At 42.2% G+C, this 569027-nt stretch overlaps 20 protein-coding genes and 1 long non-coding RNA gene across 41 annotated transcripts; 9 read left to right on the top strand and 12 right to left on the bottom strand.

Annotated features, from left to right (window-relative positions):
- Nucleotides 1-25168: 25168 nt before the first annotated feature.
- On the bottom strand, nucleotides 25169-64025 carry glsb (glutaminase b). Of its 3 annotated transcripts, XM_030757544.1 has the most exons (18): nucleotides 63623-64025; nucleotides 57018-57114; nucleotides 56667-56788; nucleotides 54697-54826; nucleotides 53382-53461; nucleotides 52206-52369; nucleotides 49182-49240; nucleotides 44980-45012; nucleotides 43507-43565; nucleotides 42999-43065; nucleotides 41453-41503; nucleotides 40836-41012; nucleotides 40046-40177; nucleotides 39729-39821; nucleotides 28296-28357; nucleotides 27268-27344; nucleotides 27017-27080; nucleotides 25169-26153 (listed from the first exon to the last, which is right to left on the bottom strand). In XM_030757544.1, exons 1-18 carry the CDS (start codon nucleotides 63937-63939, stop codon nucleotides 26006-26008), a joined length of 1932 nt encoding a protein of 643 aa, XP_030613404.1. In that variant the 5' UTR covers nucleotides 63940-64025; the 3' UTR covers nucleotides 25169-26005. The 3 variants fall into 3 exon arrangements, with proteins under 3 accessions (XP_030613404.1, XP_030613405.1, XP_030613406.1); XM_030757545.1 differs by lacking the exons at nucleotides 25169-26153; nucleotides 27017-27080; nucleotides 27268-27344; nucleotides 28296-28357 and adding an exon at nucleotides 34790-38489; XM_030757546.1 differs by lacking the exons at nucleotides 25169-26153; nucleotides 27017-27080; nucleotides 27268-27344; nucleotides 28296-28357 and adding an exon at nucleotides 34790-38486.
- A 1884-nt stretch (nucleotides 64026-65909) lies between these two features.
- Nucleotides 65910-72984, top strand: fkbp7 (FKBP prolyl isomerase 7). Its single transcript, XM_030758529.1, has 4 exons — nucleotides 65910-66139; nucleotides 66377-66528; nucleotides 69833-69960; nucleotides 71935-72984. Exons 1-4 carry the CDS (start codon nucleotides 65910-65912, stop codon nucleotides 72094-72096), a joined length of 672 nt encoding a protein of 223 aa, XP_030614389.1. The 3' UTR covers nucleotides 72097-72984.
- Nucleotides 72985-74251: 1267 nt separating this feature from the next.
- osgepl1 (O-sialoglycoprotein endopeptidase-like 1) lies at nucleotides 74252-77827 on the bottom strand. 2 transcript variants are annotated; one of them, XM_030759075.1, is made up of 8 exons: nucleotides 77704-77827; nucleotides 77063-77263; nucleotides 76592-76979; nucleotides 76021-76225; nucleotides 75792-75940; nucleotides 75009-75139; nucleotides 74845-74916; nucleotides 74252-74715 (listed from the first exon to the last, which is right to left on the bottom strand). In XM_030759075.1, exons 2-8 carry the CDS (start codon nucleotides 77242-77244, stop codon nucleotides 74631-74633), a joined length of 1212 nt encoding a protein of 403 aa, XP_030614935.1. In that variant the 5' UTR covers nucleotides 77245-77263; nucleotides 77704-77827; the 3' UTR covers nucleotides 74252-74630. The 2 variants fall into 2 exon arrangements, with proteins under 2 accessions (XP_030614935.1, XP_030614934.1); XM_030759074.1 differs by lacking the exon at nucleotides 77704-77827 and adding an exon at nucleotides 77388-77427 and having other exon boundaries at nucleotides 74253-74715.
- alkbh6 (alkB homolog 6) lies at nucleotides 77601-80852 on the top strand. Its single transcript, XM_030759078.1, has 2 exons — nucleotides 77601-77706; nucleotides 79850-80852. Exon 2 carries the CDS (start codon nucleotides 79855-79857, stop codon nucleotides 80557-80559), a length of 705 nt encoding a protein of 234 aa, XP_030614938.1. The 5' UTR covers nucleotides 77601-77706; nucleotides 79850-79854; the 3' UTR covers nucleotides 80560-80852.
- On the top strand, nucleotides 77601-83918 carry adat3 (adenosine deaminase tRNA specific 3). The gene is made up of 2 exons (XM_030759076.1): nucleotides 77601-77706; nucleotides 82689-83918. The coding sequence occupies exons 1-2, from the start codon at nucleotides 77695-77697 to the stop codon at nucleotides 83724-83726; spliced, it is 1050 nt and encodes a 349-aa protein (XP_030614936.1). The 5' UTR covers nucleotides 77601-77694; the 3' UTR covers nucleotides 83727-83918.
- Nucleotides 83919-85276: 1358 nt separating this feature from the next.
- Nucleotides 85277-107362, bottom strand: sympk (symplekin). The gene is made up of 27 exons (XM_030758802.1): nucleotides 107201-107362; nucleotides 106945-107053; nucleotides 106595-106660; nucleotides 105878-105931; nucleotides 105719-105792; nucleotides 105499-105625; nucleotides 105134-105383; nucleotides 104878-105048; nucleotides 104247-104486; nucleotides 93257-93408; nucleotides 93019-93169; nucleotides 92709-92922; nucleotides 92205-92355; nucleotides 91887-92122; nucleotides 91268-91349; nucleotides 90948-91061; nucleotides 90724-90871; nucleotides 89873-90033; nucleotides 88326-88434; nucleotides 88106-88206; nucleotides 87589-87679; nucleotides 87402-87503; nucleotides 87135-87322; nucleotides 86871-87047; nucleotides 86686-86775; nucleotides 86272-86433; nucleotides 85277-85557 (listed from the first exon to the last, which is right to left on the bottom strand). Exons 2-27 carry the CDS (start codon nucleotides 107011-107013, stop codon nucleotides 85396-85398), a joined length of 3642 nt encoding a protein of 1213 aa, XP_030614662.1. The 5' UTR covers nucleotides 107014-107053; nucleotides 107201-107362; the 3' UTR covers nucleotides 85277-85395.
- A 655-nt stretch (nucleotides 107363-108017) lies between these two features.
- LOC115801210 (solute carrier family 35 member F5) lies at nucleotides 108018-124488 on the top strand. Of its 5 annotated transcripts, XM_030758962.1 has the most exons (17): nucleotides 108018-108164; nucleotides 108286-108557; nucleotides 108796-108961; nucleotides 109318-109488; nucleotides 109853-110002; nucleotides 111376-111438; nucleotides 111533-111614; nucleotides 112458-112648; nucleotides 112786-112867; nucleotides 112982-113069; nucleotides 116229-116293; nucleotides 116620-116724; nucleotides 116818-116977; nucleotides 117129-117219; nucleotides 117455-117609; nucleotides 119675-119775; nucleotides 121447-124488. In XM_030758962.1, the coding sequence occupies exons 4-16, from the start codon at nucleotides 109354-109356 to the stop codon at nucleotides 119754-119756; spliced, it is 1449 nt and encodes a 482-aa protein (XP_030614822.1). In that variant the 5' UTR covers nucleotides 108018-108164; nucleotides 108286-108557; nucleotides 108796-108961; nucleotides 109318-109353; the 3' UTR covers nucleotides 119757-119775; nucleotides 121447-124488. The 5 variants fall into 5 exon arrangements, with proteins under 5 accessions (XP_030614822.1, XP_030614824.1, XP_030614823.1 ...); XM_030758964.1 differs by lacking the exon at nucleotides 108286-108557; XM_030758963.1 differs by having other exon boundaries at nucleotides 108018-108557; nucleotides 108801-108961.
- A 3660-nt stretch (nucleotides 124489-128148) lies between these two features.
- gpr39 (G protein-coupled receptor 39) lies at nucleotides 128149-173595 on the top strand. Of its 2 annotated transcripts, none has more exons than XM_030758234.1 (3): nucleotides 128149-128346; nucleotides 129403-130601; nucleotides 171057-173595. In XM_030758234.1, exons 2-3 carry the CDS (start codon nucleotides 129851-129853, stop codon nucleotides 171536-171538), a joined length of 1233 nt encoding a protein of 410 aa, XP_030614094.1. In that variant the 5' UTR covers nucleotides 128149-128346; nucleotides 129403-129850; the 3' UTR covers nucleotides 171539-173595. The 2 variants fall into 2 exon arrangements, with proteins under 2 accessions (XP_030614094.1, XP_030614095.1); XM_030758235.1 differs by lacking the exon at nucleotides 128149-128346 and having other exon boundaries at nucleotides 129156-129524; nucleotides 129939-130601.
- Nucleotides 173596-177989: 4394 nt separating this feature from the next.
- LOC115801046 (ly6/PLAUR domain-containing protein 1-like) lies at nucleotides 177990-204294 on the bottom strand. The gene is made up of 3 exons (XM_030758746.1): nucleotides 204160-204294; nucleotides 199043-199171; nucleotides 177990-179449 (listed from the first exon to the last, which is right to left on the bottom strand). The coding sequence occupies exons 1-3, from the start codon at nucleotides 204206-204208 to the stop codon at nucleotides 179211-179213; spliced, it is 417 nt and encodes a 138-aa protein (XP_030614606.1). The 5' UTR covers nucleotides 204209-204294; the 3' UTR covers nucleotides 177990-179210.
- Nucleotides 204295-216697: 12403 nt separating this feature from the next.
- LOC115800993 (nck-associated protein 5-like) lies at nucleotides 216698-325250 on the bottom strand. Its single transcript, XM_030758666.1, has 13 exons — nucleotides 325049-325250; nucleotides 297752-297887; nucleotides 286862-286952; nucleotides 283774-283935; nucleotides 275962-276030; nucleotides 273216-273254; nucleotides 268207-268326; nucleotides 246185-246364; nucleotides 243229-246071; nucleotides 241178-241292; nucleotides 239478-239547; nucleotides 225998-226093; nucleotides 216698-221144 (listed from the first exon to the last, which is right to left on the bottom strand). Coding segments are annotated over exons 2-13 (3816 nt in total). The 5' UTR covers nucleotides 297781-297887; nucleotides 325049-325250; the 3' UTR covers nucleotides 216698-221142.
- A 6023-nt stretch (nucleotides 325251-331273) lies between these two features.
- Nucleotides 331274-338859, bottom strand: ftcdnl1 (formiminotransferase cyclodeaminase N-terminal like 1). Of its 3 annotated transcripts, none has more exons than XM_030758429.1 (6): nucleotides 338745-338859; nucleotides 337087-337262; nucleotides 336738-336833; nucleotides 336284-336439; nucleotides 333239-333454; nucleotides 331274-332378 (listed from the first exon to the last, which is right to left on the bottom strand). In XM_030758429.1, the coding sequence occupies exons 2-6, from the start codon at nucleotides 337199-337201 to the stop codon at nucleotides 331942-331944; spliced, it is 1020 nt and encodes a 339-aa protein (XP_030614289.1). In that variant the 5' UTR covers nucleotides 337202-337262; nucleotides 338745-338859; the 3' UTR covers nucleotides 331274-331941. The 3 variants fall into 3 exon arrangements, with proteins under 3 accessions (XP_030614289.1, XP_030614291.1, XP_030614290.1); XM_030758431.1 differs by having other exon boundaries at nucleotides 333266-333454; XM_030758430.1 differs by having other exon boundaries at nucleotides 338756-338843.
- On the top strand, nucleotides 338658-345316 carry c21h2orf69 (chromosome 21 C2orf69 homolog). Of its 3 annotated transcripts, none has more exons than XM_030758433.1 (4): nucleotides 338658-338780; nucleotides 339577-339842; nucleotides 341208-341446; nucleotides 341876-345316. In XM_030758433.1, exons 2-4 carry the CDS (start codon nucleotides 339582-339584, stop codon nucleotides 342339-342341), a joined length of 966 nt encoding a protein of 321 aa, XP_030614293.1. In that variant the 5' UTR covers nucleotides 338658-338780; nucleotides 339577-339581; the 3' UTR covers nucleotides 342342-345316. The 3 variants fall into 3 exon arrangements, with proteins under 3 accessions (XP_030614293.1, XP_030614294.1, XP_030614292.1); XM_030758434.1 differs by lacking the exon at nucleotides 338658-338780 and adding an exon at nucleotides 339273-339441; XM_030758432.1 differs by lacking the exon at nucleotides 338658-338780 and having other exon boundaries at nucleotides 339273-339842.
- Nucleotides 345317-346484: 1168 nt separating this feature from the next.
- stk17b (serine/threonine kinase 17b (apoptosis-inducing)) lies at nucleotides 346485-366601 on the bottom strand. Its single transcript, XM_030758008.1, has 7 exons — nucleotides 366082-366601; nucleotides 359540-359752; nucleotides 356554-356692; nucleotides 355372-355498; nucleotides 354999-355047; nucleotides 349710-349889; nucleotides 346485-349299 (listed from the first exon to the last, which is right to left on the bottom strand). The coding sequence occupies exons 1-7, from the start codon at nucleotides 366201-366203 to the stop codon at nucleotides 349059-349061; spliced, it is 1071 nt and encodes a 356-aa protein (XP_030613868.1). The 5' UTR covers nucleotides 366204-366601; the 3' UTR covers nucleotides 346485-349058.
- A 773-nt stretch (nucleotides 366602-367374) lies between these two features.
- hecw2a (HECT, C2 and WW domain containing E3 ubiquitin protein ligase 2a) lies at nucleotides 367375-420950 on the bottom strand. The gene is made up of 30 exons (XM_030758074.1): nucleotides 420883-420950; nucleotides 409350-409971; nucleotides 404639-404746; nucleotides 404345-404439; nucleotides 402171-402237; nucleotides 401571-401740; nucleotides 401254-401393; nucleotides 401049-401149; nucleotides 400098-400960; nucleotides 397321-397621; nucleotides 397103-397195; nucleotides 394514-394664; nucleotides 391896-392002; nucleotides 391445-391569; nucleotides 390376-390561; nucleotides 390155-390289; nucleotides 388996-389098; nucleotides 388812-388908; nucleotides 388539-388622; nucleotides 388100-388182; nucleotides 383785-383905; nucleotides 381400-381513; nucleotides 380416-380568; nucleotides 379164-379262; nucleotides 378491-378620; nucleotides 378261-378407; nucleotides 374197-374311; nucleotides 372252-372337; nucleotides 371926-372038; nucleotides 367375-371365 (listed from the first exon to the last, which is right to left on the bottom strand). Exons 2-30 carry the CDS (start codon nucleotides 409726-409728, stop codon nucleotides 371254-371256), a joined length of 4578 nt encoding a protein of 1525 aa, XP_030613934.1. The 5' UTR covers nucleotides 409729-409971; nucleotides 420883-420950; the 3' UTR covers nucleotides 367375-371253.
- Nucleotides 420951-426705: 5755 nt separating this feature from the next.
- On the bottom strand, nucleotides 426706-447591 carry pgap1 (post-GPI attachment to proteins inositol deacylase 1). Its single transcript, XM_030758933.1, has 26 exons — nucleotides 447337-447591; nucleotides 443561-443714; nucleotides 442374-442549; nucleotides 441989-442160; nucleotides 441730-441890; nucleotides 441525-441577; nucleotides 441358-441424; nucleotides 441156-441261; nucleotides 439022-439080; nucleotides 438252-438335; nucleotides 437886-437935; nucleotides 437697-437748; nucleotides 437542-437619; nucleotides 435549-435624; nucleotides 435395-435468; nucleotides 435264-435315; nucleotides 435127-435193; nucleotides 434858-434963; nucleotides 434732-434770; nucleotides 434441-434625; nucleotides 434014-434244; nucleotides 433798-433933; nucleotides 433311-433361; nucleotides 432492-432703; nucleotides 431998-432102; nucleotides 426706-431916 (listed from the first exon to the last, which is right to left on the bottom strand). Exons 1-26 carry the CDS (start codon nucleotides 447466-447468, stop codon nucleotides 431778-431780), a joined length of 2817 nt encoding a protein of 938 aa, XP_030614793.1. The 5' UTR covers nucleotides 447469-447591; the 3' UTR covers nucleotides 426706-431777.
- A 1511-nt stretch (nucleotides 447592-449102) lies between these two features.
- Nucleotides 449103-452694, bottom strand: maip1 (matrix AAA peptidase interacting protein 1). Its single transcript, XM_030757375.1, has 5 exons — nucleotides 452068-452694; nucleotides 451923-451994; nucleotides 450464-450590; nucleotides 449792-449939; nucleotides 449103-449711 (listed from the first exon to the last, which is right to left on the bottom strand). The coding sequence occupies exons 1-5, from the start codon at nucleotides 452380-452382 to the stop codon at nucleotides 449633-449635; spliced, it is 741 nt and encodes a 246-aa protein (XP_030613235.1). The 5' UTR covers nucleotides 452383-452694; the 3' UTR covers nucleotides 449103-449632.
- Nucleotides 452695-452945: 251 nt separating this feature from the next.
- Nucleotides 452946-456066, top strand: tyw5 (tRNA-yW synthesizing protein 5). Its single transcript, XM_030757374.1, has 8 exons — nucleotides 452946-453222; nucleotides 454221-454375; nucleotides 454447-454516; nucleotides 454602-454646; nucleotides 454747-454884; nucleotides 455012-455099; nucleotides 455305-455421; nucleotides 455503-456066. The coding sequence occupies exons 1-8, from the start codon at nucleotides 453142-453144 to the stop codon at nucleotides 455814-455816; spliced, it is 1008 nt and encodes a 335-aa protein (XP_030613234.1). The 5' UTR covers nucleotides 452946-453141; the 3' UTR covers nucleotides 455817-456066.
- A 1430-nt stretch (nucleotides 456067-457496) lies between these two features.
- lrrfip1a (leucine rich repeat (in FLII) interacting protein 1a) lies at nucleotides 457497-502892 on the bottom strand. Of its 8 annotated transcripts, XM_030757532.1 has the most exons (29): nucleotides 502340-502892; nucleotides 486043-486129; nucleotides 480398-480415; nucleotides 480173-480244; nucleotides 478648-478689; nucleotides 478149-478199; nucleotides 477923-477958; nucleotides 477019-477078; nucleotides 476895-476936; nucleotides 476646-476702; nucleotides 475287-475346; nucleotides 473650-473733; nucleotides 473438-473482; nucleotides 473039-473092; nucleotides 471803-471880; nucleotides 470495-470593; nucleotides 470014-470040; nucleotides 469783-469908; nucleotides 469224-469295; nucleotides 468304-468474; nucleotides 467022-467114; nucleotides 466718-466810; nucleotides 466433-466525; nucleotides 466179-466323; nucleotides 460621-460670; nucleotides 460301-460415; nucleotides 460132-460211; nucleotides 458516-458620; nucleotides 457497-458408 (listed from the first exon to the last, which is right to left on the bottom strand). In XM_030757532.1, exons 1-29 carry the CDS (start codon nucleotides 502427-502429, stop codon nucleotides 458301-458303), a joined length of 2253 nt encoding a protein of 750 aa, XP_030613392.1. In that variant the 5' UTR covers nucleotides 502430-502892; the 3' UTR covers nucleotides 457497-458300. The 8 variants fall into 8 exon arrangements, with proteins under 8 accessions (XP_030613392.1, XP_030613385.1, XP_030613386.1 ...); XM_030757525.1 differs by lacking the exons at nucleotides 457497-458408; nucleotides 458516-458620; nucleotides 460132-460211; ... (10 more) ...; nucleotides 477019-477078; nucleotides 477923-477958 and adding an exon at nucleotides 460677-464846; XM_030757526.1 differs by lacking the exons at nucleotides 457497-458408; nucleotides 458516-458620; nucleotides 460132-460211; ... (11 more) ...; nucleotides 477019-477078; nucleotides 477923-477958 and adding an exon at nucleotides 460677-464846.
- LOC115800275 (uncharacterized) lies at nucleotides 483087-485897 on the top strand. Its single transcript, XR_004021650.1, has 3 exons — nucleotides 483087-483241; nucleotides 483363-483516; nucleotides 484413-485897. It is a non-coding gene; the product is annotated as an uncharacterized LOC115800275 (long non-coding RNA).
- A 4194-nt stretch (nucleotides 502893-507086) lies between the features above and the next one.
- On the top strand, nucleotides 507087-511492 carry LOC115801084 (ras-related protein Rab-17-like). The gene is made up of 5 exons (XM_030758790.1): nucleotides 507087-507525; nucleotides 510331-510482; nucleotides 510574-510699; nucleotides 510779-510872; nucleotides 511223-511492. Exons 1-5 carry the CDS (start codon nucleotides 507345-507347, stop codon nucleotides 511351-511353), a joined length of 684 nt encoding a protein of 227 aa, XP_030614650.1. The 5' UTR covers nucleotides 507087-507344; the 3' UTR covers nucleotides 511354-511492.
- Nucleotides 511493-518293: 6801 nt separating this feature from the next.
- Nucleotides 518294-567159, bottom strand: mlphb (melanophilin b). Of its 2 annotated transcripts, XM_030758867.1 has the most exons (16): nucleotides 567023-567159; nucleotides 563856-564027; nucleotides 552722-552943; nucleotides 551366-551505; nucleotides 549223-549264; nucleotides 546261-546313; nucleotides 543414-543497; nucleotides 542814-542952; nucleotides 541567-541817; nucleotides 534739-534822; nucleotides 531860-532156; nucleotides 525707-525856; nucleotides 525532-525600; nucleotides 525161-525209; nucleotides 524488-524582; nucleotides 518294-520427 (listed from the first exon to the last, which is right to left on the bottom strand). In XM_030758867.1, exons 2-16 carry the CDS (start codon nucleotides 563978-563980, stop codon nucleotides 520401-520403), a joined length of 1827 nt encoding a protein of 608 aa, XP_030614727.1. In that variant the 5' UTR covers nucleotides 563981-564027; nucleotides 567023-567159; the 3' UTR covers nucleotides 518294-520400. The 2 variants fall into 2 exon arrangements, with proteins under 2 accessions (XP_030614727.1, XP_030614728.1); XM_030758868.1 differs by lacking the exon at nucleotides 524488-524582.
- Nucleotides 567160-569027: the final 1868 nt, after the last annotated feature.

Here is a 569027-nt window from a genome sequence, read left to right as displayed (position 1 = left end):
TAACTACCCTGCTTTGCTGCTTGCTGTAAGTGCCTCTCTTTACACATCGTCCAAATAAGAGCGAGTACCATGGATCTGGCAAACTGGGCTCTCTTGATTGAATTTTCTCCACTATGAGATTGGGGAAAGGGGAGCCCGCCTGTCCTAGTGGAACAGACCCGGATGGATACGTCATTGACTCATGGAGTGTGTGGAGACCCGCGCATCTTGCCGTCCTGTCGGTGGAAGACGTGTATATATATTTGGCTTTGTGGTAACAGGTTCTCTTCTGTTTGGGCTTGGAGGATACCTGATGTACCGGGAAATTAAGAGAATCTGGCCAGCAGTTTGGCCCCTGGAAAGACTGCCTAACCAGACGGATGGGCTATACAGAGCCGTTCAGACTCCGAGCCTGTTGGACCTGAGCCGCAAGCTGGATGCTCGCAGTCCAGCTGCAAACGTGCTCGCAGGTGAAAAGGATTAGATCTTGGAGGAAAGTACGTGTCTGCACAGCAAGAATGGTAACCAGGCAATTTGGACAATTAGAATTACTGCGAGTGTCTCAGAGAACTGAAGGTTGTTGAAAATAACAACGACAGTCTGTTCCAAACAGGGTTATTATAGTTAACGAAAACGAACGAAATAACGAAAACTGAAATTGAAAAAGGCAGCACGGTGGCGTAGTGGTTAGCACTGCTGCCTCACAGTTAGAATACCATCTGGAAGGCCTGGGTTCGATTCCACCTTGGCCCAGGCCTCTCCCTCTCTGTGTGGAGTTTGCATGTTCTCCCCGTGCTTGCGTGGGTTTCCTCCGGGTGCTCCGGTTTCCTCCCACTTTCCAAAGACATGCACTTACTGGGGTTAGGTTAATTGGCTAATCTAAATTGCCCATAGGTGTGAATGAGAGCATGAATGTGAGTGTGAAAGGTTGTCTGTCCCTCTGTGTTGGCCCTGCAACAGGCTGGCGACCTGTTCAGGGTGTACCCTGCCTCTCGCCCTATGACAGCTGGGATAGGCTCCAGCCCCCCCGCGACCCTTAACAGGATGTGCGGAAGTGAATGGATGGATGGATGGATGGAAATTGAAAAAACATTGTCGTTAACTGAAATAAATAAAAACGATAATTAAAAGGAAAAAACAATAACTAATTAAAACTGAATTGTGAGTTTATAAAACTAACTGAAATTATCGATAAACTGACTTTCATTTACATGTTTTTTGTTAAGCCTTGTGGGTTGATATGAAATCATTGTTTCCGCTCTCAGAGTTTAAGCTGGGAGCGCCACAGGACAACTGTGTGAGTGCGCATGCGCGTGCGCTCACCGCGCGGTCCGCAAAGTGATGGCTGCGGTCTACATATGCACGCGACCACAAGGTAATTAACACACACAATCCAGCTACACAAGCATAAATGTGGACATGAGGTCGGCAACTTCCGTAGGCTGTGTACAAAGACCCTGCAAGTTTAATTAGCAGCATCTAACCAAGCTAGCTCCAAAACAGAAGCAGCCTCAGGTGGTGGAGAACATCAGGATGCAGCTGGATTTGACCTTTGGCTCCTTCAAAGAGTTTGTTTTTGTCAAACACCACATGTAGGTGTTGTTAATCTGCTGCACTGATGCTGAACTTTATTGTAGAATTTGAGTTTGGGAGTTCATGTTTTTCTTTGTTTCTCCCTGTTGATGTTCATGTGTGTCCTTAATATTACACACATTTAGCATGTCTTGTGAACAGTTGGTTGTTGAATATATTTCTTTAAACGGTATCTTTTGTCAAGTTTTCATTACACAATAGTCACTTTTGCACCTTGAATCTTGCACCTGATTAGGTATGAAAATACTAAAACTAATACTGAAACTAACTGAAACTAAGCATGAAACCAAAACTAAAATCGAGAAAAACGACTCTGAAAACTAATTAAAACTAACTGAATTAGAGAAAAAAAAAAAGTAAAAACTAACTAAAACTAAACTAGTATATGTATGTATGTATATGTAACTATTAATGTAAAATCCAAAACTATTATAACCCTGGTTCCAAAACATCTGCATTATCTGGAATTTGGCTCCCTTAGCCGGCCTTGGCGCCGATGATCATATCTCTCCTGGACGATATGTCAACAGATGCTCTTCCCTGCGCTCTTCTGTGATTTGTGTCAACTGGGATCTGGTGAACCATGACCACTGACAAACGCCCATCACTATCAGCAAACTGTTTACATCTCATTGTATGTCTTGACGTATAATGACAATAAATTCTTCTTGATTCTTGATTGAAAACTGAATTATTTTGTAAGGGTTTTCTCTTTTGTAAATGTTTTCACACTGGAGTTTCAGTTCAGTATAATGCACATGTGATTTCTCGGATGGATGGACAGACAGAGTTAAAATAAAAGGTTAATAAGGGGTAAAATAAAATATTACACAAAACTTAGTTTATGGTTTGATTTCTCTGCATGTGTGTGGATTGATGTTACTGACACCTGGTCAGAAGTTCATGTCAATAGCACCTTTAGAAAATATACACTGCTCAAAAAAATAATGGGAACACTCAAATAACACATCCTAGATCTGAATGAATGAAATATTCTCATTGAATACTTTGTTCTGTACAAAGGTGAATGTGCTGACAACAAAATCACACAAAAATCATCAATGGAAATCAAATTTATTAACCAATGGAGGCCTGGATTTGGAGTCACACGCAAAATTAAAGTGGAAAAACACACTACAGGCTGATCCAACGTGCCTGTATGACCTCCCTACAACACCTGGGCATGCTCCTGATGAGGTGGCAGATGGTCTCCTGAGGGATCTCCTCCCAGACCTGGACTAAAGCATCCGACAGCTCCTGGAGAGTCTGTGGTGCAACGTGACGTGATGTCTCAGATGTGCTCAATCAGATTCAGGTCTGGGGAACGGGCGTCACATGAACGTCTGTCACATGTGCTCAGTGTGAACCTGCTTTCTTCTGTGAAGAGCACAGGGCGCACAACAGCATGTGAAATTGATTGTCAATCAGTGTTGCTTCCTAGTTTGATTTCACAGAAGTTTGATTTACTTGGAGTTATATAGTGTTGTTTAAGTGTTCCCTTTATTTTTTTTGAGCAGTGTATTTACTTGGAAAACTGGTGATTTGTTCAATACGTGTGTGTATTTGTAGTACAGCATTGTCATTTAACAGACTTCCCTTGCAAACCCAAACCAGTTTTTACAGTACTTGATCTTAACTGGATCTCTGGAACTGGTGTCTGTCCAGATGAGATACTTTGTAATCTAGTCCATCCTCAAGAAGAAAGTTGTCAACCTACAGTAAAGTACGGTGGCCTTGAGAGGCCAAATGCACTGCAATGTAAGAAAACACCAGCAAATAGAAAAATGCTGCAAAAGCACACAAAACAAAACGGAAATAAATGCACAGCAACTTAAGAAAACACCAGCTGGGTTCTGTCACTTCCGCAGCTGGTCCGTCACAATATTGTCTTCCCCCAAAACACTTCCGTTTTGTTTTGTGTGCTTTTGCAGCATTTTTCTATTTCTATTATATTTCTACAGGTAATCCACCAATGATCCCTGCAGCTTCTACACTGCTGCTAAATGAGTAATTCAAGTGAAACACAGAAAGCTGCACTGAAAGTAACTCTCTGTTCAGCTCTGGGTATTTCTCAATGGCTGCAGCATCAATCTCTCCACTCAGAAGTGTCTCTTCCAACTTTTGCAAAGTCAGCAGCTCATCCTGGTTAAATAGCTCACTGAGCTGTGCACCTCCAACATCCAGGACTTTAAAGAATTCACCTCTGTAGTGGTCCTCGGCACATTAAGGCTGATGTTTCTTAGCTCCTTCAGTGAAACGTTTTGGGGGCGGTCTGGTCTGTGGGATGGTAACCGGCTTAACATCCAAAGACTGAACCACAGCTATCGCCTCTTCAAACAGAGTGTTGAAACGTTCCTCATCTCTTTTGGCCTTGAGTGAGGTCTGAACAACTGTGACAGCAGCCCTCATCCCAGCAATGGTTTCAGTTCTCTTCTGAAACGAGATGTTCAGGCATTCAAGCTCACCGATCACTGGTGAGGCAAGGATGAGACCCAGAACGCTTTTGCCTTTCCTAAACTGCCCCAGGAGGAAGTTAGCAGTGGATGCTGTGTTTGAGGCACCACAAGCCATCTCCTGCAAGCCAGCCAGCACTGACCCATACTGTGACAGAACAGCTGTGACTGCTTTGCTATGTACTGCCCATCTTGTGGGACAGAAGGGTTTTATTGAATGAATGAAAGTTTTATTGCCATGTGGGTGAACAGGTTCACACATTGGAAATTGCAGTTAACAGAGCACCCATCCAAGAATACAACAAACACAACACAACACGGGGGGACAGGTGTCCTGAGGTCATGCAGCCGACTTGCAGCGCTACCTTTACAGTTCCCAGAAAAAGAAAACAACACACATCATGGGGTAGTTAGGTTAAAAAAAAGTCATCTGGTACAGTGCTCAAAATGAGCACCATACCAGGGTCCAAAAAACCACCTTAGCAAAGCATATATGCACATTTAAAGCCAGGACAGCAGCGGTAGGTAAGGTCAGGTCAGGAGGGGATGCAAACGGAGATGAGAGGGTGGGGGCATTGTGGAGCCAGATGCCAGCTCCTAGCCAAAACAGTTCGCTGATAGTGATGGAATTTCATCAGCGGCCGTGGTGCACCAGATCCAGCTTCACAAATCACAAAGTGGACTGGGGGGAAGAGCGACCGTCACACATAGTCCTGGAGAGATATGATTGCCAGCCTTTCTTATTCGGATAGTGTGTAAGAGACGCTCTCACAGCAAGCAGCAAGCGGAGAGATGGGGAGGGCAGGGAGAGAGAGAGATAGTGCGACCGTCTGCGACAAGAGCAGGAAGAGAAAAGCAGTGCATGATGGATTCTCTGCTTGTGCTATTGCTGCATGGATTGCCTTAAACTTCCCTGACTGAGACAAAAGGACTCTGAGCTGGTTGACCCAATCCAGTGCGTCTCTAATCAGAACTGAGGCTAAGCCAGCTTTCTGTGCAATGACATTAACACAGTGGGCTCCACAGTGAACGTAAAGTGCTAGTGGCTGTTCTTGTTTTATCAGTGCCTGCGCACCAGCATGCTCTCCACACATATTAGCTGCTCCGTCATAAGTTTGACCTGGTAAACCGTGCATTGGTAAGTTTAATCTCAGAAGCACATCTTTAACGACTCCAGCAAGGCTTTTTCCTGTTGTTTCAGAAACAGAAGACAAACCGATGAACTCTTCATGGGGCTTCATGTCATTGTCAACATAATGCAGGCAAATACTTTCTTGTTCTTGCCCAGAAATGTCTTGTGTTCATCCATAATAACCGCAGACTGAAGAACTGGTAGATGTCTGATTGTATCAGCTGTTCCACTGACAATACTGTTGCTCATTGTAGACAGGATTTCATTCTGGATCTGTGGACTCATGTACTCTTTCTGGGACCTCTGCAACCATTTGGCTAAAAGGACATCATCCTCTGCCTTATCTTTCAACAGTTGATACAAGTTACTGTTATCATCCTCGTGCCCTCTCAGAGCTCGTCCCTGCCGTGCCAAATATTTGATTGAGCTTACAGTTTTCCCCAGACAGTGCCTGTTGTCAGCTTGTTGATTTGCCAAAGTACTGGACAACTGTGCATTTATAGGATGACGTTCTTGTGCAGTCACAGAGACAGCATGATGGTGTGTTTGACTATTTTCATGTGCTTTAAATTCTTCCAGTTTTTGAATCCAGAAGTGATAAAGGTGGGCTCTGATTTTACAGCAAATGGTGAGAGTTTGTTCTGCTAAATTGTCTTGCAATAAAAACACAAAACCTCCTTCTGCACTGCATCATCATGTAGCCAGGGAAAGTCCTTGTACCAGTTTTCTTGGAAATGTAAAGTCCTGTTGGACAGAACTTGAGTTTCTCTGAATTTTGGATGTGGTAGATACGGCCCTGTCCTCTGTCCTCTGTCCACTGACTTCAGACTCTCTCAGCTGTCTGTCCCCAGTCTGAACTCCCTAAAAGTCACAATGTCACTCAATGCCACAGGACTGTATTTATACTGCAAGCAAGCGATCCACTGTTTCCAGCTTTGTGTTAAATATCTACCTTCTTGTAGAATATCTACTGTGTGTTACTCTCTCTGACCTGTTGGTCCACTCCTGTCGCTCCCTCGCTCTGACTTCCTGCCTCAAGCCTCTGATGTCCCTGCATGGCATCAACGTATTTACAACATACTGTACATTACAATATGTCATGTTGTATTAGCATGTGATTACTAAAACTAAAAAAGGATCTGTTAAGGTTTTTATCATACACAATATTTTTAACAACTGATTTGCAGATGTATTATTAGGGCTGGACAATATGGCTGAAAAATGTATCACGATATAAGGGTATCTATCAGTCAATATCCGTAATCATTGATTAGTTTTAAATATCTGAAATTGGTGACACGACTGTTCCTGTTTTATCCACAGTTTCCTCTTGAGCTGCTCATTTTCTCTTTTCACTCCACGCCACTGTTTTTATTTTTAAGCAGTTATGAGGCACGGCGGCGAAACCTGAAACTGCTGCTCAGCAACTTACTCAACAGGTTGTTGAAAGGTAACCAATGAGGAAGTGAGTTAATTGATGCCACCAACCTTGCTTAGCTGGCTGAGGTTGAGCAGCTAAAGCCTTTCCTCTGCCTACATCCCCCAGAAGAGTTCACTGAAATGATTGAACATTCTATCGCTTGTATTTCCCAGTAATCAATTAACATTTTATTTCTATAGCACCTTTCACAGACATATAGATCACAAAGTGTTTCACAAAGGCAAAACATTAAAATAAAAAAAAAACAATAAGCAAAAGCCTGTGTGAGTGAAAATGTCTTGTTGTTTCTGTGGAGTCTGTGGAGTGTAGGGACAGTGGGAGGACGTTCCACAGCCTTGGAGCCACTGCCCAAAAAAGCACGATCTCCATGGGTCTTAAAACGGGTTTGAGGTACAGCAACGACATTTGACTTGAAGACCTCAGAGTCCTGGATGAAGCTAGAGGATGTAAAAGGTCCAGAATGGATTTAGGGGCCTGGTTGTGGATTGCCTTGAAGGTTAAAACCAACATTTTCATATTAATCCTCGAGTGCACATTAAGCAGTGCAGGGAGGCAAGAAGAGTTTTGTGCGTTATTGTGCGCTCTTCTGTTAGTTTGAGTCAACAGCCTCACTGCAGCATCCTGCACAGACTGAAGATGAGCCGGGAGGTTTGATTCAGACACATAAAAAGATTACAATAGGCTGAGAGGAGGAAATAAAAGCATGAGTAACCATCTCAGTTCAGTCTGTGACACAAATGCTCTCAACTTAGAGATGTTCCTTAAATGATAAAAACAAATGAGGAACTGATACTGATATTGATCACGTGTCTAACGTGATATATATTGTTATTGATTTATTGCCCAGCCTAAGAGTGTATATATCTCATACACTGTCAGCTCTGTTTACAGTATCACCTAACCCATACAGTAACATTTTTCACTCATTCATTTTAAGAGCTCACCTGGAGCCCTGTACCACCCTCTCCTCTTCCTGTCTCCTCTGAGCTGCATTGCTGCTCCTAAACACACTAAATGGTTTCAGAGATGAGGCTCAGCTCCTGAACCTAAAGGTGCTTCATTTTATACTAAACCAGAAAAAAGATCCACTTATTGGTCACTATGGAGAAGCATTTCACCATAAAAACGTACAGAACTCTAGTGGGGTGTTGTACTGCACCTGGCAACCTAAACATAACCTAACCCATACTCTTATAAGTACTGTGGAAATGATGAAAACATCATCGAAAAAAAATCAACCTGACATCAGTCCTCACCTGTTCTTTCTGTATCTATTATAAATAATAGGGTTTTTAAAGCTTTGCTGATTTTTTATGAATATTTTAATTTGATATTTTCCAAATTGAACAAACCTTGGTGAATTTTGTGCAGATTTGTTCTGTAATTTAAGTGGAGTCCTTAACTAGCCTTAGATGAAATTTCACAGCCAGGTAGAGTGGATAAGGCAGAAGCTGAATCTACAGAAAAGTTTTATGTCAGCTATCAATGATAAGTTTTATAAAAAATATAACCACACTGGACTGAGTTCATTAAATAGGCTCATAATTGTCAGTTTATAATTACAATTGTACAGTCCTATAACTTGACCCTGGGTTTATTTCTTCTGATTTTCTGCATGAATATTAGCTACATCCATCCATCGTATTGCGCTCATTGTGTTAAGCGTCGTGGGTGGAGGGTTGTCAGGGTGGAGCCTGTGGCAGATGTCTGCAAAATCAGCTGTGCAGGCCATGATGAAGACTTGAATAAATTTGTAATGAGAGCGAATCAAATTTCACACGACTAAAGGAACACATCTTTATTGAGGAAAAAATAGGACTTCTGGGGCTGTACTTCTCTTAATTTCACCAAAACAGCACACACACACACACACACACAAACACACACACCACAACTTTAAAATCCATAATTTAATAAATGTTATTGTTATATGTCATAGTGGTTTACAGAACGAGAACACATATATAAATCAAAAGTAACTACTGGTTATTTTCGTTCCGCTGCACAGAAATCGGCAACGAAGGACGAGCATTACCATAAAGCTGAGGCTAGAAGCGCAAGAAAATTTAAGCGGCGGCTGATCTGCGGCTGGCTTGACCGCGGCTCAGAATTGACGGTCACTTGACCGCAGTCACTGATTGGCCAGGGAGTATCGTGACTAGCGGAGGCATGAGAACGACTCCTTCACTACAATCATTTTTAAAACCCGACAGCAAGAAACTGGAGGCACGCAAAGCACCGGTTGAATGCCCAGACCGACAGTTTGCAGCGGTAGTTTTGCAACATGAGAACCATCTGAAACACACACACACACACACACACACACACACACGTCATACATATTATAACCCTATAACCCTGCCGGGCGATCGCCGCTACAAGCTAAACAGCTGCACAGAGCCTGAGGCGGCTGATCAAAGGAACTTTGAATTACTGTAATAACGCGACTGTTTGTCCTATCGAAAAAATTCAAACGGTTTCTGAAAGCTGAGAAACTGCACTTCACAACCACCATAGGGTATTATGATTTTATTACGGTAATTGTTGCCGTAACTCCGCGAACGGCGGCACTTTTGAAGTACACTGAGCCGATTATGACATGTTCGGTGGTATAGATAGAATGCCTTTATTGTCATTATACAGGATGTACAATGAGATTGGAGGGCCACTCCTGTTCAGTGCGGCCACTCCTGTTCAGTGCTTACACAGTGTGCCCTGTTAAACATGACATGCATTACTCCTGCACTTTTCAGTACGCCATTCCTAGCTCGAAAGGCACAAGATCAAATGTACAATGTACATGGAGTTTACGGAAATGCCTGCAATCTGAAAACTAACTGAGAGTGACACCTGGTGGAAGAAAGCTGACCACTAGGTTTTAAAATGGAACCAATACATTTAAAAAACAAACAAACAAAAAAAAAAAAAAAAACAACTCCTGACTGCAAATGAGAAAAGTGTGTATTACGTGTAGCCGTTGACAATTCCAGTGAGTCACTAAACAGAGAGCGCAAATTATTTATTGACAGTTTATTACAGCCAGTAGTTTACGATACAAATCACCTTTCAAAATGCTCAGTTACCATCTTCTTAAAGTGGGTGGATATTGAGCACTGACACAGTAAAATGACATAAAACAGGAATGCATTCAAATTTAATCATCTCAATTTTCTCTATTTTGCTATTTTTTTCCAACAAATTTTTGTTTATAATCAAGGTCTAGTCAAACCATTCCTAGACCTGGCAAAGTCAATCGTTTTTCTTTTTTTTAAGAAATAATTTATCATTTTGCAATGTTTTCAGAGTTTTAGGTTTTTCAATGTTTAAGTTTTTTTTTCTCTTTTTCCATCGGTGAAGCAGGTTTCAAAATGCTCGATCTGCTAGGCTTATAGGTAACAATGATAACCTTCATCCATTAAACACTGTACCGGGGGACTTATGCATGATGATGATTTTAAACTGGCATTAGCTGTGAGCTTGCCTCTATCTCATGTATTGTTGTGTTATTCCTGATAATAGAAAGCTTTTGGACAGAATTAAAGTTTGCAAAACGCTGCAGGTTTCTACTATAAAACCACATTGTTGTGGCATTTATGTTCAAGCTGTGTTTTTGGAGTGGACTTCTTAAGTGCACTTTTTATTTGAAAGAAGAAATATTATATGATAAAGTTCTTTTTTGTGTTTATTTGATTCCTATTCAAGACACTTTGATAAGAATGACTATATTGTTAATATAGGCTACAGAGTATCATTTTTTAACATTTTTGGCTGGTGGTGTGCCTCGTGATTTTTTCTATGAAAAAAATGTACCTTGGCTCAAAAAAGGTTGAATGTTACACCCACGACAGGTCAATTGGAAAGAAAAACAATAAGACTATTCAATGAAAGTTTGTTTTTCTTTTAAAAGCAAATCTTTATTTCATAATGCTTATTTCAAAAGTAAAAAGGTCAGGTCACTTCCCAATCCACACCATCTATCCAGGGGCAACTGCACTACAAATCAGTCAGAACACACTAGGTGGACAAACCCCTTCAAGAGTCCTTTAACTCTAATTGGAATCACTGCAACCCATAAAAAAATGTACACATGCGTGCAAAAAAACCTGGCATTAAACTGGCGGAATGGAAATGGACCAAAGGAAACGCTAAGTTTTGATTGGAATAGAAATACAAGATGAAAAGAAACAAAAACAATAAAAAAGAAAAGAAACTAGTCCACTCCCTGGGCAACCCCCATATCTTTTTGCCCGCACCAGCTCACTTGCCAGGGTGGACTAGACAAATGAATACACTGGCAAAGAAAAACAACATGAATCACCAAAATCAATTATCCACGGTAAGAGCAGTTAGTGGCTCACACGTGCCCTGCAAGGGGACAAATTTACACTGTTAAAAGTTTAATAAAAAAACATTTAGAATCCATTTTAAACAGTATTACTTCTACACACTGCCTGATATGTCAATCTATCCCTCTATTGACTATGAGCTGCTTCAGTTTCCAACAGGGCACAGGTCTGAAATTAAGCGATAAGTAAATACACGATTTCAGACACTTCTGTAAAAAATAAATAAATAAATAAATATGACTTAAAACCTACCATTATTCATGCCCAAAATTATCCCACTCACATGGAGTGCGGTGTGCTCTTGCCTCACTCCACTGGCCTGGTCCCACTCACAAAAACATCTGTTTCTACTTGCAGTTGATTGTATATATACACACACCCCTGGAAACACTAATTAAAGGCACCTCCGCTTCTTCCCTCCAATACCAACTGCCACATAGGTTACAGAGTATCATTTTTTAACATTTTTGGCTGGTGGTGTGCCTCGTAATTTTTTCAATGAAAAAAATGTACCTTGGCTCAAAAAAGGTTGAAAAACACTGAGCTAGCTAACAAATTGACTAACGCTATCCTAGCATATTATTTGATGGCTAGAAAAGACAAAAACATGTACCTCCATAGTCAGACAGGTACTGTTAAATGTAGCCTTTGTCCAGTTTTGAAGTTGTCAGTGAAAACTTGTCTGCAAGTCATAGTATATCATGAAAATGTATTTATGGCAGATGTATTAGACTGTGTAAACTCCATTCTCTGGAAGTAAAGATGCCCTGCTTCGAGGCCGAACGGAAGTTGTGTGACGTGTGAAAAGGGCTTATATTTGCGCCGCGGGTGTAATTGGCACAACACTGAGCCCAGAAACCGATTTGACGCATGTCCATAGCAATATCAATACCAAAACTTTAGAATACATATACAGGATCTGTCAATATGTTGTGGCAGTGCACTAAGCAAATTTATTTGGTCTAAATAATTTGGTCCCATTTCTTCCTAGTATTAGTCATGATATCTGCCCGTTAACTTTTTATCATCAATTTTATTTCCTATTATTTATAATTTATTTTGCAATTTATTGTTTTATATTTATCTATTCTGTAAGTTATTTTCAATTTTGAGATTGAAGCTTGAGAAGTGTACTAGATTTCAAGGTATTCACTGTTCTTTAAGTGAAATTAATCTCCATTGTGTTTACTAAGTCGTTAGGCTGCTGACCCCGCAACCCAGCCCCATGTAAGTGGATAAAATGGATGGATGGATGATTGTGATTATGATTTTTTTCCATAGGTGAGGTTTTGACCATAAATTGCTCCATAAGTTTACTGTATAATGAGTGTACGGACATGGATGTAAACTGCAACTTGCCTGTGGTAAAATGTGTACTAAGTACAGCTTATTACAAAATGAAAGAATTTTTGAACAAATGCTGGATAGGTTGTAATTGTATAGATTTTTTTTTATTGAAATAAAGAAGTTTATGCATAAAGTGAAAACAACTGCCTGTTGTTCTGAGAACCTGAGTTCTTCAGTTTTTCAAGCCAATTTAAATTAAATAGGATTTAATTTTAATTGGCTACAGAATCAGTCAAAAGTTTGGACACACTTACCCAATGGATAAGTGTGTCCAAACTTTTGACTGCTATTGTACCCCAACATTCAAATGATCCCCTTTGAGCAAGCACGAGGCAACAGTGGGAAGGAAAAACTCCCTTTAACAGGAAGAAACCTCCAGCAGAACCAGGCTCAGGGAGGGGCGGCCATCTGCTGCGACCGGTTGGGGCTGAGGAGAAAAAGAGCACACACATCTACTTGGGTAGTACAAGCAACATAAGGCTCTTTGGACTGTAGGTGGAAAACGGCGGTCCATTATTTAAAAGGGAACTGGACCATGCTGAAAGTGTCAGTAGGGTTGGAGGAGACTGCAGGCCCAGTCCCATGAAGAAAAGCTGATACATGCATTGTAGCTCTACAACGCTGAGATGGCCCTGAAAGCTGAATAGATTAGAAGGCTTCCTGCGGCAAGACCCAAACCTACTTTAAGTAGACATTTGGTACTGGGAAACCACGAACCACTGTTAGGAGGCGTTTCTTCAGCAGGATTCATCCTTTCTTCAGAGTCAGCCAACATGTTTTCCTCCTGGAGCAAACTCGGCTGCTCCTTAAGATCTTGGGTTATCTGTCTCTTAATTTCTCTGTCTTCATTCAGATCATCTATCTGGTCCTGCTTGTGTGCAATTATCCTGTTCAGTTTTTTTATTTCATCTTCACTCTTCATGAATAGACATGCAGCATCTGCTATTTCATATTTAAGATCTTGTATAGCTCCTGCGAGCTCTAAAGACTTTTTATTTAGTTTGCCTCTGTGCCTCTCCGTCTGGGTCAGCACAGTAACAGTGCGGTCGTTCTGATCACGAAGAAATTCTTCTCTTCCCTGAAGATTTAGCAGTGTCTTCCAAACTGTCTTAATCTCTGTCCCCATTTTTGCGATCTGATCATTGTCACATTCATCCTCATCCACCCACCATTCGAGCTCTTCTTTTTTTTGTTTCAAATTTCTGATCTGCTGATGTTTTTTCTCAATCAAGCTTTGGAGATCGGCGAGTTCAGCAGTGAGACTCTTGGTTTTTTGAGCTACGATTTTCTCATTTTCATCAAGAGTGTGAATCTCTGTCAATACATTTTCATTCTCTGCATTTTTTTGTCTCAACTGAGATTCAAGCCTAGTCAACTTATCCATGATGCTCTTATTCTGCTTCTTCAGATCCGCCTCACTTTCCTTTAGCTGAAATATCTCTTTCTTGCTCTGCTCCGCAGATGTAACGTTTAACTGGCTGTCAGCGGCAGTCGCACGTTTCTCTTCGTCAGCCTGAAGCTCCGCAGGCTCAGGTATTTCTCCCGTCAGTTGCTTCTGTGACATCGTTGTTTCGTTTGTTTGCTTGTTGGCTGAATGAATTTGCAAAACCTCTGGTCTACATATAAACCCTCTGGTGCCACAACCTTTGCAAGGCCACTGTCCAGCGCTTTGATGGGCGATGACGTCATTCAAACTTAAAAGCAACTCTGCTCAGCGCTTTTTACTGTGAGAAATTGGAAGTTATTGCTACGATCAAAGGCAGCATTCTAGAATGTGCATTTTAGCTCCGAGCGTTCTACACATGGAAACAATATATATATATATAATGTAGCGATTCTCTTAGTTAGAGAGCGTGTTGATGTTGTGGGATTTCGGACTGTTCGGGAGGTTCGTGAAGGCAGCATGGAGAGAGAGAAAAGACCGAGAGCTTGCCTGTGTGTGTGTGTTGCTGTTCCGTTGTTGTAGTTGTGGTTTGCGTGGCTGTGGCCTACAGCAGCCGTTTTTCTGCTAATAAAGACGACCTTTGTTGTGAACATCGCCGACTGTGGAAGTGTGTTTACAACGTTACAATATATATATATATATATATATATATATATATATATATATATATATATATATATATATATATATATATATATATATATATATATTAGGGCTGGGACTTTAACGCGTTAATTTCGATTAATTAATTACGGGGAAATTAACGAATTAAAAATTTTAACGCATTTTAATCGCACTTTGCACCGTGGAACGTTTCTCAGTGCACGAGTTCCCGGCATACAGATTATATCGACGCACAATGTCCAAATTCAGGGGCCGCATCCTGCGAAGGACCCGGCCCACGTCCTTCAGTACCCATGACCCCCATCGGCCGTGACCATGGTGACGCGTAGTCCCGCTGCTGTCCAGGTAAATTGCATGACTGCAGGTTCGCCCGCTTCGGATGTTATCAGGTCATTGCTGCCTTTATTAGCGGTTTTCAGGCCCGTAGATATGGGCCAGCAAGAGCCGGCTCCACCTCGTAGTCAGTCGAGAAGGTAGTTATCGTTCTAACAGAGGATCACTGACAGAGGGATGAAGGACTACAGAAGCCATGCTCGCTGACTTCCGGCGGATGCAGCAGTGTTCAGGTAAGAGGATTTCAATGGACAGCGTTTATATAGTGATATTAAGACAGTGAGTGTCAATAAGCACTTGAAATTATATTAATGTGGTGTAAGAGAGCGCTGATATCACAACTCTGAGATGCATTTTTAGAGATTATTGCGGATTTTGCCGTCTTTGAGGAGCTAGTTTAAAGTTTCTGTGCAAATGTTAGCGGATATTGTAGGAAAGCGTTCAATATTTAAACAATGTTATGACAGAAATATGAGCTTCTGGACTTACTAGTTAAGTAAAATTATTCTTTTCAGCCACAGATTCCAAATAAATATCCCGATGAGCTTCAGTGCATCCATATTCAGTATCAGCGAGTACAGTGCTTCATTTAAGCTAGTGATGTGCGATACCACAGATTTTCTTTCCGATCCAATACTGAGTAATATTCAAGCTGGTGTCGGCTATACCAATCCGATACTTTGTGTAAAAAACTTACCGTATTTTTCGGACTATAAGCCGCTACTTTTTTCCCACGTTTTGAACCATGCGGCTTATAGCCCGGTGCGGCGTTTCTGTGGATTTTTCTTTAACCACCAGGGGGCTCTTTAGCAGGATATGAATCATGGGACGTCAAAGTTGGAAATCAAAGAAGAAAGCGCCAACAAGTGCTAGCAGCAGGCACAAAAGAGATTTTTTCAAACTCCCTCATCATGGAAACCACAAAAAGAACTTCCTATGATGCCGCTTTTAAGTTGAGGGCTATCGACCTGGCACTACAGGAGGGAAATAGAGCCGCTGCACGTAAGCTCGTTACATGCACCTTTCGGTTCAGTTAAAGCTAAACTTGTCAACTTTTTCTTCTTTTTTAACCTTAATAAATTTGTTTACAAATTAATGTGATGGTGAATTGACTTGTTATAACTCAAATTTGGGGTTGTCTGTCCCCCTCTGCTGAGTGCCGAGTAATTGTGGAAAACCGAGAGCGGCGGAGATACCAGCGGCTTATAGCCCGGTGCGGCTTATATATGTACATTTCCAGTTTTTTCCAAAAAATTTGTAGGTGCGGCTTATAGTATGGTGCGCTCTATAGTCCGGAAAATACGGTAAATGAAATAAAAATCACAGAGCAAAACAAATTATAGGGCTATTCAACACTGATTGCTTAGTCTTATTTCTTATTTAGACGTTATTCACGTCGGCAGTAATGACACCAGTAATTTCCTGCTTGCCATGGTAACAGAGTGTGAACCTAGCGTGCTCACTGGCAGGTTTTGTTCAGCAAACTGAGAATCTGACTCCGCCCCTCCTGCTGCACCTGAACCACCTGTCTGACACTGATTCATCTCCTCATTCATAAAGTGGCTGTCAGAGTGTCAGAGGAGTGAATTCATCTGCAGTTTTACACTGAAATCCCAGTTAGACCTTAGTTCATTATTTTGTGTACATAACATGAAGTTTTTACAGTCATTCACTCGTCTACATACGAGCACAGAAACAGCGATTCTGTCATTCATAATCAGCTCTTTAGTCTCAATCTTTCTAACTCTGTGCAGTAAAGCAGCGGTCAGACTGCATTTCCTGTGTTGGAAACTCTAATCTGTTTGTTTTTCTGCCTCTGAAAAATCACCTAAATCAGTTTCAGTAGGTCAACTCAGAACAGAGATTCATCTGAAGGGATCATAGGCTCCATAATGAATCAGCAAATCATGCATGAGTTCATTTACACAGCAGGATGGATCCAAACTGTGTCTGATCTGTTTCTACATCTTCAGTTTCTCCCACATTTTGTCCTGTCAGGTCACAACTGGATAATTAGCTTTGATTTATAGATCAAACATAAAATTAGGATTGCAGCTTCATCCAAATTCAAGTTTGGTAAATGACAATGAAATTTTATATTATATATATATAATATATAAATATATATATAAATAAATAAATAAATAAGGGGTGGGACTCGATTACAAAAATTAATCAAATTAATTAGAAGCTTTGTAATTAATTAATCCAAATTAATCGCATTTTAATTCCATTTAAATATTTAACATGATAAATATTAATTTAAGTTTAGTTGATGAATGAATCAATATACATAAGCTTAAACTTCAAAATTTAGTTTATTTTCCCACCAGTCTACTACACAGACCAACGAAGGGTGGAAGTGCTCCTGTGATAAGCAAACTCCTGAAATTAAAGTTAAGCATCATAACTGGATAGTTTTATTCAACATTAATGTCTCACTTAATATAGTTGGAAATTAATCATTCGCTCAGCTGTATTCCTTGATGTTGGAATGTGTTGTGCTTGTTTTAACAGCTTATTTTGAATAAAGACTTAAAATTAAACCACAAAAAGGAGAAAAAGATCGTTGTCTGTTTAACCAGCTGCTGTTACACAGCTGTGCTTCACACTCACGTTCCTAGGCGACATTAGCTACGCTGAGGTGAGGGCAGGTGACGCTGATATGAAGGCTAGACGCTCACTTCCAAACTTTGCGGTCTTCGTGGGCTGCAAAAGACGTGGGCTGGGTCCTTCGAAAGATTCGACCACAGGATTTGGACATTGTGCGTCGATATAATCTGTATTCGGGAACTCGTGCACCGAGAAACGTTCCAAGGTGCAAAGTGTGATTAAAATGCATTACACTTTTTAATTTGTTATTTTTCCCGTAATTCGTTATTTTTCCCGTAATTAATTAATTAATGTAGTTCAGAGGAACCACAAGTAAGCCAGCAGTCTGAGAGCAATGTGCTCTGTTGGAGTGATATGGGACTATGAGGTCTTTGAGATAAGATGGGGCCTGATTATTCAAGACCTTGTAGATGAGGAGAAGGATCTTAAATTCTATTCTAGATTTAACAGGGAGCCAATGAACAGAAGCCAATATGGGAGAAATCTGCTCTCTCTTTCTAGTCCCTGTCAGTACTCTAGCTGCAGCATTTTGGATCAGCTGAAGGCTTTTCAGGGAGCTTTTAGTACAGCCTGATAATAATGAATTACAATAGTCCAGCCTAGAAGTAATAAATGCATGAATGAGCTTTTCAGCATCACTCTGAGAAGGGATGTTTCTAATTTTAGAAATATTGCGCAAATACAAAAAGGCGGTCCTACATATTTGTTTAATATGTGCATTGAAGGACAAATCCTGGTCAAAAATGACTCCAAGATTTCTTACAGTGTTACTGGAGGCCAAAGTAATGCCATCCAGAGTAAGTATCTGGTTTGACACCATGTTTCTAAGATTTGTGGGGCCCAGTATAAGAATTTCAGTTTTATCTGAATTTAGAAGCAGGAAATTAGAGGTCATCCAGGCCGTAATGTCTTTAAGACATTCCTGCAGTTTAACTAATTGATGTGTGTCATCTGGTTTCATTGATCAGGCACTTCTGATTCGAGGCTTTCCTTTTCAGAGGAGCCACAGTATCCAAAGTCGTAAGCAGTGAGGATGTAAAACTATTGACGAGATAATCGACCTCACTGGGAGCAGAGTTTAGGTAGCTGCTCTGCACTGTGTTGGCACATGGCACTGAAGAGCATAACAATGAAGGAATTAGATCCTTAAACTTAGTTACAGAACTTTCAGAAAGACTTCTACTGTAATAAAACTTATTCCCCACTGCTGTGTAATCCATTAAAGTAAATGTAAATGTTACTAAGAAATGATCAGACAGGAGGGGGCTTTCAGGGAATACTGTTAAGTCTTCAGTTTCTATGCCATAGGGCAGGACAAGATCCAGAGTATGATTAAAGTGGTGGGTGGGCTCCTTTACAGTTTGAGAGAAGCCAATTGAATCTAACAATAGATTAAATGCAGTGTTGAGGCTGTCATTCTCAGCATCTACATGGATGTTAAAATCACCCACTATAATTATTTTACCTGAACTGAGCACTAAATCAGATAAAAAGTCTGAGAAATCAGACAGAAACTCTGAGTAGGGACCAGGTGGACGATAGATAATAACAAATAAAACAGGTTTTTGAGTTTCCCAATTAGGATGGACAAGACTAAGAGTCAGGCTTTCAAAAGAATGAAAACTTTGTCTGGGTCTTTGATTAATTAATAAGCTGGAATTGAAGATTGCAGCTAATCCTCCTCCTCGACCTGTGCTTCGAGCATTCTGACAGTTACTGTGACTCGGGGGTGTTGATTCATTTAAACTAACATATTCATCCTGCTGTAACCAGGTTTCTGTAAGGCAGAATAAATCAATATGTAGATCAATTATTAAATAATTTACTAATAGGGACTTGGAAGAGAGAGACCTAATGTTTAATAATCCACATTTAATTGTTTTATTCTTTGGTGCAGTTGATGAAGCTGTATTATTTATCGTTTTTGAATTTTTATGCTTCAATAGCTTTTTGCTGATTTTAGCTTTGGTTTTTGGTGGTCTGGGAGCAGGCACCGACTCTATGGGGATGGGGTTTACGGGGGATGGCAGGAGGAGAGAAGCTGCAGAGAGGCGTGTAAGACTGCAACTCTGCTTCCTGGTCTCAACCCTGGGTAGTCAGGTTTTAGGAGGGTTAATAATTTTGGCCAGATTTCTAGAAATGAGAGCTGCTCCATCCAAAGTGGGATGGATGCCGTCTCTCCTAACAAGACCAGGTTTTCCCCAGAAACTTTGCCAATTATCTATGAAGCCCACGTCATTTTTTGGACACCACTCAAAAAGCCAGCAATTCAAGGAGAACATGCGGCTAAACATGTCGCTCCTGGTCTGATTGGGGAGGGGCCCAGAGAAAACTACAGTCTGACATCGTTTTTGCAAAGTTACACACCGAGTTAATATTAATTTTAGTGACCTCCGATTGGCGTAACCGGGTGTCATTACTGCCGACGTGAATAACGATCTTACCAAATCTACGATTAGCCTTAGCCAGCAGTTTCAAATTTCCATGAATGTCGCCTGCTCTGGCCAATGGAAGACATTTGACTATGGTCGCTGGTGTCTCTAGCTTCACGTTTCTCAAAACAGAGTCGCCAATAACCAGAGTTTGTTCCTCGGCGGGTGTTATGAGGGCTGTTTAATCTCCTGGTAAGGATTGGGTAGAAGCCACTGTGGGGCATTCGATTAGAAAGGCTCGAGAGGATGTACAGTCCAATAGGGGTTTATTTGGTATAGCACATGATGATACAGGTGTGAGCGTAGGGTGTAGGTGTGTGTGTGGCTGGGTATCTGAACGCACACATAATCCCGAAGGCTAACACATAACACCGCTCACGTCTCCCATACACTTCCCACTTCTGCTCGCTATTCTGCTCTTCTGGCCACACGCCGCTCACAGTGACAGCATCCCCAGGCTCGCCCTCTGATTATCTGCACGAGTGAACCATCAGGGGTGCACGCACTGAGTGCATGATCCAGTGACCACAAGAGGGCTCCTATGCACAGTTTCAATCAACCCATCAGTCCTTCATAACAGCGGGTGTGTCGCCAAGTGGAGAAAAACAGTTAGAGACTTGAACAGGTTGGTGGTGTATCCGGGGCTTCTGCTTAGGACTACGCTTCCTCCTCACAGTCACCCAGCCAGCCTGTTTTCCCTGCTCCTCGGGATCTGCTGGGGGGGAGCTAACGGCGGCTAAGCTACCATGGTCCGCACCCGCTACAGGGGCCTGGCTAGATACAGGATTTTCCAGGGTGCGGAGCCGAGTCTCCAGTTCAGAAAGCCTGGCCTCCAGAGCTACAAACAGACTACATTTATTACAAGTACCGTTACTGCTAAAGGAGGCCGGGGAGCAGAGCCGGCCCAAGGCATAGGCGACATATGCGGCTGCATAGGGCCCCTTGACCACCAGGGGGCCCCCAAGCTCGCCTACATTTGTGATGAAACTTTTTTTTTTTTTAACATGCCAGTGTCCTAAAGAAAGAAAAAACTATGGGCAATCATGCGGAACAGCAGTGCTCCAGGTGACCTGATGCTCCGTCAGTTTCGGTCATTTTTGGATGAAGCTACGAAACAGAAATGTGACAGAAAGGAGCTGTCCCTGTGAGGCAGAAAGGAGAAGATTGGAGGAAGAAAAAGACAAAGACAAATTTAAGATAAGAGAATTTACTATACATTTTTGTAAAGCATTAAACAGGACTAAACGAGAATATGAAAGTAATTTACTTCAGGAAATTACTCAATGTTGTAGTAAAGAAACATTTAATATGCAGGAAAAAAAATAAATTGATGGAGTTACAAACTAATTTACATGCCCTTTATATTGAGAAAGTCCAGGGGGCCTTTATAAGGTCAAGGGCAAAATGGATTGAGGCTGGCGAGAAGAATTCATCATATTTCAGTAACCTGGAGAAATATAGACAGCAGAGAAATTTAGTTACGAGTCTATTGGTAAATGAGGGTGAATGTAAAGATTCAAGGATTATTGAAAAAGAAGTCTTTGATTTCTACTCCAAATTGTACTCTTCAGATTATTCCTCAGATGATGCTGATAGTTTTTTTTGACAAAATACAAAATGTCATTCCATGCATTGAAGATTCCTTTAGAGTCGTCCCCCGTCAAGCATTTTTGTCTCGTTTTCATTCGTTGATGAAAGTGTCAATCCATTTCGCCTTCGTTTTTATCCTTTTAGGCAGTTTTTATTTAGTTATCGTCTCGTTTCTGTCATGAAAAAGGGTCGTTGACGAAAACTATGACGAAAATATTTCGTCAATGAAATTAACACGGCACTCAGTTGTATCTGTATATGAAACCAGATGGCACAAATTCATTTAACTACAGTCATGGCTTAATCACAGAAAGTCCTCCATGACCTCTAAATTCAGACAAACTGATGTTATTATAATCAGAGAATTTTTATATACTTATAAAACCCTCAGAAACACTGTTTCTAGCCAGATATTCACTCTGGATTCATTATGTCAAGTGAGTTGAGATCTTGATTACCTGATAGCCTAAGCCTGGTATTGAGTCTACAATCATAATTCAGATTTATAGAATTGTTAGAAAGTGAATTTTGTGATTTTTAAATCAAATGATGAGTGTATGTGTAACACAGAAATGATTTATATGCAATGTATTAAGGAAATTGTGAAATCATTGAGCTAAGGGTAAAATGAGGAACTCAAAACTGTTGGTTAGAGACGAGCAAGAGCAAAGATAAAAACATGTTGAAAATAACCAGGAATGGAAAAGTACCTAAAAGACCCATATGTTAAATAGAAATGAACTAATGATTAAGTCTAACACCTCAATTGGATAAGAATAGTGGGGTGATGGTCTGGCATGATGATTTATGGAAGCTAGGATGTGTCTTAGATTTAGATTATAAAAGATGAAGTGCAGAAGCATTAAACGAGAATTTCAGGAGTTTCTTCCCCGGACAAGAACTGCTCTGCGGAGAGGACTGGGCCAAACCCTCCGTGGATACCAATTCGACTTTGAACAGTTCTGCGAATGTTCTCCCTGCCTTGCAGTTGAAGTTGGAAGTGACTTCGCTGTCGGATTTCTATCTTTTGACTTTGTACTGAGTCAGAGAAGATTTCTGGATTACAGAGCGAGGATTATAAAAAGGACAGTCGACAGAAGGACAGAAGCATCTTCCTTTTGGACTTCTCCTTTTTCCCCACTTCACGGAGGCAGCTTTCAATGGACTGGAATTGAGTGTGGTCGCTTTGGCCAAGTGGCTCACTCGAAGCCTTTCCTTCCCAAAAAGAATTTTTTAAACAAAATTGGACATTTCCAATTCCCCCTTCTTCAGCGACCCAGCTCATAAGTAATTCTTTTCTGATTGAAACTTAATTGTTTTGAGATTAGTATTATGGTTGATTTGAATTCATTCTGAATTCTGAATTTTGAGTTAATTATTGAATTCTGAGGATTGATTGAAATTGATTTGATTGATTTGAGCTATTGCGAATTGCTTGAGCTGAACCTGCATAATAAAGTTTGACTCTAAAAAGTCAGAAGAGTTCTTTTGATAGTTATTTCTCTCTTTGACGGTACACTCAGTTTCATGATAGTAAAACTCTAGGCAAGTTAGCTCCAACATCTAGCTCTATTTGATCACACTAGTCTACAAATCCACTTTAAACTAATTTATGTCCCTAGGGCTTTTTGCCTAGTCTTTAAATGTTAACCTGGCATGTACCAAGTGCACAGATCCATTAGGGGTAAGCCACCACAACTGACGGGACTGCACTTCGGGCCCAGCTGCAGGAAGCCTCTCTGACTGGCAGCACCGAAGGTGCAGAGGAAGCGGGGCAGACATCAGGATTAACGGTGGTCAGAAGCCAGGCGAGTTACCCCACCACAGCTTTAAGTAGTGTTACAGTGAATCATATGGGGTAATACTCCATTGACATGTAGCCAGGACCCTGTTTAAATGGAGAAGCTGTCACAACTGAACTTGTGGGATCTAACAATTAGCTTGACCTTCAACAACACGGTGAGAAACTTGGGAGTATTTTATACAAGATGCGTCTGCACATTAAACAGATATGCAGGCGTGCTTTGAAATGAATTGAATTCAGCCCACCAAAACCTTTACTGAACATTGCAGATGCTGAAACCAAATTTAGCTTTTTTTTATTATTAAGTTTGACCTTATTTGTTAAACCTGATTCTCCGTGAGCAGCTTTGCTTTCTAATTTAAGTTCTTTCCAACTAACAGTGAGGTATAAGACAAGTTCAGGAGAATGTTTTCCTTCATATTATTAAATAAAATAATATAATAATCATACGTTCAAAGCTTATGACTCAGTTTAATTTTTTCATTTTCTTTTTTAAAAAGTAAATATTTCTTGGCAATTTTAAACTCCTGTAAAAGTCCTTCAATATTCCAAAAGGAAAAATCTGTTTGATTTTGAAAAAAAAAAATCCCAGAAGATTTTATCCTGAACAATCTTATATGAATAAAATAAAATAAAATAAATGAATAAATGATAAAATTAAAAAAAAAAATCTGTGAATAAAATATCATCCTGTAACTTTATCCTGCATAATTCTAGTGTTAATTTCGTTGACGAAATATTTTCATCATAGTTTTTGTCAATGACCCTTTTTTCGTGACGGAAAAGAGACGATAACTAGATAAAAACTACCTAAAAGGATAAAAAAGAGGACGAAATTAAATGACACTTTCATCAATGAATGAAAACGAGACGAAAATGCTTGGCGGGGATGACATTCAATCAGAACTGATTTCATTTTGTGACAGGGCGGGACAAGTTAGGAAAACATCCAATCAAACGCACAGTTGCACAAATTTACTCTAAACCCAGGAAGGACAAACTAGCCTGTGATTGGTCGTTACTTCCGATAGAACTAAGTTATGTAAAGAATGTCAGCAGGGAGAAAGAGAAGAGCCGATGTATGGACACATTTGTCCTTTGACGTTGTGACAAACAAAACGATGTGTAAACCATGTGGGGCGACTATCTCGGGTAAAAACACGACAAATCTTAAACGACATCTGCAAACCAGTCACCCAGATCTCCATGCAAAGGTCAGCATTTTAATGTCATGCAGGGTAAAGTGTTTTTCCCAGTTTAGCGTTTGTGTTTAGAGAAAATCTCCACACCGCGGTGGATTAGCCTTTCCTAATCTTAGTCCTGAACACTGCCCTGTACCTTTCAGAGCGTCCTGCTGTAAAACCCTCGTATTATCTCAGTAAGGTGGTGTTAATGATCAGGTGTGTGGGAAGCAGGTGAAACGCTAATGTTAATATTATTAATAATATTACATAACTTTTAATAAATGTTTAATTTTGTGTGTATAATGACTAATTCAAGGGAACTGAAGAAAAAGCATTTACATTTTACACCCTTTATATTTTAGTCGACTAAATCGACTGTAGATTTAGTCGACTATATTCTTAGGATAATTCGTTGACCAAAGCTAGACTAAAACTAAAACTGTTCAAATGACTAAATTATGATTAAAACTAAATTACATTTTCATCAAAAGACTATGACTAAAACTAAATCAAAATTAACACTGACTGAGTGTCATCTGCATAGCAATGAAAATGTATGCTGTATTTTCTAATACTATTGGCTGGTCCCAGCACAGAACCCTGTGGCTCACTTCTTTGTGTGAAGTCTCCCCATTTACAGGCACAAATTTGAATCAAATGGTTGCTCTGTGCCTTTAAACACTAGATAGTTCACTGGTAATTTGACATTTGGACTGGAGGAGCCAAGGATTGAACCACCAACTTTCAGGTTCATGAACAACTTGCTTCACCTCCTGAGCCACACTGTGTGAAATATGAAGATGCATTCGTTCTTATACCAGCTCTTTAATTGGCATTTTTCCATGAAGTACATGAGCTCTACTGACACCATGAAAACACTCACGTGGACATTAAATTTAAGTGTGTAGTTCAGATTATAATTATCGTACCTGTCCTTCATGTTTATATATTTGCAAATTTAATTTCACGGGTTAAAAATAATGTCTACATTCCACACATGGAAAAAAACATCTGAAAATAATGCCTGAGAATTACTACAAGAAGCCAGATCAGATTGTCACTGAACATTTTCCTAAAATTTGTCCCGATCAACATTATATTGATATTATAGTTTGTCCCAATTAAATACACAAATGTAGCCATGCTGACAAAAATAAACCACAAAATGCAACAAATCACACGGCCGTATATCCATCTCACACGCACTTAAATGAATTTCTATCTTTAGAAAGTCTGTGAAATAAATACAAACTGTTTCTATTAAAGTTTTTCCACTGAAAAATACATTCGGAGTACAATCTTTGAGAACCTGCTGGTGACCTCGCAAGTGAGCACAGAGGCAGGAATGGAAATCAAGCACACCCGTAACTGCAGACACATCGCATAATTTACACCATAATTTCCACAGAGCTCACAACACTTATACAGTGAGAGTAAAACTAACAAAATACAGAACTAATACAAGCTATACCCTAGAAATGTGGTTTACAGTACTGAGAGATTACAGGAGTTATACCATAAACATTTTAAATATGAGTTTAGGTCACTCTCGCTCACATTTCAATAGAGGCGAAGAAGCAGTGATTTACAGCCAGAAAGCAAAGCATGGCAGAGCAACTAAACAGAAGCCTGAGCGTTCGTCCACAAAGTTTTTCCTTCTCCGATCCTCCGTAGCAACCTGCAGAAGGTCTCACAGAAGGCTGTCCAGGCTCTTCTCAGGGCTGGTCTTGTGTTCGTCACCGGGGGGCGGGCTGTATTTCTCATGATGATGCTGCAGCATGGTGACGACGTCATGGTGGCCGAAATGCACCGCCTCATCCATCGGCGTGTTACCCCATCTGGGCAAAAAGAAAGAAAGAGAGAGAGAAAAGAATATATTTTATGTATATGTAAAAAATACAAGTGTAAGCCTACATACTGTGTATGGAGGACCAAAAGTGCCAAAACCCAAAATAGCTATTTAAGGAAATTAATGAATTAATTTCCTGTGAAGAAATTAGTTTCCAATAAAATGCACCAAAATTAATATCCAAACATCCATGCATTATCCTCTCTTATCCAATTCAGGGTTGTGGCGGGGCTGGAGTCTATCCCAGCTGTCATAGGCTGAAAGATTAGGGCCAAAATTAATTGTAGATAAATATAATATTTATATTATCAAATAATAACAAATAAATATAGGTGTTTATTTGTTATTGTATTTATTCACCTTTCCAGTAATTTCCCAATATATTCACTTAAGAAACAAAGAAAAAAAACATGTTCCAAAAGTAAAAAAAAAAACACACACACACGTGGCTCCAATTTAATATTTTTTTAAAAATGTGTTTTCTTTGATAGCCCAGCATCAATCACATGGTGCACTTTGAGTGACAGCTGCCTCATTTGCATAACAAGGAGAAATAATAGTACAAAGAAAGAAATTTATGAATTTAAAAAAATGGAAATTTCATAAGAAGGTAAATAAATACATTAATAAATAATAATAAATTATTAGCTCATATCAATTATTAGTCATTTATTTATTTTATTTCTGATTTTGGAAGTTCTGGTTCTCCACAGCGCGTCGGAGGATGAAGCCACTTTCCTTTTTGAACGACATGCCTTTTTTCTTCTTAACCAAACACCTGAAAATTCTGCCCATCATTATTATAACCTGTGATGAATAAATACATACAGGTATGTGACCACATGGACTTACCTGTCTCTGGGTACTGGATTCACCTTGCAGGCCTCTAGCAGGAAGCGGACCACCTCTATGTGCCCTGAAGGAAGCAGGGCAGATGTCAGAAATAAGACTGAACTTGTGAAAAGTGTGTATCCCCGATTTGAATCACTTGATGCTAAACCAAGATAGCTTTTGATCTCATGGAAACAGGTCCGGACCACAGGCTCAGCATTTAAGGACGAGCTGTGTCTGGATTCGCTGACTGACTTCAGGCTAAACGTTACCTTCAGCTGCTGCGACGTGCAGGGCCGTCCTCGAGTCGTAGTCCCTCTGCTCCATGTCCATGGATGACAGCGCAAACCTGCGCACACAAATGCTGTGTAAACAACACTGTGTGCAACTTTAACTGTTGAACAATTCAGAAAAATTACACATCTATGAGTCAATATCACAGCTTCAGGTTGGAAGTTAAAGAGCATCCTGCTGGTATTGCCCGAAGCACCTTTTCCTTAGAAATTGCAGGCAAATAGGAAGAACAATACATTTTATATCAATAAATATGCCTCAGGATAGTTCACCATCACCACACATGATATCCCTCTTTTTTCGTGGTTTCCTGTGGAGTTTTGAACCACCAAATGCAGTTTTCTTCCAGAAGCTTCAACCTTCAGGGCGAGAGCCAAAAACTGCAGTTTCTCTAATGGCCACCAGAGGCTCCAGCAGTCTCCATGTAAAATTTTCTAATTTTACAGCAGAAATAAACACGTTTACAACCTGATACAAGAAACAGTTTTGGCCTGCTGGGCAGGTGAAATCTTTTAACAGCTCATCTGTAATAATATTGTTCAGTCGCCCTGAGAGCAGGTTTTTGCACCATTTAGAGGTTTGTTAGACTTCTAATCAACAGAAAATTTCTCAGCAGGTGAAGGTGAATTTACTTCTAGCAACCAGATTGAGCCCAGGGTAGGACGTCCATGTGCAGAGCACCTTTGTCCATAGAGGGATGCCACAGATAAAGGCAGATGAAAAACCCCACAATCACCCTTAATCCATATTTTAGAGTTAACAGGTGAAGAAGACTGCAAACATGGAGAGAGACACACACTTTAAACTACTCTGAAACTAGTGCAAATGTTTCATGAGATTTCTGGTGGGAAACAGCAGGTCTAAAACTCCACAGGGACACCTTTAAGTTCCTCTTTCTGCCACTTGAGGTCACTGCAGTGCTTCCTCATGCAGCCAGAGTTTATCGTGGAAAAAGAGAGTAAATAAATCTGAACTGATCTCACATCAGTGTGTGTGAGCTGCTCACCTCCTCAGGGCCGACACGTCTCCAGTATAGGCGGCAAACAGCAGGTTGATGACAGACTTGACCTGTGGACAGAGGCAGAAGGTTTGCAGATGGACCTCAGAGTAAACCACACCGGACCAGCAGCTGCAAGAGCTGAAGGAACTGAGGGAATCATGACGGACTGGACAGGAAAAAGCAGGAATTATTCCACTTACATCCAACCCATCCCAACACATTTCATTTCTATGCAGCACTGAAAGGAAGCCAGTTATTTAATTATTGTAGGATCTTGGGGAACAGACTTTATTAATATTTCATATTATTATTAATTTAATCACCACGTTGCTTCTATAATCCAGCTTTGATTTTAATTTACCCTCAAACAGGAATGAATCATTTCCTATGAGCGAAACTTCAAAATAAAACAAACAAATGTGAAAAAAAATTGGAATACAAACACAGGGAGGTCTCTGCAGCAGACAAATATCCTAACAATAACAATCAATTTGATTTTTCTTTCTTGGGAAATTCTGACACTTTATCAAGGACAGGTGTGACTTAAACTGATACGTTGGTACAAAGATGCAAAAATATTAACTTTACTTTCACTTAGAAAACAAGCAAATATTCACATTTTGCAACCTGTGAACTTCTGAGAGATTTCTGCTCCAGAAAACTAAATTAAGACGATTAATCTGTTATTAAAAACAAAGAAACACAAAAACAGTGATTTCCTCCTAAACGGATCCTTCAACTAAACATGAGCCACAATGAGAAAACTAAATAAACTCATATTCATCATTTCAAAAATGTTCATGAAAATAAAAACTTCGTGTGAACAAGTTGTGGTATGTTCAAAATGCAGTCAAACTGCCATACAGATGAAGACTGATGATAAATGAAGGCTGCTTGTCACCTTCAGGCAGTTTAATGCATGAATTGCTCTGCACGTCCTGCATACCTTCACCTCTGTGGTGCCCTCTGGGCCTCCGCAATTTAAAGCAGGTTCAGACCACACAATAAAAAGTCTCCTTTTCGTGACAGATGAAATGATGCTGCCTGACTGGTTGTGTTTGCCATGAGTGATGTGCGCTGCTTCTGGAAAACACCAATCCTCTTTCCCTTCACCGAGTTTACAGATGTTCACAGCTGTTCACAGCTGCACTTCGATGAGCATGTTCAAAACAAAACTTTTTTGATGCTCATCTCTCTGAAGGCGTCCGAGACTCAGCTGATATCATGTAGCCTGAACAGCCTTCTCTGCATCACCTCCTCATTGGACACATTTTTCAATGACTCAGAGTTTGTACAATCAGTAATTTTACTTAAAAAAACTTAAACTATAATAATTTGCATGTAAATCTTAGTTTCAATATTTCATATCCACTGATTCACCTGAAAATCTTCAGTTTTTCAGGAGCCAAATCCAGCAAGTGAATGTTGAACTCCATTAACAATACACACCAATTTAAGTGTTTTAGTAAGACCAATCAATGTTGCTAAAAGTTATTTTCCATGGGGATTATCCGTTTAAAAGCTGAAGCAGGACTGAACTCATCACGCCGTTTAATCCAGCCCAACGCTGATGATGTCTGAGGATTGTGAATACCTTCAGCTGCACGCCTACGTAATGAACAGAAACTTAACATCCTCTTCAAAACCCAGCGACTGCTGACCTCCACCAACAATACACACCAATTTAAGTGTTTTCACAATCACTATAGCAGAGCAGAGGTGGCAAAAGTACTGACATTCTTTATTTAAGTAGAAGTACAAGTACTTGTGTTAAAAAATACACTGGTAAAAGTTGAAGTACTAGTTCAACTTCTTTACTCAAGTGAAAGTAAAAAAGTACAGGCTCTGAAATGTACTCAAAGAACAAAAGTGAAAGTAGCTCTTTGGAGGACGTTTCTACCAATTATTTTTCTGTAAAGCTAACTGAGCCTCATTACATTTTAATGCAATAACATAAAATATTACACAAGAATACAGATGTTATTCCAATCTAAATTTTAATCCTAATGAATGCACTCAGCTTGAATCTGTTATGTAGGACACAAACTGTGAAAGGGAATTTAAACACAGCTCTGTTCTCTGTGTCCTCCATAGTAGAGGGTGACTGTGCCTCCACCTAAACACAAACATGAGGATACTCAGGGGTCACAGTGGGATTCAGAAGGTGGAGGAACCCTTTGATTCAAACTCATCTCTGCTGCACTGATGTAACCTGTAATTGAGACTATGATGTTAAACCTAAAGTAATGAGCCTGTTTTGAAAACGTAAAGAGTACAAAGTGCAGATATTTCTATAAAAATGTAGGGAGTAAATAAATACTCAAGTACAGATACCTGAAAAATATACTTATGTACAGTACAGTAAGTACATTTGTACTTTGTTACTTCCCACCTCTGCAGCAGAGTAATTAAGACCAATCGATGAAGCTAAAAGTTATTTTCCATGGAGATTATCAGTTTAAAAGCCAATGCTGGACTGAACTCATCACGCCGTTTAATCCAGTCCAACACTGATGATGACTGAGGATTCTGAACACCTTCACCTGCACGCCTGCGTAATGAGCACCAGTCCAACACAAAGCTTTACTGTAAATACAGTACAGCAAACTGACGTGTTTATCCTGCACTAAACTGCACTATTTTCATACAATTTTTGAATTACACAAAGTCAGAATACCTCAGTTTGTTTTGCAGTCCTTACTTTTAAATCTAACCTCTCTTCTTCCTCTCCTGTCCTCTTTCATACATCTCTGAGTGAACTTCTCTCTCTTTTCTCTCCCTGGAAATACAGCAGCTCTTCTTTTAGCTAGCAGACACACTGTGTGACAAACTGCACACACTTTTGTGTGTATGCTGATATTTGCTGAGCATTTGGAAACATTGCATCTAAATGTGACATGTTACTCCCTTTATTTTTCGCTTCTCTTCAGTAGTGTTACTTAAGATGCTGAAGTACCACAAGCAATAACCTACGGACATCTGCCCTGGGCCCGGCCCACTGTAACCCCTGATTATAGCGCTATAAATGATACATAAATTATATGAGTCTTTTTCTTTAATCTCTTTGTATACAATAATCCCCAGTAATGGAGGATAGCCAGTATTATTGTCCCTTATGTGTTAAGTGTTCCCACATTTAGACTCCGATCGTTTGATGATTGACAGTAATGCAAACTTCCCTCAGATGTTAAACCTAAAGTAACGAGCCTGTTTTGAAAATGTAAATGTACAGATTCACCTCCCATTTGTGACACCTGGTTTAAAAAATGCTTAATTGAGACTTCAGGGACCAGCGGGTGTCATCATGGCAACTTTGGCCATCTTTTATTTGCAGTCTGTGCTTGAGATGTAAAAGATGATCATCTTGTGTGACTACATTCACATGACAGTCTTTGTTGTTGTTCAAGAAAACAAAAACCTCGTGCGAACAAGTTTCTGTTTGTTCATATGCAGTCAAACTGGAACACTAATGAAGACTTGCAGTAACTGATGACTGCTTGTCACCTTCAGGCACTTTAAATATTTAGAAATACACCCCTTCTGTCTTCTGATGGTAGCCATCCAAAGACATTAGACTCATACGGTAATGAAACAGAAACTGCATATACAGTAAATATTTTTTACTGTGTGCGTGGTACTTCATGGGCTCCGTAGAACCATCTCTGAACAAATTTAAGTTGTTTCTGTTAACTCTTTCACCCTTGAACACCTTCTAGGGGTAACCCTTATTTCTCTTTTCTGAACTGAGTGGTTTCTGACATTTCAGGCTTGCTTCTAGAACAATAGCAATTTTATTTATGTAGCACATTTCATTGCATGCAAACTCAACGTGCTCAATGTAGGAGATAACAACAGAAAACCCCACCCTTTAATCTGATTCTAGGAACATTTAAGGCCCCGTTTACACGACGCCGTTTCAAAATGAAAACGGCGTCGTTTTGATGCGTTTCAGCCTCCTGTTTACACGACAACGGAGTGAAAACGATGTGTTTTGGAAACAGGGTCCAGAGTGGAGCGTTCTCGTGTAAATGCTTGAAACCAGGGTGATTTGAAAATGGGTGACTCACACATGCGCACTATGGTTGCGACGGCCACAGTTTTCCATGCATGCGCAAATTGATAAACAGTCCTCGCGGATTCACGAGTGCTTCTTGTGATAAACAGTCTCACTAAATTAGAAGATGCTCATTTAGCCTGGAAAAAGAGTTTGTTGCTCTATAAAAAAGCCCTCCGTAAAGCTAGGACATCTTACTACTCATCATTCATTGAAGAAAATAAGAACAACCCCAGGTTTGTTTTCAGCACTGTAGCCAGGCTGACAAAGAGTCAGAGCTCTGAAGAGCCGAGTATTCCTTTCACTTTAACTAGTAGTGAATTCATGGATTTCTTTACAAATAAAATTTTAGATATTAGAGAAAAAATTATTCATAACATCTCAAAGATTATTCTTCATGTTCGGCTGCTTTCAGCACTGCTGGTATTTGTTTAGACTCTTTCGCTCCAGTTGATCTTTCAGAGTTAACTTCAATAGTTACTTCCTCCAGGTACTGCACTGCAGTGGTTTGAATCATATTTATCTAATAGACTCCAATTTGTTCATGTAAATGGGGAGTCTTCTTCACACACTAAGGTTAATTATGGAGTTCCACAGGGTTCTGTGCTAGGACCAATTCTATTTACATTATACATGCTTCCCTTAGGCAGTATTATTAGAAAGCATTGCATACATTTTCATTGTTATGCAGATGATACTCAGCTTTATCTATCAATGAAGCCAGATGACACACATCAATTAGTTAAACTGCAGGAATGTCTTAAAGATATTAAGGCCTGGATGACCTCTAATTTCCTGCTTCTAAATTCAGATCAAACTGAAATTCTTGTTCTCGGCCCCACAAATCTTAGAAACATGGTGTCTAACCAGATACTTACTCTGGATGGCATTACTTTGGCCTCCAGTAACACTGTGAGAAATCTTGGAGTCATTTTTGACCAGGATATGTCCTTCAATGCACATATTAAACAAATATGTAGGACCGCTTTTTTACATTTGCGCAATATTTCTAAAATTAGAAACATCCTTTCTCAGAGTGATGCTGAAAAGCTCATTCATGCATTTATTACTTCTAGGCTGGACTATTGTAATTCATTATTATCAGGCTGTCCTAAAAGCTCCCTGAAAAGCCTTCAGCTGATCCAAAATGCTGCAGCTAGAGTACTGACAGGGACTAGAAAGAGAGAGCAGATTTCTCCCATATTGGCTTCTCTTCATTGGCTCCCTGTTAAATCTAGAATAGAATATAAAATTCTTCTCCTCACATACAAGGTCTTGAATAATCAGGCCCCATCTTATCCCAAAGACCTCATAGTACCATATCACCCCAACAGAGCACTTCACTCTCAGACTGCTGGCTTACTTGTGGTTCCTAGGATACTTAAGAGTAGAATGGGAGGCAGAGCCTTCAGCTTTCAGGCGCCTCTTCTGTGGAACCAGCTCCCAGCTTGGATTCAGGAGACAGACACCCTCTCTATTTTTAAGATTAGGCTTAAAACTTTCCTGTATGATCAAGCTTATACTTAGGGCTGGATCAGGTGACCCTGAACCCTCCCTTAAATATGCTGCTATAGGCCTGGGCTGCTGGGAGGGGGGTTCCCATGATGCACTGACTTTTTCTTTTCATTCACCTTCATCTTTCCACTCTGTTTATACCCCACTCAGCATTTAATCATTAGTTATGAATCTCTGGCTCTCTCCAACAGTGTCTTTCATCCTGTCTCTCCCTCAGCCCCATACAGTTGCAGCAGTCTGGTTCTGCTGGAGGTTTCATTCTGTTAAAAGGGAGTTTTTCCTTCCCACTGTCGCCCAGTGCTTGCTCATAGGCGTTTGTTTTGACTGTTGGGTTTTTATGGTATGGTACCTTGTAAAGTGCCTTGGGGCGACTGTTTATCATAATTTGGTGCTATTTAAATAAAATTTAATTGATAGGATTTATGATTGTTTGATAGTACAAAGCGAGAAGATATAAAGGTTAAAGAGATAGAGCCTTGAGGAACTCCTAATTTTGATATTTAATCTAAAACTTTGATCTAAAACTGCAAATAGAAATATGAGAGAAAGTCAAGAACCTGACCTTTAAACCACCTTTGAATTAAAACACGATCAGGGTTTAACGCAGCAGATTAGAAATAGGTTTGGAAATATTAATTACCAGTAAACCTAAGTTGTTTTTCTTGAATAGTGGTGTGATTACAGCACATTTAAGAGAAAATGCCAGTCTGTAGAGAGCTGTTGATAATATTTACTAAATGAATAAAGGCTAGTGAGGGTGATCTCTGCCTCAACAGCTACCCTTGGAAAAACCTGGAACCTATTCTAATGGTCGTCAAATTTCGTCTTTATTGATACGCGTTATGTATCAGAACCCATCATCTTTATGGGGTCAAGAATTAAAGAGCAGCTGTGAGCTCAGAGGATGAGCTGATTTAAAACAGACCTTTTATTTCATTTCATACAAGGGACACCAAGACAACAAAAAACATTAATGTAATTTTTACTGTCATTTCTGCATGTTCAGTACAGAGAAGCAGACAGTTCATGGAGACTTCACAAACAAACATTAAAGCTTGACAGCTGTGAGCTTGGAACTGTTTGGTTTCATGTTCAGAAGCAGCTCATTTTTTAATCTTTTGCTTGTTTTTCTATGAAGACTAACCTCACAGTTCCAGGGTCACCAAATGTGAGGGTAGTGATCACTTTCATGTGAAAGAAAAAAAAAAAAAAAACATTCAAAAGAAATCAAATAAAGGATGAAAATTCATGAAAATTGACAAAAAAAACAAAAAACATGCATACAAGAGAAAAATCCATACATGACATATGGGTGTAAAGGTTTGTTCTGGGAACATTTTGCACCATTAACATAAAAAAAATCAGTTTGAAACCTTCATCTCTTTAAATTTCCAATATTCTAATTATTCATTTCTCTGCTTCTTGTTTGACGTGTTTTTTTTGGGGTCTGGACAGATTACTGAGCAGTTTTTAATTTTATTTATGGTGCAAACTGAACAAAGCTTTACATAACACAAATCTGATGATTTCCATTAACGCTGCATTTAAAAAGCCCCGGTGTCATCTTTTGGATTGGAATAATCAGGATTTTCCAAGCAAAGGAGAAGGTGTGATTGATAATTAATCTTGATTGATTGGCTTGATGAAGTTCAGTCTCCTGTCTGCTCTGACTGCATCAGCTTTTATTTCAGGTCCTGAATTTCAGATTTTTCTGCCATTTAAAGGAGCAGCAAAGATGTGAAAACTCAAAACTTTTTTAGGACTACGAGAGCGACTCGTTTCACGAGGATCCCTTACTGGTCGTGTGAGCTGCTTCCCAATAATCATCGCTGTTGGACTGGATTAAATTAATTTTAGGTGAATAGTAGATATGAAATATTGATGATGACCGAGGCTTTTGAATACTCCTGCATCATATATTACACACACGTCAGCAATATAAAAGATTAAAAAACAAAACAAAAAGGACATTAACAAAATAAAGGACACAACATGACAGCAGTAAAGTGATGACAGCGGCTCCAGCAGCCATCTCTCTGAGCTCAGCCTCAGGACACACACCACGTGTACAGTTTCAGTGATACACACACACACACACTACAGCAATATCTAAGGCATCTGCTGACATGACATTAATGTGCAAGTATTTACATCTCCTGGAGGAGCTCCCATAGTAAACCTGAATGTCTGAAGTAAATATTCAAACACTCACTCTTTGGTCTGCAGCGGAGGACACTCGTGTTCAGATGCACAGCACAAAGCTAAAGGCTGTGTGCACACCTGCTGCTACAAACATCCAGAAATACATAAACATCTTTGGAAAGAAGCAGCCATTAATTATGACCTGAACTAATTAGGGTAACACTTTGAAAACGTCTCACGCCCTAATGAATGTGTTCCATGTGTATACTCACCAGTTAACACCTCCTTTGTGCCCATTTTACCTTAGATTACGTTTTCAGGGGCATTAATGAAAAAAAAAAAAAGCAGCTGCTGCTCAGAACACTAAAGCATCTAAAACTTAAAGGGGCCAGAATTAAGACACTGAAGACCAAACGGTCCAGACTCAACTATCTTTGCTAGTTTTCTTAAGGGATCTAGTCTATAGAAATCATACAAACATTGATTTCTCCAAGTTTGTAGCAGGCGACTTACACACACACACACACACACACACACACCTGAAAATGTTAATGAAAGCCGGGGGAGCGGTCGTCAGACTGAGCACATCAGCCCGAGTGATTCTGGTGTATCAGTGTAACAGCAGGACGTAACAGAGGGTCAGAGGGATGTGTTACAGACAGGTGAGCTGACGGGTCTGTAGTGTTTCAGGATTTTAGCCACGTTTCCTACACAGCTGACCCACAATGACACTGTAGCGCACTGTAGTGCACATTAATGAGTCGGGCAGAAGTGTAGTGAGTTAGATTAACGGCCGACTCCTATAATCAGGCTGAGAGTCTGGTTCTTTCCTTTGTCAGTCAAAAACTCCTGCAGCTTCCCACAGTAAAAGCACCAGAGCACATTAACAGTAACTTCATTAACACATCTTTGGGTCAGGACTGATAAATAACACCACGTGGTGTTTCTTCAAGCACATGCTTCAGGTCATCAGTTCTCCATCAGCTGCCCGTCATCGATCTGTTTACAGAGACAGATCCACCTGTAAAGCTGCTTACGCTGTATTATTTTGGTTAACAGATTACTCGCTCCCTCTGACTCACTTTGACCTGTTAGTTTGCGCTGTTTGTGTAGAGCAGATTGTGCTCATAAATTTGCACACATTTGTAAATCCCCTGCAGAACAGCAGCTTGCCTCACTTGGCAAATCGGGCCCACTGCACTGAGAAAAAAAGGTTCGCTGTAATGACTCTGATCCTGGACCTGGACTAAATGTTCTCTGCTTCAAATGAAGAAATAAAAAAAAAAACAGCCAAAACAAGGCAAAGTCTTTGCACATGCGTGAGCATGTTTTTGTGCGCTGTGTAGCGATGCAGTGTAGACGCTGTGTAGACATGTTAACGGCTGTACGGAGACCGTTTAGTTCCATAAAAACTATCAGACACTTGAACTGAACATACAAACCCACTCCCACTTTCATGTCTGAAAGCTGCAGGTAAACGAGGTCAACCGAGTCAAACCTCATTAACAGTTTAAAGTTTTAGTCACCTGACTGTGAGCAACCCCCCACCCCCCCCATTATTATCAATCGCATCAGGCACACACACACACACACACCAACAGATCTAGATTCAATATTAAAGATGAGGAAGGAGGCACAAATCATGCTGTACTTTAAACAGAAATTGAGCTTGTAGACAAATATCAATATCTGCAAAATAATACAACATTTACAGATCTCACTCGTTAATGTTCTTCACTTAAGTCTCATTTTTGACCAGCTAAATGCTCAGAGATGGTGCGTTTAAGAGCCTAAAGTCATAAAGGGGGGAATAAATAAAAACAATTAACAGGAAAAAAAAAAACCATCACAGCCAAATAATTTTAATCACTAATAACACATCCCTAATTTAGAAATTACTGCATTTTTAAAAGTCAGCGAGCACAGAAGCATCACTTCGCTCCAAGTGGACGACCGCGCAGCCGACCGCTCGAAGTGTGATCGCCGACGTTTTTCCCCCAGAAGACTCCGACATGAATAAAAACGAGGAAAAAGCTAAACTGTTATAAAAGTGATGAGATAAAACGAGAGCGCGGCCTGAACGCTGCACGTCAGACCTCGTCACGTCGCTAAGGCAACGAACAGGTGGAAGGTCGTTTGGGGGAGAAAAAAAAAACATCCCATTTTCCCAGTACAAATAAAAAAAAACCCCCCATCTGTCCACACAGTAACCGCTTCACCAGCAATAAATAATCCTCTACATAACTTATATATAAATATGAAAGGGCGAGGAGACGTCGTCGCGTTGTTGGGAGATCAGGTGAGGCGGCGGGGGGGCATCTTTTTGGGTCTGTTTTTAAGTTTCACTCGACGACTTTGTCCATCCTATAGACTACAGTGGTGGAGCTGTCCTCGTTCGACTCGGTGGGGGACACCTTTTTCCAGAGGGGGGCTTTCAGAGCCAGCTCCTGCTGGAGGCTCTCGTAATCCATGGCTCCGAAGGTGTGCTGCTGTTATTGACACGGATAACAAATTAGTCTCAAACCCTCCGTTTTTTAAACCGGTGTTTATGTGCTGGGTGCAAATGAAGAAGGAGCCAATAAAAGCATCATTAACTACCATTATCACTGTGTTCCCCACACATTCAGGCAGGTTAATGCATACAGTAACTGTGCACAATGCAACACATCTGTCCACTCATGTCAGCAACTTATTTCCAATCTGTTTATAAAGCTACAAAGCATCTTTAAGCCTTATAATCTGGCAAAAATCAACATCTGAGGCCACTTTGAGTCTGACCTGCATTAGCAGTACTGACCCAAACAAAACAGCTGACTTCATAAATAAATAAAACATATTACATATTGTAATAACCTTAAAATTAGTATTTAAAAAGTTTGATTAAGGTCAGCAGACTGAGCAGCTCATGAAGCCAGTAAACATCTGTCTGGTTTCCTCTGTCGTGTTTACTTTTAACATCTGGAGCTCCAGAGACTCGGGATCGATCCACGCTAACCTCCACTCCTGAGGAAGGGACGGGTATCAGCTGAGAGAGTGAAGGGAAACGGCTTTAACTCGTAACATTTATCTGATTCTTACAGTTTCCTTCTTCTGAGGGAGCGAGCTAGAAAATAAAACTAACAGGCAAAAACCTGGTGGTCAATCAGAAAACGCTCATTTCACCAGTGCGATCAGTTTCGTCGCGTCGCCGCGAATCGGCCGACAGCTCAGACGCAGAACAGAAAGCGGAGAGGGCGAGAGCGCGGGTGCAGCCTGGACCGTGAAGTCGCTACGTCGGCGGATTTATGTTTAAAAAAAAAAAAAAAAAAAGCTTCAGATGTTTTGCTTCCTCTGAAAACGGTTCTGGGCACTCTGAATGTGTGGGAAACACTGCGTTATATAAATCAGACATGTTTGATTACCTTCAGGCGGATAATGGAAAAAAATTAAAATAAAAAAATTCTGACTGAACTCAGTTCTAGTTTTTCCTCAGAGTCACGCTGTTTCGATTATATTAAATTTAGATGATTTAGCTCTTTATATATTAAATATGTGCAAGAAAAAATAAATAAACAAAATCCGCCCACTTTCGGCAGCACTTCCACCCAAAGGATGAACGGGGACAGTTTAGGTGTTACATTTATGGAGGTCTGTGCATACAGGTCAGTGCAAAAAGGTGTGGCTACAGGAAGCTGCTGGAGGGAAGGTGCGCTGTCACGTGAGCCTGATGAGGCGGAGTTTGTCCTTACCCGCTGGTCACCGCCTTCTCTGCGAGGATCGTGCTTCTTGGCGAAGTGCCTCAGGTTGTCGTAGTTGTGGAAGTTGAAAAGCTCCACCAGGTCCTGAAATACAAAGAGAGGAAATACGACATTTCACTCTGAGGTTAACGTGACCTGCCGCAGACTCCTCTCTGGATCAGCTGTGAATTGTGTTTTTGTAGAGCAAAATAAATGCAGGTCACGCTGCTTCTTTCTCCCACTGCAAAGTGAATAAACACAGAGGTGCAGTAAAGTCTCTGCATGGCTCCGAGTGTTTATTCTTCTGTTTCCGGACAGGACGTACGTACCGTGCAGAACTGGATCCCTCTGACCGAGTTGCCCAGCTTGTCGAGCGGAGGTGACCAGCACATTATTCCCATCACGTTGGGAACAACCAGCAGGATCCCTCCCGATACTCCAGACTTGGCAGGCAGGCCGACCTGCAGCAGGGAAACAGAAGAGTTCACAGAAAAGCTCGCAGCACAGCGGCGACAGAGTCCACTAACACGGCTTTGGTGAATCTCACATTATACTGAATATTCTTAGAAAAAAAGTAATCCAATCCGAAGCAATGGCGCCTTTCTACTGCACAGAAATACTTCAAATAGGAGTCCAAAAAAAATCTGCCTCTCTGACTCGGTTGCATTATCTCTGAGATAATCCCAGCTGAGGTTTAATGCCAACATATGGCATTAAAATCTGATATCCAATCACAACAAGCCCCTCAGCTGAGGCAGGTGTGCCCCCTGATACTAACTGGACCCACCAAAATGCCTTTTAACCATCTCTTCATCAGCTTTAACATGGTTTGTTTAATATCTACAGTGTGTATGTTTTTCACCGACTTTTTAAATTGCCCCATTTTGCACGTCCTTTAAAGCCGTCTGTTAAATTACTCTGTAAACTGCTGTATAAATAAAGTGGACGTTCTTTGCGTCCTGCAGTTATCAAATCTGCAGCCTGCAACTGAGCAGCTGCTGGCGCCGTTTTCCAGTTCTGTCTTATGTGAGAATACGTGAAGCTAAAAGTCTGAGAACAGTTAATAAATCAAAAATAAACTGCATGTCTGTGGGTGCAGCTCGTGCACATTTTACTCACATGGAACGCAAACTGTCCCGAGAAGTCGTACATGCCACAGGAGTGCATCAGACTCAGCGTGTTCCTCACCGCCTCCGGGCTCAGCACGCGCTCGCCCGTGATTGGGCAGATGCCGCCGTTTGCCAGGGTGGCCGCCATGACGCTGGCGCTCTCACACGTCACCTCAATGGAGCACAGCTGGAGGTGCAGAGAAAAGGACAATATATAAAATTTCTCCTTCACAATTTTCAGAGCAGCTCATCTCCGTTATTGCACCTCGAGTTACGGAAGCGAGAGACAGAAAGGTGAAAGCAAAGAGATGAAAATGATGGAAAATTGTGCACTGTGATCATCAGACACCACACCTCAGTCCATCTGACTAGTTTGGGAGCTTTGGGAACAACATGGAATCAAACTGAAGCTACTGCATCACACAGGGAGGCCAACATGCTAAAAAACAAACAGATTTCAACAGAAAGAAGCTGCCAGCTGCTCGAGAAGAGGAGACTGAGAAGAAGCAGACTCTGAGGCTCCAGGATAAAAATCAATGACAGGAAGAAGCTCAGTGATGAAGCAGGAAAACCATATTCTCTCATTAAAAATGTATAGATAAGGAAAGCAGTCAAAGTTACACTCACTTGAAAGTACAAGTCCAGTACGGAGGTCATGTCTGTCCCCTCTGGGAAACACTGCAAAGAGGAGGGAAAAAATAAAAACCTGCCTTTAGAAATAATGCTGTAGAGACCCGAGAGCATCACAAACAGTTACGTTACAAAGGGCTGAAATCCGGGTCTTTAAATGTGTACCTGAGTTTTTCTAGTATCACTGTTACGGCCACTGACCTTTGGCCTCCTTTTGAGGCGAGCTGCTCTCCTCCTCTCTCTCTCTCCTCTAGGTGTTTCCTGTCTAATTGTGATTGCAGTCGTTTGGGAGACTGCACATGAGGCTCCAGTGCTCCCCACCATTAGGCCACTGGGCTTAGATGTGTGTGCTTGCTGGACTAGACAAACTTCAAGTGTTTATGATTGGAAGTGACAAAACCTCGGTGGTTGTTTTTGTTAGAGGAAGCTTGGTAGGGTTTGTCTGCCATTTTTGTTCGTGCCCTTTCTCTCCTGTTTTTTTTTGGCCAGCCAAGGAGCTTAGGTACTGTTTCTTTGGTTTTCACCTAAAGCTCAGCTCTACTTTAGTTTCTAGGAAGTGGGAGCGTTTTTGTTTTCTGGCCTTAGAGGCCCTGATGTTTCTTTCCCTCCATTTTTTTTTTGATAGCATTGGGTCAATTGTAAATAGCAGACTGTAAATGAACTTCAGTGCACGCAGGATTGAGTTTGTGGTTTGCCAGTGTATTTGTGTTACACTCCCTGTGACCCCCCCCCTAGACCTTGCAGGTAGAACACAGGCTGTGACTGCATTCGTGCTTCTGAGCGCAGGTACTCCCACCAAAAGCTCATTTTATGTCATCGAAAAATTAGATCACCTCATCTGAGATGCAGCCACACACAATTATCATTTCCATTAAAGCATAATTGTTTTTCTTCACAGAAGAAATGCTTAACCCTATTTAATCACAGAGGAAGTCAAACTTGTAACCATGTAAGTAACATGTAACCATGCACACATGGTTCTTGCAGTCTGGCTGCTTCTGTACTTGAGTTTAATGACTCCACAATTTCCAGGAAATCTCTGAGCATCCCTGCAGACCAGCCTGGGCTACAATTCCCGGTCAGCTTTTCAAGCAGCAGCCTGGAGAAACTAAATATGCAGGCAGATCTTCAGCCGTCACGACGATCTGCTCTGGACAAAGTCTCAGCTTGTGTGAGATCATTACTGATCTGTGACGCTGGTACAAACCAGACTGCAGTTTTTTGTGTTTCTGGAAACTGTGGTGACAGTTTTTCCATCCATGAGATAAAAAAGTTAAAGTTCATCTCAGTCCAGCTGATTCCTCCTAAAAGGCACATCAGGAGGCTGGAAGCAAAAATATGCAGATTTCTCTCATTTATACATGTGAATACATCTAATTTATATGGTGAGAAACATTACCGACGGCACCTGTGGCAATAAACTTTAGTGGTGAAACAGGAAGAAACGTGAAGCCTGATTGGTCTAAAAAAAAGAAATGTTCTGTTTTTCTCTTCTCCAAAAACCTGGAGAGCAACAAGGACGAGCAGCAGCAAACAGACGAACCTTTTTCTCTTTCAGGTAGTAGCCGATGGCGAAGTTCCTGTCTCCTGACTCGCGCTCAGACTGGAATCTGGCACACAAAGAAGAGCACTGCCATTACAGAGGAAGGAAGAGTGTGTGTGTGTGTGTGTTTTCACTGCTGTGCTGGTATTCACTGGCCCTGCCCTCCATTTGTGCGATACAACAACAGCTCTCGTGTCATCACGTGATGATGGTGCAACACGAGCCGTCATAAATCATGCAAACCTTTCAAACCTCAGCAGCATCTGTGGAAGTCGTCTCCACACACTAATGTGGGTAAACGAGGTTTTCATGTTGTCTTTATGTATGAAGGAAAAGTTATTAGAACACATGTTTGGGTAATATTTCATTTCAGAGCAGCTATTATAGGACAGCTGACATTAAACATTAAAACTAAAAATATCCTGTATTTGTTTTTATTCCAGTTAAGATTTTTTCCCCCAGTTTTAGCTGCCTGTAATAACCCAGAACATGACTCAGACGGACTTACGTGGCGTTGCTGAAACCCACGTACTCGTTTCCTGCCATCTTTTTCAGAAAGTTCATGACCTGGAGGGAAAAAGGAGAAAAGTCAATATTCAACACTACAAATGACCTTTCTACATTTATAAGAGATACCAGCTAAACATTACATAGAAAAACATTAAGTCATACTTTACTTATTCAACACCCACACCCAGATAATTAAAACTCAACGCCTGTTTGTTTTCCAGGATGTTCCTCTGCGGGACGTTTGATTTATTCTTCTGCGCTGAATCTACACAAGTGGGAGCATTTATTTTTCCTTCAACTGCAACAATAAAACATCAGGCAGCCAGAGGGGTGGAAAGGTGCTGAGGGTGCTCGCCACCCTCTCAAATATGGTCACTTCTGGCATCAAGAATAACCCAGCATGGCAGCAGCTAAAATTTTCATGTTGTCACTTCAAAATGGGGAGACCAGAACAAATGGTAATGTTACTTTTATATACACTCATTTGATTGGGTACACCTTGGGAGCTGCCTGAATTCTTCATGGCACAGATTCAACAAGCTGCTGGAAACACTCCTCAGATTTTGGTCCATGACGGCATTACAGCTGCTGCTCATCCATGACATCCAGTTACTGAGCTCTGGTAACTGGAGGCCATTTGAATGCAGCACTTTGATGTCTAAGATGACTGATCTGAGCTCTGGGACCTGGTGTGTGTCCCGCTGGAAGAAGCAGCAGAAACCAGCAGGTAGGCTGTGGTGATGCTCAGTTTGTACTAAGGGGCCCAAAGTGTGCCAAGAAAATATCCCCCATACCATTACACCGCCAGCAGTCTGAACTGTTGATACCAAGCCAGGTGGATCCATGTTTCCATGGTGTTGACCATCCAAATGTTTCAGTCAAAATTGAGACTCAGACCAGACCAATGTTTCCTCAATCTTCTGCTGCCCAGATTTAGTGAGCCTGTGTGACGTGTAACCTCAGCTTCCTGTTCTTAGCTGAGAGGAGTGGTCTGCTGCTGCTGTAGCCCATCAGCATCATGGTGTTGTGCGTTCAGAGATGCTCTTCTGCATATCTTTGTTGTAAGGAGCGGTTCACTGTTGCCTTCCTCTCAGCTCAGTGGTTTGAGGGGAAATCCCAGCAGTTTCTGAAATACTCTGACCAGCCTGTCTGGCACCAGCCAGCAAGTCATTTAAATCACCTTTATATATATTCTGATGCTCACTTTGAACTCCAGCAGGCCATTTTGACCATGCCTAAATGCAACGAGTTGCTGCCATCTGATTGGCTGATTAGAAATCTGTTAATGAGAAGTTGAACAGATGTACCTAATAAAGTGGCAGCAGTTTTATTTCACATTTCTGGGGATGTGTACATCAGGCTATGACATGGTGGGGGTTGATTTTGTGTCAGTTCTCTGACAGTAGATGAATGAATTAGATGAACGAATCAAAGAAAATGAAAGTTAACTGAATGCAGGTCTAATACTCACATAGTCAAATTTTTCTGCGTTGCTTACATTTTGCTGCAGAGAGAACAAAATAAAAAGCAGTTAGTCTGGTTCACTCACAGAGAGAAGCCTCAGAAGATAAAAGCACAGCATCAGAAAAGGTTATTTTAAAATGATCAATGATACTGCTGACCAATTACGCTTACAGAATTAGCAGGCATGAGCAGAGTGTACTAAAAATACAATGTAACAATCACAGGAGCTTTTCCAAGAGTTACACAAATAATTAATACGATCAGCTTGTGGAAGGTTACAAAGAGGGAAGTTCAAAGGGAGATTTATTAGACGTGTGCGTTACAGCTCACTGATTCCAATACTGACTGTCAAACCTGTTTTAGTTACAGGTGACAGTCCTGACTGTGTGTATGTTTCTACATAAAATCTGACAGATGTGGGTGTATGCAGGCAGGTTTGTATTATGAGTTAACACTGCAGGTGTGTGTGTGTGTGTGTGTGTGTTTGAGGTGAAGAGGAGAGAGGATTGGCCTTCCTCACAGCTTGTAGCTCCCTGATGTCCCGCAGAGAAAACACAGCAAAAGGGGGAAAATGGCCACGCATGCACATTTAAAGTACTGTAGCATCAGTTTTAACTTTACAGGTAGATTTTAAAACTGTGGCACTCATGAAGGTGTTAAAGTCACTACATGAAGTTTCTATAGAGCTCATTGGGGGGACGAGGGGGGAAAAAAAGGGGGGGGGGGGTCAGGGGGAGTGGGAGAGAGTGAGGAGATAGATATGGAAAAGGAAGAAAAAAATTACCAACGTCATTTGACCTGCTGCAGCAGTCATTATTTCCCACAGTTCCTAAGTCTGCAAAATATGCAACATACAAAAACAGCAACAACATGTAGCCTTCAAGCAGCATGTAACAACAGTTTGGGGCATACTGCCGGGGCAACCTTCACGGCGAGTTTCCCCACCGAAGGTTAAAGGCCAACTGTGCAACCTCGCCAACGGCTTTACGATTAAAGTCAAAATAAAAAGCAACACATTGAAAAAGACGCTGACGTAAACACAGACACACACCTCTGGGTTTGTTTCTCTGCTGGCAGTTTAAGGGTTAAGAGTTCAGTCTGCATCGTTAATCAATAAGAAGACTGTGGGTGGAGCCGTCTGATGGCTATGAGCATGTAAGGCACCCCTCTCTGTATCATATAGAGACTTAAAGTGGTGCGTGTCTCAGCAGGAGCGACCAGCTCACAGAGTTTAGTGATATCAGCATCAGCTCGCGCGTGCCTACAGAGCGGGAGTCTGGACATGTTCAGGCCGTTTTAGGACTTCAAACAAGCAGAAACAGCAAGTTTGTCCAAGCCAGTGTCAAAAAACTGCACTTCCACTAATGTCCACTCGAGGCAGACTGCAGCAGTGAGGCAGCCCCCATAGACTCTCATATTAAAACGTCCAACTTTACAACAGAAATAAACATGTCTGCAACCTGCTGTAAATGGTTTTTGTGCTGCTGGAGCCTTTTGGAGGATTTCTGATACAAATAATACTGCTGCTGCGCAGTTAATTGCACAAAGAGACCATCCAAGAAGGATGTTTGGATGCCACCAGTGTGTGCAAGCTCTTTAATCAAAATTATATTTAATGCTAAAACATAATCATTGTTTCCAGTGTTTTGGTTAAGCTAAACACGTCCAGACTCCGGCTCAGTAAGAAACGGCATTTACTGACTACAAAACACAAACGTGTTAAACTGCTGCCTGCAAAAACAAACAGTTAACGTGGACTCAGCTTTCTTTTTGCTCCTCATCAGCTCCTGAGAAAAACCGCTCGGCTGCTAAAAGCTGCGGTTTGGTTTTTGGTTTCTGTTCTGCCTCCCGCTGCGGCTGATAAGAGCAGAGCGTGAACCACCACAGCGACTCTGGGCCGTTAAACAGAATCAACGTCCGGATGAAGCCAAGTTTCTGCGTGACTTTTAGAGATGTGGTATCTGCTCTCGAGAATGTTTGGGTTTTAATTTCAATCATGATTTTGGTTTCTGATGGTTATGAGAACAAGTTTTTTTCTTTTGGCCAATTATTTTTACTGCAAAGCTCTTATTTTGTGTTACAAACCAGATTCTGGCCCCTTTTCTACCTTTCCTCTAAACTCACTCAGTTTAGTGCAGATGGAGCCAATATTCAGTCATGTATGATTATTAATGGTTTACAGGGATTATTAGCGGTTCCCTGCAGCTGCTTTTGTCTCTGGGTTATGTTGCAATTAATCAAATTTAAATTACTGCTTTGGTTTCTAATTAAAGAAGAATTAAAACACTAAATTAATTTTTTTCTTTGCTTTCTGCTCATCTACCGTGCAGGTCTCCCACATACTCACCTAGACTCCCTTCACCACCACTGCCCTCTTTTTCCCCACATTTGTGTTTGATTTAAGATTTGTAACACTGTAAAAACACATTTTTTAGTTCAATAAATACATAATTTTCATAAAGTTAATGAATAAATCTGATTATTATTTTTGCCTTAAACATGGGAGTCCCGTGTTATTGCAGTTTAGGACCACAGACGGCGTTTGGCATAAATCTAACAGCCGCTGCTGTTTCAGTTTTAAATGCACAGTAAAGAAAAACACTGATTCTCTGTTTTCATTGAAATCAGGGATGTTAAGCATCTGCACCCTCCAGATCAACCACCCAACCTCTGCAGAGCTGTTTTGCCATCACGATTCAAAAAGTCAGAATGAGTCTGAAAAAAGTCCCGCTAATGTGAAGCGAACAGATCCTGATGCAAAGACTAGTTATTACTTTAAAAACTGCTGAATCTGCAAGGTGATGATGAACAAGAAGCACAAAACAAAAAAGATAATCAGGGTTTGGATAATGCATAGACACTGAAAACACACAGACCTGAGCTGCCTTTAAATACAAAAGGTCCAAATTACTCTGAACTTCCTCCCGCTCTAAACTGCTTCCACTGAAGTCCAGTAGAAACTAAAACACCTCAGAGCCTGGGCAACATATCAGTGCAGCTGCGGTGACTCATTTCATTTGTCACACAGGTTAAAGTCAAAGTGCTGGCACAGAAAAAAAAAAGGTCACCTCCAGGAAAAACTGCAGCTATCGGTCGCTAAGACTAATTATGATGCTGTAAAGAGGAGGGTGGCAGTGGCGCAGTGGGCAGGTGCTCACCTTGCAACTGGAGGGTTGCTGTCATTGTGTCCCTGGGTAAGACACTTAACCCACATTGCCTAAGTGTGAATGTGGTTGTGTGTTTGGTGGTGGTCGGAGGGGCCGTAGGCGCAAATTGGCAGCCACGCCTCTGTCAGACTGCCCCAGGGCAGCTGTGGCTACATTAGTAGCTTACCACCACCAGGTATGAGTGAGGTGTGAATGAATAGTGCATGAAATTGTAAAGCGTCTGAGTGTCTAGAAAAGCACTATATAAGACTAATGCATTATTATTATTTGTTAAAAAAAATCTTAAAAAAGGAGCCAATTTAAAGACAAAGACCTGCAGCTGTGAAAACACAGCTGACAGCTCCTGTGTGAGCATGTGTGCAAGCACTAATTAAGCAAAGGAAGCTTGTTGAGGATAAAGAAATTAAATTTAACCCCAGAATGATGATTAACACCTTTACTGTGTAGCGTGTTAATCGTGGACAGAGCTGACATTTAAGCCTTTTAATCTCTCCTTCAGTCTCGAGCTGCAGCCAGTTTGAAATGCTGCCTTTATTCTTCTCACCAGGAAACAAAACTGAATCCAACTCGAGGCGGAGCCACCTTATAAAAAATTAAATATAGGGTGTGACTTCATTAAGGTGTGCTTTTTAATCTGCGTTCAGCTTCTGTGCAGGTTATTTTCAACCTGGATGCTCAAAGTAGCCAAGTTTCCTCCAGGAAGGATTAACGAGCGATTTAATCACCACAACAGGACACGCGGCTAAGGTAGTGACCTACAAATACCTCAAACTCAAGAGTCATAAACATGTGAACACAGCGGAAAGAAAATCGTGAGGTGTTTCAGAAGAATCGGTTTAATAAGTCAGAAAAGGGCAGGTAAATCATTAAAGTGGGCTTCAAAAGCAGGTTGATTAACCCCCCTGACCCTCAGTTTATCTTGCTGATAAAGCAGCTCAGTGACACCCACATTACAAGGAGTTTTCTAGCATACGGACAGGACGTAAACACAAACACACACAGAGGAGGAGGAGGAGAAAGAAAGAAGTGCGACTGCTTTTACCTTTATCAGTGAAGTACAAACGATTGCGCCAGCATTCACCATCGGGTTGTGCGGCTTATCTGGGAAAACAACAAGAGCTTGTTAGCGTGCCACGAAGGATCAGCGTGCAAACATTTGCCCTGAGCGATGTGCACATACACAAACAACGAGGGTCAAGTACAGACAGAGCAAACACTCAACATAATACAGACAGAAGTACAGCACAGGCTGCTGGTCTGACTGTCAACATCCCATCAATCCAGTCTGAAATGTCTCAGTTCATCGTCAAGGTACACAAAAGTAATATCTTTAAAGGGTGAAAAGTCCACATTTCTGGTCTGGAGGGGGCTCACAACCGAGACCCAAGTAAAAAAATTACACTTTATTTGTATTAAAATAATCATTAAAAACTACCCAGTTAGGTTTAGACACCAGAAACCGTTTTAAAGCTCTCTCAGTTGGTCATGTGATCTCTTAATTCAATTCAATTTTAATTATAAAGCGCCAAATCACAACAGTCACCTCAGGGTGCTTTATATTTTAAGGTAAAGACCCTAAAATAACCCAACAATCAAAACGGCCCCGTGTGTCCAAGCATTTGGTGACAGTGGGACGGAAAAACTCAGATTCTTTTTATTCTGGACAGAAAACGCGCTGCAGATTAAGGGTTGTGCAATTAATCGACTTTTAATTTCGACTTTGGCTCCAAACGATCACAAAAACAGTGTGATTTAAAAAAACTAAACAAAAAAAAAAATGATGCTCTGCAAGTTTACTGTAAGCCCCGATATATTCTGCAGCGTTTAGTCTTTGCGGGGCCTACAACGTAACCTGCGTGAACGCTGCCGGCACTTGGGCTTGTGCAGGTGCATTATGCGTTATTAACGCTGTTAATTATCGAGCAGGAAATCTACGCCGTAACCCGACCCGCACCTCCTGAGAAACGTAACTACGTGTCGGGCCGAGGCAGCCCGCAACGATCGTGATCGGCCTGTTCAGCACCATCGGATCCTACTGTAGATTTCTGGCTTTTATTGCACAGTTTTTTAATTTATTGGTGAGAGAATAACAATCATCGTCTCAATATAAGGAATAAAAATCATAGCATCAATTTAAGGTCTCACATGTAAGCAAATTCCTGGAGACTACAGAAATGTACGTGAGGAAATGTAAAAAGAAGTGGAAAAACTAGAGGGACAAATGTGTTTGAATAGAATAGAATAGAATAGAATGCCTTTATTGTCATTATACAGGATGTACAATGAGATTGGAGGGCCACTCCTGTTCAGTGCCATGTAACAGAAAATCAAACTCTCTAAAATAAAAATATTATAAAAATATTATAATCTCGTATGATCAGTATAATCAACAGATATACAGAAATAAACAATGTGTAAAATATACAAAAAAATAGAATGTATAAAAATATATACCTACATTGGTGCATCTGTACATTGTAAGAAAAGTAAATATGTGTATACATATAATAATGAAGATGATGAATATTGCACTAGTGAATGATACTGGATATTACACAATATAGGAATGTCAGATATTGTTCAGTATGAATGATATAATATTGCAATATAATATTTGACCCCAAAACCAACAAATAAATAAATAAAACCTGGGCCAACAGGGGAAAAAAAGAGTCCCGGTGTTTAAATGCGGTGCGGCTGAGAGAAACAAGGTAAATGGATTTGCTGCAACATCCGCAACACAAACACCGCAGCATTTCCAGTGTAACCAGAATAACCAGAATTTGCTGAATGATTCTGATTTAGTCTGAAGCTGAACGTGATTTCTGTTCAGTCTGGGCTGTAATGGGCCAGCCTGACCGATTCCACTCACGTCGCTAACAACGTTAATACCAAACCCTTTGCATACATGTGCAGGATCTGTTAGTGTTGCTGTGGCACTAAAATGCCAGATCATTTATTTGGTCTAAATAACTCTTCTTCCTAATATTATTAGTCATGATAACTGGCATTACCTTTATTTATTCATCTATTTATTTATTATTCATGTTCCATTTATAATGTATTTATTTATGCTGCAATGTATTTATATTTTAAATATATTTTATTTTCAACTTCAAGGTATTCACTGTTCTTTAAGTGTGTTTACAAAGTCAATGAGGTTAATAATGATTTCAATATTGACCAAAAAAATAATAAATAAATAGTGAATAATCGAGCAGCCCTATTACAGACAAGATCGACCTGTTAGTGATTTAAGTCCTCTTATTCTTACGGTCATGTGATCTACTTAAACAGTACCACCACGGGACTGCCCTGGCAGAGGACAGGCACACTTCCTCCTACGCCAGCGTGTACGGGGAGGGGAGGATGTGACCATGATGTCACAGGATGTGACCATGACATGCCTGCAGCCTGATCCTCAGCCTGGGGATTGTGGAATTTCCTCTCATAGCTCAAAGTGCCCATTTTTGTACAACCCAACCACGTGTCTTCAATCTGACTCATTCACAGCTCTCACCCTCTCTCTCCCTGATGCTAGAGCTCGTCAGCTGAGCAGTGATGGTGAGTAATGAGCTGAGAAGGCCGTGAGAGCCTCTCCCTATCAAGTGAGTCCACGAGAACAATGCAAACATGTTCCGGGAAAGCAGCGTGAAACAGTCTTTACTAACCACCTGTGTTTCTATGACTTAGTTTTAATAAACTCAAACCTGTTTTCTACACCACACCTACAAGCAGAAACACCACTCGTCCCCCTTTTTTGCTGTTTTTGGGGCAGTTCTTTAGCAGCTAATACAAATATGTGCACAAAATTCAGGCTTGTAGCCCTTATCTAAAAATAAGTAAATCTATTCAGGGGGTCAATGTAGGCCTGCATGTTTTTATCCTACAAGAAGAAAGTGTGTGCGGTGGCGGTCTTCCTCAGTATATTGGTAATCGCTGGATTTTGGACACACGGTGGCTGGTTAGATTAAAAAAAATGCCCACACCCCGCATCAAATCTCTTCAATGCTTTGCTCCGAGGAGGACGTTCAGTGAAAGCTAGAAGAAAACTCTGCAGTCTCACCATCTTCGTTCAGGAAGAGCTTGTTGAAGCGGAGGCCGCTGGGCTCCTTCCCAATGAAACTGTGCACGTACTCCGTGCTGTGGTCGTGAACAGCGACTGCGTACTTCAGAGGCTTCACGCAAGACTGCAGACAGAAGGGGAGCTTAGTGTCGCCCACCGTGTGTCTGCAACAGAAACAAGATGATAGCACGTTATCAGAGCGGCCCGGGAGGCTGCGGGTTAAACGATTAGAGACACGTGAGAAACACGAGTGTTTCACAATTCAAAGAACGTGAGTATTTAGTGTCACCATGAACTGAAGTAAGACGGCGTAACAAACAACAGTTATCTGTACGACTGCCTTCTGACCCGCAGACACACTTCTACAAAATCTTACAACCACTAATCAGAGAACAAGCTGACCGAAACGCCTCCTGACATAATAAAGCCACACGGCCCACGGCTGTTTCTCTGCACTAGTTTGGTCTTATCTGGGAAAGACAAGTGTGAGTAAATCAAATATCTATTTGTCCTCCCGCCCTATAACATTTGAGCTAATGTTTCTCAGAAAAAAAAACACTGAGTTTACTGCACACAAAAAAATTTAAGGTAATATAATGTCTTATAAAGTCTTAAATTTTAAGGAATGAAACCTCCTCGTGCTTAGAAAAAAATCTCTGTGGATGCCTGGTGCACCAAAGTTGATTTTAAGACGGCAACTGACTGCAAGTGGTCACAGACCTGGTCCCCTGTCGCCAAAGCAACTACCTCAAGAGCAACTTGATTGCAATATTTTTGGTCGTGCCACCGTCTCCCAGTGTGGCTGCAGTATTAGTGTTACTGCCGCTTGTGTCCTTGATCTTATTCTTACGGTCAGTACGCGCAGATTGTAATTAGAGGTGGAGACACTGATCTGCTGTGGAAACCTTTTCTTTAGGTCAAAAGGATGGAAAAGGACCTGAAAAGGCACGGAATCATTAACCAGGTTGAAACAGGGTTTAATAAATAAAATAAATGAGTTGAATGTTTTCCAGTCAAAATGAATAAAAATCCCATTGGCATTCCTCACAGGACTCCTGGGACGTCATCGAGTAATTATTTAACCAGCATGTGGTCAAACGCGGCGGTTTCACACAGGAGAGCCGAGCGAGAACCGTCAAGCAAACGTTAAATATTAATGCGCCCCGGGTGTCTCACCTCTGTCCGTCCACCGTGCACAGAGAGACCGCCCACAGGTTAGGGCTGAACTTTGCCAGCTGAGGAATGTAGTCTGCAACCTGAAAGAGAGACGAGGCCGGGGAGAGAGGAAGCAGGTCACCTTACACTGCTGATGTTCGCCACAGCTCAGGCTTCACTGGACAACATCAAGCACACACACACACACACACACCTGATAATACACAATAACAACACTGACAAGAGGTCAAGTCCTCTACTTGAGAAAGGAAGGATCCACCCTTGGACACTTAAAAGTCAGTTACATCAGATGTGTTAGCTCATCTTCAGCTACCATTTACATCATTACAGTGAGTCATTTCCTTCACTCTTATTATTCAGGCTCATGAGGCCTTTTTAAAAGAATGTTCATATTAAGCATGGCCAGCACAGGTAATCGTAATGAGTAAAAGCTCTAAACACTCAGTTTCTGACAGTTCTTTCTACTCTTGGCTCTGGAGGGGATTTCCCCGATTACAGTCGTTTCACGCGTGGTAGCCGTCCAATCAGAGGAAAGTCTGCTTAAAGAGAGAGAAGCTAAAACAGCTTAAGATGGGTAGAGCAGCACAGAGTGAGATGAGTAAGGATTGTTTTTAACTGATGCTACTCTGGTGGAGTCCAGAAATAAAATTAGGGGTTCCTATAAATTAAAATCAACCTCTCAGTCGCTCAGGTCATTTAACAGGCACAAAGCCAAATTTGACACCTCACAATGACTGACTACTAAAAGCCACCTGATCTACCGATATAACCGGGGCTCATATCTGGCTTCAAATGAAAAGGCTTATTCCACCCCTCCGTAAAATTTTAATAGAAAGTCTGAGTCTGTATTTCCGATGGGAATATTTACAAACTGCTTACGCTAATTCCACATGTGCTTTTTTTATTTAAACACGTCAAACATCCTCCATCCTCTCGACCACAGACCCTCCTGCTGGAGTAAAGGACCCTCCATAAGTATCCAGATGACTGTCAGTTTTCCAATTAACTCACAAATGTTTGCCAATAATTCTCCCTTTGCTGACTTCTTTTCAAATGCCTGAACATTTTCACAGCGTGCACCAAACAGATGACTCACAGAAATGTGCTGCCAGTGAAAATTCTACACTCATATGTCAAAGTATCAGCTAGCTCACAGCTGCCTCAAAGATCCCTTTCAACATGTCCGAGGGTGGATTTTCCCCTTCAAGGCTCGACTGATCCAAACTCGACAGCACCTGTGAAGAGACTGATGATAATGGCTAAATTATAATCGTGATGCACAGAGAAAGAAAAAGTCATGGCTCTAAGGACACACCTGCCCTCCAGTGAGAGTTTTGGCATTCTCATACAGCTCATCAATATGGGAGGTGAAGGACTGGAAGTCTGGGATGACGAACTTCTTGCGGAAGGCCTGAGTGAGCAGGACAATGTTGCTCTGGACACACCTGATGAATAAACCACAAAAAGCATGCTAAAACATTGGGGGACTGCATGCAACTGGAGGTAAAGTTTGCAACCCTGAAGTCTGACAAACTTCTGTGACATGTTTGATGAAGAAGCTTCATCACAACAGTTTGATCAGCTGCTCGTTTTGTCCTCAAAGGAGCTTGATCCGAGATGAATCCACATGCTGATGAATGAGAGATTTCACACACCGCAAGAGCCTGAAGGAGGTAACTAAAATTAAGCAGAGGCTCCTGCTGAGACGCTTTAAATGAGCTCTAAAATTATCATTCTAACACGCACATTAAGACTACTTACATTTCCAAAGCACAGGCTAGAATTCTGTCTGCATCCAGTAATGTTCAAGAATGTATTACAACCAAATGCATACATGCTGCAATGGGAATTTCCAGCCTTGGGGAAGGAATGTACTACTTTCACTCATTGCTCCAAGTGCAGAGTTATCTGTCAGTCTGCTCTGACTCACAGCCACTCATTTGCACAGTCTGTGCAGTCCTCTTAGGCCTGAATCACACAGGCCAACAGACCTGTGCACAACCACTTGGCAACCACCAGTTGTAAGGGGAAAAAAGTGTATTCTCTGACGGGCAAGCGGCTGCCGAAAGGTGCTGGCAGTCAGAAAAGTCCCATTAATGTAGGCCTAGAAACCATTCAGCTGCTCCCTGGAAGCCACTGGTCTCTGGGGGAAAAGGGGAGTGTATTCTGCAACCAGTTGGCAAGTGGTTGCTAGACAGCGGTTCCCAGTGTTGGAAGTGGTCACAAAGAGGTATACGGAGCTGCACCGAAAGCCTCCCCGTGATTGCTTTGGGAACTTTGGCAACATGCTGGTTGCAGCATTGCGGCACAACTTTTTCTCTGGAGGTGAACCATTGTTTCCAGTTTGTGTCACACTCTTAAGCTTCACTACCACTCTGAGATCAAATGGCAAGTGTGTGCAGACAAGTTGGTGTCTTCCATAAAAACTACAGATGACCGCGGCAATCTGCTAGCAACCAAAACAATCATAAAAAGGTTTTTAATGGCACACCCACTTTGCAACAGATTACAACTAGCAACAGCCAACAACCTCCAGCAACGACTCCCCAACCAGTGGGGGAATACACTTTTTTTTCCTAGCAACCAGTGGTTGCCAGCAGAGCACCAACTGGTCTCTTGGGCTGTTTGACTGAGACCTCAAGTTTCACCTTGCTTGTCCACAGCTTCCACCACAGAGAAAGGGGGCGCTGTTGTCTGTCTTGGCTGCAACCTCTCCTAACAACCCCTATAACTGCAGCTGTGCATTAATAAAATAAAAATAATTTGTTTAAGCGACTAATATCTCTAGCCGACTGGTTGAGGACATTCCTACCGACTATTAGGAAACCCAGAGAAAGGCGCCCCCTCTTGTTTACAGCAGTGTGCTTTCAGCCCTCCCTGAAAGCCTGAACCGACAAACTCTCCACTCATTACAATAAAAGCAAATCCACTGTTTAAAAAAAGCAAAACAAATTCATGATGTTAAAGAACCGATCGAGCAGCGCTCACGTGGATGCCTCCATAAATACAATGAAGAGCGGTGTAAATTCTGCACATAACATCTACTTGTTTCACTCTTACTGCATTAAGGAATAAAACGATTGATGGATACATTTTTGCACTCGTGTAAAAAGCAAATTCAAACACTTGAATTTGCTTTAAAATTAAAAATATATAACCATCAACATGTGCAGAATACTTTTTTAGGCTGGAGTGAGAGCGGTTTCCTGGGAATAATGAAGAAGAAAAAAAAAAAAAAGTGCCACTATGAAGGATGGAGATTTAAAAACAATAAAGCAGCCTCACTTCTTGAAAAGCTGCCTGTCCAGTGTAACGCCATCTGAAGTCTTCTTTAGAGTTTCCTTCAGTGTTTCCATGCACTCCTTCAGTCGGGGATCTCCGGTACGAAGCCCTGTGGCTTTCAGTGCCTAAAAATAATTACAAAAAATTTAAAAAAAAAGTAATTTAAAAATCTTGGTGGCTCTTATTGCATTTTTAATTCAGAAGTCAAAACCTCTTTGGAAACATGGATCATGTCAGTTTACAGCCAAACTGCAGGTTTCTGGTTTTAATGATTTTTTATTTTATTTCAGTTAACTAAAATGTCACACCCAGTTTTGGTGCACCTCCATGCTGAGCTGAATCTGAAGGACTTACTGTGAGAAATTTGTGAGCAGGAATCTTCTCTTGACCTTCGGCCACTGTGTAGAAAAGCAAATCCTCCAAACTCGGGAGGATCCCCGCATTTCTTCTCCTGGGAAAGGAAAAAAAAAGAAAAAGATGAAGCACTTAAAGCTGCAACCTCTCCTAAAAGCACTTTGCTATACGAGCTCTGATGTTAAGTAGCTGTAGCCTCTCAGGTTTGTCGATACACAGCAGAATTGCCCTTTAGCACGTGCTACACTGGAGCCTATTCGCACCTTTCATACCAGTGTAAACATAGAGCTCATCTTTGGCTGTCAATACAGCCATCAACACATTAGTGAAGGACTCAGAGGCACCTAACAAAAAACAGGCAGTCCAAGTGTTAGCCACAAAAGGTAGGTGTGTGTGTGTGTGTGTGTGTGTGTGTGTGTGTACGCGATGAACTGATCAAAGACTTCATTTTTCATAAGACCACACATTACTAAGTCTATCTTGTTAGCAGTATTTACCAATGAGCATTATTATGTTTATATAGATGGTTTTTAATGTCACACCTTCGGTGGCCTTAGCATAACACTACTTCATAATACTACTACAGGTGCTTTCAGACTGCAGGAATGATGCAAGAGGTCAGAGGAGAACGGCCAGGCTGCTCTGCGCTGACAGGAAGACAGCAGTAACAACAAGGTATGCAGACGAGTATCTATTAACATAGATGTCGAACCTTGAAGTAGATTAGTCGCAGCAGCAGAAGACCACACTGGGTGCCACTCCTGTCAGCTAAGGACAGGAAGCTGTCATGGTCCTGGGTATGCCATTAAAAACCTCTTTATGATTCCCTGTGCTTTAGTTTAGTTTCATTTGCTTCCCCTGCTGTTTCCTCTTGCCCTGATTACCTAACGTGTATTTAAGCCCTCAGTTTTCTTCTGTTCTTTGTGGTGTCGTTGATCCTGCTGTGTGTTTCTCCGTCCCTTAGCTTTAGTTCTGGCTTCAGCCCGGCCCAGTTTATTTGTTTGTATGGTCACCATTTCAATAAAGTACAATAAGTTCATTTTTCACCATTTCTGAGTCCTGCATTTGGGGTCCACTTTTTCCTGCCTGCCACAGCAACCATGACAGAAGCTGAGGCTACAGTTCACTCAGGCTCACCAACACTGGACAACAGAAGATTGGAAAAATGTTGCCTGGACTGATGAGTCTCGATTTCCACTGAGACGTTCAGACGGTAGCATTAGAATTTAGTGTAAACATGAAGGTATGGCTTCATCCTGGCTTGGATCAACCAGTCAGTCTGGCGGTACTGTGATGGTGTGGGGATGTTTTCTTGGCACACTTTGGGGTCCTTAGTACATACTGAGCATCATTTAAACATCACAGCCTACCTGAGTGTTATTGCTGACCATATCCATCCCTTTATGACCACAGCACACCCATTTTCTGATGGCTGCTTCCAGCAGAAGAACCTGCCATGTCATGAACATGTCTCTTTACTCAGATGGCCTCCACAGTCACCAGATCCTGATCCAAAAGGGGGTCCAACCCAGTACTAGTAAGGTGTTCCTAATAATGTTTCTGGTGAGAGTATCTTAGTGTGTCTATGCTGCCATAATCTGATGTAATGGTCAAGCTTGCAAATATATATATATTCTTCCTTTAATGTTTTTTCATTGTGCCAGCCCTTGTATAATGGAGCTGACTGTATGTATTAAACAGTGTGCACTGTCCCCATTTTAAATAAAGTTGAAACAGAACTGTCTATAATTACATAAACCACCAAACTACGTGACAACTTGCACACAGGTTTGGTGGTCGAGTCTGGATGAGACCTAAATTCCAGGAATTCTCCCGTCTTTGGTCCCGTCCAACCCTCTGAGGCTCTTGGATTAATAAAGCAAACACTGTGGCTCGTTCACACGCCGGGCATGACACCGCAACAGAGGAGAAAAATCAGCTCAGTGCAGACAAGCATTCAAATATCAGAATTTTTTCTCAAGACACCAACAAATTCAAACATGGGGGAAAAAAGAAAGTTTCATAATTTCCCCATGGAGCAACAACTTTGCACTGCACAGAGAGCAGATTTAGCTCTGCCATCGGCCACATCAGCATTTAAAACCCCAGGATTGACTCGGCACTTCCTCCCTGCCTTCATCTCATTTCACAGACGAAGGCAGGGAGGAGTAAAGTCAGAGTAAACACTCCACATCCAGCCGAGGTAACGGAGGCCAAACGTGTGCAAACACGCCGAGAACGGCTGAAATGCTGTCAGGCATGCGTAATTCAAGAGAGATTTATTGACCCGACATCTGTCTCTATATCGCATCGATAAGAGCAGCGCAGAGTCAAAAGGAGACTGTCTGCGGGTGTGTTTGTGTGCCATATGCAGCGATGATAAGTCCCCGACTCTCACACGCTCTTAAACGCAACCTACTTTCTGAAGTGTGTTTCTCACTTTGAGAAATCATTGAGCTTTAGTGGAGGTGTTGTTTCCACAGGGTGCTTTTTGCTCTGAAACGTTCAGCAGACAACATGAGGGCAAATTAGGGCTCATTCATGTAATTAAACTCCACACATCAGGATGGATTCATTAGTCATGACGAGGCCCACTTAGCTTTTGAATTCATTAATTTATAAAAGCTGATAAATCTCCACTTGGCACACAAAACACATAAAACAAAATCAAGTGCTGGGACCTCCAGACGCAGTCCTGTCGGGGTAAACAAAAACCTTTGGCGGCATCTTCAAGTCATCCCACAGTACACAGAAGAGGCTTAAACTGGAGTATGTGAAAATTAAAGAACATGACAGGATGTGACCTCTGACTTTATATAAAGCTCGAAGCGGCCACTGTAAACTCGTTGGTTTATGGAGTTTCAGCACTAGAGTTCTGCATGCTCTCTGGAGGCAGGTGTGACCTTATTTTTAACTGTCAGCCGCAAATTCACCCGAATCTTAACGAGCTGATGTCAGGCCTTTACTTTCACCCGAGTCCATTTTTGAACCAAGACAATGACTCATTCTAATGTCTTAAGATATCTTAGCTCATGAGTTTATACTTCTGTTGTCTCGTGTACATCTCCACAGTTTGTGTCGTGTATTTGTGCCGAGTGAAATGTCAGCTGTTCAGCTTATATCGGTTCGATCATCGGTCGACTCAACTCAACAGCACAAACCCAGTCCGGAGGTCCAGTTCAGAGACTCAGTTATCTGAGGTGAACCCTACCTGCTGGTCAAAGAGGCCACGCCCCTAACTTTAACCTTACCAGCATCTAACTGGATGGGCTATGAAACATTTCACCTGCCCTGGACCCTCTCTGACAGGAGAAACTATCTGTAATAGGTTTGTAAACATGTTTATTTCTGGGAGTCTGTGGGAACTGACTCACTGCTGGCACCTCTGCTGCACATCAGAAGAGCTGCAGATCCAGGGTTTGTTCAGATCATATCAGCCAATAAGGTTTTACCTGGAATACGCTTTCCCAACCACTTCATGTTCACCTGGCTGTCTAAAGCAGCAGGAAGCAGATTAAAGGCTGAACCTTTACTCAAGGCTAACTGAGGCAGAAAAAGTGGCAGCAGTGCTGAGTCCTATTCAAATCCTTGCACTGGTCCACAGATGGTTGACTTAACAAGTCCCGTTTCACAGAATCCTGTGGTTTAAGTGTTTGATGCTCACAGCTGTCAGCAGCCAACATGAACTGAAGTAAATGAGCAAATTTGCCAGACTGTTTAAACTGCAGACAGGTAAGGGCTAAATGCTGCCTCAAACACCTCATTTGCCTGCATTTGTGCCTTTAAAAACCTTCACGGGCAGATGGGTCAGTCCATCTGCAACTGGAAGTCTGCTCAGCAGTGCATGCACAACATTTTCAGTTTCCTGGAAACGAGCTGAAGAGCATGCTTGTTTTTTTTTTTACTCCGGGAGGGCTTTAGCACTGATGGCTGCTCTCTGGACACCAGGACAAACAACAGTGTACACACCAGGGCGCTCATATAACTGCCAATGTGAAAAACCAGACTAAAGTAGCTGTTAAATGCATCATCTTGTTCCACATACCCCTTTTCAGCTTTCTGTGAAGCCTCTACGGCTGCAGGCCGGGATCACACAGCTGCTGAGCATTTTCTCCAGGACATCAAAACAAACTGACCTTAACGGTGAACATCTGTGACGCATGCAGTGTGTTACTGGCATTAGCTCACCTCAGCACTACTTCCCACAGCTCTAATCATATGAAAAACAAAATCTTCTAACCCTCTTCAACAGGGCAAACACCGCACACAATTTTTGAAACGGTATAATGCAGCTGGGCTCAGTGCTGCTGAAGGATGGAGGGACGAGAGCAGAGATGCTCCAAGTGAAGAGCTGGGTCTTCTTATAGACAGTCGGACTTGCTTTGTTTAATTTCTGCTGCTGAACTTTTGGGTGGAGCTTACTGATGCAGTCTGAGGCCAGGTGGAGCAGACTGCTTCAATGTCAGGGAAAAGAGGGCTCACAGGACTTCATGTTAAGCTGAAAGAGTGTGTTACTGCAGCTCCTGCTCCTGACACCAGGAGCGGTGAATATTGGTGGGTATGCAGGAGGAGAAACTCTGCTTCACCTTTAGTGTGAACGCACCATCACTTATACCAAATATTTAATGATTATTTTCTTTTTAATGTTTTAATACGCAAAGGCTCAGCTATGCAGCAATACTGTGAAAGCACTGCCTAAGCTATCCAGCCTAAATATAGCCATAAATTACCCAGTGCTAATGTGATGAACCATCTGTTTGACCAGCTACTGCAGGAAAGCTCTGAAGGAACCTGTAACTAGCATCTCTTGTTACCTCCCGGAAACTCAAAAGCCTGGAGAAACAAAGACTACAAACCAGAGCAATAACTACACATTGAGTCTCTTTCATTTCGCTTCATTACAGATTACTTCAGACAGGAAATTGGCTGACCCTGAGGAATAATGTGAAAGAGTCTTGGGAGTGCAGCATGTGCATTAGAGCAAAAACTAATGTCGTACATCTCTGCGGTGACGCCGCCCTGTCCCTGTGAGTCTTCATTTGGAGATCAGGAGATATCCCGTGAATTTTTACAGCTCGCTGCAAAAGGAATGACATGGACTACAGTCGCTGTGCAGGCTGGCAGCTGGACGTGAGTCGCAGATGTGAATCATTTAAATCCAAAACACTCCTGACCATGAAGATTTCACTCTTTATCTGATGACAGCTGCGGGGCACTGATCCCGCCAAATGTTGCCATCATAAATTACTAGACTAGAAATAAATTTTATTACCTGTTAAAAACTCTAAAATCTCATTTTATATTTTATTTCGTGATATTTTTTTTTTTTTTTAAATTTTTGGTGACCTTGACCTTTGACCTTGAAAATGAAATCATATGTTCTTGGGTCCCTAAGAAATATTTCCACAAAGTTTCATCAAATTTGGCTGAAAACCTTTTGAGTTGTCCATGTGTTTACAGACAGAAAACAAACAAACAAACAAACCGGGTGAAAACAGAACCTCCCTCCAATTATCGGTAGGCGAGGTAACAAAATACTTCTGTGGTGCTTCTTTTGCGGTGGAGTGCAAATTTTTAATTCTTTTCTTATTCCCAAAATACGGAGGTGAAGTGTTTGTGCCAAAGTGATCTTTAAATCATAATGCAGTTTGTAAAGGCAAACCTAAAAGGTACTGTGCATTATTTTTACTGGTCCGTTCCACTAAAATTGTGCTGTATGAGGCCCATGAACGGAAATCAATTCGGCTTGATTGCTGTGAAGGGTCATTAACTGGATGTGGATCATCGCCTGATTTTCCCTTTGTTCAGCGATCCAAACCTGCCCTGGTTTAATGTTAGCATTAATCCCAGAAACAAAACGCTCTTTATTCTGAAACTGCAACCGGGGCTGATTGTGTTTGTTAAAGTTCAACATAATTCAGCGGAAAAAGTGCCCGCTCCTGGCAGTGACCTGTGGAGCAGATGTGACCTGCAGCCTCCTCAGTGAAGGTCACAGCAGAAAACACTGGAAGCTACGCAGGCTCCTCTGCAGCAGAGCAGCAATAATTAATACACTAAAGCACAAAAAAGAGAAAAAAGAAAAAGAGTTTTATATCGATGACTGTGAGAAGCTGAGCCACGGTCTCCTAAATCCTCCGTGTAGATGTAGGTCTTTCAGCTTCTGCTTCCTGGCCTGCCCCGGCGTGTTGGTTCCACGCTGCGTGTCTCCTCAGGGGCAGACAGCCACCAGGTCAACATCTGGCCGGACAGGCAAACTGAAAACCCCCGGTACCTCGGAGCTGCCCTGACCCGCGGTGCTTGAAGACGTGCGTACTTTTTCGTTACCATCAACGAAGCCGCCGGTAGGAACGCACATGGCGTGAGAACCGCTGATGTCACACACAGGCTAAAAGCTAGCTTTCTTTGTATATGACGCTTAGATTGTGTAATGTGAGGGTTATTAGCCTACAAGCACTGTTTTCTTAGATCAACCGATGTTTAATGCATTTATTATACTGTGGTCGCGGCGATTAGCGATCGCAGCATCCGCTCGCGCCTGGACGTGTCACACGAACACCGGCTGCGACGTCACAGCGGGCTTCTAGAAGGATGTTACTGGAACTTACTTGTCGCTGGCTGCTTCGCCGCCGACCCCATCCTTCTTCAGCTGTTCGTCCACCTCCTCGGCGGCCGGAGCGCCTTCGGTTTTCACGCAGTAGTAGCGGAGCGGGGCGGCGCAGGGCGCGGTGCGGAGCGCCGGGCGAAGCGGGGCAGCATGGAGGACCTTCAGATGGGCAGACGGGGCTCTGGCATCAACGGAGGTGGCACCGAAGCAGCGGGAGCTGCTCGGCAACCAGATCGTCTGTCTGTAGACGGGAAAAGGACGCTTGAGGGTGGCTTCAAACAACTGCTTCAGCACTGTCGGTGACCTAAAATGTAACATCTCAATCCTGTCAGGCAATGAAAAAGAAACTGGTTCCAAAAAAATCCGGGATACACTGCTATACAATAGTTCCGATCACGATAACGTTCCGGCTGGTGATGACTCACAGACGCCGGAGTTCACACATATATCTGTAGAGGAGCGAGACACGCCCCCTAATGCACTTTATTGGTGGAAATGAGTGAGGTAATTATAACGCGCCCACTGTGTTTGGATATATGACCCCTAAATATGACGTTTTTACAACGTGTTTACAGGGAAGAGGTTTATTTACATTCCTTTATTACCACCTCATTACACTCATTCATTATTATTATTATTATTATGGAAGGAGACTTGGTAGTGGAATGAGGTTTCAAAAGATTCTGAGGTAACTTCCAATTCAATTTGTAAAAGAAACTATGTACAATGTACATTTACTAATAAATTGAATAATTTAAGAAAATATAATATAATAAATAAATATCTATAAGGAAAGAAAAGTGGTCTGGTACCTAAGCAGTTTGCAGTTATTGCACATCATATTGTCATGTGGTACTTAAATAAGGATGAACAGGAAAGTTTTTTTCTTCATTTTTAAATTAAACTTTGTATTAAAGATTTCCAAGACGTCTGTGAACAATATGAACCTTACAAGGTAAACACACACTATCGTGTAGAAGAAGGTACGTGCAGAAGTAAGCCATGCAGTGTGTTGTAATAAAGTAAATGCATAAAGAAAAAACAGGATCACTTGATGAAATATGATTTTGATCAACAGACTTAATGAATGAAGAAAATGAGAGACGAGGAGGGAGGACAGTTTCTGAATCAGAAATGTAGATGGATTAGTAAGGAGGAAGTGAGGGCAGCTATAAAGAAGATGGGAAGATGGGTTGGTCCAGATGAGATACCTGTGGAGGTATGGAGATGGACAAAAAGTTAGAGAGGTGAGGCTGAGATGGTTTGGACATGTGCAGAGGAGGGACAGTGGATATACCGGACAAAGGATGCTGAAGATGAAGCTCCCAGGCAGGAGGAAAAGAAGAAGACCACAGTGGCTGCAGTGAAGGAGGAAATGCAGAGAAGGATGCTGTGATAGGAGCCTGTCCCAGCTGTCAACTATTCACACTCACATTCACACCTATGGGCAATTTAGAGTCACCAGTTAACCTAACCCCACTAACTGCATGTGTTTGGAGTGTGGGAGGAAACCAGAATATTCAAAGAAAACCCACGCAAACATGGGGAGAACATGCAAACTCCACACAGAAAGGCCCGGGGCAAGGTGGATTCACACCCAGAGCTTTTGGATCGATCGATCGATCGATCGATCGATCGACAGACAGACAGACAGACAGACAGACAGACAGACAGACAGACAGACAGATAGATAGATAGATAGATAGATAGATAGATAGATAGATAGATAGATAGATAGATAGATAGATAGATATGCACAATAAATGGAATCCAAACAATGGAGGTATAAATTATATAAACTATACTAACAATACAGACTATACTAAGGTGTTCAGGGGCTTAGTGCTCCAGAAACAAAGAAAACAAAACATAAAACAGAATACAGGGATATGAATGAGTCCGTAGTGCAACACACAAATACAGATGGATAGTCATTCGTTTATTTATTTGTTTGGTTGTTTGTACAATGTATAAAATCTGTCATCCTTCTTAGTTTTATTCAACAGCATGCAGGTTTCATTTTAGATTTCTGATTTAGATTTAACAGCGTTTCGGTTTTTCATTTACATATTTATTCTGCAGCGCAGTACCTGCGGCATGAAGCACTGCTGCCCTCTGTATTGTCTGTCAGGAAAAGCATGCGCAGTTTCTCCAATCCCGTGAAGGAGGCGTCAGAACGAAGGAGGCGTCAGAACGACCCCCTGGCAGTCTGAGCTCAGGGTGGCGCAGACCTTTTCTCCCCTACGTCCTCCTCGGTGTTCAAACGTCACCTTTAAAAGTTGCCACGAATGCACAGCGGAGTGATGTGGAGGTTACTGAGCTACACACTGTACCTGTTTGTGTTTGCAGGGCTCAGCCTGCGGTCCGTCTGGGCGGCCGAAGAGGAGCTGGAAGGAGAGGTGAAGACTGAAGTTTTATTTAAGCCCGAGGAGTGCAGCCAGAGGAGCAAGAGAGGAGATCTGATCAACGCTCACTACGATGGGTACCTCGCCAAAGATGGTTCCCAGTTTTACTGCAGGTCGGTGCTCTGTCATCCTCATGCTTAATCCTAAAGGCTTCTCTAATGTGTGTGTTTAAAATGCTAAAGCTCTATTTCCCCTTTAAGTGTGTTCATGTGAAAAAGGTTTGGACACCACCCATTCTTCTCATCCCTCATTATGTGCTCAGAGCAAACAAAATAAAAGTCCATATGTGGTCAGATTTCTTCCAAGGATGCTGATGTTGCTGTTTGGCTCTGCGTTTATTTCTGTTTCAGTCGAACAGAGAAAGACGGACACCCTCAGTGGTTCGTGCTGGGTGTGGGACAAGTCATCAAGGGCCTGGATATTGGGATGATGGATATGTGTCCGGGAGAAAAACGAAAAATCACCGTCCCATCAGCCCTGGCGTTTGGAGAGAAGGGGAAAGGTAAGAGCATGCAGGAGGTGGTAGGTTTGAGGATTATATATTTCCCTCAGGGATGGTGATGTGATTTTAAGGTTTTCATCACTAACAAAAAGCCTTCAGTTATACTCGAGGTTAGGCCGTAACAGGTTATCAGCAGCCTCAGTTACTTCTATCCGGTCATTTTATGGTGTTCCCCAGGGCTCAGTTCTCAGTCCTAGTTTATTCTCTGCCTGTATACCTCTGTTGGGTCAGATACTCCATTAAGAAGTGACTGTAAGGACCCACAGAAACTTTTTACCAAGTACAAATTGTCTAAAAATGTGGAGTGCCCTTGAGCTTCAGATCTCTGCAGGTTGGCTCTGTTTTAGTGAAATGAAAGCATGTCAGAGCTTCAGTGGATTCAGAGCAGCAAGCAGCATCAGGAACACATCACTCTGTTTGTTATTCGTTACTCACTGTAGCTGTGTTGCATCACCTCTCTTTTCTATGATATTAGCTGAGTGTTACAGATCTGCCTTCATGCTGTCTTGTCTTTTTTTGCAGTGCTTTAGCTGAAGGGACACCACATCCCTCGCAGTGTTTGCTCCTCCTCTCCACATGGCATGTCCTGTAAGCATGCACAGAGGTTTAAAGGTCTGCTCTTCATTTCTTCTTTGCATGTTCTGGGGAATTAACAGTGGAACTACAGTCCTCCCTGGTGATCATGGGTGGTGGTGGTGGTAGTGTTCACCCTGGGGTGTTGCATTTCACCCTTTGGTATGAAGGAAATAGTTTTTCTGCTGAGCCTGCATGTTTTAGTCACCTCTGCATCACTTTGCTTTATAATTAACCGCAGAGGCTGAAACACAGCTTCACTGATTCGTCTCTGTGTACAGCTGAATAACATTAACATTAACTGCATGGTAATCTAATATTCTCTCCTCTCACTGGATTAATGTGTTGAAACCAATGACTTTATTAAACTTTATTTTATTTTAACCAGTGACTGTATTTTTTAAGTCTTTGTTAGGCAGTAAAGCATAAAAGGTCTGTAATCAAAAAAGTTATTTGTGAGCAAAACTAAAAACAATGCTGAAGATGTTGGAAGCAAACAATATTTCTGATTAAATATAACCCCAAAATGTTATGAGTCACACAGAGACTCTGAAATGCTAAAGACTGTATATAAAAGATGGACATAGCCACCATCACTTCACCCAGTAACTTTGGACGCTGCATTTTAATCCTCAAATTTAGCCACTATGTTGGGTTTTTAGAGCCAGAAGTGACCGGACCAAACCTGTATGTGTGTAACACACAGACACAGATACCTGCTGATTAATGCTACCAGTAAGAGTGTAGAAGCTGTTTATTAGCTTATTCCTAACTGCAACATGTTGAAAGTTTAATTACGTTCAAATATATTTTTATGTTTCTGGTCATTTACTTTTATTTATCATATTTTCTTTTGGTTGTTGCATTAATTTTAATTAGTCATCATTTACTATATTGTGGGTTATTTGAGTAGGTTGGCAATTTTAGGACGAGCATGGCCCAGGGAGGGCCAGTGGATTTTTTTTTTTTTTTTAGTACCAGAGAGGCAGCAGCAGAACTACAGCCCTCTGTAAACTGCACATACTTTGCTTGGAAAATGGACTGTTTCATGGTGCATCAGCTGCCTTTTGATTAGTGGTCCTTTAGTAGTTCAATTTTTCACACTAAACAGACGGATGAAATAATAGTTTCACTCACCAAAATTGAAGGAGGAGGTCTGTACCACAGAATGAGTCATATTATTTATCAAATTAATATTATTAAAGGCCACGCCTCTAATAATGCAAACTTATAGCTTTAACATAATTTAGTGGGTGAGAACAGAGGGTATGTGATGGTAGTTTTGATTTTCATTGTTGTAAATGGTTTCAGGACCTCTTGTCCTTGAAGTTACCATGCTGCATTTGCAAATGGAGTTCCCCACGGTTCAATACTGGGTCCCGCCTTATTCACATTAACATCATGTCTTCTGTAACAGATTGTAATGTTGTATGTGTCATGGTGGGCGGTGTGACAGGCAGAGATGGAGCCAAATGCAAGACTCCAAAAACAGATGTAACATAAAAAGGTATTTATTAAAGAACAAAAGGAATAACAAAAATCCACTTGGGAGTTAGGCCAAGAGCATAATCCAAAAACAAGCCGAGGCACGGCACCACAAACACACCACCAAGACAAAAACCCACATTGCAACAACAAGCAGAGGAAACACAGGACTTAAATACAACAGGGGATAATGAGGGGAGTGGAAACAGCTGAGGGGCACAGCTGAACATCATTACATTGACAATACAGGGGGAAGCAAAACTGAACACAACAGACAGGGACCAGATGACTATCAAAATAAAACAGGAAGTGAGATGAGGGAACACAGACGCAGACCTGACACAGAACACCTAGAACACAAGGAACTAGAAAATCAAAACGTAACCAAACCCCACAACAAAAGAAACCCAGAACAGACAAAACAAAGGAAAAACAAAACACGGGGTCAAAAGGACGCCGGACCGTGACAGCACAGTTGTTACTAAGGGGTAATTAGTTACAGAGACCAAAACGGATTTTGTATCAGGCTGTAAACATGTTTATTTCTGCTGCAAAGTTGGACATTTTAATATGGGAGCCTATGGAGACTCCCACTTCAGCCTCTTTCATCATTTCTTTGCCCCGATGTTTGCTGCTTGATTCGTGTAATATGGTTTGGTTGCGTAATTATCGATGATTTTTTTAATGGGTCAAAAAAAATACAAACAAGTCTGATGATAAAAATATATTAAATAAAATAAAAATAAATAAATAAAAATGGCTTCTGTGAAAGTTGGTTGGTTCTTAATTCATTGTTTAAATCTCTTTATAGTTTTTTATAATACATAAAACAGTTAACAGAAACAGTGGGCTGTTGAAATAAATCAGCTTTTACCTGAAATAAATACATATTTTTGGTACTTATCACATTTTTTTTTTTGTGGCTTTTATCAGCGGTGGAGGGAGACAGGAAATGGGGGAAAGATACAGGGAAGACACGCAGGCAAATTGGCGAAACCAAACCACTACCATGTGACCCGGTGATTAATGCTTCTGTGTGGTTTGCTGCTGTTTCCTTGAGGTCAACACAAAGTCTGAAATCAGTATCTGAATGAAACGTTTCTGGGCTATATTCAAGCTTCCCCTGAACATGAAGATTGTTTTCATGTTCCCCCTGAGCATGAAAACAATCTTCAGAGATTCTGAATCATCATGAATGAATGCTGTATTTAAATCATGTGGGTTTTTTTTCCCTCTCCTGAAACAGGTCCAGTACCTCCGAATGCCACTGTGATCTTTGAGGTGGAGGTCTTCTCTGTGTCCATGGGGCCACGCACCATGGCGGCTTTTGGAAAGATGGACCTCAATAAAGACAGAAGCCTCTCAAAGGCAGAGGTAACTTTATTTTACGAGCCAGTAATTGCCATGAAATCAAGGATACAGCTCAGGATTTATATTGTAGAGGGACAATCCCATATCCACTTGTTCAGTCTGACATCATTCATCATTTTCAGGTCTTTAGTTCCTAATCAGCTGAATAGGAAAGTGAAAAGAAAAAAACAACTGCAACCTCATCAAACGCAGGCGATGCTTAGGCTGAAACAGGGTCGTCATCACTTAAAAAACCGATAAGCAGCATTTGGCGATAATAGGAGGGAAGAACTCCTTTTTGACAGGAAGAAAGCTCCAGCAGAACGGGCTTCTTTTAGACTTATAATCAGGGTTATTAGGAGGTAAAAATGAGCATCTGCCCCATGTGTCTGTTTGTGTGCAATTTTTACATGCGTGGAAAAGACCTTCCAACAGATTTGTTTCTCAGTCATTTCTATCATGAAACTGAAACAACAAACCACATGATTATGTAACAAAACAGGATCCAGCACTGCAGAAAATGGGCTTATTTTAGTCTTTTTTTCTCACACAACTGAGATCTGGTGACTGTGGAGGCCATTTGAGCATGGTGAACTCATCGTCATGTTCAAGAAACCTGTTTGAGACGATTTGAGTTTTGTGACATGGAGCGTTATCCTCCTGGAAGCAGCCATCAGGAGATGGGTGCACTGGTCATAATGGGGTGGACATGGTCAGCAACGATACTCATGTAGGCCGTGGTGTTTAAATGGTGCTTGGCTGGTACTAAGGGGCCCAAAGTGTGCCAGTAAAATATTCCCAACACCATCACACTCAGCTTCCTCTTCTTAGCTGACAGGAGTGGCACCCGGTGTGACCTTCTGCTGCTGTAGACCTTCTGCTACATGATGTGTTGTATGTGCAGAGATGCTCTTCTGCATATCTTGGTTGTAACCAGTTATTTGAGTTACTGCTGCGTTCCTATCAGTTTGAAGTAATCTGGCCTTTGACATCAACAAGGCAACACGAACTGCCGCTCACCGGGTAGTTTCTCCTTTTTGAACCTTCTCTGGAAACCCCACAGATGGCTGCGTGGGGAAATCCCAGCAGATCAGCAGTTTCTGAAATACTCAGACCATCAACCATGCCATGGTCACAGTAACTTTAATCTCCTTTCTTCCCCATTCTGATGCTCAGTTTGAACATCTACATGCTTAAATGCAATTATGATAGACCAGATATATGTATTAATGAGCAGTTAAATGTGTACCCAATGAAGTGGCCAGTGGGTATTCAAGAGAAGACAGATGTCTCTACAGCTGATACCTTTAAAACCGAGTGCTCTCACCAAAACAGTCCATGCAGAGGAATAAACCTCCATTTCAGAATAAATGTATATTTGATTGGTGAAATGTCCCTTTAAATTACAATGAGCTGATCTCCTTCAGGCTGTAGCTTCATACAGACACGAGCTCAGGCTTATCATGTGACTCTGGAACAGAAAGTGTTTCCTTAAAATAAACCCGTGGCTTTACTTCTGCTGGCAGAAGCTGATCGTTTAAAAGTTAAATTAGCCCAAACCATCTGATCATCAGTAAACCAGCCCGTGCACCAACACATTTCTCAGATTATTCCCTTTAAAAAGTATTTTCCACCACAGCGGGCCAGCACCTTTGACCTGTTTTCACCAGGCTCAGCAGAGATTGTGTACCCCACATGTTTATCACATGTTTCCACTGTTTCACGTGCAGGCGTCTCATAAAGAGTGAAGGCTGCATTTTTATGAGCTCATTATCTGAGGCTAGAATCAGTTTTATCTTTAAATTATTAACTGCAATACCAAAAAGCTAATGTGCTATCTGGACTGGTAATACTGAAAGAAGATAGCAGAACCAACTGCCCCGCTTTCTGTAGATAGCATGTGATATTCTGTATGTGTGTGATACATTTGCTGTCGCGCACAGCAGGCGGCTTCTTATGTCAGCACGGCGTTATGAAACTGTGGTCCTCTGTTTCCAGGTGAAAGAATATTTGAAGCTGGAGTACGAAAAAGGGGGGAAGCCGCGCGACGACCCTTTCTACGAGAAGATAATGGATGATATCTTCTACAAGAACGATGGCGACAGAGACGGCGTGATCAGCGCGACGGAGTACAACATTTATCACCACGATGAGCTCTAACATTTTTTATTCTTCTTTTTTGTTTAGTTTGTGTGTTATGTAGAGAGGAAACTAAAGGGAACACACACACACACACACACACACACACACACACACACACACACACACACACACACACACACACACACACACACACACATATTTTTCAGTCACTAACCATCAACCACTTCTTCTTCATCTGGGAGTTTCCTGTTTTTCCCACAAAACTTTTTGAACATGCACGTTTGAGCCTGCAGAAGCGAGCGTGTGAGAGCCTTTCTTCCTCTTCAGTGGTCGTTTCGTATCTGTTTTATTTTGCTAATGATCTGGAAAATGTTTGCTATGGAAATCATGTGCCAGCGACTGTCTCAGTAACCTCTTTTCCGCTGACGTGGATCCAGTTCTGAGTCTGAGAGCCCATTGTTTGAGTTTCCAGCTTAGGCAGTGTAAAAGATAGCTACTCTGAAGTTGCTTCTGCTGGCCCACCCGCTTTTTAAAGACTGACCATACTGAAAACAGCCTGAAAGACCAGCTTCTTCCAACCATCCAGGAGCAGTTTGGTGACAGTCTGTGCATTTTCCACCCTGATGGAGCATCAGGTCACAGGGTAAAAGTGATGACTAAGTGGCTCAGAGGTCATCAGATTGACATTTTGGACCAGTGGTCAGGAAACATCACAGATCAGAATCTGATCCAGAATCTATGGTTAGTCCTTAATAAGCAGGTGGACCAGCAAAAGCCCACAAACTGTGATCAACATGGAGCTCTGAAAAGGCAGGAATGGATCTCCATCCATCGGGATCTGGCCCAGAAACTGATCTCCACCACGTCATGGAGAACTGGAGTCATGAAGAAGAAAAAAGGTCAACAGTGCAACATTTATGACTCTTTGCATAAATGTGATTTATTTGCTAATAAAAATCTTTGAAACTGAAAAAAGGCATATGATTGTTCTTTGTGAGAAACAAGCAAAAACTGAAGCAGCAAAGTGAATGAAACAGAAAATTTGTTCCACTTCCAAAACTTTTGGCCAGGACGTCTACAGGGCCAAAGTGTTTGTGCAACTGCAGGTATCGCCCCCTGGTGGCCGTTGAAAAGAAAGCAGGTTTAAGGCACTTTCAGACCTGGAAGCTCCATCTGTCTTTTATACAGTCTGTGGTTTCTAACTGAAGTTTTGGGCTGAGGAAGAAAAATCTGTGAGCTGCATCTGTCAATCACTGAAGGTTTCTTGCGGTAAATTCTCCCATTTCTGGCATGAGCAGAAATCACACAGCAGAGTGTGAGAGGAAATGAGAAAGTGCTTTATAAATGCAGACTGTGTAATTTAGGCTTCTCTGTATCAGAGCTCTTTGATTAAGACGGAGCATTGAGGGTCTAAAACAGAATTATTCCTGTAAATTAACAGTTATTTTCATCACAGGACAGTTTCAGCTGCAACCTCCATTGTTTAATCTTCTGAGAGCAAGCAAAGAATAAATATTTTTAAAAAATGTCTTTAGGCTCTGCAAGTGCATGGCCTAGCTGCTGTTTTATCACTTATCTTTAAACTTACATAACAAGAATTGACTTAAAATTCTTTGCAGCAAACAGGAAGAAAGGCGTGTGACAAATTTCCAAGAATTCAAAGATGAAACCTTTAGACTCTCCTGCTCTTTGCACACAAGCCTTAGGGACCTTCCAGGAATGGCGACAGGTTTCCAGAGAACTGATTGGTCAGGGGATGTTTTCATACCTGCAGCAGAGATTACTATGGCAATGTACCCATGTTAGAAGTAAAGTGGAAAGCTTAACCTTGAACCCGAGTTAAACCTGCTTCGTAGAACAGGCCTCGCTTCTAGCTGCTGTTAAAAACAGGTTTAGGGTGGATTTATTTTCCTTTAGAAAGCAGGCAGGAAGTAAAGGTGAGAGAGGTGCTGGGATCGCTGATTTCAGTCTAAAAAGTTAGAATACCTGCAGCGCCCATTTAAAGGGTTTTATTTCTTCAAGTTTGTCTTAACTTTGATTCAACTTGCAGGAGAAACACAGGACTGCATAATGTCCTGCAGTGAGCTGTGCAAAAAAGTCATTTCACACAGGAACACAAACAACTGCGAGCATCCCAGCTCCCTCTGGATCTGCAGCTCACAGATTAGGTTTATTTGTCTCTGTGTGGTCCCATCTGTGTTCATGTGTGTGCAGGACACTGTGTCAGCTTTTTATTGATGTTTGGATCCTCAGATCTGGGAGTGTTTTACCAAAAAGGGGAAACAACGGAGAGATCTGCATTCAGCCTCTTTTATACGTAGGACTGAGAGTGCCAAAATCCTGAATAAATAACTCACTAGAGAAATTAACATGGCACAAAATATCTAACTATTGAGAAGTCTATATAAATAAACTTGAAAACAATTAAAAAGTAAAAAGATAAAAATGTGAACACAAATCCAGTTTCAGAACAGATGCAAGAGAAAAAAATGTATTAATAAATACGTGTAACATTCTTGTTACATACAATACTGTTACATAAACACAGTTAATACTCTGCTTTGGAAAATCACAGCAGTGATGTGACTTTATCAGCTGGGGATCTTCATCTTGATGGGCGGCAGCCTGATCGCGGCGGCCTTCACCTCCGCTGTGATGTCAACGCCCAGCGGCGCCCTGCAGCGCGGCATCAATGAGCCGATGTTGATTTAACCAGAGGAAAGAAAAAAAGACACGAAAACGTTTGAGAAAGAAAACTTCAAATAAAATCTTTAAAGAAACCTCAGCTGTTCAGCGTGGACTGACTTTGGCTCGTAGCAAACATCAACATCTGGAGGCAGGATCCCTTTTCCTTCCCGCAGCCGCTCTACACCGTTCCTAGTTTAAAGAAAATATTTGCCTCACGTGAGCCAGGATCCTATTAATATAAGAAAATTAAATCTGATGGGCTGACTGGACAGTAAACGCACCATGCAATCATCACTCCGTTGTCGGTGCAGAGCTTTGCTGGAGGACAGAGCAGACGCAGTCCGGTCGTCTCCGCAATGATTGTCAAAGCCTTTCGGATATACTGGTTGCTCGCAACTCCTCCAGACAGCACCTAAATATACATCAATTTAAAGCAAAGGACTGGTGTTATTCTATATTCAACGCATTACAGGAAAGCAGCAAAAAGAGCCATGTTCATTAAATCCATCCATCCATCCAATCTATGGAAGAAATCTGGTGGTAGAAGAATTTCCAGGGGCAGAAAAAAAAAGCTTTTATAGCATCTTATAACAGAGCATTTATTAACACTCTATGAAGTGTGTAAATTAGTATAATTTTTTAAAAAAAGGCTTTAATAAAAAGCATTTAGGGTTGTTTCCCAACAAGAAACAAATCCTGCAGGGAATCTAATTTGGTTAAAAAAAAAAAATCATTTCCAAAGTCAGAGTTTGTATTCTTGGGCTCAGAGTAGCTCTGCATGAGTTCCAGCTCAGAATAATCCTCCTTTATCTGATTCTGGGCCTTGATGCAGCCACTCAGTTGGCTTTCTTCTGATTGGATTAAGGGGAAAGTGGGTGGTGCTTCTGTATCTGACTTGACCATATTAGGGATTTCTCCTCTGGGTGACATCAAACAGATCCAATAATAGAAAAAAACTGCCTCAAACTGAGTGTTCATAAACTGACCTTTTTATTTTTGGACTCTACTAGAGCAGCTTTGCATGATTCACAGTTCAAAATAATCCTACATTGAGATGCACTCACCAAGGTGGGACTGTTTAACGGCAGCAGGCCGTTCACCTTACAGAACAGGATGGCACGGTGTGTGCGCTTTGCCAGGTGAGAGGCGACGGTGTGCTGAGCGGCAGCTGCAATATCATTCACACATTTCAGCAGCGTCCCCTCCTCCACACCTACAGAGGGAGGGAAGGAGAATCCAAAGGTCAGAGCTGCATCGCTGCTACAGAGGTTACAGGACAAAATGCGCTCATACCTTCCTCCGCCTCCTTTTTCATTATTGTCATTGTAATCTGATTTCTGAGTCCAGCGAAAGAAAAGCAGCAGTCATGCGTTTGTCCCATCGGCGTCCTGAAAGGGAACTTCGACCTGTCGCCATCCTTAGCGAGCAGCTCTATGGCCTGTCCTCCGCTCAGTGAGGAGCACTGCGGGTGTTTGACGAGGCACAAACGTCTCGCCACCTGCAGGTTCACAAAAGAGAGGTTCCTTTCATGTGCTCCTTAGTTTTATTTTCCCCCCTGCTGTTGGGGTGTGTGTGTGTGTGTGTGTGTGTGTGTGTGTGTGGAGGGGGGGGGGGGGGGGGGGGGTAATGCCAACTAAGGTATCACGTGATTTTTTGGCAGAAACTTACTGCGAAGGAGTGGAATTGTTTTGTATTCGAGGACAGTTTGTAAAATATGTTTTGTGTGTGTGCAGCATGTTTTCTTTGTGTTCAACCCTTTGGCAGGAAATTAATTCCATACATTCTGTTCTATTCTATGTCATTTAAATTAGTTATGAATTTAATAATCAGGAAGCGAAGTTGGATGGTAGCATCAAGGTCTCACTTTATCCAGGGTATCCCCCGGAGCCTCATCCAGCGTGTGGCCCAATAGCAGGAAGTCATCGACTCCCCGAGCCACAGCGAGAAGCGCGTGGCCTCCAGACACGAGCAGCACCAGGAAGGGGAAGCTGATGGGCTGGAGCATCCTCACAGTCAGAGCGTGGGCCTCCATGTGGTGGATGGGGATGAATGGCTTGTTGTGTCGCCTCACAAACCGCCGACTGAACTCGAGCCCGACGCCCAGGCTCAGGGCCAAACCTGGCTTCACCGTGGTGGCGACGGTGGACAGCTGGCCCGGGGTCACGCCGCTCCTCTCCAAAGCCTCCCGGACCACCCGCTCTATGTTCTCCCTGTGCAGCTGCTGGGCCACGGTGGGGATGATGCCACCGGTCCTGCAGGTTTGATTGTCTGTCAGGTTACAAATTCAGAAACCTCCTATGTGTCTATAGGAGTGACCTTGACCTCTGACACCTACCTGAGATGCACCTGCTTCTGTGAATGCAGAGACTCTCCCAGTATGGCGCCAGTCTCATCCAGCACAGCAGCTCCAGTATCATCACAGCTCGTCTCGATGCCCAGAACCAGCCTGGAGCAGGAAGCGGTGGGACACTGTGTGTGTCCTCGCTGGAACAGCCTCAGAGCCTTCCTGAGGAACATCTTCCTGCACCTGTCCCACCTGTGACGACAAACAGGTAAAACCTCATCGGTTCCTGTAGAGTTTAAACTGACAGAATAATTAAAAACAGTCACGAATACGTCCTTAGATATCAGAATATATACTAAAATTTGGTCGTGCCCACATAAACGTGTCCTGCTTCCTCTCGCTGTGTTACATGTAAATAATTCCGACCACCACAAATTCCGTGACTAAAGACACAAAACTAACAACAAAAAATTGGCTCAGCCAATTTGTCATTAATGATATTGAAAACCTTTTCAGAAAGTCTATAATTTGAAAGGTAATTAGAAAAAAAAAATAAGGCATGGGTCTAAAAAGAAATCGATGCTTCTTTCTCTTCCGGGCATTTTATTTGGGTGCACAGGCACGTTATGAAGACGAGCTGCTGGGTTTATACGTGAAGAAACGGACTTTTCATCCGAGTATTTATGTCTGACCAGGTAAACCAGGTTCTCCTGTATGTTCGCAGCCTGAATGTGTCGTTTTAAAGTCCCTGCAGGCGTCGCAGAGCCTTTAAAACCCGAATTATTTTGAAATCGGCCGTTTCCGTGTAGTAAGCCGTGTTGCCTTCACAGCCACACAGAATGTCGTGGTTTTGTTTGATAGTAAATAATTCACCAACAAAAATGAAAATCGAAGCGTTTCTTGATATTTGTGGGAACGTAGAATTTCTTTTCTTTTTTTTTAAAGGCAGAATATTGATATGAATTTATTTAACTAAAGTAAAACTAGTATCTGTATTTACTTCACGGTGTCATTAACTTTGACAGCAGCGACTTTAGGTATCAACATAACGAGTCATCACACACAAAAAGACTTCCGTTTAAAGCTTCGTTATGTTGGTGTTTGCTGATCAAAAAACAAACAAACAAAAAACATCTCGTTCGGATGTAAAGAAAAACGTTTTTACCACACCGGAGCTCACGTGACCCACGACAGCAAAGGGAGCATCGTGGTCCTGTTTCTCGTTTTTCTCAGATTTTTCTGTTTTTAAGCGCAGAACAAAAATCATAATGAGCATAATTCATGTTTGCAGCAGAACTGAAATTCTCTGAAATTAAAAAGTCATAAATGTTTGGAGATTTCTTGAAATTTGATATTTTATTGAGACTTGAGATTTTATATTATTTTTAAATTGTCTTTTTTTAATTGTAAATGTGTGACTTTATCATCTCAGATTACTCGCATACAGTTCCCCCCACGTTAATCTGGCTTTTCTGAATTCATGGAAAGAAACTCAGAGGTCATGGAGTCACATTTTAGAGAAAAAAAACAACAGAAATTCTGAGTCACAAATTTATCAGAAAATATTCTGAACATTTTTCCACTTTCTGATGAATTAATTGCGTGTAGTAAATGTATCAGTTATATGTCAAAGAAGTTTCCCTTTTTACTCTGTAAGTTTGCAACTTTAATCTCGTTTTTAGTTTATGCATATAAATCTGAATTTTCAAGTATGTCTAAATCTAAAAAAAAAATCCCAATGATGACAAAGTCATAAAGTTTAGAGGAGAAAATCTGTTCCTTTTTTTTCTGTAAATTTGTTATTTTGCCAAAATGTGAATCTCACAGTCTCAGTCAAATTTATTTGAGAATATAAAGTTGGAAATGTTTCAGGAAAAGTTCAGAAATTCTCTGAGATAAAAGTCACCGATTTATCAGAAAAAAAAAATCCTTTTTTTCTCATAGATTTGTGAGTCTGTTGTGAGGCAGTCTTCTCAGAGACCTTCTCAAAGATTTGTGACTTTCATTTTGTAAATTTACAGTCGTGTTTCAGTTTTGGCTGGAAAGTAAATAATAGATAAACAACAATAATAATGATTTTGAGGCCAGAGAGGTCGGAGCTATTTCAGAAAAAAATGTCAGAATTTCCTCATAAGTTACACATTTGTGAGACAAAAAATATAAGAAAAAATCATCAAAAAAAAACCCTGTGTAAATTTGTGACTTTAAAATTGTGATGAGTATTTTGGTGTTTTTTTTTGTTTTTTTTACTGTCTTTAACCACTTTAATCTCAGACAAACTTTTACATTTCTAACATCCAAATCTGTATTTTTTAGGTCCAAGAGGGATCAGTTATAAATTTCTAGTAAACCTAACTTCATCAAGTTATAAACTTATAATGTCTTTTTTTAATTTGATGTGGTTATTTATTCATTTATTGCTATCTTTACAAAATGAAAAATTGGTTTTCTTAATAGAAAAAAATATTTCATACCTTTATGTTTTTTCTCTCAGACGCTTTAATCTCAGAATATTCAGCTTTATTTTAATCTCAGAGTTTCTCTCAGAATATTTCAACAATAGTTTCTAATTTATTTTTAATACATTTTATTCAGTTTTTTAAATATAATTGTTATATTTTTTAATACCAATATAAATGTTTTTTGTTTTTTTTAATTCCCAACTCATCTGTGATTTATTATTATTGTCTTGTTAGATAATCTGCATGTTTCAGATGTTTTAGTATGATTTACAGTTATCACTGATCACGCTCGGTGCACTGAACCACAGACAGGCTGCTTTATTATTTTGTTTTTATTGTTCTGGGTTTTAATGAGTTTCATGTTAACTTTCTTAAGGAGGCATGGAGCACCCAGCTTGTATTTTGGAGGAGTTGAAGCGGTTTGTCATAAGCGAAGCTCCGCCCACAGCGTATTACATCCCAGATTTCATATCCGAGGATGAGGAGTCGTACCTCCTTCAGCAGGTCTACAGGTCTCCTAAGACTAAGTGGACTCAGCTGTCGGGTCGGAGGCTCCAGAACTGGGGAGGGTTACCGCACCCCAAAGGCATGCTGGGAGAGCGGCTTCCCGATTGGCTCCAGACCTACTGCGAGAAGATTTCCTCTCTGGGCGCGTTCAGCGGGAAAACAGCCAATCACGTGCTGGTGAACGAGTATAAACCAGGAGAAGGGATCATGCCCCACGAGGACGGCCCGCTGTACCACCCCACCGTCACCACCATCAGCCTGGGCTCTCACACACTGCTGGACCTCTACGCACCGCTCAGCAGCACAGAGGGCGCCACGCCGCAGACGGAGGAGAGCCGTTTCCTGTTCTCGCTGCTGGTGAGGCCGCGGAGCCTCCTCATCCTGCAGGACGAAATGTACCAGCGCCTCCTTCACGGCATCCAGGGACACGAGCGGGACACGCTGACCGAGAAGGTGGTGAACCTGCCCGCCGCCGGGGCGCAGCCGGGCGAGGAGCTGAGCCGAGGCACCAGGGTGTCCCTGACCATACGGCACGTGCCCAAAGTCATCAAGACGAAGCTGATGCTGGGGAGGAGGTGAAGAAAGACTGGACCTGACACTCCAGCACATGGAGTTTGAGTTCAGACGAGTCCGTACTGGAAACGTGTTTCTGTGGAGCTTTGAAGTTTTCCTGGATGCACCGTGGAAATTATTCAAATTCTGGATTCAAAGATTGAACATTTTAAAGGATTCTGTGTGAGAAATAACCAGAACAAATTACCAGAGATCACAATGGAGTCTTTAAGTTTTTCAGTCAGACGGTGGAGCAGCTGTCTGCGTTTGTGACGCTCTAAATGGAGTCATTTATTGTGAATTCATCGGATGCTTGTTTATGCGACAGATTCATGAAATAAATATGACTCTATAAGCTGTGTATGTTTCGTGGGTTTACTTACAAAGACCTCCAACAAGCTTAAGCCACAATAATAACGAACTTTATTTAAGCAGCATCTTTAAAAACAGGGTTTGCAGAGAGCTCAGAAGTCAGTCGTGTGAAAAATAAAGTAGTCTTTCATTTTTAAGGTTTTACATATCAGGACATAAGAATCATCTGGTTTTTAGCAGGTCTTAAAATTATTTAAATACAGCCTGAAATGAACAGCAAAATATTTATTTAACAAAAACTGAGCCAAAATTAAGAAACAGTGTGTGTGAAAAACTAAGGACACCTTTACTGCTTCCACAGTAATTCAGAGGGTAAGAAGCAGCCTGGTGCTGCTGGTTAAATACACTCGATTAACTGATCATCAGTTTCATAGAGGTGTGAGCACCTCTATGAAAGCAGAAGATTTGCTGGTCTGGAGCTTTCAGGTGTATTACCACAAGGACACAATCCTCCCGGGGGTAGAGATCCCAGCAAATTCACCCCGAGGTCAGAGTGTGCAGCTCTCGGGTAACAACCGCAAAAACCCAAGAGCTCCATCTCAGACTCTGGAGGTCTCAGTTAGCATGTTAAAGGTTAAAGTTCATGACAGTACAATTAGAATAGACTGAACGAGTCTGGTGTGTTTGGAAGGGTTGCAGGAGAAAGCTGCCTCTCTAAAAAGAACATGGCAGCACCTGAACAAACCACAGGACCTCCAGAACGATGTCCTTTGGATGGACGAGACCAAAGTGGAGATGTTTGTAATGCACAGCAGCACGTTTGGAGAAAAAGAAATTCAGCATATCAGCACAAATGCCTCAGAGCATCTGTCAGCTGGAGGAGGGCTGAAGATTTGAGCTCCTAGCAGTCACTGAGTTGACCATGAACTGCTCTGTATGCCAAAGTGCTCTAGAGTCAAATGTGAGCCCACCTGCCTGACGACTAAGGAACCAAACTGGGTCATCAGCAGGACAGTGACCCCAAGCACCTCAGCAACTTTCCAACAGAACGGCTGAAAAAGAAAGTAATGAAGGTGCTGCCGTGGCTGAGAGTCCAGACCTCAACCTGACTGAGATGCTGTGCTGGGAGCTTCAGAGAGCTGTGCTCCTCCACAACCTTTCACTGGAACGAATAACAGAAAAAACGTTTTTAAAGTTTTGAGGACTCTTTGTAAAAGATCTGATCTAACAGAGTATGTGTAAGAGGAACCCTCTCCTGTTCCTTTTCTTATGACTTATTGTTGATATAGTTTTAATAAAGATATTAATGAGAAATAAATGCCAGAAGCAGAGGTTGGTCGCTCGTGGTGGGCCTCTTACTGTAGGGGTCAAGGGTTCTGGTTTTTCCTTTAATTTGTCACATGTGCATACAGGCGTGTTTCTTGGTCAGTAACAGGAAGCAGAGTGCATTAAAAACTCAGTAATTTGAAAATGGTGTCATGCATAGTTTGTCCACCAGGGGGAAGTGTGCGCACCTTAACTTTGAAGGGCCATTCCGCTTATTTTCCACATGAAGTTCAGTTTATCGTGAGTTCAGCATGTGAGGACGGCTGAACAGCAATAACAGTCTTTATTTAGAGCACTTTTCTGCCAGTAAAACATCAAAACAGGGTTTGTAGATTTATAACTAGGGTGTGACTCATGGAAAGAACTGCCACAGTGAGCGTCATATTTGTGACGTCAACAGAACAGATGGATAAAAAGCCCTGAAGGCTGTACAGGTGATTTTTGGGAGAGCTGTCCCCGCTGTGAACCAGGTTGGATGTGTATCTGGTGTAACTGAAGGTTTTCTCGTGTGCTGACAGGACTGCACCACAACATCGGAGCCGCCGATGAAGCGCTGGAAAGGCCCGCCATGTGACATCGACTCCTGGGTCGCCTTTCCCGTGCTGTCAGATGAGCAGTCGCAGGACGTCGAGCTGGTGGAGGTATTCGCCGCGCCCATTCTCGACAAGAAGGAGACGTCTCGGATCGTCAGGGAGCTGAACGCCTTCCACCCGCTGAGCGGCCTTCAACATGTCAAGAGGGTGCGGCCGTGCAGGGAGAAGCCCCACCCACTCGAGGTCCTCGTGTGCCTCGTCAGCGACGCGCCGCGCGGGAAGGTGGTCAGCGTTGACTCTCTGCTGCCCTCAGGTGGAGTAAACTGTAACGGGTTAGGTGAGCCATTCGTGGTTAAGGTTCCCGCACGGCCCCCTTTGACGCGACCCCAGTTTGAGCTGGCGAGCCAACACTGGCCCACTTCCTTTCATGAAGACAAGCAGGTGACGGTTGCCCTGAGAGGAGAGCTCTTCAGCCGCCATCAGAAGGAGAGGATGCAGGCCTACATGGCGTCTGCCGTGACTGCTGCCAGAGCTGGGATGGAGGTGGGGATGGAGGCCGTCGGGGCCGCGGTGGTTGACCCAAAGACGGAGAGCATCATCGCCGTGGGCCACGACTGCAGACACGACCGCCCCCTTCATCACGCAGTCATGGTCGTCATCGACCTGGTAGCTCGGAGTCAGGGCGGCGGGTTTTATAGTTTTGACGGCTACCCCGCCTGCAGGTTCACTTCCCCGAGCTCACTTCAAACAGAGGCTGGCTCTCAGCCATACATCTGCACCGGGTATGACCTTTACGTGACCAGAGAACCGTGCGTGATGTGTGCCATGGCGCTGGTCCACTCTCGGATTGGTCGGGTTTTCTATGGGGTTGCTTCAGCCAACGGGGCCCTGGGGACAAAATTCAAAATCCACGCTAGGAAAGATCTGAACCATCGATTTGAGGTGTACAGAGGAGTTCTGAGCAGGGAGTGTGAGAATCTGCACAGCGTGGATGACCACATCAGAAAGGACCGAGGAGAATAAGTGCAGCTGTTCATTCCCCTTCAAACCTGCATTCTTTCAAATGACCAGTAGGGGGCAACTCCTCTGGTTGCAGTAAGGCTCCTGGTCCTGTAGAAAGACGGGCCTGGTCTCCCTTTTGTTTGTGACCTTTGTAAACACGTTTCTGATGAGTTTCAGGTCATATTAAATTAAACATTCAGTCTGGTTTTTAAATTGTGATCATTACTCGAGTCAGAAATGAGGTTTGTTCTTGACACGCTCATTGTTCAGACCTGTCAGTCACAAGGCTGTGAAATTTTTTTTTTTTTTTAATTACACCAAAAACAAACTTCTCCATCTACAGGCTCATTTGTTCCTTTGTATCCAAGATCCAGTAAGACATTCATTATCAAACAGGATATCTAAACCCAGAAAAACAGTGACTGCTGAGTTCGTGTTTGTCTCCACCTAGTGGTCGCTTAGATTTACTGCAGACAGTTCACTTTCCCCTCCAACTCAAGTTCTGGAGAAATTCACAAACATGCATTTGTTTAAAATTGAATTGTTTTATTTTCCAATTAAGAATTCAATTCAGTTTTATTTATATAGCGTCAAAATGCAACAGTTGCTTTAAGGGCAGTCACATGGCAACAGTGGGAAGGAAAAACTCCCTTTTAACAGGAAAAAAAACCTCCAGCAGACCCAGGCTCAGGGAGGGGTAGTCATCAGCCGCTAATGATTAAATGCAGTGTAGTATAAACAGTGTGAGACAAGAGGTGAGTGAAGAAGAAACAGTGCATGATGGGAAACTGGGACTACCCGGAGCACCCTTAGAAAAACCTGATAACACAGGGAGAACATAGAGGCTCCTCACAGAATGGGAGCTGAGGTGGTGGATAACCATGAAGCCTTCACCTTGAGGCCCAAGCCAGATGAAAGGTTGGAAAGCACGCTCCGAAGATTTAATATCAACACTTAAAACTCATTTTGGATAATCAGTGCACAAACTTAATGCAATTAAATTAAAATGTGTTTTCAAACTTTCTTGGAAACTGGATTGTAAATTTACACATCCCTGATAAAGGCAGAGCGGAGCATCAGCATGACTTTAGAAATTGTTGGTCTGGAAGAAAAGCCTCTTCCCACAGCTGCCAGTATTGTGAGATTTTATTGCTTCAGCCAGAGTTTCCTCAAAGATAACATAGCATCCTGCAGCAGATATCACAGCGCCAAATGCAGCTCTTCAGAGATCAGGATGTAGCTGTTCCTCAGTCTTGTCTCTCATAGACCCCACAATATGTATTAAAAAAAACAACCAAAGCCTCTTAGGGAAAGAGGGAGGGCTCAAAGAAATAAAAATTAGTCAAAAACCAGTGAATGATGCCCCCCGGTGGTCAAAGTTTTACTTCAATTCTGCAAAGTCTGGTTTCCAAAACTACCTTTAATGTGTCTGGCCTGCAAATGGAGTGGAAGTGTGCAGAGACAGGGTGCACATACACCTACAGCCAATTAACCCTCAGATGGATGTTTCTGGACTGTGGGAGGTGCACTGCAGATTTATGCCATTGATCAGTAATTGAACAGAGTCCAAATTTATACCAGTGTACTGATTTATTTACGCACTAATGATGTGGAATGCTTTCATACACAAAATGGCCACATTTTTCCTACAAATACCCCCCCTCCCCCAGAAATCTTGAAAATTGAGTCCTTATTCTACATCCTCGCTGCCATTTCCAGCTTCCTCTCCAGTGACATCGGCTTCGGCGTCTTTTTCGGGTTCCGGTTGCTCTGAAGGTTCGGGCTGAGACTCCTCCATCGGCTCCTCAGGTGATTCTGGTTCAGGTAACGGGGTCTCAGCCTCCGACTCCACCTGTAGAAAAGCACCAGTAGGTGAACATCTACCCACGAATGGCCTGTGGTTTGTTCTGTATTTGCTCGTTTGTATCCAAAATAATTCCACACCACTGAAGTACGTCCTTTCTTGGGAATTAATTCTTCAGCGGTAACGCTTTTAGCCATGTTTGCCTTCACCTTTACATCTTGAATATCGCTGCATGACCCATGTGAGCGTAATCTGCCGAGTGGTGGGGTGACATATTTACACCATGAATTTAGCGTATCATGATATAATTTATTTTCGCGGGCAAGATTTTTTTTTTTTTGCCGGTATTATGATGAATGATAATGACATGGCCCAGCCCTATAAAGGATGTTAATAACTTTCTACAGTTAAACTGGCAGAACTCCTATTTTCAAGTTAAACTTCACAAGCTAAATTTCCTGACTTTCCAGAGCCGGATCAGAAGTGAAGTTAAAAAGTTTTCTGTGGTTTGGAGCCTTTTATCATCCTAGGATGATGCTGAAAAACTTGCCCATGCTTTGATTTCTGCTCAGCTGAACAACTATCGCGGTTTTCAGGGAAAAAAAAATCATTTTCTTAAATCTACTTTTTTGCACATATAAATCAACACTTAGCATTTTTCGAGCTGTTTTTTCTTTGGTTACAAAGATGAAACTCCTCCACCAACAGAAACATGTTTTTGGTTGCTTTGTTTTACGCGACTCCTTGTAGCTTCATTTTTACCTGTGAGCTATTATTAAGCGTCTCTTCCTGAATCGCTGGTTCAGACTCTTCTTGCTCCATCGGTTCTTCGTCATCTTTCAGAGCGGCGGGCTCCTGCTGGACTGTCGTCTCCGGCTCTTTTGGTGTCTCTTCCACAACAGAAGCACCTGGAGCCACTTCCATCTGTAGGAGGAAATCGCAGTAAATCAATGGACGCCTCATTATTGTGAGGGGAAAAAAAAAAAAAGAACCATAATAATCTGAAGTAAAGGAGCCGTGAGGTAAAGGCAGTGTTGGAGAGAAATCTAATTTTTGCAGACTAGACTTGGATGATATGTTTACAAAAACTAACTTCATAATAAAAGCAACAGTTGATGGATGTTCCCAGCCCTAATGCAGACTGAAGACAGTCAAAAATCATATTTGATCCGTCACCTCTTTCTCCACGACCGGCTCTGCAGGCTTTGGCTCTGGTTTTTTATTCGCTTCCAGGACCGCCATGATGGATGTAGGGATGTGCGCTTGCTGTTAACACAGAGAGAAAAAGGCAGCTGGTTTAAAAGAAAGTTAAGAGTGAATTAAGATGTTCGGAGTTGTGCAAGTGTGGAAGCAGCTGTCACCTGGTGAGGCGTGAAGGAGTGGACGTGCTGCAGAAGAGGCGCCTTCATCTCCGGGCAGCGCTCGAACACGCTCGTGAGCTGTGCGGGCGGCAGCTGTAAGAGCACGCTGAACGACTGCGGCTTCGTCCTCTGGCAGCACTTCACAAATCCCTCCCACACCTTTGGATACTTCCACACCTGCAGGGCGGAACAACATGAACAGGAAAATTTAGCTTTAGCTCAGGATTTTCGCCTCTTTCCTGTGAGATCGTTAAGGATGCCGACCTGCTTGACGATGAGGCGGGACAGGATGTTCATGACAAAGCCTCCCAGTCGGGGGTACATGGTGAGAGACTGGATGACGGTGCGCATGAGTAGCATGGGGAGGGGGTTCTGCTCCATCAGCTGCTGCATCACCACCGCCAAAACCTCGGACGTGTACACATTCTTCTCCCCGAAGCAGAGGTTGGTAGCTGTCGGACAGACGCCGAAGATTAACTGCTGACACCGGTTTGTCCAAGACCAACATATCAGGTTTGAGGACTCACTGACCTTTTATGATGGACTTCATGTCACATTTGATTGAGTCTATGTTGTGTAAGGCGATGAGGAGGTCACCTGGAGTGAGCGGGGACACGGATGAACTTCCTTCACCTGCAAAAAACCCAACAAACATCATCTCAGTGCACCACAGCAGCTACGACGAGTCTTAAAGTCAGAGAAGTGATGAAGGACTTACTGTGCTGAGTTCCCAGCAGTCTGTTGAAGACCTCCTTCACTACGATCGGGTTCAGTTTGATAAGTTTGGGCAGAGCCTGGATGACTTCGTTCTATGAGAGAAAAATGAGCAAGAAAAGGTTTCGCTGTAGGTGCTTTCAAATTAAAGCCATCAACGTTCACAGCACCCGATTCCACGACCCAACTATGGGGGCCAAAAGAACTCTCAATAACAATATTACCATAATATCTATAAATCAATCTTTTACTTGTTTCTTTTTTTTTTTTTTAAACAAATTACCCATAAAACACAAATGCAGGGAGGTGGAAAGAGACTGGCCAGAAAATTATGAGTCAAGTTTCACCTTTTAGGCGGTTATCACACCTGTTTGGTCCAAATGATCATGATCAGTGCTCAGAAGGATAAGTGAGGGCACTGATGCATCTACCATTTGAGTATTTGGTTTGCGTTCATGAATGGTCACAATCCCAAATGAGCACCTGCCTTCACTCATCTGATGATGAAGAACAAGCGTTACCTTTTCCAGCCCATTAATGACGGGGATCAGGAATCGAACATCCGGCACTCGCTTGTGGTAAAGGTCTCGCACCCTCTCCACCAGCTCTGGAGACGGGGGCACTGAGCGGAGGAAGAAAGATGATCTTACACATCAGCAGGAGAACTGGGTAATTTTTAGGTGGATTCTGGGTTTTCTTTAGATCGTCCTGTACAGATGAAATTTGGTTTACTGTTTTTACCTTTATCTGTAAGAATGTGCAGGCATCGGGTGACCAGAGTCTCTGCTCCTTTAGGGCAGTTTTCAACCAAAAGCAGCAGCTCAGGAGAGTTCATCCCCATCCCACGGATCTACAGAAACAATGAATGAAAAAGAACCTTTTAATAATATTCAAAAAGAGTACTTCTTTAAGTACATTTATTTTACCTTACATTAACCACGCCCCTGATAATACAAACTTGGAGCCTAGATATAAATTAATGGGAGAGGAAAGAGGCTATGTGATGGTAGTTTTGATTTTCAGGCCTATAAATGGTTCCAGGCCTTCTTGTCCCTGAAGGTCATCCTGCAGTTTCAAATGGGATTCCACAAGGTTCAGTACTGGGTCCTCTAAAGTTTGCAACTTTGATTAGCATCACATCTTCTATAGCAATTTGTAAAGTCCATCTTTATGCTAACACTGGTCTGCAGTGTCCAGTTGCTATGAAGGAGGAAAGTATCTAAAGAGACTAAAACTATGGGGATCGACTCCCTTTAGGAGCCTCGAGACATTCGAGGAACCGCAGCTTTTGGCAGACGGGCTAATTTCCATGGGGTGGATCTGCCAGTCACTTTTAAATTTGGCTTGATTTTGTATTGCCGTAGTGGTGACAGGTTTTTGGCACCGACTCCAGTCTTTGTTGCAGTGGATGTTTGTGGAACTGGTTTTAGATTAGAAACATTATAAAGAGACATGGCACTCAAAGACTCCTGAACAGAAATCTAGGGAAGAATTCTGAAATGCTGAAGATGTCAGCTGCCCCGCCTCTTCCACAAAGAGCCAATCAACAGCTGAAAGAAGACCTTTACCTGTGTAGAGGCAGACACAGGTACTCGTGATTGTAGAACAGATGTAGGTTAGTGTACTTTTTTACTTTTTCTTGGGTTACCGTATCCATAAGATGAATTTGTGTGAAATTAGTTCAGTGCTCTGACTGGACGAGCCTCATGCCCGTGTTCAGAGGCAGAGATCATCCCTGCTCTGCACTCGGGGTTGAAGCCCTGATGTTCAGGGAGCATAACTGATAACAGGTGAAAACATCCCTCTCTAAAGGACTCACTGATGTTTTTTAAACACAGCTGGTAGATCTCAAATGGAGGATCTCTTTTTTTCTCGAGTTGCTTGGAGGGAGATGTTCATCTTCACAAACCCTAAACTGTTAAATTTAAATTGACCTCATTAAGGCAAACACAGAGAATTAGCACCTCACACCTGTATGCTTACAGTCCACACTTGACCTTTTGGACATAAAATGTCCATCTGCATGAATTTTGGTTTTAATTAGAAAATTAATTCTTGGGTTATATTTAAAAACGTAAACCCTAAACTTTGAGTAATACGTCAATTCTTGAATCCAAGCGAATCTGTGCTAATAAATTTCCTAAAAGGGTCAAAAGATTTCACCTTCACAAGTATTGGTGCAACTGAACAGACAACACACAAACGAAATGCCTCCCGTCACGGCCGTTGTTATTGCTGAGGATTATAAAAAGAACAAAAGCTTGAAATCAAAGTGACGAGTGACTTACAGGCTGCTCTATGGCTCGAAGCACGCTGCGTTTGATGTCAGCGATGGCCTCAGTGTAGACGGAGGCGAGCTCGTGGACCAGCCGGTGGTTCAGAGGAAGCAGGGAAAGGTAGAGGAACAGACACTGTCTCACAGTCTCTTCAGTCCAGGGAGCAGCCACCTCTGACTCAGCAAAAGGACACAGAGGGGAGGTTAGAAAAGATCCTGAAAGGCAGCCTAGATAACTATAAATGACTCACTCAATGAGGTCCTAAAATTTCACTCTTACACACTCTGTATATAAAAGATGGACTTAGCCACTGTGACATCACTGACTGGCTTTGAACTCTACATTTTGACACCTCAATGTTATCATTTAGGCTGCCACTATTGGTTTATTGGAGACATGAGTGCCCACATTTGGATGAAATGGTTAAGTGCTCAGCAAGCTTGGTTTGCCATTTACACTCAAAACTGAGGCAGAAACTTCTCACACAGTCTATACGCTCCGCGAGCCAATTTATTATCGGACAGTTCCATTAAAAATGCTCCAAAAGGGACCAACAGCACGAGGAAGTTCTGAGACTTGGATTAGATGTGTGCTGTTACAGCTGTAATGGCACACCTGTCAAAGTGGCCACACCCCAATTTTAAGTCTTAAAAGCTCCCAGGGGTGTAAAATAAATTTGCCTCCATACAGATATTGTGAAAGAGGAAACTATCCACAGGGACCAAAAAGTGTTTGTTTCTCTATAGACGTCTATACAATAAAACCAGCAGTCGCCCCCTGCTGGTCATTAGAAAGAATGCACTTCTGCACTGGCTTTGTTTTCATTGTATAACTAAGCTGCAGAGTGCATGCTGGAGGCAAACCTGTATCTTTGTCAGCCCCAAAGAGCAGAGACGGGGGGTTGGGGTGGACCAGAAGCTGCAGGTAGTTCAGGGCAAACTTCTCGATGTAGTCCCTGAGCTGGTCCTTCTCATACATGCGCTTTAGAAAAGCCAAGGCAGTGGTTCGCACCTGAAACAAAGAAAACATAAATAAACTTTTCCTTTAAACACAACCTGAGGAATTTCTGTGAAGACGCGAGCACCACCTTCTCCTTTTCATGGGAGCTGAGATCCAGGAGCACGTGCAGATACTGAAACTGCCTTGAGGGACGTTTCACAATGAGCTCCTTCAGCGTCGTCATGCCCAAATACACCCGAGACTGAAACAAACACCACAGTTAACAGGAAGTTAACTACACGAGAAACAGCCCATAGATATGTGCGCAATACACAATGCAACATCCGGGCCGATACTGAGCAGATTATGATGGCATTTATTTGCCTATAAGCCTCCTCAGCTCCCCTGATCAATACGGCTGCCAGAGCAGCATCTGCGTGCACGTATCTACATCCTGCTGTCGTTTACCTCGTCCTCACAGTAACGCCGTATTACTTCCAGCGCCGACTCTGTGATGATCGGAGCCTCCAGCACCAGTTTGGTGAAAAGTCTGGAAGACACGAGAATCAGATCGGTGCCAGAAACCAGATTTCTTCTATGCAAATGTGACAAGGTCTTCTTCCTGTCCCCACCTTTCACAGTAAAAGCCCTTACACATACTCACTGTGTGACACTGAATCAAACAGGAGGAGATGGAAGCAATTTATGGCAGATTTTAGTATTAAAATACATTTTTGTTTGATTTTTCTAGTTTTGAAGTGCAACATTATTTTTCTCAAATACATATCTATGAGAATCAGAGGACAAATATACTGTATTATTATGTATTCCCATCTTCTTCTATGCACAAATATAAAACAGTGAACACTCAACAGCTGCCTCTGTTCATCAGGACAAATCTCGCGTCACACAAAAACACGTTAAAGGAAGTATTTCAAAAATGCCTAACATCACATTCCTAAAATTACACAGCTGAATGGCATGCTGGGTAATGCTAGCTAACAGTGGGAGGAGCTCTGTGCTGCATTCAGGAGCAGTAAAGAGTCGTGCCACCATAAAGCAGGGTCTGCACAGCGTGCGGTCTCACCCGTCTCTCTGCTCAGGCTTCTCCTGCAGGCCGGACAGCAGCGTGTACAGACAGTGGTCGTAGCTGTCCAGCAGCCCCGACGGCAGCTGGCTGAGGTAGGTGTTGTACTCCTGGTAGAGCAGAGAGAAGGCCAGGTCGCTCCTCGTCCTGATGTCGTCCAGGATAAACTCCAGCACGTCGGCTTTCATCATCCCGTCGAACTGCGTCACGAGCCGGGAGAGGAGCTTCACCCTGACCTGCCGCATGGATTTTAAATCTGGTTGCATCATCGTTTTTTTTGGCTTCTCAGTGATTATACGACTGGTTTGAATTACTCACATGGGACATTCCACTTTGAGCAATCGCCTTCTCTGAATGCAGGATGCGCTTCACCGCCTTTGAGGTTAAATTCTCAATCTGGGTGTCCGATAACGGCTGGACGACATCGGATATCCGAAACACTTTTTTCCTGCCGCTGGCTCCAGTCATCCTGAAAAAGAATAAAAATCACTGATCAATAATCTTTCTGAAGCTTTGGAGATAAAATATACTTTATCTTATGGATTCTGATTGGCTACTGACTCCAAGATATGTGACATTTTATTTTTATGGTTGCTTCACTTGACAATATTTCACCTGTCTTCATGAAGTAGCAATGTGAAAATCACAAAAAATCGGTCAAGACAGAAAACTTGAAATGGGTTTTTCTGCCTCAATTCATAAAAAAACTGAACTGAATTTAGTTAGACCTCCGCCTGCCAGTACGGGGCCAAATGTCACAACATGGAGAAACATCAAACTTTAAACTGGACACGGTGATCTTGCATTATTTCTTGCACTCACTTGGTTTGTGCAGAAGGGAGGATGGGCTCAGGAAGCCTCTTGACCACCGTGGTCACTTCTGGTGACGCCTTTTCTGCGTAGCCTCCCACCACGGAGATGGCTTGACCCACCATCACAGCAGGAACTTTGCGTTTGATGAGGAGGTCTTTAGAAACAGCGTCGTCCTCGTCGTCCTTAATAGCGCCGTCCTCTCTGGCTTTGCACTGCTCGAGTCCTACAATAAGACAGAAACAGATAGTGGTCGCATCCTAGTTCGTCCACGAAGTGTTTCAAGTTTAAGAGACTGGTTCTATAAACGTTTCCTTCAAACCTGGACCGATGCCGGCGGCAGTCATCTGCGTCGCCATCAGCCTGGCCAGATGTTTAATCTGAGCGTCGGTGCCTGCCGATTCCACAGGTGTGTATGTGGCCTGGAAGGAGGCTGGCATGACGTCAGGCAGGTACACCATGCTGATGAGCACCTGAAGAGTGACACAGAGGTATGATGTGAGCTGTAAGGCAGTTTGAGTTAAAAGTAAAAGGAACGAACAAAATAAAAAGTTCCCCACCAGGTTGGCCACGTTCTCAGGGGTGAGCAGTGGGTGCAGGAACTCGGCCGTGAGGTCGATTGCGGACTGAGCGACAGGAACAGCAGCCGGCTTCGGGACCGAGAGGGGGGCGGGCTCCTCTTTGTCCTCGTCATCTTCCATCAGGGCCGGCTCTGAACACAGAGGAACAAAGGTCATAAATCAGAGGCATGAAACTAATTTTAGCTCATAAAAGTATTCACAACTACCTACCATTCTTTTAGTGCAGTCTGAAAATGTTTGGATTTAATGAAGAAAAGCTTTTAATAAGTGCAGTTACAGCAGTATGTCTCATTACATGTGCTCCACAGTTTAAAGTGGATCTGAAAAAAGGCAGAAAAACACATTTTAAAACTAGATAACAAAAGTGCTGAAGCACAGCGGCCGTGCTGACGCCGGCACAGCAGGAATGACTTCACTGCTGTTTTTTTACACGCTGCATGGTTAACACCTCTGTCACGGATACTGGGTGTTCATAATTAATCTGCAGCTTTTCTGGAGATCAAAAATGTGATTGGGATTTTAGTTTCAACATCATTTCACCTGGTTTAGATTTCTGAGTTAAGAGTTGGACGATGTGTTTAGAATTTACAATCGAGATAAATTATTTAAGGAGAGGAGTATGTGAGAGGCATTTTCATGATGCAGTCATGGCTCAGCTTGCAGCCTCTAAAGGTGCTAAAATAATGTGTTGTTATGAATTTCGTGGTATGCACAGAGTTGTCTTCATGTCTCAAATATGATTTATGAACAGACACTGTTTTTCAGCATAATCACTGCCATAACAATCAGAGTAATTAGAAGGGATACGCCAATCCGATATTCAGTATCGGTCTGATCTTGGCCTAAATTACTGGATCGGATATCAGAAAGAAATAAAAAATGCAATCCGATCCAACCTACATTAGCTGCCTTACAGGTCTCTGTCATCTTCTTCTTCTTGTGGGTTTGCGGTTTACCAAACCAGCTTAAAGCTGCATTACCGCCACCTACTGGAATGGAGTGGGAATCAGGAAATAACCCCCTCAATTCTCCGTCACTGCGACGGATTCCCTTTAACACTGAGTGGATCATCGCTGACATGTTTTTCAATGCCTCAACCGCTCTCTGCGTGTTCGTTTGTTGTGCTCGCTGTGCTGAGAATTTCAGCCAGTGTTCTAACTAGCGGTTGATCATAAGGCGCTGCGCCGAGCTGAGACGCCCTCGTGCCGGGCTGAGGATTTCACCGCTTCACTTTTGGAGTTCTGCTGTCACTGCATTTAGCAAACAGGAGCCCGCCCCGCGGACTCCGCGCCGGCTAGATCTCTGCTTTTATCGCTGCTTGCACCTGTATAATTTCACTGCAATTTGCAATCTACCACAGAGCACGGAAAGTTCACAATGTGCACGTTTGATCTCCCTACAGTCGTGCGTGCACTGGATTTTGAGGGAAATCGAAATGTTAGGTCGATTCGCATTTCCCCATCATGGGCTTGACACACGGGGAGCGACAAACGACAGCGACAAATGGGCCGCATCGCCACTGGGGTGAAACCGAACACACGGGAGGCGATAGCGACGCAGCATTGCGAATTCTCCGCTACAAAAGAAAAAGACAACCTTGGGTTCATCCTATATTAGCACAAAAGTCCTCTCTGTCTAACGTTAGTCTTGCGCCAACAAATTCCCATACGGCTGTTTTTTATGTGTAACTCGATAATCACTGCGAGAAGTGTCATATAATATAGGAAAGTTAAACACAGCTAAACGATGCTTTCCTTCGTGCTGAAAGTAGTTGCAGACTACAGCGTGTAGCATAATCTCCGCTCATCGGTCAGTCAATAAAACCCTCACTGATTGGTTTAATGCCACCCAACAGCGACAAAAGTAGAACATTTTTCAACTTTATTGTGTCGCGTCGCCTGGTCGCGTGTGCACGTCTACGAGCTCAAAATTTCACATGCACAAATGTCGCCAGTTGCTTAGCTGGAGGAGGGCATGCGATTGTCGCCTCATCGCACAAGTTCCATAGGAAATGAATGGAGAGCGAGCGACGTCGCTCCCCGTGTGTCGAGCCCCTCAGATACTGTTTCCCTAGCGTCTCCTTGCCGCCCACGCGGCAAAGAACGCGCGGGCTTGTTCAGTGCTTACTTGCGCTGCAAGTGAACTACGAACACCGTGAAAGGTCAAACACGGGAACGGTTCCCCGCTGTGTTAAAGACAGTTTAACACCTTAGGGAACGGTATCTGATGGCACTTATTGGGCCATCACGATGCGTTCCCCCAGTATCTGAGCGAACGCAACGCATCACGATGCGTTCCCCCAGTATCTGACGGAACGCATCCTGTATCTGATGAGAGCGCAGTTGGAAAAAAGTGGGACAACTTCGCCTAAACACGTTTCAGCTTTCACGATGTCCGTAGTTCTCTTGCGGCGCAAGCACGCACGTTTTTTGTGGCATGGAGCGGCGAGGCGAGGAGACGCTGGGGAAAACAGTATCTGATGTGGAAACGCGAATCTAAGTAACACTGCCATGAACGCCAGGAGATGTAAGAGGAAAATGAAGATCAAATGAAAATTTCAAGAAAGAAAGAGAAGCGGAAACGGCTGCAGTTGATAAGGTATGTTACAATCATCCTTAATAGTGAACAGAAATTGGTTATACCATTGCTGTTTATTTAGGAGCATTTGGACCCGGAAATGGCGTCAGACCGGATTAGCACTAGTGATCGTTTGCAACATAGTGACTGATATTTGAACACAGAAAATGCTTTTAGCAGCTGATCCTTAAAACATCTAGATTATGTTTTTATTGGGTATGCTTTTTATGTTATTTCTGCAAACCCATTAGTGAAAGTAAACAGCACTCTTGGACACATTAAATGCATGATATATAAGTGTAACTCTTCTGGATTATATGCAAAATTTATCACTCTCGATCTAATAAGGCCTGGTTTTAGCATTCTGCGTCGGTCCTATGTACATAACCGAAAATCCTCTCTGAACCTAACTTAACATGCACCTTGAGAAATGTAACTACACGTCCACAAAAACTGATTACTGCCTAGGCGTCAGAGGTGCTTTCTGGTTACATATGTAGGCCCCGTCACTCAATTAACAAGTTGGAGCAGCTTTTAGGGGTTAGCATTAGCTTGCTAATTAGCATTAGCAACACCCCTGCGCTGGGCTGAAAAAATTTCTGGCTGAGTCTCACACACACACCCTGAATTAATGAACAATGAATACATTAAGGTTACTGGGGTAAAGGTAAGGCCTGTTATAGCCAATACTCATATATGCTTGAGATCTTGGTGGTTGGCTGCAGGAACATCTTTGGGTCACATGACTTTGTAACCTCATGTTGTATTTTAGGAAGTTTTATGACAGGCGGGCTCCAAAAGTAGAGTTCTGCAGACCAACCTGTGTTTTTATAACATAGATAAGCAGGGGATAAATTCTATAAATTCTTCAACCAGCATTTCACAGTGGCTGGTTCTTTTACTGATGAAACACAATGAATGTAAGTAAGGAGACCAACAGGAGAGAATGAGAAAACAGTGAAACATGGCTGGGGGAATATTTAAAAGTCTGAGGATGTTTTAGTAGTCTGAAGTTCCATCCTGAAGAAGCAGCAGCGCTCCATGCTCCATCCTCTGTTTTTTCTGGTTACCATGGCAAAACTATTTAGGGTTTTTTTTTTTCCCCTTCCTCTTTTTGCCTTCAAAAACATGTTCCCTATGCACCTACATTTGTTCTTCTGCACCATAAATGTGTACGTATAAAGAAATTTCCCATTTCCTTAGATTTCAATACATGTGGCCAGTCTCCAGGAGGAGTGAGACAAAAAAAAAAAAAACTGTTCTCTCTTGCATATGTTTTTTTTTTTTAAGTTTATTTATGTAAATTTAGTTTAAAACAGCAATTTCCCCAAGCCTCTATAATACTGCGGAGTCCCAGCAGTATTTTAGAGGAGTCCAACAATCCAGTGATCCCCTATGAGCAAGCACTTGGCGACAGTGGGAAGGTTGGGTTAATGTATTTGGGGCAATTGCTGTTTTGGTTATATAAAAACTACATCTTAAAATTTAGAATACAAACCAATTGAAATAGGTCTTCTACTACCAATAATTTAAATACAAATTTTAGCAGCTATTCTGAGGTCTTCTGGAGCCAACAATCTCTGTATGAGAGCTGCACTTCTTTGCCAGACCACGGAAGATTTTTGTAGAATTGTAGTCTCGCAGTTGATCCATGGCCTCAGGATAAAAATTATTCCTGACAACACACAGGACAACAGCTCTGGCTCCAGAATAAACTTTTTAAGGAGCTTCTGTTTCAGTTAGAAAACTGAAGACTGTAGTATCTCCTCTCAAAGGTATGGGAACAAGCCTGAGGCCAGGATTTTCTTCCTCTCTTCTTCTTTGCTTCTTCTTTCTTTTTTCTTCTTTCCTCTTGTGAATGTCATCTGTCAGAGAGGATGTACTTCTAGAGAGCTCCTGTGTCTCACAGGTATTTCTCTGAGTCGAAGAGGTGGGTTGGTCTGCCCGCTTCTGCTGAATTTTAATCAGGGACTTTTCCAGATCTTGTGTAGAATATGCTGCCTGAGATTTTCCCCGTTGTGATCTGAAGACCTCGTGGTTATTTTTTTCTGACTTTCTACTTTCCTTCTTCTTTCTGTTTTTTCCTTTTGTTTTTTCAGTTGTTTCGAGCCTCTGGGCTTCTTTCCTTTTCTGAACTGTTTGAGAGGCCAAGGATGTACTCCCAGAGTGTACCTTGAGGTGTACCTCAGTACCTTGAGGTGGACCAGATTTTACCACCGATAACTCAGAAACATCTCCCTCAGTCACAGAGGTGGGTTGGTCTGCCATGTTCTGAGTTTCACCCAGATGTTCCAAGGCTCTGGGCTCAGGATGATCATTATCTAACTCACTTTGACGTGGATCAGATTCTGGTGCCGATAACTCAGAAACATCTCCCTCAGTCACAGAGGTGGGTTGGTCTGCCATGTTCTGAGTTGCTCCCAGTTGTTCCAAGGCTCTGGGCCCAGGATGATCATCATCATCTAACTCTGCTTGAGGTGGATCAGATTCTGGTGCCGATAACTCAGAAACATCTCCCTCAGTCACAGAGGTGGGTTGGTCTGCCATGTTCTGAGTTGCTCCCAGTTGTTCCAAGGCTCTGGGCCCAGGATGATCATCATCATCTAACTCTGCTTGAGGTGGATCAGATTCTGGTGCCGATAACTCAGAAACATCTCCCTCAGTCACAGAGGTGGGTTGGTCTGCCATGTTCTGAGTTTCACCCAGATGTTCCAAGGCTCTGGGCTCAGGATGATCATTATCTAACTCACTTTGACGTGGATCAGATTCTGGTGCCGATAACTCAGAAACATCTCCCTCAGTCACAGAGGTGGGTTGGTCTGCCATGTTCTGAGTTGCTCCCAGTTGTTCCAAGGCTCTGGGCTCAGGATGATCATTATCTAACTCACTTTGACGTGGATCAGATTCTGGTGCCGATAACTCAGAAACATCTCCCTCAGTCGCAGAGGTGGGTTGGTCTGCCATGTTCTGAGTTGCTCCCAGTTGTTCCAAGGCTCTGGGCCCAGGATGATCATCATCATCTAACTCGGCTTGAGGTGGATCAGATTCTGGTGCAGATAACTCAGAAACATCTCCCTCAGTCGCAGAGGTGGGTTGGTCTGCCATGTTCTGAGTTTCTCCCAGATGTTCCAAGCCTCTGGGCTCAGAATGATCAGATTCTGGTGCCGATAACTCAGAAACATCTCCCTCAGTCGCAGAGGTGGGTTGGTCTGCCATGTTCTGAGTTGCTCCCAGTTGTTCCAAGGCTCTGGGCTCAGGATGATCATTATCTAACTCACTTTGAGGTGGATCAGATTCTGGTGCAGATAACTCAGAAACATCTCCCTCAGTCGCAGAGGTGGGTTGGTCTGCCATGTTCTGAGTTGCTCCCAGTTGTTCCAAGGCTCTGGGCTCAGGATGATCATCATCATCATCATCTAACTCACTTTGAGGTGGATCAGATTCTGGTGCCGATAACTCAGAGACATTTCCCTCAGTTGCAGAGGTGGGTTGGTCTTCTATGTCCTCAGTTTCATCCAGTTGTTCTGAGCCTCTAAAACAACAACTAAACAACTGAGTGAAACTCAGTGACTTGGCTTGAGTTCGATCAGATTTTATCCGCAATAACTCAGAGGCATTTCTCCCAGTCGCAGAGGTGGGTTGTTCAGCTGTGTTCTGCTGAATTCCAGTCTGGGACTCCAAACCTTGCGTAGGATCTGGTGACTGAGAGTGTCCCAGGCGTGATCTGATGAACTGTGCAGCTTTTCTAAAAACCTCGAGTGGCATCTTTGTGTATCAAGCAAGTCCAGATGATGTTACACTAAATCTGCAATCGAATTCTTTGGTTACGCTTTACAAGACTGCACTGTGTAAACCAGGAGAGAGTTTGTGTATGTGTTTTCAAGATTCTGGCCTGTTTAAATGACTTAAGATCAAAGGAACCCAACATAAAAAAAAAGGCCTTTTTGATGATGGTATCCTTTGATCTTAATAATGTGTGACCTCTCAGATGATATTACTGTTTAGGTTGGAATTGTGGTGACATTCCAGAACACTGGAACATCATCAGGTATACTTAAACATAGATCTAAACATTGTTGTTACCATGGCCACTTTTTTCTTTTAAATAACAGCTGCCTCAATTGGAAAACAAACTGTGGGTTTAAAATCCACTAACTGTATGTTATAGCATAGACCTGTGATCTCCCCCACCCACCCAAGTGGCATCTGGGTGGCACTGGGGCCAGATGCTCAGTGTCAATAATACACAGCGTGTGAGCGAATACATTGACAAGTTTCAAAATACAACTTCAACAAGACTCAGACTGGATTAAAATTACAAACCTGTAGAAGCCAAAATAATTGTTTTCTTTGCATTAAAAAAAAAAAATCTAATTGAGGGACAGATTGAACTCTATATAAGCAGTGACCCCTATTTTTGAGAAAAGACACTCATTGAAAGCTCCCCCACTATTATTGATATTGGTTATCTGCTACTACCATACAGGTGCTGGTCATAAAATTAGAATATCATGAAAAAGTTGATTTTATTTCAGAAATTCCATTCAAAAAGTAAAACTTGTATATTATAGTCATTCATTACATAGACTGATATATTTCAAATGTTTGTTTCTTTTAATTTTGATAATTATAACTGACAACTAATGAAAACCCCAAATTCAATATCTCAGAAAATTAGATATTGTTGAAGACACCTGGTGCCACACTCTAATCAGCTAATTAACTCAAAACACCTTTAAATGGTCTCTCAGTCTAGTTCTGTAGGCTACACAATCATGGGGAAGACTGCTGACTTGACAGTTGTCCAAAAGACGACCTTTGACACCTTGCACAAGGAGGGCAAGACACAAAGGTCATTGCTAAAGAGGCTGGCTGTTCACAGAGCTCTGTGTCCAAGCACATTAATAGAGAGGTGAAGGGAAGGAAAAGATGTGGTAGAAAAAAAGTGTACAACAACAGAGATAACTGCACCCTGGAGAGGATTGTGAAACAAAACCCATCAAAAATGTGGGGGAGATTCCCAAAGAGTGGACTGCAGCTGGAGTCAGTGCTTCAAGAACCACCACGCACAGATGTATGCAGACATGGGTTTCAGCTGGCGCAGTCCTCGTGTCGAGCCACTCTTGAACAAGACACGGCGTCAGAAACGTCTCGCCTGGGCTAAAAGACAAAAAGGACTGGACTGCTGCTGAGTGCTCCAAAGTTATGTTCTCTGATGAAAGCAAATTTTGCATTTCCTTTGGAAATCAAGATCCCAGAGTCTGGAGGAAGAGAGGAGAGGCACAGAATCCACGCTGGCTGAGGTCCAGTGTAAAGTTTCCACAGTCAGTGATGGTTTGGGGTGCCATGTCATCTGCTGGTGTTGGTCCACTGTGTTTCCTGAGGTCCAAGGTTGATGCAGCCGTCTACCAGGAAGTTTTACTTCATGCTTACTGCTGCTGACCAACTTTATGGAGATGCAGATTTAATTTTCCAACAGGACCTGCACTCAGTGCCAAAGCTACCAGTACCTGCTTTAAGGACCATGGTATCCCAGTTCTTAATTGGCCAGAAAACATCAAAATGAAAATAAATAAACATTTGAAATATATCAGTCTGTGTGTAATGAATGAATATAATATACAAGTTTAATTTTTTGAATGGAATTACTGAAATAAATCAACTTTTTCATGATATTCTAATTTTATGACCAGCACCTGTCTTACAGTAAAACCATGGAAACACATGAGAGGGTGCTGGCCCAGTGTTTGGTACAAGAATTGGATTCTGGTGTCATCTGGTTGCTGTCTGGTTTTTGGTCTACTGACGTAACAGGATAAACACCATTAAGTTGGTTTCAGCCATAGTCACAATCGGGAAGCAAGTCAGTGAGATTCAACCTCCGCCGCCTGAAGAGGACACTGCAACACCATGAGGTAGGGTTGCAGCGGTAACCGGTTTCACCGTATACCATGGTATTAAAATGCACGGTAATCATACCGTGGGTGTTTGCTTGTCTCTCTAACAAAAATGTGTGAAATGTTAAGTATAGACCCCGTCTATGTTTCCTCGTGCTCGTTCCACACGCTAACCACCAGCAAAAGTGCTGAGTCATTCGAACTATAGACACGCCGGTACCCGTGGCCGTGAAGCGCGTGCTGTGCTGGATGCGCATGTCCGTGTTAATAAGGGCCTTTCCGGACTTACTGTGAAAGACGGCATATTTACGTGCGTTCCTTTTAAAACTTTGGCGTTTCTATTTTTCATCCCTTAAAATCAGGCTCAGCATGAAAGCCTTAAAAGTGAAATCTGTATTATGTGGATCATGTAAGAAATAATCCCCTCTGTCTGCAGTATCTGGTTATTTCCCACTAACTTAGCAGTACAACGCGTGTTATAAAGCAGTCAACAGTAGTTGATCAGACACTGACCCAGGCTCAGTTTCCCAGATATTAAATATGTTTTTATGGTGATACATAATTTTACTGAACATTTTAAATGCAGGATGTTTAATTCTAAGAGTACATATAAAGTGTGTGTGTCATATATATGTTTTTTAAAAGGAGACATTTTAAACAAAACTGTCATTAAAAATGGTTCCAAGCACAATAAAATAATTTGTTGAACAAAAAAAAAAACTTATGCTATTTCTTTAACGATCAGTGTAACTTGTAATAATATATGTGAAATACGGTGATACCGTGATATTTTCTGAGACGATTATCATACCGTTGCAACCCTACCATGAGGACTGAATGATTGTGTGAAAGATGCTGACACTTATGAAATTTAGTTGCATTTATATTATGTGTTTATTTACCTCAAGTGCTATGCTTTTGTGTCTGACTGCAGGGGACTCAGACCCATGTGTGTGCTCTGTGGATGAGGATGCTTTGTTTGGTAACATCAGATTGTTTAATGGTGACAGAGGTTTCTGGAGTGGGGAGATTAATGTTGCATCCTACGCTGGCAGCCACACCATGTGCATGTGAGAGTTTCATGTTAAATTCATATGATTTGAGCAGCATTTGGCACCTGCTATAAAATATGTTAGCAAAAGAACAGCTCCCGCAGTAGATTACACATTCACCTTGGTCAATATTGGTGCCGGGCTGAAAAAAATTTCTGGCTAGAACCCTGTTCAGCTGTTATTTTTTTCTCTACTTCAGCTCCCGGACATACTGCTAGCGAGCTAGTAATATAGACCTGCAGTAGAAACCTATTTAGGAGAATGCTTGTGAATATAAAGCATTACAAGATTACGCTCACGCAGCCCCCAGTTTTTCAACATAAACACTGATGACGCAACAGCAGCAGTCAGCTGGTTTACGTGCAGTCAGTCTGCACAAGCGCAAAGAGGCGGAGCCGGTGAGCTCAGATGGAGCAGAAGAAAGTTTTCTCCCTGTAAGCACCATTAAACCTTTACTGGGAAACAGCTTGAGGTCCTTCATCAACCACCTGATCAGTAAGTGAAGGAAAGAGAACTTTGTAGCTGCTCCATCCACCCTGTTTGTTTCACACAGGGAAAAACTGCAGTACAGAAGTTAAAATATGCAGATGAACTGTTAATATGAAAAAAGTATTTCTTATCCAATTACTCGGGTAATTGATGGTATAATTGATTGAATACTCGATGACTAAATTAAGCGATAGTTGCAGCCCTGCTGAAATTTGCAACATACCATAAGCCAATGCATCACCTTCTCACACAGGAGCAACAGGATTCAGGTGATAGAGCGATTGTTATAAGTAAGTAAAGTTTATTTATTTAGTGCTTTTCACTGACAAAAAGTCACAAAGTGCTGTACAATAATTAAAACACAATATCAAAAAACTCCAGATAAAACACCATGTTAAAAACATATTAACATTACCATATTAAAAGAAAAAAAATTAAAATAAAGTCAGCAGAAAGCCTGGTTAAACAGAAAGGTTTTCAGGTTGTTTTTTTAAGACTCAGCTAAATGGTGCTGGAGTGGTAAACAGTTCCAGAGCTTTGGTGCCACTGCCTGAAAAGCTCTGCCCCTCCCTGGTTCTTAGTCTTGTGCGTGGGACAACTATAAGATTTTGATTTTGTGTGTGAGACTGTTGATGTATGTAAAATGTATCCAGGCATTTGAAATCAATTGTTTTTTGTTTGTTTTTTTTTAAAAAAAAAAAGATCGGATTTGCATCGGTATCGGCAGATAAAATATCGGTATCGGACCTAAAAAAGTGGTATCGTGCCATCCCTAGTAATTAGTGCAAGACAAATGAATGCAGCAACCTGTTATTGACTTTTACCGTATGCTCTAAAGTGCACTTTCATGGTTCACTGTTGACCCAGTTTAATTCACGGCTGTTAACTTAAACTGAAAATGCCCTCCACGCTGAGCACAGATCCGTGGATCCAGACTAGCCTTAAGCCACTCACCCATCTTGACCTTCTTTCCCTCGGTGTATTGATCATGGCGAGGCCTCTTTCGCTGCTCGCGTGGCACAGGCGTGGAGCGGGTGATCTCGCTCTGGGGCATTCCCAGGTCCAGCAGCAGGGTGCTGATCTGACCCTGGAACTCCAGGCTGCAGGGATGCTTGAGGACCGCCACCAGGTGAAGCTTCAGGTTCTTTCGCACACTGCTGACCTGAGACTTGGCCAGAGTCGGGGGCAGGTTCGCTGAAAATTTAAAATGTAGAGAAAACATAGTAAAACTCAGTTATTTAGCATGTGCAGCCAGACTGTGAGGGGAAAAGCAAAGAAAAAGTTAGGCTGACTATAATAAAAACCCTTCCCTTCATATGCACTGTGTAAAATCCAGACTTTATAAAAGAAAAGTGCACCAGTCAAAATGTGGGACACTGTCTCAAGATGTGGGACAGAGGGACAGAATAAAAATGCTGTGTTGTCCCACATAAAGAGGGTCATCTGGTCACCTTAGCTGCTACTGATTGGATCCTAACCCAGTGGGTTCTGCTCCTGGCTTTCAAACTGAAACCAGTTTGGCAGCTTGTGTGCAAACTTGTCGATATAAGACTAAAGCAGCGAGGTCTGGCTGAGAAGCGCTCACCGTGTAATGTCTCATACGACTGCACCACCTCTGACATGAACATCGGTCTCTGGCGGGCGATGGTGGCCAGCGAACCCAGCGCTGTGGTGAGGTTAATGCTGGAAATGGCTGGGTGGACCATGAACTTCAACAGCTTCTCCAACGCCATCTTTCCCTCCTCACACAGCACATCTGTTTGTTAAAAAGTGAAGAAGACGTCAACATTTAAAGGGGAACTTCAGCACATTAGCACACTGCACGAGTCTGATATCTGTACCATAGTGAATGTACGAGTGATCTCTGGGAACTTTGTCCAGGCTGATGTCGCCCTCCTGTCGTTTGGGGACGTCAGAGTCAGCCGTCCGCGGTGACAGGGTGATGATTAAAGATTCGGTGAACTTGATGGCGTGAGTGCGAACGCCATCGTTCTCGGAGTCCAGCAAGGCCAGGACATCCCCTTTCATCTGCGTGACCAGATCCCAGCATGCCTCCTGCATCTCCGACACAGCTTTGGAGCGCACCAGCCACTGAGACGAGAAAGGATTAAAAAAGTAAAGACAAAGTGAAGGACGCGCGGCTTCGTTTTGTTGCAGGATCCCAGAAAGAAAGAAGCGGCACAAACGAGGCTTTGATTGTTTGTACCTGTAGAGTGACTTTGTAGAGCTGGGTGAGGGTGAGGATGGCTTTCTTCACCACATTCACACTTTCGTCCTTCAGCAACATGTTCAGGTTGGCGATGAGTCTGAGGAGGAGCTCGTTGTCTCTTTTACTGATCAAAGCACGAGATAATAAAACATTAAAAAAGCAGAAACCCTATCCCCGTCTTTAACAAATGGGAGAAATGGAATGCCTGAAAACTCACCACGCCTCCTCGATGAAGCCAATCACAAACTTTCTCACTTCGATGGACTTGTCTGTCTGGAAAGCGATCATCTCCTACAGAATGAAAAAAATTGAGCCAAATTTAAACAAACCAGGAAAACTACAGCTGCTTATGAGAGCTGAATACACGCTTACTTACATCCAAAAAGTTGTCAAGAAGAGACGGATCCTTGTTGATGATGAGCTCCTGGACCTGAAGAGCAAATACATGTCTCAGTGTTCCTATGCATATATAAGCTGTTCTGCTCATTTCCACCTCCATTTTTATTTCATTACTGGACTCCACTAGAGTAGCTTTGAATGAGCCACAGTTCAAAATAATCCTTCTTTGTCTTATACTCGGTCTTGAGCTACAGCCCCCCCCAGTCTGACGGCACTTGTTTGAGGCCCACCCCCTTAAAGCAAGTTTTCTTCTGATTGGCTGCCCCTCGTAAATAGAACATTGAGCTGCAGATATGTGTGGGCTTCTGACAAAGATATCACCCATGTCCTGACCTACAGACCTAAGTAAGTGAAAGATAAACCATTAAATGACAGTATATTATATAAATTAAATAAAATATATAAAAAAAGAATCACCCTTCCTGCCTTCCTCCAGGACCCAGGGCTCCACTCAGTGTGATCAAAGAGTAAAAACAGGAGCACCTCTGAGCAGGTGCCGTTACAGTAAAGTCAGTGAACAAGTCAGTGTGAAGGTTGATGGGTCTAGCTTGAACAGTATGTATCTGTGGTGTGAATCTGAACATCCTAGGTCACATCGTTCTCGAGTTACAGCCAACGTTAGTTTTTGTGGAAGACTATGACAATACCTCAACTTTTTCTTCGAAACAGCCGAACTAAAAATCAAACAACAAACCTGTTTGAGTACATTCAGCTTCTCATCTGTGGGTATCAGAGCAGCCTGATTCAGCAGCTCCACAACCTGGAAAGAGAAAGCAGACCCTCGTTGCATTATAGTTCATCTAGTAACGGGCCAGGTTACAGGCTTTCCACCCAAATACGCTGGTATCTGTGGCTCATTAGGAGCAAACTACTGTACGTGTACCCGTTTCTGCAGGTTCAACAAGGCAAGACTTTTTAGTGACCCTTTCAATCTGGCAAAAAGCAGGAAGAACATGTGGTCTGCTGCTGCTAAAAAAGTTCACACTCATTCATTTTCTAAACCATAAAACCCATAAATCTGCTATCGAGGATAGAAAAGCGGACCTTCTCGCTTGTGGTCATGTCGACGACAGCGGGGGCTTCAGGGCCCCCCTCCACTGAAGATAAGTCCATGATGCGGGCCTCACACTGAGGAGAACATGCTCCGAAGATCCTGTAAACACACGGATAATGAGGCTGTTATTGTATTATTGTAACGGAGAGGTTTCAGTCACTGCGCTGCGCGCTCCAGTTAGCCCCGCGCTAACCGCGGGAGCCCCTTTAACTGCTTCATACCAACAGATGTGTTACAGCTACTCACAGCTTAACCCTGTCTTTACTTTGTCCTTACAACAGCAGTTAAATATCCCCGGTGTCACGAACGTATAAATGCAGGAGGCTCGGTAAATTAGAGCACAGAAACTCTGCTAACTTATAGTGGACGCGGCCATATTTCACCGAAAAAGCGGCGTCACTCTTCTTCGCGGTTCGGTGAAATCATGTGCAGAAGTGACAGCGGCCACTGGTGGAGACATTGGCGCCACTACAACAACAAAAACCTGCTGTCCAGTAGAAAGCATCCTTCTATGGCCACTGGCCCTAATAACAGCAGGGGGAGATGTGAGTTTGGGGAATAAAAGGCAGTGGTAAATTTGGCGCACTTTTTGCTCTTCCTCTATCACCTTTGCAGCGGCTCAAAGGCACTCACTCCCGGGAGGGCTTTTGTCTTTCTTGTACTTTGTTTAACTTTGTGCTAAATTAAATCCTGGCAACGAAACCTGCTCATCTCCAGTGAGGTTTTGTAAAGCGTGGAGTTACTACCAAAGTGCACTTGTTTCCATTGGTCTCACCTCCGCCGGGCAGCGAGAGAGAGAGAGCCGTATCACGATCCGACAACTTTTTGGTCTCTGTTTGTGTTTGTAAATGTGCCGTTCCTCACAGCCTGCAGTAAAGTTTCATTAATAACATAATTTAATTTACAAAAAGTCTTTTTTCAAAGGAGAAAACAGCCAGCTACAACAAATAACCATATACATTTATCTAATACCGGAAGAAAAACAAGAATAAAAAAAAAAAAACGTCCCCTGTAAGACTACATATCCCAGAATCCCCCGCACCGTAAGTGATGTCACCTGACAAGCGAAGGGAGGTCGAGCTCATGTTTACAACCTCTGGGCTGGAGACACTTTTATCGGTCAAAACTGTCACTTTCGGCAGCATTTCCGCAGCGTGCGGGATAGCACTTACATAATGGCGCAAACTAAATGACGCACTCTTACGTTCAGGTAAAAAAAACTTATTTTCAAACGTTTTTTTCCCCATTTAAAGCCTGTTAGCGCTTAAAATGCTAACAGGTAAACAAGCAGATAAACGCAGTACACCTGAGACGGTCAGTACCCTGAACAGGTGGACTTCAGCCTGAGCTGTGGCGATGAACTGGAGTAGATGTCACGTTAGGTCATAAAATAAAGCGCTGGGACACCTGTCGGCCTCCAGACTGACGGAATTTGACAGCTAATAAACCTGCTAGCCTGAAAGCTGTGCGTAGCTAGCGTCGAGGAGCTCAGGTTTGCAGCAGATGTGTTTATACATGTGAGAGTTACTGTCGGCTCTTGCTGGATGTACCTGCGTTAGGTACTGTGAGCCTAACGCTGCGTGTAGTGGCATTTAAAGCTCAGGTAAGTGAAGGTGTGCGCATACCTGTCAGTAGTGGCGGTTTAAACGTTTTCTGATGTGTTTTAAAGTTGGGAACATGCCCACTGTTACACAGACTAACAGAACAAAGCTTCTCCGCACTGTTCGTCTGAAAGTGGAGCCATTAGCAGCATTTTGCCAAAATCTGTCACTTCATTTGGTGTTTTGATGGCAGAGAGTCCCACGGAGGTTATAACACAGGATGGGTTTTTATTCCTGCAGCGCAGCAGCCAGAACATTGAGCAGAAGTCTCTGTTCTGGTACTGAGAAGACCGATGCTTTGAGACTGGAGTAAAGGGGGCCATCTATCAGCCACCTTTAGCAGGTGGTTCAGCCTCCATTCACAGCTTTCCCAGTGTGACCTTGATGACAGACAGCCCCTCTAGAGGTTAGAAAGACAGACAACATTTCACACTCACATTCACACCTATGGACAATTTAGAATCACCAATTAACCTAACCCCAGTAACTGCATGTCTCTGGACTGTGGGAGGAAACCCACGCAGGCACAGGGAGAACATGTCGTAAATAGAAAATACTTTAAATTTTTGAGACACTTTGACAGATTGAAATGTTGAATGGCAGATTTCAGAACAGGTTCATCAACTTTAAAAAAAAAGAAAAAAAAAAAGGGAAATAATTGTGAAGGTTTTTTTTTTTTTTTGTTGGTGCGAGGCACAGAACTCCCTACCTGTTAGATTACTGTACTTACCTGTTACTCACCTCTTCTGCTTTCATCATCAGTGAGGCGGTTTCTGAATTTCACCTCTTGGCGTCCCAATGGAGTGGGTGTTCATCATGAACCGGATGAGCTCTCAGGGTAGCTCTGCAGCCCAGCGGAGACGGATGGCTCTGGGGGTGGTGATACTCCTGCTGGTGGATGTCATCTGGGTCGCCTCGTCTGAGCTAACCTCTGTAAGTCTGTCCGATCTCCACTCCTGTGATGATGGAGCCAAACGCTGAAAAATTGTCTGAAACTGAGTGTTTGAGCAGCCTGAGCTTTTGGCTTACAGGGATTACTTATTCAAAGACTGACCGTGTTTAATATGACCCATCCGCCACTGGGACAGGAGAGAGGAGACTGACAGAAAATGAGGGAAAGCAAAATAGAAATGAAGCAGATAGCACTGGAGAAACTTTACCTGACTGTGGTGTTCTTCCTTCACCACTCATGAGGAAAAACTGCAGTTAAATATATTTAAATTACGAGTTTAGATCTTTTGTAACTGAGTTTATGAAACAAACAGTAACAGCTGCCCTCTCTTCGTTCCTCCTGCAGTACATTTTCAAGCGACAGGATTACAACAAGCCCTTCTTCAGCACCTTCGCCAAGACTTCCATGTTCGTGCTGTACTTGCTGGGTTTCCTGCTGTGGCGGCCGTGGAGGCAACAGTGCACGGGCACCCTGAACCGCCGCCGGTCTGCTTTCGTAAGTGCTCGCACGACACTTTTCTGCACTTTTTTTTGTTTTTGTGGCATTTTTGGCCAGAGCGGCTTTCATTGATAGTAGAGGGAGACAGGAAACGGGGGGAAGATACAGAGAAAGACACGTGGGCCGGGACTGGAGCCCGTGCCACCCACACCGCAACTCTGTGCATATATATATATATATATATATATATATATATATATATATATATATATATATATAAAATAAATAAATAAATAAATGTGGTCGCCTACTCCACCACTGAGCCACCTGGGTGCTCCACAGGGCTGTTTTTCAGCGCGTTCATTGTCTGATGATGTGCTCTCTTCTTTCTTAAGCTCTCATAGATACACATGTAAATGCTGCTATGCTTCCTGCTGTTCACTCTTAACATGAGTCAGTGAGGCCACCATACTGCTCAGGGGGAGCTGAGCCTCATAATGCACGTATGTTTATAGAGAAGAGGTTAAAATTATCATAACTCACTGAGTTTTCAACCAGTTTTCAGCAAATCTGTATTTATTTTTAACTTTATTTGATGTCCTTTTGGATTTAAGTCTCTTCTTCAAAGGAGACCTGCATGCGAAAGCTCACATTACAAAGTTACAACAATTACGTAACGTCAACAGACAGGAAACAGAAAAATGCTCAGAAATATCAACAGAATCCTTTATAAGAGCTTTAAACTCTTCCAGGGAGACAAACATCCAGCTTTAGTTTGTTCTGAATGTTTCTCCATGAAAAGGACAAACTGAACTGTTACTGATGCAAAGTCACTGTCATCAAATCCTTTTAATACTCAGATAATTTAGGACTGCTTAACAGAACAACATGGCAGCTTTCTGCTCTGTATTTACCTGATCTTTCATTTTAACCTCAGAAATCAGCACAAAAGATTTGGTATTTCATAAAGATCAGAAAATGCAGGCAGACACATTGAGGAAGACTGCAGTGGTATCATCATCTTCTTCTTCTCTCAGCTTCTTTCAGATGACCCACAGTGGCGACCCTCCATATCACGCTTATCCCAGCATCCTCCTCTCTCACACCAACACTCTGCATGTCCTCCTTCACTACATCCATGACTCTTCTCTGTGCTCTTCCTCTTTTCCTCCAGCCAGGCAGCACCCTTTGTCCGATATATCCGCTATCCCTCCTCGACACACGTCCAAACCATCTCAGCCTGGCCTCTCTAACTTTGTCTCCACCTGCATGTTTATATTTAACCTGCCATATTTTAAAGAATGAGTTGCTGAATAAGCTGTTTGGTTCATGTGTTCAACAAACAAACATTTTTGGTTAAAAGAAGCTGCCTCTGTTCCTGAGGTCAGTCTGAGTCTGTAAGTCGATGTTTGATTTGCACTTTTCTGCAGTTTGCTGATGCTGAGGCCTACTTCACACCCTGCACCACCGACACCACTGTGAACAACTGTCTGGTACGTAGTTTACTTACTGCAAAAACCTTTAACTGCAGACAAGTAAATCCTCCTGTAGTTGTATCTGAGCTGACTTCCTGTCACACCTGTGCAGAGTGAGCCTCTGTACGTACCTGTGAAGTTCCAGGACGTCCCCACCGAGCACTCAAACCGCTTAATCGGAGACTGTGAATCCTGTGAGTACTGATTTTTGTTGTTTCATTTGTTAGAAACATCCCTGCTTCTGAACTGAGCTCACTCACAGACTGAGCAGGTGAAGCTTTGACCGAGGCGTCACCGATTAGGAGTTAAAACCTGTGAACAACAGAGGGCAGTGCTGAGCTGTGCAAATAAATGAAATCGTTGTTCTGCCCCTCAGACTTTTAACTTTCAGTGATTTGTCAAAACAAATTAGTAGTTTATACTCTCCTTCGTTTGTTTATGACAGGAAGCTGTGAAAAGGTAAAACCGTCACATGTTTTTGTTTTTTTGTGTGTGTGTTTCTGCTCAGATTTAATTTTGTTGCACCTGAAATCGAAACTGATGTTTGTGATCAGATTAAAATATCTTGAGAAGTGCTCATAAACCCTGTGTCCAGAGGGAATCCCATATGCTTAAAGATAAATATGACAATAGGTGCAAATATACAGTAAATGAGGCAAAAATAACCCTTTTTTTCTGATCTCATAATGCTGGATAAAATGACATTAAACTTGGGCAAATCCCAATGTTTAGCCATCGAACTGGGGGGGGGTACAAGGACACCTACACCTGCCTCTCACCTCCAGAGGGGAGCAGGTTTCCAAGGACTCCACCTCTGACCATCAGATCTCCAAAACAGCTGAGCCCCTCCTGTCGGTGGTGGGTTCGGTTCACATACAGATATAAGCGATCAGTCCATATGTCAGAGCCTAATCAGGGTGTCCTGCAGTAAACTCATGATATTGCTTCAAATGTAGATGTAGTGTGTGAGCGCTGTTAGATTCTCAGTGTTGGCCTTTCAGTAAGAGCCGTTCTTCGCCTCCTCTCTTTATTCCCAGCCTCCAAAAAGCAGCGGGTGCGTTTCAGTAACATCATGGAGGTGCGTCAGCTGCCCTCCACTCAGGCCCTGGAGGCCAAGCTGTCGCGCATGTCCTACCCCGCTGCCAAGGACCACGAGGCCATGCTGCGCACGGTGGGCAAGCTGACCATCACGGACGTGGCCAAAATCAGCTTCTTCTTCTGCTTTGTGGTGAGCAGCAGTCAGGCTCTGGGAGGCTAAGCAGTGAGGGGAATTACAGCTCCCTGCAATCTGTTACAGCTGGATTTATGATGTAAATGAAGTGCTGTTTGTCACATGGTTCGTCGCTGCTTTTGTTTGTCTCCCAGTGGTTCCTGGCTAACCTGTCCTACCAGGAAGCTCTGTCTGACACACAGGTCGCCATCGTCAACATTTTATCCTCCACCTCAGGTGACTCCATCTCTCTGTGGGCAGATTTGAGGGCATAACGCTGAGACTAACATAGCAAAGACTAGCCTTAAATCTTATTAAATCTTTTCTGAATGTCTCATTTTTCCTCTTCAGGTTTGTTTACGCTCATCTTGGCGGCCATATTTCCCAGCAACAGCAGCGACCGTTTCACCTTGTCCAAACTCTTAGCCGTGGCTCTGAGGTAAGGCCGAATCACACAGAGGTCGAGAAAAAGATGAAACTTTATTTGATGAAGACGAGCAAAATTTTACCTTCACACTGAATATTTTCAGAGTTAAAGGCCCTACAAATACACGGGGATGGGTGGGGCACAATCTGATGTTTTTCCAGCATTTTGAGCCCTGACGACATCATAAGTACAGGAGAGATCCACAGGAATTTTTCAGGGCTGAAAAACACATTTAAACTCTGTTAGAAACTTAAACCAAATCAGTTTCATACCCACTCCAGCTGTCACAATCTAAAGACAACATTTTTCATTTTTTCAGGGCAGCGTGATCTGTAACCACCTCTGAGCATCGTGGGATATATTACAGTTTGAATAAAGTGCACCTGCTTAATGTTGGTGATGTAGAGGAGCAGAAACAAGCAAGTTTGATCTGATTTCTAATAATTCACATCATCAGAAAGCATCAAAAATGCATTTTCAGTCAATTTTAAAGGGTCAGGTGGGAGGTGGCTGTTCAGAACTAATCTGCTTATTTTTTAACTCTGGATGTGCAGAAAAAACAAATTTAAGCAGAAACTCTTCTGTCATTTTATGGTTTATCTGCTATCGACATACTTACTCTGTCAGGCTGTAAAACTGATTAAAAGTGCAGCTTAAAGCCCTCCTTTACATTTGTCACATTCTCCAAAAACCATCCATTGGGCCCGATTGGACCCTTTGGCAGGCTATCTGTGGCCCTCAAGCCATATGTTTGGTACCACCTGTGTGGTTCATTGTGAGTATTTCAGCTCATATAATGAGTCTAAATCCCAGCTCTTGTCTTGAGTATTTTTAACTTCATATTCTGTTGAGGTCTCCCATTCCTAAGCAGCTGAATCACAACACATAAAAATCACAAGATGCCGTCTGTGTTTTAGGAGCATCAATTCTTGCGAGGCCAGATTTCATAATCTGATCTTCCTGTTGCACCTTTTCCATCCAGCCTTACTGCTTTTTTCATTTGTGGTCTTAAATGCTAAAAAAATGGGGAAAAAACTGGATTCACGGGGAAACAACAAGCTTCAGTGTTTTAAAATCAGGAAATCTGCCAGTTAACAGCGCTAAAGGTCCTTAATTAACAAATCACAACAAAACAAAAATCAGGTAAAACGTCTGTCAGGTTCATAGAAATCCTCAAGCTCTGCTGCAAATCTGGTTTAGTTTGAACTTTTTAGAGTTTGGCCCATCCATCCATCCATCCATCCATCCATCCACTTCTGCTTATCCTGTTCAGGGTCGCGGGGGGGCTGGAGCCTATCCCAGCTGTCATAGGGCGAGAGGCAGGTACACCCTGTACAGGTCGCCAGCCTGTCGCAGGGCCAACACAGAGAGACAGACAACCATTCACACCTATGGGTACTTTAGAGTTTCCAATTAACCTAACCCCAGTAAGTGCATGTCTTTGGACTGTGGGAGGAAACCGGAGTACCCGGAAGAAACCCACGCAGACACGGGGAGAACATGCAAACTCCACACAGAGAGAGAGAGGGCCGGGCCAAGGTGGAATCAAACCCAGGCCTTCTAGATGGTATTCTAACTGTGAGGCAGCAGTGCTAACCACCGCGCTGCCCCACCGAGGCAAAATTCATCTTTTTTTTTTTTTTTTTTTCCACCATAACTCGTTTTTAAGCCTCGTTATTTATTTATTTTTCCTGCGTTTGGTTGAAATCGGTGCAGAATACCAGAACAGAAGTCTCGAGGGTAATTTTCAGCTCAACAGTTGTTGGTTTACAGAAATTAAACTAACATAAATTTTAAAAATCCAAATGAATAATTTTAATTTTTTAATTTAAAAAGTTAATCTGCACTCATTTTCACTTTCTGGTAAACAAACTGCAGCCATAGTTTCAGATGACTCCATTTGTTTACCCAGGAAATTATTTTTTCTTTCCAGTGTTGGAACAACCTGCACAAAACTTTAGGAAAAAGTTCATCTCAACTTTCTTTTTTGTGTGTGTGTGTGTGTGTGTGTGTGTGTGTGTGTGTGTGTTTCTGCTTTGTTAGTTTGTTACCATTTGAGATTTGTCTTTTTTTTTTTTCTCCTGAAGGTTTGTGCTTCCTGCTCACCTTTGGGTGTTCAGTGCTGAAGCTACAGGATGCTAGTTTAGCACCACAGATGAATGAACTGGGAGATTGAACAAGGAAATTTTTATATTATATTTATATATTCTTATGTGGAACTTTTAATAGCCATATAGTACTGTGCAAAAGTCTTGGTTCACCCCTCATTTCTTCATATTTTGCCAGTGAAATGGGAAATAGGTGCAGCAATTTATTGAAATATGCAAACATAACTGGAAATGCAGTTTATAAGGCAAAAACACACAATTATAAGGAGCCTGAAAGTCAGTATTTGGTGTGATCACCTTTGTCCTTCAGCACAGTCTGAACTCTCTGAGGCAGCTTTCTGTTATTTCTGCAGGAAAAGTTCTCCAGGCTTCTTGAGGGACGTTCAAAGCTCTTCTTTGGATGTTTCTGCCTTTTCTTCTGTTCTCTGCTGAGATGATCCCACACTGCTTCAGTAATGAGGTCTGGGCTCTAGGGAGGCCGATCCATGACTGATAGTGTTTCACTGGGTGTTTTTTCTATCCAGGTCTGCTTTTACTGATGAATGATTCATATGCCAGAGTTTGGAGGCTTAACTAGCACAAAAAAACAAATCCTCTGAAAATGGTCATGTACGAGGTCTGGACTGAAAACAGGTGAAAAAGCAGCCAGTGTCCAAAGAAGAAGCTGGAGAACTGCTGCTCATGACCAAGAACGTCTGGCTCCTTGGAAGCAAAAGATAAAGAAATAAGGAGTGGCTCAAGAATTTTGCACAATACTATTTATTAAAAAAACCAAAATGGCTCATTTTGATAGTTCTTACACTGGCTGTGATCTCAGAGTGAGTGGTTTTCTCTTCTCTCCATTGTTGGTCAGTTTGTTCTCCGTCAGTCTCGTTCCCGCTCGGTTGGAAGCAGAGTGAGAGAAACTCACCGTCAGTCCTAATCTGTCCTGTATCTGATTATGAAAATAACTGTTGTTAATTTAATTCTGCAGATTCATGTTCTGCCGAATATACTTTTTTTTCTTTTCTTTAAACATGCTCTTGTTTGTCTGTGACGTTAATTCAGTGTCTCTCTTGTTTAGCATGGGAGGTGTCGCCCTCGTGAGTCTCTCCAGCATGGACATCCCCGATGAGAAAGGAGTCATCGGTCAGTGAGTTCTACCTTTTTTTTTTTTTTGTTTTTTTTTTCAATATATATCTCATCATAAGTGCCCACACTGACCTTTCAGATGAGCTCCACTAACCCTTCATCAACCTGTTCCCAGTATGTTAGTCTAACATGGATCAGTTGACACTTCAGTGTTCTGATGGATTTTAATCGTGTAGCCCTCTGACTCCATAGACGTGCATGCATTATGAGGCGGAGACCCCCCTGAGCTCACAGCAGTGACCAATGAGGCACCTACATGCACACACCTGTGGCTGCAGTGGTAGTAGATGAAGAGAAATGTAATGTTTTATATTTTTACAAAGGTTCTCTGTGGTCTCTGGCTGGGGCGATGCTGTACGCCGTCTACATCGTAATGATCAAGCGGCGAGTGGATCGGGAGGATAAGCTCGACATCCCGATGTTCTTCGGTAAGAAAAGTGTTTGTTTTAAACAGCAGGAGGTACCTGGGTATTTTTACTTCATGCAGTTTTCTAAATTTGGATCTGCTGTGCGTCTCTCAGGGTTTGTGGGTCTGTTCAACCTGCTGCTGTTGTGGCCCGGCTTCCTCCTGCTCCACTACACCGGCTTCGAGGCCTTCGAGCTCCCCAGCCAGCTCGTGTGGACGTACATCCTCATTAACGGCCTCATCGGGACCGTTCTCTCAGAGTTCCTCTGGCTCTGGTTAGCAGCTCTTACATTATTCATTCAGGTTGCATTACTGTCAACAAATCATCAAAGTTCACACTGTCATAAGGACCACGATGAGCTGTGTGTGGGTAATGTATCCCTTTTAGAAAAGCATTCATTTGATGGTGATTCTTTGTGTCCTCAGGGGCTGTTTCCTCACATCTTCTCTAATTGGGACTCTGGCATTGAGCCTCACCATCCCACTCTCCATTTTGGCGGATATTTGCATGCAGAAGGTAATTCAGCAACTTTACAGTAAGAGTTTGAAATAAAATTGTGCATAATTTTGTTGTTTTGTTTGAAATCAGCAGGAAAATAGTGAATTGTCTCTAATTTATTCTGAATAGGTCAGTTAAAGGTACTTTTAAAGAGTTTTGCTAGTTTGCCATGTGTAGGACATGGAAAATGCTGCATGCACCTTTTAATGGCGTAGGTTGTGTTAAATTATTTTCCCCTTCTGTGTGTTGACAGGTGCGTTTCTCATGGTTATTTTTTGCCGGGGCGGTCCCGGTCTTCCTCTCCTTCTTCATCGCCGCACTCTTATGTCACTACAACAACTGGGACCCAGTGCTGGTGGGGCTGAGGAGGGTCTACGGCTTCATATGCAGGAAGCATCGCATTCAGAGGTACAGGACTCTAAATACTTTACCTTCAGAGGGTCTTTTTGAGTGGTTTCTTCCTTTTCAAGCCACTGATGTTGAGCTACAGTGCCTAATAAGAGGGAATACTGATTAAATGCACACCAGCTTAAACTCTGGGTCACCAAGGACGCTCCAGCAGCACAGATGTTCTGAAAAAGCTTTTCATTTGGAGCTAAAATTTTAAAAATCCATCCCTGTCAGCAGTCACTCAGTTCATGGCTGTTGTTTTAGTTTTAATGTTAGCAAGAAAAAAATCTTTTAAACTGACAATAATCTTAACCCCTTAACTGGCAGCAAAAAAATCACCTGACAAAAACTACATAACGCCTTCTGGTCATTATTGGCTCTGAACAACCCATTTCATAGCCTATTAATCGGCTGCGTCTGGTCCGCGGGCCGAATGAAGTGCATTTATATGGCAGGCTAGACCCGCCCATTTTGACTGACACCTCATTCGGCCAATCATGTTAAGAAATGGGTTTCCCAGAGCCAATAATACTCAGAGGGCGTCACGTAGCTTTGTCAGGTGATTTGGTGCAGCCAGTTACATGATTGGCCGAATGACGTGTCAATAAAAATGGGAGGGTCTAGCCTGCCATATAAAAGGGACTACAAACGGCCCGTCACCGGGCCCTTGCCAGTTAAGGGGCTACAGATGATAGTAACTGAATCAGGGCGGATGTGGATAAGGAGTTAGGCTCTGGGGCTGGAAAACCAAACCAATATGGAAGTGCCAAAAACTGAAACGCCTGTAAGGCTGGCTCCAAGGCATAGACTGTAGATAAAAGATGGACGTACCCATCAAGCTTTTTTACACTCATTTGAAGCCTCGAGAGGAGCCTTTCCTCCATCGTCATCCTGGTGCTTTGAAACCCGATGTGACGAATTAGTATCTGATGTGAAACCGGATGCTCATTGGCTAACGAGTTGTGATTGACAAGTCAATGAGGTTACCCCAGATAATCCTCCTCTAAGAATGGCCAAAATGTACAAAATTAACTTTTTAAAAAAAAAATTTGATATGACCTGCAAGTAGAGATTCATGAAGTTATCAGGAAAGTGTTTGGGACCAGAAGTATTTTTGTGACCGCAGATATCGCCCCCTGCTGGCTATTATAAGTCCTTCTGTATACTCAAAGCATACAGTTTGTGCTTTTAACGCGGGAGTCTGTGAGGCAGCCTCAAGTGGACATTAAAGGAACTGCAGGCTTTGGCCCTTAAAAGTGGCTTGATTTTTCAACCCCTGAAGGTGCTGTTTGGGTCATAACTTTAAAAAAAAAAAAAAAAAAAAGGTGATGTCATCTCTCTAAAGATGTCATGAGTAAGGTTTAAGTCTCTTCTTAGAGCCTAATGCAATATTCAACTAAAAAAAAGTAAATTTGAGTAGAATTTTGTTCTGTTTTTGGGATAAGAGACAAAAATGTAATTACTGAATAACTAAAGCAAATTAGTTTTATTTTTTCAACAACATAAAAAAGAAGAGAAATATAAAACATCATTTGAAACAAATGAGTCTTTTTGGACTTTATGGGCACAAAATTTCCGTACTATTCACTTTTATTAGTGTACATTCGGGCTCCAAATGCAGTGAGTTATTTGTGATGCATCTGCAAAAAGCTGCTTAATGGGCCGTCTGTTTGTTAAAGGCAAATGGAAGTTATAGCTGTGCACGCACCTGAGAGCAGGACGGGCTAATGTACTCTGAAGTCTGTGCAGGAAGTGAGTCATCAAACGGCTTTCAGCCTGCTGCTTTTAAGAAGTTAAAGCTTTTAAGTTTTTAAAAAGTGAGTGAGTTGTTGTGGTTTTGTGGTGTACGACCTATTAAAAATGGGTTGACCTTCACTCTGACACACACTTTGGATAATGGAGTCCATTTGTAGCTGGCAGCCTTGCTAAGTTAGGTCTGTAATCAGCTGTACATGCTCCACTGACTAACCCCTCTGCACTCCGCTCTTCTGCTTTTTGGTTAGCAGTGATTATAATAATAGTGATGATGGTTGTCAGAATGACGACTGTGATTATGATCGACATCCTGTTTCCTCCGCCGCAGGCTGCCAGACGACAGCGAGCAGTGTGAAAGCCTGATTCCCCTCCACACCGTCTCCCCCGGCGAAGGAAGCTTCTGCTCGTGATCCGGCAGTCAAACGAAATGTAAATAACACTCGACCTTTTCTGGCCTTGGTTTCTGTGCTGTTTACACCCCTGATTGTGTTTGTGAATGGCTGCTAGATTCAGTCTTAGAAAATAACAAAAAAACTCGACCGTTTACTCTTTAACTGACTGATGGTGCTGCAGTGTACGGAGGACCAAAACGGCTCAAATTAAAAAAAATAAAATGAAAACAAACAAATAAATGACTCAATCATTCAATAACAGTGAAATAAGTATTCTGTTAAAACCACTAGAAATATTACAAATAAATGTAGGAATTTTTTTTTTTTTTTTTTTTTTTTTTTTAATGTGGCAAATTAAAATGTATTTATTTCTTCCTTATATTTAGTTTCCTGCATAATTTTCTTGTTTTTTTTTTTTTTGTTTCTTTTTCAATTAAATTTTTTTAACTAATCTAATTTTATCCCCTAAAGTGGTCAGCTATAATCAGTTTTAACAATGAAACAGACTGAAATAAAGAAATCTTAAAAATAATTGCAGATGATATTAATTATTATTGAAAATGACGTTAACCTTAATCTGCTTCTATATTTATTTAAAGTGGACATGAAACACCACATGTATAAAGGCTAATTTACTCTGTGGAGCCCTGCTCTAAAAATGGATTTAACTCAGTCTGTGAGGCTGGATTTAACCCTCACCAATTTAAGATCATGTAGCAGCAGGACGCAGCCTGTGTTTGGGGTGTATAGTTAGTCTGTAGTGTTGTGTGTTTTGTAGTCATGGACAGGCAGATGCTATTAAAGTGTTCAAAGGCAGAGTCAAATGTAAACGTCTCTGGGTGTACAACAGGAGGGGGGACACACCTGGAAGTGTCAGGCCTGTGATGGCGCCACGTGTCTGTGGGGACAGGATCTGGTTTTGGAGGGGCACAAATAGTTTGTGTGGCATCTTATTGTGACACCTGACTGTTGTTTAAATGGTATATAGCTGAGCCCCAGAGGGCTACAAAATAAGTTTTAAAGTTAAAGATTTTAGAGCATGTGTAGCGCCATCTTTGGCCAGTACGGAATGGGATGTTGATTGGTTGGTCAGTCGGTCGGTTGCCGCTAACAGACTTACATTAGTTTGTTAGCTTACTAGCTTACTGAAAAACAAAGAAAACTAAAACTAAATAGCAGCTTAAGGGGGTCAGTTAGTTTTGCCCCTGTCTGCAGCAATGAGTTTAAAAACTAGGATTTTTCTTCATGTCTTCTGGTCAAAAGGTGGATTTTTGTACAATAATCTGTGAGCCAAAACAGTTAAACAGTTTTTTTCTGCTCTTGGTTCTGTATGACATCAGAGAAAGGGGATATCCCTAATATGGCCATCTCAGTCTGCAGAAGCCCCACCCACTTCTGTTCTAAGCCAATCAAATCAAGTGATGACTTCCAAGGCTTGTTTAATCAGTGTTGTTTCTGTAGGCTGAGGTGTGATCAATGCTGTGGCCGTGAAAGTGTTTCCTATGAAATAGGAAAGTAATAAGTAAAGAGTGTGGCTATATTAGATTAGGTGTTATTGATATTGTTGATGTTGGCGGGTGCAAACAAATATTGATGAGTCCTGGATTTGTGCTGAAAAGTCAAAGTTTCTTAAAGCCTGTCCATCATAAGTTAATGTCGTCTCTGGCGTCTCGTAACTTTTTTTTTTTTTTCCCAATTTCTCCCCCAGGGTGGCCATCGTGGATCCGCTTGAGCTGACAATCTGGACGCTTTCAGAGACGTTGAACGTACCCCAGTGCCTCCCGTTACATATTATTTATTTTCTACAGTCTTCAGATCCGTTTCTGCAAGGTCACTTTTATCTTCACTTCAGTCCAACATACAGACTAAAGATCACCTTATTTTGCTTATTATCTGTATCAAAAAGAAAGAAAAATGGTACGATACTCGAGGTGCTGGACTTAATTATTTGATATCACCAAATTAAACAGTTCCTGGTGGAGGAAGAGGAGGAGCTCTGGATTTCCACTGGTCACGGGTCTTCTGAAGGATCTTCACAAATGACAATTTATTGTTAGCTTACAGCACATAAAACATTTGCCTATGAAGCTGTAAGCTTTGCAATTTTCAGATTATCTGGGATTCTTGATTTCCAAACAGTTCCTGTGACCCACTTCTTACTATAACTTTGTGTTGTGCTGCTTTCACAACTGGAAATATAGAACATGGATGAGCTTGTGGCACCACACCGCGGCAGCTCGGGTGGTCAGAGTGACCTCTGTCTCCTGTGAGGTACTTCTCTTTTTTTAAGAACACTATTCTGATCTTTATGAGTCTGATAACACTACAGCTGAGCATGACCGCGTCGCGTCCTGATTCCTCCTGTTCCTCCGTGCTGGATCTTGAAGGCGAGCTCTGAAAGAGGCTCAGCCTTCATGTTTGAGCATAAACGGGATAGAAAGCCTTCAAAAGGTTTTGGGCAATAAAATAAAAACCCGTGTCAGATTTAGATTGAGCTCCCCTTCAAGGTTGTCTCCGAGTACACCTCTGGACCCCTCCAGCTCGACTCCTTGGATGTCCCGTTTTGATTGTTTGTATCTGGTTTTACCGCAGTCCTCAAACTGGCACTGAGAGCGAAGATCTGCTGGTTCAGACTGACCCCATTTTCATGTTGACAAACAGTTTTCAGTTGAAGAGTCTGGAAGGAGGCACACCAGGTGAGGAGTTCTCGATTTCCAGGGTTGTTGGATCACATTGTCCCTGGTGGGATGCGAGGTTGTGTCGATGAATTCATTGATGGTGCTGTGATGTCACCCATTTTTAAAGCCTTACCCAGGAATCTGTCGCATATGTGTCTGACACAGTTTTCTTCCATCCTTTGCACAGCTATAAGTCACATCGGCATTAAACACATTGTTTAATCTCTATAGGGTCTTTTATTTTTAAAATCAAGAAGATTCTCTGTGCTCTTCCTGTGTCCGACTTCCTGCCCTCCTCACCAGCTCAATGGGGTGCAGTTACGCTCCTGGTAGTCTTCTGAAACACGCTGCAGTAAAACCAGTGTAACCAAAAGTTTTGTCTTGAATTTGAGTGATCATTTTGGACCAGAAGTGACCATATATAGATGAGAGGAAGAAATGCTAATCTACCAGCCAAAGCTAGCTAGCTTGGCGGTCAAGCTGTAAATTCTACAAGTGCGATGCACGGACTTAGATCTCTGAATACAAGAACTTCACTCAACAAAACTGAAGCACAAACTTCTTAGACAGACCGAAACATGCAGCAAGCCTTAGAGTTAGTCAGATAACTGCATTGAAAAGGCTCCAACAGCACAAACAAGGTCCAGAGGTCCAGTTCAGGGACTCCGGTGAACCGAGGTGAAGCCCAGCAGACAGCTAGCAGCTGCAAATGCCAACTTTAAGCCTTAAAGTTATAGCTCATAGAGACCAAAGCTGTTTTTGTTTCTGGCTGTAAACGTGTTTATTTCTGCTGCAGATTGGACAGTTTAACATGGGAGTCTATGGGGACTGACTCGCAGCTGGGGACAGCCTCAAGTGGACACTAGAGGAACTGTAGCTATTGCCATTTCTGCCTTCACTTCATTTTTCAGCCCCAAATTCATCCATCATAATTATTTTGTAGCTGGAGGATCTTCACAGTGACACTCAATCTTCACTCACTACACCTTTCCCTTCACCAGGTTTGGCACCCTGGTGAAGGGTTCCTGCTCCCACGCCAGTGGAGGCACAAAAGTGAAATGATGCTGTCAGAGCCGGACTTCAAGGGAGTGATCAGAAATTGTAGGCATGCTAAAAGAGGTGTAGCATTTCCCGAGGAGAAAACCTTGAAGTGGAGATTAACTGAAATCAAACCAGGCCGGAGTCGCTGAACTTTATGATCGCCTTCGTGTCATAACGGTCGTCTGCAGTTTCCTTTTTTTATAAAGGTTTGTAAATAGTGTACACAGTGAAACATGAACATGGTATTGTTTTATTTGTGACCTTCAAATGACCACTACAGATTACTATTTTATATCTGTCATTGTGAACGATGACTGCCAGAGGAAGCGTTTGCTCCACAGCCAAACTCTGAGATTACACCACCTGAACTGGACTCTGTGCGATTTATTTTACGTCTTAAGAAGAAATATTTACTGTGCTTGTGATTACATGTGACAAGAAGAAGCCTTGTTTTTTTTTTCTCTCTCATCAGCCTCAGTGTCATGTCAGTGCTAAAGATGGAGGTGAGCTGCTGATGCTGTTCCCCTCATCTTCTTAAATGTCTTCGTCTTCATGGAGTGTTTTTTTTTTTTTTTTTTTTTCTTCTTGCACTCGTCTTTGAGCGTTTGGAGTGGAGGAGGTAGTAATTGTTCTGTGAGGGTGAATTAACGAGTTGAGCACTTTAAGTGATGATAGAAAAATGTATTGCACTTTCTGTCTTTTGCCAATCAGTCGGTCCCACCTTCAGCCACAACTTCAGGTTTGAAAGCTGTTTGCAAAGAGTTGATAGTTCCTAAATAGCATTGATTATTTCTGTTTTCTCAGCGGTGCTTGTGGAATCATGGATGTGATTATTTTCTTTCTCAGGTTCTTTGTTTTGTCTTTACTGTCCGGCGTTTTCTTTGTCTTCTAAGTGTCTTTGATGATGAGGATGTTATACGACCTAAACGAAGGCTAACCTTCCTTATACCAATCTAAGCTCTTGAATAGTCTTATTTTGCGACTCTGTTTTCATACTTCAGTGCACTATTAAAACATATCTTTTAAATCTGTGCATTGGATGGTGTATTTATTCAGTCATGTTCATTTTGACCACATCTTCGTTTTTTTGGGGGGTTTTTTTATTTAATTTTTTTTATTGTTTCTGACAAACAAACTATACTTAAGTGATATTTACTTGCCTTGGGATGCAATTATGTGTTGATGTTGACTGTACAGATGTGAGACTCAGGAAAGAGATTTATTTGATGTGCAATGATATCGTAAGTGCTTTTTATGACCGTAGTAAGCCCTACTGCAAACATGAAAGTGAGACACGTTGCAGAGTATCAGGCGGAAGCTCGTTAAGCACTTAAGTCATTGATTTTAGCAGGTAGACCCAGATGGGCCTGTGTTTGAGTATAAGAAGCTCACTGATGTCAATTACAAATACACCAATTTATTGTGAACATGAACAACCGATTGGTGCTGATCTGCTGGTGGAGAAACTATTAAGGAACAATGTCACAGGTTTCTGGAAAGAGGTGAAAGTTTGTAGTAATAAGATGTCTCTCCTGTTTACAGTGAAAGGAATTTCTGGAGCATTATGGCAGAAACATGAAGCTGCGCTCAGACTGATCTGTATGAGGTGGATAATTTGAGAGCAATGACTCCAAGTTCATGAGAGCTGGCAGATTTCCATCTGTTTGACTGGTTCTTTGGTCCACGGCTTGTTGCCAGACTCAATATTCCCTGTTCTGTTAGTGCCCATCATTAAGGACAAAACTGACAGAGTTTGCTGGATAGATTAAATATAACCACTGTGGCTTTAAAGCCGAGTGCGGCGCTGATCTGTTTGTTTACACTTCAAAGAATATAAACAGATCAGTAATCAAAGGAAAGAATTGATTAGTTTTTCATTTATGTCTCCAAAGCTTCTGATTGTGTAATTCACAGGAAGGTTTTCCTGGTCAAAGAGGGGGTGCCAATTACATTGTGAGAGTTATGAATTGTCTATATGGCAAACTGATGATGTGGGAAAAATGACCAAAGCATTTTGGCTGAGCAGTGGAGTCAGACAGGAACTCTGTCCCCAGGCATTTTTAAACTTTGTTGATTTGTTGAAGAAGTTGAGAGCCTGTAAAACTCATCACGTGGTTTGTAATATTCTAGTGAACTATGTTATGCAGATGATGATGTGGTCTTTAGTCCTAGTAGAGCTGAGCTCCAGCAGCTCCTTCACACATGTTCTGCTTATGGTGCAGGACAGGAGGTGATGCCTGTAAGAGCGTGTAACGATCTGCAGAACCAAGGAGGAGGTAATGACCTCATCACAGACAGATTAATCTGTCTGTGATGAGGTCAGATATCTTGGACAAATCAAATGACAGACAGTATTTATAAGCAACGTCAGATGACGTATGCCCAGGCAAACATCCTCTTACATAAATGTGAAGCGTACAGAGAGTGAAGATCTCTTTAGAACATAGTGTGCACCTCTGTATACGGGACATCTGTGGATGGACTACAGGAAAGCCATGACGCCATGAAGTTATAAGTGAAGAGACTGGGACAGCTCTGGGCGAGTGAGGTGTTGGTAACTGATGGAGTCACAACGGTTGAACATTTATTTGCAGGCTCAGCTCTTCAGAGAATGAGATCATTGTGAGGTTAACGGATACAAGGTCTGACGCCACATCAGTCTTCATCGCAGAGACACTGGCGTAGTTGCCTCTTTGTGGGAAGGAGATTTGGGTGTATTTGTTTTGCCTTATGTGATTTGTGTCTATGAATGATAAATCTGGAATAAATTATGACTAAAGATTAAGACTGAATCAGCATGGGCCCTCAGAGGGAGAAACCCTCCACAGAGACAAACAGTTTCTGTATCAGGCTGTAAACACTATTATTTCTGCTGTAAAATTGGACATTCTAACATGGGAGTCTGTGGGAGCCGGACTCTAGTGGCCATTAGAGGTACTGCAGCTTTTGGCCTTAAGTCTCCATCTTCAGTGTCTCACTGTCTGACTGTGTTACTTTGCTTTGTGCATGAGTAAAGATAAAGTCATTTATAAATAAAACAGCTGATTAAATATGAAGCATGAATCAGTATGACGGCACCTCCGTTTTGTTGACATGGGCAGAATAAATGAGTAAATTTTTGATGTTTTTCCTGAAGTTTTGTGTGCATCCTGTTTGAGTTTGCAGCGACGTTAAGGTGGAGGAAGAGGTTCCTTTCACAGAAGAAGCTTTTGTCCTTTAAGTTTTTAACCCAACCTCAGTGTCATTTAGACATCTGGCAGGTTTTAGCTCAGCGGGTCGTGACCTCCTGAAAGTTCTTCTGCAGAGTCAGTGATGATTCAGTTTAGTAATACACGATGAACTCTGCGTAGGCTGCAAGCTGTGTCTGATGTCTGGCTGCTGTTTTCCTGTAAATAACTGGCTGTTAGTTGAATCCTCATCATGTAACGTCTGCTCTCTTTCCTTTAACCTCAAACAGCTGCGGATGATCTCAAAGTCAAACAGACTTCAGCCCCTTAAACTCCTCGTTACTGAGGTATAACACATGTAATTACAAACAGGAACCCGAACACAATGTCACATAATTAAGAGGCATCAGTATCATAATGAGCAATCAACCTCGATTTTAGTTTTGACAGCTAACATCTGGCAGGCAGCGCGACGCTCTGAGTGCGGCGGTTTAATTGACCGTATCTGACAATACTCGATCACAGCGAGAAGGTGCTCAAAGCTTCAAGGAATCAGCCTTTCAGGGCTTCATGCACTCGAGTGTACTTCATGTTTATGGAGGAAGAATGACCCAGCATTCATCACTGATTATCTTTAAAAGCAAAAACTACAAAGTTTAATACTGAGGTGGAAAATGACTTAAATAAATGGAATTTGATGGATTTGTTCCACCACTGAAAGCCAGCAAGAAAGAACAGAGTTGGGTTTTGGTCAGAGCTCCTGAGGCCTATTATTAATTTGTCCTGGTAATTTTCTACCAGGACAGGAGCTGTTTATTTATTTATTTATACAGAAACTTCACGGACTTTTCTGTAAATGGAAAATTCTGTAGATTATAGTTTATTCTCTGTACCGTTAAGGGACATTTACATTAATAATAAAGTGGAAAATTCTGTTTATATTACCATTTGCAGGCTTTTTCCTTTCACTCATTAAATGTACTTTACATCGTTAAACATACATTTCTATACAGTTACAACCTCTCCAGCATTTGCTCAAAAGTTCATCTTTGCTGTTATCTGTAGTTAGTTTGCCTCAGCATCCCTGTCTGCCCACTCATGATACAGTATACATACATATGTAGTGAGTTGTGGCCAAAAACTCACCTTTGACCATTGTATTGTAAAGCACTTCATGTGTTTATCCCCAAACACACACTGTCTATATACAATACTTCACTGATGTACCACAACTGATCTATTAATACTTAGCTATACCACGATCAGCATAGATTTATTTAATCTGGTTTTTACAATACCTCAAAGACATAATGAGTGCATAATTATGCTCAAAGATCCGCCGGCCAACATGTAACATAACAGCAGGAGTGCTGTACAGCAAATGTCCAGCAGGGGTCAGCACTCCTAAATGTTAAACGGGGCTTCGTGTTATCAGCAGTTGGCCGGTTCACGTCACACCATCACTAGAAACGCGGTCATGGCTGCCCTCCCGCCAACCTTTCCCTCCTTTCGGGGTTCTTGCTCCCACAATGCACTGCAGTGGTTTAGAAATACACCTGTAAACACCTGATAGGGAATATTCCTTCTCTTTTATATAGGACACTGTGCTGTATTCTTACGGATTTTTTTTTACAGTGCGCCGGCAAACCAGGAAATAAGCGCGGTGAATATTTTGGCCTTTAAAAATGCATTTGTTTGCTACAACGCTAAAGATCGATACAGGTGAGTGTGCTGATGCGTCACCAACGTTAACCTGTGCAGCAGGGCCTGCTTTCATTTCTTATCATCAGTCCTAATGTGCCTCCTTTTACATGCTCTGCTTCCGGTTTATGGAGAGATTAGAAGCAAGGGTTTAAACGGTGTTTTTGTCCAAATAAGATCAGCTTTGAGGCTGTGATAAAGATCAAAACGGAGGACGATATTAGACCCTGAAAGTGACCCTCACAGGACTAAAGTGTGCACTTGGAAAATGGAAACATGTAAATGCATTGTTTTTAACAAAAAAAAAGAGCCTGCGGGTTTACCTGGTGACGCTACACAGGTGAGTGCTCTGATGCCTGCTCGTCACTAGCGTTAAACTGCAGTTATTATTAGTCACACACACTTTTATATGATTTGCGTGGTCAGCCCTACAGTTACAGCATACGCTTTATTTAATCTGCACTCAGAGTGGATGTTAGTCTGCTGGCTGTGACAGAGTGACTGCCTAACCATACTTGCCTGTGGCTTCAGTACAGCACTTCCTGTTTCATGTTGAACACGTGAGACAGGACCTCTGCAGCTGTATCTATGTGCTGCTCCGTACAAATAAACCACGATTTAAATAAAATCTCATCACGTGTTTGTTTTCACCACATTTAGGATGATGTTGGCTGTCTGATCTGTTTTAGTCTGAAACAGCGGCCTGCTGAGGAACTCACATCCTTCATGTTTGGTTTATTTCAGTCTGGTTCCTGTTTGAGGAACTTCCTCGTCTCTCTTTATTTTCCATCATCACAAACTGACATCCACCCTCATATTTGATTATGGTTGAAAGTGCACTTTTCTGTCCTGTTAGGGTCACTTTCAGGGTCTCTGATTGTCGTGGAGATTTGTTTTTATCTTTATCACAGCCTCAAAACTGATCTTAAACATTTGTTTGGACTAAATCAAACACCTTTTTAACCCCTGCTTCTAATCTCTCCTAAAACTGGAAGCAGAGCATGTGAAAAGGAGGCACATTAGGACTGATGATAAGAAATGAAACCAGGCCCTGTGGGTGTGTTTAACGTTTAACAGGTCTGCTCTAGTAGGAGGAGGAAATGTTGCCTAACACTTTGCTTAGTCTGAGGTGAAACCACCGGACTGCTCACAGGGACTACACCCGTGGACTCTACACAGGGTCGCTGGGGAATCCTATTTGATCATGAAGACAGGATGGAGGTGGACCAGTTTGGGAGAGCACGCCTGACTTGTTGCACTGTTGAGAAATGAGTGTTTAGAGGGCAGAGAGAGCACAAGACTTCTCACAGTTTCCTCTGTGAGCACTGTGATCTGTGTTTCCCAACACTGGGATAGGCAGGAATAGTTTAAGACTAAGAAAAGTCTTTATTAGCAGCTGTTTCCTTGGAATATCGGCCTCCTTTGGATCTTGGCTCCAACCGCAGGGAGTGCCCAAAGCAGGACTGATAAGCTAATCTATACCTGGAAAATCTGAACACGGCACGCTGCAACTGTGAGTGGGGAAATGGAGAGAGAAGGCAAAAAGGACTGGCGTGAACTCGAGCCCAAATACACCGTCAAAATCATCCTGACAGTCCTCTACAGCCTCATCCTGATCACGGGTATTGTGGGTAATTCAGTCACCATCCGAGTGACACAAGTGCTGATGCGTAACGGCTACCTTCAGAAGAACGTCACCGACCACATGGTTAGCCTGGCGTGCTCCGACATATTGGTGCTTCTCATTGGCATGCCGGTGGAGCTCTACAGCGCCATCTGGTTCCCCTTCATGTCGGTGTCTGGAAACGTTTCCTGCAAGATCTACAACTTCCTGTTTGAGGCTTGCAGCTACGCCACTATCCTCAATATCACCACGCTCAGCTTTGAGCGCTACATCGCCACCTGCCACCCTTTTCGCTTCAGAACCTTTAGCGGGAAATGGACCTCTGGCCTCATCGCCTTTGCCTGGGTGGTGTCCCTGCTCGTGGCCCTACCGCTGCTGATAACGACGGGAACCCAGGGACACATTCCCACCCGGCAGGATATGCCGGTACAGAACCTGACCTTCTGCACCAATCTGAGGGAGCACTGGATGATGTACAGGGTCAGCATCTTTGTGGCCTTCATTGTTTACATGATTGTGGTGATCTGTGTGGCCTTCATGTGCCGGGCCATGATCCTGGTCCTGAGGAAACCTATGGGATTCACGGATGGAGCACCCAGCCAGGAAAGTTCAAGGATCAAGACAGCCAGGAAGCAGACCATCATTTTTCTTGGTAAGTTTTAATTTTAATATTTTACAACTGAAAAAGATGCAGAGGTTTGCGAAATCATTTGAATCTGATACCACAAACATGGTGGAAGCTGAGACGTCCTGACACCAGAGCGGGTCAAAGAGTGGCTTCCAGTTCCTGGCCGCAGTTCAGTCAGGTGTGCAACAGAGGGCGCTCACAAAATAGTCCTCAATCAATGAAAGTGAACGGTGCTAAATGGCTAAAAGTGGCATGTGAAACTCAATTTGATATCAAGTGGGCTGTTTTAAATCATGTTAGATTAAAAAAAAAAATAACTGAAACATTTTCCTTTCTTTAAGTGCAAATAAGTTTATTCTGAAAACATTCACCTGCATCACAGCCATGATTTGTAAGGCGCTGACACCTTTAAATCATGAGTGGAAGACATTATTACCCTGCCCCCAGAGGCGGAACAGGGTATTGTTTCTGGTATGTTTGTTTGTTAACAAAATTGCAGCAAATCTATGAGTCTGATTCATACCGAATTTCCACGAAAGATGGCCGGTCACCCCCTAGATCCCCTGATTTAAATTTTTGCCATAATTGGGTCAAGGTTAAAAAAAAAGAAAAAAAATCCAGAAAAACTGAAAAAGGAGGACGCGGCCTCAGCGAGTCTCCGTTTTAACTTGTGTCGGAAGTGCTGACTTCAAACTACGCACCGTTTTTTAAATTGCGTTGACAGACCAGGTAAAACCAAAATTATAATCAATAATTTACGCCATGCTTTTTCCTGTATATTGTCCTCATGTGTGATGCACGTTTGGTGAAGAAGAAATGGTAAAAACAGGACCGTGGCTCACTGTTGCCAACTCCTCAGTAAGGAAAGTAGCTATTGTCTGTCCTAAAAGTCACTAGAAGTCGCTAGAAGACATGTAACATTTGATCCGGATATGATCCAGATACGTGAATATATGGCATAATTTTTGACTCTATCGAGCTATTTTTTCATTATACGAAAGAACAGTTTTGCAAAAAAAATGAAAAGAAACAAAAAAATCAAAGTTATTTCACTTTTTAAACTGATGGGCATGGATAATAGGACCTGTGTGTTATCTCAGTGATTCAGTGTTTGGAGAGTGACATGTTTGCAAGACGGTCAAAGTTCAAATCGGCTAAGACCTTGTCGTGCTCGGCATCCATTTACAACCCAGAAGAAATGGCCTGTGATGAAAAATAACTGAAAATGTACACGCAGGGATGTGGACATGTCTGCGTAGGCTCTCGCTCATCCAGGTCAGGGTATTCTCACGAGAGGTGAAATGTCTTCAAAAACTTAAAGAAGTCCAGCCTCCTTTTTTCAAGCTCTTCAGACAGGCTGGCCGTACCACACTGGGAGTAATCATCAGAGGAATTCCAGTGGGCTGCAGTGGACCCTTTTGTGGGCTGGTTTGACCCCTGACCTTTGGGACAAAATAAGTATTTACACTGCGAGATAAAAATCCCACATTTTATTTATTTTAGTGTAACAAATGTAAGAGCCAATCAGAAGAAAGTTGTCTCAAAGGGGGAGAAGCTAAAACAGCTTGTTTCAGAGAGATGATGATGATGATGATGAGCTGCAGAGCTGCCCCCAGGCCCAGTTTGAGATACACGTGGCTTATTTTGAACTGTCAGTCATGCAGAGATGCTCTAGTAGAGTCAATAAATAAAAATATGGAGCAGCAGAGATCCACGCTTAAGGAACCTGCAGTAATCACGCCATTGTTGGCAGATTGGTTTGGAAACCAGGTTTGTTTCATTGGCTGTGTCGGAACAAATTATCTTAATTTCTAGAGATGGACTGGCCTTTTAATTTCTCACTGACCACTCAGAGCTCTGCTTGAACTGTCTGAGTCTAAATTTCTGAAAAATGTTAACAGAAATATTTGAATAGGATCTTCTTTGGATGCGCTGTGCACGGCACGCTACACGTCTGCATGACTGATGTTCAGGCTCCAGCTGTTTACACCAACAGCAAAAACACCGCCTTGACTCTCAGCCTTAAGTGGAAGTAATAAAGATGAGTCCGGGCTGTGTTTCCCCTGTTGTGAATGTTCAAATGACTGATTTCACACAAAGACACACACGCGAGCTGCCTTTGTTTAAGGTGTGTCAAACACGCTGCACAAACATCGCCTGTGACAGTGAACACTGAATGTTGAACTGTCCCCATCGTTTCCAGCTCCATATTTTTAGCCTCTTTCTTCTGATTGGCTGCCCCATGTCCCTCATGTTTATGAATGTCAGGTGGGTGGAGCATCTAGACTGAAATTACCATATTAAGGTCATCTGCTTCCTATGACATCATAATGATCCAGGAGCATAAAAAGCTGCCTGAAACTGAGCATTTAGAGATTAGTTGTACATTATCTGAAGCTTTGACCAACTTTAATGTGGATTTCCACCAGAAAGCTAAAACCCCTTTAAGATTTTAGCCTCGCAGACAGATGTTTTCAAGAGCTTGAAGGTGAAGGAAGTCATAAGGCTCCATGGTGATTTTTTTATGTCTCACAAAAAACATAAAAATTATCACGAGGATAAAAACATGGGAGGAAAACCTTGTAAAACACCTCACAGAGAGGAAGTCTTCTACCAGAGCAGTCAGGTGTGTCAACACCTGTCCAGTGTGCAGAACACGTGGGGCTTCCTGTGTGCAGGAGCTTCGTCCTGGTCCACTGGATTATCAAGGACTTGTCATGAGAAGGACGAAGCTCAGAGATGTTCACAGATGTTGATGCTCTCCATTGAAGACGGGCGGGATAAGAGCGGATTTGAGACACACGGATACGTACAGCAGACAAACTCCCCATGTCCCTTTAGTCATACAACAGACTCACTGCACAAATACACAAAACACTGACAGGAGACAGGACAGGCATGAGCTAAACCTGCACTGTGAACAGAGAGCCACCTTTATTCCAAAATAACACTGCTTCCTTACAACACCAAAATCTTCCTCCTGATAGAGTCTTCATAAAGCACGCTGTCCAAGTTTTAAATCATCTGTCAAATAGGCAATCATCTGTAACCTCCATTTATATTAATATAGATTATAACGGAGACATCAAAAGTGTTTATATTTACCTGACAATATTAAAAAATCACTAATCTTCTTATTTTAAAAAAAGCATGAAAGGATTTTGTGTCGTTTAAAACTTTATCATCTGACGAGAAATAGCTAAAGATGGAGAGGCAAAAAAAGAAAGCTCTCCGGGGCACAAAACGGAAAACAGAAGAGGGAGAAGGATAAAAATGTTGTTGGGATAGAAACAAGCTTTTCAAAGTGGTTTAAAGACAGTCGGTAAGTTATGTCGTAGAAGTCTTGTATTTTATAAGTCCTTGAATAAGTGAGATCTGCACACATGAACACAGTAAATGTTAAGAGAGTGCGGATGGTGCGTTTTGTGTTTGTGTGTGAGTTTGCGCGTGTGGAGCTATATTAATATTACAAATTTAATTGAATACATGTCAGGACATGATGCCATTCAAGGTTATGAGACTGTCGAGAGAGATGTGCAGGGTGGCCAGCAGTAGAATCCAGTTGTGTTGTATTATGTTTGTTTGAGTGGTTTAATATTACTGGTTAAGAGTCACGCAGACACACAAACACACCTCCCTCTGTTTGAACTCGGTCCACCGTGATGTCCTGTTGGATCAGTCTGGCATTGAGCACCAGCCAAAAATGTGTCTGAATCACTGCACAGGCGCGTATTGATTTTACAATCTTGGTTTTTGTGTGTGTTTGTTCTGGGGTTTTTTTTCTGTTTTTTTGAGCTTCTGTCTATAAATTCCCTGAAACATTGAAGGTTTCACTGTGAAATGTTTGTTTTAGCTGAGGCTGAAGGCGGCCGGCGGCAGAGACTGAGGTAAAGAAACGGTGGGATGTGAAAACAACGGGAAGCTAGTGCAGAGTCTGTGACACTCCGCTAATGGAGGCAGTTAAGGTGTTTTAAAGCCTGCAGAGCTGATTGATGCAAATTGTGTACCACACTGCTCCTCTGACACATAACACATTTAATATGAATGCACAGGGTCCATCTTAGCTTAATCTAGTGATAGTTATCATTATAATTTCTGCATATGGCAACAGTTTAAGACAGATTCAATAACACGCCATGTGCACCAAGCTGCAACTTCCAGGGCTGATAAACCAAGGTGAAAGTGCAAAAACCTGCAGTTTCTTTATATAAAAGGTGGCTGTAGCCACCGTGACATCACTGATTGGTTTCTTGACTCCACATTTTAAAGCTTCATGGCCACCTTGTTGGATTTTTAGAAGCAGGAGTACAAATATTTGGATTTCACCTTCCTGCAGCTGGGGCACACTGGAGGATGGTCTGTACCAAAAATTTGCTCTAAAAGCACAAACGCTGTCTGTATGTTGGACTGTTTGTTTTAATTTTTGACATGCTGTCTCAGGCCTACAGATACCTGCTAGATGCTAGAGAATAATGCATATTTGCCAACCAGCTGCGAGAGGTTGCTTGCTGTTGTGGCGTGATTGGTTGGTTGCAAAGGTGTAAGGTGCTGCAACATAAACCACCCTGTGATTGCTTTGGTGGTTAGCAGATGTGTGCAGTTAGTTTGCATGGAAGATGACCGTTTGCCTTCAAAGTCAAAGCTGTGTCTTTTGAAATGTGTTGGCACAGCTTTGACTTTGAAGGCAAATGTTCTCCACTTCTGGTTGGTGTTGCACTTTTTTTCACTACAGCTCAGCAAGTAGAAGGCACGTGCGTGCAAACTATGGGCGACGGTGGCAATCATGAGGTGCTTTTTGGAGCAACACCCTCCTTGCTCAGCAGCAACCAGCAACTGTTTGCCAACTGGTTGTGGATGCACATTTCTCCTTAGCGACTAGAGTTTGCAAGGGGGTCTCCAACCAGTCTCTGGGCCTGTTTAACTAAGGTCTTAAAAATCTAACCAGGGACAAGTTCTGCAAACCAGCTGTGGCTCGAAGTGCTGTGTCTATTGCACCGGTTGCTTATTACTTAAACCACACATCTGCATAGCTGCAGAGGTCTGGTTAGAGCCGAGGATTTCATGAGAGCACGGAGAGATTTACACCGAGCCTGTAGGAATGAAAAAAGAATTTCAAGGTAGGACATTTCACGCTGTTTCATGTCGTTATCAGACAGTTAACATTTATCAGCCTCTGTGTTTGACATGCTTTTAGACGGCATTTACTCAAAGTGAAGTGCAAATAATTTGGTTGCTGTTAATACAAATGGGGGCGAGCCGACCAAACGAAGTCTGCGCTCTATTTGAAAATTTCCATTTTATGCTACTTTACATTTATATTTCTGAGGGAAATGTTGAGCTGAGGAGGAGGATCAAAACCAGAAGACTGATCTACAGAAGCTCAAAGAGGGTCTAATCTAGGGCCTCCTCCTGGTAGGACGTGCCCAAAACACCTTAATTTGTTCTTAATTTGCCACCACACCAACCTCAGGGAGGCTGCAGGACAGAACAAAGACAACGAGTCCCAGTGGACCCGGTGGAATTGTAGTTTGTCCAAGCAGAAGATGATTCTCCGGAGAAGCAGCTGATTCTTTGGTCTTTATCTGTCCCAGAGCACTCGGCAAATAAAATACGCAGAGAAATTAGAAACTTATCAGTAATGTTGTTTAATCTTTTATTTCAGAAAACGTTTGCATACGTCTGCTACGGTGATCTGAAACTACAGATTCCTATTCACGATTTTTTCTTTTTTAATTCCAGGTCTCTGCTTTTATTTATCACCTGTGTAATTTCACTGTTATCCTGAGTGCAGGACTGCTTCACTCCCACTGTGCTCAGATTCAATTACCGATCAGTTCTACATCCTCGTTAGCCTAATTATGTAATAAGTGTTAGACAGAATCTTTGTCCTCACATGGATGAACGAGGAAGGGTTGGCTGCATTACAACAGCTCATAAAATGGGTTTTATCCATTAGTCACAATTACTGTGCAGCTTAATTTCCTGATAGGCCATAATTTGTTTCTATGCTTCAGTGTCGATGTGACTCTGAACACGGAGTCTCTGGTATTACCTGGTGGTGGATGGCGGCATGATGGAAATGAGGAGGATGAGGAGGATGCCAGTGATGGTGACAGTGATGTGAGAATGAGCAGGACATAAAATATATATTGATATAGTGAACAATGTTCCTGGTTCATCAGAGGATTGCAGTAATGATCATTTGAATTGCTAGACAGTATATATTATACTGGAAATGCCCTTTAAAGTGCACCTATTCTGCTTTTTCCTTTTTTCATTACAACTGTTCAACTTCTTGTTAACACAAATATCTAATCAGCCAATCACGTGGCAGCAACTCACTGCATTTATACATGTAGGTCAAGATGACCTGCTGAAGTTCACAGTGAGCATCAGAACAGGGAAGAAAGGTGGTTTGAGCGTGGTGTGGTTGTTGGTGCCAGACGAGCTGCTCCGAGTATTTCAGAAACTGCTGATCTGCTGGGATTTTCCCAAACAGCCATCTCTAGGGTTTTATTGGCACATTTTATGGACCTTAAACTCCGCCCCTTTATGACCACAGTGTAGCCATCTTCTGAGGGCTGCTTCCAGCAGGATAACGCACCATGTCACAAAGCTCAGATCATCTCAGACTGGTTTCTTGAACATGACAGTGAGTTCATTGCACTCATATGACCTCCACAGTCAGCAGGTCTCAATCCAACAGAGCACCTTTGGGATGTGTTGGAATGGGAGATTCTCATTATGGATGTGCAGCCAACAAATTTGCAGCATCATCATGTCAACGTGGACCAAAATCTCTGAGCAATGTTTACAGCACCTTTTTGAGTCTGAAACAACAATCTGAGTTCAGGCAGCTCTGAAGGCAAAATGGGGTCCAAAGGTGTACCTAATAAAGTGACTAGTGAGTGTGAACCTGACTCTTATTCAAGATGAGAAATGCCCCCGAGTTACTCAGTTTTCTTCCACATTTTGCGTCCAAATCAGCTGAAAAATGCACATAATACAGAGGAAATTCAGCTCTCGACGAGGGTTGAATGAGCTGTGAATAATGAGAAAGAACAGAGAGAAACTAAAACATAATGCATATATTCAGTCTGAAGAACACGGCTCACTTTTTCAGTTGAGTTTTGCATATTGTCTGAAAATAAGCCTGCTTTCCATTTCTAAACCACACACTCATGAATACTGTAGTGTGTTTGCAGAATTAGAGGAAAGGTTCTGTGAAGAAAATTGTGTTTGTACCCAAAGTAACACTCCCCGGCTCTCCCAGCTTCAGTCTCAGCATGTACTAAACACGTATATTACAAAAAGTGAGTTTTATTGCTGTTTTTCAGGCAGTTTACTGAAAGGTTTCACCCTCCAGCAAAGCCACTGCTGATGCTGGGAACACATTTTTTGAGTTTGGTTCATCGAGTTTCAGTCTCTCATTTTCTATTCTATAAAAGAAGTTGCGCATAGAGAAATGAGATTCCTAGAAAGATAAAAAAAAAAAAAAAAGTGGAAGTCTGAGACTAAAATCTGACGGCCTTGAATGATTTTTAATCAGGCCACAGGTAATGATGCTCCTCGGCGTGTGAGAGTCGTTTATACAAACAGTTTGCTTGTACTTAATTTCAGCAGGAATCGTGTGGGCTGTTCGGAGCACACACTCCATCTCTGCGCCCTCCTCCACTTATTACCAGCTGACTAGAATATTGATGTACGTATAAATATTGATGAGCACAGATACAGAGGGGATTTTTTCTGGGTTTTTTTTTTTTTTTTGGCTCAGATTCAAGTCACTGTTTTTATTTCTCACTTTATTGCATCCGGATTTTAAAAAGTGAAAGAAGGAGGGTGTTTTTACTCTGAATCACTAATTATTATAATTCTCAGGAACCGCCTGACCATAATTTAAAAACTTCAATATTTACTAATGCAAAATTCATAAGAGCTCAGGCATAAACAGCAATCGAAGCCACTGCAGACTGGACTTCATCATCGTCTCCGTAATGGAATATTACGTTTTACTGAATATTACCTTGAGGGCGATGATCCCAGTTTGGATTTGAATATTGTTATTGTGACCGGCTGCAGACTCCACTCTGCCGTCTCCCTCGTCGTAAACGCTGATGTCGCATCTTTCCCGTTCCTGCCGCTGCTCCGCTTTACCTTGAAATAACTTTTAAATGCTGGCTGGGCCGTGTGACTTTGGAGAGTAATTAAAAGCAGAGAACATCCTCGTTAACTTGCCCACACTTCACCTCCAGGACAGAAGGTTAATTGCTTGAGAGCCAGCGTTTGTAAAATGAATATTAATTATGTTGTGCTGCCTTTTGCCTTTTGGCCTGTGACATTTGACCTTTGCGGCCACTTGTGATGGGACTTCAGAAAAATAAGGGAGCTGCATGTGCTGTTGTTTCTGGCTGCTGCAATAAGGATGTGCTCGTGCTTGGTAAACATAAATCATAGGAAAACAACATGAACATCTGTAAGGTGTGAGTGAATGCAACATTAATGTTCTATTAAAATATAAAACAGCAGCTCTCAAACTGGAGGAGAATTTCTGCATCAGGGGTTTTCCCACATATAAAAAATTAGGCGCTAAAAAGGTAAATATTAATTCCTCAACCTAATCAAAAAGTTTTTAGTGCCAAAACTTAACCTGTCATATAAAGCTGTGCGGCAGGCAGTATTTGGACCCAGAATCCAGGACTCAGGAGGCAGAACATGAACTGAACAGAGCAGCTTTAATGCTGAAGACTTTCCAAAATACAAAACAGGGCAGGACTGGAGCCAGGAATGCAAAACTAGGAGTCCAGGGGAAAAACACAGCATTGAGGGAGGACACGACAAAGGACAAGGGGAGGCTCAGACAATAAATACACACCAGGTAACGAGGGGAGAGGAAACGAGGAGGCACACACAGGCACCAATCACAGAAGACGAGACACGGAGGTAGAGCTCGCTGTCGGCTGGCTTGGAAACACAAAACATTGTTTATTTTCAGCCGGCGTGGAAACCAGCAGCTCAACTCTGAGAAAGCATGAGTGACAGAAAACCGTCAAAATAAAACAGGAAATAAGTAACACAGAGAAAAAGACTCAGACATTTAGTACCCAAACCTCACCATCTACTTTCTAGTGTCTAACTTAACCAAGCTCTTTTTAACTAAACACAACTAAATAATTTTCTGTGCCAAACCCCCCTGAGTGGTTTTAATGTCTAAATCTAAAGAAGTTCTTTTTTTTTTTTTTTATGCCTAAACTTTACCAAGTTCAGTTTAGTTCCTAAATATACCAAAGTAGTAAATGTGCTTCTGGACGAATGGTCAAAAATTCCCAAAATCACTCCAAAATCTGTGGAAAGCCTTCCCAGAAGAGTTGAAGCTGTTACAGCTGCAAAGGGTGGACATCATCATATTAAACCCTGTGGATTAAGGATGGGATGTCACTCAATTTAGTGTGTGTGTGTGTGTGTGTGTGTGTGTGTGTGTGTGTGTGTGTGTGTGTGTGTGTGTGTGTGTGTGAAGGCAGATGAATGAATACTTTTGGCAGTATAACAAAGGTAGTATAACTCACCAAACACTCGAATGAGTTTATTTCAAGTTATATCCTGTTATAATTTATAATCCCAAGTCTCCACTTTTGCTTCCTCCACTTGTTATCTTTCCCTCCAATTTTGCGCCACAACTGTTGCCATCTGTGAACCGCTCTGCCCAGTATCTTTACTCCCTTTTCACTCCGTCACTTTCCAGCATCTCTCGTGTTCTAATTTTCTCATGTTTTTACTCCTCTGAGTGGCTTTTTAGACTGTTTTCCAGACTTCGTGTGGTTTGTTTGCTACACTAATTGCCAACCTGTGCATGACCTCAGTCTTTGATTAAAGATGTGGATCTTGGACTTTACCTTGGATTCTTGTGTCCTGTTTTTGGCTCACTCAGTCATTTACATAAGATGAATCCTTGAGTTCCTCTAAACCTTGAGCTTCACTGCTTATTCCAACATAAATATTTTGCCTTTTGTCCATCAGGCATTGTACAAATTATTTATTCATCTGAGTGGGAAAGTTGTCTTTTCACATCATGAATCTGTTTGATGATTTTTAGCCAATTATCGACTGGCAGATAGAAGAGCTTTGGTAAATATGCTTTTAGCAGCTGTTTTCATGTATTAAATCCCCCCCCCCTTTGTAAATCTGAATGAAACTTAAAATTTGACTCTTTCTCTGCCTTTAACAATCTTTGTGGTTTCTTTGTGAAAACACCTTTTTGTTGAAAGTTGGCTCCCAGCAGCTGTGGTTGTAAAAAGACTTCTGGTTGGCAAGACGTCATTTTTACAGATGAGTTTATGGTCTCAGCTGATGGTTTAAGGTCATAATGAATCAAACATAAAGTACAGTTTGTAAATGACGTGCACTATTAGAGTCATAAAGGAGGATTGTTCAGAACATACTGGCAGCCAGTGAGTCGTCAGTTTCTTATGCTACAGTAACACTAATTAAAACTGGGGTTGGGGTTGCAGCATGGTTGCCTTGAAGACAGGGACCAGGTCTGCAATCACTTGCAGTCAGTTGCTGTCTTCAAAACCACTTTTGTGCATGAAGATTTGTTGATTTTTTGTGATGATATGGCAATTAACTATGATAAATTGGTAAAAAATTGCAATTTTCTTGTCATCTATATACACAGAAATTCATATTAAATACTAATGTACATCCAGACTCCAGCCAGAACCTCAGATTTCAAACAGAAATTCCTCCACAAATAGAGACAAAGTTGCTTCTGAAGCCTATTTTCACGAGTCCGAACCAAAATGACATGAGTCCAAATTTTCCAAGGCAAACAGGTCAAAAGCATAACCAGAGAATCACCACACTCGTATACAAAGCTGTGCTGTGCATATTGGAGATTTTCTGGGTGTCCGAGGTAAACTGAAGAAGATGCCTTGAAAACAAAGATGTTTTGAAATAAAGTAATGAAAGAAATACAGGTGTCTAACGAATTATATTATTAAGAACAACATAACTCAGTCTGCAAGCAGCAGAGATACCTTCTTGTTAATATTTCACAACTCAACAACCATGGTGAGGCTTAACTGGCAGGGTGGGCAGTGAGACAGAGCTCATCTTGCTAAATAATACCGTCAAACACTGATATAAATAACAGTTCTGTTTATAGCAAAACTGTTGATATAAAAACATCCTTTTGAAGCACCAGCCAACATAGGTGTAATTGTACTGTTTTGTGGTGGTTATAACAACAGAAAAATGTTGTTAAAGTTATTATAACAGTGTTTGACTGTTCGAGGTCACCACTTTCTCTCCTTCACTGATATATTCTATGAAAGCCGAGCTGCTGCCACCTAGAAACTGGCAACCTGATGCAAACTTTCAAACTTCCAAGAAAACAACAGCAAAAACGCTCAGCTCAAGGTTTCATAACGAGACTTTGCAAAGTCTGCTCTCACGTTGGCTTTGTCCAACTTGTCAGCTGAATTTAATGTTATGGGTTAATTACAAGATTCATACAGTGGAGATAAAACTAGCTGGCTAACCATAATTTGCTTGTACATTACGTACGTTAGTGTTTACTCACTGCTAAGAGGATTTGATGGTGCAGTTGAATTTAATGTGGGAAATATCATCAAGCCTTTGCCAGGCCACAGTTGTAAATAAGAAATTGTTCTTAATCTTTTTGCCTGGTGAAATAAAGGTTTAAATAAAAAAAATTTATTAATGCAGTTGATTAGATAAGTTGTTTTGATTTTTTTTTTTTTTTTTTTTTTTTTTCCAAAATGTGACTGAGCTACAAAATATTGCAAACAGAGATGACAGGTATACAGCACATTAATTTCAGGTCCTAATCCACGATTACCCATTTTTGTTAACCTGGTACCACTGCACTTCCACAAAATTAGAATTAGAAGGGAATAAATTTTTTTAACAGCAAAAATTAAAATAAACATAAAATAATGCCATCTAACAGAGCAAACCAGGATTCACGTCTTTCTGGGCCTTACATTTCTTACCTGTTCCCATCAGACACTCTGCCACAGCAGAGCTGTAGCTCATGATGTGCAGTGACAGCACAATTGCCACCCACGACCCTCTTTCCTTCGGATCGATTGGGCTTATTTATTGTGTTTGACTAGATACCTTGACTCCCCGCTGGCCTCTTTACGCTTCTTGGGTGGCCTCCTTCAAACCCTTTTTCCTTCAAATATAAAATAAACCTCGGGGAGGATTTGCAGTGCACCTTGCCATTCCTCCTCCCAAGCCTCCATCTTCTGCGCTGTACTGAGTGACAGCTGCATGGTTTAGTAATAAGATCCAGGGCCCCCGTGGCCCCGTGGCAGCCAACATAGCTGAAGGCAAGCCATCCTGAGAGTGACAGCGCTGCACTCAGTGAGCCACCAGGGAGACAAACCTGCAGATGGCTGAGAGCGCGAGTGCGTCTTCACAGGGTGTGTCAGCACTCAGGAATTTGCAGGTTATATTGTGTGGGTGTGTTTAGTTATGTGCTTTACAACACCGCGCTGTATGGTGCACAGCGATGCACCCGCACTAAAGCATGCCAAGACCTGCACTGACTGCAGGTGTGTGAAGTGATCTTAGTCTGCTTTCTGGTTGCAAACATTTTGAACCAACAGGATGCAAAACTACTATTACATGATTATTTAACCACAATTATATGAACATAATCATGTGATCATATTATTTATATTAATTAATAAGGAAGCAAGGTTTTTGGCAGACTGGATCTTTCAAATTGTAATTTCTTGACATATTTGTGCCCATTTGTGAACAGGTTGAATACACAAAGTAGCTGCTGTAGTAACATAGATGTAATCACATTATGTCCCTTATTAAAACTAATTATTTTTTTTAAGAAAAGAGAAATATATGTTTGACTTGGAGTTTTTGCTGATAAGCTTGAACTTCCACAGACATTTGGAGTAGACAGCATGCAGCTGTCGGTGGGGGGAGATTAGTTTGGAGACTTGCTGGTGTTTCTGCACTGATTCGCAGCACATAACTCTCACAGTGAAAAAGTCGTCAGCCTCGTAATGTCCTGCTCTGCATTTCATGATGCACTGAAACCTCTGACGCCGTCCTTTCAGCTTTGACAGGAAATAGAGGCTATTTGAAGCTAAGATAACAGCTACTGTCAAGAGTAAGGAACGTGGAAACATAATTAGATTCAAACCAGTAATAAGTAAATGACTCAATCAAAAATGAATCCTTATATCAGCTGAAACTTAGTGTGAGACAATGAGCATCTGTAGATACAGAGCTAGGCTCTATGTCTATTAGTTATGACTGTAAATCTTATATCATTTGCTCAGTTCGTTATTTTTGGGGGTTTTTTTTGGATTCATGTTCTCACCTGTTGAACTTTTATTCTCATTTACATTCATCTATTTGCTACATACATCTTTATTTTTGCACGCTTTATAGGTTTAGTTCCATTTTAAATGAATAAATTCACCATTTGTGAACATCACTCTACACCCACTGACCCATAATGCCAAAGTAAAAGCAGTAAATCTTTCCTGCAGTGCTGCAAACTTATCCTTGCGATAGGCCTTTTTTTTGTAATAAGTTGCCGGAGGTGAGCAGGTGCGGTCGAAGAAGCTTTTTAAAGCCTTGTGGGACGTGGTCCTTAAAGGAGCTTTAACTCAAATGAAAGCAACATGGCATCTTTATCACACTGACTGTTTAAAAGCAATTAAAAAGCAGGAGATTAGTAGAGAGGAAGTGCCCCGAAGGTTGACTGATGAACAAAGCAACATGCCATTTTTGCTCAATTTGTTGTAATCACTCTTGTGTTGCGGCGATGCCACGATGAATTATGGTGCTGTCAGCCCACCGTTATCCATACATGATGTAGAGATATTTTTATTGAAAACACCAAAGTACAAGTGAAAAATCCAAAGCATGCCTGTATTTGTTCTGTATCTGGTGTGTCATCTGGCATTTTGTCAGGACTTCTTCTGATTGAAGCAGATAGTGCGACGTGTAGCAATCCGCTCTGGTTCGAATCGTTAACTCCAGATGTTGGAGTTAATGATGAGTAGTTCAAATTCTGGAGTTAGGTTGGATTCTTCTGCTGAGTTTGCATGTTTGTGTTTCTTTATCCTCCATCTGTGGCTTTCTACTGAGGGCTTTCCTGACTGTCTGTTAGCTGGAGCTTGTTGCTGTGATGCCTCTGAAATCTGATCTCATGAGACCTATAAGGTCCCTGATTTTTTTCCACTTTACAATAAGCTCCCATAAATCTGTGAGGTTCTCAGGCATTCAAGTCATGGTAGTCTTAAGCACTTAAGTTGAAGGCAGCTGGACTTGTTTTTAGGTTTCTGAGTTTCACCTCCAAAGCACTTCTTCAGTTCTCCTTCAGATTCTTTGGCCAGGATGTGTCCTTCAACACACACATGAAACAGGACTGTACCACTGCCTTCTTTCATTTGTGCAGTATCATTAAAATTGGAAACATGTTGTCTCAGAGTGATGCTGATAAACTAGTTCAGGCATTTATGACTTGGAGGTCTTTTAAAGACCTCATAGTACCTTATTATCCTAACAGAGCACTTCACGTTCTCAGACTGCAGCTTACTTTTGATTCTTAGAGTTTCTAAAAGTAGAATAGCCTTCAGCTATCAGGCCCGTCTCCTGTGGAACCAGTTTCAGGAGACAAACACACTCTCTGCTTTTAAGATGAGGTTTCAAACGTTTCTTTTTGATCAAGCTTATAGTTAGGGCTGGATCAGGTGACCCTGAACCCTCCCTGCAGTAGGCTTAGGGGGATTTTCCATGATGCACTGAGCATTTTTTCTTCACTTCACTGCTCTCTTCTCTGTCCCTGCCCCTCCCTCAAAAATCCAAACAGACAAATTTTATTATCCTCCTCATTATCAATCAAGTCTATTGATGTGTTGCCCTGTAATACCCCCCCCCCCCCCCCCCCTTTAGGCAACTGCCTCAACAAACTTGGTTCCCCAACATAAATGCACCTGTGTGAGTATCTTAGCACTTAACTCGTACAGTGAGTTAAAAATAAACTCCTTTTTTTCTGCACTTCTATCACAACGATAATGTAAGACTGACACAAGGTACATATTTATACTTGAATTGTAGTTGCTGTTAATCTTTAACTTTATTTTAAACGCACGTCTGAAATGTCTTCAGACTAAGATAACATAAAATAACACAAGATTACCAGACTTTACAAGAGATTGCCCCCTCTGATAAGCTCACAGAGAGCTTTGAGCATCTTGTGTGTCGTAGATAGCTGCTGCTGCTGCTGCTGCTGCTTTTGAATAAAACTGAGCAGCTTCACAGCTCCTGAAACCTACTACCGGCCAGGGTAAAGAACCTGATGTTTCCCTCAGGTATTGGACACCAAAGGAAAGCTGAAAGGAGCCTGAATATTGTAGTGACATTCATCACCTGACCAGACAGACAACACTTGAACTGCATACTATTCCACTTGTTTATTTGTTTTGTTTGTTGTTTTTGTCTTCGTTGTTACCAGCTGACACCCAGTTTGGCTGAGTGTGAGTCTTTACTGGACTTCGGAGTTTCATGGTCACGTTAGTTCCTCCTTTCTCTGCTCTCAGTCTCACTGTGGGTACACCTCCTCGCACACCGAGTGGAGCAGACAGAGATAGGAGAAGTCAGGCTAACAGTGCATTATGTTACCGTAAGTGCAGTAAGGTGCTGTAAGATGATGGGGAAGTGTCGCTTTTCAAGCTTTCCAGTTGTGAAATCTGACTTTGCAAAAGTAGAAAAAATTGGGGTGGCTGTAGCTCAGTAGGTAGAGCAGGTCACCTACTGATCAGAAGGTCAGCGGTTTGATTCCTGGCTACTCCAGGCTACATGCCAATGTATCCTTGGGCAAGATACTTAACCCCAAGTTGCTTTCCGACCGTCCCGTCGGAGTATGAATGTGTGTGAATGATAGTTAATTATAAAGCACTTAGCTTAGCAAACATGGAAGTGCTTGTATGAATGGGAGTGCATGGGTGAATGTAAACATGTTGTAATAGCGCTTTGAGTGCTCATACTGAGTAGAAAAGCGCTATATAAGAGCCAGTCCATTTACCATTTTTTACATAGCCGCAAACTGCTGGGCCAGAAAGTCATTTACAAGGAAAAAAGTTTAATTTTTAAACGGTGCAGTTTTGTTTAAAACTAACTAATGGAGAATCAACCTCACCAAGCACATAATGCAATCAATATGAACCACAAAATCCATGATCTTAGGCTTGTTGAATGTCCGGAGCTGTGATTAAAGGTCAAAGCTGATGATTTTCAGAGTTCAAAATGCACTGTGGCTGTCTGAAGTTGGGAATGGGTGGTCTAAAACCCACTGCAAGTGTCTGAGGGTCTAACCAATTATTCACACCAAAACCCTAAGGATGGATAACATTCAATATGAAGATCCACTTCAGGCACGGCCTCAACCCTTTCCAGGTAAACATGAGTGAACATGATGGTTATGCAGGAAATCTAATGCAACAAGGAGACCCTGCTTTTTTTTCTTCACCTCTGGCTGCAGCATAATGAGGGTGAAATATGCCGAGTGTGACCCGGATCCCCACCTTGGATTAGAAGTTAAGAAAATGGATAGATGAACGGCCAAAAAGCAGAAGAGGCTGAAAATTGGCTAATCTTCTCAAGCTGTTTAAATGATAAAACGCAAGAGGAGACAGAGACAGTGCATTCTTATTATGATCATCCAATCAATAAGCTATTGTTATGACACCTCAATTTAATCAGAGTAAAACTAACATGTGCTGCAGTCTGAACTCCTCTCCAGCATCAGTGTGATTGATGCAGGCTTGTGTGAGATGTGTGATTGGATGTTCGGTGTTAGAAGCACACTTGGGGCTGCACTCTTGTAAATGAATTCATAGAAAGTAATCAGATTTGGTTAAGTGTCGGAGCTGAAGCGCTTCCTGCTGGAGTTGGTCTTGAGTGCAGTCACAGCAGCTTCCTTACTTCAGCTCTGAGGTGGTGCAGCTGGGGTCCGCGGTGAAAATCAGTTCATAACATATTCTGATAGATAGAATGGTGTACATGAATTACTCGTCAAAAACAATCATTTTTTTTTTAGTATTTCTGACCTGTAATCTGTATACAAAAAAGCAAGAAATGGTTCCTGATTAAGAGACATTACAGGAGGGCTGGGAATGATCAGATGGGAATATGAACCTTATTTTTTTCCAGGTGAATGAGGACATGACAAATGTTTGGGGCTTAACCTCAAACATTTGGAGTCACTGAACTGGAGCGCTTGCATTTTTAATGCAGTTATCTGATTAAATAATACGGCATGCTGTGTGTTTAATTATACTAAGACTGTCCAAGAAATTCTCCTGCTGGGCACTAATTAGCAAAATATTAATATGATCCTCAAAAAGGGCACCTTTCCAGACTTGTTGACCTTAGATCAAATTTTAAAATAAGCTTTGTTTGAATTATCTTTTAATTTTTAATCAGTACTTGCAGGTGAAACAATTAAACTGTGTTATGCACATTAAAACACTACTTTAATGGAAGCAGCATGTTTCAATAATAGAGTAAGTCGGTATTTTCTGGGCAGGTGAGGGCTGGTGGTCTCCTGCGCTTCAGCCGCTGCACCTGTCCTCCATCAGCTCATTTACGCTGAGCATTTAAAGGTAGAGTCAGTAATTTTTTTTCAGTTATTTAATAGAAAAATGCTATTGTACTCATAAATAAACAAATAAACAAATTGATGCATTCTCATAAACTTAGAATTAATCCATTTGAAAATACATAGGAAAAGGTGCTGGTTTATGGAGGGCGCCATGTTCCCCCACCATATTTGAACACACTGGCTGGGGTCTCCACCCTTCCTTCACTCACCTGAAGGAAAAAACTTACCTACAACTGCGAACTGCTCTGTTCCTGTGAGAGGAGCTTATTGTTAATGTTTACCTGCCCAGTCTCCACCTCTGGAAGATTCCTGCCTGCCATCCGCTCTGCCGTCTTCCCTGGAAAACGGATGCAAGGATACTTGCTTAGCTGGATTGCTGATGTTAGGTTTAGTAAAGCTAGATAACCTGGAGTCAACCTGCTTTGTAGCACAGGGCACCAGAATCCTGGGACTTTCCTGGTTGTTGGAAAGGGTGACTTCATGTTAACCATATTTAACACATATGTGCATTTTTCTTACTTCTGATCATCTGGTAACCTAAAATATCTGCTGTGCTTAAGTAAATGAAACCTCACTAATAAAAATGGTCTATGGGTCAGTCTTCCCATTGACCTTATGATGAATTACACCCCATTTAAAAATTCACTTTGCATTTAAATGCATCACGATTACCTTGATTTATACCACGTGTAGCCTGGCACAATTAGCAAACAACTATTCTTTATCAGCTCACATCCATTAAACACTGGGGCGCATTTATTAAGAATTTATGAGCAGCAGTGCTATAAGTCCTGATGCATAATATCATCAAATCACTGTTTCAGTATGCTGATCACCTGTGGTGTGCAGGTATACTGTAAATCTGCAGGCAGGGAACTTTTACATGTGTAAATACAGTGTAATAATTACCACTCAGTTCACAGCATTGTCATCCAAGATCAAGATATTTGACCAGGAGGCTGTCTCCATTGAAGCAGATCCTCCACTGTCTGATTATGCTTACAGTGTTCAGCAGTAATTCTTATACCAGAGGCAGCACCGTGATAACAGCTGTGGTGAAGCAGTTTTTACAGGCAGAACATCATCTGCATCCGTGAGATGATTAATTAGGAGATTACAAAAAACACCACCAGCAGCTGTTTTACAAGCGTTTAACTTTCCTGACAACCAAAACGTGGCTGGGAAACAATATTCCAGCCTTGTTTGTGCTATTAATGGCATCAGCTGTGTGGTCTGAAAGTGGAGTGAAAAAAAAATCCTTTAAAAGGATGTTTCTACATAATTATAACTATAAAATAAATGTGTGATTTACTGATTAAATAATAAGGAGGATGTTAGTATCTGTATATAAAAGATGGGCATATCCTCCATGTTTTTTTTTTTTAATGGTCATGACCATATTTGGAGGAGAAGTTAGTGCTGGCTCGCTAGATTTGTTAGCAACCTGCATCTGCAATTCACTGATATCAACTGAGATGCTAATTTTGGCTAGCATAAGTTTAGAGTTTCTTATTACAATCAGTGTTGCCAGATCTCGCAACAGAAACAAGCAACCAGTTCTATGAAAACAAACCCAAAAAAAGCCCAACTGGCAACCCACAACATTGTGTAAACCTGAGGCCGAGAAAGCATGAGTGACAGAAAACCGTCAAAATAAAACAGGAAATAAGTAACACAGAGAAAAAGACATTTAGTACCCAAACCTCACCATCTACTTTCTAGTGTCTAACTTAACCAAGCTCTTTTTAACTAAACACAACTAAATAATTTTCTGTGCCAAACCCCCCTGAGTGGTTTTAATGTCTAAATCTAAAGAAGTTCTTTTTTTTTTTTTTTTTTTTTTTATGCCTAAACTTTACCAAGTTCAGTTTAGTTCCTAAATATACCAAAGTAGTAAATGTGCTTCTGGACGAATGGTCAAAAATTCCCAAAATCACTCCAAAACCTGTGGAAAGCCTTCCCAGAAGAGTTGAAGCTGTTACAGCTGCAAAGTGTGGACAACATCATATTAAACCCTGTGGATTAAGGATGGGATGTCACTCAGGTGCCGTTTACACGAAGCCGTTTTCACTGGAAAAGGTGTCGTTTTGATGCGTTTCAGCCTTTCGTTTACACGATGGCGTTTCAGAAACGATCCGCGTTTACACGAGGACATGTGAAACGATGAAAACGATGTAGTTCCCATGCCAGGCCACAAGTTGGCGTTGGTTTTCTCTTTGCAAAGTTTGTTTACGCAAGACGCGCATGCGTGGAGTGACACAGTAGGTAGTGCGGCAAATTGTTCATTACTTACAAAACGGCCAATGTGAGAGGTTTTGTGTGGACCGATGATGAGGTTGGATCGCTGCTGCACACAACGCTGAATTACAAAACGGTAAAAACACAGGAAAAGCATAAGAAGCACTCGTGAATCCGCGAGTACTGTTTATCAGTTTGCGCGTGCGCGAAAAACTGGCCGTCGCAACCATAGTGCGCATGTGCGAGTCGAGCGTTTTCAAATCACCCCGGTTTCAAGTGTTTACACGAAAACGCAAGCCGGTGCGTTTCTGAAACGCTCCACTCTGGACCCCGTTTCTGAGACACATCGTTTTCACTCTATTGTCGTGTAAACAGAAGGGCGAAACGCATCAAAACGACACCGTTTCAAAATGAAAACGGTCTCGTGTAAACGGCACCTCAATTTAATGTGTGTCTGTGTGTGTGTGTGTGTGTGTGTGTGTGTGTGTGTGCGCTTCTATATATCAGCATGTTGAACTAAATCAGCATGGTGAGCCCATTTTTCACACTTGCAAAATCTGGGGAATGCCATTAGGACCGCAGCTACTTTCAGAGGTGTATGCGGACACTTGGTTTGGGGGGGGGCACAGGGGTGCCTAATCAGCGCCGTTCCTGTTACTGATCATTTCACATGCACAGCTGTTAAATACAGAAAATGCCAACTACAGAAATAATTTCTTTGCATCATTTTGGCGCCCCCCCCTTGTGCGGTGCCCCTATGCATTGCATATAATGCATAACCACTTTTAGCACCACTTTCTCACTTCTGAGCTTGAATCCATTCTGTAAGTGCGCTCTCTTTCTCCCACTCTTTATTATATTTTTTCTATATTTCCCCCAATTACTGGAGCTCACTCTGGGCTGTTATGAGTGTTTGTTTGGGTGTGCGCCCGGTCAACTTGGGCGGGAGCGATAAACAGGAAACGGGGGCTTGGAAGGGACAAACTACCTGCCGCTCGTCTTTTGCTTTATTATGGGGCTCAAGGGGTTTCACTCGGAAAGAAAGTCAAGCCCAAATAAGCAACTTGGCGTTCAAAAACAAACCCAAAAAACCGCAACCCGTGACTCACGAGATTTGCAAGCGACTTTAGAAAAAAACAAGCCCAAAGTCGCTTATAATAAGCGGACTTGGCAACACTGATTACAATTCTCATTGCTGAATTAGACAAAACAAGGACTTCTAATATAACCAAGAACTAACTAACTTTCTTTCTTTCTTTCTTTCTTTCTTTCTTTCTTTCTTTCTTTCTTTCTTTCCTTCCTTCCTTCCTTCCTTCCTTCCTTCCTTCCTTCCTTCCTTCCTTCCTTCCTTCCTTCCTTCCTTCCTTCCTTCCTTCCTTCCCTTTCCTCTTTTCCAGCCTGCCTTGCTTCTGTCTTTCTTTCCTTCTTCTTTTCCTCCTTCCTTTCCTTCCTCCATGCCCTGCTTTCCTTCATTCTTTTCCTCCTTCCTTTCCTTCCTCCATGCCCTGCTTTCCTTCATTCTTTCCTTCCTCCTTCCTTTCCTTCCTCCATGCCCTGCTTTCCTTCATTCTTTCCTCCTTCCTTTCCTTCCTCCATGCCCTGCTTTCCTTCATTCTTTCCTCACGTTCTTTTTGTCTCTCTTTGCATCTGTGCTTCCTTCTTTATTTCTTCCCTTCTTTCCTTCTTATCTCCCATCTTTTCCATTCCCTTTTCCTCCTTTCCTTCTAGCTTTATTTTCTACTTCCTTTCCTTGCTTTCCTTTTTTCTTTCCTCTATCCTTCCTTCCTTCCTTCCTTTCCTTTCTTTTCCATTCCTTCTCACGTCCTTTTCTTGCCCCTGACACACTGTTGTAAATCTGCTCTAAGATGATTAGCTCTATAATGAATGACACTCCTCTGTGACTTACTTTAGTGTTTCTGGTGGTGTAATAATGCAGGATAATAATGCAGGATCTCCTGTTAGCTGTCAGATTGATTCCTTTACACTCCTCTGCGTCTCAGGCCAGCATTACTTCCTCCTCTGTTCCCGCTGAGTGAGGCGGGATCACTGTGTTTGGGCCTGACAGACTCATAAATGATGTTGGATATCTGCAATCTGAGAGGCTTTTCATGGATAACATGTAATGAATTCAGCGCTGAGCAGAAACAACCTTAATTGACCTTTTGTCAAAACTATTTGCAGTCAGTCTTGTTGGTCTAATTTTGACTTCTATCTCTCAGATGGATGTTTGAAGGGAAACACAATTTAGTCCACAAAATCTTGACTAATGTTTGACTATTTGCAATTAAGGACGTTTTTTTTTTAATGGCTCATATCTACCTGGCACTATCTCAGCTGGCCTGCTGGTTAAACCCACCCATCTGGTGACTCAAAAGCTCATTATTATGCAGCTAATAAGCCCAAATTTCTCTCTGTGGGAGGAAATCTTCCACTGTGCTTCTGTCTGATAGTCTCTGGGTTTGAGGGAAATTTGTGCTCACCATTGCAGGCTTTGATGATGTTTGCCTTCATCACAGGTTGCTTGGGCTCATTATCCACAGGACAGACTTCATGCACCGTCTGAGGAGAAAATCTAACCAGATCGATAAGACAGCTGCAGGATTATTTCCTCCCTTCAGTTTCTTTTACTTCAGCAGGGGTTTGCAGTTAGATTTAAGTCCGTCCAGTGTGAAGTGATTAAAAATGTGCAATTTGTCATGATATGTGTTTAAAGTGGTTAAAATTCAAGATGCATAAATACATAGAAAGTTTATCCTCTAATCTTTTGGTAACACAAGGAGCACAAGAAAACATGGAGGAAAGGAAGGGAAACCACAGACAGAAAGCAAACAAAAACACAGAGGAAACACGAAGGGAAAAGCAAGAGAAAACAAGGAGGAAACCAAGCACTGATGACCTGGATGTTGGATTTGTTTCCTGATAATTATAGGAGAAAACTTCAAAAAAGTGCATTTTGGTCAAACTTTGAAGGGACAGGTGACTGCTCAGAACAAGTTATAGTCTATGAAGGTTTCCTTTTCACCTGCTTGTTGGTACTGTGCTCATCTTCCAGCCCGTGATTCCTTCTGGGTCAAAATAATTTTCTAATCTAAGTCATATATAAGCTACTCCATCAGTGTTCATATGTTCTGTTTAAAAGTAGAAAGATGTAAGTGATGTATTTGCCTGGTGATCGGAGCAGATGTATTGTGAGGGCTTAGAGAAGTAATCAGGGTATTTCAGGGGTTCATATCACACCACAAACAGCTCCTGAAAGTGAAATCAGCTGCACAATCAAACAAGAAACTCATTCGTTTTACCCTCATCAAGCAGATCTGAATAATTTCACTCCACGCTCATCTTCTCCTTCATTAGCACTCTTCAGTTGGCTAATTGTATAGATTTGACATAAGCTTTAAATCAGTAAGCAATCAGGACCGTCGTCACCGGTGAGATCAACTCATCAATCAGGTGTTTATCCTTAATAGTGGTTGAAAGACTTGACTTCTCTCGATTATTCAGCGCTCGTCTTCGAGCGGTTTCCAATCATGGAAATGAAGGGCGTCGATGATGTAGTGATGCCCCTCTATTTGAGAAAGTTTCTCCCTGAATTATGGGAGAAATTTGTGTTTATAAACGGCCCGCTGAGCATTCATGTGCAGGTTTATGCAACCTGTGTGGTGTTTGTGGGGTTTCTAAAAGAGTCAAATCAGCTGCAAAAGTTTTAAAATGAGTTTTAGAGTTTCTCCCTGTGCTGAATATTCATCTGATTTATCCGGCAGACTCAGGTGTGACCCAGAGTCCTCAGAGACTCACCTGATTCACTGGGATGTTGTAGTAGTCTGTTTATTCTGAAAGTGCATCTGAGTGGCACAGAGACTATTATAAAAAAATGTGACTAGAGGATAAGTGGGACAGGATGATGGATGGATGGATGGATCTGTCGACTCTTAGAGATGTTGTCAGTTACTGCTCAGGCCTTCCAGTGTTCCCTCCACCAACGATTCCTGGCAAGTGATTGTGAAAAAGTTAAGGACGCCACCTATTGGCTTTTGAAGCCAGAAGTGACCATATTTGGATCAGCAGATGGAGTTATCAGGTAACGTTAGTAAGTTTGGTTAGCAATCTGCATCTTTCCACTGTATATGTGCAACTGTGAAATCACCCATTGGTCTCTAAAGTCCTGTTATGAAGCATGAAAGTTTTTGCTGTTGCCATCTTGGTAGTTTGAACCCAAATTTTTAGCCAATAGATGATCCTGGATGATCCTCCTTTCTGATTGTAATAGTGACCAAAATTTACAAATGAACTTCATGTTTTATTCAGTATGAAATCAGCAACTGAAGAAAAGTGTTTAATGATGCCATAAATCAAAGGAGCTCAAGGCCACTGTCCCATAGACTAATGCAACTATCTTTTTCAGGCGCCCCCTGCTGGTCAATTGAAGGCAATCTAAGTTTTACGGCCTGTGGTTTCTGTCATTTTGAGTTTGAAGTCATAGCTTCTGGTTTAGCTTCTGTTTAAGGTTTTGTTTAGTCATTTTGTTGGGAAATTTATGTTTTGAGTATTTGGGTTTTGTATCACTGTCATTGTCTTCGTCTCTTAGTGATTCCCTGTGCAACTGCTTCCAATTTGAGTTTGACAGTCATTTGTTTCCTGTGTTTTTGTATTTAGTTTTACTTTGATTAGTTTCAGCTGTTCTTTGATCCCCATCTGTTTCCTCTTCCCTTGATTGCCCTCAGTGTGTCTGTATATATACTGCTAAAAAAAATAATTAAGGAACACTTCAAAAATGCATCAGATCTCAATGGGAAAAAAATCATGCTGCATATCTGTATTGATGTGGACTGGGTAATGTGTGACCTTCTACGGCCCTGTCCAGCTCTCCTAGAGCAACTGCCTGTCTCCTGGAATCTCCTCCATGTTTGTCCTGTAGGGATTGGATTAGTGGACATGAGGCCTGGCAGAAACTAATTACAGCCGCCTGTGCTGGAAATCAAAACAGACACAACCGTAAACCCAGTATCCAGGTGGAAGATTAAACCAATTAATCCCCAGGCTGTAAACTGTTTATTTCTGCTGCAAAGTTGGATATTTTAACATGGGAGCCTATGGGGACTGACTCACTCTTGGAGTGCGCCTCAAGGGGCTGTTAGAGGGACTGCAGTTTTTGGCACTTAAGTATTTTTCATCTGTACAGGTTAGTTGGTGCATCATGCATTACTGCCAAAGCAACACTTTGCCAAAACATGAAAAAAATCAAGAAATTCTTCATTTATTGATGGGTTTTTAATGAGTTATTGTGGTCAATGATTAATACATAGCAATTCCTGTACTACTTTCAGCATCGCTCCCATATCCACAAGTTTCCATGTAAATGAAGCAGCGGTCGGTCTAATTCTTCAGCTCTTATTTAAAGTGTAAATCATGTTTACACCAGGCAGAGACTCGGTTCGCTTCATTCTCTCCTGCTGTGAGCTGCACGGAGAAACTGAGAACACACTCCAATTACAGCAAAGACAGACAATTAATTGTTCCATAATCTCCTTTAATTGCCTGCTAATTATCTGGCGGTTATATTTTGCCTGTGGCAGAGAGACCGTGAGTGTGTGTGGGTCTTTAATGTCAACAAGTTTGGGAACTTCACTGATGAGGCCGTCAGCTGAGATTGGCAAGGTGCATTCAGCATGAACAGAGCGGCATTAAAACAGTAATAATAATGATGTATGAACAGCGTGAAGGAAAACACGCATTCACATGTTCAGCTGCATCCTAACTCCTCTGCAGGGACATCACTGATCTGTGCTGACTCAGGGGCAATTTTCCAGGTGAACGCCTGGACTGTGATCAGTGAGCCGACGTGATAGGTAGATCTACAGGGAAAAAAAAATCATCTTTAAAGAGAGAGAGATATGGCCACTTCGTGGTCTGCTGCCAGGACCAGATGATACAACCAGTCAGGAAAAAGCTGCATCGTTACTCTAAGTGACGTTTTTAATGCAACATATTGAAAATGGGAAATTTGTAAGTTTTTAAAGTACAAAAAATATGTCCCTCAGTGCATCATCCCTCCAGGTTTAACTGAAATTGAATCAGTGGAGTGTGTGATGTTGATAATGCCTTCATTTGAACTGTTAGGATCATTTATAAGGCTGATGGGATAAAGAATGGCAGGTCTTCATCAATTTAAGTGTAGGGAACTAGCGCTTTTTTTTTTTTTTCCTCAGGCTGTGATGTCCTACCAGGACTGGAAGGATCCACTGGGAATGCATATTATGAGGAATATGTTCAGTTATCCCAGTCAGAGTTGAAACAGTCACTCCTCAGCAGTGTTGGTAATTTTCAAACACCCCCCCCCCCCTTCTCCCCAAATTTGGTAAGTTTGGTTAGAAAGTGCCAAAAGAAACAAGCAATTAGAAGCCAGACTGGCAGTCCTGCAGATTGGAACCTGCGGCTTTAGGAGTCCCACCGGGTTTGTGGCCCCGGGCAGTTATCGGCTTTTCCCAGTAGAAGAACCAGCACTGAAAATCTCCAACATGAACACACTCGGAGTTCCTCCACATCCAGCTGGAATAAAACCGTATTTTCTCTCCAAAACAAGATCAGACTGGTGCAAACAGTTTATGGCCGGGATAGGCAACATTTTTACTCAAACTGACTTATATGCACTAAGCAGACGGCTGCACACTGAACAGAAAAATGAGTCAGAGTGCTAAAATTCAGTTAAAATGTATGACTGCAAGTAGGCAGGACAGCTTGCTTTAAAATAAGCCCGGGTCCTTGTTTCAAAAGCCAAGAAATGAAACTGTATTTATATATTAAAATACATGAGGTTTACCAGTTGGATGTGCATTGCTGGTGACCACAGAGACCTGGACCTGAGGTGGACCCCAAGTTCTGGTCTGAGGCCTGAGAACCAGGTGTGGACTTTTTAAGCATCAGATAACTGTTATCTTTCACTGTGTCCGTCAAAGTCAAGTTAAAGCAGGGGTCTCAAACTCCCGGCCCGCGGGCCACTTCCAGCCCCCGCCCCCCCCCCTGCTCCGGCCCACAAATTGATGTCAAAAGTATAATACAGTTTGGCCCTTTAAGTTACTTTTTAAAAATTTTGCTTTCCTCTTCAATTAAGACAACCTTTTGTCGTGTAATTTAAATCAGATATCCCCAGGTACCAACACATAGGCCATTTGGTACTGGGCCACACTGAAAAAATAAATTATTTCTGTTTTAATTATTATGAGTCTGAACGACATTTTATTTTGAAAAATGGGCGGATTCTCTCCGTTAGATCCGTCTGTGACTCAGTCATAACACATGTCACAACCTTGTCTGGGTCACATGATATGTTGCTGCTAAAATTAAAGCCACAATCTTCACTGGTTCCCGTACCTGTGGAAAGGCCTTTACACACCAGACGCGTAAATTTGCTTCAAATGTTTCGTGTAAATGTTTCGTGCATTAAAAATATATTTTGGACTCACCTGTTTTCAGTGCAGCCGTTCACACCGACCGCGTCATTTCACAGGACGAACTTGCGGCATTTATTTTTTTTGGATCAAGTTCGATTTTTCTGACTTTCGCAAACAAACATCTGACCAATCAAAGCGTTGCATTTAGCAACATGTGAACTTATAGCAGAATACGTGCACCCATACACTGAATAAACAGTGATGTAGGAACAGTAAAATAAATACAGTAAAAGTACAGTACAGTAATACAATACAATGTTACACAGTGTGTCTGCTAGCTAAAAGAAGAGCTGCTGTATTTCCAGGGAGAGAAAAGAGAGAGAAGTTCACTCAGAGATGCAGAAAGAGGACAGGAGAGGAAGAAGAGAGGTTAGATTTAAAGGTAAAGACTGGCAAAACAATCTGAGGTATGCTAACTTTGTGTAATTCAAAGATTGTATGAAAACAGGTCAGTTTGCTGTACTGTATTAACAGTAAAGCTCTGTGTTGGTGCACAGTGTCTGTGTTCATGGTCAGTTACAGGTTACATCAGTGTACCAGAAATATGTTTGAATCAAAGCTGCTGATGCTGAGATTCATTCAATGAATTCAACATTTATACAACCTGATACTTTCACTTTCTTACACTGAGTACATTTCAGAGCCTGTACTTTTTTACTTTTATGCTTATACTTAAGTAAATAAGTACAAATAAAGACGTACACAAGCACTTGTACTTTTTATATATATATGTAATATATATATATTTATATTAGGGGTGGGACTTTAACGCGCTAATTTCGATTAATTAATTACGGGGAAATTAACGAATTAAAAATTTTAACGCATTTTAATCGCACTTTGCACCGGAACGTTTCTCAGTGCACGAGTTCCCGGCATACAGATTATATTGACGGACTTTGTCAAAAATTCAGCGGCCGCATCATTCGAAGGACCCGGCCTACGTCCTTCGCAGCCCACGAAGACTGCAAAGGCCGGAAGTGAGCGGCTAGCCTTCATATCAGCATCACCTGCCCTCACCTCTGCGTAGCTCATGTCGCCTAGCAACCATGAGTGTGAAGCACAGCTGTGTAAAAGCAGCTGTTAAACAGAGAACGAACTTTTCTCCTTTTTGTGGTTTAGTTTTAAGTCTTTAATTCAAAATAAGTTGTTAAAACAAGCATAACACATTTCAACATCAAGGAATGTCAAATATTGAAATGCGATTAATTTCAATTAATTAATTACAAAGCTCCTAATTAATTAGATTAATTTTTTTAATCGAGTCCCACCCCTAATATATAAAAATATATATATATAATAAAACACAGTGGCCCCCTGCTGAGATGACAGCACCAGCAGTGGCCCCCAGGCCATTTGAGTTTGAGACCCCTGAGTTAAAGTCTTTATTAGGACCAGGAAATCACAGTTTTATCAGCTAAATCACACCGGGTGTTACCTCTGACTCAGTCTTCCAGCTAAAGGAGAAACAGGATTTAGCTTTAAATCCTTCAGCCTTTAATGACGGTTCCTCCCTTCTGCAGACTTTTGAAATGCCAGAGCTCAAAAATCATCCTCCCACATTAGGAGGATCAGGAGAGTTGCACCATACATGCATGTTTTACAGCAGACTTCCATCAGTTATAGCACTCCCTTTTTGTCCACTGACATTTGAAAATCTGCAAAAATATACAACCTGCAAATCTTCTGAGGCCCACCCAGTTTTTTAATTTTTTATTTCAGATAAAAGTAAATATTTATTAATGTTTAACTGCAAACCATAAACCATACTACTGAAGTTTTTTTTAATTTTAAATTACTTATCATGGTATGCTTGCAGTACCTTCACAATCCCCCAGGGGGCCGTAGCCCACACTTGAAGACTCTGGTCTAAAGATGGATGTGATGGTGGAGTTTGTGGATGTCTTCGCTCATACTTTGTTTTCTGGGGAAAACTTAAAGCTGAATGTGTTTTAAAATGAGTCTAGCTTAGCTTTTGGCTGCAGGTATGAATGTGAAGGACTGACAACCTCTCATCCAATTATGGCTGGGATAAGCTTCCTTTAAAATCACTTTTAAAGACCCTTTTACTTCAGAGGGATTTGTTATAAAATCTCCTGTAACTTTCACAAGGAGAACTGTGAGAACAGATAGAAAATTAAAATGGTCTGTGGGTTTTGTTATTATGTGTAAGGAAGTTTTTGGTTATTGATGTTATTTGGAGTCTTCTGTTTTCAGTGGTGTTTAGTTTTTGGTTATTTTTGAGTCCTGAGCCCTGTTTATATTTTAATACTGTTAATAGTATGCTCCTCTGTGTTTTATTTTGTCCTACTGTGTCTTTACCTTGTGTCAAGTTTCTGAGTGTGTTTAGTTAGGAACTTCCTGTTTTACTTTAAGTTATGTTTCTAGTGCCCCGTGTTAACTACCCTGGGTGTCGTCAAGTTTCTCAGATGTCTCCACTCTTCCCTTTGTCTTTGTCAGATTGTTTGTTTTTTTATTTGACCTGAATAAAAGGTCAGTTTTTGTTACCTCTGCCTGTTTTTGGGTCCTGCTACAAACCTCGACAGAATACACTTAATATTAAACAAGACTCCAAAAGCTCTAACGCAGCTGACAACCCACAGACCAAACCCAGAGATGACAGGGCTCAAACCCACGGACCAAACCCAGCGATGACAGGGATCAAACCCACAGACCAAACCCAGCGATGACAGGGCTCAAACCCACGGACCAAAGCCAGAGCCCACAGGGCTCAAACCCACGGACCAAACCCAGAGACCACAGGGCTCAAACCCACGGCCCAAACCCAGAGAAGACAGGGCTCAAACCCACGGACCAAACCCAGCGATGACAGGGATCAAACCCACAGACCAAACCCAGAGATGACAGGGCTCAAACCCACGGACCAATCCCAGCGATGACAGGGATCAAACCCACGGACCAAACCCAGCGATGACAGGGCTCAAACCCACGGACCAAAGCCAGAGCCCACAGGGCTCAAACCCACGGACCAAACCCAGAGACCACAGGGCTCAAACCCACGGACCAAACCCAGCGATGACAGGGCTCAAACCCACGGACCAAAGCCAGAGTCCACAGGGCTCAATCCCACGGACCAAACCCAGAGACCACAGGGCTCAAATCCCCAGACCAAACCCAGAGACCACAGGGCTCAAACCCACGGACCAAACCCAGAGATGACAGGGCTCAAACCCACGGACCAAACCCAGAGACCACAGGGCTCAAATCCCCAGACCAAACCCAGAGGCCACAGAGCTCAAACCCACGGACCAAACCCAGAGATGACAGGGACTAAACCCACGGCCCAAACCCAGAGGCCACAGGGCTCAAACCCATGGCCCAAACCCGGAGATGACAGGCCCAAACCCATGGACCATACCCAGAGGCCACAGGGCTCAAACCCACGGACCAAACCCAGAGATGACAGGGACTAAACCCAGAGGTGACAGGGACCAAACCTGGAGACCAAACTCTGAGACCCCAGGGACCAAACCCAGGACCACAGGCGAACACACCCAGGGACCAAACCCAGAGGTGACAGGGACCAAACCCAGGAATCAAACCCTGAGACTACAGGAACCAAACCCATGACCACAGGCGACCAAACCCAGGGTCCATACCCAGAGACCACAGGGGATCAAACCTGGGGACCAAACCCAGAGACCACATAGACCAAACCCAGGGACTGTGACATTTGTATGTATAGCGTGACCACATGAGGGTTGGAACATTGATCATTGGGTAAAGTGAAAGCCTTGACTTTAAGCTCAGCTTTCTGTTACAACACCTGTGTTATTGTTGTGGTCACATCAACCCACCGATTTATCAGATGCTCCTGAATAAGGTCTCGAGATCGAACTATAAGCAGAGAGACCAACACACCATTTTAAAAGCACAGTACCATGAACTCAGACTTAAATTCTCATTCTGTGTCCTTCACACTTGACTGCAAACCTTTGTCGCAGTGTGCACTGAAGGTGAAGATGAGAGTGTTGTCACTTATTAAAGAAATTGCTTTGCCCAGCTGACCAAAAGGTTTTTGGAGTCTCGAGAAGGTCATGCAGAGAATATATTTATAGATATTTTGACAGACAGACGCTTTAAATTACCCGAGAGCCTTTAATTATCTACTAAAGAGTCAAGGAGAAATTAATCATGGCGACATGAATCTCCAAAGTTGTTTTTTTCTGCTTTTGCCACCTCTGCTCCCTCGTTTATATTTGTATTCGCGTGACTCTTCATCTCAGATTTCACACTTTCTCCCTCTTTGTACTTTAACTCAGACGATCCTCTTCTCTTTATTGTCCTCACAAACTTTGCTTTGAGTCCCTCTTTGAAAGTGATCAGAAGTGGAGTTATCAATGGTGATCTCTGATTGTTCTGATTGAAACCCTGCAGACCACACGGTGTTTGGCTGAGGACAAACATAATGAGGAGAGCGCTGTTTTCCACTCACATTTCTTCATCAGCTCTAGTTTGCATTGTTTAAAAGCCTGCCCAAAAACAAACCTGTTTTTATGAGGCCAGTGACCCTGCTTGGCAACAGCATGCATTACTCTGGGGCTTATCCTTCCTAACAGAGAATAAACTCCAAGTCACATCAGCAGGCAGGTGGACCGGCCTCTGGTCCTGCAGTGAAGCTGTGTTTGCACATGGGGAGACCTGACATGAGGCTGCAGGGTGTCATGAAATATTAGTGTCCATGCAGAGAAAACAAGATGCGTGCATCTGATATGGACAGCTCAAAAACACAGTTGAAATCACAGACTGCTGATGAAAGATGGCCATCTGGATTCTGCATTTTAAAGCCTCAACGTGACCATATTTGGACATATTTGGTTAGTGAGCTGCACTCAAAAAAGTTTGAAATTCACCAACAGCAGACACAGCTGAGAAGATCAGTTCAGTAACTCGGCAGAGGTGAGGCCTCACTAATGGGATCTGACCAGAGCTCCCTGTCAGAGTTCCTAACTCTGGCCTTAATAAAATCCAGAGGGATAAGTTATTAAAGAAGAAAATTCACCCTTCACACAGCTGTGAAGAGGAACCCATTCAAAAAAAGCTAAAGTCATGTTTCATACCAGGCTGTAAACATATTTATTTCTGGACATTTTAATATGGGAGTCTATGAATGAGCCTGAAGAGGATCTGCAGTTATCGACATTTCAATGTTAGCTTGCACCCACAAACCTGAACATTACTGGGGTCTTGCAGTCACATAACCACAAACCACATGACGTTAACCTGTCCACCATTATGGACGTGACAATCATTGACAACCGGAGTCACAAAGAAACCGCTCCATGACCAACCGTTGGTTGCAAGGGAAAAAACAAATATTCCCTGACCGGTTGGAAGTGTTTGCTGGAGGTTGATGGCAGTCGCTGGGAAAATAACCCCCTGGAAACCACCTGTCACTAGGGAAAAATGTGTATTCCTGTGGTTTTGGTTGCTACCATACTGCTGTGGTCGTGGTTTGAATGGAAGTGACGAACTTGTTTACAGCTGTCCAGCTGCTCTCTGAGCTGTAGTGAAACTGAAACATGCCACAAACCAGCAAGTGTGATGTAAACGTTTAAAGTTTTCTACTGTTTGGTTGTAAGGAAATTCATATTTTTCCCAAGCAACTGGTGGTTGTATCACATCCAGTGCAGTCACATGAACAACCTCAATAGATATAGCTTTCTAACCAGGCTCACTAGCATTAGCACTCCACCCTCTTGTCCAAATATGGTCACTTCTGGCTCCAAAAAACCAACATGGCCGTGGCCAAAACGCTAAAGCTGCATCCACTCTGGAAGCGATTTGCACATCTGTTTGAACCTGACGGCTGGTCGCTTCTGGATATTCCAGGCTCTGATTGTCCTTATAATGACCTCTGATTGACCTTATAATGTATTACTCCCAGGTCATATGTTATGTAACAGTATTCTTCACTCTCATTGGTAGCTATTTCAGTTGCCTGGAAGTTAAGAGAAGTTTATATTAGGACCCGCCCATTTCCATTATATTTGGCATTATATTATCTGTTTAACTTGTTTGTATGGAAGCTTGTTTTTGCCACTACAACCCCCCCCCCCCAAAAAAAAAAAAACTCAAAATTGCCCAGAAGCAGATATCACCAACGCATGCGCATTCAAAACTGGGTAGCAACACTATCAGTGAGCTAGCAGTGTATAGCAAACGTGAATAAATTGTCAGCTTTTTTTAACTTTGAGTGCCTTATAGTGAAAAACAGCTGTATAAAAGGTAAGGAATCAATGTTTTCACATTGATCTGTTGGACAGCTGATACCTTCAGCCTCCTGCTTCTGGTTAACAAGGAAATAACGTACTATCACGGAGCTTCCTGATTGGCAGAACTAACTCAAAATTTCAAGTTACTGATGCCAAATTTTGAGTTATTGACTTGAAATTTCAAGGTATTAAGTCCAAATTTCTAGTTATGGTGGCAATTTTGTTTTGTTTTGTTTTGTTTTTAGTGGTCCATATGTTTGGCTTATAAATGTGGCAGATGTATTAATGCAGATTTTAAAAAAAGTGGCATGCTTCAGACTCTCATGTTTTTGGTCTCAGATAAGATGGGATGTAAAATAGAAGCACTTAAAAAACAAACAAACAAACAAACATTAAAATGCATTTCAGGCTGCCAGAATTCCCAGATTTCTGTCAGGTTTTCTCACAAAATGTCCATGGTGTCTTCTTTGTGAACTTGCCTCTTCGTAAAGTCTCTACCATCACTGGCAAAACTTAAGACAGGCTGCAAGTGATCAAAGCTCACTGACACTTGAGATTAGCATTAAATGACTCATTCCACCTGAGCCTGAACCTTTATAAACAAACACTAATGAGTGCATTTAGTCTGCATGTAAGAAACATGAAGAGTGATCTTTCTCTGGTTTTTCCTCTCCTTTCATCTCTTAATAATATCAGGATGGATATAATTCCCTCTGCAGCTTTGGACATGTCATTATAAATGAATGTGTTTATGTTTGTGCTCCTCAGCAGGAAGCGTTTGTCTCAAGTCAGATAATTTTGTGACTGCTGACAGGCTGTTTGGTCGCTGCATAATCCCCATTAAAAACACTGCAGGGAAACAGATAAACAGCAGATTAGAGACTGAGGGTGTGTTTGTCCTTTCAGAGAGTTCAGGCGTGACTCAGACATGAATGACAGGGCTGGAGTAACAGCGGTGCTGGAATTTATATATGTCACTTAAATGTGCTCTCTGCAGCTTTTTACATTCATTCAATCCCATTTTAACCTCAAGGCCTTTACACACCGGACGCGTTGCATAAAAACGACACGAAATTCCAAATCTTTCGAATACGAACTTGTCGTGTTACCTACATACACACTGAACGTGTTGCGTTTTTGCGTATGAATTGTCCCCATAAAACGCACTGTGAAAAAAATGCAGTTGACATCAAGCGATGATGTAATGAGGCCGTGATGTTTCTAAACAGGAGAAGGAAGAAATTGAAATTCTGGGTTCATCCAACTCTCCTGAGAAAGCAGCAGGGAGAATTTCATGGTTTGATCCCGGAGCTGAAGCTGCGTCACGGCCGCTTTTGTACATATTTCAGAATGTCGGGGGGGCAGGTTGAGCTGGGATCACATCTGAGGAGGCAGCGACATAATTTCAGTGACTCAGTTGACCCGGAGCAGCCTCTAGCTGTGTGTCTGAGGAAAAATTGTATTATTTTACTATTCCCACATCACTTTGTATTCAGTACATCGGTGTGCGTTTTGAGATGGCCGTTGGTCAGATTGGTTTGTTCGCAGGAGAAATGTCAGAAAAATTTAAATTGATCCAAAAAACGAAATACCACAAATTCGTCCAGTGAAATGATGTGGTCTGTGTGAAGGGCTGCATTAAGTCTGAAAAATATTTTCACTGCACGAAACATTAGCACAGATTTTACGCGTTTGGTGTGTAAAGGCCTTAACGATTGTAACCTAACTTAAAGAAACCTTCCTTGACCCTCCGGGTTGCTTCTACCAGTCAGCAGATTGATGGTGTTTAGTGTGTCTGAAGAATGCATGTGAAGCTTATGTTAACTGGCCAGCTAACACTGGCTTTAGAAATATAAGCACATATTAAAATAAATAATAATAAATTAAAAAAAAAAAACAGAAATATAAGCACATGATCTGCTCCCAGGATAAAGACCAAAACCAACACTGACAAAGTTAGCGAGTAGAAGTAAAGGTTTTTCCAGAAAACCACATTTTTCAAACTGTTGCAATGTTTCTGATGGATAATCTGAGACTCTCTGAGCTTCTGTGCTGATATATCATTAAAATGGCAGTCAAAAACCAACGTGATCATAAACTCCTATTTTCAGCCTGGCTGTGGATCAGTGTTAATTTTGACAGCAAATTTTGATTTAGTTTTAGTTACAGTCTTTTGATGAAAATGTAATTTAGTTTTAGTCATAATTTAGTCATCTGAATAGTTTTAGTTTTAGTCTAGTTTTAGTCGACTAATTAGCGTAAGAATATAGTCGACTAAATCTACAGTCGATTTAGTCGACTAAAATATAAAGGATGTAAAATGTAAATGCTTTTTCTTCAGTTTCCTTGAATTAGTCATTATACACACTTACACGAAATTTAAACATTTAATAAAAGTTCTGGAATATTATTAATGCTTGAAAGACCAATACACACAAACATATTGAACAAACAACATCTTTATTTAACTGACCTTGTTTATTGAGCATAACAATAAAATATTGATGAGTTGCTGCTCTGCCTGAAAAATTCACAGGCTAGTGTGGCCAAATTTGTGCAACTGTGCACTTGATTGGATGTTTTCTTGTTTTCTTAACCGCCCCGTCACAAAACTGAATCAGTTCTGATTGGATATTATCCCTGCCAAGCATTTTTATCTTGTTTTCATTCGTTGAAGAAAATGTCAATTAATTTCATCATCCTTTTTATCCTTTTAGGTAGTTTTTATTTACTGTCTCGTTTTTGTCATGAAAAAAAAGGGTCGTTGACGCAAATTATGACGAAAATAGTTCATCAATGAAATTAACACTGCTGCGGATGACAGCAAAGTGAAACTTGCACCAGTGGATGTGACGTCACTCTTCTTGTGTGGTGCTGTTCAGAAAGGGGGGGATTAACAAGACAGCTGTCCTGCTTCTGGCTAATGTTAGCTAACAAGTGTTGTAAAGAAATGTAAGCTGTATTTATTTTTTGTGTCATCTAACAGTTTAAATCAGGGGCGTTGCTAGGATGTTGAAACACTGGGAACTTCGACCAGCCCTGAAATTGTTTGGATTTTCACTTAATAATGGCAACTTTTTAATATTATTATATTTTATAGTAAATTTAAAATAAAATGTCAGACTCTGTGGCTGAAATCAGGTGTGTTGAGCTCTTCCTCCTCCTCTGGAGTCTCATTTGCAGCGATGAACATAAGCAAACATACATGGAAATACAGTTTATAAGGCAGAACAGCGTTTATACAATTCTAATAACCTTGAAAGTCAGTATTTGGTGTGACCACCTTTATTCTTAAGTAGCTTAACACAGTGTTTTTCAACCACTGTGCCGCGGCACACTAGTGTACCGTGGGAAATTATCATATTTCACCTAATATGCCATGAGTGTCTGTGCTGTAGTAGTGACTGGGAGCATAATCATGTATTACTCTTCCATATCGCTAGACTAGTTAGCAGCAGGTAGCGAATTGCATTGTACATAGAAACAAGAGAATTAAGCCACTGTTCCATACGGAATGACTCGCCACGGGTCGACTCGACTTGCCGCGATTTGACGGCATTTCAATTAGAATCAGGTACACTCTGCCGGTCCTTTTTCCGTACTCATTCACCCGAGGTTCTAAAGACGTGTTTCCATACGGGATGACTCGGTGCGGGTCGCCTCAACTCGCTGCGGTTTGACGGCGTTTCCATTAGTAACTGGTACAAGTTTGGAGGTACTTTTTCGTTCGAGCGATCCGAGGCGATACAAAAATGTGACGTGGAGGGCAGCATGCCACTGATTGGCCAGGGAGTGTCATCACTAGCGGAGTCATGAGAGCGACTCCTTCACCAGAATCAAACCTGCCAGTTTTAAAACCCCACAGCAAGAAACTGGAGGCACGCAAGGCACCGGTTGAATGCCCAGACTGACAGTTTGCACCGGTAGTTCTGCAACATGAAACGCACACACAGCATACATATTATAACCCTATACTGCCAGGCGAAGCACCGTTACCTGCCCCTACTAGCCGAACAGCTGGTTTATTTGATTCCTATTCTAGACACTTTGTAACCTATATTAACAATATAGTCATTCTTATCAAAGTATAATTTTTTATGATTTTTTGACTGGTGGTGTGCCTCGTGATTTTTTTTCAATGAAAAAATGTGCCTTGGCTCAAAAAAGGTTGAAAAACACTGGCTTAACAAATGGTCAGATAGAAGAAAGGGGCTGAAAATGAGTCAATAAGCAGCCAGTGTCTAAAGAAAAACGTTGAAAGGCGAACAGGAAGCCTGGAGAACTATTGCTTAAGACCACTTTAAAACATTACAAGAAAGTCTGGGTTCTTGTAAGCAAAACATAAAGAAATGAGGGCTCGCTCAAGACTTTCGCACAGTGCTGAAATTAAACCCATTAACAAATTTCAGACTGCAGAAAAGCAAATTATTAATGCACTATTTAATTCCATTAGAGCTAAATAGTCATCAAAGGTCTCTGCTGAATGCCGGCACTATTGGATGCCAGCTAAAGGCCAATATTTAATGCAGCAATAGATCATCGATCAGGATTGTAGTGCTATTTACTCCAACTGGATTCTGTGCCTTTTCCATCTGATGATATGTCTTCACAGCCACATCACTTCCTCTTTTGTTAACATATTTTTTTCCTTTTAATTTTGCACTGAGTACTTTAATAATCACTTTTCTTTCACACTATTTTTGTCGGTGCACTGCATTTGTCTACATTTGATTTATTTCCCATCATCACCACAATTATTCTGTGTGGTGTCTTCAAATGTCCAATAGATTTCATTCATACACCATGAGCGAGGAACATAACAGTACATTAACCTCAGCGCATCATCATCTTTATGTCATCCTTTGAATACACAGACATACACTGATCAAGCATGACATTATGACCACTGACAGGTGAAATGAATAACACTGATTCATCACAGCACCCGGAAGTGGGTGGGATATATTAGTAAGCAAGTGGACATTTTGTCTTCAACCTTGGTGTGTTAGAAGCAGGAAAAATAGGCAAGCGTAAGGATTTGAGTGAGTTTGACAAGGGCCAAATTTTTATGGTTAGACTACCGGGTCAGAGCATCTCCAAAACTGCAGCTCTTCTGGGTCTGCAGTGGTCAGTATCTACCACAAGTGGTCCAAGGAAGGAACAGTGATGAACCAGCAACTATTTTTAGAACACCCAAGGTCGTGCGAATTATATATATTAGATGCAGTGGCTGGTCTCAAAATGAACGGCAACATTACGTGTATGTTCCTGCACGTGCTGAATCGTCCTCGTGTTTAACGCCGCTCTAACGTCCGTGCGTTCAGTGCACGTTGTCCGCATGTTTTATAACAGCCAAAGACTGTTTTCTGTGTTTTAATACACGAGCGAAGCAAACAAGTGCTGCATACTAATAAAACAAAAGTAAAAATAAAAGTCTAATGAAGAAAAATTTGTTTAAATATAAATCATCAGATTATTATTATTTTATTAGTGTCGACACAGCACTTTATTGTTGTATTCAACAAACCTGTTTTGTTTTTTTTTGTTTGTGTGTTTTATTTTCTTTATTAATCAGTTAGTTTGCAAAAAGAATTGAATACAAATTAAGAAAAGGGATAGGAAATGCCTAAAGTAACACCATCACAGAAATTTCTGCTTCTCTTCATTGGCTCCCTGTTAAATCCAGAATTTAATTTAAAATTCTTCTTCCCATGATGTGTGTTTCTTTTCATTCACCTCTTTTTACTCTGTTTATACCCCACTCTGTATTTAATCATTAGTTATTATTAATCTCTGTCTCTCTTCCACAGTGTGTCTTTTGTCCTGTCTTTCTCCCCCCTCAGCAGATGACCCCCCCTCCCTGAGCCTGGTTCTGCTGGAGGTTTCTTCCTGTTAAAAGGGAGTTTTTCCTTCCCACTGTCACCAAGTGCTGCTCATGGGGGGGTCGTTTTGACTGTGTAATTATTGTTGTTTTGACTGTGTCATTATTACAATATAAAGCACCTTGAAATGACGGTTTGTTGTGATTTGGTGCTATATTAATTTAACTTAATTTAATATGAGCTTAAACCTCAAAGGAAGTGCGTAAATCATTATATTTCAGGAACAAAAAATGACACATTTGGGCACCTGGGTGGCTTAGTGGTGGAGCCGGCGGCCACATACGCATGTCGCGTTGCGGTGTGGGCGGCGCGGGTTCGCGTCCCGGCCCGTCGCCAATTTGCCCGCGTGTCTTGCCCTGTATCTTTCCCCCATTTCCTGTCTCTCTCCACTCTCGATAAAAGCCGCTGTGGCCAAAAATGCAACAACAAAAAAAAAAAATTACACATTTCAAATGTGCAAGTAACTTCAATAAAATGGTTAAATATTTTAAAAATCATAATTTTATAAAATAAATAACCACAGCTGTCCTGTGATGAAATTTGACACAAATCCATTAAAATTTTATAATTAATTAATTGTATTTCTATAATTGCCCTTATTATAGCTAACCAGTCTATTGCTGTATAATGCATGGCTAAAATACCACTTACATTTCCTCAGTTTAAACATTTGATTTGTTTTCTTTTTTTAAATTTATTTTTACACCACATCCCAACTTTTTAAAAAATTGGGATTATATTTCAGGTGTAAAGCTGAAATACTACTTTGGGAATAAAGGTGAAAAACGACGTCATGAATAAAGATGGAATATCAAGAATTAAGCTGAAATACTATTTAAAGATTTTAGTTGGTATTTTAGTTCGATTCCCTTTGAGCCAACTTTCTTTTTTTAAAACAAACATGTAGCATTTATTATTTTCTTTCCTGTCTGTTTAATTTATTACATATTGTAGACGGACATGAGAATAATATAAAAATCCTTACTTCTCTCATATTTTTGTACTTTTTTCAGTTCTCATTGTTGGATCCTTGATGGTGTGCTGGCTTCCCAACCAGATTCGTCGTTTAATGATGGCCGCTGTGCCCAAGTCCAACTGGACTATTCCCTACTTCCGGACCTACGTCATCCTCCACCCTGTGGCCGACACCTTCTTCTACCTCAGCTCTGTCCTCAACCCATTCCTCTACAACCTCTCCTCCAAGCAGTTCAGGGAGGTGTTCATCCAGGTTCTGCGGTGCCACCTTACCATCACACATAAAAACAAGTCCACCGTGCAGTACTCCAAGGCTGCCTCCAGGCGCCCCCTGCTGAGGTCGCTGCGTCGAAACAGGTCGAGTCACACCACACAAGAGAGAACGCCCCCAACTTTTACGACTTGTCAGTCACAAAATGACTCAGGATTGGGCACGGATACTCAGATGTCCAGCAACCTTCCTGAGGAGCAAAACTCAGACCTTGTCAATAGAGATACACCATCCGAGTTGGAAATATAACCTGTTGTACAAGTTAATTAAAATCAGTGAAACCAAAAATGGATAAAAATAAACAGTTTTATCCATGGGTGCAGGTGCTGTTCAGTAACAAGTATTCAGATAGCAGATATTCCATATACACAATAAACATAGTACAACATGCCTCTAAAGGACATTTAACTTGAGTGATGATGATAAAAGAAAAAAAAAACCCTCAAATATTCATTTAAGCAGGAAAAATTCCACGGCTTCAGTTAAAGGTAGAGACGGGTGAGTGATTATGAGTGGCTGATTATTTTGGGCCACAGATGGAACTGAAGGCCACATAACAACCACTGACATTCAACAACAGGAACTGCCTTGCAATACCAATTAATTTGATTATTGATAAACCATAGTTATCAACCATAGTTATGCAAACTCACATACACTCAGCTGATACCCTTCAAGGCATCCAGCTGGTAAATCTGATATAGTAGTTAGCACTATTTAGCCTTCCCACAGTTGCTACTGCAAGCTGCTTTGCAACCCACAAGCACAGCTCTACCTATTAATGCACTGCATAACTTAATCAATGTCCTATCTGGGTGTTAATGCTACTGTGTCCACCTCAGGCCTTCCATGTATATTCACAGAAGGGCAGGAGATCCTAAATAGTAAAAATCTGATTATATAATTAAATATTAAAAAAAAAATAAGATACTAAATTTTGAAAATTAATAACTGAGGAAAAATTAACTTTTCTGAAAAAAAAAGATCAAAAAAGTGTTTTGATCGAGGGATGCTGGGGGGATTAACAGCGTAAATACTGACCTGCTAACCCCTCACAGTCTGTGGAAAATTTGGAATAGTGATTTGGACCTAGGTGCAACTCTTGATGAGGGCAAAAGATGGACGTAGCTTATGGGTCTAAAAAGCAGAAAGAAACCTGTATTCTTTTCAATGGCCAGCAGGAGGCAGTAATATTCTCTTAGCAGACCATTTGGACTTGGATAAATGAAGGGCCAGCAGCTGAATTAAAGCCCATAGAGCTGAACTGTGCTACTGCAGGTAAACAGTGTTAAATCTGTTATCTGACTTTTTGTTTTTTAAACTCTTTTTTACATTTTTTAAAAACTCTTTCAGACTGTTTATATTTAATGGTACAGTCAGTTGTTTTTTTGAGGTTATTTAATAGAAAAAGAATGTACTCATGAATATACAGTGATGCCTCCTCAATTAGAAATGACCTATTAAAAATACATCAGAGCGGGCACCAGTTTGTGGAAGCTGCCCTGTTGCCCTGCTGACTTGAACACAGTGGCTGAGATGGACATCGGGGAGCTGCCTAAAAATGTTTTATCTATGTAGCTAGAGCGCGGTGCAGCAGCGCTTACAGGCAGAAAAGTTCAGGATATCCTCAATAACTCACCTCAGCATTGCTGTCAGGGGACAGAAGCAAACTTCCTAAAGTTTTACAGCCTCTTCCAGAGTAAATAGACGTGGACGTTTCTCACCCGGCGTTGATAGTTGAGGTAACAGTGGACTGACAGCCTAAACTCAGTACAGATGAGTTTTTGTGGTTACTGCAGGGCGACAACGTAAAATACCACAAAATATTTAACTGACACATATCTGTTTAAATTCCTGATTTATTAGTAAGTGTTGATATTATTCAAATATATTAAAATATAGCGAGTACAAAAATGTTTTTGATATCTCCTGGCTGACTAAAACTTGTTTCCAGTGAGATTTTTTTCACTGTAGCTTTTAATGTTGATCACTAACAGTAGGCTAACGCTTGTAGCTTGTGTCTAAAAAAACATCTTAAAAAGCCAAAGCTCACTGATGCTCAGACCTGACGGGAGGTCAGTTTAGACCTGGAATAATTGAGCAGCGTGTGGTAACGATGGCAGAGTTCACAACCCAGATTGTCTATAGAGACACAATTTGAGAAGTACTTCAGTTTTGGGGCATTAAAGTGAGAAACTGTGAAACTTTAATTGTGCTGACTCATTTGGTTCCCTTAATATTTTATTTGTTTACTCTGTAATGTGTGGGTATGTATATATTTTGAGATCCATCTTTATGTTGGAATAAATGTACCTGTACAACTAATTTTTGCCTCTCATTTCATGGGCTTCCGAATGTTGTTGAAGTAACATGCAGTATCTGAATGGTTCAGTTCTGTATAATGCATAACTGGACATGATTGTTGGCCAATTTTGACAGCAGTAACATCACCAAATATATAATAACACTCCTCTTTAGACTAAAGTGGTCCTAACTGAACTAAGAAAACATCACACAGTATTTTCGGGGTGGATGTGGCACAGGAGCTAGAGCAGGTCATCTACCAATCGGAAGGTTGGTGGTTCGATTCCTGGCACAGTGTGAATGTTAGATCGAAAGCACTTATCTAACCCATTCATACAAGGAAGTGCTTGTATGAATGGGTAAATGTGTTGTATAAAGCGCTTTGAGTGCTCAGCTAGAGTAGAAAAGCACTATATAAGAACTAGTCCATTTACTTTTATCTCTAAAGCAGCCAAAGTATTTTACAGTAGTAGTAGTATTTTACCAATGGCGTGCCGCTCTCGGCTTGTGGCCTTTGCCGATGCTGGAACAGCCAGCCGGTCGGTGAGCCAGTATACCGCTGCTTTACACCGGTGCTCCAGGAGCTGTTCAAGTTCCTTTTGCAACATTTAGTATTACTCAGTGTAAGTAAAGTACAGATTATGTGGCCACTGTTATATCTCTTAACATTTAGTAACGCCACAGTGCTGTCACACACCATGGCTTTCATTGTCCATACACGAGTAGCCTGCTGGGTTCTGGCAGTGCTCATCCTGTTCCTCCTTGCATAAAGGAGCAGATACCAGTCCTGCTACTGGGTTGAAGCCCAGTTGATGCCCTCCTACGGTCCTGTCCAGCTCTCCTCGTGCAACGGCTCCCCCACACTCTTGAAAGTGTGCTGGGACATGCAGAAAACCTTCCTTATGAACTGATGGATAAGCCGTCCTGGAGAAGCTGGGCTACCTGTGCACCACCTGCTTAAACATTCCCTTTTAGGAGTTTGTCTTGTTGTTTCCTGTTATCACAAATGGATTGTTGAATGGATTCACTGTGGTTTCTGCTTCCTAACTGGACAGGTTGATTAATATTTTAGACAAATTCATGATAGGAAATTCCTGTTTTGAATAAAAAATATAACAGCAAGTAGACATATCCAGCTACCCTGCCACTTAAAGGTTCAGGTCACTACAAAATAAAATCTTTATTTTAAATATATATATATATATATATATAAAATAAATGTTTATTATTTTTATGCATCAAAAGAAACTGAATATTTATATTTAACAAACTATAACATCTTTCTACCTGCTGCCATCGCACGCTTTACCCCAGCTGTCTGCAGGTTTACGTATGCTGATGTGTAAAGTCTTTCTCACTCTGTATTCTTGTCTGTTCTCGTGCAGTCAGTCATGGTACGGCTCCATTACAGTCCAAATGGCCTTTTTTTTTATCAAGGACACTTATGAAGCTGGCTTGTGTATATTCTAAATTTCTTTCCTAAGCTTATTTGTTATCGAAGCAGCTACCAGTCTGCCTCCTGAGATGAACGGCCAACGATGTCTGACTTTATCCGAAGGAGTCTGATCTCAGCTTTTGTGTCTCTGAGAAACTGATTAGTAACTAAAGTATTTGTTCTTGTCTGTGGATCCACTTTGGGACCCTTGTATGCACATACTTCACTACATTTCAGTCAATGAGCAGAGGCAGTGCAGTGTGTATTTAATTAATTTTTTATTGTTTAACAGGCTTTTAACTGCATAGTACAGTCAATTGGATTAGATTAGTTTTTTGGAGCAGCCTAGAAAGCTGAGTTAGTGTCGTTCCACTTCTTTTTCCAAATCACTGTGACAGTAAGATAATTATCAACAAAAACAGCTTTGTATTTATAGTGTTAAACACACTGCACCCCCTGAACTGTGAGTCACAATGTTTCCACATTTTTAGACCGACATTTACAGAACACAAAACAGAAACAAGCAGAGCAATCCAACAAGAATTACACGACCATTTTGACCAAAGCGACCCATACAAGCCTTCCTGAAACAAACATACACAAGTGCTTCTGGTATAGTTAGGCAGGGAGGCAGCGGCACAAAGACGTGACTTTCAACCAGGAATCTGGGGTTTGAGCATAGCATGAATAGTGCTGAAATAGGCAGGAAGTGCCTTAAACCTGCATTATTTTTAATGCCTAGCAGGAGGCGATTCCTCTGATTGCAAAAAAAGAGTCATGCTCCTTTCATCTGTGACCGAATCATTTGAAAAATCAATTTTACAGCAATGATAAAAATTTGTTAATTTTTTTGTGTTCATTCATATACATATTAATTTGTTGTCAAAGCCAAAGGGAGGCCCTGGAGATGTGTAAAAGAGTTGATGAGTTGATGGTCTCTAGTTTAAAGTCTTACTGAATACAACACAATGTTAATTTTGTAAACTACAGTCCCATTAGAGCCAAAAAGGATAAACCAGGTCACCCCTGGTCCAGCGGGTCTACATCTATCTTTTAAATAAATAAAATCTGAGGGTTTATTTCTCATTTGGAACTATTTCACTTTCAGTTGCTGTTTAGGTAAGTTTCGAAACCTAAACTACCTAAAAGGTTTTCACACATAAACTCAGGACATTACCGCTGAGAATCCTCTGTTTGGTTTACCAAGGAAACTGCCTGGACAGAGCATGCAATGCAATGATGATTACCTGCGCTTTTTGCACATGAGTGCGAACAGACATTACACAGATGAAGAATTAGGTTTAGTTTGGCACTTCTTGTAACTTTAGGGCAGACAAACACAATAGTGAAAGGTAATCCAGGTTTGACAAAACATTAGCAGGAGCTGAAGTCGTTTGCTGCTTGCAGTTATTTTTAAAGTATTTTGTCATAATTTATCACATACCTGCAGCTTCACTAAATGCAGTGGGATGCAGGGCCAGGGGAAACACAAAGAGTATGCTAATGGTATCATATTTACCTTCATTTTAGTAATATTCAATTTCATTTGACCATTTTTCTTTTGTTATTGGAAGATAAAAATGTTTGGGGCTGTAAAAGCAGTGGGGTGTGGGACATGCCAGAATAAGTCTGAAAACTAGCAGGATCCATATGAGCATGCCCAAAAAGAGAGTGTGCATGCATTTAAGTAACTTCACTGGTTGTTGAAAACAATTATTACTGACACATTAATCGTATTCTGTACACAGGCAAACAGTCACACACACAGTCACAGTTTTAAAGTTTAACCATTTGTTAAAGAGCAGCAATCCTCAGGTTCAGTCCCGAACGCCATCACAGCAGCAGGCGCATTTTAATTGGTAAATTAATATTCTGCTTGAATTTGAAGTAAATATTTGCAGATTAGATTTTTGTATCATTATTATGCACACAGGTATTTCCCACATAGAGTAATGGCTCCTCTCAATCGTTAAATTAAACTATGGTAACAGATGTTAATCTCAATTTCAACCAGCCTTGGACTTTCAAGTAGAGTCGTGACTTGCTGTGTTGAGAGGCTCTTATGTGACTTCACTTTAGAACAACTTCAGCTTTGTAAAGTCTCATTCTTATTGTCCTGGTCAGTCACAAATTTCAATACCCCTCATCACACCACATATTTACTTCATACTGGTCTTATTTTAGCCATATGAGAAAACTGTGATGAGTATATACACAACCCAGCTAACAAAAAGTTGCCATCTGGATTTAAATAAGCAAATATGTAAGAGCCTTCCACTGGACAGCTACAGATTTGTTGAACCCTAATTAGTCCAGTGAGTAGCTTATTTTTTAAACAACCATGTCGGGGGACATATTTAAAAAGGGTCAAATTATTGAACTGCATAAAGCAAAGAAAACAGCAATTAAGAAACTACTAAAACTGAACCAAGAACTGTCCAACATGCTCTTTATACCTGGGAGAACAGCGGTGAACCATCATCTTCGAGAGAGAAACATAGTCGGAAAAGAATCTTGAATGATCATGATTGAAGATCATGTTTGGTGAGTTCGCAGCATTTCCACTGCCACAGTGCTAAGAGAACTCAGGGGACTAAAGAGCTGCGTAGTGCTAAGGAAACCAAACTTATCGGTGAGGCTAATCAGGGGGGGGGGAGGCTTCAGTTTGCTAGAGAGTATAAGGATTGGACCCTGGAGCAATGGAAAAAGGTCATATGTGACTCAATCTGGCAAAATCAGTCGGACGTGGCAAGGGCTAATTCTCAGGCCAATGACATATGAATCAGTGTGCTGTATTGTGGGTCATTTCCCAGTTCACAGAAAAGGGCACTCTTATTGGCTACCAGTGATGTCATCACTGGTAGCCACTAAGCACTCTCTCCCTTGTTGCTAAGAGCATCCTGTGAACTCAGAAATGACCTGCAGTACAGCTCGCTGATTCATATATTATTGGCCTAAGAATTAGCCTCTGCGACTTCTGACGCATTTTGCCAGATCGGGTCACATATGGTCTCATGAATCTTTTTTACTCTGTTCCTGAGTCATAGAGCAAGAGGTGGATGAAGCGAGTCACCCATCATACCTCGTGCCAACTGTACAGGTCTGTGGGGCAACGTTATGATCTGGAGTTGCTTCAGATGGTCAGGTCTAGGTTTAGCAGTGTTATGGTCCATATCATCAATGGATTTTAATTTTCCACTGTGGCACAAGCATATTCCAACATGACGAAGCCATGATTCATCTGACTCATATTGTCACAGAGTGGTTCAGGGAGTGAGACATCGTTTTCACACATGGGCTGGCCACCAGTCCATATACTGGAGAGGACCAGCGCTTACTGCCATCATCAGTACAAGATCTCCACAAAAAAAAATCAGTGAAACTCTGGACAGAAATAAATGCTTATTTAAATACAGCGAATGTGTGGCTCCCTCAAAGTTAAAGGTGGTCCAACAAAATATTAATATTGTGTCAATTTTTTTTGGGCCAGGCAGGGTATATCAACATGGTCTTCTATCTCTATGTAAAACACCTAACAGACTGAAATGGCAGTTAAAAATTAAAAGAAAAATGTTTTCTATTGTTTATATAATTTGTCATGAACTTCTCAACATCAACCAAGTCACCTTAAGGCCAAAATCCATGCAAGAAAGTTGATTTCATCTTCTTCAGCAACCCAATCCCGACCATACCTCTAAGCGGTTTGTTAACCACACGGTAGATACTAAGAGATCAAAGAAATCACATTCATTTGGTACACGTCATATATTGTTACTTTCAGTTTGCAAATACACTGCAAAATGTGGGATTTTTCCCAGGTAATGGTATTCATAGAGCAGAAATCATGGATTTTCCTGGAGATAACACCTGCCTTCTTTGACGCCATTTGTCTTTTTCCACCTCGCAGCATCCCTAAAGCCAGATGTTTATGAGCCACCTGCTGGAAGTCGTTTTATCCACGGCACTGTCCTCCAGCTCACCTTACCCAGCTTCCACCTGAAGCTGCTCCCTGATACATGATGATAACTTTGTCCACTGCTGTGTAATTATTGTTGCAACAGAACGCCAGGACTCAGGGGAACAAACACCTTTAAAAGCTTTCTCTTGTATACATTTTAAAGCACGCATGATTCAGCTTGTACAGTTTCAGTTTGTTTCAATACGCATTTTAAAAAAGGTCTGTCAGCACAGGATGGAGGATAGTAGGAGGATGGAGAAAGAAAGCACAGGAAGCTGTGGCGTGTTAAGGACAACGGCAGCAGATGGCTGGGGTCGCTTCTTCTGGCGTGGTCCATTACACAGCGGCGTGTTACAGCAGCTGATGCACACCGAGTTGAGCTTCCCGGTGCAGAATTGCTGGTAGCCAGAAGAGGCGATAAGACAAGCTCCAGATGAGGCGCAGGACTTTCGGTAGTGCACACCTGAAATGAAGTTATAAATGGATGCATTAGCTTCGTAATTAGAGGATTAAAGGGTGCGAGGGAGATAGGTAACTGGGAATTTCTTTCATCTACTTGAAGAGAAACATGATTACAACACCTCCTTTACAAACTCCTCTTAATGCAGCAAAGTCATTGTCATCACTTAGCTGTCCTCCCTCTTTGAAACACACCGTGCCTTTAGAAAATATATAAATAACTGTACAAATGAGGAAAAAAAACACCTCTACTTTCTCCTTTTTTAACATCTTTTTTCACTTGAATCAGTTACCAGCCAGTTAACCAGCCAGGCCATCAACATGGTTTTCTATCTCCATGTAAAACACATATGAGACTGAAATGGCAGTTTAAAATTGAAAGAAAAATGTTTGCTATTGTTTATGTAATTTATCATGAACTTCAAGGCCAAAATCCACGCAAGGAAGTTGATTTCAAAGTTAACGTCTTTTCCCGTAACCCAATCCTGATCATACTGATCACACAGTGTTTCTCAAACTGTGGAGCGAGCCACCCTGCTGGGGCACAGGGTCATGACAGGTTATACGGAACATAATTCTCACGCTAGCAGGTAGCAACAAAATTTGGGATTTTTCCCAGGTAATGGTATTCATAGAGAAATCGTGGACGCAGAAAAGATAACTGTTTATGTCATTTACGCATAGATACTGAACTGATGACCATGACAAACTAGTTCAAATGAATGATTACTGAAAATCTGATTATAGATATAGTTACTGTTGACAGCAGATCTAAAACACAAACTGGAAGCTGAAATTGATTGAGCATTTTCTTGTAAGGTCAATAAGGTGGGATCAGTGAGGAGCTGTTATTTCCTGCCTACCAAACAACAAAAACATAAAAAGTTTACGTCAGTAATTTGAAATTTTGAGTTAGTCCTGCCAATCAGGAAGCTCGGTGATGGTACGTAATTTCCTTGTTAACCAGAAGCAGGAGGCTGAAGGCATCAGTTGTCCAACAGATCAACATGAAAACATTGATTCTTTACCTTTTATACAGCTGTTTTTCACTAGAAGGCATTTTGACCATTGACAGTCAAAAACATGACAATCTGTTCACGTTTGCTGGACAGTGCTAGCTCACTGATACTGTCGCTACCCCATCTTGAGTGCGCATGTGTTGGCATCATATGCTTCTGGGTAACAAAGAAATTACTTTATTAGTCACACACACACACACACATATATATATACATATATACATACTAATATATATATATATATATATATATATATATATATATATATATATATATATATATATATATATATATATATATATATATATATATATATATATATATATATATATATATATATATATATATTAGTGATGGAAACAAGCTTCCATACGTGCCGTTATGACTGTTTATGTTTGCTGGACTTTTTCAGTTTATGAGAGGTCATTTCCCACCTTGGGGCATTGTCCAGTTTACAGTAAATTATGTATATATACTTATAGACATTTCCAATGACTTCATTCAGTCTTTCCAGCTCTTCTGAAAATCATTTCAGGCACAGTTTTACATTTGGTCATTAAAAGAAAATAATCCACATCACAATAAAGTCTGGGGCAATTACAGAGATGGAGAAAGATAATTTTTTTCCATATATTTTTGCTTTCTATACACAGACACATTATTTATCTGGAACCAGTCAGAAGGTAAGCTTGGAGTAAGCTTTAACATTTTGGTGACATTTTGTTTTAAAGAAATTATAGATATGAGCACATGAACTTGCAGTAACCCCTGTAATATCTCACTCCTCTCTCCACCCAAGTGCAACAGATGCAGGCGTAGTAACACCCAAAGAAACTGCACGCTCATTTAAATTGTGTATCCTTTCGTGCTTTATACACTGCAAATATCAGCGGAGGTCCCAGAAGGTGCAGAGTAATCCAGAGGAATCACAGTGTGAAATGTTACAGAGCTCTGGAGGGAAACGCTCCATCCTCTCACAAAGGCTGCAGATTAAAACCAGACACAAGCTGTGTTTACATTTTGAATTTTAGCTGAGTCTTAAACAAACCTGGAAAAACTCTTTTTTTTTTTTTACCCCAAGCTGGTAACAGATTTTAGGTTGTCTGTCCATCTTGTTGTCCAGTTCTCATGAGTGATAGTTCAGGGACATCTTCGTGGTTTTGTTTAAAATATGGCATAAACATCCACTTGAACTGATGAAAGAGCTAATTAAGTTTTGGTGAGATCAGAAGTCAGTGTGACCTTATAAGGCATGTTTTTTCCTATATATTTTTTTTCTTGCATGTCATTCCTCGGTCACACGTACACGGATATTTTAGAAACCGCAGCTTTTTCCACAAACATTTTAGGTCCCTGAAAACGGAGCTTTGGAAAAACCCTTTCCAGGATTTTTAAAAACTTGGTTCCTGCATTTACGTGTGCACAGAGAAAACAGATTTAGTCTTGAAGGCAAAGGTGTTGATGTCAGACTGTGCACCCTGTTATTTTTTTGTAGGCTTCCTTTGGCATTGCATGACATGTAACTTGCAAAGAAGACGAGTTTGTATCTGAGTTATTGGACATGGTGAGTTCAGGATCATCTTTAAAGCTGGGATTCTACGTGTCAGGCTTCATCCACACGTGTACGAGTATTTTGGTAAATGTAGATTTTTCTATTCGTTTTTGGCCTTTAAGCAATATTGGAAGATTACGAAGGAGCATTAGGGCCATATTGAGAAAAAATAAAATAAAATTGCGCATCTTGAGAATTAAGTCAAAATTTCAAGAAAAAAAGTCAAAATACTATTTTGAGATTAAAGTTGTCATTTCAAGTCAAACAATGGCCACGGCTGCTATACCCTCTACAAAATGCCTTGGGAAGATGAACAACTTGATCAGCTGTCGTATTGTGTCTTGTGATTCAACATGTCCCCTCCGTACTTCATGAAGGTGCAAACATCGATATCCTTGCATCTGTCCGGTGCCAGTTTGTGTGGGTTCATCTCTTTAAGGTTCTCATACTTACCACCACATCGTGTTTATGTACAAAAAAAGAGAATAATTAACGTGTGACTAAAACTGATTCTAAAGTATAGTTTCACTGACTCATCTACACAAGACATTTTGGAGAGGGTATAGCAGACACAGTGTGGCAGTTGTTTGACTTTAAATGACAACTTTAATCTCCACATTTTGACTTTTTTCTCGAAATTTTGACTTTATTCTCAAAATACACAATTAAATTTTTTTCCTCCTTTGTAGAAGATGGAAATAGTGAAAAAAAAATCAACATTAATAAAAGTGGGATATTTCTGACAGAGAAAACAGAAGGGGTGGTTGTTTCAGTCTCATTTCAGTCACAATCATGCAGGCTGTTTCTTCAACTCCTCTACAGCTTCTTCATCCTCATTCATACCTTCATCTAGAAGCTTTATTTAAACTCCAGACGAGTCACCACCCTTTGTGCTCAATCATTTGTTCAGCTTTTTTTTTTTTTTTTTACATGTCAGTAACAGTTTTTCATTAATCAGGCTTCAGGTTTTATTATTTTTCCTCACCTTGTCAGATTTTGACTGATTTTCTTTGTCTCTACAGCTTTTTTAACTTTCTCATTTAAAGTTTAATAAAGAAGATCTGTCACTCATGTAAAGCCTCTTCTTGTTGATGGGGGGCCATTCTTGCTGCTTTATTTTCTTTGTCACTTTTATTTTCCTACACTTGGGTGACCTCGGGTGAATGTACTTCACTGCTACACTGATGTCCTGTAATCTAGCTGCCCACAATCTGTGCAAACCAATCAGCCTCATGCTTCTGCTCTTTAAAATTTATTGTCAATTCATAGTAATCTGGGCCCCCACCCCCATTGTAGTCTACTTGCATTAAGCTTAATGTCCTAACTAAATTTATTAAATTCATGGTGCATAAAGTGTGGCTTGCAATGGACATAGTGTGCACCCAAAATTAGACACGTTAAGTGAGTGCAGTAAGGACAGCCTGAGCGATCTGTCAGTGGGACGGCGTCATCAGCCGATATTAGCTATTAGCCAAACTATTGGTATCGGGATTTATAATGGTTGATAAATGAAAATTAAAAAGTAGAGATGGGAGAAACACCTTTGAACCATGTTATCAGTGTTGAAACTACATAGATTGCTCTTCACAGGGAACTCTGCAACTTCCTTGTTGGCAACGCATGTTTGGAGCCTCACAAAACACAACAACCACCTGATCCAAGCATAGTCGGGTAGAGCTTATATGAGTAAATGACTGCACATAATAAATGGTTGGGAAAACTGTTTATGTTTCACGCATCTGAAAGAAGAAGAAAACAAAACAATAATAATAATAATAATAATAATAATAATGGAATTTTAGATCACCAAATTTCAGTATCAGTCTTAAAATCTGATATTGGCTGATTTATATGATCCCAAGAACATTATAGAAACTGGCTGCAATTCATCTGGGGACACAGCAGGGGGCCCTCACAAGCTAATTCTCCATGAATAGGAGCAAATGGAGCTAAACAGCTAAGCTTGATGGTTGGGTTTTCTCTGTAATTATTGCAGGAACCATAATTGATTTAATGAGCCATTCGTAGTTTCACTGTACTGGCTGCGTGTACTTAGACCTGCATGGCTTAATCTTTGAGACAAGCATATGCTATTGGCAGGATCAACCAGGTAGCACCTTGAGGTGACTGTTGTGCTTTGGCGCTATATAAATAAAATTGAATTGAAAATCTTTTATTTACAGTCTATGCCTAATACTCAAAGATCCCCATGTGAAACCGGAAATCCAGAGTGGGAGATCTTGAGTACTGTAACTTTGATTGCCAGCATGTTACACATTTAAGGCTATAAGAAGATACCACTGAGTTATACTGTCTCCAAATGGGCTTTGCACTGCTAAAAGTGAGAGGAGTTCCTGTTGTGTTGATTTTTTTTTAATTATTAGAAAAGATGAAGAGCAGCAGAGTCTATTACAGATCACAGAGGTGCCTTTTCTAACTGTAAAAGTGTCCACTAATCTGTACTTAGATATAATATTTGAGCCATTACCTCGAAATCATGAACAGCCAGGAGAACTCTACTAGTTTGAATTCTGAACAAATCCTCACAGACATGATGCGCTTTAATTGAGTATTGAGTATTGATTACACTCCATATGTAGTATTTTTAAGCGTGGAGAATATATGCATTGATGTGCCACATTTCAGGAGCAGATATCAGCATAATGAACCTTGCACAGCACATCAGGTAAACACTCTATCACGTCTGAAGCGCTTGGGTGGGATTTCGTTTAATCTGCGCGTGGGGATCCAAAGATTCAGGACTTCAATCTAAATTATGCTGTTGAGTTAATTTATGGGGAAAAGGGTGAAAGGATGAAGAGAAGTGGCAGGCTTTAGTTTAATGAGAATCAGCATGCTTGGCTGCACAGGGAGGACTGAGCCATCCAATAAGTGTTTGGAAAACCTTCAGCAGCTACGCTAAATGACTTTTTAACCATAGAAATGAGCAGTTCACTGACACTTTAAGAGAAGCACAGAACGGGATCAACACTAGCTCTTCTGATTTTTGTTTAAGCAGTGACCTTGACATGTGCAAAATAACAGTTTATTACTGGAGATTGAATGGAGTGAATCTGCTCTGTAGAGTTTACTGTCCATTTAAATCAAGCCTGACGAGGCAGTGAAATGAGATGGCAGCTGTTATAGGAGCTGATGTAAAGATGTCATCGAGATAAATGGCCAGCAGGGACGGTGAAATTTCACGGCAATTATTTTTGGTGAAGGAAGCCTGAATTTCATGAAGTAGTTACCAAATTCAGATCTCTCGGTTGCACTGACTGCAGAGAATATGTAGAAATCAGAAGTCTAGAGAAACGGAGCATTTTGGATGAGTTACAACCAGAATATTAGTGCTCTACCCACTGCGGCATACAATGGATTACAAGTGGATCTGGTACTTATATAACGCTTATCTCTGGGGATTCAGTCTCTTGCCCAAGGATGCTTCAACATGTGGACTGGAGGAGTCAGGGATCAACCCACCAGGCTTACAATTGCTAGACAACCTGTTCTACCACCTGAGTCAGAGAGACCCTAAGCAACATGTTAAATTTTCTAAGAACACAGCAACACACACAAACAAACCATGTAAAAATCACCTCATATACGCTATATCAAAGATGGATGTGAGTTGGTCTGTTGTGTTTGCAGACAAATATTTGTCTTCAATACAAACTGTGTGCAATGGCGGAAATCTGCTAGTCATCAAAGCAGTTGTAAGGAGGTTTTTGGTGGAGCACCGTATACCTCTTTATGACCAATTTCACAAGCAACCTCCAACAACCCCTGACCAACCAGTTGGGGAATATACATTATCCTCTGGTGACTGGAGGTTGCCAGGAGGTCACGGACCATTCTTTAGGCCTGTATGTCTTGGACTTAGCAGTTGATTTCTGGTCAGGAAACTCATTTTCCCTAGCAACTGATGGTTGTCAGGCAGTTGCCAATCCATCTCTGAGCCTGTGTGACTGTGGCCTTACCAGGCTAGCATTAGATGATAATGTCACACTCCATTTTCTTAGCCAAATATAGTTACTGGGTTAAAAACAATGAAACAAAAACAGTGACAGTTTTTGCTTGCCTTGTTGCTCTCATGAATGGCAATGACAAAGTGATGTGTGCACTTATTAATCTCTGGTTCTCTTCCACATTATGTCTTTTGTCCTGTCTCCCTTCCCTCCCTGAGCCTGGTTCTGGCAGAAGTTTCTTCCTGTTAAAAGGGAGTTTTTCCTTCCCACTGTCACTGCAGGATGGCGATTTGACTGCAGAATGGCACAGGTACTCAGCAGCTTTGTTTTTATATTTAACGTTATTAGTCACAAACCATTTGGTGTCGAGTCTCCTGTCGTAAAGAGATGCCTCACAACGCAGACAGTGAAGTAGTGCTTATCGGCAACCAATTTTCATGATCAATGCCCGCAAGCTACGTATTGCAGCCAGTCACAGACTGACTCCAGTTGATTGCAGTTATCTGCAAACCTGCAACCTGTCTGAGAGTGATTGCAGTCAGTCTGAGTCCAACCGTGATGGTTTGGAGACAAGTTGCCTCCCACCAGTAACCTGTGCAATTGTTGTGGTGGAACATTTCTTTTTTTTCCAGGCACTGACGTTACACAAATTGTGCTGGTTGGTGTTTATGGACATTAAATTGTTAAAGAATTTAACATCACGTGTGGTCAAAGGCTTCATGGCATTCAGGGTCAAACATCGCAATCATCATTTGCGGTAACGGCAACCTGATAAAGCTAAACATCAAAATTCATGTGCTACACAACTACACAGTGTACCTGTAGTTGTTCTAACAGAAGTTTCTGAGTAAGAGAAACAAAGTTTTTCCTTTTAGAAATAATAATACATTTTAAAATATATATATCTGTGAAAACAGTCCTAAAAGTCCTTTAAATACTCATTCACAAAACCCCACAAATTTCAGCAGCGCTGCTCCCTCGATTTAACCAAATGAATGTAAACTTGTGTGAGTAACCAGTCTCATTTCCTTTTCTCTGATACAGTAAATTAACTTTTCTGAATTGCAGAAGCTAATTTAGATAAGCAGTGAAATCAGGCATACACGGGTGAAGCTGCTATTGTCTCCGCCCTGCTCCACGATGCTCTGCGGAGTCTTGTCTGGACGAGCGGCGGCGGCTGGGTTGGGGTCATCAGCTGTCGTTACATAATCTGAACTGGCTCATCGGCAGGAATTAAGTCTGGTGTTATAACACTCAGTCATCAGGGCTCCAGAATTAATATACTTTTACATTCTTCCATTAGTTTGATGTCAGTTTAGTTTCTAGAGTGAGTTTGCTTGATTAATTTTGGTTTTTGTCTGTTTTAGTGTTTTATTCTTATAATTGGGGGGGGGGGGGGGGGGGGGGGGGGTATTTGTCAGGGCAGATTTAAGAACATCATACAAACACAGAACTTTATGTCATGTAGATCAGTGCTCCCCAACCTTTTTTGAGCCACGGACCAGTTTAGTGTTAGACAATATTTCCACAGACCGGCCTTTAAGGTGTGGCGGATAAATACACCACAACGCTCTCTGGTCGCCATGGTAATGTTTAAACATACCTTCAAAGTAAGATACACCACAAAAACAAATACAGTAGAAATCACCTAAGTAGGATTCAAATGGCCCATGGAATTTCAGTCGACTTGTAAAAAATCTGTCGTAAGTGTAAGTCGGATAAAATCAGATTCTTCAAAATATCCGATAGTTTGGAGTCTAAGGTCAAATTTCGCTGCAGTTGCTTCTGCTTCATCTCTGGATTTACTAATGCAAATTTTATAATCTCATATTTTTGCTCGTAAGTGTGAGCTTGTAGCTTACGCTTGACTCCTGTGCTTCCCATGATTGTCTCTGTAGAAATGAACTGATTTGCCCAGCGCAGCCAATCCAGACATCACATGACTGTATAGACACTAAAGCGATCTCCAGGCGTTGTTTGTGTGTGTGTAGTTGTGCATGAACGTGCCGATGTAGGGAAGTGGGCGGACGGGAGCTGAGGAGGGCTTTAGCGCTTAACTCATCCGACTTATGCGATTACATTTAATTGGAAATGTATTACAATGGGACCAGATTTTTCATCCATGGTAGGCAAAAATCCGACTGATATAGGTGATGATTTTATTGGAATTAACATTAGGAACAATCGAGACCTGCAGAAGCCATCCGACTAGAGAGAAAATACGATTTGTGCAACTTCGATTTAGGTGGTTTTTACTGTATAAAGTGCATGAAAAATAACGCTGAATCAGTGTGAGCCTTTTCTCTACAACTCATTTTTGCTAGCTTGTGGGTTGGTTGGGTTCGGCCTCTCTAAGTATCAGCCGGCACACACCAATGCAAGCTTTGATTTATCAGGGAGAGTGGCTGCAGAGCCGCAGTGTCAAGCGCCGGAGTTTCAGCTTGACTTGGCTGGGTCCGCCTCGCTGCTATCCCTGGTGTTGTTAAATATATATGGTAAATGGACTAGCTCTTATATGGCACTTTTCTACTCTTGTTGAGCACTCAAATCTTTAAACAGCCTTATATAGGTCAACCAACCTATTTCATTAGACAGGCACGGGAACAAGTGAAACTTGCGGGTTTAATTTTAGAAGTGACTATCATGTGACCAAGACAAGCGTCTTGACACACTTGGTTTGGGGCTGCATTTCAGCCAGTGGTGTTGGACATCATCAGATTTTGATCCACCAAGCAACACCATCTGGAAACCATCTGATTGGCAGCAGCTTAATTTTTCAGCATGTCAATGATCCAAACACAGTCAGTGCAGTAAAAGCAGACCTGGGTAGAAAAACACACTGTAACACTGGACTTCCACAGAGCCCGGACATGTTTGCACATGCTTCAATAAATCACTGCACTTCCCATTTACCCTGCAGAATATAAAGAAATGAGGGGCAGCTCTTGCACCTCGATTAAAAAATCAATGTGAATCCAGGAAGCACTCATACTTAAATCTTCTGAGTGAACTTCCTTTTTGATTGAACCTGTGTACATGAAACAGCAAATACGCCTCAACAACCTGCTCAGAGACGAGACGCAGCAGCTTCAGGTGGTGAAATCAAGCCTTCACAACAACAACAACAAAAAACACAAGATGATTTTGTGCTCAGCTGGTGAGGTCTTAGTTATCTGCCTTCATCAGCTGCCTAACGTGCTGTGCTGCCACACATCAGCCACTGGCGTTTGATTTTCAGAGGAATCCGAGGGGGAATAATTACAATTATTCGTCTTTTCATCACTGCCTCACTTAGTCTGCTGCCTCCGTGAAGGTTTTACATCTTTAGTGTGAAGGTGAGACTAAAGCACACAGCAGCGATCATCATCTGCAGGCTGTTAAACATGATTTTAAAGACAGTTTTACACAGTAGTGTTGCCCAACTGGAACTGCACATTTTCATTTGCTTCTTTAGTAAACAGTTGCTGTTATTCTTGTCTTCACCACTATACCTGGATCGACCTACTAAGAAAAAAAGAATGGCCATTGGACATGGGTAATTAATCTTTTAAAGCAAAATCTTACCAATAACGTCTATCCATTCATTCATCCAATCGCCTCCAAATTTGGCAGATGTTTTGCTGGTAACCCGAGAAATTCCAGCACCAAATTTGAGATAATTCTATGGTAAATGCCAATCAGGCTCCACGGTGCTGGGCAGTGAACACAGGGTGCACTAGAGGACGTCGGGCCCTCAGACCACCCTCATGAAGTCTGACTTGTGACGACTTGCTGTAATTGATGGAACCATGAAATCTCCTCTCTACCAGAAAATCCTGAAGGAGAACATCTGACCATCAGTTTGTGGCCTGAAGCTTACTTGAGTCATGCAGTAGGTCAATGATCAAAAATACACCTCTGACTGCGTCAAAAAAAACTGAGTGGCCTAATCAAAGTCTGGACTTAGACCAGATCAAGATGCTTTGGCATGACCTTAAACGGGCAGTTCATGCTCAAAAACCCTCCAGTGTGGCTGAATTAAAATAATTCTGCAAAGAAGAATTGGGTCAAAATTCCTCCACAGCGACGTGAAAGACTCACTGCAAGTTATCGCAAACAGTTCCTGTTGCCAAGGGTGGCACAGCCAGTTATTCAGTTTAGGGAGCAATTGCTTTTGCACACAGGGCAGTTACGTAGGTATGGATAACATCTTTCCTTTAATAAATGAAATCATCATTTAAAAACTGCATTTTGTGTTTACTCAGGTTAACTTTGTCTAATATTAAAATTAGTTTAGTGATCTGAAACGTGACAAATATGCAAAAAAAAAAAGAAAAAAAAATCAAAATAAGTAAGAATTCAGGAAGGGAACAAAGACTTTTTCACGGCACTGTGACAGGAGGATGAGCTCACAGGTACGGTTATTTGGCTATCTTTGTGAGGACATCTACTGACAATAGTGCATGCCCAACCTTCTTAAACACAAAGTTTAAACAGCTCAAACAGCCTTTGAAAGGAAGTCCAAAAAATTTCAAACGGACTTTCATCACTTGGATTTGATCTAAAATTCAAACTAAGATAGTTAAAAGTGTTTTTATTTAATTCCATCCATCCATCCATCCATCCATCCATCATCCATCCATCCATCCATTCCCTTTCACTTATCCTGTACAGGATTGTGTGTGTGTGTGTGTGTGTGTGTGTGTGTGTGTGTGGGGGGGGGGGGGGGGGGGGGGGGGGGGCTGAAGCCTGTTCATCTTTTTATTTGGTTTCTGTTGATTGGAAGACCCATGAACTAAAATCTGGCCATTGTTCTGCACAAGCAGCAACTTCTGGAGCTGAGATACGAAGACAAAGTTGCAAAATCTGCAGTTCCTCTAATATCCACTTGAGGCTCCAGTCAGTCCCCTCAGACTCCCACTTGTTTGCAGCCTGATACAAAAACCGTGTGGTCCCTTTGTTTAACCCCCCTTCTTCTTAACAACTGTGTGGTAGGTGAATCTTTATAAACATCGTCTATTTAAATGATTAAAGTTTGCATTATAACTGCTGATAACTGGACGCCAGCACAGGCATCTGTAGCCGTCTGCTCGGCTTCACCTGAGCTAACTGAAGTAATGCTGATGCCTTTTGGAGCCTTATTAATGGAATCTGGTGAATATTACAGCTTCCTGCCTGGTACTCAGGTCATCCCAACTTAAATCATCAAAAAACTCCAAAAAACTTCCCACCTGACCATCTCAGATTAATAGGAATTATATGACATTTATATGCCACAGGTAGGGGACCGAGATTTGATTTACAGCTTCTCATATACAAGGCACAAAATATTTCTGTCAAAATCAGGTGAATGGTTTCATGCATATTAAATCTTGAATATGAAAAAAAACAAAAAGCCTCACACATTTTCCTCCAACTTCAGTGTGATATTCCCTGGGTATGACACCATGTACCAAATCCAAATCAAACTTAATAGATGGAAAGAGCAAGTTTCTGTTCATGTTACATCCAAAATTTGTGGCAGTGTTCTCATTTTGCCAATATGAATTTTTAAAATACCCATATTAAGTACAGCAGCCACAGTAGGGACAGGAAATTTTGCATAATTCCTATTAAGAAGTGGATCTTTCCCTGGATTTTTTTTTCTGTACAATCTGTGATGGTAAATTGAGGGGAATTTGGTGAACTAACATGGAATGAGCCTTCTGTAAACTGCAGATGTTAAAGAAATACAGTTGATTTCACTATTTTAAACACTTAACAATCAGCTGAGAAATGAAAGTAATTCAATGTAATTTAATTTAAATAGCGCCAAATCACAACAGTCCTCTCAAGATGCTTTAATATAGAGAAAACCCAACACTTAGATGACCCCCTATGAGCAGCACTTGGTGACAGTGGGAAGGAAAAACTCCCTTTTAACAGGAAGAAACCTCCAGCAGAACCAGGCTCAGGGAGGGGCGGCCATCTGCTGCGACCGGTTGGGGCTGAGGGGAGAGACAGGACAAAATCACACACTGTGGAAGAGAGCCAGAGATTAATAATAGCTAATACAGAGTGGGGTATAAACAGAGTGAAAACAGGTGAATGAAGAAACATGGGAACCCCCCAGCAGCCTAGGTCTATTGCAGCATAATTAAGGGAGGGTTCAGGGTCACCTGATCCAGCCCTAAGTATAAGCTTGATCATAAAGGAAAGTTTTAAGCCTAATCTTAAAAATAGAGAGGGTGTCTGTCTCCTGAATCCAAACTGGGAGCTGATTCCACAGAAGAGGGGCCTGAAAGCTGAAGGCTCTGCCTCCCATTCTACTCTTACGTATCCTAGGAACCACAAGTAAGCCAGCAGTCTGAGAGCGAAGTGCTCTGTTGGGGTGATATGGGACTATGAGGTCTTTGAGATAAGATGGGGCCTGATTATTCAAGACCTTGTATGTGAGGAGAAGGATTTTAAATTCTATTCTAGATTTAACAGGGAGCCAATGAAGAGAAGCCAATATGGGAGAAATCTCTCTTTCTAGCCCCTGTCAGTACTCTAGAGATGCGTTTCCATTAGTATCCTCTCAATGCGAGAGTTGACTTGGCACAGTTTGAAGGTGATTCCATTAGGATCAGGTTCCAGGTACTTTTTTGGTACTCACTCAGCTGGGGTTCCAAGTGATCCGAGGCAATCTGAAGATGTGACGTGAAAGAACAGCATGCCTCTGATTGGCCAGGGAGTGTTGTCACTAGTGGAGTCATGAGATTGACTTCAGAATCAGCCATGCCATTTTTAAAACCCGACAGCAAGAAAAGGGAGGTACTCAAATCACTGGTTGAATGCCCAGACTGAAAATTTGCAGCGGTAGTTTTGCAACATGAGAACCATCTGAAACACGCAAACAGCATACATATTATAACCCTATACTGCAGGGGGATCGCCGCTGAAGCACCCGTTACCTGCCTCTACTAGCCGTGAACAGTTGGTTAACACTGAGAGCTGAGGCGGCTGATCAAAGGAAATTTGAATTACCGTAATTACTTGACTGTTTGTCCTATCGGAAAAATTCAAACAGTTTCTGAAAGCTGAGAAACTGCCCTTCACAACCAACATAGGCTTATTATGGTATTATTGTTGCCGGAAGTACACAAATGGCAGCACTTTTGAAGTACACTGAGTTGATTATGACACGTTCAGTGGTATAGGGTTACTACTTAACAATGATAACCTTCATCCATTAAAACATTGTAAGGGGGACCTATGCATGGTGACGAGAGTAAACTGGCATTAGCTATGTTAGCTTGCTTCTATCTCATCCATTGTCGTGTTGTGTTTTGAGCCACATACAAATTACGTCAAGAGACTACTGCTCACCCTGCTATATCGACTCCACCCACATCAAGGTGGTACTCTGTTGCAATGGAAACAAAACAAGACCGTGGCTAGTCGAGTCGAGTCAACCCGTGCTGAGTAGATACTAATGGAAACCCGGCATAGCTGCAGCATTTTGGATCAGTTGAAGGCTTTTCAGGAAGCTTTTAAGATAACCTGATAATAATGAATTACAATAGTCCAACCTAGAAATAATCAATGCATGAATTAGCTTTTCAGCATCACTCTGAGACCGGATGTTTCTAATTTTGGAATCATTGCGCAAATGCAAAAAAGCGGTCCTACATATTTGTTTAATATGTGCATTGAAGGACATATCCTGGTCAAAAATGACTCCAAGATTTCTCACTGGAGACCAGTGTTACTGGAGACCAAGGTAATGCCATCCAGAGTAAGGATCTGGTTAGACACCACGTTTCTAAGATTTGTGGGGCCGAGTTCAAGAAATTCAGTTTTATCTGAATTTAGAAGCAGGAAATTAGAGGTCATCCAGGCCTTTATGTCTTTAAGACATTTCTGCAGTTTAACTAATTGATATGTGTCATCTGGCTTCATAGATAGATAAAGCTGAGTATCATTTGTATAACAAAGAAAATGTATGCATGTATATATATAATAAAATGTATAATAATACTGCCTAAGGGAAGCATGTATAATGTAAATAGAATTGGTCTGACTATATCGGTATCTCTCAACCTCACATACCAACTCAGGCTCCTTCCCCACCAGAGAGTTGATGTTCCACATCCCAATAACCAGTGTCTGCAGCCAGGAATCGGACTGCCAGGCCGTCTGCCCTTGACTGCCACCGGACACACATCACACTCAACCCCCTTAAGGCATCTCCTGTGGGTGGTGGGCCCACAGGAGGTATTTTCTTTTTTCTTTTTTTTTTAACATTTCCACATCAGAAACTTAAATTATGTTATTATATCTTCACTGCGCAAATAATTCATCACTACAAACTGCAGAAATACTTTAATCCCAGATGTTCTTTGGTGTGAGTTTGTACGTCTCTGAGACTCCCTCTGAGGAGTGACCAATTGCAGGTCATTTATTACAGTAAATCGACTACCTCCATTAAAGAAGAGGGCTCTGAAATGAAAGGCGGCCCACTGGAGCGTGGCTATCATCTCCTTTTTTAAATACACAGGCGATAAACAGCCGTCTCCAAGGTAAAAGCACAGCCTTTTATCTTTCCCCCAGACATAATCAGAGGAAAAAGATCATTATAATAATAAAAGATGGGAAGCAGAGCTTGTTTCACGGTGCCCAGCAGAAAAACAGCGATCATATGAAAAGATGTTTGTGCTGCATGTCCACTGTTGGTGCTTTCATGAGGGCTGTTCACTCTTCAGCGATACCTTGAAGTACTGGTGTAGATGTAGAATGGGGGGGCCTTCCTCTGGAAATACTGATTACTAGTGTCATTTCCTGCATTCTGTAATTTTTTGTTGTTGTTGCTTTTTTTATGCACCAGCTTGCATCTTTTGCACTGGTTTAAGGCATCAGTTGACAGTTAAAATGAGAAAAAAATTACTGGGCTATAATGCAGCGTGGCTGTCGGCTGCTTTCAAACATGAGTATTATATCTAAATGTACGCTGTATTGCCAAAAGTATTAACTCACTCATCCAAATCATTGAATTCAGGTGTTCCAATCACTTCCATGGCCACAGGTGTATAAACCAAGCACCTAGGCATGCAGACTGCTTCTACAAACATCTGTGAAAGAATGGGTCGCTCTCAGGAGCTCAGTGAATTCCAGCGTGGTACCGTGATAGGATGATACCTGTGCAACAAGTCCAGTTGTGAAATTTCCTCCCTATTAAATATTCCACAGTCAGCTGTTAGTGGGATTATAACAAAGTGGAAGTGATTGGGAACGACAGCAACTCAGCTATGGAGTGGTGGGCCACGTAAAACCACAGAGTGGGGTCAGTGGATGCTGAGGGTCATAGTGTACAGAGGTCACCAACTTTCTGCAGAGTCAATCACTACAGACCTCCAACCTTCATGTGACCTTCAGATCAGCTCAAGAACAGTGTGTAGAGAGCTTCACGAATGGGTTTCCATGGCAGCTGCATCCAAGCCTTACATCACCAAGCTCAATGCAAAGCATCAGATGCAGTGGTGTGAAGCACGCCGCCACTGGACTCTGGAGCAGTGGAGATGTTCTCTGGAGGGATGAATCACACTTCTCCATCTGCAAATCTGATGGAGGAGTCTGGGTTTGGTGGTTGCCAGGGGAACGGTACGTGCATTGTGCCGAGTGTAAAGTTTGGTGGGGGGGGGGGGGGGTGTTATGGTGTGGGGGGTTTTTCAGGAGTTGGGCTCGGCCCCTTAGTTCCAAGGAAAGGAACTCTTAATGCTTCAGCAGACCAAGACATCTGGGACAATTTGATGCTCCCAGCTTTGTGGGAACAGTTTGGGGATGGCCCCTTCCTGTTCCAACATGACTGCACACCAGTGCACAAAGCAGCTCCATAAAGACATGGATGAGCCAGTTTGGTGTGGAAGAACTTGACTGGCCTGCACAGAGTCCTGACCTCAGCCTGATAGAACACCTTTGGGGTGAATGAGAGCGGAGACTGTGAGCCAGGCCTTCTCTCCAACATCAGTGTCTGACCTCACAGATGTGCTTCTGGAAGAATGGTCAGAAATTCCCATAAACACTCCTAAACCTGTGGAAAGCCTTCCCAGAATACCTGAAGGTGTTATAGCTGCAAAGGGTGGGCCCACATCATGTTTAACCCTATGGATAAAGGATGGGATGTCACTAAAGTTCATGTGTGTGTGAAGGCAGATGAGTGAATACTTTTGGCAGTATAGCGTAGGTACAAAGGAACAGCTGCCTATCCCACATGGAGAAATGAACCCTGAAAGTTTACCCAAAATGTACTTCTTTGAAGTTTTCTCCAGTGAATTATGAGATATCAGGTTTCTGGTCCTCTACATCACAGACACTAACCTGGAGTAGTTTACTGAGAATAAGATATATCCCATCATACTGGTGCTCAAAGATGTTTATATAAAAATCATGAGGAGCAAAAAGCAGATTTTTGGCTTTAGATTGTGACTCTTGGAGTGGGTATAAAATTGATTTTTTTAAACAGACTAAATGTGTTTTTCAGTCCTGAAACTTTGTTTTGATATCTCCTGAGGGACCAAATTATTGTAAATAAAAAAAATCAGCTGATTCTAAGGGGGTCCAGTGGGACCTTTTCTCAGGTTTGACCGATTTTACATGATCAATTTTTTTTTGTCGGGTGATTTTCACCCACGTGACTGCAATCATGTGATGTTCATTTTCCTCTTCTCACAAAATGCCATTTTTGGGTTTATCTCTCCCACAGCTGTCAGTGATGCAGGGATACTGTGCCTCCACTTGAAGAAGCTCACATGTCCCAGGAATGGGTGGATCCATAGAACAAGTTTCCTGTTTCATGATTATTATTATAGTTTCATTAATGATTCCCCAATTTTTCACTAATTTTAGAGCCTTTTTAAAGGGTTCCTCATGATACCGTTTTAATGTAAGTTTTCTGAGATGCAGAAATTAAAGATGAGTACTTCAACGTATTGTTGTACTTTAATATATTTTAATGGGAAGTATGTTTTATCGGGTAAAATATACCTGATGTTAGTGATAGTGTTACAAAACTGCACGTTGGCGTTAAGGAAGTAGACGGCTTGTTTAAGAAGGACTGATCTTTGAGCAGAGCAGAGGATGCTCTCCTACATCTGCACTGAACAGCTGCATGCAGACTCACACACTTGCAAAGGCAATCTGAGAGCAAGTGTGCTCTGTCAGAATCACACAGCCGGACAGATTTTCATTCTTATCACTCAGACACGCTCCTCGGAGGTGGCAGCGCTACTGTGAATCCATCTATTGCACTGCAAACAGCGATAAGGTGCGGTCAGTTGGATTCCCGAGCCCTCCTTGCACATGCAGAGCAGCAGTAATGATAACACGGGGAGATAAAAGCCGGGATGTACTTGAGCATTCATGCAGAAATTTTCTTATTAAAGAACTGTCGACACCACAGTGCAGCAAGCTCGCCCTTTGAATTGGGATCCACATTTCCAAAGACGGGAACTTATTGAGTTTGCTCATCAGCTGTAGAGAAAGAGAGAGGGAGTAAAAACATCACCCACACACCTCTAATTTTCTCTGGGTATTAAAATGAAGGACACCTCAGGGAGAGTGACCTTTAGTGCCTGGGCTCTCACCAGCAGACAGGGATGTAAACACTGCAGGTTTCTGAGGGATTTTCAGCGTGTTACTGCTAACTTCAAGTGTGAATAACCCTTCCTGAACATCATCAAAGCCGAGTGTCAGTCTGCTTTTTTAATGACATTGAAAAGCTTCATAAAGAGGTTACACGGTCTTTACACTGAATAATGAGAACTGAACAGAAGCGTTGTGAATGCATGACTGAAAAGAAAGCAGCCGCAGGACGCACTGAATAAAGAGGAGAGAATCCGAGCCAGCAGGTCTCAGACTCAGACTGAGGTGTCATCAAACGTACTTCAAACACTGAAATGACCGATTAAAGTGCAGCACAGCAACAACACTGTAATAATCACAGGCTGGACTAAAAACATGGGCAGAGTGTTGGTTTTTTGAACCCATATGTGATCACTTTAGTATTATTATTCAGCTGCTCGTTAATGCAAATATCTAATCAGCCAATCACATGGCAGCAACTTAATGCATTTAGGCACGTAGACACGGTGAAAGCGAGCATCAGAATGAGGAAGAGGCGCGCTGCCAAAACGGGGTCCAAAAGATGTACCTAATAAAGTGACTCTAAGTCTGTGTTCACATTATCTCCTCAGTCCACTGGAGAAAAATGGAGTCTTGGCTTGTTATGAACTCAGGGTGAACTTATGAAACTAACTCTGATGAGCTTTTTCTGGAACTGGAAACTCGGAGTTTGTTTAACCTGCTCTCTGGAACAGCGCCCTGTTCACCCTCCAGTGTCTTTGGACTCCACTGCCAACGCCTCCTGTCCCCTTCTTTCTTTTTTTTTTTTTGCTTTTGCTGGCTTACCCACAACGTAACTGCAGCTCTTTTCTTATTCTCTCTCCCCCCCCCAAAGTCCATAAAACTCTTCTTTCTTTTTCCTTTCACATGACCTCAATTACTTGCAGGCCAGCACACTGCTAGCAGTGTATCTGCAGGGAGCTGATATCGGCCGAAGCGTCAGATCTGGCGGTTTATCTGTCAGGCTCTGTTGGATTATAATTTGCAGGATATGAGGTGTGGAAAAGTCTGATCTCACACAAAGGACACAGCTGTCTCTGTATGCAAAACATCTCCCTCTCACATGAAATGGCACAGTTTATATCCATGAAAGCTGGCCTACAGCTAAGCATTTCATCATCTAATGATAGTTGCAGTGCGACGAGGGGCCTGTCCCCGCTGACCTCAGATCAGTCTGATTTCAGCTGGAGAGCTGTCTTTGCATGAAGAGGGGGCCTAAAAACATGCCAGAAATACAAACTCTTTCTCTGGCGTCACTTCAAAACGGCCTTTTGTTTACAAGATTTCCTCTGGCTGAGGAAATATAACCGCCTGAACACAAACAAGTTAATCCTGCCTGGAGACACAGGGAACAGCTGTGGGCTCTGAATTCTTAGTTCACATATTTGAGTTTGGGTTTCGCTGTAAAGTGTTTTAAAAGCTCCTGATAGCCGACTCACCGTCCTCCTTCACCAGAACCTCCTTCTGGCACATGTCCTGCACGTTCACGGTGCAGTTGACGATGAACTCCGGGGTGGAGCAGTCGTGTGTCATCTCACACTGGTAACACTGAATCTGCAGAGCCAGCCCTGAAACACACACCCACAGAAACATAGTTATTTGGTCCAGCTCCATGAGAACCCCCCCGCCCCCCCCCCCCCCCCCCTCACGACGCCCTCAACCCCCCAGAAATAAAGAATTACTGTGAACGTTTCACCTCGAACTGAAGCTGAGTTTTGCTTTGTTAAATATTCTGCCTGCGACTCGGACCGCTTCAAATCAGTGTGACAGAAAATGCTCAATTATTTATCCGCGTTGCTGCCGATGCATTTATCTTAGCAGCACATTTCATCATGTTTCCCTGTGATAATTCATATTTGTCTGTTTCCACAGCGAAGCTGACTTGTTTACTCCGAGTGTCCTTCAGAGAGCTTTTTGACTGGGAACGAAGAACAAACAGATTTCTGAAACCGGCAGAAATACGCTGCAGGTCACGAGCACACTGACCTGAAATCAGTGCATCAATGCAAGCTGAACGTACAGAAGCCTTCACAGGGTGACCTGAACGCACCACCGTGTGTTATTAACAGATGGAGCTGGACCTCAGTTACAGAGCACCATTCAACTCTTACTGATCACTAAAACACAACACACAGAACTCACGTTTATATATATATATATATATATATATATATATATATATATATATAAAACTTTTTAATTAGCTAAAATAAAAATAAAAGATGGGCTCTTGGAAAAACTAACTTGTGAACTTTGAAACTAAAATAGTCTAAAAACTGTTGAGGAGAGCTCCCTGGTTTTAGCATTTGTTTGGTAAAGTCGCAGCGTGCCTGATGGACGTGTTCATTGACACTCTGGACTGTAAATCAGCTGCTTTCAGGAAGTTGTGTTTCTGCCTGTCCTGAGTTTCCTAACTCTCACCTCCAGCACCCCCCCCCCCCCCCCCCCCCCCCCCCCACACACACACACACAATAATCCTCAAAAAAGACTAAAACACTGAAACTAACAGCCGCTAAACTAAAACTAAACATCTTCAAACACCAAAAACTGAAACGCGCAGACTCACACCAGAAACTACACAACTGAAAACTACAAGTCAAAACAAAATAACAGCTGTTATTACAGCCTGCTGCCTGCCCCACATCCGAACTGTTTCTGAATGACGGTCTGTGTATCCTACATTTGGATCTTTGGCAGATACCCACACTTTGTTGCCGCCTGCCTGGAGATGGCGTCCTGACGACCCCTGCGGCCAGTTTACAGGCTGCAGCGGCTGTGATACGAAATCCGCTCCCTGAGTGGGAATTCACGTCACAGCAGCACAGATGCAGGTTTAGAAAACTCATGATCATCTTTAATGGCATAAAATTAATCAAAATGATTTGACACTAAAAATATTATGAAACACTAAAGAAAAATGGGCCCGTAAAAAAATATAGTATCTCAGATTTTATTAGGCTGTTGTGCAAATATTCGTGCACGTGTCCAGCAGTGCACTCCAGGAAGTTTAGTCATAAATAAATATGTAACGTATGCGTACATAAGGATGCATCCTTATGGATCCCGTGCTCCATGTGCATTTGTCCCTGCTCGACAAAAGCATGAAAGATCATCAAAAAAAACCACATCACTGGCCTCAGCCTCTCTTTCTTCAGCAGTGGGTCCAGAATATGAATTAAGTTGAGATAACTGTGTGATTATTTATGGTGAATATCAGGACACCCGTACAGTACACATCATCTCCTTTGGTGCTGTCCACATGGAGCTGGGGTGGTAACCATGAAGGAGCCTTTTCTTCTCAAAAAAATGTAAAAACCAGGTGAGTTATGTAGCACTTTTTTAATTTTAGAAGAGCTCCTGCTGTTGCTAACTAAGCTTAAGGAAAAGCTGCCTCTCCTCCTCATTTTAAATCAAAAACAGGCTCATGAACGAGGTGCGATCAGAAAGTGCTGAGAGAATAAAAATTCAAAAGCCTGATTTAGATGATCCCGTTCTAAGTCATCTTTTCAGGCACTTCCGGACTATTTTCAGCACGGCTGCATCTTTAGATCCCTCGTGGAAGTGTCTTTCTGTCCCCGTGCACTTCTGCTTGAACTATACCGGATGCTGAATCTTCTTCAGTGTGTCAGAACGGTGATCCTCAAGCTCGCTTTTCATTTTCTGGAAGTGGAAGAGTCCAGGTGGTGAGCAAACACTGTGTTTTCAGATCCTGTGTTTTCAATGTGCTCCACAGTTCAGATGGTTTCCTCCGAGTGTTCTCCAAACGACACCTCGGGAAGTCACATAAAGCTCTGTGTCTGACGCCGGGGGGACGAATTCACGGTGCACAAACCCATGAATGATGAAAAAAATGCTGAGCCTGCTTCGGGTCTCACTCCTCACTGCACTCAGGAAACTGTGGACTGGAGACCCAGCTCTCACCACCTCCACATAAAAATCAGGTCAGTTTGAAACAGAAGCTCTGTGATGTTAATAAAGTAGAGATGAAAGTGAGAAATGGACCAGCATATGGTGTCACGATGGAAAAAAAATTGATGTATTAGCATCATTAATCTTGTAAAGTAGGTAATATGCTACCACTGACTATCTAATAGATAATACATCCTAACACAGCTCTCATTTTCAGAGTTTCATGGCTCAGAGTGGCCTCAGGAAGGCTGGATATGCTACTTTATTTCACAGAAAGAAAAACACTTCTCTCTCATCTTCCTCTTATTTTAAAACCACTCAGTTATGACTGGTATGCTCAAGTTGATAAAACTCCAGCAAACACTGTGATTACTCTTTTTGTGCAGCAAAAATGTGTCTGTGCACCCAAACCCTGAATTTCTTTATTAGAGTCAAAGTTTGAGTGAATGATTTTTTATTGGCGTTGTATATAAAGACTCCTTTGACTCCAGGGTCTGAACAGCCTGCTTCCTCCATTGCTGATTGATGGGGACTGCACAGGAGGTGAAGAAGCGCTTACAGAACATAAGATGGGTGGTGGTGGACTGTAGTACATTTACTGAAGGACTTTACTGAAGCACAGCTTCAATGCACTCTATTTAATGGTGCTTTGTTTAAAAATTAACTGAAGCTAGCAAAGGAACGAGAAGAAACAGCAGCTGTAATGTGATGTCCGTGTCGTCTGTGTTGTGCTGCAGAGATATGAACTTTAAATAAGGCCAGGCTGTACTTTCCTGTAATACCACTTTAAACCACAAGATGGAGCAGTGTGTCAGCATAGTCTAGCATTACTCCAGCTGGTGTTTTAGCTCAACATCTGTACAGAGTTCTTGTTTCTTTCATACAAACTGACTTATTTTGGCAGGTTGAAGAGAGAATCTGAGCAGGTTAAATTAGGAATACAAAATTATTTTTTAGGAAGAATTTAATGTTGGTTGAGATAGATAACTACATTACAAATGTCTAGCAAATTTTGAATATTATTTTACTTTTTGGGCTGTTTAATTGTGCTGTTTTTTGTGTATCTTTTTCCTTATTGATCTATTTTGTTTTCTCAGTACATTTTACTGAGTTGAGCTTTATTTAATCTAATTTGATAAGATAAGATACTTTATTTGTTACAGCAGGTAAAAATTCAGTTAAACACAGCCAACATATTCAAGTCATTTTCAGTGTGATCGTATTTGTAGCTCAATAAAATAAAATGCAGTATGACAAAGTATATCTTAGTAAGGTAGAAACTAATCTGAAATCAAAATAACGCAATAAAATCAGTTTACATTCAAATTAAAACTTTAAGTAACACATTAGTAAATCTAAAATAGTGTATTCAAATAGAAGAATTTCCTTATTAATATTTTATTGATTATTTTCTGTATTTTTTAACCTCACATTGAATTTTACAATTTACAGATACTTCTGTATAAAAAAGGTAATGTACCTTTAAAACACTGCCACCTTGTGACAAAACTTTCATTAGTTTTGCTGAGGGTTTTACAAAAACTACCTTTAAGAACTTCTATGTTATGCTACTTTATTATACCTGCACTTCATTATATTATAGATGCAAGTATCAGACTTTGCACTCTTCCATTTACTGTTTATTTTAAAGATTTGTTACTTCTTCTTTGCATGTTTTTTTTCCACTTTGTTTTTATTATCATATTTTTATAATCAGAACAAACTGTTACAAACAAAACATCCATATACATATAACCATAGTCAGCAGTTGGGAGCAGCAGTCCAAGCAAAAGTCCATGTTTCTTTGCATGTTTTAAATATAAATCTATATGATGCTGTATTTTATATTTAAAGCTACCCAGCAGTACACAAGTAATTAAAATCATCTCCAGTTGCAACATTAAAGTGATATACACATTAAGCAATCAATAATTATTTAATAATATCATGTAAATAACTGCACATAATCAGTACTTTAAGCAAATTTAGAGCAGAAACCTTTGGTACTATAAGTTGGATTATGACTTTTATGTTAATAAAGACTCTAAATACTTGTTCACCTTTAAAAAATAAATAAACAAAAAATTTATATATATATATATATATATATATATATATATATATATATATATATATATATATATATATATATATATATATATATATATGTTATTCAATAAAAATCGACATTTAAACTTTTGTGCATCCATTTTTCACGCTAATATATCTGTACGAGCGCACAGAGCTGCACGTGAAGCTTAACATCCTCCCCTCTGTATTTATTTCTAATGAAGTTTTCTGTTTTTGTCTTTTTCTCACGTCTAAAATCCCGGAGACGCCCCTGGCTCTGCGCTGATGAGGTGTCCTCGCTGCCCAAACTTACCTGGATCGTTTCGTGCGCACCGGAGCGCAGCGCCACAGTCGGCGTTTGCAGACTGAAATCTCTTACAGTAAGATTAATAAAGGTTTAATTTGAATAGATCCACATCTGCATCATCAGAAACAAAAGAGCAAAGAGGCTCAGGATCTGGATCAGCGCTGCGCCTCCCGGTTTCTCTCGCGCCGCTTCCTGCGCTCCCACCAGCGGAAGTTTTTCAGCCTAATAAATCCCGCGCGGTGATGGAGTGAGAGGCGGTGACTCCGTACCTGAGCTGAGGAGCAGCAGGAGCAGAGTGGAGACCGTGAGCAGCCGCATCGTCCGCGGATCAGTGAGACTCCGCGCGGGAGCCTGAGAGACGGAGGCGCGCCGGCTCGGAGGTGCGGACACGGAGAGGCAGCTGGCAGCCTGGCATGGTGAGCCTGACGCCCCCCGCGCGCCTCCACCGCGCTTTATCCGCCTGCCGCACGCGCACAGGCGCGTGCACGAAGATACTGCGCACCACGTGGTAAAGAAACTTTAACCATATACCTTCTCACCCTCCTGTCTCCTTCCGTTCTTCTGAATCTCCTCCTCCCTTTACTCCTTCACTAACTTATCAACTTCTTCTAGATCTTTTTCATTCTTCTCATTCTCCTTCAAACTTCTTCAACTTCTTCTGATTCCTCCTCTTCTTGATTTCCATCTTCCTCCTCCTCCCTGTTCCTCTTCTTCTCCTCCTTTTTCATCTTCCTGTCCTCCTCCCCCACCTCCTTCTCCTTCTTATTCTCCTCTTCTGGATTAAAGTTCTCCTTCCCCAGCTTCTTCTCCTCTTCCTCTCTTCTACTGTTTTTCTTCTCATCTTCATTGACTTTTCTCCTCCTCCTGTCTCCTCCTCGTCTTCCTTTCCTCCTCCTTTTCTCCTTCTCCTTTAATTGCTCTCCTCCTGCTCCAGATTCTCCTTCTTTCTCCATCTTCTTCTGAATCTCCTCCTCATGTTTCTCCTTCACAAACCTCTCACCTTCTTCTCTATCTTTTCCACTCTCCTCCTTTTTCATCTTCCAATTCTTCTACTCTCCCTCCTCTTGGCCTTCTCCTCTTCTTCTGGATCAAAGTCCTCCTCCACCAGCTTCTTCTCCTTCACATCATTCTCATTCTTCTTCTTACTGTCAGCAGTAGTAGTAACATTTGGACACTTTCTGTCCTTGTGTTCAATCTCATTCATCACAGGAGTCAAAAATCGGCTAACAGACATGAATAATGTTTTTTGCTCTCTCAGCCACCTTAAATCCTTCTCATGGCAACAAATAACTACCGTCTCTAATTTACAGCTCGTTATTAAACAGAAATGAGACGATAAAGTGACCGTAAAGAGACAGATTTAGTGCTGTGACCTCCAAAGTCCCCAGTGAGATTTATTTATCTGGTGAGTTACAGGAATCACTTTGTTTCCTCCTCAGTTTTATCCCCATCTCACACTTTGACCCAATAAACTGACTCTTCATAAAAGAAAATGTCTTCTTTCCACTTTTGATTGAAAAATCTTTTTTATTCACTTCAAGACATAAACAAATAAACACTCGATCGTAGGTCAGAGGTCACGGGCAGCAGAGTGTGTGGAAAGCTTCATTCAGACCTTGATAACGCCTTCACTTATTTGAAGTAACGCTGGCTTCACCACAGGAGGAATAAAGGTGCATTTTAAAGAAGAATTAGATGTGAAGCCACGTTTGTCACCACTAATCTGGAGTTTAGTAAAACCATCAAACGTTGGCGTATGAGACCGATGTTTTTTCTGATGCATGGAGCTTTAAAGTGGTTGAAAGGTTGTCAAACTGCTGCTGTCATTCACGTGTCAGAAGACAGAAACAAACACGGGATGCTTAATCAAGCTGAGGTTTCATCGTGGGACCTCTGACGTGTGCCCAAGGAAACAATCACAGGCATCATAGGCTGTAGGTAAACAGAGAAGCTCTGCGATAAGACTCTCGTGAGGTGAGGCAGCTTTCAGATGCTTTTCAAAAGCAAACAAGTCTGCCTGCAACACTTCAGAGGGGTAAAAAAAGGATGAAAGACAGATTAGTCTCCTCGGTGTCGTTCATCGTGGGCTAATATTTCACGCAGAGCTGAAACCTGGCTGCTGCTGAGGAGTGGTCCTCGGATCAACCTGTTCTCCGAGCGCGTGCACGCCTCTCTGCTTCGAGCTGCATGGAGAGTAAGAGGATTTCAATGCAGAACAAACCCAGATGAGGGCAAACTGCTGACCTGCAGCAAAGAAGGGTCATGCTTTGTCACAGTTTACAGGACTCAGGAGAGGAAGGTTTCAATCCCCTGAACTCCGGCAGTTTTGCTCAGGCCTGCTGTGATCAGCCTGTTATAGTCGGGGTCTGTGCTGCATCGCGGGGCTGCCGAGGAGCTGTTTGTCATTTACTGCGCTAATCAGCTTAATTGGAACTTGGATAATTGCACATTAAGACACAATTAAATGCTATGAATCCCAGCTTTGGTCGAACTTCAAATTAGCTGACGGTCATTTAAGTTACATTTTAAGGAACGAGAAGAATTACAGCGGCGACCCAAGGAGGTTTTTACTCAGAAATGAGACGTCCAGGTAGATAATTAAAGTGAAACCTCTCCGGTGTGAGAATAAAAGACTTAATGTGCAGCTGTTGAAGCTGTCGAAAGAGTGAAAGATGGGTCCAAACTTCAGGAGAAGAAAGTTCAAACTGACTAGTTGAAATCCATCAGATCATGAGTGGAAAACAGGAGCTGGAGTCTAAACAGTGATGCTCAGACCTTCATCTCAGCACTTACCTCCTCTAAGGGGGGACACAGAGGGGTTACCCAGCCAGCCGAGTGTCTCTAATGTGACCTGGGTCTGCCCAGGGTTTCCTGCCTGAAACTCCCCACCTAGGAGCCATCTAGCAGGCATCCTGGTCAGATGCTGAACCACCTCAGCTGACTCTTTTGCAGCAGATGAAACTTACTTAGTATATTTATTACAGAGAAGCAAGGCACAAGAAAAATGATAAAAAATGAGGACTAGAGGCAAACCGAGAGTTGTTTTGGGTAAATGTCCTGTGGAATCAGCCTGGAATCAAATGATCATCAGTAGATGTTGCTGGGAGTCAGTACATCTGGTTTGTCAGTAAAGCCGGGTCAGAGTCTGAACATCAGCGCTATTCCTGTTACACAACTAAACTCGGTGAAATACACAAACACACCAAAAGGTGAGCACAGATGAGGCCAAAACATCTAAGAAAGCAACATCTTAAATATAAAGCCCCCCACGAAGGACCGACGGCCTCACCCTATCTCTAAGTCTGAGAGGCCGTCTACAGAGGAACTGTGACCAAACTCCAAACTTTGCCGTGTAGGTTAGAGCGAGTCGAGGAACTCCAGTGTGATTTGGTTCCACAGAGGAGAGCAGAAGCAGCAGTCTGAGAATGAGGACGATGGAGCGAAATATCAGCAAGTCTGAGGTCAGTTACTAAAATAGTAAAAAAATCTTTTCACGTTTATGGACACAAATTTGTAAGTAATGTATTTCAACAGGAAGTAGCCTGTTTTCCAGATAAAGTGAGGAGCCGTCATCACGGTACCTTTTATTTCTTCTTCTAAACCTACCCAAGTTCTTTTTACTGCTTAAAGCTAACCAACCAATATATTTTAAATTAATAACATAATTAAAAATGATACAAATTGCTACTTTTAGCTGCTCCCTTGTCACAAGGGGGCGCCACAGCGAGTAGCTCCACATGCAGGAAGTTTGTTTTGAAAAACAGGAAAAAAGAAACAGTCGATTAAATGTTGTGACTATTTCACACACTGCTGCGAGAGGGGCTAAAATATTCATCCAAATCATCTATACCCTCCACAAAAATAAAGTTTTCTTTTAGATAAAAAGAGTTTAAAACCTTGTAAAAGCAGCTGAAAGAAACATCAGCTGTGCTGTGCTGCACAGACATCAATGATGAAAACAGGCTGTGATGGACGGTCATGATCCCGGGTCAGCTGCCCAGCGTTCCTGAGTTTTTTTGGACTTTCAAGCATTGTTTTTGCTTTCTATTGATTCCTGGTTTGTTTAATGTTTATATTTGCTTCATGTTTTTCTCTTAAGTATATATTTGATCTTGTTCCTAGTGCTTTAGCTGGGTTCCTCCCTCTTGTGTCAAGTCTGTCTGTGTCTTCCCCGTTTCTTTATCACACCTCCTGTTTTATTTTGGGAGTTGTGTTCCTTGTGTGTTGCCTTGAGTTTTGCTTCCTGTGTCTCGTCTGTTGTGATTCTGTCCACCTGTGTCTTGTCCTCCTCACCTGTCTCCACTTCCCCGGAGCACCCTCCTGTGTAGTCTCTTTTCTTCAGAGCATCTGCTGCTGTTCTCATTGTCCTGGTGTTTCGTTCTAGTTCCTCATTTTTGTGTTCAGTGAGGTTATTATTTTCAGTTACCCTTCTGAACTATGTATTTTGCCTTTTGGATTTTTACCTTTAGATTTCATGAGCCTGATCATAAACACCTTGCCTTTTGTTCAGTTAAACTTTGCCTGCCTTCTCCAGTCAGTCAGTCAGTTTAAGTGAGTTTTCTGTTTTGGCTTCGTTCCAGCTCGGCTTTTCTTATGTTCCTGGAATAAAGCTGAAGCAAATTACGTTCTATCTGGAGTCCTGCGTTTTGGGTCCATCCCTCACCTGCTACACAGCAAATCATGACGTGAGGTTATAATACTCAAGGGAACTAAATAACTTCATACTAAGCAATAAAACCCCCCAAAGTCCCTCTTCTGCACTTCCTTTGGTGTACCTGCTCTTCTTTGCTACCTGTCTGCAGCATACAGCTCTGCTTCTTGTCACCACATGGTTGCATCACCTGGTGTGGTGTCACTGCTCAGGTTCAAGTTAGTTTTGTTTAGTCTTTGGTCTATTAAAGGCCACCTGGTAAAACCTTCACAAAAACACCAGTAAGAGCTAAAATTCTTAAAAAGATGCACCGTAAAATAAACACCAAGTTCAGTGCAAGATCCAGCATTTATGGTCAGGTCACACAGCCCAGAGTCGGTGAGTCTGGTCCTCTTCAGACCAGCAGAAGTCAAATTCATGCACTGTAGAGTTATTATGAAGAGAAAAACCACCCAAAAAGACCAAATCTGTTCTTTGTATCAGACTGTAAACATGTTTACTTTTGCTGTAAAGTTGGACAGTACGAGCTGACGGTCATCGTTCGATGGAGCCAGCAGGACTGTATCCTGCAGAAACCTGACATCCTCCTCCTTTCTGCTACACCCAGAACCTCCATCCTGATCAGAGTCAGTAAAAGAGGGTTAAAATTCTTCCCCTTCTTGTGCTTTACTTAATTCGTGGCATCAGCAGTAAGTTTAGCCAAGTGTGCTGCGGCTATAGTTTTTCTTTATGGCAGCTTCAGAGTATCCTAACATGACTGATGGCACACTGGGAGCCATTATGCACAGAGCCTTTAAAAAAAAAAAAAGCAACAGTAATCAAAGATGACTGACCATCAGATCAGGAAAAAAAAATCCCTCTGCGTGCATGCAGAGTGTGGCCAGCATATCTTAAGAGCACAAGAAAACAAAAAGTCCAAAATGAACCCAATCTGTCGGTGAAATATGAGACTTTTGTGTCTTTGGGAAATGTTATTAAATTGGTTGCTGTGCATCAAGAGAAAGTCATTATGTCAAAAAAGAGGAAGATGCCGGAACATTTAATCTGACAGCTCAAACTGTGCAAGGTTACAGGAACCTTGATGCTTCCTGATCTGCAGGATAGTCCAATATTTTAAGTTTCTCCGCTGGCATCAGGCTGCACACTTTGGATCTAATGGACCGACCTTGACAGACGTGGCAGAGAAGTGAGACACTAACACAAAATATTCCTCATGTGTTCTTGTTTCCAAAGTAAGGTGCTGAGGAAGTGTGAGCATAAGCTGGCAACCCGCTCAAAACGACAAACAGACACAACTAAGCCGCGAGCGCTGCAGTCGCACGCACAGGATTTCAAATCCAATCTGTTTGTTTCATAGTTCCAGCTCAGGCTGAGCGCAGCGTGCTCATCGTGAGGAAAACCAACAGTTTTTATCCCAAAACAATCACAGTTAAACGAAAGGAGGGCCTCAGAATCAGCCGGCACAGTTAAACCAAATATTCATGTTCACAGACAGCAATCTTCCAGTTTGGCAGTCATCGTGGTCCTGGGATCTTTGCCCAGTGTTTTGAGTTTGTGGTTTTGCATTTTTCCTTTTGTGTTTCAGTTTTTGAGTGTTTAGTTTAGTGTGTTGTGGGTTTTCCTCAGTGTGCTTGCCTCCCCTGTCTAATCTGTATTTCTGTTTCCCTGTTTTCACACTTCCTGTTTTATTTTGATAGTGTCTTTGGTCCTTGAGCTGTGTGTTTAAGTTTTGCTTGCTGTGCTTCATTGTCTCATTTCCTGGTGTGTGTATATTGTCTATGTTCTCGTCAGTAGCTCCTCTCATGGTGTTCCTGTTTTTTGTCTGAGGTTCTGGATTACCTGTTCAGGTTCTGTTCCGTGGAGGTTTTGTCTGCAGCCTGAGATTAAAGCAATAAAGCCTCTTAAATTACGAGTACTGCGTTTGGGTCCAAACTATGCCTGCCACACCGCCCGCCATGACAGCAATGTTGTGTTTTTAAGTTTCTCTCATTTCCAGTTTTTGTTTTAAAATTACTCAGGATATATTCAAAGAATCCACAAATGTTCCTCCTAGCTCCCTTTCCTAACCACTTTTCCTTGACTCAGATGGAAAATGTCATGAGGTCACAGAAAAGTGTGAAGGAGAATTGACAAATGCAGGCAAAAACACTACTTTTTGAAAATGGGGGCACTCGCACATGCGCACTATGGTTGCAACGCCTATATCCACGCCGCCAACTTGTGGCCTGGCAATGGGAACTGCAGCGTTTTCAACAGCTTGCAAACGGACCCAGTTTTTAAAATGTTTGTCTGAATGCGTTTTTAAAAAAAAAAAAGAAAACAGTAAAACTTTAGCGTTTCCACTGAAAACGTTCTCGTGTAAACGGGGCTCAACTCGTCAACACTGTTTTATTTTAATATAAAATAAACTAATATTTCTGTGAATACCAGGGACAGAAAAACTGACATTTCCACAGAACGACCCTCTGAGTTAAAGAGCTTCAGTGTTTCTCCGATACTTTCTGTGCACACGCAGAAAGAGTGTTTGGGATGGAATTACATAGATTTTGTCCTTAAAAGGGTGAATGAGTGCAGCCTCCTCCAATTTTTTGTGACCTTGAGGAGTCGCCATCTTATAAACCACAAAAACCACACCAAACACTACGACGCAAATAACTGTGGTGTCTTCAGCTGTCTGCTCCACTCTGTGTGTACATTTACATGCAGGTGTGTTTGGTTGCTTTTTGTAAGGACATTTATTGGTGTCAAAGCCTTCTAAAGCATCTTACCACCATGTTTAACCCCCACAAAGAAGAGCCTAACCTAAACTTAACTTTAATCCTCAAACAGACTTTTTATGTTTTTACTAAATGTCATCTCTCTGATGGTCTAAAACTCAAACTCACAATGGCAGCTCCACAGCGACCCGTACGAAACAGGAAGTCCAGAGAGTGGAAGTTCTTTATTATATCTGAAATGCTTTGGTGAAAGTTAGCATATTTTTACCAAAGAAAATAAGGTTTTTTTTTGCTTTTTTTGGCCACAGCGGCTTTTATTGGCAGTGGAGAGAGACAGGAAATGGGGGAAAGATATAGGGGAAGACACACGGGCAAGTTGGCGACGGGCCGGGACTCGAACCCGCACTGCAACGCGGCATATGCATGTGGTCGCCGGCCTCGCCAAGAAAATAACTTTTAATAGCAATATTACAAATGTTTGAGCATGGAAATACACCTAAAGTGTCACAAACTGCTGCGGAAGGCAAAGCAGAGGACCCCAATGCAGGACTCACGAGGCAAACGAAATTTAAACTTAAGCTTTATTAATTAAACTCAAGAGGTACAAAACTGGACAGGAGCCACACAGCAGGTACTCCAACACTGATAGCTACACTAATGTGTGCCTTTGCATTTTGAGCTTCGCGTTTTCGTGAAGCTGACTCCCATCCAGTTTTTTTTTTTTTTTTTTTTAAAGGTACTTCAGTGAAGTACTTGCGAGACTAAATGTACTACGTTAGTGGGGGTAGGGGTCTGGGAGGGGCGGTGCCACCCACAGCGCCCCAGTCTCGACACACCCCGGATACTCTGAAGTTACCGTTTACAGCAAAAAGATTTCCATCGCTGTAAACAAGATTTCCATAATACCTCTGTCCAAGACACAGGATGTGCTCACCTGTTTGGAGGAAGAATGAAACTGTGTGGTTAAAAGTGGGAAACCTGGACAGAGAACAGTGTGAGGCAGCAGTGTGGTGGCACCGTGTGCTGTAGGTGTTGGGTTTGAGTAAAAGGGGATTTATAGTTCAGAGAATAAACCAAACCAGATGGCCTGAGACCTCAAATATCCAAATGCTACCCACAGCCAGAGCGGGGGCGGTTTTATTTGAGCCTCTTTCCTGCTTTCTTTTTATGCCAACATCATCTCCCATCAGCTATGTGCACATAATTTGTATTAACAAAATAGATTTCTGTGGAAACATGATGTCAGCCAAAGCTTTCAGCATCATTAATGTCACTCAAAGATGAACCAAAGATTTTGTGAGGTTATTCGCCCTCCTGCTGAGAGGTCAGACACGGTGTTGAGTCTTTGGTGCAACTTTAATTCAAGATCTGACAAGATCAAAAGAGCCTTTAATGTCGGCCCAACCGGTTTCAAAGGCTCATCATAAAACACATTATCTGTGTTTACAATGATGGTCCTGCAGCAACATTATGGTAACGATAGTGGTATCAGTTTCAGTCTAAATCTCCAGAAGAAAACAATTAAAGGGGACCCATGCTGCTATTTCTTATTTCCTGTCATAGATATTCTCAGTTCCTGTGGTTAATGTTTCCATTAAAGGTGACCAAAGCTCTGAGCAATGAGGTCAGTGTATGTACGAGGAATCCCTGTGAGCCAAACCTCAGACTGCTCTGAACACTCCGTTTATCACAGTTTTTTTTTTACTCTTGGATGTGGAGTGTTGAGGTTCCTTGTGACATCATGTGCACATTGCTTGAACATTATGGACAGTTTCCCCTTCATAGCAACAGTAGAGGGGGTGATTTTTATATATAATTTATCCTTTTGGATCTCATTAAGGCTTAAAGTTGGGTCGTGGCCCCTTTGACTGACAGGTGTGCAGACACAGGCCGCTGTAGCTGCTAATTGGAGTCCCTGAACTGGACCTTCGACCGTGTTTGTGCTTTGGTTATCTGACCAATAATATATCTTGCTGAGAGTTTGATTGTACTAACACACCACCCAAGAAGTCTGAGCCCCAGTTAAATTCTAGGAGTTTATGCAGATGTTACTGAGCACTAATTAGCAGGTATCTGTGTTGTTTGTTGCTCCTGTCCAGTTTATGCAGGCAGCTGGCATCAAGCTGTCGACTCGGTGCTTCGTCCTCTCATCCAAATACATTTTTACTTCTGGCTCCAAAAAAACTCAACATGGCCAAAAGGCTGAAACTGAATCTTCCAAATATGGAGTCAAGAAACCAGGTGGTGATTTCACATTGACCACATCCATCTTTATATGTAGTCTATGGTATGAACTGTGTGGCTGTGGAATATGAGATGAATAGGGATTATTGTTAAATGTGCAAAGCCCAAGAATAAAAGACGGAGGTGGAAATTATTATTATATTACAAATCATAAGCAGTACTGAACCATTTATTTTAGAGTCATACAGATGCCAGTTTAATAAGCAGCATTCTTCATTCAAGTCTGTCTTTTCATTTTCATGTGAACACAATGTTTGAAAGCCCAGCAGGAATTTGCTGGCAGCCCGAGCAGCTCTGCTCCAGCGCCTGTGACATGTTGGTTAGCTTTCTGCAAACTGTTTAATTCCTATTATTATTATATTCAAACTGTTGCTGTTTTTGTGAGACTGTTAGAAAAGTATGCTGGATTCAGATGATGCTGTCCCCACTGCTGGGATTTAAATCACACCACAAGGGTGTATTTCAGTGAGAGACAGTGGGTATCATGATGGTGGTTATCATCAATCTCATGGTTGTGCCTCATGTGTTTCAATCTTTATTTATTTTGTGGTTAAGTCTATCGCAGAGCCCAGAGTCAGCAGGCACCCCGTCTTCTTCAGACCAGCTGAGGACTTCATCTGTGTACAGCTGTTATGAAGGAGGAAACTATTGCATTAGGAGGCAGCTTCAAGTGGAACTGCAGGTTTGGGCAGAGGTCATCACTTGGTTGCCTCTATAAAACGTACTCCTTCAGCAGCTAATCTGCAACTCAGAACATTTTGTTGATAAAATACTTCTTTTTTTTCTCGGGTTTCCTGAGGTATTCACTAAGCATGTGATCATTTGTGGCCATCTTCCTGATGTACTCATGGATCTTTGTTGTTTCATCCAAGATAGTGGTTCTGTCCTTGGCCTCCTCCTTTCTCTTAGCGTACAGTCTCAGGGTGCTGGATTTGTGGTGAAATCCTCCAAGGAGCTTTCTTGTCTTGATGTCAGTGGCTTCTATCTCCTCCTTTGGCCAGCTTATTATCCCAGCAGGGTATCTGATGACCGGCAGGGAGTATGTTTTGATTGCCCGGATTTGACCGGTGTGCAGTCATGTTGGAAGAGGAAGGGGCCATCCCCAAACTGTTCCCACAAAGTTGGGAGCATCAAATTGTCCCAAATGTCTTGGTATGCTGAAGCATTAAGAGTTCTTTTCACTGGAACTAAGGGCCCGAGGCCGAGTCCAAGTCCTCGAAAACAGAGCTTGGAAAAGATGAGGTAACTGCTGTATTTTAACCCCATCCAGGATGCTTAAACTTAACCAAGCAAACTTAACCAAACTTAACATTTTTAACCCTTTAACAATTGTTGGCAAAAACACCTAAAAATATAATACAATTTTTAAGTTAAAGCTGTTCCTAAACCCTTAGGACTGTGTGAAAAAAGCTTGGGCATTTTGTAAAGGTAACATTCTGTATTTTTTACCACAAAAGTAAGATTTACTCTAAGTGTAGCTATTATAAAGTTATACTCCTTGGAACAGACAGATATGAAGATTTTTTTTTTCGTGTCTAGATTAAAAAAAAAAAAAAGAGTGTACACAGTACAAAGTTCGTACTTATGGACTAAAACACACCATGATTACAAAGAATAAGTTCTTGGCTATTCCCATTTTAAATTTGAAAACAATAGCTGTAAAAATGAGAATTTTACAGCTTCATATGGTTTAGGTTGTGTGTTTTACAGAGGGACATTTTTGGAGACTCCAAATGGACACTTTGGATGAATTTGGATAACTTTGTACAACATCTGGAAACAACGCAATATGTTTTCAACTAAAAACCCATCAAAACAGCAATGGTGCACATAAAACAACTTTTACACGTCAGCACACAGAAATGACTGAAATGACTAAATTATCCTGTGCATGCTCCTATAGTTTACAAAACACAACACACCCGCGTGTTCAAAACTTCATTGGCTAAACGTCTGTAGTGTCATTTTTATTCTGTGAGCTGATAGGTTGGATCTGCAGGGCTCAGAGTTGGGTGTGACACTCATTGGCTGTTGCTCGCTACAGACAGCCCCCACAGTGTCCCAGTTGGCCAAGTTAGGTGTCAATCAAAGCCCAAGACGCCGGGCGGCCATTTTGAACTAAGACCATTCGTTTTAAAAGTAAATAATAGCTTCTACATCAGAGTCTTCATAAAAGTGTATTTCCTTTTTTCAAGAAAAGTTTAGGCTCTATTTTTGGTGCCCTTGTGGATGCGACTCGTGTTTTGGACCTCATGGATGTACTGGATTATATTCACTGGACTGTTATGGACAGAATGATGCCAAATTTGTGGGGAATTATCAAGATTTGGATTCGAGACAGCCTTCAAAGGTAGGGAACATCAAATTACTAGTTTCGGTAATACCCTGTGGTGTATATGCTGTGATTGTTGTACCTGGGAATGCCATATATGGTCGGAAAGAGGAGAGCCATAGCTTTCTTTTGATGTGTGGGCCTGCCAGGGACGGAGATATTTGGCTGTAGATTCAGAGAAGCTGCTGGGCGGCCCGGATACGGGCCCAGGATTAACAGTTTAGGCAGTGAAGTGATTTGCTTCATCACTTTCAAATACAGACTTTTTTTTGTCTTTAAAAGTGGAAAATATAAACTTTGTGAATGTGGATGTGAATTGTAACATATAAAACTAGACTGATGTTGTGTTTAAGGGAAATTAGTATTGATTAACACACAAAAAAAAGCATGTGTTTGGTCTCGTCTCCCTGCCGTAACCCCCAAACGGTCGTGGCAGATGAAAACCCCTCCCTGAGCCGGAGGTTTCTTCCTGTTAAAAGAGATTTTCCTTCCCACTGTCGCCAAGTGCTTATTCGTCTGATTGTTGGATTCTTTTCTGTATTATTGTAGAGCCTTTACCTTAAAATATAAAGCGCCTTAAGGCAACTGTTGTTGTGATCTCTCCACCATTTGGTTGAGAACTGAAGAAGCCTTTCGGATGAGAGGTGAAACGTCTTCAAGAAACAAAAAGAAGTCCAGTCGCCTTTTTCAAGCTCCAGAGACTACTATGACCTGGATGACTGAGAATCTACACAGACATGTTGTTGTGATCTGGCATTATATAAATAAAACTGAAACTGTTGTGAGACTGCATTGAAGTGCACTAGTAGCTTGATTCATAAACCCTGGACTGACTTACTGAGTTGATGACCACTTTCATGTGATTGTTGTTGAAATAGTTTATTTTTTCTCTGACAATAAACAAAGAATATCGGTAATAAACAACGGTCAGTTTGTACTGATAAGTTGACACAAGAACATCACTGTTATTATTTGGAATCTGGCAATATAAAGACATTTAGGAGGAGGATAACTGTGAAAGTGACAACAAGTGCTAATAAATGGTAAAATACACTCATCAGTGCGGGGTACAAATACAGGACATCGGAGTAAATGTTAGAAAAATACAACCCTCCTGTGAGAGTGACGCTCTTCGTGATGCGAGCGGTTTTAAAAACACAGACGCCATGCTTCATCTACCCGTATCAGTGCAGCCAATCTGTTCCCTGATCCTCGTCTCACCTGCGCACGCTACATATTTATTACACATATAAATGTTCTGCTACTGCTGCAAGGTTAGAAATATTACCATCAACAAAGAAGAGGTAAATACAGTGAATACTAGTGATAATGTGCGGTGCTCCGTAGCTCTACATCACGTGAAAAGAATATGGCTATCATCACTTTGACAAGTCTGATATGTAAATTTAGTTGCATTCATTTTCTGTATATGCCGTTAGCTCATTAGCGATGCTGTGAAAAGACGCATTTCAGCAAATATCTACACATAATAAGCATCGATGAAGGCGAGGGGGACATCGCAGAGCGGTTAAAACCGTCAAATATGTTGGGATGCATTTGTAACACCAAAACCAGCAGAACAAAGGACACAGTGTACTTCAGATATCTGACAGCTAAATGTGTAGAAAAGAAGTGGCAAGAGGGAAATGTCTAGTTCAGGAAAGAGAGGATTCACATGTACGTGATTCAGGCTGTCGCACGCTTTAATGTCGCGTCTTCCCAAACTCAGTGGGGGAACTGTTAGCTTTACTTGACATGTAATTGAGAACTCCCACTCTGTGGACCTTCACAGGGGGGCACTCTCGAGTTAGTCCAGAGTAAATGGGGCTTTGTGGTGCTGTAGCCTAAAAATGTAAATGTCTTTCTGCTTGCCTTGAAGATCTTGGAGAAGTGCAACCCTTTCAGCACTGCTAGACGACTGAGTCACTTTATTAAAAAAAAACATGAGGTAACAAGCTAGTTGCTAACTACTCTCTCATCAATACCACTGGGCTAGAGTTTGTTCAATCTTTTAAGTAAGTGGTTCATTTAGTTTGCCATGTGGTTGCGTTTCAATGGTTATGGTAAGAACAACCGAAGATGCACGCTCAAGGGTAGGGTTTCAAGAATCAAGTGCACAATACGACAACATAATCACAACCCAAGCTAACAAAAGTTTAATTAGTAGCTGACTGTTTATAAAGTTAAAAAACACTGTGAAACCACACGTCTGTACAATGTTTTCTGCCTGAACCAATCAGCAGCGGCCTATTGGAATTCCTTTAGCACAGGATAATCCGACATTAGCAACTGCAATAATATTTCAATTTAAATCAGCTAGATTTAGCAACTTTGCAGACTCTCCTAGTGACATTTTTTTTTCAAAGAGTGACTAGTGTCAAATCTAGTGACTTTTTCTGGCAATTTCTGTGAATTTGTATGTACCATTTTTCCCTATGGGTCCCATGGGACGCTGCTACAGACATCAATGGGACTCCCCACCCCTCGCTTCATCTTCGGGCTGATACTTTTCTATTGTTTATAAATTTCAAAAATTTGTAAAATAGAAAAAAAAAGTCTAAAATCAGAAATTCATCTGCAGTATTAGTTTCAAAACATTCAGCCAATAAATAAGGGAGAAGTAGTCCCTGAAGTTAAACATGAATGTACTGTTTATCATTAAAATTTCACAAATTTGTAAAAAATCTAAAAATTAGAAAATCTGTCTCCCCTGTTTTGTTGCACCTTACCCTTTCTGGTCAGTTAAGGATTTACAACAGGACAAACTCATTTTCATACAATAACTGGACGTCAGTTATAGACATTGTAGTTAAACCTTAACAGATATTTCAAGAAGCAGCTCATTTTGTCTGCTATGGTTCACTTCACGCCTCTAATCAGAATAGCAGATACAAACCTACTCACAGGTTTGATCTTTAAAATTGTAATTGAAGCCCCTGCAATCAAAAACATGATGAAAATTTTCAGAAGAAAAATGTTTCCCCCCCCCAAAATGTATGTATTTGTTCTACAGTGCCATAAAGCCTCATTCATTCTGGAATACCTTGTAAGCACCTCCTATAAAACAGGAAGTCCAGAGAGCTGAACAGTTATATTACAAGTTCTTTAGTTGAATTTAAACACGAGGAAAGTGAAATACGGGATGCACAGCAACAAATACGTGAGCGTTCTAAGTGAAGGAAGTGTGTACATGTGAATCCTCCCTGTGGAATCTATTCATGTGCTTTAATGAAACAGGTGTACATATTAAAGTTTAATCCACAGCTTCTATCAGAGACAATAAATTTCCCTGAGCTAGCATGTTGACGACAAGGTGCATTACCACTACGATTACATGCAAAACTCACTGCTTTGTCCTGATGTCATAACTGTGGAAACATACAAAAAGCAGCTCACATATGGGGAGTTTAAATTCAAAATGAAACGTGCAGTGTTTACCTACAAAGCAGTGGCGTATGTGAAATAATATTTAAGAGCTTTTTTTAAACCTCTTGCAATAAAACTGTTCATAAGAAACATCACTGGGTTTACACTAAATTAGAGGGTGAGTGCATGCAAGTGGGTATTAGCACAGTGACAATAAAAAAGTAGTTAGTGCACACTTTAGAGAATCACATTACTCAGTCAGGTAAATAGCTCATGAATGGCAATCAGTAGTAAGTGCTGTACATAGGATAACACAGTCTGTAATTTCGAGTTTATGCAGGCCCATCGGAAAATATATTAGAATGTACCCTAACTTAGATCATCAATGCATCTGAATCAGTTAGGTCTTAAACCTTTAATAAAATGTTCATACAAGGCTGGAAAATACAAATAAATGTGGCTACATGACCTCTAAACTCCAGGAGAGACAGCCAGTGCCATTGTGGAGGTCGGCAGGTCAACTGCTTATGTGTCACAGCCTACATGTCTCACCTGGTGCCTTGTCCTCTTAGTTTTGCTGAGCATCAATAGCGGTGGTTAGCATGGCTCACCGAGCTATGGCGTCCAAAAATGTGGAGAAAAACAGAGTTCAACAGAGTGGACACATTTGTTTGTTTTCACTGCCAGTGCTACTAGCTTATGCATGAGTTACACCTGTGCTCTGAATACATGTAGGGCGTACGGCGTAGTCTACGCAACAGCCAGCATTTATATGTATGCATGGTGTGCATGCATTGCTCTGCAATTTCACTGTCAAAACACTAGCTTATTGCAGGGTTTCTCTCTTTGAGTTTTCTTCCAGTCAATTTGAAAAATGGCAACAGAAGAAGTAGAAACTGGAAATGCATAGGAGGAAATGATGGATTAGACCAATCATTGTCATTAGATTTCAAAAATGGTCAAAGATGGTACATCCCTGTTGTGAATGAATTCTGTGTGCGGTCTTAAATAACGGTAACGGTTTTGTCCAGCTCCAGTGTGATTTAGCTAGACTTAAAATATGGATATAATATCCAGGTTGGAAAAGCGAAGCCAATGTGGAAGGACATTAAACCTGCATTCTTTTTACAGCCAGCAGGGGGCAACTCCTCAGACTTGCAGGAGTATTTAAGTCGAAGGGAAAAACCGTCCTTGGCTCCTTTGATTTATGACCCCAGTAAACACTTTCCTGATGAGTTTATGGGCTCCATCATTAGTTTGAAGTCTCATTCAATACAACGTGACATTTATTTTTTAATTTGTGGTTGCCATTAGAGTAATAAAGGAGGATAAAGTTGTGCTAGAAAGAAAATTTTTCAGATTTGAAAATCTTAAGATGGTGACAGTGAAAATGCTCAGCTTGAGCAGACGGGATTCTGGTACCCAATGGGTGATGTCACGGTATCTATGTCCATTGTGTATATATAGTCCATGATCACATCCACAACTAAGATATTCTGAGATTTCAGGTAGCTCATTGATGCTACATTAGCTTTCTAGAATTGAAACATGTTAAATGTATGTTTTATAAAACTGTTGATTCAACAAGAAAAGGAAAAAAAAAGTGAAATTAACCGTTTCTGTGTTTATCTGTGGAGATAAGTCTGCTGTAGATAAATAACATCAGCTGCTCACAGCTGATGCCAAACCAGATGCAGACCTCCAAAATGGCTGCCAGACAGTTTGTTGCTACACCTGAAAGGCTTCTCGGTATCTTAACGCTACACTGAGCCGAGGTGGAAGCCTAACAATGCCAAGCTCGCTTTTTGTCCCCATTCTGAGCGTTTCATCTGGACACAGAGTCCAGACTGTGGGATTTGGAGATCCTCCATGTGTGGCTCAGCGATAACTCCAACCGATCACTTGATTTCTCGCTTCAGGTTGACTCATCGAGCTTCAGAAACTCTGAAAGAGAAAGTGTGGAGCAGAGTAAGATACTGAGGCACTGTGCCACACAAACAATATCCAAAATGAGACATTATTTAAAGGAAAGAAGCCCAAACTGTGATTAATAATAATTATATAATGCAATATTTAGAAAGTGGCCTTAAAGGAGATTAATCAGCTCAAAGGCTTTCTTGGGGACAGACTGCTCAAAAACCACTTAATTATAGAGGACCGAGGCTGCCAAAATCAAAAATGGGGGGAAAACCCCCCCCATAAATAAATGACTCAGTAAATAAATAATTTGGGATAAAATGCCCCCAAACAATAATACCAATAAATCTCTACAATAATTTTTACAAATTGGACAGTTTTGCTTTAGCAGCCTTCAGTATTTATTTACATTTACATTAAAGTCACATAAACCAATAAAGCAGACCCCACGACTTTATTTGCATAACGATGTAAAAATGCATAAAAAATGCTAAAATATAAAAAGGAAAGTACAGAAATAAGTGAGTTTGCGGAAATATATATAAAAATGCACAAATAAGTAATAAATGTAAAAAAAAAAAAGTAAATGAATACAGGAACCAATACGAAGTCAAGTAGCTATAAATATTAAATAAATTAAAACTGTATAAGCAAATTAATGCCCATATTTATTTATTTATTTTTTATTTTGAGTTATTTATTTATAAAAGAATAAAATGTAAAGTATGAATATTATTATAATCCATCAGGTTGTCCCGCGTTTTAATGATAAAGCTGTGATATTGATAGGTTTAGTTAACTGCATCTTTGCTGGCTTTCCTTCCTGCCTTTAAATATACGAAACTTTATTAATAAGTTAATAATAATTAATAAGGTAACTGTTTTCCAGTCTTTGGAGGCAGCTGATTGCCGTTGTTAGGATAAGTGAATCCCGATAATGGAAAAATGCCCGTTACCTGTGAATCCGGTTTTATACAGTCCCTGGGTTTTGTTCAGAGTTTAGGTTTAAAACCGGTCGGAGCACCAAGTTTTCACTGATTGTTTTAAACTTTGGTCTGCTCCAAGTGTGACAGATTATCTGCTGTAGGAACAAGTTTTATACACGTGACCTGTTGAACCAAGTCTTAGCAACAAAGCTAAATGCAGCTGTCACAAACTATGTTACCATATAACAGGATTAGATTCAAATTAGAACATTTTTCAGTGTATTTTAAAGATATTTATTACAAGGAATATTGTTTACACTTGTATGAAGTGTAAAGTTTCAGCGCTCTAATGTGCAACTGTCACATGAGAATTAAACACTGGTACCGAGTGGGTAAAATAAACATTTTAACTCGTGATTTTACATGATTAGTGCTTTTCTGCAGCATTATTTCATCAGCCTATTTAAAGTGCAGACTTGTGTCATTTTTATTGATGGGATTGTTGCAAAGCAAAAATCCTGTTACACGTTGTTGTAGAGAAAGAAAAACCTGCCTCATTTCACACAGTTTGTCATAGGAACAGTTTCCAGACACCAAGACAACTGACTTTTATGTGTGATACATTTAATTACTCTTCTAGGACAAACATTTGACTGCTACTGAAATATTTAGTGTTTAAAGCCCCATTCATTTTAGTGGGCAGAATGTGTTTGGAGACCCCAGTGTAGAATGAGAAAAGCAGGACTTTTTTTTTTTCATGTCTAACCTGCTGCTGAGCATCCTTTTATTACTAAAAACTAACTACTTGTTCTATGTTACTACTTACGGTTTTGACTCTCTAGAAGCAGTTTTTTGAGAGCTGGGCCAGCCCGTGTTTTTATCCAGGTTTCACTGTCAGCTACACAGAAGCCCACCAGCACCATTTTAATATTTGAACCACATTTTCGAGTCGAGGCTATAATTTTTGTTTGGTTGTGTAGTTTAGCGTGGCGTAGCACCATAGTGGTTTACACATTCACTTGACAAGCAAACAGTTGCTAGTTTGAGTCCTGCTGGAGACACAAATCCCCTTCAGGGTTGTGTCAGAAAGGGAATTTGGTGTAAAATGCTCCCAAATCAAACATGCTTGCTTTCTACAGAGAGTGGGGCTTTACTTTGTTATTTGTCTTTGGAGACGCTGAGGTGTGGTCAGTGGGTTTACAGGCTGTATCATACGGTAAAGGACACAACAGTACCTGGCAGAGCTTTTGTATTGCACTTGCTTGCTGTTATATGAAGTGCCTGAGGAGTGTGGACTGCCTTCCTGTTCCTCAACGTGTTGTACATGCAGAACCAGTCTTACTCAAAAGAAGGTCAGCAGGTTCTTCCACTGATTCCTGAGCACCTTAAATTATGGTAACATAACATCTATCTGGGACAAAATGTGATCTGAACAGTAATCGGTGACATCATTCACCGCATGTTGATGTGATGCTGAAACTCTTTCACCCACAGTCCGAATTAAAATGGACCCTTGGTCTGATTCAAGGAGTGTAAAGTTGGGTCACAGATTAAAGGGAAAAACCTGAATCCCTGACCCCTACAGTGTTATGCCAGCGTGGTTCGAGTCCACTGGTTCAGGCATCTACACCCTGTAAGAGTTCAGTAATGTTAGAAGTTTTGGGTTTGATAACCTGCACTTGACCCACCCTGACAGTCTTCATTGCTTTCTTCACTGTTGCTGGATAAAAGTGTCTCTCCTGTAATTTGAATTATGAACCAAGCAAAATGTGGGACATTTTCTGAATCTGTGGGACGATGGGGACAGGGGATGAAAATGCTGTGTGGTCCTACATAAAGTGGAGCACCTGGTCACCAGAGCCCCCATCCAAATGGCACGGGGGCTGCCTGAATGATTTGATGAGGATGAAAAAGATGTGAATCACATGCTTCAGCCTTCACAGTCACTGGTTCTTAACTCAGCTGAATACTAATGAGAGAGTTTGTTCCTAGACAGAGCTCCCTGACATGAAACGAGGGAATATCCCTTAGAAGAACGGTCTTCATCCCTCCAGCAGATTTCCAGATACTTGCAGAATGAATGCTAAAGAGCACTGAAGCTGTCCTGGACCTCTGTTTTGGTTTTTCCTATAATTTGTCACCCTTTGTTCTGTGATCGCTGCATGAAAATATTGGAAATGGGCTGCAGACGAGTGTGAAACACTTAGATGAGTGTATTTCTATAAATAAAACTGTATTCATGAATGTTTATGTGCATCTTGCTGTGATGACTTGTAACCTGTGGCTATTTTTTAACCCACAGGCACATCTCACGACCTGCTACACACAGGCGCGCGTTGTAAATGCCAGCGTTAATGTACTGTAGGAAGATGCAAATGATGTTTGGCAAACTTGTGCTAGTCATGTGTTCAGCTGCTTCCATTAAGTGTGCTTTCTGCTCAGTGGGGATGAAAATGGGCTTGAAAGCAGAGCATAGTTTGAAAGCAAAATCTAAAGTTTTTTTTTTTTCCTCTGTTTTTTTGTACATTGTGGAAGAAGTGAAATTATTGAACCTTGGTCTGTCTTTATAGCTGCCAGCTCCATTGACAGGTTTTAAAGGCAGCATTTGAATGTGTCTGACAAGGCTCCCGAAAGAAGATTTCACATTTATTTCAGTGAATAAAAACTGAAAAAATATGAAACTTTAATGAAAATTCCCAGTAAACCCTTTCAGTGGACTACAATCAACTTAATAGTGTGCAATTTTCAGTACTTGGAACAAACTGACACTGTTTTTAGATTTTTAAAGTCCTTGTGACCCCTGCAGTTGGAGAGTTTATAATTTTGCATTTTCCAAGGCTGTAATACATAAACACATTTAAGTTACAATTATATGGTGACCATGGAATTTAAGTGCAGTGCATGTCCCTATAAATTAAACAGGTAAAAGCTGCAGAGATTATTCCAAGTGTTGGGAAGCTGTTTCTTTGAAAACTTAACATGCAGTAAAAAGAGCTCTGAGGCTGACCATCTTAGACTGCAGAAACAGAACAAATTCATAAATATTTGGGACAGTAAACGTACTTATTGTACATTTCTGCTTAAAATAGTTTAAAATCTTCCAAAATTACAACTAAAATGGAGTAGGACGTTATGTCTTTATGTGTTGAAGAGATTATAAAAAGTGTAACTGTTGGGCAGCGCTTTCATGTAATCCCACTTTGTACCACAAGTTGGGGACAGTGAGTCAATGTAACCTTTATTTAACCAGGCAGACGCTTATTTACGGTGGTGAACTGCTGCTACACTAAAGAGAGACATGGTTGGTCTCCGATGAGGATCAACCAATGAAGCCTGCAGGAGGGGATGGATGGCTCAAGGAGACTCATCTGGCTAAACCCAAAAAGACATGAAACCCTGAATACATGAGTTTGATGTCCAAGAAAAAACTATTGCTGCCCTCTTCCAATATTAACCACAAAATAACTCTGAATGAATGTAACCAATCCAAACTAATACTATCTTGTGTGGACTCCCTCCTTGTCACCAACAGTTTGGTAAATTATGAAAAAAAAATGCATTGGCAAGCTCGGCAGAACATAACAGTGGTGTATGATCCTTTCCATGGTAAAGAAAAACAACTGCTTGAAAAGGAAAAGGTCTGCACACTATCTGCCTCCAATCTAGTAATTTAATTCTTAAAACAATCAATGTTTCAGTCTATCGTAAGTCTATCATAAAGAAAAGACTTAAAGAGAGCAAATACAAACCACTTATCGGCCTCAAGAATTGAAAGGCCAGATTACACTTTACCCCAAAACAGATTAAAGATGAGTCTGCACCTAAAGCCCATATGCATCATATAACTGTAACTTGAATGTTATTGTAAGTAACTAAAATAAAAGTTGTCAGTGTCCAAAATATATGGACTTCACTATGTACTGTTTCCCTTAAATGGATCATCTGGTGTCTTACAGTTGGCCAGCTGAAGTCTCGTCTGTTCTTTCTGTTGGCTCGGAGTGGCTCGTGTTTTTGATTTGATATAGGTCAACTTCTTTGGTTCCAATCCACCTGAAAGCATAAAATAAAACTAATTTTAGACATTTTTTTTCTCCGCAGACAGACGTACTTCTCAGTCATGTCAAGAGCGAGACTCAAATGTGGAGTTAGGAGAACTGCTTGACACTGACAGGCTGACATCTTCAAAGAGAGCGCTGTTATCATCCTGAATTCAAAGTGGCAGCAGATCTAAGAGACGCTAAAGGAGCTGCAGCTGACATCCAGAAAGATGGTAGATTTATAGCTCCAACAGCCACCTTGCATGTGAAAAACAATGCAAATTAAGACATGTTTTTCAGATAGGGAGTGACAGTTTAGGCTGCTTAAATAAAACTGTTCCGACTGTTGGGGATGTCCTGTGGAGACAAACATTTAAATATGCATTTCACCTAAAAAACATTCAGTCTGATGCAAGGCTGGGCTTCAGTTCCAAACTCACCTCATAGACTTTTAACTGTTCACTTATCTGCTAACCTGGAAAATGACTAATCATAATCATCTATTTGAAACTGATGGTGGCATTTGAGGAACTTCTCATGTATACAAACCAATTAAACACTATCAGTATTTCCCAGAAAACTGTGAAAATGTACACCCATTAAAAATGTAATTCTTTCTCCCTCACCTGCTTGATGGAGGCCTTTAACTTTTCTCTTAGTCAGCATGTCTGACAGTTAGAAGAGAGTGCTCCGTTTTCATCCTATTTATAAGCTTTTATAATGAAATTAAACAGTTTCTCTTCAGAAATATGAATAATAAAGGAAAGATCTCAACTCTATTTGCTCGTCAAGGATGCAGGTTTAACATCCTCAATCTCAATGCTGGCTTTTGGTCCTAAGCAGTCAAAAATAAAGTGGAATAAAGTAAAAAACCCAAACAAAGCTGACAGACAGGGAGGTTTGTCCTAGTGACAAACCTGGGACTTTCTTCAAGTCATGCCAACTTTCATATATGGACTCTTTAAAAGAGGACCTGTCATGGGCCCAGGATTTTTGTTTTTGAATGCATTTGAAAAAAGGCACAAATGGGTCGTGAACTGTGGGCTAATGTGGGATTTATGCTCACCCTGTAGTATCTGTTATGCAGGTCGTTGACTATGCAACAAACACTGATGTGCCAAAAAAAAGTAAAAATGAAAATGCAACAGTATGTGATTGTTTTAGGTGTAGACAGAGTGCTGATTGGTTGAAAAATTGGCTTAAACAGGAAGGGAATGACAGCAGAGTTTAACATGAAGGGAAAAGAGTGCAAAACAACAACAAAAAAAAAGCATAGAAGATGGCTGCAGTTGGCAGTTGGTTTTCATTGTTTTTGATGTTTAGTTTCACTACAAATAAGTTGTTTATATATCATGATTACTCTCTTCTCTGCAGCAAGGACTAAACCCCACATTGTGACACTACAAAGCTACAACATCTGCACAGGACCACCCCTCCAGCCTCCTAACGCAGACTTTATAGAGCTGTATCTCCCTGGGATGAGAGCGTGTTAAAATATAATGCAGAAATATGACAAATCAGATTTAAAATACAAGTGCTTAACAACTGCAGAACTAGAGTAAGCTTTTCTCTTTGGATGCTGACTTTTTACCTCCTAACATTGCACCCCAGTCTTTGAGCTTTTGTAGGCTTTTCATTTCAAAAGACTGCTAGAAATTAAATAATAAATAAATTAATTAATCTGCCAAAGATAGTGCTTTAAAATGATTAATGAGCCGTAATTAATATTAGCTCACATAATTAGCTTGTAGTTTATAAAGTCAGCCATCAATAGTTGTCATTTAAGCTCTCATTTGATTAACAGTTACTGCCTCAAATGAAAACCTGCCTCTTCCTGCCTCGGCATGAAATCAAGGGCTTTGATTTCACTACATGAGTGTCTTTCCTTTGCTACAGGCCGTGTGATTAGCATACCGAGCGGGCGATATGTAGAATGTGCTCTCACTAGCGTGATAAAGGCTCTGCTTGTTGTAATGACACATCGTGATCGCTGCTGCTGCTTCCAGCAATCTTTAATATAAAGGTAAATGTTGAACTATGTTGAACTTTGAATCTTCAATTTCCCCGATAACCTTGTGAAACGCAGAGAACGTGTGGATAAATGTGGATCTTGAGGACATTTTCCCATGTGCTAAGTGCTCAATAGATACATTAGTAATGAATTTCCACCCAGCAAGATTTATTCTGGATATGTCTCTTGTAAAGGAAATGAGCAGTAAATGTCAAGAATACAGGCTGATCATTACCATGCTTTATAAAGCAGGATCATCTTTTTTAAATCATAGGGTGTTCTTAGTCTGATTAGCCACAGCGCTAAAGGCACTGAAAGGTGAAGTGAATAACGGTCATCTTGGTACGATGAAGTGTTCTGCTGAGAAATCTTAGGTTAATTTTATATCAGTCTGGATGTTGTTTTATCATGTACTACCCATTAAAATTAATCTTGGACCATTGAATAAGTACTTAACGTATGGCTTATTAATAAACACCTAATCATTTTAGCGTTATACTGTTTTGTTAATTTAGGTCTTAAAGACCCTTAATTTTAATAGTTTAACCTACTGCAGGAACCCCAATTTTTTTTTTTAAACAATGTGGTGGCAGCAGTCAGTTCCAGCATGATGGTACACCAAACAACACCAAAAACATTGTTGAGGAACAGCTCGAGGAACACGGTAAAGAGCCCAAGGTGCTCACCTGGCCTCTAAACTTCTCAGATGCCAATCCAGTTGAACACTAACATGATGAAGTCTCCATCCTCACAGATAAGAAATAACCCCATCCACTAACCATATGATATCAACATCAGAACCCCAGAAAACAAAACAAACACAAAAAACGAGACAAAAAAACTTCAATTAAAAAAAGTAAGTCCTTTTATTTGTCACTAAGAGGGTTAACCCTCTGAGGTTTAAGTCATCATCGGCGACGACCCTAACCCAGACCCTATGCTACCAGAAGACGTCATTTTTATTCTGCTTTTTAAGAAGCCCACAGAAAGTCTGACATTCGGTGACTTCAGGTAACTACGGTCAAAATAACATCCGCTGATGCGAAGTAGCCAGGACCTGAGGTAAACGTTTCTCACCTTCTAGCTGAGCAACTAAAATGCTGCCAGTGATATCACAGGATACCGCTCATTGACATATAATCTTGTAGTAAATGCATTAGATGAACCATCAGCTTCAATGTGATGAAAAACAAGTGAATCACTTCCAGTGTGGATGCATCTTTAGGGGTGGTCACTGAGGATGACTTGGACCTCAAAGGATTACCACTTAACATCCACCAGGTCACCGGTGACCCATCTGGGTCAAACAAAACCTAAGGTTGGGTTTTGTTTTGGCCACATGATAAATAGGGAAATTATTAGAAACTAGAAGACAATTCTTTACAAATGAAGTCTCATCCATTTTAGCATTTGCAGTTTTCCAGATAAAAGATTTTCCATCTGGATTTGCCAGTGATCTGGTGGATGCTATGATAAGTTTATAAGTGTTTGTTAGATCCAACTTGGAAATTTTATACCAGTTTAATTACTACAAGAATCTCTCCTTCAGTCCAAATGACATAGCTGAACCTTTGGTCATTTTACTGTACCTTGTGGTGCTCTCGGTAGCCTGCTTTGGGTTTCACACACACTGGCAGAGGTCATAATGGGTTCAGACGGGGTTTGGATGGGCTGGAGGAAGGCCACAGTGGGGAAAGGCACTGACTGGATATGGGTCATGGAGGAATCGGACAGAGAGTTCGGCACCCCTGCATGGCTGCCGTCCTTATAGCTGGAGGGAATTCTCCACCGGGGTAATGGGGAAGGAGACACGTCCTCGCTGGAGGAGCCGGGAACACTGGGAGGACTGAGGGACTGCTCTGGGGTTGATGAGGATTTGGGGAGGAAGTGCAGGATGGAGGAGAAGAAGGAACAGGATTCAGGAAGGGGGATGGTCCCGATTCCACTGTCCAACGTTCGCATCTTGCAGCCGGAGCCTGCGGCACAAGGAGAACAGCTGAAGTGGTTCAGGGTGGCGGGAAGAAAAGGGAGCACATCAGGAATGAGACAGCAGGGCGACCATGGTTGAAGTGGTGTTAAAGTAACCTTTAAAATAAATATGTACTTTACATGAATATAGATACTAACAGACCTATTGTTAATCATTTACTTGGTACTCTAGCTGACTATGTGTCTCCAGGAGCTGTTCCAGTGAAAGCAGCTTTATCAATCAATAATACTGGTTCTTCTCTGCAGTATCATCACTGTTTCTCTCATGCCTCCTTGTTATTCCTGCCACATATCTTCACTGGTTAAAGCAGCTTGATCCCTGTGTTCTGGTCATTTGTTACAGATGGTTAGTCTTTTCCTTCGTCTTATGGTCTGACTTTCAAAGGCCTTAAAAGCCAAGTCGAAAAGCGGCATTCAGTCTAATTATACAAGTCTGAGGCAGGGTAATGACTTCTTTGCTCTCCAGCAAACAATGACTCAGCCAAATCAAGCCCACTTGAACCACTGCTTTTATTTTACAGATGTTGCTTGATGAGTGCGACTACTAGCATGCACTGGTCACATGGTGAATATGAAATGCACGTAATGGCATGTGACATGACATCCATATACACTGCTGGGTGTAATTAATTCACAAAATATCAAAAACACAAAACATCTTAAACACAAACAGTTTTATCACGTGTTAATTGAAAGGATGTTAGATACATTTTTCAATCAAGCACTTTTTATTGCCAATGTAAAGTATCTTGAAAAATTTGTCCTTTTCTATAAATAGCCAAAGGATGTGATGCTACAGTTAGCAACACTAGCTTATGTTAGCTTAGAAATTGAGTCAACTAAACACTAAAATCACCACACCACCAGCTCCCAACCCAACATGGATACAAACTGAGAACAGAAAAATAGAAAATAAACAATTCAGTTAGGAATTTACTAGTGACGGTGGTGAGCAAGCAAGTTAAGTTTAGTCAGCTAGCTGCTAAGCTGGCTATCAAGCAGTCTGTGTGCATTAGCAGGAGATGGGCAAAGATGGACAATGAATTCCCTCAAGGGGCCACATGAGAACCTGGGTGGTCTTGAAGGGGGGGTACCAATAAGCCAAACTCAGTCTTGCTCAATATTATTTTATCTCTTTATTGCTTATTGGTTTGGCACTCAACAACAGTCAGAGTTTCTAATGGGAAAATGAATTTCCCACCCTTGAGATAACTTAATATTAGCTAACTGAATTTGACCACTGGGAAAAGGTGCAGTCAGCATAAACAGGGCATTTAATCATGGAGGATGTTTGGAGTTAATTCTGATGCAGCTCTGTTTTTCTTCTCAATAAGAAAGACTGCTAATGTTAGTTAACACTAGCTTGCCTGCTAACACAGATGAATTGCTAGCTATTTCACATACCAAACTGCTGTTTTGAAGTGGTCAACTAGTTCATCCATACTTATGGTTATCCATTTTCAAACTATTTTATCAGCTAACATTATAAACTAACCATCACCACATTCGCAAGTTATGGCTAGATGGCTTACTGCTAGTAGAATCTGAGCAGAAGCACTAAGTGGATGACCTGGCAAATAACTTCATCAGCTAATGTGATCCATGATACTAACTTGTGTGTTGATTTTATGTAATTAGGTACCCACCTAAAAATTATAAGTTCTCTGTTCATTAAAGTTTTTGGTTTAATGGAAGCCCCTGAGATTCAAAAGCACAAAGCTTTTTGAATTATTAAAAAAAAAAAATTGAATGAGATATGGCAATTCCAATCAGAGTGACTTTTGCGTCTTTTGTCATAGACATTGCATCACAGAAGTGTATAATTAAGGCCGGCTTCTCATAATTGCTGAAATATGTAATTCGCCATCTTGCGGCACCCACCAGTGTAAAACCAGGCCCTGATTCAGTGAAGAAAACATCTTAAAAAAAACTTTCTACCATTAAAAACTGCCTTTATTAGGACCTTTCCTTTGAATTTCACCATGTGACACTTATTAGCTGTTTATAATCACTTACAGACTGATAAAGCAGGTGGAAATAGCATTTTTTGGGGGGGGCAGATCGATCAAACGTTTGTAACTGGTTGCTAAACTGATCGTATTACCCATGCTGGAGTTGCAAAGTGGGAAATCTTTAATGGTATGACTTCCCGGTCGGATTGCACAAAATGCCATTGTCAAAATTTTTGCCACAACAGTAGCGCCCCTTGGAGATGTGCAAATACCTAATGTAATGGCACAAAGCAAAGAATTATAACTAACATTTATGTTATACAGTAACAGCCAAAATGGTGGAGGTTGTCCTGCTAGCTGTCACTTAGCTACACAACGTAGCTCACATCCAAGTTTTTTTCTTTCTTTCTTTTTAATCATTACACAGATATTCAGGTATAATTGTCTCTCAGTTGATGTACAGTCAGTACATTAACATTCTCTGTATTACAATATAAAGCACCTTGTGATTTGGTGCTATATAAATAAAATTGAATTGAATTAAACCATATGCAGAACTCATTTAAGACTAAAATATGTAGAATCTGCACTGGATTTGTAGCTTTTACATCACTGTTCAGCCACATTTGCATCAGAGAACCATTTTAGTAAATCATAGGAGGAAACCAAAAACAACATGAATCACTCCAGTCAACCATCTACTGTGCCCATCGTCAAAATAAGAAAATATTTCTTCAAGCTGTTGTCATGCAGACTCATGTTTTAATATGTAGCCTGAAGCATGAGGCCTGTGGGCAATCACACTGAGGAGCTGAGGCAACAGCTGCGCCCCTTTTATTAATTAAGATGTGCACGCATGAGACTCTAGAGCTCTCCTCTGGGTCTCTCCAGGCCTGTTTTTCTGCACTTTTTCTGATTCCGATTTTAAGCTGGAGTGCCCAGATTAATTGAGAACTTAAAATGGTCACATTAAAAGTCTTGCCATGTTTAATGTTAATGGACGCTATGTTTAAAAATAGACAAATGTGGGCAGGGTAATGGTAAAACTATTATAAATGATGCTGAAATATGGTCTAACATAGAACACATGCAGTATCAGTAGCAGTTAAATGTACATTAAGCTGGTGCTTGTGTCATATTTTAAACTAGAAGCTCTGAAAACACCCCAGTGTATTGTAATTGCTTCTTTAGAGTTACAGCCTCAGCTGGAAAACTTCTCTAACATCCATTAGAGTTATCTACTGCAGCTTCCTCATATTAAAGAACAGCTTCAAGTAGCTATGTCTAAATCAGTCAAACTGGTACTCATGCAGTTGTAAACAAGAACAAATAATTGAACTGTGGAGAAGTAGAACAGAAATGTTATTGATTAGTCTGGTCTTAGGTTGGAAGTCTTCCCTGGAAAGGCAGGATCAGAGAGGCTGAGAATTGATTGCTTACAACAAGCCTCAGTTGTATCAAGAACAATCAATAACTGCTTAATGTCACAAGACAACACTGCAATTCTTGAGTATTTTAAAATGATAAAGCACACAGATAAAGATAATATGACCTGGTTTCTGTTTAAGCAAAAAAGGGTTCACTTAAAGTGGACCTTCTATACTTTTTTCCAGCTCCATATTTTTATTATTCAGACTTTATTAGGGTAGATCTCTATGATTTACAATTCAATAATCCTTATTATTTGTATAGAAGTTCATACTTTGTTGAAAACCAATCATTTTAGCTCCACCAACTTTAAGCCAACTTTCTTCTGATTTTAACAGTGGGCGGGGCTTCTGTGTGCCTGAAGACCATATTAGAGATATCCATTCCCTGTGACATCATACAGAGCCAAGAGTTGGAGAAAAAAAAAAAAAAACTGCCCGAAACTCAGCATTTAGTGTGGTCTAAAACCTGAGCTTTGGCTCACAGGGATTACTGATCTTGTTATATGAAATGCTGGCTGTGTTTAACGTGAACAGTTTATATATAATATGCACATGTTGGATAAATTTATCCATGTTCACATCTTAATAGGTCTGGACAGCAATCTACACCTGTCGGCTTAAATGAGCGTGTGCGCAAAGGGCATCTTGTTAATGGAAATCAGCTTAAAAACAAAAATAAAATCTGACATGTTGGCCGTGACTATGAAAGGTAACCATGCCGTGAGTCTACATTTCAGGCTGGACAGACACAAAAAAATGATTAAGTTCGTCAAAAGAGCACAAACCAGAGGGGGGAATATGTTAATATGTCAATAAGTTAAGCTGCCATCATTCAGTCTTCTCCTTTTTCTTTTGGCTGCTCTCTTTAGGGGTTACCATAGCAGGTCATCTGCCTCCATCTCACGCTGTCTCTAGCATCCTCCTCTGTCACACCAACCCTCTGCATCCACAAACCTCCTCTGTGCTCCTCTTTGTCCGATATACCCACTATCCCTCCCTCCAAACCATCTCAGCCTTGCCTCTATGACTCTGTTTTGAAACTGCTCAACCCGAGTTGTGTCTCATTTCTAATCTTGTCTATTAAATACCTGTGGTTGACCACAGGTATTTAAACTCATCCACCTTCACCATCTCTGCTCTTTGCAGCTTCACCTTTCCACCTGTTTTCCTGTCTGTCTCACTTCTACTGACTTTTATTCCTCTTCTCTCCAGAGCATACCTCCACCTCTCCAGGCTCTCTTCCATTTGCTCCCTGCTCTCACCATAGATCACAGTGTCATCTGCAAACATCATAGTCCATAGAGACTCACGCCTGACCTCATTTGTCAGCCTGTCCATCACCACTGCAAACAGGAAGGGGCTCAGAGTCGATCCCTGGTGTAATCCCACCGCCACCTTGAATCCACCTGTCACACACCTCACTACTGTCTCACTGTCATACATGTCCTGCATGAGCCTCATGTAATCTCTTCTTTATCCCTCTGTATTTACTACAGCTCTGCACGTCACCCTTGTTAATACCAGTACACTTCTTCTCCATTCCTCAGGCATCCTCTCACTCTCCAGGATTGTGTTAAACAATCTGGTTAAAAAGCCCACTGCCCTCTCTCCTAGACATCTTAATGCCTCCACAGGTATGCCATCTGGGCCAACTGCCTTTCTACTCTTCATCCTCTTCATAGCTGCCCTCACTTCCTTTTTACTAATCCTCTGCACTTCCTGATTCACTAACCATCCTCCATCCATCCCCCTCTCTCTTTCATTTGCTTCAGTGGCTCCTTAAAGTACTTTTTCCATCTTCTCAGCACCTCTGTCCTTAATCACCCAAACCTGCTGCACATCCTTTCCAGCTCGATCTCTTTGCCTAGCCAGTTGATACAAGTCCTTTTGTCCTTCTTAATGGTCGAGCCTCACATACAACTCATTATAAGCTTTTACCCTTATTGCCACCTCTTTCTTTTCTATATGCCTAGCCTCCCAGTACTCTGAAATCACAAATATAACCACTGTCATTAATATAAAATAAATCTTTTTTCCCCCCAATTCCTAACATCCCAAAAAGGTAGAAGAGATGCAAAAGAAGTGCTCTCTTTTTCTAACTTTGAGTGGGAAGGCAAGTGAGCTCAAACATCTCATGAAACCCTTAAAAGCTGGAGCACATCTTTTATTCTTCACATCTGTTTTCTTCAGCTTCACGTGCGCACCTAACAAAGACTTGCAGCACATTCCCGGTGCATTAAATAATTTCTCTGCTGTGTCAGAGTTAAAGGTTGAAGCATTAGTGAAACTCGTCCCAAATCACAATCTGTTCCTAAACGTAACCAAGTCTTTTTAAGTGCCTACACATAACCAGCGAGAAAAAACAAAACGGATCAGTGAAAACACAAAGTTTCCAACGGGACATGACCCCAGGTGTCCTGGCTGATAAACCTGCACCTTTTTTGCACAGTCAGCCTTCCTTCCTAACTCAGATTTGCTTGATTTCTAAAGTGAGATTAATAACTGTGCTGTGGGCATCAGAAAAAAAATAATATAAGGCATTCTTAGATGCCTGCAGCATGAGCAGCATAGTCATGATGATATTATTTGACACGCTATATAGATAGACGTTATATAGGGAGACATTACATAACGAGGAGACAATAAATGCTGTAAATCTGTGGCAAAGATGGCGGTTGTCCTGCTCCTGCCGCCGCAGCCACCATGATGTGACTGTGAAGCTGCAGATTTAGCGAGCATACCCTGCCAAACAAAAACCAGTCCATTTCCATCATGCAAACAACTTTCAAACTTTCAAGACGTGTAAGTGTTCAGGAATGTGACGGCCCTCCTGCCTGAATTATGAAGTCCCCTGTTTGTCCCTCCGTTTTGCCTTGCAGGCTCCTGGTAGGTGGCGCTAATCAGTGCAGCTGGGAGCACCTGGCTGGTCTCTGTGGGAGCACTGGAGATGTGGCCGTCTCAGTGTTTGCTCTCCATTCACCCTGCACCATACTGCACCCTGTCCTTAACATTCACTCATCCAGCTGCTGACACACTGTGATTAACACCTCATACAGCTGATTATAGTTTTGGCCTCTTTTTGGTCAATAAATTAATGTAATTTGGGTTACTTGTCGTGGCTCATGAGGTGAACTCTGACAAGGAGGTAATAAAATCATGATGTATTTCAGATGGCTTTTAAAATAAGACTTCCACTTCAATGAGGAAAGCCTAAGATGAGCAGGCATAAACGCTGCACAGCCAAAAAGTTTCTCAGCAAAGTGTAAAACTGAAAAAGAGAATTTAATTGTGGTATTTTTGTTTTGTGTCTCCGTGCTTTAATGCTTCAAGTTGAAAGCTGCTCTGTCGAGTCTGGATCAGGCCCAGCATTTGGAGTCTGGGTGGTATAATTCAGCTCACAGCTGAAGGCAAACTTAATTCACTCGGTAGTAGTTTGGTGGATCGTGCTTAGCCGGTGCAGCGCTGAAATTTTAATGAGGTGATTAACCCCCGAGGGCAGGCGTTCGTCCGTATCAAACATGCTTGATATTTGCAGCGCCTCGCCGATGGTGTCACTCTGGCCAATGGAATTTCAGCAGGGTCTGTCACCAGTCCTCTACTGGAGTGATGTGGAAAGTTTAATAAGCTGCTATTTCTAATTTAGTGAGTGACCACAAAGCAAAAAGAGCCAAATAAAGTTTTACTCCTCATCTGTTATCTCTTTCCCACTCACTCGCTCTCTTTTAAATGAATTGCCACCTTTAGTTTCACCTCGTTAGGAAGCATCAGGCTGGTATTTAAATGGTTTTTAAACATGCTTTTTGAGAGATCTCATCTGAACCAAATTACAATTCAGTAGCAATCCCAGCCCTCCACAGAGCAGCAGTGTTTTGGCATATTCTGGATACTTTCTGGTTCCACGAGTAAATTTTGGGATAACGCCAAATCAGACAGGTGGAAACCCACCCCAACTTAACGTGTGTGTGTGTTAGCTTTCAAAACGTTAATTAGAACAGACCCGAGTGGGACAGTCAGTCCAGAACTTTACTGACCGTATGAGCAAAACCGGTCAAGAAGAAGCAATTTTAAAAACTCTTATCCAGAGAGATGAGTTTGATTTGCACAAATGTACCCACATTTACAGCTGTGGCCTCACTGGGCAAAAAAATAACAAAATATAGAAAATATATTTCTAGTGTTGGAGGAGCAAACTGAACTCCTGCATCTACAGCTGAACCTCCAGGTCAGCTGGAAGCTTTTCTGTGTGCAGTCTGTATCTTCTCCTTGTGCCTACATGCGTTTCCTCCAGGTACTACTGGCTCCGCCCACAGTCCAAAGACATGTTTGTTAGGTAAATTGGAAAATTAATGTATTTATATTTTTGAGTTGTGTTTTTTTTTTTAAACTGCTATTTCACAAGATGGAGAAGAGGGTAAAGGGGAGAGAGTGCCCACTACTAAAGCTGTGGTAGGCAGAAATATTTTGGCCTCATTGGGTGATCCTAAGCCTAAATATGTGGGCAGTGACCTGGTGGGTATTAAAAGGTTAAAATAATCTCTTACGGGAGAATAAACAAATTGGTCTCATGTTGCTGCTAAAGGTGCAGACCTACCAAAGTCACCAGGATCTATGATCTGCACGTTATGAACTGATGTATAAAATCCATCCAACCCAGCAGCTGCTGAGATATTCCAGTTTGAAACGATGACTGAAACATGGAGTGTTTCCCCACGTGTGCCCGGACTCGAACATTATTAAACTAAGATTGAAATTTCAGTCCCGTGCAGCCCTCTGCGTGAGAAAATTACGTCTGCACCTCATCTTATTGGCAAGATTACCAACTTTCAGCTATCAGTTGGAGGGAGATTGTTGAGCTAAATGATGTGCGTGTGTGTGTGTGTGTGTGCCCTTAAACAGTCCAGAGGTCCTACAGGTGTATTTAAGAAGGGAAAAAGGTCCCAAAGACAGTATTAACCTGTATCTGATTTGCCCTCTGACTCTAAGCATAATTTCATGGTTGTCAGGCTTGTTATTCCCGTGTTGTTTCACTTCCCCACACATTTCATACAATGTAAATGCTGTGTATTATTATACTAAAGCCATATTATTTTGGAAATATTTTTTTATTCAGTCTCTAATGCCAATAAAGACCACTGCATTCACTTCAGTTTAAATACTAATAGAGGTTGTGGCAGTTATGGGAAACAAACATGGACAATATTTAAACAGTTACCACAAATGCTGCCTTAGTAAAATCAACATTTCCTGACAGCCGTGATGGAGTTCAGCACGAGGACATCCACTGTGAAACAGCTGATTTACCTGTGACAGCTCACCTGTGTGTCGTGTTTAATGTAAGGTCCGTACTGACTAACAAGGAAAACTGTTGTGCCATGTGCCAAGAACAGACTTTGAAGCTTCTCTGTTTTTCAGACTTTTTTGGGCAGGATGAAGGTGGAAGTGTGTGTCAGCCCTGCATCACATGGCGTCACACCTCTGCAGGGAGTGAGCTGTCTTTGGTTCCAGCAGCAGTTTGGTCCACAGAATGAAAACAGCTGAAGCAAATTCATTATGAATCCACCACTCGAGCGAATAAGTTCATCCTAATTTGATGAGCCTGGGCATGCAGATTTTTAGTGCATGAGTCCGTGAAGATGAGTGGTCAAGCCTACCGTTAAAGAGCAAAGTCTGCATGGTGTAAAGCCACGGTGGGATGATTTGCTCCGATCGAAATAAAATGAACAGAAATATGGTGGCGGCAAAAGCACAAACTGACAAAATTGAGCATTTTGCATGTTTGTTTGACTGCTCATGGCATATTTATCATGTTTATGACTTACACATGTGTGTCAAATTTGGTCTTCACTTCTGTCTGCAAACTGTAAAACGGTAAGCACAGATAAAACCTTAATGCTAGCATTCTTTGAAAGACACATTAACATTGCTACTGGTACCAGGTGAGGCACAGAGAAGTTTCAGAGGGATTTAAAATGATTCACAGAGACTGCGACAGAAGAGAGGAGAGAAAAATCTGACCTATTACTGCGTCCTGGCTCGGGCTCTTCACCGTGGATCCATTTTCACTGTCAGATCTTCGGTTCATCATCTGCATGTTTGGGTTTTTGAAGAAGGATGAAAGTAAAATTACAAAACTTTCTTTAATGTACAAATATTATAGTTTCTCATTGCATGCTTCCCTTAGAAAACACTGCATACATTTCCACTGCTATGCAGATCATATCGTATTAAACTACTGGCGTGTCTTAAAGACACAAAGACCTGGACATCCTGTAACTTTCTGCTTCTAAAGAAACGTGATGTCTGACCAGATACACACTCTGGATGGCATCACTTTGGTCTCGAGCAGCACTTTGAGGAACTTGGGAGCGATTTTTGATCAGGACACGTCCTCCAGCTAAAGTCTGAAGTCCATTTCCTTTATTAAAACAGCTGAGACTCAAAGTACTGAAGTGCCATGAGACTGCAGCCCAATGTGCTCGGCTGGTATTGTCACTGCAGCGGTACTAAAGAGGAAAATGGTCAAAAAAGCTTGGTGTTGTAAAGGAGTGGATTTTCCAAAACCTAACCAACTAGTTTTAATGCTTAAACCAAACAGCTGTCATGATGCCAGCGTTTTGAGTTTTCTTCACTTTGTTTTCTGAGGTTGTTTTGGTTTGTTTATCCCTTTGTGTTTGTGCTTCTCTGTGTTCTGTCAGGTCTGCGTGTGTGTCATGGTTGGTCACTTCCTGTTTCATTTTGACAGTCTCGAGTTCCCTGTGCTTTGTTTTGTTTTGCTTCCTTTGTGTTATTAGTTTCATTTGGTTCACCTGTTGTTCCCAGCTGTCTCCTTGTGTGTATTTAAGCCGTCAGTTTTTCTCTGTTCTTTGTTGCGTCCTCGTCTGTGTTCCCTGCCTGCAGTGTGTGCGCATGCGCGTCCCCTTTTGTTTACTCAGTGTGTCACATTATGGTTTATGTCTGACCTCAGATTGTGTATTCAAGACTTTGTTAAAGAGTTTCAGTATTGAAGCTGTCTTAAACCTTTGGTTTTGTCTCATGTCCACCCTGCACAGCCTAACTGTGACAACAGCAGGTTTGGTTATTCAAATGAAAGTCTAAAAACAGTGGTTGGTAAAAGGCCTGGATTTAACCAAAGCCACTCCCACCTCCTCTAAATGATTACACATCTCCCCCCTTAAATCACATTTATGCTGCCACTGCCCCTCCAGCCTCCACATGTGGACTTCTGTTGGTTTTTACGCTTCCTAATCCAGCAAAGAAGGAATCTGAACATGGCAAAATGATCTTGAATAACTCCCTTTCATCCCAGGATATTAAAAAAACCTCTAGTTATAAGTCTCTGGGATCTCATTAAGATTGGATGCTCCAAGCAAATGTTCCTGTATGAAAAAAAAACACAATTCAGGAGGGATGATGGTGCCATAAACCACCTGTTTTGGAGCTTTGTACAATTTTTCTACTTGGTGTTTCACACTGTTTTATTTTTTATTAAAGTTTAGTCACCAGAATTTCTTGGTTTGGTTTAGGAAACATTTACATTTAATGCCTCAGTGGCACTCGAGGTAACAGCTGAGCGCTGTTTTCAGTTTAGAGTCTTTCTCCCATCCTTTTCTTTCAGAGGTTAAAGGTACGGTTCCTGTGCTGTGACGACTGAAACCAGCGCTGACCTCGTGCCAGTAAAATGACTGCCTGTTTGCATTAGTTAAGGATTCATTTACCTTCGGGTCCCCGATGATGTCAGTGTGTCCTTGTATCTCACTCAGGGACATTCCCGGGCAGGGCATTGAGATGCATGCCCGCACTGCATCGTGAGACTCTCTTCTCCCCACAGAGCTGAAAGAAAACAGTCTGTCAACACACCACCACACACTGAGATGCTGTGATATTGACTCTGGATGCCCAGGGAGATTTGGCTGATAAATGACCCTCCTATCTATTGAAACCTGGCTGTGATCCTCTGTATGAACAGGTCTCAGGGCTAAGGAGGCTCATAAATGTGTCTACGGCCATTTGATAAAAAATGACCCATGTCATTTGAGTCAGGAAAGCTATGAATAAATTTTGTGTATGAAGCTGTGAGAGCCACTGAGGATCTCAAAAGTACAGTAATTATTTTATTAAACAAAGAGAGTCAAACAGGGTCTCAGCACCATTTAAAGATCAAAACCCAATGTTTTTAAAGACCAATTTAAGGCGTGCAGTTAAAATTAAGACCAAAAAAATGCTGACCAAAGCACACTAAACCACTGTACAGAGCTTTTCCTTCCACACACACACACACATCACTGATTTGTCTGTGTTGCTTTCAGTCTGTATTATGTGTTTATCTGCTTCATATTTTCCTTATTTCTATTGCACAATCTGCAAATCGCCTACCAGGAGACTTATCCATATTTGTGATTGGTCAGATGCTGAGACCCCTTTCATGTGAATGTGCTCACACCTAGATCAGGAAACCCTGGGTTCATTTTATTTGATAAACAGCTTCGTGCGACCATTAGCCTGATTACCATTGTTAGGGTAAGTAAATCCAGATAAGGGAAAGATACTCTGGGCACGGTGAACTTGCTTCACAGTCCAGCTGGGACTGTTTTGATGAAAATTGTTGCAGCTTGTTGTTTATGGTTGGAAAAGAGGCTTAATTTGTTCCGATTGGATTGATTCATATCTTTTCAGCTATGGTGGTCAACAGCTCCCTGTTGGCAAAGCTCATTATTTTATTTAGTGTCAGGCTCTTTACCGTCTTCGTGATAAGGACAGCTGAAATGCTCAGACATCTGGGAATGCAGCTAATTCATTCAGCATTCATCTGGTGAGTCTTCACAGAGAGTAGCGGCACACACCTCTTTAATTTTGTGTGTTTTTCCAGGTTACTCCAGCAAATGGGTTCAAATTATATTTAGTGTGTGGATTGTGACAGGCTGGCAACTTGAGCAATATTACAACATTAGAATATTAAAATAATTGTACTCCATTATTAACAATAAATATTGAAGGCATCATAAATTATAGGACAAACAGAAACACGTAAAGCCACCGAGAGATGGTTGTAAATTATGGGAGAAACATGGGAAAAACAGGGGATGCTGGTATTTTTAAGGAGATGTTTTTTTAGATGAATTCTAAAACTTTAACTTTGCCATATGTTATCGACCTACTATAGGAACAAAACATTTCAGCCTGAAAGAGAAAAGCAGGGCTTGTTTTCCGTTACAAACAGATAAATGATCACTCCTGTTATACTTCTTTGAAGTCTGCCTAAAGGGTGCGTTCACAGTTGGTGAATTTTAATCCAAAGTCTCCATGGACTAGTCTGTGCAGTCGTAAACAACTAGCAGGTACACGGATATCCACATGGAGCCTCACATTCTCCTTCCGATGATGAAATTTATGTCAAATGGAAGCAGAAACTGTAACAAGCCTTTAAGTAGAAGTGTAAAGAAGTGCTTACTGTAGACTCTGTCATTAATTGTTCTTTGCGAATGAGATTAATCGTTTATCTCGGTCCTCTGTCACGAATAAGCTGGCCAGTGAGGTTTTCTCTATGCTGGAAATGAGAAATAGACTCTGTGTTGTCTATATTTTCCTGCAGCTTTTTCAAACACCAGCATCTATATGGCATCAGATTACTGCCTCCAGCATAAAACCACATCACCTACAACAGATTTATTGGAAATGTAAGATCTCAGTTTCACTATTAAGACTCTTTAATGACCCATGAGAAACCTGAAAAACATAACATTCATTATTGATTTACCGGGTTTCTTACCAGTCTTTTCCATCACTTTTTCTTCTGTCTCTCTTCTTGTCGGATTTCATCTGCTTTCCGCCCAGAAGCGATGTGATCTTTTGCTCCCTCTTGTCGTCTTTTCCTTTTGGTGGATCGATCTTTTTGCTGGGAGCAGGAAGCTTACTCTTCCGAAAGCCGAACCAACTTGCTAAGCTTGATCCAGATTTTTGCTTCACCTCACTGGTTCTCTCCTGTTCCTGAGACTTGTGCAAGTTCTCCTCTATGCCGAGCATCACTTTCTCCTCAATCGTGGTTATGGTGCTCTGTCTCTCTGGCTCTTCAGAAACTGGCTCCCCAAAGGCGCTCGAAAACTGTTGCTCGATCTGAAGCCGTCTCGCCTGCTCACGCTGGAGTTTGAGACTTTGAAGTCTTTCACTGGAGGACCCCAGATGTAAAGGAACCGCTAGTCCCTCTTCAATCAAGAAGTTGTTCAAGAGGGATCGATTCATTGGACAATGGTAACTACTGGAGCAACTCATACTTCCTGGAAGGACATCACCAAGAGAGTTCAAGGAGCTCCCTGAGTGTGTTTTGATCTGTGTACGGACCTTTCCAGATCTGTTGAAGCTTGGTCTGTCCATATAGCGTGCACCAAAGCTCTGACTACGAGCTTTGGCCCCATTCATGCCCAGTACTGGTTTAAGAGGAGGTCTGGTAGAAACAGAAACAGACCGTTTAAACAGCCAGCCTTCCTCGTCAAATCCCCAGTCTAGCATCATGCTGCTGTCTGAAGGGACAGGTTGGACCGAAGGCTCAGAATCCAGAGAGTTGCAGCGGGTCTCGATCCTTCGGCGGGCGTTATCATGAGTGCCACATTCATGTATCATCTGCGGCTCACATGTAAAAGTCTGAAAGGTCTGGACACTTCTTGCAGAAGGGTCCATATCATCCTTGTTTTGCCTTCCAAAAATGAGGAAAGTATTTGTTTCTTGTCCAGCAATTGCCTCATGAGATTTAGCATTTACAGGAAGAGTCCTTTTTACAGCTCTTGAGGAGGAAGTCTGGGGTTGGTAGTATGCATTAGAATATATTGGAGGTAAGACTTCTGAAAGTTTTGGCTCACTGATACTCTGTTGGGATCTTTGCAGGATGCTTTGATTTGGCAACATGGAGGGAGCACCATTTTCAATATAGCTCATGGCAGCTCTGTCTGAAGATAACCGGACTGATTCTGAAGCTTGTGATTCTTGAATTACAACAGGAGGTATCATAGATGAGTGAGTGTGGTACATTTTACCTTCAGCACCCATTTGTGGAGCTGCATGTTGACTGTCTTTTATTGTGCTGGATTGCTGAGGTTGTACAACTGAAGAAACCTGAGGTGGCTGCATCTTAGTTGGTCCAGTCTTCAAGCTTTGAGCCTGGCTTGCAAATGTTTGATCCTTAGGAAAGCTGTCACTACTGGGTCTAAGGAAAAGAGAAGTAGTTCGACCCGGGGGTAGTGGCGGGGATGGGGATCTGTGTTCTGAATCACAATGATGATCCTGCCGTCGCTGTTTTCGTGGAGAGCATGGTAAGTTGTCATAGATGCCGTCTTCTGTAGAGTCACTGGTTGACTGAAGTTTAGTGATTTGTGATTTTGTCGGACTCTTTGAGCCTTCACTGACCCCTGTGGACTTGAATATCTTTGAATGTTTCACAGGAGAAACAAGAGGTGAGCACTGTTGCATCTTCTCAAGAGACTTGGAACTTGATGATACTGAAGTATCTTCATCTTTCTCAGATTTAGATAATGTGTTTTTGGTTGAACCATGGGTTTTATTTGGATTCGTCCTTTTGCTAGGAGCACTGCTCCCTGTAGGATTTGGGTTTGACTGTCCTTTGGGCCTTTGACCCTTAATAAGTTTTTGATGTAGAGGAGAATGTGTGTGCTTTGGTTGTTCTGGTCCTCCATCTGCACTCTTGCTCCGCAGAATGAAAGCCTTCCTTGCTGAGTCACAGAGCTGAGGTTTGGGTTTCCTCTGAGGGGATTCTGAGATGGCATAGTCCTGGCGGTCACTGCCAGCTTGACTTGCCTGATCTCTGCGATGAGGAACTTCCATCGAGGAGCTGCGCTGCCTGGCTTCATTCACACAGCTCAAGGCCCTTGGTACAGTATGCTGAACTGATGTGCCAACATCACCTGTTCCTGCTTCCACTTGTTTGGTGGAAACTCGGTCCTGTTGTCGTTTGACATAATCGAGCCTGGACTTACGATCAGTGGACCTTTCCTGGTTATTGTTTCTGTCACTCAGCTTTATGCCTTTGTGTTTTTCTGGTGAGTTTGTGCTCATTTCCTCCAGATGTGCAAGGCTATCAGTTGGGCTCACACCAGGTTTAACTGTGGGGGCCTCCAGGAATAAGAAGTTGTCTGTGACAGGTGAGGGAAACAGACCAGAATTCTCTGAAAGTTTCACGGGGTCTACTTGAAAATCCTGAGTGACCTCCAGTTTATCTAAGCTTAGAAGTTTTTTTGCTGGTTGGTCACTGGATTCACTGTTTGGTATTTTAGGTGATTCGTCATCTGCATCATCCGAATCTAGGATGGAAATCCTTGTTTCTGCCTTGAAAGGTTTACTTGTAGGGGCTACTTGCTTGACTGCAATCCCTTGTTGGCCAAATTTGACACCAAGTGAATATATGCCCTCGTTTGAGGTCATACAATCTTTGCAGTGAGGTACAGATGGAAGTGAGGATGTTCCCTTGGAGTTGGACATTTGAAGACGCTTCAGACCTTTCAAAATGTGACCTTCCTTCCATCCCAGTTCTGTGTGCTCCAGGGCAGCTGAGTGATTGCTGGATACTGAGCCAGTACTCATCCTTTTGTCCCGGCTTGTGGCACACTGTGCATTAAAAGATTTATTTACAATTACTGAAACAGCATTCATAATTAGCTTTAGCAAAATTCCTGTCCTTCAAACAAAAAGGCGACGAAAGGAAGGTGAATCATACCAACCTGCTTGGAGAAGCCACGTCCCTCTGCCCAAGTGTGGGAGCCACTGGAGTATTCGCTGCAAGCACTGGAGAGTGAAAGCTCACTGCCACTGCCGCTGCCGCTACTGCGTGGGCATGTTAGGCTCAGCAGACTGGGCCACCTTCCTGCAGGAATTCCTGCTTTTCCATTTCTTTGGACCTCCTGGGAAAGAAGATATTTTGGAATTAATCAAAGGGTAGTTTTTTTTTGTACTCATGCAATACAGAATTTAACAAAAACTTTGAAAATTATGAATAATAACTGTGAATCATCAACACAATGCTTACAATCCAAAGCTAGATATAACATGTCTGCACTGGATAATACCCTGTCTCTGTTGGGTGTCTGGTATTACAGCTTCCTCACCACCATAACCTGACACGACTGTTGACAGGAGCTGCAACTCCTGCCGGTATAGACAGTAGTAATGGAACGTCCTGGTGTAACATCCTAAGTTTATAGCAACTTATTTTGGAAGAAAGGCCCCTCCCTCTTAATTTGGAAGATCAGTCAATGCCTTTCCCATCCCATGTTTCCCTTCTTTGCTTCCAACTATGTAGGAACATTTTTGGGGAAGGCCCTTTTCTGTTCTAGCATGAGTGCACCTGACTCTGTGAAGCAAGCTCCATAAAAGCATGGTTGGATGGGGTTGATGAGGAAGCACTTGACTGGCCTGCACGGAGCCCTGATCTTAACCCTCTCAGGCACCTTTGGAATGAACATGAATGGAGACTGTGAGCCAGGCCCTCTTGCCTAACAACAGTGTCTGACATACTCCAAAAAATTCCAATCCAAAAATTACTTCCCAGAAAAGCTGTTACAGCTGCAAAAAGGGGGCACTTTATAATGGGATGTCATTAAAAGCTCCTGTAGATGCAATGTGTTGGTGGCTCCATTCTTTTTTCCATGTAAGTTAAAATTCAGCTGCCTCTCCAGTGAGCCTCTCATCCTGTCGTGCTCTAACCAGCACTAACCAGAGCTGGTTCATGTGGGGTTTATCTGAGGCAGACAAAAACTTCATCATCAAATACAGTCCAAGATCACACAGTTGGAGTCCATCCATGGGAGGAGAGACTACTACTAACCCTAACAGCTCAGTTCTTCATGTGTTACATTCATTTGCAGCTAAAACTTTTGCAGAGGAGCACCTGAAGTTAACCTCGTAACATCCATCTAGGGTTAGAGGTTTGGATTCAGCTGACATCCAACTCTGTTAATGGAATTTGTTTCCTGTTTAAAACACCCAAATGGAAAAGCTGTTAAAGGAAAACTGTATTGCCAAAAATGAATGTGTGAGAGTTCATTGGAAAGGTAACATCTTCGGAAAGTTTTCTATGTTAAGCCAAAACCAAATCTTGAACCCAACCCTCGACAGGTCGCTCATGACCTGGTGGATGTTGTAGGCTTACCCTCTGATTCACAAAACTGAACCCAACACATGCTCATCCACCTAATTCGTGACACTGTGTTTCTTGGCCGGCCCACGGCTCTCCATTCATCTCCGTCATGGTCCTTAAAAGAATCAATATGCTGGATTCATCGCCGTCTCTTTCCATCCAAAGGCTAATTGAGGAATTGGATGACATTTTCCACTCCTGCGGTCAGATGGCTCTTGTTAAAAACACTGCGTTTTTTTCATCTTTCTCTGGCCTCGCAGCTGCACCGTGATCTCTGCTGAATGAGACATTTTAAAACAATGCCTCTCTTCTGACACAAAGGGAAGCTATTAACTGTGCTGGGAGCCTCTTGGTGTGTCTGCTGTTCATTTATATTTCAGCTGCACAAAGACTAATGAGTGTTAGATGAAGATGATGCCCCTGTGAGGGCTAAAAAACGAGAAAATGAACCAAAATCAACATCCACATTAGTCATTTGGCTCCTATCACTCTTGATATGAGTCCTTTGGTGATATTTTTGAAAGCAAGTTTTGTGCCAGTGCCAGATGTGCCTGCATGATGAATGTTTGTCACAAGGACAAAAATGCGATCTTGTAGAAATAAAACATCACAGAGCATTTTCCCTGAAAAGTCTCCAGCTAATGCAAAATGCTTGTATTAAAGGTTAAGAGAGATAGATGTGGTTTGAAAGGAAAGTTTTGAAAGCTTTAATACAAACTGAATATTTTATCACTCACATTATTTTGGAGTCTCCCCAGTTCCTTGTAAGAAAGCTTAACTTTTGAATGATTGGTTGATTCAAAGTGGAGAGTTTTCCATATTTAAATATACAGATTGATCCCCAGCCTGTCCTCATTCCTGAGGCATCGTTAGTTACTTTTGTCAAACCGCTGGGACGGCTCAGAGCACCTGGTCCATGTCTGTTAAATTTAGGTACAACAAACTTCTTAGTTAGGTTAATGATTAGAATGTGTTTAGGGTTAAAATACCCCACATCGTAGCAACTACCCCAACGCAGTGCATCGGGCCACAGACACCCAAGTTAACGCAAGTGAGCTGTGAAGGCATATTTACAGTCTGGTGTAGAAAATCTCTATGTGGATAGTTTCCCCCTTCATAACAACTCTGAGGAAGGTGATTTTTTTTTTCTTAAATAAGTCATACACGTGGAAACTAGATTTAGCATCCCAAAACAGGCAACTGGCACTCAGTACTCTTCTTTTTAAATATGGCTCCAAAACCCCAAAATGGCAGCAGCCAAAATGCTAATGTTGATACCTCAAAATGTGTAGTCCACAAATTAATGAGACACCACTGTGGCTACATACAATATAGTCTAGTTTCCATCCATCCATTGCTTGTCCAAGTCACAGAAGCAGCAGTCTAAGCAGAGATGCCCAGACTTCCCTCTTCCCAGCCACATCCTTCAGCTCTTCTGGAGGAGGTAGCTTGGATCCTCAATCACATTCTTTCAGTTGCTGCCCAGAGCTCGTGTTCTCAGGGCCCCACCCTGGAGCTGTGGTGTCCCGTAAGCTAAGATAGCCATGTTTTATCCCAGGCACAGCCTGAAAGAGTGACAGAAGCCCAGCCTCCTGTGGGTGATGGGGTTCGGTTCAGTGTTTATTGGGTAGTAGTTGGGGTGGAAGCCCTGGTGGTCCAATCCTTGGTTGCCAAGACTAGCTTTCAGAATTTATGGACTCTTTGCTTTGGTTTCCCACAAACTTTATGGCTTATAGGCACAGATAATGCTGTTCGTTAAGCAGGGTAAAGCATGGACTCTGACATGGACATTTGGTTAGAATCTTTCTGCCTTTCACCTTAAAAATAACTTCTAAGATAAGATGGTGTTCTCTACTACAGAAGACCCAGTTGGACTTCATTTCATGGTTGATGGGTCCACTTCTTTGTGAAGGATCTTACAAACCTCAGCTTTCACTCAAGTCGCTGGCACGCTGCAGATGCTGTTTGCATCGGTCCCGTTTCCAATCAGAAGGATCCAAAAGTGTCAAGTGCCGTGACCCCATTTAAAGAGGTATTGATCGTTTGCAGGGCCGCCACAGCCAGCTTCCTCTCAAAGTCATTAGTGTCATCTGTTAGCAATAATTAATGTGAATAGGAAATAATTGCATGGGGGAGCTGGGGACTGAAGTGATTTGGTCCTTTCATTGATATTCACCTATTATTTGATTATCCGAGCTATGGCCTTTACTTCGAGAACAGTGTGGGAGAAAGCCACATCTGACTGTGCACGGATTAATCTGGAAACTAATTACAGTCAACATGTCGAGGGGTATCTGAGATTTGACACAAGTGATGCAGTTTAACAAAACCCTCAATCAGAGCGGTGCTCTGCTTAAAGTCAAGGGCAAACTCGAGGGCTGTGGAGACGGTTTTCCACTTCATGTATTCAAATTCCCACTATGGAAAAAAAAATGTCAAATAAGTCGACTTCTTTTTGACTGCAACAGCACCAAACAAATACTGGGCCATGTGAAAAGGTTTATAAAAGAGGACAAATCTCATCATTTCTCTGTCTGTACAGACTCTCAGAAAAGAAATGACTTTATTGGACCTCTAATGTCAAACTCATTAAAAAAATTTTAAAAACCAGATTGCTTTAAGGAAAAGAAGTGCATTCACCGGAGCCACAGCCAGGATTTTTTAAAAAGAAGAACACAGAAGCCCACGTTCTTCACACAGAAGGTCAACAGAAGGTATTTTTCTTGTTAGATAACTTTTCTAGATGATCGATGATGGACAGAGATGTCTTAAGGCAAAAAAATGCAGTTTCAAGTCAACTGTCATCAGTCTGCAGATCAGGGAAAATAGAAAAAATAAAGTTAACATCTACAGTTTTTGTCTCAATGAATCAAACAGTTTATGTACGGCACTTAACACATTTCTTAGACCACCACCCAGTGGTGGTCTAAGAACTAACTAACAGTATGAGTAATTACCAACATCATCTTTTATCCCTCTGTAATGGTTCATCCGCACAGTATGCACAAGTTCTTTAATCACAATTATATTTTTAACACTAAAATGTGAATTTTCAATGTATTGTTTTATTTTAAAAAGCAGAAAAATAGTAAAGCACGTTATAATTTCTTGATTAAGATGCCAAATGACAGGTATTCACAGAAAAATTAGCTGATTAATTTGTGACTTCTCAGATGTGCCAGATCAAATTTGGGTATAAAACATAAATTCAGTTTATTCACCTCATAAATAAAAATCTTATTTTTACTTTTAAACAAGTTTTTGACAGATTTCTAAAACAGTTGGTCTAATAAATTTAAGCACTGCTGATCCAGAAGTTAACGGGTTCTTACAGGTCTCAGTAGATCTTAATGGGTGCTCATGAGTCTCAGTAACTTTATTCACCAAATTCATTCAAAAGCAAATGGCTCAGTAAGAACCAGGAATACGAAATTGTAAAAATCACAATAAATACTGTCTGTGATTGGCATCATTATAGTAAGAAGTGAGTCTGAGATTAGATGCATCTATGATGTGAATTTGAACATCCTCCATTCTCAAGTTATCGTGTTCACAAAGTCAAAAATTGGCCACCCGCCCAGCAGGGTGACGACCTCATTGGCTAACACCTTATCAATCACAAATCCTTTGCCAGTCAGCGTACCGTGGATAAACCTCCTGACAGAGCTCATAAACTCGGCAGGAAAGCGGTCAGGCATCATGGGCTTTTTCACAATGACTTCTACAGGACTGGAAAGCACAGTTATCGCCCCCTGCTGGCCATCAAGAACAAATGCAGGATTAAGCCACTGCTCCTACTGTCTTTGTGTCTGCTCATTTTTAATCACACATGTTTTAGGATGTAGTTATGGCAGCTGACACTAGGGGGGCACTAACCTATCAGGATAATCCAGCACGGAAACGGTCACAAACAGACAGCTGTGGCCACGGATGCCACCCTTTTTGGAATCAAACCAGCAACCTTTCTCTTACCAAGTGAATGTGTTACCACTACAGCACTGCAGGCACATGTGGCCTCATTCATATTATTTTCATCAAATTTAACCTTATACCTCTGAAGGTGTCAAACACGACACAGTGTACTTCAAAAGTGCCGCCGTCCGTGGACTTCCAGCAACAAATACTGTATCCCATATACTTGAAAATCTATGCGTGGTTACCCTGAGGTGCAGTAAACAGCTCTGTGGGGTAGCTTTGTGTAGACTTTCACTGTAGCCCTGCTGTGTTTGCATTTATCACTGCAGCACATCAAAAACACCAAACATGAACCACATGTAGTTTTAAAGTTTCTGCCACACCTGCAGATTTACCGTGATTACAGGAACTTATTCACACACGTCTTAAGATCTCAGCGTGAAGCTTAAAGGAACATCTTTGTGAAGGCTGAAAGGAAAAGTGAGGGAATAAATAAATAACTGCATGCATGTATAAATGAAAGTGCTAAAATCACTTTGGTTTCTTGTAACTGTTGAACCGTGTTCTTGTCTAGCTGTGGAAGTTTCCTCTTTTCTTCTCATGGAGCATTCATGCAGGACTTGACACGCTCTGCGCTCGCCGCTGGGTTCAAACCGTTGTTCCTGCGAGCTGAAGTTTGAGACTTCAGCGGGATGTCAGCATGTTTTCTGTACTTTTCTCTCAGCTATAATAGATCTGTAGAGCCACTGGGAGAAATAAACAAATTCAAGTTGTTTCCACACACAGTGCCGACATACAAGAAGCTACCTGTTTGTTACAACACACTCCTGACGCGTCTCCTTGGATGGAAACATGATTTCAAGGAAGAGTTTTTTTTCTTTCAGTTTGACCCGTGGCCGTTTCACAGGTTTGAGCCTAATGTGAAACTTGAACAGAAACTCCTGCAGGAACTACTAAATGTTAACCAAGCAACCCTGAAATGAACCTGCTGCCTTTTATTCCCCACCTGTCTCAGGTGAGTATATGGAAGAGCATAATTGGAGGGCTCAGAAAGCCACATGAAAAGCTAAAGTCCCACTTTAACCACCACTAACATAATTTTGTGTATGCCATTTTTTAAATTCTTATAAAGAAAAAAACGAATATATGCTCTAAATAACTACACATATCAGAAATCCCTCCTACCACACTGGTTTGAAACAGGAGCTCTTTAGCAGGTGATTGAGTTTCACCGATGAAGAATTTAAAATACTGTCGCTGTAAGGCTCTGTCCACACGCACGCAGGGATTTTGGTAAAAGTCGCCTTTTCTGCGTGTGACCCACACAAATATGTGGTCACATTTGTGAATTAAGTTTGATTATATGTATAAAATCTTGTATCTTTCACACGGTTTGTGTACAAATAACACGAGATTTAATAAGTCTCCCAAGCGCTGTGCTGCAAGCGACTGTGTCACTATGGACAGTAGAGGGCAGCAGAATGCCTGCCGGAAAGGAGTTGCCTTAGCTGGCGTAAGCTTGTTATTCTGGTAAGACTGACCAGGCGAACGGCAGCACGTTTTCTTCTGCACATTATTTCTCCTGTTTTACAGGAGTGTAATCTGTCTGCACGCCCGCTGTAACGGGGCCTGTTACATGTGCGTTTCGGCCTTTCGTCTGCACGTAAACAGCATTTTAGGTCACTGGAAACAGTGTTTGAAGGGCTCCTCTCAGGCTGGAGATTTTCAGAAACTCAGTTTCTGTGTTTACGTGTGGACGAGGAAAACTGAGATTTCAATAAGGAGCGAACATTAGGAGAACTTGAACAAGATTTATTGATAATACAAATAGCTGTTTGGCGATTAGACTCCGATGGCCCAGTGAAGCTGAAGGGAATCCCAGTAGAGATAGGAATTAGGCAGGACCCCCTGGAGTCTAGACGTTGGTGGTGGTGGAGACTAAGATGGAGGTTTGAAAGGAGCTCTTGGGTGGTGAAGGGGAGGGGGTGGGTTGCATGAAAGAATCTGGAAGGGAGAATGACAGGCAAGCAGTGATATTTAAAGCACCCTGATTGGCTCGAGGAAGGCGGGCCGAAAGATGATTGGACTCAATGAGATGAGGTCAGCATTGAGTTTGACAGTGTGGGAAAGTGGAGGTGATGACAGAGAAATGGCAAAACGCCTGAGAAAGAACGTGGATGACTGATTTCAGATCTTCCTTATTGAACTTATGCCTAAGCTTCATTTTGTCTTGCAACACTAAAGGTCAAAGGTGTGCGGCTTTAAACTCCTTTGTGAGGTCGGACTGTGCTGTTGTTTGTAGGCTTCTGATTGGCCAACATTTCTATGCGGTTATGTCGCCCCGTTTTCTGTGTCATGCTCTTGACGTTTTCTACGCTTTCATGTGGACGGAGATGTTTTTCAAAGTGCTGTATTTTCTAAATACATCAACATATTCACATTCCCACCCACTGTCGCACCAAATTTGGGATGAATCAGACATTTCTTTACAATCATGTAATTTCTTTAAAATTTCATGAGTTTAGGTGCAGCATCTCCCATTTGTCTTGGCATTACAGTCGTCCCTCGCTATATCGTGGTTCATTTATTGCGGCTTCACTGTATCATGGATTTAAAAAAAATATTACTAACTCTGTTTTGCCGAGTTTTCAATATATTGTGGGATTTTGCGGGATATAGGTATTTCTGTAACACCCCATAACTATGTTCATCACTCCGACGAATAGATAAGTTACGCCTACGCCTTTAGCGGAAGTGGAAGTTACGGCCAACGGCGAAGATACTGCACCATCGCCTTCATTACTGCACAGCTACATAATTCATCATCTTCATCATTCAAGTTGTAGTCAAAGCACGGGAAAGGTTTATGGGAGTGTGGAAAGGGTTTATAAAGCCTTAAAATATATATAAATAATAAAATAAATATATGATAAATATAACGCTGCTACTTTGCAGATTTTCACCAATCGCGGGGGGTCTCTGGAACGTAACCCCCGCTATAGGTGAGGGATCACTGTATTGTGCATTTTTTTTTAAATTCTGGGTTATATCACAATAACTGTCAATTTAATCACTTTTGCAGTAAAAATGTTTATACAAGAATCCATTTAATATATTAGATGCTTTAAAAAATATAAAAAATGTTGTTTTGTTCTACCTCCAGCAGGGGGAGTGTCCTGGCATTTCCACTGCACTAAAAGGCCAGGTATGAAAGCCACATGTTGGCTTCTCTTCCAGTCGCTTCTGGCGCCAAACACTAAACCTCCAAACGGTGGAGCGAGATCACGGTGATCTAACAGTGGCTGTGTCCATCTTTTATTTACAGTCTGTGGGTTTATCATCATCACATCTGAACAACGTGAAGGTTTATGTCGGGTACGCAAACATGTCAGAACCCTCTCAGAATGGTGCTGGTTCTTTACAGAAGCTAACGAGTTCAGGAAGTTAAATGTGGTCAATTTTCAAAATAAAAGACCCCACACAGAGGACACACTGATTCTGAAACGCTTCCAGTTTGACTTGAAGCTGCCACATATGCAGTCAGTGTTTGTAATTATAGATGACCTTAAAGATAAACTGTTAGCAGGTAAACTGTTAGCAGGTAAACTGTTAGCAGGTAAACCGCCAGCTCTTCAGATTTCTTGTGAACTCTGCAGCAGGGCGACAGCGGCCGTTCTCTCTCTCTCTGCAGCAGAGATACTTGCAGCCTGCAGGACGGCCATAATGTTTATTTAAGTGGACTCATCTTGCAGATTTATATTAATATAAAATCAGAATCTCTACTACTTCATACGTCCTTATTTTATAAATAATAGTGTGTATATAAGAGCAAAATAATTTTAGTTTTTTGTGGAGCAGTAAAAATTTATTGGGGGGCGGGCTGTGTGGGAACATGTTTGCATTCAGTGTGTGGTGATAATGTAATTATCCTGCATTAGGAAAGCTACTACCAAAGGTTGGTGGAGCTCCTCCCATCATATAGACTGTTTTTGGTCCCATCTAACTTTAAAGTGCGACCCTAAATCCACTCTGCAGGGCTGGACAGCATCTACATGGGGGGGTTAAAGCTATAATCACTGTGTAAAGACAGGACTCCCAGACTTGTGTGGGAGTCCTCTTGCGTGCATGAATAAATCATCAAATCCCTGCTTCCATCCAGCCTCTCAGTCAGAATAATACAGTGTGTTCAGTGTCAGCTGGTTGGTCTGCAGCTTATGGAGGATTCTCCACAGAGCATATTCTATTACAGACATGCTTTTATCCCAGGCACCTCACAGCACTGCCACTCCATGCGCTTTCATGTTAGATTTACTAATGGAAATATAACCACTGTGATCTTTGCACGGTCCTTAAGATCTCTGTGCCACAGGATCATACATGAACACCAAACAGTAACACCCACAGCAAAGCATCGGGCTCACGGGAGTTCCAGCCTGCAGACTCATCATGTAGCTAATTACTACTCTGACTTTAACGAGTTACTCTGCAGTTTTTGCTAAATGCCTGCCATTAAAACTCTAAAACCAGTTTACGCCATCTTTTCTTCTTCTTCTGTGTCTTTTGGTCTGAAACCATTTTTATTCTTGGATCTAAAGCTCTAAATCTTTCAACAGGGTCTTAAAAGGTTTCTGTTTTTAAAGAAAGTTCAGCCGGTTATTAAAACAGCAGGGATCTGAAGGGATCTGCAGGTTTCAAAGGCTTCGGGACTATTTTCAGCTGTGGATTAATACATATTTCCCAAGAAACACCATCTGAGGATAAATATATAACATAAGAGATTTAAAGGAAGATACTGATGAAGTGAGCCTGTGGCTTCTTCAGGTTGGACACGTACATGTGAGGTGGTCCTGAATGAGGATCTTAGGGTGACTTTATGCACCATAAAGTCACCCACTTAAATTCTACATTGGATTAAAGTTTGTATGATTTAAAACTGCTAGCTGTCTGCTCGGCTTCACCTCAGCTAACTGAAGTCCCTGAACTGGACCTCTGGACTGTGTTTGTGTTGCTGGAGCCTTTTTAAGCATTGCAATTATCTGACCAATAATATGGCTGCTGTGCAGTTCATTGTACTAACAAACTGTCCAAGAAGTCTGAGCTCCAGTTTTGGTGACTGTAATTCTGCTATCAGCTAGCAGTAGCTAGCAGGTATCAGTCTTTGTGATGCTCCCATGTGGATGCAGCTAGCTGGTGTTAGCTGATAACTTAGCATGCCATCTTCTTGTCCAAATATGGTCACCTCTGGCTCCAAAACAACAATACTCTAATGTCCAGAAAGCAACGTGTGATGTCACAGCAACTATGTTCATCTTGCATATACAGTCTTCGTAAATTAATCTTTAACCAACTGGAAGTTTTCTCTTGCTGTGAAGTGAGAGGTGCCAATCACGTCTCAGCATCACATCTCAGCCACAGGTATAGCCCGGTGCTCTATTCTGGCTCAAAAGGCTAAAAGTAGAGTGACTGTGGCTACATCTTTTATTTACAGTCTGTGGGGTTTGCAGCAGCAGGAGAGTGTACATGAATGCTAACGAACATCAGGTCATCCCGAGGAATTTGTGGATGCACACAATACAGCAGGATCAATGCATTAGATTTGTGAACAAAAGGAATACATGAAGCCTTATTCTTCCATTTCCTGTTCGTTGTTTTACATCTGCCATCTATTTAAAACCTAAAGTGTGAAAATCACGACATGCCCGAGGCACTGAAGTGGTAATTCGCTATTAAGCCATTTTCACTGCTGCTGATCCAGCCCGCTGATCAGCAGACCATTCAAGTACAAGGACAATGTACTTAGGCTTCCATGGACTCTTAAGTTCACTTTCAATTTCACAGTTTCATCAGAATTCGTCCATGCATCTCTCCGAGCTGCCCAAAGCAAGGTTACACTCATTCAGCCGCTCCTCAGAGCAGTTTTCTCCTCTCCGATCTCTTCGAAACAGCCGTCTTCACTGCTCGAGCCTCATTCAAAGCACCGTCTCATCCACCTCCTCGTCTTCGTCTGATCATTAATACTTCTCACTCATCCACACTTTGCTGCCTTTTCTTTCATGCCACCTTCAGGTCTTTGCTGCTGCTCAGTGTTTCGCCTGCTGGGCTCAAAAGGTGCACAGCAGCTCACTTTAGTTTCAGCAGGAGTGAAACGCTGGAACAGAAACACAACAAACTAACCGTACCGTATACAGTGAAGCATGCGGAGGACCAAAACTGCCAAAATTATACAATAAAAGAATAATAAATAACTTGGTAAACCAATGGTAATGAATAAATATGACGTTAAGTGCACCAGAAGAGATATTTGTTTTAATGTTGCATGAATTTTCCATGCAGAAATGGGAGATTGATGATGTTCCAGTGATGAACTAAGAGCTCAGGATGGAGGTGAATCTGATTTACATCTGTGCTCCTACCATCATATAAATGAGCTGGACTCTGCAGTCTCAGGTCTCAAGACTGGGGTTTTGCATGCTGATATGTCTTTGAAGCTAGTAGTTACCATATTGGGATGAAGTGCCAAGTTATCGTGGTTCGAAAACTGCATCTGTAAAACGTACAGGTGCAGATACCTGCTATTACTGCAAAATAACGGATTAATAAAATGCTGGAACGAAACTGAAGCCCAGAAGGTCACATTATAAGTCCAATTCTTGCCTTTTGTTACTGGTCAGAGTTTTGTTATCTGTGCTTGTGAACCGTATGCAAATGAGGTTTCTGAGGAAAGCTGTTGTTTTTATTGCAGATCGCACCTGTCTTGTAAATCTGCATGTATTTTCCAGCACTTCAAAAATAAATTGGACTTTGTTATACGACTTCACAGAACTGCAAAATCAAATGCTGTTTGAAGCCTTTCAAAGGGTCAAATAAATTAGACTTTATTATGTATTTGCCTTTATCTGTCACTGCAGCCCTCCCAGGAAGTTCATCTGAGGGAAGGGACACCTGCCACTGTTTAAACACCCTCGCAGCGTCGGCTCTCTCGAGCACCGCTCGGCAGCTGAATTGTAATAACACGGTGACAGACGACCCTGTGACAGAGCTATGAGACTTTTAACAGCCACGAGTCTCTGGCCCAGAGTCAACTGGAGGCAAGGATGCTGTTGTAGACAGTCCCTTGAATAAAAACAGCCCGAAGAGTCACGGTCAGATTGTAGCAGAAAAGAAGGCGCTGGCAGCGTCCACAGAGGTCCCTACAGCCTCAGTCCCACTGTGGACTGCTGCATGTGTGCGAGATTAATCATCTGAACTATTATTTAAAACGAATTAGCCCTTATACAGCTGTTATTTAAGGAGGGATTTAACTACAGAGACCAGTTTTTTTGCACCAGGCTGTAAACATGTTGATTCCATGCTCGGGTCTGACAATAAGGATCCCACGTGGCACTCAAACCCCGGCCTCACGGGTGAAAGTCCAGCCAACGCTTTATGTCAGCACCACTGCTGAACATGGAGTCGTTGCCCCTTCTGAAACCAGGTGGGAGACAAAATCCTAAAGAGCCAATCAGTCAATCACCACTTGCTAGGACTGGGCAGTTAATCAAGTCTTAAACTCAATCATGATTTTTGGTGACCAGTGATTATAAAAACATTTCACTACAAAACTCTTTTTTTTTTTTTTTCTTGTTATAAAGTTAAAGTTAAAAAGTGCCACCACCCCACCCCACCCCCCCTTTCCTGTACAGTGGTGCAGTTTCACTCACTGAGATCATGGAAAGAGGGGAAAGAGAGCTTACATCAAAAAGATCCACCTAGAGGAAGAAAAGGTGAACTTCATCAAGAACTGAAGCTTGGGTCTGGATCTCACTCGGTCCCCTTTCAGCTGTGTGTGTGTGTGTGTGTGTGTGTGTGTGTGTGTGTGTGTGTGTGTGTGATGTGTTGGCCATTGTGTGGCTCTGTCATGACATCCCACAGTGCAGGGATCAAACATTTATTCTTGCTAATCTCTACCAGATGAGATTGTGGCTCCATCACCTCCACCTCTTTGTTTCCACTTCTGTAAATTCAAATAATCCCACATCTGAACAGGTTTTTTAAAGTTTAATGAAAATTGTTAATGACTAACTGGGTTAACTAAGGTTAGAGTTACTGACTGAAATAAACATCCTCTCGTTCTCCACCGTCTCTCTCTCGCTTGGACACCAACTCTCTCGGGACCTCATCAGCAGCATTAAAGGCCCTGAAAAAGAGCCCGAACAGCCTCATTGTTCCATTTCTGACTTTTCATCTCGTTTCCATTTGTTCTGCTGTTTTTCATCTTGCTGTGTTTATAGAATTGGTCATCTTCTCTGAGTTTAACCAGCCCCACTGTTGAGTTTTTGAAGGACCTCTCAGGAGGACTTCTCCCCCCCCAAAAGAGCCACCCGAAACCCGCCTGATAGTTCCCGCAGCTGAAATCAGCCCTACAGGGGTTATTACAGTTTTTATAGCTTGCTGACTGGTGTAAGACGCTTTGATTACAACAATAAATGGTATCCATATAAATCAGAGCAGGTGCCTGTGATCATAGAAATGCTTTTCTTATTCATGCATCCACTTTTTGTTCTCATTTGGCTCCAGGATTGCTGCAGCAATAGGCACAGCAGACTAACAGCTAGAATAAAAGCAGATTTGTTTCGTCTCATTCTTGTTATCTCTTCAGCTGTGTGCGGCGTTGCTGTAACCTCACTCAGAGTCAGTCAACCTGACGGGGAACAGGTGTGCTGTCGTAGTGATTAAGAAACCTAACGACCACAACTCACAGTCAAAAACAAATTTTCCATTTCAATAATTCATACATAATTACCCCTGTGTTACCGGGCAAATTGATACACAGCCAGAGTGTCATGTCTGTAATATCAAAACCCTCCACGTCACCTTCTCCACATCGCTGATTGTCCCCTTCCCTGATGGGGACAATGAAATGACACACGTTCCAATTTTTTCGAGGACTCTCTGCAGCTGGAACAGAGTGCAGGGCCTAATGGGTTTTGGCCTCTTTGCTCCCATTTTGCAGAAGTATAAAGGCTGCGATCTTTTGTTGCAGTAATCACGCCGCTCCTCTGCTGTCTGAGCTCATCAGCACAACAGGTGATGAGCCCTTTCTGACAAAGGGGACCCTAAATAATAATGACTATGAATCATTTGTGTCTGATGCCACCAACGGTGCACCACAGACACCAAAACCAAATCCTACCTATGATGGTGTTTGTAAGCATTCTCAGTAGCTTATATGCTACCAAATATAATTATGCTAGTTGACTAATTTTTGGATAAAAGTCACAGTTTGCACAGCAGAAGATGGAACCGAATGAAAGAGAAACTTCTGCAGGATCTCGACACTGCATAGAAAGACTGGAGTTGCAGAGCATTTCGTGTTTTGCATGATATTAAAACATGAAGTGATGCAGCTGATAAAGACAGATCAGTGATGGCAGCGGCTGCAAAGCTCTGGGGACTTTTTCATTTTTGTAGCAGAAGCAGGAAGTACACAAACCAAACTGCCTGTAAAGAATTCATGCATGATGTTAGTGGAGAAAACTGCAGGCAGTTAGCTTTTATTTTATATAGATTCTGGATTTTTCCACAAGGTATACAAATGCAGAACTGCCATCGGTCCAGTTCCACCCACTAAACGCATCAATGGTCACTTTAAATAAGGCTGGCTGTAGAAGAAACACCCAGGATGCACCTGTGAACCCTCATGGATGAAAAGATGGAGGGGTGATGACAGGCAAGTCTGAGCTGAAGGTAGTGACCAAAATAGTCCAGGATATGAATATCGTTGCCTGTTGTGTTGGTCACTGTGTCAGCTGGTGAAGTCTGACGTCGTCAACCGCCTCCACATCTGGAAGCTTCGGCTTTTACTGAGCTGCTGTTTCCTTCAGGGGTCGCTACAGCGGATCTTCTGCCTCCATCTCACCCTATCCCAGCATCCTCCTCTGTCACACCAACCCTCTGCATGTCCTGGTTCACCACATCCATCAATCTTCTCTTTTCCTCCTGCCTGGCAGCTCCATCTTCAACATCCTTTGTCCAGTTTATCCACTGTCCCCCCTCTGCACATGTCCAAACCATCTCAGCATTTGTCTCTGTGTCTCCATTTTTACTTGAGCTATTCTACTTTATTAAACTATTTTATTGTCCTATTGGTTGTGTTTACAGTTTCAGCTGCTGAAATACAGCAATTTCCCAGATTTTGGGATTCAATTCAATTCAATTTTATTTATATAGCACCAAATTACAACAAACAGTCACCTCAAGGTGCTTTGTATTGTGAGATAAAGACCCTACAACAACTACAGAGAAAACCCTACAGTCAAAACGACCCCCTATGAGCAGCACTTGGCGACAGTGGAAAGGAAAAACTCCCTTTAACAGGAAGAAACCTCCAGCAGAACCAGGCTCAGGGAGGCGCAGTCATCTGCTGTGACCGGTTGGGGCTGAGGGGAGAGAGCCAGAGATTAATACTTTAATTTCCCTGATGGAATCTTCCTTTAGGATTAATAAAGTTTTATGTAATCTAATTTAATCTAAGAGAGATGACCTCTGGCCATGAGGTGGAGCCTCTAGAGATGGAGGCCATTCTGTATGGGCTCAGACGCCTCCTGAACACCTCCTCTGTGAGGTGTTTTGGGGTTATCCAACTGTTAGAAGACCCTGCTGGAGAAGATCATCTACTGCATATCTGCCTTTATGATTCTGATTAAGCATTTTCTGTACTGCGATTGCAAACTCTTCGCCTTCAGTGAATTCATCAATAAGTCAGAGCTACAAATAAAGTTAGCTGAGCTTAGCTGCACGTCTCATCAGTAACTTTCCTCAGGATGACGACAGACACAAACCCCCCAAAGTTCGAATCAATAATTTAAAATGCGAGCCTTGTTCTCAAAACTTTTGTTTGTGACTTTACTGGAGACAAATATAACAACTGCAGTTAATATTCAAGCTTCAGGCGGTGTGAGATAATTATCTTACACTACTAATGTAGCCTCCTGGATTACTGGGAATGCGGCATTAGTGAATCAAAGGCTTGGCATTTGGCACATAAAAGGTTTTTTTTTGTCACGCTGCCAGCAATGTTAGGTTATTAATATTCTGAACTTTTTTTTCTGCTGTAAAGAAAAAAAAAATCATCTAAAGCACAAAAGTTTGGAATTCAACATCCACACTGACAGATGACAATAAAGTTCATTTTCTGGCCTGAGAATGATCTAATAAGTATTTATCTGAGTGATTAATGTGAGGGTTTAATGAGCGGAGATTCAGCTGAAAGGTTTGGCAGAGGATGGAGAGACAGACTGCGGGTCAAACAGTCGATCCTCTGATAAGAAAAACTCAAGAAATAAAACTCGATTCGATAAACTTCACACACGACTTTCTAAAAACACAAAACAAGCATTCAAATTAACAAGAGGACGTGTTTAATCAGAGAGAAAGTCTGCAGGTACAGAACGTCTGTCCGGCAGCAGCCGAGCATCTCTGCAGCGATACCAACGCTGCTTCTGCCTGTCTGACCTTTACAGAAAAGGTCAAAGATGAAGGCCGGCGTAGCCAGCTCTGCTGAGCCTGCAGCATGCTTAACAGCCTGGAGAGGGAACTGCTCGACTCTCCTGTAAAAAATTTTTAACGGAAATTGAAGGAATATATTTTTGCTAATTAGGAATTCAGTCTTTGATAGCAGGATGGTCCCCCAAATAAGTGTCTGAATTGTGCTGCGATCTCTGATGATCCAAAAAGACCTTTAGAAATGTCTGCATAATGACTACAGCACGAGGCTCTGAGAGTCACTTCATTAGGATTCAAGGAGTTTTACTTTGGCATCAATTCTTCCAGAACTCGAAAGAACGAAGCAGCATTTCAGTATTTAACTTACCGGATACAAAAGCGTGCTGCAGCTGTCAGTCGCACCTCTGCAGACTCAGATTTCATCACTTTAACCTCAGTCAGGTCACCGGCGACCTCTCCGGGGTCACTAAAGTCTCGTACATTCATTTTGAGATGTTTTTATTTGGCTGTTCGAAGTACGCGATCCTAACTGTAGATGGGCCATCGGTACCCAGCAGTTAGCATGTGTTGGGAACTGGTGCTGGGCGGGCATGTTTTTCCTGGTTTTTGAGGAAGGGTCCTATCCTAAGTTGCTGTAACCATGCTCCACCTTCAACTTCAACTCATTTCAAGGCGTGACAGGCAGTATTTTTGAAACATGAAGACTTTCTATGTCTGGAATAACAAAAGGAGCCACACATTTGTTCTGGGAAATGGGAAATTCCCAGCAGATGGTTAATCTAATATCACATACAGATGTGGAATCACATCTATCAGAGGCCTGGGAGTATAAGGGGTCTGCAAAGTATGTTATCTGGGCCTGGTTCTGCTGGAGGTTTCTTCCTGTTAAAAGGGAGTTTTTCCTTCCCACTGTCGCCAAGTGCTGCTCAGAGGGGGTCGTTTTGACTGTTGGGTTTTCTCTGTGATTATTGTAGGGTCTTTACCTACAATATAAAGCGCCTTGAGGCAACTGTTTGTTGTGATTTGATGCCATATAAATAAGGAAAAAACAAACAAAAACATATATGGAGGGGTTACAGTTTGTAATAAACAGGAAATACACAACAAAAAAGAGCTCAATAAGTCCATCCTCGGGATCCTGTGGCTCAGGAGGTACAGCGGGTCACCTACTAATCGGAAGGTCGGTGGTTTGATCCCTTTAGCCTGAAGATATAGAAAGCACGTGGGCGTAGAAGAAAGTGTTTGTATGAATGGGTGAATGAGGCATGTCATATAAAGTGCTTTGCTGTATAAGAGCCAGCATTTACCAAAGTAGAAGAGATGAAATCTAAAATGAATGCAGGTCTGAGGTGGTGAAGATTTTCTGTATCTGTGCTTGTGGCAGTGAAGCTGCAACAGATGTTAGAGAAGGTGCTCAGCTGCAGAGGATGGTCAGGATCCATTAATTACCCACACCCATCCACCACAGCCACGGTGGTTAGGATGACCCCTGCATCAGGAGGAATAAATCAACACGCTGCAGACACAAAATATTCTTCCTATCGGAGGACATCAGATTCAAAGTTGTCGAAACACAAAACAGTTCGTGCCACGTTTTTCCACAGGAACAAGCTTTGTGTGCACACAGAGAGATTGTGGTTTCAGCTCAAATAATAAAGTATATATATACACACACACACACACACACAGGTTTGTTAAGCTTTTACAAAGTGCTTTGAAAATCAAGCAAAAGCAGAACGCTCACAGGGTAAATTCAATGAAAAAGGCCAAAAAGGACAGACGGAGTTAAAAAGAAACAAAATTAAATAATTCAGCTCAAAGATGAGCAGATAATACTAGAAAAGACGGAAGGCCATCACATAAAAACTGTGTTCAGTATTTTAAAGGAGAAAACACAATAGATGCTTTCAGTGTTTTTAAGAAATCTTTGAGAAAACCTTGAAAACAAATTGGATCCAACTGGATTCAGAATGACGTGCACCTCGCTAAAAAATGCAATATTAAGTACTCTCATCGTTGTCTTTGAAGGAAATGTGTATCTTGTGGCTCAACCAACAGCTTCGATCCAAATGCAAAAGTTTTTCTGCAAAAGAATTACTCATTTTCGAGAGTTCCCGTTCAGTAAATGTTTAATAAAAATAAAAAAGAAGTGAAAGCAAAAAAACGAAAAAAACAAAAAACAAACTAAAGCTGAGGACGACGTCGCTGCAGCCTTCCAGAAATAATCAAAGTGTGAGGTGGAGTAAACACGCTGCACAGCGATTTGCAGAGCGGTTATTCAGCAGCACAAAACACACATTTCTCATGTGTTTGTAATTGGCTTCAATGAGCACGAGCCTTCCTGCTGGTACGGTGACAGCGAGAGCTCCTCAGTGCGCTTTAATAACCCAACGCTTCTGTCAATGCAGCCGAAACATGTTTGAATGCGGCTAACAAGCTGTGCTCGCCCATCCATTTCTCTGCGTTCGATGCTCTGAATGTAAACAGAAGCAACCGTCCATCAAAAATAAAGTCAATCATTCATGGGAGAGTCATCAGCTGACCTGAGAACAGCGGAGAGACTTCATGAATCTGTTATTTTTTATTTCTGTCTGTTGCAACACTTCTGCTGCACTCAAATCAGACTTCAGGACATTTTAATTAGGGAGGTATTTTATTCATGCTGAGTGACTGAGTCTAACTAGATGAAACTTTTTGGAAAGTGTGACACAGCTGACCATAACTTTGATCAGTTACAGATGAGTCAGCCCATCAGGCAGCATGAGAACAGCTCTCTAACTCATTACTGTTTGGCACTGACAACAGCAGACGTGTGGAGCCTGTCAGCAGGATTACTCATATCTAACATACCAATAAAAAAAGAAAAATCAGCCACCTGTGGACCCGAGACTGCTGCATGAAAAATGAAATTAAACTACACAGGGGACCGTCGTATAGGGGGAGGCTTCCAAGAAATGGCATCAGCGTGGTGCACATTTACAGGCTGCATGAAAGAAAATACGAGTGGGCGCACTGTTAGAGTTTACGAGGTCAGAGGTCAAAACAAATCACTGTATATTTGCAAATTAATTACTAGCAGGTCTGTACAGAGTTAAACGCTGCATTCATGCATTTGTTTTGTTTAATTTTCCAAGATAGAAATCAATAATTATGCACCTCCTGTGACCTGTTTCTGTGATATTTTATGTAAACTTTTAATTACAGGTTCACCTCTGCTCAGGTTTATGGAAACCTGCTTTATTTCCAAAGCTGAAAATGTCCTTATTAAAGCCTCACTTTGCTTCCAGCCCTCTGCGCTGTGCTAGTGCAGTTTGTTACCCTTCACCCACTGAAAGCTGGAATAAAAGCAATTAAGAATAAATTTAGTCAGTAAATAACAAATGAAGACAGACATTTACTAATGTTCCCATAACTTCTTTAAATTTCTTCTGACTTCTGAAGCTTGCCTCAAATTTCATCAGTGTTTCTCCCGACATCGCCTTCCCTTTTGTCTTATTCTCATTCTTATTCTCTCTCAACAAAAGCTTCTTTCCAAAGTTGTTACTTGTGCAATAAAAAGGCTTCCTACAAAGCTTTGTTTCAGGATTCAGACAGCATGAAAACAAGAGCTGACACGACTCTGGGCCTGCAACTGTAACTGCAATAAACGAGACAAACAGTCTTAAAATATTATTTAAGATCATTTAGAGCTTCTGATATTGAGATAATGTCAAAGCATAATAAATGACGTGTGCCCTTTCACAGAGAAATTACCTTTTGATTGTTTTTATTAAACTCTCTTATAAATATCTTCAGCAAATAAACAGCCTGTATTACATCTATAACTAATGCTCTGCGCAGTTTGAGTGTGGTGAGGAGCTGATGAATGACCTCCTACAAGTCTGTTTTTAATAAGCCAGGATTTCCCAAGTCTGACTTGCAGAGATCCATGTGCTTCCACAACTTCTGGACAAATAGTTCCCATTAGCAGTTTGGCATCATCTCAGTGATTAATGAGAAAATAACCAGGCTGAGTGTGGCTGTTACTGCCACACTCAGTTACTGTAACTGATAATTTGGGTGCTGTTCTAACCCTCTCTCATGTCCAGATTATTGGAATCTGTCTGAGTTCACTTTGTTATTAGCAAAAAAGAAAATGTTCCCATCAGCGTCGCCCACCTGCCTGTCCCAGTGCAGGTGGTGCTTTTAATTGGCAAGGTGAGGCAGGGGTTATTTGTTAAAAAGCTTCCTAAACAGAGAACAGGATTAACTCTTTCATTACCAAACTGTTGAACTTCAATGTTCAGTTAAAACTTCAGTTTGGTTTTTTTTTGATAACGAATTCAGTTTTTGGGGTGCTGTGACCTTCTTGGACTGGCCTGGAGGTGGTGGTGGTGGTGGTGGTGGTTCCCACCTTATTTGGGCTAATGTGTTAATAGGAGGTGCCTGTTAACACCTCCAGATAACAAAAAATCAAATTGGCAATTTGAGTAAAGTTCCCGGCTCCCTAAAGAAAGTCCAATATTTGCTCTTTTACCTCCATATTTGGTCTCCTCCAGAAATCCAGTTTTATAGCAGTTCTTTATTTCAGGAGATAAACACCTGATGGAAACCTGAGGAGAAAAGCTAACTGCAGAACTAGCTAAAAAAAATTCTAAGTTGTCGGTGGAAGATTTGAAGATTTTTAATACATAAAAAGTTTAAATGCATCTTTGAAGCTCTACGGCACAGGTGGCAGTGGAGGTCAACAAACTGAACAATCAGCTGTCATCATTGTTAAGTTAAAAAAAGCAAAGGATTTAACCAATTATCCCCTCTGGAGCTTTTCCAATTAGAAAAACACGCTGTCCTCTGTCTCCCATTTATGCACCACTGCTTTCCCGCTGCAGCTGTGTGAGAGGTCTGCCTCACTATTAGGCTAAAGTCTGACATGATTAGCATAAAAGAAGAGGAGGGTAAGGGCTGGTAATCCTTGTTTGAGGACCTATGGTCCATTTGAGCATGCAGGCGTGACAAAAACGACACTAATTAGGAAAGAGGGAGGAATTTAAATCCAGCTATAAACCTGCTGTACATCTCGACGAGTTCATTTAAACACATCCAGGGTGGGTTTCTCTGAAAGTTAGTAACCTTTAGAAGTGGAGCGCTGCTCATGTAAAATTCAAACAGCCTTGGAGCATGCTAGCTCTGTCAGTTTCTGTTTGTATCCGCTGCACCGTGAGCTCCTACCTGGGAGACAGGAGTCGTGGACATTTTGACACGTTGTTGAAACAGCACGCTCAGTATGCGGTTTTGTTGCTCCAAGTCAAACACACGGGTCCGCAGCTTCACACACTCCTCTTTCAGGTCCTGGAAACAGATGAAAAATGGACAGATAACGGCGAGTGGCGTTGGCGTTTCAGAGACGTGCACATGCATCAGATGCTAATTTAGCAGCCATGGGGGAACAATGCTGTATTCAGCTAAAGATGCACATGATGGTGCACATGATGATCAACCTGGACAGGAGTACCTACAGAGGTGTGACTCCCCTGTGAAACTGCATGAAGCAAATTTGCAGTGTAAAATAAAAGTTCATATTTGAGCCCTTTTCTTTCAAACTTTATTAATTTGCTGCAACCATTTCTCACAGTAACTTCCAGTGACACTCTTCATATGTTACATAATTATCAGACTTTCTGTTTATGGCAGCATAAATGCTTCTCTGTTCTATGAGAAAGGTAGTAATTTAAATTTTACACATACTTTTTGATTCAAACAAAAATGATTTGTTGGTCACGACAGTGCACTTATACCAGGGGACTTTGGCACAGAGTGGGTCTGAGAACAAGGTCAGGGGAACAGGAAATGAGAATATTTGATGAAAATAAACAGAGTGTCCAGTGTGCCCCCATCCTGGGTAGATGACGAGCGTGGCTGCATCGCATTGTGGCTGCATCGCATTGTGGCTCCACTGCAGCTGCTGGATCTACTCAGGCAATACTTCAGTGCACCCCAGAAACACATCTCAGGTTAAAATAGTGCTGGGGCTATTTTTTTAAGGAACCTGTGTCAAGCTGCACAGAGTGAGTGAAGAGGGCAGGAAGTCAGGCACAGGAATGGCATAGAGAATCCAGTAAAATTTCAAAATAAAAGGCCCTGTGGAGACTGAAGGCTCTGGTTCTGAAATGTTTAATTTAAAGCTCTGTGGAGGTGGAACGAAACCCTCATCCCTGAGCAGACAGCAGCACTAGTGTGACTAACTTACACATAAAGGGTTGTGTCACGAGCCAACCGCCCTGTCATCATTTATACTGACACAAAGGTCACATTACAGCTGCAGTTTTCTCCTGAATGATAGGCATCGCCGCTGAGAGAAAACCCTTAGAAGATCTCTCTCTGTATATTCTGTGAATCTCTGAACTTCTGTATTGATGTGTCACTGAAATTTAACCCAGCTCCAGCGGCAGCGACACAACACCTCAGGTTACAAATCAGAAGGTGCACGACCGGCAGAAAAGGCAGCTAGCGACAGCGGATATGATGTCAGGTTTGTCGTACGTTGCAGTGTTAATTTCGTTGCCGAAATATTATAGTCATAGTTGTCGTCAACGACCCTTTTTTTCATGACGAAAACATGACGATGACTAAATAAAAACGACCTAAAATGAAACATCCAATCAAACGCACAGTTGCACAAATTTGCTATAAACCCAGGAAGGACAAACTAGCCTGTGATTGGTCGTTCCTTCCGATAGAACTAAGTTATGTAAAGAATGTCAGCAGGGAGAAAGAGAAGAGCCGATGTATGGACACATTTGTCCTTTGACGTTGTGACAAACTAAACGATGTGTAAACTATCTCGGGTAAAAACACGACAAATCTTAAACGACATCTGCAAACCAGTCACCCAGATCTCCATGCAAAGGTCAGCATTTTAATGTCATGCAGGGTAAAGTGTTTTTCCCAGTTTGTGTTTAGAGAAAATCTCCACACCGCGGTGGATCAGCCTTTATAATCTTAGTCCTGAACACTGCCCTGTACCTTTCAGAGCGTCCTGCTGTAAAACGCTCAGATTATCTCAGTAAGGTGGTGTTAATGATCAGGTGTGTGGGAAGCAGGTGGAACACTAATGTTAATATTATTAATAATATTCCATAACTTTTAATAAATGTTTAATTTTGTGTAAGTGTGTATAATGACTAATTCAAGGGAACTGAAGAAAAAGCATTTACATTTTACACCCTTTATATTTTAGTCGACTAAATCAACTGTAGATTTAGTCGACTGTATTCTTATGATAATTTGTTGACTAAAACTATTCAGATGACTAAATTATGACTAAAACTAAATCAAAATTTGCTGTCAAAATTAACACTGGTACGTTGCTGTTCGCCAGGCACCGAATGGCGGGTATAAAGGGGCCATAAGGACACGCCCCTGACATCTGCATCATGATGCTTTACTGTTCCTGTAAGCAGCATCACAAAGAGAACATTTAAGTTTGAAGACTGATTCCAGTGCAGCTGAGACTGGATTTTGTTTGACCACTTTTTTGGTTTTTCTTCCAAATCCTGCAAAGATGTTAGCCTTCCAGTAAACGTGGATGAAATGTAAATGGACAGATGTTGATGTCTTCACACACAGCAGTGGTCCAGTCAGACCGTCTCACATTGCTCGTTTTTGAGTTGTGGATTTTTATCCTAAATGTGAAGCGCTTTGTGTACTTAAAGTGCTACAAATACAATTATTATATTGTTTTATTAAAATTATATAAATGTCAGTTTATAGTTCAGCCTTGAAGCAATCAGCAGGTTTTAATTGAGTTTATAACTTTTATTTTGTATGCTTTATCATAATTATGTAAATATAATCTGTTTTTGTATTTGTCTTATTATGGAGAAACTCTTTGTGAAAACTAAACTGAAGGATTAGGACTGCAGCTAATTAATATTTTCACCACCCATTAATCTGCCGCTTATTTTCACTGCTAATTTGTTTTGCCTGTGAAATGTCAGAAAATAATGGAAAATATCTTTATTATTTTTAAAATGTAAAGGTTACATCCTCAGATGTGCTCTCCTGTCTGGCTGACCATCCAATATATACAAACAGGTGACAAATTAGGGGAAAACCAGCATTAAGTATCTTTCAGCAGGTTTCCCAGACACAGATTAAGCCCAGTCTCAGACTAAGAGGAACAAATAAATGAAGACTAGGCTTAATCTCATAATATCTTTATGTTTCTTTTTTTCTAACACGCTGGTCCAGACTCTCCCACTTTGGACCAGCGTGTTCAGCTGTCTTGGGATCTGGTGATGACTCTGTATCGATCTGGAGTGACCCTTTCCTCTAAGTGGACCCAGTAAAATGTCCCCAACAGCACAACAAAGCCGCTGCTGTTTGCTGTCTGTAGTTAGAGCCTAAAAAACTGTGACTAGCTGACGGGTTTAAAAGTAGGAGAACATCAAAAAACGGATGAACGAGGTTAAAGGTCATACAAAAATTGCATGTGCATTATGTGCATTAGCTATGAATCCTTTAATCACATTCCTCAATAGTCATATCGTGTTTTGTGCTGAGTACAACTCTCAGATCGGGTCACTGAATGTGGCTAACAGAAGCAGAGCTCGCAGCAGCAGCTTCTTCTTTCAGGTTAGTGTCCACTGAACGAAGCTGCGCCTCGCTCTGGCGGTATGGTTATGTCATGCGGGCTGACTCTGAGACAGCTGACATCCAGTCAGGGGCGGGTTCGAGAGAAATCACAAGACCTCCTGCTTCCATAAACACACATTGGGAGATGGAGCTGCTCTGTAATAATATAGCAGTTGCATTGAAGATTGGGCCAGATTGAAGATTTAACAGTAAGCTGGAGGAGCTGATAAAACATTCTGGTTACAACAGTAAATGTATTTTATCTGTAGAAATGAATAACATTGACTCATGTGGTCTTTGTTCAAAGTTTGCAAAGTAAGGGAAGTGGTAGGCAGTGGATGAAACCACTGTGAGGTGTGTGAGGGGAGCCCATCTTTGAAAACTTAAATAGGATTTCCATCTATAATTAAACCAATGGCTTTCACTGCATGTAATGTTATTCAGCATTGCAGTTTTTCACAGAAAAATCAGAGCTAGTCCTCCTTTTGGCTGCGATAACCCGAGGGGGGGCCGAGGGTCAATGCTGGTTCACACAGCACCTCGTTTACAACTGAGGATGCATCAGACTTTTACCGATCCACCAGCAGCAGCTAGCAGCAGAGCTAACGCAGCGTGGAGGAAGCTAACAGCAAGAGGTCACCTGAGGGTGAATATTATTTCACTCCAGCTGCCTCTTGCCAGTGTGTGTGTGTGTGTGTGTGTGTGTGTGTGTGGGAAAAAGAGGAATCACTACATACAGCAGCAGCCTAAAGGCTCAGATACAGGGAGCAGCTGTCTTTTGGAGCTGCAGCTGGTCGTGTTATACCATCTTGAACCATCATGAACCAATAGATAACTGTAGTTTTACATCTTACATCGTCCCCCATTATGGACGTGTGACAGTAAAGTGAATAAGGCCCCAGTCACAGAGGTTTGGAGAGCGGTCCACAACCGTCTGGCAACCACCAGTCCCAAGTGAAAAGGGTGTATTCTCCAACCAGTTGGTGAGAGGTTGCTGGCAGTTGTTAGGCAATAAATTGCTAAAGCCCCAGTCACACAGATGTAGTGACTTGTCGATGACCCATTGGACATATTCTCTGACCTGTTGTCACTAGCAGACAAGTTGGCATCTTCTGTCCAAACTACAGGCGTCTGTGGCAAACACTCACCAACTACTCGCTCAGCGGCAGAAAAACTTCAAGTGCGACACAAACTGGAAAATGTTCATCTTCAAGGTAAAAATTGTGTCTCAGCACTGCAGCCAACGTGTTTGAAACGGCACAGCTTTTACCTTGAAGGCAAATGTTCTCTGTTGCTCTTTGTGGAACCACTCACCAACCAGTCGGCGAATTTACATTTTTCCCCTTGTGAACGGGCAGAAAACTCTCAAGCAATGTATGTGTGACATCATCAAAACTGTCTGAAGTTCTTGTGTGAAAATGACTTTAAACATCAGTGATTTATAGACACTAAAACATGCTACATGCATCTTTTCTTCTCAGTGTCACCTCCAACATCAAGACGAAACATAAGCTGATAATCTTTCTTTATGTTAGGCACCCCTCATTATCATTTTTCCGACTGATAACGAGGACCGGCTGTTCCAACGATGCTTTGGTACAAACCTTTTGCGTGAGGAGGGCCTGGACCACCTGGTTAGCCACCTGAAAGAGACACGAGAAGGAAAACCGTGTTTTAAAAAGTTTGGTCGTTATTTTAAGACTTGAACTTTGTGACTTTGTGTTGAGATGCAGAGAGCTTTTAAAACGACTGAGAACAAACTTCAGAAATAAGGATTTAGAGGCGTGGACGGCGCTGTGAGGACAAACTGACATCGTGTTGCATCAGAGTCGGGCTCGTTGAAACCACACAGATACGTCTCTCTACACAAAACATACACGTGGTTAACGTTGATGTTCTAACATTTTCATTCTGTATTCTGTGTGATTCTCTGCAGGAAGAAGAAAAAGTTCAGTTCAGTTTTGTGGATTGATTAAAAAAAGAAGAAGAAGAAGCGGTCCAATCTGAAACGCTTTCTTTCCTGCTCATTTTGATTTCTGAAGTGGAGGCATACATTATATCTTGGCACTGGAATAATAACTGTGTTTTCACATTTTTGGTGCCACAGAATTATTTCCCTCCACCTCTTTCATCTTTCTATCAAAACGCCTCGACTCAGCTCATTCTGATGATGACAGGAAACCATCTGAATGCCCCCGCCTCCCCCTAAAAAATAAATAAATAAATTCATGGGCATAATGAGACTGAAAAGCAGCAGCAGAGAAATTAATCCCACAGCAGAAACTCTGAAATTTTTGTTCTCAGCTCCATGGTACCACTCAATCTCCATGGTACCGAGACCATTAGCGAAGGCTGCTAAAAAACTAAAGTGGCACCATCGTGGCGGCTGGAGAGAGATGGAGGAAAAGATGGAGAGACTTTCGAGGTGCTGTCAGAGGGAATGAGCGCGGCCGGACAGCCTCGTGTTAGAGGTGGGAGTCCGCGCTCCTGCAGCTCTTATCCTCGTATCGCCAGGAGCCATGCTGTCTGTCTGCTTCAATTAAAGATCTGGCCCATCCCTCTGTGGGCTTCACCAGTGCTGATGATAAACTAAATCTGTATGTGCATCTCTTACTGTAGCTACAGTCACAAGACTGTTGGAGTCCTGAGAAGCAGTTTGGGGGAAAATTCATGTTTCACTCCGAGAAATGAGCCTCGCTGCATTCATTTGCTTTTAGAAAAAGTCCTCCGACTACACCAGGGGTCGGCAACCCGCGGCTCCAGAGCCGCATGCAGCTCATTCAGGCTGAATCTGCGGCTCTGTGTGGGTCGTGGAAGTAAATTATAAGTATCCAATTGAAGTGCATTTTATTTTCGTCAGTTCGGTTTTTGTTGTAGTTTTAAATTGGAACATTACTGTGGTCTTGAAATATTAAAATAAAATCATTTTATTTATCTATTTATTTATTTTCTTTTCTCAATATATGCGTCACTCGCGGTAGCCGCTACCGGCTTCCAGTAGTATTTGCAGCTCTCACTGTTTTGTTTTCCGTGGAAACCGGGTTCAAATGGCTCTTTCCGGATTACAGGTTTCCGACCTCTGGACTAAACAATCATTTCAGTGACAGAGTTTCCAGATCCACAGTCCAAAATGGTGGAAACACTCATGTTTGGCCAAGGTGCCAGTTCTGTTTGGGCCTCTGTGGATAGTTTCTCCTTTCACAATAAATGCACTGGGTCATTTTTAAAATAACTTCTTAATGCGTGAAGTTAGATGTGTGGCCCCTTTGACTGACTGACACAGGCACCTGTAACTGTCCTCTTGGCCTCACCTCTGCTAATTCAAGTACTGTACTTGAGTAAAATATTAATTCAGGATCATATTTTATCAACAGTCATGTAAAAAAAATAATTTTACTGTCTTTAAATTATAATGTTTTATATACCAGGACATAATAAAAATGATGTGGGCTGCTGTGCTTGTTTCGGCCAAGCTTTATCTGTGGACCAGGCGGACTCACATTCGACTCTAGAATACTTTGGTGTACAGAGGAAGAATATTTTGTTTGACTCAGTGATTGCAGGGTACCCGAATCATCAGCCCTCCACACTGACAGCAGCCACATCCCCTCCTGGGAAGGTTGGCAGCTGTCTTGAATGTTCTCCACTTGTGATTAATTTCTCACTGCACAACGATGGACTTCAGGGTGCTTGGTAAGGACCTGATAACCCTTCCCAGGACTGACGGGCAGCAGCAGTTGCTTCTCTAAGATCACTGCTGATGCCTTTAATCTTTGTGTTGACACACATGGGAATGCTTCACACGCTCCTCCTGCATGTTGGCTTGATTATTGTTAATAAATGACTTGGTGTAACATGTCATGCGTTGTTATTCATCTCAGATTTTATTTACCTCATCTTTAGACCTGCTAAGAACCAGATGAGTTTCATTATGTCCTGATAAATAAAAATCTTACAGCTGAAAGATGGCGTACTTTCATTTGTTCGCATGACTGTGTGTCTGTGCGTTGCACGGGTACAGTCTGTGAATGCAGCTTGCTAATCAAGCTAACTAGCAGTAGCTCCCTCTCTGCTAAACGTGGACACTTCTGGCTGTAATGGGTAACTTCCATCTTTTATGTGCAGTCTTTGGGTTTTATGGGGCTTGACTCACTTCTGAAGCCAACCTCAAGTGGCCATACTGTGCGTACTGTAGGTTCAGCCCCTAAAATCGCCATATCCTGCAGAATGACCACATTTCCAGCTGCACATCAGTGAAAATATAAGAAGCTTTAATTATTCATGAAAAATGAATGTGTGATTTCATTGTAAACACATACTGTATATCTCCTGCTGTGTGGGAGCACTCACCTCGTCCAAACAGCGTTCGTACTGCTTCCTCTGGTTGTCGTTTTCCATGGACAGAGCCGAGTTCTCCGCCTGCAGACACAAAACGCAGGCAGGTAAACGATCACGTAAATAAGAAAATAATCAAAATACGCAGGATAGAAAACATGAATAATTATAGAAATATGAGAAATGTTAAAGGCCTTGATGCTGTTTTCTGTGGATGGAGGGGCAGACAGACACACAGATAGTGAGAACGTCTGTCTTGATAAAGTATTCTCCCTGCAGCACTCTGGGAATTGTTGGTTTCACTGGAGAGAGAGATGGTCCTAAATGAATGATGCTTTAAATTTCAGGCATCCCAACTCAATCCCGCAGACCCTCGCTGTGTCTGCGAGGCTGACCTGAGGTACCTCAGTTATAATTCAATTACTGACAGAGGCTCAAGCCCGACACCCTTCTGGGAACTCAGCGGGCGACTTTCCACTGAAGTGATTATTCTCGTAAATCTGAAAGGCCAGGCCACCTGAGCTGGCTTGTTTTCACTTAGTGCTGTGGGCAACCTCCTCTGAACAACAAGTTCACAGAAGATCAGAGAAGAGGCTGATCACAGGAGTGAGTTCAAAGGCGAAGTCACCCCACGCTACGGTCGCCACCTTTCACACATGAAAATAAGGCCCAAGTCGCCCGACTCACATTTTATTTTGTGTTTTTTGTAAAAGGGTGATCAAGAAAGCAATTAGTCATAAATAAAATTAAATACTTTTTTTTTTTAGCAATGAAGACTTTATTGTGAAAGATTGTTGCATATAAAGTGATGTTAAATAAGGCTACATTACATGCAAATATATAACAAAGTGCAATGAAACACAACTTACGCACAAGTTATTGTACAATTAACCTAGTAAATGATATACTGTATGATCTACCACATGACAGTAGGACCAGCACCTAATCTGATCTGTTTGTGAAGAGTGTGCACTAATGAACTAAATAAGATGAGAACTTAATGTAACTCTCAAAGCTGCAGTATGTAACTTTTATAAAAATATGTTTGTTTTTCACATATTTGTTAAAACTGTCACCATGTCGTGACCCGACAGCAGCAGCTCTGAAGTGCAGAACTGTTCTTGCTGTAGGAACTACATATATATATATATATATATATATATATATATATATATATATATATATATATATATATATATATATATATATATATATATATATATATATACACACACACACATGAGTTGGTTTCAGGCAAAGGGTCCTCTTCTGGGATGTCCTGGTGGACATCTGCAGCTTTTTCAGCTGCCTCATGAGCAATTTCATTGTCGATTTCACCAGCAACAGCAATGTTATCATTATTTTGTCTATTCAGGTCAGCACGTTCATTGTTTCTCTCGTGAGCAATGCCGGCAACACCAGCATTGTTATTATTTTGCCTGTTGTTGTGGAAATGGTTCCTGTCCCCAGCAGGGCCCTCCATAGCTTGCAGATTTAGACGATATGCAAACTGGCGCAGCCTGATAAAGAACATGACTGTAAAAGTATTTGGTAAGCTGTCTCCTCTGTCATTCATTTTGGATGAAATGATTATATAACAATTATTACACTGTGTGTTTGGGGTTCTGGTGCAGATATGTGCTTTTTGTAGACTCTGTGAATCTCCTTCTTTTTTGTGGGTTCTACTTAAAGGTTCTGTTGACGACGCAGAGAAAAGAAGAAGAAGCCACAGGTTACACTGTGTCTTGTGCAAGTTGGCTTTGTTCGCATTATACCTATACTAACATATGAAGTATACATTCTGGTATATCGTGCATGTCTTAAAGAGTGTGCAAACATAAGCTGAGTACAATGATGAATCAATGAATGATGACTGCAGTTCATATAATGGCCACAGGTGTCACTAACAAAGACTGTGTGTGTGTGTGTGTGTGTGTGTGTGTGTGTGTGTGTGTGTGTGTGTGTGTGTGTGTGTGTGTGTGTGTGTGTGTGTGTCAGGGAAGTCCAAGTTCTGGTCCTGAACTTTGTCTTTCAGCCTGTTGTGCTATGAGTTCACGCTTGCTCTTGCAGTTGCATTACACCATCTTTACAAATGAGGCTGATGGATTAACGTGTCATTCAGCAGATTGCTAAAAAAAAAAATTCTATATGTCAATCAGTGCGGCTTGAAATAAATTGTTTTTGCATCTGCAAAACATTAAACCCCCACAGAACGATCCTGCATGTACAGATAAATCACTTGCAAAGCTGTAAATGTTTGTCAGCGCGCTTACAGCCGGGCTCCCGCGTCCTTGTTTGTGCACCGTTAACTTGGTCGATCTGCAGAAAGCATCACATCAATCAGTGTTTCAGACGTAACTGTCAGCTTCCACTGAAAACTGCGGTTTGGTGGAGGAACTGAGAAGCAGTTCAGCAGTTCCCCTCAGTTAGAAGGGAAAGCCGGTTCACTCTCTTTTTATTATTTATATTCTCACTTTTTTTTGTGGTTTTCAAAGCAAATATTTTATTTTCTATGGTGGACTGTATGGAAGGTACCCAAGTGTGCCATAATGACTGGGAAGTAGTTTGAAACTAAATGGAAAACTCTCTAATGTCTGTCTCTCTTCAGTTTGGCATTAAAGTTTAATTACAATGCAGATAAAATAAAGGCAGCCACCATGAAGAGGCAACAGCGTGAAAAACCACAAAAACACCCTCCGAATCATCCATTCAGGGTCATCAGAGTAGGCAGGAAAACGGATGCAATTTAAGATACCACTTCATTTTAAGAGAACATCATTAATGACAAACTGGTTATTCAGACTTTCTTAGACCAGAGTATTACAGTAAATACATATAAATGTCACTGAAATGTGATGAGCCTTTTTCCAGTTCTCCTGCAAGCACTCAAGCTTGTAATGACTGAACTCATGCACAGTTTTTGGGACATAATCCAGATGCAGGATGCAATGTTAAAAACACATACAGTACTGTGCAAAACACATATGTAATTAGTTATTAAATGACTTACATCTGCCAGTGTGTTTGCTATCAGTTTCCTCACTAACACAGGCCTAGAGTGATCAACGACTCCTCTGGTCACTATGCAAAAATGCGTATTCCCAGACTGGTTGCCAAGTGGTTGCTGGCTGTTGCCAGTGAAATTAGTTATAAAGTGCGATGTCGCAGTTCTACTGTTACACAACACCTCAGTCACACTAGAGAAAAAATAGTATGCCAACCTCCTTGCTACTAGGAAAAATGTGTGTTTGACGATAATTGCATTCAATGGTTTTTTTTTTTGCATCCAGCAACCAATTCCAAGTAGTTGCAGTGAACACCAGAAGTTAAGCATGCAGCACCTTCTAACACATCTTTGGATCACAAGGCAATTGCGCAGGTTGCCTGGTGAGAGGCAACCTGTCTCCAAAAAAATTGCAGTCCAACTCAAACATAGACAGACTGCCAACATATTGCAATCAATCTGAGTCAGTCTGCACCAAAAACCTCCTTGTAATTGCTGTGGTTGCTTGTCAGTTATTGTTGTCACTCATAGTTTGTAAGACTTGTCTGCAAACACTTGCTATTTACTCTCAACGAAAAAAGGTTGGACCTTTTTTTTTTAAAAAAGGTCCAACCTTTTTAAAACCTTTAAAAGAAGACCGAAAGGCTTGATGCAAAGAAGTGCAAAGACAATCTGGACAGAGAAATAATGTTTAATTCTTGTTCATTTTGGCCCTAAACTGAGAGTTCTCAGTTTCCAGTTTGTGTCACACACTTTTCACTATTTCATGACTGCTTGGCAAGTAATTGGCAAGTGTTTGCAGACAGGTCAGCTTTTCCATACAAACTACAGCAACCGCAGCAATGACAAGGATATTTTTGGTGCAGCACCAAAAAACTCTTCATGACCAGTTCCACGCTAGCAACTGCCAAATACTGCCAAATACAGCCAGTTAGGAAATACACATTTGACCGGTCCCTAGGTCTTTGTGACTGACTCTTTTTGTTTGATACTCCCAATCTTCTTACCCCTAACAGAGTCACTACATGTCTTTGCCAGGGGGTAACCTGTGGCCTTGAAAAATAAAGCCAACACAGAAGTGCCGAGAACTGCAGTTCCTCTAAAGGCCACTTGAGGCTCCAAAGCCGAGTTGATCCTTGTTTATTTCTCCGTCCAGGTTGTCTTTGCACTTCTTTACATCATGCTTCAAAGTCTTTTCCAGACAAAGATTTTTATCCTTATGTAAATTTATGCCTCTTCTCAGATTATTTTTGTAGTGTTTGGGATTTTATTGTATTGCCTGATTTTAGACCTTGCCATCGTGCCTGGCCCTTGTTAATTTTGTTAGACCTCGTTTGCTACCTCGTGAACTTAGTCTTGCATTAAAGAGTCAAGGCGAAGGACCCGACTGAAGGACATGTCCTTCTTTCTGAAATAATCACAGATGGTATGACACTAAAAAAACAACTTTTCCTTCTTATTTTTCCTCATTTTCAGTTTGGGGAATACTCATACTCTTAAGTCTGAAATTTGTCTTCATTCAAATCAAAAAGGAGGGGGAAATCCATTAAAAAGGAAAAAGCTGTATCCCTGAAGCAGCAGATTAAATTTCATGAGCATTTCACAGACTGCTGTGAGACTGCTGCATATCCAACAAAACAACACAGGCAAAGCAGAATAAACAGAGTGAATTTGATCTTTTTTTCTGTGGTTTTTTTTTTCCCTTTGAGGCTTTTCAGTGGATAAAGGCGCTCCATCAATAACGGCTGCCTGAGATCTCATCAGCAGATGGTGAGTTCTATTACCTTTTCAGCAGGGAAGGTGCAATGGGGGGTTGTGGGGGGTTCATACTGTACATTTACTGGAACACCGACTCCAAATGTTAACTACCCTGTCAGCCTTTTAATTATCACCTCCTGGATATGAATATCTCCTTTGTCTTCTGCGGTTTCTGTGCCCTTAGGACCGCTCTTCACCATAATGGAGCCTCTCTTTTTTTTGTGCTATTCAAAGATGGACGCAGGCTTTACAAAATGCAATGTGTGTGCTTGTTTTTCTTTTGCTTTTCTCACTAGTACATGAAAATGAAAGCACCATACAGCCTTGGATGCTCTGAGTGACATTTAATGGTTGTTAATTATCATTTGCAAGCAATTCAGTTTAACCCCTTAACATCCACCGGGATGCTGGTGAACCACGTAGGGGTAGGGGTAGGACTATACACTGTCCACATGATAAACAAGCGTAATTTCAGAAAGTCGGTGTTTGTGTTCATTTAAACTCTCTTACATGCTTTTTGGCTGTAGGATTTCCTTCTGGATATGCCAAATGGGTGAGAATTCCATATAAAATGGAAGATGTGAACCTAACACTAACTCTAAACAGGTTATGTGCAGCCTTGTGGATGTCACTAGATTCCCATGGGTCATTAAAAAGTCTTAAAGTTAGAAATTAAAGAAAATAAGGTCTAAAAAGCAAAAAAAATTGCAGGTTGTGTATTTAAATCTAGTACAGAAAATCATAGCCAAAAAAATAGTAAATCCTTATCAAACAAATTTATTTGAAGGTGTAGTTACCTGGTGAAACACTAGTGGGTGCAAAGCTAATATGATACCCTCCATGCAACTTTAAGAAATTGTTGGTCATTTTGTCATTTTTAAACCACCATCCTGCAGCAACGTCCCGTTTTCTGGAGTCTGAATTTCAAATCTGAGATTCTGGCTGAACTCTGAATCTAAAGAATCTCTTCCTGCTCTCGACGGAGACGGTTTCATCTTTCTCTCTCTCCTGCCCTGCTCTGCTGCTTGCTCTAAGTGCCTCTCTTACACATCGACCGAATAAGAAACAACATGGATCTGGCAAACTGGGCCCTAAACACCATTGATCATATTTTCTCCACTATGAGATCGGGGAAAGGGGAGCCCGCATGTCCTAGTGGAACAGACCCAGTTGGATACGCCTTTGATTTGTGGAGCATGTGGAGACCTGTGTGTTGAGGTTGAGGACGTGGAAGATGTATACATATTTTGGTAACAGGATCTCTTCTGTCTGGGCTTGGAGGACACCTAATTTACCAGGAAATTAAGAAAATCTGGGTAGCAGTTCTACGGATGGGCCAGATGGATGGGCTGTGCAGAACCGCTCAGACTCAGAGCCTGTTGGACCAGAGCCGCAAGCTGGATGCATAGTCCAGCTGTAAACGTGCTCGCGGGCGAAAGGGATCAGATGTGGAGATAACGTACAGGTCTGCACAGCGAGGACGGTAATCGAACAATATTGGATTTACTGAGTGGATCCCCCGGTGAACTGAAGGCTGTTGAGAAAAATAACAGCAGCGTGTTCCAAAACAACATCTGCATTATCAGGAATTCGGCTCCCTAGCTGGCCTTGAGGCTGGTAATCATATCTCTCTGGGTCAATGTGTACCAGACACTCTTCCCCCAGCCCTCTTTGTGATTTGTGTGAGCTGGATCTGGCATACCAGGCCTGCTGACGTCCACTGTTGTGTCTGGGAGCCGGGATCTGGCAGCTCCATCTCCAACATCCTTTGTCCAATATATTTACTCTCCCTCCTCTGCACATGTTCAAACCATCTCAGTCTCGCCTCTCTGACTTTGTCAGAGATCTTTGTCAGATCTGAGCACCTCCAGCTTGGCCTCCTGTCTTTTTGTCACTGCCACTATCTCCAAACCATCCATCATAGCAGGTCTCACTACCATATATATATGGTTTAATATGCAGTATAACACATAGATGAAAGTGGCTTGACTTGAACTACCAAAAATAAACAATATTTAGCTCAAAAATTAAACTGCTTTCCTAAAATGAGCTTATAAGATGAACCAACCTTCAGGGGTCCAGCAGCTGCTGGGCTTGGAATACTCTAACAGAAACCCTGCTGTAATTAGTGAAAACCTCAAATTCAAGCAGCTTTTTCACACCACTTGTGTTTTTCAGCCAGAAGTCCAAAACCCAAAGAAATGTATTCACAATAAGCAGTTGCTTGTTGAAGGGTTTTTGCATCGTTATGGTTGTAAAACCAACTCAGCATCCTGTATATAGTGCATAATTTTGACAATGTACATTGTTAATCTGTGAAATTACAGCTCTTTAACATTATGTTGTAGAATTTAAAATAAAAAAGTCCAAGTTGAGTCCAGTGTTTGGTCTGTTTCATATCAGAGGGACAGCTCAAGATGAGCGACCGCTAAAGGGAGCAGCTGAAAGTTTGGTCTGTTTTATATTCCTTTAAGGAGAAATGAGTCTGGGTTCTTACGGCTTAAGAAGGTCTTAAAAAGCATTGATTTAGATTTTTTATAATGATGCAGGAGTCCTGTGTTAAGAGGTTACATTTTTAATAACACAGACATTTAAAATCATGGTCTTTGCTTTGAATAGATTCAGTTATTCTTCTGGCTTCCTTAATAATTTCAAGCATCTTTGGCTTCAGCTAACACATTTCATCACCACATCATCACATCTGACACCATACAAATGCCATCTCAAACCTATAACAGCCCAGTCTGCTGACCTGTTTTTGACCTCACTTTTGTGAAAGCTGGAAAAAAAACCAACACAAAGTTTATATCCTAAACAAGTCAGAGTGAAAGCATTACAACCACATCATTTTTTCAAACATCACCACTTACTACATAACCCTTTCTAAATAAAGATACGGCAATTAGAGCTACACCCATTTGTCTATAACCATCAAATTAAATATGTTTAATTAAATCACCTTCAAATGTAGTTTTCAATCTGACATTTCGGGAGTGAAAAGGAAGAGCATGGTGCACATGAAAATGGTGGGAAAGGGTTGAAGTGGACTGTGCAGTCTGCTGTACCTCCAGCGCTCTGAGTCGCTCCAGCAGGGGATTGTTGTCCTTCAAAATGTCCTCTGATCCACCGCCGGCCTCGGGCGAGGTAGGCATCTCTGCTGCTGGTATGGCGGATGTGGGACCCTCCAGACTGTCCTGCTGCTTCCACATTTCCTCCAGGAGCTTGTCCTGGAAAGCAGAGAGCATCAAAGATGCATGCCTTGGAGTCACAAAGAAATGAAAACGAGAGGCTCCATATTTAGTAGGCTCCAGTTATAAAAGCAAAAGCTGCTTCACATCACTTCAAAGATTCATTAAACTTCTATTATTTATGCTGAAATGTGACAGCTAGTACTCTATGATACTGAATTATGTAAACACTGAAAAGAAGACGTTCCAAAATGGAGTCTTGGGGAACTCCACGTCATTTATTCATGCTTAAAGGGGACTGCTTTACCTTGAAATCTGTTTCCTGTTAGTGGGGTCGATTTTCATACTAAAAATTTCAAACAGTGAGGTCAGTCAGCGCCCGCTACAATAATCGCTATGAGCCAAAAGCTTAGGCTGCAGTGCTCTGAACACTTCTATGCAGTTTTTTCAACTCTTGTCTCTGTATGATGTCACAGAGAGGTCATATCTACTAAACACGCAACTTTGGCTGTGCGTACAGAAGCCCCACCCACTTGCTGTTTGTGAGGGGCAGCCAATCAGAATAAAGTTGGTTTAAAGGGGGCGGGGCTAAAACCGTTTGTTTCAGGGTACATCCACACATACTCGTGTATTTTGGCAAACGTAGCTTTTTCAGTGTGTGGATTTTGGAAAGGCTTTTGAAGAACTGGGGTAAAGATTTTCAAAAACTCAGTTTCCACATTTATATGTGGACAAGGAAAACAGAGACTTCATCTTGCAACATCAAAGGCGTGTGCCTTTATCTCCTTATTTGATGTAAGACTGTGCTTCATGTTGTTGTTTTGTGGGCTTTTGATATGCCAATGGTTAAGATTATATTGCCACTTGTTGCTTTGTCGTGCCCACGACAGCGATTGAAATCGTCTTTTGCATTTTCATGTGGACGGAGATATTTTTTAAACTGAACTTGGAAAAATCTGTGATTTAAAAACTACCCTTGTATGTGTGCACATAGCCCCAGACAGTGAGGGAGCTGCACCAAAGCCAAGGATATTATAAATAAGGATTATTTTGAACTGTGAGTAGAGCAGAGTAGAGTATTAGAATGTGGCGCTCGGATGAACCGAGCAGCTTCACTTTAAAACTGTTTTTTCTAATGAATGCAAAGCAGTCCCTGTCCTTCAGATGGCATTACAACAAGTTTAGCACAGAAAAGAGCAAAACTTTAACATTTTTGGTGTGTTTCCCAGTCGTGGATTAAGTCTAGTCTCAGATTAAAGGAAAAATTAAATCAAATCCACTGGAAAAAGTATTTAGTCTAGGATTAGTGATCATCCATGTTTTGGAAACTAAGCCCTACTCTTTAAGTGGATGTAATTTAAGACCTTAAAAATAGCTGAGCTGCCTCTGTGCTGTCCTCCTTTGTAATTTTACTGATACTGAGTTGCAGAGTAAACACATGGTCTCTCAGGTGTTTCAGGTACGACAGCAGGACAGTGTTCTGTATGTTTCATGGTTGGCGCACACAGTTTGAGCACTTGAAGCTTCGTGCAATCGGTGCTCTGATGTGTTCTTCGGAGCTTCATTCTTATTTTTATGACATTAGATGATGAAATGTTTGCATGTCAGACTGGCCCTTAGTGTAACGATGCATCATCTTGCACTTTGCATTATAAGTGTAAAACTGGAGAAACCAAATATTAAAAATATTTGACTCAAAAAGGAGATGATGGATAATGCTGAGATTCCTAATTATGAGTCTTGTTTGCATTAGCTTTACGGTTCATTAGCTCTTGTGATTTGCACATTCAGCCACACCAACATCACTCATAAACAACATCAAAGCTGAGGATCTGGAGTGTGTGCGACGTCCCCACAACACAAAAAATATCACATTGCGGGGACTTGGATCCATCCGGGGACACAACACAGACCCCCACAAGCTAAACTATTACATCATTATTGGAAGCAACATAAACATGATATTTTATCATAAGCATAAACAACTAAAAACTCTTGCGTGGCTGAATATCCACTCGAGCGCTGCAGGTTTTAAAAACATGCCAGCAAGTCTCCATTGTACTCAACCACAGCTTCACAAAGCAGAACTGTATTATAAAAGTGATTCAAGACAATCTATCTAAAAGTAACCCTGTTTCTGTTATATAGAAAATGAAATCATCTGTTAAAATATTTTCTTATTAGTGTCATGATTCTGGGCTGTTGCCCAGTGTTTGGTGTTTTTCTGTAAGGTTCTCTTTTTTGTTGTATTTCTGCTGTGTTACTAGGTTTGTTTTCAGTTTACATTCCTAGTTTGTTGTAGTCCCTGAACCCTGTTACTAGTTATAGTTATTTTTTCCATTCTGGTTTCCCTTTGTCATTGTCTTCCCCACGTCTGCGTCCCTGTGTCTGTCTCGTTCCCCATGTCTTGGTCCTTCGTCCCGTGTCTCGTGTTTAGCTTCCTGTTGTTTCCCTGTGTTGTGTTTAGGTTTCTGTTTAGTCATGTTTAGATTCCCTCTGTGTTCCGGCCTTCCTATATGTCACGTCTGCGTTGTGTCATGTTTGGTCTCTTCCTGTTTTATTTTGACAGTCCCTTGTCCCGTGTGCTTTGCGTTTAGTTTTGCTTCCTTTGTCTCGTTAGTGTTATACTAGTGTTCACCTGTTCTCCCGGATGTTTCCACTCTCCTCTCGTTACCTCATGTGTATATATTGTCTGTCTTGTTCAGCTTTTTGTCGTGTTGTTGTCTATGTTAGCCTGCTCTACAGTTTATGTTTAGTGCTGGCACCTGGCCACTCCCAAGTTATTTGTATTTCTTGTCATTCCCTTAATAAACAATGTTAAGTTCAGTCCTGCTTACTGGGCCCAACCTTGCCTGCCACACAGCTTACCGTGATAATTAGTGTTTAAGACATTAGTGTAAAAAATGTGGGTCGTGTGTCTGTTTCACATTATTACAGAAGATTTTTCTGAATGTGTGTGCGGCACCTTGTATGCTTTCATTAGGTCCAGTGGGTCCACCTTGGGCCCTTCCAGTGAGTCCTGGCTCTGAAGTAGTGTTCGCACCGTCTCCTCCATGCTGTGGGCAAGAAGAAAACAAACTGGTTAGAGATGATCTGCTGAATGAGTTAAAGTGCTGCAGAACATGTAAAAGGCTAATGATGATAATTAGGGCTGGTTATCAGAGAATTCATATTTCAGGATAAATTTGAATCATATAAATGGCAGGTCCTGCACATCGATTATGATGCCTCCAGGAGCCCTCCGTGCCCAACCAGGAGGAGACCCAAAGCAAACTAGAGAGATTGTGCCTCTCGGCTGGGGAAAGGGAGGTCTGGGTGGCACTGCTAAGACTGCTGCCCCGCTGTATAAGCAACTGCAATGGAAAAGTGGCTTAGAAGAATGAGATAGTAAGTTTACACCCCTGTTAGCAGCTCTGAGTGGTGCTTTGAGTTTCTAATATCAGTTTATTCATTTAGTGGGTTTTTTTTTTTTTTTTTTAAATCTTGTTCCCTAGTTTTGTTTTACATGTTACCATGCCAGCATTGGCTAGTTAGCATCAGGCAGCACAGGCCCCTGTGTGCGACTCGGTGTTAATTTTGACAGCAAATTTTGATTTAGTTTTAGTCATAATTTAGTCATCTGAATAGTTTTAGTTTTAGTCGACTAATTAGCGTAAGAATATAGTCGACTAAATCTACAGTCGATTCAGTTGACTAAAATATAAAGAGTGTAAAATGTAAATGCTTTTTCTTCAGTTCCCATGAAGTACTCATTATACACACACGAAATTAAACATTTATTAAAAGTTATGGAATGTTAATAATGCTTGAAAGACCAATACACACACAAACATATTGAACAAACATCTGTATTTACCTGACCTTGTTTATTGATCATAACAATAAAATAATGAGGAGTAGGCCTGCTCTGCCTGAAAAATTCACAGGCTAGTCTGGCCTTCCCGGGTTTAGATCAAATTTGTGCAACGGTGCGTTTGATTGGATGTTTTCCTAACTTGTCCCGACCCTTTCACATAATTAAACCAGTTCTGATTGGATATTATCCCTGCCAAGCATTTTTGTCTTGTTTTCATTCATTGACGAAAGTGTCAATTAATTTCGTCATCATTTTTATCCTTTTAGGTAGTTTTTATCTAATTATTGTCTCATTTTCGACATGAAAAAAAGGGTCGTTGATGAAAACTATGACAAAAATAGTTCATCAATGAGTCATACCAGTGTTAATTTCAGTCTCTGCAGTCCTGTTAAAAACCTTAGCTTTCCTGAGATACACACTGTCAGGGATACAGCTATATTTTTGGCTGCTGAGACCAAATACCATGTTTGTTTGGGTTTTTTTTTTTTTTACACATAAACTCCAAACAGCGTTGGGAAAATCAAGTCGGGACCTTATCTAACGTTTCCCTTTCTCACATGCAGCTCACAGCAGGAAACAGTATGCTACATGTTCTCACTGCTGGAAATCCTGGGCACATGTGCAGGAGGCAACATTAACGATCCCCACCTGTTTGCTGTGAATTCATCAGACAATTATGTGGACCTTTCTCACTAGTTTAAGTCCCAAAACATCTTGTTTAGGTCCACAGCGAGGCCAGGCTGGTCTAGGTCACGAGATCCAGTTCTAGGACATGTTTAACCATGATTAATCATGTTACTAGTAACCTTAAATTTTCTTTAAAAAACAAAACACACCAGAGGTTGATCACTGGATTCATCATAGAGTACCAGGAAAAGTTTAAAAGAACCCATCTGGACCAAAATGATGGGCCGCCTAACTGACAGAACCATCCCTGAAGTCATGACACTGGAAATATCTTCTGTAGCTGTGTTTACTTCTTGGTCATTCACAGATGAAAACTAATCTGAGACAAGATTCTGTTTAAATTTTGATGATGGGCTTACTTCTTCACATTTGGATCACTGCCCAAATTCCCCTTAATCTAACAGTTAAAGACGAGGCAGATGGTGAGTGGAGACGTTAACATGTCTCCAGTACAATGTAATATTTCCGGTCGGCTGGACACAGTAATGAAGTTCGATAATTGGAAGCAAAGGTGTAAAACAGGGAGTGTGAAGCTGCTGATAAACTAGTTGATCTTTAATAGAACATCTCCACACTTCATAATTTATGTTGGCTACATGAGAATTCAACATGGTCATAACATAAGCTGCCACTGTGAGGACCTGACCCACAGTTATCCGCACCTAATGAGAAGACCTAATGGAAACTGGTAACAAAGTAAATTAATAGAAGATTAAATATAGAATGTTGCCAGTTGTTGCTTTGATGATATTTGAATGATGTGCACTGTCATACTGCACACGTAGCCTCTGGTTTCTGAAAGGTGAGGCCACTGTGGAACTGCAGAGGGCGACTCCTCTGGTTACAACAATAGGTTTGATTGGATCACTTTCAAATAGACTTCTATACAATCTCTTACTTCATTTATTACCACATTTTTTGAAATAGTTTTTGTCTCAGTTGCTAGTTTTAAGTCATGTACAATACAGCATGTTCATTTTAAAAATTATGATACTGAACTCAAACGAGAGCCAAATGTCAAACTTGGGGCTTTGGAAACAGGAGTCCACAGACCAATGGGTGATGTCCATCTTTAATATACAGTCTGTTTACATTTCTACATTTAACACCCAAAAAGCCTTTTTCCCACACACAATCATAGGAAAAGGAGCAGCTATGAACAGCATGTTTTTTTTAGTTAATCCTATTCATGTTTCAGTGTCTACATTAGTGAAATATCTGGTCATTTAGCAACTAAATGGTTTACAGTATCTGCTTGTTTGGTAAAAACCGGGTCTATAAGAGCTTTTTGGCTGGTAACAGTGGGCTCATGTGAATCATGAGCGCATCCGCAGGCAGGACAAATTAACAATCAATTACTGGTTTGTTTTAATGTTTGATTTTATCCAAAACATCCAAACGGTGCTGCTGACATTTTTCTTCAAAGGGCTTCGGATGTATCCGTGTTGCTTTTGCCTGTTATTTTGTAATCGTTTTCCCCCTGGAGCTGTGTATGCTTGATGGACGCTGACCATGCCTCCGTAATGTCATACGCAGTGACATTTTGCCCTGTCACTTCCAGGCCAGCCTTTCCCTCTGTTAGACGTGTGTGGTGTAGCCATTAGCACCGGCTGCCGACTGTGAGCACACCATTGGTGTTCCTCTCGTCAGTCGCTGCCACTGACCTGAAACAAGCCCAGCCAAAGTGGAAACAGTGGGTGGGATGGTGGTGGGAGGGGATGATACTGAACTCGAGCAATCTTTGAATTCAAAGCCCAGAATAAAGCATTTTGATGTGGACACAGATGTAAAATGCAGCTGTCACTGTGTGTTGCTCAAAGGCTTGAGCAGACCATCAGCGCTGTAGAGGGTTGGGGGTTAAAATCCCACTGGTACCACCCACGCTGCACTTGTGGTGCTTTAAGTGAAGTACTTTGGATCTTACAGTATCCACCAAAGAGAAAATTCAATGAAACATTAAATTCATGACCGACCACACGATGAATTCTCTGCAAAATCGACCGTGTTATGAAGTCAAACGCTGCAGGTTGAGCGTGTTTCTATAACGACACGTTTTTTCCTTTAAAACAAATATGAGTGGAGTACTTTTCCAAGGGAATTTTATATATACTGTAATCCCACTCATGCATGAGTACATTCAGAGGGAAAAAATGTTTTTTACTTTCTTATTTTTACATATGCAGTCTTCAGGTAAGATTTAGGTGCTAATTGTCATTCCAGGACATTAAACACTGCAGTGTGGTCTGTGTAGCCACAGAGATACACTGGTGTCCTTTGACCTCAGTAAAGCTCACATTGAGTAGTGGGTTTTAATTATCCCAAGGGGTCACAGGGAGGATTGCACCAATAAGGTGAACTCACTTCTTTAATTTGATCTCTTTATAAGCTTATTGGTGCGGCCTGCCACAACAGCCCCAGTTTCTCATGTGACCCCTTGGGAAAATGAATCGTCCAGCTGACCTGTGGCAGGGATTTAAGCATTAAAATGTGTATAAAAGATGAATGTCACCTGCTGGCTTTGGATTCTGAATGTTGGCCTGCCAACATGTTAGTTTTTTGGAGCCAGAAGTGGCCATGTTAGCAAACTGCATCCATAACCTATAAGAGTGCAATGCACAGACACAGACACCTGCTAATTAGTGCCAATTAAGTCAGATGCTTTTCATAATAATGGAGTTAGCAGGAGCGATCCCATCTGTCATGGGGAAACAGGTTGCCAGCCTGTGGCAGGCTTGCTTTGTCTTATCCTGTCTTTTTTTATCTTATATAATTCAAAATGTCATAAAATTATACAGCGCCAAATCACAACAGTCGCCTCAAGGCACTTTATATTATAAGCTAAAGACTCTGTAATAATATGTATGTCATGTAGGCCAGAATCATAATCTGTGTTTTCTATGGGTTATTTCAGGCACTGGGTTGGCCAGATGTGGCTCAATTATTTCAACACACCTGACATCTGGCTGCCAGAATCACCCTGAGTCAACATTGTCAGTAAAGGCCAAATGCAGCCCAAAGAAAACTGCACCTGTAGGCTAAATTTGGGCCAAAAATCCATGGTTATCAAAGGAAAAGAGCAGCTGTCATAAGACTAGATCTGCTCCTCATGAGGCCCACCTGATTCCTATCAAAATTCATGTTATCCTCATCAATATTTCATCCACCGCCTCCACTTCCTTCCTACTCAGTCCTTACTAGCTCCATGCTGCTTTCCGACTGACCGCTGGTCATCTGAAATGAGGCTAACTGCACGAGTCATCGCTCAATGGCTGAAGGGAAAGTGGGTCTGCAGATCTCTCTGTGGGCTGTGTTCAAAATATATAATGTGCAGCTGAGTGCTCTCAGAACAGCAAAAAACAAACTCTCGCTCTGTCTGACTCTGTCATAACGAGGCCTCGCCATCCCAGGCTCATCACAGAGACATCTGACTGACCAGCAGACCTCATTTCAGGACGGCTGTCCACTGAGAACAGGAAACAGGATTGGACTTCATGAGGATATTACTCTGTTTTATTTTTCCTGTTTTGCTTTTTCACTCCATCCACCTCAAACTGGAGTAGGGGCTGGATTGTTACAGTGGGTGGACCTTTCCTTGGATAGTCTGTACATGAGGAAGAGGGTCTGGTTTCATTCAGCGGCTGCAGAGGTAGCTGATCAGCTCTGAAAGAATTTCATTACTCTCAATTTCAGATGAGTAATACACCAACAGTTACCTCTACGAATCAATCCACAGCAGTCACACATAGCATGACAATAAATTACGACTTCAACATAATAAAAGCCTCAATATCCTCACTTATTTATAATAGCTGCATTCCTCATAAAGTCTCTTAAAATGCCCGATACAACAGCAGTGTTCATTGTTTTGTTGCCTTGATAATACTAAGGAAATCTGTTGGAAAAAAATCACATGACAAAGGAGCTTTGCAAAATGGAGTTTTCATACCTGCTTTTCATGTTTAAAAACTGATCTTTTGTCCCTTTTGAAAGTGACTGTACAGAGTAAGAAATACTGCTAATGCTGCTGATTATCATTTGGATTTAAAGCTGCAAGCACTGATTTATTGGGGGTGCAAAGGCCAGAAATTATTATGACTTTAAATAAATTATCAGAGTTAAGTTGTTAACTATACTGAGTGTTTGAATTGTGCAGAGATTAAAACAGTCAGAGGGAGCTGCTGTGATGTCACCCGCTGGCTTGTAAAGTCCTCTTCTGGAGCCTCGATTTTAAACCAAGGGTGGATTCAGTACTCTTGACACACTGTTCTCTTTATTCTTCGGCCTTTTTCACTTTAGCGCAATGCATGATGCATGATACACTGCTTGGGTAGTGACCATTATTTATAACATACCCATCAGAAGGTAACGTGAGATATTCTGAGTGCATTATATAGGGTATAGCAATGCTCAGTATACAGTCAGACAGCATTACAAAATGGCAGAGTGACTATATGGTGAGTAGTGCGTGATGTCAGACACATCCACAGAGACCTGAAGGATCCACACTGGGTTAAAGGTATACATACATATTCAAATATATATATATATATATATATATATATATATATATATATATATATATATATATATATATATATATACACCCCCACTAATAGTTGGTTAAATGTCTCAGCAAGTTGCACCTCGACCAGTTTTTGGTAGCCATCAGTCCTCAGTTGATCAGTCCTTTATCCATTCTAAAACCAGCTTTGACATGTCTGGGATCTTTGTCCTGTTGGAACACCCACTGTTGTGTCCAAGCTTCAACTGTCTAACTGCTCAGTTGAGGTGAAGTAGAAGAATTTGGAAGTAGTCCTCGTTCTTCGTTATTCCATCCACTTTGTGCAATGTACCAGTACCACTGGCAGCAAAACAGCTCCAGAGCATGATACTACCACCACCATGCTTGACAGTTCCTACCGTGATCTTAGGTTTGAAAGCCTCACCGTTATTCCTTCAAACATTGTCGTTGTGTCATTGTGATTGTGGCCAAACAGCTCGATCTTTGTCTCATCTGATCATCAAACTTTGGCTGGTCCATGTGGGCAGCTGCAACATGACATGACAGTCCTGCTGGCATTCCGGCAGGTTCCAGTTCGTGGCACATTTGAGCCTGGGTGGTTCCTGGGTTGTTTCTGAACATCCTAACCAATTTCCTCTAATCTGAGGGTGACAGTTTGGGTCTTCTTGCAGAGCTTGGCAAATTGATGACACATCCGAATAACTTGTTTGTATATACAATTATCTGAACTTATGGTATTGGACTCTGCAGCTGTTCAAAAATTGCTCCAAGAGACCTTCCCAATTAGACGTCCCCTCTCCTATCTGCTCCTGGATCAAAGACCTCCTGTCTGACTGTCCTCAGGTTGTGAAGGTTGGCCAGCTCTGCTCCCTTTCCCTGACACTCAGCACTGGATCTTCCCAGGGATGTGTGCTGAGCCCCTTCCTGAAAGCCCACTACACATATGAATGAGCTCGGACCCACCCTGTAATTCATCATCAGGTTTGCTGATGACACCAAAAACAACCTCCACTGCTAACACTAAGGAAATGGAAGGGATTATGCTCACCTGTCCATCAACAGGGGTGTGTGTGGAGAAAGTGTCCTCCTTTAAACCCTGGGGACACATTTCTCTGAGGATCAACTTGGTCAGCCAACATATCTGCGCTGGTCAAAAGGGGCCAGCAGAGCCTCCACTTCCTGAGGGTGCTGCAGGGAAACCATCTGGAGGAGAAACTACTGGTGCTGACCTACAGCATCACACTGTGGTGTGGGGTCCGCTCAGTCTCAGAACTTTGCAGAGGGTTACCAGAACTTGGACTTGTCCGTTTAAAAGATGTTGTAGAACCTTCAGCACCACTTATTAAAACATTGAAGTGACTGTATGCATTTATTTGAGCCTGTATGCACACTTTCGATCCTGCGTGGATTTCAGAAAATCCAAAATGAATTCAAACTTGTACAATCAACTCTTGATGTTTTTAAAGTCATTAAAGACGTGTGCTGTTCAAACATTCAAACCTGGAAAAAGAACATTCAAAGAAATCATTAAAAGCCCAGAATTACCATCACAGTCATGCCCGTGATGAGTGGATGGAAGCTTCTGACAGTGCTGCGATGAATGAACAGTTTCTTGGGTTTTGAGTTGCTTGTTTATTTTCAGGTGTTCTCTGTCTGGTTCTTAGTTTTGTTTAATATTTAGGTTTTGATTATATTTTAGTTCTAGTAACTATTTGTATTCATGTTTGATTTAGAATAATTATAGTAGTAAAAACTTCATCATGTTCTAGATACACTGTCTGCACATTACACACAGACACACACACACACACACAGCTATGCATGTATGTGTGTCACAGCTCCAGCAGCCGTGCAGATGCTGGTCTTCAGTGACCCTTCCTTCACCCCTGAGATGCTGCTGCTGCTTTGTGATGTTTTGCCACAGGCTGCACTTTCCAAAGCGCGACCCTCAGCTATCATGCACAATAATGCATGAATGAATAAATGACCTACTTAAGTAATAATATGACCCCTTTCCCTACTTTGGTGTAATTCACTCTCAGTCCTTATCTTCAGCACATCTTCAGTTATCTTCAATGTCCTGCCGGGTTTGAGTATGAAAATCACTAAAAATGATAAAAAATAAAGCAAAACTCTTGACTGAGATCTTCTTAGTGAAGATGTGTGGGCTATTAAGCCATTTTCAAAAGAAATCATCCCAGCAGGTCCCATGATTCAAACTGTATTTTAAGTGAGAGAAGAAATTATTTTCACACTTATGAAATATAATTTTAAAGATGGGGAAAATAAATACCATCTCAGCTGAGGCTCAAGCAAATCCTTCTGATTTGAAGTCTGCTTTCGCAGTAACTGATCCGTGTACTAGCATTAAAATGAAGCTACTCGGATATTTTGAAAACATCTGATAAAGTTGTTCGTGTAAATAAAAGATGAGGCTGAAAATCCTGCAGAGCTTCAGCAGCGCAGCGTAAAGGTCCTCAGAGGCTGGAAAATTAGTGTGCGAGCAGAACACCGAGAGGGAGGATTTATTTCAAAACGCCGCTTTGGATGAGACCTGAAAACATGAAATAATTGAATACAGCTGTTTTTAAAGAAGCTTGACATTTAGTGAATACTTCGTGTGTTATTTTTTGATTTTAAGCATGCACGCTTGTTTACTTCTTTTCATAATTTTTAGCTGCCTGACACATCACCCTGTGATAACTATCAGGGACAGAAAGGCCTAATATCCCCTGTAATTTTCCTAAATATTGGGGAGTGGATCAAATATCTTCTGGATGGCAGGGGGTGAATCAACTTACAGTCACAAACGTTGGAGGTCTAATCTCACACCTCGCTCAGCATATGCAGACCGAACTTGGATCACGAGGCGCTGTCAGTAGCAGTAACAGTTGGCTGGACATAACGCTTGGTTATTATTTCCCCTTTGTCACAATGCCAGGAGGGGAGATCAGTAAGTGGACATGAGTTTTTAGCGTGGGGCATTTTATTAAAACTGAGTGGATTCTTCTTATTTCAAAGACGACCTGTGGTGGGCTCTTACCGTAATGAAACTGTTGGACGCCACCGCAGAAGCCCAGCAGTTCATCACATCGAGCTGCGGCGTGCTTTGATGGATGTGCTTTGCATTGTTTGCAGCCTGGATGGATAGTTTGTTACTGGGCTGTGGCCACTGGATTTTAATAAACTGAGTTATGAGGTGCTGTGTTAGAGGTGAAACTTTTTGAAAGATTGTACCTGAGAGGAAAACCTTCATGTGACCCTAGCTGACATACTATCAGCTTGTTATGTGATGATGTAAGGACCTTGTTTCTGGGTCTAGTCATCTACATCTACCTCTGGATACTGCTTGGTGGCATTAGAGCGCACCTAGAGTGGGTCACGTGTGCCAACTGCAGTTCCTCTAATGGCACCTCTGCTAATTGGATTCCTTGTACTGGGCCCCTGGACAGACTAGAGCTTTAATTGGAAAGTATCTGCATTTGTGTCTTGCACCCTCACAGTTTATCAATGCACCCTGAAAAAATAAGCTAGCTTGTTTTAGCTGGTAACTTAGCACTCCAACCTATCAACCAAATATAACCAGTTCTGGCTCCAAAAAATGTCACTGTGGCTACATCTATAGTTTATATAGTTTGTGGTTACTTTTTAATCATCTGTTGCTATTGATGGTGGGAACAGTCACATCTCTCAGCTGGCTTGGGAGTGTCTCAGGGTCTTCCCTGGGTGCGTTGGAGGAGATCACTGGGGGGGTGGGGGTTCTGGGCTTCTCTGATTAAACTGCCCCTCCAACACCTGGCCACAGATAAGTGGCAGAAAATGACCAGATGTAGCCGTAAAGCCGTCTCGAATTGAAGTAGGAGTTATGATAAATGTTGTGTGAGTGAGATGTGGCTCGGATGTCACAGCACTTCTGATATTTGGTCCATAAAATGTGGAACTGTGAGTAATTTGAGGCCACATTTATCCTGAGTCATCTCCATCCATCTGTCCATCGCTTATCCAAAGTCAGGTCATGGTGGCAGCAGACTAAGAAGGGTATTCCAGACATCCTTCTCCCCCCGCAACACTTTGCAGTTCCTCCTGGAGGATCCCGAGGGGTTCCCAGGCCAGACAAGATATATAATCACTCCAGAAAAAAAAAAAATTCCTCCACAGGGTGGTTGGGCTTAAGATCCAGAGGAATAATGGATTAGAGCTGCTATTCATTTGTGTCAAAAGGAGCAACTTGAGATGGGTTGAGCATTTGGTAAGGATGCCCCTGGGCACATCCAACACCATCAGTTAAGGCCAAATGTGGCCCAAAGAAAACTTTAATTATAAGCCATTATAAGCAGATAGCAGACACACTTGGGCCTACTGTAATCTGGGCTATTTTTAGCACTTGAGGCTCAATAACTGCATTGGCAAACTGCATGGCTCCTGGCCTCAAAGTCAGGAGCCATGCTTCATATGGGATACACCAGGTGGGCCAGATGTGACCCAAATGTCATGACATCCCTGACAGCTGTGGCTGAGTCACGTTTACCTTGAGTCAACACTGTCAGTGCCAAAAGTGGCCCAAAGAAGGCTGCAATGTGGAGTACATTTGGGCCAAACAATTACTGCCATCAGGGACAATCATCCAAAACCTTGTCAGGCTTTGTTGGGGTTTTGGGGGGCCATAAGCCCTCTTGGCTCTACCTCCACAACCTTACACTATGTGCATCTCACTCAAAAACCCTTAAAAATCAACCTTATGAGCGGACTTTGGACTCTAGAGTGTAAGTGCGGCATGATGACGGTACTACCTGGAGAAGTGCTGCTGCAGTGTCACCATCTGCCGCCCACCCAGCTGAGACTTCACCCTCTCCCTTCTCTCCACACCCAGATGTTGTTTGTTCTCCAGCCGGGGATTATTATCACAGATCAGTCTTGGTGGCGTAGCTGCAGGGGGGAGGAGTAAACAGAGTTAGTTTGTTGTTAATCTGGCATATCATAATCCCACTGAACATTTCAAAGATACACTGCTTCTGCTCACCCCCCACCCCCGATAAAGCTGGCACATTTTTGTAGTTTGGCAGAGCTCCCCCTGCACCTCCTCTGTTCAGCTCACACACTGTAGTTTTAAATTACTCTTGACATCCCTGCTTTCCCCACAGCTGACAGGTTGTGAGCTGGACTCCCTACTCATGACATTTAAAACAGGGCCTCGGGGTAATCTGTCATTTTGGACCCAAATACCGTGCATGTAAAAAAAAAAAAGAAGAAGAAGAAGAAGGGGAAAAAAATGCTGTTACAGTAGCAAAAGTTCAGGTGTTGTAAATATTATAATGGCCATAATACCTCATGGCTGCTCCTTTTGGGGGGGGGGGGGGGGGGGGGGGGGTTTACCACTCTGGATGTTATTAAAATGAAAAAAAACTGCTGCCCAAGAAAAATTTTACACTGACAGTAAATGTGACCAATATTTGTGTTAGCTGCACTAATTTAGCCCTGATAAACCTGACATAAATAAGTGGATTTCCTGCTTATCTCCATATATTTGCTCTGTGTTTGTTAAAGTCTTGTTTGCATCGACTTAATGGGAATTTTCCATCTGGGAAAGTTAATTTGTTCTTTAGTGTCAGTCAGTCCAAGCGGCGATATGAGGAAGCTAAACATAATGATGATAGTTTCTAGGCTATTACAGAAATAATCAGTTTGGCTGAGTCGGTTTATTCTTCTTTTCCTGCATGAGTAGAAGCCTCGAGCCACAGGTTTGGTTTGCTGTGACTCACTATAACAATCAGACTGCATCAGCAGTGCTCCACTGTGCAGTGCTGCAGTGCAGGAGGGAATCCAACGGAAGAATGTGGACGCATGCCAGGCATTGGTGTCGGGGGGGGCACGGGATGCATCTCCCTGAATGTTCAGATTTACACGTTTATTCCCCTCCCAATAAAAACATGAAAGAAGAATCTACTGATTTGTGCTTCTGCACACAAATGCTCCCAATTTTTTCATCTAACCTGTGTTGTGTGTACTGATTTGTGTCCTTGTGCGCTAAGTGCAGATTTTCCACTCTGAAAGGTGAAAAGGTCCACATTTGGAGGCTGGAGGGGGTTGCTCATTTCACCGCTCACACGGGACTCACAATTCAGTCCCCTCACCGGACAGACTTTTACACTTCATCTGCATTATTGATAATTATCAGAATCTAATTGGTTAGGTTTAATTCAATTCAGTTTTATTTATATAGCACAAATTCACAAGACTAGTCACTGCAAGGCGCTTTATAGTGCAAGGTGAAGACACTAAAATATTAAAGAGAAAACCTTAAAAAAGGGCTGCCCACTGCATCCATGAATGTATGATGTCACAAAGATGGGAGTTTGGAGACAAAGTTAGAGAGGTGAGATGGTTTGAATATGTGCACAGGAGGGATGGTGGATATACAGGATGCTGAAAATGGAGCTGCCAGGCAGGAGGAAAAGAGGAAGAGAAGATTTATGGCTGTAGTGAAGGAGGACATGCTGAGGGCTGCACTAAACTTCTTCTATTTTACATGAGTGGCCTAAGGAACTCGGACATCCAGAGGAAGGGTTTGCCTCACTAGGATCGATCCTGGACTCCTTCCTTTGAACACTGATAGGAGGCTCAGACACTCATAGGATAAATTATGGTGCATCTCAGGAGCTAAAGAAGGTTGCTCGGGGCGGGACTTTAAGCTTATTTTTATTCGTGAACTGTACTAGATTAGCTGTGTATTATTCATAGTTCAAAAATAACTATCTATCCTATACTGGGCCTGTCTGAAACAAGCTCTCTGAACTTCTTCCCCACTTCCTTTAAGGAAGCCTTCTTCTGATTGGTTGCCCCTCATAAACCTTAGATGATCATATTAAGGAAATCCCTTTTTTGTGACACAGTTAAAACTGTGTGAAACCAAGTGTTTAGAGCTGTCTGAAGCCTGACGGGGATTACTTATACACGTACTGATCTCATTATTAAACTTTGGCCATGTTTAACAGGAGCTATACGACAGAGTTCGTTTAAATTGGTTGGTTTTCTGGAACTCTGACTCGGGCTCAGCTTTTAATCGTAGTCCACCAATTTTTAGTAGGTTTAAGGTCCAGATTTTGAATCTGCAGCTGTTTAGAAATGACTCCTTTAAGCCTTCCCAAAGCCCCGACCTAAACACTACTGACACATTTGTGAACTATGCTTTAAAGCCGGGTCTGTGCCAGGAAACCAACCAATTTAAATGTAGTCTACCAATTCTGCCAAGTGGAGTGATCAAATCTCCAGCTAGAATTATGCCAGAAGCTTGTTGATTTGCTACCAAACATATCTGGTTGAGGTGCAACCTGCTAAGAGACATTTAACCAAATATGCATATATCTGAGCCTGCGTGTGCACTTTGACCCAGTGTGGATTAGAGAAAATCCTAAATAAATTCAAACTTGGGCACCCAATTCTTGTTTTTTAAGTCATTAAAGATGTAGGCTGTACAATCATTCAACCCTGGAAAAAGAACAGTTTAAAAAAGTCATTAAAAGCCCCAAATTACCATGATGTTCACGCCCACGATGACTGGATGGAAACATCCAACCTGTAATAGACCTTTTCACAGCAGACACATAGACTTTCAAACACATTTATCAGCTAAAGCGACTTTGTGTTTTTCTTTTTGTATAGTCTCAAAATGTTGTCTGTGGAAAAGATTTATACCAGAGTACAAAAGCACGAGTGCGTCATTAATGTTAAAACAGCAGACTTTCAGAGGCTGCTGTAACCAGAAGGCAAACCAAAACAGCAGGGTCATTACAAAAGGTTCTTTTCTAATTATTCCTCCCGTTATCATTGTTTTAAAAACAATGAAATGCAGTCGCAGTTTGTTCTTCCTTTAGCCAGCAGGAGCTTATAAAGTCAGAATAAAGATGGAGGATTTTCACTGTGTTCATCCAAAGTCAGGGACGAACCCATTAAAACATGCAAAGCAGGAACTGGTCTTAGGTGAACTAATATGACTGGACTGGTCTCTTAAAATGTTAATCAAGGTTTTTCAGGCCTGCAGGGTGTTGATCTGCATTTCAGTGAAACTGGGAAAGGTGGTGAAGTTTGATCTGGCACTGCCATCTAGTGGTCATTGCAGATCATTACCAGAGTGGAGCCACGGCATGTTTAACATGTTTCAGGACATTCGGGCCAAAAATGTGAAGAAATGTTGGTTGCATTTGCTTTTGTGAATGAAGCCAGCATTATTTCATCATGTGAGTGATCACATGTGGAAGAGATTTCTCTTCTGCTTGAATAACAGTCAGCTATCTTCAGAAAAATCATATTTGGACACAGTATCCAGTGTGAAAACATGCAGGAAAAGACTTTTAGGGAAATAAAATGTGATTAACTGCTTCCCTTCTCACATAAAATGCAAACATTTGCACAAATTCAAAGGAACCAGTCCAAAAACTGTATTTTGGCTCATGGAATAACAGTTTTTAGCACCCTTTGTAGAGATTTCTGGCATGTAGTACTGTGCAAAAGAGTCACCCCTCAGTTCATTACTTTTTGCTTCCAAGGTATCACAAACCCCCGGGGGCATTTACTGCTGAGTTTTTGTTTTGTGTTGTGGTATTGTGAGTATTATGTTAGCACTTATTCCTGCATTATGTCTAAATTCTCGGGTCTTAGTTTTAATGTAGCCTTTGGATTCTGATCATTTTATTGTTGATATTTTAGTCTTCGAGTTTTCTGTTGTGTTTACTGCCCCTGTGTTTCTTACATCCTGCTGTCAGGTTGTGTGTTATTCTGTCTACTCTGTTTCTTTATTTTACTTTGTTAGTTGTCAGGTTCTTGTGCTTGATGGTTTGTTTTTACTTCCCGCATGTGGTGGTATTCTGACTTTGTGGATTACCAACCAACACTTTTTGTTTATTCCTGCCTGTGTTGTTAGTCTGCATTTGGGTCCATATTTCACAACTCATGACACAAGATTCTGTCTTGTAATTTTTAAGTGATCTTGAGCAGCAGTTCTCCAGCTTTCTGAAGCCCTTTCAAAATCCTTCTTTGGACATTGGCTGCTTTTTCACTCACTTTCTGTGGAATCTCTTCTTCTTCTTCTTTTTTCTTTTGGTTAAGCCATTTGATGCTAACCTATGAATCATTCAAGCTTAAAAAAGGCTCCTAACTTAGCAAAGAACCAAATTTTAAATTGTATCTTTAGACACTTTGTTACTAGCAGCCTGTCACAAACACACATTCATCCCCATTGAAAAATTGCACAGATAACAGTTTGACAGGCATAAGTTTTTGGTACCAACAAGGTAATTCCCAAAGAGCTGTTAGCTGAAGACTTGGTGTATCTCAGCATCATTGTGCCATATGCTCTTTAAAATTCTGAGGAAAGTGGACAATTGGAAGTCAAGAGGTCAGATCTAAAAAGAAAATATATATATATACATATATAGCAGATGAATATCTGAAAGTCATGTCCTTAAGAAACAGGAAAAACACAGGATCTGAGAGATGGATAAGCTGAAGGTCCTGATCAATCTGTTCACCTCATCAGAAATGGCCTCAGTGGAAGGGCGGCTGTCAAGAAGCCGTTCTTAATGAAGGGAAACGGAGAAAAGGCTGAGCTTTGCTAAACTACACAAGAACTGGACTGGTCAGTGATGAACCCAAATTTGAAACTTCTGGATTGATGGATGGATGGATGGATGGATGGATGATGGATTTTGATCCACCAATCAACACCAATCAGCACTCCATACAAAGCGAGGCATCACATAGAAAGCGTGAAGAAAGTGCTTAGAAAGCGGTCAACAAAAATACACTCTTCCTACTCACCGATACTCCATGCTGACACACCGGTGACCAGGTGATTATATTTCCTATCCATTAACCAAACACCTCCCACGTGACCTACGTGCCTGCCGTAATCCCAGGCATAAACATGCAACACCATAAATTCACCATAACACCAACTGAGTTGTATATGGCTCTTACATCCCAGCCCCTAATTATTACACAATGTAATAATTATAAACCCTAAAACTATACATTCTAGATACCACACATGCTGATTCAAAATTTATCACACCTAAATAAAAATAAGTAAAGTTCAAAGTTTAAACCAAGGGTTCCACCCTATGGCCAAACTAAACAATGTTCTGCAAGTCTGTCAGTCTAAGTTGTCAGCACACTGTCCAGATCGTCTCTTCAATAGAACGTCATACATCTGCCTCCAATAGCAAACAGACTTTCGTTATAGGCCTGTCCAAACAGTTAGTCTTGGTCTTGATTTTTAAGCGTCGCACAAATCCTCTCTCATCTGTGAAAGTCTGAATGATTCTCCCCATAAGCCAGGAATTGCGAGGAGAAGTCTCATCAATGATAAGCACAACGTCTCCCACCACCATGTTGCGCTTGATGCCACTCCATTTATGCCGTTCCTGCAGCTGAAGTAAATACTCCTTAGACCATCTCTTCCAAAACAAGTCAGCCATATACTGAACCTGTCTCCAACGACGATGAACATAAATGTCATCCCTTTGAAACTCTCCAGGTGGTAATACCGGAAAGGTCTTCAATAGCAAAAGATGATTTGGAGTTAATGCTTCCAAGTCATTAGGATCCGTAGATGCCTTAGTAATCGGACGTCCATTCAAAATAGCTTCCACCTCACAAAGAGCAGTGTGGAATCCATCCTCATCCAGGGTCTGCAGCTTAAATGTGGAGTTGAGAACCTTCCTTATAGATCTTATCAACCTTTCCCAAGAGCCTCCATGATGTGATCCTGTTGGAGGGTTAAAAAGCCACTTGATGCTCTTCTGAAGAAGGTAATCATGGATCTGCCCATGATTCCATCCTTCCAAAGCTTCTCTCAACTCTCGTTCTCCTCCAATGAAATTGGTACCGTTATCAGCCCTCATCTCTTGAACCTGGCCCCGTCTTGCTATGAATCGTCGCAATGCATTGATGAAAGAATCAGTGTCCAATGATGTTGCTACCTCAATATGAACAGCTCTTATAGCTAAACAAGTAAAGATCACTCCATACCTTTTCACTCTGTTCCTTCGGCTTTTGACTTCAAATGGTCCAAAATAATCTACTCCAACTCTAGTGAATGGAGCTTCATCAGGGTATACCCTGTCTGTAGGCAAATCTGCCATTTTTTGACACACTGGAATTGCTTGTAGCCGACGACAAATTACACATTTTGAAAGAATTTTTCTTATTGCTGTACTTGCACCTGGAATCCAATATTTTTGGCGTAATCTTGACAACATGTAATTACGTCCGCCATGACCCACTTCATGATGTATGTGCCGTAACAGTAGATCTGTTATATGCAATCCTTTCTCCAGTATGATCGGATGTTTTGTCTCTTCTGGCATCAGTGCCCTAGATAACCGTCCACCAACTCTGAGAATCCCATCCTTTACCACAGGAGAAAGCCTAAAGATATGACTTTTCCTTTTGACGTTTCTACCACTCCGCAAACATGCAAGTTCATCAGAATATGCTGTTTTCTGGCAGAACTTAATTATTTCATTCTCAGCATTTGTCAGCTCATCTACTGTTAGCAGACTTCCAAAAGCTTGACCTTTAGCTTGATTTACTGACTCAGGTTGGGCAGAAACCAAATCCAACTCCTTCCTTTTCTGACAAAGTTGCAAGAGCAAAGTCTTAAACCTCAAGATCCAAGCTACTGCCCTTCTCAATCGAGTCCATGAGGAGAAGTACTCCATTAAACTCATAATTACATCCATTGCATTAGAACAATGTAGGGCATTTGCTGGCTTTATGTTCCCATATCCGCGGTTCGCTTGCTTGACAACTACACTCAATTCAGAGCAGGACCAGTCAACTCACATTGATGAGATTCTATTGCGCCGCAAAAACTCTCAATGTCCAGGTACAGCATAAGTACAGCCTATCAAAATGTCCATATTTTTGTTGACAATGTTGTGTAGCGACTCCACCACCATTTGCCCCTACACCTTTGAGCAGGGAGTACTGCACCGCTGACTCGCTCTTAACTGATCACAAACAATTCAGTTCCCACATTGCACTTCAAGATGTTTATTTGTATGTTCCGAGCTTCCACACAGCAGTCAAGCCCAAGCATATGCAGGCTACTTCATGGCACTCCATACAAAGCGAGGCATCACATAGAAAGCGTGAAGAAAGTGCTTAGAAAGCGGTCAACAAAAATGCACTCTTCCTACTCACCGATACTCCATGCTGACACACCGGTGACCAGGTGATTATATTTCCTATCCATTAACCAAACACCTCCCACGTGACCTACGTGCCTGCCGTAATCCCAGGCATAAACATGCAACACCGTAAATTCACCATAACACCAACTGAGTTGTATATGGCTCTTACAATCTGATTATCAGCAGCTTCATTTGTCAGCATGACTGTGATCCCAAACATGCACTCACTGTAACAGTATCAGTCATGGACCGTCCTCCCCAGAGCTCAGACCTCAGCATTATTGAAACATTGTGGGATCATCCTGACAGAGAACAGAACAAAAGGCAGAAACATCCGAAGAAGAGCTTTGAATGTCCTTCAGGAAGCCTGGAGAACGTTTCCAGCTTAAAGAAATGACAGAAAGTTGCCTCAGAGTTCAGACTGTGTTGAAGGACAAAGATGGTCAAACTTTCAGGCTCATTAGAACTGCACTTTTTTTGTTTGTTTTCTTGGCCTATGGACTCAATTTCCATGTTTCAGTAAATCACTGCACATATTTTCCATTTTCCCAGTAAAATATAAAGAAATGAGGAGTGGCTCAAGACTTTTGCACCATACTGTACGTGACTTTCATGTTTGAAAAAGTAACAAAGCAGCTGAAGGGAAAAGTCAGAGGATGAAGATTCACCCAGTTTTAAAACAGAAGTTGGTTGTAAATCATATCATCATGTGTTCTGTGCTGCAAAAAAAGACTTATTGAAATACTGACAAATCATAACAGAGTAAAATACATCTGCTGAGGAAGCTGCAGAGCGGTTCCTGAATCCAGCTTGTTTCGTGCATTCAGAAAGACCTTTAAAAGAGGGGTTATCTATTTGTATGCATGCAGTAAAAAAAAGCCAGACATCACATGACTGTAATTTGTATAACTAACTCATAATTAAAGGTTTTGAGGGCACTGAGTGACTGTTTAATGACTGAGGCTGTAATTCAGTGAGGAACAACTTCATTGCTCTGTGAGCTGTGCAGAGGAACAGCTTCACTCTTCATGTACCGGGAAACAAAGATCACGGGTGAGTTTGGGGAAATTTGCTCTCTTCACCTCCAAACACTGACAGTAAAAGATGAAGTGATGGGAAACCTGCTTGTTTCTGAAATGTGCTTTTGTGCTTTAACTTTAGGGTTTAAATTGTTTACAACTCACTGTATTCAGGCTTTATTTACATTTCAAGGAGAAACTATTTTAATTATTTAGATTAAATGTATTATTGTGGAACTTCTGCATGTGATCAAATCTCTGTACAATGTCGCCCCCATGTGGCTGTTCTAGGAAACGCACTCCACAGCATACGTTTTAAACTTCATGTTGTTTCTTCACATTAAAGCTTTTGATGATGATGTCATTCTTCTAACAGACTGGTAACACAAACGGCGACATTTCATTTTAGTGGATAAACTATTTTTGGTTGTTTGACAGTTAAATTTATATTTTTGTAAGTATAAATTCTGGTAGCAGATTATTTCTTCATTTTGTTTCCTCTCAACCTTTTCTTTCTTTTTAAAGGCACGAGGTTTAAATCTAACAGCTTTTTGGGACAATATAAATCCTTTTTCCTGATGATGTGCAGAACTCTTCATTAATTTATTGTAAGAGAGAAAAAATGTTTTTCCAATAGCTGTCCAGCAGATGGAGGTCTTCATTCATCTTCTTCGGTAGTCTGGACTCATCTGATCACACCTCTGCTTCGGCTCTGAGTTGAGTCACATGACACCTCTACAGGAGCAGAGGTGGCAAAAGTACTGACATTCTGTACTTAAGTAGAAGTACAAGTACTTATGTTAAAAAATACTTTAGTAAAAGTTGAAGTACTGGTTCAACTTCTCTACTTAAGTAAAAGTAAAAAGTACAGGCTCTGAAATGTACTCAGTACTCAGTACGAAAGTAAAAGTAGTTCTTTGGAGGATGTTTCTACAAGCTATTTTTGTGTAAAACTAACCGAACCTTATTATATATTATTGTAATAATATAAAATAATACATGAGAATACAAACGTTATTCCAATCTAAATTTTAATCCTAATGAATGCACTCAGCTTGAATCTGTTATGTAGGACACAAACAGTTAAAGGGAATTTAAACACAGCTCTGTTCTCTGTGTCCTCCATAGTAGAGGGTGACTGTGTCTCCACCTAAACACAAACATGAGGATACTCAGGGGTTACAGTGGGATTCAGGTGGAGGAACCCTAAGATCAGCTGTAGTGGTTCTGCATGGGGAGAAGAATCACAACTTTCTATTGTGAGCTGCAGTAAATGATGTTGGTGTGCAGGCTGTGATCAGCTGATCTGCTGCTGCTGCTCTGAGGTTTACTGCTCTGTGTGGATGGACTGAATTCACAAAGATGTAACCCAGTATTTCACAGCTATCTGCTGATCTCCATCCCCTACACTGACAGCATACAGGCTGTAGAAATGTTGGACTCAGTGAATGAATCTCAGCATCAGCAGCTTTGATTCAAACTCATCTCTGCTGCACTGATGTAACCTGTAACTCTGACCATCAACACAAAGTGCACCAACACAGAGCTTTACTGTAAATACAGTACAACAAGATAACCTATTTATTACACACTAAACTGCAGTATTTTCATAGAATCTTTGAATTACACAAAGTCAGCATACTTCAGTTTATTTTCCAGTCCTTACCTTTAATTCTAACCTCTCTTCTTCCTCTCCTGTCCTCTTTCTCCATCTCTGAGTGAACTTCTCTCTCTTTGCTCTCCCTGAAATACAGCAGCTCTTCTTTTAGCTAGCTGTGTGACAAACTGCACACACTTTGTGTGTTTGCTGATATTTGTTGAGCATTTAGAAATGCTGCATTTACCTGCCACACGTTACTTCCTTCGTGCTCGCTCCTCTTCAGTAGCGCTAGCTAAGCTGTTTATGTGCCGCAGCGCAACTTACGGACTCGGTCCGGCCCGATTATAGTACTATAAATGATACATTAATTATATGGGTTTGCGTATTTAATCCCTTTGTACGAGATAAGCCCCGATGATGGAGGATACGCAGTACGATTGTCTCTTATGTGTTATTATTCCTCCATTTAGGCTCAGATCGTTTGATGTTTGACGGCGCACTGACCGGAAATGCAAACTTCTCTCTGACGTGTTAAAAAGTAACGAATCTGTTTGAAAATGTAAGAAGTAGAAAGTACAGATACTTGTGTAAAAATGTAGGGAGTAAAAGTAAAAAGTAGTCAGAAAAATAAATACTTAAGTAAAGTACAGATACCTGAAAAAACTACTTAAGTACAGTAACGAAGTATTTGTACTTCGTTACTTCCCACCTCTGTACAGGAGTCATGTGACTTTCTGTCCTGAAAAAATACCTCAGCCTCACACAGCAATATCCTCTTACATTTGTTTTTGTGAGAGTAAAAGAATAAATGATGAAAGCGGAGCGAGCGGTTTGTATATGAATGGCTGAAGAAACCACAGCAGAGAAGATTAGGCAAGTTTTTCATGGGCGCAGCCCACATACTCAACTCTGCTGCTCAGCCCACCGACGTGGCTCCATTTAAGGGAACTAAATAAGCTTTCCAACGGTAAAAGATCCACTGCCAAGAAGCATCATTACAGCAAAGAAATAATCAAACACCGACTTCCTTACTTCTTTGATAAGTTTAGATGCCGTTTGCAGATGAAATATCCAAGGCCCTCATCTGGATGGGAGAACATGCTGCTCTAAAACCTCTAAATACCTTTCAGCATAGATGGTGTCTTTCCAGATGTGCCAGCTGCCAGGTCCACTGATGCCCCCCCCCCCATACCACCAGAGATGCAGGCCCTGAACTGAGCTGATAACATGCTGGATGGTCTTTTCCAGCCATTTGTTGCCCTTTCCCAACTTTCTTGAGGTGAAATGAAATAGTAAAATGTCTCAGTTTAAATATCTGATTATTTTTTTATGTTCTGTTGTGACTAAAATATGGATTTAGGAGACTTGTAAATAATTGAATTCTGTTTTTTACATTCCACAGGATCCTACTCCTTTGGAATGAATGTTTTATGTGTGCTTTATTTTTACAATCCAGTCCACTTAATACTAACTTGCACTACGAGAGGAAGCTGTGAGTGCATGTCATTATGGGCCCATTATACCACGAAGGTGTCTAAGAATAGACTACGTCTTCTGTGAATACACACAGTGACATGCAGTTCTTTGGCTGTATTGTACCACAGCAACAGTCACCAACAGAGGTCAGCTTTGTTTTCTCTCAGTACAAACTGCGGGAAGTTTCAATTCATGCGTCTCAGCAGGAGTTTAATAGAGACTTTCACTCTCAACACAGAGATAAACAGTAGAGCACAAAGAGTATTCAGATGGCAGGTGGTCTAAAGACGCACCTCAAACTTAGGCACCCTACACCCTACCCTGCTGCAAATGCAGGAAAAAATGCTCTGAGCTGTGCACAACGTAGAAGTTTAAGCAGGTTTAACACACACACTGTTTCTGGGCGTCAGAGTGATAAAAAGAATATCAGTGAAAGACATGATTTAGCCAAAATATCCTGTTATACTGAAATCGGGATGCCTTCAGGGTCTTGTTCACACATGCAGCAGCATTTAGAGTTGTTTCCTTCCACCTGATGAAGGTTAGTCTGATGTTCTTCTTGTCTCCACCAACTGCAGAGGGAATTATCTGACTCTTTAGCTGCTAACCTGTTCACTAACAGTAATGTGTTTATTCTTAGTGTTTTTACTGCATGGCTGAAAATACTGTGAGAGATATCCAACAACACATGAAGCTCTGGAAAGAGAGCTTCAGGTTAGAGTGATTATTAAAGTCCATCACTACAAACTGTAAATGCTGTTTGCTCACTTTTCACCTTTGTGGGTTCTCAGCACCGAGCATCCCAGCTCGTTCGTGCCTTCTAGGGTCCAGTGTGAAACTGCAGTTCCTGCAAAAATGAGTCAGGCCCCATAGACTCCCAGGTTCAAATGTTCACATAAACCAGCTTACAGCCTGATACAGAAAATTGTTTTGGCCTCTATGGATACCCCTTATACCTTTAATAAATCATGCATTTGGGTACTGTTGAGGCCCAAGTTGGGGGTGTGGCCTCTTGGGAGTTTCTGGACTGATTTCTTCATCTTGTTTGTGTTTTGGAGCATTTTTAATGGCTTATCTGACAAATAATAAGGCCTGCTGTGTGGTTAATTGTACAAACAGACCACGCAAGAAGTCTGTGCTTCAGTTTCAGTGAGTGAAATTCTAGGATTTTATGTGGACGTTACTTAGCACTAATTAGCAGATGTCCGTCTGTGCTCTGCACCCATGTAGTCTGTGGATGCAGCCCACTAACCAAGCTAGTTGATGACTTCGCCCTCCTCCCTTTCATCCAATTATGCTTATTTTTGGCTCCAAAACACCACCATGGTGCTAATGCTGAGGCTTCAAAATGCAGTCCAAAATCAATCTGGGGCATCACAGTAGCTACATCTGTCTTTTATCTGCAGTCATTGATGAAGACAGAAAGTTTCCATCAAAGCAAAGAACTTCTAATTAGTCTGTTCAAGAACTCCCACAGCCTGGATGTGCAGAGTAAATAGGGGCCTGTGGAGGCGCTCCAGCAGTTAGTAATCTGAGCATATCACTGCCCCTCAGATCGTAGGTTTTAACACTGATTAGGTACAGTAACTGTTTAGCTTTAAGTTAGCGGGTGTTGGTTCCAGTCCACACACGAGTCATTCCATCGCAGATCAGCACGACCATCTCCAATTCACATAAAAATGTTATGATCCAAAGTTTAGACATATAAAATGATTGTAAGTGATAAATGTAAATCTAAGTGTAAATGATTGTAAGATAATTATGTTTTTGTTTTTCTTAATTAAAAAAGGCCATTCAGCCTTTTTTTGAATCTTTCAAAAAATCTTTTAAAACCTGAAATTTTAATTTTAATTTTTTTACTATCAAGTATTTGATATATGAAGCAAAAATCTTACAGCAGTCATTATATATATTCAAACTTTGCACCAAAACATTTTTATGCAAATCGGAGATGGTCGTGCAGAAAATGTTAAAGAATGAAAGATTAGCTGATTTGAGATGGAACGAACGACACCACATCCTGAAAGAGAAAAACTCTCAAAAACCTTTAACTACTCCATACTTACAGTATAAAAGATAGTTACAGCTTCCGGTTTGGAAAAATGAAGCCAATGCAGAAATGCCTTAAACCTGCATTCTATCTGAAGGCCAGCAGATGGCGATAGCTGCGGCTGGAAAATGACTTCCGGTCCTGTGGAAGCCTGTGGGGAAATGGCTTTCTGATTTGACCTCTGTGAACAGTTAATTGCTGAGTTTATGGGCTCAGTCACTCTACGTTTCAACAAGGAGGATTATCTGGCTAATAAGTTGTGATTTATAAGTTACTAGTCAATGAGTGTGCGGTTCCACGGTCAGACCCGTCCCACCTCTTCACCAAGATGGCGAAGAGGTGGGACGGGTCTCTCAAGGTAACCAACAGGTGACGTGAGGTGTAAACATCCTCTGAACACAGGTGTTATTCAGTGGAGACACAGGCAAAGATTTCCATATAAACACAGGGTAAAAAAAACCCACCTGCATGAAACAGCAGCGCTGTGAGGGCAGCAACTTTAAAGTAAATGAAGTTACCGGTGAAGCAAGCAGAGCTGTAATCTGATTGTGGTGTAGCAGCCAAAGTTAGATAACACGTCCCCATCAGAGCATTTTCAGCTCTTCCATCTCTGAATGCACCCAAAGCTGCTCAGAGTTTTCTGCCTTTGTGTCACAAACAGTCTGACGTTTCTTGCACTTTTCGGTTACACTTTTATGACTCTGAAGAAGAAAAACAGCTCGTGTGTGTTTACTTTGGCCGCTCAGAGAGGAAAGCTCTCCAGTGTAAATAGGGTAATTACATGTCTTCCTTTTGGGCTGGTGGGAGGGTAAATTGGTATAATCAAGGCAGCGGCTCAGCCTCTGGCATTGATGTAGGAATGAATTAGGACAGGAGCTCGCTGAAAGTGCCCCCTGGGTACTAAATGAACACATACTTCTCCCCTAAAATCACATCCTGCTGATAGAGCTGCGAGCCAGCCCGGTGACTGTACCACCAGAGGAAATAACTGGAAGTAAGGATGTCAGTGCAGGCTGGCAACTCAGACCTTTAACATCCTTCCTGCATTTAAATTTTTACCTTCATAATAGCAGAAAACAGCTGTGATCTATTTCACAGCATTCAAATGTGATCATTCACATTAGATATTTAGTGTGCATGACGCTAAAAAGAAAAAATAAACCAGTGCTGCTATATTACAAACAATACAACATAGAGTGGAGCCAAAATGTCCAGATCCATGTATGATCAGTAATAACTTACTCAGCCTTTTGTGGATCCAGCTAATTCAGGGTGGTATAGGACTTTAATTTATCTGGTAAACATGGAAATTTTATGCATCCGTCTCTGCTTTCATTCCATAAATAGTCCTTGGATGAGATATTTTTAGCGCTAAGCTATTTTTTTTTTTTTTTTACGTGTCCTTGATGCTGAAGTGCTGTTTCCATTCTGTCGTCCCCCAGCCTCTAATCTGAGTCTGCAGCAAACAGTCAGGCTTCAGCCTTTGATGCAGAGCTATTTATTACAGATTCTTCTTCATTTTAACTGTTTTTTTTTTATTCGGGGAATGATTCAGCTCTTTCTCAGCTTCACGCCGCTGAACAGTTTCATTACACCGAAGCTAAAACACGATACCAGTGCAGACTTATTAGAATTTATCTGTAGCAACAGCTGATGGTTAATTTTTCCTTCTGCTTTAGACAATATTTGACATTACCTGACAAAAAAATAATTTTGTACGAATAAATGAAGTAAATAACTAAAGTTACACTAATCCAGTGGTCTGCAAGCTTCATGCTCCACTCCCACAATTTTTACATTGCATTTTGTCTAAATAAAGGTCAGCATCAATAAATGTATGTTCTCTCCAAAAATCCTAATAATTTCATTTAGCTTCACTCCATATTTTTCATTTTTTTCAAACTGCCTGCACTGACTCCATGGCCCACACATGCTCTGATCAAAACTGAGGCTTCAAGCCAAGAACAAAAAAACATCAGTCATCAGTTATTACAGCAAAAATCAGATAATGACTCAGAGTGTGTGTTTATGTTCAAGCAACAAAAGTCTGCAGGGACACAGCTGGAGGTGGAGGCCACGGAGGGGGGAGGTCTGTGCATCTCTGCTTAGCGCCGCCCCACAGCCCGGGTGACCGGAGCAAATTAATGTGGGATGTAATGCTGAGAGGTTTTTATCATGCAAAGGGCAAATTTGATTTGATCTGGTCTTCCCATCCATCAAATTTCTTATCCCCTGATCCATTTCAGGGTCACGGGCCTATCCCAGCTGTCACAGGGTTGCAGGGTGAGAGGTGGGCTAGACCGCCACTGACATTCACACCTGTGGCCAATTTAGAATCACCCGTTAACCCAATATGCATGTTTTTTGGACTGTGGGAGGAAGCTGGAGTACTGGGGGAGAACATGCAGACTCCACACAGAAAGGCCCAAGCTGGCCTTGGATTCAAACCCAGGACCTTCTTGCTGTGAGGTGACAGCTGTAACCAGTATGCCAACCTGCTAAGGAAATGCACTGAGCACAGAAATAAGCTAGAGCTTAGTTTCATGTATTCTCCCTTTTGTCCCAATAACCAGTGTTAGCTGCTCCTTCAGATGCTGTTTTGTCTGGTAATCATTTGGGTTTCAGTGAGTTGTGTAGTTTTCTTCATATTACACAAAAATCTGTGTAGCTTTTGGTTTTGTGATGACTCAGTTTTCCACCTCGGGCGCGGCGTAGGCAGCGAATGACGACACGGTTCTGGATTTTCCTGTTTTATTTTGTTATCAGTTTTACGTCCTCCCTCTGGTAATCATCCATCCCAGCCTGATTATTAGTCTCACCTGAGTTGTCTTCCACACCTGCTTCCAATCACTCAGTGGTATAAATCCTCCCTGGCCTGCTGTATTCTGTGGCAGAGTCTTGTTCCTTGTGTAGTTTGACCTCTGCCTGGGCCCCTTCTGATTGCTCATCTTGCTGCCTGCCTCACTGTATATGACTGCTGCCTATTTTTGGATTAAAGATGTGGATTTTTGGACTCTTATTCTGCGTGCTGGTGTCCTCCTCCTGTGGAAACTGTAACAATAGGTTAAAATCATTTCTGCTGATCCCCTGTCTGTGTGTTGGATTGGTTGGTTGTTGGTTTGACCAGGAAGTGATGCAGCAAGATGCAATATTTTGTAGCCTTTTAAAATGTGACCCTGCTGCCTCGGGGCTTGCACCCAAAGAATCACTCATCCACACTGTCCTAACACAGTTAGTGCTACAAAACTACAGATCAGACATCCATCAGTGTAAAAGACCTAAAACCTAACACTGCTGCCGGTAAAATACCGGGAAGGTTAATCAACCAGGAGGGAAACTCACAGCACAGATAAAGGAGAGCTGAATGGTGCTTTAAAATACAATTCTTCCACTATGATCAATTAATATCACGACACATGAAACAGATTCCCAACGTGTTGCAATCGATCAGTTAGCCTGCTCCGATGAGCACAGCTCATCTCTGACAAGTCCCTCTGCAGTGATACTCGACTCAGCTGGTTACATTCAACAAGCTACATCAACCCCAACAGAACAGTAATTCTAATTTGGATTTTTCCCTTAATCTAAGTAGTCTTTGTGGCTTAAATAACCAAACATTAACCAGAGTTGCTGCACCATGAATCGGCATGCGACTCCTATCTGTAGGGGGGCCTGCAGGCTTTCAGCATCACTGCAGATACTGTCTCTAAATGTGACTGCACAGTGCAGAAGAAGAGGAGAAAAAGGCCTGGATGTGACTCAGGTGTGCTAAGCTCCACTTTAAAACACTCATTCAGCCCTTTCTCAGCTCATCATGCCTCCTGCCTGCTCAGAGAGCGTGAAAATGGATTTTGGTGGCTGGGAGATGATGACTGACTGCAGACTGAGAGCTAGCTGCAGCTACGGTCTGCCTATCGTCATCTAAAATGGATGAAATAAGGAAGTATTTGTCCAGCAGTTGTTTTCATTTGAGTGTTCTCAGTCAAAGAAAGTGAAAACTTGATCTGCTGCTCGGTGGGGAAGAGAAATGTTTCAGCGGATTGCTGAAGGTCTGAGAGGTGAAGCCAAAGAAACGTGGTTTCTGCTGGCAGGATACCCAGCTTCAGTAAGACTTTCCTGATGAATTTATGGCCTCAATTTCTAGTTTCAAGTCTTATCACTTTGTTGAATATGATCTCATTTAGAGTAAAATGGATAACCAAACAGGATATGGTTTAGGCTGTGACTACCTTGGGATTGATCATTCACTACCTACAAAACAAGAAGGGGGTCCACAGAGTGATGGCTGATGTGATGGTGACTGTGTCCAGGTGTTGTCACCCTTAATTAAATAATTTTACAATCCTAATACTCTCTGTCCTGTTTCTTAGTGCAGTTATGCCCCGGCTGTCTGAAACAGCTGCTATTATTATGTAAATGACTCTGTTCAGGCTTCAGATTGCAGGATTTGACTGACACAGGCGGCTGTAGCTGCTAGCTGTCTGCTGGGCTTCACCTCAGCTAACTGGAGTCCCTGAACTCGACCTCTGGACTGTGTTTGTGCTGTCGAAGCCCATTGAATGCAGTTATCTGACCAATAATATGGCTCCTGTGCAGTTAATTGCACTAAGAAGTCTGTGCTTCAGTTTTGGTGATTGAAATTTTAGGATTTTATTGCTTGGCACTAATTATTATCACTTGGCATTAGCTGATAACTTAAACAGACGAGATAGTGGAGTGCTGTCTGCCCCGCTCTCATTAGTTTCACCTGTATCCAATCACAGCTGAGCTGTAGAGTCTTGTCCCTCGCTGTGCCGGCTGCCAGTCTCTCTTTAAGGTCCCGTTACCTCTCAGTTCGGCGCCCCTCATGTTTTAACTGGCCCATCATTGTGCTCCAGGCAGCAGCTGTAAAGTTGGATATTTTAATGTGGGAGTCTACGGCAGCGTGCGCCAGTGGATTTATCTGAGCTTGTATCATGAATTTATTGATAAATGAGAGGCAAAAATTATCAAATGACCACTTTGATCTTGTGGAGTCATTTCATTCCTGATAGTTTCACAGTTAGACTCCTCCAGGTCTGAATCCTTATAAAACAGCACTGATTAAACCAATGACCGCGTTTCCTTTCTTCAACCTTTAGGCTACCGCTGACCCCTTTTGTGTGGCTGTATGGTGCTCTCATACACTCTCCCGATCGGATGCATTAGAGTATCCGCTTCTGTGCAGCCAGCGTGGAATAGATGCAGCAGCAGACAATGGTCAACTCTTTGCCCCGGAGCTGCTCTTCATACACTACGTTTAATAAAGGCTTTTTTTGTACATCGAGATGAGGTCAGCCATGCCGCTGCAATGATACAAATAATGTGGTTTACTGGACTTTATTTTATTTTAATAAATCTATTCAAATGCTCCATGTTTCCTGCTTCTGTCTCTTGAATGAGTAGCATGCTGAGGAGATAAGTACATGTAACTGCTGAGATTACAAGTGTTACCAAACCCTTACTTATCACACTGACTCGTATCAGCGGAGTAATTGCATCGGTGTGACAGTTCAGTCTGTGCGGTAATTTTTTTTGCCGTGAGGGACGGGACCTAATTGTTTACTTTTCCTAATTTAATGTTAACTCTCAGCTGTCACATTAGCTCTCTTTTAAAGTCTTTTCTGGTTAACTCTGCCTGCAGGAAGAAGCTACAGCACCGCGAACAGTCTGATAACCTGTGTGTTAAAACGGCCACTGAAGACGCTGCTGTCACAGCCCTGAAGAGCGTGTAGCTCTAAGATCACTCGATGGCGTGTAACCAGGTCTGGATATGACCACAGGAGGTAAATTTGGACTCGGATACCCGACAAATGTGACCCAGATGTGGACTGGGTTGACTGGCGTCGGCCATGTTTAAGATGATGAAAGTGGTCAGATTATCGGTGAGTGGACTGAGCACAGACTGAATTAAAGATGGACACAGCTCGTTTAAGGGTTTGCTTTTCACACTGAAAGCATCTTTTTGTCTAGCTTCTTATCCCCGTGGAGTCGACGCCATTCTGGGTGATGGTGTTTGAATCCATGCTGTGCCATCACACAGGAAACTGAACTCACTGAATTGATACACAGTTACTTTTACTGAACCGAGATGGCATCTACAGTGGAAGAATACGAACTTCTGAATGTGCGTTTTGATGAAAATGAAGACACAATTACAGCCTACGATGTTACGTTTAACTGAAGCATTATCCTTGTGCTGCTCATTGTTACTGACAAGCATACAATCTGCATCGTAGCAACATGTATTCACTTAACTGGACAGGTGCATATCAGGCTGTGGTATAAAGTATTCAGCACTTTAGTTATGCCATAGATTTATAAATCATTGAAAATGTAATATATTTATGGTGGGAACCATCTGAATTCCATTGGTGGAACTTTGGCCCATTGCTTCAGTTCATTGAGGTTTGCAGGTATTTATGCACAGCTCTCTGAAGGTCCCAGCACAGCATCTCAGTCAGGCTGAGGTCTGGACTTGGGATCATTGTCCTGTTGTATGACCCAGTTTGGTCCAAGCTTAGAGAGGAGTTCATGGTAACTCAATGACTGCAAGGAGCCCAAATCCTCCAGCTGATTTGCTGAGTTTGGTTTCCTCCAAACGTGCTGCTGTGAATTATGGACAAACATCTCCAAACATCTCTCGTCCGTCCAAAGGACATCGTTCCAGAGGTCCTGTGGTTTGTTCGGGGTCCGTGTACTTTTTGGTCATTTGTTTTTCATTTTCGAAACATGTATTTAAAAAAAAAACTAAAAAAAATGTTTGTTTTTTATTTTAATTTTATACTCCAAATCCGTACAATGCAAAATGAATTATATTTCTTTTACTCCATTTGAAATCACAACATAAATTCACAAAGAATAGGAAACAGAAAAAAAAACAGCATGTCTTTTTATTTTCCTCAAACCAGAAATCTGTTTTTCTTTTTTTCCGTTTGTGGCATCACAGAAACTTTCCCATTGATCACTGTAAAGATGGAGCAGTATGTCGTTCTTTTGGAACAGCAAATGCTTGTCTCTTAGGCTTTTAACACCTCCACCTGCAGATGTGCATCAGAGAGTCCACTTAAGCCATTTTCCGTGCAAAATCTCTCGATGCTCCTCGGGGAGAACCTCCTTTCTTTTCCACAGCAAGACTGCTGCAGAAGACCCCAGAAGTCCCCTTCTTGCCATGTCTCAGAATGTGGTTCTAAAGCCGTCCTAAATAACAGCTCTGAAAGCAGTAAACTAATAAGAGCAAGCGTCACATACGCACCTTGAGTTTCCTACAATTTACCCACAATACAAAGCGCCTTGAGGCGACAGTTTGTTGTGATTTGGCGCTATATAAATAAAATTGAATTGAATTGAATTGAATTGAATTGAATAGCACTGATGTCAAATATACAGGTCCCGGGCCAGAACTGACCCAAAGGGTCCCATCCAGCCCACAGGACTACTTTACAAAGTATAAAAGTTATTGACAAGTTTTTAATAATAACTTTTAATAATAATAATTAATAAAATTTTCATTAGAAATTATTAATAACCACTACTGCTCCTGGTGATGCTCTGGGTCACGATTTCACACAGCAGCTCTGTCTTCCTGTACCAGGCTGTTGATGCCTGTTTAATGCATCCAAGTCCAGTTGAAATGGAAACATTTAAAAATGATCCAGGTAAACAAGCCAACTGGAATCAGAATAATGAAGTTTATTGTTTGCATAAGAGCCAATCAGAATCAAGTGATCAGGAATTCTTCTCCCAGATATGAAGAGGATGGTTTTGGAGACTTGCTGCACTGCTAATTATTCAAATATTGGTGTCTCATGACATCTCAGCGGTCCTCAGGTCAGCTCCCAGCTGGGTGACTTCTGTTGCACGTCATGGCCTTTCTCACCCACGTGTGCACTTCCTGTCAGCCTCTGCACTGAGTGCCCAAATAGTCTTTTTAAAAAACTTACTATAGCTTCTTTAAAGGATTTGCATGATGAATTCTAAACTTGTAAGTTGATTCACTGACATGTCTGCATCTGTGTTAGCCTGATAGGCTGCAAAATACCGATAAGGTTATGAGTAATGCATACACAGGGTGCTTATTATCAGAAGCTTGACAACCCACTGTGATGAATACATGTTAAATAAGGACACTATGACACAAACTTCTCCAGGCTGGTTACTGCAGGCAGAGTCCAACTGGAGAAGAAAACATCACATTAAGTGAAATCGGCCTCCTACACTCACCACCTGCTGACCTCGGATCAAATTACACCCACTACTAATTTATTTGATCATTTTTGATGTGCCGAAATGTGACACGTCTTTTTAAATAAACAACCGGGATTCTGAATGAAACTGAACTGAGCTCCACTGAAGAGGAGGAGGAGGAGGAGGAGGAGGCTGCCTGCCATCAGTTTGACCTCATCTGAGTCCCTGCTGAGAAAAATCATAAAATCATCATCTTTCCCAGTAAGAAGAACAAATACAATTTTTTTTCCTCCCTTCTAGCTGAATGAAGCCAAATGCTTTTAAAAAGGGACTTGAGTAAATTATTTATCCGGGTCTCCTCCGGCTGTGCCATCCTAGCCTACTTTTCTCCGCACTTTGGGGGAAGCACAGTGACTTGTTGCTCTCCACGACACCTCCCAGGTCATACATTATACATGCAGCTATTCTGCACAGAGCATGCATACAATATGGCCTTCAGCTCATCATCACAGCCATGAAGCTGGTGCTGTAGTGCTGTGCAGAAGTCTTGACCCACCCCTCATTTCTTCATATTGTCAGACTTTTTTTTTTTAAGTGGTCATGAGTAACAGTTTTTCGGGCTTTCAAAGTTTTCTTTGGAAAATGGCTGTTTTTTCACCTATTTTGAGTCCAGTCCTTGTACCTGACAATATTGAGAGGAATGTTTTGTTTCTTAAGCCATTTAACTCTGAGCTATGAATCATTTGAGCATTAAAAAGGCTCTTAACTCAAGCCATGAACCAGTGTTGTCTACAAGTAACAGACAACTTAGCAAAGAACCAATTTTGAATTGTCTCTTTAGGCACTTTGTGTGACAGGTGGCCAGTAACAAACACATTTTCCCCCATTTCTTTAGTTGAATCTATGAAAAATCCCAAAGATAATAGTTTGACTGACATAAAATAGTATTTTTGCACCAACAAGGTGATTCCCAAAGAGCTGTTAGTTGAAATCTTGGCATATGCCACCATTGGATCCTGTGTGACCTTTGATGAAACTGGACAAGTGGAGGACAAAAGAAGAAACTCTCTACAGCAGATGAACAGCATCTTAAAGTCATGTCCTTAAAAAATAGGGGAAAAAATCCAGCAAAGACCTGAAACAGGACCTGAGAGATGCATCTGGACCTTCAGCTGATCCATCTACTGTTCACTGAAGCCTCATCAGAAATGGTCTCATGTTGTATGCCACATTACACAAGAACTGAACTAAAGTCATCTGTGAAACACGGTGGAGGCTCTGTCATGGTTTCAAGCTGCATTTTCAGCCAATGGTGTTGGAGATCTTGTCAAAATTGATGGAGTTATGAACACAGAAAAGTACCATCAAAATGAAGGATGGAGTTATGATCCACCTTGCAGGTCCATCTGGAAAGCATCTGATTATCAACAGCTTAATTTTTCAGCACGACCGTGATCCCAAACACACTGCCAATGCAGTAAAAGCAGACCTGGATAGACAAACGCACACACTGTAGCAGTATCAGTCATGGATCGTCCCCCCCAAGGCCCGGACCTCAACATTACCGAAGCATCGTGGGGTCATCCCAACAGGACAGAACAAAAGGCAGAAACATATAAAGAAAAGCTTTGAATGTCCTTCAGGAAGCCTGGAGAACTGTTCCTGAAACAGAAAGCTTCCTCAGAGTTCATACGTTTCCATGTATGTTTGCACACTTCAATAAATTACTGCACCTAGTTCCCATTTTCCCAGCAAAATATGAAGAAATGAGACTTTTGCGCAGTACTGAACATGATGATTTGTGATGTATTCTGCGTTCCTAAAGCTTAAATACTAGTTACATGTAAGATTACTTTTAACACCACCCAGGATTTAATTTAAGGCCAACTGCAGCAACCACAGAAAATGACATAATTTCCTTTGGGTGGAGATGCAGGTTGTTTGGTGTTTGTGGCTCGCACTTGCATATGTGACAAGGAAAGAAAGTAATGTCTGCTGTACAGTTTTCTGTATCCTCTTCATCTCATATATCAAAGAACGAGACCATTTATGCTTAATCAGCTCTTATGCAGTAATGCAGCTGATGATAGGGCCGTGCAGTTCAGCAAATTTTAATTTCAGTGACAGTTTTGGCTTCCACTGAAAAAAAAAAACCCACTGAAATAAAATGCACTGCACTCTGTTTTGCACGCTCTCCTTGACCCAGCAGGCCGCAGCAGGTTGAGTTCACTTCATATTGATTTATTTAGTTGATGTTATAATTAAAGTTCACTAAATTAAAAAGGTGCATGTGTGCTTTTTTAATAAATCCAAAGTCTGTTAAGTAAACATGTTAAATAGTCTCCCGGGAACAGGCTGGTGTTCAGAACTCACAGTCAGCACAATAAAGATGATGGCAGTTAGCTCACAGCATGAAGCACCGCTCGACACTGAAAGTGATGATGCGCGGCTCTCGATCATATTTCGCCTCCCTGAAATGGCACTCAGTCCTAAAAACATTGACAACTGCTGATCTCACTGCACCTTAATAGAAACATAAATGGAATGGTACTTCTAGTGCTGTTCTACTCTATTTGAGTACTCAAAGTGCTTTCCTAGTACAAGCCTCATTCATACGCGTGCTTTTTTTTCCATGCCTAAGTGCTTTTAACCTGACACACTCACAGTCCAACAGATGCACTGGAGGCAGCTCGGGATACTTTGACATGCAGATACATTAATGAACAAAATACAGTGTGCTTCCTTTATAGAACAGCCACTTATTATTGGATTGAACTCCATCTCACTGCTAGCTATTCAATTCACTTTTATTTATATAGTGCCAAATCACAACAGTCACCTCAAGGTGCTTCATATTGTAATGTAAAGACCATATAATAATTGCAGAGAAAACCCAACAGTCAAAACAACCCCCTATGAGCAAACACTGCAACAGTGGGAAGGAGGAACTCCCCTTTTAACAGGAAGCCTCTGGCAGAACCAGGCTTGGGGGGGGCTGAAGGGAGAGAGACAGGAAAGTGAAAGCAGAAAGTCCTGCTGCTCTCAGCATCCTGGCCACCATATTTTGGATATTTTGGTGGGGGTGTGACCACAGCCTCCCCACCAATGCTATCGGACTAGAGTGCTGTCGCTCTTACGTATTCGGACGATTGGTGGAATGTAACTGAGTACATTTACTCAAGTACTTTACTGAACTACAGCTTTAATGTACTTGTACTCTGTTATGCTGCTTTCTCCTTTCTAGTACCCCACGATACTTTGGATGCAAATATTGAACTCGATGCATAATGAGTAGAGTTTATCCTGGATTAAAATGAAAATCCTGTCATCAGAGAGTTTTTGACCTTCCCCCACAGGAAAAATCACCGGGACTCTGATTTTTAACAAAACATTTGCCAGATTTTTAATTTGTTTATCCAGTGGTGGGAAGCAAATTAATAGATTTACTGCCTCAACAATGTACGGCCCAAGCTTTCTTACATGTGTAGTTAAACATTCAGGAAAAACCTTGAGTGAGTGCTTTTATTTAAAAGTTAAAGCACCTAAAGTTTAAAGTTTAAAGGTCTAGGAACGTCAACTGGCGGCCCGCGGGCCACACCCAGCCCCCCAAAGAGTACTGCCACAAATACTAAATGCCAATCAATCGTCATAACCCGTTAAATACCGGCGTCAGACTGGTCCGAATCATCAAATGCCTCACACCGCGATTTCCCATTGCCCGTGAATGCCTCAATGTCCCTATAACCAATCAGAATGCAAGATCGGACTTAAAGCATTTTGTGGCTGCACTGAGCAGCCGGCTTTTGTTGGTGATCAGAGTGTGAACTCAGCTGAAGGTGAGTCTAACCTTGTTTTGTGTAGAAAAAAATGTTCGACGGTCAAACTTGTCCAACTAAAAGAGGTTTTTCCGGCGGTGAACCTGCGGAAGGATCGTTACTGAGCTGCCGAGCGTACTCCGCAGCCTGCGTGGGTCTCACTGTGCTTGCAGGGAACCGGACCGGTAGGTGGCTAGTGGCTCAACATGCACCTGCCCTGCCCTCCCCATGCGTCCCCCGCGGCCTAGTACCTACTATTCTGATATTGATAAAAATAAATGTGCTGCCATTTTTGCCATTGCGGTTGTAGTGCGTGAATCTATGTCGAAATCTTTTTGTCAGAGTCTGATATTTGGGCCTTTTGCGTTCATTCACTCTGGGCAGAGGACGTTTTGTCTCAAAACAAAACATTATTTATTAAAAAGTAGGTAAATTACTTTATAACATTTTTGAAGAAAGAGATCTCAACATTGCCTGGGAAATAAAATTACTAAAATTTACCATAAGATCCAGATTAAAAATAAATAAATAAATAAAACGCCTTTTGAAAAGTAGAGTATGCAAAGATAAACTTGTTACTCTCATGTAACATTTTATTGTTTCTGTTCTCATTATATCTATGATGAGCACAACAGCACACAATTGCGCTGTCTCCATAACCATCAACGTAACTGAGAAGACCATGTAAGTGCAAGACTTGTACATCACACCATTAAAAATAGAACAAATTTGAAAGGAAAATTGATATATCAAATGATAATATATTACTGAGGATACAGTATTCCTTTTATTATACCTTACAAGGGCATCTGTCCCTCATAGTGTTTGCCGAGAAAAATTCCGACCCTCGGACAAATGTAGTTGATGTCCGCTGGTTTAGGTACTTTAAGTATAATTTGGTGCTAAAGCGTTTGTATTGAAATAGGATCGGAGCTTTTAAGTAAAAGGCCTGCGTGATTCTTTCACTGCTCTGTAATACAATGTTTAAAGGTACTTTCTGTAATTACCACCAGGAGGCAGCATTTTGTACCTCATGTACAGACGTTTCAGCCTTCTGCTGTTCTTTTAACTTTCGATTTTTCTTTTTAACCCCACCTGGATTTCCTTGAAGATTTGCTTTGTTTTTAAAAAAAAAAAAAAAAAGCAAACAAAAACATGTTTTTAATGATTTGTCCAGTTGACTTGCTACACCACCAAGTGATAAAAATTCACACGGCATAAAAGTACAGCTCGACCCTAGTTCAACTTCAGTTGATATCTCATCAACACAACACAAAGATGCTTTTGGATATGAAGCCTTAGCAGCTGTTTCTTCACATTCTTTAAGCTATTTTTAAACACAGGGATTTACAATAAGTACCTTTAAACACAGGGATGCACATGAGCCTGGAAATCATACCGAATTTTCTACAATGCATTTATATCTGATCACATGTCCAGACTCCTGTTGGCCCCCTTTGCCTTGTTCTCAGTCCCCTCCTGTATTTTGGAGATTTTAAATAGCAATGTCAGAAAATGCCATAACATGTTTTTTTTTGTTTTTTTTTTTAAGACTTTTAAAAGCCTGGTGTGAGACATTTTAAAACCAATTAAGGCCTTATTTTCAGATTAATGAATTCAAAGCCTTGTAAATGTTTAAGAATCTGCAGGAAGCCTGTTATTTACAACACACACACAGAAAACCAGTGAGCGTGACATTTGAGCGCACAGGTCAGAGCGGTGGGTCCTTACCCTTTCAGTTGCTGTGCGTATCCACGGAGACGGATGTCAGCAGAGGCAGCGGGCTGAGCGGCGTCCGCAGAGGTGCAGAGCATCCCTCGTCCGCCTCACATCGGCAGACCACCCGAGGAGCAGTGCCGCGACTCCACAATCTGGGTCAGAGCCATCCCGAGGAAGGACGCAGACGTCACAGGCCCGCATGTATCCTAACATCCAGCCGCAGTCGCAGCATCCTCCTCCTCCGTCTGCAGCTCCTTCAGGTGCAGCGAATTCCACTGAGACTCAGACGGCAGCAAATCCATGAGGTTCTCACATCCACGCTCGACGACGGCTCTCTGCTGCTGTACGAGAATATAACTGCATCAAGCATCAGTGAAAGACTGCCTCCTCCTCTTTCTCCTCCTCCTCTCCCTGCCCCTGCCTCTGCCTAATTCACTGCTTTATCGCTCTATTTCTGTCTTTCTCTGATGCTCGCACAAATTTCCACTCCACTGCTCCGTCTTCCTCTCTCTCCCGCTCTTCCTCTCTAATTCTCAGCTGTGTCTCAGCGCTCTGCTCAGCCTGTGCCCAGAGGATGTTGAACATGTGTTCAGGGTGGGGGTTGGGGGACTGCTGACTTCATAGGTGGCACTCTTACTTCTCCCACTGATAGGTTAGGCAGGACGGCACCCTGTTTCAAGATAAAAATCAGCCGGGCCTCTTTGTAAATGTTCTTATTTTTGAAGCAAACACTTGTTTAGATGAGATTAAGCATCAGGCTGAAGGAAATCTGTGTGTTAAGGGGCAGGGAAGGATGGCTCTGCAGGAATGAGATGAGGGGAGGGAAGCCAAACCCTGAGAGTGTTTTTATTCCTGCCTCTCTATAGACAGACAAGAGCCACGTTACTCCATGTTATAGAAAAGGAGCAGAGGGGAAAGGGAAGATGTGGGAGGCAGAATAAAAAAGGACAAACAGTGGAAAGAGGGAGGGGGAGAAAGAGAGCTTTGGAATATTTATAGACGACTGAAGCAAAGAAATAAGCTCTATTTCTGTGCTGTGACACTCGGTCGCATCTCGGATGATACACTGTCAGGCTAAGTCAAATCAAAGGCATCCTGTGGTGCCTCTGCAGCAGCGAGCAAAGAGAAGCGCGTCTTTATTTCAAGCAGATTACACATTTCGTTCAGGCCTCGGTGGCAAAGTGTCTCCGATTCAGTGATCTGCAAGAGGAAGAGCACTTAATCAAGGAAATGATGGCCTTGTGACAATCATGAGAGCCGTTAGACCGAGTCACAAATGAGGTTAATGTGGGAGGAGGTGTGTGTGTGTGTGTGTGTGCACAAATATGAAATCCAAATAAAAATCCTTTCTCTGTTAGCTGAGGAGGAATGAGTCAAAATGGATTCAATTTTCCAGACACGTCACTCCAACTGCAAATTTCAAAACGTACGTTCATGCGTCTGCGTGTGTGGAGAACAGGATACCTCTGGGCTTATGCTGTGACCTAGATAAGGCCTTGATGCTCCCAAGCCTGGCAGGATGAGTGTATCCGAGTGTGTGTGTGTGTGTGTGTGTGTGTGTGTGTGTGCGTGTGGCATCCCATAGAGTAAATGCATGTGCATCTAAATGCAGGAGAGAGAGAGAGAGATGAAATGAAGCTGCACGGCTGCGACGCTCGTGTGACTAAGAGCCTCAGCTGGATGACATACAAAGAGGAGAGTGTTCACACAGTAAGAGAGCTAATCCAAACACACACAGATAAAAAACTGCACATCTTCAGCCTCACACTGCAACCTTACATTACGTCAAATGCAGAATAACTGCAAAATTGCACAACATAATGAAAGCATAGTAAATGCAGACACACTCCCTGCAAGACTTGGGGAATCACCCCACAGCCGTTTGGGCGTAAAGCTTAACAGCTTAGCACCCACTATGGATGTAGATTAGATTGTTACGGGCTCTTAAATTTCTCTTCCATATTGCATAAAATTAAACACTTCCATATAGTCCAGATTAATATAAAGTAATGACTCAAATCCATACGCCCTTACTGTGCAGCTATTTGGTGCATTACGTGGCCTTATGTAAAAATGAGAGGAATCATCTCGCCCCAGTTAATTCTTGACCTGTCCTCTGGCCAAATTTGTCATTAAAGGGTTAATCCTGTGCAGCGGGAGCTCTGAAAAATTTAAAGAAAGCCCAGAAAACTCAGCCTTTAAACGGGCAGCGGGATAAAAATAGCTGTTTCTCACACAGATGGCGACTCTCCCACAGAGTCACGCATGGTGGAAAAAAAAATGATGGGAAAAGACTCATCAGCAGAGACTCGTCAGTAAACACAAGCATCCAATTTGCTCCAAACAGGAAATGACACACATGCATATGGAGAGTGCTGGCTCTGAGTCCACTCTGGAGGACGACGCGCTGAAATGTACCGTTTTACTCTTCACTGGGTTCAGAAGAAACTCCGATTAATAGCTCCCAAAGCTTTTTGTGTGTGTGTGTGTGTGTGTGTGTGTGTGTGTGTGTGTGTGTGACATCAGGAAGGCATTCAGAAACTGGCTTTAATTCATCGGTTAATGTAATACCTCTGTCAGACCCCTTGCATTAACGCTGACAGTCTGCACTCCAATCATGTATTGATTGGTTGATTTAAGAATCCACTGTGTTCGTTCACAGAGGCAAAATTACAAAAACGCATGGACCTGCGTAACTGTCTCTTCCTCTTCTTCTTTCGGCTGCTCCCTTTAGGGGTCACCACAGTATCCCCAGCATCCTCTTCTGTTACACCAGCCCTCCATGAACCTTCTCTGAGGTCTTCCTCTTTTCCTCCTGCCCGGCAGCTCCACCTTCAACATCCTTTGTCTGGTATAGCCACGATCCCTCCTCTACACATGTCCAAACCATCTCAGCCTGAGCGGTTCCTCTGACGTCCATCATGCTCACTCCCAATGAAGATCTGAGCATCTTCAGCTCTTGCACCTCCAGCTCGGCCTCCTCCTCTTTCCACTTACTAAATCAGCAAACAGACGAATTAATCTTACAAAGTGATGGTCTGCTAATAAGCTAATTTTGTGTGCAATTATTTGTTTGCTTTTTAACATTATATATTTATTGTTTTCAACAAGTTATTGTCAACAGTGCAGCAGTGACAACAAGACAGTCTTCCGTATATGTATCAGAGTCAGTTAAGACCAGTCAGCATAAATGGACGTTCACAGTGCTAGGACCTCCTTCCTCCTCTTCATCCACAGATGAGTCCATACAACAATAACAGCAGTGATCGGATCCCAGACTCCAACTGCACAACTGTCAGTATTATTACAGAAAAGATAAACAGTCCAGAAAAGACAAAAACAAATCAAAAAACAAAACGGTAACACCCCAACCAATCAAGAATCAGAGAGAGAGTAAAAGTAAATAATAAATTGCAAGAAAAATTAAAAAAAAAAAAAAAAAAAAGGAGGGAAAGAGAAATTCAGCTCCACAACAGTCTCTTAGAAGTGTGCGTGTATCCAGGTATGATATGCAAAATTACATGTGGAACAACAGGTAGGTCAAGCTCCAACAATCAGGCAGTGATAGGATGGGGCCACCAAATTAAAGTAAGACAGCCACTTCTTGTGACTCACATGAGCGGAACTGCTCATATGTTCAAGGAATGGCCCCCAAATCCTAACAAATCTGGAAACATTGTTTCTGAGAGTGTAGCGTAATTTTTCAAGGTGTAAGCAGGAAACCATATTATTCGTCTGCACCTGTCACAGACACCTGAAAGATTCGGGAATATTTTACTAAACCGTGCTTTAGAATAGTACAGGTGATGTACCACTTTAAACTGGATTAGCTGCAGCCTAGCATTAATGGAGCAGTCTTTTATTCCTATCAGAATACGATCCCAGAAACCCCCACTTTAAATATCTTTGGCCCATGCATCTCTGATATGAAGAAATGATGTAGTTACAGAGAAAACATTCACAAACTGTGAAACAAGATGTTTGGAAGTGGGAGGTTTAATAAGGAGATCATAGAAAATATGTTGCATTGGAAGCTGATTTGAACCCGAGCTAAGCTGGTTTGCAAAGCTCCTAACCTGCAGATAACGAAAAAAATGATTTGGGGTCAAATTTGTTTTCTTTTTAAAGATGAAACATAAATCAATAAAGCAGAGTTTGATTCTATAGTGGGTTTGTATGTGTATCTTACACAAATCCTATGTCAGTGGTTTTTCAAGGCACGCCAAAGGGCGAGGCTAAATGTTAATGCACATCTGTACCGATATCTGCACAATGTAGCCTCTGTGTCAGGGGTGTCAAACATGCGGCTCATGGGCCTGACAGAGGGTCAAATCCAGCCTACAGGATGACCTAGTGAAAATGAGCTCCACCACAGCTGTTAGTCAAGTCTCAACGTTTACTAAAGCCAAAAATAATTACTTGTTAATTTAATCTTTTTCTGTTTTGTTTCTCTGTTTCAATTCAAAGTCTGTATTTGTGGTTATTTTATCACTAGTATTTAAATTCAGTAGTCTCTAACTCCAGAATAGAACCACTACTCCTCCACACTGAAAAGAAGCCAGCTGAGTTGGTTCAGTCCTTTGATTAGGACGGCTGTAGGTTCCAGGCACGTCCAACTGGGAGAAGGTCCAGGGTCACGCTGGAGAGACATAATCTCTCCAGCGTGACCCTGGACACCTCGTTATCCTCTGAGAAAAGCTAGAGGAGATGGCTGAGAAGAGGGAGGTCTGTACATCTCTGCTTAGATTCCTGACCTGGACCCGGATACGTGAGAGAGGATGGACGGATGGACATTAGCCATTGCTGATGTGCAGACATTGCCACTGGTTGGTCTTATATCTATTTAGCATACACTTTCTAATTGAATTACTCTAAACTGAGACTACTCTGTTAGATTAATAGGATCATGTTTAAATGCTTTAATCAATCTAGCTATTTACTGTTTATAAGGTTACAAATTATCTTCTTATGGCCTCTGACAGTGGACTCATCTCTGTGCTTGTCCTGTTACACCTCAGTGCAGCGTTTGATTCTGTTGACCATAATATTTTATTAGAGCATACTATAGGTATTAAAGGTACTGCACTGCAGTGGTTTGAATCATATTTATCTAATTGACTCCAATTTGTTCATGTAAATGGGGAGTCTTCTTCACACACTAAGGTCATTTATGGAGTTCCACAGGGTTCTGTGCTAGGACCAATTTTATTTACATTATACACGCTTCCCTTAGGCAGTATTATTAAAAAGCACTGCATAAATTTTCATTGTTATGCAGATGATACTGAGCTTTATCTATCAATGAAGCCAGATGAAACACATCAATTAGTTAAACTGCAGGAATGCCTTAAAGACTTAAAGGCCTGTATGACCTCGAATTTGTGGGGCTTATACTCGGCCCCACAAAACTTAGAAACATGCTGTCTAACCAGATACTTACTCTGGATGGCTTTACCTTGGATTCCAGTAACATTGTGAGAAATCTTGGAGTCATTTTTGAGTAGGATATGTCCTTCAATGCACATTAAATATGTAGGACCGCTTTTTTGCATTTGTGCAATATTTCTAAAATTAGAAACATCCTTTCTCAGAGTGATGCTGAAAAGCTAATTCATGCATTTATTACTTCTAGCCTGGACTATTGTAATTCATTATTATCAGGCTGTTCTAAACGCTCCCTGAAAAGCCTTCAGCTGATCCAAAATGCTGCAGTGAGAGTACTGATGGGCACTAGAAAAAGAGAGCATGTTTCTACTTCTTCGCACATACAAGGTGTTAAATAATCAGGTCCCATCTTATCTTAAAGACCTCATAGTACTGTATCACCCCAATAATGTTACCTGCAATATTTTGCCTCATTTGTGATGCATAATCGCAGCAGACCTGTGAGGTGCTACCCTTACCTGACAGGCTGGAGCATCTTTGGCTTTGCAGCTAACCTGTTTTTGACATTCTGCTACTTCTGTGTCAAACTGACCTCACTGAATGGAAGACTCCATATTGTCTTATTCTGTTTCCATGTAATCTGTCACATATAGCACATATTAATGTATGAGTCTTTTATCACACACTGTCTTCATGGCATTCTTTGACCATGCCAGACAGAGAACTTGTCTCTATAAATATTCTAGGCTTACAATCTCTCTGAGTCAAAAGGAATGCAGACTGCTGCAAAGGAAAATAAAACTCACAAAGACAACCTGGGTATGTGCACCTCAGTTTATTTCAGATTTCCACAACACCTCAGGTGCCAGACACATTCTATCAGTCGGCCGTCAGAAGTTTAATATCTGTATTTGTTGTTTAATGGTTGCTGGGAAACAGCATCCAGGTGCATTACCGCCTACTGATGGTAGTAGGGTGTTACATACTACTAAGCATCAGTAAAAGCTATTAAAAATAAATGTTTTAAGACAAGAAATAGCCAAAGGAAACTTGTTTTTTTAAATCGACTATTTTGAATATTTAGATTTCTGATCAACTTCCTGCTTTGTTCACTACTTTAATGAGTAAAAAAAACTGGCATTATGATATATTCACAGCATTTTAGCGCAGGTGTTTGTGGATGTTTTCATCATTACTCCATTTTAATGTGCCAATTCAGTTGATAATATGGTTCAGTGTATTGATAATGTGTCACAGGAGCAAGAGGAATATGATGAATTGTTTGTCCTACCCTTCTTTACATGGAGTAACAGAGAGGTTACTCCAGTTTTGTTTTCATGTGTGAAACTGAAGACTTTACTCAAACATCACTTCAAATAGAAAAACTATTGACACGTAAACACTGCTGTAAACACTGCTGTAAACTGTATTTGTGTAGCAGTGGAGCATAAAGAACCTGAAGGCTCAATAACAGTCAGTTCTCATGGTAACAGAGGTGAAACCTCCTCTGGTTTTTGTTTTCACATGCGGATCCTGCGCTGCTCTTTCCAGAACTCGGCAATCCCCTGAGACAGAGCAAACTCTGCTAGGCCCCTGCACTCACGGGGGGTGAACCCCACCAAGGCGGTGCCCTTCGTGCTGACCCCGTGTCTTCCTGCAAACTCAGCGACCCTTGCCGTGATGAGAGAAGCCGGAGCGTGACAGAACGACTCGCCGCTGATGCTGAAAGATGGCCACTGTTCACCTACAATCAGGTGATCCGGTGGGTTCCCCTTCACGCTTTCCACATTACAAGCGATTTCCACAGCGCCCTCGTGTGGTAGGGCCAGCACCTGCACTCCAGGTAGGCCTCCTGGGGTTGACTCCCTGATGCATTTGGCAATGCTGCGACCCAAAGAGATGTCCTGGGTGTCAATGGTGACGTTGCAGTTCATGACGTAGGGACCGGCCCCGACACCTGCCAGAAATCAGACGAATCAGAACTAAATGAGCTCCTTTAATCAATATCGACAGTCCTCATCCTGCCAATCATTAATACTCCCAATCACTGTACTGGAAGGTGAACAGGAATGGAGCTCCTGTGCTCCACATCACCAGATCAGAAAGAGCACTGCTTAGTCTCACATACTGACATTCTCTCTCAGTAGAAGCAGCATAATCATGTTAAATGCACAAAAAAGGAGATCTCCACTGTGCAGCTGTTACTACCTTGATGTAAGTACTGTAAGCTCTGCAGCATTTAGACGTGACTGCATTATCCACTCTCAGATTTGGTCACCTGTGGTCTCAGGTGGGCCAAGACTAGTCTCTCCAGTGCCGTCATCACATGTGGTGTGAGACCAACTGGTTGATAGTCCTTTTGCTCAGACGGTGATGACTTATTTGGTGCAGGAACCTCACAGGATGTTCTCCACTGCACTGAGATCTGGATCGCCCCTCCTGTTAGCTTCAGCTAAACTTGACTAGGCACAGTCCCTGTAGTTTTTCTACTAAATTATTTTTGTTCTTCGCAAATACCACAGTGCTTATTATAGAGAGTAAATGTTGCACTATTGGATCACAACTTTAAAGGCAACAACAGGCTGTGAGCGTCTGACGTTCGACACCTTTTACTTTGACTCAGAATGTGCTAATAGGCCCACCGGTCTGACTCTTTTAATGTGAGAACACGTCCACATTTTTTTAGCTGCCTGAACTGTTCAGCTTTTTCCATTCAAAGGTCAGAACAGAGGAGGGACACAGCCTGTGGTCAGACCAGCAAACAAACACAGACACAAAGTCACCTGCATTGTATAATCACACCAAAGAGACACTAACCTTCGTTATCTGCTACCTTTGGCTCACCTGTGAGGCCGAATCGTGTCTGTGGCTGAGGCCCCACGTCGGCCCTGATTGCCTGCAGGTCCAGCTTCTTCCTGAACCATCCCATCTCCTTCCTCCTGTGCGCCAACCCACGCTGTAAGGGGGAGTCCGCCCAGCCGAACAGGAAGGCGCTGGTGCCCCGGACCCTCTCTGTAAGTCCCCGAGCCACAGCTGAGCCCGAGCAAGAGCACAGACACGTTACAGCTGACCGGCAAATGGAGCACATGTTGTCACATGCACACAAATTCAGAAACACGAGGGCAGAAAGAACGTGACGGGCCGAAACACACCTGCAGGGATGCAATTCAGACGGATGGAAAATATGGACACATGGGCCGCTTGTTACATGCATGCATGAATATAGTGCTTGTTAGCGAGTTTGCCAATTACCATTTTGCAGTCACACCACACAGATTAGCATGCAGAGTGCAGGCATGACGGCAAAGTGTCGAGTTATTGCTCATTATCAGAAAGACACATGGTTACCAAGTCAGCCGGGAAACTGTGAAAGTAATCAACAGCACAAGAAATGAAAAAGGACGTCGCATCATCAGCTACAAGCAGGTGATGAGCTCATTACTGAACATATCCTGAAGAATAATTCAGGGAAATATAAGGAAAAGTGTGAATAACATAAATATTTCTGTGAACACACACTGGAAGTTTCTTTTGAGTCAGGAGTGATATCTGTCCACAGCAGGAAAGGAACTAAAAATAAATCAGGAACACTGACAGCCAGTGAGGATCTAAAATATGATTTCCAACCAGGGGGGCTTATACAGCAGCTCGGGGGTATGTGGGAAGATTAGTTCAACTAATCTGAAAAAAATAGATTTCACAATTTATTTAAAGAAATGAGTTAGAAGTAGTAACAGATACAAATAAATGCATAAATGATTTTAATAGATAAATAATGATTATAAAGGTGAGGAAAATGTTGAAATAGCCTGATAATTATAATAAAAACAATTTTATCTGTAATATGTTAACAGTTCATGATGGGGACAAAAATGGAAAAGTTTCTATACTATAAACAAATAAAATTTTAGACAAACAGACTACGATAACTGCTGAAAGGCGACGGCACAGAAATACAAACACACAAATGATTATATTAGCCAAATAGCTAGCTAAATGTAGAAAAATAAAAAATGTTAGGTTGCAGTTTTCAGCCACAGTGTGTTGTATATAATTGTATATAGATTTTTTAAAAATGATAAGTCTGAAATATTTAAGTAAATACGTAGCACAGATTAACTGCTGAAGTAATAACAGTGTGGTTACGAGATTAGCAGCTGAATGTGTGAGCCTAAAATGTGTATAAACAAATAAAACTTAGCTAAACATGACGGATAAATGAATCAAACTGCTAAAAATTCTTAATATAAAGTTTTAAATAATTAGCTGAAGATATACCCAGCTAGCAGCTGAAATTATTAGCTACATATTTAATTTAATGCTCATAAAAAGTTGGAAATAATTAGCTAGAAAAATGTTTGGCAGCTGAAACAATTAGCTACAAGTATTTATTCATCGTTAGCCAACGATATAGATGGGTGGATACAATTTATAGATAAATATAATGGGTAGATAATTTAAGCGTTTAGTTAAAATTATTAATAACAATTAATAAAAATAAATTAATTATTAGCTGGAAGTATGGCTAGCAGTTGAAATTGTAAAAGTATTAGCTAAAAGTATGACTAGCAGTAGAAATTTTTCAGTAAAATAACAGATAAAGGGTTCATTAGACCAGAGGTCCCCAACCCCTGGGCAGCAGACCAGTTCCGGTCCGTGGGTCATTTGGTACCGGGCCGCACTTAAAGAATTAGTAACTTACATTGTTTCCGTTTTACTCAATATCTGAGGCTGAACGATGTTTTATTTTGAAAAATGGGTGGATTCTCTCTTACATCTGTCTATGACTCCCTCTTGATGTGTCAAGATGCTTGTCTCAGTCACGTGATACGTAACTGCTAAAGTTAATCCCACAAGCTTCACTGGTTCCCGTGCCTGTCTAACGAAATAGGTTGGTTGACCTACATAACAAGCTAGCAAAAATGAGTTGCAGAGAAACAAGCTCAGGGCTCACTCTGACTCAGCGTTATGGTGAGTTGTATTTTTCATGCGCTTTATACAGTAAAAAGTCGAAGTCGCACAAATCGGATGTTCATTCTAGTCGGACGGTTTCTGCAGGTCCAGATTTTTCCTAATGTTAATTCCAATAAAATCAACACCTAAATCTGATCGTACAAGTGGGATATTCGCCTACCTCGGATGAAAATTCTGGTCCCATTGTAATACATTTCCAATTAAATGTGATCCAGAAGCCGGATGAGTTTAGCGCTAAAGCCCTCCTCAGCTCCCGTCCGCCCACTTCCATGCATCGACTGGTTCATGCACAACTACCCACACTAACAACACCTGGAGATCGCTTTAGTGTCTATATCAGTTCATTTCACTGGAGACAATCATGGCAAGTGCAGGAGGCGAGCGTAAGCTACAAACTCACACTTACGAGCAAAAATATGAGATTATAAAATTTGCGGAAGTAAATCCACCTGCAGTTAAATTCAATATTAGAACCCAAATTCTGTCTGATACTTTGAACACTTATGATGGATTTTTTACAAGTCGGGTGAAATTCCTTGGGTCATTTGAATCCGACTGAGGCGATTTCTACTGTATTTGTTTTTGCGCTGTACCTTATTTTGAAGGCATGTTTAAATGTTACCATGGCGACCAGAGAGGATGTTATTCTTGTTGTGACACGATGTTACACTTTTGATTATGGTCGCATCATTTATTTTGATGTATTTATCTGCCATGCCTGAAAGGAAATATTGTCTAACACTAAACCGGTCTGTGGCTCAGAAAAGGTTGGCGACCACTGCGTTAGACAATAATGAGCTTTTAAATAGAAAAAATAAAAGTGGTGGATCAACGGTTGAAATGATGGGGGGGGGGGTGTGCTTTCGGGGAACACTGTGAAACACACACCGAGCGCCTCTTTGGTACAGTCTTCTGCTCCCACTTCTTCCCCCAGTGGGTAGATGGGTATGAGGTCAACAGCGCCCATGCACGGATGGACTCCCGTATGAGCTCGCATGTCAATCAACCCGCACGCCTGCTCACAGGCAGACAGGATCGCCTCACCTGAAAAACATCAAAAACAGCATCAAACTCACTGCAGGGCCCACGGGCAGGAGGCAGAGCTGGAAACTTTGCCAGCTTTCATTGTTAGAGGGTCGTGTTTTGGACAAGGATTCACGGAGATAAACTTTTCTCTGTGATCCTTGCTGGAAAACGGTTCTCGCTGGTTTTCTGTGTGTTTAAATCCCTCACAAAGCTTATTAAAGGATTGGAAAACCGCAGCTGATTCATTCATCCCTTTCCCGGGAGCAGGAGAGTGAATATGGAAAACGTTACAAGACAGAAGACAAAGAGGACTTACTGATGGAGTCGATGCTGGCCACAATAGTGATGACAGAGCGGTTGTAGTCGTGATCATTAAAGATGTTCAGCACCGTGGTCCCCTCCCGCCTCACACCTGTTGCACAATAAAGACAACACGTTTTAGTGAATGTCTGATTTCAGGTTATGTTGTACAGGTTTACGGTGACGGGGATAAGGTGGTTACATCTGGTACCAACATAGATGACCTGACTGTGTGCAGTCCAGTGATTTTGCAGCTCTGAGTTGGGCAGATATGGTAGTTTAGCCTTCAAGCTCATGTTGCCACTGTACAGCAAACTGTCAAATGTAGCTTAAAGAACAGATGGTAGTTGATACACTGAGCTCACCTTCCGTGTTGTACAAAGCCGCCTTGGCCACCGTCTCCACCAGCTCCTTGCTGCGAGCCTCAGAAACGTTGAGGAGACACGCTGCCAGTCGTCTGCCCACAGAACTCGAGGCCATGTTTCATCGGGTCCGAAACAATCGCCGCAAGCAGAACCGGGAAGGTGGAAATGCAGCCACGCTTTAGATGGAAATTTGAATTTGTAAACAGTAAAATACAATCCATGTGAAGTCATTTTCCAATTGTGCTGTCATGAACTTTAACCTTTTACATGCTAACTGAGGCCTGTACAGTCTGAAATGGAGTCCTGGGAGGACTGTTAACACACACCTGAATGCACCATCAAAACTTTTATAGAGGTGCTCATACTTCATGATCCATTAATTAAGTACATTTGATTGGCTGCTACTTGCCTTCTTCTCCTACCTTCCCTCCTCCTGTGGAAGCAGTAAGGGTGTATTTAGTTTTTCACACACTGCTTCTGCATTTTCGCTCAGTTTTTGTTAAATAAATAATGAAACTGTAATATTTCAGCTGGTGTTTTTCATCTCAGGTTGTACTTAACTCATCTTAAGATCTGCTAAGGACCAGATTATTATTTTTTTTTTAAATATCTGGTGCTCTTTCTTTTTCAGAGTCCAGTACTGAGCAAAGAAATATAAAGTATGGATGTAGCCCCTGTGACACCACCTGCTGTTTAGCGAAGTCTCAAGTTTTTAATCTGAGAAAAAAAGGGATACTGGATTTTTTTTTTTTTTTTTTTTTTTTTTACAATTTAGTCCCCAGAATATCTGAAAATAGGGTCGATCTTTAAAAATACCACAGTTTTCCATTAAAGGTACTTTTTGTAATTACCCTGTTCAGAATATAACTTAAAAGTTTACCACTAGATGGCAGCATGTTACCTGTTTGGCTAAATAAAGGTACAGTGACATGCACCATTTTATGGTACAAATACTATGTTCAGCGATTTACCAAAAACTAAATATGGCTGCATTATTTAAATGTAAAATGTGCCATTATCCCAACATCATGAGCATCAAAGGACAAATTGCCATTTTTTTCCCATGTTTTTTGCTGTTGCACCTACAGCTTTGAGCTCATTACTGTGAGAACTTGGGGGAATAATGTTATTATTTTGGATATTTGGTGACAGTTTGGTCCCGCTGCAGACAGTTCATAGAACTGCATCTTCCCCTCAGCAAAAAAAAAAAAAAAAAATAGAGCAATAAAATAATATTTTTATCTTTTAATTTAATTGTAATTGTTGCATGGAGACCCAAGCAGTCCCAGAATAAGCACAAAGGTTATGAAAAGTTCTTCAGTAGATAAAAGCTGGTGCAGTCTGTGTTTAAGAGCATAGGTTACTATTCAGCAGATGAATGGAGCTCTTCTTATACACAGACTGAAGCTAACAGATTCATTTAAGTGGGTAATTATCAGTTTATAAAACAATTCAGTGCAGTTTATAGGAATTATTAAGCTGAGTAGTTGTGCAATGGTTTATCCATTATGTTTGCACAGGTACGTCCAAAGTCCAGCCTGCTGTAAATTTAGTCATGCAAACAAGTCAGTGGTACATGTGAACGCTCTTTAAGGGTGCGCATCCTTTATATGGGGAAAATAAGCACAATAAACAGATTTCTGCGCAAAATAACTCACTTTGCACTCACTTTAGCGCAACCGCCAGGAACCCACGTAAGTCTGGATCCACGGAAATGTAAACACGTTTATTTTAGTGTGTTCAGCTAAAGTTTGGAGGCTCAGTGCAAGATGGTTCCCCCCAATGCCGATCATGGACACTGTGGGATTTATTTATTTATGTTTATAGACCTCGTATGTATTTTAAAAATAAAAAAGATCTGTAGTGTTCGTGTATTTAACGAACGCGCTTTTATTTACATATTATTTTCAGAAACTAATCAAATTGCAAAAAATTATGAGATTGAGGAAATTTTCAAATTGATGGTGAATAGTGGGAGTTTCAGTTTTTGGTTTACCTGAAAAATCTCCACTGTTCACACCGACAACAGTTTGCGTTTTGTCATGAACTAAGTACTTTACGCGATACTTTTGTATGTTTTTCTCTTGGCTTCACAGACCAAGTAGACGAAAACGGAAGTACAACACGGTGAATTATCTTTCTGACACAGCTCTCTGGAGAAAGCGGAACATGCGCAGTAGCGCGTACGTTATCGCCCACTGCAGAGGGTTGTTATTTGGTGCGTTTGGTTTTGATGAACAGCGCCTCTTCGTGGACAAAAACAGACTCTAAAACTGTCAGTGAAGTAAATCTTGTACGTTTATTCCGCAGGTGTCACAATGTGAGGCGGAGAGCGTTTGTAGACACCGTGTGTTTGTAAGTGTTTGCGTATAATAAGGCTGCGTGGCCCAGTTTGTGCACTAGCTGATGATAATGTGATGCTAGCTGACAGCAGCACCATGGAGCGAGTACGCGGATGAAGAAAAACGCCACCTCATTTTCTTATTTTAGAGTCCATGCTAGCCGCCCGAGCTGTAGTGTTGGGCCTGACTTTAACAACTGCGGCCAAAGCGATGACCACGACACCCTCCGAGCTCCGGGGGCTGCACGCCTCGGCCAGCCGTGATGCGCTGTCGGGAAGCCCGCTGCAGAGGCTGCCGGCGGTTCCCGGTAGCCTCCCCAACCAAGTGAACGACCTGCTGCTCCTGCGGCCTGACCCGGGGGGGCAGGAGAAGAGCAGCAACCGGCATGTGGTGTTTTTTCACGGGGATATTCAGGTGAGAGCGATGGAGGAGGTCTCAGGTGGACATGGCTGCCTTGTGTGAATGATGTTAATCACCTAATGAGATGACCGAGGCAGCTCTGTGTCACTGCCATGATTATTATTGTTTTTTTTAAGTCCCTTTTCACCATTTAACGGCATGATATGAGGAAGAAGTCTAAAGTATAGCATCAGGAGTGTCCTGTTGATCATACTGCATTACTGTGATTTTGCATAACATTAGTTTTATTCAGTTTAATCAGCACTTATCCAGTTCCACTAACACCGCGAACATTTCCTCATTCATTACCCTCTTTTGTCTGAGCGTTTTCTCTCTTTCACAGCTTGTAGTAGGAAAACACTTTACTCAAAGTAGAAAAGCACTATACACTATCCTGCCAAAAGTATTCACTCATCTGCCTTCACACACATATGAACCTGAGTAACATCCCATCCTTAATCTAGAGGGTTTAATATGATGTCGGCCCACCCTTTGCAGCTATAATAGCTTCAGCTCTTCTGGGAAGGCTTTCCACAAGGTTTAGGAGTGCTTATGGGAATTTTTGACCATTCTTCCAGAAGTGCATTTGTGAGGTCAGACACTGATGTTGGAGAGAAGGTGTTTTACAGATGGCTGCAGACACTCACTGTTATACCTCTCTCCTGACCTCCAAACAAACTGATAAAGATTTGAACCAAAAATGTAAAATTTGGATTCATCACTCCATCAGACCTGGTACCACTGATCTGACTTTCAGTCCAGTTCTTGTGTAATGTGGCATACCTCAGCCTTTTCTCTGTTTCCCTTCATTAACAATGGCTTCTTGACAGCCGCCCTGGAAAACCTTCAGAAAGCCTGGAGAACTGTTGCTCAAGACCTCTTTAAAAGTTACAAGCAAAATGTAATGAAATGTTGAGTCATTTAAGACTTTTGCACAGTACTGTATCTTTTTTTAACACTTTCATCACCGGTCGCTTTAAGTGCTTCAGTGCAGTTAAACACAGTTTAAGTCATTTGTTTCCTTCCTGTTCTCTTGTATTTTGAAACAGAACAGATCTGTTCTTATGTACGTATTTTTTTGGTTCATGCTGTCAAACAAAACGATTATAAAATATTGACTTTAACTCTGCTTCTCAACTACAGTGAAAACTGCTAACACACTCGAGCCGCTCCTCTGCTGAAATCTATAACTCCAATATCGTATGGTAAAATCTGTGTTGACATACATTAAAACTGACAGCTGTGCTGGATTTAAATGTAAATAACCACAGTTAGAAGCCACAGAGTGTGATTCAGCTGCACTGCTCCCATTCTGGGAACATGTGGGCCCCTTTGTGCTGTGAAAAGCAGCTGTAAACCTTCCCGTTTCCCTCTGTGCAGAACTTCCAGGAGGAGATGGCTCTGCAGCCTGAAGGGGCCCAGTGGCTTTCCTGGAGCCTGGAGCAGGTCGCCCTCATCCTGGGCCACCACTTCCCCGACAGACACGTGTGGGTGGTGAGAGCCTCGCGCATGTACCTGCACAAGTTCAGCTGCTACCAAAACTTCGTGGAGAGCAACATGTTCGGGGCGCCGGAGCACTCGCCGTACTCGGTCGACTACGGAGCGTTTCACCACCTCAGGTTTGGAGCTTGTTTTATTTTAGTGGTGAATTTTCTGCAATATTATTTAACCCTTACTCAGTCCAAATTTTAATCTGGCCTTTTTATCAGTTTAGAATAAAGTGACCCACCCAGGTGTAGCGCGTCTCCCCACAGCACCTGAAGCTAAGGTAGAGAGTCTCCAGATGGAGGCTGAAAACTTCTGTACAGTCAGGGCTTGAAATGCACATTTGCATGTCTTCAGGTTCATACCTTTGAAGATTTGATTGAATTGTGAGCAAAAGCCAAAATCCATCTGCCTTTAGACCATCCACGGTGTCTTTTCCTAATTTCATCACGGGGTCAAAGAAGGATGTGAAGGAGAATTCCAAAGGAAATAGGAAAATGCTGCTGTAAGCCTTCAGATGATGTTTTGTTTTCTCTGAGTCTGAGCGGCGTTTCTGACCACAGGGCGCTGCTGAGCCACGGCATGGAGCGAGCCAGCCTGCCAGACCCCCTCCAACCGGACAGCATCCCCTCAGGCTTCTCCCTGACCCTGGTGGGCTTCAGTAAAGGCTGCGTGGTCCTAAACCAAATGGTGTACGAGCTGCCCGGGGCCCGCGCCGACCCGCTGATGTCGCCCTTCATTAAGCGCATCTCTGATATGTTCTGGCTGGACGGGGGCCACCCGGGGGGCAGCGAGACCTGGGTGACAGACAAGCAGGTTCTGAAGGAGCTGGCCGCCAGCGGCGTGTCGATCCACGCCCACGTGACCCCTTACGAGGTGTGCGACCCGATGCGGGCCTGGGTAGGCCGCGAGTACAGACACTTCATTAAGACACTGGAGGAGTTTGGGGCGTGTCCAAGCAAGAAGCTGCACTTCAAGGACGAGCCGCCCTCCATCGAGAACCACTTCAGGGTCATCCTGGAGTTTTGAGCGCTTTACGTGACCTGTTAGATTACAGATTGTGTGTCTAATCGCTGGTCTTACCTCAAACCTTCAGATTTAAGGGCTCAGATGAGTCAGATGCTGGTTTGTTAAATGCACTTACCCTGAGGTAGGACGATCTTTCCTCTGCTCCCCTCATCTCCACTGTCTTCCTTTCAAAGTCCTTTAGGCTAAACAAAAGCTTTTCCATTTGCTCAGACTTCATGTTGCTGCTGATTAATATTTGGTTAATTTCTATAACTCGACTTGTTTGCCTGTTTAGCTGCAGCAGAAAAGCTTCTTACATTCTCTTTATACCTGCACTAGTGTTGAGCTACTTTTAGACCTGTGAATGTCTGAGCATCCTAACTCGCCTCCGGGCCCGGGCGTCGTCAGTGGGAATATCTGTCAATTGTGTTTTAGCTGTAATGAATTAATAAGCAGGCTTTTAAAAAGGGTTTGAGTTCGTTCCTTCAGTTTGATCCTGATGGTTGATATCCACCAATGACGAGTCAGAAAAAGGAAACAGTTTAAAGTTTCCTTTTTTTTTTTAAGGGGAGACACTGCAGGCAAACAGTTTGAACTGTTTTGCTTACAGAACATGTTTTCTTTAATCTTAATCAAGATTAATTATATTGTAACGAGTTATGTTGTAGATAAAGGATGGATGTAGCCACTGTGATATCACCTGTCGCTTTCTGACTGCACATTTTGAAGTCTCAGCGCTGCCACTTTGAGACCTTCCAGGACTTTTGCACATTTTCTTCCCGTTAGTCCCCGGTTACATATTCAACAAGCCTTTTTCTAATGAGCGTTTATAAAAATCAGTGCGTATTTTAATGAGAGAATCTCTCATTTGCATATTTAAACATACAAATTTGGAAAACTTAGAACACAAAGTATAATTCTCTTACTGTAAGCAGCCAGCAGGGGGAGTTTCTCGGGCTGTACTTGGATATTATTTCTTTTCTGTTTATTTTCATCACGCTTCAGTTCACTGCACTGTTGCTACATTTGTTTCTAAATTTAGAGCCTGTTCAGGCCTCCTTCAACACATTTATTTATCCCCCCCAAAACACGCACAAAGGTGTTGTCGTTCTCAGCTGTCTTCATCAGCTGATCGACACCAGGCCACAGTGAGATGGTTGTTCCATAGTAAAACATCTTCCAACTGTGATTCTTATTTATTTTTTTAATTAATTTATTTTTCAGAGAAAGAACCTGATTCAAAAAGCTCCAAAAGAGTGGAATTGTTTTTTTTCTCAGGCCTGTGTTGCTTGTTGGGAAGGTTTTCCAGTTACTCTTTGACCTGACCTTCCTCTCACTCACAGCCGTCATCATCGTGCTTCACTTTACTTTGTTGTTGACTTTGTCATGTGATTTTAGCCACATCCCTTTGGAGACGGTTGATCGGAAAAACCATCTGGCGAGAAATCTTTGGATGCCTTGCTAGAGCTGCTCTCTCTCAGCTCTGTAAAGAGTGTCAGACTGTCTTTGTTCGTTGTGCAGCCAGAATCAGATGTGAGCCATCGTCGTCCAGCAAATCCTCCAATATTTGATTATAGTAATATAATTAATCCCAAAGCTTCAAAAAGTGGTCTTCAGCGCAGCCTTGTAAGTTTCCCATTGATACTTTTTCTCGTGTTCGCCTGCAGTGTCTCTGTTTAAGTCGCTGTAAAACATTTTATTCCAGCACAGTCACTTCCAGGTCTGTTCACTACATATTTTGGAGCCTCTGATCACATGATCTTCATCAGTTCTGCTGAGGAAGATCATGGATTCATATGTCAGCTCTGTCATCACGTTTGAAAATCAACTTTTAAACTCAGTATTATTATAACGACTACCAAAATCTTTTTAACAACTTATTTCATGATAAATTTAATTTTTTTAAAAGTATAAAATTTACTTTTTTATGTTCTTGTGAAGGAAAAAAATGTGTAGCTACAGTTTTTTTTTCAGTAAAATGAGTTGCAGTAATAAGATGCAATCAGGTGCTTCAGTGTTTAAACGGACGGTTGGGCGTTTCTCCTCTGGATCGTACGGATATTTACGCCTGAATTGTTTTGGGGGTGAGTTGCAGAGATATTTGCCTTCTTTTGAATGTGTGTATTTTTTTGGAGTAAGTGGGTCATGATTCCTCCTCTGAGGTATTTGATGGTGCGTGAGGGCTCTCCACACCAGGCTACATGTCTGGTGTGGGCAGTGACTGAAAGAATGAGATCCAGGATATCGGTGGTGGAAATTAACTTCCTTTGTGGAACTCGGCTATTTGGGAGGAGTTAGAGTACAGCAGCTACTCCTCCTCATTTAAGGCATTGGTTGAGGTGGTGTGGGTGTCTGAGTAGTAGAGATTATGTCGGCTGGCCTGGGAGAGCCTCGTGTGCCACCAGAATAGCTGGAGGAGGTGGTGGAAGAGAGGGAGGTCTGGGTGTCTGTCCAGAGTTCTGCTCCTGCGACTTGGACCCAAACAATTGGTAGAAAATGTGAATCTGTGTGATTTGTGGAAACAGATGTTGCTGTTTGTTTGTTTTTTGTTACTTTTTGCACTGCAAGGTGAGTGCTATCTCGTTCATTTTAATTTTATTTATATGTATATATATATATATATATATATATATAATGAAGTGAAGGCAGACATCTTTACAGCTGATATCCATGAGCCCCTGTCCAGATACTTTTGTACCTGACTGTATTTCATGACACTAGCTGAAAAAAAACCACAGCCCTGCTTGTTGTGTGTCCATTAATGAAGTGGCTTCTTCCTGTAGGACTGCTGGTAGCTGGCAGCATGTACTGTATATCTATCTGTATGAGCTTAAATAGCATCGTTGCACTATGCTGATGGCCACAAGTCGTTTTGTTGAATGTAACTTCCGATGCATTCCATTGTGTTTACTACTCGCTGTACGCTGTGCAGTTTAAAAAGCCCGAGAGCCCAAAGGCAGAGTGAGTATGACCTTTTAATAAAGGAGATCTATTCAGCTCAGTTCTGTTTGGTTGTGTTCTTGGACTCTGCTGGAGGAGCTTTGCATGATACACAGGTAAAAATAATCCTTGTTTATCTCACATGCTGTCAAAATGTCGATGAGTGAATGAACTTTACATTTTTGACTACAGCTTTAGTGGACCCCAAATCTTCTGGATGGTCTCATGAGCACCCCCTAAGAAACAGACATCCTGAGAGTAATAATTAAGTATCAGTAAAGTATCTAAATATTAAAGTGCCACTGGGCCCAGCTGTAACAATTCTAGCTTTTATTATGTAACACCCTGGTCTGGGATTGGGAGGAGGTACAAATCCCTGGGAAAGTTGTTTCAGGAAGGGCATCCGGCTTAAACATCTGCCAGCTCAGACATGTCCACTGTAGCGACCCTGTGAACTGCGCTGCAACCAAATAGAAGTTTTTAAGGTAGGTACTTTGAGCTGCTCCCTTAATTGCAACCCTCCCATTTGTCCAGGGTCAGGATCAGGGTCCTGCTGATCTTACAGTTCTAGGCAGGTGTGAGGTGCAGGGGCATTCAGTCTTTCTTGGACTCAACCCAGGCTGACCTCGAATGACTTATCTACTTTGGATGTTTCAGTGGACATCTGGTTTATCCTCCTGACTTCCTTTTCAAGCAGTTAGCCAAGGGTGAGAGTCTTAGCTTGGCAGTTTCTAAGGCTTCAGCTCTGATAATTGGCCAACTTCCCTCCATGCTGCCTTGAGCCTCCTCATCACTTATAGCTAAGCACCTCAAGAATTATTGTATTATTATAGTAATTATTGTCCATAGTACTGCATATCACATAGTCGTGATAATTAACCTAACCAGTTAACCAGTAACTGCACGTTTTGGACTGTGGGAGGAAACCCTCAATGGTCCAAGGTGGAATCGAACCCAGGCCTAGATGTCATTCTAGTTGTGAGGCAGTCGTGCTAACCACCACGCCACCATGCTGCCTTGTCTCTACATAGTCACATATCCACAATAAAAAACCTCTACATTTTTTTTTAAACATAGTTTTTAGGGGCCCCTTTAACGAGTTACTGTTTTCTGGTACTCACTGACACTGTTCCCTGCATGAACTCTCAGCTCTGCAGGAGCAGCAGGGGGCAGCGTGGAGCTGGAAACGATCAACAGAGGACACACACACTTTATTTTCTACAGTCTTTAATGAGCTTTTCCAGTTTGTTTTGTGACGCCTAACATTAGCCTGAAGCTAATCAGAATACAAATAATTTTCTTAGTAATTTCAGATGCAATCAGAACGCTCATACATTAATAATAAAAATCATAAAAAGCAGAATAAAGGTAGATTGACATTTATTTGTGCTTGTGGCTGGTATCACTCTGACATACAGTAATCCTTCAGTCTCAAGACAACAAAGAGGAACGCTGAGTGACATCAGCGGCGCTCACACAAAGAGCGCTCGCACACGCCGAGGCCGCCGAGTGACGAGAACAACAGCAGCTGTACAAAAACGACAGCGGTTACAGCACAAGTCTGAGACAATGGTCCAATCGGGCATCTGCACCAAAATGACGTCAAACCCATCTGCCCCGCAGATTCATCAACCTCCTAATCTTTTATTCTCAGAGCAGACAGACTCGTCAGGTTCAAGCTTATTTCCTTTACAGCAGCTCCAATCGCCTGACATCAGTCCGCTCGTTTACAGTGTGGCGTTCCAGTTTTAAAGGACGACAGCACGGCCCAGCCTCCCACACACACAGAGGCCTTTGTGCTGACAGCAACAACAAACACACAGTGTGGTCCCGTTCGGGTTTGGCACCTAAAAATAAGACCAGAGGAATGTTTTCTCTGGAGGTTAAGAGCTGCCGCTTTCTGAGGTCAGGATTTGTTGTTGGTGGCACCTCGACTCGCCGACGGTGAAATCATCATCCCTACTTTCTCATCATCACCTCTCTACAGCATCACAACTTTTTCACAACCATCAGGACATACTTCTTCCCATAATCACGCTTCCTGTTTAATCACCTCCTTCCTCTCTAAAACCCATCTGACACCTCTGTTTCCCCACTTTACTTCACTTCCCCGAACCACCTCAAAGACTAATCCTCGCTTTCGTCACCTGAATCTCTGCTTATAAGACACGTGAGCACATTATTTACATAAAAAATAGAAGTCCAGCACATAAATAACAACAATAATAATAATAATAATAATAATAATAATCAGCTTGTGAGAATAACATTAAGAATAGAAAACAGAGTGAGCAGCAGCCCTGAGATGAGATCTCGAGGCACCCGGACCTGCGGAGGACTGCAGGAGCTCGAGCTGAAGGCAGGCTGAGGCCTCGGCACAAACTAAGTGCTAAAGTTTCTCCTCTAAGAGGAACTCGCAGCTCAGGGAGGAAATGGTTTGAGTAAGTGCGGGTGTGGCTGACTCATCCCTTTATATTTCACGCTTTTACTGCAGCCAGAAATTTCATAATAACCTAAAGACAGATCAACACTGAGAGGTGGATTGTTAAGTTATTAAAAAGGAGCTTTCTATAAGAACCTGAGCTACTTTTAACCCTCGATGTGAAGCACACAGGGAGGAAATCAAACGCTGACATCAAGTTAAAAGGCAAACGTGCAGGAAAATCTTTCACTAGTGGATACAGGCGTGTGTGTGTGTGTGTGTGTGTGGGGTGCTCACTGATAATCCAACTTTGGCAGAAGAAGCCCGACTCTAAAATACTGACATTGATAAACGCTTCATTGCAGATTTTCTATTGTTTCATATTTAAATTCTCGTGGTTTTTTTTTTTAAGCTCTGTAGGAGTGCGAACATTTATATTCATGTTGAATTTGACTTCCTCACAGAAACCAGAGGAAAACCCCTGAAATGAATCCAGTGGTTGAACCTTTGTGGTAAAATATCCGATTACTGAGCTGGAAAAAGGAAAATTTAAGTTGCTAATTGAGCTCCAGAGGGACAAACACACTAATTTTGTTACTTGTATCCACTTTTGAAGGATTTATCTGCAGCAGTAATAAGGAATGTGTGGCCCACATCTGGCAGTAACTCAGCAACAAGCAACCTTACACAAGCCAGATGTGAAACGACCCTCACCCTAACCCTGTACCACATCTGGCCCACACAGCAGCTGCTGTAACTGAGCCATAAGTGCTAGAAGCAGGTCCGATCAGGCCTGAATGTGGCTGCTATCTGACTTTAATGTCATGGAGAAACGACCCTGACACGGGCAGCGGCGAGTTTTATGTACAAACAGAAACCTGAAACTGGTTTCTCACAATAAGCTGCTGCCTCTTTTAAACATGCAAATAAAGACATGATCTCACTTCCTCATAGCAGAGGTGCTAATCTCCACATCTCACATTTCTGCTGAAGCACAAGTGCAACTAAACGCAGCTCCGGGTGATTTAAAGGCAAACAATCCAGATGTGTTGCATAGATTTCCCTGGAAGTCCTCAGGAGTGGCCTTCATCAGCACAGAGCAGGTTTCATGCAGTCCTTCAAACGCAGATCAACAGTGACAGGAAATTAAATATGAGCTTAAACACACCCCGTTAACTGAGACAGACTGTACAGTTTGAACAGCAACACATCGGAGTTTAGCCGGTTATCTTTGGTTTGAGTGGATCAGTATAAACAGACTGGTGAGTGGTGGGCGGCACGCTGCTGGTTTCCAGGAGACTTAAAACCATTTAAAAGCTCAGAGGAAGAAGCGACCGCTGCTGCCTCTTCATCCTCCTCCTCTTTATTTTATAGCTTCAAAAGTCACCGTCCACAGCAGCGAGCGTCTCCTCCTCGAAGCGAAACCTTTTTGTGTAAGAGTGGGGAGACTCCAGGAAGTTCTCCTTGTCTTCGGGGTCTTCGGGCGGGGCCGCCCACTTGGCGCCGCAGCTCCTGGTGCGGAAGGCGGCGGCGGCGGCGGGGTCCGGGCTCATGCAGATCTGCGGCTGCTGCCACAGCCAGGGGTGGCTCATACAGTCGACAGCGCTGGGTCGGTCCCTGCGGTCGAAACACAGAAAGTCCAACGATTAGACGCATGCGTGGCAGAGAGCTAAACCTCTGGAATAACTGCTGGCAGCTGTTGGTGTTTCACCGGTTTTCACCGGACACTCAATCTAAATCTTTGTGTTTTTCTGATGTATTAAAAAGCAGCTCAGAGAAAATATCTTTCAACCACATTTCTTCCTTTATAAGTTAACTATTTTCATCAGCAGTTTTTTTTGTGGATGCATGTCGTTACGCTCAGCTTGCTGCCTGATGAGTGAATCCTTCACACACCAGTGAAAATGCTCTAAAATAAAACATGACGTGAGACAGAAAAACATCTGTCATGATGAACATTTTCATTTTCATCTCTCTGTTAAGTGGAAGTGGGAGTGATGCTCACACACGCACACATGTTTACTCACTCGGGCACTTTGACCAGCAGCTTTCGGATGAAGTCCATGGCGAGCTCGGACACCCTGGAGAAGGTCTCCCTGCTGTAGTCCACGTTGACCTGGGACACGTTCAGATACGTCTCCTGCTTGTCATCCCCAGCAAACGGAGACTCGCCCGTCACCAGCATGTAGGTGATAACACCCACACTCCTGAGAAACACACACACACACACGATGCATCAGAACATGGAGAGTCTGGGGGTAAATAACACTGGGGCAACTGATCTGAAATAATCTCAGAAAACAACAAACATGCTCCGTTCTCATCATTTTTGCCACCACAGGAGTGGGAAGTGTTAAATTAATACCCACCCTGCCAAAGATCACCTTCACTTTCAGGTCCAGTTTGTGATGTTTTTAAAATAAGGCTGTGTGTGTCCTCAGAAGTCGACAACAAACCGATTCTTTCAAATCACCACAAATGAATATTTTACATTTTCACCCCCCCCCGCCCAAAAAAGAATGATCTCCAAATTCAGTCACAGCTCCACAAACGCAAACAATGTTTTGCTCTGTGGATTCGAGACGCTTCGGAGAACTTGGACAAACAGTAATCTCGTTGTCTCCGTCACACCAGGCCAGAGCGAGGTTTGCTCAACTCCAGGAAGAACAGATGCTTTTACGTCTACCAGGGATTCTGGCTGCCGCAGGCCATTAAGATGATCTCCAGCTGAAGTCAAAGTCTGCAGCGTGTCCATTTATTTCTGCTGCTCTGAAACATTCAGTGTATCATGTATGATGATTTCACCAGTTTCCAAATTGTTAAGGGATCAGCATCCAGCACATGTTCCCTGAGATGAGCCCAGCAGCCTGCCAGGTCTGAACATCGAGGAATCTTTACCACCACCACAGAGGTTTGTTAGCTGGATTAGTCTGGAAAAAATTGGTCTGGCCCAACCTGGAATAACTTCCAGGATCTGGATGCAAGGATTTTTGGAACGATTCTTCATCGTTGGAGAAAACTGGGCATCTTTTGTGAAATCTTCACAAAATTAAGCCGCGTACGCACTGAAGCGATTTGCTCGTCGTGCTTTGAAGCTGATGGCCGGACGCTTGCAGACATTCCCGGCTCCGGTTGCCTCTAATGTATTTACTGCTAGGTCAAATGTCAATCAACAGTATTCCTCACTGTCAGTGGTAGTCGTTTCAGTCACTCGGATGGAAGTTGAGATCTTTGGTCCTCAACTTTGGTCCTGTCCACTTCCTGTCGGCCATAGTTGCTTGAAGTTGCAGAATGTCACTTTCTGTGGTCCCTGGTCTGTGTGCGCATCTTACGTTTACATTACGGTTACATTACTTCCTCATCATGCTGGAAGTGAGAAATTAAGTAGCGATAGTCTCTGGAGCTTGAAAAAGGCGACTGGACTTCTTTTTGTTTCTTGAAGACGTTTCACCTCTCATCCGAAAGGCTTCTTCAGTTCTCAACCAAATGGTGGAGAGACCCAGGTATTTAAACCCCTGTGGGCGTAGTCCCCTGGAGGTGGTTATGACCCTCTATTGATCATGTGCTGGAACACATGTGCCCAGGTGTGAAGGGGGCGTGGGTCATATTTAATCAGTGGTTTCAGTTGAAACCAACTTAGGACTCCGCTCCATTGTTTCCTGTGGCCTATTGAGGTCACTGGAACAAAGGTGTGAATGGGGGTTGAGACGTCTGGGAAGGGAGCTCAGGACAGCACTGTAAGCGGGGGAAAGTTGGTGACGTAATCCACCTCCTCTGTTCAATGATGGTTGTTCACAGTGGACATAGATGGCTTCTTTCACTCCTCTTTCAAACCATCTGTTTTCCCTGTCCAGAATGTGGACATTGGCATCCTCAAAAGAGTGCCCTTTTTCCTTCAGATGCAGATGTACTGCTGAATCTTGTCCTGTCGAGGTGGCTCTTCTATGTTGTGCCATTCGTTTGTGAAGAGGCTGTTTGGTTTCACCAATGTAGAGGTCCGAGCACTCTTCACTGCACTGAACAGCATACACTACATCGCTGATCTTGTGTTTGGCGGGTTTGTCCTTGGGATGAACCAGTTTTTGTCTTAGGGTGTGACTTGGTTTGAAGTATACTGAGATGTCATGCTTGGAGAAAATTCTTCTGAGTTTCTCTGACAAGCCTGACACATATGGGATGACAATGTTGTTCCTCTTGTCCTTCCCATTCTCTGTAGTTTGTGTTTGGCCTTCATTCCTGTGCATCTTAGCTGATTCTGAGCTTTTTCAAGCTCCAGAGACTACTATGACCTGGATGACTGAGAATCTACACAGACATATTGCCTTGCACTTTGGGAGGAACACCCTTCAATTGGTGCGGGAGTATGAAAGGGACTCAAGAAAGCTAGCGGACTACAGGAACCACCTTCGTTTCAACTTGAGATGCAGACAGTCCAGACTGGTTCCCAAGAGTTTGCACCTTGGGTCCACAGTAAAAGGACATAGAGCTGACCAAATTCTATGGAGAGCACAGAACCACCTTTTAAGTGAAAGGATAAGACAGGTCCATTTCACCATAGATGCACTCCAGAACAAAATCCACCAGACTCAGCAGAAACTCTCATCACTCTTACCTCACACCATCGCAGAAGAAGTTTCTACATTTGTGGACAAAGCCCAGCTCGCACAACACATCAAAGGCAAGGAAAGACAACTACGTAAATTTCAAACTCTGCAAACCAAGGCATACCATTCATCTGTTAACAAACAGGACGACACGATAAGCAATGGAAACCAAGGAAAGTGGGTGAAGAACCTATCAGACAGGGTCCTCACCAAACCAGAAGAAAATGTGCTAGCCAAAGGACTCAACTTTGCCATAGCCCCACAACAGCTTCCTATAGTAGACGTCATCACAGCAACAGAAACCGCTATAAGGAATAACAAACTTTCTCATCCTGTAGCAGAACAGATCAGGATGAAAGTTTCAGCCACTCTCTCCAGTGCAAGACTTCCTCCATCCAACCTCACCATTCAGGAGAAGAAGGCCATCACAGCCCTAAGCAAGGATCAAAACATCACCATACTGCCAGCCGACAAGGGGAGGTGCACGGTTGTGCTGAATTCATCGGATTACCACAACAAAATTACTACACTCCTCAGTGACAACAATACTTATGAGGTCTTGAGACGTGATCCCACAAGCAACTACAAGAAAAAAGTTGTTTGCTGCCTGCAACAACTTGAAAAGGAAAAAGCCATTGACCGCCCCACTTACTACCGCCTGTACCCTGGAGAAGCCACTCCATGCATTTATGGACTCCCAAAGATCCACAAAGAAGGAGTCCCACTTCGACCCATTATCAGCAGTATAAACTCGGTCACCTACAACATTTCCAAACACCTCGCCACCATCTTATCCCCGCTTGTTGGCATCACACCCCACCACATTGAAAACTCTACAGATTTTACTAACAAGGTCCAGAATCTTGTACTGGATCCAGATGAAACCATGGTGTCCTTTGATGTGGTTTCACTTTTCACTTGCATACCTACAACTGAGGCAGTGGAGACCGTCAGAAGACGACTACAGGAAGACGATTCCTTACTGAACAGAACCACCTTCACCCCAGATCAGATTTGTGCACTTTTAGATCTCTGCCTTACCACAACATATTTTAAATACAATGATGGATTCTACAGACAGAAGCATGGATGTGCCATGGGCTCCCCAGTGTCTCCCATTGTAGCCAACCTTTACATGGAGGAAGTGGAAAGTAAAGCTCTTGGTTCTTTCAAAGGGACGGCACCTAGCCACTGGTACAGATATGTAGATGACACCTGGGTCAAAATCAAAACCCGAGAAGTAGAAGCCTTCACTCGTCACATTAACTCAGTGGATAAATACATACGTTTTACCAGGGAGGACACCAGAGATAACAAGTTACCATTCCTGGACTGTGCGGTGCTTATCGAGGAAGATGGAAGCCTCAACATTGAAGTTTACCGGAAGCCCACACACACAGACCAGTATCTCCTCTTTGACTCCCACCACCCTCTGGAACACAAACTTGGGGTGATCAGGACCCTACAACACCGTGCGGAAAGTGTTCCCTCTAAGGCAGAAGGGAAGCATAAGGAACACACACACATTAAGAAAGCCCTCAAAACATGCGGTTACCCCAACTGGGCCTTCATCAAATCAGCTAAGATGCACAGGAATGAAGGCCAAACACAAACTACAGAGAATGGGAAGGACAAGAGGAACAACATTGTCATCCCATATGTGTCAGGCTTGTCAGAGAAACTCAGAAGAATTTTCTCCAAGCATGACATCTCAGTATACTTCAAACCAAGTCACACCCTAAGACAAAAACTGGTTCATCCCAAGGACAAACCCGCCAAACACAAGATCAGCGATGTAGTGTATGCTGTTCAGTGCAGTGAAGAGTGCTCGGACCTCTACATTGGTGAAACCAAACAGCCTCTTCACAAACGAATGGCACAACATAGAAGAGCCACCTCGACAGGACAAGATTCAGCAGTACATCTGCATCTGAAGGAAAAAGGGCACTCTTTTGAGGATGCCAATGTCCACATTCTGGACAGGGAAAACAGATGGTTTGAAAGAGGAGTGAAAGAAGCCATCTATGTCCACTGTGAACAACCATCATTGAACAGAGGAGGTGGATTACGTCACCAACTTTCCCCCGCTTACAGTGCTGTCCTGAGCTCCCTTCCCAGACGTCTCAACCCCCATTCACACCTTTGTTCCAGTGACCTCAATAGGCCACAGGAAACAATGGAGCGGAGTCCTAAGTTGGTTTCAACTGAAACCACTGATTAAATATGACCCACGCCCCCTTCACACCTGGGCACATGTGTTCCAGCACATGATCAATAGAGGGTCATAACCACCTCCAGGGGACTACGCCCACAGGGGTTTAAATACCTGGGTCTCTCCACCATTTGGTTGAGAACTGAAGAAGCCTTTCGGATGAGAGGTGAAACGTCTTCAAGAAACAAAAAGAAGTCCAGTCGCCTTTTTCAAGCTCCAGAGACTACTATGACCTGGATAACTGAGAATCTACACAGACATAAGTAGCGATAGCTGCTCCTCTGCAGCTCTGCTTTTCTATTTCTGATCAGTGCAACGACCCTACTCACGCTGAAGAACCCTCCACCCTCTGGGCTACAGCCACCGCTCCTACCAACCTTCCAAAATGTCAGTAAGACAGAAAATAACCTCGTAATGATGTGTTAGTTCTAAAAAGGGTGACTCTCCCATGATGGCACAGCCAGTTTAAGGGTGTAATGGGTTAAATCAGACAGACTCACCAAAGGTCAGTCGCTGTTGTGATCGGCTCATAGTTGAGGATCTCTGGAGCTGAACGTGAAAGCGAAGAAGAAAAAGTAAAAGTCAGCTGTCAGTCAAGACTGTGAGTAATTTCTTGGATTATTTCATGACTTGTTTTCTTTCATATATTTCAGATGCGTCACCCATCGACTCTCACTGGAGCTGGCATAGGAAAAAGTACATGTTGAGTAAGAAGTAAGAATGCACGATCCCTTCTTACACAACATGTACATTTTATTACTGCATGACATGATGTGAATGACAGTTTTCTTTAAGGAAGTGTGAAATGTTTGTTAATAAACCAGAAAGAGCCCACAGTTAACTGGGATCTTTGTTTTATGAGCGTCACCTTACCCACGTATTCAGGTGTGCCAAGAATCTCTCTGAGCTCTCCGACCGCTCCCAGTCTGCGTGCCAGGCCGAAGTCCACGATCTTTATGTCTCCAGGAGGCAACAGGCTGGTCAGGAGGATGTTCTGCGGCTGAGAGAGGCGGAGAGGGAACACAGTGAAAGCAGGAAGTGCTCGAGGGACAAAACTCACTTCTGATTGCAAAACCCACCTTCTGATGAATGCTGTCTCTGCACTGTTATTTAATTAAATACACCAGCTGTACAACCACGACTATTGTGATTGCATCACTCTCTACAAAACAGGCTGAGTACGTTTAGTATGGGACTGCACTGTAATCAGTGTATGAATAAGACTTTAAATGAAATTTAAGACCAAACCTGCACACATGGAAGCTGAAAATGTGCTCGTTTACAGTGAATGCACTGATGCCAGCAAGTACTTAAGTTCTCCTTTGTTTGTTGGGTTCGCTCGGTTTGCCTTTGTTTGCATAGCTAACTTGCTGTGTCACTGTGGTTCATCACTTTATGATCAGGCCTGAGTTTAAAGGGCCCAGTAAAAAACTCACTTTGTCAAACAATCTTGTGTGTTCCTAAGATCTAACCAGCTTGGTCCCTCACGCCCACCATAACTGATTTTAGGAAAATATAATATATATTTTTTTGTTTGTCATGTAACAGCTGTGTCTGACAGTGATGACAGCTTTATGCTGACATGGAAAAACCCTCGTATGAGTAAAGTATTAAGAAAAGGCGTCTGCTAGCATTTGGTCATTCCCTATTAGAAATCAGTCAGATCTGGAAAAGTTTCCACCTGACCCCACCTGATTTACTTGAAGCCCCTCATAAAAACAGGGGATAAGCACATGAAATCTTCTCATAGATCAAACATCCAGGGTACCAGTGCTTGTTTCCGGTGCAGGTTATTCAAACCAGGTGGGGGACACTCACTGGTCTGACCCAGATGTCGCAGCAACAAACCCCCTCCACACCCCGCTGCCGCTGCAGGCTCTGTTTCCACCTGTAATCCTGATTCTGGGCTTAACTGTGGCATCAAAATAGGAATTTGGGATTTTGAGTGCTTTAAAAAAGGAAACGCCCAAGGACTTAAAGTTAAGTCTGTGGTGAGGTGAGCAAACCTTTAAAAATAGATTCACTTTGGTTGGATGTGTGTGTGTGTGTGAATACCTTGAGGTCTAAGTGGACCAGGTTCCTCTGGTGGAGGTAGTGGACTCCCTCCAGTGTCTGCCTGATCAGGCGGATGATCTGGGCCTCAGGCAGGAGCTCCTCAGAAACACAGTGGTCAAATATCTCTCCGCCGGCCGCGCTGCATGAAGAGGAAACCAGAAGAAATGTCTAGTGAAATATGAAACACGGGGCTGTGTGTGTGTGTGTGTGTGATTTTCCACAGACGAAAACAGAAATGCATTTATGGATTACAGGGTGGCGCGGTGGTTTCAGTGGCCAGCCCACAGCCAGAGGGACACAGGTTTGATCCTGCGTGTTCTGGCAAGGTTTAATTGAGCAAGACAGGAACCTCCTTCCTGCTTAGTCACTGTAAAAACACTGCAGATACAGACTGGAGCCCTAAAAGGGTACAAAGTTTTACTACAGCTCAGATAACCAGGGCTTCTAATCAGCTGTCTCTGAGTTTGAACTGAAAACCTTGTTACTGTAATTGCAACCAGACTTTCACAGGTAAATCGCCAGTAAGAGTTAAGAACAAGCTTAAAGGTGAAAAAGAAAAAAAGCTGTAATAACTGGCTTGTTTTAGACGGAGGTAAAGCTCAAGGACATCCAGGGGTGAGCCCTAAGGTGGGTCTGAGGTGTCCTCCACTACACTCACTTTCAAGCTTTAGCGGCTAATTACTCTGCAGATTTAGTTCCAGACATTCCCCAAATTCAGACTGTCATGGCCCCTTTCCCAATCTGGAATTCTTCTTCCCACTCAACCCTTGAATGATACGATTTCCATCTTTGTGTTTTTATTGATTAATTTTAGTTCAGTCTCTTTGCAAATGTAAATTTTTAAATGGTACTTTTAAACAAAATTATGATTTTTTTAACATTTATTTATTGTAGCCACGAGGAGGCTGCTGATTAAAACTATGAATATAAAAATAAATGGTGGTATTTTATTATAGATGAAGCTACCCAGCATTATATAAATTAATGAAGATTACCAGCTTTAAAACTCAAACCTACTGGACCTACCCATCCTGGATGGATGTTGGATCCCAGTCTCAATAAAACTTAGTTTTGTAAGTATGTAAAAGCTCCAAAATTTAGCCCTAATTTCTAGTTTATAGTTGCTGCACCTAGTTTTGGATTTTAGCTTAGTGTGTAATGACAGCGTGTTCCTCATCAAGCATGAAGAATTCTGATGGAAAGCAAAGAGATGAGAGATAAATGGCTAAAAATACTCGAGGACGGAGAAATGAAAAACTCCAGCATGAGCCGGAGAAACTGAGAAAGCAGAAACTGGACTGGATGCATGTAAAGGCATTTCTAAACAGATGGAGGCACCGATAGACTGCATAGATGCTGGATTATGATCTGGGTGCTGTTCTAGAAAGCAGTGAGTTTAATCCTGAGGTGAAGGAAATCCTGGGATTTCTTCTCCTGCTTACTGCAGGTTTCCTCCTCCTGCTTCACCTGAAGCAGCTGAATGATGCTCGGCTTCGTTTCCTCGTTCACAACAGTCGACGTTAAAGCTCATATTAGAGCTTTAACATCGCCCAAGTTCATTCATCATATTTAACATGCACACTGTCTTTAAAGTACGGGCAGAAACAACAGTCACCAGAGATTGTGCATTTATTAAAAACACAATAAAATCTAAAATCTGCATCTTTCTAACTTTAGACTGCTGTGACACAATCAACCCACAATGACTCTGTGCTGTGCTATGTAACAAACCTTTGCATTTCCTTGTTATTTGTGGCTATTACAGAATAGTTTGCATGCAAATCCTGCATGAAAAAAAAAAAAAACAGAGCAGTAAAAACAATCTTCACTATCAGTTTTATGACTCATGGATCCAAAATATTCATTTGCTGGTCTCTAACGAGGAGCGCCATCATGCTGGAAAATGAGAGACTGTCACCAACTTTCTCCTGGATCAATGGAAGAAGTTGATCAATACTCTTTGAAACTTGTTCTTCACTATATCACAGAAACAGCTTTTACTTTGAAAGGAAAGAGTCTCTATTTTGGGTTAGCATCACACTTTCCACAGTTTTACCGTGGCTCAGCGAGCAGCTTTCTACACCAACCACAACAAGCACCTGCAGGGAGGTTTCCGGTGCAGCACCGATTTCACCTGCTTCCAGCCACGCAGCCCAGGAAATCCACATTTTTCCCAACTGGTCTGTCGGCCTTCAGTGACTAAGATGGAAACGCCTTGGCTCCACACTGAAACTCATCCATACTCCTATCATCACTGCATTAAAAAGGAGGCTCTGCTCTTTATTTACACGTTGCCATGGTGAATCTTGGCATTGGTGATCCACTGATGATAGATTTATCTCATTATGAAAGCCCGATCTTAACTCGGGCTGAGCGCACTCAGAGTGAATTGATCTAACTCCTGAGTTTCCACTTTCAGAGTTTAACGTTGGAGTTGGTTGAAACTGGCCTTTTTTTAAAAAAAATCCACAGTCTTAGATCAACAAAGTGAGCTGTTTGTGCCGTCTCTGCCCTTCAGAAGGGATTAAAGTGTCTCCAGTGACTATTACAGGTGTGGCCAGAAAAAAGCAGAGCAGTTCACTTCAACAAGCCTGCATGTATTCTTAATTCTAATCTTGCAGTTTCTGTTTTGATTGTACAAAAAGACAAATGGCGGCGCAGACAAAGGACGCGAGGTTCGTTTGAAAAGATCTTTAAACAGGAAAGGTTAAGAGGTCAGGAGGAAGAGGATGCCAGCCCAGGTCACCTTCAGCTCAAGCTTCCAGCGTGTTCCTTTAGGCTTCAAACAATTCCTGATAAACCTGTTATGAAGGATGAGCTGTGTGTTAATGTGTCTGCTCCTTGAGACTGGACAAACAGGACTCTGCCCTCATACAGGTGTTTACAGGAGCTCACTGCTGATTTGGCGTGTTTGTGGAAAACAGAAGCGCTAAAGGCGAGAAGATGAATTAAATAAGATGCATCAAATATAAAATTAAAAACTCACTATTCCAGCACTAAGACGATGTCGTGATCTGTCTCGTAAGCGGCGTGCAGGTTGACCACTCGGGGGTTGTTACGCGCCATCTCCAGGACGGCCATCTCGTGGATGACCTCTGCTCGGCAGTCGCGACCTCTCCTCCTCTTCTTTAGGAACTTGGCAGCAAACACTTTCCCCGTGGCTTTCTCCACACACCGCTTCACCACAGCAAACTTCCCCCTGAGAGGAACAAAAAGCAAACAGGACAAAAATACACAAACTGAAGTTTGATATTTGGATATGGATTAAACAGGAAGTGCTCGGGTGAAGCTGCAGCAGATTGTATTTGGTTTAAGTGGAAACCTCCAGAGCTGTGAAGTGCCAAAGAATGCAGTTCCTCTGACGTCCACAGGAGGCTCCCATGTTAAACTTTACAGCAGAAATAAACATGTTTACAGCCTGATAGTTAAAAAAAGGTCTCTATATTCTTATACATACATATACAAAAATGTACGCACAGCCTTTTTTTCAGGCTCAAAACGGGTCTTTGGTGGCAAGTAAACAGAGATCTTTATATTTATATTTTATTTTTGTCCCTTTTATAAAACAAAAAGTTTATTTAAGCTATTTTTGCATAATTTCTATCACAGTCCTGGTGATTTTCCTTTGACGTAAACAGAAAGTTTCATTTTTTTCTGTGCAGGAAAACCCCCGATGGAGTCTGTGGTTGGAGTTATTATCCAGCGTAATGTTAATTTGGACTGCTGAATGCCTCCAACATGACTTATTATTAACTTTACCCGATACAACTCAAATAAAACTAATGATAAACATGTTGCAGTTATGTTGAAAATGCTGATTAATGTGCTGTCCAGTCTTTGTGACGCAGTATCTATTTGTGATAAAGGTGTTATACAAATACAGAAGTGCATTAGATAAAAGGCTGCGCGTGCGTGTGTGTTTGTTTGTGTTATCTAATGCCAGTACATTTCCAATAGCCTGTTGCTATGTCTTGTGACTATGGTAACCGCTTGTCTTATTTAGGTCATTAAGTTTTTATTTTAGACATATTTAGTCTCTGTTGTGAGATTTAATACACAAAGTCTTTGGTTAAAGCTCATCTCTTAACTGCTGTTCACTTTACTTTATTACATTTTTTTTAGAGCACTTTAAACAAAGGAACTGTAACAAAGTGCTGTACAATCAATACACTTGTACATTCACAAAACACAGAACAAGCTAAAAGCAACAGTCTTAACTCCAAACGGCCAAACGGTAAAAATGGGTCTTAAGAAGAGTCTTAAAAGTAGATCGTAAAGGAGCACTCCTAATATATGATGGAAGGTCATTCCACAGTTTAGGAGCAGCAATACTGAAGGCTCTGTCTCCTCTGAGTTTAAGCTTTGACCTAGGTACTCTCAGGAGTAGTTGGTCAGCTGACCTGAGCGAACGAGTCAGAGTATATGGGTCAAGAAGCTCAGAGAGATAAAAAGGAGCAGAGCCATGTAGGCATTTAAAAGCAAGTAAAAGGATCTTATATTGAATTCTAAAATGTACTGGCAGCCAGTACAGGGGTAATATGTTCTCTGTTTTTCACTCTAACCGAGCAGCACCGTTCTGAACCAGCTGTTCAGATAACCAGCTGTTCAGATAACCAGCTGTTCAGATAACCAGCCCTCTCTGGGTTCTCTAGGAGAATCAATTTCTGGCAGATTTACTGCTGAAAAGCCGACACCGAGCCAGGAAACGTCCCCACACCAAAACCATCTGATTCTGATGTTTGGTGCTCAGCAGCTAACCTGCAGCTGCCTACAAGATTTAAAGTAATTAACATGAAAAACAGATGTACAGTAAAATAAAAGGAACCTGTGGCTCTCACTTCTATATTTTCATTCTTCGACTCTTTGAGTAGCTCTGCATGACTCACTGTTCAAAATAACCCTTATTTATTTCACGGTGGGCCTCGGTGCAGCTCCACGCTCATTTTAAGACATCTTTCTTCTGATTGGCTGCTCATCATAAACAACAGGGTTGAACCTGAAATAATCATGTTAGGGAGATCCCCGCTCTATGACATCACATGGAGCCAGGAGCAGAAAAACTGGTCTGAAACAGAGTTTGGAGCCATCACAGGATTACTGACATTATATTTGAAACTTTGGCCATGTTTAATATGAGCATCCACCAATGGAAGAAAAGATATGACAGAAGAAGTCCCCTTTAAAGAGACTTGCCAAAAAGTTGGGTGTGGTTTTTTTTTTGTTTGTTTTTTTTAAACAACGACAGTCATTTCAGTTGATACTGCACATGGAAAAATGGTGATTAATGTGTCTTTAATTCCATAACAACCAACAGAAGCATTCATAAAAAAAATGTAACTGACATTTTCATTCTGACACATAAATAAATGATCAGACAGAGAGAAAAGACCCTTGTTTAGTCATAGCTGAGAAATGACTGTTTAAATGTAAGATTAACACCCATGTGCCAGCCATGTTCTAGTCTGTGGGTTTTAACACATTTCACACCAGAACTTCCTGTTTAGACAAATCACAAAGCGGCGAGCAGAAGTAGCCCGCGCCGGTTCTGCTTTCTTAAGTCTGCTTTCCACATGTGCTCGTTTCCTTCCTCCTGCAGACTAACCCCGACTACGCTAACGCTCTGCCTGACACATCGTGACTTCGAACACACCTCGGGCTTGTCGGGATATGATCATCAGCTGTCCGTGGTTGCCATGGTCGCACACAAACATATGACAAAGGTCTCCTTTTATACCGAGGCTTCAAATTTTCCCACCGTTGTACGGTAGAGTCACAGCTCCTGGTCAGACTTACAGGCCAGAGTCCAAATAATAATAACATAAGTGCATTACACTGCATGACTTGATCTGAGCTATTCAGCCAGCAAAAGCAGAAAGAGTCGGTGTATCAGTACCAACACACAGATCACTGACATTATCTCTCCTTCTTCTGTGTATTATTGAGCGATTTGGTTTTGTCTTATTTATCTTACTGAGCGTTCCTCCTTTGTTTAAGCCATTCTGTTAGAGGTTGTGTTTAATGTTTTGGTTGTAGTGCAGGAATTTCCCAAATTTTGGGATGTGTTATTTTATCTTAAATATGATGCAAGGCATCATCCTTCATGTGACAAGGTAGCACATTGGCTCAGCTCTTCCTGTTTATTAACACTTTATGCTAAAAAAAAATACTGTCTGTGGAGTAGATGCAGAAAAGTAATAAACACAGTTTATATTTATTCATATAACTGTTTTCTGTTTTCATGCTGTATAACCTCAGCCTCTATTATTTAACCTTCTACCTGCTTATTAAATGATGACGCATCGACTCTGTTTCAAGTGTCTCTCGTCTTTTTAACGTGCTGAGCTGATTTGGGTCTTTTTTTTCTTTGTTTAAACTGTTTTATATTCGCACTAACACTCACGAGCAGCACGGCTAAGTGTTTAAAAAGTCACAGTGAACATTAGAAGTGTCCTGGCTCGTGAGCCGACTAAGATTTCAGGGTGGACGTTAAGATTAGGATCAGAACTGTTTCGCTGTGAGGGATCCAAACCATGCAGCGACATATTAATTACCAACCTCATGTTTGGATGAATCATCACGGATTCAAGTTTGATCCTTTTTCTCTGTCTTTTTCCTGCCATATTTGGCATTTTGTCTCCACCCAATAATTTAACCCTCATCCTACATCTCCCTTGGAATTTCTTTATCTAAGGGAACAACAAATTAAGGATAGCTAATCTATGTTTTTATGGTCTTATTTGATTCTTATTTCTCTCTGTGCATTTCCTTTTCGTGTCGCGGTAAATGTTAAAACTGGTAACTGTTACTTTAGGTGTGGCTTCAGCAGGAATGCATCCACGGATTAACACGGCTCTTTTTGAGTCACACCTCAATCTTCGAGACTTTTGAAAGTGTGAGAAATGATCTCAATAAGTGGGATGAGGAACTGACATTAAACCATCTCCAGCTGTCAGTACTTAATGCTTCAACTACACCATACTGTCACTGACACAACAGAAATATCAGAAGGAAACTGCAGACATGGTGTAAGAGCTCCTTTGCACAACTTTCTGAAAATCTCCACCTGCCAGTTTAGGGCAGATTAAAGCTACTACACCTTTCTGTGCAGAGGCTAAAATCCAGCTACTTGTTGTGAATATGAACTCAGGCCTTAAATCCTAAGAATCTTAATAAGATATGATTTATTACAAACAAAGTTGGGAAATACCCGATGCTGTGAAAGTCCTGGAAATTCTTGTTGAGATCAGGTTAGTTTCATTTTAGCTGTTGCACAGATCAGTCAGAACCAGCCTGCTAAAAAGGCCCATTTAGCCCCTGTGATGGTAAAAGCTTAGATTTTGGAGATGCCAGCTGTGCTACACAGGAGTACAAATGTCTGGAAAGTTAAATGATTTAGAAAAAACCCTAAATGTGACACGTTTCACCCACTCTACTGTGGCCTGGAAATTTTAAACATGCATCTAATGACAGTCAAGTCAATGAATATAGAACAGTAAGATCTATGTGAAGATCTCAGGCTGTTTTCTAAATTAAATTATACTTCCTGTTGTCTGGCACAGGGCAAAGGTTGTCTTTATGGCGTCTGAAACCTTCGCCCTGGTCCAGCGGAATGATTTTAGACTGTATTTCATTACAGTTACAGAAAGGGAAACATTTGTTCGGGTTTTTTTTTTTTTAGAGATCAGTCCCAGCTGTTTGTGCCCACGCTCTAAAATGAGTCTGATATGTTTATTTTAGCTAATCATGTTTTACTCACTATAACCCAGCTTCAGGCTTTTCCTGCTGGGCTTTGGAGGATGACTGCACTCATGTGTTACCTTAGCTAACAGATGTTTACGAGTCTACTGTTATTTTAGTCTCTTTGGTGGGCACCAACATTTATTATATTCAGGAAACTGTGGTATTATTAGTAATTATCCTCTTGAAACTGTTGTAAAAGGGCACAGGATGCGCTAACATTTATATTTCTCATATTTTGCTGCATGTTGAAAGCCAACTTGGTAAATTTAATTAATAAATATGACCCTTTGATATGTGAAAATGTAATATTTATGAACAATGTTTACTGTATAATTCCAACCACAATCCAGCTCCACGACCACTTCAAAAAGTTTATAACCACATGTAGCCACTTCAGGTTTACACAATCTTCCAACTAGAGGAAACACTTTTGGTAAATTTCAATCTACAGCATTTGTTTTTTGCTTAAAGTGGGATTTATTATCTGCGTTAAATATATGCCACAGGCACATCACAGCCTCAGACTCACAGCACATTTTACTCTGTAGCCTGATGCGAACCTCGAGAGACCTGCAAGACTGAAAACCTCCTTTCTAAACGAGACATTAATGACCCGGCACAGTGCTCGTGTGTATTTATGTGAGACTGCACAATTATTCCAGTTTTTGGTCCAGCTCACTTTCAGGATGTAGCTAATGTGTCTGATCTCTACAACAGCAATCATTTCATGTCTTTTAAAGAAATTAGGACTTTAAATATCTCCAAATGCAAAGTTTCCTATTAGCCAGGCAGTCCAATAGTTTGAAACGTCCCTCCCAGTCTATGTTAGAAAATTCTTGCATTCTGAAGGGCAGGCCATTATTAAACCAATATATTACCCGCACTGAGGGCAGATTGAAAGATGATTTACCCGAGGAACAGTGGTTACAATTTACAAACATGCTCTTTAGTTCAATCCCAAACTGTAAACGCATATTCTCAATAATATAAATAGACAATAAACTGCTCCATCTGGGCTGCATTGCTTCAGCACTAATATTCCTGGCAGTTAAATTAAATGTAATTACCAGGAAGGACTAAAAATGTCAGGTCTTTACTTAACTTCTGCTTTTTGGAAGCCAAACTGTGACCAGCTCACGCATTAAAGAAACAAGCAGGAAAGCAGGGAGCTAAGCCGCATGCATACACCTGCGTGCATACACCTGCGTGTGCCTTCTTGCTCGGCTTTGTTAGAACAGTGACAATCAAATAAAGAAATGCTTGGAAAAACACTGACGTGCACCTAACTGGAAATTCAAGTACGCGCCATGTTTTTACACTTGATTGACAGTTTTTAATTTTTCCTATACAACTGGGATAAACACCGATAAAAGCTACAGCTGCTAGAATATATGCACTGTCCCTAAATAAACACCAACACAGTGATTCAGCTCCGCTGTCACATCAGATCCAGGAAATCCTTCATAGCTCTTACAGTGCGACACATCTGTCCATCAGAGAAACATCTGTCCTCTCATGGAGAGAGCCACTTTATTAATGTCATCTGACATTTGCTTTGCTGATTGTGAGATATTTCATTTTCCCATTTATGCTATTAGCAGTCGATACGACACCGCCTGTGCCGCTGACAGCACTTCTCTGTACCTGTGCCCTACAAATACAGTACTACAGATATATATGTGGTAACCCTGTAAGTTAAGTGGTGACAATGTCATCTCTACTACAGAAACTGAGTCCCTGGCTGTGCAGTGTCAGGTACAGCTCCCAGGTGTAGTCTGGAGGACTCACCTGCCCAGCTCTCCGGTGATCTCGTACACACTCTCCAGCGGCTCCGTGGTGATCGGGGTCTGGATCTCGCCGAGCAGCCCGGCGGAGAGTCCGCTGCGACTGTCCAGCCGCCTCCGAGACATCTTCCACTCCTCCTCGGCCCTGCTTCCCGGCTGAAAACGCCGCCAAACGCTGAGCAGCTGAGAGGCGGACAGTGAAAGTGGCCCAAACTAACGTTACGGTGCTCGCTCCGCCGCAGTTACATGTTAGTGTTACTGTTAGCTCCGGGTCACCGCGCCGCCGATCAGCTCCGGTTAGCTCAACTGTCGCTAACTTAGCTCGACGGCACTTAAAAAGTGACTTAAACCGATTTTCCTCAGCCCAAGAAAAGAGAAGCTGGAGTCTACAAAGTCCGCACTCGCTGGATGTTAACACAAAAAGTGTCCGAACTGCCGCTGCGGCCGGCTGTTCGTCCGCTCACTGACTTTATCCGCACAGTTTGCGATCATTTTCACATCCCTCTGTTTGACACTGTCGACGCGTCAGTCCACCGCGCATGCGCACTGCTTTGTGTTTCGTTCAAAGTTTGAATAGTGGACGTAGCAGATCTATGGCGGCCTATTTATGACATTAAAGTTCATAAAGGACATAAATAAATAATCACAATAATAAAACGTTGTACTGTCTAAGTCAAAAGTATGAGAGTCAAAATAATTAAGAATGTTTGTGAAATAACAAATTTGTATTATAAATACGAGAACTTAAGTCCAGTTTGACTTTTCAGTTTTACAATTACTTTAATAGCACTTTGACTTAGTTTGACATAAATTTGACATACTATCTAAAAATGGTGACTTCTATTAACTAAATAGCTTTGAGATGGAAAATGCCAATCATGAAATGACTCTAAAAAAAACACTTATAAATAAATAATTTAAGATGAAAAGTGATTATATCAGTGGAACTTTAGATTTGATAGTTCACAATTTTGACAAAATATTCTATATCATAAACAGATCCTCCCTCTCTCTTTTTCCCCTGGGATATATATATATATATATATATATGGCAAAAAATAAGTAAATATTTTTACTTTTATTCTACTGCTTTTTCTGGCACAAGATTGCTTCCATATAAAACCATCTACTGTGTGTGTACAGTATTTGTATATTTATTAACATCTGGCTAAGCTTAACACAGACCGCAGCATCTAAACCATGAGGGCTGCTACTTTTCATTGCTAAATGCAGTCACAAAGCTGATGCCTTATCATTAAGATATTAATTTAGCTTCCTTTTTTTATTTGGACAGGAACCTTGTGTTTCAGAGACTGAGGTCAATCAAAGCGAGGCCAGAGTCACAATGTACTGTGTTTCTCACTATTAACACTGTTTGTTACTGACATATTTTCAACCGGTACATAACTGTAGTAAAAGATAAGGGTCGTGTTTCATTCATAAAAAATTTCCATTTGTTCTCTTTTATTACAATCATTGGAGTGAAATGGACACACACACATACAGGAGCTTTGCATAGAGTGGAATTCTGAAAACTGGAGCCGGGTCCTGTCAGAGATGTACAAAGAAAGACGAGCAGTGCAGCAGTCTTGACCTGCACCAGAAAAGCCTCACCACGGTGACCCAAAAGGTGAATATCCTAACGTGGAGCATCGCTGCTCATGCCACAAATCTGCCCCTCAAGCAAACATGAGGTGATGCTCTGTGAGCCAGAAATGGCGGTGTGGGAGGGGGAATATGTGATGGTTAGACTGAAATAGAGAGCAGGCCAAATGGTTGACTTTGCAAGCCCCAAACCTTTGGTTCATTCGGTGCAAAATATATATATATATTTAAACACACAACAGGACAGACATACATATACATTTATATACAAAGAGACAAACAGGACTGCACACATGGTACACATACATGTGCTCTCACAAAATCAAAAGCAGCCCTATTGATCCATTACCTGTTCAGCAATGAACCATAACCATCAGCCTGTGACTAAGAGAGGCAGACGCACATGTGAAGTTTTAGAAACATGCTGCCAAGATACTCGCCGTTCCACCGCCACGGAGAGAGCAAACAACCAGCATCATCCATTCCTGAAGCAGCTAATGTCCTCCACCTTGTTCCCATGAGCTGAAGGTATGACAGTGTCAGGTGAGCATAAGGGCGTGCGCCTCAGGTGAGCGCCACAACCGGAGTGACACAATTTAACCAGCTCCCTCACCCCTTTGTCTGAATGTATAGCAATATCCTCATGCAAAAAAAGCTAGTAAGGACAGTGTGTTGCACTATTTCAGCATGCAATATCGAGCTATAACACAACGCCACCTAGGAGCTTCTGCCGGGTCCAGCTCACAGAGCTGACCGGGAAGATCCTGCATGCATTATTGGGCTGGGGTGGGGAGGGTGACGGGCGCGGGTGGGAAGGCCGGGCCGGGGTACGAAAGTTTGCCTACACATGTCGCATCGCACGTGGGGATCTCTACAACTATTCCAGCCCCTGTGGTCTAACTCCAACGGGACTCTGTACAGTAGGTGTAATCTTGCATGCACCCTGTAGAAAATGAGTTTGTGTGTGAGTCCTCTGCACCTAATGTGTTATCACATGCATCAGAGACAAAACTGCTGTCTGGCATGGACTGTATGCAACAAGTTCTAAAGTACAAGGCCATCATCATCATCATCATCATCAGCTCCCCTGGTCAGTGACCTGACCAGGGGAGGATTAGACCACTGGTTCTTTGATTTGAGTGCGACCATGCTGCCCCCTAGTGTTGACATCTGATTTTTAATAACTGCAGGTCCCACAGTGAGACGCTCGGATCGCGTCACATTTCTGCAAAGAAATAAAACTTCACTCCCAAGAGGCACTGCAAAAATTCCACAGGTGCTTCCCGGCACCACTAATAATCCTTGCAGATGCTGCACTGGTCACTGCTGTCCACCGAAACGATGCATCAACGTGGCCACCATATTGCTCAGGGGGAGTCGGACCTCCTAATGCATGTCTATCTACACGAGACTTAAAATCGTAACTCACTGAATTTTAACAATTTTCAAGCAGTTTGGTTTCCTTAAAATGTGGATTTTCATCCACAACTCCTCCAATTATTTTGACAGGAACTGTAAAAATTGTTGTACATGATGTTTAAAATGAATATTTGAATTGTGAATCTGCTTCTTTGTGATGTTCTGCTGTAAAACAGAAAAAGGAATATTCCATCATTTAGACCATTTTACTGTCCCATCCTTCGGACTGCAGATGAGTCTCCTCAGCTCCATCAGTGCCTTCTAACTTTATCTACACTCAAAACAAGTCTATGTGACTAAAACTGTGCAGCTCTGCGTGTTTCTACAGCTGCCGCTCAGGTCTATATGCAAATTAACGGTTAATGCCATGAAACATATTTAACACTCAGATAACTCAGAAAAAATAAGTTTCACATTTTTCTCATTCACTGATTGGTATCAGTGCAGCCACTTAAAGACTCACTTGAACCGAGCGGGGCCATTTACTGTGATATTTATATATGTGATACCATAAATTCTCCTACAAGTTTTCAGTTTGTTTTTTTTTTACAGGAATTGGTTCAGTGGTGTTTTTTTAAACACTATCAGATTTGATTTGATTGTAATTTTCCCCTCATAATCTCTGCATCAGACGTGGATATCCTGCTGCAGATGCTTAAAGCTCAGTGATGCAAACAACTCAACTGACAGAGATGAGTTTGGTTGACTCCTTTTTGTGTGAAAATGATTAAAAACACTAGAACACTGGTAAAAGAAGCAGTACAGGTATGATAAACACAGATAAAGCCATTAAAAAAAAAAAAAAAAAAGCATAAATGACCCACTCGGTCGGTTTAATCGATGAATTAGGTCACTGGTTTGAGGGTTGGTATCTGTAAAGTATGGCGACAGGTTTACAGACCCAGGAAACATTACTACCTGTGACCTAGTTTTGGCACTCCTTTCATTAGAGCCTCAAACAGCAGCAGCACAGTTCAGCTTCTTTAGGTATCAGTAGGTCAGAGGCCACAGCCGGCCCCCCCCTGAGCGAGATGGCGGCACCATAGATGCAGCTCACGAGCGTCCCATCTATGTGTTTTTATATAATCCTCGTTCCTCAAACAACCCGAGTCTCACTTCTGTCCAGCTTCCGCTTCCCGCTCGAGGTTCATACATTCAGTCACTGGTTTGGTACATTCATCACTTTCACTGGCCGGGGAGGACTTTGAGTGTTATGTCAGAAAGTGCATCTATTGCTCATGAGAGATGTGTTGTAAGACAGGAACCCTGCATTTCTGTGTGGCTGAGGTGTAAATGTATCTGTGGACTGGAGTGTGTTTCTGTGTGACACTGGCTGTCCTTGTTGTGTACGCCTCACATGTTTGTTTTACCTGTGATGTCGCAGTAAATGAAGGGTAACTGTGTCGACCACAAACCTGCCGTCACTACCGCAACGTGTCACCAATGAAACACCAGGGTTCAAATCTGTGAGAACAGGTGGGTTATCAGTGTGTGTCTGTGCACAGCAGTGTATCCCCTTCCTTTAAGCAAGCAGCCAGCGTCCGGTTTAAAGTCTAAAATGTCACTTCTTCCCACAGTGATGAAGAATCTCAGGGGAAACACTGGTTTGCACTCAAAATACAAAGACAATGTTTGAGTGTGTGTTTGTGCAAAGGTGATGGATGTGTGTGTCTTTATAACACCGCAGCCCCGGAGCGGGACGGACACAGTTTTGAGGTCCAGAGGGGGGGAAAAAGAGCTCGGTGGGTTTTGGAGCAGCTGTCAAGGAGGAGGAGGAGGAGGAGGAGGAGGAGGAGGAGGAAGGGAGGTGCTAGAAATCCAGTAACCAAGGCCATTGACTAAAGAGATAAAGCACACATGTGGCTCAGTGAACAAAGGTTACCATGAAAACGAGAAATTGTACTGTACAGCTTTTCAAACCGTCCTCCGATTCTCTCCTCCCGAAGCCGTCAGAGGCGGAGAATCAGAACGAAGCCGGCGTGCTGAGTGATGTAAAGCCAGTCGGAAAAAACAGCAGCGTCATCCACGGAGGGGGAGGGAAGGGGGGGTTAGTTGCCTTTTGAGGATATTAGTTTTATTTTTAATGCCTCTCCAAAGTGAGGAACACAGATTTCCAGATGGTTCTCTCTCCTGGGTGTCGGCCGATTTGAGGTTACTCCAAGCCGAATGTGCTCGTTTCCTCGACAGCGGTTACCAGCTTCTCGTACAGCATGGAGAAGGACGGGTAGGGGGGGAGGTCCAGACGATTAAAGCAAGTGTGAGCCCTGTGGAAACACAGCAAGACGTCATGAGATGGATGATGGGATGAGTCATCGCTTAGATTTTTCTTCTGCTTTCGTTCCTGTCAAATAAAAACATCCTGAAAGAAAAGCGGCTCCCTCATATCTGCAGATGTGCTGCATCTGTATTAGTCTCGTGTATTTATAGAGCAGAAATAAGAGTTGATTTGAAGTGCTTTCCAATCAAAGTAGATGGATTAACAATAGAAAGAATACAGAGAATAAAGAGAACATTAAAACAGGACTGATAAATACTGTGGCAAATAAATAAAGAAGCAAATTAATACATAAATTACATTTGTATCACATTTATATCATTATTTTATGTGTTTTTATTGCTTTATTGGCATATATAGTTTTCTTTATTTATTTATTATACTTTTTTTTTTTTTTTGGTAGTTTTGGTCCTCCATAAATATGTAAGGAAACGCATAAATAATTCCATAAAAATTCTTAACCTAATTAAGAAGTCCCCCCTGCTATTATTCATTTTTGTACAGTCCCTCAGAGGTGACACGGTTATCGACCTCAGGCGGTGACGTTACCTGGGTAAGGAGGTGATTTTCCCCCACTTCTCCACACAGAATCGGCGGGGTCCGTTACTCCCTCGCAGTGAGGCAAAACCCTCGTAGGGAATGCTGGAGGTGCCCGTCACAAACTAGAGAGAAGAGGATCGAGAAAAGGATGAAATGCAGTCAAAGTTGAGGCCATAAAAGCTTCAGGTTATATAATCTGTTCCCAAGATTTTTTCCCAACATTAAATAAAGCAGAAACCTGAACACAGCCGTGTTCCTGCACACTTAAACATGTCTTTGCAGGCGGCCTCCACACGGGGGCTTCCTGTGTGCATGCGCTCCCCCACGTGCCCTACCTGCAGCAGCCTCAGCCTCTGCTCGTTGTTGAATCTCTCCACGGCCGCCCAGAACCAGCGAATCACTATGTGGTTGTCATGGTAACCTGGGGGGAGATAAGACGGCGGCGGTGCGTGAGTCAGACGAATAACAGGCAACGAGGGCGTCCGTCCCCTGCTCCTCCGCCTCCGTCCCCTGCTCCTCCGCCTCCGCTGAGACTTTTGAATGGGCTCTGCTGTTTAATGTTTAATGGCTGCAGCAGCAGTCGATTCCTCTATTAAAAGAGGCCCGACACTGAGTCACGGCCGGCTGTCAGCTCGAGTTTTGTTCCGTCTCTCAGCCGCTGGCGGCTTTTCAACTGTGCTGGCCGCAGCCTTAAAACCTTTTAATGTGATGGTTTTGGACTCCGGCACCTGCTCCTGACTGTACACCACACACAATAATAACTCCAAAAGTTTGAAGCTCATTACAGACTACATTAATAAAGGGAAGTCCAGCACAGCTGGTACGCTGCTAATGAAACCATTTGTCAGCAGGAGAATCATAATTTCTCATAAAAAAAAACAGCTTCATTAATTTCAGGTAAGAATTTACTCTTCACCTTTTCAACCTCATGATTTTATTCTTGGACTCTAATAGAGTCTTTGTATGCATTTCCGTTCAGAAGAGTCCTTCTTTATCGTCTGCTGGGCACTGGTGCAGTCTGAAACAAGCTGTTTGAGCTCCTTCCTCTTCGAGGCCAGTTTAAACCAGCGATTCTCCAACTTTTTCTGCCGTGTGTGCCCCATTTCAGCAGCAACAAGTTCAAGGCCCACACCCTGCAGCTTTACTCAAACATCGATAATAAACAAGCATCCAAAATGATTGTTAACACAGCAGAATCTGCCACCTGCTGTTTGGTTACTTCCCCTACAAAAATGGTATTTTCACCTGGTCATCCATCTGCAGCGGCTCAGTGCAATTTGCAAACCAGTGCTTCAAGCCAGCTTTATCCCTTTATGTCTCTCGCAAGCAGAAGGTTTGAACAGCAGGCGTCTGTCTCAGATGACTTCATTAGGGACAGCTGCTCTCTATGACATCACACAGAGCCAAGAGCAGAAAAACCTGTTCTCAGACTGAGCGTTTAAAGTAGTCTGAAGCCTGGGCTTTAGGCTCGCAGGGATTATTTGTGCAGACACTGATCAGGGATGCACTGATTTGATATTCAGTGATATTTGATTTAGTGTCAGTGACAAAGACTGATCTGGCTTCTATGTTGCATTTGTACTGGTTGCTCACAGCAGAACTAAAGTAGCATGGAGGAAGCTAACAGCAAAGGCTCAGCAGAGGAAATATAAGCATGTTGATCACCAGCTGTTCTTTGTGTGTTTGTACCAGAAACTGTGGTCAAAGTGAGTCATTGTGACTTAAAAGCTGTTCCATTACCATTTGGATACATTTCTGTACTTCTATATATGCAGAATAATTCTCAGTCGCTTCCTCAGAGCGAGGAAGACAGCTTATTAATTTAACACTGGTCCTGGATGAGTACTCGGTATCTGCAGACACCCAAAGCCGAGGTATCAGTGTCAGAAACAAAAAGGTTGGACCGGTGCCTCCGTAGTTATTCTAAGTCAGCACGAAGTTGCTCATTTTTATTAACCATTAAAACAAAAGGAAGTAACAGGAGCACAACTGGTGTCCCTCAAAGTGCTCATGGAAGGAAATAATGATAAAAATATAAATATGACCAAAAACTGCCAGAAAAGATCAAAACACTCTTGACCACTTGAAGACAAGACATTAATTTTAGGAGCTACAGACATTAAAAATGCACATATCATTTTCTTTAGGGTGAAGATGGATTTTTTATGTTGATCATTAGACATGTATATTTTTTTTTCTTGCATGTCCCGGAGGGTTAAATGAATAATGCCACCAACAGTTTCCTCCGCCTCGCCGCCCCCACCCTCCGGCTCTACATACCTCCTCTGTACTCGGTGTTGTTCCTCCAGTCTGCCAGGTCGATCTCTGCGGTGCCTGCAATCACCAGCTCCAGCTCCCTGGCATCAAACACAGACACCAGCCGCACATCCACCACCTAACAAACCAAACCACACACACACACACACACACACACACACACACACGAGTGAACACACATTGCAGCCGATTTATTTATCACAATCCTTCCGCCTACATCAGGCTGCTGCAGCAGATCCTTTTTGTGCAGTGACACATTATTGTGGGAAAAGTTTCCATCAGTTTGTTTACAGTAAATTCTGCCTTTAGAAAAGCAGGGCGCACAAAGGCCTGGGTGTTTGTCGTCTTGCCAGGGGAGGGATTAAAGCAGGTTCAGGTTTATACAGTTTATTATAAAAAAAAAGGGAGGGGGGGGGGAATCTGACATTAAAAAAGAGATTACAACCCACTCCTCATTCACTCTGTCATCTGTGTATGACAGCAGGCAATCAGATCTGGTTTCCTGGAGTGTTAAAGGGACAGTTGCTTATTTTCTCTCTGGCCTGCAGCATTTTTTATCCATCTAAGTTGTTCTGGTGTTGGTTGCCAACTTTTGGATGCATCAGCTGTAGGGATGTTGGCCTCGTCTTGAATGTAATAGATGATGGAAGTCGCCTTATGTTGCCAAAAAATCTATTTGAATAACTCAGCAGCAGCGTCTCATTCCAGAAATAATGACCTGATTACTCAAGAAAAAAAAAAAAAAGAAATCTACAAATGTTGCTGTGAGCAGCTTCACGCAGGAACTATTTTCTTTCTTCTGTCTGTAGCTAATATTACCGCTCAGCCGAGGGGCGACTCCATTAATGTTTTATGTTCTGTCACGTTGTCAGTAGTCACAGAGGGCGACCGGGTGGGCAGCATTTTTATCTCCCATCTCCCTGTCCCACATTTTGATTGGCTCTGGGCTTTTTTTTTAAGTGAGAGAGAGACTCTGTTCCTAACGTCTAGCTTTTATAAAAGGCTGTCACGTCTGGTCTCCTGAAGTATCACCAACTTACCAACTATGCAGAGTTTTGCAGAATATAATGAAAACTACAAATTAAAGGAAAAGCAGCTACAATACTGACTATTGTTACTGTTTTTTATCTCTTACTTTTGAGTCTGTCCAGAAACCAGGAGCTGAAAAGATGGAACGACTGATGGATCCCCACTGAAACCCAAACAACTCGTTTAAATGTTTTTGGGGCATGAAGGAGAATACAAAACTTTTTAAACTCATTATATTTACTTAGCGTGCGTCTTGGAAGGTAACATTCACATGCTAAATGCAGGACCAGAAACTTACTCTGTTTGTTGCCATTTGGTTACCCCAGCAGCACAAACCACTCGTCACGGGTGGTTTATTTTTAAGTAAATGTGTCGGTGATGATTTCTGGAAAGACTGATTCCAGTCTAGCTTTTTGGCCCTGAAAGGCTGGAGCAATTACTTCCATCACATTCAAGAGAAATCAGAATATTTGATCAGAAATAAAAAAAAGTTCACACTGTTCTAACGATTTGGACTCTTTACTTAATAACTATACTGAAGCAACCTAATCATGCAAAAGGTTTAGCATTCAAATACACTCGCCAGCCACTTCGTTAGGTACACCCGTGCAACTGTGATTTAACACAAATATCTAATCAGCCAATCACATGGCAGGAACTCAGTGCATTTAGGCATACAGACGACCTGCTGAAGTTCAAACTGAGCATCAGAATGAGGAAGAAAGGTGATTTAAGATGTTGGTGCCAGACCAGCTGGTCTGAGTATTTCAGAATCTGCTGATCTGCTGAGATTTTCCCACACAACCATCTCTGGGGTTTAAAGAGAACAGAAATTTACAAAAGTGTTGATGTCAGAGGTCAGAGGAGAATGGCCAGACTTCCTGTCAGACTGATAGGGACACAAATAGTAACACAACAGTAACAGTAACACAAATAACTACTTGTTACAACAAAGGTATGCAGAAGACCATCTCTGAAGACACAACACATCAAGCCATGAAGCAGATGGGCTGCAGCAGCAGAAGACCACACCAGGTGCCCCTCCTGTCAGGCAAGAATAGCAAACTGAGGGTACTATTCACCAAAACTGGACAACAGAAGATTGGAAAAAAAGTTGCCTGATCTCAACTCAAATACTGCTGCCACATTCAGATGGTCAGAATGTGGAATAAACAACATGGAAGCACGGATCCATCCTGCCGGGTATCAACGATTCAGGCTGCAGGTGGTGTGATGGTGTGGGGGATATTTTCTTGGCACACTGACCATCGTTTAAAAACCACAGCCTGTTGTTGCTGACCATCTCCATCCATTTATGACCACAGGGTACCCATCTTCTGATGGCTGATCCAGCAGAATAAGGCACTGTGTCTCAAAGCTCAAATCATCTCAAACTGGTTTCATGAACATGACAGTGAGTTCACTGCACTCAGACGGCCTCCACAGTCACCAGATCTCAATCCAATAGAGCACCTTTGGGATGTGGTGGAATGGGAGATTCTTATCATGGATGACAAATCTGCAGCCTGATGCTGTCAACATGGAGCAAAATCTCAGAGGAATGTTTCCAGCACCTTTTTTAATCTGTGCCACAAAAAATTAAGGCTGTTCTGAAGGAAACAGGGGGTCCAACCTGGGACTAGAAAGATGTACTTAATGAAGTTAATGATACTGTTGACCATAACATTTTATTACAGAGATTAGACCATGCCATAGGTATTAAAGGTACTGCACTGCATTGTTTGAATCATATTTATCTAATAGACTCCAATTTGTTCATGTAAATGGGGAGTCTTCTACAGACACTAAGGTTAATTATGGAGTTCCACAGGGTTCTGTGCTAGGACCAATTCTATTTACATTATACATGCTTCCCTTAGGCAGTATTGTTAGAAAGCACTGCATCAATTTTCATTGTTATGCAGATGATACTCAGCTTTACCTATCAATGAAGCCAGATGACACACATCAATTAGTTAAACTGCAGGAATGTCTTAAAGACATTAAGGCCTGGATGACCTCTAATTTCCTGCTTCTAAATTCAGATCAAACTGAAGTTCTTGTACTCGGCCCCACAAATCTTAGAAACATGGTGTCTAACCAGATACTTACTCTGGATGGCATTACTTTGGCCTCCAGTAACACTGTGAGGAATTCACAGTGGAGTCATTTTTGACCAGGATATGTCCTTCAATGCACATATTAAACAAATATGTAGGACCACGTTTTTGCATTTGTGCAATATTTCTAAAATTAGAAACATCCTTTCTCAGAGTGATGCTGAAAAGCTAATTCATGCATTTATTACTTCTAGGCTGGACTATTGTAATTCATTATTATCAGGCTGTCCTAAAAGCTCCCTGAAAAGCCTTCAGCTGATCCAAAATGCTGCAGCTAGAGTACTGACAGGGACTAGAAAGAGAGAGCAGATTTCTCCCATATTGGCTTCTCTTCATTGGCTCCCTGTTAAATCTAGAATAGAATCTAAAATTCTTCTCCTCACCTACAAGGTCTTGAATAATCAGGCACCATCTTATCTCAAAGACCTCATAGTACCATATCACCCCATTACTTTAATGCCCAAGATGATAAGAGCACTAATGTCACAGACATCTAATAAAGAGCGAGCACATCACAGTGTAGTTCGCTGACATACTACCATGTCAGTTCCTGCTTTGGCATCATCACGTGGATGTCTAGCCTTTCTACTTGAAGCTGCACCTTCATACACTGCTGCAAATTCCAGATGTCGTTCTGGGTTAGTGTGCGCAGTGTGCGTCATTGCTATTGATCGATGAGGTTGATTATAGCCAATATGTGCTTTAAAGGAGAATTTTTCACTTATTGCCTTTTCAATTGGAACTTATGGTGCCACAAAAAGCTCACATTTTTCAAGTCACTATTAAAAAATGATGTTCAGGTACGAACATCATGAACATTAGGAGGCATTCTGCCCCTCAAAGACCTTTGAGGAATCAAGCAGTGTAATTTATCTCATCTTTTTGACACCTCCAACATTTCTAACAGCTGTGCTGTACCTCGTAGAACCCTCGCACCAGGCTCTCCGTCTGCTGGGCCACACCCCTCTCGATGCGCCATTTGACCATTCGCTCGATGTACTCCTTCTTGTTCTTCTCTGACACAGGGATGCCAGCCCCGCCTGGCTTCAGCTCTCTCTCTGTGATCTGCAGAATCACAGACAGATAACGCATCAAGTTCACATGCAGATTTTTCTTTAGCAGGACACCGTCACAGACTGAACGCACACCTGTCCGAAGACCTCCTCATTGACGGTGAAGGTGAGGTCCAGCATGTCTTCGATGTCATTGTCCTTCATCCACTGCAGGCTCTGGTGGAACTCCTCATCCAGGAACTCCAGGTCACTCAGGTCACACGGGCTGCATGAGCAAGGGTCACAGTATGCAAAGTATGCAGATGAAACATAGACATGTCATATTTTCTCATCCATGCGGTTTTGAGGGGGTTGAGATGTTTAATGAGACACAAAACACACAAAACCAAATCACAAATATTACAGGTTATATTGTTATTGTCAGGAAAAATTAGGCTACATGAAAATACTTTCACTTGGTCTGTTTGTGATACAGTAATCATTCCTCTCTATACTGGACAAAAAAAAAACGTTAATTTGATAAATGCTTATCTCTGCACTAATGATGATGAAGCCAAGAACTGATCGCTGCTGCCCGAGAGGTTAAGAAGACATTTAATACAGCATCTGTTCTCGGTGCAGACATTTGGCAGCGTTTCAGGTTGTTTGGACAAAGCTTAATAAGGGTGCTGCTCCTACTGACAGCTGCTGACTGACTGAAACTTTCATATTCAAGGTCTTATCTGGTTAGTCGGCGGGGGATACGAGTGGAAGTCCCGGTACCCTGGAGGCTGATTTGAAATGGATGGAAACAGGCTGAGGGACTTACATGCGAAGAAGCCCCTTGTAGAAAGGACGGGTAAAAAAGGCATCCAGCAGGTACTGATGAACAAGGGCCAGCCCCAGGATGCGCCCGCTGAAGCGAAACCTGCATAAAATGTGGAAAATATATGTGAATACAGACAGCAGTAGCATCAGAACTGTACCCATGTCTCTCTTTCACACTGTCTGAATAACACAGAAAACAGATTCAGTAAGTTCTCCTGCAGATGCAAAAATATCGTTCCTTAGTCTGCCGTGTTTTCCGTGGACTATGTTCATGCTGATATGCAGAACTCTCCTGATTGAGGATGCACCAAATAAAGACAACAAATAAGAATCTTAAAGATGTTCTGTGAGAACAAGGCTAAAGTTGGCAGTACAAATTCCAACCAGCTTCATCTTCTAAAGATGCTTCTCAATCCTATCTGTTAGAAAACTTCTGAAACATCAGAGAATTTAGCTGTGCTGGTGCCTCTACTTATGTCCAATGTAACAAACAAATCCCCAAATATTTGAGATCAGGGCAAATTGAGACCTTAAGGGTCGAAAATTAAAACCAAAAAGTGCAGATCCGCTAATGTCCACTTGAGGCTGGCTTCAAAGATCAGTCCGTCTCCACAGACTCCCACGTTAAACCTCTACAGCATCTTTACAGCCTGCTACAATGACAGTTTTACTTTCTATAACTAATTTCTTCTTTCATAACAACTACATGGGGTTTGATTTTTTTCTCATCCATTTGGATACTAACAGACTGTGAACCAAGACAGCCCTACAACATCCAGAGCCTTCAAGAACTCAGGGCAAATCTCATCCACCCCAGGGGCTCTGCCACCAAAGAGGTGTTTAACTACCTCAGTGACCTCACCCCCAGCGATGGGAGAGTCGCCCCCCCCATCCCCAGACTCTGCTTCCACTACAGAAGACAAGCCAGTGGGATTAAGGACAGGATTAATGTTGAAACCAATGAGTAATATCATGGTGGCTACATCCAGCTTTCATATATAGTCTATGGTTCGTGATGCTAATTCTGTTTTCCATGTTACTCAGATCTCCATCCATCCATCCATCCATGAAAAACTGACTTGTGATCCACAGACTGCTGATCCAAATTTCCACACAGCTCTCCACAAATTGCTTCCATTTTGGGATCAGCATTCAGGGCAGATAAAATTAACACCTTACAGACAGCAGAGGAGCACAGAGAGCACCAGCAAACAAACAGACAGACAGACAGCGTAGGCTGACAGAAACCTCACCATTCGTGATGGTTGTCTACAAAGGCAGACATGGGGCTGATCTGGACAGTGTACGTGTCATTAGCTGAATATTCAAACAGCCCATAGTACGGGTTGAACAGCTCTCGAGATACCAAGAAGAAAAACTCTCTGGAGGGCCCGCTGTAGTCCAGCCTGTAACACACACACACACACACACACACACACACACACACACACACACACACACACACACACACACACACACACACACACACACACAATGTAAACACACATACATATAAATCTTAGTAACTCTGGTTGTTCTTCTGCAACTGCTGCTCAATGATGACTGGATCAGAGGAGGAGTGCTTTCAGTATTTATATGATTTTGCAAAAGTGTGGACAATACTCAAAGATACAGCCCTGCAATCACTGACCCTTCTGCACTGGAAACAAGTGACAGGCACGGGGTGATAAAATGATTTGTTGTTAAATGTGGTGACATTTAAGATCCTGTTACTGACTTTTTTAAAGGGCCACCAGAGACTAATCCAGCGATTCTTCTTGCAGCCTTTAACTCCTCTCTTATAAAGAGCTGGCACAGTGTCTCTCTGAATATTCTCGTGTGCACACTAAACTCCACCTTTGTTTTGCTTTATGTAGCTTGATTATTTTTCCTCAAATCCACAGGAAGAGAGAGTTTATTCCACCGGATCTGAGTTTCTCTCTCTCATGTACAGTCAGTACAAGAGCATTTGTAAAAAGTGAAACGATAGCACCGTGGATTTTCAGTTTGTAGCTGGTATGATGAAGCCCGGCTTAACTTCTTCATTTTTAAAATCTTGTATGCTGATGTTATAAATATTAATTCATGCAAAGACCGTGGCGATGTGTGAAACATTACACTCTGAAGCTTTAGATAAGAACAGAAAAATCCACCCTGGATGAGGTGAGCAAATATCTCATATTAATATGTAAAGAATGATAATGGAAGTGAAGCGGAGCTAAATGTGTTTCTCTCACCCGTCCTCGCCTACAAAGCTAACGTAGAGTTTGCTCCTCTGCAGGTCTTTGCGGGAGTAGCACATGATCTGGTTAAAGGCGTCCTCCAGAAGGTGGTCTCTGCGTATGATGAGCCTGGGGGCACACACACACACAAACATGAACACACTGTCACACCAAGGATGTTATACTCAACTAAAACCAAACTAATATCTAAGACCAAGTGTGAAGAAACATCTTAGTGCTGAAATATGAGTAAAAACTGGTGGAATATCGTGTAGAAACCTGCCGGGTTACTTAATGTGACTCTGGGTTCTGAGTATTTCAAGTTTTTCCAACACAACCAGCTTCACGGAGGTTCGCTGGCTTTTTCTCCTTCAGACTGGCAGGTCTACATGACTGTGAGTGAACTGGTCTTCCAAATGCTGTCTGAACCTCTTAAACCTAAAAAATGTCCTCCGTGTTTAATAGGAATTTAAAAAAATGCAAAACCACAACTAATTAGAGGAGCACTTTTTAATCAGAGTTTAGCATCAAGTCAGTGAAACCTCTGGGATATTGGTGTGGTCAGGTAAGTATCAGAGGGGGCTGTTAATCAGTTTCAGCTGCTTTGGTGTTCATGAAATTAACAGCAGGCGAGACAACCCCCCCAAACAGGAATGGTTTTACAGGTGGAGACACTCACATTTTTCCCTCCTTATCTTTTCTGACTGTTTTTCACTAGTTCTGCATTTGGCTAGGGTAGTGTGACTGCTGGTAGTATGAGGTGATACCTGGACCCTACAGAGGTTGCACAGGTAGTCCAGCCACATCAATACGTGCCATTGCCAGAAGGTTTGCTGTGTCTCCCAGCACAGTCTCAGAGCATGGAGGAGATTCCAGGAGACAGACAGTTACTCTAAGACAGCTGGACAGGACTGAAGGAGGTCCTTAACCCATCAGCAGGACCGGTGTCTGCTCCTTTGTGCAGGAGGAACAGGATGAGCACTGCAGAGCTACAAAATGACCTCCAGCAGCCACTGGTGTGAATGTCTCTGACCAAACAATTAGAAACAGACTTCATGAGGGTTGCCTGAGGGCCCAATGTGAGGATTATTATGTAATATCCTAAGATTGAGCTTTATTTCTCCTATGCCCTGTTTTATGCTTAACCCCTTGACCCCTGCACATAAGAGAGGTGCAGGCACGCAGAACCTCCCCAACTGAGACAGGGTCCTGTTTTCTCCCACTGCCTCAGTCTCTGACCAGATAGGACTTGTTTACTCCATGTGCTACATACAGCTTGTTGAACTGTGTTTGACCTGTATACAATAACTGGACTTCTGCCCAGCAACAGTGTAATACGATGCAGTGAGACCCTGTATAAGTAAGGTCTGTCTCCTTTGTTCCTGTGGATTCCTCACTACCCTGCTGCATGCTCTGTACTGACTCAACTCCTTCATGCAAGAATGAAACTTTCAAAAGACAACTCCAACAGTAGACTCATTTAGTTAATGCACTAAATTTCACAACAGTTATGCTGCCTGTAACATCGTTCAGCATGACTGGTTTGGTGCATGGAGGGACCCACAGACCTCTACAGGCTAGGCAACGGCACCCTGACTGCCATCAGGGATTGGGATGAATCCTTGCACCCACTGTCAGACCCTACACTGGTGCAGTGGGTCCTGAGTTCCTCTTGGTGCACAATAATGCTCGGCCTCATGTGGCAAGAGTATGCAGACCTGACCTAAATCCAGTAGAACACCTCTGGGACATCGTCTCATTAGGAGCCCCGACATTGTCAGACATGGAAACGAGCACGTGGGGGCCACACAAACTACTGAGGACCATTTTGAGTTGCTACAGCGCAATTTCGGCAAAATGGACTAACCTGCTGCATCAGTTTTTCACTTTAATTTTCAGGTTGTCTTTGAATTCAGCCTCTGTAGGCTGATCATTCTCATTTCCATCAAACGACGCGGCATCCTTTCACTCCTAACACATTACCCAGCCCATATCAGCACGGGTATCCAGCATGATCCTGCATGCCACTCTGTAACCCGCCTCCATGCCAGATCCTCATTTTTTAAAATAATTTTTGACCTAACCATGCACTTCTGTTTCCACTGCTGCCTGCTCTGTACTGTGCTGCATCCTGCACCTGCTGCTCTCCATGAACCAAGATTTCCTTTTATCAATAACTAAAAATTACTTCAGATGAAAACATAAAAATAAGACCATAGTCCTGACTGAACTGCATGTATAGGCTAGATTTAAGGTTAGATCTACCACTAAACCTGTGATGGGGTGCCTCCTGAAATTAAATTTGTCTTCCTTCTTGTTTATGGTTTTGAACAACTTCACATGGGTTACAGGATCAACATTAATTAAGACAGTTCATCCATATGCAGCTTTTAGACCTACTTGACTTTCCCCGGTCCCTGTCCATAACCCTTTGTCTCCAGCTTTCTGTAGAAGTTCCTCAGTTTGGCCTCAAAATCTCGCTTATAGGGAGCCGGGGCTCGGGCGTTGGCTCGCTGGGTACCTGAGAGGTGAATGACAGAAAGACACAGAAAAAAAGCGCAATGAATGCAAAGCAATAGGCACAGCAAGAACAACCAGAGGAGCAGAGATGGATAAAAACAGACAAATGGATCCAGGGAGACTAGAATAAAATTAAATCTGAATGTTCCCGAGGAGAAATTGGGTAAAGCTTGAGTGATTGTGCAGTCAGACAATTGGAAATAGTGCATGCAGGTTAATCCTGGATTGTTTTGGGGGATTTTTTTTTGTATCAGACTGTAAACGCTTTCATTCATTTTAGAGAAAATACACGTCTCAGTGATTAGAGCTCGACTCAGCATAAAGAGGTGAAGTGAGGGAGCATAAAGAAAACCCTGATGTTAAAACACTGACAAGAGAGCTGCAAAGAAAATGTGTTTGAAACCAAATCTGACAAATCAAACGCTCAGCTACTGTCACGATTTGTCTTTGAAAAGCTTCCTGACACAGTTTAAAGTCACTTGGCTCTGTTTTATTTGGGCAATTCTCTTAAACAAAGTACTTTGTTTCAGGAGGTGGTCAAGTGGTTTGCAGCCTTTTGTGTTTTCTGTCAAGGTGTGTCAGTCCCTTCACCTGTCCCCGGCTCTTCTCAGTGTCATACTGCGGAGAATTATGACAAAATGCTGGGGCACAAAGAAGAAACTGTCAGCATCGACAGCTCAGGAGGATGTTTTAGCAACACTGACGGGCTGGCAGGAGAAGAAAAAGAGATGAACAGCCTGGTGGAGCTTTGGGATAAAACATATTCCAAATATGGAAGGTAGGTCAGTGCAGACAAAACTAAACACAAAAACTAAAGCCTGAAAAGTACCTCAGTGTTTGTTTTATATCAGGTTTTATATCAGGTTGAAAACATGTTTACAGCCTGATACAAGTTTGGGACTCTTTGTAACCACAACAGGTTTAAATTCGAGCAATTCAAGTTGCTAATTTGAGCAACTAAACTATATCTCTAACTTGTTTGTTCAGACTTTTGGAGCATTTCTAGTGCAATGTGACTTGGCTTGTCTCTGATAAACCATCCAAGTTTGAGCTTCAGTTTTGGTGAGTGAAATTCAAGTATTTTTATTACTTAAAGCTAATTATCAGACATCCGTGTCTCTGCTTTTTACCTGAACACCTATGAATGTTTGGAAGCTTGCTGATCAAGCATGTTAGCATTAGCAATAACTCATCACTCCGAGCTCCAAAAATGCTGACGCTTCAGTCCAAAACCAGTAAGTGATGTCAGAGGGGCTAAACAGACTGAAGCATTCGCTGTGGACAGACTGGAGTACACAGCAGATGCTGATGATGCGATGCTTCCCATAGATCCCAGGCATCTGCTGCAATTATAATGTGACCAATGAGTTTGTGTGAAAAAATAACGGCTAAATTTAAAGTCATCAGATTTTCCAGGGACCGGTGAAAGAATAAGAAGGCAGGCTAAAAAAGACATGGGTGGATAACCTCCTGAAATATATATGCAGTGTAATTACACCACAGTAAACACAGTTACACCATAATTACACTGTTGTAATGGTGCCAGGACAATAATCTTCTGCTCAATGTCAGCAAGACAAAGGAGCTGATTGTGGACTGCAGCAAGAAGCAGGAGCGGCGCTATCAGCCCGTTCAGATCAATGGAGCCCCAGTAGAAAGAGTAGACAGCTTCGAGTACCTTGAAGCGCACATCTCACAGGATCTGTCGTGGTCTTGCCACACCAGCTCCATAGCTAACAATGCTCGGCAGCGTCTCTACCACATCAGACGTCTAAGAGACTTCAGACTGCCCTCCAAGGTACTGCAGAACTTCTACCATTGAAAGCAGCCTCACGGGGAACATCACAGTCTGTGTTTGGGAACAGCACCAAGCAAGACAGACAAGCTCTTCAGAGATTGGTGTGTTCAGCAGAACGCATCATTCAGACTGAACTTCCTGACCTGCGGACCATCTACTACAGGCGGTGCCAGACCCCAGCCATCCCAACTATGGACTCTTCTCTCTGTTGAGGTCAGGGAAGCACTTTTGCTCCCTGAAGGCTAACACAGAGAGGCTGAGGAGGAGCTTTTTTCTGCAGGCTATTAGGGCCCTAAATCAGGACAGAGGACAAACTACCCCCCACCCCCTTCAACACACACACACACACACACACACACACACACACACACACACACACACTCCACTCATCACTCACCGACCCTCCCACTGACCTGGACAATCATGTTATGCTATTTGCACTTTATTATGCCCCCTACAACCCCTCCCACAACATACCCTATGTGTGTATATATATATATTATAGTATAAACATTTGTTACATTCCAGTGTATAGTATGTACAGTATGTATAGTATGTATACTATGTATATAGTCCCTGTCCCAAAGAAACCACACCCCAGCAGCCCCAATGACTTCAGGCCCATAGCACTCACCTCTGTGGTGATGAAGTGTTTTGAGAGACTCATCAAGATATTCATCACCTCCTCACTGCCCACCACCCTCGACCCACTACAGTTTGCATACCGGCCAGACAGATCCACAGATGACGCCATATCCTTCCTCCTCCACAAGACCCTTTCACACATAGACACTGGTAAGGGGAACTATGTGAGAGTGCTGTTTGTAGATTACAGCTCAGCATTCAACACCATAGTTCCCTCCAGGCTGGTCTCTAAGCTGCTGGAGATGGGCCTGGGCCCATCCCTGTGCAGGTGGGTTCACAGCTTCCTGACCAGCAGACCACAGGTGGTACGAGTGGGTCACCTCACCTCATCCTCCCTCACCCTCAACACTGGATCCCCCCAAGGCTGTGTGCTCAGCCCTCTGCTGTACTCACTGTACACCCATGACTGCGAGGCCACGTCAGAGTCCAACGTCATCATCAAGTTTGCTGACGACACTGCTGTTGTGGGACTAATCTCCCACAATGAGGAGACAGCCTACAGGAGAGAGGTCTCCCGCCTGGAGAACTGGTGCCAGGAGAACCACCTCCTGCTCAATGTCAGCAAAACAAAGGAACTGATTGTGGACTTCAGCAGGAAGCAGCAGAGGGACTACCATCCACTTGTCATCAGTGGTGCTGAGGTGGAAAGAGTGGACACTTTCAAATACCTGGGAGTGACCATCTCACAGGACCTGTCCTGGACTCATCACATAAACATCACTGTGAAGAAGGCCAGACAGCGTCTCTACCTCCTCAGGCGGCTGAGAGACTTCAAGCTCCCACTCAAGGTGCTCAGGAACTTTTACACCTGCACCATCGAGAGCATCATGCGTGGGAGCATCACCACCTGGATGGGAAACTGCACCAAGCAGGACTTCATGGCCCTAAAAAGGGTGGTTCGTTCAGCTGAACGGACCATCAGAACCACCCTCCCCAACCTGCAGGACATTTACACCAAGCAGTGCAGGCTGAGGGCCATGAAGATCCTAAAACAGCCCAGCCACCCCGGACACTCTCTCTTCTCCCTGCTCCCATCAGGCTGGCGTTACCGCTGCCTGAGGACTAAGACTGAAAGGTTGAAGAAGAGTTTTTACCCACAAGCCATCCGTCTGCTCAACTCTGAGCCCTAACTGGACCATTATTGCACAGTGTAAATATTATAATTTATAAAAGTGTGTATAGTGTATAGTATATAGAGTATAGTGTATAGTGTGAATTACTTATTTTTATTTTTATTCTTCTTATTTATATGTGTGTATATATGGTTGCAGGTACAAAATACATTTCACTGTGCATTGTACTGTGTATAACTGCGCATGTGACAAATAAACACTATCTTATCTTATCTTATCTTATGTATAGTAGTAAGTGTATAGTATGTATATTCTAGTGCACATGTTTTGTTACATTTTATATATATTTTGTTACTTTTTATATATTTTATTTGGACCATATCCTGTTAATCATTCCACCTCCATTTTACCTCAACGCACATTTTGATTACTTTTTGATCTATTTATATCTTCATCTTGTGCTATACTGTAAGAGTAGTCAAAGCATTTCACTGCTTGTTGTAACCTGTGTGACCATGCGTGTAAAAAATAAACTCTGATTTGAGTTAAGCCATTACACCTATGTGACACAGGTATATGATACCCACTTACAGTATACCCAAACCTTTTAAGTTGACAGTTTTTACAGTAAAAAAGGGGAAATTTAATAAATGTTGCTCCGACACAGACAGAGACTTACCGGGGGAGCTCTGTGGAGAGGAGAGGCAGTAACCTGGGTGGAGTAATGGCGGTACATATGACATCACCTCCTCCTCAAATAAGCTGAAGCAGGGGGTGGGGGGCACAAACACACACACACACACACACACGCACACGCACACACACACACACACACACACACACACACACACACACACACACACACACACAGAGGTAAGAGTGACTGCAATACTGGATGCTTATATAAACAGAAAATAAGGCTGGCTGAAAAGCCAGTGACTTAACATGAGTCAGCAGGTAATCATTACTGTAAATGCTACTTATAGGTCATATTACCATGTGTGATGGCAGATGGCAATGATTCAAAAGGTGACATAAGGTACCAATTTGTAATATTTCCTAACTGGTGATCATTTTGACCGGCAGTCTCTGTCCTCACACACACCTGCAGGACTCACCTCAGCAGCATGACGAGGTCGGCGTCGCTGGAAAGGCGAGCCAACCCGTTGACTCCCTCACTGCGAATAAACTGCACCTTCTCCCTGCAAACACACACACACACACACACACACACACACACACACACACACACACACACACACACACACACACACATCAGGGGGCTAAACAGACACAGTCCATCAGGATTAAAGGTTGAATGTGTTCAGTTTGACTGATGGTGATAACGGAGGTGTTGGAGGCCGGACAGAGAGAGCGACAGAGATGCATACTTGAGCGAGTGGTTCCTGGCGAGCTCAGGCTGCCTTTCCTGCAGGATCTCAAATATATTGGGTTGCCGTAGAAACGCCACTATCTTGTCATTGTAGGCTGGAAGGAGAAAAGGAGAGAATAAGTGTGTGTGTTTTCACTTTATTCCTGTATCCACACGTGAAAGTCTGAGTCTGCCCGACTCACCTACAGGCACCACGTCATGGTACTGACTCCGACTGGAGCCGCTGAAGGTGCTGGAGGGGCGGGGCAGGACAGGTGGGTTGGTTTGGCGAGAGTCATCCACCACCTGTGACAACAGGAAGCACTACAGTTCAGGTCGCATCCTAGTTCTGGCACCGACCCACCAGTCGGTCCAGCTCAGCCTCTGGACTCTGGGTGGCCTCTGCGCCTTCATGCATGCGCTCACCAATTCTCACCATTTTCTAAAGGATACCACGAAGTGATATTTACACCTAACACAAAATGTCTTCAGGTGCACAAAAAACAAAGTGCACAGACAATAATCTAGACCTGGTGCGTTGATGCTGGAGAGCTTTGAGTGTCTCAATACTGTTTGAAAAGAGGACATAAACTGCAAACATGAGTTCGCCCCCTAAAATTAATCATTTTGGACCCTTGACATCCTTCACATGTTGAATTCCAGATGCTTCCATAAGGGTGGAGGTTGAGTCTCCCCACAGGTAGCACTAATAGATAGATACTGTCATTTATCATATCTTTTTTAATCAAAGCCAGGAAGTCATCATGTCTATTTAATATTATCTTCGGCTCAGTCAGTGAGTCTGCTGTCATTACAAAGAAACTCACTGGCAGACTCTCCTTTGATTAGCTACCTTACTTTGATGAATTACTGCAAGCAACAGATCACATCTCTGTCAGTATGCCGGCTCTCAAACTGACCTCCAACTACTTTCAACACAGTTCTTCCTTGTTCAAGCGAAAAGTCCAAAAATGTTGCCCTCTTTCTCCTTTTTACATTTACCAAGCCATCCTGTGGGTCAGATTTGAGGCCCCAGAGCCTTATGTTTTACACGCCAGCTAAAGAATGTGACACAGCTGGACACATCTGTCTCAGTTCTAAAAGGGGGATGAAAGGAGATCATCTGATCACTGAGGCTTTCTCGCTAATAGTGTGCATTACCATATAAAGCACTTTGAGATGACTGTTGTCTGTTCTATAGCTACATTAAAGCAGTGTGAATGTATCTGAGCAGCTCTCATCCTTCATGGCTCCCACACAGGGGGTGCCCTCCATCCTTCCTTCAAACTGGGCTCTGTAAACATGCAAACCCTGAACTGACTCCAGGGGATGAGTGCTCTGTAGTGACGGTGAGTCTCTCACCTCCCCGGCGCTGTGGCTGCGCTGGCGGCTCAGATGCTGGCGGTGGGCCAGCAGCCCGGTGGAGCGAGAACTCTGGAGGGGCAGCCGGGGGTCGATGAAGGTCGTGGAGCGACAGTTGTGATCCACGAAGAAGGGCTGAGGATTGAGATGCACATGAACTCATCAGAAAGCTTCACACGCAGAGCAGTGAGAATGAAAATGGGACTCGTGACGTGACAGACCTTCCCAGTGTGGTCATGCTTCATCTCCCAGCCCCGGGGGAGCTCCAGCTGCTTATTGGAGAACATGTTGAGGAAGGTGACGAGGTCGCGGTTGTGCTGGTAGCGCTCAAAGTAATGAGCGTCTCGACGCACCTTGCTGATCATGTGCTTCAGACAGGTGTTGCTCGTAAACATGCGGTAGGCACTCTGAGGTGAGGTCATCAGAAAGAGACAGCAGTGAGATGGTGTTAGTTTCTTTCTTTATCTGAGACATCCTGTTAATCAGTGTTTTTCTTATGTGATTAGTTTAAGATCAGTACGGCACACTAGTAACAGATGTTAGCACCATGGCGTTCTCTAACTCCAGCAGCTCTAGCAGCATTATGGAGATGTTTTTCTCAGAGGATCCCTGTTATAAACTTAGCACAGAAAGGAAGGAAATTTGTGTTTGGTTGATTATTTCTTTGCTGTAATGATGCTCCTTGGCAATAAACCTTAAACATTGGGAAAGCCTGTTTATTTCCCCTTACATGGAGCCACTTTTCTAAGGAAAATGCATTTGTGGGTTGAGCAGCAGAGTTGAGTATGTGGGCTGCACCCACAAAAAAACCTGCCAACCTGTTTGGAGGTTCTGGTACCCCAGGTGCTGACAATCAGGCTCATCACTGGAAGCAATCTCAATGCAGAGAGATATCTCTGTATCTCCACATATCCCATATCTCTGCAGTCTGGGACCAAACTGTGGCCCAGACACGTGTGTACGTACTTTTGAGATTTTTGTGTTTTTTTCAAGGAACGAGCCCATTTCTTAAAATACTGGGCTTTGCTTTTATTGTATTTTATCCCTTCTAATCATTTCATTGTGATGTTTGCACAGAACTGTGACTAACAAACCTAATATCAAATCTGTCTGGATGGCCGGGTGAAGCGAGGGATCAATGTGTTCTTTTCTAATTAGTATAACATGATTATAAGGTGACATCTACTAGATTCTGAAACTAGGCTAGTTAAGCATGTGGCTAAAGCACAGCCTAAGTGGTGGATGTTAAGGGGTTAAAACAGGTCTTTTCTGCAGGCACGCTGAACTGACAGGGTTTGAATGCAGCACGGTGAAGAAGTCGGGGCTGCACAGGAACTTGGCGCTGGGCGACTGGAGCAGCAGGGAGAGACGCGAGCGGCCGCTGGAGTGAGAGACGGCGCTTTCTCGTCGATATTCTGCAACAGAAACAACGTGCAGTCAGAGCCTGAACTGAACCTCAGCAGCTTAGGTCACGAAAACATGTTATAACACCACGTGCTGCGTTTACAGACAGGTAAAAAAACACATATCTACAGTTCTGCATATAAAAAAAATAAATGCTGCTATTCTCACATCTCTGCAGATAAAGTAACAGTATCATGGCTTACAGTAGTACTTCTAAGGATGACTCATCTTTGAGAGGTGACTCATTTAATTGGATAAATGTCCCCTCTCAAAACGAGCACTGAGCTCTGGTGAACGAAACCTTTAATTACTGCATTTGTCTGCAAGAGAAACTTGCCAGAAATGGAGTGCGGCATCAGTTCGCTTTCCGGTTCAGGAAGCAGGTCGACGGAGCTTTCCTCTGACCGATCGCTGTTGGTGATGGTCCTCCTGATGCTCTGATATCTGTCATCAAACAGCGACATTAGTGTTTCAGCGGCTCCCAAAGAATACAACAACTTTCTAAAGGAATCAGAGAAACTGAAACAAATATAAGCTGCCTCCTTCTGAAAGAAACCTGTTTCATTTAGAGGTACGTTAGCTCAAAAGCAGATAGATTAAAGAGATAAAACAAAAAATCAAAGCGATATCTGCAGGTGATGTCTCATTGCCCCCCCGCTGTCTGTTCAAAGCCATTATTGATGGGAACTTTTGGGTTAATTACCTGTGGAATACAAGACACTTTCCACCCGAAGTACCTGAAAGTTTTAGTTCCAACTAAAATGCTCCTGCAGACCAACGATTGTCTTTTTTTTAAACTGGGGTTGAAGATATGGTAAATCGGTCTTTTGATGTATGTAATAAAACAGCGCGTTACGTTGGTGTGTGATTATACAACAAACTCTCTCACCATCGTCGATCCTGGAACATCAAAGTGTGGAGGAGATTCAGGTTCTGTTGGCACTGATTGTGATTGGGAGCACAGGAACAGCTTTTATGGAGAATAACCATGAGATGACGTTTGGCTGTTATCCACAAGGATTTTTTGGGATCCAAGGTGTTGCATCACGTCCCACCACTGGACACTTGATGGGCGTGCCTTGATGGGATTGTCACAATAAATGACTGACAGATGTGCTCACTCTCCTACAGCCGCCTACAACTGTGCAAACTTCCAGCTGCACCTAGGTGGATGAATGTTTCAGGTGGGTCTCCTGCTACCTCCAAGCTAAACAGACCAAAACGTTGGTCGTCTGGAAATGTTTTTTTAAATTATACAAATATGTTTCTGAAAATATCTGGATCTTTCTTATTTTAGTGATTAAAAACATCTGCAGGGATCTCTAGAGGCAGACAGCTGTGCTTGGACACCCATGATTTGGATAAAGTAGCTCCAATGAGTGTCCAGGCTGGGTGGAGCAGGTAACCCTCTAATGGGCTTCCCACCTTATCACCAGAGGTGGCAAAAATACAGACATTCTGTACTTAAGTAGAATTACAAGCACTTGTGTTAAAAAATACTTTACTTAAGTTAAAAAAGAAAGTACAGGCTCTGAAATGTACTCAAAGTAAGAAAGTAAAAGTATCAGGTTGTATAAATGTTGGATTCAGTGAATGAATCTCAGCATCAGCAGCTTTGATTCAAACTCATCTCTGCTGCACTGATGTAACCTGTAACTCTGACCATGAACACAGCCTCTGTGCACCAACTTTACTGTAAATACAGTACAGCAAACTGACCTGTTTATCACACACTACACTACAGTATTTTCATACAATCTTTGAATTACACAAAGGTAGCATTTCTCAGTCCTTACCTTTAAATCTAACCTCTCTTCTTCCTCTCCTGTCCTCTTTCTTACATCTTTCTCCATCTCTGAGTGAACTTCTCTCTCTTTTCTCTCCCTGGAAATACAGCAGCTCTGCTTTTAGCTAGCAGACACACTGTGTGACAAACTGCACACACTTTGTGTGTTTGCTGCTATTTGTTGAGCATTTAGAAACATTGCATTTAAAATTACCCGCCACATGTTATTGCCTTTTATTTTTGCTCCTCTTCAGTAGCGCTAGCTAAGAAGTACCGCGAGCACAACTTGCAGACATCTGCGGTCCGCTGTAACCCCTGATTAAAACGCTATGAATGATACATAAATTATACGGTTTTGCCTCTTTAATCTCTTTGTATGCGATAAGCCCCTGTGATGGAGGATCCGCCAGTACGACTGTCTCATGTGTTATTGTTCCTTCATTTAGGCTCAGATTGTTTGATGGCGCGCTGACCGGAAATGAACATTTCTCTCGGACGTGTTAAACCTAAAGTTAAAAAGTCTGTATTGAAAATGTAAGAAGCAGAAAGCACAGATATTTGTGTAAAAATGTAGTGAGTAAAAGTAAAAAGTAGTCAGAAAAATAAATAATCAAGTACAGTACAGATACCTGAAAAATCTACTTAAGTATGGTAATGAAGTACTTGTACTTCGTTACTTCCCACCTCTGATAATCACACGTCAATCAATGGTATCCTTCGCTCTCATTGGTAGTCGCTTCTATCACTCACCTCAAAATTAAGAAAAGGTTAACTCAGGACCCGCCCACTTTGCTCTGCCAGCTTATTTTGCCCATCACAGAGTGGCTGTATGTCATTGGTTTTCTGTGTCGGTCGCATTAGACCTCAACCGCTTGCAAATAAAGGGCGGCCAGCTTCAAGCTCGGTCACTCAATCGGTGCTGCCAGAAGGGATCACTCGGTCGGTCCTAATGTTACAACCAATCATAACCACTACAAGTTCCTACTCCAAAGTTCTTGAACTTTGAGGAAGTCCTGCCCCTGAGCAGGAAGTTTTTGGGGATAAATTATTTTCTTTAGTAATTTAACCTAGACCATGGTCCTCCACAAGTTCCTAGTCCTCCAAACATGGTCTCAGTAGCCTATACAGTACATCCACACAGCAGTGCCCACTCTCCTTTCAAAGCCCACCTGCGGTTCAGCTGCTCCATCTGTTGAATGGAGTTGGAGCGAGTCAGGCCCTGCGGGGCAGGAGGTCCGGTGGGCCGCTGCCATGTGGTGGTCCTGTTGACGTGGTCCACAAAGAAAATCCTCCCGTGGCTGTCGATCCGAGCCTCCCAGTCTGAGAGGCAGTTAAAAGTGGAGATAAAGCTGGTGTTTAATGGCTTGAAGACACGTAGCTGCTGAAAGTAACAGCAGAAGCTTGTAAAGTAACACACTTTCATTTTTAACGTGAAATCAGAAAGTGAATAAATTTTGTTACAGGAATCTCAGCATCCATGGTCCATGAGTCAGAGCTCTGTAGAGCCGAGTATTCCTTTCACTTTAACTAGTAGTGACTTTATGGATTTCTTTACAAATAAAATTTTAGACATTAGAGAAAAAAATTATTCATAACCATCTCAAAGATTTATCTTCATGTTCGGCGGCTTTCAGCACTGCTGGTATTTGTTTAGACTCTTTGGCTCCAGATGATCTTTCAGAGTTAACTTCAATAGTTACTTCCTCCAAACCAGCAACATGTTTGTTAGATCCCATTCCTACTAGACTGTTCAAAGAAGTCTTTCCAATTATTGATGCTTCAATCTTAAAAAAGATCAATCAGTCTTTATTAGTTGGCTGTGTACCACAGGCCTTCGAGGTGGCTGTAATTAAACCTCTACTTAAAGAGCCATCACTGACCCAGCTGTCTTAGCTAATTATAGGCCAATCTCCAACCTTCCTTTTCTCTCAAAGACTCTTGAAAGAGTAGTTGTAAAACAGCTAACTGATCATCTGCAGAGGAACGGTTTATTTGAAGAGTTTCAGTCAGGTTTTAGAATTCATCACAGTACAGAAACAGCATTAGTGAAGGTTACAAATGATCTTCTTAGAGCCTCTGACAGTGGACTCATCTCTGTTCTTGTCTTGTTGGACCTCAGTGCAGCTTTTGATACTGTTGACCATAACATTTTATTACAGAGATTAGAGCTTGCTATAGGTATTAAAGGTACTGCACTGCAGTGGTTTGAATCATATTTATCTCATAGACTCCAATTTGTCCATATAAATGGGGAGTCTTCTTCACACACTAAGGTTAATTATGGAGTTCCACAGGGTTCTGTGCTAGGACCAATTCTATTTACATTGTACATGCTTCCCTTAGGCAGTATTATTAGAAAGCGTTGCATCAATTTTCATTATTATACAGATGATACTCAGCTTTACCTATCAATGAAGCCAGATGACACACATCAATTAGTTAAACTGCAGGAATGTCTTAAAGACATTAAGGCCTGGATGACCTCTAATTTCCTGCTTCTAAATTCAGATCAAACTGAAATTCTTGTTCTCGGCCCCACAAATCTTAGAAACATGGTGTCAAACCAGATACTTACTCTGGATGGCATTACTTTGGCCTCCAGTAACACTGTGAGAAATCTTGGAGCCATTTTTGACTAGGATATGTACATATTTCTAAAATTAGAAACATCCTTTCTCAGAGTGATGCTGAAAAGCTAATTCATGCATTTATTACTTCTAGGCTGGATTATTGTAATTCATTATTATCAGGCTGTCCTAAAAGCTCCCTGAAAAGCCTTCAGCTGATCCAAAATGCTGCAGCTAGAGTACTGACAGGGACTAGAAAGAGAGAGCAGATTTCTCCCATATTGGCTTCTCTTCATTGGCTCCCTGTTAAATCTAGAATAGAATTTAAAATCCTTCTCCTCACCTACAAGGTCTTGAATAATCAGGCCTCATCTTATCTCAAAGACCTCATAGTCCCATATCACCCCAACAGAGCACTTCACTCTCAGCCTGCTGGCTTACTTGTGGTTCCTAGGATACTTAAGAGTAGAATGGGAGGCAGAGCCTTCAGCTTTCAGGCGCCTCTTCTGTGGAACCAGCTTCCAGCTTGGATTCGGGAGACAGACACCCTCTCTATTTTTAAGATTAGGCTTAAAACTTTCCTTTATGATCAAGCTTATAGTTAGGGCTGGATCAGGTGACCCTGAACCATCCCTTAGTAATGCTGCTATAGGCCTAGGCTGCTGGGGGGGTTCCCATGATGCACTGTTTCTTTTCATTTACCTTATTTACTTTGTTTATACTCCACTCTGCACTTAATCATTAATTGTTTTAATCTCTGGCTCTCTTCCACAGCATGTTTTTTTTTTTTCTCTCACCTCAGCCCCAACCAGTCTCAGCAGATGACCCCCCCTCCCTGAGCCTGGTTCTGCTGGAGGTTTCTTCCTGTTAAAAGGGAGTTTTTCCTTCCCACTGTCACCAAGTGCTGCTCATAGGGGGTCATTTTGACTGTTGGGTTTTCTCTGTATTATTGTAGGGTCTTTACCCACAATACAAAGCGCCTTGAGGCGACTGTTTGTTGTGATTTGGCGCTATATAAATAAAATTGAATTGAATTGAACTGAATTGAATCCATGGTGTGATTCTGTGGTTGCCCGGCTGCCTCAGTGCAACACATATGAATGACAGATGTGGACATACTACAGTCATATGAACACAAAGACACGCTGCCACACACAATACAGTACAGGGCATGCAGACACACACACTCACTGGGAGGCAGAGGCTCGTCCACACGTTGGTATCGGTGGATGTCGTGACGCACAGAAGGAAGTGAACGCACAGGATGTCCATTAACGTGGGCACCTGAGCACAGGAAGCACACAACAGACAGAAGGAATTTTGTTTCAACTCAGGATGAAAATGTTATGGGCTGTAATGTCCAACCAAAACTGTGCTGACCGACTTGAGATATGCATAAACAGGACTACCTTCCTCTCCTTCTGTTTCTGTGGTAACTTGTTCTGAATCCGCAGACCCCGCCTCCTCACACGGCTTTGTCTCTCCTTCCTGTTGTTCAGCCACGCCCCCTGCAGCCTGCAGGCTCAGCCTCCTCACGCCGATCTCCTCCACCTCCACCTCTCGCTCGCTGGGCAGTGACGGCGGTGCTTCGGCTTCAGTGACAGCAGCTTGCCCACCCCCTTCGTCATCTACAGCTTGACAGATAGGCGGGACGCCGGAGTCTATGTCTCCCCCTGGATCTATGGCGGTCTCTGCTCCCTCCTCCGCTTCCTACAAAATATAAGAATTTAAAAAGATGGCAAAATAATCACAAAACAACTCAGTCAAGCATAAACAGATATGAAAGGAATCCACTGTCAGCTCATGGCACGAGGCAGAGCTGGCTCCATCACCAGGGCAACACAAGTTTGACTTCATGCAAATATGTGTCGGCGCGTAGGCGTCGCATCTCAAAAGAAACAATCATGTAAGACTTGTGATAAAAATTCAGTGGAAAATGGAAACAGATCCCCGGTTCCCACTCACGCTCTGTTCTCAGGACATCACTACAGGAACAAAACAAGCCAGACAAAAAGCATCATCTCCGACTATGAGACTGTGTACATGCACAGTCTCACAGAGAAACTGTTCTACAGAGCAAATAACTGCATCGGGATACATTCATATCATCCATATATTCATAGTCTGAAGTGCTTTTGTGAAGCCCCAACATGAGCATTTTCTCTGCCACCATCTGAGAAGCCGAGAACACTGTGACTGATGAACCACATGGAAAAGTGTACGCTGCTTAATCCTCTTATTTGATACTAAATAAGACCATAATTTACAAATTGAACATCGTGTTGTATTCAATACAACTTTAAACTAGAGACTGAGACCATAAACGCATTAATGTGTTTACTTGGTTACAGTTCAAGGCAGCCAAAGGGTCATCTTCCCATACGCTTCAATACAAACTGACTTCTTTTTGAAACCGGACGAGTCGCCCCCTGGTGGACACTGCAAAGAATGGAGGTTTAAGGCGCTTCTTCATTTGCTTAATTTTTCAGACCCAGAAGTTACTTCTACTGTTTATATACAGACGAACTTTAGTCACACTAAAGGATTAAAATATTTTGCACACTTACTAGTTGTCTATTCTAAAAGATGGTGTGGGAGGGTTAAAAACTGCAGTTCCTTTAATAGCCACTTGAGGCTGGCTCCAAAAGTGAGTCAGTCCCCACAGACCCACGTGTTAAAATGTCCAGCTTTACAGCAGAAACAATTAAATGCACTAAAATGGCCTTTTGGAGCCGTTTCAGTGTAATTATCTGACAAATAATACGGCTTTCTGTGCATTTAATTGTGCTCAAAATGCTTTTAGTAAGTAAAAGCCAGATGACACACATCAATTAATTAAACTGCAGGAATGTCTTAAAGACATTAAGGCCTGGATGACCTCTAATTTCCTGCTTCTAAATTCAGATAAAACTGAAGTTCTTGTACTCGGCCCCACAAATCTTAGAAACATGGTGTCTAACCAGATACTTACTCTGGATGGCATTACTTTGGCCTCCAGTAACACTGTGAGAAATCTTGGAGTCATTTTTGACCAGGATATGTCCTTCAATGCACATATTAAACAAATATGTAGGACCGCTTTTTTGCATTTGCGCAATATTTATAAAATTAGAAACATCCTTTCTCAGAGTGATGCTGAAAAGCTCATTCATGCATTTATTACTTCTAGGCTGGATTATTGTAATTCATTATTATCAGGCTGTCCTAAAAGCTTCCTGAAAAGCCTTCAGCTGATCCAAAATGCTGTAGCTAGAGTACTGACAGGGACTAGAAAGAGAGAGCAGATTTCTCCCATATTGGCTTCTCTTCATTGGCTCCCTGTTAAATCTAGAATAGAATTTAAAATTCTTCTCCTCACATACAAGGTCTTGAATAATCAGGCACCATCTTATCTCAAAGACCTCATAGTACCGTATCACCCCAACAGAGCACTTCGCTCTCAGACTGCTGGCTTACTTGTGGTTCCTCGGATACTTAAGAGTAGAATGGGAGGCAGAGCCTTCAGCTTTCAGGCGCCTCTTCTGTGGAACCAGCTTCCAGCTTGGATTCGGGAGACAGACACCCTCTCTATTTTTAAGATTAGGCTTAAAACTTTCCTTTATGATAAAGCTTATAGTTAGGGCTGGATCAGGTGACCCTGATCCATCCCTTAGTTATGCTGCTATAGGCCTAGTCTGCTGGGGGGTTCACATAATGCACTGTTTCTCATTCACCTTATTTACTTTGTTTATACTCCACTCTGCATTTAATCATTAATTGATATTAATCTCTGGCTCTCTTCCACAGCATGTCTTTCTCTCCCCTCAGCCCAACCGGTCGCAGCAGATGACTGCCCCTCCCTGAGCCTGGTTCTGATGGAGGTTTCTTCCTGTTAAAAGGGAGTTTTTCCTTTCCACTGTCACCAAGTGCTTGCTCATAGGGGGTCGTTTTGACTGTTGGGTTTTCTCTGTATTATTGTAGGGTCTTTACCCACAATACAAAGCGCCTTGAGGCGACAGTTTGTTGTGATTTGGCGCTATATAAATAAAATTGAATTGAATTGAATTGAATTAAATTCGAGCAGTTAGTTTCCATAGTTGCAGTAAACTGAAAAACAACATAATGATGCACAATTATAAGCCAGAAATTTCAATAATCATTAGTCCCCCAAATGTACGAGTATACTGTTTTCTTCCCGTGAACTCACCACAGCGGTGGTCAATGTGATTGGACAGCTCTCTGAAGACGAGAAGACCGTCTGCGGGGCTGTTGCCATTGAGCAGGTATCAATCTCTGATACAGGCTCCTCGCCAGCCACCCTTCCTTGCTCAGAAATGTCTCCACTTTCTGGCAAAGCATCATGGGATGCAGTCTCTGTGAATGGAACCTCGTTCACTTCAAGGAAAACGTCCTGTTCCAAAATGTCCTCTAAGTCCAGGCCACCAGCAGCCTCTAGGGCCGCCTCGCCTTCAGGAGGTGCGTCTTCTACCTTAGCACCTGCACCCATTGGTCCCGCCTCTAACACCGACACCCCCAGCTGCTCAGGCTCCTGTTCCTGCACCTCGGGAAACGGGTCGTCTTCATTGGGTCCGCGAGCATCCGGAGGCTCTCCGTTCATTAGCAGAGGTGACAGCGGTACTGGAGTGATGTCATTGGCTCCTGATCTTTCTTCGTCCTCGTCTGAATCGATGTGCAGCATGGCGCTCAACCTTGTGTGTGTGGGGAAACTAGAGCGCAGTTTAGGCGAGGCAGCACCCAGGGGTCTTTCACCGGGTTTTTTAGGGGCCTCAATAGCATCCAGACCCTCACTGAATGATCCCTGGAGCATTTCATGACCTGAAACACTTTCAGGTTCCACAAATCTGCCCTCTGCTCCAATGAGAGGCAGCTCCTTTTCCAGACAGGCTGTGGCGCCACCTTCCCCCATGCCCTGGGAGCCCTGGGAGCCTGTAGGAGAGGGGCCTGCTGAGACCATGCCTGGAAGGTGATGGGGCAGGTCCTCATCATCAGAAGGAGTTCCTGGAGCTCCATTCAAGGATGAAACACCGATGATGGAGTCAGGAGAGGCACCTACAGCCAGCAGAACATGTTTGAGAAAACAAATTCCAGGAAAATGTGAAGTCATGAATATTTAAACACAGCTGAGAGGCACATTTACCATCCGGCCCTGTCGAGGTGAGCTCAACTTTGAACTGCAGCTGTCCGCTAACATGTTCAGTGGGCAAGCGTCGACACAGGGAGAAACTGATAGGCTGGACTCTGCACAGTCAAACAAAGAAAAACCACTGCACACACAGCTACAGCGTACATGCAGGTCTGTCAGTGAGCTCCTGCCTGCCCGTGTCTGCATCTTTTCCACCTACCCCGGTATTTTTTCAATGAGCCGCTGCACGGGGATCGTAAGCTGACCAAGGAAGCGTTTGATGATCGGCCGGCTTTTGGCAAACTTGTCCTTCACCTCGATGTAGAGGATGTCCGTCATCAGGGCCACGAATGTGTATTTCTGCAGAGAGGTAAAAGCATCCACACGCACACAAGGAAGAGGGAAGCGCAGCATGGGTTTGATGGCAGAAGTATTTCAAAAACCCTTCTGAGTGCAGATGCTTTTGCATCTCTTTACTCCACTGTAGTGTAGAGCAACATATAAATAAAATGTATGAAAACGTGGAAATGACATCACCTCTCCGTGCCACACGGGGTTGGTGGTGTTAGCAATGATGGCCGATCGGCGTTCCTGCCCGTGATGGCTAAAGACAGGGAAAACACTCCTCTTCCCTGGGTGGATGGACATCTTCAGGTACGGGTCAGGATTAAAAAACATGCCCTTCTTCAAGCCAGTGGCGCGCAGATCTGCAACAAAACAGCTGTTGTGAGCAGAGAGCTGAATATGTGATGTTCTTTCTCCCCTGCTTCTAATTTAATTACCGGTGCACAGCCTGACCTGCAAATGCATCATGGCTAACAAGGGCGAGTGGTCTGGGTGAGTGAGGTGGACATCCCATTCTTGTAAACTCATTAAACTAAACCTGATATCATCAGCGGGAAACTGATCAAATCTTCAGACTCTCTCTGGTGGGGAAAAAAAAAACCTTTGAATACCGAGGCCTCTATGTTTACTCGAGTTTACTCTCGTCTTTCCCAAAGGGACCGTAAGACACAGATGAAGATAAGCTGGATCAGTCAGTTAAAATCCAAACGTCTGCTCTGGGATTTATGGAGTGGCTCTTCCAGATTTGCAAAAGATTTGAAAACAGGCATTTAGCTAAACTGCTACACTCACCCGTCAAAGTGAAGCTGATCAGTTTTCGAGGATGCTCGACTCCGACCTGCTCGGCCAGCCCTTCCACCTGAGAGACAAGAAACCACATCACACTCTCGAAGCTCCGGGGAGAATAAAACACAGAGCAAATTTATAACACACACGTGTTCAACTTAACTGTATTCACATAAGTGTAAATTCTAATAGAGGAGGCAACTTTGAAGGTTGAGGGGATAAATTATAACTGAAAGTAGAGAACGGCGCATCAGCGAGGAGCCAAAGCTCAACATTTATGTGGGACTGATTATAGTCATATACGACCAATATTGGGTCGTCAATCAACTGAAAAGCATGAAACATGGCAAACAAACCACCGCAAGGCTCCGTTATTGAGACTGATGAACAGCAGGATTGTTTCAGGCAGACTGTAAATCAACAAGGCAGCCTAATGTCTGACAGCTCAACTAACAGAAACTTGAGATAAATGGCTTCAAAATCAGTCCTGCATATTGATGGATCCAAAACCACTCATATCTACAATGTCAGGAAACTGGAGAAGTTCCACGACTCAAACCATCAAAAATAAATTAACACCTGATTTTAATTCCCCCTTCAAAAGGTGCCTCCTTGTGTATCTCTGGACCACTTCCAGCCTTGCAGCTACCTTTAGATAATTTCCTGGAAGTCCATTCTGGCCGTTTCCACCTGAGCATCGGGGATTCTCGACTAGTGTGTCAAAACTACAATTCTTCAACTCGGAATTCGTTTTCAAAAGAGGAAGAAGTTACAAGAAACCACGTCTAGCAAGAAGGGTGGGGTTTCTATGGAAGCTTGTTTTCGCCACTAAAAAAAAAAAAAAAAAAATTGCCATCCGAAACTCAAAATTTTGAGTTACCAAGTCGAAATTTCGAGTTGTGTATCTCTAATTTTCCCATTAATAACTTGAAATTTCGACTTAGTGCTGCCAATCAGGAAGCACTGTGACAGTACACCATCTCCTCATTAACCCGAAGCAGGAAGCTGAAGGTATCAGCTGTCCAACAGATCGACATGAAAACACTGACTCCTCACCTTTTATGCAGCTGTTTTTTGCTAGAAGGCATTTTAACTTCTGACGGTCAAAAAGATGATGACAATTTGTTCACGTTTCCTAGAAACTGCTAGCTCACCGATGCTATCGCTACCCCATTTTGAGTGCGTATGCATTGGTGTCATCTGCTTCCGGGTAACAAGGAAATGACCTCTTTCTCGGAGCTTCCTGATTGGCAGCGCTAAGTCGAAATTTATTAACGCAAAACTTTGAGATACGTAACTCGAATTTTCCAGAAAACAACTCAAACCTTTGAGTTACGGAATGGGTATTTTTTTATTTTACTGACGGAAACAAGCTTCCATAGGTTTCTGTTGTTACTGTTGCTGCATGTCTTTTGTCCTGTCTCTCTCCCCTCAGCCCCGACCGGTCGCGGCAGATGACCCCCCCTCCCTGAGCCTGGTTCTGCTGGAGGTTTCTTCCTGTTAAAAGGGAGTTTTTCCTTCCCACTGTTACCAAGTGCTGCTCATAGGGGGTCTTCTCATTGTTGGGTTTTCTCTTTACCTTGCAATTTAAAGCGCCTTGAGGTAACTGTTGTGTGACTTGGTGCTATATAAATAAAATCGAATTAAACTGAATTTCAGTGCACTGTGAGTGGTACATTTCACCACAGACCATGGTTCATGTCCTACTGACCCAACTTTCACATCTCCAACTCGGAGACTTGGAGAGCTGTTAACTGTGAATTCATCCCAGAGGCTAAGCATGTTAATGTGGAATTCTACTGGGGAGCTTTCTGGCAAAAGGACCTTCACTCACTACCTTTCCTGCTCACCAGCAACTTTGTCCCGTTACCCTAAATTAAAGCTGAGTTAAAGTTTAACACAGAGGGCGAGATTCAGCACAAGCACAACGGCTACAAACGGGAATTCCAGGAAAATGTTCAGAAATAGCAGAACCAGCCGGATGCAGTTCAGACATGTCCAAGGAGACGACCTTAAAGGGGAAGTTGCTGATATTTAAATCTGGAATGGTTCTTGATGTTTTTATGGTTGGAGTCATTATAGCAACAATCATAACCAGTTATCTCTGCCTCATTTTACCCATCATGCTCGAGACTACAAATCTCAGAGTGACTGAACAGTGATCTCGCTCCCTCACACACCAGGACTGCCGGGTTCTTCACAGTGATGCACGGGGTTGTGGCTCTCAGGGCTCCGCTCACTCCATGGTAGTACTTGAAACAGATCTTTGTCTCAGCTGTGGAGGAAGTATAAGAGTTACTGTTGTACTGTGAGTTACAGTCATTTAAATATGTCACACGCAAAGATCCTTAAAGCTCAGATACACCTCGAGATTCATCACCGGTGATCACTTAGACCTCACCTTATATATTTTTTAGCATATTTCAAAGAACTTGGTGACAAAGTGCAGAAATAGTTTTTAATAACCAACTTACGCTCCATAAAGTAGGGCCCAGGCTCCAGCCTCCACACTATCTGACCCTTCTGGGTGCCATTCACCCCTCTGTTCTTACAGTCCCACACATTGGATGGACTGGTTTCATCTGCAGGACAGTAAACGTGTTAGTTCATTCTTGGTTTAGACACATCAGGCAACATCTTGCACTGTTTATTTTTAGACCAAAGGATGCAAGTTAAATCAAATGGCATGCTCTGCATTGTGCTGCCGCAGTGCAAAACTGCAACCAGGCTGCATCTGTTCTGCCTTTCAGCGTCTTTAGGCTGCAGACTCTGTCTTCCAAAATACAAGTTTGCCTTTAATCAGTGAAATCCATTCCCAAAATAGCCTCCCTGCAACCTCCAACCAGAAGGACAAACTCCAAACTTCCTCTGAGTTAAAAACAGGGAGGGGGAATTCCGCTGTACGTAGCACTTTTGCACACAGATTAATGAAGCCCCAAACTCAGCTGACTGGTGGAGAGAGTCCAGTGGGGAGTGTGTGTGTGTGTGTGTGTGTGTGTGAGCGTGCCTGTGTGTTTGAAGGGGAGCCGAGGAGGGGACGGCGGGTAGCTTATCATTGAATGTCTGCTTAGTCAAGGAAAGTGGTAGCTCCTCTGGGGTATAAGACCCCGGAGCAGGTAATGAAGTCCTGGCGGCCTTATGATCAATAGGAAGTGACCTGACGCACCAGCAGGCACCAGCAGTTTACACCGTTTCCTCCTCCTGTGCAGTTTTCCCAACAAGGAAGGAAATGTCTGGAAAATGTAATCAGCTTATCCAGATGGGTTGAGTGTTAGAGGTCAACATGAATTAAACTGATCGCTTGGTAAACAAGTTAAAACAATCATGAAGTGGACTCTTTTATAGGAGCAATTTCACGCTGTCCAGAATTTACTGCCGTCTGTTGCACGGCAGGTTTGTCTGACCTTTCACAAGCCAAAGACACCCATTGTTTTCAGAAGCCCATTATTTCTAACTCAGTCCATCATGCTGATGAACAGCTCGCAGGCCGGAGGTTTCCCTGAACGTCACATTGTAATTATCTGGGGTAAAGAAAAGACAACGTTCATCACGTGCTTCAGTCAACAATGAAAAGGCAAATTTATGAATGTGGCAGAGATCTCTGTGTTTAATTTGGACAGAATATCTTGTTAGAAACAAGAAAGATGAATATTTATTTTAAAATAGAAAGTGAAACATCTCCAGGTGCTTTTTCAGCATTTAGCATTTCACAGAGCTCGACTGATGCTGGATTTTGGGCACAGATGCCAAACCCAACATATCAGGAGCAAAAGAATTTCTGATAGCAATATATCAGCTAATATTATTTAAACATATACTTTATATACCAAACAGCAACCTCTGGGGCTCAAAAATGAGTCAAATATTCTAGTCCCAAGAACTGCAGTTCCTCTAATGTCCACTTGAGGCTCCAGCAGTCAGTCAGTCAGTCCCCATAGACTCCCATGTTATAATGTGCAACTTTACAGCAGAAATAAAAATGTTTACAGCCTGATACAAGAATCAGGTCTCTATACAAAGTAATGACGACTGTGTAGGGGGTGAATTTATATATAACTCTTATTCATTAAACTGAATAAGAGCTTAAAGTTATGCAGAATAAGAAATGTGGCCGCTTGGACTGACATTTCAGTGCATGTCAGGTAACAAATCTACACTTACTGGCTGGGCTCTAGTACTTGTAATGGGACACGCAGACACACATGGACTTATTATTCCACAGAAACGTCCTTTTTCCAGCCACATCTTACAGTTTTCTGAGCTGAATAGTTCTCCTCGTGATGAATTAACTGACTCTCAAATGTAAAACTGGCTCTTCGTGCAAGGCCGAGGGAAGTAGGGGTGCTGCAGCACCCCCTGTGGCAAATGGCAGGCATTACAGCCAAATGCAAGAAAACAGATAAAGGTGTTAAAGGTCATAACTTTCAATTAAATACATGGTTATGGTCCACCATGACACAGAGGGGACTCACAGAGTTGACAATGATGAAAGGCCTCACAGGCATTTTGAACCCCGATGAGGAAATTTACCATCCAAACCTCCGAACACCAGTTTGGAGTATTTTTTTTTTTTGGCCACAGCGGCTTTTATTATCATAGTGGAGAGAGACAGGAAATGGGGGAAAGATACACGGGAAGACACGCAAGCAAATTGGCGACGGGCCGGGACGCGTACCCGTGCCCGTATGTGGTCGCCGGCTTCACCACTAAGCCACCCAGGCGCCCCAGTTTGGAGTATTTTATCCGTGCATCCAGAGGAAGGTAACGCTTTGGCTTATATGAGTATCACTGAGCAGTATTTTCACACTGCTACCTTCGCTACAAAAGGGCGCTTGACTGTTGTACACTGTGCAAATAAATAGTCACTGCGGAGCCTGCACTATAGAGCTATTACTTACTGCGCACACTCTGACAGTGAGAGCGCCACTGCCACCTACTGTAGTGGATGTGCAATTACACTTTATTCTAGTACGGCAAAAAAAAAAAAAAAAAAAAAAGCATGTTCCCCGGGGTCAGGGGGGGGGGGGGGGGGGGGGGGGGGCGCGCCCCACTATTTGAGAAGCACTGCATTAAAGACAGTCCACCACACTTCTTCAGAAATGAAAAAAAGAAATTACATTAAATCTGTTTTCAGTTACAGAAACTCAGAGGAAAGCTAGAATTTGGGTCTTTATTACATGAGCAAAACAGAGCCGAATTCGTAGATTCCCAGTCACCAATGTGCTGGTGGGACACTCTGACTCCTGTATTAGCTTTCACCATCGTGGACAGATCTGCGCGAGCCCGATAGCCTTCTTCAGCACTCAGGTCAACGTATTTCCTCCCTGTCAGATTCCCGTCTCTAAGCAGGATTGGCGGACATTATTGGAGACCACCCGTGCTTTGTGATGGTGTGTGTGTGTGTGTGTGTGTCGCTGTTACACATTGACTCAGCCTGCAGGCCTGTGTAAAGTCTCAGGAGCTAATGTTTCAGTATTGACTCGCTGTTGGAAACCCCTGTGCAACACTCTATACCAGGGTATCGACAGCTCCTGATAATAAAACACCGGGATCAGCGGAAAAGCTTCGAGGACAGGGAGGGTCAAGTCAGCTCCGGCTCTGGATGACTTCGAGCTGCCAACAGGGTGACTACAAAAAAAGAAAATCACTCAGCTGGTGTTTTTTCATACTGCTGATTCTGATCACACCCGTGTGAAGTGGGATGAAATCCTCCCTGCTGTGGTAAAAGTTAGGAGCGACCTCTGGAAACCAGTGGAAAAACAAAATTTAGCCATTCGTAAATCAAAATTTCAAGTTATTTTCTCAGAGGTCTGAGTTAGGCAGCTTTCAACTTACTAACTCAAACTTATGAGAAATCTACTTTCAAATTTGCAAGTTGTTAAGTCTAATTTCTTTTAGATAATAACCCAAAACTTTGACTTACGGATGGCTAAAAATGCTTTTTCAGTGGCAGAAACAGGCCTCCACAGAAATCAGACTGTAGATTTGAGACCTGCAGCTGGCCTGAGCTGATTAGACACTGACTTCACACTAATATGTGGACGAATCGCAGTCGGGTCGGGTCACGGCTCTGCTGCAACCTCTACCTGCTTTTCTAATTTTAGAGTTTTTTTCAGTGAAAAGGAAAAAAAGGAAATCTGGAGCAAAGATGGAGAATCCTAAAAGAAAGAGGACCAAAGACTAACTTTTGAGTTTCTGGCATCACCTAAAAACTGCTAGAAAGATGAGCTTATAGTGGATAAACAGGTCTGCACCCGGTGTGAACACACCTGCACACACACCTCCACTCTTCATAAGTACAGGAGATTTCAGGGCTGAAAAACACATTTAAGCTCAATATAAGATCAGTTTTACATCCACTCCAAGCGTCACAATCTGAAGCCAAAATCTGGTTTTTGTTCAGTTCATTTGTTTTCTGTAGCCAGCTCTGAGCATCGGTATCATGGGATAAATCACAGTCTGAATAAAATGCGGTAGTTTAATGCCTGAATGCAGCGGAGCAGAAACAAGCATTGGTGATCTGTTTTCTGATAATTCACCCGAGGAAACTTCAAAGAGTGCATTTTCTGTAAATGTTCAAGGCTCATTATCACCGTGTGGGACAGGCGGCTCCTTTTCACCTACATTTAGGTCCCAGGATCAGCTTCTTACTCTGACTCCTTCTGGGTCAAAATAATTTTCTAACACAGCCACATTTAAACACTCTGCATGCAGCTTCTGGCTGTCACATGCTGTCTGTAACAGTTTGGACATTTCACATCAAACAAACAACTTTAGGTCCTGAAGAAGTTCTTCTAAATCATTGAAGGGTCTGGATGACAGAGGATGTTGGGACCACTGGATGTTCTCTTCAGCTTGTTTCTGGTTGGATGTCCCTTTTACTCACTTTACTAAACTTTAGAGGGGGACATCCATCAGCTTCACCTCACAGCATTCATACATGCTACATTAGAAAATCATTTGGACATTGAAGGAATCAGTAGATCAGAAATGTCTCATAGTGTGAAGCTAAAATTCTGCACTTCTTCATCAGATATGCTAAAGTCAGCATACAGAAAACACCAGCTGATTCTGAGGGGGGTCAGGTGGGAGGCACGGACTGGTTTTCATGACCCTTCAGAGCATAAAGACATCAGAGTTTAGAGTTCCTCTACTCGCCATCACATGCAAAAACCATCATCTCACCAATGTGGTACAGCCCGATCCAATCTGTAGCATCCACTTCCTCCTTGATGTCCCAGGATATGACGAGGTTCTGGCCACGGTTCAGCGTGTACTCCAGAGTGGACGCTGTCAGCGAGGACCGGCTCTGGGAGGTCACCAGGTCAGTGTCGCTGTTTGCCCGCGGAAGCCCGATGGGGCTGCTAACCTCGGAGACGGTATCAACGGCAGCCCCGCCCCTCTCCGCCAGGGTCCGCAGGTTCTCCGGGCTGAGGGTGTGCCGGAGGTGGGGGCTGCGCCTTCGCGGGGCCGACAGGTGTTCGCGGCTCCCAACGGACAGGTTGGGTGGATTGTGGGAACGGGTCCTGGGCGGTAGGACCGCCGTGGCGAGGGAAGGACGCATGTTGGCAACAAGTGAAAACAGTTAATGAGCAAAGCCAAGGAGGAGCAGCGGGGATGAGATCCTTATCGACTCGGCCGGTCGTTGAAGCGATGACACGCTTTTCTTATTTATCTGCTTTTTGCCTAGAAGTGATGCGTTGACTCCTTCTCCACAAAGGTTCCCAGTTTCAACCGATTTCCTCCTTTAATGGAGCCGCACAGTCGCCTCCTTACTTAGTTCATGTTATCCGGTGGCATTAAGAACCTGAGGAGAGAAAAGAGGAGAGACAGAAATCAGTGAGCTACAAAATCGCTCCGGCACAACAAAAGCAGTGATTGCGCTCCGCGAGCTGCAATCAACAAACGGCCGAACAAACATCCATCACCCGAGGGGCTGTTTGCTGTCAAAGAAGCCGTCACAGACACAAGTAACCCGGCATCACGCGCCGCCCTCCGACGCCACCATTTCTTTATTTTTGGAATTCACTTTAAGTTTTCTTTTATTACTTTAATGTGCTATTTACTTATGTGAATGATTAACGATGTGTACTGTATGTTCTCCCACTCTGCTACGAACACTCAGCCCCCGTGAGGAGAAGAGCAGGCTGAAATTATCTCATTTGGAATGCATTATCTCTACTAGACCGCTGGAAAAGGAAATCTTTAAAGCAACACACACACACACACACACAGACACACACACGTGTCTGCAGGAGGGTTTCAGTCAGTATAGGCTGCCTCAGTAAAAGAAAGGAGAGAGGAGACAGGCGGCTGCATCTGCCTCCCAGGAAGCTCTTCAATCAGCAGATGCCAGTTTAGGAAGTGTCTGGGGAACGCTGTCAGAGTCTCAACCACAGCCATTTTGTTTTTAAAGGAAGGATGCCATGTGACTTCAGAGTCTCGCCGGAGGGAGGCCAGTTTCAGTCGGGCTGAGAAGCATTAGCAGTAATGTGTGTGTGTGTGTGTGTGTGTTTAGGAGAGAAAAGGTTGGGTAATATTTAGCTAAGGCATGCCTGGTGCAGTCACTGGAAAATAACGTGGGCTGCAGCCTCAGCTAAGCCTGATATCTGTGGTATTTGAAGTATGCCTCAAGACCCGAGCTGCTGGTAACACTTTAAAACTGTCAGCTTGTCTGCAGGTCCCAAAGTGTGCTGCACACAGGAAGAAACTGGGTTTATGAGGCTGGTCTTCAAAAACAAAAGAGTCACTGATGGTTCGTGCATCATTGGATCTTTTTGTTATTAACCTCTTAAAGTCACTGGCAGCCTACCAGGGTCACAGAGAGGACTTCTCTTGTTTGAGACACCCAAACAAAAACTGCTGGGTCAACATGTATGAGATTTGATCTGAAAGGTAACACCTTCAAGTTTTTGAAAATGTGAAAAATTAATAAAGATGAATGCAAAAACGATACGTGTGCCATTAAATGCAACCAGCTATTAAAACTAAAACTAATTAGTTTATAAAATGTTACATAAACTGATATTTCAGTTTAAATTTCCATCTAAATTTCTTTACCTTTGCAGTGTTAACTTCCACCCAAACATGCCTGTATATTATTGGACAATCACCATGCTTTTATTTTGAAAGTCCACCTGCTACAAAGCGGATAACCATGGTCATTTCCCCTGTCGGTTGGATTGCTGGCCAGGCTGCTCTTATGGTGGTGGTCGATGCCATCAGCTGCTTCTCCAGAGAGGATCTTGTCCAGCTGCACCATTGTGGTCTGCAGCAAGTGTCAGCGCTCCTTTTTCCAGATCCTCTGAGAGCTGAAGGATCACTCTAACCAGAACCTGCAGCCAGGGGAGAGCCAGCTCATGCACCACTCCACCAAACTCCCCGAGCAAAACGACCACCTGCTGCAGTCCAGGACGGTGGAGCTGGAGTTCATCTGCAGGATTAGGGACTCATGGAAGAAGCGTCTGATTGTATTTCTGTTACGCATTAGTCACAAAGTTCTTGGCATGAAAAAGATCAGCAGCAAAGTATAAAAAGGATTATTAGGAAATACTCCCAATTCAGTTCAAACAGTTCAAGCTGAGTAAGTTTCAGTTCATGTAAACAGCACCCAAACTTCCAAAGTGTGATCCTTCTCATCCTAGTTATGTTTTCCTGAGGCACTTGTTCTCATTTTGTTTGCGCCAGCTGGCACTGTGAAATCAGCTTTGTTCCATGATAGCAGTGGCTAACATGAACTGCTTATGCTAACGTAATGTAACTGTAACACTAGAAGGGCTCCTAATGTTTCAGTCTGTCAGCAAAATATAATGTTAACATTTTCCATAAGTGTTCTGCCACCACTGTCAGTGATTCAAAATGACTTTAAGTTTAAGCACGTGGGATTATCATTTTGTTTTAGTGTCGAATTAAGTATTGAGAATCATGTAATTCCACTGGTACCAATACTACCTCCATGCTACCATTAGTAAATATTTTTTATTTCATTTGTTATGTTTAGTAAATAATCTGATCACCAGTGATTATTTCTATATTGAGTCTTTTTTTTTTTTAAATGTACATTTGATTTTGGCAGTTTGGGTCCTCCATATCAGGGCACAGGGAACGGTGTTTGAGGGGTTTTTTTGTTATCCCAATGATATTGAAATATTCCTTTTGATATTGATTTTAATGTTTTTTCCCCAGCCGCATGCTCTCTGCTTTTCCTCCCCCTCCATCTTCTACCATCTTTCTTAGTTGACTAAAAGAACTGAAACTGACACTGAGTCTTGGTGGTGGGTAAAAGCTGCACACAGCTGCTATTAGAAATGTTTCCTCTTATCAGTAATCCCATCGTTCTCTCTTTCTTTCAGCACATTCTTATTAGTGTTTTATTTCCACCCAGAGACCATGAGCTAAGCTGAAACTCTTGACCATGCAAAGATAGGAAATCAATCTGAAGGTGATTCATGCATGTTTCTGAAACATCCTGGGCCTGATACTGAAATAAGATCTGTTGCATTTGTCACGAGTAAAGCCTGAACGTCCCTGACTCAACGAGATTACCGAGCCCAGACCTCGTACGGGGATTTGTGGCAGAATAAAACCTTCATTACAGATGCGGGAATACGTAAATCCAGCTCACGTGTTCACATGGCCAAAGTCATATACATGTAGCACCGGCAGGGAGGAGTCACGTCCATAAGCAAGCGGAGGCTTATTCAGTTAAAGAAGAAACAAAAATAAATGGATCTGAAACTGCTGGGTGGTTATGTAAGCGCTCCTGTGGTCCAATCGGCCCCCTCCCGCCCTGTTTGCCAGGCATTGTCTAACCCCGATGTGGAGCGGGAGACGCCTCGGCTGCACCCGGTCTGCTCGCTAAAACAGAGAGGATGAGGAGTGCGTGCAGCAGCTCCAAACAGCACAGAACAAATCATGACCTCAGGAGACAGCATTAAGTAATCTGGACCCATTCCAGTCCTTTTTTTTTCCCTTTAAAAAGAGTCCTGCTTCCCATTATAATCCCGAAGCCTCGGCCCTGCAGTTTGACCTGGATTAGCGATTGATTCTCAGGAAGGGGAATATAGCTAAAGTGTCACATGAGAACCCCCAAAGGAACCCGCCTTTCTCAGAGATGATAAATGTCTTGCAAAGAGCGTCATTTGAGTGCTGCTCTGTTATTAGGCACCAAATACTTTGCACTGTGCGCCGCTGTGCACTGAATACTAACAGCCAGCACATCTGCAGCAGAGGATGTGACGGAGCGTGCCAGACTCTTCTCTTACATCCTGTCAAAAAGAGTTTGTTCAGAGAACGCTCCCGAAGCGGGACGGCAGTTTTAGGTATTTGGGCGTTACCATCATGCCATTCTTTGTGGCAGGTCGGCTTTTTATTGTTGTTTGTGAAGGCGGAAGCTAAGAAACACAGTCTCTTAGTGCGTCCCGTGTGACTGACAGGCACCGTGGAAGCATTATGGCTGTACGCCTCCCTTTACGCAGCTCCCAGGCGCACGCACAGTGTTTCCTACTGCTGAGCAATTACCTGATTAATCTTAGTGAGATTCTCTACAGTGGATCTATTTTTCTTCTTCTTCATCAAAGCCTCATGTTTCCTATAAACCGACAAGAGCCTCGCCGTTGCACGCATACATTATACCCGTTTTCCATTTAATACTAGATAGAAAGCAGTAGAATCTGCTGCATCCTCACTAATGGTTACAACCCTACAAACCAGCACAAAATCTCCAACATAAACCCCCGCTCTGACTCAAACACCAACTAAAAGTGGTGATGTGTGGATTTTTATAAAATGGCAGTCAGTCATTAAAACTTAAAAGCTTATTAAATATATCAAACTAATGATTTTGGTCGTTGCCATCTTGGGTGTTATTGTTTTTTTTTTTTTCTTAAACAAGCAGGTCCTTCCTGCCAATCATGTAGGCCCAACCCTAAAGCATACTTTCATTTACGCTAAATAGGAGCAGAATTGACTGAATAAACATCATGCTGCATTAAATAAGATTTTAAATTAGTGACTGAGACCTTAAACTCATGAGGAAAACATTTACTGAGGTCATAAATGAAGGAGGAGACTCATCCTCTCATAGACTCCCATACAATCTGACTTCTTTTTGAATCGAGTCGCCCCCTGCTGGTCATTAGAAAGAATGCAGGTTTAAGCCACAAGCATTGGTTTCGCTTTTCTGTCCTGCCTCCTATAAGTAACTAACTACATTGTCAGCGGTATTCTGAAGGACATGTTCTCCCAAATGGTGTTAATATAACCAATCATAAACTGGATGGGATGTCAGTAACCCATAAAATTCTAGAAAAGCTTCTAACATAGTTAATGTGAAATAACCTACTTTAACTCAGATTTTTCTCTTTTGGTGCCTAAATCTAACCAAACAAGTGAAAATACAACTGAAAGTCAGAAAATTAAACTGGAGTTGAGCTCTACAGTCTCTCCTAACCAAGATTTTGTATCGTTTTAAACTCTGTTGTTTTGCATTATCTCACATAAGTTACACTATCCTGCTGCAAACACCCTGCAACAAGTGTGTATTAATCCTCCGCTGCACAGAGTCCGAAGCAAATGCACCATCACTCCAGTGGGATAAACATTTTCTGGGCTCGATGGCGACCATCTGTTCCTGAGCAAATTACTAAGTCTTAAGCTGGCAGTAAGAAAAACAGATTTAAGGCCAGTTCATGGTTCCACCACATCTGCATCACCTCTGGGCCTACATGGAAGTGCAGTTCCTCTTATGGCCACTAGAGGCTGCTTTCAATGGTGAGTCAGTCCCCATAGACTCCCATGTTAAAATGTTCAACTTTACAGCAGAAATAAACATGTTCACAGCCTGATACAGAAACGGTTTTGGTCTCCGGTGTCTTACTTCTTCATGTTGTGCAGCTAAACCACCTATATGTTTTCTATTTCCCACTAAAATGAATACACTGATTAAAAAAAAAACACTTTTGGATAAACTGTGGACAACCACCCGCTGATTAGTGAAGTCCCGTTGTGAAGCCTCGAGCTGGTGCTTCTGTGCAGTAATGGAGACCATAAATTAAAAAATGAACACCACACTGCTTTCAGTAAGACTTGGAACCGGCAACTGAAACCATAAAAACATCAGACCATCAGAAGTTATTTTGTAACCACAAGAGAGTTGCCCCCTGTGTGCTGATTTAAGGTGCTTTGCACAGGCTTCACTTTTCAGACCTGGAAGCTAAGTGTGCATCTTTTATATACAGTCTGTGTAGAGCTATGCAGTTGGTCATAGTTGGACAAGACACTGATTCAATGGAGAAACACTGCTACTGATTAAATCAGCTTCCAAAAATGCAAATCTTTGCTGTTGTTTAGGTTTTGACAATAGTGTACAACTTTCCCTGGACACAGTGAGTATACACATTACAGAAGTGCAAGCAGGGCTTTCCCTTGGCTCGGACCTGAGGCCACACACTCATGGGGCAAATGCTTTTCTGTCTCTTGTGCATATCAAACAGGCACCAGTAAGTACTGACCCAGCATCACCTCTCGATCAACACACACACACGCACACACATATGCACACCGGTTACACCCGCATCTCCTCGTGCACATCCCTTTGGTTACTGTGATGGTCAAGGTTAGCTAATTTCATCACCTTCAGTGGTCAAAACAATTACTAGAGGAAAAATATTCAGTTCATCAAATATTAAAACGAATCAATAATGAAAACAATCGTTGAATTCACCGCCTGCGTTTTCGCCATCTGGATATGTGCTGTGAGCTGTAGGTGCCATGATGTCAGTAAAGGGATTCCTCCACCTCTCACTCTCTTCCCCTCTGTTTCTCTGCCTGAGTGTGTGTGTGTGTGTGTGTGCCAGCTCCCCAAGGTGCCCGTTCTGTCAGGCTGTAAAGTGCTGCAGTCACCTCCACAGGGCCACAGAGGGGTCCCTCTGCTGACACACACACACACACACACACATACAGGGTGACACACAAAATTAAGAACAAAACACACAACCAACACAAAAAAACCTTTACACACTAAAAGCACTTATTCTTATCCACGATCCCACATGTTCCTGCTTCAGAAAGATGATGCAGCATAAAACATGAGCTGAGCTCTGTGATGAACATAAAGGTGGATGAAGATGGGTTTTCGAGGGTCTTCAGCTCACTGCATCGGGGCCTCACAGGAGGATGCAGCTTTGTGAGTCCCTCTGAGGGAACACGGGCTTCGGCGTCACTGCCAGAGTGTTCCCACTTCCCAGAAAAAGTGCAGCGCTGTCCCACTCGGGGCATTTTTTTCTCTAAACACATCGCCCTGGGAGTAAACGTCCAGGATGAGTCACTCCTCGGGAGGCATCCCTCCATGTGACGGGCCTCGGGGAGTCAAAAATAGCATTTACGCCGGAAGACTGATTGCTATCTCCGAGTTTAAAATGGTTACTATAAATGGGAATGTGGGTTGTGTCTGGATGTGTAAAAACTGTAAACAGACAGTGCGCTGGAGGCATTTGTATTCCGGTCTCTTTATTTTCTTTAACTCCTCATCTTCATTCACCAGTGCCTGAGCACACCATCATTACAAATTTATGTTGTGCAGCCAAATGTTTAAAATTCGAGCACAAAACTCGAAGTTCCCGAGATTATCAAGAGCATCAGGCTGACACCTACAGAGGAATCTCACATTAACAGATCAGCTATAAAAAAAAAATATGAATATTTGTAAAGAGCAACATTTTGCCTGAATAATAACATGATGCTGAAACTAAAGGAGGCAGATGGCTGTTTCTGGGTTAAGTCAATCATGGATTAATGATGGCCTGTACTTAAAGTAGTGAGGCGTTTTTGTGACATCACTGCAGGGTGACACTGCCCCGTGTCCCTCGCCCATTTTAACATCTGACGCATCGTCTGCTTCTATTTCTACCCATCAATTTAGAGCCTGTGAAGCTAAAAAAAGACTCACTAAGGGTTTCTGATTAATGATAACCCAGCTCTTTGTCACCATATCACACTGTACTGTCTTGCACTGTATTATATCCCATGAAACTGCACATCCTGCTTTAATTCATATACCAATGCAGCTCTTTGTATAAAAAAAAAAAAAAAGAGTTGTAGAAAAGGTTGGATACCATCTGGACTGTTGCTACAGGACATATGCAGCAAGTATTTGAAGATTTCAGATGCAATTCATTTAAAGTGCACCAGAACCCCAATGATCACAGGCGACTGTGGGGAGGATGAACTCCCCTTTCACATTAAGAGACTTCCAGTCTTTACCTAATATTAATTCGCAGGTATCTGTTTATTACACCTGTACAGTTTAAGGATGCAGACTGATAACCAAGCATGCTAGCATTAGCAAACAGTAAAAAAACAACATGGCAGCAGCCAAAAGGCTTCAAACTACGAAGTCCAAAACCAAAGGGTGACTTCACACTGGCCATCTTTAATATACAGTCTAAGAGTGAGGACAGATGTGGAAGAAAACAGAAGCAGGACAAAAGGAGGAAGCATAAAATGCTACTCAGATTTCAAAATAAAATGGGAAATATGGGAAAGAACAAAATAAAATCCCAAACCACGTCACCTGTTTGTTGTTTGTAGTCTCTCTATGCAGTAGGGCTGCAACGATTAGTCGACATTGTCGACAATAATCGACAATAAATATAGCTGACGACGAATTTAATTGTCGAAAATAGTCGTTTATTATTACTGGTGATTTTTTTTTTTTTTAAATGTAGTGAGACATCTTCTTGTCTGTCTATCTCTGGCGAGCTTCACACATGCGCAATCCGGTTGTTAAGTGATGACGTAGAATTCCATTTCCAGGTCCAAACTGTCACATGATCAATTTTCCGCAATGCTGTGTCCCTGGTTGTTTTAACTGCTTTAACTCAGCTGTGATTTTTACCGATGAGGAAGCGGAAATGGCTGCAGTTGCTAAGGTTTGTTACAATCATCTTTAATAGTGAACAGTCATTGGTTATACCATTGCCGTTTATTTAGATGGACCGAGAAATGACGTCAGACTTAAAGACCGGATAGCATTCAGCAGCACGTTTACTGATGGGGGATACTGGTGAAACTGTGCCAACTTTGTTTTACAGGGACGAAAAAGTACTCTATATATTTTTTTTTATGGTTGGAAAAATGGACTGTTAAAGTTATCGTTTCAATAGTCGTTGACTAATCGACTATGAAAATAGCCGTTAGTTGCAGCCCTACTATGCAGCAGAAGGTGGCCCCTGCCAGAACCTCGGACTGTTGGGGGTCTCTTCCTCTTAAAAGGAGGTTCTTCCTCTCTGCAGTCGCTGAGTGCTGCAAACGGGGGATTGTCTGATTGTTGGTGTTTCCTCTCTAAGCTACGATACTGTTTGCAGTGACTTCACATGCTCAGGGCATGGAGAGATTTACAGAGGGATCTCTTTGACTGCTCATAATATACAGTATATACAATGCATATAAATGTGGGAAAATACTGGACTGGGCATGACTCAAAACACGTCCCACAGAGAGCAACACTGCAATGAATGTGGGCTGACTGCAGAACAATTACAACACACACTCACATGCACATCAAGTACTAAGAGAAACTTTGAGGCACAGGTATATGGAGGACTGAAACAGCCAAAATTAAAAGCAAGAAGACACTTTATGCAGTTTTTCCCCATTAATTACTTTGTGTATTTAGTCCTCAGTCAGTAGAACGACTTGCAGCTAAGACTCGGGTAGCCCCCCCAACACACACACACACACACACACACACACACACACACACACACACACACACACACACACACACCCAACCTCGTCAAATTCTGTCAAGTGAGGAAATTTTCTTTTCTTGCAGGAGCAAAACTGTATTTCTGCTTGTTCCAGTTCATCTCAGATAACACATTTGTTTCAAGTATCAGATTTCTGAGAAAGCTGAGCGTGTTTGCAGGTTTGCAGGTTTCATCCAAACCCCCACCTTCAAAGCAGCTCACAGCGTTAACAGTTTATAATAAAGCATCCCAAAGGGGGAAATTACCAAAGACACTGCTGGCCCCACAACACCAAAACTTAATTAAGACCACAAATGTGACCAGATTACAGGAGGAACCACGGGGGGGACTGGGGTATGGGGCTGAATGGGACAGTACAACTATGCTGTGGGATTAATTTCCCACCTGACAAGTGAAAATCAAAAGGTTTTTTTTTGCTAAGCTGTGCCGCACAGTCACATAATCAAAACTGCCTGTCCTCAACAGGCAAGAAGTTCACCCATAAAATGAACTAATTTCTTTCATAAAATGGTCACAAACCAGTGATGGAAACACGAATGCTACACACTGCTGCAACAAAACCAGCAAAACTGCAAGTATCATGTTTCTGTTTCTCAGGTTGTTGAGGGCGATTCTGGGTGACTGGGACAATGAAAAAAGCCTCAACCTCACAAGAGAGAATCATTCATGGATGTTCTGTAAGCTCCAGATCTGAGGTTCCCACACTTTTCATCTGCAGACTTTTAATCAACCACAAATTTTTTCACGGACTAGCAAAATATTTCTACACCCTGACCTTCTCTGGAGGATCGGTGCTGACTGCTGATCCACTAAATCCACAACTGAAGCTTCTACAGTTCAGACTGGACCACTTTCCAGGTGGGTGAAGCTAATGTGGTGATGTAGCCCCCTATTCGGTACACCTAACAAAAAGCAGCAGATTTTTTGGTATATTTGGTGATGCGAGTTAAAGGTTTGACTTTTCACTAATAAATATACAGGATTTCACAACTACAACTCCAAGTAAATATGATAAAACGTCTCAGTGGTAGCTTCCAACATGTTTGCTTAAATCTGCATAACTTGCAGTTTTGTGGTGCATTTAGCAGGAGAAGGAAACATGCAGTCAGATAACTGCATCTGACTCACTGGATGAAAGAATTTGAAAAGTTTATTTCCAGCAATGCTGAATTTTGAATATTCGAGCCAATCATAAAGTGGGGCACTGTCTCAGTGTGTGGCACAGGGGACTCAGCAACCTCCTGTAGCAACTTTATACTCTGTGTGCAGTGCATGAGTGTTTTAATCAGTTTGCAGCAAACGGTATGCATGAACTTCCATTCTACCTGAAATAAACAGGTAACATCTTCAGTCCTATAGAAATAAATCAGGAGTTGAACAATTTTTTACTTTTATGGGAAGAAAATTTACACAAAATTCAAAACCTGCCCCGAACAGCCTGAGCTGAACCGCCGTGAACGTAAACACGGTCCGCTTCCACGATGTCAGAGCCGCGGAGACTGAAGGTAACCCCCGCTTATGGCGAAACCGCGTCAGCAAAATCACGTTACATAACAGCTCATATCCAACTTTAATCATTCCAAGTCCATCCGCGCGCTGCTGGCGAGGCCGCGCGCGGCGGCAGGCCGCGCAGGGGCCGCACTGGCGGAATGTGCAGGTGTCACCGCGCGCTATTGGATTACTGTGGGAATTCCCTACGTCATTTTCCCCTTTCTGCATCTCTTTCCCGAGACGCAGGCATGATAACAGAAATCGATCGATCGCCCCTTCGGTGCGGAACAACGACGAACACGGAGCGAAAAGCAGGAGTCGATGCTGCGGTGGTTTAATGACACATTCAACTGCTTTAAGCATCACCATCACCATCCTGATTAGGCTCACAGTCCCCGCTGGAAGCCATGAACACCTACATGCTCCCTCCATTCGTCGCGCCGCGCAGAGCTGCTTACCTTTGGCGCAGAGGTGCTGCTGCTGCCACCAGCACCTGCTCGGCGGGTTCTGCGCGGGGATATCACGGTTCAGGTCGTTATCCCTGCAGTCCAAATGAGGCGAGACGGGCGGGGTGCCGCGCTATGGCCCCCTCCCTCCCCTCCCTGTCAGATCCAGGGCAGCTTTGGACTGGGAGTCACGTACCGAGTCGGTTTCCCCGTGAAAAGCTGCGGCGCTGCAAAGGAGCAGCTTCCAGAGGTGTGCGCATAAACTCCGCCAGCACCTCCCTGCGCTCCGTCCGCACAGGAGCTGCCGCTGCTGCTGCGGTGGGTTTATAACGCTCATACAGACATCACAGCCTCAATCCCTCTCTCTCTCTGCATCGCAGTGCGCTGCAGTCAGAGCCGACGTCCTCCCAGTGGTCCCAGCAGATGCACAAAATCTGACTGGGCAGAGCAGCTGCTGTCAGCCCAAGAAAAAAGAAAAACGTCGCCTACCGGAGGATGGCGCAACGTTAGGTTGTTTGCAGAGGAGCGACTTTTCTTGCTCAGGGCGCGGAGGGATTTCTTCAGAGGATCATCGTGCCTGAGATGTAGTTTTTGACTGATGATAACATACAGTATATACACTGCATATTAATGTGGGAAAATGCCAGAGTGGGCGTGACTCAGGACACGTCCCACAGAGAGAGAGGGAGAGAGACTGCGCTGAATGTTGTCTACCTGTACAGCAGTTAGACCACACACACAAACACACAGCGCATTAATTGAAGTACTGTATTTAAAAGCAACTTCTACAGAGGTATGGAGGACCAATGATGACAAAATTTTAAAATAACTGAAATAAAAAAATATTAAAAACGTTAAAAAATGTTAAAACAAAGTAGCTTAAAAAATCTATATAAGTTTAAAATGTTGGTTTGCCATCATGTCTTAATAAAGTAAATAATATTTGGTGTGAAAAAACATAAAATGTTAAAAACTGACAAAAAGATAAATAAATATACAATAAATGCATCAGAACATGAATAAAAATACCTTTAGTATGTTTTTGAAGAATCAGAGACACTTTGGCCATAATAATAATAATAATAATAATAATAATAATAATAATATGTACCTAATCACTTACCTGGCTAAATAAATGTTATACTGACTTCCTGCACTGATTAAACTTCAGCTGAGATCTGATCAACACAATACACAGATGGTTTAAATGTAAAGTCACAGTGGCTGTTTACTCACATTCAGTTGATGTTTAAGTTTGCTCGTGAAACTTTTAACAACTTTTTTTTAATGTTTAAACATCAGAAATTACAATTAAATGAAGCATCCTTGTAAGGACCCAGCTCAAAGGCTGCAGCACAGAGCAGAAACAGGATTGATTCTTTCATTCATCTCCATCACACCTTCACCAATCTGATGCAGACCGGAGACAAACAGGTGATGGTGGGGACACAGAGCCCTCTGGTGGCCGTAAAGCAGAGGTGCGGCAAGATTGCAGCAGCAGCAGGAGGTGACGCGGAAACAATGAACCTAAGGCAACTGCCTTAAAATTGTTTGTTGGCCGGCAGGGGGAGACTGCTCAGGCTACAAGACGTAGTTCAGTTGTGTAGGAACCTGTGGCCCTCAGCTCATCTGATCTCTGACCTCAGTAAATACTTTCCTGATGACACCGTGATCTCAGTCTGCAGTTTTGTCAAATTTTTTTTGCAAATTATCCATTAGAGTAAAAAAAGAGGACAAACCAGGGTGTGCTTTAGGGCGGGGCATGCTTCTGATTGACAAGAACTAACCATATGAGCATGCTGGTTTCAAAAGCTAAGAAGGATATGAAGGAAACAGTGGAGAAGTAGTGCACTATATTTCCAAAAGTATTCACTCACTCAGCCATCCATCCACTGGAGTCTGGAGCAGTGGAGACGTGTTCTCGGGAGGGATGAATCACACTTCTCCATCTGCCAATCTGATGGATGAGTCCGGGTTTGGCAGTTACCAGGGGAATGGTACCTGTATGGCTGCATTGTGCCAAGTGCAAAGTTTTTGTGGTGGTGGTGGGGGTTATGGTGTGGGGGTGTTTTTCAGGAGTTGGGCTCGGCCCCTTAGTTTCGGTGAAAGGAACTGTTAATGCTTCAGCATACCAAGACATTTGGGACAATTTGATGCTCCCAACTCTGTGGGAACAGTTTGGGGATGGCCCCTTCCTGTTCCAACATGACTGCACACCAGTGCACAAAGCAGCTCCATAAAGACATGGATGAGCCAGTTTGGGGTGGAAGAACTTGACTGGCCTGAACAGAGTCCTGACCTCAGCCTGATAGCACACCTTTGGGATGGATTAGAGCGGAGACTGTGAGCCAGGCCTTCTCTCCAACATCAGTGTCTGACCTCACAGATGTGCTTCTGGAAGAATGGTCAGAAATTCCCATAAACACTCCTAAACCTGTGGAAAACCTTCCCAGAACAGTTGAAGCTGCAAAGGGTGGGCCCACATCATATTAAACCCTCTGGATTAAGAAAGGATGTTACTCAGGTTCATGTGTGTGTGAAGGCAGATGAGTGAATACTTTTGGCAGTATTGTGTACATTAGGGAGAGATACTAATAAGCTATGCACTCAACAGTTAGATCTACAGCCCCAAGTACTTTAGTCCATTTAGGCTCCTGCTCATTATTCACTACTTTTAAAATAGTTTTAATGCACGTTCAAGTAATAACAATTGATAATAAAGGCTTCTTTTGGCATCTCCCTTATTCGGCAAATGTTTCAAAAATAATATTAACAGGTAAATAATATAAAGAAATTGGAGGAAATAAATTTGCATGAGCAGGGTCCCCAGAAAAGCTCTGAATGCTTCAATGTAAACTCAGCTGTCGTTGCCCTGATGATGCTTTCAGAACCATCATTTTAATCACATTATTACTGAGTAAAAACAAAAACAAGAAGTTATTTTCTTGGTTTTATTCCAACAACAATGGTGCCAAAAACTGCACAGTTTGCTCATTTACAGTCACATCAGTTAAAAATGTGAGAAATATAAAAACATCAAAGCGACCGATTTTGACACATCGACACGTAAACCTGAGAATTAAATACTCGTCCACACCAGAGCCTCGTCAGGAAATGTGAATGAAAGAAACAGGACATTTCCAACTGCCTCATATTTGAGCACATGTCAGAGGACCGGCTGGCTCTGCACAACAAGGGCCGGCTAGCAGGAGGTTATGGGCGTTAAGTCACAGTAGGCAGAAGCAAGATAAGTGGAACCACTGAACTGTAAAGCACTTACAGACTGTAGTAAGAACATTTAACATGATTTCATATCACCAAGTAAACACTGCTAAATATCACTAGTTTGTACAGATGATGATTATGAATAAAAACAATCAGCTGTCTCTGATAGTGTTTCGTTGGCTGTCATTTAACTGCAGAAATCAAGGACGTGTAATGTTTAAAGGTTTCTGTAATTCCTCTGGGAAATATGACAAACTTTCACCACCAGGGGGCAGCAGTTTACCAGCGGGTGTATTTTAGGATTCTTTGCCTTTTCCTTGGCTGCCTTTATAAATAAGTATGAGCTTTTAATGGCCTGCCAGGTTACACTGACTCGCTGCACCGTCTTGTGGTACAGACAAGAAAGTACAGCCTGACCACAATTCAGCTTCACTCAGTATTTCTTCAACACAATACACAGATCAGGGGTATTCAACTACATTTTTCTATGGGCCAATGAGGCTATTTGCCAGTGGGCCACACATTTCTCGGGACTCGTACTCCTACTGAATCTACAATGTAAACGGCAGTGCTGCATGTCATAAAATGTTGTAAAGTGCCTTTCGTCTTCTTTCTCTTCTTAAGTTTAATGGCGGTTGGTAATCAACAATATGGTGCATTACCGCCACCACCTGTAATGAGTGTGAATTACATGCCGTGCTTACAGTTTAGTCACAGCTTATTTTAAAATTTTTATTTAATAATAGAGGTAAATGGCCAGTGGGCCGGTCCAAAATGACTGATGGGCCAGTTCTGGCCCTTGGGCCAGCAGTTGAATACCCCTGACACAGATGTTTTGGACATAAAGTCAAAGTTTCCTCAAATTCTAACAGCTTTAAATGCACAGATTTACAAGAAGTACCTGTAAAAGTCTTGATTTTAAGATTTTAAAGTGGTACAACATATTGAAGTCTCTGGTCTGTTTCGGAGGTAAAAGCAGCTTGAGTTTTGGCAGATGCACAGCGGATATTTCCAGACATCAATCAGAGTGAGTGTCACCTTGGGAGCCACAGAAGCAACCTCATAAAAAAAGAAAGAGAGCAGCACCATTCAAAGGTTTGGCCCCCTTATTGGAGACGTCAAATCTCTCCAATAACCTTTACCAATGTTACAAACCTTTATGACCATGTTCAGTCACTATGAAGACCAGGTGATGCTACTTTCAAAGCTTTGTGAATTCTCTGACCCCACAATCAGCTGCCAGCACTCCAAACATTAAAATAACTGATGTCCTTAAAGCTGGAGAAGCTGGAAGAATTGCGTGTGTCATGGTATTAGGAAATGTCAGATAAGAGGAACAGTGGAGGTCAAGCTGCTGGAAAAAGTCAAATCAAAGACACGTTTGGCTGCAGAAGGTGGTGCAGTCACATCTCCAAACATACAATCTGCACGAGATAGTCCTCAAAGAAAAACTTTGCTGGGTCCTCTCCACCAAGTTCAGCATCAGGAGTTTGCAAATAAACACTGAAACAAATGGGATTTGTTTGGAAAGTAATTCCTCTGTACTTTCTGACTCCAGTGAGCCAACAAAGTAAAGAAGTGCATGTTTTCATGAAAATTTCATGAAAAGAAAGTTGTTGTGTCACCAATGCACACAGTTCCCAGGTGGAAAAGAAGGATTTTTAATAAAAAATAAGGTTCAGCAAAAGATCAGCATCGATAAAAACGACGACAGGAGGACCGTGTCTACAACACAAAAACGATCTTCAAGAACACACCTCAGAATCCATAATGGGCTGCCTCAAAGGGCACAAGCTTCAAGTCCCCACAACTAAACATTGTACAAAAAACAGTCCAAGATGGAGCAGAAGAGAAAAAAAGAAGAAAACGAGGAACTGAAAGACAGGGTGCCCAAACCTTTGCTTTTTCCCTGAAACATTTTTTTTCATCTGTTGTACAAAATAATCCTGTTAAGCTATAAAAGAAACATGTCAGTAACTGGATGCTGGACTGTCGCCTTTCCCTTATTTTCTGTTTAGCTTTGATATTAAACGTGACCAAACTGTCAGCGAACGAGGTCACTGTTACTATGTTTCCACCGCCGAGGTGCCGGTGCTCGTGCCAGTGCTGGTTTCAATGAACCAGCAAAACGCTTAAGAACGGGCCTTCGTTTCCACCGAGCTTTGCGAACTGCTCCTTTACGTATGAGTGTGGGTGGGTCCACGTCTGGACATGGAAGCTGAAGGGCACAAACGTGGGAGAACATGCTCCCCTTTCTTGTGCTGCGAACACATTTTACGGTCCAAACCAAACTACTGCATACACAGATGTAGCTCAGTAGGTAGAGCAGGTCACCTGCTGATCGGAAGGTCAGCGGTTTGATTCCTGGCTACTCTAGGCTACATGCCAATGTGTCCTTGGACAAGATACTTAACCCCAAGTTGCTCTCCGATGCAACCGTCGGAGTGTGAATGTGTGTGAATGTTAGATAATTAAAGTACTTAGTTTAATTAATATTGGAAGTGCTTGTATGAATGGGTGCGCATGGGTAAATGTAAAACGTGTTGTATAAGCACTCTGAGTGCTCAGACTGAGTAGAAAAGTGCTATATAAGAACTAGTCCATTTACCATACCACAGAGGTAAACACAGACAGCGATTAGAGCAAGACGACAAGTACGCACTTTGCGTCCTTTTATCTGTGATATGAACTGATACAAAGCAGCAAGTTCAGCTTTAGAGTCCAACCTAATTCATAGCTGTGAAAAAAGGGCCTCTATGTGCAAGTAATTCAGGCTTCAGACTGCTTTAAATACTCAGTTTCAGACAGTTTTTCTACTCTTGTATCTGTGTGACATCATGAAGAGGGGATGTCCCAAATATGGGCTTTGAGCACAAAAGCCCCACCCACCCGAGGGGCCCTTAAAGGGAGAGGAGCTAAAATGAAGTGTTTTATGGTGACGGGCTGCACCGAGGTCCAGTGTGAGATGAAGGAGGATTATTTTGAACTGTGAATCATGGAAAGCTACTCTAGAGGAGTCCAAGAATGAAAATATGAAGTTGAGAATGAGCAGAATATGGCCACTTTAAGTGGAGATTAGAGACATCATGTCACAAGTGGGAATTCTTGTTTCGACAACTTCTATTTTATGCAATTTATACAAACTATTCATGTTTGTTCTGGCTGATCTTTTCGTGCCCATGGAGGCTTCCACAGAGGCATCTGGAGGAATAACGTGTTCTTCCCTGCAACCATCCTTTACCTGAACTGAAGCTGCAGATGAATATGTAACAGTTGCTCCATAAGAAGAAAGCAACAGTTTGGCAAACAGGTTTAAATATCAGCATTTAAAAATTTTTAAAAAATGAGATTTCCTGCTTTATTTTAATGGAAATGTTTTAACTTTATTTTGAATGTATTCCAGGAGTCTCACTACATTTTTAAAAACACAAACCCCCACCAAGTTTTAAACACCCAGAACAGCAGTTTTCTGTGTAGATTTCTCAGTTTGCTGTGCAAGTGTGAACATGTGGAAGGACGTGATCACAGTGAACACCGATACAAATCACAAGTCTATTCATAGAAAACATCTCTTCTCTACTAATTTGTTCTACAAAGTCGTGTTTGCCACGGACTCACAGCGAGGCAGACGATGTGCGTCTCGAAGCACTAAAACTGCACCAGTAATGCACAGAAAAGCTGAACACTTACAACACACAGAGACATTCAGTGCAGGTACATTCACATTGGGAACTACAGCGGTGTCTCTGCACAGGTGCCGACTAATGACTGTGAGCTTCATTGGTCCCTAAAAAGCTTATCTTTAGTATTTAGTTACTATAAAGTCCAACAAAAATCATACCGAGGAGCTTTGTGAGTGGACACGTTCACGCAGAAGCAGTTAAGTACACTTTACATTCACTGTAGGCCTTCAGCCAGCGCACTGCTGCTGAGAGCTGAACACAAACTGCCGCTTACGTGGGAACGCAGAAAGGCACAGCAGCAGCAGCAGCAGGACACAAGACACAAGCAAATAAAAGTTTAAGACACAGTCTGTATGGAGGACTGAAGCTGCCAAAATTCAAAACACCAGGAAGTGAATAAAGGTATAAAATAAAAGTAAAATTCCACATTTCTCACTGTACCCCATAATTATCATTATATAGTATTTAATAATTTCCAATGCAATTTTTCCTTCTGTTTATTTCCAGAAACTGTTTCTTTTTCCTTTTAATATTATTTAACCATTTTTTGCTTCACAAAAATGAGGGTGCTGTCATTCAAAACGTTTCCTGCGGTCAACTTTTAGCCTCAAAATACACAACAGAAACACAAACATCAACAATGGAAGCTTGAATCAAAAATTACATATGAAATGAAAAAATAATTTTTGGCACATTTTTATAAATTAATATTGACAATAAATTATTAATATTAATTTATTACTTTGAAAGCATTTACAGTCTTATAATTTTAGCAGTGTTGGTCCTCCATAGTTATCCACACAGAGAGACACAAAATGAAAAACAAAACTGAACCCTCACAGCTAGCGTCTTATATGCTTGGACAGGGATTTATTTTACCTGCTGAATAAAACATGTTCATGTTACAGTAAAATAGTTACTACAGGCTTAAAGTAGAGCCTCTCAGCTTTAATTTCAAACTTGAATATTTATAATAAAATAATGCCTTTTTGTTAAAGTGATATTACAGCTGTAGTCTGAACTCCCACATACTCATCACGCAGCATTAGTTTGTAGTCTTCCTTTACAATGAAACAACTGATTTAAGGTCAAAGGCGTCTGAGTGAAACTGGCTTAAAAATTTTCATTGGCAACAAAAAGTTGGGCCTACGTGTCATAATAGCACTCACAGACACACACACACACTGCAGAAAACACTTTTCATCACAACAATGACGACGGTTGAAGCAACTGTAGCAACAGAATTTTCCTCTCTGACTTTTTCCATTCAAAATCCAAAATCTTTATGATATCAAATGTTCCCTCTTATTCAAATAACTCCTCGTTAAAGGAAAAGTCTGATTTTTGTCATATTGTCAACAGTCTTCATATTTTCAACCAGTCCCATGAAAAGACCAAAACCCAGAGGGTGGATTCTACTTCACAATCTGTCCAGCTGCTGGAGGAAGTCGCTAGAGCACCAAATGTGTGTTAATCCGCAACCGAAAATAGTCCCAAACCAATGCACCATTTACATCTGCTTTGCAGTGACATTAATGAAACGAATCCTGTGTGAGCGGTTTTAAAATATTTACATCCTCAGTAGGAAGCAGCAGGGTTTGTTCTGAAAACTAAGGGAAAAAAATATGGAAGTCAAGAGGTGGCAAGACAAAGAACGCAGGGTTGATTTTTTTCATTACTGCGAGAAAAGCAGACCAACTCTATCCTCTTCTTAAATTGTTAAAACCCAAATTCCCGTGTTATTTTCACAGAGAGAAACATTCAAAATGTCACCAGATTTTCTTTTTTCTTGTTCTAACTTTGACACGGGCTTTGCTGCTTCGTGTGCAGCTGAAAAACCAAACACAGACCACTCGTTTTTACATTTTTGCTGATCAAATATGACATGAAACCAAACTTCAACCAACACTCAAACAATAAATACTAACCCCAACACAACACCAGCAATAAGCCAATTCTTCCCATCCCGGGACTCGAGGCCCACATATCGCAGAGGACCTACACAATGTCACCAGAAACAACACACTGCACCCGCTGTAATCACCTCAACACGCCAACAACCACACCTGATTTAGAAAAACGTGCGACCGTGTGCCCACAATTAAATATTTATGATTCGTTCTCTCATAAAATGCTATTTTGTTCTGCTTTGTCTCACAATCAGCTCCACATGTTGGTGTAACTGCGTTTAACCCGTCAACAGCATTACAGTCACACAGAGACGCACCTGAGTCGGCTCGTGACACGGAGGTTTCTCAACACACGTTTTACAGAGAGCTCACTTCCCTTTGTTCATGTGTTACTTAAAAAAAAAAAAAATCTGACTCCTGCCGGGAGACGTGTGTTATACAGAGGATGGAAACTGCCAAAAGGAAAACACATAATTAGCAGGTCTCAGTAGATTTTAATGGGGAGCACATGAGCCGTAGTGACTTACAAATGGCTCAGTAAGAACCAGGAATAAGAAATGCTACAAAAATAAATAGAAACCACTGAGAATACTGTCACTTTCTCTGATTGGAACCATTATGGCAAAAACCAAGTCACCCAAGAACTTTGTAATGCATCTACGGTGTGAATTTCAACATCATTCTCGAGTTATCACATTCACAAAGTTGAAAGTTCACCACCCACTTGGTGGTGACGACAATACACCTCAGCTGCTTCAGGCTAAGGTGTTATTGTCATGTTTTTTTACAGTGACATCAATCACTGTAAAAAAAAGCATGACATAAATTCATATTTCTGTTTTGTGCCTGTATTCATCTGTTGTTATATTATTTCCCATTTTTCTAATTGTCTGTTTTGTTTATTTATTTGTGCATTTCTGTTTTTCCACTTCCATTTTTTCCACTATTGATTTTCTCAAACTTATTTATTTTTATTAACTCTTTTTGGCTTCACTTTGTAAACGAGTCACTCAGAGTGTGTCATGGGTTAACCTTTTCTCCCCATTTGCTGATTTACATCCACAGCAGAAATGCAAACCAATATGAATATTTAAAATTGAAAACTGAATGGAGGAAAAAGTAAGGTGTGGGGGGCAGACGGACCCCAGAATAAAAAAAAAAGAAAAAAAAGAAAAAATTAGAAAAAACAGGATTATCACTTTATGTTCTTATATAAATTAATGGATGTATTTTATATTTGTTATGCGTTGAATAGTATTTTAATTAATTTACAGATTTATTATTTTAGCAGTTTCAATCCTCCATAGGTTTCCACCTAAAGCTGGGAATCAGACTACCCCACGAGCACCCCCTGCTGTTCCCCTGGCTAAATTACAGCTAATGTCCTTAAAAATTAGATAAACAGGAAGTGGAACAGCGCTCACAGAGATCACGGTGATCTCTAATCTTCCTCCTCTGCATAACACGACGCCTCAAAACCTGCACAGGTACACAATAATTTCCCAGTGCAACCCTTCATTTTGCAGCCACCGTCATTTGCGCATCAAATAAGTGAGAACGTAAACACGCCTGCTTTGGATTTGTCTGATGGATTAAATGTAGCACACCTACGACAGTGAGCAGGTAACCGTAAGAGCTGTAAGTCTTTGCTAAGCAGCAGGCAGTGTAGAGCACAGTGACCACAGTGAACAATGCCACTGTCGACACCAGAAACAACAACGCGTTATAACACCCCGTCCAGAGTCTCTAATATCAGTAGCTTCACTGGTTGTGGAGTTGGTGCTCCCTGAAGGCAGAGCTATAGATATACAGAGTAAGGCAAACATGGTTTCAGGACAATCCAACAGAGCCATATTCACACCAAACGCTCCAAGGCCATCACAGCCTCTCATTTTAAAACCTCTGTGTAATTACCATGGAGCTTTTAGTGCTAACATTGAGCAGGAAGTTAACCAGGCTATGTATGTCTATGGCTCTGCTCCATGGCAGCCCGATACACAAAGTCCTCAACCAGCCTCAGAGAGTCAGGCTGGGACTTAGAGAGAGGCATGTTATGGTGGAGATGGAGACTGAAACCAGCCAGGAGCTGTCAGAGGAGACAGCACAAGGCCAGCGGGACGAGTGATGCCAACAGGAAGTAGGTGATTCTGTAGAGGTGAAGAGGAGAGAAAGTCACCATGATGATGGCCAAGGGGAGAGGGAGGCAGGAGGTCAGAGGCAGCAGTTTACTGAAAAACATCAAGAACAAGTTACCTGTTAGCATAAGGAAGCTCAGCGGGAATGTGTGTGCTGTACAGGTGTGCTCCTACCTGTTGCTGAGCTTTAAAGTGTTGCAGTTAATAAGCAGCATGTAGACAAAAATCAGAGGCACGATGTATGGCCAACAAGGGTCGGGATCCAGCTGGGCAGAGTACCTGCACAGGTGTAACAAACAGAGAAATTTAACACTTTTTACAGAATTTACCGAAGCCAAACTCACCGATACCTGAATGCTCAAATGGTTTCTGTTATTTCAGAGAACAGTAACTTGTTTAAGTCCTTCACTCAGCTGTACACTTTGCATTTTGTCAAGTCTAATAATAAAAATGATTTACATCGTCCAGTTTATCTCTCAGCCTCTTCTGAACACACAGAGTCATAACAGTTTGCTGCCGCGGCCGCCTGCCTGAAGCTAGAGCAGCAGCTCTGACACTTTACCAGAGACTGCAGGGTCATTTTCCTACCGCACATGTGCATTTTTATTAACTGTGAGCTTCAGACTAATTAATGCTGATTTGCAGAGCAGCTGATTTCGCTCACATACCTCAGGTTACGGATCCAGTGGATGAGAGAGGGAGCGCTGAGCGTGACGGGCAGCGTGAAAAGCGCCGACAGGCAGAGGTGGAGCTGCAGGTCATCCCTCACCTCCTGCAGAGCGCACTCCGACAGCAAGGGAGCGCCACCGCTGTCTTTAGACTTGCTCAAGGATTCAGCGTCAGTTGTCCCATTCTCGGCTTCTTTGTGCTTCCGGGGGGCCTTTAAAGGTAGCCGAGGAGATGAATTATTTCAGAGTGTAATTTGATGAAGCTTGGTCTGTAACAGCAGGCCTTGTAGGGTGGCCTACCTGCCTACTTTCTGTCTACATGATGCATTTTAACCCCTGTCCAGTCCAATATAGTAAGTATACAGTTTGTCCCACAATGTTGATAATGTCAAGAGTGAATAAGAAGAAACATAGCTCAGAGACAGATGTGCTGCTCTATGAATGCATCTGTACTGAAACACAGAACACAAGTATGCAGAGATTATCAGGTAAGACCAGAAAACAAACCTAAACTTTGATTTATGCTGAGAGGGAGTCGGGAAAATGCCAGAAATGTAACCTGCTAAGTCCTGCTATGCGCTACACAAGATGGTGTTTCAGTATTTTATTACTCTGTGACTAACTAGCATTGATAAGCTTTCTCTCATTTAAATGATGACGACTTCTGGTTACAAAGAAACCCAGCATGACTGCGGTCAAACGCCGGTGTGGAGGCCTCACGCCTTCAGGTAATGTCACCGAGCTCTGTCCATTTTTTTTGTACAATCCAGGATTCAGGGAGACCCTCGGGTACAGGCAGCATAAACCTGAACATCTTACCAGGTTCAACATGTGGCTCAAAGATCGTTCCGTCATCTGCAGCCTCAGAACCTTTGAGCAACACACAAACAAACAGTTTCAGACACAAACTTCCAAACTGAGAGAACCAGAACACTTTTAGTTTCTACACGGCCACGACACACAACAGTCAACCTCTGATCGAACACACATTTTATATATGAACAAAATATAAATCATTTTCTTTGCTGCTTGAGGCAGTAAACTGAATAAACCCGGAACAAGTGACATGAAAAAAGCCAAAACTTTAAAAACTGATTTACAAATTTTATCTGCCTGGATGTGTTTATATTTGCTCGTCTTTAACACATATCAACAAATTTAATATTTGGTGAATTTATGTTAAATATGAGACATTTGAAGACATCATTTTCCTTGACTTTAATTTTTACGGCCCACAGAAACCGTTACCTACTAAGCAGCTCTGGACAGCAAGGAGCATAAATAATTAGAGTTCATCAAGATTCACCCTGTAAAGGTGTAACAGGAAGGAGGCAAATATTGACAGCGCCCCACAGGAAGTCCCGCCCATAACAGTCAGACACAGCGTGATGAGGAGCTGGGTCTGCAGCCGCAGGGTGCCACAGTCTCTGGAGACAGACGGTCTGCAGATCGAAAGAAATAAAACTCAAGCGAGCCAACACACGATTCGTTCAGTGTCAAATGTCTGAATGAACCTCCGTACCTGTGCAACGGAGCTAAGATTAACGACGTCAGTCTGATAATGAGTCTGAGCAGAGTGCTGCCCCAGTACGCCACGGCTGCCCCAAAGATGTAGAGCAGAGGCGAGAGGAGGTGGGGCCATTCTTCACCTGGTGCCTCCCCTTCGTGAAATGCCCCATCAGGGATGGTTGGAGGGAGTGTGTCCATGGAGGGCAGGAAAAGCACGGACCACACCTCCTGAAAGCAGCTACAGCTGTGGGGAGGAACAGAAGGATTAGCAAGGGAAAAACATGCTGAGTGTTTTGACTGTTACTTGAAAATTAACCGGTGCTCTAACATTAAAGTCAGGAGGCTGAGACGGAAATCTCTAGAAACAGGTTTTAAACACTCAGCTTTTTTTCTGAGTTCGGAAACAAACTTCGGCTTCATATTAGACTCATAAAGCTTGCCTGAATGCGATGTGCAGAATATACACAGGTAGGTTGACTTTGTGGGGCTGCAGGCCTTTGCCCACTGCCTGACTCATGTCTGCAGCTCGCCTCGACTTCAGGATGGAGGACAGCTGCCCCCCACAGGCCAGGAGGAGGGTTACAGCTGTGTACACCGGCACCATGTGACCACAGAACCTCAGTACCTGTCAGATAAGATCACCAAGTAAATCTAGCTGGTAACTTTGTTTCAAGATTGATTAAAATGTCCACGAGTTTACCAAAATAAACAAAACAGGAAAGCTGTCCCACCTGTCCGAGCACCTTGGGTAACGAAGTCCTGATGGACACCTAAATCACAGCATAAATATTTAATAGTCTGTCATAACAAATGTGAAGAGGACAGTGAACTTCTTCCCGGTAACTGGAGTGTAGTACCTTATACTGACAGTTGGGGGCAGTGTGGAGCTGCAGGAGGGCACCTGAGGTGTTGTCTGGACGACTAGTGTGGAGCATCCCTGAGATCTCCGTCACTGATGGCACGCTGGCAGACGGATCACATCAAGTCATGACAGATTAAAGGAGAACTGCTAATTTCCAAGCAGGTTTGGCTCCTCCCCCTTTTAGCCAACTTTCTTCTGATTGGCTCCCCCTGCTAAGCAGGAAGTTTAACCTGTAAACGTGCCAAAAACCTGGACAAAACTCACCTGACCGTGGTTAAAGAGTCCTCTCGAAACCATGGTACTTTTATCCTGTACACGCTGGGCAATCTGTCTGTAGACACACAGTCAGTGTCAGTATAACATTTCAGCTCATGAGCCCGTTTATCCCACTGCACACTCACCTCTCTGTACTTTACACTGGCTTGCAACATTAATTCTGAAAGCCTGATAGACCTGGAGACACAGAGGTGTTTTAAATTTAGTAGGAACGGGGATACCAATCCTGAGAAGGTGAGGACACGCTCAAAGTTACCTGGTGAAAGTGTTGCAGCTCGATGGTGTGAAGAAGTCCAGAGGAGTTAACTGTAGCATCAGTGGAGGTCAAACCTGAAAAAGCCAACAACAGTTACTGAAAAGAAATAATTTTTTTAAGTTTGTGAAACTGCTTTAACAGCACGAGAACTCACCGAAGGACAGGACGTGCGGCACCGCGACAGACAGAGTCTGAGATTCTTCTCTTTGCCACTCACACTCCACTGTGAACTGTGCAGCAGACAGACACACAAACCTTAATGTCTCGAAAATAAAGGGTAGCTTTAGCTGGGCTTCTTCATCGGTCCAGGCTGATCACACATCAGCTCAGGACCTGCATGTAGCATACGTCTGGAGATCATCTCCATCACTGCATTTGGTTTGGCAGAGAGAACTGCCCGAGCAGAGCGAGCAGCACACATCAGATCTGTTTGCTCACTGTACATTTACAGCACAATAACCTGCTATAATTCACACATGGGCTCAGTCAGACATCACACAGATGTTTCACTGAAGAACTGGCAGGTTAAAAACATTCACTGTCTGATCAGACCGTGGCAAACATTTACTTTCTCACATCCGCCTCCGTCGGGTTTAGAAAGGTTCAGGAGTGAAAACAGCTTTTTTTCAATCCTTTGTTTCCACTGCTGTTCCTCTGTGGACTTGTGTACACCGACCACAAACACTCATGACTACACTCTGCTGTAGGGCTGCAATTAACCGAATTTCAAGTTTGATTTCAGCTCCAAACGATCACAAAAACAGTGCAATTGACAAAAAATGGTTACTATTCAACTTATTTTGTCACATTAAGCTCTACGAGAATTCTCTTATTCCTGATTTATGCTTCAGTGTTAAGTCTTTGCTACAACGTAACCTACGTACCCAGGGACAAATATGTTTGCACCCTATTAACACATAAATGAACACAGATTTGATGAACGGTGGGATCTGCACCATCTGGCAGTGCCAGTACAACCAGTACAACCAGTACAACCAGTACAACCAGCATTTACTGCGTTGGCCTGAGTAATTCTGATTCAGTCTGAAGCTGAAAGTGTTTTCTGTTTGCTCTGGGCTGTAATGGACCAGCCTCCATGTTCTTGGATTGCGTTATTGACTGGAATTAACTGAATATAAATTACATGCACAGGATCTGTCAGTATGTTGTGGCAGGGACTAAAATGTGAGTCTGCATGTTCTCCCCGTGTCTGTGTGGGTTCTCTCCGGGTACTCCAGTTTCCTCCCACAGTCCAAAGACATGCAGTTAGTGGGTTTAGGTTAACTGGTCATTCTGAATCGTGAGTGTGAGTGGTCGTCTGTCTCTCTGTGTTGGCCCTGGGACAGGCTGCCGACCTTTACAGGGTGTACCCTGCCTCTTGCCCTATGACAGCTGGGATAGGCTCCAGCCCCCCTCGTTCTTATGGAAGCTGTGTATAACACCTACAGCCGAAGGTGTGTGAACCTGTGATGAGCAGAGGTGATCCTTCCTCTGGACAATGGTATAAATACAGCACTTTTCTGCTCTAAATGAGCACTCAAAGCCCTTTTTTACTACAAGCCTCATTCACCCAATCACACACATTCATACAAGTGCTTTTATCTATACCTAAGCACCTTATCTAGAATTCACACACACATTCTGATGGATGCACTGGGGGCAACTCGGGCTTCAGCATCTCGCCCGAGGATACATCGACATGCACACTGGAGCAGCCGGGGATTGAACCACGAACCTTACAACTGGTAGATGACCTGCTCTACTGCCACAGCCACCTCACTGTGACACTGTTAGCATCATTCATTCTAAATCAATGTGCTTCACACATTAAGAAGCACAAAAACCTAAAGTAAAGTCAGCTCTGTGAATTGATTGAAAGTGTTTGATGTTATAGTGAATGAGCCAACTGCAAATTCAGATCTATGAGCATATTTTCTCTCACACCTGGTGATTCGATATGCATCATTATCTCTGTATGAAACAAAAATCTGAAGGTCTATAAACGAAACTCCTGTTTTCACCCTCAGCAGGACCCGAAAAAACAGACGAACATGGATCATAAACATTTTCTTCTTTGAGAGACTAAAGCAGAAAGAGGTGCTCTGCAGGTTAATCCACAAACACTGAGTAATCATTTAGTTTCATACCTGTTTGCCATTGAGGTTTGAGGCCGAGACAAACAGATGAGTAAAAGACGACAAGTCGCTGAGACTCAGAATCAGGACCTGAGGAGGACGACAGGCAGCTGTGAGACACCGAGGGGGCCGAGACTGAAGTGGATGGAGACTCACAGGATAATTACCTTGTATGGAGGCAGAAGCTCAGTTCCCTTGGACAGATCCACTGCATGCACACTGGAGGGATGGGGACATAAATGATGACATTTTGTAACAAATCCACAAACTAAATCATATTTTTCATGCTGAGAACAATAATATTAAAGAGGCTGACGGAGAATAAAGGTGGTGCAGATAAAGCTGCACATTCTTACCACGAGGAGCTGTTCTTCTGCAAACAGCCGTACACCCAGCTGGACGTCTCCTGTTGGATAATAAATCAGAATCTCCTTTAACTTTATAACTTGCCTTCAACTTAAAGAGAAGTTCTGGGTTCTCCTAAATATGAAGTATTTACCCTTAAATCTCATACAGCAAACTGGCAGCCTGTTAATAAGACTGAACTACCATTTTAGTTTTACTTTATTCATATTTATGCATCTACTGGATAAAATCATAGATGCAGGTATCCATTCAAAGAAAATAAAATCTAAACAATCTAACAAAACAGAGCTTTGCAAGATCTTACAGCTCAAACACAAAGACACAACAACATCAACACAGCCGTGCTGAAGACTCACCAGGCTGTTACTCCGGCAGTAGAAATGACTGTAGGCTTTCCTGCGACTCGACAGGGCAAACAGGAAGTACCTGGCTTGGCCTTCCTGTACAAACACAGAGAGAAACAAACACTTAGGACAGTTGGAATAATGTTTCTTCCTGAATCAGGGTTGGATTTGTCAAACAACTTGGTTGCATCATAGACTGTATATAAAAAATGGACGTAGCCACTGTGAGGTCACGCTCTGAAGCCTCGAGTTGAGCGTTGTTGTTGTTGCTGCGGCCATTTTGTTTTGAAGTGAAGAGTTGTGGGTTTAACTGACACACTGCAGGGACGCTGCACGCTCACAGCAGATGCAGACACACCCTGAAGCGTACGATGATCAACCATTTTATTATTATGAACCCAAAATTTACAAAATGAGCATCATGTTATATTCAATAAGACTTCAAGCTAGCGACTGAGACCATAAACCCATCAGGAAAGTGTTTACTGAGGTCACAGGTCAACTCAGCAGGAGGGACATTCTCTCATTTCTATACCATCGCCCCCTGGTGGTATAAAATAAAGAGGATTCAAGGCACTGGCTTCATTTTTCAGACCTGGAAGCTATGTCCATCTTTTACATACAGTCTATGTGCTGGATAGCCATCAGTCTGCATGACGTCATTTTTACAGAGTGGATAAAAATTATTTTCTTTCACAACTTGCGTCAGCTGCCGGCAGATAATCCAGCCAATTATTAATCACCACTCTGCTCTGACTGAGGGTGACTTTGCTTTATGGTACCTTTGGTGTGCTGTAAGCCAGACGAAGTGTGTTAACTTCACTCCACGCTTCAGGAAGATCTGGAAATGAAAACAAACAAACAAAAATAACAACAGGACGTGTCGGTGATTCTTCACTAGTGCAGACTGGAGTACAGTAAAACTTTAATTTTCCCATGGGGTAATTCGCTTTGCAGGCAGCAGACCAGCACAATATGCAAACATACAGTACAACGTAAAAAACCTAATACTGGATCCAAATGTACCAGCCTGTCACCACGAACCATCAAAATCTGTTAAAAACAAAACAAAAACCTGAAGATGGAACAAATGACTGAATCTGTTCATAGGCGTAGGAACTGGGGGGGGGGGGGGCATGCCCCCCCCCAATATTGAAGACAGGCGCATTTGTCCCAGCCAAAAATTACACTGCGGAGGAGAAAAATTTTTAACTCGCGTGCTTTTATTTTGAAGGCGCAACATAGCGTCATGCCACTGCGCTCCCCCCGCCCCCTCTGAACGGTGTTTGGGAGCCGGAGACAGCGTCAGAAACTCTCTGAATGAGGTAAAACGGTCTGTGGGGATGTTACCATGAATATGGATGTTTGTCAGTTTACTTTCATACACAGGATAAAGTTTACTTACTGGACAAGAAGTCAATTTGAATGAATTTCAAATGAGAGGCGGAAAAATCATTTTGGCTCTTCTGCTTAGGCCAATGTTTTTAACCTTTTGTTTGGCTAAATGCAGGGCTGTAAAGAGGCACACAGCTTGTCTATTAAATGTAGAGGTATCACTTTCATTTATTTCTTTTGGTTATTATTATTTTTATTGATATTTATTTTGATTAATTAGATTAGAGTTTTAAACTGAATAGGCATATTTTAATAGCTTTTTTTTTTAACTTAAAGATGATATTAAACAGTGAATAATTTGTTCATTACATTATCTGTGAGGATTCTTTCATGTCTGAACGTTATTTAATTAAAGAACCAGTTCTGTTACCAGTCAACCTACATAAATGCATTAATAAATTATTTTTGTGCTACTGAAATATTTAGCTTGCTACTATATGAAGTGTGAGGGCCACATTGAGAAAAAAAAAATCATTTTGAGAATAAAGTCAAAATCGTCGAAGTCGTCATTTCAAGTCAAATAACAGCCACAGCTGCTACTCTCTACAAAATGCCTTTGGGTAGAAACAACTTGATCAGCTGTGTTATTGTGTCCCCTCTGTACTGTACGAAGGTGCAGCCGTCCTTCCATCTAACCGTTGCCAGTTTGTGTGGTTTTTCCTTCTGAGCAGATGCAGCTTTCTGCACTCTCTCTTTAACATCCTCATACTTATCACTACATCGTGTTTATGTACTAAAAGAGAAATCATTTCCTTGTTACTAAAACTGATTCTGAAGTATAGTTTCACTAACTCATAATACAAGACATTCTGGAGGGGATAACAGACGTGTCGTGGCAGATGTTTGACCTAAAATGACTTTAATCTGCACATTTTGACTTTTTTCTCAAAATTTTGAATTTATTCTCAAAATGCACAATTAATTTTTTTCCTCAATGTGGCCCAAATATTCCTTTGTACTAGTACCAGTGCGGCCAGCTGATAAAGTAAGCCCTACAGCCTGGAATGACATGTTCATAATGCTTCATAAAAGACTCGAGTCATTTTGTTTGGTGATTTGTCCACGTCTAAAACATAAAACATGAAAAAGGAGAAAGTAAAAGATCAAATAGCATTATTTTAATGCTTTGCTCCGAGTGTTTACGGTTATGTCAGGTTTCCGATATGTGCCCCCCCCCATAATGGTAAACTCCTTCCTTGAATCTGTTAGTGCTAATTTTGGGAAACCAAACCATCGCCCTGATGGTCCTGAAACCCAACATGTGAAGGATGCTGAGGGTCTGAAATGATGATTCATGTCCTTGAAAGGACCTTCAGTTCATACTGAGGGTTATTAAGGCGTCACCGGTAATCTTACAGCCTGCCTTCACCATTTACTGCAGCTTGCTCCTGTTTTTAAGATTAAATCCACCAAACCAGGACAGAGGTAGTGACTTTAGTCATTCACTTTGCTTTTAGGGGTTAAAGAAATCTCCACGATTATAATCTGGAGGATCCATCTGTTTAAGTGTTTCCCTCTGACCTGAGATGGAGACCGGCGTGTCTTGAGTTTCCCCGGGCGTCCTCACGGGGTGTCTGATGAAATGATGGTTCAGCACAGCCAACTTCTGCTCCGGGCTTTCTGTGAACTGTTCAGAATAAACTGCTTAAGTTAGCTGGTCAGATAATTCACCCTCTGATGGGGAAAGTCTGTCTTCTCCTGAGGATGGAAACATGTATCACACCTGTCTGGTTTCAGGATCGATGAGATCAAAGAACGCCCGGACCGTGGCGAGAACGAGCTCTTTGCACCTGAAACACAAAGACGCACGCTGCACATAAATCAATTTAGTCGCATTTAAATACGGCTCCAGAAAAATGAATGAGCGCAGGCAGACTTAAAGTCCTTTACCAGACAATGGACAGGTGATCAGTGGACACCCACGTCCTGGGAACTGCAGTTACCTGGGCAGAAACAAGAAAAAAAACTTAGTTCGATGTGAAGAACAGCAGTCAGAATCAAAAACCAACAAGAGGAGAACTTTTCCTTCAAACTGTCCCAAAGAGAAAACAGTAGCAAAGGAACTCGAGGAAAAGAATTCAGGATCAAATCGTACCACCAGTGACAGCTTGTTCGGGTCTCCTGGGGGACAAGCCAGGGAAGTGAGGCCGGAGCGCACCTGGTAGTCACGATAACCGCCCCCAACAGACAAAACTGTGACGTTCCTGAGTTTGTTTGCCTGGTTAACCCACTTCTGTCTCACTGCGGAGTAAAAATCTGCACACACAGCAACAAAGCAGAGAAAAAATATCTGTTAAAAATCTGTTTGTACTAAAGAAACGAGTCAAACTGAGCAGCAGGACGGCTGTTCTCACCCAGCAGGTACGGGTCCAGGGCCAGCACTGGAGCCAGGTGAGGGGAAGCCTGGGTGATGATGAGGCTGACCAGGTTAGCGTTGAAACGAGGCAAAGTGAACAGGGCCCGGGCGACCACTCCTCCCATGGAGTGACCGACCAGCACCACGCTCTGAGGGGGGGTCTTCAGGTGCTGGAGAGACACAAACCAATCAAAGATCAGAGTCTTCTGCTGTGTGGAGGTTTCAGCTCAGTTTCTCTTCACTTCGATAACTTTAAGGATTTGCAGGAACCCTGACATTAACACCTTTGTAGCAGTGTTGGCGCCTTTGCACGTGTTACGGGTTAAACTATCGTAATGTGCTTATAACTCAGTGTGATGAGCGGATGATATTCGAGGGCTGACCTTGTAGAGCCTCAGGATGGCCTTAATGCTCTCGTGCAGGAAATGCGTCTGCCTGAGCAAACTGCCGCCGTAGAGCGCCACCAGCTCCTCGTTGAAGTCCACAGTGAACACGTTGAAGTGGAGACCTCCCTCCATGTTTTCAGCCTTCCTCAAGGCGACTGAGCCCAGAGAGCGAGCTTCAGGAAGAGAACATCGATGGTGTCAGATAAAGCACGGTGCATTAAATCGTGCAGCTGTGGGGTCAGTACTACCACCAGCACCACCTGATCAGACAAATCCCATGCTGCAAGAAGAAGATGATCTTATATGTGATTATTATTATTTTTTTTTTAGACTCTGAATTACTGATGAAAGCCATCAGATCCTCGGAGCAGCCGGTCCCAGGGTGACCAGATCTCTGCACAGCATTTTTAAATGACTCACCACCGTCCCACATACTGAGACCACGTCCCACATTTTCACTGGCTCTAATTTTCAAAGGTCAGCATCAGAGGTCACATTTAATTTGTTATTCTGTTCATTTTTGCCATTTATGACCTAAAATGAAAACTATTAAAAAGGTGCAATAAATTTACAATGACTGAACTACCAGCTACACTCAGACCAACTCTGACCCTGGTACTTGTTCAAAGGTAAGCAGGAGAAACATCAAAATCACCACAGAAACAGAGAAACCTGCTGGTCCTCACAGGAATGAAAGCGGAGGTGTTCTCCTCCTACACAGCAGATGGAGAGAACTGTGTCTCAGAAAGAGTTATTAGACAATACTGATATCAGCAGAAGATTCCCCAAGACTTCCCTCACCTCCAATAAATAAGAAATTATAATATAAAATATTTATTTATTCTTAAACTTCACCTAAAACTGTATTTTATTTATTGGCTGTCAGTATCCCAAACAGCCGAGCACGGCAGGTTTTAGTAAATTCTACATAACAGGAGTGAATGCTGCTCATGGTGGGACTGATGAGTATTTCAGGCAAATAAAATGAACAAAAGGCATCACAAAGACTAACACATCCGGCCAGTGAGGCAGTAATTAATGAACAAAAACCCGTCAAATATCTAATTACTTAAAAAAAAGTCACAATCTTCTGGTCTGTCTGTCTGTAGCTGTAACGCAGCAGCATCTCCTTCATGATGGATTTAAATGTTAATTCTGAACCACGTTTAACTTTGTACTCTTACCTTGTTTATAACTTCCTGCATTCCCAGGCAGGAAAAGCACGGGGGCGCCGGTGAGTTTGAGCGCTCGGGTCTCCTGGGCGTAGACGCCCTCTCCGTACAGGTAGAGCCCGTACGCCGGGTACAGTCTGGCCACGCGGCGAGGCAGCGCCACACGCTGAAACCACACAGACACTGGTTCATTAGCCTGCTGTCATCGCAAAGAGCTCGTCGTAAAGCAGCTACAGCTGAGTCCACATCTGCTCCACAGCTGGCAGACGCCGCCCTGATTTAGTCCAAATACAGGAAATTCTGGCACAATCATTGCTATGGTACATTGGTATTACCGCTGGTCCTTAATGTTTAAAAACAATGTCGGGACCTTTGCCACATGTAGTGGCACATATATTGAGCATAAAGTCTATTAATTACATTGGCGGGTGCTGAATTGAAGGTGTTTTAAACTTGTTCTGGCATCATTTTTTTTGAGAGGCCATTTTAAAATCCCATTATCAGGAAAACTCTTTGAGATACGTCCTATTCAAGGAACATAATACACTTTAAAATAGTCCAAATGAGGTGAACAGTTTCACACATAATAAAGCTTCAATATGGAAAAAAATATCAAAAACAAAAAAACATTTTCATCATTATTACCCGGGTATGACTCCATGCACCAAATCCAAATTAATTCTTATAGAAAGAGCACGTTTCTGTTAAAATTATATCCATAAACTGTGATGGTGTTCTCTCTCATTTTCACAATGAATCTTTGAAATCATAATATTTATGTACTGCAGCTGAAGACTGTCTCAGAAGCAGAGCACGATGTTATAATTCAGTTTATGCACCCTCCAGCTCAGCTGAGAGGATGTGTGCTGGGTGCCATTACAACACATACTGTGTGTTGGATTTAGTACCTGAGAAGCTTCTGAAGCATCTAAAAACGCCCCTGCCTTCATCTCCATCTACTTTTGTAAAATTCCCCATTTAGAAGTCAATCTTTCCCCGGGAATCCTTCTTTAAGGAAAATCTGAGATGCTCATGTCGGAGGCATTTGGTGAGCTGTCACAATATTAATTTGTTACTCTAATGTTGGCGAATTAAATATTTAGGAAATACTGCCTGAATAAAAGTTTACTCTGTTTTTATGGAAGACCGAAACTGCCAAAATTAAAACTTCCCAAATGACTCTGTGTAAATAAACTACTAAATGCATAAAAATAATACATTTTAACAGTTTAAACTGACCACTTCTTTATTCACCATTTAATTTATCCCTTGTTGGGCGCCTGGGTGGTTTAGTGGTAAAGCCGGCGACCAAATACACACGCCACGTTGCGGTGCGGGTGGCGCGGGTTCGCGTCCCGGCCCGTCGCCAATTTGCCCACGTGTCTTCCCCCGTATCTTTCTCCCATTTCCTGTCACTCTCCACTGTAGACAAAAGCCACTATGGCCAAAAATGCAAAAAAAAAAAAAAAAAAAATGTACCCCTTGTTCATTTAAAAATTTTAACATTTTTTTAAAAATGTAACATGGTTTAAAAACAATTTCCATCCATCCAATGTTTTCCTAAATCTGTTTATTTCCATATTTCCTTTTCAGCTGAAATTCATTTATTGCACCAAAATGGTGACCTACAATAAATAATAAATAAAAAAAACTAAATTATTAATTAGGACTATGGAGGCACTTTAATTTTATGGGCAAAATACTTATAATGCAAGCTGTGAAAACATAACTTAATTTTTAAGGACAAAGTGATGTTATATTAAATGCCAATCTAAAAAAATGTATGGATGTCACATCATGACACCTGAGGAGTTTAGTGGCATTCTGCCCCCCCCATGCATGCTTAGTTTGAAATTCATGTATAGCTGGTACTGAAATCAAAACCACCAGCTATACTATAATACATGTAGCAAGACTATCAGAAAATGACCGACTATAGAAATGATACGTCTGCTGTGGAGGTCAGTGTCCTGCAGCTGCAAAGCTGCCTTTGATTAAAAAAAATTATTGTGAAAAAGGTAAAATCTCCACTTATCTGAAAACAAGAAATGTCCTGCAAAAAATGGACAAAACAAAGTTTCAGAATATAACAGGAACTGTTGAGTTAATACTCAGTAACAATGTATCATGAACGCAGTAATTTTGGTATCTTAAGTGAATTTCAGCCGTTTTATGCGTTTTTTTTACATTTCTTCATGAATTTCTGTCTCATTAAACAAGCGATGTCACTCAGGCTGTCACCGCTTCACCTGCTGCTCGATCGACGCTCGTCTCACGACAGAAATGGCTGCCTCGAGTCGGGAGATTAACGAGCTGAAAATAAAGCTGTCACTCAGGACCGTCTACTTTGATGTGTCAAATAAAGTAAGTGTGCATGTGATGTCTCATGTGGGATACTGTAACGGAGCTATTTTCAGACCCATGCCTCTGCTGACCATTCAAAATAAGAGCAAGGGGATGGTCTACTAGTAAACTCATTACTGAGAGGTTTAAAATAAAATAATTCTTAGAAAGAAGTCCATAATACACCTGTGAGGGCCCCTTCCACCTCCAAAAACCCAACAGTGAGGCTACATCTGTCTTTTATAACCAGTATCTACAATGAATACAAAGATACGTGCATATTGTCTAAACTGAAATGGCCGAGTTTAGTGACTTTTGCTGTGTTTGATTTGTTTTCACTTTTAGCTTTATTTATGTGCACAGTTTGTTTGTTTTTTACCAGCATTTTAAAAATACTTTGAAAGCCTTCAAAATTACTTGATTTTAATGCAGACTTAACACTAAATGCTATGATTAACAGAAAAACAAACAGAAAATGGACTTAATTAAAAAATAAATACAGTTAACATAGAAAAATTAATTTATGTCTCATTTTAGGTACTTTCAGCTGCTCCCTCATTTCCCCAGCGCATCGCCACAGTAGATGCCATATTTTGTAATACTTTCATTTATTTTAATGTCTTTTTATTTCTATTTTTCCAAGGACTTACAAACTTTAAAATGTTAATCCTTCAACCCCCACTAACCTATATTTTATTGGAAAAATTAAATGGGGAAAAAGAAATTACATAAATAAGAAAATTAAATACAGACGCACCTTAAGACAGAAATATCTGCTTAATTTTCATCACATTTTATAACGCCTGCATTTATCTTTATTCCTTTCAACTGTAGATTAATGTATTTTATTTTGGCAGTCTTGGTCCTCCATACTTTTCCGCCTTGCATACGTCACAGCTCCGTTGAGGATACTGTCCAATGAGCACCGTGTCTGCACACTGGGGGGTCTCTGAGCTGTTCATGCCTACAGGCACGTGGCCTCCAGCTGTGCCCCACCTATGCACAGGTGAACCCATCAGTGCTCACAGGAAGGAGACGGCAAACTTCAGCTACCATCACGGGGCTCGTACATGCATGCATTTAACCCACAACCGGGTCACCCACAGGTGACCTGCTGCTGAGAGGGGTCAAACATCAGCAGTTAATTCAGGCTTTAATTATCTGGCTAACCTAAACCCAAAACCTCAACACACAAACACGTACACCTGGCAGGGAGGGCACAGGTGTACCGTAAGAGAGACCACACACCGACACGGGCAGCCGCACACCTGACGTTACTTTCTCTGCCAGGTAATGTTAGCTGTTATCAGGAACTAGCTTAGCACACATCTGGCATTCATGAAGCAAATATTCGTCCGCGCTGATAAAAACACGAAGCCGCTCATAATCAGCTCCGCCTCAGACCCTCACCGAGCACACCTGTCTGCGGCTCCGCGGGTACTCACCCGGTACTCCGGGTACTCGAACATGTAGGTCATGCTGCATCTGTTCTCCTCGAAGCCCGTCAACAGCTCCCGCAGGGCGACCGCCAGCAGCGCCGCGGCCAGACCGTAACAGGCCGCAGCGGCGAGTTTCATGCTTGGACCGTGAGGGGGGCTTCAGAGCTCACTGCTGCCGGAGCGCCATGCTTCCGTTTCCTCCTGTCTGCTGCCCGCCAGGCTGCCACACACCGGCCGAGCTCACGGCAGGAACCACACCGAGCGACCGCAGACGGACAGCGCGGCCGGCCAATGGGAGCAAAGCTCGAAATAAGATCGACCAATGGGAGAGCAGACAGGGATCCACGCATTCTACGCGAGAAATGGCCAAGTGTAGCAGATTTTTTTTTTCGTATTTTATCCTGTTGTATCGTAATTGACCTTTATTTATATGTATGTATTTTTTTTTCAACCATTTAAAAAAGGTCATTGAGGTCATAATTAAATAACTGAAAATTGTACAGCCCATCACATTAAGAAGGGCCACTCTGGGTTTACAAAAAGTAACACAACTGGGAAAAAAATATTTGAAATTAAAGTCATAAATTTGCAAAAAAAACAAAAGCAACCTTGGATCATTTTTTTTTTTTTTTTTTTTTTTTTAAATGAGGAAAAAACAAAGAGTTATCACCAGTGGAAACAATGTTGGTCCTTCAGTTTGCAAGTTTGGATCTTCATCATACCAAAAATACCACCAGGACTTTTTTCCCCTTGAAAATCTGATTTTAGAATTTCAAGAAAATATTTTTTCCTTTCATAAATGTTTAACCCTTTTTTTCTCATAAAATTTGAATGCAAATAATTCAGACTAAATCATTTAAATTCAAAACTGCAGAATTTCAGCAAATAGGGACTTTAAATGTCTGTGACTGGTAAAGGGAGAGAGCTGGCTGCTGATGCTGAAGATGGAGCTGTCAGGTAGGAAGACCTGAGAGAAGACTGATGGATGCAGTGGAGGAGGACATGCAGAGGGTTGGTGTGAGAGAGGAGGATGCTGGGATAGGGTGAGCAGCCAAAAGAAGGAAAGAATGGAGAAAAGAAAAGTGTGGAACAGTGGTGAGCACTGTTGCCTCACAGCAAGAAGGTCCTGGGTTTGAATCCACTGGCTGCCTGGGGCCTTTCTGTGTGGCGTCTGCATGTTCTCCCCACAGTCACAGGACATGCACGGGGTCAAAGGGTGATTCTTAATTGACTGTGAGTGAGTGCGAACGGTCGTCTGTGTTAGCGCTGCAGCAGACCGGTGACCTGTCCAGGTGTCCTGCACCTTTCACCCTCTGACAGCTGGGATAGGCTCCAGCCCGTGACCCACAATTAGATAAGTAGAAGAAAATGTATATAAAGAAATGTGCAGAAAAGTATACTGACCCTATACGGGTGACATGGTGGTGTGCTGAGGTCATTCTGAGTTAAACAACAATAACAAGCCAAATATTTTCTGACATTAAATTGGTAAATTTACTAGAAAACATCCAAATACTTGAGGAAAAAAATGTTAATTAATATATACACATTATCATCAAAATGTGAAAAAAGTCTAGTAAAAAAAAAAAATTTGAGAATTTGCTAAAGTTAAAGTCGTGAATTTATATGAAAGTTCAGAATTCAGTAAATGAGTTTTCTAATCTTGGAAATTGAGGTTTTTTCCTGAAAAATATTCCCATCCAGTGGTTTTACTTTTTTTAACCCAGAACGTTTCCTGATACACAACAAACAAACAAACAAACATCACATCCTTCATTCCTCAAATCTTTAATAAAACCAAAACACCTGCTGCAGCTGCAGGAAGCTGCCTTAACCGTCAGACATGTGTACTGTGTGTACTGCATGTACTGTGTGTACACACACCACTCTGTGTGGGAAGAACCTGCCGTGTACATCTTTATCGCCCACGGTTACAGAGGCAGACGTCGGTCCGTCTTCTCTGAAAAACGCTGAAAGTGTGAGTTTCCTCTCAGGGAATGATTTCAGCTCATAACAGGTTCAAGCTTTTAAAAACGAGAGCGCACAGCAGCAGATCTAAGACTGAAAAATTAAAAACGAATCGCTGGATTCAGTCACGCCAACAGACTGCTCTGCTTAGTGTTCGCTGGGAAAAGTTTACGGCATCAGGACCATCAGGGTTTGTTTGGCTGCGACTGGCTCCTGTGTCTTTTCTGTGGGAAATTGTGGATAAATCCAGCTTAGTCCTTTCCATGAAGGAGTTGTGCCTCACTCCTGCTGTGTGGATAACCTGGAGCTGTGACCGTTTTCCTTTCAAACCACCTCAATCCAAAAGCTTGGAGTGCTCTATCCTCGTGATGATCCAGTCTGGAGGCACTCCTTTAGTAAACTCCCTCTGGAATCTGTCAGAGGGACAAAGGGAACGATCAGAAAGACTCCAAGTAACAGAAAAGTGTACAAATAAAATGAAGAAGGTACTCACTCATAAATTGCTGTAAGTAGTCTCTTAGTTTCTGCTTCTCCCTCTCTGACGCCCACCTGAAAGATACGGGTTCCCTCCATGGAGTCGTCAGGCAGGTGCGCGCTCGTCAGATACCAGAAACGCATCAGGATGCTGACGAACTTCCTACCTGAAAATACACATATTTGTTTCTGTTTATACAGATATAAACACAGAAAGCAAAGCAATCGCGGAGCTTTTTTCCTGAGCGTCTCATCTTTTCCAGCTTTTCCCTCTCTGTGATCTGGGAGTGGATCAAACCGCTGGGAGGCCCATGAGTGGGAGTCAGCTTATCACAACTTAAAAACGTCTCGATGCTCCTCTTTCCCCTCACGCTCCTGCCAGTGGAGGCATACAGCTGCCCCCCTCCCTGAGCCTGGATCAGCTGACAGCAGGTTCTTAAATTAAATCCTTAAATGATTGTTTGGCAAAAGCTCTCAGTGCGCCTCTTTATATTATTTAACACACTGCCAGAAATGAACCCGAACCCTAACCGGTGATACAGCACCTCAGTTTCGGGCGGTATTGTGAACAGCTGGGTAATCACAGCCGTCTGTGTCACCAAATTGAGAAGAAGCCCTCGAGCAGGTTTTAGGAACGTCAGATTTTCTCACCCTGCCAGTAAACGGGCTACTCACAACACTTTGTGTTTACCATTGTCATCGTAGAAGATTCCCACGTCCCCGGGAGTTGTGTACATGATCTCATCGGGTTCTGCAGACAGGGCTTTCTTGTAGTTGGAAGGCAGCAGGTTGCACTTTTCCTCCAGCTTCCCAATCAGCTACATGGATGAGCAAATCAGAAGGAGAACAAACAGGGTGTATGCAAGAAGCACTTCAAAACAGATGTCCTGATTACTGCACGTTTAGTAGTAAACCCCTGAAACCACTGGCCTCATTTGCTATAACTATGCAGATGAAAGTATTATTTTATTGTCCATCAAGGTGACTTATGACTGATTTTCAAGTGTTTTTAAGGCCCTCAGCAGACTGTGTGCCCTTCATACATCTCTATTCTCTTAAACCTTTCTGCTTATCCACTCTGTAGCCTGAAGCACAAAATGCAGACAAACTGACCAGACAGAAGAAGGAAAAAAAAAGCATGATTTTGTAAATTATGGTTGCCTATCTGAGGAGGGTACACCTGATCATATGACCAATCATTTACTGCACTACCCCTTGGTTTCCCAGTCACGGACACCAGACTTCCTCCTCCTCCTCCCAGCCACCACCTCCACTTCCTCCTGAGAGACAATCTCTGAAGCGTGTCCTGAGTGGCCTCTCAGATCTCCTCTGGATGTCTGAACCATCTCATCTGACTCCTTTTGGTGTAGAGAAGCAGATCCAGATGAATTCAAATGTTGCCTCTGTCTCTGTGAGACCTTCTCACCAGATAAAGTCTGTGTTGAAGAACTCTTTGCTGGGGTGGATGTAGATCAGGTCATCTAATATGAAGGTCAGTGGTTCGACCCCCTCAGCTGAGGCCGCCCCCCCCTTAGACATCGGTGCCTTGCAGGGTGATTGGCAGCCCAAACTGTCTCCTCACATCTCGGCCACGCCCATAATCTCCATGGCAAGTTCCTCAATTGTCACCAGCAGATAAAAAATGCTGCGAAAACTCAAAGCACAACGTAAGGTTTTTTGGGGAGACAATAACGTGATAGAACAGCTGACAGCAAACATGTAGCCATAGAATTATGAATCATGCGATTAATTGGCTGCATGTTTTTCTCCCTCACAGAATCGATCAGTCCGTCAGGGTTTGGTTTCACTTCCGCAGCTGTTCCGTCACCGTCTCCCAAAAAAAACTTCCGTTGTGTTTTGCGTGCTTTTGAAGCATTTTTCTATTTGCTGGTGTTTTCTTAAGCTGCAGTGCGTTTGACCTCTCAGGGGGGCGATGGGAGCTGGGTGTAACCCCCCCCCCCCCCCCCCTCCACCACCATTAGAGCGCTTTAAGTATATTAGATGCTAAAAACTTTGAGCTTTTAAGCCACCTAAGTAACATTTTAATAGCGTTTAAACTCTTGCGCAGCCACTTTTCATGTAAATCACCTGTACCCCACCCCCTCCCTGATAACCCCGGGTGAACCTGTGCATGATGCGGGTGCACTCACGTCTTTAGCTACGAGGCCCTCCAGGGCTTCAAACTGGCACCGGGACAGCAGCCTGGAGACGTGCGAGAAGGCCTGCGGGAGACAGCACAGCATCATCATTACTGAGTACAGGCCCGGAGGGACACTGCAGCCGAGCCGCACACACCTGCTTCGCCCCCTCCGTGAACTCCTCTATGCTGAACTCTCTGTCGAAGTAGGTTCTGATGAGGAAGTAGTAGATCCGGGTGCGGAACCAGATGAATGGGTTCGGGATGCCGACCACCACCACCTTCTGGTGCTTCTTCTGCTCTCCCTGGTCCGAGCTGTAGGGACGGACCGCTGTGGTAGCAGCGGCGAGAGAAGAGGGGGCCGGCCGCGTGTTACCGGGCCGCTTCAGGACGAACCGCTCTTTTAAAAGCAGCCGGCTGAGGCTAAATGTTGACGGCAGCCTGTAACAACCTCTGATCATGGGCAGCGCCATCTTTTTCTCTCCGTTCACTGAAGCCCGAGCCTCTAAAAATGCGGGGAATTGCCGCTCTTAGAACTTCAGGGTTCATGGGGGGCGCTCAAGAAATCGTCCAGACTGTATGGGGGGCCAAAACACCCCCCCCCCCCCCCGTTTTAACTGCACTTCTAGTATCTACTTATCGTTTGAAAACGGGGTCCTCGAGCAATAACCGCCCAATCAGCACGCATTAACAAAATGTTGGTGTTTATGGGCAAAACCGGCTTCCTGTCAGAAAAACTAACGGGCATATTTTATTTTAGGTCGAACTTATTATCAATGCTGCGCCTGTAAAGACAAACTAAAATTTAAAATAAAATAAAACGTGGACTCTTTTGTCTAACAGCAGGTGTAAAAATATCATCTTTGTTTTGGGCTAGCCACCAGCGCCCTCTGTTGCTCCGGCGGCTGAGTTGCAGCTAATTTCGATACAATTGATTAACAGGAAGTGGACGGTCTTCCCCTGTATCGGCTCTGGCTGAAGCCTTTTTGTCCGTGCTCTTGTATCTTACGGCTAGAAACACGTAGCGCGTTAGAAACATACAAACCAATTGACAGAAACCACAGAGCCAGTGACGTAATTTTTAATAGCGCTATAAGAAAGCCCTCTAGTTCAGCGTAATTCAGCGTTTATTGTGCTTTTATTTAAAGTCGATCTTTATACAGTAATGTCTCGTTTCTATGGGGAACGCTAAGAGTGTAACACCCGGTGTGAGCTGCATGAAATCCTGTTAAATGGCGCTCCAGGAGAAAATACCTGTGCCGGTGTTCTCAGAAGCAGGCAGGGAGGAGTTTGTGAGGGACATTTGTCCACAGGTGAGATGGATCAGAGCTTCAGCAGCGTTTCACATATTTTTACCTCTGCACCGCCTGTAATCCAGCAGCTTCTCTCTGCCGCAGGAAACCGGAATGTTTGACCCCATATAAATACAGTTTAGAAGTAATAACACAGAAGTTTAAGCAGTAAAATAAAGTAAAACCGCTCACTATACAGAATAATAACGTATAGGATTCATCAGGAGGTAATTTGAATGATCCGGTTAAAAGGCGTATTCTTAAAGGATGTGAAGTTGGGGTAATGAGAGAGTGTGTTTCACTTCTCCCTCCTAAATCTCCAAATGAGATTCACAGAGCTAAACCTCAGGCTGAGGTTTCATTTGGGTGATCCCATTTTTCATAGATTCAACTAAAGAAATGGGAACAAATGATGTGTTTTTGTGACAGGCTGCCAGTAAAGAGCCTAAAGATAGAATTTAAGTTCATGTCTGTTATGTGTGGGCACAACCCTGATTCAACCCTTGAGTTAGGAGCCTTTTTTATGCTTGAATGATTCAGAGTTCAGAGGTCTAACAAACAAAACATTCCTCTGAAAATGATCCGGTCCGAGGACTGGAGTGAAAAAGCAGCCAATGTCCAAAGAAAACCTTGAAAGATCTTCTGAAAGCTGGAGAGCTGCTGCTCACAACCACTTAAAAAAAATAACAGCAAAATCTGAAGAAATGAGGGGCGGCCTGAGGCTTTTATAGAGCAGAGGAGATGCAGACCTTTTAAAAGGAAATGATGAGGAAATACTCAGTTTAACCTGCAGAGTAAGTTACTGAAGCTTGTAATAAGAAAAACCCTTCTTTACTCAGTATGTTTAAATTCATTTGAAATGATCCCCTTGTTTCTTTCAGATTATAATTAATTTTCTCAGGTGGGGATCAAATAAATTCCTTAAGTTTTGGATCTCAGGCTCACTGATTTGAACTGAGACAGGCTGTGAACGCTGAGGCTGGAGTAAAGTGTGTCCTGGGGGTTTATTGTTCCTGCAGCGCAGACCGGCCGTGCTGAGAGGCGCGTCTCTGGGTCCCTGCCTGCACAAGTGGACGGTTGATTATCTTGGACAAAAAGGAGGAGACAAGGAGGTGAAGATTCATGTATCCACGGTGCCACAGATGGATTTCCTTCATAAGAACTTCGTCTACAAGTGAGCTGACACACACACACAGACACACACAGCATAAGTCTTCAGACTTCTCATCTGCTCCATGTTGACAGGACTCTGCCATTTAATGAATTTGTGAAAAGAGCATCAGAGAAGAAACACTCGGACTTCTTCCTGAGCGAGGTAAGGATCAGAAAGAAGTAATAAAGCACAGTGTCTTAAATTACAAATTATTCTTTTAATGAGAAACTCCTCGGTTTGGTTCCAGGATGAGAGCTACTACCTTCGATCGCTGGGGGAGGACGTCCGAAAGGTACGAGGAAGGGAAAAATGTCCTCACTTCAACTCAACAGTTCGATCATTTAATCTGGGAAAAAAGAAAAGAAACGGCCGCTTCCTCTTCCCTCCTGCAGGAACCGGCTGACCTGAGCAAGCAGTTCCCGGACTTGGCGAAGGACTTTCACATGCCGGACTTCTTTGAACCCGATCGGTTCTTCTCCAGCGTGTTCCGCATCAGCTCCCGCGGGCTGCAGCTGTGGACGCACTACGATGTGAGTTTTACAGGCAGCTGCGCAGGACCGGAGGAAAGCCCCACCATCAGCACCGAGTGCGGTCTTCAGTGTGTAAGTGGTGTATTTTTACTAAACAAACACGTTCTTCTCTTCTTGGTTCCTTTAGGTGATGGACAACCTGCTGGCTCAGGTGACCGGGACAAAGAGAGTGGTCCTCTACAGCCCCCAGGATGCATTGCACCTCTACCTGTCAGGTTAGTGGCTACAAATCACCAAATTAGCCGAACAAAGCATGCAGCTCATTCATGTTTATGCAGGTATAGACTGTATTTAAAAGATGGACACAAGCACCCATTGGTTTTGGATTCAGCATGAGCGTTTTGGTTGGTGCCATGTTGGTTTTTGAAGATGTAGGTTCGAGTTTGGGTTAGCAGCATGTTTCCTGTCGTTTCCTGTCAGGTGATAAGTCGGAGGTTTTGGACATTGATGCCCCGGATCTGAAGCGGTTTCCTGAGTTTGTGAAAGCAAAGAGATATGAGTGTGTGCTGGAGCCTGGAGACCTGCTCTTTATCCCCGGTAGGTAGAGCGGTCCGTACCTCCTACAGCCAATCTCAGCAGCAGAAATTTCACTCAATCCAGCGTCCTCGTTTTCCACAGCTCTGTGGTTCCACAACACCCTCGCTCTGCAGTTTGGAGTGGGCGTTAATGTGTTCTGGCGCCATCTACCTGCAGACAGCTACGACAAGAAGGACCCGTACGGCAACAAAGACCCCGTGGCTGCAACGCGAGCCCTTCAGGCACTGGAGAGGGCGCTTCACACTCTGGATGAACTGCCAGACGACTATCGGGACTTCTACGGCCGGCGCATGATTCAGCGCATCCAGACGAGGACGTTCTGCCACAGAAATGCAGACACACAGCAGGACTCTGAGACTACGTTACCCAGCAGGCCATTTACTAAACCTGGATGAGTTCAGAGACATGTGAAGGATCCAATAAAGCAGCATTGCTTTGCTCAGCATGGAGGATGAACGCTGATTATTTTGGACTGTATGTTGTGTAAAAATGGAAACATGAAAGTGCCAGAAACCACCGGAGGCTGAGTCAGACCCCACAGACTATCACGTTAAAATGTCCAACTTTATAAAACATGGACGCAGCTCATCTGTTTACAAATTTAATAAAGCTTAAAGTTTGAATAAAAAGGGATGTGGCCACTTCTGGATGGCGACTCGGCGGCTTGTTGTTTGTGGCGTTGCTGTGTGCTGATGCATCACAGTTTTCAGCATAAAGAAATTCACAACTGTGAAATTATGGAAGTGAAAAAAATGCAGTTCATCTGACTTGATGAGCTGATGACAGTACTGTGCAAAAGTCTTGAGCCACCTGTTATAGTTTGCTGCTGGACTTTATTTTTTTAAGTGGTCTTCAGCATCAGTTCTCCAGCTTTCTGAAGGTCTTTCAAAGTTTTTCTTTGGACATTTGCTGCTTTCTCACTCATTTTCAGTCCAGTCCATGTTCCTGACCATTTACATTTTAAATTTGTTAAGCCACTTAATGGTGACTTAAGCATAAAAAAAGGCTCCTAAACTCAAAGGGTGAGTCAGTGTTGTCTACAATCAATTTAAAAATTTTCTTTTGGCTCTTTTTTACTAGCAGCTTGTCACAAAAACACGTGTTTCCATTTTTATTTGAATCTATGAAAAATGACAAAGTTTGACAGGCAGAAAATAATATTCTGCACCAACATCGTGATTCCCAAAGAGCTGTTAGCCAAAATTTGGCATATCTCAGCACAGTGTGCAGCGAGTCCTTAAAATATCTGAGAAAACTGGAGAAGTGGAGGATAAAAGAAGTGCTGTCAGGCCTAAAAATCCACAAAAAAGACCAGACACAGGACCTGAGAGCTGCATCTGGACAAGGGAAACAGGGAAGTATGCCAAACATCAATCACTATCAGTCATGGATCGTCCTCCCCAGAGCCCGGACCTCAACATGACTGAAGCAGCGTGGGATCATCCTGACAGAGAAAAGAACAAAAGGCAGAAACATCCAAAGAAGAGCTTTGAATGTCCTTCAAGAAGCCTGGAGAGCTGCTCCTGCAGACTGCTTCAAGAAATGACAGAAAGCTGCCTCAGAGTTCAGACTGTGCTGAAGAGTAAAGGAGATCAAAACATGCTCGTTAGAACTGTACAAACTGTTTCTGCCATATGGACTGGATTTCCATTTATGTTTCTACATTTTAATAAATCTCTGCATGCATGCAGCAGAATATTAAAAAAATGAGGGGTGGCTCAAGATTTTTGCACAGCACTGTAACCCAAATTCCTTTCATTCACTCCAGAGGTTGATTTAATCATCAGCCTCGTCCACGCAGGTGAAAGCTTCTCGCAGGATTTAAAAACAAAGATTTTTATATCCTTCATTCAGAAGAATGGGCTACTTGCTTTGCGCTTCAGATATTCAGATATTGCACAATAATTTTAATTTCTTTGCTTTGATTCTTTTCTACAGCCCTTAAGGTGAAGAATGAACAGGCAGCATGTGCCTCAGATCTGACCCTGGTCTGCAAACGCAGCCTGAAACACGAAGAAAACCTCACGTTTGAAGCAGAAACGAGCTTCACTGCCGGGACTGAAATGAACAAACGGTGCAGTTTGAATTTTTTATTGCACAAAGGTTACAGTTCTTTGTTTCCTTGCAAACAGTTTAAAGCTCTGTAAACAGTGAAGCAGCATCTCCCCAGTGTGCTCAGCGTCTCCTGCCAACGCCGCCTTGAGTCCCTGTTGTCACACTTCGTCAGTAAGTCTCAGCGTTTACGTGGGAGCACAAGAGCCAACCAGTGACCGACTACACAAAACAGGCAGAAGCTCCGAGACACGAGCGTTTCCAAGGCGGATACACGCTGCGGGTCGAACAGGAAACTGGTGGCTACGTGATGTCATGTACGTCATGTTCGAGGTGCTGAGAAAACGACAAACACCCAGACTTTATGCATTTTCAAACTGATTTGGCTTCGGATGCAAATAAGAAAAATAAACAGGAAGCTGAAGGTAACAGTCTGAGCCGTGGGTGTCGGCGTCGTGCACCGTCCTGAATTTCTCTTCCCTCCGTTTGAGTGAGGAGAGGAAACATCCCGATGAGGAGCAGCAGCAGAAAGTCAGGGTGGGGGGGGTGGTTCTGGTTCAACCACAGTCACAATGAAAGCACACAATCGGGCGCGCCCCTCAGTTCCTCCATGTACTTTCTGGGTGTGAGCGCGATGCTACGAAAAACTCTCATGAGACAGAAAACAAAGAAATGGCACGTTGCTTGTTGGTGTTCTCTATTCTGTGGATAACTACATTTGATTTTTTTGTGTTTTAATAAGGTTGCTATTAGGCAGCTGAAAGAGAAAGCCAGATGATTCCCTTTTAAGCCAGTTTTTGGGTGAAAACAAGATGAAGCAGTTGGTGCTACGGAGTCTGCGCCATGCCGCGACTAGACTTCATCTTCTCCAGTCTTTTAGAAAGGTGGCTGTTGCTGGACTCGAGCTCTTCGATCTTGTCCAGCGCTGATCGCAGCTGTTGGATCGAACAGGAAGAGAGACAGAACAGATTCTTTTTAAAATCAGCCAGAACCTCTTAAATAATCCAGCTTCTAATTTTGGCGTCAGAAAACGGCACTCCACCTCTCTCTGGAGTTTCCGTTTCTCGGCCTTCAGCTCGTCCTCAATTTTTTCTGCGTTCTCTGCAGAAGACTTGTAGCGCGTCACCTGACCCTCAAGTCTGGTCACCTGCATAACAGATAAAAAGGTCTTTAAAGTTCAACATAACTAAGTCTTTAAAGGTGCCAAAAATAAGCATTTTATTTTGAAAATCTAAAAATCACTGAGGCATCATTTTTAAAAGAACAATTAAGTGTCTTTATTCTCATTATGTGGTCATAACTGATCTTAAAAAAAAAAAAAAAATCAAAACTTCGACATGTTTTGACACAAACTTTCATCATTGGAAACAATGTTTTACTTCTGGTGAAACCTACAGCGAATGTCACCAATAGTAACCCATCTATGGGGGGGGGGGGGGGGGGGGGGGGGCAATGAGCCCCACCGAGATGTTACAAGATCTGGGTCCATAAGCCCCCTAGTGCAACCGGCCCTGCCTTACCTACAGCCGAAGGAATGTTTTCACCTGTCTGGCTGTTACAGGTATGAAAAAGGAGCTCCAGGACACGAACACGGCTGCTGTGCTCTCTGATAGAAACCAAGACTGACCTCCTATACCAAGCTAGACAATCCAATCCACTCTCAGCTGGGATTGATCAACAGTATAACAAACCCCACGCTGTTTACAAAGAGATGTTATTTCTAAGTCTAATATTAAATCCAAAACCACCAGGTCCTCTGGTTATGCACCCGCACAGTCTCTTTCTGAAGATGCAGCTTTAACAGAAGACTACTCCAGAGATCTCAGTCCATTAGGCTGACCAGTATTACCAGCAGATAAGAAGTCCAGCCATGTCTCCAGTTTATAATTCTAAAAAAGGAGAAGTCAGGTTGTCAGTTACTTTCCCCAAACCTTCCACACAAAAAGAAACTGTCCAAACGTCAGTCACTGACAGTCAGACTCTGGAGTTTCCTCTTCGAGACCAGTCGGGAGACCTCGCCTTTCCATCAGCGGCCAGCTGCCAAAAAACCCCAAAAACAAAGCCACGTACCTACATTCCACTGAGACGCTTCTTCACCTCTGCTCCACACTTTTTAAATTCAACTGTGTGGACATAACATCTTAACTCCTGGTGGGGTGTACACCCATACCAGCGAAAGGAGGCAGAAAGTGCTCTGACACAAACGGAGGCGTCACATTCACATGGCAAGCCTTTAGGATTACTCACATCCAACTGTCCACATGAAGCAGTAAGACGAAAGAAAGACCACAGAGAAGGTTTTTGGTTTATCAATTACAGGCCACACACTAATGTCTAATGTTTCCCAGTTTGCCAGGCTGTCTATAAAACACAGTCGACACACACGCTCCACCACAATAGAACATCTGCCTCCAGAAATGTAGACAACAAGCTAACTCAGTTATGCAATGCTGCATGTAGCTATCTCAGGGTAGAAGTTGGAGTCTGACCAGAGAACCAAAGACTCACAAAGAGCCATCTGAATGATACTAAGGACCTCCACGGCAGAGACCCATCCAGCCTGCAGGCAGGGATACATGAGCTAGCTGGTTAACGGTGACTGAACTTTCAAAATAAAATGGTTCCATACGGCGCCTTTAATGATTCTTGTCTGCTTACATTTTGTTCTAATGCCGTCACTTCTTGCTCTGCCTTCACCAGTTTGAACTTCAGCTCATTAATCTGCCTGTTGGAGTCTCCTGGAAGGAATTTAAAAAGAGAAAATATTGATTTTTTTTTTTCTTCCAATCACAGACACCAAGTTAGAAACTACCACTGATTTACTTACTCTGTAATTCCATTATGTTTGGATCATTTCCATTTTCAATAATTTCACCCTCTGGGCTGCTGTCTGTGCCGTTTTTCTGAACTTTTTGTTCCAGCTGGGCCTTTAGTTTCTTTACCTGTATACAGAGACACACAAAGACTCACCTGTCAAATCTGTTAAAAACTTAAAACAATGAACAAAACATGAAATATAAAGCAAGACTGCAGAGGCAATGGTGCATTTTGGGCTATTATTCTTCAGTAACACATCTGCTTTCACATCCTGTGATTGTGGTAAACGGTACATGCGTGTCTCAGGTACTGCAGGGATCACCGACTCACCTGCTCTATCATTTTCTCACGCTCATCCACGAGTTTCCTCAGACGAATCTCTGAAAAATAAAGCCCATGTTTTGGAAAAATAAAGCATCACAGCACACACAAGTTTCCAATAATTGCAATGAGTTTGTTCCATCTTAAAAAGGAAAATAAGATAACATACCGGGGGTGGGAAGACCCGCAGAGATGATAGGGAGGGGGCTGGGGTTGATGCATGCAACAGAGCAGGCATCCAATGAGGGGGTGATGGAGTGGTGTGTGTGTGAGGGATGGGAGGGGGGTGTTAGCATGCACAAACTGTGGTGAGGAGGGGTCAGTGCAGCTTCCTGAACTGAACTCACACTGCATGACAACACACGGTAAGCTATAAAAGGTGTAAATGTGCAGAATACAAATATTTAATTAAAAATGTAATTAAAAAATTATTTAGAGCCAAATTTCAACAGGGAACAGCAGGGTGTTTATTAGCATTTCAAACTTTCTTCCACTTAGTGCAACAAAATGCAGAGATACATTTAACAGAGATGTGCCGAGTTCTTGAAAATGAAAATGGATTTAAAATCAAACTCAGGGTTTCTGAGAGTTTTTCATTCACACGCTGACACGAGGGCCAGAACGTGTTCCAGCTCGTTAGCCGGAGTCTTAATGAGAACGAAGCGAGTACATGACCGAGTTTACGAAGATGCGATGATGGTGTTGGAGAACCGTTGCAGAGCAAAATAATCAGTGATTTATGACATGTTACAAGCAGCAAAATAAATGTGCATCAATAACTAAATAAATGTACCTGTCGTATCAAGTGCGGCATGATCTAAAAGTAGAATCCTGCAGTCCACTAACAGTTTACATTCTCATCTTTCCACAAATTACATTTTCTTTGTTTGGTCAAATAACCTCATTGAAAAGAGATTAAGGTAATATACAAACTTACAGCAATATTTATTTTGGGAAGAATCAAAGTGCTTTGAGGTTTACACAATTTCCTAAACAGGTAATAAAAGAACAGTAAATTCAGAATATTAAATACATCCTAGACTATGACATCTTACAGTCCTCTTTGCCCTTTCCTTTGCCTTTCTTTCCACTTTTCTTGGACTGTGCTGCCCCTTTATTGCTGCCCACTTGGTCTGCACTCTTTGGTTCATCTTCACCCTGCAACACATTCTTGTCACCATCTATTCTTTCCTCTGCTGGTGAAGACACTGTCTGGTTAATGTTCTCTGCAACAGCACCCAAAATAGTTTCTTCCTCTGCAACTTGGCCTGCCTGGTCTCCTTCACCAGCTTCAGGTGTGTTTTTCTCTTCTTCGCACACATTTTCCACCTTTTCAGATGTAGCTTCCTCAGAGTTTTGCTCTTCTTGAGGCACGGCATCTGAGTCTTTATCTGCCTGGTTACTACCGCCATTGCGTTCAACTGGCTTGTTTTCATTTGACTCAGCATTATTTTGGCAGGGCCCATTGTTGCTTTCATCTGGCATGACTGTAACTCCCTCCTCAACGTGTTCCTGTTCTAGAAGAAGAGACGGTTCTACAGCTGCTTCAATATCCATGTCATCAAAATCAAAAGACTGCCCTTCATCTTCGTTGTACTCTTCGCCTTCGCTGTCCGCCTCAGTGGGTTGAGATGAATCTTTATTATCGCACTGGTCTTCGCTGGATTTCTGCAGTTGCTCAGCTGAAAGAGAGGACTCACTTTCTTCATCATGTTTATCATTTTTATGTTCTAGATTTTCTGTGACAGCTGATTCCTGATCAATTAAAGAACCAATCTCAGTGGCTTCTTTTGGAGTCTGTGGTGTTTCGAACACGGCAGCAGTACTGATCTCTAGTTCCTCATCCTGCACTACAGCCTCACTTAGACCCTTTTCAGTGCTGAAGGCTTCAGGCCTTTCTGTTGATGAGGCACCATCACAGCTGTCATGTTTTTCAGCTGGACTGACTAATTCTTTGGGTTCTTTCAGATTTCCATTGTCTGAATTATCAACATCCTGACTTGGAGATATGGCCCCGGCAGGAAGGCATTCTTGTTCGATCTCTGCTCTTGGCTCCTCATCACCTAACTCCTTAGGATCTTCATTGGAAATGTAGATGGGAAGGTCATCTCTACCCAAGTTTATGGCTTTGGATGGCTCCATGTCTGATGAACTTTTGATACCATCGAGGGAGTGATCAGTAGACGGTGGTAGGATGGGGGTGTCATCTTTACTCTCAGAAGCAGACTCAGGTTCATTAGCAGCAACATCACCATCGCCTGGAACGTGTGATTCTCCTTCAGTGTTGTTGCTTGTTTCAGGGCTGTTTCCGGAGTTGTTGGATGTGCTCTCACATTTACTGTCAGACTCAGCTTCATCTTCTGCTTGATCAGTACGGATGACGTCACCATCAGTTGGAATAGTGATGCTTTCAGAGTCATCTACACTGGAAGTACACTCTTTGTTGAAGCCATCAGTGGTCTCTGCACTGTTGGAGTGAAGGTTGGCTGTACAGACGTTGGCCTCTGCATCAAGAATTGGTATAGTTTCCATTTCCTTTACTTCCTCCCTCTCAAAGGTTTGTTCATGGTCTTGTTTGTCTTTTTCAGCATCTGTTCTGGATTCTTTGAGAGTTTCAACAGGAGAAACACTTTTCACTGCCTCTTCTGATTCTATAGTCTCCATTTCCAAAGTTTCTCCCTCGTTCTGTTCATCTGTAACAGGTTCCACTGTTATTTCACTGGGAGTTTCGGTGTTTTCAGAAGGAGCCACAGCTTCCACGTCATGAAATGTCTCTACTTCCAAAGTTTGTTCCTCATCGTGATCATACTCTTTGGAATCTGTTACAGATTCCTTAAGGGTTTCCAAATGAGAAGAACTTTCAGTGGGTTCCTCTGTCTTTACTGACTGTTCAGTCTGTGTTTCCAAAGGTTGTTCCTCTGTAACATCATCCACCGTTACTTTGTTGAGAGTTTCCTCTTGACAAGGGTTTTCAGCAAGTGACACTAATTCAGTTTCTTCTATCTTATTGGTTTCTAAAGTTTGTTTGGTGCCTTGATCATCCATTTTGGAAACTGTGCTGGATTCCTCGAGAGCTTCAACATGAGAAACCCTTGGAGTGGGTTCCCCTGTCTCTCCTGAATCTGTGATCTTTGTTTCTAAAGTCTGTTCCTGGTTCTGTTCATCCATAACATCATCCACTGTTACTTCTTTGGGAGTTTCACAAATAGTTTGAGTAGGTTCCACTACTACTTGTTCTACTGTATTGGTTTCCAAAGTTTGTTCCTCTTCGCGCTCATTTGAAACATGATCCATTGTTGGTTCTTCAAAAGTTTCCTTGAGAGGAACTTCACTGGATTTGATTGGTTCCACTGCATCAACTTCCTCAGTTTCTTTATTGTCCTGCGCGTTCTTGACTTGATCCATCTTTGATTCCTTGAAGGTTGCAGTGACAGAACCAGAGGTAGGTTCTGCTGCAGATCCGACATCATTTTCTGCTGGTTCTATGCGTTTGTCTTTCCGGTTTTCATCCGCCGTCTTCTGTTTGGTCTTATCATCTTGAGCCCCTCCTTTCTTTTTGCCTCTCTTCTTCTTTTTCTTCTTTTTCCCTGAGGCAGGAGTACCCTGAGACTGAGATTTACTCGGCGTTTCCTCTGCCTCGTCGTTCTCTGCCTCTTCTGCATTTTCAGGCTCTTGCTGAGGTTCAGTGATTGAAGCAGCTGCGATTGATTCATCAATTAAACTTTCTTTAGGAACAACTTCTGCATGTTTTTGTTGAGGGCATAATTCTGCATTTGTCAAACTACTTTCCTCAACAGCTTCCTGTTTGCCATCATGGACATCACTAGTCTCAACAATAATACTTTTGGTTTCTGTCTCGACTGCATCTGGACTACTCTCGTCTTTTAAATTGAACTCCTCAGACATTTCTGTTTCTGCAACATCGGGACTTTTTACAATCTCTTGAAGTTCAGGGCTGCAAACAATTACTTCTTTGGGTTCTGTACTGTCTGTAGAGTCACAGATTTCGGCATTTAAGTCCTTGCTGTTGGTTTCCTCTGTGGGTAAACATGTCTCTTCTTTTTCTGGAGGCTGTTCTTCGTTAGATGTTTCCAGTGTGGACTCATCAGCAGCATTACAGAGCAAATCAGAGCTCGTGTGATTCTCTTTGACTTCCTCAGGCATTTCTTGTTGCTGCTCTGGATCCACTTCTCCCTCTTCTCTGCTACTTCTCAACTCAGTCTCCTCTGTGTTGCCTGGGAGATCATGAAGAGCATACGGTGATGGAAGGCCCAAAAACAGCTCAGACTTAAAGACAAGACTTTCAACACTTCATCAGGAAGCGCATCAGCAGATGTAAGGCGGAAAACCTGGCTCATTCAGAGGCCAGAAAGAGAAGCAGAGAGCCAAGATGACCAGGAAGCACAAGATAAAGAGGCAGAAGAAGAAAGGCAGGAGGAAATAAGGCTGCTGATCCCCAGTACGTCAGCGTCAAAGAAAAGAAGGAGGAAATACTCCAGCTAAATTTTCACTGTACGCGCCAGATGTTGACGTCTAAAAGGAAAACCATTCCACCCTCTCGCTGTAAGACGAATCAGGATTTACACACCAACACCGCCCGCATTAACAAAGTTAGTTATGATTCAGCACTAATAGGTTTTTGGTGAAAGTGATTGAGATGCAAGAGTAACACAAAAGCCAAGCATTAGTAATGGAACATGATGAAGAAAAAGCAAGTCTGTTAATATGTGTTATACGGAAAAGCTCAGGATAAGAAAAGTGATTCTCAGTATCTTTCTTCTTGCTTTTCAATAATATGTCAGCCTGTCTCTCACTACAGGCTGACGTCACACTCGCTGATTATTTGTAAATATTTTTCTCTTCTTCTGCTTGGGCAGAGTGGTACAAAAAGCAGTTTTGTAATGTAATGTAGCCATTAACACCTGAATGGGAGTTGATTTTCTTAAACTAACCCAGCTAAGTTAAATTTACATTATTAGGGGTGTGTCCGCTTTGACTGACAGGGTGATGCAGACATGTGGCTGTAGCTGCTAGCTGTCTGCTAGGACGCACTTCAGGCATCTCAGGTGACTGAACTCGACTCGACATGTTTGTCGTGTTGTTGCATTTTAAAGCATTTGTAATGTAACTGGTGAACAAAACTAACATGGCTTGCTGTGTCCAAGTAAGTTTGTGCTCCAGTTTTGGTAAATGAAATTCTAATATTTTATCTAATATGCCACTTGTACAGATCCAAAGCTATGGACAGAGGCTAACTGGTCACCCCACTGTTTCTAAAGGCGAGTGGCCTTAACTCGTTTTTACTTTTCTCCAAAAACTACAGAGTATCACCAAGCTTATCCTTTACAGAACAGTGCAAATCAGAGTTTAAGTAACACGTGACGGCATGAAGCTGGGAACTGAAGAGTTCACTCCAAGATCAGACAGGAAAGTCAGATTACAATAGTTAAAAAATGCTTAATTTCATCATTATTACAAAGCATTTTGGAATGAGACTCTTCCATTAGTCTTACGCTGAGCCATGCAGTAAGAAGAGAGGAAGCTTTAAATTCCACAGTGGGTTTTACCGAGCATGCTGTTCCCCTCCGCTGGGGGCGTCTGAGAGTCCTGAGCTGGTTGGGATGCAGGGTCTGCGCCGGGGCACTCGTCAGCTTCTGCCACACCAACATCCCCATTGATGTTCAGATCAGGTCCCAACACTATTCCATGTTTCTGCACAATGAGCAGTACAATGTTAGCACTGGAATCCACAAAAAAAACGTCAGTTTCCAAACAACTAAAGCTAACAATGTTTTTTTTTTTCCTTCCACACACTGAGTACCTTCAGAATATCTTTCAGCTTCACCACTTCTTCTCTGAGCTCATCTCGCTCAGTTCGGATCGCGTCTGTGTATTCTTTCTGTCGCTCTAAGGCCTGAGCAGAGCCCCCCCGAAAGTGTGGCAGCGTGCAAAACAAAGTTAAAAGTGTGCAAGAAGTTAAAACAAGTAAAAAAAAAAAAAAAAAAAGAGGCATTCAGGGTCATGCAGAGAAGATACTGAATTCACGCCAGTAAAGGTGTCTGCTGAATTTGGAATAAATCAAAAACTGCTGGCTTATTGGCCATACCCCAATTTTTTTATCCTTCCACTCCACTGTCTCCTGCAGATCAGATATTTCTCTAACAAAACCCTCCTGTTTGACACGCAGCTGACGGATCTCCTAAACAGCAGGAAAAGGAAAGGAAAGAAAAGAAGTGCAGATTTTAACTGTGTGGGAAAAAGAATGAGAAGCTGTGAAAAGCACCTCAACATGCAGCCTCTCTGAGTGACACAATGAGGATAGGACAGACTTTTTTCTTTTTAAATTCTGGAAATCTGTGTGATGCATCACACTCAGAGTGACACACAATCCGCTGGGGAAAAATACTCACATTTAGCAGCTCTTCACTTTGTTTTAGCGTCTCTTTCATTTCATTGAACTGGAACTGAAGCACACTGTGGGCATACTTCTCTCGCTCGCACTCCTGCGGGAAGCCAGAGAGAGTTTGACATCCAAATAACAGAAAATGTTACAGCAAAGCCGCTTCTGTCAGTGTCAGTACCTTTACTGGATACTGTCAGATTACTGGGTAAATACAGGGACTGTATGAAGTTCATTATACTCCCCACATAGCTGATTTAATGAGCAGATGATATACATGTATCATATGTCCTAATGCACCCTCGTCAACTCTGTTTTATTACCTCCTCTAAGGAGGTCACGGTTTTGGTAGCATTTGCGTGTCATCCTGTCTGTAAACACGACAGCTCGAAAAGTTTTGAATGAATTCTGGTAAATGTTTGTAGAGGTGAGGAGGTCAGAGGTCATGTTAGCAGTCCATTACAATTTGGCTTACGTCCATCAAGGTCTTCAAGGGCAACTTCATGATTTACTGGTACAAAATGTTAACTTAGAAACTATGATAGTTAAACCACTGTATAAAGATTTAAAATCTGTCAAATTTGACCTCTGACCTCTCCTTCAAGGCTTTTAAAAGTATGTTTAAAAAGAACAAAGGAAACAAAAGACTGAATAGAAAATACTAAACTGTTGCTTTAAAGAGAAATCCTGCCAGAGTGTGAGCTGCCTGGGAGGAGGTTTTTGGTGCTTCCTGTTACAAATGTGAAGCAGCCAAGAAATTCAGCCGAGACTTGACCAAAGCTCTGCTTCGGTGTGATGACGTCTTACAGAGAGACACCACTCAGTTATGATGATTCCATGTCCAGTCTGACCTCACGGCCTCATTTCTTCCAAATACAAGTGCTTCAAACCTCTACTAGAACTGTATTCGTACCAAATGCAGGTTTGAGGGACGTTCACTGGCTTCACTTTTCAGATCTGGAAGCTATGCAGATATTTTTTATATACAGTCTATTTTTTCCCATAAGGTCTCTGCATGTCTGATTTCATTCAAATGACTGAGTAAAGTGACACAAGTTCCGGTTCTAGGTTTCCACTACAGCTGATCCAACAAACTCCTTAAAGCTCTGCTGCTGTAGTCCTCTGCAGAGTACAGATGGCGATGAGGCTGAGGAAGCCAGCTTATCCTCTGAACAGACTTCACTGGCTTTGATAGGAGATGCCACACGAGCCGAGAAACACTCATTTACAAAATCATATTTTATGGCGCAACTGCAAAAACACGACACGCTGCACAAAAACAGTTGTCGTACCTTGACTTTCTCGTCGTACTCCCGGCGTGACTCGCTCAGCAGCTCCTCCAGCTCCATGAGCGAGTCTTTGAGCGTGTCCACCTGGTACATCAGGTTGTTCTTCTCGTTGTCCAGCTGTGCGTTGGACACCATGGCCTTACGATACTTCTCCTCCACTTCTGCTAATGCATCCTGATGACAAAGAGAGGAATATCACACAGATGCTGGCTCAGATACACCAAGCTGTCTCTCTAAGCTCTTCTTTCCCCTCACCCTCCAACTAGTTGCAGCAGAAAGCTGCTCCTCCCTGACCCTGGCTGTGTTGGAGGTCTCTTCCTGTTAAAAGATAGTTCTTCTTCCCTACTGTTGCCAAGCACTCTCACAGGGCACTCTCTCCCTTTAATATTGTAGTATTTTTTGTACTACTTACTTATGCTTATGAGACGGCTGGTTTTATTAACCACTGCTGTGTAAATAAATTTGAATTAAACTGGCAGTGAATCTGATTTAAAGTCAGAATTATGAACTTTCTGTAAGTGAAAATATAGATAAAACAGGACATACACACACACACACACACACACACACACACACACACACACACACACACACACACACACACACACATCAAAAAAAAAGAAAGGCAAACATGCAGAAGTCAGAGTTACAGTACGCACTGTACTCATTTGAGTATCATGAGAGGGCTGAAAGTCCTACTACTACTTCACTCCTAGTTATTGAGGACTATCCTGAAGCACCACCTGAGCCACCACTAAACAGGAATTGGACAGGCTCTCCACAGGTTATTGATCGGTATTAGCAGAACTCTCAAAGCAAAGGATCTCATCACAGTTAAGCAAACAGAAAACCACAATAACCAGTTCAGGTTAGTGGAGGAAACCCCGTTAGTTAACAGTCTGGAAGGGCTCTCGGGTTTATACCTTGGCTTCTTTTAGGTTCTGTGTGTACTTGGCTTCCACATCCTGAATCTGATCCTTCAGTTCGTGAATCTCCTGGTGAGGAGCAGCAGCAGGAGCGGTGAGCGGAGAAGCACAGCGTGACAGCAGCAGTGAAGGTGAAGCAGAGAGTTTGGTGAACAGTTAATACGATGAGAGGAGAGCTTTGCAGAGATGATGAATATGGAAAAGACACGGCACAGACCGGCACACGGGAACGCTTTCAAAAGGGATTTTATAACTTAAAAACCAGCTTTAAAGCACTTAAAATTGAAAAAAAAAACATCAGTCCATTAACAAGCTGAGCTGTTTCAGAGGCTGCCTAAATAAATTTTGATTTTCATAAAACAGTAACCCTCTGAGTCGGGGGCTGTTTTAAATAAAAACTAAATCAAGAAAACTTTATTATAAACGCATAACTAAACTGAGTCTTTCTGCTTTTCATCAATAATCAATAACAAGCATCTGGCTCTGACACACGTTCAGCTGGTATTTTCACGCATCCCAGCAATCAGCGCGATCCTCTCTGTCCACGGGACATTACCTTGATTTCTCGTATGGAGCTCTCGGCGTCTACAGTTAAAGCCGTCTCTCCACTTCCTCTCCGGGAGGACGTCCCGCCTAACGAGGTGAGGGTGGCTGATGTTAAGGCAGAAGCTGCTCGAGATCCCTGACAGAAGGAAAAAAATTATTTTATCTTGTAAATACCAAATAAAACATTGTAGCAATAGCAGAAAATTCTTCTCTATTACCGTCAAAAGAAAGCATTTCTCACCTTCTCAAGATAATCTCTGTCCTCCACCTGTTGAGACAGATAGACACAGTCAGAGGAATCAGAGGCTCATGAGAGGCCACAGGGTCGAGAGGATGAACAGAGAGGAAGGAAGGAAGTCCCAGAGTCCTCACTACAGCCAGCTCAGCAGTGATTTACCTTCACATCCGCTGATAAAACACAACAGACCACATCTACTGCCATCTACTCACAAGCACAAGTTTATCTCAGCCTGTAACACCGTGTGAATGATTAGTCTGGGTGATGTCAAAACGCCTGCAGAAATTCAAACCATCAGCAGATCTGTGTTAAAACACCACACACAAAAACTGACGCAAATTAACCTCGGACGTAAACTCGGTGTACAGCGATCGCTTTTGCAGGGTTAAGTTCACAAGAAAGAAAACAGGCGGCAAACAAGAAATCAGACAGGAACTCAGCTCACATCGCAGCCCCGGCCGCCTGCCGGCGCAAAGAGACTCACGTCAGGAAAGTCGGGAATAGTGACATCGTCCAGGTCCCTGGGGAGGCCACTGCTACTGGCCGCGCTCCTCAAAATACTGGCAACAGAGCTGCAATTGTCCTGTGACGGCCACCAGGGGGCAGAACACAACCAGAAAGAAGCCAAACATTCAGAAGACGTCAAGACATCAGCAAACTTAGAAGTATTCATTAAAAAAAAAAAAAACACATCAGGGGATTAGACAGAAGAATATGATCACAAATTATCAGTGCTGCAAAGGTCATTCATCACATGACATGACATCATCACATGAGGCCCAATACCAAAAACACACTCTGCTGTCCACTGACAGAACGCAAACTAAGAAAGAAAAGCAGGTAATTCAGCAGTCTGGTTTTTTTTAAATGCCTGAAGTATAAAAACAAATATTTATTATACAACTTGCACATCCTGCAGCACACTGCTTCACAAAGATGTAGCTGATAAGTTAGCTGACACTAATTTAAAAGAGGAACATTTGTGGGACTGTTTTTGTCACTAATAAGCTTCACTGAGGGTCCTCTGTGCAGCTGCAGGCTGGAGACAGATGATCCCAGACTGCTCTGCAGCTCATCCAAACCTCAGTGACCAGCACTGACAGCCACAGGCTGTGGACCTAACCTGCACTTTAGGCATCAAAGTGTAATGACATCCTTTCTGCAACTATGCTGTTCAGGTTCACCAGGAATTACCTGTTTATACGCTCCACACAGAGCAGTGAAATGCTTTCATGCTGCAGACATCTGCAGAACAAACACTCAGCATAGTTCAAGTGCAGGAAGAATGATAAATGTCTCAGCTCTGGCAAAATATTCACTTGACACTTTATCACCAACACCTAAAAATGGACCGAAGGTCACACTGGTGATAGAGAGCTGGTAGAAATGCACCAGTCCTCCTTTCCCAGTCCTGATAAGACAGCTTTTCTTTTCTGTTTCTATGGGTTAGGAAACAAAACATTTTTCAGCTCAGTGTGAAGTCATTACTGCAAACACACTGCATTACTCTCCCTGCTCAGCCTCACTGTGAGTGCACCTCCTCACACACAGAGTGGAGCAGTAAACTAAAGTGAGTGCTGTGAGCTGGTCTGAACACACCTAAGGTGAACACGGCATATTTTATCATCTAATTCCTGCAAACAGTGAATCATGAGCTAAATGTTGCAGTCCTGATGGCAGAAGGTTCAAACAAAGCATCATGTCATTCAGTGGTATGTCCAAATCACATGCAGGCTAATTCATTTCAAACCCCAGGACGGGGAGGAGGGTATCTGGGGGAGGAGAGGCTCACCACTGGGCTGGTGCGGGCTGACCCGGCCCTGCTGGAGGCTCTGGAGCCGGAGCTGCGATAACTAGTGTACTCTAAAGGCTGCAGAGAGAAAATACTGTCATGTTTCTGTCTCCAACTACCATGCACACACTCACGTGGTGCCTTTAGTATATAACGTGCATTTAGCCTTCTTTGGCTTTACCATAACATTCACAAACACATCTGTCATGCAGCAAGCAGACAAACAAAAATGGTCCACAGCTTTATTTCACCACAGATTCAGAGTCAGATGGAAACTGTGGACACAGGGTGGGTAATTCAGACAGAGAGACTATATGACAAAGTCCTGGGGTCAAATCACGACCCACAATCTGAACCACAGCCTCACTGATTTTATTCTGAAAGATCTGACCGCGCACTTCCTTCCTGCGTGTCCACTGGCTGCTGTCCTTGGTTCAGCGTGTCGTGTCCGAGATGTGCAGAACGCCCTCTGAGCATCATCAAAATGACGTCTTCATAACTTCAGACTTATTTAAAACACCTCATGCTGTAAGAAGCTCCATGCTTACCGTGATCAAGCCTCTTATGGTGATAAACAATAAAATAATACTAATTTAGGGCAGGAAGCTGATAAAGACATTGTAAATTCTTACATCATCAGGTTCGCAGGGAGTTTAGGCTCAGCAGTGTGTAGAAGTGTCCAACAGAAGGTCCCACTACATAAACCATCACCAAACTCAAACTGCATCCTGAATGTAATGATTTTAAGCTGAATCAGTCCTGAAGTTGTAAATAATCTCCAGCTTCCTGTCTTACGCTTCTTCACTGCACCTGTTTGCACCTCGTACTTTCTGTCTGGCTCCAGATTTTTAAACTCTGAGTTTTAATCAATGTGCTTAGCTTGAGTTTCTTACTAACTCAGTATGTGTTACTCTGTGTTGCAAATTAACTATAAATTAACTATAAAAGCTGTTGTGTGTGTTCATGTTAATTATTACTGACCATAGAAACAAACAATAAAATAACAAATATGCAATTTATACATGAATCATTTTAAGAAGCAGATCGTTCACCAAACTACGACTGTGGATGATTTACAACCACTGGCTCGCCCACCGCTGCTGTTCACGCTCCTTTTGAGAGACTGTTAGTAACATCGATCCAGACCACGTCTGCACGAGTCAGTTAAGTCACACACGTATCCATCACACTGGCAAACACACACACACACATGCCACAAGTCCAACAAAATCTTACATGAGAGCTGGCGCTGATGCCTCGTCGTGACCCACTGTCTTCATATAAGGAGCTCTGCACACACACACACACACACACACACACACACACACACACACACACACACACACAGGGTCAGCTGAGGGTCTCAGCAGTGTGAACAGACGAGAAGCTTTCTATCATTCAAATGCTATTCGATGCTTTTCTGCTCAGTGGGGGAAAAAAAAACCTGACAGCTGCCTTCAGTGCCCGATTCAAACTGTGCGCTGTGAGTTTACTGTGTGAGGAAAACTTTAACTTAAATATTTTGCTCTTGAGATGAACAAGCTCAGTTGCAGTTACTCATGCTGGTGTGAAGAAGTGCAGGTGTCTGGTGAGGGGGAGGTGCGGAGGGGAAAAGGTGAGCTGAAATGAACCAACCCTACGATAGAGCTGCTGGCTGAACTGACTGAGTGACCTGTAGAACTGCAGGAAGGGACGAAGCAGGAAGAAACAACGATGTTTGCATGAGAAATGAATAAATAACGATTTAACTTTAAGCTCTGCTGTCTTTTTGCCCCCACCATGAAAGATGAAGCAGCAGAAATCTGTGTGTGTGTCTCTGGTGGTCTGGCTTTCGTCTGCATACAGACCTGGTAACCATTGAAAGCTGAAGCCGGGTTTCTGGAAGAGGACAAACCGTTGAGGCTGTACAAGTCAGAAGAAGCGTAAGAGGCCTGAAATGAGGAGGAGAGCGAGAGTGATGAGCAGAGATAAGAGCGAGACGAGTGAGGAAAACCGACAGGAGGCTCAGAAGGTCACAACGCTCTGCTAAAATGCTGATGCAGCATTTAAGAAGAGTGCAGCAGTGTGTGAGCGGCTATACAGTGTGAGCCTATAAATGTGAAGCAAAACACACACACACACACTTACTTCATGGCTTCATCACACAAATGCATCTTCACTTTGAACTACAGTACTGTGCAAAAGTCTTGAGCTTTCTTCATATTTTGCTTCCGAGGAGCCAGATATTTTAAAGTGGTCTCATTCAGGCTTTCTGGAAGTTTTCTTTGGACATTGGCCGCTTTTTCATTCTGCATAAAAATGCTCCTAACTCAAGGGATGAACTAGTGTTGTGTCTACACGTAACAGACAACTTAGCAAAGGGCCAATTTGTTATTAGCAGCCTGTCACAGAAACACATCATTTGTTCCCATTTCTTTAGTTGACTCTACGGAAAATGGCAAAGATAACAGTTTGACAGCATAAAATAGCATTTCCGCACCAATAAGATGATTCCCAAAGAGCTATTAACCAAAAACCTGGCATCTCTAAGCACGGTGTGCAGTGTGTTCTTAAAATATTTGAGGAACCTGGACAAAAGAAGAAGTGTCAGGCTAAAAAATCTGTCTACAGCAGATGAACAGTCTCTGAAAGTCCTCAAGAAACAGGAAAAAAAAATCTAGCAAAAACCTGAAACAGGACCTGAGAGATGGACCTGGACCTTCAGCTGATCCATGTACTGTTCACTGAAGCTTCATCAGAAATGGTCTAAGTGGCGGCTGTCAAGAAGCCATTCTTAAGGAAGGGAAACAGGGATCTGTGCCAAACATCAATCATTATCAGTCATGGATTGGCCTCCTCAGAGCCTGGACCCCAACATGATTGAAGCAGTGTGGGATCATCCTGATGGAGAACAGAACAAAAGGCAAAGAAGAGCTTTGGATGTCCTTCAAGAAGCCTGGAGAACTGTTCCTGAAGACTGCTTAAAGAAATGAGAGGAAGCTGCCTCACAGAGTTCAGGCTGTGCTGAAGGATGAAGGTGATCACACCAAACACCGACTGTCAGGCTCATTAGAACTGCACAAACCCTGTTTCTGCTGTATTTCCATGTATATTTGCATATTTTAATAAATCACTGCACCGATTTAACATTTTCTTTGCAACATATAAAGACATGAAGGGTGGCTCAAGAGTTTTGCACAGTATAACAACTCTTTATGTGTCCTTCCTGCAAAAAATATGACAGTCATGTTTGAAACTTGTTTTTAATTCAAAGACAATCTCACAGCTGCAAAAATGCATCAAAAACACAAAGAGCCAGACTTGAAGACCACAACAGGAAATTCAACAACTAAACATGCACCAGTGAGTGACAGAGCCGGTTAACCCACACACACAACACACCTCAGTTCAAATATTTCAGTTAAAATAATTTCAGCAGCAGCAGCTGCTTTGGTTATTAGTCATAAGTTCGGGCAGGGAGGGGACGGCGTGCAGAGCCACCCACCAGCTGCAGGTCTGATCGGGAGACACGAGACAGCCGGCTGTCATCGTTCAGTCTGGAGCTCTGAGAGGCGGGAGGCACAGGTGAGAACATCAAACACTGCTCAGCAAAACCTCAGCTCACATCACCTCCATCCTGACAGCACAAACCTTTAAATCTCAACGCATGCTCTTCAAAATAAAGCAAACAACCGTCAGCTTAATGAAAGCTAACGTTTCTCTTACAGGTGTGGCCAATATAATTAATATAGTTTAACTTAATAATTAAGGGTATTTATAGTTCTTTTTTCTGTTTAAGAGGGGAGGAATAAGAAAAAGAAGGGGGGGGGGTCTCTTTTTACCACAGGTTTGTGTAATAATTCGATTATTCTGAAATACTTCCAGTTTACTCGTCATCCGAACGAGCCAAATGATCCTTCCAGCTTTCACACTGTGAAGATCAGCAGCTCCTCGTGGGATGTTTGAATCACTACTTCAGTCTGACTACACTCATTTTTATCTTGGTTTAGTTCAGATTTTCATCTTCGGCTTATTGCTGCCCACGCTTTTCTACATGTGGAGCACTAATATGGTATCCTTCAAAGATAAATTAAGTATACTAAGCAATTTTATTTGCAAGAAAAGATCCAATTTCCCCTTCGAGGTCATCTCCTCCTTCAGCTCAGGAGCACTTTGAGTGCATCACTCCCTGGAAGCCCTGTTCTCACCACCTGCACTAAGAATCTCAGTTTTTGAGGATGTCAAAACAGCAACCGCTTTAACATGAATTTCATGAAGATGGAAGAAGCCAAATCTGGTGTGTAGGGTGGGTGGTGATCAAAGATGTGTAGGTCTGGCCAAAAAACTCCTGATTTTCCACATGCATGTTGTGCTGCTTTGAGCTGTGACTCTTTGGACTCTCACACTGAAAACTGCTGTTTGCTCTCTGGGTCATGGTCAGTCCTTACAGCAGTGATGATCCCCAACATGAAGGTCAGGTCACTATGTTTGATTGAGGTCCATCTGAACTCACATGCAGGTCAGAATCAGACAATTTACAAAAACTGCCACAGCACTGGAAGTGGTCCAAAGGTGAACATGCAGACTGTCTTGAAGGGGAATCAGCAAAATTTAAAAGATTATTTTTCCTGTTGACTGCAAATTGTGCAGATCACTGAAATGACTAAAACACTGTAGCAACATGTGTCATCCTATTTTAGCCACACCCCCATATCAGCTCAATCTGCCTCTGCAGTTTGTCCCCAAACCAGCTCTAAGCCAGAGCAGGTGAAGCTGCTTCATCAAACCAAAAGCAAAAGCAAATCTCTTATTGTCCCAGCATACGGCTGTTTGATGATATGGATCAGAGTCGGCCGACACGCACCGTGAGGTCTAGCCTGGAGGAGCGAGACGCTCTGCCTTCATCGCTGAGTCTTGAGCTCTGACAGAAAGAGGAGCAGATGCTTATGAACCTTTCTTCTGATATTTTAATAGAAATAATAATTTCCTTTTCCCCCAGTTTGAGTGCTACAGTCAGTTCGACACACACACACACACACACACACACACACACACACACACACACACACACACACACACACACACACACACACACACACACACAACTACTGACCCTGTCAGATATGACGCTGTACTCGTCGTCACAGCTGTTTTTCTGTGAATAAAGAATCAGAATGAGACACGCAGATACCGTTTCTGTCTGGGCCGTGTGTGCGGCAGGTTGAGCATCTACATACATCTCTGTCTTTGTACTTATGCTTCTTCTTTTTCTTTGACTTCTTATGTGAGGAGGAGCCCTTGAGAGTGAAGAGAAACAGAGCAGAGAAGCGTAACACTGAGATGTTCGGACGAACGGTTTCTCACGAGTGCAGAAACAACAGCACACTGGACATGCACGCACAAACGACTCTCCACACTGAACAGACAGCAATTAGTGGCACACTAAAAACGGATTCAGCCAATGAACCGGCTCAGCCAAATATCCGGGATCTCATATGCCCACCAGAATGATTAGTAAGAAGAATTTTTCCACAATTACAAAGCACAGGAATAAGCTGCACTAACAGCCTAAAATAGTGCAGACTGTGTTTTGGTTGGAGAAACATCGCTCCCTAACAGATTCCAAGGTAATCAAAGTTCCCTCACAAAAGCACAAACAAGAGCTCAGCCCTCAGTGAGCTGCTGCTCAGGAAACTGTTGTGGGAGGTTAATGATTGATAATGGTAAAAAGACTTCCAGGGAACTGACATGGAGTTTGAATATTCTGGAAGTTTTACAAGCCCGAGAAGCTTAACGAGCTTCGACTCCAGCTGCTGTGCATGGAGGACGCCTCCAATCACCTACAAATCACACCTTTTTCAGAGTTTATGCATCATTTCCTACATTTTGTACAAGTTTATTCAAGAATCTGATCAGCAGGTATGCAGTGGATAGAGAAAGCAGATTATACAACCTAATCTGTGCGTTATAACTAAACATGCGGCACACAAACATGCTTTGCTTTATTATTTCGGTTCTTACACAAACCCTCAAACCAGCTGTTAGTAAAAAAAAAAAAAAAAAAAGTACATTTCACATCAAATCTCCTGGAAAAGGAGTTCAAATTCATCCACCCAGTGATCACACACTGCCAGCTCTCACCCCTCGCCCATAAGCTCCAACTGCATCAAGATCCGACTGTGTAAAAACACACAACATTGACACCAGCTCGCTAAATTATCAAGGACTGACACTCTGCCTCCGCATCAAGAGGACAGGGTCTGTTTTTGTGAAGGAAAAGGCAAAAAGGATGACAGAGGGGAAAATAAAGGAGCTTTGTGGGTTTTTTTTTTTTATAAATTACATGAGCTGTTTGAGTGATACTGACCCTGACGCTGCCTCGGCTTCCCACTGACATCCGCTCATCGTCGTCTGAGAGCTGCGTGAGAGGGCGAGAGAGTGAAATGGATGGTTAGGGTTTGGAGAATGCAACGACTTACATCTGCAGAGGCTCCAAAACATCGGAGTGTGACAGGAGGCCTCGAGCTGCAGACACACACGGCTCCAGTCAGTTTTCTGTGTGACCTTAAGGACAGAAACAAACCTCGTCTAAAATTCACCAAAGCTTCCTTCAGCGCTCTACTCAAATGAATACAACAGAGAGCTGTCAGAGCACGAGCCTGTTTCGAGTAAAGGCTGCTCTCTTTGACTCTTCAGGTAAAAAAAAAAAAAAAAAAAAAAACACTGGATGAACCAACCTAAAGACACATTTAACTCATAACTTAGTTCCTCCCAGCTGTTTTCTCCCAGCACTGAGTTTTTCACATTAAAAGACAAAATACAGAGGAAGAGCATGAAGAGGTGGAAATGGAGAGAGGACTACAAACCATGTGAAGCCGTGAAGGACGTGAGTACCTCTCACTGTCTTCCTGGATGAGGGAGGGGAGGGGTGAAGGTGGAGGAGGGAAAGGATGGATGGGTGCAAAGGTAGAGGTGACGTCAGAAATCAACAAGACAGATGGACGAGAGAGAAAAGTGTCACCTGAGCTACTAAATGCCTTCAAAGGCCAAGACATCATTGCAGCCAAAAACAAACACTTTAAACACTTTAAAATGATTCAAATCTGCTTTAAGTTTGGGCAAATTATTAGACAGGAATGACCACATGTACACATTAGTGATGGGTTCTGATAGCCGGCTCAAATTTGAATCCACTTTCATGTTTGTTAAAGTGTCTTTATGACTCTACAGGAACCAATAAAGGAAAAACAAGCATATTTTGATATTATCTTCTTTAAAATATCTGAGGGCAAATACTTTAATGCCAAGGGCATTGTGGATGCAGTTCATATTGGAAAGGTAATAAATCAGATTTCATATAATCAGCACTGCTGTTTTCACTTTAGCTTCTGCAGCACAGGAAGGTAAACGAGTTAAGGTGAGGAGTAGAACATATCGGCTGTGGCTGATTGGCTGAAGATCAATGCTGACTGTTTTTTTTGGGAAGATTTTGTGCATTCAGCCAATTCAGATTGAGAAAGTGCCCAAAGAAACGTGCACGAGGTGGGAATGGCTCACTTATGTGGTTCTTCAGGGCTGGACAGCACCACAAAAATAGAGCCTCACTCCTTTTTCTCGTGTTCAGCGACAGACGCCGATGGAGATTCTCAGGTACGGTGCATTTGAGACCTGTACAGTACTATAAAATGTGGAAATCTCTCTAAAACCGTAAAATCTGTGGGGTTTGGGTAGAGGGCTGAGTGAAATAAGAAAAACACACACTTTGTTATAACAGCTCTCGATTCTACTAAACAAATCACAGCATTTGGGTTCAGATTTGATTAAACGCTATCGAATCCCATCACCTTTATTACCTGAATCCATCCATGCATACCTTAAAACCACAACTGTCAAACTGTAATCACGCTGGCACAACACTGACACACACAGTTAGTTTCATCCACTCACCAACACTGTCCAAAACTGACACTCTGTAATACTCTTGACACAAAACTACTGTATAAAATCTTAAATTATGCAGTTAAAACACTTCACAATTAGTCAAACCATAACTGTCACACACTCCCGAGTCTCCTCGTCGCTGTGCCAAACCCTTCTAATGATCTGGAAAGTCATACAGAGTAAACCTAAGCAGTGAGTTCAATGCAGTAAATCCCATGCAGTCTCACACCAACGGGGCAGATGGTCACGCTGATTCAAAGCCAAACGGGCACCCTGCTCTTTGAATAAGTGGATTATCATTAATGGCCAAGCTTTGATTCCTGATAATCTGTTATTTTCTAAAAAAAAGGCTTAACAGGAATTACAGCGAAGTCAAACGCACACAGAAAAAGCCTCCAACAAACGAAAACACATGCAGATCAGTTAGTCATCACAGCACAGAAACTCTACCATCCACTGTTCAATATCGCCCCATTTGCTGTCCACCCGGTCGTCTGGTTTGGTGTTCAAGCCATAGTATTTCTGAGGAGAGGCGAGAAACGAGGGCAAGGCAAAACAGATAATGAGTTCCATATTTTATTAGGGCACAATCCGAAGCACACGCCGAGGATAATTACACAACGGTGCTCGAAATCGAACAACGTACAAGGTGGAAATGAGGAAGAGCAAACCTACCTTCTGCACCTGAAAGATCTAAGCAGCAACGCCGATCAGCGACAGAGGAGAGAGAGCAGGAAAACAAACAGGGAAAAATGAATTAAAACAGCATTAAAAAAAAAAGATGTGTGGAGGGAAAAGATATGAAACTGGAAAGTAAAACAGCAGGAAAAAAAAAAAAGAGCACGGGGCTCGGGAATGTGCCGAACTCGCTGCACTGCAGGACAGAAGTTCACCGGAGATTTAAAGACCTGTGAGACGCACTTTCAGAGCATTTTCCCATGGTCCTTTAAGGCTGGTATCAGTGACAGAAAGCTGTGCCAGCACCACAATGTCACTTTCACATAGTGTACGTACCCATGACTGCACAGCAGAGAGGAACAGGTGACCTCTGACAGACCCTGGCACAGAGAACTTTCAGAGACTGGTTCTCCAAAACAACATAAAAAAGAAGCTGCTGAGTAACTTTATAAACTGTCCTGTTAGGCACATCTGACACTTTGGAAAATAAACTTTGCTCTATGCTTGAGTTAGACAGCAATGTCATACATATGCAGCATATTCCCCCTCAGCGGGTCACGGCAGATGGCTGCCCCCCCCCCGAGCTTTGTTCTGCTGGAGACTTCTTCCTGTTAACGTGTTTTTCCTTCACACTGTCGTCAAGTGCTTTTGGGGTTTTCTCTCCTTTACTGTAAGGTCTTAAACTTAAAATATAAAGCACCTCGAAGCAGCTGCTGTTGAGATTTGATGCTATGTAAGTAAATCTGAATTGAACTGAATACAGGCTATTTTGACTCAGCTTAGCATAAAGTGTGGAAACAAAAGGGAAACAGTAAGCCTGGTCAAAGATCGGTATTTCAGTTAAATTGTGCTTATTTAATATGCACACAGAAAACAAGGATTGTGTGTGTATTATGTAGTCACCAAAATGTGGCAGCTGAGGCTTTACTGAACCCAGCGCTTCTCAAACTACAGCTGTTTTTCCCATCTGAGGTACCTGGAACGCTTGCTCTCAGGAAGCTAAAAGGTTGCCTCAGACTACCGTTTGTCTGTGTGAAGATTATTCAAATGAGTCTGCCGACATCGTGACGGCAGCTTCTACACGTCGGGAGAGCCTTCTAATATTTTGTAATAACTGCAGGAGTCGCATGTTTGTCATCTGTAAAAATTACTCCTGAAATTACCTTCCAGATTTTGTGAAAGACAAAGGTCGTTGGACTGCTCGTCCCGTCTGAAATGTCTTCTTGGTAATTTTGGTCAATTTTTTTTTTTCTTAGAGCAAAGTTTTTTATTTGCACCTTTCTTCTGTCTCTTTCCCTGCTCATGAGTTATGGAGACATGAACTGCAGCACGCGGTGAGGAAAATGTTGCCATTTCTAGAGGACAAACTGTTACGTGGGGCCTAACAACAGTAACATCCCGTCTGTAGCTGATGACGACGGGTAAGTAAATTCAAGTAAAACATTTCCTATCCTGTGTGAAGACACTCCATAAAACTGTTCTTGTCATCACTTTAATCTCCCAAAATCAGGTCGGTCTGAGGTTGTGGGGCCGTGTGATCAAATCAAACCAGGCGGGCTGACACCCCCTCGGTGTTTCTTGTGGTCGGTGCGCGCTGAGCTGCGTCACTTGTGGGCGTTTCCATCTGAAATGTGGAATGTTTGAGGAAATTACAGCCAATTAAAGTAGTTTAACTATTCCGATAATTACGTGAACCAATTAGCCTCGATTTCATTTATTTTCATAGTGGTTATTTGAGATGTTCTGTGCTGTTAAATCTCTGCAGCCTCTGGTTTCTCTCATTTTGCTGATGCTAACGTGACGGGACAAAACAAACGACTGCAATCAGATTTCCTGAAATGTTCCTCCTTCGGCGGTGAGACCAGTTAACTGCTGTTACTGTTAAAACGAGCCTACATGCTGTCTTTTTGAGCCTGTCACAAAATCTCCACAAACTAAATGCAACACACACTAAAAAACACACCCCACCCTCACTGATGCGCTTTCTACCCCAGCGCTTTAATCCAGATTTACTACTACGGTCTCGCTTGTGTGCTTGCCCAACAAATGGATTGGTCACTTTTGCAGTTCTGGCAATCAGAAAGCGATTTGCAGATGACCTCTCCGCCCGCTGCATCACTTTAATAGCAACAGCACTTTCAGGTGATCAATGGAGAACGGCCTCTTGCCCTCACTTAATTCATAGTTCACCTGAAATGGAAAGCCACGTCCCCACCCGATGACCTCACAGATACGCTGCCGACTCATGAAAATCATCCTAAACTCCAAGAAGGTGAAACTGAGTAATAAAGGTCAGATTTATTTATAAAGATCTCTGTAACTCTTATCAGTGCACATCATTTACAGAAACTTCCTCTGTAAGATCATCAGAAGCTTCTGACCTTTGACATCTTACTACAGAGCCAATCACAATACTACAATCCATTCAAAGTAAAGTTTTACCTAAAAATGAAAGAGCTGGACTCTAAAGAGCATAATATTGCACAAAAATGACCAATGCCCAGTCCTAACAGATTAGGAAGTGACTGGAGGGATCTCGTCTGCTTACTTATCCTTCATTACGTGTCTGGACAGCCTATTAGCCAGTGAGCCAGGCAGCGTCATAAGCCCATTCATCAAAAAAGTTACACAATCAGCCTACATGCCAGCGCTGGTCCTGTTTGACTCACCAAGCTCCCCTTCTTAATCGGAGGGGTTTTTGGGCGCCTCATGAGGGCAGCCCTCAGCCCCCCTCCGGTAAACCGCCGCCCGGCCGTCCTGCTGCCCTCAGGAAGCCAAGAAAGGTCCCATCGCTCAGCGTGACCAGGTAACACCACGACCAGTCATGAAGGCAGGATCATGGTGAGACAGAACGCTGAGATTTGAGCTTGGAGCACTTGGAGCGACAGAAGCTTAAAATCACTCTTCTTGTTTAATGTTACAGCGCTTCTGCTAATAATCCACTCCTAACTTCTGTCTTCAGCATGTGAGGAAACATCCAAAAGCTCAGGAGGTGACTGTGAGCGCAGCAAGCCATCGCTGATGTCCACAATACGGCAACAACAACAACGACTGCTCCACTGCAGGCTGCACCATGGAGCACAACCTGCTAAGCTACTTTAGAACTCGGCTAAAAGGTTTAAAGGGACACACAAACCCACATTCACTCACACACCCACACACACACCCACACACCCTGACCAAACTCAGCTTCACGATCACCACTAATCCAGTGTGTATGATGGGTGTGTGCGTGCATGCGCATACATGACTACTGTTCAGGCTCGCCACCTGTGTTTTGATTGGTGGAATAATAATAAATTAACGTAATTAGTAACAATAATTCAGCGTTTTGTGAATGACAAACAGTAGACTGCCTCATTACTGTAAACATCCCTGAGGTCAGCACTCCGTGCCTTAATATAACAAAAAAGGCATTCCCCGATGGCATTGGTCTCTTTCGGTGTAATAATGCCCTCAGCTACACCAAGAACAGGAGCAGCTCAATGACCAAAAAAAAAAAAACCCCAAGGTGCTGATCCAGCTCCAAACTTCCCGCATGTGAATCCAGCTGAGATGTGAAGATGCTGAAGATCAAAGCCGATCCACAGAAACCCGCCGGAGCCAGAGGATCTGCTGTCCTGGGAACGACACTCAGCAGTTCTGTGTTTATACCCTGAGAGCTCAAAACAGCACAGGCGGGATCTCCACCATATTAGGGAGGCGTTTTAAATTTCTCTCATGTGGTCTTCTGCTTTCCAGTTTCTTAACTTTTCTCTCAATGCTTCACTGTCTGTGGATGCTTAAACTGAATGAAATCTTTTATATGCATATAGGATTATAAAGCCTGGATGTGTTTTGTTCCATTTCTATTTCTAATGTTTGTCTACACAGCTCAAGTTTGCACACATGTGGTGGTTCCTGAAGCCGCAGAAGTGTGTGCATAATGTCTACCACAATCACAGTAAACTTTGGTCACACAAAGTTTAAAGTTGAAAGTTACTTGAAACTTTGAAAGTGTCTTTTGTTTCAGACCGGACACACCGCTCAGTGGCCTCGTTCACCGGGACGACGTATCCACAAAAACTGCTCGAGGGACAAAGGAAAGTACCTAAAGCAGCCTCCAACCTCCCCACATCCCGATCGGATTTAGCATCTGCAGCTCCAACCTGCAACCCACAGAACCCAAAGGATCGTCTGCTAACGTCACGGTGTGAGACAACTAGGACACCCCCAGAGATCCCACGTCCATGTGTTAAAGTAGCACGAGAAATAAAGTTTAACTGAATTTCCAGAAATATGCTTCAAAGTTACAGATTCTGAGACAGTCTGAGTCATTAATTCTTCTGCTTTTCTGAAACAAACAAAAACCTGCAGACAGAAACTAGGCAACTTCTGAGCTGAGTTTCCTCAGGTGTTAGTCTGCAGTCTGTTTGTGTGTCCAGGATTACGACAGACTAAGAATAGTGAGCCCGGAAAAGCGAGACTCCCCGCGGTTCAGATCAGAGGTGCTGAACCAAAAAAAGAAAAAGCCCAGTAACAACACTGAGCTCAAGTCCAAACACTCGTCAGCTCTGCACCTGATTCAACACAAATCAGAGCGCAGTACAGACGCCAGCACTGACGCCGGAGCTGCTGAGGGTCCGGTCCACGGGATTATGGGATTCTTTGATCATTTTTATGAACAATGTGGAAGTTTTGCACGACGCAGCACACTCTTCAGATTAGCGGCGTACTAATTTCTGGAGTAAGTAACATCAGTGTTATACTGTGTACTGTACTTAGCCACCCAAACAGACAGAGCTACAAAAAAAACCACAATAACAACATGAACAGTATATCACAAATAACATATATCACTGTTGTGTTTGGGCTGGAAGAGCTGGTTTAAATGTGAGAGTTAGAAAAGTTAAAATAACAGGAAGTGTGCTCCACAGTGTCTGAAGTGAAAAGTTCTAATTTCATGTGTTACTTGAAAACTTTCCATCTGTAAAGATCTGCGTCGGTGTGACCTGAGATTAACTAGAAAAGGTTCAAACCCCTTTGGAAAGAGTAATTAGTGAGAATTTTGGACTAATTTACTTTAATTTATTTAATCTCACTGTCAGCTGTTGGATCTTTAACAAACCAAGAAACCTTGTAACTAAGGATTCAGTTAGTTATTCCATGCTGTTGTATAGGTGGTGACTATAAACGATAACTATAGGTTATCAATGAAATATATAAACAATGTAATGTCCCTGTCTGAAAGCACTAAAGCTGCATTCTTTCAAATGGCCAGCAAATTGATTCAGAGGATTGTGCTTTCTATGAACAACAAAGACTGCTTAGACCTCCACAGCAGTGCTCCTCTGACCTTTGACCCCACAGGATCAAAGAGTCACAGCTTAAGAGCAGGAAGCAGTGTTGACAGGAAATGCTTCAGGTCCAAACAAAACCAAGTGTCTAGTACCAACAAGGCTGCTTAAATCCTTTTGTTTTTCAGGGCAGTGTTAGCAAGGCATTTTGCCCGACGTCAGAGCTCAGCTGTTTACATTTACTGTAAAATAATAAACTCTTACAGGTGTAACGTTGTGCTTACATGTCCTAACATTCAATTTTGACACATACCACATCCCCAGCACGGTGCATCGTGTGTTAAGGGGGTATTTTGGCTTGTATACCTCTTTCTGTTGCCGCTCCAGCTCCTTCATGCGGATCTCTCGGGCTTCTGCCCTGGCTGCCCTCTTTGCTGCCAGCCTGGCCTCAGCCTTGGAGGGGGGGGGGGGGGGGATAAAATAGAAACAGAGAGAGAAAATAGAAAAAGGAGAAGTGAGACAGCAGCAGACTTAGTTCAACTCACACACATTTATAAATGCTGAACACACATGTGAACAGAGGTCCAGTTCCTTGACAGAGTTATTATGGGAGATGGGAACTTTGACACACTGTTGAGAAACAGAAACAACAGTCATGGAGCTGAAGATTCATATCACAGGTGGGACATTATCAGCCTTTAAAAACCAGTTAATCCAGCAGTGAACAAACACATAACATCAAGAGTCATTTAAACTCAGATCTCATGGACTTTATTTAGAAGCAGACAATCCAGCGAGGCTCTTAGGCCCTGTGCATTTGAAGGACTTGCCCCTGCTCCACTCAGCACTCAGGCGAGCACAGGGCCTTTCCCTTAAAAGGATCTCTCGCCGAGTGTATGTGTGTGTGTGTGTTACAGAATGCGTGTGTGTAAGCATTTCCTTCCTCTCACTTTGTGGTAGACACTACCACAGCTGCAGCCTCTAGGCGGGGTGTAACAGCTCATACTGCTGCACTACTGCATTTCCCCAGTGTCAGTCACCATGACTGAGTAACAGGAAAACACCAAGTGGAGAGTCGGCATCAGAAGAAAGCACGATCGCACACATACACGCTATAAAGAAAGTTCAGCTCAGGACTCCCGTAACTGTGTCTGCATTTAATAAAAGCCTCATCAGGGGAAACCCGACAGGAGGAAGAAACAAGCACGTCCAAATCTACGTTATCAACCACGCTGAAGTTTTACTCCTCAGATAACAGAAACACATTCATCTCAGTGTTAACGTGGGAGAAAAAAAGTTAAGCTGTGTTGTAATTTTGAACGTTTAACAAACAAGCGTCTGATGAGGGTCTTATCAAAGGCACAGATCACTGTTTGAGACCCACAGCATCCTTTACATGTTGTTTTCCAGATGCTTCCATCAGGGCAAAGGTTTGCGCTCCCCCAAAGGTGCCACTAATACACACACTGTGTAATCTTCCATGCTGACAGTAGGAGCTTATACTGTATCCTTGTACTTTGTTGGACTAAAGTGTGTAAAGCAACCCCCCCCCCCCCCCCTCTCTCTCTTCATGCCTCTACTCATGGTCACCCCCACTTATAAATCTGCATCACTCAGTCCATGCTACACCAAAAATACACTCATATTAAGTGGAAAAAGTAGTTTGGATATCTTCAGAATTACTTCTTGTCTGTTTCTAAGCAGGATTACTCAGAACATTATGAACTACTCTACTCTAACTACATAAACTTTAACCAGGATCCAGGACCTTTTGGAAGGACTCTTACATGTTTACTTGTTACTTGTTTCAAACAAAATAGGGAGCCATCGTATAGATGTTCTCGAGCACATATTACAAACATATCTGCATGTTTGCTGCATATAAACACAAGCTTGTGGTGGAAATCTTCAGCCTTGGTGGAGGTATTCAGTCACTTTTATTCAGCTAATGTTTATGCCACAAGCATCACGCGCCAGTTTTACATGCATATTATCCTGCTTTATTATCCAGAATATGACACAGAACACGTTTATATTACTGCATCATTGTGAAATGATCCAGGCTAAAGTTCACTTGTCTTTGGTGCCTTCACATGACACAGCTGGTAAAACTTTCACTCGTGTCCCGACTGTTTTATGAGTCGGTGTTCAGTCAAATTCTGTTTGTTGCATTATTTAAACAAGTTTGAAGTGCACACTTGAGGGCAAAAGAAAACTGATCAGTGTGAATGTTTGAGCTGCAAACTTTGGACATCATTTAGACATTTATTAACCTCCAAGCTAACTGCAGCCTTCCAGAGCTGTGGTGATGTGCTGAAGAGCATGAAGAACAGACACAAAGCGACAGCTCTCATGCTTCCTCTACAGCAGAGCTGCAGTTACATTACTGAAACTGAAACTAGCGTCTGTTTTTTTTTTTTTAAATACATCTTGGCTCTCACTGGCCTCTGGTTCACCAGTAAGATGTTTTTGACAGCTGTCATCCCACAAGCAAACATCTGGCTTTAAAGCTGATTTGACCAGCAGCGTCTTGGAAAGCTGCAGCAGTTTTAAAATAGTCTCAAGTGTAAATCACACCTAACTGTGGTGCTGTGAAGATTCATGAGACTTACTTTAAGCCTACTAACATCACTGCAGCAATGCTTTTTTTTTTTTTTTAGCAGTTAGTCCCTTTTAAAGTTATGGTTGCATGATAGAACGTATAAGCATATAAGTCTGCAGATGGACTCAGGCAGTGACCATCTGCACGGATCTGCTCTTAAGAGGTCTGGGAGATGAGGAAACGGGCAACGGAGGCTTAAAATATCAGAGCAGCAGGCTGGTTGCTGCATCAGTAGAGGTGCTTTTTTGCCCTGCAGTGAACTGAGCTGGTGTACTGTGCACCTCCCACACGTGGATGAGCTCCATGAAAAAGAAAATGCTGTCCTGAAAGTGTGGGGTGGCTGTGGCTCAGAGCAGGTCATCTACTAATTGGAAGGTTGGTGGTTCGATCCCTGGCTGCTTCAGTCTGTGTGCAAAAGTATCCTTGGGTGAGATACTGAAGCCCGAGTTGCTCCTGATGCGTTCATCAGTGTGATTGTGTGTGAATGTTAGATAGAAAACATTTATCAATGTGTGTGTGAATGGATGAACGAGACATGCTGGATAAAGTGCTTTGAGTGCTTGAGTGAAGAAGAAAAGCGCTATAAGAACCAGCCCATTCATCACTCCTGAGTAAACAATAACTAAGCAGTGTGAAATAATGATAACAAAACACCTCATCTGTAAATATTTGACTAAAAAACTCTGAAAAATGATGTCGCATAATCCCAAACTGACTGTGAGTACACCACTGTTGTCTCTGTGGCGTACTCACTGCCTGACTAAGTGCCATTTCCTCCAACTCAGTGATTGCTCATTGTCCTCTGGATTCTTCCCATTTCTGCCCAAAGCTTTGAAGCCCTCTAAAACACTGTGCTGAGAGCTGTACTGGACAATATGTGCACGTGGTCTCTCCCAAACATTTTCTCTTCCATGACATTAGGGGTGACAGAGGAGTAACATGTCTGACCTCCAGCAGCATAAATACAGCACTTAAAAACTTCCATTAGCGCAGCCACTTTGCTCTGAGGAGGACTGGGCACCGGTGCTCACTCGCTCCAACTCACTCGCTCCGGGGTGAAGAGCTTTGACTCCGTCAGTCACTGAGGTTGTTCCAGAGTTCATCCACCGACTCAATTCAGATCAAAGGCGAGAGCAAAACAGAATGGCAGATTAGTGGGCACGAGTCACTGGAAATATTTTCATGGGTGGGTTCATAGCGCTGCACACAATGCAACACAATTCATTTCAATAAGTGTCAGAAACATGTGAACAATCGTGCACTCCAACAGACTTTCCTGTCAAATCACAAAGGTTGCCTTATAGTCAACAACTATTGTGTAGCCCAATTTGTTTCAATGGTTCCTTAAATTACAGACGAGCTGGGAATATTATATTTAACCAGTGAGTGGAAGATGTTTATTCGCTGTATCACACTCATCTCACATTGGCTAACTGTTCAAAGGTGGTCTGACGAAGGGATGAAATCGGTATCGGCGTTGGTTAAAGTGTCCCTTCAGGTCCCCGTCTGTTTGAAACAAGTCGTTTTAGCTCCTCCCCTTTGATGCAGCCCTCATGTTAAATACATTTTCGTCTGACTGGTTACCCATCTTAAACTAAATGTTGAACAGCAGGTGGGTTAAGCTTCTGTTCTCACAGCGAGAGCATTGTGCTTGAGATGACCATATTTGGGATATCCCCTCTCTATGACATCACACAGAGACAAGAGCAGGAAAGTTTGTTTAAAACCGAGTGTGAAGGCTGAAGTTTTGGCTCACAGAAGTTTCCTAAACATGCACTGCTTAATGCTTAATGTGAACACTTACAGTTCACTATACAATACAGTTACATGTAATTAGTCAACTTCTTTGGTAAAGTTATATCAAAAGTTATCAGTCATGTGTCTAAATAACTTCCAGGATCCTTTCTCTGTTTTAAAGCCATTTCAGACAAACTGCCCTTCAAAACCCTCTAAACTAAAATGTGTGAATTATTTCATCATTTCCACATTTCTGCCTTCCCTTTTACAGTATGTGCAAAGAGTGCAGAGCTTACATAAGAACACAAACACAAAAAAAACGGAACAACTCTAAACTGACCCGCTCTCCTTCTCCAGGAGAGAGTGTAAAAGCTCAGGTCAAAGTAAACAGTTAATTCTCTAAAACAGGGTACCTGCTTTCAGTTTAAGTAATCCACGTGATGCAAGTGGCTGTAACAGAGACTGGGTCAACTTTCCACGAGTGTGTATGCTGCATCAGCCTCTAGTCTGAAAGATGCACATAACTAGGCCAAAAGACACAATCATACCTCCTTTAAGGCTATTTATACTGACCTACATGGACTCTGGTTCTATCAAGCTGTTCTAATTCAGCACGATTCAGTGGGCTGGCTGCCCTCCTGAGACAAAGTGAACTTGTTCCCTGCAAAACTGGGATGCTCTAAAGAGGTTTAATGACTTGGACGTGTGACAGAAGAAAGAAATACTGGAGTCTAAGTGGGACTACTTCATTGTGGAAAAAATCAAAAATAATTATTTTGGTCAATAATTGCAGTCTCAGTTATTTAACACTGTTGCATTCACTGAACGTTTTACAGGGGATTTCCTCAGACTTTACATATTATTCAATAATTGGTGTTAAAAGAGGTGACAGTTCACACACATCCAGTAAAGAGTCTGAACCAGACTAGAGGCTGTTTTTGACCATAAAGCTGAGCCGATGGCCCAAATAACACTCCAGCTGCTCGCAGCCAAAGGTGCACCAGGTGAGTCTGTGTGATCAGGTAACAAAGTCACCGGTAGGCGACCGTCCTTACAGAAACTTTCTTCTTCTGCGTAGATCTCGGTAACCAAAGGTTCTCTTCTCACCATCTTTGCTCGATTGGTGAGCTAAATTTATAACGCAAGAAGAAATGAGAGCTTTACGGTGAAAATTAATGCACAACAGTAATAATTTTATTCATCATTTTATTTTTCGTGGCTTCATAATCGTTAGAAGCCACAACTGTAACTGAAAAACAAAAGAAAACAGAACAACGATCCCCCCCCCCCCCCCCCCCCCCCAGTTTAAGGAAGGTTAATTTAGACATAGTGAGATTATATAACTTCCTGCTAGTTCTGACTTGCAGTTTTATTTGTTTTAATGACAATAATAAGTTACCAAAGTGACTACAGTGGTCAGATTTACAGGCCTGGCTTCTGTCAAACCCGATCCCCTGAGTCTACTCACAGCCTCTGAGGGCACCAAGTCCTCTAGAGCTGAATGCCAGCCTGGTCTGATTGTCTCCAGTGAGCTGGATTCCCACGCCCTGCATTCCCGTCTTCAGCAGCCAAAATTGGACGGTTATTTTAATGACCACGAGCGCTGACAGGCTCCACAAAGAGAGCACACAGAAATAACTGATTTCTGTTTGACTGTGTTTAAAATGAGATGAGATCATTAGGTGGATTCACACATGGTTTGCTCCCTGTATGGGTGAGGGTGCTGATTACTATGTGGACGAGAAAAAAAAAACCCCGTTATTTCCTCTTTGCAGAACCTTATAAACTTCCCAGATGTTGCCTAAAAGGGAGTAGCTGCAAGAAAGTTCAGCTCACTATGAAGCCACAGACATGAGTCAATTCAACGGACGTCACAAATGGACAAATCGAGCCGTTGTTTCCAAACCCGATGAACTCAGCTGATGATTCCACGCGTGCTCACACAGGAAAGTACAAACCGTGAAGAGCTGCAGCACCAAAGATGTGATGTGCTTAAAAAACATACAATCATGCAAATACTCCAGGTCCTGCAGCTGTGCACTGCAGCTCAACAGAGCCGTCAATATTAATGACATTAATGACAATATTAGTAGTTAGTATTTATTGTAAAAAATCTAATATTAATGTTTTATTTGGAATGACAATCAATGAAAGCATATTATTCACTTTGGGTGCAGCGCATCAACTACAAATTATATTAAAGTCAGTTTCTCTGATTTTTAATTGTAAAAGCGAACAAAGTGAAGCCTTAAACCTGCATTTTTTCTAATGGTCAACAGGGGGCGACTCCTCTTGTTGTAAAAAGAAGCACAGAAGTCTGTGGGAAAACGGGCCTCTGTCCTTTTGGTCTACGACATCAGCAAACAACTTCTTGGAGTGAGGATCTCCATCGCTAGTTTAAAGTCTTATTTATGATGCTTGTTTATTAAATGATGTTCTCCATCAGAGTCAAAAAGAAGGAAAAAGCGGGGTTTATTTTAGGGCGGGTCTACCTTGTGAGTGACACGTCACTAACGTATGGGTGTGTAGCATCCCTTGGTTTATCACTCACATGCACCCCTTACTTGTGATGTCTGGTTTCAGAGATAAGATGCCTGCGGCAATCAACTTGAACAGGAGTCGAAAAAAAATCAGCAGGCGATGTCAAACTGGATGTTTTTAATATACAGTCTGACGCAAAAGATGGACGTGAGCCTCAAAAGTGAAGTCAGTGCCTTAAAGCACAGTTCCTTCAAATGTGCCGCAGACAGCAACTCCTCTGGCTTCAAAAATAAGTCAGACTGCATTAAACAGAACTATAGTGCTCCTTTAATTTGGTACCTTAGCATTTTTCTAATGAGTTTTACTAATGAAGTCAGGTCAAGAGTTTCAACCCTTATTTAATGCAACATAATTGCTAATTTTGTAAATCTGGTCTCAGTATAAAACAGACCAAAGAGTAAAAGCAGGGTGTGCTTTAGGGTGGGTCTAACTTATGACTGACAGGTCATTACCATATGAGCTCACAGGGCTCATATTTCACTCCCACTGGTCAAAAATCCTACATGTCAGTGACTGAAATTCAATGTCTCCGTGGCAACTTCCATCTTCTACATACAGTCTATATTCATAATTTTTATGCTGTTCACCAGCTTCGAAGACTGTGTATAAATATTAACATTTTTCTTATAAACATCCAAATAACTGAGGTCATAATAAGTGGTTCTACTTGACTAAATTATATTATTAAGCACACCTCATGAATGTAAATTGGAAGGGAAATTGTTGAGTGCACAACCACGAGTCTTTAATTAGGACTCATTCTACACTGGCATGTTAATGAAACATGTTTAGCTACAGAATTTGGAAAAAGGGAAAGCGCAGCCATGCAAGCGCACCCCAGGCTGCACCACAAACACACGGAGCAGCTGCAGAGCAAACTGGTCAGCCACCGGGCAAGCTACTTCAAGCCAGAAATAAAACAAATAGTATGTGCTTCAGACATGTCTAAAAATAAAACAAGGCTGGGTCTGAACACTGAAGATAAGCAATGCAACCAGCAGAGCTATATTTCAACGTGTTCTGCATACTTTAAATGATTTACAAACACTCTGTTTGCCAGCCAGTCAGTGACATATTCCACATGATGCCCATTTAAGTTATTTTGATGCATTTCCAACTGGCTATAATCTATCTTGTTTTTTTCCTCTGTGGGAGTAACGGGACACTATGTTGAAACTCCCAGTGCTCCTAAAGCATGATGGGAGAACACAACACCTCACAGGAAGTTACACAATGCAGCTGTGTGAGTGAATAACAGGACACTGGTTGCAGAGAGGAATCTGTGACATGTTTATTTCCAAATGATGATTTGCTTCTTAATTAAAATCACACTTTGAAACAAGGCTGTTTACTACTCGCCTGTGGGCAGTGACACCCAAGAATGGGAGGACCATGTGGCTTACTTAAGAGACCGCAAAAACAGCTGTAGCATCAAGGAGCTCAACACTTATTTTCTGATACTTGCTCCTCTTCTCTGTTCATCACACTGGAATCAGGTTATAAAATATAAAAACTGGCTCATCTGCCTCCAGCTGATCCGACTGTCACTCAGGGGAACGTGTGGTTGATCATCTCATGTGATTTAATGAGCTCAGGTCAGTAGAGTCACCGCCCATCTTGAAAAGCCAACTAGTTTTTGATGGCAGGTCAGTCTTCCTGCTGTTGAGTTAAAAAAAAAAAAAAAAAAAAAAAGAGGTTGTACTGTAACCATATTTGGTCACGTAGAGAGCTGGTGGCTATTTGCATACAGTTATGGACAAATATTAGAGAAACATGCAAGAAGTGAATCTGATGTGACTGCAATGCTGAGCGGTCAGAGATGTGGAGGGTCAGGAGAGGCAACAAAAAGAAAGAAAAGAAAAATGTTACTGGTTATCAATTACTGATTTACACTGATCAGGAGCAACATTAAAATCACCTGTGAAACACTGTCTGGGTCTCCCCCAAAACAGCCCTGACCCATCAGGGCACTGACACAGGACCTCTGGGGGTGTCCTCAAGTGTCTGGCATCAGTATGTTGACAGAGGATCCTTTGGGTCATGTGGCAACTTCCAGGACTGAAAAACGCCGTGCTGGATTTTGATAGATCTGGAGAAAGCTGCATTTCCTTACCACACACTGCAGACAGGGAATAACCTTACAGGAGGATCTAAACATAAGCACGCGTTTACCCAATGCTGAGTTTAAAGGAAGGCATGAATGCAATGCAGGAAGTGCTGCTGTTTTTCGTAAGAGGCTAAGAATGTTTTTGCCACAGGTATTTGCATATGATGAAACATCCATCCATCCATCTTCTTCTGCTTATGTCGTGTTCCTCGAGCTGTTTCAAGCAAGCCATAACGAGTGACAGTTCACTGATGATGGTGTTATCATCTGCATCATCAGCAAATAATTAGCGATTTAATGCAGTGGTGGTATTCTGGGACAGCTGCACTGAGGGTTTGGTCACACAGCTACATCTCAGGATCTTCAGGAACTTGCACATATATAGCTGGGATGTGCACCCCCCCCCTTGTACCTGACCTAATAAATTGTAATATCTGCACTCAACCACCCCACCCAGCCCTCTCTCCACCTCCCACCTTATTCCCTGAGCTTCGGAGGAAACTCAGCCTTGTGGAATAAACAGGAAGGAGTTTGTGATAACAATCTGCATTGGGCCGTGCACATGGTGATGTCATCAAGAGGAAACTAAAACACACAGGCCCTCCACTTCCTTTTATGGAGACATGAGTCAGGCAGGGCAGGCTGAACCGAAGCCAGCACTTTGTATAATCACATATCGGGAACTGCAGCCATGTAATTGTTTGGAGAATTAATGTTTGAGTACTTCAGCATAAAGGGTGTTCACTTTGGAAACACCTTAACTGAAGGAGGAGGGAAACAAACTTAAACATCCAACTGAAATTGAGAGTTTATTCTGAACAGAAACAGAATTGCCTTTTAACTGGTGGGTACTGCTGTACAAATGTGTACCCAGCATTAAAGATTAACTCAGCTGTTTCTGCCTGATGGTCTGTGGCTTTCTGGCTTGTTCCCCAGATGATGTGTGGTGGGCTTCATCTTCTTCATCATCAGGGCTCAGACTAATCCACTCTAAATACTCAATTCCTTAAACGCTTCACTGAGCTTCCGAGATCCACGCAGCGCCAACCTGGCAAGTTAATCCCCAGTTTAGATCGTCTCTTTAAACTCGTGCAGACAAAACAGAGTCTGAACATAAAGCCTGAGCAGCTGCTGTGGAGTCAGTGATGCAGAATCGTGGCTCTGGCACCAGTAAATGGGTATAAACATTCGAGAAACACGATTTTTATTGCAGATTATTGGAGCAAGAATGCTACGCTCCTGTTTTTAGCAATATCTGCTGTTACTGCTAAAGGCCAGTGTTGGCTAATACTATCATCTATCATCCTGCCACTCAAGAGAAACCATTTAAAAATGGCTCCCATGTAATAATCTCCCTTTAAGTACCAACCTGACTCTTCATACAAGATGCAGAATGCAGATGTTGGTCTTGACATTTTGGTCCATCCCTTTACAAATAGCACAGATGTACTCCTGAGATTTGAACTTCAGTCACAAGATGTCACCAACATGTTCCAACAAAGCAATCACGGTCCTTTCAGACTCGGCCGGGCCGATTTCACACGCTTGTGTTCTGAACGGCTTTATGTTAACTTTTGATTGAGGCTTTTCATTGAATTCTCTCTCATTCAGTCCTGAGAGATTCTAACACGATGGCAATCGATTACATCGTGATCGGGTACTTCTGCAGCGGCTTTGCATACAATCGACTGTGTGTACTAACAATATTTTTGTCTGGTACAAGGGTCAATGTGGCTGAGAGACGTGACTGAAAATCAATCATGCTTATGGTCTTTCGAGAGGTGTGTGATGACATCGGGGAGGAGTCAAAAAGTAAAAAAAGAATCTAAACAGACAATGGTGTCAGAAGGCGTACACAAGCATGTGTATGCAAAGGCATGATGCACACCTACTTAATGTAGCCTACAGAGCAGCTACACTGGGGGGGGGGTCAACTTAAAGGAAACAGTGATCTAACCACAAAGTTCCTAAGTAGGTAACAACGTACTCCTGTTTCCTGCTTCCCTCCAGATTCAAAACACACACACACACACACACACACACACACACACACACACACACACACACACACACACACACACACACACACACACACACTTTTTCCTCATGTCTCTGTTAGAAGGAGAGAGAAATAGATCTGAAGAAGAAAAAATGTCAAAGTAAGCTTTATGCTAGAAGCTGAAACAATATTACATGTGACAATTTGTAGTCAAGTGCTTTGTGATTTTATCAGCAGCATCATGTAGAACAGTGACATAATGGCTCAGGAGGTAGAGCAGGTCATCTACTAATTGGAGGGTTGGTGGTTCGATCCCTGGCTGCTCCACTCTGCATGTCAAAGTATACTTGGGGGAGACACTGACCTTCAAGTTGCTCCCGATGCGTTCATCAGAGTGTGTGTGTGTGTGTGTGTGTGTGTTTGATAGAAGGTGCTCTGAGTGCTCATGTAAAGTAGAAGAGCGCGATAAGAACCAGCCCATTTACCATTTAATGCCTTGGACAAATCCTGCATCCTGAGTAAGAAGTAAATTTCACGTTAATCAAGACAACAGATGTTTGTTTTTTTTGGTGTGAACTAATCGCTCAACTGACCAACGTATAGGGCAACAATCCCATCCCTGCTAGAAAAACCACAAATCAAACTGCAATGCAGTATTCATTTTTAATAGTTGTATTTCCTAACTTCGCACAGGCGACATGTTTTCACTTGCACCAAAGCAGTGACGATGCGGTCTGCACTGCACAGGCTCCTGCAGCCTTTCTTCTCCAGCCAAAATAAAATAAACATTTTTAGCCACACTGATGGAAATAATCCAAGAACAGAAAAAACATTTCAGTGCATGTGTTCACTACCAGAATGGACCATTATATTCTTTATTTAGTCTCTGTGAGATTAAAAATCTCCTTTTGGAGATGGCCGAGACAATCACTCTTATTTTGAAAGTTCAGTCACTGCTAACGAGCTTCAGTCCCGTCTCGTGTTTCCTAACGAGCTGGCTGCTCAGATCAGTGTTGCGGCAGTACTCGATGTCATTCAGTATGATTCTGACAAACTCCAGTTCGAGTGTGTTTGTCTAAAATTGGTGACGTTAACCCTTCTCGTGCTCTGGAGCGACTCTCTGAGGTGGACGGTTGCTCTTACCAGAACCTGAAGGAGGTGGGGAGCTGGTGCCTCTTCACTGACCCTCACTGACCTGCACTGACGCGTTACCTGAGCTGTCTGCAGGCTCACAGCGGTTAAACCTGAGCTCAGTGGGGCAGTTTGAATCAGAATAAAGATTTTGAAGCTCTGCTGTGTGCACCTCAATCATTTATGATCGTGCAATGTGTATGTATGTGTGTTAATAATCCACATGTGGACCACATCAGGTTTAAGAGGAGGATTTTCACATGAGTAGAAAATAATAATCTCAGAGGTGTGTGTGTGTGTGTGCACGTGTGTGTGCAGTAAATAACACTGACTGCACTCTGCTACTTGTCAAGAAGATCTCGGCCTGTTTTGACTCTCCAACACCTGACTGGCATTTAGGAGTAAAAGCTGCTTAAACTCAGTTTATATCAAAGGTGCCGTTTACTTAAATCTAACAGAATTCGCAGGCAAACTACATTCACACAAACAGACTCAGACACACAAAGCTGGCTGTGATCTTCAGTGGAGTTCATACTGCAGAGCAGTGGTTACCACAAGCTCTGAAGACAGACAGAAAATCCACCTCTGGCCAAATTCCAGCGCTCCTATCGTAACTGGAAATCGACAGGAGACCCACCTGAGGGGAGCAGCTGGTCCACTGTGGTTAAAGGTAACGTAACACAGGCCACTGCAACTACAACAAAGTCAACACAACAGTCAGGGCTGCACGATTGTGGCCTTAAAAATAACCCTTAATGAGGATTTTGGTCATTAATTATCATGATTACTTAAACAATTATTCATTAATTCAGTCACATTTTTACTGAACTTTAACCAGTTAGTGTTTGAGGGTTAACAATATTTACTGTAAATTCCTGTGTTTAAAAATGTAAAACCGTCCAAATTTAAGTGTAGCTGCCAACACAAAGTGAAGGCAGACGTGTCGTCACTTTATCGCCACAACATCTTTGTGATGTGCTGAAAAGACATCAACTAAAGCTGAACATGAGCCGGTCTGCACTTTCCTATCATAACAGTTTTAACCAAAGCGTGACACACAGAGTCAGTGTAACCTTTATTTAACAGTCCTCAAGAGCAGGAGGTAAAGCACACGGTTATTTGGATATTTGCAAGGCATCAGCTTAATAAATATTTATTAAGTATTGATATTACAGATCAAAAGAAAACACACCAACATGCTCACTGTCAAAATGATGAATTCATCATCCTCATTGAGCATGCTAACATTTGCTGATTAGTACGTGACTGATGGGAACGCTGCTGTACCAAAGTACTGACCAAATTAAAATCTTGGCCTGACGACACCATCAGCAAACACCGTCCCACGGCAGAGACAGAAGTTCGAGTCAGTGGGGTTAATCCTCTGCTACTCTGGGTGATAACTGCTGAGATATTCAGTTTATTTTTTATTAAAATTAAAGCATTTCAAAGCAGTGTAACCTAAACCAGAGTGAGCAGATTTCAGTTTATCTGCAGACTGATGCCTTTGGCTCTGTCAGCTCTGGTGTCAGACATGATAAATGAATCCTTACCATAACAGAGAAGTTTGACTTGCTACAAGAAGTGCAGGTGGTGTTTTATGATCAACATTAGCAATATTCCCGTTCAAGTCCAGCATCCCAGAGATGCGACTGTGAGCCAGCACCTTACACTAAAGCGGGAAATCATTTTCAGGGTTTCTTCATTTAACAGATTCCTGTAATCAAAAGCATGAAACACTCATGTTTTATTTGGGTTTACAGAGAGGTCATCGTGCCATCCTCCATCCTCGAGCTACAGCACAAGTTCGTGTTTACAGCAGGATTCAGGATGTTTGACAGGCGCAGGGCCTCGACTCCCTCACAGCGCCGTACAAATAATAACGTCCCGATCTTCACTCCTGACATTCTTTCCTGCTCTGTGGTCTCCTCCCGGGTTTACAGTACTGACAGTTTCCCCCAACCCTCTAATACTGCAAATATACAGGATAATATTTCTGATAAACCACAGCTCAATGCATGCACTTGCAGCTGGCTGCTCTATCCTGTGCAGATTAGTTCTTGTACAAACTTTGCTGTTTCAGTGACGGCCAGCTGGCAGAGCAACAGCCACCTTACTGCCCCGACCCCCACCCACAGGTCCAATCTAAAACTGGGGTGCAGCAACAGCTGATCTTCCAGGAGCATCTATTTTTAAACCTTCTTTGCAGAGTGGGCCAACTCATCAGGGCTGACATTCCATCCCGTCAGAGGACAGCCAGTGAGGGACTCGACCCAGCTGCTGCTTAAAGACACAGAGAACAAGCCACGGCCGTCCCCCCCCAACCCCGACGCTTCATCCATCACAGACAGCCTCCTCCTGCTGTCTCTATCAAACTCCTCTAACCTCAGCCGGGTAACGCTGCTGCTGCTACAACAAGAAACCATCACAGCTACAGGAATGTGCACCCTCAGACTCCCCACAGCAGCGTAAACAGCCCGCTAAGCAGTGAAGAGAACTTAACAGCCAAACACTCAAGACTGCCAAACTACGGCCATTCACAGTTCTGAAGAACAGACTGCAGAGTGTGACAGTTAGAGATGATATGCAAATTCACTGAAGCATCCGGGTTGGGTTAGCAAAAACCCAACTTCCTCCCAGCTGAAGAAAAGTGGCCCTGAGTCAGTCTCAGCTCAGAGTTCAGGTTTTCATGCTCACCGGGAGCTGCACAGGATACTATGAAACTATTCTCAGGACGGAAAATAGTAAACCCGATGCTCAGTTTTTCATAAATATAGAGAATTACGTCTTCAAAGTGTTGCTTAGTAACAATAAATGTGTGGTTTTACTTTGTTTCTTGTAGCCTATTTTGAAGCTAAACTTTAATATTGATATTTACACCTCAGTTGAGCAAAGTGTTCACTTCAAACTGGGTGGCTTCAGTCCTGAAGACCCACCGGGCATTACCTCTGCTGTAAGACATCAGTCTCATCCTACACTAGTCGTCTCATAATAACAGAAAGGATTAGGAACTTTGAAGCAGTGTAAACTTGTCATAACATGACTTTAGCACCTGCTAAATGACAACTACATGCGACTGCTGCCAGCTGGAGTTCAGTATTACTGAGAGAGCTCAGCAGCTCCTGCAGGTCAGAGCATGAAAGAATTCCTCACCTAAGTAAAGTAAGTCATTATAATCAGCTGTGGGTTATGTTTATTATTGGATCTGCAGCAAGTTCTATCCTTTTCCACCATAATAATGTTTAGAAATGTAAGCATTAGGGCTGTTTACCAAAAGGGGAAAACTCCAAAAGCTATAATTCATGTAACAACAGTCTTCGAGACATTTTTGGTGATGGCTTTTTGGCTAGCAACCAGCGCTTTATATCAGCACATACTGGTTTTAGCTTAAATACAGGTGTTAAGAAATGGAAACAAGCGTATTTAATGATTACATTTGTGTAATTTATAATAATTAGAGCCCGACTGACACATCTGTATTATCAGCCGATAGTGGTATAGTGTGGTAGCATCGTTTTACCATAAAGATGTCACAGAACTTTCCACCCATCAAGCACTGCAGTCTTTTTTGTCCATTTGAATCTATGTAGTGTTACCTTGAAAGACAATCTAATGTTTCCATGTTCATTTTTCTTTAAACTGCACAATGGCTGTGAAAATAAATCCGACGGTTACATAAACTCTGCAGAAATGTTGAGCTAACACCAGCTGGAATAATGTCCTTCGGACTCCCGGTGAATCGGATGCTCCTCTGCACCACCATGTGGTTCAAAGTGTTACTGCACAGCAGTGCAGCCTTTTTTAATTTCAGCTGATATCTCTGCAGCACAACACACAGTCTTAGCTACTGTTCCTTCACACTGTGTTGGCAGTTTTAGTTCGTTTAATTAAACTCTATTTATACAAAGACGCTTCTACAAAAATCCCTTTAAGTACAAAGTCTAAATCACACATGGGGGAAAATATGTCCCAGAGGGCCAGAAACAGCTGTCAATCATCCCGCTCCGAAAATCGTACCCAGCAAATATCGACACTGTACTGATCACGTATTGATTTCATGTGGGACCCCCATGTGCCACCTCATTAAAAGTCGTCACCCTCTTATAATAATTGACCAAATCATTTTTTTTTCAGGTTTTTCAGAAAAGACAAAAAAACAAAACAAACAAAAACAAACAGACTGCACCCAACGTTGAAAATATGATGACTAAGACGAAAATTAAACTTTCGTTAAAAATGACTGAGGCCATTATTTAAGAGGGTGATGAAGACCTGGGAACGGCCCTGCTGCGGTGCTATCAGGGCAGGTTTAAAAATACTGGAGACCAGTTCTGATTCATTTCTGACTAACAGTCAGAAATTATTAAACTTTTACAAACATGAACGCAGACACGAAACGACCCAAATGCCTCTCATGTGGAACACGACCGTGGGTTCCTGCCTTTACGGGGGTCTTACAGTGACCGGGGGGCGAGTTAAAGCTCTTTAAAAGCTCTTTTACTGCTTCCAAACCTCTCAGCAAAGATTTACCGCCCCCCTCACTCACCTCTCTGGCGATGAGATTCAGGGCATCGTCCTCCGCCGTCGTTCTGTCCTTCTTGGTGGACCGTTTGCGCCCCGTCCCCTGAGTCCCCATGTTGTCCCCTCAAACACTTTAATCCACCGGCTGCCGATAAACTCAGACTTCAGTAATCCAAACAGAGCCGCGGCTCGTCCGTCTCATGTGTTTCTACAGATTTCAAGTTAAAGTCGCAGCGTCAGTGACACAAACCCGGCCTGCCCGCTCCGGCTCTCAGCGTGCCTCATTGTCACACATCCGTCTTCACGCTTCTTCCTGTGTTTCTTCAGCCACGCACGAACTCGCGACCAGCTCTGCCTCCGCGCCTGGTCCCCCACGTGCGCTGCCGCGTTCAGGTCAGAAGTGCTCACCTGAGCGTCGCTCCTGTGCTGTTAGAGCGCTGCCGTCCCTGCTGCTGGACAAACAATAGGAAAAGATGACTGATTTTTAAAAAAAGGAAGCACGAACTGTAGAAAAACTACCGTCTGAAAATGTGAGAACAGTGTTGCGCTCGTGCAGCGGTGTGACTCCACCACCTGTCGGAGAGCCACACTGAAAAACTTCAAAGACTGCTTCAGTCAAGCTGCTTTCACGTGTTGTCGGAAATGTGCCCACTATGCCGTTCCCATAAACTGTATATAAAGGATGGAACCACTGGGTTTGGAAGAAAGTTCAGTTGGGACCATTAATGAACTGGGACCATTTTCAGCATGTTTTTGAGGGAGGAGGTCAAAACCATAGCTTTAGTTCCACAGAATTGTATTTTAATGGGTTTCAGCTGCAGTAAAACTCCTGTGAATATCAGGGATCTCACAGTGGCTGTAGCTCCCAGGCCTGTAAAGTCAAGCCATTTATGTAGTGATTTAAGGCAGTATTGCATTTAATGGCCAGCGACCTCTGTGGGGGCAAAAAGACACTTTCTTGATGACTTTCTGGACTCAATCGGTAGTTTCAGCTCAGAGCGAATAAATGATGGTCTTTATTAAAGTCAGAAGGGATGATTATCAGGACACGCTCACTGGCTAACAGCTCATCAGTCATAAATCATTAGCTCCTGAGCATGTGGAGTCACATCCGCTCATAGAGGTATAAAAGACAGATGATGTCATCCGCTGGTTTCTGAAGTTCCGTTTTGAAGCCTTGAGATTACTGGTTTCACTGTCACCATGTTGGTTTCAAAAAGCCGACTGTGATGAGGAAGGGTGGGCCCGACTGTGAAACCACTTTCTCACTGGCAGGAGAACACAGATAACCCTCTGTTCTTAAACACAGGTCAAAACAGACTCTTTTTCTCCCAATATGACCTAAACTGAGGGTCTGAGACCACAAACAGGAAAGTGTTCGCAGAGGTCGAGTCAGAGGTCTGTGTGCCCATAACCTCCTGCAGGACCCGCAAGTCTTTTTGCAGCCACAGCAATCGCCATCTGGTGGTCTTCAGATAGAATGCAGCGTCTGAACTGCTTTAATTTTTTTGTGACCTAATCATTGAAGGTGGCCTCCTTCATATTTGATACAGTCTCTAAGCGCCATGGCCCACTTCACTGTGTCCACCATTTTGATTTCAGGCGTGAAGCGAGCAGCAGCAGAGGATTCACCTTCAGCTACCACAACCAGCTACGTCTTCTACACATGGGTGTAGAAGAAGATCTACAAGATCTCTAGTTGAGATCAGTAGTATTTGTAGTTGATTGATTGTAATCAGTCTGTGGGCTAAGCTGCAGGGGATCAAATACTTTGCAAATCAATTTTTTCACTTTTATGTAATGCGTTTTTTTTTTTCCTGGATTTTTGTCTCTCTCCATTAAAATGAAACCACCATAACTACTATTTCTTTGTAAACGAGCAAACTTCGAAATTCAGCAGTGGTTCAAATCATTATTTCTCCCACTCTGTATAGTGTGAATTACTTTTTTTTATTTTTATTCTTCTTATTTATATGTGTGTGTTTATTAGGTTGCAGGTACAAAATACATTTCACTGTGCATTGTACTGTGTATAACTGTGCATGTGACAAATAAACACTATCTTATCTTATCACTATCTTATCTTATCTTAGCTGTTATTGTATGGTGCCATGCTGAAATGGCAGCAGATATTAGAAATGATCCAAGACATGTTGCCGACTAAGTGTCATAGAAAGGCAGTAAGACAGGGAGCCCAGGAAAGAGCAGATTATTGTTAAACCTTTGAACATGTGGTCCACGTTCCTTTGGGTTCATTGTTTCCACATATATTCATACATGGCTCTCCTTTTTCCTTTTAACTCAACCCCTACAGGCAAATCCGGATCAAAGTGGGAGTACTGCATCTCAGCTTCTATATTAAAAAACAACTTTTTTCTCTTAGCTGTGAAAGTCCAGGTTCAGGATTTTCCGCACAGCTCTTGAACGCAGCACCAGCCTGTGGACTGGACTCGCTCCACTTTCAAGGGCTTCAATTTCTGCCAGAAACCGCAGCTCCCGCATGGGCTATCTCACTCTCTCACACCCCCTCTGCTATTTTTAATGACGACCAGCCAGCTCTAAAAAAGCCTCGTGCTTCTTAAAGAGACAGACGAAGCCTCACACCGTCCCTCATACACGATGCAGATCCAGCACAGTTTATAGTGATCTCATTACAAGCTTTTTATGTCCTCTCTTATCACTGTAGTATGATTGTGAACTGCTGTAATGCGGATACACTTTCCCTCAGGGATTTTTACAGCCTCCCTCTGAGTCTAAAATCATACAGTCGAGGAATGTGAGACTCAGGTGTGTCCACACACTCAGTTTAATTAGTTACCACAGTGAAAGAGCTACTGTCCATTGTGCTGTGTTTGTGTTTGGACCCACTGCAGCAGAACTCTGATGTGACGATGAAAGTCTAACACGGTCCTGTCTGTCGCTGTGAGGGAGACGGGCTTGGAGAGATTTAGATCAGAGCAGGTCGTGTTTTCATCACACAAGAAAATCAGATAATATGTATTTACAGTGCAGATACAGCTTCAGAGTGTAGTGCACTGCCTGCATACATCTAAAAGAAAAAAACTGTTTTATTTATTTGAGATATGATTTACTGAGATCTACGAGTTTGTCTAAAAATATTTAAAAATTAAGGGACCAAGTAGAGAGAAATATTTCGACTAAATAAAGTCGTAAACTTAGATCCAAACAAAGAAAAGAAAAAGAAAATAACACATTTAAAAGAAAAAAGCTCACACATTTATTGAAAAACCCTCAAATTTATGAGAAAGTTTTTATTTACAAGAAAAAAATATTTATTTTATTTCTACTTTTAAAGGTTAAATTGGAAAGAAATGCACATATTCAAACTTTGGAGATCAGTCGGTCACACAGCATACCCATAAAGATCCAAGTAAATCTATAAATTTTAAATTACAGCTTTAATCTGGACAGTTTTGAGTTTTTGTTCCCCTCATGAATAAATGTTTTCTTTATTAACCTTCAGGGGCCCTAATGCCTCAGTGTGCAGTAACTATCATGTGTCACATGCAGGCAGTCATGAAGGAACCGTCTCAAAAACATGGACAGTTGTAAAGATGGACTCACGGACAGGAAAACCATAGACGGATGGATTACAGATTCCTCAGATTATCACTAAGATGAAATGCAGAGACTCATCAGAAGTGTCTAAAAATCTTTCATGTTGAACAGGAATAAACGGAGACGTCTGTAAGTTCTGGCATGTGAGGAGAGGAAGAAGAAGCTTTTTGAGTTGTTGTCAGATGGGATGAACTCTGCAGCGCTGACAGTTTACTCCTGTCTACAAAGGTCGGGCTTCCTTGAGCTGTATCCTTCAGTCCGAACGACTCTGTTTTAAGCACATGGACGTGCAGCCTTTGTTCATTTGATACAATTTATGGCTGCGCTTCAAACTTCCAGCACAACTTTGCTGACTAAGTAACAACATGATGGAAAACAAAGCATGAGGACGAGGGGAAGTGTCAGAGGTCAAGCTGTTATTCTGAGCAAAGAGGGACTTTCTCAGTGTCAAATCATGGCTGGACTCGAGGTTTCCGGGGGGGTGGGAATGTGGGGGGGGGGGGGGGGGGGGGGGGGGGGGATCAGTTGTATCCAAAGCAGATCATCAGATCAAAAGTGACCATCAGAAAATTCATCACAGATGCAAAATTTACCAAATAAAGGTCCCGTGACTCCAATCAGCAAAAGCCAAAGACTGTCACATTCCTCCACAGCCGCCTGACCTTTAACCCCACTAAACTCTGATGGAAAACATTCCTGATAGCAAAACAAGTTCGTGGGAACAAAAAAATCCTAATAAAGATAATTGGGCCAGTTTTCTGCTCTCTGATGTTTGTCTGAAAATCTAAATAAAATGTGACAGAAGTTTAAAAGAGGATATCAAAGGATGGATCCACTACACATAATCAGTCTGAGGCCACGAAGCTCGTTAGAGTGAAGCTGTAAAATATGCAATGCTGCCCTCTTCTGTTCACACTGAGTATTACAAGGAGATGAAGCAGGAAACCAGGCCTGCAGTAGTCTGTGCAGACGCTCTGTGACCCAAAGAAAGAGGCCTCGCTGACTTTCTGTCATTTTAAAGGAGCATTTTTAGGCAAAACCAAACTCTGGAGAAACATCAAACTTTCCTATAAAGTTTCTATTTGCATGCACCAGAACAGACCCCCCCCCCCCAACAAGAAACACAGCCATTGACCTTTAAAGCCAGTCTGCGTGGGTTCAAATCAATGAGACTGCATGTGATAGCTGGGAGGTTTATGGCTCAGCAGTAGGCGCACATAAGGAAGTGAAATTGTGTTGCAGGCTTTACGTGTCTGGACTTCAGTTTTAGTTTTCTTTTCAAGCTGTAGCTGGAACAGCCACAGACTCTCACAACAAGCAAGACGCCTTACGTTGTCTGGACTCTTTCCAATGGCTGTCGTGTCTTAAAACACAAGGAGAGTTGGATCAGGACTTGAGGACATTTATTTGGACTTTTTGCCTCCCTGTTTTGGAGTTAACCAAATCTTTTCATGGGGGAAACTCTCCCAAGGGCGGCAGGAGGGGCCCCGCAACACAGTGACACTGTGAGCAGACTGGTGCAGACTCTCAGGGTTAAGATGGTCCTGCTGGGGAGCTCTGGTGTGGGAAAGTCCAGCCTGGCCTCGCGATTTGGCAGGGACGAATTCAGGAGTACATCGCCCACTGTAGGCTGTGAGTTCATGACACTCTGAGGCGTGGATGGCAGCGGTTTAACTTCAGATTGAGATTTTGGATGAGAAGGTTGTTGCAGTTCTCATGTTGGCTCAAGACATATTTTGTTTTTTTCCCCATAAAAACCAAAATATGCCTAGTTTTTAATTTGATGCAGCACAAAAACAGCTGTAAAAGCAACAGGTTTTACAGGGAAATTCAGGAAACCAGGAAAAACACACGTGGAATATTAACCTGTGAGTCGGTGTTGTTGCTCTGCACGAGGTTTTTCCTGCTTGCTAAACTATGTTAACCAGTCGTTTCTGTAGTTTTGCCTAAACAGCAAAGACACAACTACAGATATTTATTGATGGAGGACAAATTTGACAAACTCTTTAACCTTTGACCCCTTCAGTGTGTGTGTGTGTGTGTGTGTGTATGGGGGGGGGGGGGGGGGGGGGGGGGGGGTGACTCTGTTTTGCTGTCATGACTTAGGTCCATGATTTGATTCACTGCAGAAGCAGAGTTACTGTGTGATGTTTTTATATTTTTTATTAGCTTGTTTTTTTCATTTTTCCATGCACTCCTGTGAAAAACTAGGTACACCCTCACTGCATTTATAGGAAATAAGAGAGTAAGTAGCAGCCAGGTGCTGCATTAGATGAAATGATCATTATCAGTGTGAGCACCTCTACAAAAGCAGAAGTTCTGGCAGTTTGCTGATTTGGAGGATTCAGGTGTGTTAACACGATGACACAATCCTCCCAGTAAATTCGCCCTGAGCTCAGAAAACCCAACAGCTCCATCTCAGACTCTGCAGGCCTCAGTTAGCCCGTTAAAGGTTAAAGGGCAAAGCTGCATCTGAACAAACCACAAGACCTCTGAAACAAATAAGACCAAAGTGCAGATGTTTGTCTGTAACCCACAGCAGCACATCTGGAGAAAACCAAACATATCAGCATATCAGCACAAACACTTCAGAGCAGCTGTCAGCACGGTGGAGGAGGGCGGAGGATTTGGGCACCTTGTAGTCACTGAGTTGACCATGAACTCTTCTGTATACCAAAGTATTCCAGAGTTAAATGTATTTTATCCCACAGATAAAGCTTGGACCCGAATTGGGTCATCAACAGGACAACGATCCCGAGCACAGCAGCAACTCTCCGACAGAACGGCTGAAAAAGAAAAGAATCAAAGTGCAGCAACGACCCCGTCAGAGTCCAGACCTCAACCTGACTGAGACGCTGTGCTGGGACCTTCAGAGAGCTGCGCATGAACGAATGTCTGCAAACCTCAATGAACTGAAGCAGCGATGTAAAGAAGAGCGTGCCAAAGTTCCTCCACGACGATGTGAGAGTGGGAGTCGTGCAGAGACTTGATTACTTGAAGTTACTGCAGCGACAGTGAAAGTGGTTCTGAAGGCGACTGGATCTTGGGGTGGACTCGGTTTTTCACAGGACTGCAGTTGAAAACTCTGGTTTTCAGTTTAATTTCAGTTAGTATCCAGGATGGGTTCACTCATGTCACTGCAGTTTTTGTGTTGCCGTATTTGTCGGGGCAGTTGGCTCAGAATCATTAGACTCAAAAAAACTGCTTTGAAAGGCTCTTCATGCTCATTATGGTTGACAAAAATAGACACGGACACTTAAGACATAAACAAAATAATTTCCTTTACATTTTTATTTTAGTTACTTTAATGTTACGTTTTGTGTTTTGATTTAGTTTAGTTTTAGTCAGCTATAATACCCTTGATACAAAGTTGTTCTCCTCAGTTTATTTCTGTTTGTTGGCCAAACACCTTAAGATACAGTTGTTTACCTGTCATTACACGTATGATTTTATATCATAGTGAATTTGGGAAAAATTGCACTTTTTGTCTGTAATAACACATTTTTAATAACACAACTCAGCCAATCACATGGCAGGAACTCAGGGCGTTTAGGCATATAGACATGGTCAAAGGTCAAATTGAGCATCAGAATGGGAAAGAAAGGGGATTTAAGTGATTTTGAACGCAGCATGGTTGTTGCAGCCTGACAGCAACAACCATGAGTATTTCACAAACTGCTGATCTGCTGGGATTTTCCCACACAACCATCTCTGGGTTTACAGAGAAGGCCTGAAAAAGAGGAAATATCCAGTGAGCGGCAGTTCTTTGGGTGAAAATGCCTCGTTGATGCCAGAGGTCAGAGGAGAATGGGCAGACTGACAGGAAGACAACAGTAACTCTGATAACCACTCGTTACAACAGAGGCATGCAGGAGAGCATCTCTGAATGCACAGCAGGTGAAACCTTGAAGCAGATGGGCTACAGCAGCAGAAGACCACACTGGGTGCCACGCCTGTAAAGAACAGGAAGCTGAGGCTACAGTTCACACAGGCTCATCAAAACAACAGACGACTGGAAAACGGCGCCTGGTCTGATGAGTCTTGATTTCTGCTGCGATGTTTGGATGGTAGGGTCAGATTTGGTGCAAACAGCATGAAAGCATGGATCCATCCTGCCTTGTATCAACCAATCGAGCTGCTGCTGGCGGGGTGGGGGATATTTTCTCGGTACACTTTGGGCCTCTTAGTACCCACATTAGCCTGGCCACCTGATGATGAGTGTGGTGGCATCACTCTCATCTAACTCTTGAGAATAACTGTTTGCACAAAATTTCGAACCTTAGACCTCAGTACTAGCAGCACAGTAATAATGTAACTACAGTTCTTTTAATTTCATACACACAGTCTGATTTAACCGTACATAAATAAGATCCAGCTGATATCTTTTGTAAAGACCCTTGGAGAACAATTTAATCTCCTCTGGTGTCTGCTCCCCAGGTGCCTACCTGACCCAGGTGGTGCATCTAAATGACGTCACTCTTCGCTTCGAAATATGGGACACGGCAGGCCAGGAAAAATACCACAGCGTCACCCCGCTGTACTACAGGGGAGCCCACGTGGCACTTTTGGTCTATGATATCACTCAAAGGGTAAAACAAAGAGACACCTGACTACGAAATGATTCATGTCCACTGGTGTGCTGTTCGTGCCCTGTTCTTGAGTGTGCTTGTGTCATTCCAGGAAACATTTCTCAGAGCTCAGGTGTGGCTCAGAGAGCTCGAGAAACAGTACATCCCAGGATCTACAGTCATCTGGCTGGTAGGCAACAAAGGAGATCTGGCTCACGATCGGAAAGTGTCAGCGCAGGTATACGGACAGAGAAAAGCATACTCTTACTGACTGAGTGTCCAAATCAGTGACAAGCAGTTCTGATTTCCTCCCCCAGGAAGGACAGAGTCTAGCCAGTAACGGGGGCTTGTACTTCACAGAGACCTCAGCCCTCTCTGGGGATCAAGTCAACGAGCTGCTGCAAACTGTAGGTAAGATTAATGCATGAAAATAAGAAAAGACACTTTCTGCCAGGCTGTGATTCGTCACAGGAAACTCCACCAATGCAATCCTGACTATTAAGCTTAAGTTTAAGATGTCCTAATGTATCCAGTCTGTCTACAGAGGCCTAATATCCTAAGAAAGGCCAGTAGATGGCAGTAGATACCAACATGAGGCACTAATATGCAGTATGAGAACCATTAAATATTATAGAAGTCCAGGTCAGAGGTTTAAGTTTTCTTTTCTTCTTTTTTGCAAACTCCAGCCTCTAAAACGCCTGCATGTTCCTGCTGTAATCTGACACAGCTGTGAGTTTCATGCTAACAGAGCTCTGATTCAGCCCACAGAGTGTACGAGTGCATTGGAGCACAGCAGGGAGGTCTGACAGAGTGGCAGGAGACACCGACCGTGGACCTGTGCCACAGAGACAAATTCAGTCCGGTTGCATCCTGCTGCAAATTTGGACCCTAATCTGTCTGACCGGCAGTCGCTTTGCTGCCTTTTTTGTTGTTGTTGTTTTTCTCTGTCTGTGTCGATTATTTCAAAGCTGGGATACGGAAAAGTTCAATAAAACACTTGAGGATTTTGGAATTGGTCCTTTTCCCTTTTTGATTCTGACCCAAAGCACAAAATGCTGTGTGCCCTGGAATATGCCTTAGACTAATCAAAGAATACTTTCAGTTTGTTTTATTTCACTGTCACATTCAGTAAATATCTGATTCTCCTCAGTGGGTCTGGGATCAGTAAACCCCCTCAGTGCACCAGATGTTGAACTGGCACCAATTACCTCCACTCAGTGTTTCCTGCCTGGTGACTATTGGCATGCAATCAGACTGGAGTGGAGATCCCCCAGCAGAGTTCATCTGAGTGTGGTTTACACAAGAGCAATAATTATTACAGTACTACGAAGCCCAGTATTTCAGTGATCCAAAACTTTGAATGCTGCATGCTCACAAGAGCCACAAATTTATGAAATTATCAAACTTTAACAGTAAGGAAATTTACAAGTGAAAAAATTCATGTTTATTTCTGATTCCCAGCCGTTTCTCTATTACTCCCATAATGCTCCCTGAAAGCAGCGTGAGCAGCAGCCACTCTAAAGTCGACAAACTATATCACATGATTCATTTAGTTAAATTAAATGTGAATTTGGTCTGTTTGTAAGGTTACACTGTAGTTTATCTTAGCATGAAACCTCATTGTTTTTGCATTTTTAATTTGGACTAGATAAAGATATTTGTGAACTGTCTGTGTCGTTAGGATTCTTCTGAGTGTAAATTTGTGTATATAAATATTTCAGTCTCAGTGTTCAGCAGTGCCAAGAAGATTAAGTCTCCAGTTACATTTTCAGAATTTTAAAAAGTAAGAAAAAAATAAGAGAATGAATTGATGGATGGATGTTTGCGTCAGGCACCAGCCCTTCACCCTGCAAAAGGAAGGCAATGCTAAAGAAACAAAACCCGCAGTTCCTCTGATGTCCACTGGAGGCTCCAGCAGTGAGTCAGTCCCCCCACAGACTTCATGTTAAAATGTTAAAACTTCACAGCAGAAACAAGCATGTTTACAGCCTGATCCATCCATCCATCCATCCATCCATCCGTCCATCCATTCACTTCCGCTTATCCCATTTAGGGTCGTGGGGGGACTGGAGCCTATCCCAGCTGACATAGAGGCAGGGTACACCCTGTACAGGTCGCCAGCCTGTCACAGGGCCAACACAGAGACACAGACAACATCCACACTCACATAAATGCATGTCTGTGGACTGTGGGAGGAAACTGGAGTACCTGGAGGAAACCCATGCAGACACGGGGAGAACATGCAAACTGATACAAAAACTATTTTGGTCTCTAAGGACAGGTTACTCCAAAACAGATTTGTAAGAGCTCACCAGTTTGTTTGTTTTTGTTTTTTTCTGTGTAGAATTAGGGGTGTGGCCACTTTGAAAGGGGTGTGGCCACTGTAGCTGTGAGCATCTGCTAGGCTCACCTCGGCTAAATCAAGTCAAAGTTTGTGCTGACGGTGATTTCTGAAGCATTTTAATGGAATTATCAACAAATAACGCGGATGAAGCTGCAGCCACACAGGAAGCGACTCACGCACCACTTTGGAGCTGATGGTTGGTTCGTTAGAGGACGTTTCAGGCTCAGGTTACCTAGGTAACCTGTTAATGTATTCATGTGCCAATCAGCAGTATTCTTTACTCTCGTTGGTAGTTGTCTGGAAGTTGAGAAAGTTTATCTCAAGTCCTGCCAAATTTGGCAGAGGTGATTTCATCTTTGAAGCTGCCAAATGTCACTTTCTTTGGTCTCCACTGAAAATCTCTTCCTGTGTGGACGCAGCTTCACTGTGAGCTGCAGTGTCCACGTGATCATGTATAGTTTATGGATGCAGTTTACTAACCTTAACAGATAACTCCGGACTCCACCCTGTGATCTAAAAATTATGGATGCTCACTTCTGGCTGAAGAAGACCACCATGGAGGGAAGCGCTCATATTCAGTGTGTGGTGAATGTGTTCTCTCTGTTTATATTCCTCACGCACAGATTCTCAAATGTCTTCTTTCTTCAAAAACCAGCCTTTCAGTTTTAGGCGAGCAGGGAAATCTGATAACTTCTTTGTCTCAGAACAAAGAAGTTACCAAATTCATTCCTACAGTTTACAGTCCAAGAGAACCAAGGCTGCAGACTTAGGCTGGAATTAGACTTCTGTGTGGGGTCTTTGTGGGGCCTAACTGGAAATCCCCTCTGAACCCTACACTTACATTAAATGGTAAATGGACTAGTTCTTAGACTTTTCCACTCAGTCTGAGCACTCAAAGCGCTTATAAAACACATTTTACACCCATTCATACAAGCACTTCCAATATTAACTAAGCTAAGTGCTTTAATTATCTAACATTCATCAGAGAGCAACTTGGGGTTAAGTATCTTGCCCAAGGATACATTGGTATCCTTGGGTATCCTTCTGATCAGTAGGTGACCTGCTCTACCTACTGAGCTACAGACACCCCGTTACATGTGTAGTTACATTTTTTGAGATGTCAGGTTATGGTGTAGGGTCAGAGAGGATTTCCGGTTACGTACGTAGGACAAACCCCCCCCCCTTCCCTCAGATGAACTTTGTAGATTTATAGATACACTGCTGTGCTTTGGATTAAACTATGCAACAACTTTGCATTTGGACAGCTGTACCTCCATAAAGCATAGCGCAACTTCTCTCCCCTGGAGTCAGTCGGTCACTCTTGGATAATATTCTGCCATGGCTTAACACACACTTTTTTACTGCTTAGTGATTTAAACCATTGCTGATAAATCTTCAATAAAAACGAGGCTTTTAAACGATGATTGAAACCAAGCTTCTGTAGGACTGAGAGGGCTCCGGCCCCCTCTTCAGTTCACAGAAACAAAGAAACACCTCCCGCTGAGGAGATGAAATACAGCGAAAATAAAACTGGGATGAGTTAGTCGTCATCATGAGCGTGTAAATCCTTTCAGTGTTTTGCAGCTGTTTTCTAAATTATACTGAAATTGCAGCCAAACTTTTCTTCATTTAAAACTTTTGAGCAATAAATAAACTAAACTGAGGCTCAGCAGTGAAGATCTGTAGAAAGGTTCTCTAATGGTTAAATCAAGAATGCACTGAGCTCAGTTTCTTTTGTGCAGAAGTTGGATTATGTGCTCAGTGATTTCATAAATCACCGACTGCTGTAACGGCATCGTTGGTACGCGTTCAGAGTCGGCTCAGAGGACCGATACAGGGGATCCAGTCGTCTGTTAGAAACCATTGTTGAGGAACTGGCTGCAATTCAGAAGTTTGGCACCAATAAGATTGCTGAGTGGTTGAAGTCATTATTTACCAGCCTGCAGACATAAACTGCCAGATCATATTTTAGTGTTTGCAAATACGCAATGGATGATGTGTCCCAACGGAAATAAAGCAACACCCCTGCAGTTTGTCTTACAGGGAGGCACACACTGCCCACAAAGCACCAGCGTCCTGCTCATGTGTGCTGATTTTGCAGGATTTACAACATGATGTATGGCACCCATTATTTTAATCATAACTAAAACACACATCAGAAGTGCAAACCAGAGCAGAATGTGTGCATGGGAAGCTGGTTTTGATGATTGCTCTCATTTATGCAACTGTTGCCTTGGACAGTTGTCTTTGCAGAGTATCTCTGTTACACGCTGCTGCCATCCAGTCTTATTGTCAGTTTCTTGTGGTTGCATTTCCCTCAGACACCATTACAATAAAACAAGCATCCATAATTACTGACTGAATCTTTTCAGGCTCAGCAGTCAGAACAGATCTGCTCTTCATTCATGGAGTTCATGTTATTAGAACACTTTTGACTATAAATGTTGATTTTCTTACACATATTTTTGTCCCCATGCTTTATTTAAATTTACAGACAATAACTTAATGTAATGTTAGAAAACTCCTGAGTCTAAGACCAAACCCATTAACCTAAAAACAAAGAGAGCAGAGCAGTCCTTCAGTGGTGCATTCTCACTGTGAGATCCAAACGTTGCCGTCAGCCGTCCGTCTGTAAACTCGGGCTGTGATGAAACACAGAAATTTGTTTCTTCTCGCAGCTTTTCGGCCGAATCTCCCGAGAGGTCTGATCCCTCTGCCTGTGTACCAGGAGGCGCTGATGTCTGGATCTGAGCAACGAGAACAAAAGGCACAAGACAAGCAGAAAAAAAATAATCATTTAAGTCCTCAAACAAACAACTATAATGCACCAAAATAATTACTTAAGCTATAAAATGTGTCACAGTTTAAGAAGGCTGGAAAGGAACTTGGTAACAATGTGTCAGATTATTATATGAGCGGCTGGATCTCATTCAGAAAGGACCAGATTAAAGACTGAAAGTTTTGATTTATGGTATCTGCTTCTAGCAAAGCAAACCAGGTAAAGGTATGTTTTTTAAATTTATTTATCTGTCTTTAAAACATTTTAATACAAAGGTAAATCAATAACAAGGTAAATGTAAATATTTATAAAAAATAAAGATATAATTCTGAAATCAGTAATGATTGGTTTTCTCAGACTGAAGCGATGACCAATCACATCGCTGTCTCTGTTTCCCTAATTAATTTATTTTTACTATGTCTGATTAGTTCTTGATTACATTCTACATCCTTTCTGTATTTATTGATACTAATATTGATCATAAGCAGTATATAAACTGTTGATAATTTATAAATAAACCACAGCCAGTGGAGGCTTTTAAATAAACATACACCCCACAAATAATTATAATGAAAACATGTTTTTAAAGGAGTTGTTATGATTGCTGGTTTATTCTCTGTAACGATGTGTACTCAGAGGTCATGTTAGATTTTTTTGTTTTGGTTTTTGACTTTTAATTTACTGAACCAGATGATTTTCCCTCCCATCAGAGTGGCAGTGGAGGCCACAGGTAAATATGAGGTGCAGGTAAATATGAATGAAACGAGTTACTGTAAATTAAATGCTTACTTGATTATTGGAGATCATTGCAGAGGCAGCCAATTAAGTTGCAACTGATCAGCTGATCTGCTGAGACCGAGCATGACCTCGTGGCCTCTAATGGTAACTCAGGGCTGGTTTGTAAATTTAATTATAACTACTTACAGGAATATCATAATGTGTTATAATCAGCTCATTAATCACGCATATACTTTGCTTTTTTGATAAAGTTACAAAATGCTGCAGAGAAAAAAAATTGAAATACATAAAAAAAAATCCAAATACTTGCAAAGAAAAGCAGAAATGATAAAAAGACAAGAATAAATAATGATTAATGGGGGATGTGAGGGGAACCCTGACCTCTGACAGTCACAGTCTCCTCCCTGAGACCCACACTGAGCTCCATTCAGCAACAACAAGACAGCAAACAGCATCGCGCACACACTCATTTCAGATCGACCTGCAGCAGAAATGAAATAAAAACACGGAAACATTTTTTTTCATTTTGCTGCTCATACAAAAAAAAAAAAAAACATCAGAGGAAACACAAATGCAAAATGTAATTACTGGACTGAGCTGTGCTGCTGCAGCAGACTTTAATTACACCACATCAGCAACACGGCGGCCTCAGAGTGAATGTCATAACTAGTTTTCTACTGTTTGCAAACAGCAGCGAGGATGAGTAAACTGTGGATGAAGGAAAGCTCACAATGTGATCCAGTTTGGATCAGTCAAAAATAACACGCCTGATGCTCTGAATGAGTTTTCCTCCTCCTCAGACTCTCTGGCTCTGCTTTGCCTTCATCACATGCTTCCATTACAGCAGATCCAAACAGCCCTCAGTCTGGTTTTGCAGCTGAAAGGCATCAGCGAGATACTGAACAAATGTGAGGACTTACCATTTGGAAACATGTTTGAGGGATGGTTGAGCTGCAGAGCCAAACTTCACTGGCTGCTTTGCTACGTCCCAGTAAGAGTCAGCTGCAGGTAAACAGGTGTGGGACTTCCTGTGGGTGAAACGACAGGAAAGACAAGAAATAGGAATTTGTTACTTTATTACTAGAAGAGAAAAAGGTGTTCTGATGCTTCTCACCTGATCTATGAGGAGGATGCACGTCTCAGGTTCTGCTCAGTTTATCAGCTGTTTCAACATATCTTTATATCCAGGCAGCGGTGAAGTCACCCAGCTCTCAAGAAGAATATGTAGTGCACCGATATTTAAGATTTGCAACGCAGATTCCAGTCGACACGCAGCCTGGAGGATTTATTTTTTTTGGACCCCTTTAGGTCTCACTGTTTCTGCACGTCACTTCCCAAAATCATGTGATTTAAAAAAATAATCTCATGCTAAGTTTTAAATCAATGATGAGCACTAAGAAACTTTGATGTCATCTGATGATTACTGTAGTTGTATTTTATTTTTATGTTTTTACTACATTTAGCACATAATTTAAATTCTCTTTTATACTGAAATATCTCATTTCTATTGTATTTACTTATATATTTATTTTATTCTATTTAAACGAGCCCTTTTCTTTTCCATAATTTGTATCTGAGCCAATTTGTCACATCCTATTTTACTGAGCTGCTCTACTCTCGCTAAGCTTTCTGTTTTGGCTTCTGTTACTCAAAACACATCCAAAACTATGTAAATTTCTTTTTCTCCAAAGCACACAGTTAGAGTTACTTCTCATCTTCAGTGATGACTTAGACACGCTAGGATTAAACAATATACACAAACCTAATGCAGCTTGAATGTCTGATTGTTGCCCTTCCTGTGGATTCTCTCGCTGCTGTTGCGATAACAAAGAGGTGCCATAAAGAAGCTCAGAATCAACAGCAAAGCCGTGATTTGTTAAGATTATGATCAGATTGTGCAGATTTGCTACAGAAACTGCCGTTTGATGCTTTAAACAACACGAGTGGCTCAAAAATGAAAGAGAACAAAAGTTCAGCTTGCAAATAATTTAATGAGACCAGTGAGACAAATAATTCAAATTAAAATGATAATTTAACACAGGCTTGGAACAATCTTTATGGTGAATCAGAAAAAGTCACGTCCAATAAATACGTATCAGTGGGGTGGATAGTTTCTCTCTGCGGTGGGTACAAATGGTGAGCATCACAGAAAATAAGGTAAAGGTTCTATGACTACAAATGCCACAGGCTGTGCTTCATATCACTGACATCCGCCTCAGATCATTTAGTTTCCAGCTCTTTATAAAAGCATCTGCATTTATTTACACAGACCACACACCCAATTTACCATTACATCGACACATTCGATGCCATCTCCTATGACATTTCCTGCTACACATAGCAAATACTGTGGTATCCAAAGGTTTGGATAAATTCAACTGAAGGGCCAGTGTGTAGAATGCTGGGGGGATCAATTAGCTTTATCAGAATATAGTATTTATAATTTATGTTTTCATTAAGGTAGTCCAGGTTAGTAACTTCTCCGTACAGACTGTATATAATAGATGGACGTAGCTTCCAGGTTTGAAAAGTGAAACCAATCCTTAACCCGCCTTCTTTCTAAAGACCAGCAGGGGGCGACTCCTCTGGTTGCAAAACTGTATAGCAGGGATCCTCAAATCCAGGCCTCGAGGTCCAGCGTCCTGCGGGTTTTAGATGTGTCCCTGATCCAACACACCTGAGTCAAATATAGAAGTCATTAGCAGGACTCTGGAGAACTTGACTACATACTGAGGAGGTGATTCAGCCATTTGACTCAGGTGTGTTGAAGAGGCAGGTCCCAGGGGCGGGGCTTGTTGTGCCACTTCCTGTTCTGTAAATGATGGTCAACAAAGATGCTTAAGCCGGTTATGCTTTAGAAAATGTTTATGGGAAAAATATTGAATGACCTTTAAACTTGACAGCAGCACAACATTTCGACTGCTTTCATTCACTGTAACTCCTCAAAAACAAATAAGATGCATATTTAACCGCACTTATAACTAACCTTTCTATAGATGCTCAGATTAAAGAAAAATAAAAAATATTGATTTTAAAGTGATAGCAAAATTTTGTTAAAAACAATTGTGTATGATTTATTAATCTATTAAATATAGTTTCCTGCACCATAGATTCTGCATGCATTTTAATCTTTAACTTACACAAATGTTCATATTAAAATCACATCAAACCTGCTCTTCTTGCTGTGACATCAGTTTAATTTTACAGTCAATCAAACTTGCTAGCACACCATAATTACTAATAAATGTGGCAATAAAACTTTTACAAACTATAAAAATATATCTACGTCTTTTTTTGAAAATGTCAAACTAATTCAAACTGACGTACAGTTTGTGATTGCACTGCTTTTTCACTGGCTTCGTTCTGTTCGCTGAAACTGCAGCTCATTGAATGTATTCATTTCATATGTTGGTTCATAAACCTTGGTTCATAAAGCTTTTGCATGCATTAACTTGCATGCTAATGTATCCAAATTACAAGATTTATTCTTAGAGGCAGATGTTAGTGTACATCATGTATAACATACTGTAAAAATCACTGCAATATCAAAAGCAAACATTTTAAAAATAATTTTAAGCAGTTATGCTTCTGTTGACCAAATTGGACAATTTCACTGGGAGACTTTTATCAACATGGTCTCATTTGTACAATTCTCATAAAATTTAACACAAATTTTCACATCTTCTCCTGTTACTGGACAAGAATTCCCCCTTTCAGCCAGATCTCATATCGACAGATTCATGGCCATGTACACAAAGTCATGTTTTCCAGCTTTAAAAGGAGAGAGAGAAAAAAAAAAAATCCATATTTCCAAAAGTGAGTAGTTAGGTGAAAGGAATAGAAACCAGTGGGCTAGGGTCAGAAAAATATGATGGTTTGGGTTAAAATATGGTTTCTGAGCTCTGTGTTTTGGATACATTTGTTTCAAAGATCAGTGACTGTAACAAAGAAGCATCTGATGACTTTTTGTGAGTATTTCATGTTATACCACAAGACCTGGCTGTTCAATGCACTCCAGCTCAGTTCCAGTGTGTAAAGTATAAGTAATAACTCAGTCACATAATAGTCAGCCGCCTCCTCAGGAGCCCTGGGACATCACTGGTTTCTGCAGGAAGAGCGAGACAAAAAAACAGTTAGCTGACTGATGATTATTTTAGATAACTAACTGTTCAATGCTTTGATTGGGTTAATGAAATCACTGTTTAAAAAAACAATCAAGACAAAACATCAATATGCATTTAATATGCATTAGAAATGATTTATAAACCTGCCGATGACCTATGAGCCATTATGCGAGCTGTGAAGGTTGTGAATGATTACTCAGGCTTCAAGAAAGGAACAAGAAATTGACAACAGATGTGCAGCGCAGTAAAGTGGACCTATGATGCTCACTTCCAACTTCATATTTGTATTCTTAGATTCTACTAGAGTAGCTTTGCGTGATTCACTGTTCGAAATAATTCTTATCTTATAATGGGCCTTGGTCCCAACAGTTCATCCTCAGTTTGAAACAAATCATTTTAACTGCTTTTAAATAGGATGGAAACCCCCTTACAACCAAGAGAAATCAGTGGTTTGCCTGTGACGGTGCTGCATTTTTATGTAGTCAATAACCGTAGTTGCAACAATCACTTTCAATTGCAGACGTCACCCATTGGGAGGCAACCTGTTTGATTCAGATTGACTGCAAATCACTCTCAGACAGATTGGGGAAGGTTTGCAAATGATTGCCGTCTAATTTATAAACAGATTGGCAACACATTGCAGTCAGTCTGAGTCAGTCGGCGCTGATGAGCACAACTCATCCGCAGTGATCGATTTGCAATAGAAGATTCAACGCAACTGGTTGCCAACTGGTTGCATTCCCATGTTAAAGCAAGGTTGCCGAGTGTTGATGTCATTTTACAGTTAAATTGCCAACCTGCAACAACTATGTAACTATTTGTGGACAAATTTCTGCATTTCCGTTTCAAATCTATGAAGTTCTGTTTGGACTTGAATGTAAGAGTTAATGTGAATTTCTGTGCATGGAGGCAGCAACAGATTTGTGATTTTCACAGATTTATCACAGTTAATCGTCACATTATCACAAACACTGCATGTTACTGTCAACTCAACCCCATTCAATGACAGACTGACAGCAGGCTGAATGTCTTATTACTGTTTGACGCACCAAAGTCACGTTGAAGGTGGGAACTGCGTTCTTTGAAGCAACCATTTTAAAGGTTGCAATGATAACTTTGTTTCTACTGCAATCTCCAACCACTGTTTTCCCTGCTGTGACTGCAGCACAAGCCAACTTCAGAAAATCTGAAAAGCAGGTGGGTGGGTCTTCTGGGCCTGAGATGACCATATTAGGGATTTCCCTTCTCTGTGACATCATACAGAGCCAAAAGTAGAAAAAACAGCCAGAAACTGTTTAGAGCAGTCTGAAGGCTGAGCTTTTATCATACAGGGATTCCTTGTACTTGTACACATACTGACCTCATTATTAGAAAGTTTGGCCATGTTTAATATGAACAGTGTAATGTTAATGACAGAAAGTGAGGAAAAGCAGAATAGGTCCACTTTAGAGAGGAAATAAGCAAGTTTCAACAACAATGTTTCTACAAAGTTTAACAGTGTGTAGAGCAAATGGTGAGCACTGAGCTAATGATGGTTTTCATTGGGGTTACTGCAGCTGTGACCAGGCTGAGGTCTGAAAATGAGGTTCCCATAAGATGTAGAGTTCACAACATTTCTTGTATTAATAAGGGAGGCCTGAAAAATATTTTCTCTGGCTGTTTCTGCAGTCCCTATCACTGACCTTATTATTTTAAACTCAGTGTGACGCAGATGTGTTTTTCTCAGGCAGGAAGCCAATTAGCGTAATCAAGAAACAGCCATTTAATTGTTGATGTCATTGTTTCCTCTGTGATCAAAGTTAGCTTGAGAGATTTTACAGGTCTTCTGAATTGGATTATGTAAACAAACACCTCACCATGTGCACTTCATTTCAAAGTAAATTTAACCCAGGAGAAGACTTAGTTCTTACCTTTGCCAAAAATAAAAATGATTCAAGAAATGCCAACATATGCATTTGATTGGAATAAAAGCAGAAAATGCGGTATTAAAAAAAATGCAATTATTTCAAAACACCACAAAGCTGGACACCACCAGAAGATCAAATGAAACAAGCAGTCAGAGCCTGGTGTGATCAGCACGTGAAGAGTTCATTCCTGACATTAAATCCACCTGGACAGACCTGATTCTCCTAAAGGAATGCTTATTGCCATTTGGGAAAATACGTGAATCCACTTGTGTGCTCAAAGTTAGGTGAGAAGATTGACAACCACTTTCAGGTATGGCCTTTAAGCCCACCATCATACAAATCTACTGGAGCATCTCTAAAGCTCACTAATTAATCCGCTGTAGCTGCCATAGGGTGGACTATTTCCTGGGTGCTGATAAGCTGATTTCATTCACCTTCAGGTGGAGGATGTAGCCACAATTTTATAAAAAGCTAAAGAAGTTACCCTGCATCATACTGTTGATACCTCTTTGAAAACCTGATTTATTTTTGAAGGTTTTTGTTTATTTTGTGAGAAAGAGATGCACACTGATATCTGTAGAAGTGGAGTTGCATACAGGTAACTTCCAACATTATTTCATTGAGTCTTGTTGCTGTAATGCTCCTCCTTTATTTACACACATTCATTCATGATATGTGATGAAACTCAGTGAGCAGAAGGTTTGTAGCACAGCTGATTATTTTTCATGGGGAGGCAAGTAACGAAAGCTTTGATTTTAGCATTTTGGCTGTTTCCATCTTGGTTTTCTGTTAGTGAGGAGGGGATCAACTGAGAAACAAAGCAATACTGGACACTCATGTGGTAAGGCCTTGTCAGTCATAAGATAGCCCTGCCCCAAAGCATTCACTTGTTTAGTTTATTTTACTCTAAACTGGAAAATAATCTAAAACATGAACATCAATTTTTGAGTCAATAAGACTTAAAAAGAAAAACTGACATCAGAAGGTCATCAGAAAAGTGTTTCCTGAGGTCACAGATCCAGTGAGAAGTAGGGTAATCTTTGCATAGACTTCTATACAATGAGATAACTTTACAACCAGAGGAGTCGCCCCCTGCTGGCCACGAGAAAGAATGCAGCTTTGTGACACTTTCACATAGTCTTCACTTTTCAGACACAAGTTGTATCCAGCTTCGATATACTCAATGCTTTGCACGCACATGGCAACCTTAAGGTTATTTTTGAAAATGCAGGCGATATATAACCCAAACTTAGCTGTATTGCTGTATAAATAGACAGTATAAAAGATGGATGGAGCTACCATGACATCACCCATTGGTTTATGCTGTCCCATCCTTAAGCCTCAAGACGAGTGCTGGTTGCAAAAAAACAGGATGCAGTGATGAAGGGCGAGTCTGACTGTGAAACCAGATGTTCAGTGGCTAATGACTTATGACTGACAACTCATTAACCAATGAGCAGGCGGTTTCATACCACAGATAATCCTCAGGATCAAGGCAGAAAGCTGTTTTCCATAAACTTCTATAGGACTGGAAGTCTTTTTGCAACCACAGCTGTCACCAGCTGGTGGCCTTCAGATAGACTGCAGGTTTAAGGCACCTCCACATTGGCTTAATGTTTCTGACCTGGAAGCTTTGTCCATGTTTTACACCGTCTGTGTTTAAATACCAGCCTGTCAATCACATCACCTGAACTGAGACATTTTACTTTTCCTAAATCTATCCAAGAAGTTGTGGTAACAACACCACAAGTGAAAATAATAAAAAAAAAGCTCCCAAACAAACCAAAGGGTCTTGGTTGTCAGCACTTCATGCTGATTTTTTTTGTTGTTGCTCATTTAAACATCAGCAGCAGGAACATGTAGAGGAGATCTGCAGCCTGCAGCCTAACCTTTCCAAATTTATCTTCACAGCTCCACATTTAATGCAACTACGACAGTGGAATCAATCTTCTCACATAAATATAGGTAAGAATGCATCAAATAGCATTTCCTTAAATATATAATTTATCTAATAACAGCATTTAATATAGTAAAAACAGGTTTTTCAGATGAAACAACCTGCAATTTTTGTCAGCTGTATAATTTTTGGAATTGAACTCTTCACAGCACCCAGCACCGTAGGGTGGGGTCATACCGCACAGGGAGCCCTGGTCTTGGGCTTTGCCACTGGGTTCCTCTGTGTCAGTGAGCCCCTGTAGAGGGAGTTCCTGGTAAACCTGTCCACCTGGTCTGGAAACATACAGCAGCTGCATTGTACGGGTATATTCTACAGGCTCTATTTTATTAAAGCACAGTTAAGAGTCGAATGATGGCTCTTTCTGGGATTCAGTTATAGATCTAAAAGTTAGAAACAAATGTGATGCCTGTGGATGTTTCAAAATCCCAGATGTGGGATGCTGAAAAATATGCTTATTGGAAAACTTTCAGTGGGAAAGTAAATTAGAAACGCTCTATAAACTTTAAATAACAACTGGCAGTGAGCCCAAGAGAAGCAGCACTTGACTTGAAGTTGCTCCAAAAAGAACTTCTCAGTAGCAGATAAAAAATAACAATAATCTACAAAGTTAAATATGATTCCTATTCTGTCTGCTGTTTGAAGTACCACACACATGTGGTAATTCTTCATTCAGCCAATCTGATGAAGTGCTATCCAGCTGGGAAAATTAAAGCCACAGTACATGAGGACACAGTGTTCACTGATTTATAAGCAGCTCATCGTGTTCTCTGAGTTTCAAAAGGTTAAGATGTTCTGAGTTAGTTGGGACGCCCTGGAGATTGAGCTCCGGGACAGCAGTGTCAGTTCTTACTTGTGGGAAAGTTGTGGGAAAGTCTTCTGGCTTGGATCGGGATCGCAGACTGCAAGACAACAAAGCAGAAGACAAACAGAAAACATGAATTCAGAATATGGGAAAATATTTGTTCTACCAGCTTTCTGGCACCTCCATGCTTTACAAATGTTTTTTCAAAGGCAGCAGACCTGCTCAGAGGATGGAAAATCATTTTTGTGGCTGAACATGAGCCAAATGAAAAACCACTGAGTTGCATCTTTAAAGAAAGATTTGCCTCACAATAACTCGTGTGCCCACTTGTTTGATTTTACGCAAACATAAAGGACTCTGTGTAAGCAAAAAATTTTTGCAGTTCTGAATTTGAGACTCTAGAAATGAAATGGTGTCACCCTTCTTCTTTTATCTAAGGGCATGCCGGCAGCGTTCAGGGCAGCAATCCTGCTCTCGATGTCAGACACCTTGGGTTAGAAAGAAAGAAATGACAGGATGTGTCACAACTTTTCATGTTTTTGCATCGTCAATACAAATCAAACCTTTAATAAGCCTCTAATTTCCCCCCCTCACCTCACTCTGGGCATTCTGGACATCGGCAGCTGCTTGAGCCACTTTATCTTCCAGCTCAACCAGTAATGCTGTTGATCCTCTGAAGCTGGCCTTTGACCCCTCGTCTGGAGGGTGACCCTTCCTCTCCAGGCTTTCCGAGGAATCGTTGGTCTGTAAGAAAATTAAAAATGTGTTCATTTTCAAGCGAAACACCAGTGAAAGTTGAAATTCATGCAAACCAATTATGTGAATACAACTAAAATATATATCATTGTATGGTTTCTACTTTACAATATAAAGCTTCTTAAGATGACTGTCTGTACTGATTTGGTGCTGTATAAATAAAACCGGATTGAACTGAACTTAATCCTGGCCACTGTTCATCTGTAGAGAGCGTACTCAGATAGCAAAGTGGTTCCGGACTGGATTCGCCCCACAGTTTTTCCATATTGTGTACACTTTCAGTCCAATGTTTACCTCAGCTGTCAATGCCGGGTGAGAAGCGTCCAGCTTTATTTACTCTCAAAGAGGCTGTAAAACTTTGTGAAAGGAGTCCAAGTCGATGGGTGAAGCTCACTTCTGTCCAGTGACAGAGATACTGAGGAGAGGTATTGAGGGTATGCTAAACTTTTCTTTTGGTAAGTGCTGCTGCTGTTACTTTGACACTGTTACAATCTGTTAGCCGCTGTTAGCATCTGTTAGAATGGCAGCTGCTGTTAGAATCTGTTGCTATGAAAGAAAAAAAAAAAAAAAAAAAAATCACCATCTGTAACTCGAATTTTGAGTTATTAACTTGAAATTTCGACTTAGTAACTCTAAATATCGAGTTGTTTTCTTGAAATTTTGATTTACTAAGTAGAAATTTTGAGAAAACAACCTGAAATTTCGAGTTATGTATCTCTAATTTTTGCATTAATAACCCAAAATTTCGACTTAGCACTGCCAATCAGAAAGTTCAGTGATCCATACATCATTTCCTTTTTAACCTGAAGCAGGAAGCTGAAGACATCAGCTGTCCAACAGATCGACATGAAAATCTTGATTCCTCACCTATTATGCAGCTGTTTTTTTGCTAGAAGAGATTTTGACTGTTGACGGTCAAAAACATGGCAACAATTTGTTCACGTTTGCTAGAAACTGCTCGCTCACTGATACTGTCGCTACCCCATTTTGAGTACACATGTGCTGGTGGCATCTGCTTCTGGATAACAAGGAAATTACCTCTTTTTGGTAGCGCTAAGGCGAAATTTTGAGTTATTAATATGAAAATTTGAGATACATAACTGGAAATTTTGAGAAAACAACAGAAAATTTAGAGAAAATAACTCGAAATTTTGAGTAATGGATGGCGATTTTTTTATTTTAGTGGTGGAAACAAGCTTCCATAGTGAGCTGCAGTTAGAATCTGTTAGCTGCTGTTACCTGGTGTTAGTAAATCTGTCTTTGAAGTGGATTTAACATTACTGGACTCTAATTATATTCTATTATATTGTATGAGAGTTTATTCAAACTGTTTATCAGAGGGAAAGTGTGAGCTTAGCATTAACTGGCATAACGCTGTTACTGTTTAGCTGGTTTGTCAGCTGTCTGGAGGCGGGAGAGTCGCATGTCTGATCTGCTGACAATCAGTAATTATGACATATTGGGAATAAATCTGCATGTTTTCATGTGTTAGAGCCCTGACTTCAGTTCAGGAGATGAGGTGAGGAGGCAGAGGATGACATTTTATTAAGGTGCAGGTAGCATTATGTCTTGACTTCGTATTTTCGCTTCTTTCGTGACGATAAAACATGCTTCATATCTTGAGTCTGAAGATGCTTGCATGAGTTTAAATGGCCTACCACAGCAGGCAAATGCCTATGATTTCTCCTCCACCTTTGTTTTACTTTATATGTGACCGGCATCTCGTCACATACATTAACAAGCAGGGAGATGTCCACCGAATGCCACTGCATTCAAATATGGTGGGCGAACACCACAAACCAGCGCTCGCTCTGATGTATTTTTAATGGATTAATTGTAAGTTTATGAAAATGCACCAATTTGTTGGAAGATGTAATTACACACTAATCTATGTAAATCAGTTTTTTTTAAATAACCTCAAAAAATTACCGACTGCACCTTTGAAAAATGTTAAGTTAATCGAGCTAACGCCGACTGAACAGGCTTGTAGTGAAAAACATCACAAGTGAGCTTAAAGGGAACACAGTTGAGGAAATTTAGCACGAGAGCTAAGCAGAAGTTCCATCCATCCATCCATTTTCTTCCGCTTATCCGGGGCCGGGTCGCGGGGGCAGAAGCCTAAGCAGAGAAGCCCAAGCTTCCCTCTCCCCAGCCACCTCCTCCAGCCCATCCGGAGGGACCCCAAGGCGTTCCCAGGCCAGCCGAGATACACAATCTCTCCAGCGTGTCCTGGGTCTACCACGGGGCCTCCTCCCGGTGGGACATGCCCGGAACACCTCACCCAGGAGGCGGCCAGGAGGCATCCTAATCAGATGCCCGAGCCACCTCAACTGGCTCCTTTCGATGTGGAGGAGCAGCGGCTCTACTCCGAGCCCCTCCCGGATGGCCGCACTCCTCACCTTATCTCTAAGGGAGAGGCCAGCCACCCTTCGAAGGAAACTCATTTCTGCCGCTTGTATTCGCGATCTTATTCTTTCGGTCACTACCCAAAGCTCGTGACCATAGGTGAGGGTAGGAACGTAGATCGACCGGTAAATCGAGAGCCTCGCTTTTACGCTAAGCTCCCTCTTCACCACGACGGACCGGTGCAGCGTCCGCATCACTGCAGAAGCAGCCCCGATCCGCCTGTCGATCTCCCGTTCCCTTCTCCCATCACTTGTGAACAAGACCCCGAGATACTTAAACTCCTCCACTTGAGGCAAGAACTCGTTCCTGAGCCGGAGATGGCACTCCACCCTTTTCCGGCTGAGGACCATGGCCTCAGACTTAGAGGTGCTGATTCTCATGCCAGCCGCTTCACACTCGGCTGCGAACCGTTCCACTGCGAGCTGGAGGCCCCCCCCGTGATGAAGCCAACAGAACCGCATCATCTGCAAAAAGCAGAGATGAGACTCTGAGGCCACCAAGGAAGAAGCCTTCCGCCACCTGGCTACGCCTAGAAATTCTGTCCATAAAAATTATGAACAGAATCGGTGACAAAGGGCAGCCCTGACGGAGTCCAACACCCACAGGAAACAAATCCGACTTATTACCGGCTATACGGACCAAGCTCTCACTTTGGTTGTACAAGGACTGAATGGCCCGCAACAATGGGCCAGACACCCCATACTCCCGCAGAACCTCCCAAAGAACACCCCGTGGAACACGGTCGAATGCCTTCTCCAAGTCCACAAAGCACATGTAGACTGGTTGGGCAAACTCCCACGCACACTCGAATATCCTTGAGAGGATAAAGAGCTGGTCCAGCGTTCCACGACCAGGACGAAAACCGCATTGTTCCTCCTGAATCCGAGGTTCGACTAACGGACGCACCCTCCTTTCCAGCACCCTGGCATAGACCTTACCGGGGAGGCTGAGGAGTGTGATCCCCCGAAAGTTGGAGCACACCCTCCGGTCTCCCTTCTTAAAGATGGGGACCACCACCCCGGTCTGCCAATCCAATGGCACTGCCCCAGATCTCCACGCGATGTTGCAGAGGCGTGTCAACCAAGACAGCCCTACAACATCCAGAGCCTTCAGGAACTCAGGGCGAATCTCGTCCACCCCAGGGGCTCTGCCACCAAGGAGTTGTTTAACTACCTCAGTGACCTCACCCCCAGTGATGGTCAAGTCATCCCCCTCATCCCCAGACTCTGCTTCCACTACAGAAGGCGTGTCAGTGGGATTCAGAAGGTCCTCAAAGTATTCCTTCCACCGTCCGACTATAGCCTCAGTTGAAGTCAGCAGCACCCCCCCCGCACTATAAACAGTGTGAGTGAAGCACTGCTTTCCCCTCCTGAGTCGCCTGACGGTTTGCCAGAATCGCTTCGATGCCGTCCGAAAGTCTTTTTCCATAGCCTCACCAAACTCCTCCCACACCCGAGTTTTTGCTTTGGCCACTACCCGAGCTGCATTCCGCTTGGCCTGTCGATACCTGTCAGCTGCCTCCGGAGTCCCACAGGCTAACCAAGCCCGATAGGACTCTTTCTTCAGCTTGATGGCTCCCTTCACCTCCGGTGACCACCATCTGGTTCGGGGGTTACCACCACGACAGGCACCAACCACCTTGCAGCCACAGCTCTGAGCAGCCGCCTCAACAATGGAGGTGCGGAACATGGTCCATTCGGACTCAATGTCCTCAGCCTCCCTCGGAATGCTGTCGAAGTTCTGCCGGAGGTGGGAGTTGAAGATCTCCCGGACTGGGGCTTCTGCCAGGCGTTCCCAGCGCACCCTCACAATACGTTTAGGTGTGCCAGGTCTGTCCAGCATCTTCCCCCGCCACCTGATCCAACTCACCACCAGGTGGTGATCAGTTGACAGCTCAGCTCCTCTCTTCACCCGAGTGTCCAGAACATACGGCCGCAGATCTGATGATACGATTACAAAATCGATCATCGACCTGCGACCTAGGGTGTGTCCTGGTGCCATGTGCACTTATGGACATCCTTGTGTTCGAACACGGTGTTTGTTATGGACAAACTGTGGTTTGCACAGAAGTCCAATAACAAAACACTATTTGGGTTAGGATCGGGCAGGCCGTTCCTCCCAATCACACCCCTCCAGGTCTCACTGTCATTGCCCACGTGAGCGTTGAAGTCTCCCAGCAAGACTATGGAGTCACCAGATGGAGCACTCTCCAGCACCCCACCCAGCAACTCCAAAAAGGGTGGGTACCCTGAACTGTCATTCGGCGCATAAGCGCAAACAACAGTCAGGACCCGTTCCCCAGCCCGAAGGCGCAGGGAAACTACCCTCTCGTCCACCGGTGAAAACTCCGACGTACAGGCAGCAAGCCGGGGGGATACAAGAATACCCACCCCAGCTCGCCGCCTCTCACCGAGGGCAACTCCAGACTGGAACAGAGTCCAGCCCTTCTCCAGGAGACTGGTTCCAGAGCCCAGGCCATGCGTTGAGGTGAGCCCAACTATGTCTAGCTGGTATCTCTCAACCTCACGCACTAGCTCAGGCTCCTTCCCCACCAGAGAGGTGACATTCCATGTCCCAACAGCCAGTTTCGATAGCCGGGGATCGGTCCGCCAGGGCCTCCGCCCTCGGCCACCGCCCGACACACATTGCACCCGACCCCTACGACACCTCCTGCGGGTGGTGGTCCTGCAGTAATTATGACATATTGGGAATAAATCTGCATGTTTTCATGTGTTAGAGCCCTGACTTCAGTTCAGGAAATGAGGTGAGGAGGCAGAGGATGACATTTTATTAAGGTGCAGGTAGCATTATGTCTTGACTTCGTATTTTCGCTTCTTTCGTGACGATAAAACATGCTTCATATCTTGAGTCTGAAGATGCTTGCATGAGTTTAAATGGCCTACCACAGCAGGCAAATGCCTATGATTTCTCCTCCACCTTTGTTTTACTTTATATGTGACCGGCATCTCGTCACATACATTAACAAGCAGGGAGATGTCCACCGAATGCCACTGCATTCAAATATGGTGGGCGAACACCACAAACCAGCGCTCGCTCTGATGTATTTTTAATGGATTAATTGTAAGTTTATGAAAATGCACCAATTTGTTGGAAGATGTAATTACACACTAATCTATGTAAATCAGTTTTTTTTAAATAACCTCAAAAAATTACCGACTGCACCTTTGAAAAATGTTAAGTTAATCGAGCTAACACCGACTGAACAGGCTTGTAGTGAAAAACATCACAAGTGAGCTTAAAGGGAACACAGTTGAGGAAATTTAGCACGAGAGCTAAGCAGAAGTTATTTATTTAATCCACTCTTTGTTTTAGAAAATCTGGAGGAGATGGCTGGAGAGGAAAAATAAACCCAAGGCTTGAGTGACTTGATTTATGATTGCAGTTTGTCCTTGAATCGATTTCCTGCAGAGGTCGGATGGAATTTCATGAGCCATGCTGTTTTTAGTAAGTGCAGCATGCCAGATGTTTGTGATGTATATGTCACTCTGTAAACAAACTGGTAATGAATGGTTGTGTGCGCATAAAGAATCTGATTTCTTATAAAACTGCCACAGAAATTTCTACCTTCAGATAGTCAGACTGCTGAGGCCGCTCCTCCTCGAGCCCGGAGACCACGGTGCTGGCTCTGGATGTGGGTCTGGTAGGTATTTTGGAAGGTTTAGGATCTGCCTGTGGGCTCCTCCGTGCTAGGATTTCTTGGGGGGAGTGTGGCCTCTTGGGCTCGTCCTCATCATCAGAGGTCAGGCTGTGGTCACTGATGTTGTCAGTCATCTCGTGCAGCCTCTGCCTGAGCTGCTGCTCTTCCAGGTCCACTTCCTGACACTGAGGAAGAGGAGAGGTGCTGCTCGGAGTCGGAGGAGCCTGGTTGGGGAAAAAAAAGCAGAGACAATGTGACTGAGATAAATGTACATCCTGTATAGTGAACGTTTTTCTTTGGATCTTCAATGACCATCAACCTAATGGGAATCAGAATAGAAGCAGGATTATGATGCACCAATGCTCCATTACTGATGGTGTTTTCTGTTTTCATTTGGGTGCTCCAGTTTTCTTTCCCAGGCCAGAGACAGACTGTGATGTACTTTGGTGGCCTCGGACACCAACCATGTAATTGCAACCTAACATACTGGTTGGATTTTGGGGGGAACTTTGTAGCATTTCATTCCCCTGACATCCCAACAGCCATCTATCTATCTATTATCCATTAAAGCTGCAAATAATACTTAGAGAAATGCTCCACAATGCTCCATCATTGCACAGCAGCCCTGTAAAGCTTTGAATTTTCCCAAAGGTCGCCTTATTCTTTATTTATTTTTTAAACTTAATAGCCTTTCCAATAGTACAAACAAGAGTGGTGCTTTAATCTGATCTGATTGCTGCCTAATGTATAATGGCACACTAGCACTGTTTTGCTTTTGAAAAAGTGAAACACGAACCTTTTTAAGATGTGGGTTATGGCTTCATCACAAAATTCAGACACAGTTTTACATCATTTTTTCCCTCACATTTTCATTCAGACATACCCACAACAGTGACGGGGAGAGCCACAGGATGCTCGAAATTTTTTCCACATGTGCAGAAACTTTGTTGCATGTGTGGCAATGAGCAGTGTCAGCATTCAGTCCTTGTAAAGTGTAACCAAACTTCTGAACTTGTGCTTTTTCTGCAGTACCGTCGCTGGGAGCAGGGTCTCTGTGGGTGCATCTGCGCTGCAGTGAGTGATGGTCGGCGTGGCCGCCCACAGAAACAGATCTGTCTTAATCTTATTACAAATTAGAAATTGGGTTGATAAGATAAAATGCTATCATCTTATCTGATGTTGTTGCTGTTTCAGACATTCTCTATAACATTCATGTCTTGCATGAAAGACGTGTATTTCTAATCTTTGTGTGTCTGCATGAATTTCAGACTCGCACAGAGTGATATGCCTTTCTGGGTCCAATCTAAAGAAGAAAAAAAAAAAAAAGACCTTAACAGAAAAGCACCCAGGGTTGCTCAGTAAGACATGAAGCCGAGGAAAAGAGTGCATGTTTGAAAGGGGAAATACCATTTTTGGAACACTAATATTAAACAAGAAATTGACATCTGAAATTTTTTTCATCCATTTTTAATCATGAATTAATTAATTTTCATTTGAAACACTGTAACTAACAAGTTTAAATACAATTCAAGATCAAAATTTACTGGTGTTGCCCTGCACCCGTGACATTTAACTTTAGTTTTGTGGTAGGTTTTTTTTTTGTACCTTTAGCACAAAGCAACAGTAGAACGATGATGGGAGAAATGCTAACAAGGATTCCCACCATGATCTGGATGAGCTAGCAACCCTAAACAGGAACGTGCACGTATGAAAACATGAGAACTTTACTGTTCCTATGCTGATCACATGGGCAGTAACACAGACATATCGCGTGCAGATAGAACAGTCAGAACATGTGCTATATGCAAATTAATTTAAGCTGTGCTTTGCCACAACAGACAGGAAAAGCATGAGTCCATCAACTATTGCCCTCATTTGAAGTTGAATATCCATTAATTAGTGACTGAGCCTAAGTTCTGCATTTGTTTACGGTTTGCTGTTTTTGTGGCTTGGCTCAGTCTCTGATGATACTGGTGTGGGTTTAAGAGCTCACAGGCCGATTAAAGACAGACACTGAAGCCACATGAGGCCACACAGTGGATCATGAGTAATCCCCCACACCCCCACACACACCCCCCTTCTTTATCCCAATGAGCTGCAAATAAATTCTCATTAGTAGGAAGGGAAAATTTCATAAAATCACCTGTTGATCATAATACAGGTAAATCAGGTTTGGCCACTTGAGGGCAGTATTACAAGTTTAAATGCAGCCCTGACATTGTGATGTAATAAAAGTCAGATGCTGGCACACAGCTGCAAATTTAAAAACTCGCCCTGCAATGTCCTCTAAGTGTTCTAACACTTTACTAGAAGAAGAGCTGTTGAAACACAGCAGGGAAACTTGTCCTGCACAGACCTTTGTTAACATGTTGCTGTTAAATTCAAAAGAAGCAAATATTCCATCTGAACCATTTTCATGTAAATTCAGGCTTTAAATGATTTGAAAAATCCTCGCAGTTGGTTCATTCTTTCTTTGCATTTTACACATCATTTCAACTTTTTTGGGAAGTCAGGTTATAAATTGAAGCTGCAGCTTCTTCATATTTATGGAAACATGGCCATCGTATGACATAACTTGCTTTGACATGTGCACTTCTGGGGCCAATAAGTTTGAGCTTCAAATTTCAGTGTTTCGCTGAAATTGAGACAGTCTTGAGCCAGGATTTCTACATGGAAACAAGCTCTTTCAGTCTTTTTACTTTTGTTCATCTCCTCATTCAAGTCCCAAAGCTTTTTCTAAACTGCTGCTAAGAAGCTGATGATCATGATTCTTTGGCACCTGCGGTGTGCTGTCTAATAGGTGTACCTGGTCATATGTTGAGGTGACCTTCTGCTCTAAGCGGTTCAGTAGAGTCTCAATGGCTGACATCCGTCTGTTCATGTCGGTGATCTGGAGAAAGAAAAGGAGAATAAGATGAGAAACACGTATGAAGCTGCTTTAATAATGTAAAAAATAAAAAGTACTTAAGGCACATTACCAAATATATTTAGCTGTACTGGACAGTTAATGGTTTAAATAATACCACTTACATCTCTGAACTATTAAAGTAAATGCACTGCATTGGTCACTTCCACTCATACTGAACCAATCAAGTCACACTGGCACAGAAATATTCAGATGGTTATGATACAGCTTCACATGGTCTCAGCTCTCAGCCAAATCACCTCGTCCCCAAATCTGGTTTCACAATATTTCAGAGGTTCATGTTTAAAATAATCGGGATGAAACAGACCAGAAAATACATTTGAACTAAAAGTACTGAATTCACCCTACTCAGCACAAAATGCTCCTCATGTACAACATGGAAGAATAAATGTTCCCCTTGATAAATGGTCATAATGCAATAATATTTTTCCCCCATGGGACCCCTCCTTGGTGCATGAAGAATCATATTTAGATGAGGAAGTCAAGCAGACAGTCATCTGATGCATTTTTGATGTCTTGCCACAACCAAAATTCCTCTCATAGTACATCCATATCCAGCCTCTGAAAACCCCCAAACCCTAACACTATTAAAGTTAGGCACACACAACCTAAGCATAATTATTTAACTGGTGCAGTTTGTTATGGAGCTCAGATGGTCTGCTGTGAATGCTGCTAAGGAGAGAGTAAATGGAATTTTATAAGAGCTGAAAACCTATTTTTCCCCTATAATTTTCCATGCTTTTCATAGATTTCATCAGTGCATGTGAAAGAGATGTGTTCGCTCTGTCACTATAGACTGTATATCAAAGATGTAAGTAGGCTCTATACATTGTTGCTCTTTGCCATCGTCTTAAAACCTTATGTGATGAGCGAGAGGTGAATCTGCCTGAGAATCTGAGGGAAGCTGCAGTCTTATAGTCTGTGACCCTTCTTTATCCTCCTTTTTGACTCTAGTGTGAACCATAATTTAGAACAGTGGTTCCCAAAGTGTGGGCCGCGAGGGTACTGCAGGGGGCCGCAGTAATAACAGAAATTCAGTCTGACATTACTCACAAGTACGCACAGTTACATATTTATATAAAAAGTGAATTAAAACTGGTAATAGGAGGTGGTTAGTTTGTGATATTACTCATTCCTCTGACCTAAATTTACTGCTCTTGTATTGAAGCTCGTGTCCCAGTGGCAAGTATTAGTAATTAGCAATAAACAGTATTAGCAATCTATAGCCAACAGCCTGTGCTGTTTACGTTTTTTGAATCAATTTTTCAAGGAAATACATCACTTTCTTCGGTATGAAGATAGGCTTCTAGCCAGGAAAATTTCATAGGCCCCATGGGATTAATGGGTTTTTAAGTAGGCTGCAGCACTCTTGACTTTGGGAGCTGCTGATTTAGAAAATGGATGGTATATCATATTAAAAAACTTTGAAACTAATGATTGAGGCCATGAAGCCACGAGGAAAGTGTTTACAGATCAAGGGAGGCAAAAGGAGGTGTCCCCTGCTGGCAATTAGAAAGAATGTAAGTTTAAGGCAGTTCTGTATCAGCTTCTCTTTTCTGATCTGGAGGCATTTTTATACAGACCAAGTCTGTGACACAGTAGTGGGCGCTGTTGAGCTTTTGAATGCGTTTTTAAATCTATAAATGTACTCAAACATATAAAGCCCAGCTGATTATTTAGATGCAGGAAGTCTGCAGACGGTACAAAAGTCCAATCATCATTATGCCAGTGTTTGCAGTCATGTGCAAATATTTGAATGCAAAGCTCAGACACACCCATGCAGCGATAATGGAGGAGATTACCTTCGTCAATAATGTGAACTCTCAGTTACATTAACTTTTGTTTTCATTGAGCAGGTGTGTATTTACACTAGTTTTTACCTTTATCGCTGTCTCGTGCTTGTGGCAGGATGTTGGGAGTCTGCTAACAGGACACCACCTGTGGCACTCCCATCCTTTGATTCTTGTCTAGAAGCTATGAAACCCTGAGGAACTAATTACGCAGTGACAACTGTACACTTCATACAGGTTGACTATAACTGGTAGCTTATTGAGTCTTCGGCCACTGTGGAAGCAGTGATATCAACACGTTAGCAAAGTCCTTTAGGAAGCATGTCTTGCCACTGGGCAGCTGTCATCATAATGCCTCCATTCACTTATTTTGTAGTTGTTTTGAAGAATTATGTAACGTAACTTTAATTTTAAAGATTAATATAACTGCATATATGAACTTTAACAGTGTTGCTAACATCACCTGGGCCTATTGGCTTCCTTTGAATCGAGAACCCAAAATTTATTTTTGACTGTTGCTTATTTGTGAAGATTTAAATTTGTGAAGAAACCTGAGAGCAGGTTTTTCAAGGGCTGTAAAATGAGGTTTTACTGTAAAGCTGTTTGGTTGGATTGGTTGATATGGTGTTGCTATCCATAATCTAATACAGCTGGGCTGGGATCTGGTGACCGTGAAGATCACAGAGTATGATTCACATGATTTTCATCAGTGAGCTGTTTAGAAGTGTCCACATTTGTTATGTTCCTCGGCTCTTTTATTCAGGAAAATCCTTTAATTTTCCCCTCTTCTGTATATTAAACAAGCTGCAATTTTGCACAAAGTTTTTTTTTTTTAAAAAAACCTCAACTGTGCCCTGGGCTCATGCAGTCTGTGCTTGTTGACTTATTTTGATATGCCACAAACATAATCAAATTGCTAACGTCACTTGGGTCTATTGTTGGTTTCCAATCAGCATCAAACCAACAGACAGCAGCACCTGTACGCAAGATGGGTGACTGAAATGTCACGGCTGGTTTTGATGTCTGACAGAAACATGTCTGGGCTGTATGCTTTCCCCTGTATCCTGTTTGCATGTCTCTCCAGTGTGCTGCCCAGCTGTGAGACAAATTTGCCATGACAACATACCAAATGTATAAATCAGCACAGTGAGCCAGGTGGGGCTGATAACTGTGGACCTCGTGTTGTCGTGGCTGCTTTCCAGTTTAATCACTTCCTTTGTTTTCATATTCCTTATCTTTCAAAACTTCAAAGAATCTATTTACGGCCCGAGTTATACCTCGATATGAGTTCCAGACTGTGTCTGAATCAACTCAAAAACAAATGAACCCCAAACTGGCAGATTCACAAGAATAAATCCAGACTTATTGATTAGTGACAGCGGTCAGTAAAGCAGCCTCCTCAGAGTCATCTGAACTAATGGTAAACAAAGTCTGTTTTCTATCTGCTTCTCATGAACAGAACGACTACAGTTACTGCCGTGATCCTTTCCAAAGACTGCGTTTAGTGCTAACACATAAATAGACAGTGATGTAATGTATGTAACCTCCCTCTGATCTAGCAGCTGTCTCCACGGCATCACTCAGCTTGTCAGCCTGATGAACTTGCGTTGGTCTTCCAGCATACACGGCTTGGAAGGTCTGAAATATTAGCTCGTTATCGGTGTTCTTTGCAACTAATTTTTGTACCAGATCATATCGTATCAAATTTGAAACTATTCCTCTTTCATACATCTCAATAGGACCAAGATGAAGTTATTGTCCCATTTGACCACTTCTGCAGTTAGCATCAGCAACACACTGGATTCATGGAGGGATTATTTGGTTTTTGGGGTCAGATCTGACAGTGAGCTTTTTCTTTTGGTTAATATTAGCTAACACTAGCATTCTGCTAACAAGAACTAACTGCGAGTATGGTGGCCGGGTGTGGTTTGTTGGCTCAGCTGTAGGAGGGAGAGGTGGGGCAAAATGTTTGAGGGTGTGGCACCAGCTGGGGAAAGTGGCACACCTGCCAATTATTCTCTCCCCTTATACAGTAGGTATAGTGCAGAGGAAGGAGGATGTGCAGAAGCACAGCAGGCGGCTGTGCAGCGTCTGAAAGCACGTTAGCAGTCAGTACTCTGGAGAAGAAAGCATTTTCCTGTATGATTTATAATAAAGAACTGTGTGTGCAGCTAAGCAAGCTTCCCTCTAGAACAGCTTCTGTACTTGGCACAGCAAGCCATGTGAAGAGCAGGCGAGGCCGGCCAATTCGTTTTATACTCCCAGAATAACTTAACTGGCCATTTTCCAATGACTTTATCAGCTAATGTTAAAAACTAATCATAGCCAGATTCATGCAAAGTTACAGCTAGTTAGTTAACCCCATCTTGTATGTTGATGTTATCACTAAACATCTATGAATGGAGATACTAGTTTGCTAACTTGCCAAATTTAGTTCACCGACTAATGTGATCCATGATGCTAACTTACAATCATGGTAAAAAGAAAGTACACCCTCTTTCAGACATAAGGTTTCATTTATATCAGGACATAATGAAAATAGTCTGTAGCAGAAATTAGATGCATTCAGCCTCAGATGAACTACATATTAGTCATGAATTATAAAAATAAATAAAAATAAAGCAAAATGCAGAAGCAATGTGTGAAAAACAAAGTGCATCCTTGCTGCTTCCAAAGGAGTTCAGAAGGTAATTAGCAACCAGGTGCTGCTAATCAAATACACTTGATGACTTAATCATCAATTAACCATTAAATGAGCACCTCTATCAGAGCAGAAGTTTCGGCGCTCTGCCAGCCTGGAGCATTTAGGTGTGTTAAAACAATAAGGAGTGAATGTCAAACAGTATTGACTTTAGCCAACATTTGCTTTGCTGTATAATCAGTACAGGGGGGGGGGGGGGGGGGGTAGCCAGCTAGCTCTAAGTAACTAGCAACTTTTTAAAATCAGCTTTGTTGCATCATTCTGGTAATCAGGTACAGTATAAATGCTGATCTCTCAGCATGATAAATGAAAGAGTACATACATTAGTGCAGCATAATAGTGCAGGACAGTCTCCTGAAAGTCTCACTGAATTGGCTGATGCTAACTTGAAAATGGAGTGCGATCATTGGGCAACATTAGTCTGACTGCAGGTCAATTAATAATCATCACCGTAACCAGAGGTGGGAAGTAACGAAGTACAAATACTTCCTTACTGTAGATAGATTTTTCAGGTATCTGTACTTTACTTAAGTATTTATTTTTCTGAGTACTTTTTACTTTTACTCCCTACATTTTTACACAAGTATCTGTACTTTCTACTTCTTACATTTTCAAAACAGACTCGTTACTTTTTAACAAGTCAGAGAGAAGTTTGCATTTCCGGTCAGTGCGCCGTCAAACATCAAACGATCTGAGCCTAAACGGAGGAATAATAACACATAAGAGACAATCGTACTGGCGTATCCTCCATCACCGGGGCTTATCGGGTACAAAGGGATTAAATACGCAAACCCATATAATTAATGTATCATTTATAGCGCTATAACCAGGGGTTACAGCGGGCCGGACCGAGTCCGTAAGTTGCGCTGCGGGACATAAATAGCTTAGCTTGCGCTACTGAAGAGGAGCGAGCACGAAGGGAGTAACGTGTGGCAGGTAAATGCAACGTTTCTAAATGCTCAACAAATATCAGCAAACACACAAAGTGTGTGCAGTTTGTCACACAGTGTATTTACAGTAAAGCTCTGTGTTGGTGCACAGAGGCTGTGTTCATGGTCAGAGTTACAGGTTACATCAGTGCAGCAGAAATGAGTTTGAATCAAAGCTGCTGATGCTGAGATTCATTCACTGAATCCAACATTTCTACAGCCTGTATGCTGTCAGTGTAGGGGATGGAGATCAGCTCAGAGAGCTGTGAAATACTGGGTTACATCTTTGTGAGTTCAGTTCGTCCACTCAGAGCAGCAGCAGGTCAGCTGATCACAGTCTGCACACCAACATCATTTACTGCAGCTACAATAGAAAGTTGTGATTCTTCTCCCCATGCAGAGCCACTACAGCTGATCTTAGGGTTCCTCCACCTTCTGAATCCCACTGTAACCCCTGAGTATCCTCATGTTGGTGTTTAGGTGGAGGCACAGTCACCCTCTACTATGGAGGACACAGAGAACAGAGCTGGGTTTAAATTCCCTTTCACAGTTTGTGTCCTACATAACAGATTCAAGCTGAGTGCATTCATTAGGATTAAAAATTAGATTGGAATAATGTTTCTATTCTCATGTCTTATTTTATATTATTACAATAATATATAATGAGGTTCAGTTAGCTTTACAGAAAAATAGCAGGTAGAAACGTCCTCCAAAGAACTACTCTTACTTTCTTACTTTGAGTACATTTCAGAGCCTGTACTTTTTCACTTTTACTTAAGTAAAGATGTTGAACCAGTACTTCGACTTTTACCAAAGTATTTTTTAACACAAGTACTTGTACTTCTGCTTAAGTACAAAATGTCAGTACTTTTGCCACCTCTGACCGTAACTGATAACAGTCTTACGGTATCAGCTGAATTTTTGTGCGTTCCTTGTAATTAATCACCAAATCGACCCTTTTTGAATTTCCCCGCAACAAGAGAAGTGAAACAACTACAAAAATAAAGACTGGTTTCTGCCAAGGGAAAAAAAAAAAATCACAAGCATCAAGCTTTTATGAACCACCATTAAAACCACATGGGTTGTTAATAATGTGGACTCTCACAGCTTTATGTCTCAATGTTTGTGTGTGTTAATAGGAGTGGAATGCGGGCAAAATGTATAACAAAAGCCAGTGACTTTTCTCTATGCACATGCTTTACAGCATGAAAGACAATTTATGAGTGTCTTAACTGAGTGTAATGTAACGACCATTTCGTGTGATGTTAATATGAGGCATATTAATGACCTGTGGTGGAGAGTTTGCCGAGTTCAGGCTGTCCTGAGACGTTTGGCGGCAGAGGCCTGAATGAGACTGGTAGAGCGGGTACGGCTGGCAGGGGTCATCTTCCTCTTCTTCTTCTGAGTCCTCGGGGCCAGGCAGGTAGATGCTGCTGCTGCATCGGGGGCCTCCGACGCTGCCGCTGCCGCATGAGGAGTAGCTGAGCTGGGAGATGGAGCAGGATGGGACCGTCTGGTTCTCTGAGTACACCAGGTCATCTACACAAAGCATCTTCAATGTCACTGGTCTCATTATAGCCGTGAAATACTGGCTAATTGCTCACAGGAAGGCATATACTCAGCAGTGTACCAAAAAGGACATAAACCAAATTAGGTTAACTAAAATTAGCTTGAGTTTCCTGTCCGAACCACCTCAACTGACTCCTCAGCGGCTCTACTCTGAGCCCCTCTCGAATGACTACACTCTTCACCCCATCTTTAATGGACATTAAAGATTTAATGATTATGGACCTGTGAACTATGATGTCTTGGTGCAACGTGTGCTAATGGACATCCTTATGTTTGAACATAGTGTTCATTATGGACCAACTGTGGTTTGCACAGAAGTCCAGTAACAGAACACCACTTGGTATCAGATCAGGGAGGTTGTTCCTCCCAGTCATGCCCCACCAGATCTCACTGGCATGGCCCATGTGAGCACTGAAGTCTCCTAGTAGGACAACAGAGTCACTGGATGGAGCCAGTATGTTTTTTTCTGCTGATCTGCACTGAGGAACAGTTTTGGGGGCAGGTTTTGGTTGGCTTTTTGGTATTTCTTAACTTCTTAACACCCAGTAGGGTGACCTGTCTAGGCTTAGGGGTATCGGTAGGGTTTGGATGTGGTCTGCGTTCAGCTTTTTTTTCTTTTTAGAGTTTTTGCCAGTTTGTAACACCCAAATGAAAAGTCTTTAACAGAAAAAAAAAGTAATGCCAAAATCTTCTAGATTTTGGAAATGTGTCTATTTAGCATGTGGCTTGACTAAAACCATAACCCAACCCTAGACAGACAGCTGGTGACCTTGTGGGAGTTAATATGCAGGTTAAATACAAGAGCCTGTATATGTTGTTCTTACTGAGGTAGAGGTTTGTGGTGATATTTGGGCATTTTAAACAGGACACTTATGTTTTTAAACTAATAACTTGCAGCTCTTTTTTTCAGTGCTTGAATGCTTTTGTATAAATAATATGCATTATCATTTTTAATCCAATTTCTACCTTGTGGCGTAATTTCGATGTCCAGCTCTTTGTGTTGTTCGTCCAGAATCTGGTGAAAAACGGTGGCCATATCTGCCTCAGCAAGCACCGATTCCCTCCCGCCTACATCCATGACCATGATGTCAGGATCGCTCAGAGCCTGGAAATAGGAATGAAGAGCCGCGAGCACAGATTATTCACCAGGACTTCTGCTGGTTTTCAGGCTCAGGTAGACACGTGGTCAGGAAGAAAGAGAAGGTGGGAAAAACTCTAAATTTACTGCTGCTTCACATTTATAACAAAAAGCATAAATTTAGAACTTTTTACAACACAAGAGAATCCTCTGAAACTGTTTATTGCATTTACAAATGTGCTCAGTTAATAAACTGACAGGATGAGTCAGAATCCACACACACACACACACACCACATTTGGATGTACACAGAGATTATTGTGGTCAGATATGAGAATGAATGACGACAGTGCAAATACAGCACTGTCTAGCCAAATTAGACAATGTCTGGCAAAGACAGAAATCAGAGGCAGATGGTCTTTGTTATGGTTTACAACATGCAGATTAGTTTGGTTTAGTTGTGGTTAGTTTAGTTGTCTAGTTTGTACCTGATTTGACTGTCCTCTTGACTGGTCAAAGTCCAGTTTGAAATCAATGGGATCAACAGTTAACCTCCTTTTGACCTTTTTCGTCTTTGGAGAGCACGAAGGAGAAACACCATCACCAGCAGAGAGGAGACAGAGTAAGGAGAGAAACCCTTGACATGACAAAAGGCTGGTTTCTCCAAACGCTCAGAAATCAGAAGTACTTACTGTACCTTTAGGGGCACATTGGCTTGTGACTCTCTAAGGTATTGCCATTGTAGCAGAAAAGGTGCAAGTATGCGCCTTCTACTGCTAATTAGCCCTTTATATAACATCTGTGTTGATTATAGAAACAGAAATGGACTTTTACTCACATACGATGATCAAATACTACTACAGTATGGTGCTGATATTCAGAGAAAAAATCTGGTCCAAGTGAAATGTTGTGGTTGCCAAATAAACATCTTTTCCAGTTTTATTTTCTCTCACTTTTCTATTTAAATCTCAGAGAATTTCTCTAATTTTTCTAGCAATATAGTTTTTTCTTGTAAACTTGTGCCTTAGTTTTCCATTCCCCTTGTTACATTTTTTTTTTTTTACCTGAAATTGTCCAAATACAGAGACCACTTTATTAGGTACACCTTGCTGGTGCTGGGCTGGACCTCTTTTTGCCTTTAGAACGACCTTAATTCTTGGCTGATTAGATAACAAGCAGTTGAACAGGCATGCCTAATAAAGTGGCTGAGAGTGTATGTATGCACAGTTTTTGATTCATGTCAGCATTGTTATAGGACATACATAACCCTTACAAGCTCAGCTCTGCATGAAAACCAACATTGTTAAATTTCACTGCAGTCAATAGGTTTTTTTTTTTTTAACTTCTATTGTTATATTCATATCTTTGTTTTATTTATTTATTTATTTCTTGGGGTGCATGCTTCAAATATATCTGGGTCAATATTAGAAATTACCTAAATGCAATGCTGTGCTATGTGGATCTCTGAGAAAGAGGGAAATTTGTTTTAAGGACACATGTTCACGTTCATGCTCCTGTGCTGACGGAGCCTCAGAGACCCCACCAGCTCCAAACTCCTCTGAGCTGGCAGAACATGAGCAGGTTTCCTTACAGGGAAATATCAGGAGGTTCCCTACTTTAGTCTGTTTGGAACAGTAGAGGGCACTGTGTCTGAAAGAAACTCAAAGGAGGGATCCAGTAAACGGGGCGCATTTTGTAGCATCCAACAAATCCTTTAAGATATATTAAAAAAAACGGTGGTGCTGGAAACAAAGCATCCGGAGACCCAGCAGAGCCCGGGAGTCCTGTCATTTCTCAACCGTCGACGCAATGATTGAAAATAAACAAAGCTTAGTTTTTACAGTACTCACAGACTATGGCAAAAACAATAATAATCTTCAGTTTATGATGAATTCCAGTGGACTCAGTGCCCACACAGCCACCTTTTATTTCATTTATTTTTTACAATCCCAGGCCTCCAACCAAAGACTCTTTCAGCTCTGCTCGGAGTCTTTTATGTATGACAGCCTGGTATTTCCCCACAGCGCTCTGCTGCCAGTGCTGGTTTAACCCTGCCTAAACTAAACTGTCAGCAGCTGTCGAAGCATTCCAGTCCTTCACGAGGGGCTGGCCTAGATCACCAAGATAACCTGTGCAGAACGCACCTCTGCTTTTTCTTCAGGAAGCACCTGTCAGTGAGATGGATGTCAGTGCTGACCAGAGCACACTACTGCAAAACACTCCACTGATTAAAAAAAAAAAAAAGAAAACATATGCATGCAAAATGCTGGTTTGAGCTGGACTGAAGTTGTCTGTTTTGCAGATAAGCTTTGATCACTTGTTATGTCCAGTAATTAACAAACAGGATATTGCCTCTTGTTTTATGAAATGCTTGCAAATTCCCACATCACATCTGCAAAAAAACACCAGACTGCTGTCTGCTCACATGAAATTAATTTTTTGTTTTGTGATGCACATTACTGGAGTGGTTCCTGTTGGTAACAAACTCACTTAAACTTAACTACCTGAAACACAGCTGCATGTTGTCTTTTTATGCAATGTGCTCACAGAAGAATTAGGAAATTAATAAGAAAACTTGTATGTTCTCTCTGTGGGTTCTTTCCAGGTACTCCAGCATCCTGCCACAGTCCAAAAACGTGAACCTCAGGCTAATATTCTAAATTGGCCATAGGTGGGAATGTTCATGGGAATGATTGTTATTTTCTATGAGTCGGCTCTGTGATGGACTGGCGACCTGTTCAGGGTGCACCCCACCTCTCACCCAGTGACACCAGGACACCAGGCTCCAGCATTGCTTGAATTGGATAAGGAGCTAAGAAGGTGGATGGATGGATGGATATGTAAAGTATGCGCTGCATGGTGAACTGGACAGTCCAATAGTTACTGTTGCCACATGATAGGCCAACATGTTGGTGCAGTGGTTAGCACTCCTGCCTCACTGTAAGAAGGTTTCAATCTGTTGGTCTGCAGGAGTGTATGGAGGGTGAAGAGTGTCACCATTTTTAATCAAATTTAGACCTAAACAGCCAGTTTCCCAGTCGTGGATTAAGCATGGTCCTAGACTAAAAGGAAAAAGTCATTGAAGACCAGAACAGGAAAAAGTATTTAGTCCAGGATTAGACATAATCCCTGTACGAGAAACTGGGCCAAAGAGATTATTTTCAAAGGCCTCAGAAGTCAGATTTACACATCATTTTATAACCAAATATCAACAAATGTTTAGATGTCTACCAAAGTTGCCTTCAACATTATTTCAGTGAGTTTTTAAAAATGGTGAGGCATGTACTACTAGCTTTAAAATAATGAGAACATTATTTTAAAATGAGCTTCCATACCCTCTGGTGTTGTTGTGAGTCTGTTGCATCCATACTGTGCTCCTCATAAGCATCTGCAGATAAAGAAGGAACACATGGCAGTGTTAGAAGAAGGAAATGCCACAACCACTACATGATTTCTGGAAACAGAAAAGGTCTTGTGTTTTTCAGTGTGCATTCATTTACAGATGTACCTCTGACAGAGATCGAACTCTTTAGTCTGGATTCTCAATCCTCTCTGATTGATAACCAGTGACCTTTGACTTTACAGCGACAGCTGTGTTTTTTTTATTTACAAAGTACAGCAAAAGAAGGCAAAAGAAGAAACACTGTGGACTGTATTCCAGTCTCACTTTATGAGAGCGTTTATGAGAGAGCTGCATTTTTGCAGTGTGTAACAGTTCCCCGTTGAATACGGGAGAAAGAGGGAAGAAAAGACTGGAAACAACAGAGGCTGATCAGATTCACAAGCCCAGCACTGAGCATCGAAGCAGCGAGCATTCTTATCTTTAGATTAGTGTCTTATGTATTAAAGAGTTTTGGACTTTTGCTGCGTCATTCACAGAAACTGTCTGCAGAAACAACTGCTGTTGCAACTACAATAACCTCGTAATATAAGTGACACTAAAATTTTTTATGGTCTTTCTGACTAAACCTTCCCTGGCTCTGCTCTCGTGCTGATGGTATGCCAGTGTGAATGGGAGCCAGATGGCTGTGCCAGGCTAACCAGAACCTTTAGGTCTGTTTCCAAACCGCTGTGCATGTGTGAGGCATTCACAAACAGCAAAGGGATCATTGTAAAGATCAACCTGAATATTAACCTCTTATTTACAGTATCATTATGTTTACAATAACACAGATATTCTTGTCAAAGCCCCACTTATTAAACATTATATGTATCTGGAGTGGAGAGACCACACACGGCTCTCTGAGGAATCCTATAGGGAAAAATAAGTGGGTCCAAATTGACCCTTGTTAGTTGCAACATGGTGAAACAAGAATTCATTTAGAAATATGAATCTGGCTCATTTTGGCACCAGGTGGCTTAAAACGATAACAAAGCAGGTAATAATCCAGAACCTGCCTTAAAGTTTTCTGTTGTATCATCAAATGAACCCAGAAAACAGGTCACATACAGGCGGCACCGACCGAACAGACTCACCGAGAGGGAGACAAACATCTGACATCCACTGAACTTTGTGTCAGTGACTTCTTGTCTGTCACAGAATGAGGTCAGTGGTCCATTACCCCATAAAAATCCTCAGAAAAATGATAAACTCTGAAATAGAAGTTAGACGTACACTTTTTCTGACCGTGTTTTTAGCGTGCTCTGAAGAAGGCCTCATGAGTCAGTTCATCATTTTAATCAAATGTTTAGTTTTAACTGGTGCTTTGGCTGCAAATACACAATTTTTGTAACTTCTGCCTCTGGAAACACCACCACAGTGGACTTCAAGTAATCAAGATGTGATTGAAGTGCAGACTTTGAGCTTTAATTCAAAAGAATTACATTAAATGTTTAGGAATTACAGCCATTTTTGTACACAGTCCCCTGTTTTCAGAGGATCTGACAAGCAGTTTCAATGACTGCTGATGGAAGCAGCAGGAAGAACAGACTTTACAATGCGATGATGCCGTGCACAGAAACATTAACTTTACTCTGGGAAACTTCACAAATTTAAAACCACATGTATAAAAATAAAAATTGTAAAACAAATCAGTGGAGTATTTTATAATTGTGGTATTGATGTATCAGAGATAGACTCCTTGTTCATAAAGATAAATGCTGCTCAGGGCACAAAAAAAGTTAATAAAAACAAATAAATGAATAAAATAAAATAAACCACAGACTTCCTGTTGGCTCCAGAAATACTTTAATGGGATAAAATAAAACAATGATATGACTCATTGAGACTTCCCTGCCCAGACCTCCCTCTGCCCAGCCACCTCCACCAGCTCATCCGGGGGGACCCCAAGATGTTCCCAGGCCAGCCAAATGATATAATCTTTCCAGCGTGTCCTGGATCTGCCACGGGGCCTCCTCCCGGTAGGACATGCCTGGATTGCCTCACCCAAGAGGCGGCCAGGAGGCATCCTAATCAGATGCCCAAACCACCTCAACTGGCTCCGTTTGATGTGGAGGAGCAGCGGCTCTACTCTGCAGTCCTCATGCCATCTCTGAGGGAGAGGCCAGCCACCCTTTGGAGGAAGCTCATTTCTGCCGCTTGTATTCGCGATCTTATTCTTTCGGTCACTACCCAAAGCTCGTGACCATAGGTCAGGATAGGGATGTAGATCGACCGGTAAATCGAGAGCTTCGCTTTCACACTCAGCTCCCTCTTCACCACGACAGACCGGTGCAGCGTCCGCATCACTGCAGACGCAGCCCCGATCCGTCTGTCAATCTCCCGCTGCCTTCTCCCATCACTCGTGAATAAGACCCAAAATACTTAAACTCCTCCACCTGGAGCAGCAACTCATCCCTCAGCACTCCACCCTTTACCAGCTGAGGACCATGGCCTCAGATTTAGAGGTGCTGATTGTCATGCCAGCCGCTTCACACTCGGCTGCGAACCGTTCCACTGCGAGCTGGAGGCCCCCCCCTGATGGAGCCAGCAGGACCGCATCATCAGCAAAGAGCAGAGATGAGACTCTGAGGCCACTGAGGTGGAAGCCTTCTGCCACCTGGCTACACCTCAAAATTCTGTCCATAAAAATGATGAACAGAATTGGTGGTAAAGTCTTATTCCAGCTTTCTTGATAAATGAATAATAAATAATAAATGAACCAACCAATCAATGCTGTGATCCTGTTTAGCAGACTGACACTGACATTAAGCTTAAAGCACAGCCTAAAACAAGACTAATGTAGAATCTATTAGAATGATTAAAGCATCTTTTGATTATAATTACGTTTGTGAAAGTCAAAGATATGGCTGCTTTGTGGCAATATTTAACCTTTATGGTTGACTCAGTGTACTTACTGTGGACCTCAGGCATGCTCTGTGTGTCATACTCATGAGGCTCTGGAAAACAGAAAAGAGCAGAGAGCACATGGCTTATTAATTTGCATTTAATTATAGTTTCATATAAATGACCGGACTCCCGTAATTACCATCACATTGTCGTCCTAATTGAAAATCTAAACTTAATGATGTTAGGTCATTAACTGCAATAAATAGCTCAGCAAATTGAGATAATGCAGGTAGTCCTTATACTTTCCACATAAAACAATAATCAGAAGCAGCAGCATTAAACAGCAGAGCCAAAGTGAGAGTCAGAGCCAACAGACTGAATTAGACTTCTGTATGCGAACAAGACTCTTTTGTGAGCATCAGCAAAGAGTGTGAGTACAGGATGACACCCTCTGAGCGTCGGGGGCCTGGCGGACCACAGAGTGCGTACAGCAAAAAAGACTGTAAAGGAATGTGTGTGCGCGCACACGTGCGTGCAGATGCATGTTGAATTTAATCCAAGTGGTCAGATGATGAGTTGCTGCTCATGTTAAACATAATGCATCTGTTAACATGCGTGTATATGACTGTATTTTATCGTCACAGCTTGCATCTGCGCACACTCTGTGTGCAAGATTCCACATAAATACACCACAAAGGTTTTGTCCCCCCCGTTCTCGCTCTGCTTCTGGTTGGAGGAGCCCCGCGGGACTGAATTCTTCAGTTCCAGGCACAGAATGGGAGACATGTGAGCGAATGATCACAAGGCCCACGGGGGCTGTGTCGACCAACCAACTTGCTCTGTGTTCCTTCCCAAAATCCTCAGGAGTGACTCAGCATAAACAGTTCCCGGAGTCCTGGCTGTCTGTCCATAATTCGTCATATTCACTCATCTCCTGATGCTGTGATCTCAATTGGAGAGCAGTTGTGTGTAATAATGCTTGAAACAGATACTACAAAGTGTGCTTCAAGAGGCACCTGTTTTATATGCCGTGGGTATGGTCAGAGAATATTGGCAAGTTCAAAAAAAGAGAGGAAAAAAGGTTTTTATGAAGCCTAATACCATCACCGCATCAGACTTTAAACATGACCAGCAAACATAAACAGCATTTTTCTCCACCTTAGTATCTCTGGTAATAATATCCCACGAGGCTGAGTTACAATAAGCATCCTGGTCAGCTGATGACAAAAGAGAGAGACAGCTGTGAGGAACCAGAGTGGGAAAAACAGGAAAGATGGAAGATTAAATCCCTGTGACAGATCTGGCAGCCTGCTAATATCTGAGAAAGAGAGCAGAAACTTCATTCTGGAGACTCAGTGTCACAAAAACGAAGGCGCACATAGACAGATGGGTGACAAATTAAAGGACAAGGGCAACATAAAGTGTCTTGGACCGCAAGATTGGCGCCATTGCAAACACCATAAACACTATTGTCTCAAAATATATTCTCTAATTTGGTGTTTTCTATGATGAGGATCTGATGACTGCAGAGGCACAGCATGGCTTTCAGTTTACGTGCATCACTGTGCAGAGCTTCCATTTTGTTGTCCAATGAAATGATGATAATATACATTACAACTCCAATTCCTGAACTCAAGCACAGTTCACAGATGAGCTGGGCATTGTCATGGTGACGTTTCACCAATCGAGCCAGAGTGATGCATATTTTCCATGCGGCCGCAGTACAGTATGCAGCTGTTAAATCTCAGTGAAGCCTTTCATTTAGTGGGGATTTCGCATGGTAAGCTCAAGCAGACTTCCACGACTTCGAGTCAGCGCTCTCTGACTCTGGCAGATTGAACTTTTGACCGGCAGCTTCTCCTCGGAGCTCGAAAAGAAATCAGTGGAACAGATGGAAGTTTGTTAAGAGCGACTCTTCTAAGCAGCTTTGACATTACACGACATTTCTAACCTCTCGTTTTCACTCATTTTCATATTCATACAGACGTTCCCTACTTGGCAGCTGCCCAGAATAACCAGTGCTTGACTCCTAACCACTAAGCAGTTTCAGATCAGTCAGTGGGGTGTTAATCTTCTTGCTGAAAGGCCACCGTGACAGAACATTGACTTGAAACATACAGATTTTCCCAAGTGGAACACGGATTATGACATTCCAGACATAAGCTTCGCCTCCAACAAAGTAACAAACCAGACAGAAGGTAGATTGCTGACCTCCTAAGTCACTCTGGGATCGGCTGCGTTCTCCGTCGCACCTCCTGAAAAGGGAACGCATCACCTTGGCGCTGCCGAAGCGCTTAAAACGTGCACGGACGTTCTCGTGGTACCACTCCAAAGTACCGATCTTGAGGACTCTGTGAGAGAGAGAAATGGAAAAAAAATAAAAAATGATGCTAAAGCAGTCATGAGGTTCATTCTGAAAATACCACCCTGGTATTTACATGCACGTACACGTTATCATATTATTTTCTTCTATTTGTTTGTCATAAAATGAAGCTTAAAATGAGAAGATATGATGTGAAATGGGCCCAAAATTTATCCCGACAGCAAACTGAAAATTCCTATGGGCTGTATGTGCCTCTCTTGCTATGAAACTGCAGTGTACAGGTTTAAGCATGTGATGCACAGTGTGATGCTTTCCAGACTCTGGCTAAGCTCAGTTAAAGAACTTTTTAGTATGCAGCTTCATCTGAGCAAACAATGGTATCCTGGTTCCATACGGAGCTGATTTCAAGCGGGATGTATTTAATGTTATTGTTGTAACCGGCAGAGTTTGAGCAATAAAAAAAAAGATCTTTGCTACACCTGTTTGAAAAGCAGGAAACCTGACACTGAACCTTTAATTCCTGAAGGCCCTTTAACCACTCACCCTGAATGGGCTGCTCTTCATTTATCAGTAATCTCAATTTGCTAGTAGCTATTTTTTATTCGTCTTATCAAGTCAGAACAGAGTTTCCTCAATAAATTCCACAACACAACATTTGTCCACTATCTGCAGAAAGCTCACAAATCGACCTCAGCATTAGTTCAGGCCGCAAAGTTACGATCTCGCTTAGATCGGCTCATCTCTCTGCCTGCTCACATCAGCTGAGACCCTTCTACAAAACCAATTGTCAATTTTCATAAAATGTAGGGCACACCATTTACGCTGCTTTAACCTGCTGAAATTACCTCCTCCTTTCATGCCGTTTCTGATTTAATCTGTGACATATCTCTCATGATCTGTAGACTTCCTGCTGCTGCATTCTCCACATATGGCTTTCCATGTATGTATGTTTGTATGCATGTATGTGGAAGGAGATGGAGGTCCATGGACAGCGCCATAGTGCCAAATGTAAATGACCGAAAATGGAAATAATCTTCTTTTGACTTTAGTTTTAGTGGCTCTAATATATTATGTGCTTTCCCAATGAAAACATCCCAGAGCTTGTTTCATGGTAAACCCCACTTCAGCACAAAGCTTATGAAGTTCTAGCGCCACAGGGTGTGCAGTGATAACTCAGTATCTTTCTAGTATTAAAATGGCAGTTTAGCTTACTTTGATTTCTTTTAACACTGGTCATTTCCTACCTGGCCACGTGACAGGCGTCACACACCCATCCATCCTCCTTCTTGTTGTAGCGGCTGCAGGACTTGCAGACGTAGAGCTGGCAGTCCAGGCACTGACGCTTGTTGTTGAGCAAGAATTTAAAAGGCTGCAGACAGCGAATGCAGTGAGACTCCGTCAGGCTGGTCTGGTTCCCCAACAACTCTTTCTTGGTATCTTCTCTCTCAAGCTTGGTCTTTAGATCCCTGAAAACAGATAAGACAGCAGGATAGAAGGCTACCATATGCACTTACAGGTAAATAAAATAGTCAAACAAATCGTCCAGGCCTGTAGAATGTTTTACTTCACATCTGGTTCATTGTGTATATCATTAATAAATGTGCTGCATGACTTTAAATAGCCCGGGGTTAAAAACATACATGTCGTTTTCACAGGTTTGTAAAGAGACAGAGCAGATCTAACCTGCATGGAAAAACAGCTGTGCTGGTTAACACTCAGCTGCTGCTGCATACAGTAAAAGAGATCCTTGAAGGAAACATGACTTCACATTTTCACCTCAGGGGTCCACCCAGAATCAGAGAAATGTGGCTCATACTGACTCTTAACAACTTAACACACTGAGTGCATTTAGCCAAAGTGTGTATTTGGCATTTAAGTGTGACTGATGTACCCACAAACTGCAGATATAACTAGCCCAGATGATTGGTGTAAGGAGGCATACAGCTGAATGCATCTGCTAATAGTGCTGCAGACATTAACATTTAACATGGTGCATTTAGGAACTGGAAGATTATTTTTACAGTTGTTTCTCTAATTACTGTTTGGCCCAAAGTGGTGTAACTACTATGCAACACAACTTTCTCTTAAATTAGATATAACACAATGGCAAAGCACACAGTGTTTAAATACAATAAGTTAAGCTAAATTTTTTTTCCCCTCCCAGCACTGTATACTTTGTAGGTGAGCCAATTTACAGGGTAACAAAAGTTTCCAAACCCTGAAGCAGCCACTGACTGCATGATTGATTTTTATGGACTCTACTCTCAGATTTTGAGCCAAAGCCAATATGGTGGCGTCTTTGAAAAATGTATCGGTCTTCATTTAGATCAGCAGATATAAAAGTTTCCAGAGGCATCAAGTTGTACGAGACAACTCTGATTTGTATTAACTTTGCTAGACGACAGGTTTTTGGCTACATTTAGTTATTAAGGGACACCGAAATAAAAGCTTCCATTCATATTTATGTAAACTAGCCTGTGTCACCTGATCAGTCATTCTGCTGATTGCATCTTTGTCAGCTCAGATCTAATATCAGGAGCATGACATTGAAATGTTTGCCACTACTGCACTAGCATATCATAGATAGATACTTTATTGATCCTTATGTCCTTGCTCCAGTTGCCTTATCAATCACTTTCATACAACACAAGAAATGCTGCCATAGATCCAAGTAAGCAAAGTTTCTCTGTTTTTCTTGCTTTGCACCAGGTTAGCTTCTGTTTTAGCCAACATTCCCCCATAGAAGACTCACTCTGGCTAAGGGCTGTTAGCACACCTGCTTCCAGTTAAAGCCACGAGCCCGTTAGCGGTTTGTCTTTTCTTTAGGTGGAGGGCCATCTTCAGTGGGCATTGTACAAATTCCTGATAACATACATTCCATGCAATATCAGTTCATTCATAACTTTGTTCAGGTGCTTTTTAGTTTACAAAATAATCCCATGCCTAAACCTGCCTCACACCATTTCCAAAATACCAAACTCATGAATGCTGTGGACCATTAGCTGTGCTGCTTTGGATGGATTTTTGCCCCTGGACAACACCGGACACACATTTTCCCCTTTTGACTCAAGTATTTATGCTAAGCTAAGCTAACCATATCCTACCACACTTTCCACCAAAATGTTAAATAAAAATACAGCAGTCGTGAAAGAGATTTAAAGTAAATTTCTAACTCACTGCTCACTTTGTGTTTTCATAGCTAAAAAAACAAACTTCATACTGCTGCATTAAAAAAAAGATTTCATGAGTCAGATTTTGGCGGATATGAGTAGAGCGTTGGATGTCAGTACATGGATGGTGCCACAAGGCTTTATTGGGCACCTCTTTATAAATATTATATCAGCCTGTTACATGCAGAAAACCTTTAGTGCGCCTCTCGAGGGACTGCAGTAACACCCACAGACATCACATCTAACTTAAACACTGTTTTTGTTGTAAAATTTTAAAAGTTTCTGTCTGCAGCTCAAAATTTCAACTGCCTTCAGTAAAATTCCACTAAAATTCAGTTCAATCACGTCTTTCCTCTTCTCTGTGCAGCTTGGCAGCTGCGCACCTGTGAGTAACCAATACCTTCATTGCTTTGAGTCAGATCATTTTGTTCTGCAGTGCTTTGCTTCAAACTTTTGCTGATTGTTGGATAACTAACAGGGTCGCTCAGTGCTGGAAGATGCTGACAGCAGCGAAGCAGAAAAATTCAGATAACAAGTCCCAAATGTCACACGGCGTGGGCGGAGTCTGGCATTATTGTTTATTTTAGCTGTATTTATTTTAAAAGGCCATGCTTTTTAAATTACAGCCCAGATCATTGGGATACTTTGTAAGAATCCCTTAACCTTTTGCAGATACAGCTGCTGGCCATTAGCGGCGCGATTTAAGAGTAATATCTCTTAAATCTGCCCTCCACTGAAACATCAAATCCCACAAATCTGGCATACAAGATGCCCTTTTATGATTTCAACTATATATGTGTGCTGTAGGCAACTACCACGCCTGCCAAGCACTGCGACATGGCTCACACACTCAGCTTTCAAAACACAAGTGCAACAGCAGCTGCAAGAACTTTATTTTCTACTGTCTGATGAAAGTCATGAAAGTGCACGGGGTCATTGCTTTGCACTTTTGTGCTGTAATTATCCAAAATAACATTAACTAATGTTTTTTTTTTTTTTTTATGCTGCTTTGGGAGAATAGAGAAAGCAACAACAAAAAATATTTTAATGTCTTATTAATTAAATTAATAGAGCCATTTGAAAGGTTGTTGTGTTTTGATTTTGCTCTCACACAGTTCATCGTGCTCATGTTTGCTGCTGAATCTTAAGAGAGCAGTGAGCTAAAAGGGGTTAAAATGCTCAATAGAGCATTGTGCATTGTGTGTTGATTCATCACTTCGCTCGACACCTTTCACTTTATGGATTTCTAACCGTTATCTTGTTGGGTCCAGTTCCCCAGGCTGACTGAGCTGTGGGTGAAAGGTGGGTTAAAGATTCTCTTTGTCTTATTTTCACCAGCACGACAGGAACACTTACAGGCTGTACTTGCCCTGAAGTCGACCATCGTTTTCTTTCATCTTTTTAGCTTTAAACGGGACCATAATTTACAGAATAAACATTATGCTGCTGAATAAGGCTTAACACTATTAACTGAGACTCGAATCAGAAAAGTGTTTACTGAGGTCATAGGTCAAGTGAGCAGTAGGCTCATTCTGTCCATTAGAAAGAAGCAGGTTTGAGACACGGAAGCAAAGTCCATCTTTGATATACAGTCTATACAGCTTCCTCTCTCAGGAGCATGTTACTCAGATACGGTCACGCTCACAAAGCTCAGACCCACTGCTGGTGTTCTTTTTCTTTCTGTGTGGAGTGCTTGTGTGGTCTGTCTCTGTGAGGGTGGGGTACACCCTGGACAGGCCTACCCCACCTTTAACTTCTGGGATAGGCTCCCCCGCCACCCTGAATTAGATTTACAAATTAAACAAATCCTCCTTTTCTAGATATTTAAGCATTTTTAATCACATAAAAAAACTTTTATATATCCTCCAAAGTTATAGTTCAGTATCTGATTAAAAGTAGTTACTGCACAGTTTTTGCTTAACTGGCAAAGCTCAAGAATCCGGGTGCGGCAGCCAGATGTTCAGTTAGTTACTCTGGTCTTCATAGCTGTCTGAGTGTTCCCATACATCCATACATGGTGATCGCGCTCCCTCTGTGTGTGTGTGTGTGTGTGTGTGTGTGTGTGTGTGTGTGTGTGTGTCTCTTCACACAAATCACACTCTGTATAGTTTAACTGAGCTGGCCAGTTCAGGTAGTCTTATTCACATCCTCATATCTTGTTCTCCTGCTGAGTCAGCTCTATTTAAGCTACGATAAACTAGATTTAAACAAATGGAAACAGGAGAGACAGGAGGGAGACATAACAAGAGACTGACAAATAAATGACAGTGTGTAATACGTCATGTTGTTATTTATCTGAGATCGTATTTAGCTAATTTTAAGACCTGTTAAAGACCAGATTTTTTTTTATTTATTATGTCCTGATACATAAAACCTTAGAATTGAAAGAAGGTGTATTTTCTTTTTCACATGACTGTATCAGATTCATTTCTGACAAAAACATTCATCCATCAATTCCTTTTCTTCACTGCTCATCCAGATCCGGTCTCTGGGGATTGGAGCCTATCCAAGATGACACTGGAAAACTACTAAATACCAACTAAACCCAAGAAAAGGAAAAGTTCAGCAGTGACGGTTCCCTGATCAATGCTGACAGTAAACTGACAGACCACAAAACCAGAAGAATGACCGATGATAAAAGCATATAAAAGCAACAACAGTGAAATCACCTTATAAAATTATCAGCAGCATTTTAGCCAACAGTGTTCATACAGCTAAACATACTGATAGGTTATATTTTTCAGTATTTAATAAAATAGTCTAATATTTAAATAAAATATGCAGTTGGTCTAACACAGGCGATGTGGTGGTGTCTGTAATTTTGGTGGACTTTGTAAAACAAAACAAATTCTAAATCATTGCCAAAATATTTCATTTCGTGATCCATCCAGCAGATGTGGTTTTGCACGGTTTAAGCGCGGGCGGTTTTATATGTAAACCACATGAAAATCTGCACCTTTTTATAGATCGCAGTGGCCTCGGATAAAAACAACAGTTGCTTGAGAAACAAACAACGGCTCATCTGAACGGAAAACAAATAGCTGAAGAAGAACATCGACAGGGACGTCAGCCTAAATGGTTAAAACTGGCCTGTCCTGCAGTCTCACTCTGCCCAGCTCGCTTTTCATGGCCCTCTATTTTGGGTAATTTGTACTGGAGACACGAAGGTTCCACTGCTAATGTACTCTAAGTAAATTAGTGAGAAAAAGACTCTTATTGTGGACATGCAGACAGGCCAAAGCACTTCGTTTAACAGCGTCCAGACAATTCAGTTTCCTCTGACTGCAACAACAAAATAATAAACTGCAGAAATATACAAATTCTCCAAATTAGCATGAATGATTCTGATGAGACATGTGGCTCAGATATATTCAGAGCAAAATGACTGAGGGTTCATCTGAAATTAGTGGGGATGCACTACTGCAATTGTAGTGCACTCGTATATTGTATTATGCTCTATATGTCTACAAAGCATGTAGACATAACAAAACATGACATCCCTGAGTCAGGAAGCATCTATCCACTCTGCTAATCCAATTCATGGCTGGAGCCTGCCCCGGCTGTCATAGACAGACAGGTCACCCATCTGTTGCAGAGCTAACAGAGAGACAGACAACCATTCACACTCACATTCACACCTATTAGAATCACCAGTAAACCTAACATGGCTGTTTTTGGACTGTGGGAATAACTGGAAAGAACCCAGTCCATGTAATCCCCTCACAGAAACTGTAACTGGACTGGTTTCTTCTATAGGGCTTTTCTGCTCTACAGCATGTCTCATTCACCCATCACACACACACACACACACACACACACACACACACACACACACACACACACACACACACACACACTTTACATCTAAGTGCTTTCTATCTAACATTCACACACAATCACACTCTGACAAACGCATTGGGAATAACTCAGGGTCAGTATCTCACCAAAGGATACTTTGGCATGCACACAGGAGCAGCCAGGGATCGAACCACCAACCTTCCAATTAGTAGAGGACCTGCTCTACCTCCTGAGCTCCAGCTAGCCAGTGGATTTGAACCCAGACCTGCTGTGAGGCAATAGCAGTAATCATCATTTTTGGACCCACAAAGATAGCACCCTAACCTTCCAACATGAGGAAGAACATAATTTACAAAAGGCTGTGTTAGAAAGTAGGAGGGGTGGCAGATCACATGACCTTACTTTTGTCTGCCTTTTCTGTCACCGTTTTGTTTAATTTGTTAAAATGAAAAAGCTGTTAACAGAAAAACTTCAGTGTCAAAATGAAGACATGAGACTTCAATAAATTATGTTCCTTCAGACCAGCAACCCTCCACGGGTCAGTGCAGGCTATCCTCCCCAGGGAGAGAACACTTTGCTACACTTTTCTGTGCACGCACTTCATAGACACCAAAATACTGACTTTCAGCTTCAGATAGGGCTGAAACACCATTTTCCCAGGTCAAAGTACACTTCAGCTCATTGCCTTACTACTTGTGTGAGTACTATAAAGTTATACTTGCTATACTAGTATTATAGAGTTATACTGCCTTGGTGTGAAAACATCTGTGAATGTCTACCACCACAGGCTGGATTTTCCAGTGTTCTCAGCCTGGTGCCTCACATTAAAAGGCAAACTTCTTCCATCTGCAAGAAGCTCCTCTGGTATTTCCTCTGTTACCCCGTGACAGCGATGGCACCAGTGGAGCACATTTGTCTGTGGTCTCATCTCACTGAAGGATTCCTACTGAACTCTATGGAATCACCCTGCATGCTAACCTGTGCCTTACATTGTTAAGCTGGTCCTGACCAGCCATCAGGATGTGGCACCTTCCTTGTTGATAATGGGTTGATATCCAGCAACTGATAGTCACAATGTGGAAGCATATGTAATTTTGCTTTGGTCTGTGGTGATAGAAAAGGGACATCTATCATTTCATCTCAGACCGGAAAATTTATAGAACATTTTCTGCTCGACTGTTTTTGATTTTCATAAGGACTTTAAAGTTTGGACATATAATAATTGCTAGTAACGATTTCTAATACATTTCTATATTTATGTATTTATCTTCATAATAATTTGAGATGCAATGACCCATCTGCACTTTACAGTGAAATCATGCACAACATATATGGGTAAAATTTCTATTATTGGTGTTTCCAAATTGTTGGAAATTGGTGTTGCAAATGTTTGTTTAATCCAAGGTCATGGAATTTATATAGAGCAAAAATACACAATGAGATGTCCAGCATCAAACATCATTTGTATTACAGTAACAGGATGGATTAGAGATTCACAGCAGGTGTAATTCTAACTTTAACAATGTACCACTGAGTTTCATCTTTTCAATCTGTGGTCTAACCTCTGAGTTGAGGACCTCTGCCGCTGCTGCACCGCAGTGGTTATCCACAGGTGAAGCGGAAATTCCCTGTGAAACCTCTTCCTCCCACAGCCTGATATCTAAACCATCTGCCAGTCAACGCTGCCAACGAGGCATGTGAGCGAGAGGTCGGTGAGTGAGGAGCAAATGACGGTGATGTGGAACTAAATTATCCAGCTCAGTTTTCCTCTGAGTATGTAACGTCTGCTCAAGTTACATAAAACTGAAAAAAAAGACCTTATTGTGACATGACCTAATGTTATTCATGTGAGGGGCCCGGTGCAGTGAAAAGCCACGTGAAATTTGGCAGTGCTTACATTCAAGAACTATTTGATATTTCAATAAAGATTTTCTTTCCGCTTCCTCTTACAAGCAGAAAGTTGAATTTGTAAGCGATAAAACATGAAGCAGCTTCAGCAGTAGGAGTATATTTGAAATGTCCAAAACACTCTACACTCATGATCATATCCTCCAAAGGCACACACAGATATCCAGAGTTAAAGCTCAAAATCCACCTTCATTCTTCCAGCCTGATTGTATACACAATATGATCTACACAGACCAGTGTGTTTGTGCTGTGACTGATGAATACAAATATCTGCAGGACGATCTTATGATTGTGATGCCTGTCAACCATTAAACATGTGTTTGTACTGTAGGTTCATTGTGTGTGTGTCATTTGCGATTTACTGAACATCTAACAGCTGAGTGCCGCTACAGAGACACCAAGTGGTTGTTTGACTGTCTTTATGAAACAGGCTCTCAGTGCTCTCACATTTGAAAGATAAGTGGAGCCTGACTGACAGGTGTCGAGTGTTAATGTGTGGCAGGGAGAGTGGACCCAAATGCAGGACTCAGAAGGCAAAACTGAGTTTGGAAAGGGGCTTTACTGGTGAATAATCTGAAACACAATGCAGAGGCGAGGAGCACGTTACCAAAACTTAAGCTGCCAGTGAAAACTGGAACAAAAAACAAAAAAAACAGTGGGGCTTAAATACACACAGGAGGTGATTCAGGAGAAAGGAAACAGCTGGGGGACACAGGGCACAGGTGAACAGAATCAGACTAAATCCAACAAGGCAGCCAAACCAAAAGCTCAGGGCCACCGGCAGTGACAACAGGTCAGGTAATTAATGCTGACTTGGCACTGGATAACCTTAAAGCTGTTTTTCACTGGGGGAAAACAATAACCATTCAGTAACTGTAACTGAAAAGGAGAGCTGGACGCCGGTGTCACCTCTGTATGTTTTTAGGCTGTTTTTTTTTTAGGTGTTCTCAAATTTAGGGATGAAGATTGAAAGCCACAGATAAAAATGCACTAAAAACAAAGTTTTTTTTGTTTGTGCTGTGTCTGTTCAGGGGGTTGCACAATTTCATGTTGGTATTTCTTAACTTAATTCAGTCACTAATTTAGTTTTTTAACATCAGTGACAATAACTGCATTAGGCAGCGTTCAAAAGATTTAGTGGGTAACCCTCTTGCTGTCATTCTGCCCTGCTATATCAAAATATGACATGAACTGTGGACGGAGTGAAAGTTCATAAATGAAATGGATGTGGGGGTACAGTGGGTTAAGCAGAGGACTTAAACTTGAGTGAATCCCACATGAAGCCAATGCCCGTGCTGAGGAAGAAGAAAAACTTGAGTGGGTTTTGCAGGAGAAGGGCTGTTTGTCTTCAAATTCTGGCAATCTTAAAAATCCCTTCAGTGGATCTTTGCTGAATCAGGCTTTAGTTGTAAGCAGTTGGTTCCAACTTGAGTTGTAGGGCAGAGTTTCTTTTGTAGGTTTCCACGACCACAAACCAATCTGTACTGTATCAGAAGCAAAACTAATGCTGTTCTCTGACTGGTAATGAAATGGTTGGTTACTGGTATGAAGGGCCATACTTTGAAGATTCAAGAGACTTTATTTGCCATTTTTGCTCACATGCAAGCTTTGGGTACATAGGAATTCTTATGCAGAGCTCTCGAGTAACCGTCTTGAGTAACCTTAGCCAATTTGTTTTTAAACATTTGAAAGTAAAAAGCCAAAAAGCCTTGTTCAAGAAAGAACAAATAAAATGTCTAAACAGCATGTGACCCATGATCTCCTGGCTGAACTTTCAATGTCACACCCTGTGACTTCTTCAGCATCCTTGGGTGGAGACTGCAGGTCTAAATAGGGGAGGCTAGTCATGTCTAGGTAGCCAGTTTAACCATGGTCAGTGCATTAAGGCACCAAAGCCAAGAAACACCTCATGAGTAACGATGCACGTGACATTTGACAAAAAGGCTTTATGTGACACCCCAGAGTCACGTTGGACAGCCCAGGCTCATTAATCCCATAGCAGTGAGTCACGCACCACTGCCAATGGACACCTTGTGCCCTAACTGACATACACCAGCAGATTCAACACAACTGCCTTACTTTACACCCCAGGACTAAAAACAGTCAGAGGTGTAAAATAATGACCTGTCAGGTTTGGGCTGTGGCCAACGAGGCAGAGGACCCCAATGCAGAACTCAGACGAAGAGGTTAACAATAACTTAAAGTTTTGATCCAAAAATACATGAACGTGGCATAAACATGAACGTGGCATAAAGCACACAGCAGGGAAAAACCAACGACGACGCGACCAGGAACTAAACACAGAAACCTTAAATACACTGAGCGATAAAGAGGGAAAAGGGAAACACAGGTGAACGAACTACACTGACGAGACAAGGGGAAGTAAATCTAAACACAAAGCACAATGAACACAAGATCGTCAAAATAAAACAGGAAGTGACCTAACCAAATACATGCAGACTTAACACAGGGAGACTGACACACAGAGGGAATCAGAACATGAGCAACTAAACACAAGACATGAGACAAGGAAGAGACACTAAGAGAAACACAGGGAGAACTAAACCAGAGCTAAGGGAACCTAAACAAAGAAAGGCCAAGACTTTAACAGAGACACACACACACACACACACACACACACACACACACACACACACACACACACACACACACACACACACACACACACACACACACACACACACAGGAGCACAGGGAAGACCAGAACATGGAAAACTAAACAGAAAACAAAGACAAACTAAAATTCTAAAAATCCTGAACAACCAGAAAACAAAAAACAGAACTTCACAAAAACCCAAAACACTGGGCCACCGGCCCAGGATCATGACACGACCAAAACCCAAAGCTGCATGAGCAGATACTAAACTTCATTTCCCAACGATCAGCAACAATGAGCACTGACCATTAGTCTTAGAAGCATTGTGTAATCACACCTTTAAAAATATTAGTAAAAAAACACTTAAGTAATCAGTCTAGATCAAAAAAAATTCCACTCTGTAAATTTTGAAAACAATCTGAACTGTTTCTACCCAGCTATGGAGAGATAATATACACGTGCAGAATACCCAGCAGAAAATCCAAACTATAGGTGTTTGACCTCTAATAACCCAGGTTACTCAGTATAACATGTACACAGGGCTGATTAAAACAGCAAAATAAACTAGAACAACTCACCAAGCCAGATCATAAAAGGAGAAAAGTGCATCAAATACTAGTGAAAAAGAGGAGATCCAGTACAGGAGGTTTAATTTGAAGGAAATTCACTTTAGTTAAACAGAATCTTTGTCTGTTTAATTTTATCGTTGCTATTTAGTATCAAGTTTTAAAGATAAACCCACTGGTGGAAAAAACTCCAACCATCTTGAAATTTGTAGAGAATCTTAAACTGTTTATGATTTACCACTGCCAAATAACTCAGTTTGATAAACAGCAGGCAGACCTCTACATCAATGACAAATTACAGAGAAATAAGGGAACATACCCAAGCCTGTGCTCCTCCTTCTTCCTCAGGTCAAAATCTCTCTGGACAACTTCCCACACATGCTGGGCCTCCTCATCTGTGAGCTTGGAAAGATCGAGCTTCTTGGCTGTAGTGCTGCCAGGCATGATTGTGAACTCGATGCCTGCGCGTTGGCTGGCTCCCTGGCTTTGGACTATAACAAATACAAACAATTTAAATCATTAGCCTGCATTAATAGCATCCAGTGGCATATAAGCAAAATGGGAACATTTTTTCCATGTATAGTAAAGTTTAAGATGAAGAAGCAGTCAGCATTGCTCTCTTCTGTGTGACTCTGAATGATAACGTTTACAGCATGACATGTGAACTCTGGAGTTCTTTGGGGATGATCACATTATGTTTATCAGTGCAAACTGAGTGCTGAAAACAGCTTTCCTAAACAAGGTTTCCATGTAAATGTCCCTGCAAGGAAAACCTGCGTAAGAATGTGCAGAGATGAATTTAATAAACAGCTCTGAACTGTAGTGCTTCACTGAGTCACTGAACTCAGTTCCCAACCAGACACCCGGCAAAGGTCAGTGTTATGCATTGCTTACCCCTCTTTACTGTATGACCAAAAGATAGTTTTAATATTAAAGGGCAGGTTCAGGTTTATGAAGTCATCCCTGCATGTACTGAGAGTGACTACACTGAGCAACAAGGGACTAAATCTAGAGTCCAACCTTTCAGCTTTAGACAAACTGAGCTGCACCAGTTCCAGATGTCAGCGTTGGCTTTCAGAAGCATTTTTTTGCATATGATGAGGTTTATGCCTCGTGTGAAAAGTCTCCACTGGTGTACTGGTGTGATGATGCGGCACACTTCAGGCCCCTCGATACCGATCACTTGAGGTTTGAGTGCCGCAGCCGGCTGACCATGTGCACCTCTTTATAGCTACTTCCAGCGTGAGAATGTGTCATCTCAAACAAATTTCATGAACATGGCCGTGAGCTTGGTAAACTGCAGTGCCTCCCCTGTCTTCAGATCTAAATCCAGTAGAATCGTGCCAATACGAGTGACTGGCAGCGAGCATGTGCAGCTAACTAAATCTGGATGTGATGTAATCCTCGAGAGTTTCAGAGGATTTTTTCAATCTCTTGTGAAATCCATGACAACTAGACCTAAGGCTGTGGTGTAAAAAAAAAAAAAAAAAAAGGCCCAACCTAGTATTAGCAGGGTGTTTAAATGAACTGAATACTTGACCAGCTGTTTGCATCTTAAGATCCATCAGGCCACCAGCAGCCCATCTAAGGTTAGGGCTGGGTTTGTTTTAGCCACATGCTAAATGGGCAGATTTACAGAAACTAGATGATACATTTCTAATGAAGTCTCATACATTGGTTTAAACAGGCAAAGTTCTATACAAATGGAGTGGATGTTACCTAAAACCCAACCCAACCCCTGAACTTAAATGGGTTGCAAATGGCCTGGTAGATATTAAAGAGCTTTAAGTTAGGTCTACACCTCCACTGGAAAATGAAGCAAACAAGGAAGTGTCAATAAGTTGAACTTGAGCTACAGAAACCAGAAATTTGTCCCAGGGTGCATCTGTTCTGTAAAGTTGGGCATTTTAACACAGCAGTCTATGTTGATTGACTTGCTTTTGAAGACAGCCTCAAATGGCCACTCGAGGAATTGCAGCCTTTGTCCATTTCAAACCTCCAGGGGTTCATTTTTTTCAGGCCTGCTTGTTGCTGCTTGGCTTCAGCTGATACTGCACCCCACCCTGTGGTCATGGAGTCACTTCTGGCAAGTGCTAAAAAATAGCTTCAAAATGGGATTTCACACACGAATAGGTAATGTCACTGTGACTATGTATTTTCTGCACAGTCTGTAGTTTACAGAAGGAAAACCACTGGGTAAACTGAAATACATTAGAGAGGACATAAGTGACATATCATATCTTTTGAATAAAGATACTGCAGTTCTCTGTGATGACACATTTTTCGTATACAGCACATTTAGCTCCTGTGTCCACAGAAAAGCTTTATTGTGTTTATGAGTCACTCACGCCGTCAATCACTAGATGAAGACGTCTTATGGAGAAATATGCTGTCAGGCTAGTTTTGTCCAAACAAATCAGACCACTATAATAAATGGTTAAAACTTCTCAGACACATGCATCTATCCTGTGATCCGGGAAGCTTTTGGCACAGCTCGGCCATCACATTACTGCAGTATTTTAATCAAGACTCTGTTATAATGGAGCCCCAGCCAAATATTTCACATGGTCTGGTTTCAGAATGCATTACTTTCAGAGGATGAGGTAAGTCCACTCAAGCTGACAGTGACACACACACACACACACACACACACACACACACACACACACACACACACACACACACACAAATAAGAAGGAATGTTCCGGATGGTCACATAATTGTCTTGTTTTCCACGTAAGAACAACTCTTCGATCACGTGACTGGAGAACCAAATCTAATTTCTGCTTGTGCGATTGGGCAGTAATGTTAAAAACAAACGCGCCAGTTTGAGAACAAGTCTCATTGAAATGGTAGAATGTGGACAAATCATTGCTCACAGCTTTCCCACAGCTAAATTCTTACACAGGTAAACTGTCTGTGCAGCCTCTAAGTGTATTTGCTTAGTGGGTGTGAGCTACTTATCTCACTCTGCTGCATTAGGTAAACATTAAGTGAACAAGAAATGTAAAATTCTACAAAAGTAATCCTTATGACACTTTACTTTTTGTGCCTTTGATTGCAACAAAAATAATTCTATGCTGTGTGGTCTGTAGGCTGCATATCTTCTAAAATGAATTCAGTTTTGCTGCAGAGTGTTCAACAGGTGCACATTTGTGTTTGCAAAGGGAAGGTTTGACAGCAGGTGTGGAGACATTAAACCTGCGATAGTTTCACTCTAAGAAACTGTAGCGATATCGAACAAGTTCTTTATTTTCCATAAAAATCAATTTACATGCTCTGTACCCGCCAGGCTACCTTTGAGCAGATTAAAGGAAGCTGACCAAAATAGTTACTTAAAAAAAATCCTGAACATAAAAAATATGTTTCTCATTACAAGTCAAAACCCTCCAAGACATAAGTTTGGCCTAACGACAGAAGTCAAATCCCACACAATGAAAATGGCAGAGTTTTGTCAAAGCAAGAGAAATGAAGACTTTGACTTACCTTGCTTTTGGCTCAGTTGCCTGCAGGCAGCGTTTCCTCTAAGGGCACACCAGGCTGACTGCAGGGCAAACTCAGTAGCAGACAGCAATGCTAATCACATGTCTTGTTAACCAGGAGGAAGAAAAGCTGAGGAGACAGCCTCCTCTCCGCCTTCTCTGACTTTACTTCAAAGGGTCCAGGCTTTAAGCTTGCCCCCCCCCGGTTTCACCCACAGTATTATTCAAATATATTGGAACTGCTATTTTGTCAGGGGAAATACCTGATTAATGGTAATCAATCAATTTGAAAGTAATTATTTGGGGGCCTTTGATCACTAGGGTCAGAACATGCTGTGATCAGGAGGTTACATAAAGGCCAGTCTCCAGTCACATGCCATGGATCCTGTGTTATATGAGAGAGTGCCAATGCATGACTTCAGAGTTATTAACTCAGCCTTCTTTAATTAATACCTGATGTCCTCCATTATTTTTGAAAGGACAAATATTGGGAAATCTTCTAATATGAGAAACAATGTAAAAAAAAAACAATTTATAATTGATGCATTTTCCTGTTTAAAAGGTAGTTAGAGACAGAATACAGTTGCATGGCCTATTATTAACACAGCAGGTGGGTCAAATTTCTTTGTCAGAAAGGAATCAGGTTCAAGAACAAAGCCAAACATTTATGGTTTGAATTACAACCTGGAAGTGTTTATTTTGTGTTGAAATCATTACAGTCACTAATGTGAACAGAGGAGTTTGGAGAAACTTCTCACAGATGATGAAAGAAATGCACAGAGACAAGCTGATTAAGGACTGCACTGAGAGGACCTCTCTATAGTAATACATTTATGTCATTCTCCTCTTATAAACATAAGGATTTGCACCCGTTCCCTCTCTCAGTGGTGTGTGTATTTCCAAAAGCGTTGATTTGAGGCATGTGAGAGCTCCAGCAATCCAATTTTCTTGTTTGTGCATCCACCAGGCCCTCTCATCTTCCTGTGCAATAAATAAACATGAACACAGGCTTTTGTTGCACTTTACATTTTGCAACTTTATTACATTCTGGTGGGTGGATCCATATATACATACAGTAGTTCCTTTTACAACACGCAAAGGCTGAGCTGGCCCAGCGTGCACATTCCACACTAGAATACCATTTGGATTTTAAAAAACAAACTGTTACAATTTAAGAGTTGGTTCAAAAAAATGGGAGTTTGCATGTTCTCCCCGTGTCTGTGTGGGTTTTCTCTGGGTACTCCAGCTTCCTCCCACAGTCCAGAAACATGCAGTTACTGGGGTTAGGTTAATTGGTGATTCTAAATTGCCCATAGCTGTGAATGTGAGTGTGAATGGTTGTCTGTCTCTTTGTGTTAGCCCTGTGACAGGCTGGTGACCTGTACAGGGTGTACCCCATCTCTTGCCCTATGACAGCTGGGATAGGCTCCAGCCCCCCCCCCCACGACCCAGAAAAGGATAAGTGGAAGAAAATGGATGGATGGAGTTCAAAAGATGATCCAAATGCAGAACAGCTTGGATGTACACCAGCAAACAATGAAACAAAGAGTACTTTAATTGCTTATGTTAAGCCTCACTCACACAGGCCTAGAGATCAGTTGGTAACCCTGTGGACATCACTGGTTACTGGGGAAAATGTTATTCCTTGGCCAGTTGGCGAGAGGTTGCTGGAGGTTGCTGGCTGTCTATGAAATCAGTTACTGAAGCCTCAGTCAGGCAGGCTGTGTAATCCCTGAACAGCTGACAAGTGGTTGCTGCCTGTCACCAGGTGAATTTGTTCACAAAGAGGCATAAAGTGCACTGAAAACCTTGGTTGCCAATATGCTGATGTGGTCACATGTAGCTTGCATGGAAGACACTGACTTGTCTGTGAACACTAGATGTGGTAATGAAACTGTGAAAAGTATGATGCAAACTGTTGTGTTGATAGAACACAATTAAGTAAAGCTTTGGAGAAACAATATATGTGATAACTTTCAGACTGGTTTTTAGAAAGGTACAGTGCAGCT

The sequence above is a fragment of the Archocentrus centrarchus genome, chromosome 21 (genome assembly GCF_007364275.1).
Source record: "Archocentrus centrarchus isolate MPI-CPG fArcCen1 chromosome 21, fArcCen1, whole genome shotgun sequence".
In the NCBI taxonomy this organism is placed as follows: domain Eukaryota; kingdom Metazoa; phylum Chordata; class Actinopteri; order Cichliformes; family Cichlidae; genus Archocentrus; species Archocentrus centrarchus.
This window is presented reverse-complemented; position numbering and strand designations above follow the sequence as displayed.

Coding starts and splice junctions, on each gene's coding strand:
- glsb (XM_030757544.1), bottom strand. CDS start 63,939: ATGTTACATTTTAGGTCACCGACAGTGCTGAAGCAGTTGTTTGAAGCC. Junction 54,827..56,666: donor GACAGGCAGCTTTTCAAGAA/GTGAGGCTGCTT, acceptor TTTATTCATCAG/GTGTGTCCAGAGCAACATTG. Junction 52,370..53,381: donor TGCACGGTGGACGGACAGAG/GTGAGACACCCG, acceptor TTTCTGTTGCAG/ACACACGGTGGGCGACACTA.
- fkbp7 (XM_030758529.1), top strand. CDS start 65,910: ATGCACAGCGGAGTGATGTGGAGGTTACTGAGCTACACACTGTACCTG. Junction 66,140..66,376: donor GGTTCCCAGTTTTACTGCAG/GTCGGTGCTCTG, acceptor TTTCTGTTTCAG/TCGAACAGAGAAAGACGGAC. Junction 69,961..71,934: donor GAAGCCTCTCAAAGGCAGAG/GTAACTTTATTT, acceptor CTCTGTTTCCAG/GTGAAAGAATATTTGAAGCT.
- osgepl1 (XM_030759074.1), bottom strand. Junction 75,140..75,791: donor CGTTAAACAGTCCCACCTTG/GTGAGTGCATCT, acceptor ATGTATATTTAG/GTGCTGTCTGGAGGAGTTGC. Junction 74,917..75,008: donor AACGGAGTGATGATTGCATG/GTGCGTTTACTG, acceptor TCTTTAAACTAG/GAACGGTGTAGAGCGGCTGC.
- alkbh6 (XM_030759078.1), top strand. CDS start 79,855: ATGGAGCACCCAGCTTGTATTTTGGAGGAGTTGAAGCGGTTTGTCATA.
- sympk (XM_030758802.1), bottom strand. CDS start 107,013: ATGGACTTATCTTCAGTGGAGGGGGGCCCTGAAGCCCCCGCTGTCGTC. Junction 87,323..87,401: donor CATGAAGTCCATCATAAAAG/GTCAGTGAGTCC, acceptor TCTGTCCGACAG/CTACCAACCTCTGCTTCGGG. Junction 85,558..86,271: donor CGCTTAATAATAGCTCACAG/GTAAAAATGAAG, acceptor GCTTTTCTACAG/GTGGAGTCGGAGGCTGAGAC.
- LOC115801210 (XM_030758965.1), top strand. CDS start 109,354: ATGGAGTGGGTGTTCATCATGAACCGGATGAGCTCTCAGGGTAGCTCT. Junction 112,868..112,981: donor CATTTTATCCTCCACCTCAG/GTGACTCCATCT, acceptor TTTCCTCTTCAG/GTTTGTTTACGCTCATCTTG. Junction 113,070..116,228: donor CTCTTAGCCGTGGCTCTGAG/GTAAGGCCGAAT, acceptor TCTCTTGTTTAG/CATGGGAGGTGTCGCCCTCG.
- gpr39 (XM_030758234.1), top strand. CDS start 129,851: ATGGAGAGAGAAGGCAAAAAGGACTGGCGTGAACTCGAGCCCAAATAC. Junction 130,602..171,056: donor GCAGACCATCATTTTTCTTG/GTAAGTTTTAAT, acceptor TACTTTTTTCAG/TTCTCATTGTTGGATCCTTG.
- LOC115801046 (XM_030758746.1), bottom strand. CDS start 204,208: ATGCGGCTGCTCACGGTCTCCACTCTGCTCCTGCTGCTCCTCAGCTCA. Junction 199,172..204,159: donor CCTGCTGCTCCTCAGCTCAG/GTACGGAGTCAC, acceptor TGTGTGTTTCAG/GGCTGGCTCTGCAGATTCAG. Junction 179,450..199,042: donor GGTTCTGGTGAAGGAGGACG/GTGAGTCGGCTA, acceptor ACTTCATTTCAG/GTGTGCACTACCGAAAGTCC.
- LOC115800993 (XM_030758666.1), bottom strand. CDS start 297,780: ATGGTGACACTGCAGCAGCACTTCTCCAG. Junction 276,031..283,773: donor AGCGACTCAGAGCGCTGGAG/GTACAGCAGACT, acceptor TTGTGTCTGCAG/GCGGAGAACTCGGCTCTGTC. Junction 226,094..239,477: donor GAGCCAGGACGCAGTAATAG/GTCAGATTTTTC, acceptor TTATGCTTTCAG/GTGGATTGGAACCAAAGAAG.
- ftcdnl1 (XM_030758429.1), bottom strand. CDS start 337,201: ATGGCCTCGAGTTCTGTGGGCAGACGACTGGCAGCGTGTCTCCTCAAC. Junction 336,440..336,737: donor GGCCAGCATCGACTCCATCA/GTAAGTCCTCTT, acceptor GATGTTTTTCAG/GTGAGGCGATCCTGTCTGCC. Junction 332,379..333,238: donor AAAGGTAGCAGATAACGAAG/GTTAGTGTCTCT, acceptor GATTTCTGGCAG/GTGTCGGGGCCGGTCCCTAC.
- c21h2orf69 (XM_030758433.1), top strand. CDS start 339,582: ATGCTAGCCGCCCGAGCTGTAGTGTTGGGCCTGACTTTAACAACTGCG. Junction 339,843..341,207: donor TTTTTCACGGGGATATTCAG/GTGAGAGCGATG, acceptor CCCTCTGTGCAG/AACTTCCAGGAGGAGATGGC. Junction 341,447..341,875: donor GGAGCGTTTCACCACCTCAG/GTTTGGAGCTTG, acceptor TTCTGACCACAG/GGCGCTGCTGAGCCACGGCA.
- stk17b (XM_030758008.1), bottom strand. CDS start 366,203: ATGTCTCGGAGGCGGCTGGACAGTCGCAGCGGACTCTCCGCCGGGCTG. Junction 349,890..354,998: donor ACAACAGCGACTGACCTTTG/GTGAGTCTGTCT, acceptor TGTGTTTCTCAG/GAGTGTGGGTGTTATCACCT. Junction 349,300..349,709: donor CTGCTGGTCAAAGTGCCCGA/GTGAGTAAACAT, acceptor TTTCGACCGCAG/GGACCGACCCAGCGCTGTCG.
- hecw2a (XM_030758074.1), bottom strand. CDS start 409,728: ATGCGTCCTTCCCTCGCCACGGCGGTCCTACCGCCCAGGACCCGTTCC. Junction 401,741..402,170: donor GATCAGCTTCACTTTGACGG/GTGAGTGTAGCA, acceptor GTTTTGTTGCAG/ATCTGCGCGCCACTGGCTTG. Junction 374,312..378,260: donor TGGTGCGAGGGTTCTACGAG/GTACAGCACAGC, acceptor TTGGTTTGTTAG/GTGGTGGATGTGCGGCTGGT.
- pgap1 (XM_030758933.1), bottom strand. CDS start 447,468: ATGAAACTCGCCGCTGCGGCCTGTTACGGTCTGGCCGCGGCGCTGCTG. Junction 443,715..447,336: donor TCGAGTACCCGGAGTACCGG/GTGAGTACCCGC, acceptor GTGTGGTTTCAG/CGTGTGGCGCTGCCTCGCCG. Junction 439,081..441,155: donor CACGCCGGTCTCCATCTCAG/GTCAGAGGGAAA, acceptor TTTCATTTCCAG/ATCTTCCTGAAGCGTGGAGT.
- maip1 (XM_030757375.1), bottom strand. CDS start 452,382: ATGGCGCTGCCCATGATCAGAGGTTGTTACAGGCTGCCGTCAACATTT. Junction 451,995..452,067: donor TCACGGAGGGGGCGAAGCAG/GTGTGTGCGGCT, acceptor TGTCTCCCGCAG/GCCTTCTCGCACGTCTCCAG. Junction 450,591..451,922: donor AGGGCCTCGTAGCTAAAGAC/GTGAGTGCACCC, acceptor TCATCCATGTAG/CTGATTGGGAAGCTGGAGGA.
- tyw5 (XM_030757374.1), top strand. CDS start 453,142: ATGGCGCTCCAGGAGAAAATACCTGTGCCGGTGTTCTCAGAAGCAGGC. Junction 454,647..454,746: donor TGGGGGAGGACGTCCGAAAG/GTACGAGGAAGG, acceptor TCCCTCCTGCAG/GAACCGGCTGACCTGAGCAA. Junction 454,885..455,011: donor AGCTGTGGACGCACTACGAT/GTGAGTTTTACA, acceptor TGGTTCCTTTAG/GTGATGGACAACCTGCTGGC.
- lrrfip1a (XM_030757525.1), bottom strand. CDS start 502,429: ATGGGGACTCAGGGGACGGGGCGCAAACGGTCCACCAAGAAGGACAGA. Junction 466,811..467,021: donor AAAGTGAAGAGCTGCTAAAT/GTGAGTATTTTT, acceptor CCTGCTGTTTAG/GAGATCCGTCAGCTGCGTGT. Junction 466,526..466,717: donor GGAAGGATAAAAAAATTGGG/GTATGGCCAATA, acceptor GGCTCTGCTCAG/GCCTTAGAGCGACAGAAAGA.
- LOC115801084 (XM_030758790.1), top strand. CDS start 507,345: ATGGGGGAAACTCTCCCAAGGGCGGCAGGAGGGGCCCCGCAACACAGT. Junction 510,483..510,573: donor TCTATGATATCACTCAAAGG/GTAAAACAAAGA, acceptor GTGTCATTCCAG/GAAACATTTCTCAGAGCTCA. Junction 510,873..511,222: donor CGAGCTGCTGCAAACTGTAG/GTAAGATTAATG, acceptor GCTCTGATTCAG/CCCACAGAGTGTACGAGTGC.
- mlphb (XM_030758867.1), bottom strand. CDS start 563,980: ATGCCTGGCAGCACTACAGCCAAGAAGCTCGATCTTTCCAAGCTCACA. Junction 549,265..551,365: donor ATCCCAGAGTGACTTAGGAG/GTCAGCAATCTA, acceptor TCTGTTTTCCAG/AGCCTCATGAGTATGACACA. Junction 525,210..525,531: donor CCTTAGATAAAAGAAGAAGG/GTGACACCATTT, acceptor GTTGTCTTGCAG/TCTGCGATCCCGATCCAAGC.